We start from the raw sequence: 518,079 nt of genomic DNA, 5'->3' as shown, positions 1-518,079 counted from the left end.
GTAATGAACAAGAGCATCAATGTCAAGAAATTCCCATGAGTTGCATCTTTCATCCTGCCACTTCTGTGCCTCACTGAACTTAATAATTTCTATCACTAGTTAATGTACTATGGCAGGAAATATCATTCTATAAAGATACATTTAGCCACGTGAATTAGGTGATGGCAACAATTTTTTTGTATAATGCAGAAAAATTTGGCAATTAGTCTGACATGGAATGTGGAGCACTATGGGAACGAAGCTTGGATTTTAAGGTATGATGATATTTACACTCTTGAAGTGTTATTGATGTGGACAAGGAGAAAGTTGGTGTAAGTGATGTTGGCAGGGAGAAAAAGGACCCAAATATTTCAACATATGGTAGGCAAGGTAATTTTTAATTGAGGTAAATATGAGGTTGGGAGCGTGAATGCACAACCTGAGTGAGAGATCAAGGTTCAGTCTGCATTGATGGAAGAACTTTGGGAAACTGGGAGAGGATAAGGGTGATTGCTAATGAATAATAGAGGTACGTCATACGCGGACATGAAAAACAAAATACAGTGAGAGATAGTTGATATGAAGAAATGCCTCTCACTATGGCTAATGAATGAACCCTTACATTATCTCTAATAATAATAACTAATGTGATAATGTTTACCCACAATTGTAACTATTTAATGAATGTGGTGTATCTATAGGTTCAAATGTCATTGGTACTAACACTTACAATCTTTAATACGCGAGGGTAAAAAATAATACAGCTTCCATAGGTATTTTATGAAAAGGGATAGTTAAGAAAATTTATGTGGGCATTAAGTAACTAGCTTTTCCTACCCGTACAATTTAAGTATTTGATTGAACTGTCATGAAATGTGTCCATTGGTTTGATTGGGAGCAACTTCCATCTGCATCTCAAAGTATTTACTTATTTCATTGTAAGATGGTTGAATCTCAGTATTTGCACTCCCATCTATCAACTGAAGTAATTTATCTTTGCTGTCTGATACTACTGCATTGCTTTTGATTTTTAATCAAATTCTTCATGTGAGGCCTTACTAAATGTGATCATTTATTGATGTTTACTATCGAGACCATCGTCAGTGGGTAATAGAAGTTGATACAAAAACCAATTTAAAATTTTGGGCAAAACAGTCCTAAGTATACTCCCTCTATATTAACCCCCACCAAAAAGTACCCTTCCACCAAATGAGCAATCCCAACACATTTGTCTGGCTACGACATAGTTGATTACTCTCTTAATTCACTCATAACTTCATGATATTCAAAGTTATCCGTTTCTGACCTGATGTAGCAATGATGTTTCTGTTGAGCATTATACTCTTCATGAAAGTCTTTCTTCAGATGAACAAATGACTAAATTTGATACTCTCTCTTCCCTAAGCATCATAATGTTGTTCATGTTCCTTCCACTTCTGTGCCTGCAAAACAGTGAACTCCAGGGGAACTAAATCTGGATAAATGTAAGGAGTGATCTCAACCAATTCCTCTAATAAAGTATGAGAGATGTCACACTGTTATGATGTATTTAACAGGTAGTCCTAGTTCCGATTTTTTGCACTCTATGTTGTCTCTCCTACAATTAATGGCAAAATTTGCAAGTCATCAAACCACTGGTTGTATAAGTTAGTTAGTTCTTCTTCTTTATGATCCTCCTTTTCAGACTATATTCAGTATATACATGGAAGCAAGAGTGGATCCATGATTTTTTTCTGGGGTGAGGGGCGGAAGCACATGGGTGTAACCGGCAAACGGTCTTTTCATATTTGAGATGAAAAAACAAAATGCAACAATTACTGTAAGAAATGTTCTCTTTATTTTATTATGAAAGTTATTTATATGAAGTTGTACGATTGAGGCTCCGTTATACAGAAAATAAAACAAACATGATAACCATATTAAAAATTTTGTCAATTGTTTAGTCAGGGGGGAGGTTGGGGAGGGGCACGTGCTTGTCCCCTAAATCTGACTCTGTAAGGAAGGTATATTTGCCTAAGAATGTACATTTAAATTGGGAAATAGGTACCAAAAGAGAGAATTGTTGCAATAAATACTCAATGCCCTGTTGAGAGAATGATCTCAGTGTGGGTTATGGCTACGCTCCCTAATGTTAACTCATATTAACCAAGTTTGTTTCTAATTCAATGAGAATAAACAAAAGAGTGGATGTCATTGAAATGAATGTACTCCATTGGACAGGAATATGGGTGACACAATCTGCATCTGGACTGGGACAAAGGAGCGATTGGATAGCATTAGTGTAATCCATTTTCTGGTTTACTACTGCATGGAATTAGCTTTTATTGCCCAACGTTTCATTCCGCTTGCTGAGTCCCTGTAGACCCACCCTTTGGTTGCTTTCCACTGTTGTTTACATCATGTTTCATTTTAATTTCAATGGTGTATCAGCATGGATGGGGACCTAGGATGCCATTTAATTTCATGAATTCATGGTATAAGATACTTGCAGAATAAAATGTTCAAATCATAAAATCAGGAAAAATTAAAATTTGTGAGGTTGGAGACTAACAACTCCAAACTCTTGTGTTAGTGCAACTACTTAACTATTTTTCAATGTGAACTTCTCATGGGAACACCTTCAGTTTTCCAACTTCAAGGGAGAGACTGTACAGAAAGATTTTTTAGGAAAAACCTTCCTTGACATGGGTAACCCTGCCATTCTGTCCCATTAGAGCTGGACTTCCATCCCTTTCCTGAGCAACTGGTCTTGACTCTCTGACACAAAAAAACTGTTCTCTCGAGGCAATAACAAGCAGTTCAACGGTCTGTGGCTCAAACCCACCCACCCCCAACATTTTTGGGATATTGGTTCTTGATTGTACTTCCTCCAAATGAATATGCCCCAGAAACTTTTATGGCAATGGTCTCACACTTAAATGTGGATGTATTCACAATACTGTATCCTCAGCTGTTTTTTTACCATCATTTGTGACAAACTCGAAAGTATTAATAGGTAATGAAAATGAATTATATTACTTGTTTTTTCCTGATCATTTTTTAAATTTTCAACTATTTAAGCTGGTGCTATTAAAAAACTGTGGGATACTAAACCAAGCTGTTACATGATCCACTAAGGTAAAAATTTCTAACAAAGCAGAAGATAATACTGTTAGTATAGTTTTAAGAAGTTCAAATTAAATTTCCTTGCACTTAGTTAAATGCAAGTTATTCATTTCAACCCTTTATGCTGTGATAAATTCTACATGTATTCACTACTATAACTGAAATTAAAGATGCCAGACATACATGCAAGGACAGCAATTTTATTCAACGCTTGAGCAGAGTTGGCCTAAAAAAAAGGAGGGAGGGAGGTAGTTGAAGGTTGAGCAAGTGCCCTTCTAGATGCCATGGCATTCGTCTTTATCCTCCCCTTGAAGCCTAATTAAAAGCATCCACTGTATGAATGCATGTGGGAGCTTACACTTTCATAGCATATTATGTCAAAATAGATGTTTTTAATGCTTTCGGATTACAATTGCTGATACCAAAATCAGTATCAAAAACTAAAATTCCTCCTAAAATGCTTCCTTTGCATTGCAAATTTGTCAATGAATTAATGGCAATCATAAATGAAATGATTTACTCCAATTATAATTATCTACAGGGCTACTATACAGCTAGAAAGCATGGCAGTAACTTTAAAAATCTTGATTTCAGCATTTGTCTGGACAATAAGGAGAGAAGGAAGTTCTCTTAATCTATGGTATAATCGTCACAAATTATAATCACCCAATAAACCTTATTCAAAACCAGAAACTATCAATTGGCGCCTTTTTTCATAACTGCAGATCAATATGTTGGATGTAATTTACAAGCGAGGCTTTTTTTGGGGGGAAATTAACAGAATGCCATTCTGGCATTTATTTGGTAACATTTTCGTATTCAGAGTAAGCTCTTTACCAGAATAATGCTAAAGATGATGCAAATATTTGGAGTAATAGAATTCTATTACCTCTTTTTAAGAAAATTTTTCAGTAGATGAGGTAAATGAAGATAAAGAGGTTAGTAAGAAAATGGAGCCTCAATAGGCATATTTCAAGTGGCAAAAAAATTATTTCATTGAAAATTAATAGAATTTTTAAATAAATGATGACTTAATGAATTTGATAATAGTCTGATTTAAAATTTACTCCGTGGAATGGGAACTATAGCAGTTCTTGGAATAGCATTAAGATAGTAGAGTGGCCCACAGTCAAACCGACGGAACAATTAGGCTGAGTGAGATGTAAGAGGCAAGGCAATCAGACAAAAAGAGAAATAACCACACCCAGAGATAAAAGGGTACAGAAAGCATGGATGAAAGGCACCAAAGCAAAGTTCTTCCAGAAATTTCTTATTATTCCTGCATAAAATACAGCATTGTATGGGAACACAAGGGTGCAGGTGGGCAGCAAAGAATTAACCCTTTTAGTGCAGCGGTCCGATATATCGCCTTTTGCAGCTTGGGCAAAAAGTGTGGCAGGCTGATACATCAGCTCTTACATAGTACATTATATAATTTGATATAACTTATTGCATTGATATATTTTATTTCAGTAAAATTAAAAATATTTTGTCAATGTTCACCAGGTTAACCTCAATAATTTAAAAAACCACTGATGGATATGTAATGAAATAGCTTCATGATGTTTTTTTTCCTTGTAGCTACATTTTATGAAAATACCCTCCGTTTCTCGCGAGTACCCCAGGTAGAAGAATAGCACTAAGAGGGTTAAGGGTAGGGAGGTTTTTAGGCGCAACTAATACTTGGGAGTTTGGGGGTATTGCATACCCATCAGGGTAGCAGTAGTTGTGGGGGTGGGGGGCCTCCTCCAGAAAAATTTTAAGATTAATGGTTCAAAATGGTGAGTTTCACGACTTTCTGAGGGGAATTTGATTAATCCTAACACACTATTCTATAAGTAATACTAATCCAATTAAGTAAAATGGAATAAACTTAAAAAATTCTCTGAGCTCTGGGTTTTATGCCCCAAAACCCCTCCTTGCTGCGCCACTGAAAGGGCGTACATTGTAAATGGGGAATACTTAATTGTTATTTGGCCATTTATTTAATTATCATTAGAGATTTTTAGGAATTTTGGCATATATAATGGTTGCAAGCTAGAGAACCATGGATGATGAACCTATTCAAAGATGTGCAGAACAACCTCATACAAGGGGACAGTGGAAGCTACCAATAGAACTGTGGGAAACCATTTTAAGGTACAGTGAGCAAGATGTAATGGACAAGGATGGAGATATATATTGATTGAAAACTGTGACAAAGAGGAGAGATGGGAAAGATACTTGGAAAAGTTATACAATGGAAGCAAACTCTGCGCAAAAATTATAGAAGAGGAGAGTGAAGTATATAAGGATGAAATGAGAGACAGCATCTTAGGATCGGAATTTGACACAGCAATGAGAGACCAGCTAAGGAATTAGGCTCCAGGATTTGATCTATTCCAGCAGTGCTAATTAAAAATGCAGGAGAGAAGACTTGATCTCAGCTTAACAAAAGCATCTGCAAAATGTACTGGACAGGAGATACACCAGGTGACATCAAGAAGAACATCATCATTTCTATTCCAAAATGAAAAAGCATCGAACTGTGAAGATTTGAGGATGATAAGCCTGATGAAATTTGCATCGAAAATATTGGTGAGAATCATCTACTGGAGAATAGAATGAAAAGCAGAAGAATATCTGCATGAGGACTGACTTAGATTTTGTGAAAGCAGGGGCACGAGAGAAGCAGTTTTGGCTATTAGGCTGTTCTGAGGGAAGAAAATAGAGAGGAACAAACTCACTTCTACACTATTTTTCGACTTGGGGAAGGCCTTTGAAAACATAACATCGAATTCAGTGCTTAGAAATCAGAAAGATATCGGAGTGCTCTACAAAGATTGTAGAACTGTGCACAGTTCATGTAAAATCAAGTACATAGCTGTGATAAAATCTGGACCCAATCACGAGGGAGTAAGAATAGGGAAAGGAGTGAGATCAGGGTGTGCCCTGTCCCCCTCCATCTTCAACGTTTAAATTGAGAAAGCCATCAACGAAATCAAAGAAAAGGCTCCAGGTGTCAATATCCTTCGAAAAAGAATTTGTATGCAGCGGGCATAGCAGGCATTGGTTTGCTGAAGGCATAGCAGTGATAGCTGAGACTGCTTTGAAGAAGACTTTGATAAACATGGAAAGGAAAATGGCCAGATATCAGCTGAAAAATCAACAGAAAGAGTATGCACTCCACCAAAAGAGGAAACTACAAGCGTAAGGAAACTTTTCATGAGATGCTACATATGGAGCATGTTTCTCTATGGAAGCGCTACATGAACGTCAACAGCAGCAGAGACGTTAACAGAGGAAGAATTCGAAATGTGGTGGTACCGAATGATGAAGATAAAATGGATCGACCGCGTGAATAATGAGACAAGAGTGGGGGAAGGAGATGTCTTCTAAAAACCTTAAGCAGAAGACGAGACAACTTAGTTGGTCACATTGAGACATGATGGCATAATGAAGACAATCGTCGAAGTAAGGGAAGGGGACGTCCCCAAACGAGTTACACAGGACCAGTGGTGCAGCGAGGGGGGATTATGGGGGATAAACCCCCCCCCCCAGAGCTCAGAGAAATTTTTGAGTTCAATCCATTTTACTTAATTGGATTGATATTACTGATAGAAAAGTGTAATGATTAATAAAATATCCCTCAGAGAACCGTAAAACTCACCATTTTGAGCCACTTATCTTAAAATTGCGCAATTTATTAATTTCGCACCTACCGCTTATCCTGGTGGGTATTCCATACCCCCACACACCCCGGTATTAGTTGCACCTAAACCCCCTCCCCCCCCCCCCCCCCCAGCCTTAATTCCTACCTGCGCCCCTTCACAGGACAGATAACAAAGGGTGTAAAAGAGAAGAAATCCATCACTATGGAAAGGCTAGCAGATAAGAGAGCTGCGTCAAACGAAACTCATGATTATTGACGTATGGTGATGATTGTTGCTTCATAAAGTCTCTTCAAGAATGTAAATAAAATGTCACCTTCACCAGCGTCATACCGAGGAAGAAGACTGGTGTTTTAGTCCATGCCAAGGCCCGATTTCACGTTATTTTTATTTCTTGTTGGAATGGTTCAGAATGTAAATACGAAAAATGCCCTACACTGATCAGCACCGTCTCTTTCCACGACAGAATGCTTCTGACCTCGGCAGTGAATCAAACCACGATCCCCCGATTTTCAGGGCCAACAGCCGGAACTTTCAAAATCTAGGCGCACAAGGTATCTAAGGTGTGTAGAGGTCCACTCATTCGATGAAAAGCTGATACATTCTGGTTTTCGACATCCCATCAATGATTAATTCTTTCTGCCGCCTGTGGAGTATTCAAAAAGACACACAAGCATTCGCTAATAAGAATAAAAGATAAATCAATTAATCAGCAACGGATACATTTAAAAAACTCAGGGGGGGTGGGGGGGCAAAAGATATTTTGAGGTACCTATACTTCTATCGCAATGAAAAATAAAATTACATGCAAAGTATAAGATAGTTTTATTTAAACTGATTATGCGCATATGCAAGACGATGCTATTTTATGATATAATAAAGTTACAATTGTCGGTTCGGCCATGCGGGCAGCACCAAAAGGGGGGTCGCGCGCCCCCAATATGTAACGCCACTGCAATAAATACGTCAATAAAGATGCTAATTGTGGTGTTATATAAAAAAGCTCCGAAATTGCTTGATTCGTTAAAATTTTAGTTTTTTTTTTCAAAGATGGCTCCTCGAAACAACCAACCAGTTATGAATTTTCCACCAAATTTTCATTTTCGCTGAAGTCCGAAGTTGCTGTACTATTTCATGATGAGATACGTTTTATTTTATCATGGGTGGGTTTGTAATGGTTGATTGTTAACGAGCGCTTTTATTGAGTCAGACTGATTCCTTTCTTTCTTGTCTCTCGAATTCCTTATATTGTGCTATCCCTAAGTCATCTGAGGTGACTCATGTTTTCCGGAAACATAACACTTTTTCGTCGTAGTTCATGTGCCGGAGCAAAGAAATTCTTCCCATGCTATTCAATCCGATAGAAATGAAAAGTCGAGATGAGTGAAATGGTTCGACACTTTCTACATCACGCAGTTCAGCGAAACAAATTGAATGGAAAAGACGGAACTCCCGTTCGGCGTTATTCTGAAGGTTTCTGCGGCGTCATAATAGATTAAGAAGCCATCATCCTCCTTGTTAGTAGCGTTAGTTGAATCTAAGGACGTTTTGCGATCTTGGGAATGCAGGCTGATGAATGAATGGTGTTGGATACGCAGCGGAAATTGCGTATGGTAAATCGGAGTATTGCTTAAACAGCTGCGCTCGAGGAGGGAACGATTGCAAGAAGTGGGAGACGAAGGAGAAGAACATCGCTTGTCATCATTCCGTGCTCATGTTTTCCCAGTTTCTGAAGGTCTCCACAATTTATACTAGTATGTTAATAAAAACTAGATAATTCGCTTCAGTTAGGAGATAAATTGGCACCACAGTATTACGTGCCCGTTTTCGCGCAGTTCAAGGACCTTCTCCAATTCAGTTCTCGCTGCATGTATTTTTGGAGAGAATAAAACGCTTTTCAACAATTTCGCAGGCAGTGGTTACGATTTGAGCTCACTTCTCGAAGCCGAAAGGGGTTTTCGACCCACGTTGGAATTTATGGCGGAAATTAATGGTGGATTTCACGTTATTTTGGCCATCAGATCAACATAAAATCCACCATGGACAGTCACCAACCTTCCATATGGCTTCCACCCATTTAGCGCTTGGATTACGGGTTGAATTGGTAGATATTCAAGAAGGGTAAAAAATTCAGACGAAACAGATTTTGCCAGTAAGCAATAACCAATGGCGTTACCAAATATTATGTTACTTTCCTTTTACCTTCCTGTTCGGAATGACCGTGATTGTAGTTTCTTTTTCATTTCAAAAGAAAATTCAAAGTATTTGACGCAACCTCCGTGATATATTGTTCGAATTTACCATGTAGCAAAGCTCACACCAACGCAGAAATTTGCATGACGTTTCATAAATGATTTTAAAAAGTAGAGCCATGGTTAATGGGAATAATAAAAACAACGTTATCAAATAATTTTAAGTCTTTATAATTAATGATCGTATTTTAATGACCTATTACTATTTTATACAGATACATCATTTGACGTGTAATTATTATGGCTGACGGACTATGTCAACACCCTTCCCATTTTCCCCTTTCTCGTTTTCTGAATATGGCAAATAGCATTGTATCTTGAATCTGTGAGTCAGGGGCGCAGCTAAGAATTAAGGCTGGGGGGTTTTAGGCGCAACTAATATTTACGGGAGTGGTGGTCCTGCATACCCACCAGGGTAAACAGGAGTTGCGGGGGCTCTCAGTCTCCGACTTTTCAACCATTTCAGTCTCCAACTTTTCAACCATTAGGTCGATTAATAAGGCAATAAAAATAATGTTTTGTATGAAGAAGCGGAAGGAAATATTGCAATTTAAGGATTAGAGATGGGTATGTTTTTCTTCGTGACAAAAATTCGAAAATTTCCTCGAGTAACTAAAGTTAAGTGACATTTTGAAAATAATAAACGCTCATTTCGTGATATACGTACTTCACAGCTAATTATTAAAAAAACGAGATTTGTGTAGGTAAATCGTGGGTGCATAACCCCCAAAGTCGAAAGCTGATCCTCTACACCTATAGCTCCCCACAGGTCCTTACAAGCGTATTCCTCTCAGGTGAAAATTGAAGCAGATTCCACCCCTTGTTCATTAGTCCTATATTCTCATTAATATCTTATTATCTTCTCTCCGCTTAGCCCATCTGACGACTCCTTCTTTGCTATTTTATTTTCCTCCGATTCACTTCCATTCTTTCACTGTGACCCGTTTTCCTTTCTTCATGCCACTTAACCCCCCAATTTTTTCTCCATATCTCTTTAGATATTCCTGTCTCTTATGCTCTTATTTTCTCAATCCTTCCTTACTTCTTGAATCCGACTGGTTGCAGCCAATTAGCGCAAATATTAATGACGATACTGCATTTTTAACCTCCTGTGATTACTTGAACACAAGTTCCTAAAAATAACAATTTTATTTATCATAATTTTATCTGTGATCTTTTCCATACACTTCTGATTTGTTATTTTGATTTTATTTTTCTAATTCCTTCAAATACAACTTTTAAAGTCCACACAAAAAGTTAAAGGCTCAACAGCGTCCCCCGACGTCCTAATTGAACGCCCGCTCCCCTTACGATCGTTGGATACGTGAGAAGAAATACTCAAGAATATAGGTACAACTAATTTCTTCATTCAGCAAGGTTGGGCGTAACCTCAACCCACAAACAATACACATGGGAAGTGTATGAACACAAAGTGGCTGAGTAATCACGAATGAAACAACGACTTGGATCTCTTCCACAGAGCTAATTACTTTATGCGACTTGTTACGAGACATCGGTGTTATTACCAGGTACTAATAAGAAAAGAATTTGAAATTAATTAAAATAAAAAGGTGGACAAAACCAAGTTACTATTTCATTCGAAAAATTCAACTTCCACATAGCTGAGCCATTTACTACTGGCAGGAGGCTAGAGAATCATTATAGGGTCGATAACCTTCTCTCGTGATTCCCTCCGGGTTAAATACTCGATTTCTGCCGATGGTTCGCCCTAAATCGGAGCTCAAAACGTCGGCATAAATGGAGTTTTTAACCCGGTGGGAATCCCGAAAGAAGTTTACCCACATAATTTGCCGGGAAAGCCTCTGATCTTATCTCATTTTAGGGTCATCCGTTGCAGCCTATTGGCTTTTTAATCGTCATAAAATCAGAATGGTGCTGCGCGAGTTACCGCTAGGCTTTTGACCCCCTTATATGAACGTTTGAACTAACAATTCTAAACCGCAACGCCCATATGCAGCAATAAGGCCTAGAAACGTGATAGTGCTAAAACCTATCCAGCTCGTCACTCAGGAAGCCTCGAATATTGGGAAATGCTGACGTCACGGTCTCGGTTAATCCCAAGCGACGTTCAATAATTGGGATTTTCTAGAGTTTGACGTCACAACATCGACATTGAATAGAATTTCGCGTCCTCCACTGAATATTTTACAAGGTCTAAAAAAAAAAACAAGAAATATTACCTCACGAAGCTACGTTGACCGTGAGGTAATTAAAATAAGAGTGCTAAAGTTTCGGCAGAGCGGGAAAGTTATGGAACGTCATTCGTATACCTTTGAGATTTTTTCGCAGTCATCAGTACAACCTAAGTCAATGCATGGAGTGAATTTCGTGGCTACCTAGGACTATGTGAAAAGTAAAATTGTTTGGTTTCAGGATGCCCACCTGTATTAGCAAAATATAAACAGATGCAATTACTTGTAAATCCCATGGAGGAGGCAGAGAAAGCTTTCTTGGATGGATCACACGATCTGGGTTTCGGGAATTAGATTATACTTATCTCTGCCCAATACATTGGGTTGCATTACGCATACAAATTTATGCATGCATAAAATATAAACATTACAAATTCTAGCGTTGAAATAACTAAACACGTAAGTATTGAAATAAATAAATTACAAGCATTAAAAATCACAGACGGACTTATTTCACCTAATGTAGGCACCGCCTCATTTTTTTCGCACACGAATATCAAGCCCCGTCAGCGGCAAAATGCTGCATAAGGCATTAATCTCCTTACTCTGTGCACTGAACTCTTTATAGTTCGTATGACGAAGGAGAAAAATAATGAAAAAAAAGAGAAGTCTCGCTGGGCATGCGATGCATATTGCCAGCAGCGACCTCGGGCGTTCGACCACCAGACGGGTTGGTAGACGGCAGGTAGAATCTCCGCTGGCGCCCTTGAAGGGTTTGGGCGCCGGGGGAGGCGAGGGGGGCGGGGGAGCAAAGGGTCCTGGGTTTTCCCAGTCTTGTTTTCTTTTTCGGGAGTAGGGGATGGGGGGAAGGGTTTGAGAGAGATGGAATGTGAGAAAAGGTAGGCGTGGGAGACAAAGAGGAGCGATGCCGATGGGAAAGGCACTAAGTCAAAAAGCCGTTCTTTCCCCTTGACTGAATAGTGTGGGGCTGGGAGAGGGATGGGGACGGGGGGGGGGGGGGGGGGGGGGCAAGGCTAGGGAGTGAGTGGTGAGTGCAAGTGGTCAACGAGAGGGATTTTGAGGTGAGGATTCCTCGCTCTCAACGCGGGAACGAAATCCGCTCAACAGTAATCGATATTTAATGGAATATTCATGTCCTCTCCCACAAATCGCTACGACTATTTGTTCACAAATCTGTATACCAGGGGTCTCTAACCTGTGGGCCCCACCCAACAAGCTGCACGCAAGACAAATATCAGTTATGTTAATATTTCATAGGACGACCATGCTTGAAAATGAGATAACTGATTTGATTCGGTACATTTTGTTGGGAGCTATTTACTTTTTTTTTAAATCATCTCGAAATTCATACCAGTCTGAGCTTGCGGTCTGCAAGTACTATAGCAATAATTTCATATGCATGCGTCCTTTTGTGACGCAGAATTATATTGGGTTAATGATACCGCTGTTCTCAAGAACACCTTCCTGGTCTTCGGTATCCAGGTGTTAGAATCTTTCCCCCTTTTTAATCAAAGGGAATAACAATATATATCCTATAAGCGAGTGGTAATTCTTTTCCATTTTGAAGACAAGTTATCGAGGATAATACGGCAACCTTTCAAATCAGCTGCACAAAGGTCATTACTGAGAATTATCGAAGCCATTTTCCGTAATTGCCTTCGTAGTGACTGATCAAAAGCGCTATGACTCAAAACAGTTTTTAAAGAGCTAACTATTAAATGGCTCTTAAATCCACAAAATATTTCGTCAAAATAGAGTTATCCCCATTTCATCTGTTAAGTTTCGACCATGAATTTGACCACAAGGCAATAGCATTGAATTCAAGCGGACATTATTTATGACAAATTAATTTCATTTACTGTATCGCGCAAAACTGATTCACGGCTTCCCTCGTGAGGGACTTGAATACGCCAAGGTACTACAGAGCTCCTTTGTCTAGGTCCATAAATTTTATGCCCCTTATTCATGATAGGCTCTCACTAGAATTGACAATGAGTGATGTGAGATGTCCTACAGGAGAAAACGTGGCAAGGGGGCGCCAGAGATGCATGTCATTAGCCGTAGCCACTTCGTGAGTTCGGTGACAATTGCGTGCGGTTTTATCGCATTAATTCCTTACGTGACACGAAACGGACGATATCCCCACGGACATCGCTTCTAACGGTGAAGTGAACGAACTCCCTTAGAGAGAAATGTATGCATCCAAACCAATCATGTCCTTCCCTACAGGAAAAGGTTGCGTCAAAAAAGAGAGCATCAACAGAGATACAAATGGGAGGCAAAGTTTTAGAACCAGGTTAACACTGAGGGATGGAATACGAATTCCGGCGATGGCGTTCACATTTTCTCAGCGAAAAGCATTTCCCGACCAGAGATTTTGTGCGCAGGAAACGTCAACTCATGAACAAAACCCATTCTATGAATAGTCACGAAATTATTAACTGCACTACGCCAGGTTCTGGTATGAATTCGCAACCATTCTTTTGTGTTCCCATGTGGAAATAATGGGGAAAACATTTTCCACTCTAAAGTCAGTTTTCCAGTCTATCCTCGCCTTATTTGACGTCATTCATTGCTTGACTTCAATTTCAGGTAAGAAGACGGATACGACGGATCGCAAGATAACTTTTACTGTTTCAAAAGTGGATCGGTTGGAAGGTAATCGCTTAAAATATTCAAATCAATAAGGTGTATCAGATTGAAATTCGGATTTTGGGTCGAGAAAAAAAAGCCAAAACGAGTATGCGTTTGCAAATCTAGTACACACAATAAATGAAATACTAGTATTTTTAATTCTGGAAAATCATTTTTGATAATCTCACCGGCTTTACTAGATCGATAGTTAAAAAATACGTTGAAATGTATTTTTCCTAATCACATTAAAGAGCAGGAGGACTGTGGACTGTTTACAGCGTTTCTCTGGCTTCTTCAAGCTTGCACAGAAAAATCACTATTTTTTCGTTATTACTTCTTCTACAACTTCCTCGGTGCAGGATGAAAAGTTGAGAAAGCGAGGTGGCATAATTGATGGAGTCTCGGACTAAAGATCGATGGGTTCCAGGTGAAGCCTTGGAACAATCCCAAGTAAAAATCTTCGAAGGGCGAAGAGGCAGAGAAAAAGGAACCCCAAACCCAGAATGCGTTAACCCTTTATGACCCAGAACTGATTCTGGGAGAAATCAAATTTCAAGATTTTTCATTTTGAATACTTGAAAATTTTACACTCAATGATAATTATCGTGGCAACTAACTATTTCATCATTAAAACTGACACTACAAATAATGGGTATTTTAGATATTTCTTGAATATAGCTTAAAATTTAAACATTTTTGATGTTGCTTACTTAGAACTAACATTGAATTATGAAGGGTTAAAGTTGTTCTCCCCCAGCTTAGTCTGGGAAAAGCTCTTCAAGTAATCACAATCAACCTTCGGGCTGCAGCACCAAGTGAGTGAGCGATAGCTGAATTTTTTTATTATTATTATTAGTATTCTACCGATTAAGGTAGGTTTTCATGGAGTATTCAAGAAGTGAGCTGGGAGCCTCCCTTTCCTTCCAGCACTACCTTCTTTAATTCACTGTAAGGCCTACTCTCTTTCAATCTATCTAAAAATCCTATTCTTTTCCTTCCCCTCCCTTGTTTCCCTAACATTCTACCCTCTAACCCCATTTTCAACATCCCCTCACCGCTAAGCACTAACTCCATCCATACCTTCTGTCTCCTCCGTATCTCATCTAAAAGCTGCCTCTCCTCGCCAACCATATCCAGCACTTCGTCATTCCTTTTCCTCTCCGTCCATTTCACCCTCTCCATTCTTCTCCATACCCACATCTCGAATGCCTCCAATCTTCTCTCGTCTTCTTTCCTCAGTGTCCACGTTTCCGCACCGTAGAGAGCTACACTCCAGATCAAACTCTTCACTAACCTTTTCTTTAAACTCTTACACAACGATCCTCTCAGAAGCTCCTTCCTGTTCATGAATGCCTCCTTCGCTAATGCGATTCTCTTCCTTATGTCCTTACTACTGTATCCGTTTTCCTCTAACGTACTGCCTAAATAGTTGAATTGCTCAACCTGATAGCTGAATAGTAATTTTATCTGAGTTCACTTCTCTTTTCTGTCATAAAACCACAATAATTTCTTCGTATACCATGACTTAAAATAATGAACTAATACTCAGCTAATCAACTTAAGGCTAGACGGCCATACTTGGTGGAACTTGGTTACAGGAAACACAATAAAAGATAAACTGTTGTGTGTTCCACAGAATTTTACATAACCGACCCCGGTTTCAACATTACACTTTGCCATATATATACTCGACATTACCTTTGAAAATTATATAGTATCATGTCGAAACCTGGGTCGGTTAAGTAAACTTCTGTGGAACGTACAACAGTGTATATTTTATTATATCTCATAATACTCAGCTACTTTTCCTCGGAAAGGGCCTCAGTTGAAGTCCTATTTACCCTCAGCGTCATTTTTTTTATATATTCGAGCGATTTTATATTTTTGTGACCTCGTTATTCAGGATCGCATTTGTCATTTTTTTCTCAAATGAAACTCATATTTAGACTCAAACAGGTCGAGGCTCTGATATTATGAGGGGCTATCAAACGAATATGGACGGCAGAAACTCTAAGCGGCTATTGAATCTATAGGCATAGTTGATAAACTTGGTCATGCTATGTGATTACCTCATGCGATGGAGAAATTGACATTCAAATATATGTCACCGTTTCCACAGGGCAGTAGCAGAGATTTAGTTTCTTCGCCAGCTGAGCCCGCAGTGTACCGTAAACGTCACGAGCACTTTCGATGTCCATCGCTTATTCGTCTTAGGAATATGTCCGAAGGTTATTTGCCTAACAAACACACCGAAAAACAAGAATATCGTTCAGACCTCTCGCCTCGCTTCGAGGAAACTCTCAACTCAATGGTCCATAGACAAAGCAGAACTTCGATGCCGAAATTCGAGTGGATATGGTGTTACAGGCATTAAAAAGGAGGTGAGGCACCAAGGACATACAAGGGTAGACACTAGAGAGATTGGAAGTTAGTAATCGGAAAAAAAACCTACAAGAAGAAATAAACAAAACGTCAATTTTTGAGCAAAAATCAATTTTAGTGTCATTTTTATTCATTTACTTGTACTTTCTATTCATATTTAGATGTAATAAAAATATATGGTTTTGGGTTTCATTTCTTTGTTCAATTCTATTGGGAATGTAAAGGTATAATGATCAATCACAGATTCTAATTGAAAAATAATATCAATCATAATTAGTAAAAGTTATATAGATCCATTTTTTATGATTTTACTAGTCCATGGCTTCATAATTTCGTAAGAATAATAAAGTTTACAACTATTGTAGGGGAAAATGAGGGGGGGTTCCAGCAGAAGTGTTTGCCCGGGGTGTCACATCTCACATTTTCTCTGTTTTAAAGTCGAAGCTGAAACACGGTGGTTTCCGCTTAAGGCGTCACACTGACGTATCATTGGTGGCTGAGGTGAGAATCGAGTCTCGTATAAAAGCATGTCAGACCTCTACGCGCGGGTGTACGGGTAACAGCCTCTTTACACTTCATACTCCATTCTGCAAGACCTGTCTCGTTCCCATCTCTAGGTCCATGTTTGTCGACTCAATTGACATGATGTGATAAATATTAAGGGAATCGACGATAGATAATAGCTTCATTCCCAGAAAAAGTTTTTCCACAGAAGAATGCTTTTGGCTCTCGGGCGACTTAAAAACGTTACACGTCTTCGTAATCGCCTCAAACTTCAGAGTCATTTCTCTCCGGGCAGTGAGAAGACAGAACAAGGACTTCCTCTCCTTGCAGAGCTTGCACTTTCTCTCCTGGTGTTAAAATTCCTACTCCAAAGGTACGGTAATTATATTCTACACTTTAGAATTATTATTCGTGGGAAAGAGAAATGTTTTGTTTGTATGATTTCGGAAAAATTCTCCAAAAATATCGCGGGCAAATGTTTTCCAATCTGTGGTTAATGTAACTGCATGCGAGTGCAGTTAAATTTTCATGATTAGTATTGATTTCAAAAACTTAAAATTTGAACAATTGTAATGAACCGATATCTCTCTAGCTTTTTCAGTTATTGTTTTCGCATTTCACTTCCTATCCCTTCATTTAACCTTCCCTCATTCCTCGTTCTCCGTGCTTCAATGTAGTATTTAATTCAAGCCACCCATTTAGTTACAAATTCATTATGAAGTAAATGTTGCTGGAATATATTTCAAGTATTAAGTACAGGAATATGGCTTAAACACCTTCACTCTTTCTGCAATAAAATCAATTATAATGTAAATTTTTAGAATTAGTCTTCCATGATCGCTCTGAATATTCAGATTCATCGTCGGCGTAGCCTTCCTTTCGGAGATAATATTTTTTGTACTTATTTTTATAGATGCCACAGCTTGAGATCAGTTATGTCATGGTGTCGGAACGCGTTCCGGTTCTGGTTAAGAAAAGATATAAAAGTCAAAAACATTTTTTTAACAGTTTTGGTGTCTCAAATTTTCTAATAAAGTATACATTCATAACCAAAACTATCATTTATTTTTAAATATGCAGACGTAACTAGTAATGAAAAACAGAGTAATATTTCAATTTTTTTAAAAGTTAAAGAAAGTGCTTTCCGGCACTGCTAATTTTACCATGACGTCACTACTTGAGATGGCAATTCATTTAGTAGCTAAGTAATAATACAGTAAATGGTAGTAAATATTTTCCTCCAATCTATTTTTAGATTCCATCCTCCTGTAAGATAGAATAGGTGAAACGCTATTTCTCTGTGCCAAGGAGAGAATTAAGTTCACCCAAAATATATTATTGGTGTTTTACTAATGTTTGATTATTGGTGATCCATTATTTACCCTTTTTGTTCCATCACCTCGGAAGCATATTTTCATTCTCATATTACCATGATCTTCGCAGGAAATGTCCTAATTCTATTCGTCCATCGCAGAAATTTGTTCTATTTCCGTTGCTCTACAGAGTGGAACTGTAAGGCTAGATTCTGGATAGATAGAACTCAGATTCTTTCGCTTTCGGAGAATTATTTCTATAATTTAAAGCACAGATATATAAAGTGAAAACAGAGATCTGTTTGCTTTTCAATTAAGTAATAGCCACTTAATGTCACTCACACAGTCCCGAGACCGTTTCTTTGATTACTAACTATGAATTTTTCCTCACTCCACAAAATTCACTACATCATGAGAATAATAATCCATTCAGAGAAAGAAGTCTGCCATTCCTTCATCTCCTCCTTCTCTCTGTGACACTGACATAGCTGAAATTTAACTCGCGGAAGCAGCCTTGATCAATCGGCATCATGGGCCAAGCCCTAATGTCAAATGTCGAGCCAATTGACGGATCCTTTGACTGCAGTCCAGATGTCTTATCTTGAATGGTGAAATGAAAATTTCATTCTTCCTTCATATTCGAACTCTAAGCTCCTTCGGCTATCGATTTTTTCACAGAGAAACTCATCTGTGCTACTTTTATGGCTAGAGTGAATTGCTATCGTAAAGCTTGCCCATAAATGGGAAATGAATTGCCATGAAGGGATTTAATATGCGTATTTTATTTGTTTTTGACATTCATACGATTTCGCTTCCGTCTATTAAGTACGCCATTTGGACTACAAACAGCCATATTATCCAAACGCAGTAGACGTAAAAAGAACGCAGCACATAATGAGGAAGATCCGAATATTTCAATGGAAGGTTACGTCTTACTCCTTTCATAAAACCGCCACAAGTCGGGGATCAGGATAGAGTGGCTTCCCACCCCGTGGACCCGAGCTCAATCCCAGCGGCGATTTTTTATTGCTTTCCCGGTTCCTGCTCGAGTTCTGCGACGGGTGCCCTTAATAAATAAAACTCAGACCGTCAGATGCATCATTAAGCTATGGTCACACAGGCGCTGTTCAGAGCAGGATAATGAGAACGCCGGGTTTCTCTCCACCATTCCTTCCTTACCCTTCCCTTAAGCCGCAAGTGACCGAAAATGTCTGCCGCTTCTTGCGAAATACATGCCATAATTTATATTCTTGAGAAAATATTTTGGAGAGAAGAATTTTCATAGATTTATAAACATGTTAACGGCAGAAAAAAAATTAATCATCAATCGTATTGTGTCAAATATTTGATTACATGCATAGAACACGACGAGAATAAAATTCCAATGAAATAGTTTGAAAATACTTCAGCATTTGAAAAGTATTTCGCTCATGGCATGCACGAATAACGTCATAACGTCCGCTATTTATTCATTTTGCTGTTACAGAGTATTTCATTTATAATTACTAAAAAGTAAAATAAATATTTCATTTTTAATAAAAATTTTATACTTTCGTGAAGACGGGAGAACAGAGTACATTTCTAAAGAAAGTGATAAATAATTGAAATTGATTTCCCTTCCAGAGGAATGAGCCAAATATCCTAAACCATTTTTAAATGGACTATTCCGAAAGCGGATAGCTCAAAAATGTTAGAGCAGTGCGCAGGCATTATAGACCCATAGTGATGTTGTTTCACATTTAAATCCAGGGATTTTCATATATCGTTACCTTCGTCCTAGAATAGAAATTATATAAACACCATACATGGGCTACGCTGAGAAATTACACATTTTTGGACGTTATGCTCGCTTTGGATTTTTTCCACCTAATTCGAAGGCGTTCGCAAAGTAAGTATTCTTAAAAAATTTCCCGCGCCTGAACTGTCTGATTTTAACATTTTCCCCGACGGACATGAACCAACACTCGCGTCTCTGGCACACTCAAAATATTGGAGGTTATGTTCTTTGTCTCCTAGCACATATTACATTGAAGAATGACGCCTCCTTCGCACCGGACATCCGCTGCCGTTAGAAAATATCTCACTTTCTTCCGTTCGAAATTACAAAATCCCCACTCGTTTCATTGATTTCTTTCCTCGAACCAACTTTCATCACCCAGAATTAGAAGCGACTTGTTGCTCAGCGTTTATTTACCCCGTGTTGACAGAAACAGGTGAAGGGAATCCGGCGACATGTAAGCGCAATACTCCCCCGCATGGCCGTGTGTGCACAACCAATTATGAAAGGATATTCAATGTCACACTGCGGATGTCCAAGGTTTAAACTCTCGCTTTCAAGCACACAGAGCGGAGGGAGCTAATGAATCGATTTTTTTTTAATCTCCCTTTAACGGGACATAGCGTAGGGATCTTCTCTTGCATACCGCTGCGGGCTTCCCAAAACAAGAGTGACAATTTATGTGATGTGAGTCATAATGAGATGAAGGTTAAAGCTGCCAGTTCTCTAATGAGGAAATAGGTTTTTTTACCAGTGAAATTGACAAAATATATCTGCGAGAATAATATTACAGCAGGTAGGTTTTTGTTAATAGAATTATATTAGTTGTTATTTTCAAATAATAACGGTCATATGCCATCCATTCAATCGCATAAAACCAACTTAACGTCGTGAAACGAGACGATCAGTTATACAGCTCAGCATACTTAAGAATTCAATAAAAATGTATAACGACTATACATATTTTGAAGCAATTTTTTCATTAAGACTATGGAGGAAAGATGAAGACTTTAGAGCTTCAACGAGAAACATCTCAAGGATGTTTGGTTTCAATTATTTTAGATTTGATAATGCGCTATTATCCCTTGATTGTCTTGAATTTTTCGTACAATATATTTTATTCTCTAAAGCCTTTGACTTTTTTTCCGTCCGTGTAAACTTATACCCCTATTTGAAAAACTACGGTGAAGTGATTCCGACATTAATTAACAAGGGTAGGCACCATAAAAAAAGGATGGAAAATATTGAAACAAATATTTTCTCAGCCCAGAGTGTACCAACTTAAGACAAATACCCTTTTGATTAATTACATTTTCATTATCTCAAGTATGCATGGTTCTTCATTAGATTCATAGCTCTACAATTTTTAAATCATTAACTTAGATATTAATCACACTATTAAAAATATAATTGCCTAGGAATGGTTGAGTAATAAAGAAAGTCTGAAATTATGATTGGATGCTTACCACACTTTGCTGATTTCGAAGTTGTAGAGGAGCTGAATAGTCGTGACGACAACGACGCGATCTTTCAGCGTAGTTTTCTCCAGGGTGTACACGAACAATCTTCTATTTTGAGGATATCAGCGTATTTGTTGGGCTTGTAAATAAGGTTCCTGAAGAATTTGCAACCTGATTAAATCGGTTGGAACACAACTGGTGCCTGAAAAAAATAAAATGAACACAATCAAAACCCTGAAACGGAGGAAAAGACACAATAAAATTTTAAGTTAAAAAGAAAAATATTTTTCACAACTGGTTGCTAATATCCAATGAAAAGCGATAAAACAGATGTAAACACACAACTAAATCATAATGAATTGCAAAAATGAAGGTGAATACTATCATGCAGAATACAAGAAAAGAAGAAATGCGAGGCTTTGTTTTTGCGTGTAAATCTGCGGGATATAAAATGTATTCCTGTATTACCTATCCATCAGCCTAATAGATCCTATCTCTTATAATGGATGCTAGAAATATCCCAAGATTTATGACTTGCATTTGTTGAGGTAGGATTAGGTTATAGGTAAGGTAGGATAAGAAATTTTCTTTATAAACCTTCGTCACACAGTCACTACACAGGGTATTCAACAGCAATATATTTTATTGAATACAAAGTATCAAATATAAAGTGTATTTCTTCTATTGCTAATGTCAATACGATATAATTACAATCAAAGTACACTAATACGGTTATCTTATTTTCAAGTATCCTGGTAATACTACGGAACTTAAATAGATTCTTCTGAAATAAGGGCCTTCTAGAGCATTTCTAATACGTTTTCGCGAGTGGTATTTTCTTTTTAAAACTCTTACGAATGAACCGTGATAACATTTGATTCTCAATGGGAAAATGACCTCAGTAAAAAAATTTATGCGTAGGAAAATGCTTTGTAGCGGGGAAAGTTCTCAATTTCGTATTCCGAATCGGTGTCTCTCCTTAGATGACACTTTGTGGGACCAACACCATACCGCATGGTTTCTCACACAAATATTTTTGAAAACAGCCGAAACAGCCCAGAGAGCGTAAATGTTTTTCCGAATTGGATGTGACTAAATCACCGCAGACAAGCCCACTAGTTTCAATAATCAGCAAATGTGTAACGATTCCGTAAGAAGTGTCATTGGTTTCGGCTGAAAAACTTACAATTAGACTATTCCGTAAAAAAATTAACTTCCGTAACAACGGCCCTGAAGTCAGTAAAGTGTGAGTTATAATACAGTCAAGCTCAGGCTTTCATAAACGTTGAATCTTTTAGATTTTGCACACTATTTACTACAAAAATTTTATATCGACAGTCACTAATGCTTGGCGGTGCTTGTAGACTGCCACCCCGCGGTTCAAATGAACAGCGCAAGTTATTGAGGACGCTTTGTGAGACACGTGCAGGTGCTTCGATAAATAAAGCCTTAAGGAAAATCTAACGGTGGGACACTCCCAGGTTAGCCACGGAACGTCTACGGTCGAGTCAACCAGTGATTCACTGTAAAGTTTTCCTTGGGCATTAAGCTCAAAACTGTAAATTGCGATTGGAATTCTTCTCGACACTTCAAATAGCTTTATTGTTTGATGACAAGACGTATCGCTCATAGACGTAATCTTAAAATACAGAACATAAACAGAAAACTTTCTCCATTAGTCCTATATAGAGATAGACTAAAGGAATTATAGTTACTGTTCATTGATAAGCGGTTTCAGCGTTCGCGATAGCCCGTATTTTTCTGCTATTTCGATCATACTATACAAAATATGAGTTTCCTGGAAGGGAATTTAGCCATTAGATGTTTGCTTTTAGCACGTATTTCACTTCCACGTTCAAGAAATGTTAAGACCACCGAATCATACAGTCCTACTCAGAGCAAAATCAAATCCATGTTCAAGTTCCTCAGCGCTGAAAATAGCCATTCAAAACTGTTTGGGAGCCGCGACAGTAAAATCCTTTAGAATGGGAGATTAGGATAAGCCGCGTTGTTTAAGGCTGGCTGGCTTGGGCCACTGAGGCTTGACTCAATTGTATTTTCCATTCCAAGGTCGGTGCATTAACCTCCCGTTCTCTCTCCATTGGCAGCGGTAGCGAATTGTTGCAGGGTTTTACCCCTTCAGGGCAAAGGGCCTCAATTAGCAAAGCCTCTCCAAATATCTCGAAATCCTTATGAGTTAATGAATTTATTGACAGAACATGAGTACAATGAAATTGACTTGCAGGTTTACAAAGGCAAATTTAAATGTACGTTGCACAGTGTAATGCACTCTAGGTCCAACGCACACGTAGAGGATGCCAAGTAGATGTAGACTACAAGGGTGGTTTGATAAGTCCGTGACTTTTTTAATAAAATAAATTTTTTCGGCAAAAAAGTGTTTTATTTCTGGCACTCCTTTTAGCCCGATGCATTTAGTTCAACGTTTCTTCTATTTTTTTATTTCTTCCAAATTGTAGCATTTACCAAGGCCCTGAAAATAGGCGTTCGTTTCAAAGAGAACCTCTTGGTTCGACCCAAATATCTTACCGACTAGCCCTTTCTTCATGTTTGGAAACATGAAGAGGTCGCGGGGGCTTAAATCTGGAGAATATGATCGGTGAATGAGCAGGTCGTAGCCTAATACATGGATTTTTGCTATGGTGACTAATACGTGTGCACCCGCGCATTATCTTCACGGTACAGTTCTTTTTTTCTCCTTCAATTGTTATCGTTTTTCCTTCAAATTAATATCGAATATGTCCTAAATATCTGAATAATATTTGCAGGTGATTTTTTTACCCTTTTCAAAATAATATATGTGAATGGTACCACGTGTATCCCAAAAACTGTGCCATGACCATGTAGAAAAAATACGAACATTGATCAAAAAAATACTATGTTATATAGGTATTCTTATCTTTACTGAGCCTCATTTAGGAAACACCGCTGGAATCTTCATGACCGGAGCCCTATCACCTTAAGAAAACGTGTGTTCTGTAATTAACGATTGTTATATACAACATATACTATATTCTAACAATTTCCATTTTTTTGAAATTCCATTACATCATCCGGTTTAAATTCCATTGTTCTATTTTTTCTACGTTTTCTGTTTTTTCCTCTATTGCCATGTTTTTTAACTGTTTACATAGATTTTTTCTTTTTGTGCCAATTAGTTGCTGATTGAATTAGCAGGAAACCGCGCATTTCATTTTCAGCTAAGTTTCCGAAAGTCATGGCAAGGCATAGGAAACACTACGTACGTATGAGACAAGTGAACATGTTAGGATAAGGATCTGTCCGAGGTTTGAACCTTGAAATTCATTCTTTAAAAAATCTGCGAGGTTAAAATTTTCCAGAAGACGTCTAAAACATTTTGCGAGTTATTACTCACTACGGTTCATCTGCACAGTACTCTTGACAGCCTCCTTATATGCATTTTCAGGAACGGAATTTCCTTAACGGTTTTCCTTCAATTTTCATGTTTCTGTATTCTGCCACGAAGAAGTAATAAATCAGGGAAAATACCTGACGAAACTAATAGCATGACATGTCATGACATGTAAACTTCGTGAGTATCGACTGGTTAGAACCACTCGACACACGGTTAGGGATTATTCCTTGCAGCCGACGTTGTAGTGTACACGGAAATCTGTAGCAGTTAAGATAGGGAAGAACTAACGAAGGACCTTACTGCAATCCAAAAATGGTGTAATGCGTGGCAGCTAGAGATTTGGAAAAATGCGTGTAAGTGAAATCCTAGAAAAAATAACTCCCCACAACATGGCTATTTCATTAAGGGTACCCAATTAGAGGCAGTGGAATCCGTGAAATATCTCGGAATTAGACTCACTAATGATCGATCGTGGAATAAACATATTCTGAAAATAACAGGACAGGGTCATCGTAAATTGGAATTTGTTAAAATAATGCTAGGAAAGTGCGACAACAAAGCGAGAGAAATTAGCTACTTCTCCCTCCGGAGACCACATTTTGAATACGCTGCCAGCGTTTGGGATTCTCATGAAATTGGCTTAAAAACGGAGTTAGGACGTGTAAAGAGATGAACAGCCAGGTACGTGAAAATTCGTTATCATAGTCTTGTTAGTGTAACAGACCTCCTAGAACAAGTCAGATGGGAATCACTGTCAGACCGTAGATTGAAAACTAGACTAAACCTATTATGTAAAATCAAGAGCAGTTTATTTTCTGAAGAAGTTAACCATATCTCACGAACATACTACGGTAGATCATACCATTAAAATAAAATAAGAGAGATAGTAGAAGAGATAGATTTAGAATGTCGTGTTCTCCGCGATCAATAAGAGGCAACGAAGAGAACGTAGTAATAGGTTAGTTGACTCGCAGTGTGTCGTACTAACTTATGTACTCCTTAATTCATGTATCTGGTGATTGTCAGTGTGTCGTACTAACTTATGTACTCCTTAATTCATGCACCTGGTGATTGATCACCCCCTGCCAAACACCCTAGAGGTGGCTCGCAGGGTATTATGTAGATGTATCTGAATTTTCTGAGTATTTCTAACAGTATGTTTTGCATGTTCTAGCTCCATAGGAAGCCTTCATAAGTAAGATATATATTAATCCCAAAGCTTATGTGTTTATGTAAATGTGAGAATATGCTATTAACATATTTGATGATGAGTTATCTTAACAGCATGTTGGGAAGAAATACTCACCCCTTGTCAAAAACCCTAGAGGTAGCACGCTGAGTATCATGATGATGTATAAGCGTTATTAATGATTAATTAATAGCAAAGGGTAAAAAAATCCAAATATATGACAGTGCTATTATGGTAGCACCGAAAACGATGCCTTTTACAGCGCAGCGCATGTTGCCTATAAAAATGACCCAAACCCTAACCAAACATCCTAAAGGCGGCTCGAATGGTACCATGCATGAATAGACGGCCAAACACCCCAGAGGTGGCTCGCTGGGTATTACGTAGATGTAATATGTAGAATTGTAATCCACGCCAGTGTACCTTTAAGTACCTTAGAGATATGAGTAATGCTCTATTTAGGCCTCACCTCAAGGATGGGAAACACCCGAGTGCCCCCCTGGGGGGGGGGGGGGGGGGAGATGGACACACCATGTTATGACTAACGCGCCCTTGGGGAGTGAGTAACCCCAGATGAGTGGTGCCCCTCCATGGCCTCTGGTTCGGAGGGCAAAGAAGCCAATTTCCGCAGGCTACGTGCCTCACTTCCAGAACGAATAAAGATTGCGCCTTATTGAGGCGAAGATGGGGCGGGACTTTGAAGGAAGAGGCTGGGAAGTAGGATTCCTCGAAGCATAGTATGTCCGGATTATCGACTCTTTTGGAACAAAACGAGTGAGATAAATCGCACTGTGTAGGTACTAAATTCGACTGCAGATACAATATTTATGCATTGATGACATGTATGTAAGGTAATGGAATTAATATCTATACTCTAACGGAAATAAGCTGCAATACAGTTGTTTAAGTACACATAGAAGATAAAAGAAACATTTTAAGTCCGAAAAACTGATTTCAGTGTCAAGCGCTTCGGAGTCTATGAACAGAATAGCAATCTTGGCTCTCAAGAGTGAAGTTTTCACCTCGACACGGAGGATATTCGCCTTAAGTCTGCTCAAAATATCTGTCACCTTTTTAGGGGCTTTGCAATAAGTTCTCCTTAATTTTAAAAAAAGAACACGTAGCATACTTAAGTCTACATAATAAAGCTATCTGGTGCCATATTTTTCAACGCTTGAAACCCACCCTACCAATTTCCCTTATTATTTTCAATACTTGCTGGAAGTGAAATGTTGATAAAAAATTAATTCCTTTCAAACTTCGCTTGTGGGACTAATAGGGTAAAGACGTATTTTTCGGCATTCACATAACCCACTCTTGGTTTTAAAATGGTGTATCAAAATATTCAGGAGTCATTCGGATAGTAATCACGTAAATTCATAGAAAATTTTTCACGGACTTCGCCCTACTGACGTAAATGTGAAGAAACTCTTCCTCTGTTGAAATCTATATCCATTCGGATAATTGCTAGCTGCTATCACATGGGCACCATGAGCCAAAAATGGTCACACTCGCACATCCTTTCGATGATTCACTCCCGCAATTTCCTTGCGTTTCCGAGGCACAAGGGGGTATGACACAGATAAATACCGGTCTTCTCACCAAACTTTCCTGTCCCTAACACTATCTCTACAATTTCCTCATATGGGGATTCGGTGTGGTATTTGAATACACTCATTGCTTTCGTATGTCGCGCCTGAATGATACTGTCCGTGCTCTCCCCTGGTTGCTTCCCCGTTCTGCGAGATCAACTGGGCTACGTCGTTTGTACATCAGCGCCATTTGGTGTGCGTCTCCGTTAAAAAACTCTAAAAAAAACGCGTCACTAACGCGGCATGTTCCATAGGGGATTATGTGACAGACTCCAATTGCGTCTAAGTAAAGGAAATTGGTCCTTTGGGGTTACAAATGGCCGCGCGACCGTCCCGAATCGTCCCCTGGGAACCCTTGAGTCCTCGTTTATAAAACTGTCGCGTCACATGACATTCGTGCGCAAATTCAGCTTGTGTAACAACTCCCCGGCCGGAAGTCACCGCCTCGCGCTCATGCAAATCAACATCACCATAAGAGCTTCCAGAATATAAAAAACGGACTGAAGTGACCGGCAGTGTAGACAGAACCATATTGAATTCCCTGTGTTTCTTTGCCGAAATTACTCGCATTAATAATGAAAACGTTGTACTATTCCACATGTATTTACGTAAAATTCCACATGTATTTACGTACAATTCCACACGAGTTTGATTGAATAGTACCACTATTTCCAAAAATCTAGTCAGATAAAATTTATTTCGTTACAAATTAAAATACATAATTATTCGTTTGGTGCCGTAATATTTAATGAAGAATACCATATTGGCTGAAGAATAATGTCACTGGGTAGTACCACTGTTCTTGTTACCTTCCTCTAGTTGCCTTAGAGGGGGCAATTCTATGACTTTTTGCCGAATCTCGTCTCGTTCACCCAAAACATTTATATGAGTGAGTCAGTCAGCAGTCGGAAGAGAGCGTCTTATGGAAGAAAATAGAAATAGAAAAGTTTTTCTTTGGGTCGCAGTAAATAAAGCCGGCAGCCCTCTTGATATTGGTGCCATCAATTTATCGATAAATTCACGTCAGAAGGTCGTGATGATTAGAGACGAAACGGAAATGCTATATATTTCCCTAAGGAACATAAGGGCTCCCTAGCATGAAACCTTTGCAGTGGCATAAGTTATGAAAACTTATAGAGAGCGAAATTTTGTTATCTCCGAAACTAAACGCCATTCATAACTATTCAAAGAATAATAAAAAAGAACTGCCGTCACCGACGGACTCAGAACATCTGGCTAGCATTCAAAAAGCGTTAATCGTGGAAGTAACTTAACCTAATCACAAGCTATTGCCTTACAGGCTACCTTAATTCCATACATAGAAATTATGTACTGTATGTACAGATATATCTGCCAGTGTTTGGGACCCTCATGAAAAAGGCTTAATAACAGAGTTAGAACGCGTGCAAAGAAGAGCTGCCAGGTATGTGAAAGGTCGTTACGATAGTCTTGTTAGTGTAACTGACCTCTTAGATAAACTCGGATGGGAATCTCTGTCGGACCGTAGATTGAAAAATAGACTAAACCTTTTAGATAAATTCAAGAGCAGTGTCTTTTCTGACGAAGTTAACCATATCTTGCGGACGCCAACGTACTACGGAAGATCAGATCATATAAATAAAATAAGAGAGATACATTGCAGAACAGACAGATTCCGAATGTCATTTTTTCCACGATCAATAAGAGATTATAACGGCAGCAATAGAACGCGTAAATAGATTGCATGACTTGTAGTGTAGCCTACTAACCTATGTAAAACTTACTGCATGTTTCTGAATTTCTATTCTATATTCTATTTCTAACAGCATATAGTACTAAGTATAGTTTGTTATTATACGGGACGTTTCTTGGACGGTGTGGTGTGCATGTGGGAGTCCAAATGCATGCTGCATGCTGGTGATTGATCACCCCCTGCCAAACACCCTAGAGGTGGCTCGCAGGGTAATTTGTAGATGTTGTAGATGTAGATATATGAAAGAAAATATATTATTACATTATCTATAACACAATGACGTCTTGTCTTCAAGGCATGGAATTTTCATCTCCGTAGCCATATTGTCACTAAATGCATGTAGTGGTAAAGTGTTTTCTATAGGCTAATACTCTGATTCAGGAAATACTTTCAATGTTCTTAAATGTCTTCACAAACGGCAACATACTTAAATGGCACGCTAAATGCTTTCGGTGAAGACTACTTAGAGGAATATTCGGGAAGTTTGATAAATTACGCAAGTTGTTACCTTCTCGGCTGCGACTCGAGCAAGATATCATTTTCAAATATTTCTTTGGCCCAAAAAATGTGCAAAACCCTATCGTCGGAATTACATTATATTAAGGTGTATCTCAAGAAAGTGTAATACGACCACTCATGCTCGTTTTTCGTATTAACGACATTGTAATAGTAATTACGAGCAAGACTCACCGATTCGCAGATGCATTGTTGTAGATAGAAACTAGTTACGAGTCCGATAACTGTGCGTTATGGTATGTCCTTGCAGCAATAAATGAATGTTATTGTACTTGACAGGTAGACAGAAATAAATTTTGACAATATATAGAGATGAATTCCAGGAAAGAGGGAATTTCAGTTATCTCATACTAGAACTATAACCATCAACGAGGATCAACTATCAAATGCCTAGAATTTAAGCACTAATTAAGGTCATAGAATCCCTCCTGAAATTCCCTCTTTCCTGGAATTCATTACCACATACTGATTGGTGATTGGTCACCCCCTGCCAAACACCCTAGAGGTGGCTCGCAGGGTGTTATGTAGATGTAGATATTGTCAAAAATGCATCATCTGCGAATCGGTGAGTCTTGCTCGTAAATACTCTCCCAATGTCGTTAACATCCGCATTGCTCTTACTCGGGATCTCTCGTGAACACATACTCGAATGTGCGGTGTGACGGACTTGGAAAGCCGCAAACATCACGCCTATTTTAAGGGTGGAGATACGGAAAAGTCCAATACTTACAGGCCTATTTCCCTTACTTCCATTCTTTGCAAAACCTAGGAACATGATATTTTCGATTCGATAATGGACCATATAAATATCCAAAGTCTATAAGCAAAAGAATGGTCTTGTGGAACCCAGTCAACTCTCCTTGTTCATGACATGGTAGCCGGGGATGACGGACATGTTTAAGTCGACGCTATTATCCACAAGTTGGAAGTTTACGTGATGGATAAGCTCGAAATAGGTTGGATGATTATTTAAACGATCGCGAACAGAGCGCTGTTTTGGATATAGCTCATTCAGATACTACATATGTTACCTCAGGTGTACCCCTAGGAAGTGCTATAGGTCCTCTTTTGTTCCTTCTTTACATTAATGACTTTACTACCGCGGTAACGAACATAATCCGCCTCTTCGCAGATGATGTAGTTGTGTACAGATAAATTGATGGCCATCGCGAGAGATTGGTATTAGAAAAGGACCTCAATTCCATAAGTGAAGTCCCGTACTTGGAATTAAGAATGAAATCTTGAAAATTGAACCGTCCGGAATGTGTGGAAGCAAAACAGTTACTACGGCCGGGTAGCAAGGAGGATGCCGTGTATCAGCGTAGTCATTCGCAAGAGGCAGGTAGATTTCTCTCGGGAACATCAATCTGAGCTTTTAGAATGGTGGGATAGAGAGATTTTCACTGACGAGAGCAAGTACAACATATTCTGATCCGGTGATCATCAAATTATGTGCGTCGGAACAATACTGTGCTCGATCCCAAGAACTTGAAAGCAACAGTGAAACATGGGGTTGGTTATGGTGTGGGGGTGCATCGGCTCGTCTAGAGTAAGTAATTTTCACCTTTTGAAAGGGATCATGGCCAGCAAGATCTAAATCGACTTACTGAAAAAAAATTGTTAGTTAGTACTGATAAAATGGGACTGAGAAACAAATTTACTTTTCAACAGGACAATGATCCAAAACTCTAGGCAAAGAATACAATGCTGTGGATGTAGCATAACACATCCAAACTGTCGAACACCCCTCCTCAATCACCAGTCCTCAATCCGATAAAATATCTGTACAGTATTCTGGAGATTCTAATAAAGTAAAGCCAAATATAAAAAATGAACGACCTCAAGATTGCCTTATTAGAAGAATGGGAAAAAACACCCCCTCCTGTCACACCAAAATTGGTCCATTCAATATCAAATCGCCTTCAGGTAGTCCTTAAAACCAAAATGAATGCCACAAAATACTAATTATTGCGTAAAGTGTGCCTTATGATTTCATTTCATAAGTATGAAAAATTCAGGTGTCCGAATACTTTTTGTGCGACACATTTGAAGTTATTTTTCTATTTTGTTTAAAGTTTCGAAAGTTTATTATTTGTTGCGGTTGCAGCAGTGCATGCATAAATAAAGAGCGTCTATAGTACACACTGAGAATCATTTCAAGCCGAAGACATAAGCGCAACACAAAGAAAATGAAAATTTTAGCTGGAAACAAGAGCAGTCCGAATACTTTTTGCACCCACTGTAGTAAGTCATCAGTTGAGAGCATACAGCTGGCGTGTGGGACCCTTAAGAGGCAAGAATCGCCGCAGGTATTAATTGAGTGGAGCACAGAGCGGCTAGACTAGGGATGGTGAATTTCAATAACTAGGGTAGCGCAAGCGTTTATAAATATGCTGGGAATACATAATTCAGCGTAAGTATGCTCTAAGGGATCATGATGGAAAGATGTAAATAAAATAGCAGAATTGAAGAAATTAAGAATGTCTTTATCCACTAAGACTATCCGTTATAGTAAAATTTTCGTAATTCATGATATTAACAGCCACATTAGGAATGTGCGAGTACTCGAAAATTCGACTCGAGTCGAGTAGTTGATAGTAGATAGTGTTTCAAGTAGCACTACGAATGTCGAGTCCAGTATTTTCGGTGACATTTCTGCCGATTCCAGTAAGTTCAGGAAACTGCCGACAAGAGGTACTATCACGAAATTCATGCAATAATATCGTTTTTAAATTCGATAAGTCGTTCTAATGTCTTGGCCTGGGAGTTTCAGCTTGCTGTATACGTAGCAGACAACCGTAGTCGACATGGGCACCGAGAGCGGCCGCCGAACGTCTTCCGACCCGGCTACGTATTCGGAGTGGACCCTTGCATCGCTCATACTTTTCTTATGCGATACTTTTATACCCTACTCTCTTTACTCAAGCGCCGTGAGAATACGTAAACAAGATTAAAATTTCTGTTAATAAAATGTAAGTTTTAGGGTTTAGCGGACAATACCATTTTTTCCCGATGTTTGAAGTCATGCGTAGTCACTTTTCGCATTTTTTAGGACTACGTATGTACGATATTACTTCTCGTTTATTCTTTTGTTGCGTTTAGTTTCCTTCTTGAACGTACAAAAAAAGAGTTGCCAAGGTTAATTAAATGAAGTGGGAAATAAAGTTTTTTTTTTGGTCTACAAAGCTAAAGCTAAGTTCTATTTAGTTCGCTTCGTCCACTTAAATTTCCGTTAAGATTCAAGATCCATGAAAATTGTTAATATAGCTTCTTTTCACGCCAGGCTAAGCATTCAGAACTGAAAATTTACAAGGAGATTGGAAATTTTGGAACACGAATTGTTGTAATCCCTGGTCGAGAAATTACCATACTCGACTCGATTCGATACTCGCGAGTAGTTTTCAGCTCGACTCGATACTCGACTCGATACTCGACTCGAGATCAAAAAGTGCTACTTGCACATCCCTACGAAGGACTTTTCGATTTTTTTTCTTTTCCACATTATTTTTGATGATTTGCTCGGATTTTTTCTTTGCATCCGTTCCTTCGCAGTAATGCCTTCCTTTGATATTTCCCTCCCACAGATAAAATTATTTTTATTTAAAAACCTATAACTAATTTCAGCTTTTAATACAACATAGCCGCGTAGCACGTTGCCGTGTTAGTGGTGGAAGCCCACTAAGTTTGCATGAATTTCCTCGTGTTATTTGATTTTAAACTGCCTAGGACACATTGAAAGCTGCGTGTTGTTGACGGCTCACTCCTTATCAAATACTTATGATATGTCACTCAGATTATTGTTTAAAGGTATGTACAGCTAATTTCACATAGGGAATCATAAAATAATGCCTACGCTATTGAAAGAAGAATCTAATAGATTAAAAATATTTTTACGCTCGATGAAGTCGTAAACTTACGTTTACATTCTATTTCTTTCTGTCGGCTAATTAAAAAAATACAGTCTTGAATTCTGCTGAACCCATTTCTATCATGTATCCATAATCCCGATTGATATGAATCAATTTCATTACCAGTTTGCGTTTTAGAGCGTAATAAGTAATGGATAAATGCCCATAAATGTTTTTCTCTCTTACAGGCTGCAAATAACTGCACTAACAGCACATATTAAAGGGGGTTTCCTAGCAGTTTATTTTTAATTTCCCTTACTACATGCATGCGCTGGCAATCGCTTAACCCTTTCACTGCTGTGGACGTACCTAGTACGTCCGCACGACAGACTGCGGTGGACGTACTTTTTCTTCCTCCCTGCCATGCGGTCAGCACTTTGGCCGAAGCACTTCGAAGGGACCCACTAATCCAGGACCCTTTCCTCGACGAACTCACCCACGCAAGACCGTCTCATCGGCCCTACCAGCGGGGGCCCTACCTCCGGAAAAGTGACCGCTCTGACTGCAATTTGAAAATCAATCAATCAATCCGATCATCACAATATGATTGTTTTCATCGCACTCCTGCCAATCAAGCAATAAAGTACGTTTTTGAACCGTGTTTCTGCGATGAAAAATAATGATTTTGTTAACTTTGATATAATGGCCATTTTCCGGTGGTCCGCAGCCACGTTTTGTTGCAAAGTTAACAAAATCGTTATTTTTTATCGCAGAGACACGGTTCAAAGACGTACTTGATTGCTTGATTGGCAGGAGTGCGATGAAAACTATCATATTTCGATGATCGGATTGATTGATTGATTTTCAAATTGCAGTCAGAGCGGTCACTTTTCCGGAGGTAGGGCCCCCGCTGGTAGGGCCGATAAGACGGTCCTGCGAGGGTGAGTTCGTCGAGGATAGGGTCGGGGATTAGTGACCCTTCGGAGGGTGTACCACACCCATCCTGGAAGTACCTGCTCCATGGGCCCAGGAGACGCATTTTAACATTTTCGCCGCATGTGAGGAGAAGGTTTCCGGAGATAGAACAGCAGTGAAAGGTCAAATTTGTTTATAATGGGAAGAAAGAAGGGCAAGGAAGAGATTAGAAACTCATTAGAATTTTTCCATCCGCAACATTTGAATTGATAGGAAAAATTGAATGGCTCGCATTGGCAATCGAACGAAATCTTAGGGTTGGCCGTTTACCTTGAAATCGAGCGAAGGTAAACGGGTGATTTCAACCAACGTGTGCGCGCCGTGTCAAATCATTCCAGGTGCTGACGCGAGGCTGGAGATTTTTGATTCGGAGGCCGTGGAGGGAGGGTTGAGCCGCATCTTGCTATTTGTGGGAATGTTGTTAGCGGCCAGGCGCCTCTATTCGGATGATTCGCGAGAAAAGGTAACTTTGCGAGGCACCAAAGGCGATTCGGAGGAGCGATTTCGGTCGGTCGCCTCCAAGACTTCCGAAAATCTCAATGTTACCTCGATTACAATCGTTACTTCTTCATTAAAATATTCATCACATATCAGGGTTGGTATGGTCAATATCCTTTACTTTCCATGCCATCATCATAACTATTTTTCATTGACTTTCGTTCTATGAAGTTAAATAATTTGCTATCAATTTTTTCTCTGCCTCTATCGACTTATCTCGTCATCACCATTAGTTGTCTAAAGCTACAACTAAAAATAAATTCTTACGAATACACTTCCGCCACATCGCTTCACAAAATTTACTTCTCTCGATATGTAATCTATCGTACTTCCTTTCTTTTTCCGGAAAACTGGAATGCAATCACATTTAAAACTTGACTGAGCAAAGGACCTACATTGAGGCAAATATTATAGTAAATTAGTTCAATGGTTTCCAGCTCAACTTTATGGAAAAACATTTTTGTACTTGAAAATGACCTCTTGAGGTTGAAATATGTTGTACCAAAAAAATAAATCCGTGGAATAAAACGGAATCGTTTTGTCATTTGTGATAGTAATTTAGCTTCAACCGTTTGAAATACAAACAGTGCGCGGTATAATCTATCGTAGGAGGACTAATTAAAAAAAGGTCTGAAAAACAAGCTTACGCAACTCAAAGCAAATTCAACAAGGGGTTTATCTAAATCTCGTTTAACCCCTCTGCATATTGCATTAATCCTAAATTTACAGCGCCACTAATCATCAACCGCCAGCACATGAAATTCACGTCATGAGCTTTTATTTCAGTACAACCACCTCCTTGAAAAAATTACTAGTTTTCTTCCTAAGAGAATACTCACCCTCAGTGACCGCGTTGTAATATCAAATTTGACAATAAAAGAAAGGAAATCATCATAATTACTGCCATATCGTCAAGTGGCGGATTACGGTCATTGTTTTGGGAGTTCACCACTTTCCGGTGCGCCTTGATGGTATGTAATGCATCTCAGCTGTCATACGCTTGCTTAGACAAGTGGCGTTTAGATTTTCTCCAATTAACTTTAAACATTACTTTCTGGTGAAATAATACCTTGCGTTGAAGAACCACTTTAATGATTACCATCTCTCCCGGAACTACAGAGGGAGGAGGGGTTAGTGGGGCGTCCCCAGCCCCCAACTCCGCCTATGGTATCACCTACTGGGATGGATTTAAATGGAAAAAAAATCGAGAAATAAAGAATAAATTCTTTGAGTAACAGTGGCATAATATGCGGGAGCGGTCCGCCGAGGGCGCACTTTTGAGGGCTGGGTCTCATGCTCAAGGGCAGCACAGACTGTTGCATTTAATAGCGGTAATGAATTACACCAGTTTACACAAAAAATCCTAAGAAATTCATTGGCTTCCTAATGTTATCTCTTTTGTGTCGCTGGGCACACTGTATATACATACTTACAGAAAATGTTTTTACGATACAACCCCTAGAAGGGAACTCATGCAGAACGAATGATTAACTACATATTTGATTAGTTTAGGCGTAATTTTAGGTACTAATATTGAAAAAAAATTTCAATATTTATTGGGAGAAATCTCGGAGAATCAAAGAGCTGGTAAAAGAAACATGGTCAATGAGTCTAGTATAGATGACTGTCTTAAAGAATGGAAAACCTCGAAAAATATAAAATTTCAATATCTTGGACCAAATTCCATTATGAAGTCTTTCATAATTTATGATATAAAGGTATTTTTTTATTTTCAATGAGATATTTTTATATTTCTAGTGCGCACTACCCCGAAAATTAACGCCCTGGAAAATTCTGAGAGCACCTAAAACGTGGAAAACATAAATGAGGGATGAAAAGAAACTTGAAAAAACTGAGGAATTATTAATTGAAAAATAACTATTTTTATTAATGACAAATTCTGTACCACAGAATCTTACTGGAGCTGAGACCAAAATTGCAAAATTGCACGAACTTTACGAGGTGGAAACATTTTCAAAGAAGACCGTTGCAAAGCATACTTTTCCATAACGAAATTTAATTGCGAAATCTGAGAAAGAAACAGATGAAATGGGATTTCAACAAGCGGTCCCGCGCTCCAATGTCTTTGGATAAGATCTTGTCCCACACGTTTTGCCGAGTCATATTATCAGCACGACTATCTTCCCCGCATCAGAGCGCCACCACGAATGAAACGTTGTTTTCCTTCATCCACCGAGAAACTGGCTTTTTCTTCGGCGAGAATGAAAGTGGGGAAACTTTGCCCTTTACCTCGAGTCAAGATTCCATACGTAGTCAATCTGCTTTAATGGATAGATGCGAGCTTCATAGCAGAATTTTCGTTGAATAAACCGAAGTTATTGAGTATTTTACATTTTGTAATGCCTCTGATTAATCACACAATAATAAAATCGGCTATATTATATGTTATTAATTAAAAAAACTATAACAGATAATGTATACAACGCATTGAAGATCCAACTAAAATAGCAAAAATGAGCACTTAAATCACTACTTCGTGATGATTCTCTATTAGAATATACAATAAGAAGTTTTTGAAAGCATTAATTATTTACCAAAATAGTCCCATGCTTGAGGGACCATTTTGAGGATTTTTTTAGTGCGGCATCTTGAAGAATAATTGACAGAACTTTTTATAATTTCAAACATACCCGTTTCTTTCGTGATCAAAGCAGAGATCGTGATTATATCAGGATTCGTCCATAACTTGCCCAATTTCAAGTTACATGAACAACAACCAACCGCCTGAGTTTCAAGACTCTATCACTTTTCAAAATTATTTTCGGACTCGATCCGAGTCCTCAATTCGCCGTTGGGTGATGGAGAAATTCGCTCCAATCATTCCCTATAGATTTTTCTCTCCGGTCGCTCACGCTCTGAAAGATTTTCGGCTGATTGCTGCCAATTCTCAAATACGATCACTCAGGTGGGCACTTCAATTAGACGGAAACCGATGTAAGAGACAGCGGAGAGCAAACATTTTACTTAAGCTTGTCTAATTGATGATCACTAAATTACTTTGCGCAAGGTTTAACTGCATTTAAATAGAACAACTGAACCGATAGACAATTCCTAAATCTTAAGGTCAGTAAAAGATATTTTGCGCCCTAATACACAGCTTTGATAAAATCAAGAATAACAATGATAATTTCGCGGGCGTAAATACCGATACATCCCTTTTAATAAGAAAATGAATTTATTTCACGAAGTAACCTTGAACGCACTCAAGCTATCGACCTCTCCAAGGGATCGATGCTTTTCCCAAAAATTTTCCGCATTTTCCGAGTATTTGCCTATTTTGCTCGACAGAGGGCCGGAACATTAACGTAGCTTGACATTACATAACTAAGCATAAGCAGGAATAATCAAACAAGGGTAAACCATTTTTTGCTTCAAGATCTATGGAGACAGAAAACCTGAAATAGTCACGAGGAGACTAAACATCTGAAGGTGGAAAAATTGTTAGAAAAAGTGTTCAAGACAAAACGAATCGAATAAGTCGCAAAGACTGAGGAATCAGGAAACACACGGATGAAAGTGCGAAATACCCTTCAACGTTCGCTGATGGCTGATGACTTGATTTTATTGGGATATAAACACTCCAAACTTAATGTTGACACAGAATGAAAATACTTGCCACGACTGAAACGAAAGTTATGATTTCACGAACTACTGGAATAATATTCAAGGAAATTATGCCTTTTAAAATAAATATCTAACTTAATTTTCATAAATATGATGGAAAAAAATTTCAAACCATGACTGATATTATATCCGTTGAGGGTACTGCATATAGAACAGACTTTCTCGCTCGCGAAGGGCTAAATTAAAAGGGAAGGATCCCGCGGGTTTGCACCAAATATTTCTGATGCATTTTCCATCATTACGTTTTACTTATAAATCTCCTTCAATGCTATAACAAATGGACAATTAATAAAGCATGCCCAAAGGCTAAGTATAAATCAAGAACAAAAAATATATTTCGCAGTATCTACTGATGAATAACACAAGTGTTGAATATCCTCTACGAAATAAAATACATTTTCCATAGTCATATGCAACTAACAGTGCCTATCTACCAATAAATATATGCGTAAGTTATTCATAACAGTCTCAGAATCCACTCCTTTTAATTATTTAAGGATATTTTTTATCTGAATTAAAAACAAATTATTAAACATTCATAACGCCGGAAATGTGCTCAGCATGTGATTGGCGATAACAGAACGTTCATTGTCACTGTTAAATAAATAGCGTTTGTTTTGCCAAATTTTTTTCATAGTCTGTATATGATAACTCCGAGGATAATTTAAAAATTAACTGCGTAATCGTATTGTTGGAATAAAACCCAACTCCTCTCTCAGATTATAGATACGAAGTAAATTAAACATTAAGGAAGACATAACTGTTGCGGCAATATTCCCATTTCAAGGCGAACATAGAAAATTGCAGGAATCGGATACGCAGCCGATCTTCATGAAGGGTACGGCTGCGCGCACGGTGAAGGAAGTGGCAAATGGACGTTTGACGCAGAGCAGCACTCGGCCTGTCACCTTCAGCATCGTTTTTACGACCCCATCTGCGAAGTGGGCTCCGTGGCGTCCAAGTGGATAAAGAGGCCCGGAATCGCCTGATTACTCCGTGCCGCCGCTCGCTCGACGGGACGGGATGCGTAGTAGGCCTGCCCAACTCGGGCCTCGTGACTGCGAACACTGCAAGCGCACGATGCGTAACCACCTTCGCACCGCTACTCTTATCGCGAATAACCCTTTCAGCGCATGTCAAAGAGCTACAAAATGTTACCCCCACGAGTTGATAACGACGGGGGCTCCGCTACGCTTGCATAGTGGAAATTCCTCTGTTAGACGGACTGGCGGTTTAAAAAAATGTAGCACCAATAAGGTTTCACACGTCGCATCAGCATACACTACAGCCATTACTACTATAGTTTTCAGTGAAAGAGTATGTGTGTTTTTTTGGAGATTTTCTGTTATCTATCACTGAAAACTATATTTCTTGGTATGCTCTCTGAGGAGAGAACCAGTCAATTCATAGAGTGAAGTAGTATTATCTAAATCCACAGTATTGTATCGATTGAATTTGAATCAATATTTAAACTCAATAAAACAGAAAATCAGTATCTCTGTCGAATTTCAGACTGACCTGACATACCTTCGCTTACATAAGATTATTCCCTAAGACTGTTACGATGCGATCACGTTGAAGACATCACGATGCTCTTTAATATGCCTTTGTAACAAGCAAATGCGTAAATAAACTTTTCTTACTTAAGGTCAATTTCTTACATTTTCTGACCTCAAACTCTCAAATTATTATTTTGAATACTGAAATTTAGCCAATAAATAGTTGGCAATCATTCATCGTATAAATATCCGCCTGAACCATCTTGCGACGATATAAAAATAATGCTTGGCATTAATAATCAGCTGACTTAAATGCAAAGGTGGACGAATACAGCTGCAGATAAATTAAGGGTGGAGGCAATCGCAATTTAGTGCTGCAGAAAAATCACGAAGATAAAATGGGTTGACTGAGTGAGCTACGAGAAAGCCCTACGAGGAGTAGGGTAGGAGAGGAGCCTTATAAAATCTTTAAGAAGATGGAACAATTTCATCAGCCATATCTCAAGAGGCATGATGGCCTGATGGAAACAACCATCAATGGACAAGTAGATAGCAAGAACAGAAAAGGAAATAAAACTAAAGGAAACCTCGGATAAAATATAAGACACAGATAACGAAGATTGTGAAATGGAAGAAATACTTAGGTATGAAAAGTTTAGCAGGTAGAAAATTAAGAGAGTGGCGCCAAACCAATATTAACCATTTAAAGACCTAACTAACTTACCAACTGATTTTTATTATTTTTTGCATAACCTAATTATTTTACTACTAATTAAGTTATATTATGAAAAAAAACGGAACTAAAATTTTTAAATGTGTTTTTAAGCATGTTCCAAAATGGGAACACTCCACAAAGTTTTGCAATTGCTTGAAAAATAAATATACACTAGACTAAAAAAGTAAGTTTAACTAACATTTGTTACAGGAGAGCGAGTGTTGGAAATAATATCGAATAAACCGCATACTCACTACAGAGGTGATGAAATAACCAATTTTGAAAATGTATAATTAACGACCAATGTATACACAAGTCGTGCAAATTGCTTTAAAAAATACTACCATACTTTATTTACATAACAAAAGCTGCAAAAGTAATCACAGATACGAAATATAATTTTCATGAATTTTTATAAATCTGTTCCCAAATTGGATCAATGTACTGCGAACGGTAAATTAGGATTGTTCACCAGTGACGATGAAATTCCAACAAAATCATCCGTGAAACACACTTGACAACAATTATCCGTAAAATTTGAGGATTTGAGAAATAATTATTACGTCGCATTACGTTGATCTACTGCCTCGGATTTTATTTCTCAGGGAATTAACTTTATCTGTTTCCCAATGGAGACTTGTTAATGGGAAATAAAATGAATGCGCTTCAAGGTGTCTTCCCACGAACAATAGATTTCGAATTCCTCAACCTGAAATACAATTCATCCTCTATTAAACCCTCCATTGTTTCTCGGAGCGACGAAACGAATGGACGGAAGGTCATCTCAAACATGAGATGGATAGTTGACATAAGAGGAAAAATTATCCTTGATATTATTTCCCTTCAATCTTCTAAGAAATGACCATTTTTGAAATAAATGTAACCTCAAAAATGCATATAATTACCAAAGAGTTGGCACCTTCTCTTCAGTTACGATGCTTCCACAATATCTGGCGCCAAGAAATTCTCAGGGCATGTTTGGTGCGTCGATTCCCTGATAACATGATTTTGTCAACTTGAGGGAGTGGCGTTATTTGATATTTTTCGCCGGTAACGTTAGCTTTCACGAGTTCCTCCCTGGGCTACATCCTATTAAAATTTTCAAATCTACTTCATGACTTTTTAAAATTGTTTTTGAGTGATAGGGGAAAGAAACTGAGATGCATTGAAACTACGAATTTTAGAAAAAGCTAAGACGCCTCTGCGATTAATCCCAAAATGGTAGAGAAAGCGAAAATCAGTTTAAAGTTGCTGGACATCTTTGTATCACTCATTTTTCCCAATCCTGAACGTGGAAACGATACCCTTGAAAATTAATAGCGTACAATTGAAAATTAATAGCGTACCATCTCCAGCCCGTAGTTAAGGTGTTTCCTAATTTCCATTTAAATAAACTAGTAATCACACATTTATCAGAAGTGCTTTCCTAAAACGTAATAGATTGAGAGGGAGCAAGGCAGGAAAAACTTTAAATGAGAATCGTACTTTGGTACCAGAATTCGCTATCACTTGCTTATTGTGTAATCCCTGGTTACAAAGTCGATATAGTATAAAACTTCGCCCAGTCATGACGTGTGTTCTCGAGTAAGATACGGGATTTGTAAAAGTGCTTTTTCTCTTTCGGGGGATAAATAGATAAAAGTGAATAAAACAAAGCTGCTAAGGTCGACGTCGATTTAAAAACAAAGGGCGATCCCGGAAATTCGGTCTGGTTGGCAACGCTCCGCCTGACCCGACGTCTTTCCAGTTGGAAGGGCGAGTAAGCGAAATGACCTACATAGTGAAACGAATTGAAGAAAGCTGCCCACTAGTCTGGGTACCAACTTTACTTTTCTGACGGTGTGCTGGGCACGAATGCGAAAATTTTGGACACTTCTGTTTGGATAGCTCCGGGTTGGTAGGCGAGAGCATCCTTTCCACCATCCTTTCCCATCCGCCCAGCACTTGGGCGAGTCAGAACGCGCCTGGGAGCGAAGCTTCGAGTAATTCCGGACTTTCACGATCTTAAACATTCGAAAACACGACTGAGTTCCCAGCATTTGTTCCGCCAAATTTTTTCAAGGTCTCCGCACTCTCGTGTTGTTCTCCGTTTTAATCTTCCCATTAACGTTTTCACCTTTCGTACATGAGTGGTCATGTTTATTCTCGGAATTGAGAATCACCTTGCGTGCAGTAGCATCCCAAAGGTTGTCGCTCAAATTGTTCAGTCCGCGCCGAGAATAAAAACGAGTCTGTAGCAAAACGTACCCCAGAAACTACATTATTTTAGAATTCCGGACTTCTGTAACTCAATACGGTTTTACAATTTTAAGCAATTTATTTATTAAACTGTTAGCTTCAAAATAAACTATTTGCGAGTTTGGCATTAAATCGCTGGCAAGTACAGCTTTCGTATAACTCATTGCCAACACTTTTCAATATCGCTGGTGTCATGTATGGCATTATTTTAATACAGATGGCCAAAATTATTTTTAGATTTTTGGTTGCTTCCATGAGCATGTCAGACACGAAACTAAATTTGGCTCTCGGGTCAAAATCGGAAAAAGTGTCTCGTCAAGTGCGTGATCTTCGACAAAAAATAAGTTATAGATCCTTTTCTTTTGGCAAACGTCCCCGGTGAACGTCTAGATTTCACCATTATGGCTTCCGGGACGCCAATGGAATACTTTCCGAGAGTTCTTGAGAGTTTGGATATCAGTTAAACAAAAGCATTCGAAATATATCCACTCGCCATGGGCGTACCCAGCGAGGAGCCGGGGGGGGGGGCAGCTGCCCCCCCCCCCAGAAGCAAAAAGCGTTAAAGTCTTTCAGCAAAATCAGTACTGAATTGAAACGAAAGCATTCAACCAATTTTCTTTAAACCCACGAAAAATGATATATATTAGTATAAGATATGTAACTAAAATAAAACTATTTTTTCAAGGAAATAATCTCATTACTAATGTCACAACTTGGTTTGCCCCCCACCCCTATACCATGGCTTGCCCCCCCCCCCCCCCCCCCCCCAGTTGTGATCACGGGTACGCCCTTGCCACTCGCAATGCATTAATCGATGATTATTCACTTTTTAAAGACTGAAAACGAGCGGTTTAAAACCAAATTCGATTCTATAAAGTACCCTTTCCATCCGCCCTCCGCAATTTAGCGGACTCCCAGCAGTTTATCCTCAAAGAACGCTTAGGAAACTAATCGAGAAACTCATGTCCTCATTCTACGCCCTGTGGCCATTTTTTACCAAACAAAAGTAAAACAAAACAAGTGACGGTGTCGACTCTTTAATAGTCGCACTCGGTGTTATGAATGATTTCACCTCCATCCGCCTTTCGTTATATTTGAGGGGCGCCGCAATTTTCACTGAAGGCACGCAAAGGGAAGGAACCGAGAGACACGACTCCACTTGCAAGTCTCGTTTTCGCGCTCCCCATGGCTATTTCCCTCGCGCACAAGTATGCATCTCAAATGAGTTCTTTTCTCGTCCGAATCCCACACTTCCTCTCCCGAGAGCTCTCCTTCTTTTATCTGGACGCGAGGGAATGAAGCGAACTGGCTGCGGCTTCCGCCTCTCCGTGCCCCCCTCCCCCTGTGACCCGCCGCCACCCCCGCATCACTCGCGCTGCCTGCCGCCCCTCCTTTCCCGCGCTGTGGGCGGCCCTTGAACGGCATATTAGAGAATAATGCAGAGGCGCGGAGGAGCGACTAGGGGGCTGTGCCGAGGTCATTGCTCCACGCACACTACAAAATACGAAATTCGCTCGTCTCCCCAAAAACTCTTGCCCATCCGCGATCACACTGTTTGACCACGCTGCCCCGTGCGCTTGACGAGTTGGAACCTGATGTGATCGGTGTCATCCGGCGAAGCTAACACCAACGAAGGCTCTACCTAAGCTGTTCGAAAGTATCGTACTGAGCTCGTACGCCGATTCAACGAGGTTGGCCGAAGCATTATTAGGTATCGGACGATTCCCCTGCCAAGGAGACGCGTACATGGGTGGAATCCACGATGACCAGGAGCATTCGCTGTCTGAGAAGCGAACTCAGCGCCATTGAGTTTTCTTCTCACTTAGGCAGCGAATTCACGCGAAGGTTACTTGGCTGAATTAGGAGAACATTACTGATCGTAGGCAGGTCGTATACAGGTTCTTTCTTGCAACGAATTACGAGGGTTCCAGCACAATTAAACCTAAGCTGTACCAGTAGCGTAACTAGGAATATGCTTTGGGGGGGATGAGGGAGCTCTGGGGGGGATAAGAGAGGTTAGTGGGGGCTACCCCCCCCAGGAAACGCCAACTTTGGAAAAATAACATGCCTGAAAATGCATTTCACATCATTTTGTCACTTAAAATTTAACTTTTAGCAGATGCAGTTACTATATATATCATATCCAGACAATATTTTCAAATAATTTTTTGATTTCTCTGAGGCTTTGGAGGGAGATACATCCCCTCACCCTCCCCCCACCCCACAGTTACGCCACTAAGCTGTACGACTTTATGCTGATGATACATTAAGAGTTCTAAAACATGATATAACTACCCCTATGAAAAATTGTATAAAACTGTTTCAAAATTTTATACATTGCCATGGCAATGTATAAGAATGTATAAAAATTTGAAACAGTTTTATACAATTTTTTCATGGGGGTACGCAAAGGAAAATATATGTGATAAGGCAATTTTCATTTTGGAGATCGATCAAAGCGGTTGACAGTTTTATTTTGACATGGCATTTAAGTACCTGAGACACCACGGGACGCCGATGGTGCCGGTTCTTTCATTCCTGGTATCGCCACAGATTATCATTGGCTGACAAAAGATTGCGACTGCTAACTTCATCTCTCTTGGACAAACCAGAGATAGTTTCCCAATAATTCAATTGAAATCATTACGTATCCGTATTCAGGAGATACATAATCGTCAGTAAAAATGGTATTGGTGATTCCACCACTCACGACAAAGTAATAAGATTACAAGACTGCATATTTTAGCGCTGCAATATCGAAGGTGATTGCAGGGTTAAACTCCAGCATACGCCCGAGGATAAATTGTACGTGGGTTTATAATCCACCACATCCCCCAAGGTGAAATCGAAAAAAAACTGTTCAAAAACTCTCCACCCAACCCAAGAATTTAATTATCCACGCCCCTACCCACTGAAAATAGCGTCCAAATGACAGAGCAGCGATAGATATCTTTTGACCACCTAAATCCAGCAAAATAATTCAATCTATCCTATATATTCATCATTTTGAAGCATTTACGCTCACAATACGTCGAATGCAGTAGATGAACTAGTTTTGATTACAACACACGAAACAAGGATGAAATATCTATCTTCACTTTGGCGCCCTTATCTGTGTGTAGTAAACAAGAACTTCGACGGCTAATTGAAGTTCCTCTCATCGCCTTAGGCTCGTCGAGAAACAACATTTTTCCTTTACAGTGCCTCAATGACTTCACACCTACTCTTCACGCTTGGTTGCCTGCCCTGTTCGTAGAAAACATATATAGTAGAGCTTTTCTTGGGTGCTCTGCACATTTCTGTGCGCCTTTTATGACCCTATATTTTCTAAAGCTTTTCGATACTAAATGGAGTATAAGTTTAGCCAATACGTTCGCCTCCTCTATCACACATTCATAACGAACACAAGTGGGGTCAATGCTATTACTATTATTTGTAAGAATAAAATCAAAATAGATTCTGTATTCTATCTAACTTTATATGACTACCGAGCGGCTCCAATAAACAGCATTCATAGGACATAAATATCATCCTCATGAACAGTAACAACAACGAAGTCTTCAGTAGTTACCTATTAAATATAGATAAGGAGACTAAAAAAATCGTCCAAAATTTTCACAATTTTCGATACAGGACTTTCTGAAGGACTTGAATGCTAAATTCACTGCAACGGTGAATTATGATGATAGAAAAAAGATGTTAGTTTTAAAGTTTTCCCAAGTCAACTAAGGGATCCATGGAAAGGCCTTCGAATTATGAATTCCCATTAGGAAACCGAGAAATTGATAAGTCGACGTAAGGAAAATAATACATTTTTCAAGCCATGTTATTTTTAAATTTCAAAAGCCAGAATAAACCGTGCCGCCAAACTGCTATGCGGGTCGACCACAAGCCACTTCATTTGAAACATAGCATGAAGAAAATATATTTAACTACTATATGAACCGGCTAAGCCTTTGTTGTAAGGGTACGACGTGAATTGGTATAGTTGAGAGTCTTCGTCAAGTGTTCTGACTCGCGTGGTTAGGACGCTTTAGCGTTTAAGAAATAGTTTTTTAATGCATAGATAATGAATGAATAAACACATGCCTAGCAACATTAAAAAATCTTACCGTTGTTCTTACGCTCACGCTGTCCGTACGTCAAAAAGAAGTAAGACCGCTTCATTCAGTCTCGGATGATGGAGACTGCAAGTGAGTAATTTGAACGCAACTTTTTTCTTCGAATGAAGAGGGGATAGCAGCAATCCGTCTTCGAGGATGCCCAGATGTTTTTACTCTCTGTCATCGCGATGCAACACTTTAATACACATCCTTCGAGGCTCCACAGTGCTTGGCGGACATCGCTTTACTCATGCATCGCGCTCGATTGAGAATGCTAATTGTTTATTACATCTGAAGACGTCAATGAGTAATGTTGAATTTCCTAAAATTGTTTAACAGACTGACCCAGTACTTTTATACTCAGCCACAGTACTTATCAAACCCTACCCTACCCTTCATAAATTAATTCAATTTCACTCTTCCTATATGACTTATCATAATCAGTGATTTTAACGATGTAACCTGTTAAACGTTCATTTCCTTTTTACCCCAAATAACTAATGAGGACAAATTATGGAATGCAATATTGAATACACTAAAGACACACCATAACTTAAAGGAAAGTTCAATACATCGACCACGCAGGAGAAAAACCGTTCATGGGACACGATGCTAAAAACTTCGTTACATTTATTTTCTTCTAATGCCATGCTAAAGTGGATTCTGGTTGGTTTGGGGGTTAATAGAGCTTAACTGTCATCCTAAAAGTCTGTCGCACTTTAAATCCTGCATGCTAATTTATTCTTTATGCCGAAAGAGAAATGAAAACAGCATTAGAATATAACTCTCGCCACTGCAATGAATGTCTACTCTGTTGCGCCTCTCTTAGTCGAAAGATTTGCTTCTCAAAGCATTTCGATTCAGCGACAACTGTCTCCTTGGCCTTTTTAACAACCTCTCATCGACTTGATTTTGAGGCCTCAGGCCATTCCGCATGCGGAGGAGTGGGAGGTGGGAGGGACGGAGGAGTGGTAGAGGAGTGGGGATGGCAGTCTAGATCGGAGTCGCCGATTCCGCGACACTAGCTCATCCCATCTGTATTGGGCAAGGAAGTGAAAGAAATCGCATGGAATATGTTAGGAATTTACAATAAGAAACGAAATTAGAGATTTTGACGAGAAAAGAATCCCGAAAGAAATTCTTAAAGGCAGACCCTCGACGTTGTGACCTTTACATGATTTGGATCGAATTTTCATCAGATGTCTGCTGGGATGATCCATTGGTTTTCTGGCTATTTTTATGGTCAATTATGTGATGAATTAATTTTTCGTAAGGTGTATTTTAATATCCGCTCGAAGAATATCAATGGATAAATTTATGAATGATCAAATCGTGGACCTAGCACACACACAAGAATTCATGACTCATGGCACGGATCATTTAACCGACCAGAAACCTCACACCCAGAGAAACCTCGATACGTATAAGACTAAAATAACGCAACCAACCTAAATAGACCTCAATAAAAAAATATGATATCGGATACTTCCCGCAACCTCACGATGGCTGCCCACCCGATCGAGAATCGTTGAGGCCACGATGCGCTATAAAGAGCCTTCAAGGAACAAATTACTCCGCAGCATATTACTTGAAAGTAGCTGGATGGTGATACAGTCAAGTACTCACGATTGCGGTACTCACTTTCGCTTTTCGTAGCGAGAGAATGAACTCTTCACTGGACAATCATCGCCAACCTCATGAGCATTCTCGGTATTAATCTCTAGAAATTTGATTATTTTGCTGCTCTGGTAGTAAGAATTATTTTCGTGCATGAAAAAAACGTAACCACTAAAGGAATAAATTGGCTAGTCATCAATTTTTCCCCCCTGATACTATGGAGAGCTGAATTTTTAACCGCCGATGTACAGAAATGCTGGATAAGTATGAAGATGAGTTAGATTGCCATGCCTTCCCGCTGAATTTGGTTTAAACCCTCGTATCTTCCTTCTTAAGTACGTTGAAGTGAAGGAGGTTGTGCAAAGGCTGTTACTACCACGGAGTACGCCGCCTGTCTGACCATAAACATCCTGTTACCACCATTGATGGATATTGAATTAGGTCCTGTGGGCGCTAAACTCTCACTAAGTGATAACGTTGAGTGCCTGAGTTAAACAAGGCCAAACGATTTTACCCACTTATTTTCATTGTGATATTTTATCTAAATGACCTTGCCCGTGTTGATTCGACCCACGCACACCACGGGGAAAAAAGCTTGGACATAATTTCGTGCGCAATGCCATCCCCGCATATTGAACCATGCCCTAAATCTTTCACGCACTGAAATGTGTAACGTTTATACCATCACGCGCCATTCGTACTCAAGAAATATTGCTAATTACGACATGATTCATCCTCAGAGTATCGACCGAAAGAAATAACAGCAGAAAAACAAAACGGCCAATGTTAACAAACAGTAAGTATACACCGAGCCTCACGTGTTCATTTACGTAAGCAGTGTAACAAAACCGGCACCATTTCGAGGCTTTAGTAGGTCACGTTCGAAGGTATTACCCCTGGGGGAGATAGAATCTCGCGCTCAGTAATCTGTGTTTTCGTCGGGCGGGTTTTTTTACGTTTCACGTCCGACGGGTTGAAACGAAGTCGGATGTTGGCGAGAATGATTCTACGAACACAAAACAGCCAAATGGACAACTCGGCGACATACGAGCAAAGAGATGTCTCGCGGATGCGTATCCCCGTTGCATCCCAGTTGGATCGATCACTTCGACGCGACCGAATGGGCTTTACAGTGAAAAATTGGCCGCGGGAATCATTTCCCGTGAGGGCTCGGATAACATTTTCAGAGAATAGACGTCGTCGATTGTTGGTGCAGACGGTAGCAACACCTGCTCGACTGCGGGTCAGGTTGTGTGAAGGGAGGGAAGCACGGACGAGCGAGGAGGAAACTCTCGCCGTAGTGTGGTCCCCTCCCTCGCTAGAACCACCGCCACTCGCCCACTCCCTCCACCCCCTCCCCTCTCTGCCCCGCCCCCTCTTCACCCTCGCTCAACCCCTCCCCTAACCTCCCCCTCCTCCGCACCGAGCACTCTCCGCGCCTCAGCGCTGTTTGTCTCGCTGTGGTGGACAGATTCGGGCAAGCGGCCGCGCTGGTGGGAAGCAGTGCGTTGTGGAAACGATACGGTGGTGTGTTGCTGGCTGTGTTGTTCCATTGCGCGATCTCGGGGGATCCTCCCTCGCCGTTGACACTTGATCATCCCTTCTGGTCCAACACTCAATTGGGATTGATAGATTCGTCACGTGACGGGAAGCACTGTCACAAGGTCAGTATCATGAGCAGCTTCTTCCGACATCATAAACCACCGTTAATTTACGGTCGCGAGGGTTAATTCGAACCCTCAGACGTAGGTGTATTTTGTGTATAATGTCATCGATCGTTTACGATGACTCCGTAAGCTTAAGCGGTAGACGTGATCGCAGTGTTATGAACTTGGGTAACCAGTGCCGAGTGAACATATAATCGTGACGACTCATTGAATAGGAATACTCACGGTTTCTCCCTCGATACGGTTGTCGTTGCTGAATATTTTTTTCAGTGTGTTCTAGGCTATGTCGAACTTATGTCATCGTCTTAAGGGTCTTGCCAGTACAAAATGTCGATAGGATTTGCAGGAAAGGCGTCCAATTTCGTCCTCTTGCTACTTCAGCGCTGGGACTTATGCTGAATTTTAAACGGCTCTCACTCCCGTTTCTCCTTATTGGTAAGCAACAATTGTGCTCATGCTGGCAACGTATCAAATTATTTTGCCGAGTAAGTAAGCCCTCATCGCTGTTATTTTTTGTCTTCCCAGCGATCTCCCCAGTGCTAGAGAACTCTGTGCAAGGTTGTTTGGATACCCGTCAGCGGTCATGTATGCGTGTTTCCCTTGTGACAGAGGTTCCTTTAGATAATATTAAAGCGGCCATAAGACTAAATACGTAGAATAGACGGAGGGTATCTTATCTACTTTAAACTTTGAAAAGTTTCCGAGTATCCCTCACCGGGTCAGCGTCCTCCATTGCAGGAGCTATTATACTCGCGCTGACCCTTGTGCAGTTTTGGTCCAAGCCCATTCATTTCTCAATTCACCGAGACAACTGACTCGTAAAATTATTCAGGAAATTCGTATTTATTTTGCACCCATGGCAGAATTAGTTGGTCAGCGTTCGGCGGACAGTCCATGTTCTTCCCGCGGCGAATTTCCCACTTATTTTCCTTTCACTTTCTACCAATCCTCTGTCGATTGAGGTGCTCCAGTTGGAGGGGGGGGGGGGGCGAGTGGTGAGGAGAGGAGGGCACACTCCCTTGGAATGTGTCGCACAATCAGAACCTACCCAAGTTATGAGACCCCGCCCTTCCTCTAGAGCGATGCGGATACGGCACTTATATTTTTTTCCAAAACACAGATTTTTTAAAAATCGAGGAACCCACTCTTACATCGAAAAAACATTTAGGATATATTTTAAATCAATGGAATGCTCTATATAACGGTATTCATCTGCGAGTCGTGCTTGAATTATTCGCTGTGGTTGCTAGGTAAGAATCGAGTATTTTTTTATTTTGTGCCGATGTGGAAAGCATGAGTGGTATCTCTCAATTTAGCCTCCACAAGCGAGTTACGAAGAAGGTGAGAGGGACAAGAGTGAGAAGCGAACGAGCGGGAACTTCCAAGGTTATGAGCGGCACTGAGACCGGAGGAGCCTGCTCCGAGGGCGTCTGTCGGTCGGTTGCACGAGAGAATATCGCTTCGAGGTGCGTATGGCATCGAGAGGTTGCGTGTGGTTAGAGGGGGGATGAGAAGGATGTCTTCTGTGACCCACTTGGCTTCACTTTCGCCTACAAAACATCAAGTGAAAAGGGTTCCCACCCCTAAGCATTGCGGTATTATTAGGGATTTTCCTAAGCCTGTTTTCTCCCGTACATAGCTCGCGGAGCTATTTCGGACATACTCGCCCGTTCACACGCACGGACTGTTGAGTCGTCATTTCACTGACGGTGGATTTTCATGGCCGGGAAATCCGGGTGCGAGGAGTGAAAGTATTGTGTAACCAATAAATTTTTTTGCCTCCTAATCGCATGTCATTTTCCTCCCGCAAACCTTGGCGAAAGTGGGTCTATTCCCTCTCTTTCTCCTCATTAGGGTCGATGCAACTGTAAATCCTCGATGCACTCGCGAGGAAAAGCAGCGCGTTGGTGAAAAAAAATGTTAGCCTGCTACAGAAAAATAATTAAGAAATATGGTGAAGCTTTCGGTCGAAACTAATGCACTGGTTCTGTTCCCTGCTAAGCAATAGATTAGAAACCGAGTCACGTTGGGAGGGTGGGTTAAACAACATTGCCTTTTTGTTCACAGGAAGGGGGAGACAACGAGAGAGAGAGAGAGGCAGACACGGGCTGCAGGCGGCGGCACCGCGTGTATTGATCTTCGCCGCATTGCTGGAGCGATGAGGAAGCAGAGCGCGGCTGCAAGGCGCCATGGTTTTTTGCGGCGCACGGGTGCAGCGCTGAGATAATCAGGAGAGGCGGCGGCTGATGCGGGGACCGCAGCGCGAGGAATGCGGTGGAAGCGAGGCTCTCGAGCTTTCCTCCGGCTGCCGTGTGCCTGGCTGCTGCTGCTCTTGCCCCTTGCAGCGGCCGCTGGGCTGGGCGAGGAGGTGGCAACCCCCGGGAGGCACCATGGCACCCTCTCTGAGGTCCCCTCGGCGGCGCCCCACACAGGAGATTCTCGGCTCTCTGACAGCGGCGAGGGAGTCGCCGTCCGCGGGGGAGCGGAGAGGAGCCTTTCCTCAAAGGATGCGTCGAGGAGGAACGGCAAGCGGTTGGACGAGGACGAGGAGTCGCGCATCCTGTGGAGGGGGTGGCTGCTCGTAGACGAGGCACCCACGAGGCGGAAGGCGCACATAACCCCCAAGTCTGTCTTCATCGCGCCCGTGATCCGAGGGGGGAGCGGTGGTATACCGGCCTGCGCCGAGGGATACCGCTCGGACGCCATGGGTCGCTGCCACAAGGTAGTTCGCGTGAACCAAGAGGCTCACTTGAACTTCCTGCTTCAGCGGTTGAATGCCCTCTACCGGGAGCCCTCACCGCCTTCGTCGTCCTCGACGGCTTCGCAAGGAGACGCCGCGGAGAAGGGCCCCCTTCTGGTGACCATTCCCCTGGCCACCAATCCGCCACAGAACGAGGAATCCGAGGAAGAGGGAGATGATGTTGATTTGGTTGTGGTGGTGGAGACTGGAATACCGAAGGACGCACCAGGGAAGGTGCCGGGCAGGTTGGGTCTGTTCGGCGGTGAGCAGGTGGCGGAAGAGAGCCAGGATGACGTAGTGATGCAGGGGGGGACGGGGTTACCCTCGGGAACGCTACTCGAAGTGGCGCAGGACAAGCTAATGCCCCCTGCTTCCGCAATAGGCGTAGGTGTTAATGATACCAGTGCGATAGGGAGTGGCGATGGTGGTGATTCGCTGGAACAATATGGCGATCAGTTACAAGCGAGTGCAGGATTGAGCTTAGAGCCGGTGATTCATGCGGATGCATCGAATACTACGGAGGAAAGTAACGTGCGCAGGGAAATAGCCGCTTCTGATACAATTAAGCGGGCACCGAATGTGAATCCCAAGATTTCGTTCAACGAGACCGCTGCTGCATTTATCGCGACCGAAAGCGGTATGAACCACACAAGTGCAGACAACAAACCTGATGTCCTTTTGGCGAACGGTCACATTTACGAAACTACCGTCATTGCCAACTATTCCACGACGGAGTTAAATGCTGGTAAAGTGACTGAATTACCTGAAGTATTGCACAAAGAAAGTGTGGAAACTGTTCCAGAAGGTAATATTTCAGAGCAACAAGATGGTGTGGAAGAAGAAACCCAAAAACGGGTGGTATTTCCCGGTAGAGTGGAGGAAAGGGTTAGGTTTCCAGAGACAGATGAACAAAGACTTTTACACCCCGGCACCACAGTTTCATCTGAAACCCCAACTACCCATCCTTCCCAACATCAAAAGCCAACCAGTCGTCCATGGGGGGCATGGAATCGGCCAATGCTACTGAAATTCTGGACCCAAATGCCCTTGGTTAGGGAACCTTCACATGGGTCAGACAGTGTTGCCAAAGGTGTGCTGCCTACCACTTCTGTTGAAGATGCATCTTCCTTCGCAAAGCAAGAGGAAAGTTGGCCATTGCCTGTTCAGAGTGAATCACCAAGTAAAGTTCATCAAGGAGAACCCTATCAAAGGCGCCCATGGATATATTATCAAGAAATGTCTCCTAGGGATCTTGCATCTGTGTCTCGAGTTTTTGATAGAGTGAGGCATTTTGAAAGTCGTGGATGAAAGTGTACAGTTTTGTTAGCCAGTGGAATGGATGAATGTTGTTCAAAGCTAATTTTTGTTATTTGTGAATGCGTGATATTAGTGAGGTATTTAAGTATGAGAGTTGCAATTGTAATAATGTAGAAGTGAAGCTGGATATACTCGATGAATGTGATATTCTTTGACATATAAACAGTATACCTTTTTGATTTGAATTACTTGAAGAAAAAGTAAGTTTCAATCGCGGAGCATGTTGGTGAAACATAGTGAGTTGCATCATGAACAGTCATTCCATCATGACCATCACCCCAAGGAGAGCTACGAGTTTATATTTTTTAATTATAATTCTGGAATACTGTATATAATCAGGTGAGTGCAGAGATATAATTAAATTGTTATGAATAGCAACAATATAGCTACAGAATTTATGTGCATAGCTTTCTAATGAATGTTGTCAAACAGCATAAAAATATTTTCACTGCTGATGTGAAAATTATTCAAGTTCCTCAATAGATATTTATTTGGGAATTGTACATTTTATATTAGCCTGTATGTGTAATTATTTTATTTTGTACAAACGTCCTTTCAGATTCATATTAAAAACTATTTTAAGAAATATATTATTAAAAATAGTGGAAATTTCTTTGTCAAGTTGAGTAATCAAAATTGGCCCTTAATAATGTTACCTCTCAACCATAAAGCCTTGCTGCTCTAGGAGTTATGTGTTTACAAATATGCAACAGAAATTCCCCTATTGGTGGTTCTGTCAGAGACTATTGGGCTGTTAACAGGTCCTCACCTTAACCTCCAACACTCCAAACCTGAACGAGTCATCTTCTCAGTTATGCCTCTGCATGAAACCTTTTCTTTAAGATTCCTTACTTTGTCTTGTCAAATTTTTCTTTCCTGTGAAAATTGTGACTTCAGCCCAGAGAATTTTTAAACCTGCCAACACACAAACAAGGAGTGTTAGAATGCAACCTCAAAATTTGAAAAAAACTTGAGGTGCCAAAATTCTAAAAATATTCAACGATTCATAATTAAAAAGAGATGAACACCAATGATTACTTTGCTGTATCATGAAGTATAATATGTTTTAGTGTCCCTATAAGAAAAGTACAGAAGTTGCATATAAACAAGACAAATCAAGTCATACACATTAAACGAAAAACCAAATTATATTTTATCCATCTCCAAAAGCTGAAATTATACCTTGAGACAGTTTCTCACAATGGGCATTACCTTAGCTTTACTATACTGCTGTTTTCCTGCTGATACTTCCAACTTTGATTCCTTTTTGACATTATTTCCATCTCCTAGCAATTAATGTTAGTGGAAGGACTGAAGAAGTCAATACTTGAATCGAATGTATTATTCCATTAATTATCTTAGTATTACAAGTCGTGAATTATCAGAAAGAAATTTGACTGTAGAGGCATTATATAAGACCGTAGCCCAGCTAAATATGATATAAAAGTTATTCACTTAATATTTGCATAACTTTATTGATCTGCTTTTGTGACCAAGAAATGGTTAAGAAAGGATTATATTTCTTACGTAATCATATTAAAATCCTAAATCCCAACTGTATGGTGTTAACCGTTTTCATAGTCGATGAATAAAAAATTCGTTAAGTTACCTCTGTTGTAGACAACCTCAACAACATATAATACAAAAATTATGAAGCACCATTTCAAGCAGTGTTATCATCAATTCATTTCACTTTTCATTAGCTAGTTTCACAGCCGCCATCATCTATGCATTATTTTGGGGAACAACCATGTCTTGGGGGTAATTTTTCAAAAATTACTTCTCAATACACTATTTTCACGCATTTTTGGAGCTTACACTTGGTCCAAATAATAATTTAAAGTTCTAGTAAATTAAAGGTTAAAGTAAATGACTTTAATACCATGGGCGTACTCAATGAGGGGCAGCTGCCCCCCCCCCCCCCCCCCATTAGAAGCAACAGTAAATAACTTCAAAACAAAAGGGTTTTTTTACACCCAAAAAAGTGATATTTTGTAGTATAAAACACGTAATAAAAATAAAAATAATTTTAAAACTAACAAAGCGCTGTTTTGATTATCTTGAAATTTTGGTTTCCTTAACCTTTTCTGTGTTACAACTTGAATGACCGTGGCTTGCCCTCCTCTATTTTTTATCCTGGGTACGCCTTTATTTCATACTGTAATGAGCAATTAATTCATACAGGGTTTTGCACAATGCCTGAAATCCATGGGGCATAGCAAAATGTCCCCCTCCAACCAATCTGAGGTATGGTAACTTTATAGATTATTGTAAATATAAAGCTGTCATAAAAAACAAACTCACCTGCATCAAATTAAAACTACTGATTGTACTAAATTGTACTTCTATTATGACTTTTGCCAAATAAAGAATCTACAATATACACCCAGAAACTTTAAATATTATTGCATTTAGGGAAATTGCATTGCCATGCACAACCAAGCTCACTGAAATGCCAAAGGCATAATTAACCATTGTGCGAAATTAAATTTTACCCTTAATTTAAAGGCAGACCATACATATGGTTAAAATAAATGTTTTTACATTCAAGGATTTATTAGAAAAAGATATCCTGTTTTAGCCAACACTATTGGTACCATTTATTCCTCAATACTATAAATCAAACTGGTTGTCATAAACAGATTGGTGATATTACTCGTGGACTTCCTACTAACTGAACCTGAGAGAGAGAGCAGTCTTCAATGGCTTGATTAGAGGTAAGTAATCACGTTCGATACACAGAGTGGAATATCCCTTCCCAGGTTAACACTATACTGGGACCCTCTGGTGGCTCATGAGTATAAGTGGTGTGATCTACCACTGGGTCAGGCATATATGCCTCCTACTATGAGTTGATACTGTACTTGGTGGCCTTCCACCAATGGGAGCAGGCAGCGTGGAAGTTAAGGTACATGGGACACCCACCATTCGGGCCCACTGCAGCTTTGGACTAAGAGGGATGCCCTTTGCTGTGAGGCCCTACCAGTAATGTGCCACAGGAAAGTGTTACAGACCTACTGCTGGTATGTGGTACTCCTAATTTCCAGGCACGCACAACCTGGGCATAAGATTGAGACGATGTGTTAAATGGACCCACCCACATGGTACCTACCCAATTTTTTTTCACTTTAGAAGTCAACCTCAATTCTGAAGTGACATCAGGGAGTGGGTTCATGAAACACACAGTATGCATGAAGTTCATACAAATTTGTTTGCTGATGGGTTTCCTTGGATCTTAAGTGGTGGGCCATGTTGCAGATGGTCGGCCATTTTGTGCAGCATCACAAAGTGTGGGAAGGGTGTGGCCCACAGGAGGGTCACACACTCAGTTGCACTGTATAGATTACCCTACATAGTATAGTAACACCTAGTTTTATGTCCCTAACTTCTCATTTCAATAAGTGTCAACAGCCCCAAAATGAAGAAAAAAAAGAAGTACCTTTGCCATCACAAATTTGATATCAGGTGTGACCCATAAGTCACATGGCAGCAAACGTTTTATGACAATGATTTTGAACTCTAAAAAATTAAGCTCCGGTGGTAATAGTTAACAAAAAGTATGATGCTGTGGACTTCACATATTGCAGTAGCTTGAAGACAAAAGATGATTCTTTCACTGACTTTTTAAACATTTACCTTCTCATAATTATTTCTATGGATGTTTAAATTCATTAGCAGTAAGGACAAAACAGTTTGCTTCCCTGTACTTTCTTACAATACTTTTTTCAAGATTATCTTCAATGAATTCCACATTTGGTAGTCAAAAATTGTCACTAGGGAAATTTCAACCATTTCAAGCATATTGTTAACAGTTCAGGTCTTCTCTCATCTACTTGTTTCATAATCTCATTCACACAGTAGACATGAGAACCTTCTTGAACATGCGTATCATGAATTTTTTGTAACCAGAAAACCAATGTTTGGAGTAGCATATCCACAGAGTAAAAATTTCAAAAAGGAGCTGAATAGTTTACTGTGCTAGCTTCGTGTCATCTGCTGATGTGACCGGTACATACAGTTATGAATGTGCGTAAGTTTGCTTTCCACCATACACGATCATGGTACACTACTGTACTTAGAAATTCTAAGGCTGACTCGATCATTAATTAGAATTTCATAACCATCAAGCAACAAGTTTGAAGTTCACCATATTCTCAGCCAAAAGTGGATTTAGTGCTCGTATGAATGATATCATTGCTTGTCTTTTTTTTACCAAATAAAACTGATCTCTCACACTGCCAGAAATACAAATATGTATTCACTTAAAAGGTAGTAGAAATTCTATCATGCAAGACACGAAAAAATGACCTCAGGGCCAGCAAGGCTGGTTTTATCATAGCAGAGTCCTTATTTCCCTTATGTCGCCATCCTTGATTGAAGTTAAGGCATAAAACCTAGAACAATGATATACTCATAAATTGTCATGTGATGTTTAGCACCAAGATAGTGTATTGATGAGTGCACTGTGCAGTCTCCTATAGCCCACTGTAAGTGGTTTGTTTACCTGTTCACAGAAATTCTTTCTCATATCAATTATGGTGAATTTCACAGCCATTCATGCGCCATGTTTGAAGTTATCCACATAAATGATTAGGACTAGAGTTTCCCCGATTCTTTCCAGCCATTTCAAGAAACTTAGTTTGTGTGTGATTGCTTGAACACAATCACTCCGTAGAATTTCTCTTTCTGCTCTACGAGGCTTTAGAGTGAAGCAACTGCCCTTCACCATGATTTGGAATCAAAATGCGGTTCATACTCTAGTACTTCAAGGAATTGATCCATAACTTCCACACATATGTTTAGTCTATAACTTCATCAAAGAAATCTATAATAGTATTATGTGTAGAGTGAGCTGCAAGCGTTACGTAATTGACATAAAGCATCAATAATGTTCTAGGCGGTTTAGGGAGTAAAACTGAAGGAAAAGTTTTAAGAATTGGGGAAAGGAAATCTCCACCACATATATGATAACAGCTCTTTCTCCTCACATTGCTCAATCTACTTTCAAAAACTGGAAGGGCTAAGAGTATCAATCGAAAAACCATGTTTCTACTAGGTGAAAAATTTCATTTCCATCAATCTTTTACAGGCATATTTATAAATAATCAACAAAAACTTAAAATAATATAAAGAAAATTTCTCTATACTTAAAAACCTGATTATACCAACAATGAGCTAGTAAATTTAATAATATGTACATATTCAATGATGTGAGCCTATATTTTTTTGGATTTTTTGCCTCATTTATGGTAATTTTGCATTTAACTGCTCAATAGAAACTATAACTTAAATAGCACTTCTGATCTACATTCAACCACACTGATTTCTCCAATAATTAGGCAAAATGAAGAGAAATGTATTCAAACACTGATGATCAAATGCATACTTTAAAGAGCAATTTAAAAGATATTACAATGGAAAAGATGTACACAATACATCATTATATGATAAAAACACATCACCCTGCCTTTATCCCTCGAAAGCCAATTCCCAAAAGAAATGTCTCAGCAGAATTTGAGCGACTGGCATTTGGTTTCACTACGCTGACTCGTTCATAAAACTGGCACATATCACTTTCCAGTTTCTTCATTCGCCCACCCTCCCACACTTTAATAAGACAAACTGTCCTATTATTCACTTTTGACATTTTAATTGCAAATTTAAGAACTGAATATGCTAGAATGCTAATGGCTTCTTGATCCAAAAGTTTCACTCCAGTGGCATTGGGTGCCATATCACTAACAACAGCATCTAACTTATTTTTACCGATTAACTTAAGTACCGAGTTGTGAAAACTTGTACTTGTGAAGTCCAATCCTCCAAAGATGTGAGCACCTTCAACATGGTAAATGGGGAGCTTGTCAACAGAAATGACTTTTCCAACAGGCTTCTCAGGATCTATGAAAAAAAACAGTATGTATTAATTAGATTAAATTGTGGTACTTATGGTGACTTGTACGGAATATGTATCTAACCCAATGGTGTTTATCTATAATGGGCGCTACAAGCATTAGGGTGAGAAAGAACTACCAAATATAGATCAGGGCACCTATAGTATCCACTTCTTCTCAAGGGAATTGTAGTATCAAAAAGTTTTGACAAAAACAAAATTTAACTTTTCTGATTACATCAACCATATTTTGAAACAATGAGATGTCATTTTTGATGAATATTAGTCTTTCAACATCAATTACTCGTACTCCCATTTTTTATCATTTAGATAACTGAACATTGTAGCAGCATATAAGTTTTTTCAGTTACATTGACCACTATGCTCAATAATACTTTGTACAGTCTACTCATTACACAAAATTTCATGAGATAGTTAATATTAAATGACTAAAAACAAAATTGATAAGTATTATAAATTACCAAATTACTTAAACTTTATAATGAGTAAGAATAGGTGAGCAAGACTTAACAATGATAGAACACAGATAAGGGGATTACTGCCATTCCACAAGACGTATTTAATCTGTAAATAGATACTAAAGCCTATTGTGTATGTTCCAGTATTGGTCACTGTCAAGAGATACTACACACTAGGAGGTCAGTCACACTAATCACAGTGAGCTGGAATTTTCACAAATGGGTCAGTGAGCACAGCCCATTTCTTGGCGTCCTAATATATTTTCTACTCTAGGTATCAGGAAACCCACAACACATAACTTTGTTTGAAAAAGATGATCCAATCTGGATTTGATATGTTTCAATTTAGAAACTACTTGCTCGCAAGAGACTTGAGTCAATGGGATGGTTAGAAGAAATTTATATACTATTGCAAATTCTGGGTACTATAAACAGTACATGTTATCAGTGGCGTAGCCAAGAATTTCGTTCGGGGTCGGGGGGTCCAAAACCAGGGGGGGAAATTTTTTAAAAACAGGGTACTAAGCAGAGGGTTTTGAACTAATTTTAAACCTTTTCATAATCGAAAAAAATAATTTGTTAAATAAATATTTTGTAAATTCATGATTTTTCAATATTTTGTTTTCTTTTATGCAGGAAAATAACTGTGTAATTTATTTTTGGGGGGGGGGGGTCCCGACCCCCCGGACCCTGGCTACGCCACTGCATGTTATACTCAAATATAATTTCATATGCACAATTGATACAACTGTTGCATCATACAAACACTTTGCCCTGGATTTTGTAGTCTTCATCATCACTATCATCTTTTTCTTTTTGATCATCGTCATTATCACTGTCGTCTTTTCATGTCTGATACATCTTCATACTCATAGTCATACTTGCATTTGAAATATGGGTCCACACATTTATGAGAGAGAAAAGTTGTTCTTTCACTTTTTCTTCATCACTCTTCAAAAGTAATTCTCCTATTTTCATCAATGCTTTCAAAGGGAAGAGTTTCTTAGGATATGAAACTTTTTTGGTTAAAACGGCCAAAACCAAATATGAGGAGTGATTTATGCTGCACAACATCGCTTTCCAAAGTTTGGATAGCTCTCTATCCATAGTAACGAAGATCTATATTTTACATTCTTCTTTGAGAGAAAGTCCAACACCGTCATTTTCAGCAAGTTCTTCAGCCACTTTTTTTACTTTCTTTTCTCAGTTATTGCTTTGCCAATAATGATGTCATTAAAAGTTTCATCGGTTTTTACTCTTTCTTCAGGTTTCGGCATAATTTTCAAAACAAAATGTTGTGCAGCTTTCAGCAAAGGAAGTTTCAGCAAACTTGTCTTGTAGGTGTTTAGCCTACTGAGAAAAGACTCAATATTCCTCCATGCTTGGGCATTGTCTAGATTCCTTGTTTGGAGATAATGTGATAGTGTTATAGTGATTTTGAACACTTTCATGAATACCATGACAGCAATTATTGCTTTGAAATCCAGATATTCATTAAGTACAGCATGTCTCAATTTGGCATTGAAGTCAGCTGAATGTGAAACTTTGGACGGAGGCAATTACAACTCAAGATAAATTTGTTAAGGTTTGGCTATGAAGACTATTATTCAGAAGAGTTCCAATCATTTATTCTGCCGAATATTTGCTTTGCTGTACTCAAGTAAAAATTTTTCCCTTGAAACAGAGCTGATTCTGGGCTGAAACTCCACTGAATGTGTGAAAACTCCCTTGAAACAAACTTGTAACTGCACTGCACTGCCTTGTCCTCAACAAGAAAAAGAGCACTCCATTGAAACTCTGATACCATTCTCCCTTGCAAGTCCATTGCATTTGAACTGCTTCTCCCTTGCTGCATGTGTGCTACCCATTGTAAGTTTTGCCAATATACGGAACCCATCTACCGGACATATACGCGACCCCTGTTTTCAGTGGCAATGTATTTTTTTAAATTTAGCTTTTGGCAACATGTGTATCTTTTCCCGTACATCAAGCTGTCGGTTGCCGTTATTTCTCTCAAGTTGCTAGGAGCAAAAGACGAGTAGTGAGTGTGGGTTCTGGCATGAAAAGATTGATGACATAAATATTTTCCTGGTACTTCGACGGTTGTTAACGGCAAGAATTAATCGAAATTAAGGTGAAGGGGAGAACGAGGTCGGTGGTGGTGACTGCAGTCAGACTGGAGGTAAGCATTTTAACTTCTTTGATGGCCTGTTTTTTCCTTCCATGTTTAGCCATGAGAAGTTTGACATTAAATTCGTGTTTTAATCCAGGCACGTTTAAGGATTTCAAGCTCCTTTTTCAGGGTTCATGCCGCCAATAACGAATTCTTCTTTCAACGCCTTGGCGACTGCCATCCACTTTTCCTGCCTAATGGATACCCCAGACGAGGAGGAGAATACACCGACAGGTCATCAATGCCGCTGACCGTGGATGCCGCGCCTTCCGTTTGTCATCCTGCGGAGTCCCTGACGGACTCTGTGAGCTCGAGTGGGCTTTCGAAGAAATAAGGAACGCGGGTGGGTATCGCTATAGTGCAATGTAAATTTACTGCTTATAGTTATTAGTTACTGCTGATAGTTTTGGAAGCTTGCGTGGTTTTCGTTTGGAGTTCACACGTAGCCTAAGTAACGAGTCATCGCTTCGTTTTTCAATTGAACCACGATGCAAAGCGCATGCTTCCTCAGTGATCATTTAAGTTTTGCTTTCTATATTTTGAATGCTTCACATTAATGCACCAAAGCCAAGAGTTTTTTTAATGTGCAATTTTGCTAATTTGATTTTGAGTTAAGTCGTTTGTGACTCTCATCAGTCATGTTTCTTCTCTATTGCAGGAGCATCTAACTTCCATGACTTCTTTCATTTAGAATATTTTTGTATTTGCTTTTAACAGTTATTGATTTATTGATGTACATATTTTCATGTTCTAATAAATTGTGTCTTGAAAAATGTTGTAGTCATTGCAGTTATAACTATTGTTCATCGCAATCACCTGTCTACCCTTTATCTTTTCTCATGCATGCAAAATTGTGGGAGAAACCTGTTATGTGATCATCCACTGTTGGCTGGGTTTGCGCAAGTTGTTAATTTACTATGATTTGACAAGGGAATTTTAATGGATTGGGTGGGGGAAATGTATTCAGCCAAACAAGGGAGTTTCAGCCTTGCATACAAGGGAGTTTCAGCCTAGCTAGCCAATGGAGTTTCAGTCTAGCTGGCCAAGAGAGTTTCAGTCTAGTTAGTAACCAAGGGAGTTTCAGTGTAGCTAGCCAAGGGAGTTTCAGTTTAGTCGGCCAAGGGAGTTTCATTGGAGTAGCTGGAATTCTTAATTGCACTGCTACTTCACTGCCATCCCTCTTCCAAACTCCACTGGTTTTGTTTCAATTTCAATGCAGTTTCAGCATAGAAGCAAGGCAGTGAGTTTCAAGGTGTTTTCAGCCCAGTTTCAGTCAAGTTTCAAGGAAAAAATTTTTACTTGAGTAATGCAGGCAGACATCTCATTCTTCTCCCATCACTTGCTGATGGTGCTGCATACGCGTGGGTATTAGAAGAATCATTGTCTATGATTCTGTAGAAGCCTACAGTCACAATAGTCACAACACTCAACGAGGCTGATCGGATGATGAGCCTCATCTTAGAATCATCCAGATTGAATTATACTGATTTAAATTATTGTTTTGTTTACTCGGTAGAGGGTGTTAATTATACTGTTAAGTAAGACATTATTGAAATCAATTTAACTGCTCAATGTTGGTATTCTGACTCTAAAATTTGTCAGTTTAGGAACAGGAGGGGCAAATATTTCCAGGCTGGAGGGCCCACTGGGATACATCCAGGTGTTCCAGCACAGGTCTGGACAGGTATATTGATACATCTGATAAATTTTATACTAACCTCTTCCACTGGAATTTGTTTCCTTCACGAGGACTTGGGTCCAACTTCCTGGAGCCGCTCCACATTCAACCACGTGCTGTCCAGGATAGAGAAAGTTGTACTTCTCATTCATTTCCAAAAGTTTAAATGCACTTCGGCACCTAAAAATTAAATTAAAATTCATGGGTACAAATATTTAAGCTCCCATACAAGGTAATGATTTGAAAAAATGTGACCATTTTCAATTTCGAAGTGACTAAATTGTATCTTTCAATGAGACAACACATAAAATAGGAAAAGCATCAAAGCAGAACATCAAACAATGGCACAAATGAGGGCAGCACAAAGATATTGGTGTATGCAATTATAACTAAAATGCACACACTCTTACAAGGGTTTTTAACTCAGCTTCAACTGTTGCAAAGATATTTAAAACTTATTCCACTCAAGTGCAATATACAAATTTTCTGAAAATCCATTGGCTTTCAATTTCTGTCAGCAAAAGATAAAAGTCATCCTAAACAGAGGATACATGTAATCCACAAAATTCTGGAAATGTCCTACAGTTTAACTTTTTGTTAAGCATCACAAAGAAATTAGTGATAATTTTAATCATCAATGATCAATTCTCCCTAGGTGGGGATAGTTCAGGAGCCAATCGCTTCAGGAAAAAAACTTTGGAAATAAGGGAATAATATTAAAAAGAAGCTGGACCCACATGGAGAGAAAAAGAAATTATCATGCTTGATACATAATAGGCAAGGTATGTGCTTGAGAAAATAAGGAGGAAGAGTGTGTAAGAGGGTATATTGAATAATGAAAACTGTTGAAGAGAATGATTTGGGCAGTCAGACTACATTTGATTTAAAAAATGGATGCAAATAGTTTCCTCCGTACAGCCAATCCACAATGACCCAATGAATAAATGGCAGTTAATTGGATTAAAATACAGAATTGGACCTAAAATCAGCGATAATCCGAGGAAATTTCATTCAAACGAGACGATAAATTAAGAGGTTTATGTAAGAGTTGTCGTGAAAAAAATACTAAATAAATGCGAAGGAAAAGTGATAGGCGAATCAAGGAGATCATCAATCAACATTAAGAAATAAATCAGTGAGAGAGCAAACGAAAACAAAAAAGGACTAGTACTATACAAGGAACAAAAAAGGAAAGTACTATAAAAGTTTTTGGACTGCACACCAACGACATTTTTTTCCAACACATGAAGATGAAAATTATAAAGGATAGGATATTCACCTGTAGTTCATCATTTTCGCCTTCTCTACGTATGGATCTTTCATCTGTCTCGTAAGCCACTCATGAGAGCTCGTGCCTTTATATTTCTTCAACCCATAACTATTCAAGGAGGTATAATAAAAATATTGGAAAATACTATTCACTCGGCTACACGGAATAATATTTATTCTGAGAGAATTTAGGGGCCATTGGTGCTTAACGCAATAAAAAAACATTTCCGAGCTGATGATATAATAACTAAAATTCCACAATGTAACAAAAATACAGACCGTAACATCCGCCTAAAGAATGGGGCTAGTTTCAGATGCTAGGTATTGCCACGGTACAAGTATCACATGATACAGCATTCATTTTAGCTTTGTTGAGAGGAGTCCAATACAGTTTCAGGAACCTGCTGATTAACTCGAGAATTAAACAAAAACTCTTAATATCCACATAAAATGATTTATTGGACACAATCACGTTCAAAGTTGCTGTTTACAATACTGGAGTAGTGGCTATACTGCCCCCATAAATCTACCTGTCTTTACCGTTGCCCTTCTGATTCGTTCGTTCACTAGGTCTACTAGGTCCACAAGGTATAAAAAGCCAAGGATACTCGTGCCATGTGGACGGGCCTCGTACCATTTGCAATTATCCAAAATTACTACCATGCCTTGCAGCTGCCTTTTGCAGCACTGGATACCCAAATTGTGATTGGCTTCGGATTTTGTTGATGTGTGAGTAATATCTTTATGTTTGATATGATTTATCTAAACGGTACGTTAAGCGTTTCAACCACGAGGTCTTGCTGTGTGAATTCAAAGTGATGATCCATATGCTTGATTGTTTTATGAGGGCTCATAGAGGTGATAAACGTATTACATAAAGAATTACACTCGATTCACAGCTTTCAGCATAGTAAACTGATATCCCTAGATAAGTATGTGTATGTATGTATAATGTGTGGATAAGTATTGGCTCTTGTCGCTGTCCCTTTATCAGTGAGAGATTAAGGTCTATAGTATTGGTTGAATGTGAAATAAGTGATGCATCCTACATTTGTTGACCGTCGGACATAAACTGGCCATTCGACAAAACTCTACCATAGCCTACAATGCTTATTTATTGTGAAAAAAATTATCCAGTTTCTTCTTTGTACGTATAAAACTAATTTAGTCGAAAAAGATAATAGCAAGGGAGCCACGGGAATTATTTAAGTTTACAGGCATGCGTTTCTATTATGACACTCAAAAGGATGATTTGATGTTTTTGCATTGGCTTGCGTTCAAAGATACTGGGTGGCTTGCATGGTCATGTTTTGAACCTCAACTCTATTATTTTTTGGATTAAAGATATGTCTCGCTGTGTTTAAGTTGACTATTTCTATGTTCATTCATATAGCGTGATGTTATAAATCTTTATTGTGATAATTATGCTCTCTTATACTCCTCGGATGTCTGAAAATAATTTTCTGCAGTAAAAGGATAATTCCATGTTTGTTGCAGGAACTAATCTATTCACAGTTTCAAGCGTCCAAGCGGAAGATCATATAAGTGTATTACTTTGAAAACCATCTTAAAGGTGTGTGTCCCTGGAATGGCCACAGTTATGTACCATTAAATCGAAACTCGATGTTTGGACATGGTGGAAGGGCTCCATATTATCAATAACAGACAATTTGTTACTTCCACAAAATATTTATTAAAATTTCTATGACTCGTTTCGGCTATTACACCATAATCAAATAGAGAAAATATAAAAAATAAGGTGGGATAGGTTAATATATACTGTTAGTGGAGTGGGGTTAATTCCAAGCTTGGATTGGTAAAGTCTTGGAAAGGAAGGGGGGGGGGAACAAAGTTTGTCATTTGGGAGCCACTTTTAAGAACTGTCTTTATTCTCTGGATCACACTCCATGACAACTCATAACAATTCAATAAACAAAACACACCAATACACCACATCTCCTCCCCCCATACTCCGAAGACCACCGTTCATAACAAATTCAAATTTAGCAACCTCCACAAAACTTTAACATCAGCAAACCTGAACTACTACACAAAAACAATATTCTTCCCAATGCACAAAAAAAAATAATAATAATACCTTGTATCATAGAAATCGACAGAAACAAACAATCATAATGAATAACATACATAAAGCATACAATGCACAATAACAAACAAATTCAAATTAACAAGCATGAACATCAAATAATATATAATGCTTACAAGTTTAACCTTTCCACCTGCCTGCGCTCTCGCACAGGGTAACGCCTCTCTATTCTCTGTTTTGGACTATCAGATTTAACTAATTGCCGTGAAGTTAAGTTAGGTGAAGTGACGTCATGCTGAGGCATATCAGACTTCAGCCTAGCGTATTCACTGCTAGAATGATGAGGCGGTGTATTCTTGGGACTGTACTGTTGAGATGGTGTGCTCTGCAGAGGTGACCCCCCCTCCTTCGACAGCCTGTCGTCTGTCACTCTAGGCAACAATAATTGTTCCGGTGGAATCACCTTATCAGGTACAATTGAAGGCATGAGAGGCTCACTATTTAGGTCTATAATTTGATCGATATGACGTTTCCAAATGACATCATTCTTTAATTTCACCAAGTATGATACTGCACTCAGTATCTTAACAATTACTGCTCCTATCCATTTATTTCTGCCTCTGTAATCCCGTACAACTACAGGTTGACCCTCAGATAACATTCTCGTCTTACAACCCCCATAATTTGCAACTTGCTTACTCTGTTTATTGTATACATAACTTTGAAGATTAGGTCTAATGAGATCTAACCTTGTTCTGATTGGTCTCCCAAACATTAACATAGCTGGCGTTTCATTAGTTGTTAAATGTACCGAATTTCTATAAACAAGTAGAAATTTATATAAAGCCATATTTACATTGTCATTACTCCTTAAAGCTAGGTTAACACGCTTTTTTACATTCTTCACAGAATTTTCTGCTTGACCATTTGTAGCTGGATGGTAAGGTGGCGATAAGGTATGCTTAATGCCATTGCATCTTAGAAAATCCTTAAATTCACCAGAATTGAAGGGTGGACCATTATCTGAAACTATTTGTTGCGGTAAACCAAACCTTGCAAACAAAGCACTTAATTTTGTAATAGTCTGATTAGCTGATGTTGAGCTTACCTCTTCCACCTCCAACCATTTACTATGAGCATCTACTATAACAAGATATAGTTTGTTACTTACAGGCCCTAAGAAATCAACATGTAAACGTTCCCACACACTCTTGGGATACTCCCACACATGTAGGCTACACTTTTTAGGGTTCTGCCTCACAGACAAGCAAGGTGGGCAACTGTTGGCTAAATTCTCAATGTCTGAGTCTAAACCTGGCCACCAAAAATACGAACGAGCCATGGCTTTCATCTTAACAATGCCAAGGTGTCCGCAATGCAACTCTGTTAATAATGGCTTACGTAAACTATGAGGTACAACTATCCTATGCCCCCAAACAATAATACCATTTTCAATAGCTAATTCACCTTGCCGCTGGAAATACGGTTTTAATTCATTGTCCATATTTGAGTGGTTATTTGGCCAACCATACAATACATAGTTGTACACTTTCCTTAACAAAACATCCCTTTTTGTTTCCTCTATAACGTTATTAAAATCAACTGGTATGTCATTCTCTTGAATAAATTGCAAATAAGTACCTACAGAATTTACATCCTCTGACTCAAACTGAAATTCTTTTACATTCAAAGGCAATCTAGATAAGCAATCGACGTTTGCATTATCCTGTGATTTAACATATTTAATATCAAAGTCATAATTCGTTAAGAACAGCGCATAGCGCTGAAGTCTGCTTGCTGCATAAGCAGGTAAACCTTTCTTTGATCCAAAAATAGATATCAATGGTTTGTGATCAGTTATTAAAGTAAACTTTCTACCATACAAATATTGATTAAACTTTCGCACACCATAAATAATACCTAAAGCCTCCTTGTCTATGACACTGTACCCCATTTCAGCCTTTGATAAGGTCCTTGATGCATAACAAATTGGTTTCTCAGAACCATCCTTCTGTAACTGACTTAATACACAGCCTAAACCATAGCTAGAACTATCAGTAGCTAATCTTACCGGTAGGTTAGGGTCATAATGTGCCAATATTGGAGCTGAAACTAATTTATTCTTGATTAGCTTGAATGCTTGTTCACATGAGATTGACCACTCAAAAACACTATCTTTCCTCAACAAACTATACAAAGGTGCTGCAATAGTAGATAAATGAGGCACATATTTTCCATAATAATTAACCATACCTAAAAATGCCTTTAATTGTGAAACATCAGTGGGAGTAGGCGCCTTTTCAATAGCGCTTATTTTAGATGGCGATGTACTTAGGCCATCCTCACTCAAAACATAACCCAAGTACTCAATTGACTTGCGGAAAAATTCACACTTCTTTTTACTCACACTGAGACCACTCACTTTTAATCTATTGCAAACTTCATATAACCTTTCCTTGTGAACATCATTATTTTCCCCAGTAATCAAAATGTCATCAAGGAAACAAACAACTCCTGGAATACCAGCGAGAATGGTTTCCATTATTTTCTGAAAAATACCTGGTGCAGAGGCCACTCCATAGGGAACTCTATTGTACATAAATAGCCCTTTTGTAGTACTTATAGTACACAATTTCTTTGATTGGTCATCTAAGCATATCTGCTGATAAGCTTGGGATAGGTCCATTTTGGAGAAAGTTCTACCTTTTTGTAACGTATTAAAAAGATCTTCAATCCTAGGTATTGGATGTCTATTGATGATTAGCGAATCATTTAGTGAAGAAACCCTGAAATCTGCACACGAACGTAATTCCCCGGTTTTTTTTACTATTGGAACAATGGGACTTCCCCATTCACTATCACTCACAGGTGACAAAATACCTTCCCTTACCAATCTATCTATCTCAGCCTCTACCTTGTTTTTCAGGGAGAAAGGTATCGGCCTAGGCTTCAGAAATCTAGGCACAACATTATCTTTTAAAACTAACCTAGCTGGCTCACCCTTATAACAGCCTAATTTATCAGTAAACACCTCTGGAAACTTTTGATATAAACTATTAACTATTTTAAATTCTGCATCTATTATACTACATACATCCCTACTATGCTCTGAGTTAGTGCTCATAATAATATTACTAACCCCACTAGGTATTTTAATTACCAACCCAAGATCACGGATCCAGTCTCTGCCCATTAAAGGATTTGCTCCCTTAGCTATTACATATAAGGATAACTGTTTACATATATTTCTATATTTTACCATTACGCTCAATTTCCCTAATGGTTTGATAGGCTGGCTTGTATATGAGCTTAATACCAAATTGGTACTAAGTAACTTTACTGAAGTAAAATTGTCTTGATAACATTGTTCATTTATGACACTGACACAAGCACCACTATCTACTTCAAAATACAAAAGCTTATCTTCAACTTGCAATTTTACCATAATAGGCCTTACCCTATCATTGGTTTCATCAACCTCATTAGCTTTACTTACATTAAATAGATTAGTTAAATCATATATATAATCATTAGTTGGCTTATTTTGCTTGGAATCGTCAGTAGTAGGCTTGTTTAGCATACAATCATTAGAATCACAGGGTTCACAATAGTGATTAGATGGCTTAGTACTAAAATTATTAGGCTTTGGATTTGACACACCCCTATCTTGACTTCGACAAACCTGTGACAAGTGGCCTACCTTGCCACACTTATAGCACTTGTATGACTTGAATTTACACATATTGGCCCTATGGCCTGACTTTCCACAACAATAACACTTTACATCACTAGACACTCTCTCCTCCCTCCTAGTTGTGTCCTCCCTCCTTTGGTTTGTGGGACGTTGTTGTTGCCGGTTCACGTGAGAACAGCTGCCACTGCGATGCGTTGTCCCCATAGCCGCCGACGTCGTCGCCAAACCCTTCCGCCTGGCGTTGTAGTTAAGTTGACTTGTTTGTGGATTCCCTCGCGCCATCAACGTCGCTGCATCGTGGTCAGCCATCTCCATGTTGGTAGCTATCGTTACTGCCTTTTCAAAAGTAAGATCTGTTTCCCCCAGCAGCCGCCTCTTAATTGCGTCACTACGGATACCGCTGACCAGTCTATCTCTCAAATAATCCGACAGATTATTTCTAAATTCACAAAACATTGAAAGTTCCTTTAACTGTACCACATAATCGGAAATTGACTCGTGCTCCCGCTGGCTCCGTAAACTAAACTTATAACGCTCCGAAATAAATGATGGCTTTGGACTTAAGTGCGTTGTTACTAGCTGCACTAATTGTTCAAATGTCTTAGTTGCCGGCTTATCTGGTGCACACAAATTTTTTACTAAATTGTAAGTTTTATGCCCAATTACTGTTAACAAGGTAGGCACTTTTTTCTCGTCCTTAATGTCGTTTGCATCAAAAAATAGTTCTAAACGCTCAATATACGAAGACCACGTCTCTTCAGCCGCGTCAAATGCATTCATTGAGCCGATGAGTCCCGCCATTTCGCCGTCACCAAAAAATCTATCTTCCTGCACTCGAACTTGGTACTTTTACTATCACGATCACGCTCAATCACGGCTACGCCCTTCCGCTGTTGACCGTAATTACGTGGATTCGTGCTTCCTCGTCGCCAAATGTAATGTCTCACATTAATATCAGGAGCCACTTTTAAGAACTGTCTTTATTCTCTGGATCACACTCCATGACAACTCATAACAATTCAATAAACAAAACACACCAATACACCACAGTTAATATATACTGTTAGTGGAGTGGGGTTAATTCCAAGCTTGGATTGGTAAAGTCTTGGAAAGGAAGGGGGGGGGAGAACAAAGTTTGTCATTTGGGTTGTGGGTGGTAGATCCAGAAATACTCCATTTTACTAATAAAGGAAGGATTATAGATGCCTTTGACATTTGGGAAATAGCAACAAATGGAAACGTTGATAACAACATAACCTTTTCCAACCCATCCCCCTTATTACTCATCACCCTCCCAAATCCCCCACCCTCACAACCTTAATTACTAACTTTTGTTTTCCTTTCCCTTCAGAGAATTTACCAATCCCTGCTTGGAAGCAACCCCACTCCATTAACAAACATTGTATAAATGTATAAACCTGCAGGTTTATACTTATATACAATGTTATATTGACATATTGTAATATGAAATGTCCCCACCATATTTTTTAAATATTTTCTGTATACATAGTGTAATAGCTGAAACCAGTCAGGAATTTTTACAAATATTTTGGGGAAGTAACAAAAATCAAGTTATCCCCAGCAATGATGGGAAAGTGCTATGAATTCCTTAAAATATTCTATTTCAAAAATATATTCTTCTTATCGATAGAAAAATAACCTGCACATAAAAAATATTTTAATTTTTGAACTTATTATGTATTACATTCATGTTGTAAATATTTGCTTAGATATAGAAAACAGTTAACACAAACATTTCATCACACTTGAAGGAGGACCCTACACTGACTACCAGAGTCGTGAAAAGGGATTTTTTTACGTAAACTTTTTTTGAACAACAAAGCAAGCAAAAAGCCATGAATTTTATTTTTACAGGTGGTGGGCCATACCTTAAGGAATATTAGAAAAAATAATTTAGCTTGATTCAGACATTGCCTCAGGTCAAAATTTGATGTTTTATGGAACCATGTTTTTGACGCAAAATTTTCTAAAATCTTATGAAACATATGAGCTTAGAGAATTTCCAATATCCCTTAGTATATTTTTCAATTAGTTTTTGGAATCCTCATGACTTCTATAGTAAACCTGCAAAATTTCATAAGAATCAGATGAAAACTATGGCTGACACAAATTATTTCCCTCTGGAGGTGCAAGTGCCTCTGGAGACCGCATTCATTGAAAAACTACAGCTTCACCCAAACTTCAAATGGTTGTGGAAAAAAAACTATTAGAGATAGCCAAGAAATATTTTACACTATTTCATTCCTACTGGGAGGATGAAAATTGCCAAGTTTCATCAAAATCAGAGTCGGTGGTTGTCATGCCTGGATGAACTGATATGGAATGACCCTTACTTGAATTAAAAAAGGTGTAAAATATTCTTGATCCTTATGGCTTTTACAAAGCTCTTGTGATAGTTTGATGATAATACAAAGTTACTGTGAAAATAATGATCTATTTCTTCCTTGGATGTCTGAAAGTAATTTATTATGTTGAGAAAGTACCATATTATAAGCTGGACTAATTCTATGAATTTTCAGGCATTTTTTGTTTCCTTATTGCTAACGGGCAAAATGAAACTATTGAGGAGTGATAAAAGCCATGATGGATTTACACAGAGAAGTACAGCAATGATTGCCATCAATTTTTTCTGCTGTTTGAAGATGTAATCTTACCAAAAGAGGTGTGAAATGTTTTTTATTCTTATGGCTATAACAAGGCTTGTGTTAATATAGTGATGATAACATTTTGTTATTGTGAAAATGATGATCCATTTTCTTCCTTGGATGTCTGATGCTATTGTAATAAATTGACAAGATACCAAATAGTTATCAGGAACTAATTTATTGACATTTTCAGGCATTAAGAGGTTTAAGTATTATTCATGCATATGACGAATTGTATGAGGAGAAATAAAGTTCATGATGGAATTACCTGGATAAATACCAGAGATGTTGCTTTTTGATGGCCACAGTTTTTCTGTTGTTTGGAGATGTCATCTTACAAAAAAAAAGGTTTGAAATGTTCTTGATTCTTAAGGCTGTACAATGCTTGTGTTAATATCGTGATGAAAATACTTTGTTATTGTGAAAATGATGATCCATTTTCTTCCTTGGATGTCTGATGCTAATGTAATAGATTGACAAGATACCAAACTGCTATCAAGTACTAATTTATTGACATTTTCAGGCATGAAGAGGTTTAACTATTATTTATGGATATGACGAAGTGTATGAGGAGAAATAAAGTTCATGATGGAATTACTTGGATAAATACCAGAGATGTTGCTTTTTGATGGCCACAGTTTTTCTGTTGTTTGGAGATGTCATCTTACCAAAAAAAGGTTTGAAATGTTCTCGATTCTTAAGGCTGAACAATGCTCGTGTTAATATTGTGATGAAAATACTTTGTTATTGTGAAAATGATGATCCATTTTCTTCCTTGGATGTCTGATGCTAATGTAATAGATTGACAAGATATCAAATAGTTATCAGGAACTAATTTATTGACATTTTCAGGCATGAAGAGGTTTAAGTATTATTTATGGATATATCGAAGTGTATGAGGAGAAATAAAGTTCCTAATGGAATTTCTTGGATGAATACCAGAAATGATGCCCTTTGATGACCACAGTTTTTCTGTTGTTTGGAGATGTCATCTTACCAAAAAAAGGTTTGAAATGTTCTCGATTCTTAAGGCTGTACAATGCTTGTGTTAATATTGTGATGAAAATACTTTGTTATTGTGAAAATGATGATCCATTTTCTTCCTTGGATGTCTGATGCTAATGTAATAGATTGACAAGATACCAAACTGTTATCAAGTACTAATTTATTGACATTTTCAGGCATGAAGAGGTTTAACTATTATTTATGGATATGACGAAGTGTATGAGGAGAAATAAAGTTCATGATGGAATTTCTTGGATAAATACCAGAGATGTTGCTTTTTGATGGCCACAGTTTTTCTGTTGTTTGGAGATGTCATCTTACCAAAAAAAGGTTTGAAATGTTCTCGATTCTTAAGGCTGTACAATGCTCGTGTTAATATTGTGATGAAAATACTTTGTTATTGTGAAAATGATGATCCATTTTCTTCCTTGGATGTCTGATGCTAATGTAATAGATTGACAAGATATCAAATAGTTATCAGGAACTAATTTATTGACATTTTCAGGCATGAAGAGGTTTAACTATTATTTATGGATATGACGAAGTGTATGAGGAGAAATAAAGTTCATGATGGAATTTCTTGGATAAATACCAGAGATGTTGCTTTTTGATGGCCACAGTTTTTTCTGCAGGTTGGAGATTTTATCTTACCATAAAAAGGTTTGAAATGTTCTTGATTCTTGGGGCTAAGTCCCGGCTGTAATGATGGGGTGTAACAGTCCACCCAAATTTCTTCAATAGCTCTTGAGTTTGAAGAGCGGCGTGTGGTTGAGCATTGTCGTGAATAAGTACTGCCCCTACCATCAGTCCTCTACGGCAATTCTGAATTTCTTGCCGGAGTTTAGACAATATTTCATGGTATCTTTCCTAGTTTATTGTTGTCCCAGGTTGTATGAAATCGATGTGAGGTCCCTCCTTCCGATCCCTAGACCCAGTCGCCATAACTTTTCCTGCCAACTGCGTTTGTTTTAATTTCTTTGGTGGTGGTGTTACTGTGTGTCACCTTTGACGAGATTGTTGTTTTGATTTGGGGGTGCAATGAAATACCCACATTTCATCTCCCATGATGATATAGTTGACCAACTTCTCCTTGTTGCCTCCCCGCATATTGTTGAAGAAATTTTTGAGCACAGTCAAGGCGTTGCTCCTTGTGTCCGTCAGTCAGCATCTGGGGGAACCCAGCGAGCACACCTTGCGATAACCCAATGTCTCTGTTGAAGTTCTTTCAATTGTGCCGTGGGAAGCTTCATGAATGCGTTCAACAAGTTCACGGACAGTGACCCTTTGGTCTTTGAGCAGCTCATTGTTGATCTTCAGGACAATCTCATCCGAAACTGGCGGTCTTCCACTCCGTTCTTCATTGTGATCTTTCATGTGACCCTCTGCAAAAGATCTGCAGCATTTGCAGACGTACTGAACGGACATGCACTCGTCACCATAAACCTCATTCAGTTGCTGATGAATCTTCATGAGCAGTCCTTGCGTGGAGAAATTGGATTACTGCTTGAACCTCACACTTGGCGGGAACTGGGATCATCACTACCATCGTTGACAGTTGGAAAGCCAACACAGAGGGAAGTAGTGAATCGCGAATGGGTGGGTTCAAGAGTAGGGGAACCACTGTGCACGGCACTGTTTTGGGATTTAGCCTAACACCTTCTCTCAACATTGTAGCTAATGGGGAACATGCATGAAATTTGTTCATCATGCTGGTCTCACTGAAAGGACAATTTTCTCATGAGTCCAAATATATAAGCCAAAACTCTCCTAGTATTCCACAAACGTCATTAAATGCTAATTACAAGTGCTCGAATATTGCTTGAAGTCATGTGACCTGAAACTGCTGCTGACATCATCAGACGGTACACCACTCAATTCGCTAAGAGAGTAGAACGCTAGAGCCTTGAATGCAAGATATCAAAGTAAAATTCATCATCGAGCTTTGAAGTAGTTTCTCATAGGACAAATTGACTGAGGAGGAATTTAAGAAGGCAAAATACAATGGTTTACTCCCTTTTGATGGCTGATTTTCTGAAAAACAGTGATTCCTTCGTCACTAGCGCGAAATAGAAGAAAGCAGATAAATAATTGTGCAATTAATGAAAATTTTATTAAGAACGTTTTTAAATGTATATTTATTGTCAATTTAGATTTAATAGATCCATTGATAGCTGAAAATTTATCTTATATATTTACTTAGTAACACACCATGCAGAATTTAGTTTTCCCCAATGGGCCGGAGTTGAGGTCCAAATGATTGTAAAAAGGTTATAAAAAAGTATTTGATAGACACAGCAATAAGTTTCAAGTACTATTTACGATGTATTTACTCCTGTAAATACAGCGTAAGTTATAATTTTTGAACTGAAACCGACTGCAAAAACGAGACGAAATTTAAGGTATTTGCGTTAACATGCAGCAAACTTTATGGGCATCACAGAAGGAAATACAGTGGAACTTGGTTAGTACGTTTCTGAAGGGACCACGAAAAATGAACGTACTAACCAGGAAAACGTACTAACGAGGAAAGTAAATAATAGCAGTCGGGGTTATTGCAATCAGTGAAAAAGTCGTCATAATTACAATTACTATCGCTAGTTCTCATAGGATCGCCTTCCTGAACTTTTTTCACATTTAAAATCAAGAAAATGAGCGCTACATTGAAAAACAATACCATGTGAATAAAAATCGCAATTTTTCATAGATTTCCGAAGACGATTCCATGATTACGGCGTCTATTTCCCGTGATTTATCCTATATACATTTACAGAACGAGGACGAGTGAAGCTCAGACAAGTCATTTTTCTTTCTCACAGCGTACTCGGAGAATATAACAACAACCCGGAGTAAGTCAACTGGTTTTTTAAACGTCATAAAAATTGGGCAAAATTATATTGACTTTCAAATTACGGCAACAGCCGTAGACATTCGCTTCTGGAATGATACCATTTCGATTGTAAAATCGATCGATATATCGACTGATGACACGCAAGATTATAAGATTACGACGTAATTTCAAGAAAATTTTATATTAGACAGTTGAAATTTACTTTCAAAATTTGTCTAATGTCGTCTGCTTTCGTTCCGAGATCAAGTATTTTTAAGCTAAGCTTCGCGTGGAGATCCAGAGCATCGTCTGCTCCCGCAACAGTAGTCAAGTAAATACGCACGACGTCGAGTTTATGGAGCAGTACTGCTTTAGATAATGTGGGAATTGTCTAATACCGTTAAGACTCATTTCTTCATCATGATAACTCGTGCAATAGCGACAATTGCCCACTCACGAACTTTGTGCGCAGCAGTGGGCACTCCCAAGCGCTCCAAAGGCAACAGAAGGTGAGGAGCTCGGGGTGGGGAAAATTGGGGCTTCTTATTGGCTGTAGTTTTTCGTAGTCAGACATTCCTGAAAAATGGGCGCATTTTATTTTTCATCACGTCACAAGAATTCAGAAATGCATTTGGATAAATTACGGTAGAAGAAAGACATGTGGAATGAATGGAAGAATGTTAATGGCTAATAATAATAAATTAAATCATGAATTCAGACGTTTGCGACCCTTAAGAAGACACTAGAGAACGAATTGCGGGTTGCGTCACGGCAAGCAATTGAGCGTACTAACCAGGGGCCTAAGTCCGTAACTTGAATTCTCCTTTCTCCGGAGACTCTGTACTCTCCCGTAGTTTTCTCCCGACTGTAGTCCGTAACTTGGCGGAGAGAACATCAGTTCCTGGCCGCTACCGGAGAAAACTCTAATTCTCGGTATCGGACAGGAACGGCAGGTAGGTATGAAAAATGTTGAATCCGAAGCCGGCGATACCGTGAAGAACCAATAGAAAAGCTTTGTTTCAAATAAAAAAACGAGAGGGAAATCAAACGATTCTCACCTGTAATAAGGGCTACTCGTTCATCATTAAAGTTAAACTTTCAAATGAAAGAAATTGATGCATCGAAATTATAATTGATAGTGGATAAATCGATTTAAATCCATCGCAGATATATTTGTTCATTAGTACACACAAAAGAGTATATTATACCATTGAAAAAGGAGAGACTAATGCGTAACACCAAAGCATTTTTATGTTTTACATGTAGGTAATCTTGTATACAAACGGCCGCTGTATTCATTGATGATATATATGGCATATTTTTTTGCACTTCGGATGCTTACTTTCATTGGTGAATGCATGATGAGTATGGAAAAACATAACTATCAACGTCAGTATTACATGCATTTATCCTCGAAAAGCTGAAATACGCAATGTGGGAGTGGAAAAAGAAAATTGAAAAACTTTACTATGCAGAAAAGAATCGTAAAGAAAATAACGTTAAGATAAATGTGTGAATGGTACATATTTATTCTTGCAAATACCTACGTGCCAGCATTAGTAACATATGTTACAATCTCCCAAAATGTTATAGTTTAGGAAACACAACAACCTGCCTCGCTACTTTTAAAAATTTCAAAGACTGACAGCGTAGAATAGCGAAAACATGGGGAAAATGGTTTACTAGAGGTATATATAGAGAAAACAAAGCAAAATTACCCTTACTTGTACATATTTATTGCTCATCATATCACATATAGCACTACAACGCACACATTTCTATCTTTTTAATACTTATAATCATTATATTCGGAATCAACTGTTTCAATAAATATCTTGGCTCACAATAAATATAAAACACCATTATGTAACACTAATAAAACATGATAATCGGTTTTCCAATCACTTTGTACACACTAAAAGAATTTGCACTCCTTGAAGTTCGAAAGGATTCTTTACACCTCACTTCCTACTCATCACTAACGACTTAGAATCAGATTACGTTATTTCACATTAACATTGCGAAGACAATTAAATGAATAGGTTGAAACAAATTGCTAAACCAGTTATTGTAACACCAACAAACTTCGAATTTCACTATCACTCTCACCGTAACATGACCAAAACAAAAACAAACAAAAACAAACAACAACACAACGAAATGCGTGAAATGTAAACATTGCCAAAACCTCACATCTCACAACGGGAATTGGAAATAGATGCAATACGTAATAAAATCAAACAGAACTTAGAAGCGAACAAACGAATGAAAATTAACAGGCGTTCGATGTATCCCTTAAGTAAGACTAGTTCAAATATGAAACATATCCCCTTCGCAATACATAGTTAGATACCTTTCATCGTAATGTATACAGTTGATTCGTAGCCTAAATTATATACGTGCGAAATAATTTCGTCGAAGATGTTACATTCACAACACACTTCACTCTTTACTTCATCGTCTATGTGCAATCAATTCACTAAGGGGTACACTAAGGACACAAATTTTGTTCACTTATACTAGAGGCACAATGAAAGTTCACTGCACGTAGTTTCCTTGCAAATGCAGCCATACAAAAATTTCTATTCTTGTCACAAATTACACTACATAAGTTGCCTGCCTAACTTGAAGAATGCATTTTCGTGTTCTATTTTGTCACAAATACGTAAAAAACCATATTAGAATACAATTAGAACTGCAGTACGATCGCCCACAACGGTCCGCCATTGGTATTTTCCTCGTTTCTCCTATGGAGAAAATGAATCGCCGGGTCCCGGGCGGGTGACTCCCAAGCTCCCGTCCAGGGCGCGTCAGAGTCTCCAAATCGCGTTACGGACTTCAGTCGGGAGAAAGATACTCTCCAGGAGAGTCAGAGTCTCCGTTACTGGGAGAAAGTTTTCTCCGTTACCGTTACAGACTTCAGTTGGATGAAACTGGAGCTTCACGAGTCTCTTTTCTCCCAACTCGGGAGAAAACGAAGTTACAGACTTAGGCCCCAGGAAAGCGCAATTTTTTCAAACGTACTAACCAAATTCTTTTACCTGTATTTTGTTCGGATGGTACCGGGACCGAGGGAAATCGCCGTACTAAGGAGGAAAACGTACTAAGGAGGAACGTACTAACCAAGTTCCACTGTATCTAGTTTACCTTGCCAAAAGTCTCATACTTCTCATACATTCCTTATTTTTTCCTGTTGTTTAATCGTGATCAATATTTATTCTTGTGAGTAGCCACCTTCCATAGGTAGACTATTGGGTGCATTTCTAAGGTTGTTTACAAAGTGAAATAAGTGAAACATCCTAAATTTAGTGGCTATCCAAGAAAAACCGGCAAATATGATAAAACCCTACGGTAACCCTGATTCAAGAGTGAACTTACGTAGAGAAAAATCGCATTGACACTGTAGATAAAGTACAGTTGAAGACCTCGAATTCAGAAATCTGGAACGTTTGAAAATTCCTCTGTGTAGTGTTTTGACTTGCCACTTCATGGCACCACTGTGCGAGCCTTGTTCTGGGACAAGTAGTAAAATAGCTCGCACTATGAACATACTCTAACAACCTCAGCAGGGACACGTAGGGATCTCAAATATCAACCACAAGAGCCTGAACGTATTTATAAATTAATTGACAAAATCTAGAAGCATTGGCTGTCTAGAAGATTTACTGTCAAACTTAAGGAAGGTATCGATAGATATTGCAACGTCTGCTAGCAAATGCTATCAACGAAAGCTATTGAGCACGAAGAAAAATATGTATTTATTGCTCATTCTCATCCAGTACTAAGCACGTATAGTTTATACTGCGGAAGCTACGTTCGTGATTTGATGACTTTTTTTGCCTCCTTCAATGTAGTGTACTCGAATCCATCTAAGTTGATGAATGTTCTTCTAGGAGTTGTTCGTCAGACCATGCACACATTGGCATCTAGCTAGCACCTCTGCCCTTTTACGCAGCTGAGAGGATTGAGACTATATTTGCTATCCATCGGTTGCATACTTAAGTTGTGAGGAGTCTTATTCCGTTAACTTAATAATATAAAGTTGCATGATCTGTCGTAAACTGCTATTTACATACAGAGATGTTAAACAAGTTATGCTGGGAGCCACTAGTGACTCACAGGCTACTTGCTAGGCATAGACTGAGCAATTTAGAAAAGATATTGTTGTATCCCAATTCTCTGCCCTAATCTGTTTCGCCTAAGGCAGGTAGCCACGACCATGTCACTCGTCACTTGGTCACCTGAAGCACCCTAGCCGCTCTGCCATGTTCTTTGATACATAAGCTGTCTCGTATAGGCTGACTTGTCTCAGTCAATTATGCTGTTCACGAATATACTTCACCGCTTTGAAATTGCACCCACGCCGCTCGTCACCTGAAGCTCCCTAGCCACTCTGCCATATTCTTCTATATATAAGCCAACCTGTATCTCATATTCATAATGAATTAAATGGACTTTACCTAATTGAATTATGAGTGTTTTCTTTATGCGAACCATCTCTGACAGTATGAAAAGGTCTCCTCTGAGATAAACTACGCAACCCTATCGTGAGTGCTTATCAGCACACGACAACAACGCTTTGGTAACCCAACACATACACAATCTGTAGTTTGACATTAAAATAGCAATTATTATCGCCAAATTTGCACGCAAATAAAATAATATGGGAACCCCACTGTATTTCCGGGAAAGAGGTACATAATGGGGAACTTGCATGAATTTTTTTTATTTCACAGGCGGATAGAAAATTATTTTCTGAATACAACAAAGAAAACCGCATGTTTATCTGAGTTTTCCTTCGCGAGATATTTAATGATAAATATAACGAATTTTAAAGCGCGGGAAAAACTCCCTCACCCCCCAGCCACTGCCGACGAAGCCTCGATGACGTCAAAGGTGCCTAAACATCACGCGAAGCTATTGTTGTGATTGTTTATAATAGTTGCCAGCAGTTGTGAGAGCTTCGTTTGTTAGACGTGTTGATTATTTTATATTTAAAGATAAATATCCGACGATAGAGGCTTGGAAGCCCTCATATTTTGCATTATTTATAACATAAATATCTGAGTACGGGCATAAAATATAAAACTGGAGCAGTTAAACCAAAAATTCTATAATACCTAAATAACATCGTTGTAGGAGTCTGAGCCACGGCCATTGGAAGGGAGATACGTTAATTGTAAGTTGATGTTATCGACGGCATATAATTCATTTAAGTATGCAATTAGAAGGATTTTGATGTTTACTGATGTCCGCTAAGCTTTTATATACAATAACTTCATCCGTTTATTCGTAGGTACCGGAGAATTCGTCGTTTAGGACTGTCTGTGCTTGTATTATGGGGTGAATTCCAGTCAATGCAACTTTTGCTCGCTGATTGGAGACATCTAGAAACATTTTTGTGCCAAAATAGTGTTATTTTCAACGTGACATCTCCCGTTAAGCTACTGCTAATAATCACAGTGCCAGTGGTTGTAATGCACAAAGTTTGACAAGGTTGAAAAATATCGGCCAAGAGTTATCTACATCTACATAATACCCTGCGAGCCACCTCTCGGGTGTTTGGCAGGGGGTGATCAATCACCAGCATGCAGCATGCATTTGGACTCCCACATGCACACCACACCGTCCAAAAACGTCCCGTATAATAACAAACTATTCCACTATATGCTGTTAGAAATAGAATATAGAATAGAAATTCAGAAACATGCATTAAGTTTTACATAGGTTAGTAGGCTACACTACAAGTCATGCAATCTATTTACGAGTTCTATTGCTGCCGTTATAATCTCTTATTGATCGTGGAAAAAATGACATTCGGAATCTGTCTGTTCTACAATCTATCTCTCTTATTTTATTTATATGATCTGATTTTCCGTAGTACGTTGGCGTCCGCAAGATATGGTTAACTTCGTCAGAAAAGACTCTGCTCTTGAATTTATCTAAAAGGTTTAGTCTATTTTTCAATCTACGGTCCGACAGAGATTCCCATCCGAGTTTATCTAAGAGGTCAGTTACACTAACAAGACTATGGTAACGACCTTTCACATACCTGGCAGCGGTGGTGGGTTATCAGTGTTCCATCGTGATTGAATTGTAAAAAGTGCTATTACGCTATCGATAAATGTCTAACAGTAGTGTAAAAATTGTCAGTGGCGTGCTAATCTCCGTTGTTCACCGTAGATATGACATTTCACGATCACGCTATTGAAATGAAAACTGTGAGTGAAGTTTGTTATTCCATTATTTCAACGAATAGTAGTGAGAAACGTCACCTGTGTGGGCTAATTTAAGGGTTTAAATCAGTGAATAAATAGTTGTTGTTTATGGTAGTATATTGTTTATGGATTTACCTATATTATTGAAATAGGTTGTAGCTTGTGTGTGTTGACAGCGGAACCGATCGCGATCTCACATGTGGATTGTGTGCAGATTGTTTTGCTGTGAATTCGTACCGTAGGACGGATAGGACTACCTTCTCCGCTAATCCGGCGTTGCCAAATTCAACAGCACAGCTTACTTTAATGTCAATAGCACAGCTTACAATCGTTATCCTGTAGTATTACAAGTTTCTTTTACAACTCGATTTGCCGCCAACGTATAGCAATAATTTGTCTTAACAAATTCCATGAGGGTCATGGCATCAATTTTTGGTGTCCTAAAAAAAGGCTGGTGTCCTAACATCCCGTGCCACACGCCCTATAGGCGGCTTGCGGGGTATTATGTAGACGTAGATGAATTTCAGGTGCACTATTCGAACGAGTGGCAACGTTATCATCCATTTTTCTGATAACTAAAACACACGAAGTGAAACGCTTGTACTTCATCATCCCGATGCCGCATTATTAATATCCCAAGTAATAATCTAGGCACAATAGCAATAGGAAAACTTGCCCAAGAATAACAGAACAAAATAAAGTGACGATTAGCGGCTAAATACTCCCTCCAAACAAATTTTACTCCAAGCGCTCAGCGTATTTCCCTACTCCCCACGGTTGTTTAGGCACCTATGACGTCACGCCTGGCCTCGGCAACGCTCGGGTGTCTTCGCGCAGTGGTCGGCTCAGAGAAATTTTTCTCGATTTTAAATGCAATTTTTTTATTTCTTTTGATGTTGAATGGAGAAACTGAAGGTATTTTTGCGAGCTAATGTATCCATTTGACTTATTCAAAATAGTTTTTAGAGCAATCTACGACCCATGCAAGTTCCTCATTACAGGATGAATGGAGACTAGACGTCGATCCAAATATTATGTACTTGGTGTACTCAAAGATGATGCTGCGTTTTAGCGCAGAAGAGTGGGTGTGCCAACAGTGTTAATCATGTCCAGCTTCTATAGTGGTATCAAATCAATGCATTATCATTTGAAATAGCCATTGTTATCTTGGTGCATTAGTGACTGCCATGTTTTACTCATGGTAACTAGCTCGCCCCACCTGACATCCATTGTCATTTATCAATATCTAGTGTATTCTGGTCACTAACGTAGATAATTACTCATAATTCAATGGGGCTCAAATGATGTGTTTTATTTTGTTAGTATAATGGGCAATGTGTACACTTCCAAGCAGAATTTCTGCATTAAATTGACTATATTGACCTCAATTATTGCAATCTTAACGATAATATAGACTAGATACTCGGTAAAATTATGGAGGGCTTTAAAAGTGTTTAATCCACAGGCATTTTGTGTTCCTTTAATTTCAGACTGGAAATATAGTAAGTGATGAAGCACGGGGCAGAATGGATGAGAAATACATGGATTGAAAATCAAGCAGTGATAACCACAGTATTTGACGATAACTAAAATCAGTTATCATCAGTATAGGAAAGGGTTTTATGGTGCATTTAAAGCGAGAGTGAAAACATTTACTTGACTTCCATCACAGACACTTTAATCACAGGATAGGGACCTATGGAATTCCATTGGTCCCTATTCTGTGCTTTAAGAAATACATGGAAGACAGGAATATTCCTGTGAAAATGGAGCCTGCACATTGCCTACATACAACAAAACCCCCTATAGCAAAGTCATGATATTTCTGGTCCCAACAAATTTGTTGCATTGAGGTTTTACCACATTTTCTAAATGGATAAGCAAAACAACTTACCCATTCTGTGTGTAGGTGCTAAGGAAAGGAAAAAGATATGTCGTGATGAGAAAAGAATCTTCTCATTCAACCGTAAGCCCAGGTTGCCATTGACTTTTCATGAGTTGATGACATTGGAATTTGGCTCATTACCTCGCTCAATAGTGAATGTCTCTGAATTGAAGGAATGAATTTCTCATTTGAGTGTAAACACCTATAAACTGCAGGCAGATGATGCTCTAGGCTGAGGAGTAGCCGAGATATGGTGACCCCTCCAGCAATGATCTGTGATGCTAATAACTTTGGTGCGAAAGGGGAGAGGATATCAATTTATTGTTGGAAATAGCTATAGAAGTAAACAAGAGATCAAAAATGGAAAAATACATATACCTTTACTCTTCAGACACCATCAATATCAACATTAAAAGAAAAGGTGAAAGAGCTCATTCCCTTTCTTATCCTGTCTCTTCCTCATTTTATGCGTGACCCCTTCAGCATTCTCCTCTAACACCCCTTTTTTAAGGCATGTACATATTTCTTTCTGATCAGTTTTCCTAGTGGCCCAAGCTTCTGATCTAATTTCTTCTGCCAATGCACATTCATTTGGGCTTTACTTATTTACACCCAGGTTTCAGTTATTTCAACAGAAAAATTTCGCTTACGAAACTCGATTGTACGAAGAGCCAATTTCCCGGTCCCACTGACTTCGTATAATCGAGAGTTAACTGTAATTCTACCATAATTAATAACATATACCTCGTTTTCAGTATAAAAATCAACATGGAAACTGTTAGTGCATTAAATTCGTTAATATTGATGGTAGAGCTTCTTTAAGAATAAAACAAGGAATTCAATTAGAAGTCTGCAATTTACGTGCAAGCAACAATGATCCATATCTCTAATTCATATAAACAAAGCATGAGTTGACACCAAACCAATGCCGCTGGTAGGGTTATAAACCACGAAAGGAGGGAGCTCAACTACCCTCGGAGTCTGAGATAATGCAGAGTCCCCACTAGGAAGGGTCGAAAAAGGTTGGTGTTGAGAGTCTGTGATTATCAGCAAGTCCCTTCTTAACAAATGTCCAACATAAACGCTCCATACAGAGGGGACCGAAGAGTCTCTTGGGGCTCAGAAAGGCATTCATGCCAAGGAGAGAACTCCACCATCTCGAAAGAGTTAAGGAAGTTAACACGTTGCGTACGGATGGCAAGAATTCTCGTCATTTTTTTCCCGAACGTTCCGGACGGATGACGAAGATTCTCGTCATTTAGGCGCGTCAACCTAAACAATTTTAAAGCATACAATACATGTTCCTTGGAACATTTTCAGTTGCTGTTCGTTATTCGCAAGGAATTGATGCACCATAACGTTTGATTGGGTAAAGTTATATTTTAAACATAAGCTTTTTAACCATGTTTAAACCAAAGGCATTACGCCCTAATAGGCACGTATTTCCAATCTCAACACCACCACCCAGAATCGGCATTCCTAGGAATTTAAACACCCCGGAACGCAATTTGTTAACAATGAGCCTCAAGAATATTCATGGGAGTACTTTTTTCAATAAAACCACTATTTACATTTGAAAACATGACAACCTCTAAAGCAGCTGCTGTAAAGTCAATACTAATGCAGATGGCTTAAAAGTAGAGATGTGGGAATAGTATCCGCGAATACTAGAAAGTATTCGATATTCGAGGTCTCGAATAGTTATGCTAAAGGCACCGTCTCGAATACTTTGAATTTCGCGTCATACACTGTCACACACACGTCGTTGGTAGTTGACTTGGAGAAATGTAGAGAACTGTAGTCGTTTAGTGCACGCAGCGCCGTTTTACGCAAGTTGACGAATTACATCAAATTCGTGAATCAGAGCGGTGAAAAGAGATCGATGTGGGGAACCGAAATTGATCGGGTGAAAAAATCCTAAAATCCCTGATTCCCCCCCCAGGAGAAACTCAGTGCCATGGGATAGTAAAATCAGAAATCCAGACAGAAATCCATTGTAGCAGTGTAATACATATATCAAGTTACAATTTATGAGTTATGCTATAAATCTCTATTGTCACAGTCGAAGGGATATTTTCTCAGGATATTTGGTTTCTCCTTGCTAGCAATTCGAATTCATCTGCTTATCTCATGAGAACTTCCAAAGATGGACTCAAAATAATTGAAGAGAATCCGGTGGAGAAGGGCCTGTATTTTGCAAAACGCCTCGGATTGTCTTGTCTTGATCGGTAGGTTTGAGAAGTACGTCGCTGATGGGTCACTGCACGGTGTAGCCGAGGGTTGGTGTATGATGACGAAATACCGGGAGGGGTGTTATGGAGTGGTGAGTGTCATCCGTAATGGTTTCTCAGAAAAAACATTGAAAAGTGGTGAGACCCTTCCTACCTTCCCTTCCCTTACCCCCTCCACCAAATAATACACCGCAATTCAAGACACCACTTCTCTCACAAACTATCAGCAATACATTGTATGCTTCACAGATTATGATTGATTCCATTGTCGAATTACAACAGGATGAAGGAGCTAAACACAATGAAACTAATTGCATCCAATAATGGGTACTCCGAAGTTCCCCCCTTTCTCCACCTCCACTCTACCACCCCTCCAACGCCTTCAAGGGTATAAATTCTGTGTACTGATACTTGTAATTGCCAGATGATGATACGCTGTATCGAAACCGGTCGCAATATATTTTATTTTGTGAAACAGCTAAGTGTTTTCTTAACCTTTGTGTATGTTAAAATAACACCGATTTCAGTGTTAAATAACATCCAAAACATTGTAAAAATATATCACCACTTTTGGCTATAAAACAACCCCACCTTTTGCATGTCTCTACTCGTGACCTCCCCAAATTTTATGCTGAATCGGCCCTTGGTTACATTTCAGAATGCCTGACTATAGCCAATGATGAATTTAACTTTCAGCATTATGCTAACAAAACATATAAATGATCAAATGAAATTTATGGTTTCCTAATGCCTGTGAATTGATAAAAAATATATACATATCTGTACAAACAACCTACATGCCAATAACACACCCTCAAAAGCAAATTTCTGGCTACTTGCCTGGTCAAGATTTTCCCTCAGAGGAATTTTTGCTCTATTCATACATTTGCAGGTGATGCTGTCATATTGTACAGCTGGCAAGTCCATAATAATTTTCTCAACATAAACCTCTCATAGAACTGAATTCTCCGCAGGTACTTGAGTGTTGCTTTATCTTTTCTGAGCATGAAATAAGACTTTGGTAGGTCACTTAATTTTATGGATAATGTTAAAAATGTACTCTGATGCACATTTCATATTACAGTGAGAAATCTCTCAGCAATGGGTTATTTAAATGAATGTTAAATACCATCCAAACTAATTTTATACCACAATTATTACATATCAATGATTAATATGTACTACCAAAATCAATAAAAATTTCTTTAAGTATGCCCTGTAAAAAAGACTTAAAAGCCAAGGACTTATAGTTTAATAATTGTGGGTAGTGATCCTGTAAATATTCTAATTTACAGTCAGTCTTCTTCATACACATTGATTCGCTGATATCATGCTCATTTTATTTTGCTTACAACTTCAATACTCTATCAAAAACTAGCAATAGCATTGGATATCTTGAGAATATTGGATCTCTTACATGGTCATTGAATTCATTTACTACAAGCAGATTCAATCCTCAAGACCCAGCTTACATTGCTAGAATTTTGAAATATGCTGAACATTGGTTATATTTTCGGTACATGGTAATATACACCAATCTATATAAGTACATGAGAATTTCTTATAGATGAACTGGGTTCATTATTCAATCCATTAATTATCTAACTGGCATAAGCAAGCAACACCACGATTAATCCAATGATCTGGGTTTCTTAACGTAGGAAATGTTATGTACAGCACAAAATTAGTTGAATGACCCGTTGTAGACAAAGTTCCACGCCTGGCACTAGTTTTGTAAACAGGACACTCGTAGCACCCTTCATTGTGGATATTGATCTGCAAATTAAAACATAGAAAAATTCACTCCACAATTTTCAACCTTGGGTAATAAAAAAATTTCAAAGTAAGAATTTAGTATCTCTACAAACCAGGGTAGTGAGGTTACCATTAGGGTTACTCTGTTGGCTACTTGGGATCAACTATTCACCACACACTATTAACATGGAGAAGAGCCCCAAATGGATCATCAAAAATGTTGAATCCATAACCATTATCTTAGTTATTTTCTATCTTCTTTACAAAGTTTATTCCCCCTGTGTTCTCATGTTGATCGCTTAATCATATTTTACATATTTCTAAGAAGATTTAGTTATGGTTCAACATCCAACTTCACTGAGAATTTTGGATTTCTCAATACAAAAAATGGTAGTCTTACATGAATTCTTTGAAAAAAAGACAATTAAAAAAAATTGTAATGTTATCTATTTCTCGTTTTCAATCAATTTGACTGTTTGAAGTATTTCTCTGAAGTCCTTGTATGAAACTAAATAAATACTGAGGCTGTTGCTGTGCATCTGCCACCATATTTCTCCGAATAGTCCTTCCTTAATTTTAAGGCTTCAATTTTGGGAAAACAATATTAAAAAATGCCAAGGAAGCCTCATGTACGTATATTCTCAGGTTTACAACTTGAGACCATTGAGTAAATAAAACTGATTGTTTTCCATAATCAGCAAGGACAAATATGTTAACATATTGTTCATCTAACCATAATAATTATGCCTAAAAATATGTCGAGATCCATTGTATGTAGGGGTACTTTATATTTCCTTATCTAGATGGAGTGATGAAATGAGAAAATTCTAAAAGTATCCTAGACTAGTCGAACATAATTTTTGCAAAATATTCATAATTAATGCTTTTGATATACAGATGACTACAGCAGTACATATATCAATTCAAGCTTTCAACTCTAAGCTCTTATTATAAATACATACATTCTTCATTTGGATTCCAATCTCACTGTCCTCTGAATCTGATTTTTCCCACACCTTATAATCTCCTGAATTATGTTGGAATGGTTTGTTAATTGACACATCTAATCTTAATGTTGTGGTTGGCTTTCTAAACCACCTGGGATAATAACAAGATCGGTTCCCCCTTCTGCTACCTCAGTCTTCACACTTTTAGTAATGTGGCTACTGAATGAGTGTAGAACCAGCATGGATAGTATGTGAAGAAGGGCACCAAGTCTCCTTTGCCAAGTAAACTCTACCCAATCCAGGATGAGTTCCACTGTCATCCATCCATTTTCCTGAACCCTTACCTGCATTCCTGGAGGGAACTTAACTTTTGGCAGATATTTTTCTTCTAATACTCATCTACAGAGGTCGTTCTCTCTCATCAACAGAGATAGCAGGTGTGCAATTATTTTCTCATCATTGCTAGCTGTGAGCATGAGGAGTATATTTTTCCGTGGGGGTAGGATTTTCCACAGGGATTTTTGGAAAAAAAGGGGGACTATGTTTGAAGAAATACGGTGTTCATGAGGGTCGTTCAATAAGTCTTAAGAAAAAGGTAGAAAAACAAATTATTTTGGCTCAATATTTTTATATTATACACCAAAGGATGAAGTTTGCCATGAAAAAATATTTGACTTAGCCAGGATTCGAATCCGGATCTCCCAATTGCCGGTCAGGAGTGCTACCAATTACACCACCAAGCCATTTTCTCAGAGCGAACTTTGGGATGGGTTTTACCGAACAAGATGTTGACGTCTTAAGTCCACACTGTGGCACATGTGGTGAGGGTCGTGCTTACTAAGCCACTGTCGGGGTCAAAAACCCTTATTTTGCCACTGGTCTGCGACGACGAATTTCAAAGCACTGCAGGAACAAGTGACTTTGTATGCAGTCATGCGCACGGGTGCAAAGTTAAATACACCAAAGGATGAAGTTCATTATGAAAGAAACTGTTCACTGAGAAAATGGCTTGATGGTGTAACTGGTAGCACGCCTGACTGGCAATCGGGAGATCCGGGTTCGAATCCCGGTTAAGTCAAATATTTTTTCATGGTGAACTTCATCCTTTGGTGTATTTAACTTTGCACCCGTGCGCATGACTGCGTACAAAGTCACTTGTTCCTGCAGTGCTTTCAATATTTTTATATTGTGGCGAAACGCCTTATTTGTATTTTTGTTTTGTTAAGTGGTTTAAATTTTATTTATATTTTTCTATGTAAGATAAATGTGGTATCAAGGGTATTGTCTTACAATTCAAAATTCGTGCCTCGTTGAACAAGTGAGAGATGAAAAAAAAAGAATTTAGTTCGCTCAGTCCCCGCTAACGTCGTCAGTGTACATGTGCGTTGCAGACGACGTTAGTGCGGTGAACGCTGGGTAGGGGAAGAATGGATAAAAGGCCGTGCACGGGAGAGCACAGGTCTCAGAAAAACAACGAACAAGTCAGCAGAGAACAGGACGGAGAGAACCAGGTGACGCACGCTACGGCTAAAACGCACCCGAGAAGGCTGAGGGCTGTGATTAAGCGGAAAGAAGGTTCCGGATCGCTGAGGGGTCGAATTTTGGAAGAAGCACTGGCCACGTGTAGCAGACACAATCAGCCAGCTGCTGGCCCAAAAGGCTTCTGGTCTCGATACCCGCCACCGAGTGAACGAGTAAGCTTATACGCCCCTATTTCCCTTCTAGTGCAGCTGATATTTGCCAAAGTAGTGTGTCCCTTAAAAGAAACCAGTGAGTGTTTCGTGCTCTCTCTCCCCATCTCTCGTCTGAAGAAGAGGAACGATAAGTGATTAGTGTCAATTTCTCATTGTTTTCTCATTGGTTCACGAGTGTTGATTTCATCATTGTAAAATATTTAAATCGCCTCTAAGACTAAAACATGGCTTTTGTGCTATAAAGGCGTTACTGAAATATGCGCAAATTCATTGTCTGATTTATTGTATGTTCGATGGTTTATTAAGGGTTTCAATTTAGTTGTGTTGAAGGGTATAATTTTTTTTGTGTGTTTCTTTTGGAGGGGTAATTCAAATGTCGATGGGGTTATTTCATTTCACTGTATAGTAGTCGGTTCATTAAAAATCATTTATGTTAAAAGAAAAAGAACCGGAAAGAAATTTATTTAAGGTAGCGATTCTTCTGCCCCCCGTCAATTTTACTGTCTTAATAGCAAAGCCAACGGCGCTGGTCGCCCGAAATCTCAGAACCCTAAAAATTTCTTACGTGTTGTCCCGTTTTTGCTTCCCACTCGTCCTAACGGGTAGCAGAGGAAAGGAGGCGGGACCGGCACAATATTTTTCAAAATTGTCTCCTTTCAGCTCTGTATACTTTTATTAGCCTTTTTCTAAGGATTTTAAGCCATCCAAAACGTAGAATTTTGGGATATCCTCAAAATAGACATTACTATGGACAATGACCTACTCAGATGTGAACTTTTGTCCACTAAGCCATTTCTTCAAGTTGGGAAATGAGAAAAAGTCACTGGGTGTCGGATATGATGAATGAATATGGTGAAGTTTGTAACAATTGGAACTTAGATTCTGTAATTTGGTCCAATAAAACTGCATAGGTGAGCAACCACACATTGTCTTGTTGAAGGAGGAACTTTTTCTCTTTCAAATGAGGACGTCATTGACATGACCTGACTGACCCATTTCACCACCTATGCCTGGTTCAGTGCCTGTTCACCTTCAGAATTTGTTTTGATTGTTTTTGTCTATCTAGTGTAGTGATGAATCCATATTTCATCAAAAGTTATGTATTGATGTGGAAAATCCTCATGAATTTGGCAAAACAGTCCCCGAGTTGACCACATGATTATGTTTATTCTCCTATGTGAGAAAATACGGCAGCCATAATGCCAGATTATTTTCACACCCAATTTTTCATGCTAAATCAGAGCGATTGTGTATTATGATATGCCGGTTGGCTCAACTACATCAAACACTTTGTCTACCACTTAAAACCATATCATGGATTTTTTCAATCTTTTTGGATGAAGACACTTCCATAGGGCATCCAGAACAATGTTAATTTTTGTGGATGTGCAGCCACTTTTAAATTCATTTACCCAATTGTATATAGTTGCAAAAATGAGAGCAGATATGACATGAACTTCATAGAGCTTAGCCTTAATTTTTTTCGACATTAAAATTTTTAAAAAGAAGTGGTAGATCTCCCCACAAAATTCACTTTTATCCATTTTTATAAACATATGAAAGTTGTTCACCACAATCGGCAACAACAGTGAAACTAAGGCAGCTGAAACTCCTCAGCGGAAACAGCTGACTATTTAAGTGAGCTGCTTTCTGGGATAATTTAATTTTTTAATATTAAGAGTGCAATCTCTCGGGAATTTTAAGGACTTATTGAACAACCCTCGTATTCACCTATCTTTGCAAGTGTCCCTTCGAACTGTAAAATACCAGAACCATGTAAAAAAGTCCTAGTTTTAAACTAGGTAATAATCATTGTTATATTCCGTACATTGTTAGGAAAAATCAACAAAATACATCGAGGGTAGTCTAAGAATTTTCCATTCTATTTAATGTTGATAACGACCTCAATTACCCTCTTGCCCTCCTCCCATGCCCCCACCATTGATGCACCACTGATTTCAACGAATTTCGCTTTTGCTCCAATTGATTCTATTAATGTGATCCCTTGTACAAGAAGATATAAAACTTTAAACCCTCAGAAATGGATTAGTGGTGGAAGATTTTTTTCCCATTTAAGAAACCAAGGTCTTCCCCAAAACCGCATTCCCTTCAATAAGGTCATTGCAATTGTGATTACCTCCCTACCTTTGCATTCTATTTCCCAGAGTTGTCCATTGCAAGATCAAAGTCAATGATAGATGAAGAAAAGTTGGCCATCTATCATAAGAGTAGAATACAGGAAGCAAAAAAGGCATTTGACAAAAAAATGAGAAGTAATGATAGAGAGATTCCTTTGCCTAAAACCCACATTTTAGGAGCAACTCTGGTGCATGCACTGCTGTGGTTAATCTTCCAGCACAACTTTATTGCAAGATCAGAATTAAAAATTGATGCAGGCACATATTTATCTGTAGAGATTTAATCTAAGTTAAAAAGAGGCAATTTAATAAAGATTTGAGATAATCCATACCTTCAGCTCTGGTTTCAACCAAATTACAGGCACTGTGTCATATAAAACTTTGGGAAAAGATTCTCCTAATGCCATTGTATCTCTATCCCATCTGGCACCTTCTAAAAATAAACCCTGAAAGAAAGAGAGAACTTCATTGATTACGATCCAATATATTTCAAATGAAAAGTCGTGGCTCAATTTCTCAAAATGAGACTATAATATCGTGACTACTGAAAGCAGTGATGGTGCTTTGAAATGTTTGACCATCAAATTTTTACAGTCTACATCTCACCTCAATGTAGGCATCATATATGCTTGGCCTAAGCTGCATGAAATAATGATGTATAGAAAACATGTTTATTCATATTTCAGGCATGAAAGAGAAAAATAGCAATCTCAAAGCTTTAAAACAATTCCTACCTTACAATACTCTCCATCATCAGGAGTGTTTTCAGCATCTGATTCAATACTTGTAATTTCAAAATCAAATGACAGGTGATCAATTGGGATTTTAAATTTTCTTGCATAATTTTGTGCTACACCAGTAAGGAATGACTGGGTGAAATAAAATCCAGATATCCAGAAGACAACAGGAGCTCCATCATTTATCCATTTTTCAAAAAACTTCAACCTAGAAATATAGACTACCAATTAATCACAAACACTCATTTAAAATATCTAAAAAATAAATGCTAATAGTAGGTGAGACAAATTTAAAATATTCTCATTCACAGATTCCATTTGATGTACCCATTTTCACGACCAAGAGCTGTTATAAGCCCACATAAAGCACATCAAAGACATTAATATGAAATAAAATGAATGAATTATTCAAAGGAAAGAAATATGACTATGCTGAAATCTGATTTTTATCATGTCCTCCAAAAAGCAGTTTCAGTAAGGGGGATTGGGGAAAAATTGTTTCCTTGAGTTGATAATTCTAACAACACTTAAAAGTTGCTTCTCTCCAGCTTCATGCATGGAAAAATGATGAAAGAAGTCTTACAATAGATTTTTAGTTCTTGCAAAGAGTCTTAAGATTGGAAAAAAGTTTAGGCATGAAGTGTATAGTAATATTCACAGCCAAGAGATGTATTTAATTTTTGTTCCTTGCAAGTACAAGGTATTCCCAGTGAGAAATGGATCATCGAATCTACGTCGAATCTCCGTCGATTCAACGACTATAAGTCGATATGTGGTCGATGTCAATTTTATTTGTTCAATCGACTATTTTTCGACGTGTTATTCTCATTGGTCAGCGTGTCGATTGGCTAATGATGTTGTGGCAAAGTCTTAAAATTAACGGTGAGACTCTATTAAAACATTTTCCAAGTAGGCTTCCGCGGAGATTATGATGAATTCTGCTGGTTTTTCCGGGTATTCTTCCGCGTTTATCCATTTGTAGGACGATATTTCGCCAACGTTCCAGTTGGCTTCCTCAGGTCCACTGAAGTGATGATGCAGAAATTTGTTCATCTTATATACACCCCGTTTGCCGCCTTTTTTTTCGAGGTGTGCCCTGATTGGTCAGGATCTTTGAAGACCCTTTTCCACGCGCTGGCGAGATTGTAGCCGTCTTCACGGTTGAAGTTCTTTGTCGTTTTGGCGATTTCAATTGCCTCCCTGATTATTCTCGGGTAGTAGCGGCCTTCTTTGTTCAGAAGAGAGGCGTTGTCAAAATCAATATTGTGTGTCGGTCCACTCCATTGGTGTTCCGCTACCGCTGACTGGGTGAAATGTCTATTTTTTACTGCCCTTCTGTGCTCTTGGACTCGGCATTTCAGTGCTCGTGATGTTTGGCCGATGTAGGACTCACCGCAGCTGCATTTAATTTGATATACTCCTCCACAGATGTCATTAGGGTGGTGGTCTTTCGTGTTGACGAGGATATTCGACATCTTGGTGACGCATTTGAATCTGGTCATGATGTTGTGTTTCTGGAGAGCTCTCGCGATCTTTTCCGTGGTACCGGCGACGTAAGGTAGGATAGCGTGTGCCCTCGCCTTTTCTGTAGTAGGGCTCTCTTCATTGGTCCTTTTTGGGGCCATCCGCGACTGCTTACGTTCCATTTTGTGGAAAATCTTCAAGATGTTTTCTCGCCGGAAGCCGTTCATCTGGAAAGTTTCCATTAAATGCCGTTTTTCTTTTTCGATGGAGGCAGCGTCTGAGATGGAGCATGCTCGGTGGAATAATGTTTTAATTACTCCGAATTTCTGTTGTGGGTGGTGATGGGAGTCTGCATGGAGATATCGGTCCGTGTGGGTATTTTTTCGAAAAACGGAGTGTCCCAAAGTCCCATCTCCTTTCTTCTCGACCAGTACGTCTAGAAAAGGTAGGCGATTGTCCGTTTCCATCTCCATGGTAAATGTTATGGCAGCATTTTGTACGTTCAGGTGGTGCAAGAACTTCTGGAGTTCATCTTTTCCGTGGGGCCATATCACAAATGTGTCATCCACATACCTCACAAAGAGTTTTGGCTTTTTGTTGAAGGACTGCAGGGCTTTCCGTTCAAAATCTTCCATGAAAAGATTGGCGATTACCGGGGAGAGTGGGGACCCCATTGCAGCACCATTTGTTTGCCTGTAGAATTTTCCGTTCCACGTGAAGTAGGAGTTTCTCAGGCAAAATTCCACCATCTTTGGGATGTCTTCTGGGAGGCCGTCACTTGTGAATGTCTTGATAATCTCTACGGCTTCACCAATTGGGATGTTTGTGAAGAGAGACACTACATCGAAACTCACTAAAATATCATCCTTGCTTATTTTGGCCTTTTTTATAATCTCAATGAAGTGAGCGGAGTTCTTCACATGCGTAGACGTCTGACCGGAGAACGGTACGAGTTGCTGGGCCAAGTATTTTGCAAGTTTATGAGAGGGAGAGTCTATTGCACTCACAATTGGTCGTAGAGGGACACCTTGCTTATGGATCTTGGGTAGACCATATAATCTAGGTGGTTTGGGCGCCGACTCGATGATCCACTTTCTTTCTTCTGGAGGGATCGAAGACTGGTTGATAATGTGTTTGATTCCTTTTTGAGTCCTGGAGGTGGGATCCAGTTTTTCTTCGGAGTAAGTGTCATCGTTCAGGAGACCGTTGATTTTACTAATGTAGTCTTCTTTATTCATCACTACAGTTGCGTTCCCTTTATCCGCCGGTGTGATAATAATGTCGTCGTTCGTCCGAAGTTCTCTCAAGGCTTTTTTCTCCTCTCGGTTGACGTTGTTTACAGGGGTTTTGGAATTGAGCAGTATACGGCTCACTTCACCTCGAAGTTCATCAGCCTCTTCCTTAGGTAGCTTCCGTACGGCGTATTCCACTTCTGTCACTAGTTCTTCCTTGGGTAAGCGGGCAGGTGCAACGGCGAAGTTAAGTCCCTTGGAAAGTACGCTGATAGCTGCGTCACTTAGATGAATATCAGTCAGGTTCACTACTGAACGGTCCTTTTTAGGGCCATGGGTTTCTAGCTCCGGGTGTTGACGGCTGTGAAGATGTTCAAACTTTTTTACCTGCTTCTCTTTTGTTGAGATGAAGGTTATGGAGGCAGAATTCCACGTAATTCTGTCTAATGTTTCCCAATCCGTGTTGTTCAAGGATGCACTAAGAGCTAAGTGCAAATCATACAGCTCCTCCGTGCATTTTTGGATTGCCCATCTCGTGTGCTGCACCCTTTCCCTTAGCAGGGCTGTGCTGGCTCTCCGGAGAATCCTTTGAGCTTTCTTCGACTGAATGTGGTGTTTGACCTCGACAAAGGCAGGGGTGGTTTTGGAGTCTCTGCATCGCTCAAGAAAAGCCAAAGAAGATAAGAGCTTCCCCTTCTTCTTACGAAGTTTCTCGAACCTCCTGCTGTCCCTGGAAATTTCTTCCCCGTAGAATTTCCTAAAGTTTCCAAGTAGGCTTCCGCGGAGATTATGATGAATTCTGCTGGTTTTTCCGGGTATTCTTCCGCGTTTATCCATTTGTAGGACGATATTTCGCCAACGTTCCAGTTGGCTTCCTCAGGTCCACTGAAGTGATGATGCAGAAATTTGTTCATCTTATATACACCCCGTTTGCCGCCTTTTTTCTCGAGGTGTGCCCTGATTGGTCAGGATCTTTGAAGACCCTTTTCCACGCGCTGGCGAGATTGTAGCCGTCTTCACGGTTGAAGTTCTTTGTCGTTTTGGCGATTTCAATTGCCTCCCTGATTATTCTCGGGTAGTAGCGGCCTTCTTTGTTCAGAAGAGAGGCGTTGTCAAAATCAAAATCAATATTGTGTGTAGTCAATCAAAGTCAATATTGTGTAAAACTGGATCCCACCTCCAGGACTCAAAAAGGAATCAAACACATTATCAACCAGTCTTCGATCCCTCCAGAAGAAAGAAAGTGGATCATCGAGTCGGCGCCCAAACCACCTAGATTATATGGTCTACCCAAGATCCATAAGCAAGGTGTCCCTCTACGACCAATTGTGAGTGCAATAGACTCTCCCTCTCATAAACTTGCAAAATACTTGGCCCAGCAACTCGTACCGTTCTCCGGTCAGACGTCTACGCATGTGAAGAACTCCGCTCACTTCATTGAGATTATAAAAAAGGCCAAAATAAGCAAGGATGATATTTTAGTGAGTTTCGATGTAGTGTCTCTCTTCACAAACATCCCAATTGGTGAAGCCGTAGAGATTATCAAGACATTCACAAGTGACGGCCTCCCAGAAGACATCCCAAAGATGGTGGAATTTTGCCTGAGAAACTCCTACTTCACGTGGAACGGAAAATTCTACAGGCAAACAAATGGTGCTGCAATGGGGTCCCCACTCTCCCCGGTAATCGCCAATCTTTTCATGGAAGATTTTGAACGGAAAGCCCTGCAGTCCTTCAACAAAAAGCCAAAACTCTTTGTGAGGTATGTGGATGACACATTTGTGATATGGCCCCACGGAAAAGATGAACTCCAGAAGTTCTTGCACCACCTGAACGTACAAAATGCTGCCATAACATTTACCATGGAGATGGAAACGGACAATCGCCTACCTTTTCTAGACGTACTGGTCGAGAAGAAAGGAGATGGGACTTTGGGACACTCCGTTTTTCGAAAAAATACCCACACGGACCGATATCTCCATGCAGACTCCCATCACCACCCACAACAGAAATTCGGAGTAATTAAAACATTATTCCACCGAGCATGCTCCATCTCAGACGCTGCCTCCATCGAAAAAGAAAAACGGCATTTAATGGAAACTTTCCAGATGAACGGCTTCCGGCGAGAAAACATCTTGAAGATTTTCCACAAAATGGAACGTAAGCAGTCGCGGATGGCCCCAAAAAGGACCAATGAAGAGAGCCCTACTACAGAAAAGGCGAGGGCACACGCTATCCTACCTTACGTCGCCGGTACCACGGAAAAGATCGCGAGAGCTCTCCAGAAACACAACATCATGACCAGATTCAAATGCGTCACCAAGATGTCGAATATCCTCGTCAACACGAAAGACCACCACCCTAATGACATCTGTGGAGGAGTATATCAAATTAAATGCAGCTGCGGTGAGTCCTACATCGGCCAAACATCACGAGCACTGAAATGCCGAGTCCAAGAGCACAGAAGGGCAGTAAAAAATAGACATTTCACCCAGTCAGCGGTAGCGGAACACCAATGGAGTGGACCGACACACAATATTGATTTTGACAACGCCTCTCTTCTGAACAAAGAAGGCCGCTACTACCCGAGAATAATCAGGGAGGCAATTGAAATCGCCAAAACGACAAAGAACTTCAACCGTGAAGACGGCTACAATCTCGCCAGCGCGTGGAAAAGGGTCTTCAAAGATCCTGACCAATCAGGGCACACCTCGAGAAAAAAGGCGGCAAACGGGGTGTATATAAGATGAACAAATTTCTGCATCATCACTTCAGTGGACCTGAGGAAGCCAACTGGAACGTTGGCGAAATATCGTCCTACAAATGGATAAACGCGGAAGAATACCCGGAAAAACCAGCAGAATTCTATTAAAACATATGTGACACAAATAATAAAGCTAAAATTAAATAATTATTTTATTAACACATTCGGTGCGAACATTCAGGACACGACTTTACTCAGGACCGGGAATCTTTTTCTCTTGTTTACCAACCGTTGCTTTACATAAACAAATTTTACTCCAATATTTTCGCTGAATTTCATTTTTTAACCGTTAATTTTTTAAACATTATCTCTGCCGCCTGTCGGCGGCTGCCCGATCGGCGAGATTGTTTTCAAAAATAGAAGTTTGCGCATATCTTTCTATTTCCTACTATTTGTTTCGGATAATATTTTGGTAATGTAATGAGTATCTATGACCAATTTATTAATATTGACGACATTTTTACCATGAATTTTTTTGGTCATTGCCATGCCGCCTATCGGAGGCGACCCGCTCTCCGTGATGTTTCCTATTCTGCTAATGTCGGCAAGCAAGCTCTTTCCTCGCATAGCAATTTAATTTATTGGTCTCACGATTAGACTAATGCAAGCCAGAGTAGCAAAAACTTTAAACATAAAAATGTATTTAAGTATACTAAAAAAATTTGTATTTCAAAATAATTACACGATATTTAGTTTCAAAACTTCATCTGAAATATATTTATTCTTTCAATACAATTCACCCTTTCATTATTAATTCAAACAGTAATTGGATAAACATTGCAACAATTGTAATTGGAATTTGCAACATATTTACCGATTAATAGTTATGGAACACTCTAAAACAGGGTTCAAGACATAGTCCTGGTTCACCATCACACATCGGGCAGTACGTGACGACGTCTCTTCTTATTCCTGTCGTTGAGCAGTTACGACATCTTTTTCTTTGCGCTCTTGAACCCTTTTCACTTTGTATTTGTACTGGCAAATGGATCTTTTCCTTTCGCTGGATTGGCGCTGGAATTTTGCCGGCTTGTTTTTGAAAATAAGACTGGCGATTACACTTTCACGAAAATTCTGAAGACTCATGTGTTGGCTACTAAATTTATTATGTAGTATTTGCGAGTTGTTTAGAAGTATTTGAAACATGTGTATCCCTAATTTTAAATACCATCTCAGGCTTCTTCTCTCCACTGGATAATAAGAAATAATCTGGTCCGCCCTATCTATTCCCCCCATAAATTTGTTGTATTCAGCTACAACGCTTGGTTTTTTAGAAATTTTACCCCTTCTGTTTGCTACTTCTATCATCTCTCCACAATGCTGCGAGGAAATCATCAAAACTTCTCTTCTATCCTTCCATTTTCATATGAAAATTCCTTCTTTCGTTTACTGGCCCTCTACTTCTCCTTTTGCCAATTTTTTATTTACAACATTATAAGGGTTGCCTTTCCTTGTGTTTCGAGGAGTTCCCGTGGAATATATTTTCTTTCCCAGCAGTTCTCGCGACAATTTATAGCTGTTATAGAAGTTTTCCATGTACACAGCATGACCAACATTAGTATAATCAGATAGAAGTGAATGTACAACTTTTTCTGTGTGACCAACTCCCCAAGCATTTGGATCCTTGGAACCTGTGTAAACCAAGCAATTCAAAACAAGCCCATTTGGTTCCGTTAGCATATACAATTTAATACCATATTTATGCCTATTGTTTTTTTATGTACTGCCGGAAATATAGTCTTCCCCTCCAAAGTACCATAGCTATGGATAAGCATGAACCTAGCATGGATAAGATTCAAAAGAGGGCGGATTTTGTAGAGTGGATCACTTGGCCTAGGGTCGCCATCAGGAGCGTTACGGCCAAAATGTAGGCACCGCAAAATAATCATGAACCTGCCTCTTGGCATGGCCTTTGAAAATGTGGGAAATTCATAAAGCCTATCTTTTCGCCAATAATATTGAATTTTATTTATTCTGATAATGAAATGAATATGTATGAAAAAGTAGCCCTAAATATGTATGTATGAAATATGAAAAAGTAGCCCTAAAAATATTTCAAACTCCCCTCTAGTCAAGTCTTTCCATGGTTTCATTTTAGATTTATCAGCTACTGATTTATTCTGCAATTTTTGGGCATAAATATTTGTTTCAGAAATTATGTGGTAGAAAAAATCATCGTTTGCCAAGAGCATGAAGAATCCTATTGGATCTAAAACATGAGGCCGTATTTTGAGTCCAGAATTTCCAGTAAAAGCAACAGGAGTGATAACTGGCCGTTCAGTTTGCCATCCTGCCGGGGATATGCGTTTACCTGAATCACTTGAGGCCTGACAATCGCCATTTGCACCACTATCATTCTCGGAGCTCTCGTCGGTTTCCTCATCTTCAGAGGAGACATCAAAATCCAAATCTGTTGCACTTTCATCCGAAATTTTTTCTTCCCTCTCAAAGAACCGAGCGATGTCTTCGTCGGAGATAGACACAGGGTGATGAAGTGCGCTCCTTGTCCGCTTTCTTGATGAATTTGGTTTATTCTCCATAAAGTCTTCTTACAGTAAAATAAAGAAAAAGGTTGAATCATTTCTCATTATTGCTGTAAACATTGAAATCAAACATTTCAAATAAAGTCGTACATACCAATTGAGCTGGTTCTGAGTTTTATCTTTTAAGTATACTTGAAGGTATTTTACGTAATTCGAAGCGAATGGTATTTATGAAGCAACTTCTTATTTATCTTGCGGAAAACAATGAGACCATAATCATTATCGGTATAGCAGCAACAAATAGAAATCCATTTTTTATGAATAAATAGTAAATATTAATGTTGAATTCTAAAGATAATATCAATAAATAGAATAATTACATTTATTTTTAAAATTGTACTTACCTTATGTATGCTCCGTCTTTCCAGTAATGTCCTGTTTTGTAAGCTTCAAAAATCCTGAAACTGGAGTGTGAAAACAGTGATGAATTAAAAGCGGTCGTAATACGTGTAACCCATTGAAAACGACGTGTAGTTATGCGGACGAGAATGCCGTTTCCCCTTTATATATATGCCTTGAATAACAATGTCGCGAAAACAAAAATAAAATAGGTACAATGTACGATTTACATAGCCAAAAAGTGTCTCCAATAGGCAAACTGATGGTTTGCTACATAGGAAGAGTTATCTTGACTTTTTTGAAGATAGCGACTTACAAGATTGTATAAATATAATTGTAGAAATATGATACACGGAAAAAGGGTAAAAAATGCGTCAGGAATACACGGAATCAAATAACATAGTGAATGAAAAATAAGAAGGCTTCAATTGTATTTCCGAAGTATAACATTTGAGAACGGGGGCAGATTTTAGAATGTAGTCCTATGTAAAGACCGAGTAAAATTCAGGAGACATCTGTGACGAGCGGGCGACCAAAAAAATTTCATTTTGGATCACCAGTGTTTGAAGACGCCGAAAGGCGGCGGCCGATCCTTGGGAAAACACGGCACGCCGCCTATCGGCGGGGCCCGACGCGAATGTGTTAACTCATACACATTAGTCTTCATCTCGGAGAACAATCTTTGATTCCTTTTCATTCTGTATCTTTACCGGAAGCACATGGCGTTGAAGCTTGAAGGCAGTCTCCAACAGTCTCTACTAATATTTGGACTCTGTCGATCTGATAAGCCGGTTGAATCGTGGGAATCCTGTGTCGGTTGCTGTCGGTGTTTCGTTTCGTGTCATTTCGATACCTTTAGCCTCATATCATAGATATCAACATCTCACATTTTTTCTCAAGGGTTTCTGATTATTATTGAAGATAAATACGAATGATATTACAATTCACCATAATAAATTTGAAACAGTCTAATTATTTCAGCCTTCATTTGTTTAGACAATGCGTGCTCGAGTAAAATCCGTCGTTGGGGCAGCAATCGATGCTCTTTATTAGCCAAAAAGATGTATATTTCCGTAATTATTATTAGGAATCGCAGGTAAGAAGACAGTATCACATCGACATAGAAAACACGTTGATGACATCGACATCGAAAACGCGTTGATGACGTCAACGTCGAAAACACGTATATTTTCGGACCATATAGACATCGATCGATGTGTTGCCATTGACGTTTTATCGATGACTACTTCGACGTCGAATCGACGGCGGTTCGATAACTCATTTCTCACTGGGATTAGGGATTTGAGAACTGTGATCATCAACTAGGTATGGCAAAGGATGTAAAAAATAGATAATCTGGTCTTAAAATTGTACATATAACCAGTACATACATAGTAATTTTCAGGCCTTCCAACTCTTAAACAACCCTTTAACTCTTTAATACTCTGCTATGGAAAAATATTTACTCAATTATCCAAGAGTGTTTGCAGCAAAGACAAACAATTTAAATTTTGCTTGCATACTCCACAATTGTAAATGTAAGCTGATCTTTTTTGGATTAAACTGGCATTTTTAAACAGAATCTCCAGAAATAGAGTCTTGAAATTACTGATATATATCACGTATAACATAAAGGCAGAGGAAATGAATTGATTATAAATTTGGAGAAGTTGCGATGTCAGTCACTGCATTGCAGGTATAATTATAATTCAAACAGCTGTCTTCAATTGGCACCATGTATGTAGTTAAGTTAAAAGTCCATAAGACTGAACTTCTAGTCTTGCAAGAAATTTTGGTGATGGATACCGGCTTCCCTTATCCCCCCAATTCTTTTTTTTTGCGAGATTTTATGCTTTGTGAAAAGAATTGGAAATTGTATTGTTTGATTTCAATGAAATGTATGTCCATTACATTTATTCGAGTGTGCACCAAGTAATTTTTTACTGTGTTCACAGTATATTTTTAAACTCTGATAATAACACATCCAACCTGTGCCCTTTAATCTTAGGAAATCCTTCAGTCTCCATTGAAAATATTTCTCCACCTTTAAGATCCTTTAATTTTGTTATTTTAATGGTGCTTCATCAGCCTGGCACCATACATGGCTACATAAATTACTCACAGCGAAGACTGACCCTAAGCCCACCCTAATTGAAACTGGTACTCAAAGTAGATGCCTGACATGCAAATTTTGGTAAAAGGTAAATATGCACACAGATAAATTTGGTTTAAGATACGATATCAGAATATGCATTTAAGAGGTGAGAATGGATAGATCATACCTCGCTAAAAGATCAGCAATGTATCCGCCCAATGGTTTTAAAGAAGGGTACGATTTGCTAGCCCATGTTGCAGGAATTCTACCCACAAGAAGGCTGTTATGTACGTCTTCCAGTTCTGGAGACATAACGACACTTCCTTTAACAGCGCGCTGTACATAAATTAGGGAAATTTCAATTTCCTTGGTCAACTTGTTGAATCTCACTAACTCCTGAAATGCACAAAAAATAAAATTGAGAGTGATCATAGGTTGGTTTCTGAGCAGAAGTAATTAAATCATTACCTTGCATTGAATGGCTAATGGATTAATTTTCTAAGAATGCAAACCTATAAAAGAGCCAAGTACTCATCATAATGGAGGGGGAGGCCAAAGTAGAAATAGACGGATTATTCATTTGATTCTTGATCATTTTTCTAGCAGTTTTCACCTTGTTTTCGATGTTATGCTTTCTCTGCACCTTATGAATCAAATCCCTTGAAATACTCCTTGAGGGGAGAAAAGGGAGTGGGTAATGCAAGTAGGGGAGGGATTGGGGGAACAGTTAAGGAAATGGTAAACAACTAATCCAATACATGTGTAATCCAACTATGGATGGTCAGTTCTCTTCTATATATCAACCAAATTTGTTTTTTATATTCATTAATATAATATTATATAATTATTTAAACTTTTGGTGTTTTTTCTTTTCTTCGTACTTCAACGTACCGGTTTCGTACTTTTTTTGGGACAATTTACCTTTTAAGTAGGGTGTCCAGGCTTCCCCTGACCCCACCAAAACTCTGCCCATGTGCGGGCCCATAAAAAATTTGAAACATTTTTCCCCATGAGTGTCTTCTTTATTTCTAAAATGGATGGCCAGCTAAAATATTCAAATATGTACTCAAATGCTATGAATAATAAGTATTCTTGATATTCGACTTTTGAGAAAGAAATTAAAATGCTGCTTCAAAAATGTTAACATAATTATGTATAACAAACTTATAAGTATGTTACTACTTAAAAGTTTGTTATACTATATATAACAATAATATAACAAACATTTAAGCCATGTGCACATGACTTAAAAGTTTGAGGGTAATTGACATTATGTACTTGCTTTGCCAAAATCTACATTGTGTTCTTGAATTCATTTCAGTTTACATCATTCGAGCATTCTATCTTCTCCGTCAATCTCTCTAAATTGATGGATGTACAGAATGAAATGTATAATTCAATAGCTAAGAGAATTCAAAAAAATATTTTATTCAAGTATTCTGAGAGGTAATAAGACATTTTATGTATTCATAAATATTCGATTCTAATATTAAACTTAAATTTTTTTTCCAGCTCATTATTCGAATTTTGAAAAAAGAAATTTGACCAATCTATAATTTTTACTAGCATGTTTGAGGATTTATTAGCCCACCCTGTAGCAAGAGGAAGTAAAATTTTAACCACACTCATTTGAGTCGTTTCCTTTATTAGGACTGTGTAAAATTACAATGATAGATATTCTTGACATATAAGAAATATAGTGGAAAACTCTTGTTTAGGAATCCTTTTTTAAAATGAAAGGGCCACTTCCTTCCAGGAAGTAACTTTCCTGAATCCACACCTGCCACTCCATTACTTATTTGAGTCTGTGTAAGTAATACACCATGTAACAGCTGGTGTAACAAGGCATGGTCAATGGAGTAATCAGCTCTGGGCTGGCATTTCATTTCAGGAGTCACTGTTGATACTGCTACAGTATTTTAAAGTCCTGGGTGTATTTGTTGCATTTGGCTAAAGCATTTGTTGCCATGGGCAACAAATGCTTTAGCTACGCCACCACATTTTAAGCCTATTCGGTTAACTTACGTGCCAACCACATCAGCCAATCTTCTTAAAAGAAATTTGTCCCTCAAGCATGGATGTAGATTTTCCTCATTGAAATACATACTGACAAACAAAGAGACACTGTTCATTTCGTACATGCTACACTAGGATTAACCACTCAGGAGCTAAATTGATTCTGTGATTATAATTAAGACTAAAGGTAATATTAAAATGCAACATCCAGGCACAGAGCAAAAAATGCCTTTGCAAAAAATTGCTTTGAGAGGGGGAGCTTGGGTGGTATGCAGGTTGCCCATACTGACATTCTGTAGTGACTATGCAATGAACAGAAAACCATAAATACCATTAGATCAACTATAATTTCGTTTTAATAATGCTGAAAGTTGAAATTCATCTTTCATGCCCATACTGACATTCTGTAGTGACTATGCATGCAACAGAAAACCATAAATACCATTAGATCAATTATAATTTCGTTTTAATAATGCTGAAAGTTGAAATTCATCTTTCATGCCCATACTGATATTCTGTAGTGACTATGCATGCAACAGAAAACCATAAATACCATTAGATCAACTATAATTTCGTTTTAATAATGCTGAAAGTTGAAATTCATCTTTGGTTATAGCCAGATGTGAAATTCAACTGCATCAAAAAATGGAGTATCAGAAGATAAATTCCCCAAGGCAAGTGGTCTCCCCAGCAAATGTTCTGCCTGCACTAGCAACAAGTAAAAAGTTACAGGTGGGGTAGGGAGGAAGGCTTCATGCCTAGCTTGTACATACCATCATAAAAGATGTATATCAATCAATTAAGTTTACCTGTCTTAAAACTGTGTTCATTGAATTTGAATACAAAACGGGATACTTTTCTGCCACAGCTTCTAAATCAAAAAGTGCTGGTAATTTTTCCAATATGTCAACTGCAATTTCAATAACTAACTTTCCTGAATCAACACCAGCCACTCCACTACTTATTTGAGTCTGTGTAAGTAATACACCATGTAACAGCTGAAAAATAGAAAATATTTCATATTACCACACAAAAATACTTGAAAATCGACAACAGCTTTAAAAAGATTATTCTGCAGACAACACATTTTAGGAAATAATTAAAATATGCAGTCCTTCTTAATATGCATCAAGTCTTCTTGGTATTTTGGTTAAAATTGTGATGCACAATTTAACACTGTAGAAATATTGAGAAGACTTATTGCAAATAATTTTCCATGAAAGATTTACATAATATTTCTCTCATTTATTAACATGACCATCTGCTTGGGGAGAAAAATTAATCGCATGTAAAGTTGGATTCAAAAGTATTGCAACAAATGGAGTGGAGACACTTTCGCTGCAGTTTGGAAAATGAGTTTCAGTGTTTTCTATTATATCAGTGAAAGGGAAATTTGAATGACATTCCCGCCTCCTGCAATATTTTTATAACTACATCTCTAAAGGGAAATGAATGCAGAATATGTGTAATTTTTAATACCATAAAATATAAATTGTGCAGTTCATGCTAGATAATAAATCCACGTCCAGAATGTCAATTTACTTTCTCTCGTAAGTTGGCTAAACCGTCTAAGTATAAGTATTGACTTTCAATTAACACTGAAGGTTTTTGGTCAGAGATAGCAATCATAACATATATATAAAATATCCGCTGCAATATCACAGCAAATAATGCCACTGAGTGTTAAAATTCAGTTTGATTTAGCGATACTAGAAGACTGGTTCGTTCCCTTTCATGAATTGCCTATTGACTTAACACGTTCTGTGCTCATGACATAACGTCTTCGTCATGGCAGTCGCTACTGAGTGACTGATGGCATAAGGGTTACGTCATGATCCCCTCTTGCATTATATTCCATCCTGAGCACCAGCCATTGGTGTTAGAGTATGGGAGAGGTTCAGTCACCACTCTTTGCCTGTGTTGCCATGTGGAAAGCTCCGAAAAAAAATTTTTCTATACATATTTCTATTTTACCACGTTTTTCTCTGCAAGGACGCCTTTAGGGTTGGTTTTTTACAATATATTTCATAATTACTTTCATTTTAAGATGTGGAAAACAGTAATATCTTCCCTCAATTGTTCTTATACCTTTTTTACAATTAAAAAACTTTTACAAATGTTTTATTACAAGGCAAATGTTTTATAAAAAGCTTTATTACAAGATATTTTAACTTTCTTTATGATTTTTCACACAATGTTTAACGTGTATTTATTTAATTGGTATTAAGAGAAAAAATATAAATATTTTTCCCTTGTCATTATTTTTATTTTTACCGGTACTTGGCACTAATGCTGTTCATTGCTTGGCTGGTTGCCTAATTTTGGACAGATTCCAGGTATAAGTGATTCAATTCTTACGATGAATAATAAATGCTTTCTTACAGGTACCTTTAAAAGTTCCGAGTGAATTTCATTTGCTATGATTTCATATGAAGAATATGAAAAAATTATTTGACACGTATTCTTCTGCATCAATTCACCTGTCATATTACCCAAATTTACACCTTCGACAACTGCTGTGGCTTTCTTTCACGTTGCTGATCGCTTTAAACAGAAGAAAACCTAGAAATCTTGCTCTTGTTTTTCGTGCTGATTTACCTCATCACTGTGCAGCAAACCATTAAGACATTTATTTTCTGTGGGTAAATCGATTTCTATTATCTATTTAAAGATAGTGTGCAAAAAACTATGTAACTGTAAAAACAGTCCGGAGAGGATCGAACCACTGAATTCGGATTGCTAATCAGGATAATTCTTCTCCTTTACCAATCGGCCACCTAACTCATTAACTCAATAGGCAATTCATTACGAGCTTTGTCATGAAAGGGAATGAACCAGTCTTCCAGTGTTACTAAATCAAACTGATTTTTAACACTCAGTGGCATTATTTGCTGTGACATCGCGGCGGATATTTTATGTATATGTTGTGTTTGCAATCTCTGATCGAAAAGCTTCAGCGTTAATTGCAAGACAATACTTGTACTTTGATGGATCAACCAACTTACAAGAGAAAGTAAATTGACGTTCTGGACATGGATTCAGTGGTGCCGACTCCATGGGGCTTGAGGGGGCCCGATCCCCCTCATTAATTCGTTATGGGTGTGAGGAAAAAATGTGTCAGGCTTGTCGATTTTCCCCGGAGTGTCCACATATCGAGATTCAAGTTATCATGGTTCTAATGTTGATCATATGACTCTTCTAAAATGCTTAAAAAAACTTTAAACTCACTACATACTTATAAAATTTCAGGGCAAGATACCTGGTTTGGGCCCCCCCAATATTTTTTGTAAGTCGGCATGCGTGGATTTATTATCTAGCATGAGCTGCACAATTTATATTTTATGGTATTAAACATTGTGCATATTCTGCATTCATTTCTCTTCAAGGATGTTGTTATAAAAATATTGCGGAAGGTGGGAATGTCGTTCAAATTTCCCTCTTGCTGATACAATAGAAAATACCGAAACTCAATATCCAAACTGCAGCGAAAGTGGTGCTGCTCAATTCTTTGCAATACTTTTGAATCCGACTGTACATATGAAACTGGCATATTAAATACAAGTGTATATAACATATGATTCAGTTGTAGTTTGAAATTCTGGAACAATTACATATAATCCCATGAGCTATTCAACCAAACTAAGATACAATTAGACGATTAAAAATTAATAGCCAAGGAAATAAATTTGACTTAAAATAATATATTGATAAAAACTTGTCCTAGATTTTATGACTGCACAATCAATGAGAAAAGAAGCAAGTGGTATTACCTCCCTAGTTTCATTGATATCTTTTGAAATATCAGCATTTTCATGTAAGCCATATACCTCTGGGGGAGTAATCAATGGAAGTGTTTTTATGAATTCAATGCAACCATCTACAGTCGTATCAGGGGGCAAATGATAAATTTCAATTTCTGAAAATGAATAGCTGGAATAAAGCAACTTTTATTAATATTAAGCTAAAAATTTTAAGTCACACATCATTATTTTCAATAATATTCATAGCTTAAGCCTTTGGATAATTAACAATAAGGCTGAAAATTAATACATACTTAGGGTTTTCTATCAACTCCGGGGTGTATACAATGGAGAGTAAAGATAGTAACAAGCGCCGGTCTTTGTCATCAGTAACTCTTCCACCATAATTGCATTCTCCAGTTAAGTATGCAAGTGCCTCAAAAGGTATTTCATCATAGTCATTAAGGAACATCTGAAAATAAAGATGATTGGTTCCAAAGATAAAGGAATACATATACCCATTGTAATTACTGGTACAAGGACTTCCCCATTTTCACTGTTGGTTTGTATTTTATATTTTTATTAACCTAACAACATAAGTAGTTGCGATGGCGGTAATAATTTAAAATTTGCTGCAACAGCTTCTTACACTTTTTTTACAGTTATGAATCATTAGAAAATTTTTGAATACGGTACTCTGTGAGTGCATACTTCACCCGTAAACAAAATATTTGCGGTGTGTAGCCATGACAACATAAGTAGTACATTAACTTTGTCCTAAAACTTTTGAAAGTGACTGTGCAAACCAACAGTGAAAACCAGATCCAGTACGGAAATGTTTTTGGTAAAATTTATGTGTGAAAGATTTGGGTTGAAAAATCAGCTAATGTAACTTTGAGTTGACTAGTGACATCTTAGTCTAATAAGTTATAAATATTGTAATTCTAAGATTAGATATTATTTAAAAAATTTATCATTTATTATCAATAAATTATGAAGTAATAATTTCAACTTGATTTCTGTTCCATGAACCTTTTGCATGATCACAATGTATGCATGTTCAGAAGTAATGCTGTAGTGGGAATTTTGGCACATGCACTAATAATTTTCCATGAAAAATATTTACCACTTGAATTTGAAACATTTTTCTCATAAGAATTTTACCTGTAGCTGCATGACACTTATTCGTAGATCAGATTCATTGAATTCATAGGGAATATTCCATCCAAGAGGTCCAAAGTTTCTTCTTTCCTGAACCAATGCATGAAAAAAACATAGACCAAAAAGCAAATATTGCCATTCCTTTACTTTACCACAAGCATTAAAGAACTTCTCATCTGAAATAGGATCATTCATGTACGACCTCATGAGATTAGACTTCATCCCCTTGGGAGGTTCATTGGTCATTTTTACACCTGAAAAAAATTAAAAGAAAAATAATAAGATAATTCCCTGAGGCTTTGATAAATCAAAAAGGAAAAATAGTTTCTGTGTACCATTTTGAAGGATTGAAACTGGAAAAGCACCCGAAGGATAGCTTGTCAACCAAATGCGAAATCTTTCATGAGTTGTCTCTGGTACAATAGCATCTTCACATACTTTTTCTAAACTTCCCATCCAACTTTCTGCTAAATGACAGTTCTGCAAAACCACCCAGTGTCCAAGTGCCACAGCTTTGTATATCATATCTTCAGCAATGGGACCCTGATGTCCAATAGCAATGCCTCATTATACAACTTGCCAAGCTAGGCACATAATTGAAAATAAAATATTAGAATACACAGAAGCAAACAAACCTGACCCTGACCCAATGAAATGGTTTGGATCATTTCAGATGAAATTCCTTTGCTTGCAGCAAATTTCATGAGGCTAGCCATTGGGTCAGCACCCGGAGACAGAATAAATATCAATGGGGTGCAGCAATTAGAATCACTGTATGCCCCCTCCAAATCAAAAGGTGGAGGCTCAATAAAAGATTTGGACATATTGAGAGAAATGAAATCCTGCAAAAAAGGCAGGTGTCAGTGCAATTTAAAATTCAAGGACAGTTACTTCATATGCAATGTTCAATGGTCATACCTGTACAGCAGGAACAATTTTGTCTGGCCTCAAAGACTTGAGAATGACTAATTTCATTAATCCACTAATGCCCTTGTATGGTTCTGGAAATGTTGCTGTCTGAGGACTAGGTGATGAATAAAATTCCTTCCATTCTGCAGTGTGCTTTGACAAACTCAGTCTAAACTCTTCCAGGCTTTAGAAGAAAATAATATTCATAATTTTTAAAAACCTGGCTGAGGAATAAAATTATTTGCCTTGACCAGGACTGAAGCCCAGATCCCCAAAATTTGCACCAATTGCTCAACCACTAAGGCCACCAAGGTATCTTCTCCCTTGGCGGTGGTGTATGTTGCCAGACAAAGTATCACATGGGAAAGTCATAAGACCTAACACCCTTGACTCTATGAATGCTGCACTGACCCAATAACGGTGAAATGTTTTTTTCTCTAAATCTCTAAAAATTCAACTGAATTCCCGAAAATTCAATTGAATTTCCATATATTCAATTGAAAATACAAATATTCAATTGAATTTGAAGAAAAGATTCAATTGAATTTTCAAATATTCAATTGAATTCACAAATATTCAATTTAATTCCCAAATATACAATTGAATTCACAAATATTCAATTGAAAATCTCAATATTCAATTACATTCACCCTCAAGGTCTCTGCTGGAATTCATTATCACAAATATAACGAACTACCACTGATGGCTAATGAAGTGATCACGTAAATTAAAAATACTACTATCACGACTTTTATGTACGTTAAATCCTTACTTCTCTTATAAATACATAGTGGGCATAGTGCATGCACCTACCAAGGGAAGATAGCTAACAACAACAATGCCGATACCGTTATCCCATTATTCATGATTACGTGCACCTGGTTGACTGAACTGTGGTTAAGTTTTTGCTGCTGGAGAAAACATTTATTATATCAGTATTATTTAACCTGTGCTAAATCCCCACAACGTTGAGTAAGGTCATTAGTGTGTCTCTCCAGTGATATAGTGAAAGTCTTGATGTGATTGTTGTGATTTAGAGTGTTCATTTAGTAATTTATCGTTTGCCATCAGGTTTTTGATCGATTAATAATATTTGTATTTAACAAAAAAGCATATTTATTTAACATAATTATGCTTATGTGCGTTACATCACTGACAGGACACTACAAGCATTGTCACAATAGTGTGTATCACGCAGGTTTGTTTGTGTGAAGTGAAATCCCCATGTTCTTTTATAAATATGAGTGACATGTTTCTGTTGGGAAACACGTTTTATGTTGGCTTAATGCATTACCAGAATTATATTCACTAGTAATCTGAAGAAGTCTTTCCTAGGTAAAGATGTGTGAGATATTTGTTGGTGTAGTTGTTATCGCTATAATCACCACTGAACTTTTGCTTTTCGATAACAATTCGACATTGTTGGAACTGGTGAAAGTTGTGGTTACAGTAGTGCTGTAGTTGGGCCAGTTCGGGCCGGTACGGCGTACCCCCTAAAATCCAAACTCGTTATAAGCGTACCAGATAAACTACCTTTTTAAATCTGTAAAAAAAATAGCACTACAGTAAATTTTACAATGGATTTCAGCAAGAAAAATCGGAAATGATTATGTACTTGTTCAGAGTTATCTTGTGGCACAACTTGGAACTAGTATAAGAGTTTGAGTTTGACATTTCAATCGTGGCCAGATGTATAATACATGGTCAGCTGTCGGCAATTTTTGGTGAGTACCGCTTAAATTTTTTTCCCAACTACAGCACTGGGTTATAGTGTTGTGGTTCTGTTAATATCACAAAGATTTCGCTCTAAGATGACTATTCAAGATTGTTAGAACTGATAAAATATGATGTAGTTCTTCTGATAATCACGGCAAAACTGTACCTATAGCTTTTCGATAACTATTCCAGATTGTTAGAGGTGATGGAAGATGTGGAAATACAATTAAAGTTTTTATGACACCGCTTCAAAAAAGATTTCAACTGTAATTTCTGTTTACATATTTTATTTATTTCAAATTCGGGATTTGTGAAATTTAGATTTTAAGCATATACTACCTTATAAATTTACCATATTGAATAAAATTGTATATTTGAGACCTTTTCAATTGAACCTTTCAATTGGTAAAGTGACAAATTTCAATTGCATTTTTTTCAGTTGAAAATTTACAATTGAATATTTTCCAATAGGGCATATGTAATTTGAAATTCACTCTCTTAAAATATGTGTTAATAGTATTTGCAACATAACTAACATACATGCACGTCATCTGGGATTTCGCATTGCTTCAGTATGTCTATTTTTAATAGTTACTGATTGTGTCATTGTGATTTATTTGGCCATAAACCTATTTTGCAATAAAATAAGCACACATGCTAATGCTTATACTACACTGAATAAGTACTCTGGAGAAGATCATGAAAGAAACATTAGAAATAGATCACAGCAAAATTGTTGCAGCTAGAAATGCATGTTGCCTCGCCGGTGTGGAAGAGATTATGGAAAGATTCAAGTGTCTCTGAGTGTTCGCTAAATTATAAAAGAATTGGGCCTTCATCCTACAGGGTAACTTTTCATAAATATACAGATGCGGAAGATTCAAGAGAAAGATCATAAACACTATCATTTTTCAGGTCTCAGGCAGTGGCGTAGCCAGGGGGTCTGGGGGACCCCCAAATATAAAAAAAACCCCAAAATATAAAAACACAATTACATACTTTGCTTCATAAAAGAAAATAAAATATTGAAAAATCATGAAATTACAAAAGATTCATTTGACAAATTAAGTTTTTTATTATGAAAAGTGTTTAAATTAGTTTAAAACCCTCTACTTAGTACATATGTTCAATGGTGTCAGGCTCAACTACTTAGTACATATTTACTATGTTTTTCAAAAATTTTCCCCCTAATTTCGCCCCCCCCCCCCCAGAACAAAATTCCTGAAAGACACTTACCCTTTGACAGAAGATGCTTTCACAACCTCAGTCCAAGATTTATCTGTTAGCCAACTGTGGTCAGGGTTGGGATAAGGATTCTCAAGAGCTACTCCTCCAGTCAAGAAGAATGCCCAAGCCTCTTCAGGTAAAAGACCCTGTGGAATTTCAGTACTAAACTTAACCATTGACACCATATGAGCTTCCATAAATACGCGCACTCAGGACAATCATGGGTACACCAAGAAGAGATACAAGTCGACCACTTCTGTTGAGCTGGAGCTTCTCACAGTACCATGCCTCTACATATTTAAATTGTGTGAATTAATTAAGCTCAACCTCCACAGACTAAAGACAAATCAAGAGATCCATCATCACCTAACTAAGTCATGTTCATATGTGCACATAACACTCCACGAACAAAAACTGACCTCCAAAAGCCCCATAGCTATGGGCTCAAAGGTGTATAATCTACTCCCCACCAACTCAGATGTATCACCTCATTGAAAAGATAGAAAGTGGACTTTAAAAGATATCTAGTGGGGAAAAGTTTCTACAGTTGATAAGGGTACTATAACAACCCTTAACTTTTCACAAATATCTGTGTATGTCACTTTTCATGATATGTTTCACTTATGTTCATTGTTTAGTGTTATGATAATTGTTCATTATGTTATGTAAATTGCTTGGAATTATATACAGTAAAACTTTGATTTTATGCAGTTGGAGGGACCAAAATATGGGCACTGTGTAAATTCAAAGTGTGTAAAATCAAGAGTTGGTATTGAGGAGGAGTAAAGTTTTCAGGATAAAAATTGCGTCCTTTATTATTAGAACACTTAGTCAAACACTTTTGTAAAGCTCTGATATATGGGGATGTATAAAAACAATTTCTTTTTTATTCTATCACTCATTTTGGTTGAAAATATCTTTGATTTTACTTTGTTGCAAATCCTTCTCAAATATTTTATTCGCAACTGCCTCTAATGCATTAATGTTTTCAATATAACCTTCACTAATCTCTGGATGTGCGTTGCAAAATTGCGACTGAAGGCTCCTTTAATATCACTATGGGAAGGATTAACAAGCACTGCATCACTGTCATCCATTACATTACTCTCTTCTTCAAGCTCTAAAGCTGGTGCGTTGTTCAATTCTACCCTCACTGTTTCTTCATTTGCAGCCAAGTCTTCATCTATATCATAGAAGGTAATTGATTAAACAGCTGGGTTTATTGGGCAAACTTGATTGAACGGTTCAAGTTCGTTAGCACGTAGATCCTATGATGAAGGACTAATATGGTCTCCTCAGACATACATGTATTGTCATCTACCTCCCCGTAACCTGCTGATAATCAGCAGTTTTTAATATTTTCCTTCGAAACATTGTTCCATGCTTGAGATTCTCTTCTGACAGCATGCAGGAGTCCAAGGAGCTGCCTCTAAGATGCTTTTGCCATTATTCTAATGAAATGATATAAAAACATGCACATATTCAAAATAAAATAATGTGACATTGTATTTTATCTTATCTATGTTGTGTACCTATGTGATGTTGGAGAAGGTAGCTGCAACACATAATCTTAAAGTTTTACATACATGGTTCCCACGTCCAAAGGCTGTGTCTTGCTCATGGTGTTGAGTTCTAAAATTAATAATTTAACATTCTTCAGCTCAAGGCCGTCCACTTTATGAACAGTAGCATTTTCAACAATTAGCAGTACATTTTGATTTTCTCCAGCACATTTCCGCTCAACATACAGACCTTGTTGCCTAAAAAGTTCCATAAACAATCATACATGCTAATTTGGATGATACTTTACTGGCAGTGGAAATTTTTTCGATATTTTTAAAGCAGCTCGGCTTAAGAGCTTTACCAATGACAACACATTTCAATTTGTTGCTACCATCTTGGTTTGTGGTGAGAAGCACTGCCAGGCGTTCCTTGCTTCTTTGTGCTCCATGACATTTCTTTCGTTTGTGATGCATTGTTCTGTCAAGAAGAGCTTTCCAGAAGAGACCTGTTTCATCCATATTACATCGGCCTTATGGTGCAAAGGATTCAATGATTGACTCATTAATTTGATGCCACTTGCTAACCAAGTTATCATCTACTTTCCCTTCTCCACATTCACCATGGTAGCTAATGTTTTAACTCTTTTTGAAATTGCCCAACCATCTCATAGAGCCCTAGTGTGAGGTCCAAATTTCTTGCCTTCTCTTGCATAATTAGACTATCAATAGGGAGTTTGTTTTGGCAGCAATCACTAAAATAGCAAACAATGTCTCTACAATGTCTTTACAAGCAGTAAACTTGAGGCAAAAATAAAAAAAAAGCAAGGAATTAAAATAGCAAACTTTGCTGGCACAAAACTAAAGTTTTCTCCTCTGTATGCTTTCGATTTGTGGCAAAAATCAGTGATCGATTGCGTCGCGGCTGTGTCTTTGATGGAGAATAGTCGTCTATCGATAGGTCCTCACTCTAAGGAGAGTAAAAAAGAAAGAGCGGCAAGCACTATCACTTATTTTGCGCAATCATATGCAATTACCATACAGAACAAATGAAGCAATTACGTGGGAACATGATTTGGAGCAACATGGTTTGTAAATAGTAAGCTCCATCGCTGCTATCATTCTAGCTTTGTTCGATGCTTACTGTAATACAATACCTATGTTTTGATTCAGTCCATTGAACCCTACAGTAGGCAGTGTTATTCTTTGCGAAACTAGACGGTAAGTAGATGAATTTGAGGTCAGAATTATCTTCAATACTGAGTTTGTCCTGCGCGATGTCAGAAGACGACTGCGTAAAATCAAAATTAGCGGCCTCCTTGGGGCTCAGGTTATGCAGTGCAATATCAAAAAACTGCATAAAATAAAGAAAAGATATAAAATCGAAGTTTTGCCATTGCAATTCCCTATGCTTTCCGGCCGGTCTTGAGTGTCACTGCGTAAAAAAGAGACTTGATGTAAAATCAAAGGGCGTAAAACAAAGTTTTACTGTATTTTGCTTGCTTAACTTCTATGGCTAGTCCTACATTTATGTAATGTATAACACTGTAACATATGATCTTCTGGACAAATAAAAATATTATATATTATAATAGCAACAAATTTTAAAGAGATGAGGAATTAATATCCACTTTGACTAATGCAAGGTGTGGCATATAATTTTCCAATTTTTTGTAACTTCAATATAAGTCTCCAAATGGTGTTGAGAGTAAATAACCTACAAATTAGCTGGGCTTTATAACATTAAGTATGGATGAATTAAATTCTATTTCATTGACATGAATAATAAAAATAATTTACAGCAGTAACTCAGAGAGGTAGACTTTCAGAGCAGAAATTCGAAATGTGGCTGTATTCCAGACAAAATACTTTTGCCTAGAATACAGCCTCACACCCCACAATAAACGAAAGTCCAGGTGCTCCGAGACCACAGTCAGTTGTTAGGCACTGCATAGTGCCAAATGCCAAATCCCATCCATTCCCATAAAAGCTGATGCATATGCATCCAACTAAAAAATCTAGAAATCCTTGGTACAATAATGAACTTCATGAGCTTGTGATGGAACTGCTTGCCTCCTATTGCTCCTACAGGTCTAGTGAGTGCATGGTGAATACGGAGTCTCATGTAAAGTTAAGGAAGCATTATTATAACTCAGTAAAGATTGCTAAAAGAAAGGCATTTCAGGGCTATTCATAGAGTTCAAACAACAAAAACAAGGCTTTGTGGAAGGTAATCAATTCTAAAGTAAGCAAAACTAAAGGTAACAAAACTTTCGAGTTCACTTCAGAAGAGGCAAAGGATTACTTTATTGAATCCATGGAAAAAATCATATCTACTGTTGGTTGTACTCTATCATTGGCATGAATAGAATTGATACTTTCATAAGCAATCTTCCCCTTAATAACCTGAATTTTAAATGGAAATCCATCACTCCTCGTGATATTATAAATACAGCTAAGAATATGAAAAAATCATTTAGGAGGGACATTTATGATCTATCTAATTCACTTGTAATAGACACTATTGAATTCACTGTTGAGCCTTTGACTGCTCCCTTCAATTGTGGTCTTTTAAGGGTTCCCCAATCAATTAATATTATTTAGAACAGTTCCTACACATAAAAAAGGTGACAAAGACAATATCTCCAATTATAGACCAATATCTATTGTTCCAATACTGGGAAAGGTATTTGAAACTTTGATAAAGAACCAAATATATGAATTTTCAACCAAAAGTTGAATTAAAATTAATGCAGTCTTATTTAACAGATAGGAAACAATTGGTGGATGTAAATGGGAACAGATCTGCAACTCATTCAATAAAATATGGAGTGCCTCAAGGCTCAGTCCTTGGCCCTCTATTATTTATCATCATGATTAATGACTTACCAGCTAACGAGGCATCACAGTGTGTTCTTTATGCTGATGACACAACTCTTGTACAAAAGGGCAATAATTTAAGTGATGCAATTGCGCAAAGGGATAGTGTCCTAATGCAGGCACTTGACTGGTTTAATAGTAATGGTCTTGTCTTGAACATGGACAAAACTCAAAAACTGATGTGCAGTCTCAATGTAAAAAATACCAATGTTGTACATGTACTAGGGCTCGAGATTGACTCACAACTAAAATGGGATATCCATATTAATTGTATTTGTACAAAGTTAAGTAAGGCAATTTACATGTTAAGAAAACTGAAATCCCTGATTCCCATTGAGTATCTAAGGTCTCAGTACTTCTCATTCTTTCAGAGTCATATAAACTATCGCATTGAAATTTGGGGGCATGCTTCTTCTGTCAAACAAGTACTGCTCCAAAAAAGAGCAATAAGGATTATTGGTAATGCTAACCCACGTGATCATTGTAAGCCACTTTTTTCACAGCTGGACATCATGTATGTTTACAGCTTGTATGTTTTTAGAGAACTCTACTTTGTCAAAGACAATCTTGACTGTTATACGCATAGATCTAATGTTCACAACTATTGTAAGAGGAACAGAAACAATTTGAACATTGAATATTGCAGGTTGTCTTTAAATTATAACTCGTTCCATAAAGTCAATATCAGGTTATTCAACAGGTTACCAGCCCTTATTAAAGACGAAAATGTTGCTATCTTTAAAAGGAGATTAAGGGTTTGGCCCTTGCGATATCCCCTTTACTCTATAGATGAGTACTTTGAATGTAATTTTAATGATATTTGATTGTGAAATGTGTTTGTACACAGAATGTATTTTTATACATTTGTAATTTGTATTGGACGACACCTAATATAGTTTACACCATTTCTCAAGGTGAATAAAATTATTATTATTATTATTAATGATTTTTCCAAATGAGGCCAAAACGATCTCATAAGACAGATCTCAAGGGATCTCATACAGATACAGAGTTACTTGTAACCGGCTTAGTTAAGTCTATGACAATTATTGCTAAAAGAGGTTTTAATGAACATACCTTAGAATCCATAATTCCAGCACATAGAACAAATGAAAATATTAGTTTATGTTTTTCAAATAATGAGCGACAAACATTTTCATAGATACTCTTTGTGAAATAAGTATTCAAATTATCAAGTCGAATATTCAACTTCTCTGATGGCTCACTATTTATGATAGACTGAAAAATAATAAATGACATCAGGAAAATAAACTTGTTTCAAAACCTCACAAGAACAAAGTTTATGGTAATGATTAAACTAATCACCTGGACGTATAAATGAATAAACCACACCAGCGAATATTGGTACATTGGATCAATGTTTGCAAGCTCAGATATGCAGAAAAATAGCACAGAAGAATGATGAGAGACTGGCTTGTATTCATCACGAGCATGATCTATTTCAACTTCAGTTTTAGCAGCCACTTCCTGTTTTGCTTGTATATCCTCAGAGAGGACCTAGAGAACAAAAATTCAAATTAATGTCATAGCATCCGTAAAACCAAACCAAAGAAGATCATTAAATCATTTATGAAGGTCAAATGAATATTTTTTTAAAGTAAAGAGGACCTAGAGTACAAAAATTCAAATTAATGTCATAACTTCCGTAAAACCAAACCAAAGATGATCATTAAATCATATATGAAGGTCAAATGAATATTTTTTTACAGAAATATCGACGATGGTGACCCCACATCTCCTGCATGAATTTGAATGGAATGGCCCCGCAATATTTCTGTATCCTAACCATTGTAAGAATTGTAATTGTAAGAAAATATACTTTGACGGATCAGCCAATTTACGAAAGTAAATTGACGTTCTGGAGGTGGATTTATTATCTAGCAAGAGCTGCAAAATTTATATGGTAATAAACATTGCACATATCCCACATACACTTCCTTTTAATGACGTTGTAATGATAATATTGCGAGCGATGGGAATATTGTTCAAATTTCCCTCCCACTGGTAAATAGAAAATACCAAAACTAAATTTCCAGACTGCGGTGAAAGTGATGCCGCTTCATTCGTTGCAATACTTTTAAATCCGACTGTACATTCAACTAACTTGAAGTAACTTACCTTAGAAGATGACAGAATTTGTAGAGCTGTTTCATCCTCAAGGATGTTTCCTTCAGATGTAGATAAGACTTCAAGTATTTTATCCTCAATTTCTTTCAGCATTTTTTTATTGGTAGCACTTTCAATTATCAATTCGTTTTTCTTCTCTTCCAAATCTGGCCTCTCCTTGGCCACTAGTATACCAAGGAGCTGATCTTGAAGTCCCAACTGTGTAATCATGAAATTCAGTAATGTTACCTGAAAGGTGAAGAAACATGAGTGATCAAATCAATGTACTCCATGTTCATCATGAAAGATTGAGTCATGGAAAAAAACTTACGGATGTTTTTAATTCTAGTTAATAAAAATTACAGCTATGAAAATATGTTAGTATTTTTAAACTAATAATTACAAACCTACAGTGTGATAACATGTGAACCCTGTATTAGAGCACCAAATTTGCTTTTTAAAGGATTTATGCCAAGGTAATAGTAAGCTAATATAAGACAACAAATAAATGAAAAACAATGAAATATGTAACATAAATGTGGAATGGAGGAGGATTTTTATGGCGCTTTTAGTTTAATTATTAGTCATTGAGTATAGAGAAAAAAAATAATGGGCTCTCACTTTCAGTTGATTCAATTTTTTACGACGATGCAAAAGAATAGCAGAAAAAACACTTTGAAGATAGTTAGCCACTTGATAGTAACTGGGTAATAAAAAAAAAGCACTCTCCCGATTATCCTGGGTATTGATGGGGAGAGACGGCAAGAATAATCGGAAAACACAAACTTTCACTTAAATGTCTTGTAAAGTCCATAATTTACATAAAATAAACAATGTGCTATTAGTTATGCACTTATTATGTTATTTAAGAGTGCTTCCCGGACTCATTGTGAGCTTTCTTCACTAGACCACGATATTTTTAGCGGTGATAACAAGGTTTTACTCGTATTATTACGGCTCCATATAAGTACAGGTTTCGAAAACCACACATCCGCAGCTGCGTGATCATGGATACAGAAAAATGGTTTGCATGAATGCTTCAAAACTAGAGATGGGTCGAATAGCAGATTTCTCAAACTTGAATATCGAATTCGAATATTAAATCATTGCTCGAATATTTGAATACCTCGAATTTCGAATACCTCGAATACTAGAATTGCGTAAAGCATATTAAATGTTATTCTTCTATTTCCCTTGATGAATGTATAAATAAAAAGGTATACAGAGGAACCTCAATCCATCGTTTTTCAGGGGGGACGAAAAAAAAACGATGAATGCGGAAATGTTTGACTAGGTTGCCTATGCAGCAGGAAACCCAGGATTTTGGCGAGTAATTGAGATTTCCTTTGAAGGATTCAAACTGGAATTCAGCTGATTGGTGGACTATTTTAATTTTATGGAAAAAAATTGGGCATATGGTTGATTCAACTAACATCTCTTTCAAATATCCTAAGGGGACACACCACCTTGCGAAAAAATGATTGCATGCCATCTCGGCATTTACACTGCTATGATGGATTTCTGTCTGATGTATATACTCTTTATCTACCAAACGCCATTTCAGTGGCATGCCGATCTGATACTCGGCTTCATACAACTTCTTATTTTCAACAGGTAGCCCACTTTACCCTCACTCCTACCGTCAAGTGCTAGCAGACAATCCGAGGCGTTTTGCTAAATACACGCCCTTCTCCACCGGATTTTCTTGTTCTTCAATTATTTTCAGTCAATCTTTGGAAGTTCTCACGAGATAAGCAGATGAATTTGAATTGCTAGCAGGGAGAAACCAAATATCCTGAGAAAATATCCTTTCGTCTGTGACAATAGAGATTTATAGCATAACTCATGAATTGTAACTTGATATATGCTTTCGGAAAAAAATACTGCATCAACTTCCGAGAAGCTCAGCTGCGAGGATGCATTTTGCGTTATCGCGTTTTGCCAGAATGCTAAGTCTCTGTCGTACAATTATTTCCTGCGTAAAATGCTTAAATAAAGTCAGAAATACATCGTGTTTGGTCTTATTCTTTTTAATATTACACGCACATTACTAATACTTCAATCCAATAAAGATGTAATATCAATTTCCGAAAGTCATTTTTAGACATATTTTGGGCTAATATGGGACTCATGCAGGAGTTGACCTCCAGCAATTGGGGTCTTCAAAGCAGGTAGGCAGAAAAAGGTCAGTGGGGGAGAAAGAGGGAAGGGTGAAACACGATTTTATCATTCTCCTGTAACTTGATATTTTCTTTTGAAGGTTTTGATATATGGTCTTCGTAATACGAACCGTGCATGAGCTGGGGCCTTTAGTTTGATTTCGGAGAGGAGGAAAGCGTCAGAGGAGGGGCCGAGGGCTGATGGATGGAGGGGGTAGAGGATTTTGGGAATTTTGCTATATAGTAACTATCCCATGGCACTGAGGTTCTCCTGGTGGGGGAAACAGGGGATTTTCGGATTTTTTCACCCGATAATTTTCGGTTCCCCACGTCGAATTCTTTTCACCGCTCTTATCCACGAATTTGATCTAATTCGTCAACTTGCCTAAAACAGCGCTGCATGCACTAAAGGACTACAGTCCTCTACATTTTTCTGAGTCAACTACCAAGGACGTGCGTGCGACAGTGTATGATGCGAAATTCAAAGTATTCGAGGTATTCGAGACGGTACCTCTAGCATAACTATTCGAGATCTCGAATATCAAATACTTTCTAGTATTTCTCTGGCCGCCGTGGTCACCATGGTGCCCATTTCAATCCGGCCCGGCGCACAGTGGGGCCAAACCCCACTTTAAGTGGACAAAAGTCCAAAAATGAAAGTTTGAAATGGGTTTTTTAAAATATTAGGTTGGATAATAGGATGCTTGAAATGCATAACAGTGTATTTCAGGGGTTGGTATGTGTTCATCTTTGCGTAGAAATAAGTGTCAAAGTGAGAGAAAAGCGAAGCACTGGTCCCGCAGTCGCAGACGCCTAAATGGACGGTCGATTTTAAACTATGAATACAGTACACTGGCCCTTTTGATTATATTTTTTAACTTGCAATCAATTGGAATAAGTATGGAAAATATAACTTTGCTTTTACTATTTATATTTTGGAGAAAATAGCCGTGGAGAAATTAATTATCATGAATGGAACGTCGTTGATTTTTCACGATGAAAAGTTTTATTTAATTAGAGAAAAGTTATATAATCGGACGGAATCGTAACGTGATTTTTAGATACATTACTAATTGAAGAATGAGCTAAATAATGTAAAAGAAATCAACTGCCATCGAGTTGCAAAAAGAGTTTTATGATAAAAGATTAGCTATGCATGACAAGCCGAAAGGGAATCCATCCGGCCGCTATGGCCGCATAGCAACAGGTAAACTATAATATAAACAGTGTCCATTAAGATATTATTATTTTGTAATAAATCAAATTTGATTGCATTATATATTTTGTCTACTCATAGACACAAGCGGTGAAGTTTACTACACAAGAGCTGAGATTTTTGAAATGTAGAGAGGCCATTCCCGAAGCTCCCACCCTTTCGTGAATGAAGTGCTCGAAATAGTTATTTCCGTTCAACTGAGGTGTACTTATTCGAATCCGGAATGCCAATTCAGTACTTTTTCACTCTCTAAAAGCAATAAACCATATTCTATTGTATTTTATTTTTGAAAGTTGAAACTACCTCTTCCATGCAGTATTTTCTTTCTTTGCTCATTGGAAAATGGTACATGCAAACTTAAGAGTAAATCTTTATTTTTCTATTAAGCATGATGGTTTTTTCAAAGATATTGCTAAAACAATTTTACAAATTGTATATCAGATTTTTTCTGACCACTAGGATTATTGACGTGAACTTTTTTGTTTTTATTATTTTAAACTTTTATATATAATCTATTTTTACAACTAATCAAGTTACATTTAAAATTCTAAAAGTAATGAGATTTAAAAAAATTTAAAAATCGAAAATATTGAAAACCTAGCATTGGATTTCATTAATTCGGTCTCTAAAACATGTTTATTAATATTTTAGGGTAGTTAGTAAAAGTTTTTGACTTTTGTCCGTCTAAAGTGGGGTTTGGCCCCACTGTGCGGCGGTGCACCGTCTATGGCGTGAAATACAGAAAGTGCTACATTGAGGCCGCTTTCTGACGAAACTACTTTTTGCCGGCCGCTGTTCACATCACGACACCATGAAATTCAGGCCGCCCACGCTGTGGGCTGTGCCGTAAATGAAGGCCCTTTCCCAGCCAGCGGCCGTGTTTAAGTCAACAGAATTGTTACACCCATACTCAAGGTTTTCCTGCTACACGTTATCCAATAACGCTGCCTAATGCATTGCGATGAGTCACCGGAATTACTGCTCGGCACTGACGCGTGCCGCGCGCTTGAGCTTATATTTCCGCGGCCTAGTTAAATTTCTTTCAGAACTTTTTAATTCATAATATCTAATTCTTCAGGTGAGAAAGTGTCTCATTCTAAATATTTCAGGATTGATAAATAGGAATCAATAAGAGAGGCTGTGATAAATTTAACAGCAAATTCTGGCAGAGAAATCACTACAGTGCACGATATTATGCGGATGCATTATGCGCAAGACTAAACAATCCAATTGACCTTGGAATCGTAATGAGATAGAGCAAATTAACGTCGGCAGCATTAAACAATGAAGGCTTAGGCTTTAATAGATTATCATTAGATGTGATTTTTTCGCTAATTCACCTAAAATCACATAAAACACAAAATTTCTTTTTTTTTGCCGATTTCACGTTCTTTCGCGATATTGCGTCTTGTGAATTTCACAGACCTCTACAAATAAGCTTCATCATAATTATAAACATTTCACCATTTTGAAGAAATTTGATGAATTTCTTAAATAAGACATTTGGTAGTTGAAATTTTATGGGTGGTTCATCGCTATGGCACTTTCATCAAATTTTAAGTTAGAAAAAATTAAACATATTGTGATCATGATCCCAGTCTCCACAAGTATTCTTTGCAAAGCCATTTGAATACATACACAACTATTTATATGAGGCACTGCCGATATAAAATGAATTTCATGTGTAAAATTAACCATCAGGCATTATCATCAAATTATAGATGAAACCTTGACGTGGCGCCCCTGTGTGAGTCATGGAGATGATTTTCGGGCTCGCCGATAGTGGGCCACATATGGGTGCACAGAGTAAAGTTACCCAAGTAGCAAAATCTTATGTAAAAATTATTTTAAAATATATTGCGAGAACATTTTAAAATGACTATAACATAATTTTGAAAACATATTAGCTTCTGTTTCAACAGAACATAACAGCTTATTACAAATCTTTGTTTTCATCATTTCAAAATGATTTTAACATAAGTTTAAAACATGTCCTACTCTTGTATGAACTATGAAATATAATTTTTTAAATAGTTTTAAAATATGTTGTAACTAATTCAGCCTCTTTTTAAAATGATTAATTGTTATGTTAATATGATATAAGTAAACACGTTTGAAATTATGAACTGTGCCAGAAATAGTAAAAAAAAAATTTTTCCCACCTAACAAGTATCCTGTAGGACACTATAGTGTCAACATGCGTGAATATTTCGAAGGAATTAGTTCAAGCATCGTGAGAATTACAGAATCTCCTTATCTGCGTGCTTTCAGGGAATGCCCACCATTACCATGGACGCATTGACAGCTTCGAAATCAGATGTCTGTGTTTGGATTAGAAAGCGGATGTGATTATAGTAGTCAAATACTCTGGCGTTATCCCTTTTTAGTATACAATAAAGCACATATTGAGAGTGTTTTCAGGTGTTCCTTGATTGCATTCTCGGATCATTCAACGTCCATTTTTTGATGATATGCCTTCATTTTGGGATATTTTTCCGGTAAATTCATTATTTTAAATTTCTAGAAATATTATGGAAAACTGCCAAAAAATACCGTTTTGCGGATTCCAAGACGGCGAAATTCAAACCTACTTTTGAAAAAAGGGATTCATTTTTGGTAGAAAAAGTCTCCAAAATCATCCGTATTACTTGTTTTATGTAGAGCTACTTGACAGTTATCCACATTCACCTCCAAGGAATGATAATTTTTATACTGGTTTATTTTATCACACTGGTATGACTAAGATTATATGTACCAATGGAAATTTATATGAGCGTTTTAAAATGATTTCAAAATAATGACCTAATTATTTCAAAATTATGTTAAAATGATTAGAAAATAATTATCAAATTATTTTAAAATGTGCGTATAATAATTTTGAAATTGTTTTAAAATAATGTTCATATAATTATTTTTCTGTGAAATTAAAAAAGGAACAATTTTGGCAAAAATAAGCCATTACTTCCTGTATATCCAAGAATACATATAATATCAACAAAATGAGATCAAATGGTACAAGACTTAAAAAGAGCAACGCCTAATACATTATTTTAAAATTATTTTAAAATCTTGAAAAAGTCATGAATTTTGCCATCTTATGATATTTTGATTTTGAAATCATTTGAAATAATTTTAAAATCATTTTTCAATATTCTTATGCTGCTTGGGTAGTTCCCGGTGAGAGGCCTGTCAATACGTGTAGCGAGTACGTGCCAGCTTGGTGCTTATCTGCTGTATCACATTGTGCCTTGTACCATTTTTTTCGGAGTCACAACAAACTCCCGTGAAGTTACATTTGTGTTGGGAGTCGAGTTACATTACATAATTAGGTACCCATACGTCGAGTCCAACACTTGATATCAATTCATGAAAAATTTAGTACATACTTATCAATGCATCGCTACCAAACTTTAGCTCCATTTCAGGTCATGCTCTTATGCTGATGTCATGGGCATAGCCAGGGAATCTAGCTGAGAGCACAATTGGATCATCCTAGTAACAGGGTGGCTCTGAGGTCTACCCTCACTTCAAGAGAAATTCTCTCCAAGAAAGTTTACCCCCCAGCATATATTTTATCATAACTTTCTCAGAACTGAAATTAAGCCTAATTTCTGATGATATTTTTGTACATAAAACTGAAAGGGGCTGTCAGTGTTGCATTAAGTGTGGCCGCAAACAATTCCATTAGTTAAATTTTTCTGGAGGTGACAATGGGTATGACTCGGCCTGCTAGGTAGGGTTACAAGCAATTTTTGTAGTCCTCTATTAACAATAATATTTATGGAACAATCTATATTAAAGTTTACATGTGACTCACCTTTCAAATCCCTGGCAAGGGATACTCAAATAAAGAGAAAGTAGTACATAGTAAATTTAATTAAAGAGAAAATAACTAATATTTATTGAACAATCTATATTAAAATTTACATGTGACTCACCTTTCAAATCCCTGGCAAGGGATACTCAAATAAAGAGAAAGTAGTAAGTACATAGTAAATTTAATTAAAGAGAAAATAACTAAAAGACATATCAGGATACATACCTTAACTGCAACTTCTGGGAGATAATGAGGATTCCTTAGCCTAGTGGTGATATAAAATCTGAAATCATGACTATAAACCAAGGCATTTTCACCAACTTTTAAATATTCAATATTAGCCTCTTTGTAAGTTTGCTGGAGCAATATTGGTTCTGGAATAATTTGAAAATCAGAAATTCATATATTTAACAATAATAATAATAGTTTTATTGGCCAAAAGAACCAATAAGGGCTAGTAAATGGTATAAGCTTCGTCAATACAATTTGTACACTGATGAATAAATTGGAATGGTATATCAGGTAACATTCACATTAAAGGAATAGACATTTTCTAAGTCAGAGTATACATTTTTCTGGAGAGAATGTATATGTTTTTTTATGAATACCATTAAATTCAGAATGTAGAGGGATGATACAGTAAAGATTTTATGTGCCTCAAAGTGAGGCCAACAAGATTCTGTATATTTTAAGTTTAACATAATTTTAGAGATTCTAACTAGAAAGATTATGATACGTATAGATCACTTCAAGGATTGGTCTAATGTGATTCTAAGGAAAGAAATATTGTTTTCATAATGAATGCTGTTTCATTCTAATAATGCTAATTTATGTCTAATGCATACTTGATAATTCATTCTTTTTAAGGAGGCACATAAAAGGAATAATATTACCCAAATTAGCATCAATTTCTTCGCCTACATTCTCAAGTAATGCAGGAAGTCCAACAGTAATACAAGTTTCCAGGGTTCTCATATACGTAGGGTTTGACAGCTTAATAACTGAAAGATTATTCTCTTTTTCCATATTTTTCACCCACTTGTTAGCTTGATCTGAAATTAGAATGCTGAGAATAATATTTCATTGAATTGGAATGTCACCATGGGTTCACAAGATTAATTTGTGCTCCATCCTATGCAGTATCTGGAAGCTGAATGCAGAAGACCCCCACTCTATGACAGGTACAGCCACAGAGTAATTACTGGTACAACTTACAATGGATTTGGCATACGATCTGAGCTGATTTTGCAAACACTTTCTACGATTTCAAATTACATTAATTCTGTTTCCAATTGTACAGTATACAGTGAAATGTCTTTATTACGAACACCCCTGTAATGAAATATTCGGTATAAGGAAACTGTTTGCCGTCCCGTATAACGACATTTCAGTTTAACTAACGTATTTCGGCGGCCTGTAGGATTTCGCTACAAAGACATTTCATTGTATTATCTATTTCGTGATTATGTGTACACCTTATTTGTACATGACACAAGTTTTTTAGAAGAACAAAACACGCACTCATACTCTTTATACCCATTCCTTGTCCAGAGATAATACCATCCAACATACAATGGAATTTGCTATACAGTTGGTCCTAAAACCCATAAGAAAAGGCTGAGCAGCCCACCAATACACACATTCATTATTTCATTCTTCCAGCTTACATCAATGACTTATAATGAGCTGGCTGGGAGGGATATGTTGACAAGGGTCAACCCTACATCTCCTGAAAAGTTCAAGGTGAAAGGGTAAGTTATCAATAGATATCAATATGTACTCTTTCACAATAAAATATCGAGTGAGTGTGAATACTTAACCTTATGATGCTTACTAGGGATGGTTGGATAGGATACCTCAGATCCAAATATCCACGAATAATGCCCTTCGCCTTAATGTACTTCGGATCCAAATTCGTCGAAGATATTGAATCTGAATACGAAATTTTCAATCATTGCTTTCGTGAATGCAACGTCCCATCAGAGGGATTAGAAAGAAATCCGATCCTCTCTTCGCATACTCCGTTGCACTATGATGTTTGTCCTACTCACGTGCAATTTTTTTTAAAGCTCTCGTAGGAGTATTGCAATAGAATTTCAGCCGTGGAAAATTTTAAAGCAAAACAGGCATATAGCGTGAATCTTCCCAAGAGATTGGACAACAATCGGAGGAATCTCAGCTCCATTAGAAAATAACCATGGTGTAGATTTCACAAAATACCCCCGGCCCTCCATCAGCCCATGCCTATGACTTTTTTTTTCCTTTGCGAGACCCCACGGGCCACAAATCACTTGCTTCAAAGGTAAATATCAAGTTTCGTGGGAACAATCAAAACTTGTTTAATCCCTTCCCCTCTCACCAACTGACCTTGATCGATCCCCCAGTTTCTGGAGGCCAAATGCTAGGTGAGTCACCTACTAAGCTCGAGGATATCTCGATAGCTTTCAATAATTGTATGACATGCACGAGGTTCAAAACAAGAAAAAGATCTAACGCGACACATATCTGACAGAATTTAAGTTTTTTAAGCTCTAATTGATTGAAACAAAGGTTTATAGTTACAAAAAGGCTACTAATATTCAAAATAGTCCAAAAAGCACAATTTCGGAAGAAACAAGCGTAGCATGACCACATTCAAATGAGACAAGACCGACTGGAAACTTCAGGCAACTCAAGCTGCGTATATCACAAAGCTGCGCCTTCGCCCCTTCACTTTGAAGACAACGACGTCACTTGCAAGATCGGACGTGTTCTTCCCTTTCTCCTTCGCCCGCAGCCTTGTTGCGGAGGAAAGACGGAGGGAGCGAGCTCCTTCCCCTCTATCTCTCCTTCAGCGCTCTTCACTCATAAGCATTTCCGATTTCTTCTATCCACCATTCAGTCAAAGAATGTACACACTCGTTTGAATTTTTTAAACAGCAGGTTTTGACACCAATATTATATTCAATCACATTAACCCTTATAAAAGCGTCTGAAGATGATTTTCCAAAAAGCAGGCCCTTAGCGTAATGGAAATTACTCGGCAAGACAGATGTTGACTATTGACCAGGCATTGTCCCTCAAAACTGCACTTTTCTCCACATTTGATAAGCGAGTACTATATGCAGTATAAATGCTGCGGTATGCCCACTCGTAGCAGTAAATTTAGTGTGCCCTCCAGAGCAAAATACCCTGTGCAATCTTTTCCATGTTCACATCTGAGGTACCTACCGACGTGACGGCGCTTACGAGTAAGAAATGCAAACCGGAGCATTTTAAAAATACGTCTCTATGGAAGAAACTCCCCTGCCTCCCGCTTGTTTTTGACCTTGGTTTTTAGATGACTGACTCACGCAGAAAACCATAGCCACTCAGTTTCTCTTGGGCTAGCGACCCGGGAAAGGGAGGAGGGGAAGATATAAAGTTTTTATTAGAGGCGAACCCTCATTTTCGGCTGCAATTTCTGGGAAAAAAGGTGCGCCTCTTACATGCGCTTATACGGTACTTCCAGAGAAAATATATGATGCCTCAATATTTCTCCTCCTTCCCCTAAAAAATATTCAAAATGCGTTCATTCCAGTATTTCAGAACTAGCCATATTTAACAGCTTAAAGAAGCACCTTTTTTCCAAAATAATACCTTACAAAAATCACCTGCGTCTTATAAGCGAATGTTTGACCTCAATGGTCTAAAAGGAATTATGTAAATGAGGGTGCACCTCACATGCCATCAAAGACAGTACCTCCAGTCATGCCCCGTTCACATTACGTTCTTTTTACGCCGGTTAGCCCCGACCATGGTTACAAAACGAGGTGTGAACGCAAGTTCCCGTTAACCGTGGTTGGGATTCTGACCACCGTTTTCCGACCATGGTTGGCGGTAGTTCGTGCGTATGTGAACGCAAGTTGGTTAAAAGCTGGCTAGAAAAAGAAGAAGGCGAAGCAGCAACGAAGTGGGATAGGAGGAAAGAAAACAGAAAATAAAGCATTTGAAGAGGAGACGGCCGTTATTGTTGAATTATATTCGTCAGAATTAATTCTAAGGAAAGTGTTATTGATTCATTCCATAATTTGCTGTATATTATGAGATTTTAAACCTGATTTAAGTTATGCGATATACTATACAGTTCGTAGTGAATTAGCTATTAGCTCGTATTGTATTGTTACGGACAGATTGAATAATCTATATAAATATTTTGCTAGAATTAAGTAAAATGTGCGAAACTACCATACTAGAAATCCGAAAGTCACTATGATTTTAATGTTTTAGTAAGAGTGCTTTGTCCCAGTTTGAAAAGGATCACTTATGTTCATCCTTGGACTAAAGTTCTTCCCATCTATATATATAAAAGAAAGTCGAAAATCGTGTTAGTTAGAACACTTATAACTCGAGAACGGCTGCACCGATTTCAATGAGATTTGGTTCGTTGGATTCGTCTCAGGCGGGGTTAACATATAGGCTATTAAAAAAAAGGATAATTTCACCAAAAAAAATTCATCTCTTTCTTAGTGACATGTTTTTAGGAGTTAGTAACGCAACAACAATTGATAAGTCGGTCAAAACTACAAATTAAATTATTTGTTTTGTTTTTACCAATTTAATAACTGAATTTTGTAGCAATATAACATTTTAATTACTAAATATATTCAAAATATTGAAATTGCATTTAAAATATTTAATTAGAGCTGATTGTAAGCCCAGCTCGAGTTGACTCTTAACTACCGTGTTTGTAAACAAATCTCCAAGCAATTGTTGACAAACGGTAATGTCCGTGTTCCTGTCGAGGCGAAGACGAAGTCACTAACTATCTATCTGAATATTTAAAGTCCTTGGACGTACCTGGCTTACCACGATTTACAGCTAAAGGTAGGCTCTGTGTTAATAATCTTTCGAAACATACCCAATGAAAACCCATGATTTTCTCATGATCAATTAAACGTGGTATGTTAACGAGTCGGTAAACCATCCGCTGTATTTCTTCCTTCACTTCAAGAGCGCAGCTAGGAAATAAGGATAGGGGGTTTTAAGGGACAGCAAATACTACGGGTCTGTAGGGTATAGAAAACTCGCTTAGGTAAGGGGGGGTTTTAACACCCAAAAACCCCCTCGCTGCATCACTGCTTCACTTCGCTATATTTATTTAGCTTCATCCGCTTTATCCTGCGCCTGATAACAAAACAAAAACTGTAGTTTATCAGAAGGTGCTTGACGCAAGACATTAAACTCGAATGTGTAGGGCACACCGTGGTGCGTTTACGCATGCAGCACGTTTACGCAGTGCATTTCTTCCAAACAGAGATACTATACCTGGCACGCCTAAAGTCATTTGATACGAATGTTGCTTCATAGGGGCATTTCTCACACGATTCTGAGCATCAGTCAAGCTTCGGTCTGGCGTTGTGTTAGCCTGCCCCGTGAACGGGCCAAGTTTACGCAACGGACTTGGACCTAAAAACATTTTTTTTTACAGTTAATTACACAAATAGCCAACGACTGAATCCGTATAATTTTTATTTCATTAACTGCTTTTTGAAACCACAATGCCCAAAATCTCTTAAGCTAAAATGTAACAAAATTCATTGAAAAAAATCCGCGTAAACGTGCTCCGATCCACCCTATGTAGATTCAATAAAGAAAATGTCTTTCTGACAAACAATTTTGATACTCATTTACGTAGTTTTATTGAATTTGTATCCTTATTTTATTATAATAAATTAAACATGATTAAAAACGATACAGCCGCTCTTGATTTATAAATGGTGTAACTAAACTGTAAGTTCATTGATTGTTAGGCGTTACGAAGTTCGCCGGGTCAGCTAGTATCAATATAAAATATCAGGCTAACGGCTAGTCAGATACAACTATAGAAAATAAAGTTAGAAACGTCGGGTGATACTACATATCGCAAAAAGTACCACGTTCTTTCTCTTATTTCATAATTTAAATTTCAATAATTGTCACATTTCTGCAAGTTATTCGTCCACATTTGAAGAAGAGGTATAAGAGTTTTAATTTACGGTAGAGCATCAGATTGGATCATGTCCTTTGTCAAAATCAGAAAACAATAATTGCAAAGAATATAATGCAGCGAAAAGTGTATCTCCATCCCAAATCACAAGTGTGTCTCAATTGAGGCTCAAGTCTCAAGATTAGGTCCTCGATTTTCTTCACCTACATCAATGATTTGTCAACACATTCGAATCAAGGCCAAGTAGTAGTATCTGTTGTTGATATCAACCTAATTATCACTAACATTCGCTTTTATTCGTATTATAAATAGAGCAGTAGAAGAATTCAAGCCACACTATCGATGAAATGATTAGTTGGACGAACACATTTAAGTTACCTTCTACGTAGCAAGGAACAATGATTGTCGACGCTGGAATGCAATTTTTAATTCATAAGCAGCTCATAATACGAACATACATTGAAAATCATTGCAATTAACACAAGAACTTTTCCTTGCACATTCTCTATTTCCTTCCAACAGGTCATTCGCTCTCGTAGATTCATTTTTCACTTGCACTTACTTTACCACTCATCAGATGTCGCGAGTGTCTAACCATGGTTAAGTGTGAACGCGCGTTGGTTCTGACGTCAACTTACGCTGGTTAAGAATGATGGTAATGTGAACGGGGCATCAACGGCCTCTAATGCTGACAGCACCCATGCCATTGGGAATTCCTTTGCATAAGTGTGTCTTAAGGAAACAAACTTTATTTACTGACCATGAATTAATGTGTGACAACATACTGTTAGCCCCCAGCCAGAATACATATCCATGATGGCACCTTTAAGATGATTACCGTATAAGTGCGTGTAAGAGAGACACCCTATTTTGAGCATTGAAGCTAAAGAAAAAAAATTTTGCAGCATTTTTTTTACCCTATCACGTGGTGTTACAGACTGGACTTCCGATGGTTATCAAAATTTCCTCTTTCAGTGCCAAAAATTTGCACGGCATTTTTTCAGGTAAATTTACACGATATGTATGGCACTAGGAGATATGTAGGTATTCACTTGTAGTCTTCACCTTATACTCCGAATCTAAATTCATCGAAGAAATTGAATATGAATCTGAAAATTTAAATCAATGCTTTCATGAATCCGACTTCCAATAAGAGGGAGTAGAAAGAGTTCTGATCCTCTCTTCACATATGCCGTTGCTCTATGATGCTTGCCCTACTCACGAACAATTTTGTTTAAAAGCTCTCGTAGGAGTATTGCAATAGAATTGCAGCCGTGGAAAATTTTAAGGCAAAACACAACAGGCACATAGCATGAACCATCCCAAGAGACTGAACAACAATAGGGGGAATCTCAGTGCTGTAGGATAATAATCACGTCATAGATTTCACGGAACCACACTCGGCCCTCTATCAGCCAATGCCTCTGCCTTTTTCTTCCTTTCCGAGACCCCATGGACCATAAATCACTTGCCTCAAAGGAAAATATCAAGTTACAAGGGAACAAAGGGAGCAATTCATCCCTACCCTATCTCACCAACTGACCTTTTTTGGTCTACCAGCTTCAATTCTCCCAGTTTCTGGAGGTCAAATGCTAGGTGATTCACCTACTGAGCTCAAAGATATCTCGATAGCTTTCAGCAATTGTATAATTGTATGACACTTAAGAGGTTCAAAAAAGAATGATACCTAACACGACACATATCTGACAGCATTCAAGTTTTGTAAGCTCTAATTTATTGACCCAAAGATTTATAGTCACAACAAGGCTACTAATATCCAACATAGTCCAAACAGGACCATTGTGGAAGAAATGTGCTTAGCATGAGCGCATTCAAACAAGACGAGACCGACTGGAAACTTCAGGCTATGCAAACTGCGTATATCTCATTGCTGCACCTTCACACTTTCACTTTGAAGGCAACGACGTCACATGCAAGATCGGATGTGTTCTTGCCTTACTCCTTCGCTCGTGGCCTCGTTGCATGAAAGACGGAGGGAGTGCACTCCTTCAGCTTGACCTCTCCTTCAGCGCTCTTCACTCATAAGCATTTCCAATTTCTTCTATCCACCATTTAGTCCAGCAATGAACACACTCGTTCCAATTTTTTAAACAGCAAGTTTTGACACAAATATAATTTTCAGTTGCAATAATCCTCATAATAGCGTCTGAAGATGATTTCTGAAAAATCAGGTCCTTCATGTAATGGAAATTACTCAGCAAGACAGATGTTGACTATTAATCAGGTATAGTATTTCAAAACTACACTTTTCTCTACGTTTGATATGCGATGTCTGTTTGCAGTATAAATGCTGCAGGATGCCCACTCATGGCAGTAAATTTAGCACACCCTTCGGAGCCAAAAACCCATGCAATTTTTCTCCATGTTCACCTCTGAAGTAGCGGCGTGACGGCACGATGCTTATGAGCAAGAAAAGCAAACAGGAGCATTTTAAATATACGTCTCTAAGGGAGAAACTACCCTGCCTGCCGTTGATTTTTTACCTAGGGTTTCAGATGACTGACTCACACTGAAAATCAAGGCCACTCAGTTCCCCTTGGACTTGCGACCGGTGAAGGGGAGGGGGGAAGATAAGAAGTTTGTGTAAGAGACGCACCGCCATTTTCAGTTGCAATTTCTGGGAAAAAGGTGCGCCTCTTACACGGGCTTATACGGTAATTCAAAGGAATCTCAGGCTGTGCTGGTGATCCTGCTTATGATAAGCTGCACAGGTATTGGCAACAGACATTTAAATGTTTGAAAATATGGCTATATGTCACAATAACAAAATACAGTAGTATTATAAAATAGAAAAAATTATGAATTTTGGTCTTACTTTGAGGATCTATCATTAACGGCCAACGCCTTGCCCTAGAAACAATAATTCCATTTTCCACTGAGAATGCATCCACAGGAAGGCCATGTATATTCCAAGCTCTTATTTCAACAGGTTCACCTAAAATGGCAACTAAGGAAAATGTTTCAGAGCATGGTATGTGCAATGACATGCAGTATTTTTTCCACTCCTCAGCTGCACCCTGGAAAAAAAATTAATTTTGCACTATATGCCCAGCAAGGAATATTATAAGGCTATTGCTAACTGTAACATAGACCTTTCCACCCAAATTCAACCAGAAAAATGACAAAATTGACCTATGGCAAACAGTGGCATAGCCAGGAGGGGGTCTGGACCTCCCCAAAATATTTAGATGCATAAAAAAATTAATTAAGCATGGATCGACGGAAAGTCTACAGATAATAAATTATCACATCGTTGTTAAAAAAGGTTTTCCTTTTGTTAAAATAATAAATCATGAAACTATATGTTTACGCTCGGCTCTGTTGATTGGCAAAGGGAAAGGTCACGTGTCGCCAAACTTTCCCTCCCTAACCCCCAATTGCTTTTGCCATACCAGCACACCCGCAAATTTAACCCCTCAAGCGCGGTGGGCATTTAATTAACCCTTTCGAGACGGCGGAGTTTTCGTCTTAGCATGACTGCTGTACTGAGCCCCAAGAGACTCTTCTTTCTCGTGGTATGGAGCATTTTTGGAGGACATTTGTTAAAAAGGGTCTCGTGGAACCTTTTTCGACCCCTCCCCGTGAGGACTCCGCATTATCTTGGACTCCGAGAGTAGTTGTCCTCCCTCCTTTCCAGGTTTACAACCATACCTGCAGCATTGGTTTGCGGTCAACTTATGTATTGCTTATATGTATTAAGCACATGGATAATTGTTGTTTGCATGTAAATTGCAGACTTTGAATCGAATTCCTCATTTTTTTCTGTGCATTGTCAAATTTTAAACGAAGCTCTAAGGTTAACACATTGAATGCAGCAACAATTTCCATGTTGATGTTTATAAAGAACTCGATATATAAGTTAATATATATCATAGAATTTCGTGTAAAAATTGTGAATGCAGCTCAAAAGACAAAGAATTCAATTTTTAGTATATATTTCTTGAGAAAAGAACAAATATTTATTTTGAAAACTGACTGCATGAACAATAGCATGACCGCAGTCCCTTACCGCTAAGAGGGGTAATAAAAGACGAGGGGTCAGGGTACCTGCTCCCGGATTCCAAGGGTAAAGCCTAAATCCTGCAGTGTTCGGTTCCGAAACAAAGACGCCGTACACCCGCAACCGCCATAAAAGGGAGAGAGCTAGAAAACGTATATATACCGCTTTCGTTCTCCTGGCCAGGAAAATCTCGCAAGTGGTTGAGTACAGCACAAGGGAACAGGAGATTTTGTTGTACTTTGGCATGTGTACACCACGATCAGTCAAGGTCAAACTGAAGAGGATGGGAGTAGAGGAAGTGAAGGCAGTGGGGGAAGTGGAAGCAGAGATGAAGGAAGTAGAGATCTCATGAGTCACAGTCAAGTGCTTGCCTCCATAGACAGTTGGAGATGGAGTACATATATGTAGCAGTGGGAAAAAGAGAACAATGACATAATCGCTGCAAAAAATTGGGTGAATAAACCTCTCAGTGAGTCCTTGAAAAGCAATCTTAAAATAAAACACTGAGTACATAAATAATAATATAATGTTTCATTTATTTAAATTATGAACATTAAAAGAAATTAAAGGTAAATTTTGGATTACATGTGTTTTCCAATTATTCATGCCAACCTTTCTCCATCATTAACCCAGATAATGGAGAGTTTACTGTAATGGAAAAGTTAAAATATATAGTCATTCTACTTACCTGCCTAAAATCAACAGTGAAAGCCCCTAAGTAAGCAACCACTCCAGCTGACAATAAAACATCACCAATGATGCCTTTGAGCTTTCCCTCAAGCATTTCTGCCAGCTCACTCCATCTTGCTTTTTCTCCTCCAAGGCCACCTATGTATTAAATATGCACACTGTAAACATGCTGATACTAAAAAATATGGAAAATTTCCTTCTACGCTTACGCTACGTTGGAGGTAGGTTAGATGAAGACATAGCAATAATTCTTAAAAATCAGACTAAAGCCTAGAGATATGACATTATTGGGAATAATTCTCAGAAATTTTAACTCTACTTTCTTAATGGTTAACTTATATGTATGCTTTAATTGGGAATCCATTTTATGAATCAGCATTCAAGGAAGGTTCTCATAAGAGATACTACCAACAATTTAAAAACCAAAATGTTGAGGAAATCCTTGTAGGCTCGACCAAGTCATACCAACATCCTAAACGTACCGTTTTCCTTAAGAAGGGAAAACATGGCCTGTTATTAAAAAAAATTACTCCCAGATCTTGAAAATGATCCACTCTAGCCAAGCTTTTACCAGATATATTTATTACAATTCATGTCAATATTTCATTAAATTCATTTATGGTCACTGTTAAACTCTTTAGAAGGTCCACTTCCACATGCATAATTGTAGTTTCACCATAAGGCAAGATTTTTGATAGAATTTTTTAGGACAAGATCATGCATACTAACATTCATGGATTTCATTAAATATGATTTTTTTAAGACATCAGCACATGAGCAATACTTCACAGGACATAGGTTACTATTCATGTCGTCAATAAAAAAAGGCAAGGGATTCCAGATGGGTGCATACTAGAGATACACGAATAGTATCCGCGAATTCTCGAATACCTCGAATACTAGGAAGTATACGATATTCGAGATTTCGAATAATTATGCTAAAAGTACGATCTTGAATACCTTGACTGCATACTTTGAATTTCACGCCATACACTGTCGCATGCACGCCATTGGTAGCTGACTCAGAAAAATGTAGAGGACTCTAGTTGTTTAGTGCATGCAGCGCAGTTTTAGGCAAGTTAGCGAACTACATCAAATTCGCGGATGAGACTTAGTGAAAAGATATCGTTCAACGTCCCCCATGAAACCCTTCAAAAAAAATAAAAATGGTGGGAAATCGACTTTTGGGGTACCCTCCGTTACGCATTCTGCTACTGCTCAGGAACTGTTCCACTCATTGGGAAGATCGACACGAATTCGAAGACTGCAAGGTTGCGGGCTTCCCCTGACGTCAATTGATTCTTTATGCCAAACAGCGGCTCTGTATCGCGTAACATTTGAAAAAGGATCGAAATTTTCATCAAAATAATTGTAAAAAAATGGCATATGCACAAGCCCCTAGCTGAATGCATCAATACACCTACATTCAACAAATTATTTTCACCACTTCTCAATCTAAGCTCATCCAGGATGAACCCACAAGATGGAACTCCCCTTTTTAAATGAGGCGTCTTCTGGAAAAGAAGCAAGCAATAACATTAGCCGCCTCTAACCTGAGTTTTAATGTAAACATGAATCCAACAAAGTACGATGCTATCAAGCCATTGATTGATGTTCTGGATATTTTTGAAGGAGCTACATTTCTTGCTAGTGGGAGTGTACTCACAGTATCTTTAGTTATCTCCCTTAGCATTATTAAATTCCTAGAAACTAAGAAGTTTTCATATTGACATACAAGGTTTCGTCGACGATTTGCTGTTTTCCAGTAAAAGTTGGTATGAATTTTTGGAAAAAGAACAATTATTCACTATTGCCAAAATTCTTGATGTACAATTCAAAATCAATGATTTCCAAGATTCAAATAAAGTTGAAATGATAAAAAATAAATTGGCTTCGGAGATGACAAGTCTGTCTAAACAAAGTCACCCAATAAAATAGATACCTTTGGAAAAGTGCAACCGAAAATAGCTGATGTACAGCAACAGCGATCAATGTGGGGAATTTATTCAAAATAAAAAAGTAGATTTTTAAAATGTATTTGCTGTATACTTTTTTATTTGTAAATTCATCAAGTGAAATAGAAGAATAACGTTTAATATGCTTTGCGCAATTCTAGTATTCGAGGCATTCGAAATTCGAGATATTCGAATATTTGAGCTATGATTTAATATTCAAATTCGATATTCGAGTTTGAGAAATCTACTATTTGACCCATCTATAGTGAATATACTCTCAGGTTGACGATCATATGGTGTTTAATGCAGATTAGTAAGATAAAGCAGATTGCTTGCCATGCCATTGCTATTTCAGTAAAGGTCATGACTTATATCTACTCATAAACATGAGATCGCCTCATAACATTCACCTGTAAAGTTCATGAACTAAACATTTCCATCATGAGAAATATGAGAAATAAAATTAATTTGAAGTCAAAATTACCAATTAATTTTTCTGCTCTATGTAGCTTCTGCGAACATATTTCAATATTTTCCTCCAAATCTTTTTTCTTTTTAGTCATTGCTGCAAATTCATCATTAAGTGCCTGGAGTTTGTCAGTAACCTGTCAGAAAAAGGGTCAACTGTAAGTATAATTCATAGTACAATTTTACACTCAGCAGGGGCCATATGCCTTTAGTGGCCAATGGGCCACATGCCATGAGCCATTCATGAATAAAGAATTGTAAACTATTAAAACAATTTATACACTGTAATAGCTAACAGAAAAATTTGTCATACCTTTCCATTATCATTGAATTTAGTAAATGAATTACATATAATAATGAAAGTACCATGAAAACAGAGTATGCCCTCCACATGCAATGTTATCATCTAATGATTTTAGCATGAAACACACCCTATCCAATGAAATAATACGTCATACATATAAGCAGATACATGCCAAAGAATAAAATAATTATTGCATATGGTGACTAGCTGTCAACTTGGTTTACAATTCCAGGCGGCAATATCTGATTCACTCGGGCAAATAAAGTTGAGATACATACAGCAACAAGCAAGGAAAATAAGAATAAAGGCTGAAAGCCATTACAATTGAGAAAGAAGAGGTTTATCTGCGATATATTTCTGATGTTATGATGCTCATTACTTTAAAAGTTATGGGTAGGTTGAAAAAATAATATTTTTCAGGGAGACTTGTACTGATGATAAGTAGTGGATGACACAAAATAGTGCCCAATAAATTTGGGACCTTAAGGTCAACCCTGGACCTTTAAGCCATGACTTTTAATGGGAAGAGGGTTGAAAACTGAAAAATACATTATCTAATCGCACTTCCCTGCATAATTTCACATGTAAAAGAGGTTACTGTTGCTACTCCTTTCGCAGACATCCACAACACATAAGGATGACTTGTAAGTATTAAAAAAAACTGGATTGCAAAAAACCAAAAGTGATGATGACCTTTGATATACAGTCACAAGAGAGTGATAGGGTCAGGAAGTGGGGGCCTAATCTACTTACCTTCAAAAGAATAAATTAAATGGTAATGGCATTCAGTAATCAATGAAAATAATTCATTGAAATGATTTTTTGGTCAGAGTTCAATGATTTCTTCCTCAATAAAATGAAATAACTCAATTAAGACAATGTGATTCGTAGTTTTACTTAATTGGTAATTAGTAACAGAGAAAACTGGTAGGTCAAACAATTAGATCTCTGGTAACTATCTCCACATTTATGTATACACAATCCATATCTACCGTAAATCTAAAAAATAAGTTAGTAACATTAATGATGAAAAACACTTTGTTACTTCTACAAAATTCACAGTTTATATTTTATTACCGGTTTCGGCTATTATACCATTTTCAAATACTTAGTGTGTGTACAAATACGTATAGTGTTTTTCATTATTAATATGGAGCCCTTCCGCCACGTAAAAGCTTCAAGTTTCGATTTAAGTTAGTAACAGCTACTCTGATGATTTTCTTTAATTCCTACAGCACCACGACTACTAATTTGGAATTAAAAAACCTAACCTGAAATTTTATTCCTTAAAACTTCTTTAGTTACAGAGTAAGCCACAAAAGAAGCATACAATATGAATTTTGCCCCCTTTCAGGCAAACAGGAGATGTGAGAGGTCTACTGCCTACCCATGGCATGCCAAAATGCTGCACTGAGTTAAGATTGCCATTAGATTCCCACAAAAACAACAAAATTACTCCATTTTTGGCTTAACGGTCACAAATACAACAAAAGGACCAAATTTTCACCCTAACAAACTGAAACTCTGCAAGATCTGTAAGGAAAAACCAGTACATCATGCTTCGTTTTTCAATTTTCAACTTTACTTCCCCATTAGAGGTAATGATAGAAGGGTCTATAGCAGTTCAATAAGTTCCAAATTTTCTAGGTCTTAATTTTTATCACTTCCACAATTTATTTTCAATGCAAAAAATTTCCTCCCATAAGATTTTTTCGTTCCACTCTAGATTTAAGTCATCAGGTTCTGAAGTGACGGTGAGCCTGTCAACGTACATGGGAGATTACAGCTTAACAATAATTTTTGCTCCTAATGGTGTTGAAAAAATTATCTATTATGAGGGAAATACTTCACCTTTTGTAGCTGAGCTCTTTTCTCATCAAGGGTTGCCATTTGTGCAGCAAGTTCAGCCTCAGCTTCTTTGAATTTAGCCTGCTTAGGTGCAACAATTTTTATCACTCTATCATACACCTCCATTGCCAAAACCCATTTGCATAAGCCCTCACATGCATTAGAAATCGTTTTGATTTTTTCTGGACGAAAATCTCGATCAGGGATAAACCTTTAAAATTGATAGAAACAGATGATTAAATAACCAAACCACATATACACCATTTCATAAGTTTTATTCAATTAGCATTCACTAATAATTATGTTTTCGCAATATTACCGCTCTCGTATCCTCTTCATTATACCAGGGGGTATGTTGTCCTTATTATAAGTTTTCAAACTATCCAAAAACTTTAAATCACCTAACAACTTCAATGAAGGTCCCCAAAAGTCTTCAACCATTTTCCCAGACCCCTGGGGATCTGGTTTTCTTTCAGGCTTTATGCCTTTCATAACACAAATGGCTTCCATAACCTGTAAAAGAATAAATAAGATTTACACAATAAGAAAGTTACTTAATTTCAATAGTAATTTAATGAACAGTCAGAAAGAATGTATCATTGAATTTATGGTTCTGATTGAATACCCACTAAGTATGTTAATGACATACGGCTCAAAGTATGTTTGGGCACTCACAAGTTTCACTCCTGTAGGTGGATTCTTCATTGACTTAACAACAGTGATGTCTGCCGGCTTCAGAGTATTGAGAGCCACTAATGCAGCATCTAGTGCAGGAATTGCCTCAGCCAAATCACTTTCACAATCATCCTTAATAGCTTGTGCTGCTGCAGCAGCTTCATTGGCCAAAGCCTCATCAGCCCCAACAATCTAGGTACAAACAATTAAGTCTTGTTATATAGTGCTAAGATACTCAGTTTTTAAAAGTGTTTTCCACCAGAGATTAAAATGCCCTAATTTGCACACCTGCCAAACCCACATGAAACAAGCCATTGGTCAGGCTGACCTTAACTACTGTCCTAAACAACTCTTCTATGCGCTATTGAAATATGCTTTCACTGGAAATGATTTTTCTCAGCTTATTAGTTATCTTTTCAAAACTGCTCTCAGAGTTAAGCCCTGTGATATTTGTCATCAGCATTAAAGGGTCAAAAAACCCAAACAAGGTCAAGCAGCACCCCGAATAGCCTTCTTGGAGAGATTCTTTTGGTATGGTATGGTATTTGGAGGAGGCGACCGACAGCTGAGGTCATTTGCGCCATGAGGGAAGGGTAGGCAAGAACGGATGGAGAGAAACCCCGTGTCGGCATTAGCCTGCTCTTAACGAAAGGCGCCAAGGGGACCACGGCTTAACGTCCCATCCGACGGACGGAGTGTTGCACTTGAAATGTCCTCCACACAATACTCAAGCAGGGATCGGGCAATCTCTGAAAATTCTCAGCCACCGCCGGGATTTGAACCCGGTCCCACCGGGTGGGAAGCCAACACTCTAGCCACCACACCAACCCGATCCCCGAGATTCTTTTGGGTCGAGTTGTTTTGCCCAGGGAGATTATTAGGAAGGGTTTTTGAGTCAAACTAAGAGTAGCCTCTAGTCCCGTGAGAAGTGCATGGAGGCAGTATCTTGTATAAATGAATGAGTTTAGTTCAAGAGAGGCGAATGGGAGAGGAAAAATGTAGGCACGAGATACAACCGCTGCAATTTACTGCTGAACGATGTACATAGTTAATTCTAATATAGCCTTGAAGGAACACAATCAGGAAGATCCCATCATGGTAAAACATTATAATTTCATAATCAATGGAAAAATTATAAATTTCAATGGTAAAAAATTAAAAAAATTCACAAAATGATGAATACAATTCTTACATACATCACATCACAATGAAAATGGCTGTAATATGTACAGGTAAAAGAGGGAATTTGAATATTTTGTACAGCAATGAATACCCCGTGAATGGTTTCAGATGGATTAGGAAGGAAACGGTTAACTGCAGCAAAAATCACATTAATGATTTTGGGAAAAATTCATGTCTTTTGATACACTGAAGACAAAAAATGCACACTTACATACTTTTACTTCACAAATAGTGAATGACAGATCAGAAATTAATGAACTGTCATGAAAAGTAAAAATATGTACACATTGAGTTAAATGATAAGCGAAGTTCCTACCAAAAATATTAATGCCGTCAGTATTTGAAACTAGAGATGGGTCGGTTCTGGTATCTGGTTCTTGGTTCTCCCGGTTCTTGGCCTGTGGAAACGGTATCGAGAACTGATCGGTCGCATAAAGTTAGTACTTTGGAATAGGCTCGGAACGGTGGCGAGGATTTGAATTTGGTGCCCAAAGCTGAAATGGTCTGCAGCGTCAAGGCCAAAAAGTGAAGAAAAAAATTTAAAAAGCATATTATATTCTGATTGCATGGCATCCACATTTTTTTCTTTTGAGAGTAGCTGGCTAAAATGTGCATTTAAAGGTTCGTCAGTTTGTCATTCTCGCCAACATTGTAACATTTCCATAGCCACAGCCTCTTTCAAACGAGCTGGTTTTTTGCCTGCCGCCGTCTATGGCATGGCACCATTATTTCAACTAACCATTGGTCTCTATGAATGTCTTCAAATGAGTTGAATCACGCCGTTGATGGCACGGTGCCCATTTCAATCCGGCCCAGCGATGGGCAAAAAACCACACATTATAAGAATTGTGACGGTGAAGCATGCGAATAAGTTGTCAATTAAAGTAACAATTTAAGCTACATCGCAGAATACAGAATATATTTTGAACTGACTCACAAGCTACAACAAATTAATGAATGATGTCGACAGAAGTTGGGGGGTTTCACTATTGATTCATTAATACAGCCCTTAAAAATCAACACCGACCACTACTGTTTTCAGTGAATGCCTGTTAGGTGCTGCAGACAATATTTCTGCCAAAAAAAGAAGAGATTAGACCCATACAGGGCAAAATGTTGAATTTTTTAAATCAAAAACTGGAGAAAGAACCAGTGGCTGCCTGATGTAATGTGACATATTGGTTGATCATGCATTCTTTAACAACGTTTTATTTAAACTTTTTTGCTTGGAAAATAAAATTATGGATACGATCAAAGTTTTTTTACAGAGCTTTCCTGCAAATTTACATCTTAAGTGAAATTATTTTCATTGATTTCTAAGTCGAAATTTTACCATTTACTTCTAAAGTAGTCATTAATTCAAATGATAAGAGTTCAACCTCGCAACCGAGTATCGAGAACTGAGAAACAATGGAGGAGAACCAGACCTGTACCGAGAACCAAAAAATTTTAAGAACCAACTCATCCTTATTTGAAACCAATAATGAACCTAAGCTCAAAAGGAAGAAAGAGTATGTACATATTTTGCATGATAAAAATTATTTAAAAATTCTGAATGTGATCCTATTCAAATTTTTAATTCAGATCACCTCCTTTTTAGCCTCCACGACCACAGTATCTTGCTCAATTTTTATCATCAGCTTCTCAGTCTGTTCTGAAGTATCTACCAATTGTGGATGTAGTGCAGTCAACTCATCTTGCATTACTGAAACCTGAAAAAACAATGCTGTCACAATTGGAACAAGAAAAGTTGAATAATTAAACCTACAAGGGAATGGTTCTAACAAGATAACTTGTGTCAAATAAAAACTTTTGCAAATTTCAAGAGGACAAGTGAATTTCAAAAGCCAAAATACATTCCCTAATAACAATGACAGAATTAAACTTAATCAATGGTACCACAGAATGAGAAAGACATTAAGTTATTCAATGGAACTTTTTTATCACAGTGGCAAAAGTAGCAGGTAGTATTCTAGCTCATTAGGCCCATAAAAACATTATCCCTGAAAAATCGATATTCCAAATGAAGAGGTGTTTAAAATACTAAGCATATATATCCACAATGCTATTCTATAAATAATAACTCTTTGACCACCACAAGCAAATCTCAGCCATAAATGCGTAACATAAGCACATTGCAACAGGCATTTCTGTAAGTGCCATCCAGTAATGGCCTCAGATCAGGGATTCTGAAACTGAAGTAGGGCCCTTCCAGATATGGAGGCAAGAAAAGTAGTGGGGATCGATATCTTTACACCTAATCTTCTGAACTGGAAATGTCAAGTGGAGAAGGTTTTCCAAACTCACCCACATGATTAATGAAGAGAATTTTGCTTAGTTATGACTTCCATAGCAAATAAAGGGAAGGGCAAAGAATGCATAGATTCTACGTCTATCAGCATAATATCATATGAGGAGAAAATTGAGCAGACAATTGGAGGCGAGGGCAAAAGATTACTTTGGGATGTTAAAAAGTTAGGTTTCAGGAGAGGTAAATCAACCCTTGATGCAATACTGGTAATGAGAAACATGTGATATAATTAGAAAATAGTTGCTTGCTTTGTTGACAATGTTGTATTTAATTTTTTTCTGGGCTCCAGTTGACATGCGTTGCAGTGTGATAGTATATAAAGTGCAAATGGATGTCTGTCTTCACTGTTCCCCTAATATTTTAGTTGCCTTCTTGAATTTATTGACTTGAGAAGCATTTATGTGAGATATGGCATTGACAAAATTTTAAGTCACTTACACGGGGTAAGTAAATTATCTTTTATTGAAGTATTTTCCTCAATACAGTGGAACCTCGTTAAAGCGAGTACGGGCTATAGCGACACCCCCGCTATTACGAGAGATAGCCGATGCACCGTCAATTGACCCTATAATAAGCGTGTTAAAAAATTCGTTTTTACGAGACCCTTTCGGTGTTGACTCTCGCCATAGCGAGGGTTTCACCTCCGGAAGACTTTCATCAAGACTCCTTAACCTCTAATTGCTAGCGATCTGTTAGAAATGAAGTTAATGGAGTGCTCAGTCTCAAATTTATGTGGTCAACTGTCGTTCGATAAATATAATGATTGACGAAACAATGCTTTGCATTATTTTCATTCAGTGCGGCGCTTATTAATTGTTTGAATAGTTAGTCGTTATTTGAGTAAGGAAATTTAGTGATGCAAAAAAACATCGCCTTTCGTCTGCATTTATGCTTACGTTTATCGGATAGATGTTTATCTGTCACCGCACCACTCCTGTACCTGTACATCTGTTCGCAACAGGTATATTGGCTATTATTTGCTCCACCTCCGGTAAAGCGACAATTCGCTATAGCGAGTGTTTATTATTGCACCGTGGGGTATCGCTATATCGAGGTTGCACTGTATATTGATAACTTTTATCTCGTTTTTGTTCTAAAGGTTGATGTTTTAATTTCCTATTTCCTCAAGTTTTGGTATACTATTTTGTTTTTTTTATCAACAATTAAAACTGACTGTCCGATATATCGTATGCCATGCACGGGGGTCAGTTGTGGTAACTAATCTAAAGATGCCTGCTCTTATATTACAATCTCAAATTTTTGTTTTAGTATTGCATGTATGATAATAAAATGAAACTAATTTTATTTAACGTTGGAGTACAAGCATATTGTAAGTAACTATCCATAAAAAGATTATTAGCCTTGGCAATAAATAAACACCCAATGTCACCTAAGTAGGTGAATAATGATGCAAACTTACATTTGCAGACTTAGTTGCATATATACTAACTATAAAAATGTGAACCTAGCTTTGGAGAAGGAGGAATTTGTGGCATTCCTCAGTGATATGGTAATGTCAGGCTAAGCTAAATCTTTTTTAAATATAAAAGGGGATGTCTGTTTGTCTGTCCGCTACCCATTTCCATACGGCTGCATGGATTGCGGCCAAAGTCTGTACAGAGGTACATCTCATGCTCCCAAACCGTAGTGCTACTTTTAGTTGCGTCTCATGCGTCCTTAGTATCAGGAGTACGTATTTCACACTTTTAGATTTGTAAATGACGATATGTATTTTTCCCGATTAAATGAAGTGAAAATTTTCAAGCACACGAAAACGCGACGACTAAATATGAATTCTGGGAAAAGCCCATGTAATGTCATTCTGGTTCCAGCTGCCACTGTGTGAGGCCACCTTGGTACAAGCATATGAGTGCCGCTGCAACGCAGGCTGCTAGCAGGTAGCACAGTTCTCGTATAGAATCTAGGTCCCTGTGACGTCATGTGGAGTGGCATCGCATGGCTGCCAATCTGGCCTTTTTCAAATGAGGTTAAAATTGACCATTAACATTTGTCTAAACTGGGATTTCTAAAACCAAACAATTTGTATATTATAAATACACAAATGGTGGGTAACGAATCACAATCAATGCCTTTTGTCTTCTTTGATGAAGGAAACTACCCTATTGAAATTGAGAAATGCCCCCAAAATTTCAACCGATTGGACTGTGTCAAACTCAGCCAGATGAGGAAGGGAATCTTCCGAAAGAAACAACGGTGACGATGTTTCCAGTATGGTTTCAGCTATGATTCACCTACCCATCACACCACAACCGGGGATAGTACGCTTGCCGCTCAAGGACAGGGCTGAGAGTTCTTCTGACATTAGCGTCACTCTCCCCCTCCACTACCACGGTGGAGTGAGGAGGGTTGACGAGTATATTAATTGACAATCTTTTTCCAATATCGCATTCATTGCCTGATGATGCAACCAGTAATGGCCGCGAAAGCTTGCGTGACAAAGGGCAATACACAGCTGCCTCCGAAAGCCATCAACATCAATGAATCTTGCTGCGAAAGCCTACATTCCAAGGAGGTAGAAGGGTGTAAAAGGAGTATGAACTGAAGGTTATGAAACTGTATGAAATGGAAGGATGCTAGGTTAGCAAGAAAGGCAGAAAGGAAAGGTTTTGTTTAAGAGAAACAGGCCTTATGCAAACTGAAAAAGATAATTCAACATGGGAATGTGGGCATGCCAACATAATTTGTTGCATACAATCTTACCCTCACGTGAACAGTATGCAGTAACAATTTTACTCAATCCTGTGAAATTAATCCCTCAGGCTTTCTCCATGTTATAGTCCTTGCAGCTAATTTAGGGATCAAATACTTCAAATCCTGTCTGGGAGGATTTTTTCACTGCTAAGGGCAGATTACTCATGAATGTCCACCATGTTCATTGATAGAGATCCAAATTCTTAAGGCTATCATTAATCATTCATTCATAATAAATTGTTAATAAAATAATAATAGATATGTTGAAGGGAGCATGGAAACTTATTGGGTAGAGCCCTTGACAGCAGATGGAAGGGTCCTCAGTTCAAATCCTGGGTAAAAACCTTGAACACCCCTAAAAAAATCCTCACAGTATAACGTGAATCTGGAAAAGGAACTGGCACCCCTCCCTTGAATGTGTGCTATTCACATACCTGTGGCTTACTTTGGGGTGAACCATCCAATCTCATCCACTTATCCAACCAAACCTTTAGGTTTAATCTCTGAGGGTGAAAATATGTTAAAAGCCCTTTCATGAATGCAGGGGACGTTAAAATTTATCTTAATTTGAGAGGATGAGGAACCCTTTCTGTTTAACAACAATGGGGATTTTTCCAGACTCATTTGTCATTTTCCCAGGCATTCCACTACTTTCAAGACAAAATAGAATTCCACGACTTTCCAATTTTTTTACGAGAGTGACCACCCTACCATGCCCAAAATTTTCAGAGAAATCTATGTACTAACTAAATTTAACATTTTATTTTAAAAGTACATATGATGAAAAAAATTATACAAGTATAGAAGATACAGTGTCCGGCATGATACGGTGGGAATCTTTGATATTCAGCTTATTAAAACAACTTGTCTGTTTCCACACTCTTTTATTTTCACCGACCATGGTTTCGGCAACTTGTGCCATTATCAAGGTAAAGATGGAGGGATATCAAGGGAAAGATAATGGCACAAGTTGCCGAAACCATGGTCAGTGAAAATAAAAGAGTGTGGAAACAGACAAGTTGTTTTAATAAGCTGAATATAGAAGTATAAAACAAAACTTGAATGAATTTGAAAATTTACATCATGGTTAATTAATTCAAAGAGTCAGTGGTCATTGGTATAATCAACCACTTCCTGAAATAATTATGTGACTTCCTATAACATCATAAAATCTCATTACACTAATTAATTACTAGATGACTGACAGAGAAAATTACCTGAGAAGATGCAAAATCAAGCTTCTCTAGTCCCACAGAATACCTGCTGATAAGCTTGTTTATTTCCAAGGTTTTAGATTTATATAAGTCCAAAAATGTGAGAATCAGTTCAATGTATGATGTCGGTGTAACATAATTATGCCTCCTGAGAGCGTGATAAAACCTGATAGTAAAAAATGAGTCACACTATAAAAATATTTTCATTCACAACATAAATATTGAAAATTTAGAACAAATAAATGTTAATTGGTTCACTTACTTTTCAGATAACTCCAGTACACTGCTGTGAAAATGCTTGCACATTTCAACACAACTAGATCTCATTTCATCTGCTATTTCCAAATCCTTTAAAAAGAAATATGCTACTCTTTCGAGAGCATCTAAAGGCCAAGCAGTGAACCTAAAATTAAAACCAATAACATGATGGTGGTCCATAGTGAAAAGTTAAAAGCCAAAAATGAGTAATGGAGCAAAATTAAGATTGGGCAAAATGAACTTTCCAGTTAAAAATTAAGAATGCTATAAAAATGATGGATTTCATTCCATTAATTCGAGGATAGATCATTCGGACCATGAGGAAAAGAAAAATAGGGCAAAAATTTCACTGGTTGGAGGAAAAAAGTGAGGCTCAACAGTATCCTTACCATTACCAATCGACAAAATTTAACAAAAATAGCTATGCATATTTTATAGAAATTTAAGGTATAGTTAATCTGCAGTAAATGAGGCATGGTATTGACATGGCATCAAAATTCATCAACTATGATAATGCTAAGATTCTTTTGGAATGTTACCTCAAGATTTCCCATCACCCGGCCGTATTAATGGACAAATAAATATGTTGGTATTAGAATAAAGCTTAATGTAATCTCCACAGCCAATGAAATGACTAATAAATTTACCAATCTATGGTGCAACAGTTGATCAAAGATGGAAACATTCGCAGTCTATTCCTGAATGCATTTCCAATTGGAGAAAATGCCAGCACAACATGCAGGTTGGCTCGAACTCTTTCGATGAAAAAGTTATAAAGAGCCAATGGTGTGGCTTCAATTTTCTTTCCCTGGAAATATATTTTGGTGAATAAAATAACACAATGCTTCATGGGTGATAATAATTCAGAGATTAGTCTTTCTTATTTATAGAGCTAGACTAAAATAATATTTAGGAGCATGACATGTTTGGGAAATCGCTAGATCAAAAATACTTGAAATGTCAAATGGTTTACACAGTATATTGATCCAACCCCATGAACATAAATGGAAAAATTTGAACATCAACATCAACTTAAAAATCATGAAAAATATTTTTCCTGGTTAAACGCTATAAATGCTTGCCAACTTAATAGAAGAAGGGCATTCAATCTGATGGATTCATCAGCATTAATACTTAACACCAATTTTGTCTTCATACAAAGGAATGCAAGAGAGAAATTTATCTTCTTTGCCATAGTTGTGGATACTAGACACAGGGAGCAAGGGAAGAGTCAATTTCGGCAACCCCAGTTATTTCAGCCATACGGGGATGACTAGATTGGGGATAATCTTTAATTTTGTTCAGCATAGCAATTTTTCAGCCAGTAAAAGGCCCTTACACGGCATATTACTCAAGAAAAAGAGTGGTATTGAACTCTTGGCACTAAACAATCAGCACTATCATTTATTCAAGGTTTACTTAAGGCCTTTACTGGTTACACGGTACATTAACACGCACAAGTTAATGTACGTTTGCGCGAATGATTTTGGTGGACCGGAACGGAAAATGTAAGAATGCATGAACCAAATTAGAATAGGTTCTATTTTATGTGCACGCATTCACACAAGTTGGGTGGTTACAAGGTGCATTTTGGCGTTCATTCTTACATTCATACATTTACAAATTAACCCGTACGTGTTAATATATCGTGTAACCTGGCCTTGCGTCAACTACTGAAATGGGGATGGAAAAAAGAGAAAGGAACAAAGAAACAGTAATCTTCTAATGGCGATAGCTCAATTGCATACTAAAAAGGGGGAGAGAGGATAGACCACATGAGTCAGTTGAATTTTGTGCAAGATGTCGCAACCAAAAATCTCTTAGTAAGCAACATTGTTCATCTCGACCAGTCTCCTCTGCTCAACATCGGCAAGTTATCCCTATAAATTGGCCTGTATCCACTCATTAACCCTCACCACGGCTGTAACCACTTCTTTCTCATTATCCCAGGTTCATCCTATCATCTATTGCCCAACTACCTCCACAGGAGTCCTCTCCTCTTCAATACAACATAATGTTGAATGAGTTCTCATAGTCAAGAAACAGAAACCAAATCCTCTTACAGATAGTTTAACAACAAGAGTTTTAAGAATGAGGCAAGAATTCCAGTTACCCTTGTGAAAAATAAGACTAAATAAAAGGAGGAGAATGTTAAAAAAACATAATTCTGATATGAAAGATTTTTAATTTTGTCGCAAGTATAGAGTCAATGTCGCCAACTTATGGCCTAATAAAGTGGCATGCTATCCCAATTAAGTGGAGAAAACTCTAGGATATTCATCTATTGGGTTCTGTTCTTCAAGATTTGACCCAAGTAAGCGGCTGCCTAAAATAACCAGTGGACCCATTAAACGGAATCTAATGTATTTCGAAGGACACACTACATGCTTTTTTTCATATAACTTTAAAATTTATAATTTTATATAGTTGCCAATGAAATACATACCATCACTCGAGCAACATCTTGGATCCCCTCTAAGATATCTGCCTTTTCATCAGCAGGGAAAAGATTAGGAACATCACCTGTGTTTAGGATCATGTTAATATCCTCTATGAAGGACTCATCTTTTATTTGTGAGTCAGCAAACAAAAAAACCACAGGTTTACCACCTAAGCCTGCTTTCTTTAAAAGAACCTTTAGATCTTCCATCCAGTCATATCTTCCATAAGTTTTAGTTATTTCCACCTAGCATGCAAATTTAAAAACAAAGCATCTTAGCAAATACACCACAGAGTGATGAAGGTCAGTTTCATAAGGGTATCAAGTTATATAACTTTCTGCCAGAAAATTTTTAAAAATGTTTTAAAATGACCTTGTTGGAGCAATTTAAAATAAAACTAAATGATTATATATTAAAGAAATATTTGTATAACATAGATGTATAAATTTATATCTTCAATATCGAATACTTTCTAGTATTCGAGGTATTTGAGTATTCGCGGATACTTTGATACACAGTCAATAGATTTGAATAAATGCAGGGTACCAACAATTTGATTCCGAATTACGAAGTTTAAGTCATCTGCATCTCCGTTCTAAAGCCATCAAAATTGCTTGCTCATTCAACCATTTGTAATTTTAGTGATTATCAATTATATTCGGAAACACCTTGTTGATGAGCTCATCTCAACGGAATATGCAACAATTCAAGGAAATGTAATCAACCAACTCGAATCTTCCACAGGAACACAGCCATTATCGATAGTCAATAATTGCTTGGAGATTTGTTTACAAACACTGTAGTGACGTGTTTGTTGACGACTCAACACAAGCTGGGCTTATGTTGAATTATATGATTTTTATATTATTTTAATATTCTTAATATGTTTTTACAATAAAAATGTTTTTAATACTGTAACAAAGCTCAGTAATTACACTGGTAAAAAAAAATCATCTAGTTATGACCAACTTCACCGCTTTTGCAGCGTTACCAACACCTAAAAAAATACCTCTAAGAAAAAGTTTATTTTTTCCGTGAACTTTTACTATATTTTAATGTTTATTCCGTTACCCGGGGATGAGATGAATCCAAAAAAACAAACATTTGAATCGGTACAGCCATTTTCGAGTATTATATGGAGTAACTAACAGGATTCACTAACTCTTGGTTAACTATGTGGTATTCCATTATTTCCTGGATATAAACAGTTACTTATACCACTTATTTTAAGTGGTATAAGTAACTGTTTATATGCAGGAAAGAAAGTAACTAACAGGATTTTCAACTTTGTTTTACATACATATATAGATTTTCCAGCAAAGCTCAACCCGGAAAAATATTAGATATAAATACAATAACTTTCTTTGCTCCCATCCCATTTTACATTCAAACTCTATACACCATTTCATAACAGGTCTTTCCCACACCCTGCATCCATTAGTTACACTCAAATGTCTTGACTCTCCCTTCCCCTAACAGAGCTGAGGAGATCAAATTGATTCCTTACAAGTTGCAACCATAAAAATGCATGGAAAGGTGGAACATAAAATTTTAAAATTGCTATGTTAGTCAAAAAACCATTTCCTTAACCTATTTTGTCACTAATGCATGTGAAAAGACATCAAAACATGAAAAATCTCAATTTTGACATTGTAACTTGAAACATTTTCCTCTTATTTTCAGAAATTGAAATGATAATTTTACTAATAACTCTTGGATTTAGAATCATCCAGCTCTACTAATATTAAATTCCAACTTATTTCAATTTGTGAAGTAATTTTAAAAGATAATTAATATATTTGACTATTCCAAACTATAGTGAAAATAATCAAATACAGTGGAACCGCGATCTATCATTTTTCAGGGGGATGGACGAAAAAAACGTGGGAATACGATCAATGCAGGAATGTTTGGCTAGGTTGCCTATGCCCAAGGAAACACAGGATTTTTGCACGTAATAATGATATTCATGAAAGGATTCAAACAAGATTTTAACTGATTCCAGGAATATTAGTACTTCATCGAAAAATTTAGCTTATATTGTTGATTCCACTAATATCTGTTTCAAATATCCTAAAGGAACACACCACCTCGCTAAAAAATGTTTTAACTCCACTTGGTATTTGCACTGCTATTAAGGATTTCTGTCTGATGTCTGAACATTCTTATCCATCAAATGCCACTTCAAGTGCGAGAGCAATGCGCAAGTTATGCCTAAAACAACCGATTTTGCTGGTCGGATTGGTTGTGAAATAGATCACTAAGGCCAAAAATAGTCTATTATCTGAAATGTTCCCTCCTAATAAATATATTTTTGATATAATTGAGGCAATGTGTAAAGTGTGAACAAAGTTGCGTTAATTGCCAGCGACACGCCCACCTTATCCTTGGCTTCATCCCACTTCTTGTTTTCACCAGGTAGCTCGCTCTACTCCTACCGTCCTGTGCTAGCAGACAACCTGAGGCGTCCTGCAAAATTCACGTGCTTCTAGCCCGCATTCTTTTCATCATCTTCAATTATTTTCAGTCCATCTTTTAAAGTTCTCACTCATTTTTTCGGAAGGGCCATGGTCTGAAGACGAATGAAAGTAAAACTAATAAAAATGAAACCTGACTTTATTAAACCTACATGGAAAACACTCGATAGTTTGAAGTCAACTCACCCTGGAAAGTACAGAACCACTCGTACGAGGTGAAGTTCGGAACTGATGCTATTGCGTAAGACATATGCAGAGCATACTACAGAGGATGAAGCATGACCACATAACTGCGCCATGAAATTTTTTGTCCTAATACAAAGTCAACTAACCCACTCATTTCTAAGTAGTGTAGCGCCAGATGAGCAGACGAATTCGGATTGGTAGTAGGGAGAAACAAAATATCCTGAGAAGATATCCCTTCGCCAGTAACTCTGACAAGTATGTGAGACTTATAGTATAACTCGTAAATTGATAACTGATAATAACCTGATATCCTGTTTTCGGAAAAAATGCCACATCAACTGCCGAGAAGCTCAGCTACGAGGACATTGAGTTTTGCCAGAAATTGCCATCATATTTTCCAACTATTTCCTTGCTTAAAATGCTTAAATAACGTTACAACTACGTCGTGTTTGGTCCTGCTCTTTTTTAAATTACGTGCACATTACTTTTATTTCACTCGAATAAAAGTAGAACAGTAATTGCTGAAATTAATTGTTAGACACTTTTTGTGCTAATAAGTGATTCATGCATCAGTTGACCTCCAGCAGGTAGGCTGAAAAAGTTCAGTGGGCGAGACTGGGAGAGGCGTGAAACACGTTTCTATTGTTCTCGTGTAACTTGATATTTTCTTCCAAAGCTATTCTAAGGTCTTCCTAATACGATCCCTGCACGAGCTGGAATCTTTTGTTTGGTTTTGGAGAAGAAGCGTCAGAGGGGGGAGACTAACTCTGCATGGAGGAGGATAACAGATCTTGGGAAATGTTACTATCTACGCTAATGTTACCATCCCACGGCACTGAGCTTCTCCCTACGGTAGTTCTATCTCCTGGGGAAGATTCAAACTATGTGCCTGTCATAACTAGCCATGAATGACACATATATATTTCGTCTAATTTTTGTCACATAGAAGCAGGAAAATTATACATCGGGACTGCGATCTTCAAATGATCAATGTGGGAAAACAATACTTTGGGGAACAATAGATGCAGAAAAAAATTACATTGTCTATATGGAACTTTATTTGGGACCCGGGACAGCAAACGATGACTGCGGGAAAACGATCAATGTAGGAACGATAGATCGGGATTCCACTGTACAAATAAAATAATATATTTTAAATGACATTTTGGGATACTGGTTTCTAAATAGGTTTCCATAAAAAAATGATTAACTAAAACCCAAATTGGCACAAATATTTACAAAAATTTTGACCCACCTGAAACAGTTGATATCCAGCTATGTGGGTAGCAAGTTGTGTGTCACTTTTTCTCCCACTTCCTCCTATACCAACGAGTAAGGCATGACCATTATCTTGCGCTAATATCCGACTTATTCTTGAAACATGCTCTATAGCAAATTTGAACATGACAAGATACATTGGTCTTTTACTCATCATATTGTATTCATCAAGGTAATAATCCATTTTTTGCATGAGAACTTCTAAATCGGGTATCTGCAATCAAAATAAAAATATTGCTAACACTTCAGAGAAGGAAACCTTATGCATGAAATATTTTATTCTTTTCTGGACTTCTTTCCTCTTTAGTCATCATAGTATGGCATGGCATTCTGTATTCCCCACCCCCAAGAACAGCTTCCAAACTTCCTGCTTGTGTCCTCCAGTAAAAACTCCCTAATCTTATCTGTCATGATTCATAACTAGGGACATGCAAAAGGTGGGGTTATTTTATAGCCAAGAGTGGTGTTATATTTTTACAAAAGTGATGTTATTTTTCCCTGAAATCGTCGTTATTTTAACTGCAAAATGTTTTATGCTGATTGAGAGCAATGCTTTCAGTGGCCCACCCTTTGCCCTAAATTTAGGATAACATTGACCGGGGATAATTTAAGCAATAATATACATGGAGTATTGACTGAATTAACCTATTTTTCATATTTTATCCTTCACGTATCCATATATTCAGCTTACATAGAAGAGAAATTACTTTTGAAAGTCCGTAATTTCAAATGAAATATTGCTATTGTGATCAAGTTGTCTTCTTTTAGATTTGTTCTCTTATCTGTTAACACAGTGCTATAGCAGAAAAGAAATCTTTCTGATTCCACATTTGCAGAGGGGATCCAAATTGCTCACAGGCACTTAGATACAAATGGTGTCTCAGACAATTTGAGCTTCGGAATTGCTTAAATTATATCCACTGAACCCCGGGAATTTTGCTTTTGTAGTAATTTCTGTAATTCTCCCAACCCCAAAATCAACTTCTCTGTCTCCATTGATTGGAGGCCATGAATTTTTTGTCTTTAAGTCAGGGTTCACATCTGTAGACGAAACTTCTTGGATGTCAAAAACTGCGATCTTTTCAAATACCTATTTTTCTGCTTAGGTCTTCTACCATACGAGAACTATGTTTGGTTGATGCCTTTTAAGCCATCTGCATAGGTATTGACTTTACAGCAGCTGCTTTAGAGGTTGTCATGTTTTGCAAATGTAATATGTGGTTTTATTGAAAAAAGTACTCTTATGAATATCCTCGAGGCTCATTTTTAACTTCCTTAACTCTTTCGAGATGGTGGAGTTCTCTCCTTGGCATGAATGCCTTTCTGAGCCCCAAGAGACTCTTCGGTCCCCTTTGTATGGAGCGTTTATGTTGGACATTTGTTAAGAAGGGTCTCATAATAATAATAATCACACACACTCAGCTCCAACCTTTTTTGACCCTTCCTAGTGGGGACTCTGCATTATCTCAGACTCCGAGGGTAGTTGGGCTCCCTCCTTTCATGGTTTATAACCCTACCAGCAGCATTGGTTTCCTGTCAACTCATGTTGAATTCATTTATATAAATTAGCTATATGGATCATTGTTGCTTGCACATAAATTGCAGACTTCTAATATAATTCCTCGTTTTATGCTGAGAATTTTCAAATTTTGAACTTTCAAGCGGGAGTACTGTTTCGTGTGTGGCAGGGGTGCATATGTGCATAACATGGTGAGAGGAGAATATTTTGGGGTTTTATTGACAAATAAGCCACCATTAAGTATATAAAGGGAGGGAAGTGTGAGGATGGTATGGTTTTTGAATAAAGATCTGCCAGGGGTACGAGGAGGGAGGAGAAGCATTGCCTTAATGGTCTGATTCTGCAGGAAGCCATGCTGCCCTGTCGATTTCTGTAACAATAAAGTCTGTTCATTGTCTGTCAGTTGGCTGTTCGTTCCCTGTTCCATGACCAAGAGAGAACAGGCAGGCGACTGTTCGTAGAATGTAAATTGGAACGCCTTGTCTGTTCCTTGTCTGTGAGAAAAGGGTTACTTGTCTGTTCCCTCCCTGTTAAGAAAGCGGCATTCTCTGTTCCTTACCTGTTGGACCACAGACAATGAACAGGCAGGGGACTGTGCGTTGTCAGTTCATTGCCTGTTTTCTTAGGTTGTTTGTTCCCTGTTCCTTGACCAAGAGAGAACAGGCAGGCGACTGTTCGTAGAATGTAAATTGGAACGCCTTGTCTGTTCCTTGTCTGTGACAATGTGGGAAGATGGTTATTTGTCTGTTCTCTCCCTATGCGCATACTTTGTTCCTTAACTGTTCGCTGTTGCTAAGTTGGACATAATAGACAAGAGATAATTTATGTTAAAATAGAATTAAAAGTTGAAATTCATTTGAATGATTGTAAGAAAAACTTTTATTGTGCTTTTCCACATATTCCATTAGTTATAAAAATCTTGAATAGTTGCAGAAAAGCAAGCTTTGTCATCATTAACAGAACAACCACTACATCAACAAATATTTCACATGCCTTCATCAAAGAAATATGTACTTCCTTAAATTAATACAACTCGGATTCTGCACTATGTCAATATAATACGTGTGATTTTAAAAGAGAAACACGCCTTTAAAGAATATTTATGAACACGATGATTTCACTTCTCACAAACAAACCTACAAGAAAGACAGTCCTCTGACAATGTTTGTTGGTTCTTATTGGCGACGTAACGCACATACGCATAATACAAATACAATACAAATCTCAGTACTTGCTCAAAAACTTAAGACACAATAAATTATTAAATAAACACACTCAAGAACAAATATCACTTCACGACTTTCACTATCACTGAATGGATGCACGAATTACTTAATTCGTCACTGCGGGAATTTAGCACAGGTTAAATAATAATCAAATAAATAACTGTTTTCTCCGCAACCAACAACTTCACCACAACACAGTCGACCATGTGCTCGTAAACTGTCCGGATAACGGTATCGGTTATTGGCGTCATTGTTTGCGTTTGCTATCTTCTATAGGTAGGTAGCAGCACCACGCTATCTTTCCGTCCTTGTTGAGAACCTGTTCACTAGCTGTTCACTGTTTTCTGTTCGTACCCTGTACCGTGAAACGGACTATGAACCGGCCCTTGCCTGTTGACTGTCCGTTCACTGTTGTCTGTTCGTTCACTGTTGTCTGTTCGTTCCCAGTCCGCTGAAACCACAGAGTACATACTCTTTGGCTGAAACATACGGCCCCTGCCTGTAATTGGCGAAGTAAAGTATTTAACGTGCGTAAGCCGAGCAGATAGCTAATATAATTTGCGTGCTCACTTCAATAACCGTCATCCGTGGTTGATGGTAATCGTGATAATGAATTCAACCGTATATAATTACTGTTTAAGTAGATGATATTTTCTTTGGATTCAATCAAACTTCCTTGTACTCAATTAAATTTGGATTAATCCAAATTGTTGTCCAAATTCCGAAACTTAAAACAATTGTTCGTACGTTGTTCATAATTTGTTCTCAAAATCTCCAAAAGGTTCCAAACTGACAGCGAACAGGCATCATTTTTACGTAAATCGATAGGGTGTTTAGTGTTTGTTCACTGTTGTCTATTCATTCCCTGTTCGGTGAAACATACTACCAACCGGCCCCTGCCTGTTAAAAGCTTGTTCACTATTGTTCCCGAAATGCTTGTTGCCTGCCTGTTAAGGAACAAGCTGCAAACAGAGTACAAACTGTTGGTAGGCTGTTCGTAAGTTGTTCCTACTTGTGAGTGACCCGAGATTGTTCGTTGGCTGTTTATACTCTGTTCACTAATCTCCAACAGGCTATCAACAGACTTCAAACGGACAGCGAACAGGCATTGTTGTTTCAGAAATCGACAGGGTGGGCTTAGTCCAAGAGCTGGAATGACTTAAGTAAGTTTGTGAGACGTTTGAGAAAATTTTTTTCAAAAATTTTGGAAAAACTAGGAAGCACTGATATTGGCTGGTAATTGTTAGGGTCAGCATGAGGACCTTTATTGTGGATAGGGTTAACATAGGCTAATTTCAGGTAGTTAGGGAAATGACCTTCATCAAAGGTAGCATTATTTATGTGAGCTATATATTATATGTGGGGTCATGTATATAATATTTGACTGCCTTCAAGATAGGGATGGGGATTTCATCAAATCCTGAAGACCATTTGCTAGAGAATGTATTCAAAGATTTGCTGACCTCAAATGGATTGGTTGGGAAGAGAGAGAAGGTCTTAGATAGCAAGGAACTGTTTGGAAAACTAGGATAGGTAGGGTGATCTTGATTTACATAGCAAAACATGAAGTTGAAACAGTCCGCAACTTTCAAGGGATCTACAACTAGAGTGCCAACAAAAATGAGTTCTTAATGGGTATTACATATTTGAGTTGCTCTGGTATAGCACTTAATGACATCCCAAGCAGATTTATGGGATTAGTGGAGAAAAGGATGTAACTTTCATTGAATATTTTCCTATGGTTCCTAACACGTTGCTTGAAGGCCTTGAGGGATTGTTTATAATAAGTCATTAGTGTGTTGTTTACATACTTGGCTTGACGATGATTCCCGCAATCGTTGGCTTTCGGCAACAAAGTCTTGAAAATTTTTGTTTAAAAACAAATGAGTAACCACCCATAATCCCAATCAAATTAGTCCTGGTCATCATTTGCAAAATAAAATTAACAGCATAAAAAGTACTTAATCATACACACTAACCTCATCATATATTTTAGGATCAGCATCAGGTTCCATGTAATTTCCAAATAAAAGACTCCTTATGTGATCGTCTTTCAATGATGGTTCATCAGGAGGAATTAAATCAGATAGAATTTTTTCCATTCTTTGCCTGAGTGAATCATAACAATATTTCTTCACAATTTCAAAGAAATTTTGCCTGCCCAAATGAAAGCAGTAGGAGAGAGTTTAATTACACACGACATTTGAAGATGCAAAACAGCAAATACATATTTGGAGGATTACTAAAGCACTTAGCAGGGTGTCCAACCAATCAAAGCAGAAAAATTCATGCATAATTCCAGGTTTCCCAGGGACATTTTAGAAAATTTCTGGTTAATCTTATGTGATTACAGCAATATATGTATAGTAAAACTTTGACTTTACCCACTTTGAGGGACCAAAATATGCACACTACAAAATCGAAGAGTGTAAAAATCAAGAGTTGGTATTGAGGAGGATTATACTTTTTAGATATACTAAACCGGACTTCACTGTATATAGATAAATAAATGTTTTCATAAGAGGCATTTTAAAATGTAACCAATAAATTGTAAACAATACATGTACGTAAAATAGGCCATAAAATGGGCAATGAACTGGCAAAATTTTATATGAAATAAATTTGACATAAAATATTTTTAAATTCCAGGTTAGAGCAAAAATTCGAGACTAAAAATTCACACATTATTCCAGATTCTCCCAGTTTTTCCAGTCCCTGGACACCCTAACTTAGGCAGAATTTTCTTTGGTGAGGGGGACTTGCATTTAAGTTGTACACTAATTCCATGAAAATTGACCCATCAAGGAACTGTTTGAGAAAAATATCTTGAGCTTACAGCTGCACACTTATTGCATCCACAGTTGTAATTAATGTGTATATATAACACACAATACTGTAGCGGTACGGACCGGAGCCGGCCCGACGCATCATGTTTTAACATCGCGGCTGGGGGGGTTACGTCTGCGCGCACACTCACAATTTTAGCATTTTTTTTGTTTAAGGAGTTCTATACTAGATTTATGTAAAGGGTTTATTATTTGTGTATATTGTAGTATATTTTTTTATGTATGTGAAATTGTGTGAGAGTGGATTTCCAGGAGAGGCGACGCAGTGGTTCTCTCCCGGAATGCGTTTGAAAACCCGCCTTTCGGCCGGGGAAAAAGAGGGCGTTGTGGTGCACCAGAGGTGATTGTGGGTAGTGCAGAGTTTATAAAAGGGAGAGACGAGAAGGATAGCTCTCTCTCCTACGGTCTGACACGAGATAAGTCAAAGAGTGGTGTTCAGTGACAAGCAGCAGCAGCCAAGCTACGGCACGTGGTGGAGGCAGATACGAGGACAGCTCTTCAGGGGTGGTGAGAACATCGGATAAAGGAAGTAAGCTTGGAAATTACCAAAGCCCGAATAGATCCTTTTATGTCCAGATTGTTCCCCCCTTTGAAAGTCCCAAGTGTGCTCCCCACAATAAGGCCCTAGTGAATTTACTGTTAGCTGGTCTTAGTCACGGCCCTGCAAGACTTAAGTGCGGCACGTGGTGAAGTTTGAGCATAATATCTGAATGTTAGTGTCACTTGGCGGATCATTGAGCCCGACTTCAAGACGGGTGGCCACTTGAACAGACTAACGCCCAATTTATACTTGCTTTGCACGGAAAGTTTTTTTTGTGTAAGTTTGATGTCACTATTTTTTACGTTGCTTACTCGCCAAAGAGCGTGGGTATATTTTGTTGTTGGAAACATCAATTTTTTATAATCATTGAGAAAGTGCTTTTGTAATTTTGAAGGAGAAGCCGAAGGTGAATATTTCATGTTGGAGGTGACGCCGATGGATTTTGGAACGGGGATTTATTGTGTGTGTTTGGGAATGCTTTAGTGTCAGTGTAAATTTTGGAACCTATGGTAGTTCAGTTATTAAAAATCAATTGTAAAAGGGATGTCATTGAAGTTATTTGTTTTGCTATTGCCACGATTTCCTTAAATCCTGTTGTAAGTGAGTGTGCGTGCAGGCACGAACAATTGGGGAACTTGATTTTAAGCCCGGATACGGTAAGTCTCCGTAGGGGCAATTTTCTATTTTGGGGGAGTGGAGAGTTAACAATCATATGTACGGGGAGATATCGAACGAGAGGCGAGCGGGCGGCTCTCGCGGTTTGAACCGTTACAATACATATTTTTCGAGTTTGAGATGGTACTCTAGCAACACCATGCATTTGCACAGAATCAATTTGTGATTGAAGACCAGGAATTTAGCTGCAAGAGATTTGGAGTGGAAAACAAAATCAATTAATTAGATGATTTGGTGATCTGAGTTTGTGGTGAGATCTCTGCCCAGCATTGATTCGCCCAGAGTGTAACCAAACAGATCAGCATGAGGCCACGGCGAACTCTCGACACTGCCCCCAATAACAGTCAAGCCTTCTCCCCACACAAAGCTAAGCTTGCCTTAGTGGCCATTAGTTTTGCCATTACTGGTAAAATGGGTGCCCTCGATTACTTTCAAGATAACTAGTTATGCACCTTGAAACATGATTGACATGTTGATTTTTCTTTTGATCCGTCAATCGTAGCTCTACAATAAAGTTTGAGATATTTTTCAAGGTTTCATGATGAAATTCACGGCTTTTTTCCAGGTTTTTTTTCACGGTAGACAAAATGCATGGTTAAGCGGGAGCCCTGTTTAAAATGAGATCCAGGGTTTGGCTTCAGAGATATCCCCTTTACTCTATAGATGAGTACTTCAAATGTAATTTTATTGATATTTGATTGTGAAATGTGCTTGTTGGTAGACTGTATATTTGACTTATTATCTGACGACACCTAATACGGTAAACAACATTTATCAAAGTGAATAAAATGAATTGATTGCTTTACATTGAGATCAATGCCTTTTTCTCCCTATCTACAGGTTTCTGATCATAGTACCAAAAGTTGAAACAAAACTCTATGTAATTAAATTCTTACCTGTCACTAACATCAATTAGTCTATCATAAAATACACGATAAATTTCATGTATCCACAGACGAACCAGTTTTTCTGGCTCTACCAAATGAGAGGCAGGAACTAATAAAATTCCTCTGATAACACGACTGAAATCCCGCAGATTAAATATGTAATGAGATTTTGCTGGGATTGGAAGAAATTCAACAATGGCACTTTTGTAGACATTCATGGTTCCCTCCACTACTAACTGAAATGAACAAGAAAAAATGTAAATAAATTCATTATTACCATTATCATTCAACTTTATGAACAGATAAGCAAGAAAATATTGGTAGAAATTAAGTCCAACTTTTTTCTTGTAATCATTCCGTCAAGTTAGTTTTATAATCATGAATATTGATGCAGCATGGGATTCTGGTTTACAGGTTTCTATAGTTAAGATGAAAACTTATCACAAGCATTTAATACATGTATTTTAGAATTTATCAACAAAACTGATGAACAACACAAACATACAACTTCAAATGCAGTCATACAAATAAAGTCACTAAGCCACAGTCACGAAACACCCTGAACCACTAGAGGTGGACAACATACAAACATGGTGGAAGGAGATTGCACCAATAAAATTCTCTTACCTTTAGTAAACACTGACATTGAGGTCAATGCGTTTTGTCCACAGGTCACCCATGTTCTTCTGGGGAGGCAGTGTTTGGGGGTTCTTAAGCGCAACTTTATGAAACGTGTACAGTTATTTGATTGCCCTACTAAGGAAAAGTGTCACTCAAAAACATACAGTCAATAAGGATGAGGGGGTGAACACAAAATGAAATATAGGAGAAAACAGAAGCAAAGAAGAATAAAACAAGTAGAAGCGAATGTAACTGTAACCATGGTTCACGTTTCTCTGTCATCAACATATTTCTGAAAATACTATTGAGTTTAACATAAGAGAGGGAATACAGCATATTTCTTACGTACCAAGTTTTCTATCTTGCTAAAATAACTGAATCACTAAAGTCCCTGAAAGTCTTTGTACTCACATTTTAATGCTATTGTGGATGCATGAGGAGGGGTTGGGGAAAATACTCTGGTAGCCAACAAAGGGGGAATTGAGAGCTAAAAAATCAGAAATTAAAATATCCTTATGCTATCAGAGAGAGATACACTTATCTTGAGCAACATCTCGATGTATATTAATGAAAAAAGTCGACAAATATTCACCATTATGACTGCAGTTTATGCACAAGCCCAAATTAAAGGTGAATTCTACCAGCATGGACTACAGACGCAAAAGCACCAGGATATTTGCATTTTAATGTAAGGCTACACTGGACTTATTATTTCTATCACCAGGCTTGTGAAATCTTTTATGACAAGCATCCAATAAGAATTCATTATCACCTGTATCAATGCCCGCTCACCAAGCATTGTCCTCTTGTAGATTAAGGCATTTGGTCCAACAATGTTCAGTGCTTTGATGCCATCTCGAAAATGAGATTCCTTCAGGCTTGCAAAATAGTAGTCCACTCCAGCTATCAGTTCATAATTTGAAGTGAATCTTCGTCCACCATGAAAAATTTTCAGTTTAAGGAAGATATGGAAGTCTGAACGAGCCATATCAGGTGAATAAGGCAGGTGTGGCATCAGTTCAGACCTTAGTTCATGTAATTTTGCCATGGCGACGGCACATGTACGCGGGTGTGCGTTGTCTTGACGGAAGATGACTTCCGAGCTTGCTAAACCTGGCCTTTTTTCGCGTATCTTTTGATGCAATTTGTCTACGAGCCAAGTATGGTATTCTCCAGAAACAGTTTGCAATAATTCTGTTTGCAGATTATCTCCCCTGGTGGAGAGATAATCTCCTTCCTTGTGGGGAGAAAATCTACTGACAGAATCCCATTCACATCCCAGAACACTGATGCCATGACCTTTCCAGCCTAAAGAATAGTCTTTGCTTTCTTCGGGAGGAGAGGGGAGGACAGAAATCAGCATGTTTCCACTGCTTTCACAGTTGTTTTATGTCTGGGATATAGTGGTGCACCTAAGTTTCATCTGTGGTCACAAACAGGTGCATTAATTCTTGTTCGTTTCTCCGAAAATGGGCCAAACATTTTTCTGATATGTCCATTTTCATTTGTTTTTGATCCAGCATCAAGAGTCGCGGCACCCATCTCGCAGATATTTTCTTTCATTTCTAATTCTTCAGTTAAAATGTGATATACCCTTTCAGATGACATCAGTCAAGCATGAGCAATTTCATGCACATTCAATCGGTGATCCTCCATAATCATTTTGTGCACTTTTGCAATGATTTTTGGAGTAGCGACACATCTTGGCTGACCATTGCATCTATGCTCTCCCGACCAAATTTAAATTCATTTGTCCATTTGGCAACAGATGATTATGAAGGAGCAGAATCCCCCAGTGTATTCTGGAAAAGGCATGAACGTCCTTTGCCTTCATACCTTTCTTTACGAAGTAGTTAATCACTACTTGAATCTCGATTTTTTCTGTCTTCACAAATCACTACGCAGGAACAGCAACAGAGCCACGTCACCACCACAACTCTCTTCCATGAGCATTAACATGGCATGCGTTTGCCGGAAGCAGTCTGATGGATATCATGTGAGCAACTCGTTGTACTAGTGCAGACCTCTCGTGGTGATTCTGAGAACTTTTGAAACCACCCCTGTATTTTAAACTAATATTAAATGATAACAAAATATTCTTATAAAATATATGTATGTTAAAATATTTTTTTGTAAGATTTTGCTGCTTGGGTCCATGGATGGATGGATTAGGTTTAAAAAAAAGCAAAAATGAGGGGTTAAGAACAAATACCTCACCACTGTTTGTCTCTTCAGTGAATTAAAATTAGTCAAAAATGGGTCATTTTTAAATAATAATAATAATAATAATAATTATAATTTTTATTCACTTTAGGCAAGAACATTTGCATAGTTTCGTCAAATTGAATCAAATTAAATTTACAGATTCTCCTCAGTTTCAATAAATGATGAGAAACAAAATAAAACCAACCTTAGACATTCTGGCAATATTGGAATCATAGCCTTTTCCAAATTGCCAATCAACAATGGCACAAAATATTTTCATTAATGTTTTGTCTTCAAATGAGTCCATAGAAATGATGTTCATGTGTCTAATAAATCTGCTGGTTACATCATTTCTTCCTCCACCAGGTGGTAGCATAGCAGATACGAATAACTACAGAGAAAGAACAAACACATTGGTTTAATTCTCCCTTTGATATCAACTTTATACGTGTGGGTTCATACAGATGTTCATACAACCCATTTACAACAAATTTCTGTTTAAAATGCAAAACCCAATATGTACCTGTCAAAACAAAGATCTATTCAAAATATCACTAATTTTCAAGGAATTCTTACCATTTGGAGGAGCATTTTAACTAGTTTTCTGCACCTCGAGGACTATGCCCTATTATATATTACCTACATTTTAAAAAGTAACTACTCTTGAAAATTTTAAAGCATAAAAGCATTGTTAAAACTTTCTTTAAGTGGACTCCAAAACCATTCCTTTACTCCAGGGATACCTCTGTCAACATTTCTAACAATACATTGAAACAGGTGTAATCCATAGCAAAAATCTGGACAGCCATTAGAAATAATATTTTCCCAATCCCTTTCCAGTCCTTTCACAGGAGGCATCACATTATTCATTGAGCAGCTCCCCCACAGGTCTTTTCTTAGATCTATTCTAGATCAATCTCCATAGAGGCACCTTAAAAGAGCCAGTATAGTGTTCTGAATTAGATTTCTCGAATTGCAAGCTATAACATTCTTTGTCATCATAACACCACCTGTTGAATATTTGCATTAGCTATTTCCACATTCAGTTGACAGTATTGGCCTTATGGAGAACAGTGTTGCCAAGCTTCCGCTCTGCCAGCAGGCATCCTGATAGTGTATGCAACTACACATAACAGAGCGCCAAAATGGTGTAGTTCAAAACGGAGTTTGGGATTGCACAACAGACGACGTGAATGAAGACATTTTTTACTTTATACTAAAATACCTTTGCTGCAATATAAAAGGAAATGTCTTTTGTTATTTTATATATGTACTTATTCAATATGCACAAGCTGAATAATTAAAAATCTGTAATGTAAATTATAACAATTAAGTGATAGATAATAAAATTTATTGCCAGTTCTGAATGCGACAAAATTTCTATTCCTTCCATGTTATGCATTTTTTTTTTGCTCTGGCTGGTATTCCATGAAAGGCAATGTTATGTAGGGCAACGATGGTTATATCAGACGGATAATTGGCTTTTCAATGTTGTCATGAAAATTAACTCTAAGCGAAATGTTTATGTCCACTTCCTTGACACACTGATTAATACTAACCAGTGGTTTAAATTTCTTTTTTGCTTCAAGTTAGCAGTAGGCGCAGTTAAGTTCGAAGTTCATATGAGGTAGTTCAGTGCAAATTCAAATGTCCTAGTTTAGTGTTTTAATACATAATAGGTTTATTCAAATGAAAACTCAAATTTTTTTGTTCAACACGTGAATTTCTCTTGTAACTGCCAGCACTAATACACTTTTGTTCTAATATGTATCAACACATACAAAACATTCCAAAGGAAAAACAAGTCGGTAACACCATTTATCCATATATCATCCAGAACCCAGAAACTCTTCGCTCGCCATATTGTTGCAAGCATTTTAGTAATTATATCACTTCTTAAAAATGAAAAACCTCTTGATAATGATGTTTCCGATTCGTTTGCAGTCATGAGCAAAGCCTTTATCCATAAGAGGGCGGTACAACATAGACATATGCCTATTCTACAAAGAACCTAAGACGTCAGAGAGCCAAAATTCCCTTTCCCCTATGGACGTAGCTGTAATACGTGTGCCATTTGAAAGATTGTTTTTAATTTATAATTATTACATTTAATTAGAGATGGGTCGAATAGCAGATTTCTCAAACTGGAATATTGAATTCTACTATTAAATCATAGCTCGAATACTAGAATTGCGCAAAGCATATAAAACATACATTTCTTCTTCTATTTCACTTGATGAAAGTATAAATAAAAAGGTACACAGCAGAACCTCGATCTATCGTTTACTAGGGGATGAATGAAAAAAAAAAACGATGAATGCGGGAATGTTTGACTAGGTTGCCTATGCAGCAGGAAACCCAGGATTTTTGCGAGTAATTGTGATTTCCTTCTAAGGATTCAAACAGGAATTTAGCTGATTGTTGGAATATTTTATTTTATGGTAACAATATGGGCATGTAGTTGATTCAACTAACATCTCTTTCAAATATCCGAAGGGGACACACCAACTTGCGAAAAAATGATTGCATGCCTTCTCGGCATTTGCACTGCTACGATGGATTTCTGTCTGATGTATACATTCTTATCTACCAAACGCCATTTCAGTGGCACGACCATCTGATACTCGGCTTCATACAACTTCTTAATTTCAACAGGTAGCTCACTTTACATCCACACCTGCTGTCAAGTGCTAGCGGTCAATCCGAGGTGTTTTGCAAAATACAGGCGCTTCTCCACCGGATTTTCTTCAATTAATTTCAGTCCATCTTTGGAAATTCTCACGAGATAGACAATGAATTCGAATTGCTAGCAGGGAGAAATCAAATATCCTGAGAAAATATCCCTTCGTCTGTGACTATGACAATAGAGATATATATCATAACTCATAAATTTTGACTTGATATGTTTTCGGAAAAAATACCGCATCAACTTCCAAGAAGCTCAGCTACAAGGGTATTGCGTTTTGCCAGAATGCTAAGTCTCCGTCATACATTTATTTCCTGTGTAAAATGCTTAAATAAAGTCGGAAATAGGTCGTGTTTGGTCTTATTCCTTTTTAAATTATGCCCACATTACTAATATTTCAATCCAATAAAGGTATAATGTCAATTGCCAAAAGTCATTGTTAGACATCTTTTGGCCTAATAGATGACTCATTCAGCAGTTGACCTCCAGAAATGGGGAACTTCGAAGCAGGTAGGCAGAAAAAGCCCAATGGGGGAGAAAGAGGGACGGCTGAAACACGATTCTATTATTCTCCTGTAACTTGATATTTTCTCTTCAAGCTTTTGATTTATGGTCTTCATAATACGAACCCTGCACAAGCTGGGGCCTTTTATTTGATTTCGGAGAAGAGGAAAATGACAGAAGAGGGGCCGAGGGCTGATGGATGGAGGGCGAGGGCTGATGGATGGAGGGCGTAGTGGATTTTGGGAATTGTGCTACGTAGTTACTATCCCACGGCACTGAGGTTCTCCTGGTGGAGGGAATCGGGAATTTTCGGATATTTGCACCCGATCATTTTCGGTTCCCCACGAGGAACTCTTTTCACCACTCTAATCCGCAAGTTGGCGCAAATTTTAAGCAAGTTCGTCAACTTGCTTAAAATGGTGCTGCATGCACTAAATGACTTGAGTTCTCTACATTTTTCCAAGTCAACTACAAAGGATGTGCGTGCGATGGTGTATGGCACGAAATTCAAAGTATTCGAGGTTGTACCTGTAGCATAATTATTCGAAAACTCGAATATCGAATACTTTCTAGTATTCAAGGTATTCGAGTATTCGCGGATACTATTCGCACATCTCTAGGTTTAATACAATTTTTTGAAGTATAGCCAACACACGCAGCTATTAGGACAAATACCCATGTTTGTACAGCTTTGTTCTCTTCTTCTCTTGACGAGGGTCGTTCAATAAGTCCTTAAAATGTCTGAGAGATTGTACTCTTAACATCAAAAATTAATTTTTCCCAGAAAGCAGCACTCTTGACTAATCAGCTGTTAGAATTTCACTTGTATTCATGTCATAGTTTCATTGTTGTTGCCAATACGGAACTTGCATATATTTCAGATATAATCAATAGCCCCAAAATTATGTAAAAATATATGTTTGCATACCTCGGTGAAAGTTTTTTTATTATTTTATGACGTGGTTTGCGATATTTAATGCATCAAAGTTCACGAGAATTTTCAAATGCAAGTGAGAATCGAAAACGCCCGATGATTGGCTGGTAGAAAAATGACGTCATATTTCAGTCAGACAAGGAGGCACGGCGGCACGGCCATAGTAGAGGTTGCATACTTGAATACCAGCGACGGCATGGTTATGATTCATTTATTGAAGTGCAGACATATCGGAGTTGTTCATTGTGACTTCAGGGCTATTATTTGACCTATTTCTCCTCCATTGAAAGCGATAGATTGCATAAAAATGAAGGAATATGGTTATTCCTAGGCTGATCCTAGCAAGCTTCCTGTTACTGATTCCATCATGATAACAGGGTATTTTAGTGAAACTGTAGACTTCGTCGGTGCCGAAAGTCGATGCCGAGAAATGGAAAGGTAGCTGATGTGCATCTGAAATGTTTTATAGTTCATAACAAAGTGAGACTTGCGTATAATATTGGCGAAAGCGTACACTCATGTGAAATGTGTATTCTTTTGGCAGTCCGGTCTTATGGTGAACTTATTTTCACCTCGAAGCTGTCGATTATACTTTCAACTTAAAAATACCTTGCCTGGAGGGCGACTGGAAGCTCTGAGGAAGCCAGACTATCAATGTTTCAATTTAGTAGCGATAATATAGACGAACTTCCAACACAATCTACCATCTTGTGACTCAAAAACCTGGAAGCCACTTCCTATTCTACAGAAAGAATCGGTCAATCGCACTTTGATCAATATAATAAACACAACGTCTTCAGGTGTTAATAAGTTACTTTTGTAATTAAGGCCTTCCTAAATTAACATTAAAATGTGAATATTTTCCAAACAGTCTTTAATACATTTTCTACATACATAGGAGCTTTTCTCACGATATATCTGAAACCTACTGTAAAGGCGAGCTCATCGTCATTGCGATCGGTTGTCACTTAAAAATTCCGTATCGGAAATCCTAGAGGGATGACCTTCGACGATGACCGTGATCACCTGCACTCTCACTATCAATGGAACCCGTGGTGTAAATATCATCCCAATCCAATTTCTATTTGGTTTTAACTGGGGAAAGAGCAACATATGAAAGAACTGCATTCTTCGGGCAACTTTGGGTTTGACTTTCTCTCAAACACCCCATTTCCCCTGTGGTGCACATCAGTCCTACTGGTCCTACTTTATACGATGGCCTGACAACCTTTAAATGGATCCTTGGTTTATCCTAACAACCAACTAAATGGAAATTGCTGATCCACACGTCTTCCTCTATCTCCACAGTTTCCAAATCGAGGGACGCGGAACATTCCTCTTGTGACTCAACTTTTTCTGAAAAGCAAGCAACGGCGTAGAATAAAATCAAAGAATGCTGCGATTCATTTTTTGTGACCACCTCTGGATTCCATTCTTTTTCCATCTACAACTTCCTTTATCTTTCGGGGTAAACTATGGGACAAGATAATGTTTAAATATTTTCATTAATTTATTACAAAATATAAGTTCTAAAAATATCCAAAAGCCATTTTATTAATCCGCACTGATGAGTGTAAATTAATGTGTTCATAAAAAAATAAAGTTCATGAAGTTGACAAAACGGCTAATTTTTCGGTGCGCGGAGTCATTTATTGCACTGGCCGTGTCTACATTTAAGAATTTTTTTGTAATAAAATAAATCAGAATTTTGGATAAAATTTCCTTTAAAATGATGTATAGTTCATTATTATAGCATGCAGTGAAGCCAGGATATAAATTTGCAAAGTACAGCGGCACATCATTTTGACGCCGACAGTAGAAGAAAACGCTGTCTTCTTGGCTGGCACTCGAATGCATGAGGATCAACGTTGCTCTATATTTTCATATCAAATTATCGAAAAATCTCAGTTTCAAGTTATTCAGTCGATGAAATATGGAAATATTATTTAAATTAAAGTTATCTTCGCTCACATAGCACACGGGTTTATCATTCCGTTTATTATACTCTTATTTTTCCGTAACGCTCATCCCGACAGACGGCATGCATCGAGGCTTTTCTTCTAATTTCCTCAGTGGGAATGCAGGCGAAAATTTTTTCTGGGGTGTTATTGCACAGAGGAACAATGCACCACTTGTAATTTTTCCTTATTTCAGCCATGTTCTCCTTTAAACGCAACGTGGCTCTTCTAAACCTGCAGTTACTGGGCTTGGATCTTGGACTCCTACTGAACTATGACGTCACGGCGTAAGATTAGTGGGGGTGGTATTTTTTAGCCCGCGAAACTCGGGAGACTTTTGGGAGTCATTTTCTAGTGTATAAACTGAATTGTAAGCGGAAAAAAGTATATTGCGGCACTAAGTTTTTACTGTAGTATATCAGCATACTGTTAATAAAAAGTATGCAATTTCCCTATTGAGGTGAACAACTTTCATTTGTTTTGAAAAATGGATAAAAGTGAGTTTCATGTGGTGATCGAACAGTTGTTTTTAACAGGGTTTTTTGCAGAGAGAAATCAAAGCTGAGCTGTATGAAGTTCATGTCACATCTATTCTTTCGTTTGCAACTATGCATATATAACAATATTATAGGCAAAATGTATTTACAATTGGATACGTGAATTTAAAAGTGGCCGTACATTCAAAAAATGAACATTGTTCCAGCCGCATCTATCCTCCTTCTCAGGAAATGGGGGCTGAATGCCCAGCACTAATTGTAAGTCCAGGAAGGAAAGCTTCTTTATATTCTATTTTTTGCCACGGCACGTCCATTTTTTTCCACTGATTTCCCAACATTAATCCAGGTTTCATCTGTGAATACAATGCGCCGCTGTTTGCAATGGTATTTTGAATTAAGTTCTTCTTCATGCGATGCTACTTTTATGAGCCCTTTTTCTGTCCGTGCACGTGCAATTGCAAATCGTCCATCTTGGGAAGAGGGGACTGAATGCCCAGCACTAATTGCAAGTCCAGCAAAGAAAGCCTGATGCAGAGTTTCTATGTTTTGTCACAGCAAGGCTATTTTTTGCACTGATTTTTCCAACATTACTCCAGGTTTCATCTGTGAATACAATGATCCTCTGTTTGCAACGGTATTTTGAAGCTGCCTAAAATAATTAGCTGCCAATGAATAATATCATTCCAGTCGATGAGGATGCTTCTTTTTCTTCTGCGTTCGTACCCAAAGTGTATGTCCTCAAGAAGACGATATATATACATATAATGTTGTCCTTTTGAAATGTGAAAGATCACTGTCCATATTTACCGAGCTTAAGATCAATTTTAAAGATGGAGGAGAAAGGAAAGATTTATTTGCCTTCCTTTTCACTACCGATCTCATAAAATCGTTGAAAATCAGTTTTCGAATTTCTGTAAGGGTGACTAATTTTTTTAAAGTCTCATAAATAGTCCATGGAAACCTTCCTTTCTCATTTTGTAAACAGTAGATTCCGAGCACCCAGTTGCCTTTCTCGAAGTTTCTTGGCAGGTTTCAGTGATGCTGAGAGATTTTGTGAAGTACGAGAAAATGTTGATCACCAACTCACTTTCCCAGCTTCTGAGCTTCTCACCTTTTCTCCTCCTCTGTGAATCGGGCATAGTGATAGGGCACATTACAGCAGAGGTTTGTATAAAACACTGTACAGATCTCAAACTTATAGCATACCACACAACACTCGTTCACTCCAAAAAATGCAACGACAAAGTGAACCCCTTTGTTAATTCTTCCCCTGGCCCCTGGGCTGGGGTCGCTCCTCATGCAGATGTTTTATGGTACCCTCTGAATGGAACTTGAGGAAAAACTCAGAGCGCTCTTTTGTAAAAGGCATGTACTGGAAGGGTCTTTTGCACGGATTATGAGATATTTCCTGTCTGGTGTTCGTGGATTGACCGTATGACCCAAGGCAAAATTTGCATCTTATTTCCATGCCGTCAAAATTAGCTTGCTTTCATGTACCAATGTATTGAAAACACTGCTGTTACAACACATGAATATTCTTTGTTCAGGATATATAATGAAGGAGAACATATTTCCTGGCATGAATGAACAAAATTCTCCTTTTCCGCCCGAGATTTTTCCCTCCTTGCCCTAGAGTTGGCAAGGCAAGAAGCTTGGCTCAGCAGCGCCAGAATATTTTTTCTTAAGATGAAAACCTAGAAACTTCCTTCAAAATTAAGTTTTGTAAATAATTTTTTCACTAAAAATAACTTTGTAATTATCTTGAAATTTGATATGAAGCTTATATGGACCTCCGTAGTAAGAAATGTACGTTAGTAGGCGCCTCCTTTTTACCTTACAAAAATCCAAATTTTTTTTCCAAAAGGGTGTTACATCCGTACAACTACATTTTTTTCTCAATTACTGAAAAATTGGTGAAAACCTTCACAGAGAAAATAGTATGAAGAATTTTGTGCAGATTATTCAATTCAATATAATAAATAGTTAGACGACAATCGCAAGAAGAAGATAAAGCAAAAAAATACATGCTTGTAACGTAAATTTAAGTAAATGTTTTTATTAGCCTTTGCAATAATTTTATGTAAAAACTATTGACAACAATGAATGCAGCGTCTCTTTCTACATTGGAGTACACTGTTAAACAGTGCATAGTGCAATATAATAATTTTTATGCTGCTACAGTAAAACCTCACCTTTACGAACTCCCGCTAAACGAAGAACTCCGTTCAACGAACAAATGCTATTGGTCCGGCCAATTGCCTATATAAACACATTAGTGAAAAACCCCGATGAACGAACTCCTCTTTTACGAAAACTCCCGATCAACGAAATGAAATTTCGGCGCGATCGAGTGAAATTCACCTCCCAATAACCAATTTTTCCGGTTAAATTTTTATTTTCGTATGAATAATTTAATATTCGTAGCGTTGGAGGGCAAATCAGAGACTTCCACTGAATAAGCCAATCAGAATCGTCATTATTAACCGTAACCATAGCCTTCCGTCGTGTGTTTCCGCCGACCCCAACTCGCGGCGAATTGCGAAAAATGTTAATGCTGACTTTCGTAAATAACTCAATGTCCCAATATTTACACGCTCAAAGATATGATATCTAGAGCTATGTACTTTGAACGCATTCTTTTGACGGTTGTTTAAGATACTTTACAGAATTACAACGCGTAAATTCCGAGAAGCATTTTTTTCACTGGCCGCCATCTTGGATAACTTCTTTAGAATTTAACTAAATTACGGAAGATACAATGCGCGCGCTAGAAGATGAAAGCCAAAATTTGCATCTCTTAATTATCTTTAATATATGACTCAGTAGTTACTCTTGTTTCATTCACATTGTTTATTTCAACATCATCTAAAAAATAGGAGAAACTTCTGCATTTGCCGCAATCTTGGATAAAAAAGATTCGCACTTAAGACACGAAAGCCAACATTTCCCATTGATCTAGACGTTACTTGAATTGAGTGCTTTATACTTAAGGTCAGTCTCTGTCTGTCGGCGATTGTAGCGATGTCCTAACGTGATGTGAAGCGGTGTTGATTTTCTCCTGAGAAAAAGGTTTGCGACATGAAGAAGACGACACAGTCTAAACATGCCATATTTAGACTGGGCCAATGGTGATGCCTCACCCCTGTGGTAGCAGCAAAAATCCATGAATGACAGCGGGATTAATTCAGCGGTGGTTGGCGGGAGTTGATGCACTCATGGGGAAAGTAGATTTCTTCCTCGATCGCTGCACGGGCCCCAACATAGGACTAACAATAAGAAATGTGCGTGTTATTTTCTTCCCCCAACTGCAATAGCTAAGTTGCGACCTCTCGACCGAGGGGTCATTTCTGCGGCAAAGCGGCATTACCGTAGGATTTTAGTGGAGTTTTTGGTTTGTCGAATGGATGTAAGAGATCGGCGAAATTGAAGAGGACCATTTTGCAAGTAATGCAGCGGCTTTGCAAAGCTCGGAAGCGTGTTGCACCTGTCACCATATTTAGCTATTTTGCAAAAACCGGGTTTGCAGTCAACAGCATCATTATCGTGACTTATTTTACTTCAAGAACTAATGCATGAGGCCTTTCAAGCTGTTTTCTTATCGGGAGTTGTCAATCTGGTTTGCAGTCAACTGCGACCACGCGATGGAGAGTGATGACGAAAGCCGTGAATCCCGGCAGGGTCTCTCAAAAGTCATGAATATTGAAGGGTCGTTTGATGAGTTCACTAGAATAGACTCAAATTTCGTTATCCGCGAAGCCAGCGAACTGAGGGTTGCAGAATATAATTTCTCGAAAACTCATTTTTCAAAATCGTGACGTATTTTACTTCGAGAACTCCTGCAAAAGGCCTTTCAAGATGTTTTCTTATCGGCAGTTGTCTATCCGGAATGCGATGGAAATGATGCTAGTACAATGAATTATTTACGATGCCCGCGACCGCAAATATTGCTATGGAGTATTCTGGATTCGACTGCTATAAAAAAATGCTGCCACCCACTGCGCTTTAATGGGTCGACGAAAGTCGCACTCGTGCCGTTATGGTAGAGCGATCTTAATTTCATGATGAAGCTATAATTGGCGCTGTTACTTTAACTTTATATTAGTAATGGTCAAATCTATCGAATTCTTAATTTTTCAGTGTAAACTTCGCGAATACATGTACTCTATTTCAAATATTGAGAATAAAGGGATGGCCTCGCGCTCACCGCTACGTAGCATACATTTTTGAAAACCGATTGAAAAGCACGCAAAGTGATTGAATAATACGAACTGAGGCTTCCTAAATGTGGTCTATTGCCCGCGATTTGCATTGCAGCTGAAGAAATAAGCACTGTTTTGATGTATGCGAAGGTAGAATGAAGATAACGCATGCAGACTTGCTTCAATTTCCGAGCCCCTAGAATGATGCAACGCGCGCATCACCTCCGGGGAACGAACTCCCGATCAACGAAACGGCAAAATTTCGGTCCCTTGAGTTTCGTTTAAGAGAGGTTTTACTGTACTAACAACACCGTGCTCCCGGACTTGTGGAGATTTAAATGGGAAATGAACCTCCATAAGAACCTATACTGTCAACTGAGTGTGGAACACTATATTATGGCTGCCAAGTTATGTGCTATATTTTAAGGATACTAAATGGTGTAAAACTTATATACTTATCAAATGACATACATCTGCACATGATGCAGAAGATGGTTATCTGACCCTGGCAGAAAAAAATCAAAATTAATATGCTAGCACAAGACAAAAGCCCAGGTTTCCAAAAACCACACATCTATGGCTGCATTATGTATGGCACAGTGATCATGCACTGGTTGCCTTGAAGAGAACTCTATGCTACTGGTTTCAGGATGCAGACAGAAAGGGGATCCAATCTAGCTGCATGATCACAGTACAATAATTGCCTTTCTGCCAATTAATGCATGATGACACAGCATGGTCTTGACACTGTACCTTCGGACGCAGGTAGTGGTTTGGCACATCCTTACCACTTTCACCACAAAGCATTGTATATCAAACAGCCGTGAATTTGTGGATTTTGGAAACCTGTGCAAAGCACCATGTGAGAGAAGGCAAAATGGAAATATTTAGTGAGATGACTTTTAATTTGGTGGGTGATAATTGATATTCAAATAATATTCTTCCTACAAAGTTGTGAAAACAGATGCTTAGGACAAGTTTTCCCACCATCTGACAAGGGGAATACATAACCAAGGTGGCCAATCAAGCTCAAATTTTCCAATTTGGTAGATCATGGCTATAAATTCAAAATGCTGAAGCGAGGCGATGCACCTCTCACAAAATGTTAAGAAAAAAGCAATCCAAGATAGTAAAAAATGAAGTTACATTATATAAGCTGTATTGAAAGGTGGTTCCCATGTAACAACGATAGCTCAGTGGGCACCACGCTCGACTACGGAAGTAATAATGGCGAGTTTGATCCTTGCCCCTCGCACTTTATATACTTATTTTTTAAGGTTTTTATTGTTTAAATTATTAAAGATTGTTTTCTTCATTGCCACAGTGAAAAATATTTTAAATGCCTTTTTTTATATTTAAATAAGGCTGTGGATAGGGCCTTCTCCATTAATTCGTGCCCAAATATTTTTCAGTGCCGCAATGAAGATAAGAAAACAATCTTTAAAAATTTAAACAATAATATCCTTAAAGAATAAGTTCCGGGGGCAAGAATTGAACTCGCCATTACTACTTCCGTAGTTGACTGCCACAACAACTGAGCTATCACTGTCATATGGGAACCACCATTCAATAAAGCTTATATATCATACCTTCATTTTTTACCATCTCTAATTGCTTTTTTCCCAAAATTTTGCGAGAGGTGCATCGTCTCGCATAGGCACATTAAATTTATAGCAATGATCTACCAAATCGGAAAACTTGAGCTAAATTGGCCACCTGACGATTGTGTGTTCCTCTTGTTAGTTAGTTCCTCTAGTTAGTTAGTTGGAATTTTTAAAGTTTCTCTTTTTGTAGCCAACTAAGTCTTCCAAAGGGTGAAAGAATATAAGTACTCCACTTCAAAAGAAAAAACTGTTCAAAAAAATCCGGCCAAATGAGAAATGAATGCTAAGCACAGAAATAAACTCAGAATGATGCTACATTTACACAGCCTTACAGTTTTGCTTGCGCATAGCAATTCAAGCACTCTCATTGTTTCATATTATCCTTGATTGTCTTAGACACAATAAAGTCACCTTAACTGTGTTATAAATGGGCTCTACTGCTTCAAAAGAAATTTTCCTTACAATATCAATAAGTTCCATCTTTGTAGTATCCTTCTTGTCATACCAATATCCATGATCAATCCACTGCCTCAAAAGTTCAATTGGGGGTTGAGCACCATAAGTTTCTTTCTGAGGCATACTTAAATCATCAACAAATAAAACATACTTTTTCCCCAGAGGAGGTCCAAAGACACCCTTTCTCCGCCTAAAAATCCATTATGAAAAGAATAGGAAACAATACATTATTATACATTTATATACAATCTACATTAAAATCACAGAGCTAGAGAACCAAAAACTGATCCATGTATGCCAAAGGTTTAAAAATGTGAAATTTACCATGATTCTTACATATTGTAGGTAAAAACTAGAGATGGGTCGAATAGCAGATTTCTCGAATTCGAATATTAAATCATTGCTCGAATATTCGAATACCTCGAATACTAAATGATGAATGCTGGAATGTTTGACTCGGTTGCCTATGCAGCAGGCAACACAAGATTTTGGGGAGTAATTTTGATTACCTTTAAATGATTCGAACAGGAATTTAGCTGATTAATGAATATTTTAATTTTATGGAAACAATTTGGCATATAATTAATTCAACTAACATCGCTTTACCCCCACTCCTGCTGCCAAGTGCTAGCTGACAACCTGAGGCATTTTGCAAAATACAAGCTCTTTTCCACCGGATTTTCTTCAATTATTTTCAGTCCATCTTTGGGAGTTCTCACGAGATAAGAAGATGAATTGGAATTGCTATCAGGGAGAAACCAAATATTCTGAGGAAATATCCCTTTGTCTGGGACTATAACAATAAAGATTTATAGCACCACTCATCAATTGTAACTTGATATATGTTTTCGGAAAAAAATACCGCATCAACTTCCGAGAAGCTCTGCTGCTCATATTGAGTTTCCGTCGTATTTTGACATTTATTTCTTTGCGTAAAATGCTTAAATAAACTCAGAAATACGTCGTGTTTGGTCTTATTCTTTTTGAAATTACGCGCACATTACTGATATTTTAATTCAATAAAGGTGTGACATCAATTGACGAAAGTCATTCTTTGACACCTTTTGTGCTAATAGATGACTCATGCAGCGGTTAACCTCCACAGAAATGGGGAACTTCGAAGCTGTTAGGGAAAAAAAAGGTCAGTGGGGGAGAAAAGGGAGGGCCCGAAACAATTGTTCTCGTGTAACTTGGTATTTTTTCGAAGCTAAGGTCTTCGTAATATGATCCCTGCGCGAGCTGTGACCTTTTTTTTATTTCGAAGAAGAGGAAAGCCTCAGAGGGGGGGCTAGTGCTGAATGGAGAGGGATACCCGATCTTGGGAAATGCGCTAATGTAAGTATCCCACGGTACTCACACAACAGCTGACATCCAGAAATGGGGAACTTCGAAGCAGGTAGCCAGAAAAAGGTCAGTGGGTGAGAAAAGGGGGGAGGGCGTGAAACACGTTTTTATTTTTCTCGTAACTCGATATTTTTTTCGAAGCAGGGGTCTTCGTAATGCGATCCCTGCACGAGCTGGGACCTTTTGTTTGATTTCGGAGAAGAGGAAAGCGTCAGAGTGGGTGAGGCGAGTGCTGAATGGAGGGGGATAGCGGATCGCAGGAAATGCCCTAAGGTTGCTATCCCACAGCACTGAGGTTCTCCTGGTGGGGGGAATCGGGGATTTTCGGATTTTTTCACCCGACCATTTTCAGTTCGCCTCGACGAACTCTTTTCACCGCTAAAATCCACGAATTTGATGTAATTCGTCAACTTGAGTAAAACGGCGCTGCGAGCACTAAATGACTACAGTTCTCTACATTTTTCCGAGTCAACTACCAACGACGTGTGTGCGACAGTGTATGACGCGAAATTCAAAGTATTCGAGGCGGTACTTTTCGCATAACTATTCGAAACCTCGAATATCGAATACTTTCTAGTATTCGAGGTATTAGAGTATTTGCGGATACTATTCGCACATCTCTAGTAAAAACACATAGGAAAACGACATCCTAAAGAAAAATAAACATTTATCTCTTCCCAATTATTAATTATGTGGTGTACCAAAAATAGAACAATAAGCTTCTCCACTACCATAATATATGTACTCAAGGCTGAAAAGCCACCATTCGGATTCTGACATTTATTGATGCCCTTTGAGAGAAATATCTAGGTGAAAACTTGAAAAACTATATTTCAGGTGTACTTAATTTTGTACACTAGCAAGTGGTATCTTTGAGAAATTGGTCACAGCAGCCTTGCTTTACGAATATACAATTCATTCTTAGGGATGAAAATCATGTGACCATGTTTGAGAACTTGGTAGGGGCATGGTGAGAATAAAGACTGCACCTTACAGATGATGCACATTTCCTGCCGGGCTAAGCAGTAATAACTATTGGTCTTGATATAGAGATAGGCCACACAGCAGCAATACAGTGGAACTTCGATCTATCATTTTTCAGGGGGATGGACGAAAAAAACAATGAATGTGGGAAAACGATCAATGCGGGAAAATGATCAATGCGGGAATGTTTGGCTAGGTTGCCTTTGTCCCAGGAAACGCAGGATTTTGGGAGTACATATACATATATGATACTCATGAAAGTATTCAAACAAGATTTTAGCTGATTCCAGGAATATTAATACTTTATCGAAACATTTAGTTCATATTGTAGATTCCACTAATATCTCTTTGGAATATCCCAAAGGAACACGCCACCTGGCTAAAAAATGTTTTAACTCCACTCGGTATTTGCACTGCTATTATGTATTTCTATCTGATTTAAAAATTCTCATCCATCAAATGCCATTTCAAGTACACCTATTTACGAGAGCAATGTGCATGTTATGCCTGAAACAACTGCTTTCGCCGACACAGTGATTGGTTGTGAAATGGATCACAAAGGCCAAAAATAGTCTTTTATCTGAAATGTTCCTTTCTAATAAATATATTTTTGATATAATTGAGGCAATGTGTAAAGTGTGAACAAAGTTGCATTAATTAACTCATAATGACAATAGGTAATAACGATAGTCACATAGTTTGAATCTTCCCCAGGGGATGGAACTACCATAGAAAGAAGCTCAGGAAGGTCCTTTATGGACCTTGAAGCTCAGTGCCGTGGCATTAGTAACATTAGGGCATTTCCTAAGATCCGCTATATCCCCTTCCATTCAGCACTCACTTCCCCTCTCTGACGCTTTCCTCTTCTCTGAAATCAAACATAAGGTCCCAGCTCGTGCAGGGATCGTATTACGAAGACCTTAGCTTCGAAAGAAAATATCAAGTTGCACGAGAACAATAGAAACATTTTTCTCACCTCTCCGATTCTCGCTCCCTGAAGTTTTTCAGCTCATCACCTTCAAATTTCCAGTTTCTGGAGGTCAACTGCTGCATGAATCACCAATTAGCCCCAAAGGTGTCTAAAAATGATTTTCAGCAATTGGTATTATCTTTTTATTAGATTGAAATATTAGCAATGTGCACACAATCCAAAAGAGAATGATACAACACACGACGTATTTATAACATTTTTTTAAGCATTTCATTCAAGGAAATAGTTGGAATAATACGATGGTGATTTCTGACGAATCTCAATATCCTCGCTGCTGATCTTCTCAGTTGTTGATGCGGCATTTTTTTCGAAAGCAGGACATCAGGTTACAATTTACAAGTTATGCTACAAGTCTCACTTGTCAGAGTTGCTAACGAAACGATATCTTCTCAGGATATTTTGTTTCTCCCAACTAGCAATCTGTATTCATCTGCTCATCTAGAGCTACGCTACTTATTGTTAGAAATGAATGGGTAAGTTGCCTTTCCTATAGGACAAAAAATTTCATTGCACAGTCATGCTTCACCCTCTGCGGTACGCTCTGCTTACACCGTACGCGATAGCATTAGTGCCGAACTTCACCTTGTACGAGTAATTCCGTTCTTTCCAGGGTGAGTTGAAACCAGCGAGTGGTTTTCCGTGTGGGTTATATGAAGTCTGGTTTCATTTTTATTAGTTTTTTTTTTTAATTCCTCTTCGGACCATGGCCCTTCCAAAGAAACAAGTGAGAACTTTAAAAGATGAACTGAAAATAATTGAAGATGAAGAAAAGAATTCGGGCTAGAAGCGCGTGTGTATTGCAATGCCTCGGGTTGTCCTCTAGCACATGAAGGCATGGGGTTAGAGCAAGATACCTGGTGAAAACAAGAAGTTGGATGAAGCCAAGGATAAGGTGGGCGTGTCACTGGCAATTAACGCAACTTTGTTCACACTTTACACATTGTCTCAATTATATAAAAAAAAATATATATATTTATTAGAAAGGAACATTTCAGATAATAGACTATTTTTGGCCTTTGTGATCCATTTCACAACCAATCACTGTGTCGGCGAAAGCAGTTGTTTCAGGCATAACATGCACATTGCTCTCGTAAATAGGTGTACTTAAAATGGCATTTGGTGGATGAGAATTTTTAAATCAGATAGAAATACATAATAGCAGTGCAAATGCCCAGTGGAGTGAAAATTTTTTTTAGCGAGGTGGCGTGTTCCTTTGGGATATTTGAAAGAGATATTAGTTGAATCAACAATGTGACCTAAGTGTTTCAATAAAGTACTAATATTCCTGTAATCAGCTAAAATCTTGTTTGAATCCCCTAATGAATATCATAATTACTCGCCAAAATCCAGTATTTCCTGGGACATAGGCATCCTAGCCAAACATTCCTGCATTGATTGTTTTACCGCATTCATTGTTTTTTTCATCCATCAACTTGAAAAATGATAGATCGAGGTTCCACTGTAATAATAATGATTGTATTGTTCCTAGAGATCACATATGTACCAGTGACATTGGAAGTCATCAAAAAAAATAAATAATAATATGTAATAATAATTACAAATAAATGAAGTAATAGGAATATTTACAACACTTGTCCCATTGTAATAATTTAACCAATTACCAGGTTGAAACAAATGGCAGCCCAGCTAGCACATTTTAAGTCATTGAGATAAGGTGTAAGGAAGAAATAAGGAAGGCGCTTATCAAGTAAGCTTGCTATGGGTTTCTTACCGCCAGGCTGACAAACATCCAGAGTAATGACAATATGGATGCCAAATTTTTCAACACTTCCGTAGATGTTGTTTTTATTCCATCGTTTTAGAGTATTCGATAAGGGATTTATGTATAGAAACAATTTTTCCATTATTGGCACGTCTATAGTATTAGTAGAAATAACATCATACGGCCATGCATAATTTGAAAATCATTCACAATTATGAAATGATGGCAAAACAACGCTCGTAAGAAAAACATATTATTTCACAAGAATAGCGACATAGAATAATGTAAAAATGCCGGAAGGAATCTCTAATACAGGCATCCCCCGAGTTACGCAAGAGATGCGTTCCGGCAGACTCTGCGTAAGTCGAAATTTACGTAAGTCGTTCCTTTGCGTTAGTGCTTCAGAGATTTCAATCGGCGCAGTGAAATTCTCAGCAGAGAAATGTGTGGTAAATTCTCGGTGAAGTTTCATTCAATTCACTGCGATATTCATTAACTCTACCGCGTATTCTTACGTAATTAGATACAAAATCGATAAACATTAATATAGTCTGAGAGTTACATCTCGAGCATTGCCAATCAAAATGCGTAATATTATTCCCAGAGTTGACTGATTGCGTGGATTCGGGAAAGTACGGTATCTCAAGGCTACATTACTAAAGTGAATACTTAAATTGATTCATTATGTTATACTGCGATCAAAGGGCCCAAAGAATGCATTGTCTAACTACCTATAATCATTATATCTTATTATTATTATATCTTCTTCCTTTTATATATTACGTTGCCCGATGAATCTGGTGGTTTCACTGTCACAGTTAATACACGTAGGAGGAGAGTCTAGGATTACGAGCAAATAACACACAAAATAATTCCAGTAAATTACTATATTCTTAGATACATTCACACGCACATACCCTCAATCTTTCACGCACGGAAACATACTTTCATTCTCTCATATCTCAATAAAGTAACGTGAAAATATCATTATTTGAATATTTACTGCTCTGGAAACATCGAACATCGAAGAGTATTTCCAAAGTACGAAGCTAATTAAAAGTGAGTTTTTATTCAGCCAACTCCGTCATTAATGTGCAACAAAGTTAGTGGGGAAAAGCTTTCAATGACGCAATATTCATTTACAGTTGCACACAATATGAGATAACGAGAAAATGCAGCTTAATAAAATTTTCCTCCAGAAACATGTAAACAATTACGCAATTAATATCCTGTGTCAACTTTTCCTTAACTTTTTCGCGACGTTCATTGCCAACACTCAAAATTTCAATGCCGTTACGTGGGTACTAAACAATTCTTTTCTGCAATAAAAATTTCAGCTTGAACTTCATTTTCTTTTCATTCCACAGATGGAAATGTCCAAACTTAAGGATACAATTTTTAAATAGTTGAAAGTCGGAGTTTGGGTGTGCATGCTGTATAACAAGTTGTATCGTACGGGAATGAGCGCAATCACATCCATCGCTAGAACTGCAAATTTTCAGATTGATTGCTGACTTGGGATTTTTATGCGATTTTTCTACAGAAATTAATGAAAATTCCTTCGAGGAATGACAAAAATGGGTCACTTTGATATTTTTAGCACGTAAAAGACTCAATAACTATTCAATTTTTTTTCTACCATAGGTTGAACGAGCGAATATCTACTTCTTCACGCTCGCATTCGAAAATTAACGTAATCATTTGAAATACGGTTATGACTTACGTAAGTACGGATTTACGTACGTTGAGACATACGTAACTCGGGGGATGCCTGTATAAGTAAAGTATTCATCGGGTTATCAGAACATAAATCAAAATTCATAAATGTTAGATTGTGTGGACGTTGAATAACTTCAGTTTTTTCATTCACGCACCAGCTAAGTTTTTCAATATACAATACACTCCAGATTATCCGGGCTAATGATGGAGAGAGACGGCACGAGTAATCGGAAAACACGGATAGCCCTAACTTTCACTTAAATGTATTGCAATGTTCATAATTTACGTAAAACAAACAATATTTTATTATTTATGCAGGTATTATGTAATTGTAGAGTGCTTCCCGGACTCAAACCACTGCTCGACGTCGGAAACTACACCGTCAGGCACCACGCCACGTAGTCGCATCTCGCACAAGTTGCCCGGGTTGCAACTGCTGCGGGACATGTATCAATGATCATGGAGTGCGGTCGTGCACTGCAAGGCTTGGAACACAGGGACACGATGCTCCCATGAATGCAGCTAACGCGTAATTGCTTCCATTTTACGAAGGGGATTTTAATCGGAAATAATAAGCCCGGTGTATCCTAGCATTTATGCAGTAATTCTGATGATTTTGCGTCCAATTTTATTTTTTTATACAGATTGCAGAAAAAATTGAGTGAGAGTGAAAATTGTACACGGATAATCCGTAACCCGGAATAACCACAGCTGGATAATCTGGAGTCTGCTGTAATTAAATTTTAAAATGGTAACTATGCCTCTTACTCTCACCAGTTGCCGTGGTGTTATAGTTAGTGCTTACAGCCGTGGAGGTGTAGATCATATGTTCGGTTCTCCCGGGGTTTTATTTTTTTTTCTTTCCACCACAAGGATAAAGTACTTGTATTATGCTGTATGTCTTCACCAGCCAGTCACTTACTGTCGTTAATTTTATTCTATTCACGGAAAAATCTGTAATCAGTTGTTAAGCTCTTATAAAGACTAGCTGAATTTCACTGGTAAGCTTTAAATTCATGTCGAAATGAGCAGTGTACAATATGTAGTACGCTGTTCAGCCGCCTTTGGTGCTCCAACAGAAGCGGCTTACGTTGTCTGATGATATTTGATGGCAATCCTTACCTATTCTTCCCTAAAATCTTACACTTGCCTTATATGAGCCCCTTAGCTTATGATAAGCTGCTTATCAATTTTTTCCGTAAGAAAACCATAAGAAACGGATAGCTCTCTTACTTTGTACTATCTGGGAGGGTTAAAAGAATTTAAAAAAATATTTAAATGGCTTACAAGGTAAAAACAAAAAAAAATCACACAAACACACCTCATCTTGACAAACCCTCATTACTCTAGCTAACCCTAACTCCATCTTACAATTGATAACTCAAAAACCACCAATGACTTGGTGCTGAATGCAGTATATTCCTCATGTATAGCTATATCCTATGTACTAAAAGCTATTTTGACATGCAAAAAAAACATAATCTGTAGAATCTGAGTTTTTCCCGGCTTATGCTATGCAGGAATATTTCTCGGGTTTCCCACCGGGTGTCGTATCGGGTTGTAGTTCCCAACGTTTCCATGACTAAGTCCGTCATCGTCATCAGGGGTTAATGATCCCCTGGGGTCATTGACCCCTGGGGTCATCAGGGGTCATTAACCCCTGATGACGATGACGGACTTAGTCATAGAAACGTTGGGAACTACAACCCGATACGACACCCGGTGGGAAACCCGAGAAATATTCCTGCAAAACATAATCTGTTTAGACACGTAAAAATAGTAAAAATTAAGATAACTTGTAAATCTATTTTAATATAAGCACATTAAAAATATGCAGCGTAGAATAATTAATCATGCTTCAAGTCACTGGCAGCAAAATGACAATAAATTGTAAAAATTATTGCCATCTCATATTATGAGATAATAAAAAGTCATAGCAGCAACAATGCACGTAGAAAGCAATTAAAAAACTTGCAAAGACCAAGTGCATATGAGGGGCTATGTAGCTACAAACAAGGAAACACTTCCTTATGAAAATATATAAAACTTTTCAATATTGAAATAAGCAAAACATAAAGACATGCGTACATACTCTTCTCGGGATACCGCGCGGGTAAGATTATGTAAGAGTGCCGACGTTTCAGGTACTGACTCGTTACCCATTCGCATGGCTACTGACAGAATATTTGAAGTGACTGTTGAAGCTCAGCATTAGGAGAGGCCGGATTGGTCTAGTCCCAATTGCTGTAGCGGAGGACCGTGGACCAGCGTAGACTTAGCTCTGGTAAGCATAATTATTCTTTTAAGAGTTCTATTCCAAGAGCTGCTGATCAAATATCGGTGTCTCTGTTGACGTTTTTATTCTCAAGTCTTATTTCAATAGCCTCTTTAGTTAAACGGTCCCAAAATTGATTTCATTGCCATAAAATTCTGGTGTCATCCCACCATATTTTATGGTCCTCATTCATACAGTCACAATAATCAATAATAATATAATAATACATAATACAATCCTCATCCATCTCTTACATAATCTTACCCCCGTGGTATCCCGAGAAGAGTTTATACACGTTGTTCGCCGGAATAGTGTAAAATCTTCAATTTAAAGACATATATTAAATAAACATCAATATTAGTTACCTATCCAGTTTTGACATGATGATGTCTTGAGTTTGGCCAGCAGATGTTCTAGCAGAAAAATTCACGACGTTAGGCAAAAACTTATCCGTGGGTAAGTTCATGAGATAATTAATAGTAATTGCAGATTTTCCAGTTCCAGTTGGACCAACCATGAGAAATGGTACTTTACAGGACAAGAATTTCTGTATGAAAAAACTCTGATATGCTGTTTCACTAGTAGGAACAATTAAATCACTCACCTGAGAAACAAATGGATATCATCAAACAGAGGAGAATATTAAATTTTCACCACAAACATTTGATTAGGAATAAGACACAACATGGATGCAAAATTATTTGCCTTTACAACAGATATTTCTTTGAAGCTATTCTTTGTTAAAGAATGAAAGACAGATAATGTGGAGATGTCATAAATCATAAAACCATTGTACATATTTAATAAATGTGGAATAAAAATGCAATGCATGTTGAGTAAATATGAGAAACCATTATTCATTATCCACTATAAAGTAAAAATTCACGAGCTACCTGCTGATGGATGATAATATTTAACAGTAAAGATATTATACAATGAAATAATTAGTTACATGTGTATCACAGAGGACAAGCTGTGACAAAAGCTACTCACTTTGGCATTCTGTGGCCACTGTGAATTACTTTTCTCATTTATTTCTAGCCATACAATCCAGCTACCGTTATTCCTTTTATCATAAATAAAATCAAATACTGTCCCTCGCACAGGAAATAACTGAGCACGGCTGAGTTTGAACGAATTAGGTCTTGGATAGCTTTCATTATCTCCATTTAAAACTGCTCTGAAGTCCTCATCAAATATTTTTCGGCTATCACCTAAAATTGAAACATAAAATTAGTAAGTAGACATGAAATGGTAAAGGAAAAAATAACAAATTAAATTAATAATATAAAGTTCTTCAAATAAGAAAGCTCAGAAACTATAAAAGAACAGTTGAATTGCTGGTAGGCATAAGGAAAAATAACGAGAAGCATTGGCACATGGTAGCATTGAATTAAAGGCAAGCATGATCCCTAGACTTCCCATTTTCAAGATCTTTTGGTATAAACTATAAAGTAAATCTATCCTAGGCAAACAGAGGAGAGTATACACTCATCCCATCTCAAACCCTTGAGAAAACAGCATATACACATAATAATTTTAAAAGCATGATGTATTTAGGCCACTAACTTGAAATATTTTTTAAATGTACACAAATTTTCCATTAATGTATGTAATTTTCCATTAATGTATGATATGGAATTTGGAAGAGACCACTTACAGCTGAACGGGAGACACCATGAGGGAAGGGTGGATAGAAAATCAGCATTGGCATTAGCCTGCTCTTAACGAAAGGCACCAAGGGGGCCATGGCTTAACCCATCCAATGGACTGAGTGCTGTCCTTGAAGTGCCCTACACAAAGCACTCAAGTAGACTCTGAAAAATCTCTGCCAAGGGTGGGATTTGAACATGGAATCACTAGGTGGGAATCCAAAAATCTGGACACCACACCCACCTGATGCCATAGCAATTGGTAAAGTGATGATTATTCATTAAATATGGATTTCAAATTGCACATTTTCATTTCTTGCATCAGCTTGATCCTAGCAACAGCTGATACTGATTGGTCTTCCCTCAAAAGAAAATGGCTGGGTTTAGGGACATTCCAAAGACGAGGAAGGCTCCAATACCACAGCAGTAGAAAAGGGCCATTGCCTACCCCTCCCTCCAGAAGTAAATAAAAATATATCCCACTATTCTAGTAACTAGTACCTACTGCATCTAAGAGATTGATCAGTCAATGCCAGTGCAGGTTGACACACACCAGAGTATGTCCGGTGAAAATATTGAGGATAAAATCTGACTGTTTTCAAATTGCAATCCATTCCTTAAATTAATTAAATACAGAACACTCCCGATTATCCGCGCTAATGATGGGGAGAGACGGAGCACGAATAATCGGAAAACACAGATAGCCCAAACTTTCACTTAAATGTCTTGCAATGTTCATAATTTACGTAAAGCAAACAATATATTATTATTTATGAGTGTTATATTATTTTAGTGAGCTTGAGGGATTAATTGAGAGCTTTCTTCGCCAGTCCGCAATCTTTTTAGTGGCAATAACATGGTTGCACTTGTATTATTACTACTCCATATAAGACCCAGTTTCGAAAACCATGTTTCCGATACTAAATAGTGGTTCACAAGAATACTCCCAAACACTTTCACGTACCACGCCACGTAGTCGCGTCTTGCACAAGTTGCCTGGGTTGCAACTGCTGTGGGACGTGTATCCGTGATCACGGAGTGCGGTCGCGCACTGTGAGGCTTGGAAAAAAGAAACTCGGAGCTCCCGTAAATGCAGCTAGCACGACGCTGCTTCCATTTTATGACAACTATTACACACATACAACAACAAGTCAACTATTGGAATTAACAAGTCTAATGTACACCCATGCCTTGTATAGTGCAAGGGATGCGTTCCTTTGCATTTGCATTATACGAGAGCATTTTAACATCGGGAAGATAGGGGTGCGTTCCTGGTAGCATAGGTGTTGGGTATCTAATTTCCTCTAAACCGTATATATTCCCATAAATAGCCTTAGAATACAGTATTTAAATAAATTTTACAGTTTAAAATATCTTTAAAGAAAGTAGGCATGCATTCAAAGACTATTATTCACGTTAAAAAAAATTCGTACATGCTTTTGAAATTCCATCCTGTCGTGCGGGTGGGCTAACATCTGCTATCTCAGGGGTTCGTAATGTATTGCCAGCAGTTGACAATTTTTCAAACAGGTCTAAAAACAATTATTGTGTCATCCAGGCCCTTTGGTCACTCATCAAAATGACAGGCAAATGCTACTTTGAATGCCATTATAGCTAGTGGAGTTTAAGAATGATAAATCATTTTAATTTGAAGTATGATCTTAGGTTTTCCCGGCGTATCAGTTGCAGAAAAGTTTCTCGGGTTTTCCACCGGTTGATGTCATCCATGTCTCCCGACGTTTCGATCCGGGACTTGCTGATCATCCTCAGGGGATCTTCCGAATGCCGTTCTTCGAAAATTTTTTCAGTATATATACACTCCATCCGAGGTTAGGTGTGACCTGATTGGTTCAGGCGTGTTGTGGTTTTCCCGCCATTTTTGTTGTATATAATGGACTTCAATATTGGTCTCCAAACATTGCTGATTTGGAAGCCCGTGTCCCTGTTGAAGTTGTTGCGGTTGATGCGGATCTGAATGGCTTCCTTGACAAGGCGGTCCCAGTCGCCATGTGCTCGGCATAGCAGTTTCGCCTCCTTCCATTGTATGGCACGGTCCTCACTGATGCTATGCTCTGCCACTGCAGACTTTTCCGGTTGGGCCAGCCGTAAGTACCTCTGATGTTCCTTCGTCCTAGTTTCAATTGTCCGACTGGTCTTTCCAATATATGTCTTCCCACACTCGCATGGAATTTCGTAAACTCCTGGCGTCTTCAGTCCGCAGGATCCTTCACTCTCACTAGTTAATCCATGAGCTTTGGAGGTGGTAAATGGATTGTCTTAATATTATATTTGCCTAGAATGCGTTGTATCTTTCCGGATATTGTGGAGACATAGGGAAGGAAAACTTTTGCGGTCGGTTCTCCTTGCGGCTCCCTTGTGCCGCCAATGGGCTTGTTAAAGGTCCTTTTCAGGGCCATAAAAATCTGATGTTTGCTATAGCCATTTTTCCGAAACGTCATCTTACTCATCTATATATACTGAAAAATTTTTTGAAGAACGGCATTCGGAAGATCCCCTGAGGATGATCAGCAAGTCGCGGATCGAAACGTCGGGAGACATGGACGACATCAACCGGTGGAAAACCCAAGAAACTTTTCTGCATTTTAATTTGAAGTCCTCAGAGGCATTAGCAGCTACGTGAAACAGTCTTTAAAGGCCTTGAAACCTGACCCAAGTTTCCCTTCCCTGAAAATGAATGAACGAGAATGCATTCTTTTCCAAAACAACATCGTCTCGTCAACACTAAAAACTAGTTGAGGGGGAAAGGAGCCACTTTCAATCACAGCTTGGAGTTCATCAGAAAATGTTGCGGTGACTGTACTATCAACACTTAAAGGCCGTATCACACTAGCGACTGCGGCCGGCGCTGCGGCTGTGACCGCGACTGCGACTGGCCCGTCGACCAATCAGAGCGAGGCAGTCGACGCTGCGACTGCGACTCCGAAGAATAGCCGACCGGCTATTCTTCAGAGTCGCAGTCGCAGTCGCAGCCAATCAGAGAGCTCCATTTCAATCTCGCGCGCTGGCGGCAGACGTGTTTGTTTGTTTTGGTTACCGTAGCGAGGGAAGTTCAAGAAGGTTATAAGATAACGCTGAGATAATTTCGGATTTTTAAAGTGAAGATGGAAGCCCAGTATATTGGATATTGCACCCGAGTACACAGGTGAATGAAAATGAAGTACGTTTTAACATATTTTAGGAACATTTTCAACAATTGCTGCTCTCTATCTATTCTTTGGGCTTTCGTAAACAAACAAGCCACAAGCAGAAACGTTCATACGTGCGCATGCGCGATCGTGGCGTCGGCCGCAATGTGTGATGGGGTGTAGTCGCAGCCGCAGTCGCGGTCGCAGCGGCGGTCGCAGTCGCTAGTGTGATACGGCCTTAAGGATTCACCTGATATCGCCGCACTGAAAATACCTGCTAGCCATTTAAAATTCTGGAACCAACCGGAGCTTTCACTATATGTCTCAGAGCGATCAACACCCTTGTCTTTTTGTACAGATTCACAATGAACTTTCCGTATGTGTTGACCGCTTGGTTGAAGTTGGTGTGGTTGACGTTTAACTTCGTCTTTATTCAGAATAAGGCATCGTGAGTTTAAACTACCGCGCAATATCGCTTTGATGCTCTCCATTTCCTCTTTCAATTTCTCTTCTAGGTTTATGGTATTTCTTGATACCTTCTTGATTTTTCAACCTGCATTCCTATTTTTGCCATTTTTCTCTTGGTTTTTACTCTCTATGGCTCAATAGAAATCACTTTCTACTGCTGAACTGTATTCCTGAGACGCAGAGGGCCTATGACTGCTGGGAAGGAATGAAGTCATTCTGTTTGAGACACTATAGCAGACCCTTTTATGTGTTGATGCTATTCATACGCAACTCGGCCACTGTTCCATTTCTCCCCCGTGAATACCGATGACCTTGAAGGCTTTAGCGTAGACCCTCTACCTGGAAGTCAATCGTCCGATAACCTATGACGGCAAAAATTATGTCTCAAGCCGTATTGCTTAAAAAACTCATTTCCACTAGCTCCAAACTTAATTAATAATCAAAATTAACTAGTATTGTTATTATGTTAAGGAGATGAGATAAATTACTTCGGTAGGCCGGCTATCTGGACCCAATGGCGAGTAATACATTTGGCCATTACACAGCAATGGATTTCAATTAATATATAAAAAAATAGAAGATTTGAGGCAAGCAATACTATTAATAAGCATAAAATTATAGCAATTTCATGTGTACTTAGCACAAGTTCACGTTTTATCATGAGAGCATTAAAGTATTTAGATTAGGCTACACTGCATTGCGATGTTTACCAGAGGAACGAATTTGCGCTATATCGAAATTGCTCTAATCAAAATTGCGCTATTAGAGGCATGGGTGTAACTTTGCATTAAAATGCAGTAATTCCGATGATTTTCCGTAAGGTTTTATTTTTTTATAAAGACCGCAGAAATATTGAGCGAGAGTGGAATTATGCACAGATAATATGCAACACAGATAAACTGTAGCCGGATAATCAGGAGTCCGCTGTATAGATAATCGAGTTATTTTATTTTTCACATTAGAATTTTCATTCTTCTCACCACGAAAGAAAAGCCTATGAAAAATAGGATCTGATGCCAATAAATGACAAATTCATTCATTTTTTTATCGACATATAATTTTCACCAATTTTGATGAAGATTACTATGCCACTTTAAATTATTATAAAGATCTTAAATTATTGCCATTTTTCCAATTCCCAGCAATCAAAATAATTATATTTCTAACCATTCTAATAATAGGGTGGTTTCCTCTTATTTTTTATTGCCTAAATCGAAAGATTATTACTCCTGGAGTACGTATTTCACACTTTTAGATTTTTAAATGACGATATCTATTTATCGCGATTAAATGAAAAGTGAACATTTTCAAGCGCGCGAAATTGCGACGCGTAAGAATGAATGCCGGGAAATCTCTCCGTACGTCGTATTTCTGGTTCCCGCTGCCGCCCTGTGAGGTGACCTTGAGGCGAGGCTTAATGCTGATACGACGCAGGCTGCTTTGTCTTCACATAATGCTTCGCTCCCCATTCTGATCCCAACACTGGCCAATCTTTGTATTAAATTCGATCTCGTGGTGCTACATCATTCCTAAATTGCCAATGACTACCTTATCTTTCACTTCTTACTCTGAAGTCAATTACCATATAAGCGTGTGTAAGAGGCGCACCCCTATTTTGAGCATCGGAGCTAAAGAAAAAAAAAATTTTCTGCATTTCTTTTATCCTATCGCGCGGTGTTGCAGACTTAAGCCTGGACTTTTGACAGTTATCAAATTTTCCACTTTCAATAATAATAATTCGCGCAGCGTTTTTCAGCTAAATTTAAACGATGTGTATGGCGCTCGGAGATTAGTAGGTATTCACTTGCAGCCTTAACCTTCTGATGCTTACTAGGGACGGTCGGATCGGATACCTCAGATGCAAATATCCACGAATAAGCCCTTCACTATAGTGACCTTCGGATCCAAATTCGTCGACGGAATTGAATATGAATCCGAAATTTTCAATCGATGCTTTCGTGAATGCAATGCAAATGCACTAGGAGAGAGTAGAAAGAGTCCCGATCCTCTCTTTGCATACGCCGTTGCCCTACGATTCTTGTCCTACTCACGAACATTTTTTTTAAAGCTCTTGTAGGAGTATTGCAATAGAATTACAGCCATAGAAAATTTTAAATCAAAACACGACAGGCACATAGCGTGAATCTTCCCAAGAGATTGGACAACAAATGGGGGAATCTCAGCGCCGTAGGATAATAACCATGGTGTAGATTTCACTAAATACCCCTGGCCATCCATCAGCCCATGCCTATGACTTTTTTTTTCCTTTCCGAGACCCCATGGACCATAAATCACTTGCCTCAAAGAAAAATATCAAGTTTTGTGGGAACAATCAAAACTTGTTTAATCCCTTCCCCTCTCACCAACTGACCTTGATCGATACCCCAGTTTCTGGAGGCCAAATGCTAGGTGAGTCATCTACTGAGCCCGAAGATATCTCGATAGCTTTCAATAATTGTATGACACGCACGAGGTTCAAAAAAAGACAGAGATCTAACGCGACGCATATCTGACAGAATTTAAGTTTAAGCTCCAATTGATTGACACAAAGATTTATAGTAGTGATGGGTCGGTTCGATTCCTCGATTCTTCGATTCTCGGCCAAGAACCGGAATCGAAAACGAGTACTTGCCAAGGCGAAAAATCGATTCCGATTCCAGTAGTACTTCAAACAACAAAATAAACGACCGCGTTTCCAACAGTCATTTGAATTTTCGCGCCACGTAATCGTAATAACAAAACACATATCTTCTTGGGATGTGCGAGTACTCGAAAATTCAAGTCGATCGAGTAGTTGGTACTCGACTCGAGCGTTTCGAGTCGCATTACGAATGTCGAGTCGAGCAGTTAAGGTTACAGTGCTTTCGAGGCTAGTAGGTCCAGCAATCTGCCGACAGGAAGCGCTATCATGAAACTCATGTAATAATGCAGTTTTTAAAGCCGATAAGTCATTCTAATGCCTTGGCCTGGTACATGAACATACATGTTCATGGCCTGGTAGTTTCAGCTTGCCGAATACACTATAGTTGTCGACGTTGGCGCCGAATACCTTTACGCCAGCCGCAGCGGCCGATCGTCTTCCTACCCGGCGCACACTAGTCCGAAATCGGAAAAAGCTGGAATAAAGTCCAAAATGACCTTATTGGGGATAGAGACTTGAAACTCAGCGAAAATACTCATAAATCATTACCAAATATTGCTTTATATGCCATTTCACGTAAATACGAACCTTTAGTGAGATACAGAGGCCCAAGCATGACCAATTTTTCAATGCCACGCGAGATATCGTTTTTCCTCAAAAAATCTTTGAATTTATCCAAGTGGTTTTGCATTGGTGTGAGTTTTATGGAATATAAAACGCAATATTCCTTTGATCTGGTGCTTTGCCTATACTTTCAATGACTTTCGAAGATTTTGGCTCTCATCTGTCGGGTTTTACAACGCAAAATGGCCGACCCGTTTTTCACGTGAAATTTGACATAAGGTAGACATTATCTTTCGTTTACGAAAAATATAACTCGGAAAATTTGATCCACAATATAAAGTAGGGATTTCTAAAGAGTACTAATAAGAAATCTTGAAAAAAAAGTTTGCGACGAAGGAAATAAGAGCGATTTTTCAATCGCGCGTCAAGGCTGAGCTACACGCTGCGGAACTTTAAGGCTCGGTAACATAAGGCCGATTTTTCAAGTTTTTTAAAACATTAGTCTTCAAAATCGTCATTTAAAGCATAGATCATCGTCTTCATTGACTTAAAACACTAAACTGAGGATGTTAAAAAGGATTATGTATAGATCGACTTGACCATTTAGCACATTACTCGAGTGAAAATACTAATAGGATTGGATATTTTTTGGAACCATCCCACGCATAAGAAATATGCCTCGGGTATTAAAGTAAAGTGAAGAGATTAAGTCAGCATGCTTAAGAGAATGAAAAAAGAACTATTTCCGTGAAAGGCAACAACCGATACCCTTTTTCCCTTTCCACCTTCGCCGAGGTGAGTCGCGCGTAGGGGGAGTTTTCACACCACAAGGCTCTTTTAGCCTTTTTTATTACTGCGACCGTCCGATGTGATATTCATTTGTAGCGTTTAGTTTCTTTCTTGAACTTAAAAAAAGCAAGAGATTTTAAGGTTGATTAAATGACGTGAGAAGTATAGCATTTTTTTTGGCTCTACAAAACTAAAGTTTAGTTCTATAGTTGTTCGCTTCGACCACTTGAATTCCATGAAGATTCAAGATCCAAAAAAATCGTTGATATAATTTTTAATAAAAATTCCAAAGTCTCCGAAATCTTGAAATTTTGGTGGGAAAGTACTTGCCCAATAACACACACGTGTTATTGGGCAAGTACTTTTACAAGTACAAGTACAAGCAAAGGCAATTTTCTGCAGGCAGTAATACTGTAACATGGAGACGTCAAAATCTGCTGGCTGAGCATGTAGAATAATTGGTTTTTCTGCTTGAGAATTTGAAAGGGCCAAATATTACATGATTCATATACGTAGTATGTAATCTTTATTACAGCTATGAAAATTTCTGTACTCAGGTATGTTCTGTTTTGAAATTTAGCTATTATATTTTAATTACATAGTAATTATTTGAAAGATGCTTTTGTCAATTGACTCTTTCACAGAGTAATATTTTTTAAAGTGGTTTTCTTGTTGCCTGGAATTAAGTGATATTTTTCTTGGAGCCTATGGCATCAGAATCGATGGAATCGGTATCGGTAGAATCGGAATCGAAATGTCAGAATCGGAATCGGGATCGGAATCGATAAAATTTTGGAATCGACCCATCACTAATTTATAGTTATAACAAAGCTACTAATATTCAAAACAGTCCAAACAGCGCAATTTCGGAAGAAACAAGCATAGCATGAGCGCATTCAAATAAGACAAGACCGACTGGAAACTTCAGGCAACTCAAGCTGCGTATATCACATTGCTGCGCCTTCGCCCCTTCACTTTGAAGACAACAACGTCACTTGCAAGATCATACGTGTTCTTCCCTTTCTCCTTCGCCCGCAGCCTTGTTGCGGAGGAAAGACGAAGGGAGCGAGCTCCTTCCCCTCTATCTCTCCTTCAGCGCTCTTCACTCATAAGCATTTCCGATTTCTTCTATCCACCATTCAGTCAAAGAATGTACACACTCGTTTGAATTTTTTAAACAGCAGGTTTTGACACCAATATTATATTCAATCGCAATAACCCTTACAAAAGCGTCTGAAGATGATTTTTCCAAAAAGCAGGCCCTTAGCGTAATGGAAATTACTCGGCAAGACAGATGTTGACAATTGACCAGGCATTGTCCCTCAAAACTGCGCTTTTCTCTACGTTTGATAAGCGAGTACTATATTCAGTATAAATGCTGCGGTATGCCCACTCGTAGCAGTAAATTTAGCGTGCCCTCCGGAGCAAAATACCTCGCGTGATCTTTTCCATGTTCACATCTGTGGTACCTACCGATGCTTACGAGTAATAAACGCAAACAGGAGCATTTTAAAAATACGTCACTAAGGAAGACACTCCCCTGCCTCCCGCTTGTTTTTGATCTTGGTTTTTAGATGACTGACTCATGCAGAAAACCAAGGCCACTCAGTTCCTCTAGGGCTAGCGACTGGGGAAAGGGAGGAGGGGAAGATAAAAAGTTTGTGTAAGAGGCGCACCCCCATTTTCGGCTGCAATTTCTGGGGAAAAAGGTGCGCCTATTACATGCGCTAATACGGTACTATGAGACGACTGACAACACAAGTTATTCTCAAAGAAGCAGCATCCTCAGTGGTTTTCTGACAATGTTTTTCACTGATGGCTAATGCTCCTTAGAATAATAATGTGATAACTTCCCGTTGCTTTCCACATCACAGTACTAGAGCTGTTAAAGTGAATTTTACCAAATCTGCAGTGAAATACAGTCACTGTACTAGTCACTGTGGTCTCCACCTTCACTCATATAATGAAGAGCTGCTGCCCTCTCCACTTACCCACATTTACTGTTTAAATTTTGTCCCCCGGTAAAACCTTAAATCAGGATTCTACTGTATTGGGCTAAATTGAATTTATTTGAGCACTGAAAAATAAATGCAAATTAAAATTGGTAGGAAAAATATCTACAAAACCAGTTTTCAGTTGCCTTCGGTTTTCTATTGCTATTAAAAAAAAACCTGTTTTGGAGATATCTTGCTATTAAAGTTACCAGGCATTTCCTATACATGGATTTACAGTAGAAGCCCGGTTTTTACCAGTGCTCATAATCCCTCAGAAATTACCTGCAACACCAAGCACTCGTTGTATTCGAAGGTGTTGAATAAACCCACCCAAGTCTCATAATCGTTCTTATTTACAGTTTTTCTTTTGTTTCCGCGGTATTTAATGAAGTTAAACTGGTAGAAAGTCATTATCAGGCACAATATGATGGGGAACTTGCATGAATTTTTTTTATTTCACAGGCCGACAGAAAATTATTTTCTGAATTCAACAAAGAAAACCACATGTATACCTGAGATTTCCTTCGCAAGATATTCAATAAATATAAAACTGGAGCATAAAATATAAAACTGGAGCAGTCAAACCAAAAATTTTATAATACCTTAATAAAATCGTTGTAGGAGTCTGAGCCACGGCCATTGGAAGGGGGATACGTTAATTGTCAGTTGATGTTATCGATGGCATATCATTCATTAAGTATGTAATTAGAACGATTTTGATGTTTACTGATGTCTGCTTAGCATTTATATACAAAAAATTATCCTTTTATTCATAGGTACCAAAGAATTCATCGTTTAAGACTGCCTGTGCTTGTATTATGAGGTGAATTCCAGTCAATGCAACTTTTGCTCGCTGATTGGAGACATCTAGGAACATTTTTTGTGCCAAAATAGAGTTATTTTGACGTGACATCTCCCGTTAAGCTACTATGTACTAATAATCATAGTGCCAGTGGTTATCACGCACACAGCTTGATAAGGTTGAAAAATATCGGCCATGAGTTATCAATGTTCCAATGTGATTGAATTATGAAAAGTGCTATAATGCTATCGATAAATGTCTAACAGTAGTGTAAAAATTGTCAGCGGCGTGTTAACCTCCGTTGTTCACCGTAGATATGACATTTCACGATCAAGCTATCAAGATCACAACTGTGGGTGTAGTTTGTTATTCTATTATTTCAACAAAGAGTAGTGAGAAAAGTTGTCTGTGTCACTTGCATGGGCTAATTTAAGGCTTTAAATCAGTGATTAAATAGTTTTTTACATCATAACGAGCTCTGTTATAGTAAGTTGTACATGATGAATATAAGAATGGTAGTGACTTCCAGTTTTTGATAATTGTATTTGCCTATTTCCCACTAAATTTTTATGGTATACGCTAGTATATTGTTTATGGATTTACCTATATGTATTATTGAAATAGGTTGTAGCTTGTGTGTGTGTTGGCAGCGGAACTGATTCACAATCTCACATGTGGATTGTGTGCAGACTGTTTCGCTGTGAATTCGTACCATAGGATGGATAGGACTACCAACAGCAGAGCTTACGATCGTTATCCTCCAGTATTACAAGTTTCTTTTACACCTCGATTTTCCGCCGACGTATAGCAATAATTTGTCTTAACTAATTCCATGAGGGCCATGGCATCAATTTTTGGTGTCCTAAAAAAAAGGCTGGTGTCCTAACATCCCCTGCCATATGCCTTTTAGGCCGCTTGTGGGGTATTATGTAGATGTAGATGAATTTCAGGTATACTATTCGAAAGAGCGGCAACGTTACCATCCATTTTTCTGATAACTAAAACATATGAAGTGAAACGCTTGTACTTCATCATTCCGATGTCGCATTATTAATATCCCAAGTAATAAGTAATAAGTGACACAATAGGAAAACTTGCCCCAGAATAACAGAACAAAATAAAGCGACGAGCGATGTGTGACTAAATATTCCCTAAAAACAAATTTTACAGCATGCGCTCAGCATATTTCCCAACTCCCTACGGTTGCTTAGGGACCTATGACGTCATGCCTGGCCTGGTCAACGCTCGGGTGTCTTCGCTCAGTGGTCGGCTCAGAGAAATTTTTTTAGATTTTAAATGCAATTTTTAAAATTTCTTTTGATGTTGAATGGAGAAACTTTAAATATTTTTGCGAGCTAATATATCCATTTTACTTATTCAAAATAGTTTTTAGAGCAATCGACGACCCATGCAAGTTCCCCATTGAGTATCAACATATTTAAAGAAGGAAACGGGGGATTTTCATTTTTATCAAATAATAATTCCCCCAATTCCAGTGATTTTATTCCCGTTCTTGTATTTTTTGATCGCCGAAGAAAGCTGTAAAAACAGCGTAACTAGTCGGAATCATTATGTTTGGAATATGGTGGAAGTTTTTGGATAATTTTGCTAATACATCATGCCGACAATATCAGCTCTGTCGAGTTTTCGAATGTTTAACCAGTACATCAGTCAGTTGAGAAAATCGCCTGAAAGATTCACTGAAATGCGGCGTGATTCAGCAATCGAAGATATTTCTCGCAAAGACATTTTTTCCCCATTGGAAAAGTAGTCAGCTTTCATCTTAAACATCACACCGTTTATGGGCCTTCCTGCAGACCTTTTTGACAAAAACCACTTGTATAGTGTAGATTCCATTAGTGGATGTTCCCCTTTCCGCAAATATTTTTGGCTGCTAGGTGTTCCTAGTTCGTTCACTACTGCACGAATTGTATCTTTCTTTAATATTATGAACTACATAAATGACAAGATACCAAACCACCTCCGGATATCACTCTTTAAAGTCCAGCTACTTTCGTACCAGTCTATAATTTTAATGTCCAAATATTTACGTTTCCGCGATATGATGCACTCGCCCAACCACCTAACACTACTATGCCCCTGAGACAGAGTACACTCCGCCCCTCCACGCACATCCCAACTCTCAACTCTCCCTTGCCGTATGATTGGGTGCATGCAGTCGACAGGATGGTAGAAGTGGTAGGAAATCGCTCTCTTCTGCTGAATGCTGAGGCCCATCAGCCCTCTGCCTTGGATTGTGCTCAAAGGATCGGGGGCATTGAGTTCACCCCTCTATATAGTCTGGCCACAGGTAATTGTTCGGGGTAGGAGGTAAGGTTGCCAGGTAAGAAAGGGAAATGCCCACGTACATGTAAACAAAATGCTTCTGTGAAGAAAGGAGCCAGAAGGGACGATGACCTAGACGGACCCAAAGGAACAATCCCTTATCTTGGTGATTCAAAGAAAAGGCTTGTTTTGGTGTGTCAGGCTTGTTTCTTAGCTCCACATGCATGTGACAAAGTTGAATGACTAGGCGGGGGTGTGAGATGCATTTAGGGGGCAGTGGGTGGCTGCAAACCGTACTGGCGCAGGGTTCTCCGCTCCTCGTTTTGGGCTAATGTTGGACCACTATCTGTTCATCGAACAACTCTTGCCGGCTGGACTGTAGACTAAGGGGTTTTTGGATAGCAATTGCGACGATATAAATATGTTACTTAATGTACAAAATCTTCAGTTCTTCCAAAAAAATAACCCTGGGCGGTTTACATACCTAAGATAAAAGCACCGCATGGGGACTGATTAGTAAGGACGCATATGCTGCGTCGCAAAATTCGGAGCGGAATATTATTTTTGACATCAAGAGTCTGTAAATAGAAGCTTTTAATCATTGCTAGGAGATTCAAAGGATCTGGTGCAGTAAATAGCATTTTTTAATTGTGCTCGCAGAGAAAATTGCCCTTGAGGGTAACCCACATCTAAGTGAAGCCATTCGTTTAAACAAATTAAGGGATTGCGCAGAAATGCGTCACAGTTCTGCTGATATGATGTGAAACTTTGAATTATGATGAATTCTGGAGAGTATGAAGAAGAGATAATGAAAATTCATGTCGCTATGAAGAGGATTTCTCCAATCAGCAGAGAAATTCTGCTTTTACAAATTTTTTACAATTGATTACTCGGCGGTGTTGATTGAGTTCTCGCTCGCTAACCAATGGTTGATTGTTATTTTACCATCTTAGTAATAATAGTGATTTTCCTACGTGGCAATAGCTGACAATGTCTTGATCGAACTACATTCCTATGCAAAAATGAAACATTGAAATATACATCACCAGATACCTGCTGTACCTTTCCATAAGTCGAAAGTCAATGTAAGGGTGCCGACCGAACTACGACAATGCACTTTCAACTTCATTACCTGACACAGGAAAATATGGAGGGGGTTTCACTACAATGTAAGTTCCTGCACTTAAGACAAAGCCTATAGCAATATTATAGAGACGAAGCCAGCCAAAGAAGATGGGGGGAACTAACTCCCTCTCCCACTGTCATCTTCCTCCCATTCCCCTCTCATTGATAGCTGGGCGTAACAAAAGAAGAACGGAAAATGGGAGCATGCAGAGTGTACTCAAGGCCGTAAATCACTAAAATGCTTGGACATAACTGGCTTTAGGTGTAGTAGATATGACACACATCTTGTACTTTTAGTTTAATAAACAGATAATACAAAACATAATAGTTAATGCTTGCTCAGCGGTGCATCGTCCTCGAGAAATATCTGTCGTAAAACCGAGAGTACAAAGTGGAAGCAACTTTTTGACCTCATTAAATCCAATTTTTACATGTAAAACATAGGCCATTTGGCAGTACAAATACTATCACTCGCAAAAATGGGATTATCGTAAAATGCCGTACTCGCAAAACCGGGCTTCCACTGTATTAGATAACTTCACCGGCCTTCCAAAACTAATGCAATCAGTAGAATACAGTGTCGATGAAGAGTAATAAGCAGTATTTAGGCCCATGTTCTATATTTTCCTTCTGAATATTGTTTAAGCCAGACAGTTAACCACAATTATTCCCACCAAACTAATTTCCCTCGGTCTAGAGAGAAACAGAGATGGTGATGATTATCCAAAGGGTTGAACTATTTTGGAGGATGAAGGATTTAATAAAGGACTTAAGTATTTTACAAAGATATCACTGTAAATACAATGCAAATATTTTTCCCTCAGCATTAGAACAGACAAATCTGATAAATTACCATTCAGGCTGGCACCATATCCCCATACCAAACAGAAGATAAATACGTTTTGCAGCCACACAGTGCTTACTTGTTGCTCTCCCTCAAGCATGATTTTGCAAAGCTTAGTGAAACACTGAAAAAAGCACATTTGTAAGACAAAAAATTAGCATGAATTGGTAGGTAGAATTGCAAAATTGAGAATTCACAGATATATTTTACAAATGCCGCAAAAATATCTAAAAATCAAGAAATAACTCATATTACCATAAAAAGGTGCAACTCAGATGAAACGATGAAACGCTGGCACCGATGAAAAATGCAATCCAGAATAGCTGGAACGAGCCAGTTTATCATGTCTTCTATTAATTCTAGCTGGTCGGAGAGTAAACGAGATGACAGCCAGAATAGGAATGATTTACATAATGATTGCCAGCCAAGCTCTCCTGGTTCCATGTAAATCATTCCACAACGTGATACCGTGGCAGGAGAGGCCTGCTCCAAATCACCAGTTTCAAAAATCAAATTCATGGTATTGGACATCTAAAACAAATAAAATATTCAATTACTTTCTTTCAGAAGGTTTATTCATTAAAATGTAGGTTCTTAGCCAACAAATCAGCATGAATAAGTCAATGTATCTATTACAGTGGAACCCCGATCTATCGTTCCCGCATTGATCGTTTCCCCGCATTCATCGTTCACCGCTCCTGGTCCCAAATTAAGTTCCATAAAGACAATGTAATTTTTTCCCGCATCTATTGTTCCCCGAAGTATCGTTTTACCGCATCGATCGTTCGAAGATCGCGGTTCCATCGTATAATTTTCCCGCATCCATCGTTTGACGAAAATGAGACGAAGTATTTACAACGTGTTATTTATGGCTAATAATGACAGACATAGTTTGAATCTTCCCCAGGAGATTAAAATACGATAGGGAGAAGCTGAGTGCCGTGGGATAGTTACATTAGCGTATTTCCCAAGATCCGCTATCCCCCTACATTCAGCACTTGCCTCCCCCCCTCTGACGCTTTCCTCTTCTCCAAAATCAAACAAAAGGTCCCAGGTCACGCAGGGATCGTACTACGAAGACCTTAGCTTCGAAAGAAAATATCAAGTTACTCGAGAACAAAAGAAACCTTTTTCACGCCTCCCCCTTTCTCGCCCGCTGACTTATTTTAGCCGACTCGCTTCAAAGTTCCCCTTTTCTGGAGGTCAACTGCTGCATGAATCACCAATTAGCCCCAAAGGTGTCTAAAAATGATTTTCGGCAATTGGTATTATACTTTTATTAGATTAAAATATTATTATTGTGCACCTAATTAAAAAAAGAATGATACCAAACACGATGTATTTCTACTGTTATTTAAGCATTTTAAGCAAGGAAATACAGTAAAACTTTGATTTTACGCATTTGGAGGGACCGAAATATGGGCACTGTGTAAAATCAAAGTGTGTAAAATCAAGAGTTGGTATTGAGGAGGAGTATAGTTTTCAGGATAACACTAGCTCATTATTGCTCGGAAAATGAAGCCTAATAATCTTACTCTCAATCTTATACTCAAAAGCAACACCACAGATGACGTGTTACCTTAAGAGAAACAACTTTGCATTCCTGAACAGTGTTTTGAATGGTTGAACAAAATGGTTGAAATGCTTTCTGGCACTAAGATTACTTCTGTTACCCAGGAGAAAATTCGGAATGATGATACTAAATGGTCGCAGAGAAGCTAATTTTCGAAAATATTCTCATTAGAAGCAGTTTTCAGGATATCCGTTTAACCACCTGCAGACAAACAAAGATTGGAGATTGAAGAAATGAGATACCTGAGGATAGTCATCCAAATTAACCCCATTAACAGGGTGCAAAATTTTGCTAATACATCACAAAGGCTTTACACCCTGTGGGCCTGGGTTCAAGTCCTGGCAGTAGCAGAGACTTATCAGAGATGGCCCTATCCCTACTTGAGTCTAATGTGGAGGGCACTTCCAGTGCACCACTCTGTCCATCAGATGTGAAGTTAAGTCCTGGTCCCTTTTGAGCTTATCATTACAACCTGGCTAATGCCAACATAGGGTACCTATCCCCCCAGCCCTTACTTCATGGCGCTAATGACCCAAGTTGTTGGTTACCTCCAAATAGCATACCATAGATAATAAGGAGCACACAGGACCCGAGATATTGGGAAATTCAGATTTTTCCGGTGCTTAGATCACTTTTTTAAGTGAGCTATTTAAATGACCACGCAACTGCCGTCATGCCGCCCGTGATGAATAAAAAATGACTAATAGTCCTGAAAAATTTTCCTTCTTTATAATTTATATGCATTAAAAAAGCATTTCCCCATGAAATTTTAGCATTAGTAGATCGACTCTTCCGGGAATAGCTTCTCTGTCGGCATTCTTCCGCGAATTCAGCGCCGGGACCTTCGACTCACAAGCCGTGTGACTCAGCTTTTAATATTTTGCTTCCCCATATCTGATAACAACACCGGACACTTTTGGTATTTCGATTTAATGGTACTAAGCCATTCCCGAGTTTAAAGGGACTGCCTCATCACTCTCGTCTTGAATTTGACTTCAATGATTACATGACGATTGACGACGCGAGTTATTCTCCGAGGGCATTAACTCCCGTTCCGTTAAAACGCTTGCCACCTAGCGGAGTTAAGCTAATAGCTATTCAAGTTCCAACCATGTTTAACTTAAACCGTCTGACAATGAGATACAAGTTGAGTCAGTTCTGATAAGCGCGCAGCGCAAGCAATTTTCCCTCGCCTCCATTTGTCCCGCAGATGTGGGGTTAGCCTGGGAATGAGACAATGCAGGCTGCTTTCACCATCGTGTTGAATCACCATCGACTTACGTCCATACTAGAAGTACGACTATCTTTTCTGGATCACCTTGGAAGCCAAAATTTTGGCACGGGAGTATTTTTAACGACTCGAGTGATCATTTCGCGGTTATATTTCGCTAGGGCGACGGAAAACATAGCGTTGGCAAAATTCTAGAAAGCCTTGCGTTGGGGATAGATATTCCGTAGCTCATAATTGTGGATATAGACAGCGTCGATCAATAAGTCGAATAATAAACGAAAGGTGATAATGTTAATATCTCCAGCGATCATGTCTTAATCAAAAGTAGTTACGCATACACGGCGATTGCCGTGTGTTTTAGGTTTCGATATTCTTCTACGGCGAATTTGAACTAAGAGCGACATTCGCGTTCGTAATGGAGCCTGAAATATTACTGAGAGGGCTCACGGGGAAGCAATAATTAGATTCGCGATGTATTTAGTTTCACGCTCAACAGCGCGATGTCATTTCAACGGTTCCTGTATTCATTTTTGCAACTCATTGAGACGAAATAATAACCTAACTGCATATTGCTCTAGTCGGATTTTCAAAACAAGCCGAAAGACAACTGCGTAAAATCAAGATTAGCGACCTCTTAGGGGCTAGGGTTATGCTGCGCAAAATCGAAAAACTGCGTAAAATCAAGAAAAGATGTAAAATCGAAGTTTCACCATTGCAATTCCCTATGCTTTCCGGCCGGACTTGAGTGCCGCTACGTAAAAACGAGACTTGATGTAAAATCGAAGTGCGTAAAATCGAAGTTTTACTGTAGTTGGAATAATACGATTGTGATTTCTGGCGAATATTGATATCCTCGCAGCTGTTAGTGAGCTTCACGGCAGTTGATGCGGTATTTTTTTCAAAAACAGGGCATCTGGTTACAATTTATGAGTTATGCTACAAGTCTCACTTGTCTGAGCTGCTAACGAAGCGATGTCTTCTCAGGATATTGTTAAATCCAGACTTCATTTTCCGTTCGACTAAGTCCTCACACTCTTTTTATTGATGCGTGCATATTCTTTTGGTCGGTCTATGCGTCCTCTTCATCGTCTATTCACCTTTCTTGCGTGGGTCTCTTGAACTTTCCTTTATGCCTGCGCGGTGTGGATTGTGCAGATGGCGAGGAATGCATTTTTGGATAGACGGTGCGTGTGCACTCTCACAAAAGGAAAGCCATGATGTCCGCACTGCGCTGATTTTGCTGAGAGTGGGAACCGCATTTTTGATTGCCGATACGTTTGAACTTTTCAGCAAGGAATGGCGTACCTTTGGAAGGTTCTCGAACTCACGGGGGGGGGGGGAGGGGTGGTCGGATGTGGGGATGCCTTAAAAACGGCACGCATCATTGACTCGAGGTCATTCGTGATTCGTCATTCGTGATTCGTCATTCCGTCAAGAGTCGGGACCCACATAGCGCAGGCCCACTGGGCCGTGGAAGGGAAGTTCAACGATTGACCCGGAGAGCCGAGGGAGGAGATCACTCTCGCGCAAGAATCATGAGAATCAAATACACTTCTTGCAGCAAACCCGGGATCTTTCATTTCTACCCGATACCGTCCCTCCGAGGGGTCCACCTTCGCTGTCTGGAATTCCTCAGCGTTAGTCCAAGATCCCAATTCTGAGTCGCCCCTAGTCGAGCTGTCCACGGGAGGACATGACAATATTTTGTTTCTCCCTACAAGCAATCTCAATTCATCTGCTCACCTAGAGCTACGCTACTTATTGTTAGAAATGAGTGGGTAAGTTGCCTTTCCCATAGGACAAAAAATTTCATTGCACAGTCATATGGTCATGCTTCACCCTCTGCAGTACGCTCCGCTTACGCCGTACGCGATAGCATTAGTGCCGAACTTCACCTCGTACAAGTGATTCCATACTTTCCAGGGTGAGTTGAATCCAGCAAGTGTTTTCCATGTGGGTTCAATAAAGTCTGGTGTCATTTTTATTAGTTTTTTTTTTTAAATTCCTCTTCGGACCATGGCCCTTCCAAAGAAACAAGTGAGAACTTTAAAAGATGAACTGAAAATAATTGAAGATGAAGAAAAGAATCCGGGCTAGAAGCGCGTGAATATTGCAGAACGCCTCTGTAAGTCCACTAGCACATGACGGCAGGGGTAAGGGTAGAGCGAGATCCCTGGTGAAAACAAGAAGTGGGATGAAGCCGAGGATCAGGTGGCATGCCGCTGATGACTAACGCAACATTGCCTCAATCACATTAAAATTTTAATTGCTAGAAAGGATCATTTCAAATAATAAACTATTTTTGGCCTTCTTGATCCATCTCATGACCAATCACTGAGTCGGCGAAAGCAGTTGTTTGAGGCATAACACGCACATTTTTCTCGTAAATACGTGTACTTGAAATGGCATTTGATGGATAAGAATTTTTACATATGCATAATAGCAGTGAAAATTCCGAGTGGAGTGCAAACATTTTTTTAGCAAGGCGGCGTGTTCCTTTAGGATATTTGAAAGAGAGATAAGTCGAATCAACAATATGACCTAAGTGTTTTGACGAAGTAATAATATTCCTGTAATCAGCTAAAATCTTGATTTAATCCATAATTCGCAACATCCAGCGTTTCCTGGGGCATAGGCAACCCGGCCAATCATTCCCTCATCGATTGTTTTACTGCATTCATCGTTTTTTTCATCCATCCCCCTGAAAAACGATAGATTGAGGTTCCACTGTATTAGCATTGGGAGTACCAAACCTATCATTTTTATGGTAAGCCAGAGTACACAAGTAAACAAATGCCACATTTGTTGTAGCATCACTTCAATTTCACCCCATGTTTAATCATTTTTGATTAGTTGCTAACATCAAAATTCTTTAGAGCAGATAAAAATGAAAATTTTAATAGCTGCTGACAAGACCACCATCCATCAAAATAGTGGTTAACGATTTAAAAATTTAATACTTATATTGCTGGCGGGGATGATGGATTTAAATCATATTGACTTAATTAACCAGATTATTTCCAATAAAAATTATGTGATTTAAATCTTAATTATGAGCTTCTGCATGAGTAATTTTTAAGATGTCTTAAGCACATAAATTTCTATTTTAAGTACATTTATTACAAAATCTTCACTTTATATATCAAGAACAGTAATCATATCTTTCATATTAGGTACCTGGTCATTGAGTTGTCATTAATCTTGCTACTATTCTCTAATCTTCCTCATATATGCAGCAATGTAAACAATAAAACTTAAAGATTCAGAATCATCTTCTTAGAGATAATTTTTATCAGTCATTGAAATTAAACATTCCTTAGTAAGGAAATTGCATGAATTATGGCTGGCACCCAATAATTCTGACTAGCACCAAATACTTTTGACTCTTTGGCTGCTATTATGGATAAGCGTTGCAAAAAATAGCATACGCTATTCTGCGGGTCATTATAGCAACGACCCCGTATTATGAATGAGGCGTAGTAATAATTTTGTTCGGAATAGCAGCATGCTATTTCTTGCGCGAGCTATTTGGAAGCTCCGCCTCTTCCCGTATGAAAAACTTTCTGAACAGTTTGCGTAACCAATGAGGGAGAAGATATTTTATATATTTTTCTGTATTTTACGGAATATTGACTTGAAATTATAAATAATTGCTTTATTTACATTTAAAAATTATATTAAACCTTGGAAATATATAATACGCTTTGAAAATCTCATTTAAGAAATCAGCTGTTTGTTGTGGTTGTGATAATTTCCCAATGGCTTCAGACAGGTGGGTTAGGTCATAATTTCGTTGTTATAATGATGATTTATCGGACATAAATATTCAATGATTTACCTATATCCGATCGGTCCTTTACCGTGAGATATATGCTATGCGAAATAATCATTGAAAGCTAAATATGTTTGATTTTCTTCGTAAATGTGTTAGGCTTCGAAGTCTGTTTGTTGCATATCAGAATTAATATGTATCAACTTTTATTGTATTGCTCGTGACGATATCGTTTTACTGTATGAACTAGAAGCTTTCGTTTCTAATGTTATCTATATATTATATGACTCCCTAATTTCAGTGTTCATTCTCTGTTTAGGAAATGAAGTAGGTGGCAACGTCACAGCTGTGCTTTCATGTATTATGATGGAATAGTATCGATATTTCAGCTGCATATTTGGAAAAAGCAGAGGGAGGTGATGGTGAATTTGAGGATGGATGGAACAGCTGTGAAAAAGTGAATCTAGCAATAGTGAATCGTGTGGAAAGTGCTGTTGTGTCAGTTATCATTGTTTTCGTATCAGCTGATTTTATTATGTGCTCACTGAAATTTTTGATAGACCCTGAACTGTGCCGATAAACTGAAACTTAATTGTGTGAATAACTTACTTGTCTATAGAGGAAACAATTTGTATTCAATTCCACATGATATATATTGCATTAATGATGTAGTGCATGGATATTCCATTAAACGTTTGTGGTGAATCATATTTGTTCGGAGAAATCCTTTGATTTCAAGCAAGTAATTCAAGTCGACTGCCCGTGTTTATAATTTAGTAAATTTTTAGTTTTAATTGTAGAAGGCAGCGAATAGTGGGGAAAACAATTTCGACTCGTTGCATGTATTTGTATATACTGTCCAATTGAGGAAATGAACGGCTGATCAAAGTATATGGTATTATTATGGTAATATATGGTTTTCATTGAAAGATATAACTATTAATATATTTGGCGAGTTAGTGTGTTAACACAAGCTTGAAATTTTTCAAGAATCGACCTGATAGCCTACATTGAGGATATTTTTAGTAGCAAGTCAAGTGATGAAATAAAATTATGAATTGTAAATATGAATAAAACACGTAAAATTTGGGCTAATGGTAGTAATTCTTTGCATTAATTGTTATTGTTTTCGTACTGTCGATGAAGCAAGCTTGTGCTTCATATATTAAGCTCGAATGTTAATTCCTAACCAAATCACTTAACTAGTTAAATATTCATCACTTATGCTACTATTATTTAATTAAAATAAAGCTGATATCATTTTATTTTTGGCTATTATTCCATTTTTCAATGCTTGATTAGGTTACTTTAACCTCAGAAAAACAATTCGACATCGCAATGCGCACGTTTTCTGGTTGCAATACCGAATTGCTCGGCATCGAAGACCGCGTAATATTATAGCAAGCCTACCGGTTGCAATTCGCCGTTCATAATAGTAAATAGCAACGGGCCTATGCTATTCTGAGAATTACGTCTTCCGGTGTAGTAAAAACACGAATTGCAACCGTTCGTAATACCAAATAGCATAGGCGTTGCAATACGCTATATTATAGCAACATCGGTTGCAATAATGAAGAATAGCATAATGCTATTCCATCCATAATAGCAGCCTTTAAAGGTCTAAATACTTTTGACTCTTTAAAGGTCTCATTCACGCTAGAGGTCTCATTGCTGGTTATGAGTTAGGTATGTATAGGGTTACAAAATGTTAGCCCTTTTAGTAGTTATTCCTCAAAGATTATCAAAGGGGCATTAATATTTTAAAAATTTAGACTTAGATTCAAAATCCAATTAAATCAAAACAATGATTTTTTTAAATCATGACGATTATCAACCCTGATTATTGGAAACCATAACTAGGGCTCCTTGATTTATGCGAATGTGAAACTTTGCAATTTTTCGTGAATTTTGGCAGATTTTCAGTTTTTACACAAATTTTTATGTTTTTGACTTATTTTGCAATTCTTTTCCACCATTTTGAAAGAACTTTTGATCATATCACTTCTTTTTAAATTTCAAACAACAAAAAAGTGCTTCTGTTTTTTTCAAACAAATCAGCAAATAAAGTTGATGCTGTGAATTTAAACTAAAGGTTTTTGATGTCGCTGCATTTCCTCATCCCAAAAACTCTCATTAGAAGCGTTATCATCGACATCGCTACACCGCCAATAAGTTCTTTTTCCCAACCAACTAAACATTGCTTGTTCCGACAAGTGTTGTGAAGAAGAACTCGCAAATTGGTCGATATTACCTTGAAGACACGGGTGCATTCAGGAGTGACCACTAGTCCCCGATGCGCATTGGAGCCGGCCGCTATGCAAACCTCCCTGACTGCATGAATGACTTGGTAGGGCACCCAAGTTTTGGCTTTTATACCTCATAGCAACACGTCCCTGGCACAAAGGATTACTTCAGCAGCAAAGGGTGCTAGTGCAAGAAGCGGCCTCAAAGAATGTTTGGAAAAATAACACCACCCTCGTAGCGAATGCGTTGAGGGCCGTGGCTACTATTGAGCTCTGGGAGCCCCCAACCCCCCAACCCCGACTACATGCGAAGGTGGTATGGTGGCATATTTTTAATCAAATACACACATGCTGCAATAATTTCAACTAAGAACAAGTATTTTAATTAATTCAAAACGATCTTTTCAAGATGGCCATCACACGCAACAATTTTCAAAGCTCCTTTTCTGGCAATCCTCCGTTGCGTCCAAAAATTTTACTTCTTTACAATCTTTACTTCTTAAGATAACCCTCGGTGTAGATATTACTTTTTGGCAGAGGCAGGAGAGTCCAGTATCACTTTTATCGGTCGATTTTTGCCATTTTGAAATATACCCAGATGAAAAAATCTAATAGTATGGAGGGGAATATCACTGCTGATGTCCTTAATTATCAACTGAACCGTTACCTTGTCATCATCGAAGGAGTTGGAATCGTTACAGTTGAACATTATCACTTTTAATGCAAATTGTTATCTCTCGTTCACTTCAGCGTAAGAGGGAGGAGAAAAATATGCCACCAAAATTTAACCCTGAATAGCTGATGCCAGTAGTAACTTAAATCACCAATGATGTTTAGCTCGAAAACGCACCATTTTTAAACTTTGAGCAAAGCGCTCCGATTAGCCATGAGTTTGCCCTGTTGCAGGATGTCTTATGGACATCGCGATCTTCGGCAGGAAAAGCAATCAAAGCCATGAGCTGTCCGGCAACAGGGAAACTCGCGGCCAATCGGAGCACTTGTCTCCCAGTGTCCGTAGTTGAAAAATGGTCACAAAAAAAATTGTTTCGATCAAATGTTATTAGAAATTTTGATTTCTTCTTCTTCACAAGTCCATGTCCATGCTAGGATGAGGCACACCATTTGAGACCTGGGAGAGTTGTTTCTTCATCGATTCAATTTTATTACTCAGACCAAGAATCAGTGTTTTCAGTTCCTTGATAACAGTAGTGCAATCCACATGGGAAATCTTACGATTTGTTTTCCAGTTGCAATTACTACAAAACCAGTCAGCTTCGGGATCGTTCACAAACAACTTAAAAAGATTACTAGATAAATTCAAGCACTTTTTATGAACATGATTACCACACAGGCTGCAGAGAATATATTGACCATTGGAGCTTATAGTTTTATTGCAATAAGCACAACTACCAACATCAGCCATCTTGGAAAATATGTGAGCAAAATATTATGCAAGAAATACTATTAATTTGCATAAAATGCGAGTAAGAATGTGTACACCTGTAGCAAGTTCACATTTTATTAAGAGAGTGATGGTTATTTGATTAGGCTAAGCAGCATTGGGATGTTTCCCTGAGGAACAACTACGTGCCATAACCAAATTGCACTAATCAAAAATGCGCTAAACAAGGCATGGGTGTATATTGAGTTTTTATGTAATCTAGGTATTTACCATATACATGCAATTTTCAAGGAAAATTACTATGCTAAAATCTCCATATCCCCATTCCTCGTCGACAATAATCACACATACTATATTACATGTCCTTATTTCCAGTAACCACTCACTTGAATTATTTCTCCAGACATCAGGCACAACTTTTTGTTATCATCTAACACTGTATTCATGCTTTCTATCCATACAGCATCAACAGGGCCATCAAACATAATCCATTTTCTGTCAGGAGCTGTTGCATATGTGAATTCTCTAAATGTAGTGGCCAAAACTCCTGGAAGTAATTAGAAATTTAGCATAAAAAAGTTAATACTCTAATTTACTTTTATTAAATTAGGGTACAAAGTACATGAGCATAAATACTCATATTTTAAGACAAAATAATCAATCAACTGTAAATGATCAGTCAAAGAAAAAATGTTGGAACAACATATTTTGTGGCAAATCCCCCCTAATCTATATTATATACAACCCGATGTGTGACAGATACCTCACGTACCACTCACTGACTGATTCACGTATACAAATTCCCGACCACTTCCGGACGTGCTGGGAAGACGAAATTTTTACAGGTCGTGGAGAAAAAATATTCATCGGGGGAAAAGTCCGAAAACTCGAAAAAGTCGATCGGTTTTCGAGATATATCGATCCGAATTAACATTGGAGCCTTATGGGACTAAAACTTTTTCCATTCGTCGCCTACTTTCACACGTCACTGGAACGTGAAATTTTGCTGATGGAAACTAGATTTTTTGGCCGATTTTTTGATGTGAACCATTTAGCCGTATTTTGATTGAAAGTATTTTTTATAATTTTTTTAAATTTCCAATGCTTTTCTTATGGGCCTATCTTTGGATTTTTTTAAACCAACTTTAAATCGTTGTAGGAATAAGTCCTTAACATATGAGATACTAGATTTTTCGGTTGATTTTTTAGTGTCGTTTTCTTTGCAATATTTTGATTTAAAGTATTTTTTTTAACTTTTTCAAATTTTCAATGCTTTTCTTATGGGCCGAATTTCGGAATTTTTTTCACCAATTTGCAATGATCGTAGGACAAATTCACTTCAATGCAAAATACTAGATTTTTTATTCAATTTTTCGGCTATCTTCATGTATCCAAACGACGAAAGAATTTCGAGTTATTAACGATTACGTATTTCCATTGAAATTGCGACTCCTACAACGTTTGGTAACTTACAACACATCCGCCGTGAAGTTTGCATTCCCTCAACACACGATTTTAAATTTTTCCGAATTTTTTTTACCACTTCACGACGTGGTACTGACACCAAATTCAGGTGATTGACGTCTTTCTCGTGCCCCTACGCGCCGCTACCAGGAGAACGCAGACTATTTAATTTTAACGGGTGACACCGTCGAAAAAGCATGCTTACACTACAGCTACAGAGCCGAAATTTTTATCCAAGGTAAACGATGCCGCGGTTTACGGAACAAGCACTTTAGGTCCCCCGAAAACCCCCTGTGAACCCCCCAAAAAAATAAAAATTACTTAATAAGTCGTATATTTCGTGTACCATTCATCCCAGTTGTATCGTTTTTATTGATTCCGAATGGGAATTGTGTCGGCTATATTTACGCGTCATGTTCAATTATCCTGCCCCAATTACACACCCGCAATAAAACTTCAAATTTTTAAATGTACATTTCTTAACAAAATAGTAGAGGTATAAAAGGAGTTCCAGGACATGGACACCTAAAAGCGATTTTTTTAAACCACTTACCCATAAAGTACGGCTACGAAATTCACACGAGTTATGCCTTATTACAGCGCCTATGCACCGCTATGTGGAGAACAAAGAATTGGTAATCTAAATAAGAGTAATACGGGAAAATTCATTGTTCCCCTAAAGCTAGATCGCTGGAATTTTTATTGTAGGTAAACAAAGACCTTTTATGCAAGAAAACTCCTCGAAATTTCACGTGGCTTCCTATAAGACCGGGGAAAAAATTATTTTTTTTCTGTGAATAGCATGTTCTTCGGTGTTTTCGCATATTTTAGCAGTAATTCCCTTCTCCTATGACTCATCGCTAAGGAATTTATTTGGATGATTGCGACCGTTGTCAGTATACTCATTAAAAAACCCCTGGAAACCCCCCGGACCCCCTTCAAAACATCGTCATAAGCTAAAATGCCACAATCACGGCTAGCATGCGTCTACATTCAACCACATTATCCCCCGGCAGCCTTTGTAAACGATCAGGGAAAGTTGGTAGTACGCATTGCTCTGTGAGGAGTGAAAACCCTGGCGGCGAAGCTGCTCCCGCCCCAGGAACGACGGAGACATTCCCAGGAGTCAGAGGCGCGGAAAACCTCCGAGAACCCTCGGGCAGCAAATCCGCTCCAACACGTGGAGCAGCCGAATGGGTGTCTTACGGGAGGGGAGGGCGCCGATAACCCTTGGGCGGCGAAGCCGCCCAAAGACGAGGAACGGCGAATGCGTTCCGAGGAGTCGACGGTTCGGGGGGACACAGTAAACCTCGGGCGGCGAAGCCGCCCCATCACCCGGAAGGGCGATGCCGTTCCCAGGAGTCGACGCCTCGGGGGACACGGGTAAACCCTGGGCGGCGAACCCGCCCCATTACGAGGAAGCTTACGAGAGAGGGCGCCGATAACCCTTGGGCGGCGAAGCCGCCCATACGTGAGGAACGGCGCAACCGTTCCGAGGAGTCGACGGCTCGGGGAAATAGGTAAACCTTGGGAGGCCAAGCCGCCCCATCACGACGAGATAACCCTTGGGCGGTGAAGCCGCCCACAGGCGAGGAACGTCGCAGCCGTTCCGAGTTGTCGAAGGCGCGGGGGAACACCGGTAAACCTTTGGCGGCGAAGCCGCCCTGGCACGAGGAAGGGCGATGCCGTTCCCAGGAGTCCACGCCTAGGGGGGACTCGGGTAACCCTTGGGCGGCGAAGCCGTTCCGAGGAACCAGCTGCTGTCTGTCGGATGGCTGCCTAAATATATGGGCGGCGAAGACGACCCCTCGGCGAGGAACGGCGAAGCCGTTCCGAGTAGTCGCGGGGGGGACGGCGAAGCCGTCCGGTGGGGGCAGCCGGCGAAGCCGGACGCGGGGGGTTTTAGGGGGCGTAGCCCCCTAACGAGCGCGCGCAGCGCGGCAAGTATGTGTGTATATACAGGTGCATGTGTGACAACTCACTCATGTGTATAAATGCCCGACTATTTCCAGAAGAGCTGGAGTGCTGAAATTTTGCACATAGGTGGGGGACCAGAAATGACAAACAGGAAAATTCTGAAAACAGGAAGTTTACATAACTCTTTGTTTCTCAGACGACAAAATGGCGAAAATCGTGTATTACCCGGGGACAGTTTATCAGTTTTTAATTTAATGCACGGGAACCGTGCGTGCCACACGGATGGTTGTTATACTTTTTTAAAGCTGATAAATACAACCACGTACTTGAGTAATTGTTTTAGCTAATTTTTAAGTTCATTGGTGCAAAAATGGCGTCCGAAAATTGATTTTTCTGAAAACATTTCATATTTTCTGCTGCCCTTGACCTTATTTTGTGAGTTGGACAACGAGAATGATTATTATGTTTGCTCACATGGTGCTCTACTGTACGTAGGTAACAGTTGGTTTTTGTCACCCTTGGCTTTCCAGAAAAAATTAAACTATTCCAAAAATTGCCCAAAAATAACTATTTTCATATGATTAACACAACATTTCATCAAATTACACCCCACATATTCAATTTAAAAATTGTAATTAAATGAAGCACTACATATACATTCAGAAAAAGTGGAATTTTTTGAAGTCACACTATTTGTTTTCAGTGGAAAAAATAAAAATGGCGGCACCTTCCCATTTTTTCTGGACAGACCTTTGCTATTTACTTTACTACTCCTGAAATATGGATGTCATAAGGGTCATTGCTCTTACCAATAAGAGCTATTGAAAGTAACCACCTAATACTGTCATTTTTGAAATGAGTTTTTACATGCAATGTCACAAAAAACCCGTCCAAAAATAGGTTTTCCTGAAAAAATTTCATACTCTCCACTGCCCTTGACATAGTTTCATGAGATGGATAACAAAAATGATTATTGTATATGCTAACAATGTCTTTTATCATATGTTGGTCTTCTTCTTCTTCATCCTAGCGTTTGTCCCGCGCTATTGCAGGGTCTGCTGTTCTGCAAAGCCTTCTCCACTTGGCTCGATCCAGGGCTTCTACTGGCCTTCTTTGGTTGATGGTCTTCATGTCCGCCTTAATTTTGTCGAGCCAGCGCATCTTTGGTCGTCCTCGTGGTCGGCGTCCTTCAATACTCAGCCGTATTGCTGTTTTGGCCACGGAGTTCTCATCACTATGCACCACATGCCCATACGACCGCAGTCGAGCCTCCCGCATCTTTTCTGTGATCAGTGCAACTCCCATTCTTTTCCGAATGTCTTTCATTCCTGATGTGATCCAGGCGGGAGATGCCTAGGATCCATCGCAGCATCCTCATTTCCATGAAATGCATGGCCTGTTCTTGATTTGCTGTGGCTGGCCAACATTCTGTTCCATATAGGGCCACTGGGCGGACTGCGGTCTTGTATACTTTGGCCCTGAATCGTTCGGGCATTCGATGGTCGCACAATACGCCAGTCACTTGGCACCATTTCAGCCATGTTGAATCATATGTTGGCAACAGATTGTTTTCATTGCACTTGGTTACCAAGATAAAAATCAAACAATTCCAAAAAACACCGAATATTTTGATTTCCAAAAGATTCACACAACATTTCGTCCACTTTCAGCTGACCAATTTCTTTCGAAGTTTGCAATTACATGAAGTACTGCATTATATTTTAGAAAAAGTAAACTATTTTCAATTGTTTTCAACAATAATCCAGAGAAAAAATAAAAAAAGCCGTCACTTCCCATTTTTTTCAGGCAAACTTTTGTTATTTGCTTAAATACTCCTAAAATATGGATGCCATATGGGGGTTTTTACTTAATTATGACTTTTAATGAATTTTACACAGTAATTTGCTATTTTTCAGGCACATTTTTACGTGTATTGATGCAAAATTTGCCAACACCCAGAAAATATTTAAAGAAAAAAATTGCATTTTTTCCCCTTTTTTGTGCTGTCCTCAGCATACCTTTGATATATGGACAACCAAAATGATTATTATACATGGTTACACGGTCCTCTACTGTGTGTGCAGGCAACAGTTTCTTTTCGTCGCCCTTGATGCTGAGATAAAAGAAATTCCGAAAGTCACAGAAAACTATGATTTTTAAAAGATAAAGATATCATTTCCTCAAAATGTAGCCAATCAAATCCCATTAATTTTTGTAAGTAGATGAATGAAGGGGGAAAAAATTCTGAAAACCCCCGATATCACTCAATAAACCCCTCCCCCAAAAATAGAAAATGGCAGAAAAGTCCTTTTTTGGGCACCAGCGTGCCTTGGCAAAGGGCGAGGAACGGCGAAGCCGTGCGGTACCACACTTCCCCCCTCGCCCCGTGGATTTTTGGAGTGGAGCTTCAAAGAATGGCAAAGCTGGCTACGGTTGGCAATATCCTTCCCCCCTGGCCGGCTAAGCTGGCCCTGGGGACCTTGTGGACAGAGCATCGAGGAACGGTAAAGCCATTCCGAGGAGTGTGCCGGCAAAGCTGACCATGGCATTGTTGGGGGTCCATTTTCCTCCCCCCCTTCCCGGCCCCAGGCATTCTGGATACAAAACTACGAGAAACCGCAAAGCCATTTCATGGAGTGTGCTGGTGAAGCTGGTCGTATCGCAGCCAAGGGTCTGTTTCCCTCCCCCCTGGCCAGTGAAGCCGTCTCCAAGAACTTTGGGTTCAGATTACTTGTATAAAAATTGTCTGAACACCCATAAAATTAGATGGCAAAGCGGGATCCAGAGATTCTAAGGGGCATAGCTCCTTAACAAGCGCTGCGAGTTTAAATATGTAAATGAGGATGTTTATTTGTCTCCCTGTCATGCATTTCCATACAACTGCACGGATTGCGACCAAACTAAGTACATAGCTGCATCTCATGCTCCCAAACCCTGTATTACTATTTTCGGTTGCGTCTTATACGTCCTTGCGTCGTTTTCCCATTATCATTTGTAATGTCACATCATACAACTTCGGTGTTTTGACAACCGGCAAGGCAGGTACAACTCTTGACTCGCTCAAAGAAAAAACATAAAAATCCTATATGACCATGAAACCCAAGTTCCAAGTTTCCCACTTCTCTGGGTACTAATCCTTCCCAAGCAACACCAGGTGGCCTGATATTGCTTAAATACAGGAAAAGTCCAATGATAATGAGTACTGTCTTATGTAAGAGCCCTGTAACCAAACTTTAAAAAGGTAAATTTTAGCAACATTTAGTCTGTGAGGAAAGGCATAAAGAATTAAGCATTTTAAGAATGGATGTTCATATTAGCCCTTCCAATAAAATAGGCTATATCAACTGTCTTCCGGGTTGCATAAATTACAAGAGGTGAGGATTATAATTAGTAGTAAAGGGATATTACAGATGCAAATGTCATTGCATTGCTTTGACAAATGCTTATACCTGAATTAAAACAAAATAATGATTACCCCAACAATGATTTAATGAGAATAAAGTACTTACCATCTGACCACTCATGTGAAACTTCATCAAAGCATCCATACAACTGACCTAAAGTGATGGATTTGGGATTGATTATTTTGAACTGCACTTGCTGTTCCCGCATTATGGCTGTTTTACTATTTTTCAAATCACCAAGAGCTTCCGCTAAAGTCTAAAAGTAAAATGGAAATTATTCTGAGATCATATTTAAATCTGAGATTTCTTTTCACCTGCTGTAGTCCATTAATTATATGAGGTGACTTTATCTATTCTTGGACCCCTCCTACCCCCTTAGTGAGATATGTACCTTGAGATTTGGCTAGACCCCCTCCCCTCTCCCTCTCATCTCATGTGAGATTGTTCAAAATGCAAGTTTTCACTGTAAATACGTTAAACTATGCTTCATTTCATTGTATTAAAAAAACAACTTCTTCAATTATTTGTATTTATTATCAGTTGCGACTAGTATTTAATATTACTAAGAGGGTAGTCTAGCATCACATTTTACACTGTTTTTTGCAGAAAAAAATTATGTATACGATACTTGCCAGGAACTTCATTAAAAAGGCTGGACCCCCTCCCTCCAAAACACCCCAAGTAATTGATTTCCCCTTACGTCTTGTACAGACTGACACGGTTAGTAAATGTTTATACTACATTATTTTTATAAAGTTTAAGATTATCTACATCTCTACCAAAAAGCTTAGGTTGGGTTGAAACAAGAAAACTTTGATCTGCCCTGGAAAACCCATGAGAATTCCAAGGGTCTATCAAAAAGAAAACCCTTTCATAAATACACAGATATTTTAGCAGTAGGGAACACTGTTGGGAGACAAAGACCAAACAGAATTGATAACTTCTCAAATTATTTCTTCCATTGCAGAAAAATAGGTTCTAAGATAAGTATTTTTAGGATAAAATAATAATAAAAAAGGTAAAACTAAGCTAAAAAGTAATTATTTTAGGAAAAAAATTTTCTGTCTTCATACTGAGGATGCTTTTTCGCCTTACAACAGCTCATCCAATTTGTCACATACCCATGAAGTGGAATCAAATTTGACCCTACATGATTAATTTGTTTTTAACTAGCAAGCGTTCAAATTATAATGTCCTTTTATATGTCTCTTGTTGAAATAGAAAAATTTTTAGCTCCACATGGGTACTGAAATTATTTTTATTAACTGTATCAGAAACACCTAAGTTCACCATTGAGGTTCATGATTTCCTCCTCAAGGTTTTGGACTTTTTTCACTAATTTTTTTATTACAACTAACAATGCCATCTACATTTTCATTGATTTTTATCAGCCCAAAATGATGGATGACAATTTTCTGCCTGCATAGGAAAAATTGGTGTCCAGCTCTGAGAGAGAATTTCTCACTCAATTAAATTTCAAACTCTTAAATCATTACATGAATAAACTATGAATATGCCAGACTGGCAGCAGACCCATAACAAGAATCAGCCAAAAATATTTCAAGGGCCTTACTAAGCTCTGGAAATGAGCCAAGTACTAGATCAAAAAAGGGAAACAACCAACTAATTCTATACAATACAATATGATAAAATACAACTTGAAGTCCTAAAAAATTCAATGAAAACTAATGAGAAAAGATTGGAGAGAAATAGACAATAGAAAACTTACCTGATATGCACAAGTCTTGCCTCCTAAAGCTTCTCCAACTATCATCAAACCATGCCTAACCAGAATCATTTCATACAGTTGTATAATCTTTTCTATATACCATGGAGTGCATTGTAGATTCTTGTCTTTCAGCCTAACTTCTAAAGCATCCATCAGTTCTCCACGGTCTGGTTTTGGAAGTTCAATACCAGGAAAAAGATCTGAAATAATGCCCTCAAACAGAGGAACATCCTGAACCAAAGATATATGGTGCATCATATAGATTGTAGTTGTTTCTTGATTTTACATGAAATGTTTGGAAAAACTGGTATACTCTTTACCTGAGCCAAAAACTTGGGTAAGTTGACATCAACAATTGCCCTTAACACAAGTTTCGATTCCTCTACATCCTGATATTTAAGTTTGAGGTTGCCAGCTGCCGTGAGAACAGTTTTTACAGCTCTCATACCATAGTCATAATGGTGCTGAGATGACAACTGCTCGGAGCATAAGCGGTATGTAGCTACTATCTTATCAGCCAAGCTAAAATACATACAAATGAATAAAAATCTAAACATATAATGGTAGCTGAAGAACATACACACTTAAGTTTTTAATGTCATACTTAATATCAAGACTAAGATACCATACCTACATCATGACATACAGCATACTCCCGATAATCCGGGAAAATGATGGGGAGAGGCAGCACAAATAATCGGAAAACACGAATAATCCAATCTTTCACTTCAATTTCATGTATTTTTAGCAATTCATGTCAATTAATTCAAATCAAACAATTATTATTATTTTTGAGCATTGTTTGTTATATTAGGTTGCTTTCCAGAATCATTCACAATTATCTTTTCCTGACTGCAATCTTTTTAATGGCAAAAACATGATTGTACTCGTATTCCTACTGCTCCATATAACACTGGCTTTCCAAAAACTGTGCACCCGTGTCTGTGAGATCACGGATTCAAAAAATTAGTTTGCAGGAATTTGCTCCAGTTTGACCTTGACTAGTCACAGTGATATGCCGGAGTGCGACAAAATCCCCAGTTCCTAGGGCTGTATTCGACTCAGTCCGAGGCCACCAAAATAATTGCGCATTTGCGATATGAAATACACAATTGTAGATCGTAGACAAAATTTCTCTTACTTTGTAATTGGTAAACTACTGAAAAATCTTGTTGTGCTGCATTAGAACATGGGCAAAACCCACTTGAAGCACGCGCCACAGCGAAGAACGCGGCACCACGTGACCTCCCCTCACACCACACATCTTCCCCTCATCTCCTCTCACACCTTCCCCACTCCGGCCCGCTGCCTTCCCCTTACACCACGCGCTTCCCCCACTCCGGCGTCTAAATGCACACCTGCCCTCACACCACCTCCTCATCGAACGCGTCACCACGTGTCCCAGCGGAGCACCCTCATTGGACGGAGGGCGGCCAGGCAGGAGTATATAAGGAGGAGCCCGAGACCAGGGAAGGCAGTGCGGAGAAGGGAGCCTTAGGGAAAGGAAGCCGATTGACACCCTCGTCGGTCTTCCTCCCTTTAGGAAGGAACCTTAGGGAAAGGAAGCCGATTGACACCCTCGTCGGTCTTCCTCCCTTTAGGAAGGAACCTTAGGGAAAGGAAGCCGATTGACACCCTCGTCGGTCTTCCTCCCTTTAGGAAGGAACCTTAGGGCAAGAAGTCGATTGACACCCTCGTCGGCCTTCTTCCCTTTTTGACGGAACCTTACGGAATTGGCCGATTGACCCCCTCGTCGGCCTTCCTTCCTTGTGGACGGAACCTTAGGGCAAGAAGCCGATTGACTCCCTCGTCGGTCTTCCTAACCTAACGGGTTTCGTCCCCTACCTCAGCCGGAAGCCGCCCGTGGAGTCAGAGGATCGGAGCTGAGACGGAGCACTTGGCCGGTGACCACTGACGCCGCCATCCCGCCTGCGGCTCGTGGACCCACCGCCAACGCCGGAACCCCCGCCAGAGCTGTCGTGGATCCCCGGAGATCCCCAGAGAGGCCGTTCCGGACCGATCCAGCCCAAGCCCCGCGGAAGCAGTAGCCGCGCCGCGGACCTCGCCACCCACCTTTGCACTCAATCTTGTAGGGGAAAGTAACCAATAAACGCACCCCCCAGGTGTTTTAAACTTTACCTCAACGAGTCTTTCCTTCCACTATGATAACCCGATCCCGTGGGCCGGGGTGGGTCTCCCTACCACCTCCGGATGTCGCTGAACCCGCGACAATCTTCTAAAATCAATTAAGAACTTTTTTCAACCACTGACAGTGGTCGGCTTGCATCACGGATAAGCCACAACACAGATAAACCGCAGCCAGATAATTGGGAGTCTGATGTACTTAAGTCTCTCTTTCGACTAATCATATACAAGCAAAACCATCAATTACCTTCTAGCATCCACAAATCCCATTGAATACAATGAAATTTCTCCAATCATGGCATAATCTGGAACCATCATTGCAACAGTTCGGAACAAAACCTTCAGGTTATCTGGCAACTCTTGACGGCCAGCATATCTGTGATAGGATATAAAAGTTAATATGTGATTCAAATATTAATGTAATTTGTTTTTTTAAGAAACAATTCCATTTTCAGCTTAGGCAAAGGATAAGTCAGACCCTTAATATTTGACACACCATCTGCAATGATGGATGTACAGATGTAGTTGAGCAAGTATGGTTATATGTAATGCAATATTCACTAGCCAAAATTAACCAGAACAACTACAAACAAAAATGTAGTATAAGTTTACTATTATAAACAGTTTTACCAGTCAATGGATGATTTGGGACAGAAGACTTCTGAACAATACGTAAAGGAGATATTTTTACATTCCGTAAAAATTAATTAACTCTTTGCCCAATTGACCGTGTTACACACGGGCAAGTAAAAACTGGCCTTCATGGATTTGCCCGTTCATGATATGAGCAGGTCCGCTTGGAAAAAGCTCATACCGACACACCCGTATTTTTTCTCTCAAATAGTTTGTCTTCCCGTATGATGTGTCTATGTTTGTAGACTGTAGTGGACTCTGATGCAAAAATTTCGGCATTATCTTGAATGCTTAGGACAACATTACATTTTTTCTTGTCGACAGTGTTTCTACGAGTGAGCAGTGATTTTTCAGCTGATCGTATTCTCATTATATTGTATTGGTTCAACTGTTGCGTTATATTTATCCAATTATTGAAGCATCAAGTGAGTGTGTTACTTTAATCCATGTATTCCACATGTTTTTAGTAGTGCTTCATTTTTTTCGGCACATATACTTTTCCAAGTAAATATGAATTATGAAAGTTCTCTAGTAGAAAACGTACATGCTGGTCTATTTATCTCGTAAACAGAATATTTTTACCCAAAAAACGAACAAATTTTTCACTTACTATCAGATGTCATGCATATCAACCTTTTACAGTTATCATTATTATCTGCCAACAATGATAAGTCATTGCCGTGAAAATCGTAGGGATGTTTTACTGTCCTTGGAGATGCCACAAATGCCTTCAAAATACAGAATCACACTCATCGCGACTGAGTGTGCATATCGTATACGTGACATATGATCGTTATCTACTGCCTTTACTGGCATCAAAAGAGATGATTTTTTTCTTGTTCATCAGATGGAAATGGAGGCGGATTAAGAAAGGGAGTGAGTATGAATCTGATTCATCACAGGGCATATCTGAGTCCAGTTCTTCTACAGACTACAGCTTCGAATCAGAAGAAGATGCGAGTAACAAAAAAGAGGTTGTTGATCCAAGAATCTGGTGTGAGGTGAACAGTGCATCCCCTGCCCCTCCAAGATTTCCCTTTTCGGCTACTTCAGGGGTAAACTTTGATGTCGAAGGAGGCATTCTTCCCTTCTTTGAGGCATTCTTCAATGACAGCCTCATTGGAATGATAACTTTAGAGACAAATCGCCATGCTGAGAAAAAAAACGGACCTCTGCCAGTAAAAGCGACTCTTGAACTGTGTCAGAAAATGAAATGTGAGTTTTTTTACATTGAATCTACTCCAGGGTATTATTAACACTTTCAATGCTGACCATGTAAAACTCAAAATCGACCCCTGGTGCGGCTGTCGTTTTTTAATGCAAAACGCATGCATGGGTGCCAAAAGAGCTGGGAAAAATAATGAAAAAATTTTCTTGGCCCTAATTTGTTAGCTATGAATTTTTTTATTTATGACGTGATATCACGTCACCCGCACAGCGGGATATAAACGTGATGCGGGTTGCATACTGTCAGCTTTTTCCCCGCGCCACCGTTTTCTTCTAATTTTTTTTCTGCGCTATGTATCCAAAAAAATACGAGGAAAATGAATTTGTAATGTTCTAATGGTATCGCTATTGGTATTTTGCCACTGTCATAGGGAAATTTTTGGCTTAGATGGATGTAATGCAAGTTATAAGTACAAAAAGTCGCCGTGAACAGCTGTTTCATTGGGATGGTAATTCTGCGCAAGATATTTCGGCGTATTCCTTGTACTAGTAATCGTAAGTATCGGGGTAGGGTTCTATAATATTGAATAATTTCTACATATTCTTCTGAAGTCACTATTCTCGTCACAAATACCTTTACTCGTATCATGTTTTCAGCTCCAATTCCTTTGTTCCCATACGACCATCATCAGCCCAGCAAGCAAGTAAGCATCAGATTTTAACAAAAATGGTTTTCACATACCATTATGTATTCCCTTCACTGCATGTGCTTGAGATGGGTGGCACTCAGCTTACGAGATTATTTTCCGACGGTGTATTAGGGTGTCTCTTGTCGTGAACCACTCCTGCCAGCTGTTCTAATGTTGGAGGGGGTACGGAGATGAAGCGAGGGGTGATAGTAAGATTTATTCGGTCCACTTGTAAGAACTAGGAATAACTTTTTTGGAAGTGCCATCGGCACCTCAAAAAGATGGAGAAGGTATGGGGAAAGATTTTGCTGGTACGTGTCCTTTTTGGGTCATTGGGTTATAGACTCCGTTGCCGAAATAAAAATGGATGTGGAAACAGACATAATCAACCCATAACTTCCTCATTACTCTCTTATGAACTCAAGCCAATAACATATTTTTGCAATATGATGTTACCGAGTTAGAAATTAATGCATAAAAACTGGAACTATTGGTATTTGCTAGCAAACATCTTACAAGTAATCTTCATTTAGGCCACGTAATGCGGTTCTTACTATGAATACTCTGCGAAAATCTGAAAATGATGTAAATTTTTACCGCAATAATATTTTTTCATTTGGTGCATAATAATATCCATTCGAGTAAACCATTCAATAATACGTATTCCTAGGGATAGATTTGCAGCATCTATGCCCATTATTACATACCCAATTACCGAAAGCAACGATGGCGTTTTCTTTCTAATTACACGAGGGAAAGACTAATTCCATCGTGCTTGGAAATCTCTAGTTACTTCTTATTTATGTAAGAGCCCTATTCTATTGAAAAAAGGAATCACATGATATGAAAAAAATATTGTATTTACCCAAAACAAATTCAATACAATCGAAAAGATGACCATTTTCAAATTATATATTATATACAACTACGTACAGTCAAGTATGTTTTACCAATGTAGGAAATACCTCTCTCACAAATTTTATAACAATGTATTTAACCTATAATACTATTGCAATATATGATACAAAAATATATAATACTATTTATGCCTTCTTATGAAAGAAAGAAAAAAGCTCGGGACAGAGTAGAGGAGACCTAGCAGCCAATGTAGATATCCGCGGTCTCTTTCCTACGCCCAAGAGTGCTTGCACCGCAATAGTGCAATACTTGCACCATCGATTCTTCTTTTTGCCACCTTCCTCTTGGATGAGTTCAGGGAAGTGAGATTGAGATATTGATGGTAAAATTGGCTTGGGATAAGGAATGTAGGATGGCAGAATAAAGGATCTAATGACAGAAAGACGGAATTTATAAAGGGAAATCTTTCCAGCGGGTTCACGATAAATGAAAAAGCGTGCATAGCTTTCGGTAAGGAATTATTAGGGAATCAATGGAGGAGTGAAATTAATCTAAAAGGGACGGATTTTTTTAGAGGAAATACTCAGGCTCTAAATCGTTTGGGCCGGTGTTCGGTGAAAAATGAAGGGGTTGAAGAATGCTAATCAATCAATCAAGACTCATGTATTTCCGAAAGCAAAGCAGGTCAAACAAGATAGCAATGCTCCATTAGTCGGATATATTGGTTATAGGAATACCTACCTTGTGAAATATTAGGCCTATGAAGGTAAAACTCTTCATAGGTCAATTGTTTCCAATTCCTAACCTATTCTTTCGGAGATTATAAGAAAGTATGTCTGAATACCAAAGAGGGTGTCTGGGAAAAGGAGACGCAAAAAACACTTGGATCGTTTGAAGGGTGTGAAGTGGTGAGAGCTGGGTTTTCTATGAAAGTGATATTTTGAGGGGTCACTGAACTACGGGTCCACCGCATAGGACGTTCGGATGGAGAAGGACTGACGGTATTGTTAGAGGGTTCAGGGAAAGAATAGGACAAAGGGGATGGGCCAGTGATTGACATAAAGGGATCTGGCGTAGAAGGAGGACCTGACTGTGAGGGTTCAACCTCCTCCCCACCCTCCTCCTCTCTAATTTCTAGCTCGGAGTCTTCAGAGAATGCCTGATCCCGCTCTCTTCCAGGAGCCCCCGCTATTCCTTGTTCGTGTACATTCGGCTAGAGAAAGCAGAGAGCTAAGAAGGAAATGTTTGTCCTTGCGGAGGTTTCCTCCCTCGACGTCGATGGCTGCAAGTCCTGATGGAAGGTCGAAGACTGCTGATCATCGGCAAAAGCTGTTAAATAGAGAATTTCACCTCTTTCAAGCAGCATCGACTACCGGCCAGCATGAAAAATTTTCCGTTTTACTCCTCGCTTCGGTACCATCTGCAATAAATACATTGCATTTTTTTTGTAAAAATTCCGATAAATAACAGGATCAAAATAAACACACTCGGTGTAATAGGCCAAAGCTGAAATGCTACAAACAGCTTTACTAATGTAAAACTATGTTTAGGAACTAAATATTCACAATGGCGAGACAAAGAATTGAGAGCACCCATAAGCCATTGATTTCACAGTTATCGAGAAAATAAAAGCATTTTTATAAAGCAACTCCTTAGCACTTCTTCGCCAATCCATGGGATAATGTGCAAACAGTTATTTGCAATTATAATAAGAATGTTTATAGGTGCATAATATGCATATATCAACAATAAATATTTAAAATAGCTTACACTTTTTCCGTAAATAACTTCCTTCACTCTCGTAAGATTGCCGCTTGTCGATCCCTTCCCTGCTTAGCAGTTCCACTGACAAACAAAGGAAGGGTGCAAAAGTTAGAGATATGTTACGTTGCATAAATAAAATGTAATGGCATTTTTAAATTTACATTAAAGTTTAACTAATCACTGTACTTCATGTATTAATTGAATAAAACTTATTAACATCAGACAATAAAGGTTCGAAAAATACTAGGCTCGCAAGAAGAGAAAAAGGAAGGATGGAAAAAATATCTATATTCTCGCTAAACATTATTAAAACAGAATAAAAATTATTAAACACACATAATTAAGTTCCAGATAGTAAATACTCATGATTTTTAAAATAAAACTCAAATAAAATTTGTCATGCTCACGCATTAATAGAAAGAAATAAAAATAATAGCATAAAATACAGGGGGGAAAATGAATGGAAATTGGCTTACCTTAAGATAAAAGAAAAAATTTCTCCCGATCCTCCCAGGAAAGGTTGCTTGAAACGGCGTTCACAAATGCGCTGCTAGATCCCTGCTGAGCAACTTAGGGGGGCAAAATGTCATAATAGAACTGAACCGAGCTCTTACGGAGGGCCGGAACCCTCGAGGTACGCATGACGTGATATCACGTCATCAGCACCAGGGGATAGCGCACCATGACGTGATATCACGTCATGCCGCACTCAAGGTGTTAAAAAACCAGTTGAGGAGATGTATTGGTAAAAAAAAATCAAGATGCACACTCCATTCTTTTCTAAAGTCATGTCCTACAGGAGATTTTTATTTATAAAACGATGTATTCACTTTTGTAATGATGAAACTTTTGATGCTTCAACTCATCCGTACCCAAAACTGTACAAGACATGGCCTGTGTTAGAGCATTTAAATGATTGTGCTCATCACTTTTGATGTCGCAAAGGGATTTGTCCATTGATAAGAGCCTAATGCTGTACAAAGGTAGACTAGGGTGGAAGCAATATCTGCCCTAGAAAAGATCTCGTTTTGGCATAAAGAGCTTCATTCTTTGTGAGGCAGAGACTGGTTATATTTGTTCCAGTATAATTTACACAGGAAAAGGAACAAAATTCACAGAGGAGTATACCATTTACCTGTGTCAAGACAGATTGTACTTTCACTCATGAAACCATTACTAGGAAAGGGTAACTGTATACCATGGATAACTATTATGTATAATTCTTCAGAACTTGCTGATATTCTCATTAGAAATCAGACCAATGTATTTGGAACCCTGGGGATTCTGGGAAAGATATTCCAGCAGAACTAAAAAATAAGAAGCTGAAAAAAGGTGATTTTGTGGGGTATCAATGCGGAAAAATTTGTGTCATGAAATGGAGGGATAAAAAAGATGCAGCCCTGATCTCTTCAATCCATACAATGACCAAAATTACTGTTAGCAGGAGGAAAGGTGAGCACATGAAACCAGCAGTAGTTGTTGACTATAATGGAGTGATGGGTGGTGTTGATAGGATGGACCAAAACCTGACATATTACCCAGTAAGCAAGAGGAATCAGTAAGCAAGTACTACAATTTTTTTTTTTTTTTTTACCATTTACTTGATCAGACAATTTGGAATTCCTACGTGTTAAGAAGAATGGTACCAAAGCACATCTTGAATACAGAATGACATTGGTGCTGGAACTGATAGAGAAATATCACAGTGAGACGCTCAGTGTAAAAGGGGGTCGTCCATCGACGGAACCCAGCCCTCTAAGGCTAACAGGATGGCACTTCCCTGACTATATCCTGCCTACAGAAAAGAAGCAAAATCCAGCAAGACAATGTGCCATGTGTTGCTCAAGATGAGACATTAATTATAAAAAATCCGGAAGGAGACGAGATTTTACTGCCAAGATTGTGACGTTGGTCTCTGTGCAGCGCCATGTTTTAGGGATTACCACACTAAGAGGGACAATTAGATACCTTTGTCATAAAAGAAGTGAGAAAATAGTTTACTGTGGCCCATAATACATATGCATATTGAAACATTTGAAATTAAAAACTAAATTTTATACCATAAAAACATTTAAAACTCTATGGGGTACTATATATTGCATGAAAGTTATATAATTAATGTAAAGAAATATATCTAGTTCTGGTTTATACTAATTCAAGATCAAGCATCAATTCATAATTTTAACACTTTTAAAATAATTGAAGAGCAATTAGCCATGGGTTGAGTCAACGCTGTTGTGATTTCATAGCACAAATTGCATGTTGTTTTACAGAGGGAAACCATAACTTTACACAAGAGGAGAGAGCCCAAATACCTCAGGATCAACTAGAAACATAAAATGTAAGTACATTGGTAGATGAATATATGAAATTACTATTTTAGCACTAACTATAGTGTGGTATCATAAAAGTTCTCAATTAGTTGCTGCTTATGAAATGAATTGTGGTCGTAAATATCGTATTAATTTAAAGTTATTTCTGCCCAATGTAAATTCCAGGATAAAATATGATGCATGAGACTGGATGAGCGCAAAAATATTCGATCAAAATATTTCCCCTGGCTTCATCCGGCAGATGTGGGGTTAGCCCACAGAATGAGACCACACATGCTGTTTTTACCATCAACTTATGTCCATACTACAAATACGATTATCTTTTTTGGATGACCTTAGAAGCCAACATTTTGGTACAGGAGGATTTTTAATTGTTCATTTTTTTTAGCATTTTTTCACTTGGGCAATGGAAAACATAATGTTGGCAAAATTCTAGAAAATCTTCCATTAGAGATAGAAATTTCACAGTTCATAATTCCGGATTACCGATTATCTACCATACATAGTTAAAATTAATATCTAATAAATAGCATCGCTCATTATTAAAACTTATTATTCTTTATGGCATATCTGTTTACATGTATGCTGATGACACATCCTATTTACTGTTTACTATACTGACAAGGGTCTCCTTTAGATACAATGAAAATTTCTAGTTGATTGTATACATTTTAAATGAGCATTATCTCACAAAAAAGACCAGAAAAGCATGAATTATTCATCCTGAAAGATTAGTTAAATCTTCATTTTTACCAAAGCACAAACCTCAAACACACTCAAATCTAAGGAACTTCCATTTCACTCTCTTTGGATCCTATAATTTGGTATAGGTAACCCTATGAAGTAATACAAACATAGGGACTTACCCAGGATTCATAGTGATGAAAATTGTGCAGGTTGGATTCAGTTTTAAAGTAGTTCCTTCAAATTGTATGTATTCCAATTTTTGGCTGATTGAAGTCTGTATGGTATATATTTGCTGTGCAACAACAGATAATACCTCCAATTCAATCCTATTAAATTCGTCAAAGCAAGCCCATGCCCCAGTTTGAGCAAGTCCCTAAAAAGACCAAAAATATAGGAAATACAATTACCAAAATTATAATATTACTATATATTATAAATTTTAAAAATGCCCATCATATGCTCAAATTCAAAGGATATATAACATTATAGAAAAAAATGAATGGTATCAACCTGTACACACAATTAAAAACAACAGCAATACATATCAATTTGGCGCGTACATATTACAATATTTAACACATCCAGTTCACATGTTTATTAGACAAAGCAAGATCTCTTAATGGATTCATTTACTCCTCAATGCACAGCCCAAACCATCATAACGTGGAGATTGAACTGTATCAGTACGATCTACTATCCTAACACTCCCTTGTTACCAAAACTGTGCTTGAGGGAAGGATAGGGGAACGCTGGATAATGCAGGATGGATGGACAGCTATATCTCTATATCATACTATGAAAAGTGAATTATTAACATCATAACAACTGAAAATACCATGTCAACAACAAGTAGAAGTTATGGAGAGAGTAGGGCCACTTTAACCTAGTTTTCTTCCTTAACCATAATCCTGTGAAAATACTGCACCTTAAAAAATTTCCCCATCGCTTTATAGTCAAGCCCTTCAGAGCAATTGAACACAACACACTGCTTGGCCACAGCCTTGGCCAAATCTTTGCTGGTTTCGGTTTTTCCAGTCCCTGCAGGTCCTTCTGGGGCTCCTCCGAGGTTCAATTTTAATGCTCCCATCAATGTGCTTGAATGAAGAAGAAGGTAACCTCTCAGCTTGTTTAATGAGACTGGAGATAAATTCTATCTGAGTAATAATAAAATAATATTTGAATACTATAATTACCGATAACACCTATCAGTCAAAGGAGTAATAACCAGGCGAGGAGTGTTTCCAAGATATTCAAACCCATACTCTACGTCAGTCGTAATCATACAGACGATGACAGATTCATCTCTGAGATAATAACGAAGTTGGCTAATCCATGAAAAATCACTGACATTGTTAATATTCAGTTCAACAAGTTTTTTAACAACATCACGAGCTAAAAAGAGTAGAAAAAGAGCAATTATTATAAAAATGATCACATAAAGGCACAACATAAGATAATTTCATAATAATAAGATGACAATAAAATACCATTACGGATGGATTGCTACCGGCACCAATTTGATCTATTGGTTGATTTGCATGGTATCTAGACCAGCAGTTTCCACATTGGACAATACCACCCTGTGTGAAGCACTGAACAATTCTAGGAGGGGAAAATGAACATGGAAGGTTACAGAAGGAGGCAGGAGACAAGATATACTCTAAACAAATTTTCCCAGCAACCTCTTTTACAAAATCTTGAACAGCGAAAAATCAGAAATGAATTAGAAAGTGAAAAACTCTCCACTTTCTTCGATGAGCTTTTCTACAGATCTGAAAGTTTTATGTCCTCGAAATGTAGAGATGAAATATAGTTTCTGAAAGCTAATCTGAGAATACATGCATACCTCCTTCACGCATAAAAAACATTTAATGGATATTAGACTCATTCTTTCTGTTGCAGTAATATTAACCAGTGCAAAAATTTTGCACTTTCACTTAGATTTTATTTTTAATATTTTTGCCTGCTTATGTATTTTCTTAGGTTTAGTTATAATAGATTTAACAGGATTTTAAACCTTTTTTTGAATTTTATGGTAATAAGAAAAATGTGTGGAGCCAATAAACCTCAAGCGAGTAATTGACATGGAAAAATAAAAACTTTTAAGTAAAATTAATGGGTAAATAGTAAAATTTGAAATTGAGATTGTATTTATATATGTATACATATATGTTTCTATAATTGGCTGTGTTTTCAAAATTTGCCAAGTTGGTAGAAAATACAAAAGTAAACATTAGCCTGATGCGAATAAATTCTAAAGCTTTCAATGATAAACAAGAAAGATTTTGAAATTCCTTAGCACTACATAATTGTAAATTTACTTTTCTTTCAGAATATTTACTTTTTTCAGTGAATTTAGTGAACGCTCCTTGTATAACGTGCTGTTTTCTTACTTCAATGAGCCATGATGACAACATTTTCTGAAGATAATTGAATTTGTATTAGTATATCAAGGACAAAGCTGTGCCAGTGATGATCTTCTAATTTCTAGCATGAGTCCATCTCTAATTACAACAATGAGAAATTACTGATTGAATGGATCTAAAAACCTCAAAAGACAGCATGATAATACAATTAAAGTAAAAGAAATGCTAAAGATTACATAATACTAAGTTTTTTATCCTGCCGTAGCCTAACCTTAAACCAAGAATTAAAAGGACTTACCATGAACATCCATCACGATCAAAGCACATAGAGTAACTCTTCCTCCAGGAGTCAGGTTTCCTCTCACCAATTCCACAATTTCTTCTATTTGCTCATTACTTTTTTGCAAGTAATCCTGAAAATTTCATGAGATATATTTATTCTTTAAGAGATAAAGAATTTCATGCTTTTCTATAAATTAGTCCTCATTAAAACCTAAGTTTCCGATAAGATTAGCACCTGCCTGATGGATCATATTTTGGAAATAAAAAATATTCAAATGTATTTGACAACGGCTAGTCAAGCACCCAAATGGTGTACAAAAGAACTGCAATATTAAGGTTAGCACAGCTTCATATGGGGAGAAGGCTTGACATGCACCAGCTGCCTTGTCAATTGGGAGCAGTGTAAAGAGTTCACTGAGGATGCAAACCGGATTGCTTGGCACCACACCTGACTGATTGATACCGTGCCACAGCTGTGCAGAAATCTCACCATAAGCTAATGCATTTTCTAGCAGTATTGTAAACCATTAAAAAGTTAGAATGCCGCATATGCCACATCTATGTTATGAATGTTCTGACCACTGCTTTAGTATCAACAACTTGTCTAACCCATGCCAAGCTTTCCCCTTGGCGTGACTGCCACCCCATTACATTCAATTCTGTCATGATGCTCACTAAATCACCTCATCGCTTAGAAATGAATTTCTTCTTCTTCTTCTTCTTCCCCACTTCCAATTTCTTGAAACAAAATCATTGGTTATCAACCACTAATTCACGCTGTACACATGTAGTGTTATCTGAGTACCGCCTCAGGCACAAAAAATATGTTGAGATACACCAGTGATTCACTAGCAGCCTAAACTGCAGTATTTTTTAGGAGATCACATTGTTTTGCAGTTTTTTTTACCATAATCCTCATGCAAGGGGTGGAAGGCAGAGAAGCACCTAGCCAGTTAAGCGACAGTAGAAAGGTATGGTGTAAGTAAAGCGTGGAATTAACTCAAGAGTTGTGCCGGGTTTGATGGGGTAGACAGGTCGGAAAACAGATACATAGTTGGAAAAGAATCTAGGCGACATAAGTCTACACCTTACCAGCACACTGATCTCTGCATTGATTTTTTCTGTCTTCTGCCCATTCCACTCCCATATCAATGCAACTTATGCCATTTACCTCTCAAGCACAATGGGCATTTAATTAAATCCCATCCCAGCAGCCGCATGGGATTTAAATGACTTCACCTTTTTGGCATGCTATCATTCAATAATTCATAACTTTCATAACATACAATCATTATCATTGAAAATTTTTGTATACTTGCATTATATAATACACTACCATTTGATAATTTTTCAGGCGATTTGAACAAATATTTATTGTGTAATGTATCTCGTTCTATGAACAATGAATAAATTTTCAGTTTTCAAATATTTAAATTTTATTTCGAATAAGCTGCGAGATCTCCAACATTCCATGCATTTTTAAATTACAAATACATGATGTATTTAAGTGATTTGGGATTGAAAATGTCATAGCCGATTGGATACTTTTAATTGGATTACCCGTTTCGCCTAATTGAAAATTCATCACTTTGTCCATTTCTCGTACTTTGTTCTATTATGTATTACTGAATCATTTCAAATAATGTGCTATGTGTGACTCATGTGCTAATGTTTCAAACGTCAATATGTAAATATTCAAATGACTTTACCTTTGTAATTCTGCTTTATGTGACATGATTTGAAGCATTCCAAGCATAAGCCCACTTCACATTTTTCACACCAATACATGCTGTCTCTTCATTTCCCATACTAGGCACAAACCGCACACCTCCTTTGAGGCTTGGATTTCTTTGTATCTGTAGGAATTTTCTTTAGGAAATGTATTCCTTGAGTCTTGGTACTAAATTGTCAAAGGAGTGACGGCCATGTCCAAACAGTCCTTAAGGAGTTGGATATTTCAAAAATATTACCTCGACCAATTACACGCAAAATGATAATAGAGTCAATTATTCATACATGTTTTCCTGTGAACAACATATGAATTTAGGACTGCAGCATTCAAAAGTCTCCTAAATAACTTCATGCACCACTTGTTACGGCTTTTCTTTCCATTAGATATGAATGCAATAACAGGTCCTTGAAATTCACCCCACCAATGAATTCATCATAACCTAACACACAAACAGATTTCCAAGTCTCTTTTCTGCCTTTCAATACTATTCCAATTTCGCAGAATCCCCAATTATAAATAAAAATAACCACACACAGGAAGTACACCCGATGAGAATTTCAACACACTGACTGAAAGAACACTACATAGCATGAATGCACTAGAGGACTGAAGCGCATGGTTTCAAAGCTCCATCAAGAGACGAGAAAATATCTCGAAGGGGCCCTGGTATAAGCTGACTGTTTAGAGGGAATCTTATCTTTGTTGATTACTGTCCACAAAAAAAGAAAAAATAAATGCAGAGCGAAGAACATGGCCCCTTTGCTTAGGATTCTTAGGACTAATGCGGCGGACCAAACACACTTGGGTCTTAAGGTGATGACACACAAGGAGAAGACGGAGAGAAGGCAGTGAGCTTATGAGAAGATATCGTATCTCAAGCTAAAGTAGCTGACCCTTCTTGATGTCTCACAAGCAGAATAGGTAGAGGTCCGTGAAACTGGTTTTATTTTTTTTTAAATTCGTTTTAAAACCACATTATTTCGGTGTTATAGAAAATCTTGGTGGTGTTATTATAATGCTACAATTTTCCCACGTTTATAGGTGTTTAATTATTTTGTGATGCACTTTTCATGAATACTTATACTTCTATTATTCATTTTACATAACATTTGACACAATTTCGATTGTACAAAATTTCTGATAAAACTTAATGAAGGAAATGGTTCAAGTTACATTGGTTCAAGGTATATGAATGGTTCAAATATGTAGTCTTGGTGAATACAATCGGCAAACGGCAAATCCCCACCTTATATGTGTATACTTCGAGAGCCATTCCAGAATTTTTGGATTGTCAAGTTTCTCTACAGTAAATAAAGCCTTTCAAAATGCTTCAGTAGTAGCAACAACAAGCTCCTCCTTCACTTTCTTTGACTGAGTGATTGTGTGTTCAAATGATAGCTGTCGTTTTGCGGGTCCCCTTTCTTTCGCACGTTTATGTGTATAGCTACTGATGTGCTTTAACAACGTGTCACATCTTTCAAATTCAAATCTAATATTGCAAACTTTGCACAGTAATACTCTGTCTTTCACATAAAAGCCTTCTCAGCTAAATTCACTTGCCCTGGCATGAACATTATCACTAGATTTTGACATTTTAAAATTCCTATCCTTCGTTCGATATTTAAAGCTGGAACTACGATAAAAAAACAGTCCAACCGCAAAACACAACCTGTCACGATGGTATTTTCAAACTGAGTGCTGGGTAGCTACGGTGTAACCATAGTACTGTATAACTTACAAATTGGCCAAAATATTTCATGTCGTGGGTTCCCTTTCGATATCCATCACCCAGGTGTTGAGAGAAGGTAGGACAGCAGCTAAATAAAACGCTTATTTTTGATTACAGCTGTTGCCAATCAGTTAGGAAAGGTAGTGAAAGAAGCACATATAACAAAACATAATCGGATTCAAAGAAACTTGAAAAATTATTTCCCATTTATCGATCCTGTAACATCTAGAATGAGACATTTCTCGCTTGAAGAATTAGATAATAGATTTGGCCAATGTCGAAATGATTTTTTTTGCATTGTAGCTCAGTGGAGAGCAGAATATCCGAAGATCCGTCCGCTAATAAGGAGAACCCCCTCTCTTCCTATCCTTTCTGCTCCTTCCTTCCCTTCCCCCAACTGCTAGTGCTTCGTGCTTTCAAATAATCATACCTGTCTGTAGATGTCTGTAAACGAATCGAATCGCACAGTTGACGGCACGGCGCCCATTCCAATCTGGCCCGGCAGTGCGCCGTCTATGGTGTAAAATACAGGCAGTGCTACATTGAGGCTGCTTTCTGACGAAACAACTTTTCGCTTGCCACCGTTCACGTCACGACACCGTGAAATTCAGACCGCTTTCAGACAAGACGACTCGCTCGCCACGCTGTGTGCCGTGCCGTGAATGGCGGCCCGTTCCCAGCCAGCGGCCGTGTTTAAGTCAACAGAATTGTTACATTGGACCCACACTCAAGGTTTTCCTGCAACAAGTTATCCAGTAACGCTGTCTAATGCGTCGTGGTGAGTCACCAGAATTACTGCTCAGCATTGACGTGTGCCTGGAGCGTGGGCTTTTATTTCTGCTCTTCCGCGGCTGCATTAAATCTTTTTCAGCACATTTTTAATTCATAATATCTAATTCTTCAGGTAAGAAAGTGCCTCATTCTAAATTTTCAGGATTGATACATGGTAATCGAAGAGAGAGGCTGTGATAAATTTAACGGCAAATTCCGGCGGAGATATCACTACAGAGCACGATATTACATGGATGCGTAATGCGCGAGACTATACCAGCCAATTGACCTTGGAATCGTAATGAGATATAGAGCAAATGAATGTCGGCAGCATTAAACAATGACGGCTTAGGCTTTAATAGATTGTGACTCATTAGATGTGATTTTTACACTAATTCACCTAAAATAGCAAAATCACGAAATTTCATTATATTTACTGATTTCGCGTTATTTCGTGTTACTTTGTGTTATTTCGCGATATCGCATCTCACGAATTCCACAGACCTCTAAGAATAGGCAACAGTTTTGATGACCGTACAGTTGAAGGAAGGCAATACACTCGCTAGTTTAAAACGGAATTTCATCGACACATTAAAAAGAAACCTGAAGGCATAAAGTCACTATGAATATTTTATTGGAAAGAAAAAAACATTTCATCAAAATGTAGAGTTATTGTTACAGTTAGAGTTATTGTAGAGAATGTTAGTATTATTTTAAAATACAATATCTGATGGAGAAAAAATATTTGATACAGGTGTTCAGGAAGCGTACTGGATACGCATGATGGCGTTGAGGGTTTAATGAAACTAAATGACAATGCAGTAGCATCCTATCAGGGAAATTAAGGAAAAGATATATTCTGAGAATGTTATTAATAGTGCCGCTAATATATGAAACATCTACTCCCTGATAAAAAGTGGTAAAATGAATTGATTCCCAGTTAAAAAGTAGGCAGGAAAGACCTTAATTATGGTAAACAATGAACATAGAATTAAAATTGATACATACATTAAAAATCCAAACAACATTGTGAAGGCTTCATGGAAAGTGATCGAAGATAACACAAAATCCTCCTGTGGAGCCCTGACCCCTTCCCCGATCTTCTTCAATGGCAGTCCTTGTTCTGATCCATATTCGATACCTCTATATGCTCTGGGGTCTTCCCAGAGCTTTTCACAAATGCTTCCATAACCCAAATCCTTAAGGAAGGATCTCTAAATGACTCAGCAAACTACAGACCTATACCTGTACTGTCTGCTTTCCCTAAGATTTTCGAAAAATCGTTTTGAGATAACTCATTACCATCATGTAATGAGTTATTTCAAAACCTTTAAAATATTGAAAAATGCTCAACATGGTTTTTGTGAATCCAAATCCACAAGTACAGCCATCTTTCAGCTATTAGACCAACTATGCACAGCTTTTCAGAAACACAAATTAGCAGCTGGTGTTTTCTTTGATCTAAGAAAAGCCTTTGATTGAATTCATAATGCAATTCTTCTCTCCAAACTGCAGTCGGTGGGCATCTTGGGGAAAGCTATCTCCTGGTTGTCATCATACCTAACTGACCACCAGCAATTTGTCAAATATACCTCCAGAACAGAAAAAAGTATTACAGTAGTCAAGTCAAATCCCTTAACTGTTAAGCAGGAGTACCGCAGGGTTCTATCCTAGGGCCATTGCTCTTCCTAATTTTTATTAATGACTTGCCAGACAAAGTCCTCCTCCAAAATGCCATTCTATATGCAGTTGATACCTCGATCATTTTAAGTGAGGTAAATAGGAGCAACCTAGTTAATATCACCCAAAGCAGTATCAACAGCATGTCTAGATGGTGTCATGATAACACCCTGCAAGTCAACATTGACAAAACAGTTTTTCTTCAGTTCCATGGCAACCAATCTCAAAGTACCTCAAGTATGATCTTAAATGCTGGTCCTCATGTGATTTCTCGGGCACATTCAACAAAATTATTAGGTGTTATCCTCACTGACAACCTTGACTGGTCATCACATATTGACTACATAATGAATCAACTATCCACTGGCATATTTATTATAAGAAAGCTGGCTGAAATAACTACCATTGATCCTTTGAAGATGATATATTATGCCAAAATATATCCTCACCTAACTTATGGCATCATCTTTTGGGGTAATGCTAGCTGCTGCCACAAAGTCTTCTCTATGCAGAAACGTGCAGTGAAAGCCATGGCCAGAGTTTCCATGTGATCACCAGATCTTGAAAGATAACTTATGGCATAGTTTTCAAAATTACTTTTAGCATACAACTCTAAGGTGTCATCCAAAATTGAAATACTACTAAAGAGATTTCCATGTCAATATATCTATCTAATATAACTTCTCTCTTGCAAATTAACTGGCCCAAGAACTACCATTAATTTTGGTTCATGCACTTCACCTCTGTTTAACACTTGGAGGGAATGAAAACAAAACTAGACTAATAAATATGCATACTCCCAAAAGTAGATGATAAACTTACTGATAACAGGTCTTTCTCAATGGCCTGTGACACTTCAGCGGTCCAGTGTACTATTGAGCCACAAAGCACCACTTGCCCAGGCCATTCAAGCACCCATTTTCTACGAGGCGTATCAAAATATGCACCGGATGCATCCATGCATATATCCCTCACAGTTTTTAGCATCAAATCTTCCACTTTAATAAGCCATTTTTCCACCATCCCCTAAGAGGTAAAAACCATTATCTAGCATTCCAATTTAAACAAAATAATAATAAAAAGTAAAATACAGTTAATTCAATTTTAGTGTATCACAATGATTGAATTTCTACCTTTGCATTGGCTGGAACTATACTCCCACTAAGAGGCACTAATTCATTTTCCGCTGATATCATTGCAACAATTTCTTCTTCCTCCGTGAACTTTAACCTACTAATCCCTTCAAAACATTTTCTTAAGTGAGGCTGAACTCTTGTAGGATCTTTTGTTTCAGACAATATTTCAAGCAGTTCGTCATTGGACAAAAAGAAGAATCTGTAAAAAGAGAAAATATTATTTAATAAATAAATGAATTAAATAAGAATACTTTACTCCCCACATAAAATACTCATGATATCATAAAATTCTCACTACCTAGCAAAAAAGAGTCTCTTCTGCTCTAAGTAACTGTTGAGGCCCTTTTGAATATCCTCCAGTAGTTGGTTACTCTCTTGCAGAGACTTAAGCATATTTGGATAATCAGTGGCAATTAATACCAGGGGATTTTTAACAGTGTGATTCATTATTCTTCTCCATACCCTGTCCACTTCCATAAAGTGACTAGATTCATCAGGCATTTGTTCCTTTATATCTTCTGATGTAAAAATTGGTTCCAAATAGAGCCATGTCACTTGACACTGAAAATATAAAATATAGGATAGTTACAATGTGGACAATACCATGTAAGCACGTGTAAGAGATGCATCTCTATTTTGACCATCGAAGCTTAAGAAAACAAAATTTTCCAGCATTTTTTAAATCCTATTGCACGGTGTTGCAGACATATGCCTGGGCTTGCGACAGTACTCCAAATTTCCTCTTTCAATACTAAAAATTTATGCGGCTACTATTTTTTCAGGTAAATTTACACTAGAGATGGGTCGAATAGCAGATTTCGCAAATTCGAATATCGAATTCGAATATTAAATCATTGCTCGAATATTCGAATACCTCGAATTTCGAATACCTCGAATACTAAATGATGAATGCTGGAATGCTTGACTAGGTTGCCTATGCAGCAGGCAACACAAGATTTTGGGGAGTAATTTTGATATCCTTTAAATGATTCGAACAGGAATTTAGCTGATTAATGAATATTTTAATTTTATGGAAACAATTGGGCATATCATTAATTCAACTAACATCGCTTAACCCCCACTTCTGCTGCCAAGTGCTAGCTGACAATCTGAGGCATTTTGCAAAATACAAGCTATATTCCACCGGATTTTCTTCAATTATTTTCAGTCCATCTTTGGGAGTTCTCACGAGATAAGAAGATGAATTGGAATTGCTATCAGGGAGAAACCAAATATTCTGAGAAAATATCCCTTTGTCTGGGACTGTAACAATAAAGATTTATAGCGCATCAACTTCCGAGAAGCTCTGCTGCTCATATCGAGTTTCGCCAGAATGCTAAGTCTCCGTCGTATTTTGACATTTATTTCTTTGCGTAAAATGCTTAAATAAACTCAGAAATACGTTGTGTTTGGTCTTATTCTTTTTGAAATTATGCGCACATTACTAATATTTCAATTCAATAAAGGTGTAACATCAATTGACGAAAGTCATTCTTAGACACCTTTTGTGCTAATAGATGACTCATGCAGCGGTTGACCTCCGCAGAAATGGGGAACTTCGAACCTGGTAGGAAAAAAAGGTCAGTGGGGGAGAAAAGGGAGGGCCCGAAACACGTTTCTATTGTTCTCATGTAACTTGGTATTTTCTCGAAGCTAAGGTCTTCGTAATATGATCCCTGCGCGAGCTGTGACCTTTTTTTTATTTCGAAGAAGAGGAAAGCCTCAGGGGGGGGGAGGGCTAGTGCTGAATGGAGAGGGATACCGGATCTTGGGAAATGCGCTAATATAAGTATCCCACGGTACTCACACAGCAGTCCACTTCCAGAAATGGGGAACTTCGAAGCAGGTAGCCAGAAAAAGGTCAGTGGGTGAGAAAAGGGGGGAGGGCGTGAAACACGTTTTTATTATTCTCGTAACTCGATATTTTTTTCGAAGCAGGGGTCTTCGCAATGCGATCCCTGCGCGAGCTGGGACCTTTTGCTTGATTTCGGAGAAGAGGAAAGCTTCAGAGTGGGTGAGGCGAGTGCTGAATGGAGGGGGATAGCGGATCGTGGGAAATGCCCTAAGGTTGCTATCCCACGGCACTGAGGTTCTCCTGGTGGGGGGAATCGGGGATTTTCGTATTTTTTCACCCGACCATTTTCGGTTCCCCTTGTCGAACTTTTTTCACCGCTAAAATCCACGAATTTGATGTAATTCGTCAACTTGCGTAAAACGGCGCGGCGAGCACTAAATTACTACAGTTCTCTACATTTTTCCGAGTCAACTACCAACGACGTGCGTGCGACAGTGTATGACGCGAAATTCAAAGTATTCGAGGTATTCGAGGCGGTACTTTTCGCATAATTATTCGAAACCTCGAATATCGAATACTTTCTAATATTCGAGGTATTCGAGTATTCGCGGATACTATTCGCACATCTCTAATTTACACGATATGTATGGCGCTCAATGATATGTAGGTATTCACAATGAATTTTACTCATATAGAATTCTCTTTTATTGATAGATAGCGGTTTGCACTGATTCTTAGTGAGATAATAATGATTTTTTAGAAGTATTTAGATATTTTAAAAAATTCTCAAAATGTGCAAATTATCAAGTCAACTGATACATGAGATAAATTTATACGTATATGAGTAACTATTCCCTTTATTAAGTGTTTAATTATTCCATACATACATCCTAATTTCATTTAATAGATATTACAGTTTATATTTGGTCTGTAAGTCAACAATAAACAAAAATTGGATTGGGAATAATAACGTTGTGTATTCCTAACTTAGGGCGAATTTGGTACCATACATACTGTTATGCAACCCGCATCACATATATTGCCGTATCGTTGGAATGTGTCATTTTTACTATTAGATATAATGCTATATGTTTTTATGCCACATATTTGACAGATATCGTCATATTTGATAATTAAAATTGTAAGATATGTGTCCAGTGAGATGTAGTCTTATTTAACCTAAATTCACTTTAAAATAGACATGATTTACAGTTTCAAAGAACTGAGTCAAAGTGAACATTTTATAAGAGCAAGTTTTTACAGTTTTTAATTGACATTTTTACTACTACTAATTGAAGTACAAAAAATAATGACCATTTATGAAATACATGCAAGCATTTCGGGTGCAATGGAACACAAACCATTGTACATTCATATATATTTTGAAAATGAGGTTGGAGACATAAATATAGATGTCGACATTGACGTAACCTTTGAAATACAGGACAATACATCAGGTGTAGCAAAATATGGCGCTCCTCATTCAAAACAGACAAGAAAAGGTGTGTGTTTTTCATTAACCTCATTTTCAAAAAACAGAGTTATCTCCTAAGTGGAGAAACGACTTAAATTTTGCATTAACGTTTTCTCCTAATTCTTGAGAGTCGTAATATTCGGAAAAATCAAAATTGAATTGAATGGATACTCAATCGAAAGTTAGGCTTGGGGTCAAGTGTTATTCTGGAATGGCTCAATGTTATCCCTAAACCCTCTAATCATCGCCTGTGTTTAGATAACTTCTTTTTATCGTGGAGAATACTTATTTTTTTGAAAGAGAAAGGATTTTTTGCCACGGGACCCATCTGTGAAAGCAGAACGGAGAAGTGCCCAATGGAAGGTAGTAAAACTATCGGCAAAAAGCCGAGATGAGAGGGGAACATGGGATTAAGCATTTTATGTAGCTGTAGGTCTTAGTATTGTTCGATGGAATGATAACTCGGTTATCACTGTAGACAGCAATACAAGTTCTGCGCTTCCATTAGGCACACCAAAACGTTTTAGCAGAAAAGAGAAAAATGAAAATGCTATTCCATAGCCTCGAGTTATTAGGGAGTATAGTAAATACATGGGAGGTGAGGACCTACATAATAATGTAAATGCAAATTACCGCGATAGAATTCGGGGGAAAATACAGTGGTGGCCCTTTTTAATCAACTTACTGGTCAGTGTTTGCACTAACGGCTGGAAATTGTACAGGTTATGCAACAGAAGTCAAATGTCACGGGTAGACTTCAAATTGTATCTAGCAGGGATGCATCTAAAAAGTGAAGTGATTGAATCAGTAGATGATGCATCCCATGCAATTCATGTCCAAAGATACAAAAAGGTAGGCCACGTAATTTATTGCTGATTCTTAATGTAAGGAAGGACGAATTCAGCCATAGAGTTCAAAAAAGTCTGATCAGAAGATGGTGCCGATATTGTGTAAGCCAGAATATATGAATGTACAAAAATTTGTACATTGATTTTACCCAAAATGCTTTCAAGTTTTTCATAATTAGTCATTACTTGTTGTACTTCAATTAGTGGTACAGTAAAACCTCTCTTAAACGAAACTCAAGGGACCGAAATTTTGCCATTTCGTTGATAGGGAGTTCGTTCCCCGGAGGTGATGCGCCCGTTGCATCGTCCTAGGGGCACGGAAATTGAAGCAAGTCTGCATGCGTTATCTTCATTCTACCTTCGCATACTTCAAAACAGTGCTGATTTCTCTCAACTGCAATGCAAATCGCGGGCAATAGACCACATTTAGGAAGCCTTGGTTCGTATTATTCAATCACTTCACATGCTTTTCAATTAGTTTTCAAAAATGCGCACAGCATTGCGATGAGCGCGAGACGATCCTATTATTCTCAATATTTGAAATAGAGCACATGTACTTGCGCGGTTTACAATAAAAATTATGAATTCGATAGATTTAACCATTACTAATATAAAGTTAAGGTAACAGCACCAATTTTATCTTCATCATGAAATTTAGATCGGTCCACCATAACAACGCGAGTTGCGACTTTCGTCGACCCATTAAAGCGCAGTGGGTGACAGCATTTCTTTATAGTAGTCGAATTCAGAATACTCCTTTGCAATATTTGCGGTCGCGAGCTTCGTAAATAATTCATTGTACTAGCATCATTTCCATCGCATTCCGGAGAGACAACTGCCGATAAGAAAACATCCTGTAAGGCCTTGTGCAGGAGTTCTCGAAGTAAAATAGGTCACGATTTTGAAAAATGAGTTTTCGAGGAATTATATTCTGCAACCCTCTGTTCACTGGCTTTGCGGATAACTAAATTTTAGTCTACTCTAGTGAACTCATCAAACGAACCTTCAATATTCATGTCTTTTGAGAGACCCTGCCAGGATTCACGGATTTCGCCATCACTCTCCATCGCGTGGTCGCAGTTGACTGCGAACCGGATAGACAACTGCCAATTAGAAAACAGCTTGAAAGGCCTCATGCATGAGTTCTTGAAGTAAAATAAGTCACGATGATGATGATGATGTTGACTGTAAACCCGGTTTTTGCAAAATAACTAAATATGGTGACAGGTGCGACACGCTTCCAAGCTTTGCAAAGCCGCTGCATTACCTGCAAAATGGTCCTCTTCAATGTCACTGATCCCTTACATCCATTCGACAAACCAAAAACTCCACTAAAATCCGACGGTAATGCCGCTTTGCTGCAGAAATGACCCCTCGGTCGAAAGGTTGCAACTTAGCTGGTGCAGTTGGGGGGAAGAAAATAACGTGCACATTTCTTATTGTTAGTCCTATGTTGGGGCCCTTGCAGCGATCGAGGAAGAAATCTACTTTCCCCATGAGTGCATCAACTCCCGCCAACCACCGCTGAATTAATCACGCTGTCAGTTATGAATTTTTGCTGCTACCACAAGGGCAAGGTATTACTCTCACCAGTGGCACACTCTAAGTATGACATGTTTAGACTGTGCCAGTGGCGTAGCCAGGTGGAGGTCCGGGGGGTACAAAATATTTCTTTGAAAAATGAAGTTTATTCGATTATGAAAAGTGTTAAAATTGGTTTAAAACTCTCTACTTACAAGTAGTTGTTAGAAGTAATAGGTTAGTACCGTTTTTCAAAAATTCCCTCCCCCCCCCCATGTTTTGGACCCCCCCGAATGAAATTCCTGGATACTCCACTGACTATAGGATTCTTAAAACAGTGGGGTTTCACGTACTTCCCCACTAAAAACGGAGGTAACTTCTCCGAGCCATCACTATTGGTGCTTAGGAGTACTATAAAACATTCTTTGCTCATTTTTCCCCCGCGGCCCGCCTATTCCTTTAGAGTACGGTCAGGAAGCAAATTATAAAAAAAACGCTTCATGAGCATTAAATATGTCCTTGGAACTGTTTAAATTCAGCTATCCATTCCCAACTTCTTGCTTGCTCCTGCAAGATGGGCCCTGAAATGGGGATCAGCTCCAGAAAGATAGCTGAAGACATTTGTCCATTGACATTGGTAATGGAGAGTTTTCAGTTAGGCCCCTAGGATGCAGCGTTAACAATTTCCGACCTTTAGACAAGAATTGTCTACAGTATTATGACCGAATGTCATAATTAATTGCGACTGTCGTCTTCTTCATGCAACAATCGGCGGCCGTCGCAAACCTTTTCTTCTGGAGTAAATCAACACCGCTTCACATCACGTTAGGAAATCGCTACAATAGTATGACAGACACCGACCTTTAGCATAAAGCACTCAATTCAAGTAACGTCTAGATCAATGGGAAAATGTTAGCTTGTGCAAAAAAGTGCGAATATTTTTTATCCAAGATTGCAGCAAATGCAATAGTTTCTCCTAGTTTTTAGATGATATTGAAATAAACAATATGAATGAAGCAAGAGTTATTACTGAGTCATATTCAAGATAATTAAGAGAGACAAATTTTGGCTTTCATCTTCTAGCACGCACATTGTATCTTCCGTAATTTAAAGAAGTTATCCAAGATGGCGGCGAGTGAAAATAAATGCTTCTCGGAATTTACGCGTTGTAATTCTGTAAAGAATCTTAAACAACCGTCAAAAGAATGCGATCGAAGTACATAGCTCTGGATATCATATCTTTGAGCGTGTAAATATTGGGACATTGAGTTATTTACGAAAGTCAGCATTAACGTTTTTCGCAATTCGCCGCGAGCCGCAAGTCGGCGGAAACACACCACGGAAGGCTATGGTTACGGTTAATAACAACGATTCTGATTGGCTTATTCAGTGGAAGTCTCTGATTGGCCCTCCAACGTTACCAATATTAAATTATTCATATGAAAATAAAAATTTAACTGGAAAAATTGGTTATTGAGAGGTGAATTTCACTGATCGCGCCATAATTTCATTTCGTTGATCGGGAGTTTTCGTAAAAGAGGAGTTCGTTCATCGGGGTTTTTCACTACTGTGTTTACATAGGCAATTGGCTGGACCAAGAGCATTTGTTCGTGGAACAGAGTTCTTCGTTTAGCGGGAGTTCGTTAAGGTGAGGTTTTACTGTAATAAAAATGTCAATTAAAAACTGTAAAAACATGATCTTCTTCTAAAGTATTCGCTTTAACGCATTTCTTTCAAACCATAATGCATGTCTGTTTTAAAGTGAATTTAGGTGGAGAAGACTGCCATTTGAATGGAACAGTAGCAAGTTTATCACTCTTCACATGTATCACAGGCCCTAACTATATGCTCGGTCCCCTCTGCTTGACATATTGTGACATGCAGACGTATCATTTTCTCGAGGAATATCTTCAGGTACAACTTAAAAACACCAGTAGCAGGGAAATTCACAGATTTACATTGTGAATTAAATCGCAAGCTTTTTTTTTACCTCCAACTTCTCTTAACTTGTATACATTACAAAATCATAGGCAACATTTTGAAGTTATTCAAGAGAATTCAATGTATGTACTTTGAGTTGGGCCTTAGCATGGCCTGAAAGAGTCACTCACAAATACATTTGCCAGTTGTAAATATGAACACAAAATTATAGATAGAAAGAAATAATAACACCTACTTTCATCCAAGCATCTAATATATCTTGCATTGATATGAGTTTGTCTTCCCACTGCTGCATTTCAGCTTCAAATGCCTTAACATATGGAGATCCTCTCATTGTTTGTGCTTTTAAGATGTGGTCATCAAGCATCATCTGTATGTCATCAAGAGCAGACAAAATAGATACACCAGTTTCTCTAAGGACAAAAAAGAACACACTAGTTAGCAAGTTATCATTAAAAGTCAATAGCAAAACAAAAAGAAATTTTAACAGAAAAACTCATTTATCTATTACTATCACTATGCATATTTACTTTATTTTACCTTCTCCCAATAACCCAAGGGAAAACATTACAAAAAACTTATTACAAAATCACTTTGCAAAAGATATATCAAAAAATGTAAAAATAAATTATAAAAACACTGTTATAATAAACTATTACAATAATTGAAGATAACATGATGTTTTCTATTTTGTAGGTAAGATTGCATATATATCAACATGTCATTCGAAAAGCCAATTTTAGATAATTTTTTCAGTAAAATGTTATGGTTGACCTTATCAGAAGCTTTTTGGAAATCCATGTTTACAACGTCAGTCTGCTTGTTTTTACTAAGATTCGCGTAAACCTCCTCTGTGAAGTTAACGAGGTTTGTTATTGTCAATCTTCCAGATCTGAAACCATGTTGAGCACCACTGATCAAATTCTCTGCCTACATGTAAAGTACAAAATTGACTCAAAAACTTTTGAGAAAACACTCAAAATTGAAATGGGTCTATAATTTCTAATATCTCCCTTCTAACCACTCTTGTCAACCGGATTTTTTTTGCAGTTTTCCACTTTGGCGGAAAGGTATTTGTTTTAAGAGATAAGTTAAATACATATATAATGGTTGCCTAAATGCAATGGTTGTATAAATATATCACAGCAAGCTTTCACTATACATGCAGGTACATCATCTTCCCCTACAGTTTTCTTAGGTTTTAATCTTTTTAAGGCATTTTTAACACCAGATTCCGTAATATAAATTATATCAATACTATTTTGAGAAATCGACTGTTCATTTGGAAGCCTCTGTGCTTTTCACTGAGTTCCATACATGATCTAAAATAATTCCTAAATTCAGATGCAATCTGATGTGGATCTGTTAGTTCAGTCTTATCATGCTTCATAACATTAGGAATTTGTCGATCTGATTTTTTATTTTTATGTATTCCCAAAAGAAATTAATTCTTTTAGTAGCTAGGTCTCATTCTACACTTTTAACATAATTTTCATAGCAAAGTTTTAAGTTCTCCTTCACAGAACTTTGTACAAGCTGATATTGATACAAGTGATACAGAGAACCACTTTTTTGTACATAATTCTTTAAGTGTCTTGGTTTCTTTTTTAATAATTTTATTAAATTAGTGGAGTACCATGCTGGATAATTATTAGATCTATTTTTACACTTAGGAATACACCCATTCGTAGCATCGTATAAATGATTGTAAAAAATATCAACTGCTTCATTAACATCATTTGTACTCTCCAATATCTGCCAGTCTATATTCTTAAAACTATTGTATAACTTGTGATAATCTCCTTTTTTGAAATTGAAAGAATGTTTCACAGGAATAGAATAACTAAAGAACAGGAAACAAGAAATAGTGACTTTGGAGAAGAAAAGTAAAATATAGTAACACCTGTAAGGAATGCATTCAAATCGAACGTCTTTCCATTCTGACTTCATTTTTTCCAGAGATTGTTCAAGACCATACTCTTTTGTAGCTTTAGTTCCTATGTCTTGAAGCTCAGTGATATGTTTGGGTACACCATACTCAATCATTTCAGCCAATGTACTTTCCTCGGTAGGCACAATTTGAACACCAACAATCTCAGAAATCTGAAAAGTAAAAATTTTGAAATGAGTGTAACTGATTACGTATAATAACTTTACAAAAACTACAAGTACAAATGTGGTGACTACAATAGAATTAAAGTAAGACTGAAGGGCAAAGCCAACATGTACAGATTATTAATGTTAACCAGAACAAGGTCTTGACAGTCCCTACTTATTTAAAAAAAATGATAAGAAATACCAGCAGGTGCCTTTGATTTTAAACAAAATCTTTCATAATTCACTATAATAGTTGAATAAAATGAGCAGGTGAAATAAAATAAAATAAAAATTTCATGCATTGATGGCAGAAGAAATACTTGTGAAAGTGTACCCCTAATGAGGTGTTTTCACTAGAATAAAATAAACATTAACAAAACCAAAAATTGATGTAAATATTAATTATGCAATTTGCCTTGTGATATGCCAGGCTGTAGTGATAATCAAATTCTCTTAGGATTCATTGAACACAAGAATACAGTAGAATATCAGCTATTCTTGTCACCAACTATACATATCACTTGGAGAAAAATATAAATGCTCTTAAATTAGATCATTAAACCTTTGAGTCACGTGGCATCATTTAATAGTCATTAGCTGTTCTGTATGGGCAGTTTTATGATCAAATTGCATGATAGGATTTGTTTTGAAGTTAAGGGGAGAAAAGCAGTACATATGTACTATCATTTGCAAAAGTCTTGCAACAAATCGAGCGGCGCCACTTTCGCTCCACAAAGATTGTGCCCGGAAATTGTATGGTTATCCGGTGTATGCAACAATCCAATACTAGTCTTCATGGTTCAATGCATGGAGAACGGGTCATTGGGTGGTTGAGGTATTTTGTCATCCTTTTCAGTCTCGGGATTTGACCGCTTCCATTTATGTGAAATTAATGTTCATGATATTCCCCCAAACACATTGTAGCAATTAATGCAGTAGGAAAGATCGAAGGTAATTCCTCGGAGAGATTTTAAAAAGTTGGTAGCTTGGCTCTTTTTGAGTGATCTCAGCTCTTTTCAGAGAGCTGGAAATCACGAGTCGTTCACTGTGAACATGGTAGACTTTTGTTTACATCTATCGACTCGGGTTGATGTTTTAATACAATATATACGGCATATGATACGAGGCAGCTTTGAAATTCCCAGTGTTTCATCATATAAATATCTGAGCAAACACGTAAAGTATGAATTAGTTAAGCTGATCGGCATTAATCGTTGCGTAAGTAATAACAGAGTTCTCCGACGTCCGTCAATCGGTAAAGATGTATTCCTTTCCACTTATTCAAAGTATGACGAGGAAAACTTAATTCCAGCTAAAAGTCCCATTTTTAATGATTGTCGGATTTCAACAGGTATTGTTTGATAATATGTTCTACAGCTGAATTAGTGTGAATGCGAATAATAACTCTAAGCTGATATGTCGTTGATGATTAAGTTATCTTATTTAGATGCAATCATTTACATATACACTGATGAATTCGGGATAATGTAGGATACTTACTTAGCATTATTAATTGAATTATCTACTTGCATTAAGTAGGTTACATTGTATTAGGAGATGTGTTTGTTGGCCATACGTTTTATGTTTAAGGCATCAGTGGAACTGCAGCTCATTTCATAAAACCTTTCAAGTCGAGTAAGAAGGACGTAAGCAAATCCTAACAGAATTTCTGTTTGTAATGAATGTATACGCTTGCTTCATTAGAAATACAAGTACCGAGTTTGAAACATAATAACAAATAATAATAACTTAAAAAGACGACACCATACCGAAGTCGCAGGCGACAACATCATTGTATTCCTATTGTATATACTAACCAGCCGAAACATAGAGTATGCGAAAGCCTCCGTGCTCAAGTTATAAACATATCAACGAATAAAAGACTAATATACCGAGAAAGTGATTATTTTGATCAAATTCGTTCAAGTGAGAAGCCGTAGCAGAAGCACATAAAGGAGCTCAGTGTTACAATACCAACAAATAATCAAAATTACGACGCGATGAGCTTGAGGTAGAAATAGCTCAGTGGATAAACAATCGGGCTGGTGAGAGGAGGGGCTCGCGTTCAAGTCCTTCCCATGGCCGAAAATTTTTATCCTCCGAACAGCCGTATTTTAAATTTTTTTTATTTTTGAAATTTATGTAACGAGGGTACCAGATGTTGCATTTGAACATTTTTTGCAACAAATTCTAATTTAAATGACCGTGCGACGGGAATCATGCGTAGTTAGCGCGGTAGGACGAATCAATTGCGTTTTCTTGAAGGAACTCCAATCGGAGTCACTGGTGAATGTAATTCCTAGTGCTATATGGTTTCCTTTACAGGTCCGTAACTGCTCAACATTATTAACCTTTGGAATGAGAACTATCGTAATAATCTAAGGTTCCATATACGTAATTTCTTAAATAGATCAATTTTATCTGATTAAAAAGAAAATTATGAATGATATTTTGCAGCGATTATGCTGCCCGCCTATGTTGTATGCTGCCTATTTGTCATCAACTTGTCGCCATTTCCTACCAAGTTAATTTCTCCAGTAAAGTTTTTCAGGGCAATTTTACCCTTTTTCGTTTCGTAAATGAGCAGTGACGGAAACTTTTCTTAGAGATAGAAAAAGATATAAATTAAGTGAAGAATTTTACTTTTAAACCTTAGGCTTCAGTAATCTACAATCAGCGTTTTTTTAATACAGTAATTTTGTTGGAAAGAGACAGAATGTGAGACTAGCTTATCTACTAAGTACAATCCTAGGAATAACCTATGCAATGGTAATCCTTAATCGTGCACGCACCACGGCGCTTATTTTTAAATATAGGAAAGGCTTATCTTGAGGTGTTTATCAACTATTTTTCTAGTGCGTATTTTCTTCAAGCAAATTGTGGCATCAACATGTATATATGATAGGGCTACAAATTGGCCCTATTTTCACTATTTTGGAAGTACGTGAGAATCACTTACGGCCTGCAAGTTTTACTCCAGGTAACCTACTTCCTCATCCCTTGCTGGTAAAGTTGGGATAAAGATGTAGGGCAAGACGAGGTGCAGGACCTATTAGCTGACGTAAAGAACTATTTAATGCCAATCAATTAAATATGGTGGAGACGACAGAGTCGTGTTTTTTTTCGGAAAATTGCCAGTTAATTTTTTTTCATTTATTAATTCTTCTATATCGAACAAATATTTCAACAACTTAATATAAAGTCTCCTGAACGACGTTGAATCCCTAAAAAAAGGGTTACGAGCGAGTTGATTTCCGTGTTCCTAATGGCGAAATCGTGCCCCCAGCCGGCCTTTTGGGGTTTACCATTGGAAGCCAGGCGTCATCTCACCACTCTTTTAACGGGTAAATATTTTCAATTATCTACTTCAGTCAACTACGGGTACAAAAATAATCTCAAACGCCGCGACGACTTAACAACATCTACGCTCGTTTACTCAACTGAACATCGTAATGATTTCCTACGTCTCACTCCCGTGTCACGATGACCCGTTCGTGAGTCGTTCCCGAGCGACCATGAAGATTCATACCTAGATAGTGATCATTCAATCTTAATGGTGGCCAGAAATCGACAATGGAGCGAAAGTGGCGCCGCTCGATTTGTTGCAAGACTTTTGCAAATGATAGTACACTGAGTGAGAAATTCAGTGCATACATATTTATAACTGAACAACTCTATGTTTTCTCAGTAATCACAGTCATATTGTAACCCTCTCTTCTTTGTCTCCTACTTACTGCTTCTTTCAATCCTTTCATTTCTTAAAGGAGGTGAATAGTAGCACATGAATGATAATTGTTTATTTTCCTAATTGAAATACATTCACCTACTTTGTAATTCATTGAGCTCCAACTGTCATTCAGAGGAATTCTACTGACGTCTTTCATCTAAATGCACTCATTTTGCAACAGAGAGAATCGACATTCTGTTTAAAGCAAGTTTCTTTAGCTGTCGTGTTCCCAAGTGAAAGCAATCTTTTCTGATCAGAAGTCAGTCCTCTTCTGTAAACCCAAAATGAAATACAGTGGAACCTCGTTAAAGCGAGTACTGGCTATAGCGACACCCCCGCTATTACGAGAGATAGCCGATGCACCGTCAATTGACCCTATAATAAGCGTGTTAAAAATTCGTTTTTACGAGACCCTTTCGGTGTTGGCTCTCGCCATAGCGAGGGTTTCACCGCCGGAAGACTTTCATCAAGACTCCTTAACCTCTGTAATTGCTAGCGATTTGTTAGAAATGAAGTTAATGGAGTGCTCAGTCTCAAATTTATGTGGTAAACTGTCGTTCGATAAATATAATGATTGACGAAACAATGCTTTGCATGATTTTTATTCAGTGCGGCGCTTATAAATTGTTTGAATAGTTAGTCGTTATTTGAGTAAGGAAATTTAGTGATGCAAAAAAACATCGCCTTTCGTCTGGATTTATGCTTACGTTTATCGGATAGATGTTTATCTGTCGCCGCACCACTCCTGTTCCTGTATATCTGTTCGCAACAGGTATATTGGCTATTATTTGCTCCACCTCCGGTAAAGCGACAATTCGCTATAGCGAGTGTTTATTAGTGCACCGTGGAGTGTCGTTATCTCGAGGTTGCACTGTAGCCAAGTGCTTCAAGCTAAGGAGTCTTGCCGCAGTTTTTATAATCGATACCTCACTACCTTTTCACAAATAGATGTTCTTTAAACATTTTTAACCCTTTCTGATGGCCTGTGTTTGAAACATGGGATTGAGATAAGCAGTACCATGAGAAGAGTGAAAGGCCACCCAGTATTATGCTCTTGAGTTGGTCGTTAGGCGGGCGACCCCTGCTGCAAAGCTCGCAGCTTGACGGGCCTCTCTCCATATGAGTCATGTGGACTCATCAACCATTGTTTATGAAATTAATGCCAAGTAGTTTATCTGTAACTCTCTGTTTATCTGTAACACTCTACACTTAAGTTGCACCTACTAATAGTAAATTTAAGAGTTAAAATTTGCAATTGTTTATTATTGAAGGTAATGCATTTGAAGTGGGATTACCTCCAATCAGAAGATTTGATTATTACTAGGGCTCCTTGATTTTCGCGAATTCGAAATTTTGCAGATTAACGCAAATTTTGGCACATTTTCAGTTTTTACACAATTTTTAATGATTTTTGACTGTTTTTGCAATTCTTTTCACAATTTATGATCAGTTTCAATCACGATCTTTGATACTTTCGCAACTTTTTAAATTTCAAAGAGCCAAAAAGCACTTGTTTTTTTAAACAAATCTGCAAATAAGGCTGCAGCTGCGCATTTAAACTACGGACTCTCAACATCGCTGCCTTACCTCATCCCAAAAACTCTCATTCGCTAATAAGTTCTTTTTACCTCTACGCCGCCAATAAGTTCTTTTCCCAAGCAACTAAACATTGCTTATCCCGTCAAGTGTCGTGAAGAAGAGCTCACTAAGCTGCCGATATTTCATTGAAGACACGGGTGCATTCAGGAAGAGTGAGTGCTAGGCGGCAAATCGCATTGGAGCAGCAGCCGCTGCATGAACCTCCCTGACTGTGTGAGCCATTAGGTAGGGCACCCAAGTTTTAGCTTTTAGGCCTCATAGCAACATGCCCCTAGTACAACGGATTACTTCAGCAGCAAAGAGTGCTAGGGCAAGAAGCGGCCTCAAAGAATGTTTGGAAAAACAACTCTGTCCTCGTAGCGAACGTGTTCAGGGCTGTGGCTACTGAGTCCGAACAAGGTGGTACGGTGGCATATTAGGAATCAAATGTACACGCGCTGCGACTTATTACAACTATGACTAAGTATTTTATTTCGTTATCAACATGATTTTTTCAAGATGGCCACCGTGTGCAACAATTTCCGAAGTTCTTTTTCCGGCAGTCCTCCTTTATGTCCAAAATTTGTTTCCGGGATATGCCTTGATTTTTGTTAACGATATAGAGGTTAACATGTAGGTTAAAGGCGAAATTCATATCGCTAAGGGTGATTTTTTGCTGTTTAGGATGTGGAAATTCATTGACGTGTTTACCATTATGTTAGTGATGGATTTTATGCTTTTTGACAGACAAAAACCATATTATCATGAACAAATTCTGCAATGCAAGAATTGATTGGATCATGAAGATTCCTGACAGAAGCACCGAGCCACAGTTCTTCAGAAAGGCACGGAGGAGTCTCATGAAGCTGGACCATTGGCACAACAGGTTTCACTGAAACACTCTTTTATCAAATCACAGACAACCAAGCTAATTAAAGAACAGTTTAAATATGATTTCAAAGAAGCATTTATAAAGGCTGTTATAGTACTAAAAAATAGAAAATCTTACTTTAAGAGGTTTCCCCTGCAAAAACTGCCCCGGTTAGTTTTTCTTAGGAGTTTAAAGAAACAGTATAAGATAAGCCAGTTAGAATAATTTGCGACGGAACTACTAACCAAACTGGGAAATGCGTCTTCATTGTTCTTATAAGGCCACATAATTCCTCAAGTAAGCAATATACTTACGTTGGTGGAGTTAAGGTTTTGGAGAACGCAAGTGGAGCAGAATATTCCAAAGCAATACTGAAAGTGGCTACTGAGGTAACTAAGACTGAAGCATTAAGTTTGAAAATATAGAAGCAATTGCCACCTATTATAATAGGTATATACCGTAAGTTGGGGCGAGTTCAGACACTTTTTTATGCATAATAATTATTCCTGCATCGAAATATTTGCTGATCGTCGTGAAAATCGAAATTAATAATATACTAACCTTTGAAAACTTCATCCTAAAAATAATTTGATGTAGCTTTATTTTTACCTACGAAAAATATTCAATAACCTTAGTCAAACACGCCTCACGGAGTGGGGCGAGTTCGGACACCCGCAAGATAATGACGTTTTCGTTCATAGTAATCATTTTTGTGACAATAGCAGATCATTTATTCATTAAAACGTGTTCTTATATCAATAAAAATAACAATGAATAAATATTTTCCTCATGTTACAGGACTTAAAACATACTTTTAGTTTCTTGTTTCCATCGGAAAAATATAGAGATCGAAAAATGTTACGAGCGCTGCATAGGTGGTTGTGACCTAGTTATACCTATTTTTAGATTTTAATTCTAGTGATAAAGTGGGAAAATGGAATGCTTTATTTATAAATGCACCCAAAACATTTGCTTAATGGTAAAATTTTTACTTATTTAACGTCTAAATTAGGCCGGCAGGGGCGTAAGATTTCGCAGGTTTGGAAAGATGTTGATGAAAACGGGAAGGCATAAAAATGATATATTACAAAATAAATCAGCTTGAGGTCACATTTTTATTGGAGCACTTTAAAAACAAAGAATAAAATAATCTCTTCATTTATTTTCCCAATTCTAACAAAAGAGTTCGATCTTTATTATCAGTGACGCAACTTTGACACTTTAGGAATTGGACACTTTTGGAATTGGACACTTTAGGAACTTTGACACTCGTTCAAATTTAAAAATAAAACATAAAACATCTTTATAATGCCAATTATGAGTACAAGAATTATTCAACAGCATCAATATCGGTTAACCCACTAAAAACGAAACGGCCCCTTCGCAAGTCCCTGGGCGCAGCCAGCTGACGAACAATTTGCGCTCTGCAAATTATAGACCTTATAGACTCATCCTCAACGTCGGGGAAACAGAAATATGTCTCCTTCACTGTGTTTTTTTTTCGAAGGAACTGCACTCTGATTCGTTCATTGGAACATAATCCTACAACTTTTCCCACAAAAAACCTGTCACGCTTATCCGTCTCAAACTTAATCAAGAGGAATGAATTTTTAGGAATAGAGCCGGGAATTTCAAAATGACTTTCCTTAGATAGGTATATTATTATTTTCCGAGGCCAAAGAAAAAGAAGCACCTGCAGATGAATTCCCTCCCGATGAAACTTCTTCCATTTCTTCAACTAATGAACCTTTCATGCACTCAGCGCTAACACTTTTCCCCGGCTGAACATGAAGCCTTTTCCCCCTTGATTTTTTTTCTACATTTAATTCTACACGAGATGATGCAAGCCATTGCAAAAATGCATCTGACCATGCGATGCCTCCGGCGGAATTGACCGAATTTTCCTCCGGATTTAAAGAAGGAACTTTGTTTATTACTCGACTTTTGTCGAATGGGAAAATTCCTGCAGCTCTAAATCCAGCACGAACATTGCCAGACAGGGAAGGTCCAATTGAGTCGAAGGCAGATTTCAATAATCTTGGAAACTCACTTTTTGGAAGAACTCCATGATTTTTACGCTTCCAACCATCAAGACATTTGCGCCATGCGATTTTAAGTGGCCTAAAAAAAGCAAGGTCAAGAGGCTGGCATAAATGTGTCGCATTAGGAGGGAGCATTACAAAATTTATTCCCATCACTTTGCACAGCCTAATTACCTCTAAGGAGAGGTGACTGGAAAGATTGTCTCCTATCAAAACTTTTGGCCCCTGCCTATTTTTGAAAAATGGCACGCACGTTGTAGTGAACCAGTCTTGGAAGGATGCAATGTCAAACCATCCGCTGCTATTTCGGTTAAACCTTGATCCTTCAACTCCACCTTCTACCCAAGTTGGATATAAGTGTACAGCTTTGTACACTGTGTACGGTGGAAGCAATTCTCCGCTTGCTGATGCTGCGATCATCACAGAAACACTTGTTTTGCTAGTGTCCTTGATGACTGATGGGTGTTTCTCTCCACTCCTAACAATCACACGAGATTTTCCAGGATCGCCACTAAAATTCGTTTCATCGTAATTAACGATGTTTTCTGGAGGAACACCATCCAAAACCACTTCCAAATTTTTAAAATCATTTAGAAGCACTTCTCTAGTCACTGATGCACGGACCCTTTTTATGTTTTCACCGAGTCGCACTGTAAGTTCTCTCCGTCTCGCCATGAAACCGCGCACCCATTCCATTCCCGGACAGTTATCATTAAACTTTTTTTCATTCCGTCCCACCCTATGTAAATAATCCTTTACCACTAACTGGAGGTCAATGGTACGTAAAGGAATCCCCCACTCTGTGCATTTCAGAATCCCTTGGGTTAGCTGGTCCTCTTCTTTGGTTGATATCACCGTTTGTCCCCCATACTTTTTCGGGTGATTTCCTTTGAGTCTATCGTGGACTGTTGACTTTGGGACTCCAAATTCTTTGCACGCAGTGCGTAGCGTCATGCGTCCACATTTTACAGCCTCAATTGCCTTTTCAAGTTGCCGCTCATCATGCATGCGGAAGCGCCGGCCTCCAATCACCCTTACGTAGTTTCTCACCATTTCGCCCGCTAGCTGCATGAAATCGAATAATGCGTTATAGTAAATACAATATTCATGATATTTAAATGAAATTAGTTGTATGTTATGTGAAGTTATGCAGCTTAAAAAGGTAATTAATCTCATGAAAATCAAAAGCACTTACCAAACAGCAAAGTAGTTTCTTTTCGGCGATAAGAAGTTCCACCAAACTGTTGCGCCGCAAACTAATCGGTTTGACTACGGCAAGGAGCATCAGATCCGCTGCATTTATACGCAATACGCTACATTGTATCATTTTCTGTCCGGGAGACATAATTTCACTGTATAACAATGTGACTTTCGGAAGAAAACACAATGCAAGTATGATCGCCGGCGCGATCGTCCGAACTCGCCCCGCATGTCCGAACTCGCCCCAACTTACGGTACTTACACGTGTTGACTCTTAGAGGCCTATTACGAACGGCTCACCGCATACGGTGAGACTCCGCCTGCGGTATCATACCGCCCCGAAGCGCGTTTACGCCCCCGAGCGATTACAAGTGGCCACCGGTCGGTATCATACCACGGCTTAGGGGTTGGTATGATACCACGGCCAGCTACCCCGGTGGTGAGATACCGACCCCCTAATGGCGGACGTCTGTTTACCTTTTCCAGGTCGAGCTGGCGTTTTTAAAACAAAATATCCGACGATAGAAACTCGGAAGCTATCATATTTTGTATTATTTATAATATTAATGTCTGAGTAAGCGTATAAAATATAAAACTGGAGCCGACTGGAGCAGTTGAACAAAAAATTTATAATACCCATATAACAATGTTGTAGCCGTCTGAGCCACGGCCGTAGGAGATGGATTCGTTGATTGTAAGTTGACCCTCATTCATTTATTTAATTAGAACAATTTGGATGTTTTTTAATGTCCACTATGTTTTTATATGCAAAAACTTCTTCCATTTCTTCATAGGTACTGGAAAATTCGTCGTTAAGGACTGCCTGTGCTTGTATTGTATGGTGAATACAGCTGTTGCTCGCCGCTTGGAGATTTCTACGAACATCTTTTGTGGCAAAATATTATTTTTTCAACGTGACAACTTCATTGTATTGCAAGGTGAATTCTACTTTTGCTCGCTGCTTGGAGATTTCTACGAACATCTTCTGTGCCAAAGTAGTGTTATTTTCAACGTTATAACTGCTTGAATTGTGAGATGAATGTAACTTGCTGCTTGGAGATTTCTACGAACATCTTTTGTTTCAAAATAGTGTTATTTTCAATGTGACAACTACCGTTAATCACAGTACCAGTGGTTGTAATGCACAAAGTTTGACGAGGTTGACAAATATCTGCCAAGAGCTGTAATTATCACTGTTCCATTGTGGTTGGTTTGTAAACAGTGGTTTACGCTATCGAGAAGTGTCTGATAGTAATGTAAAAATTGTCAGTGGCGTTTTTACCTTCGTCATTCACCGCAGAGATTACAGTTCACGACCAAGCTATCAAGTTCAAAGCCATGTGTGAAATTTGTTTATACTAGTACCAGGGAGTTGTAGTGAGAAAAGTCACCTGTGCCACTTGCATAGGATAATGTGAGGCTTAAAATCAGTGATTAAATAATTGTTTTCATCATAGCGAGCTCTTGATTGTAAGGTTTACGTGATGAATATAAGAATGGTAGTGACTTCCAGTTTTTGATGATCGTATTTGCCTATTTACCATTATTTATAATGGTGTGAGCTTGTATCGATTGTGGATTTTACCTGAAATATTGAAATAAGTTGTAGCCTGTGTGTGTGATTGCCGCGGAACCGATTCGCGATTTCACATGTTTATTGTGGGCAGACTGTTTTGCTGTGGTTGTGTGCCCGTGAATAAACCAAAGAAATGGTGAAACTCAGTGACGTTATATTGAAATAAAATTTTCTTGTAACCAGTAGTGCATATCTTGTGTTTTTTAATTCTCCATTGCTTTTCATAGGTAACAGCCAAAAAGTTATTTTTCATTATTTTTAAAAGTGCCTTTCTTGTTCTCTGAATTTGCATTAGGTTTCCAAACCCCGTTAATGACATGAAAGGAATGCAGAGCAACAGATGTTTTGTCATTTCACAGATGTTGAGTGTCATATTGTCTGTGATTAAGGCTCTCCAGCTAAGTATTCGTGGTGGATTTTCATATATTTTTTAAGAATGGGCATTTCAGTCAAAGCTCTGGAATTGGTGGTTAACCTTGCCCGTTGGCCCTAAAAGTACTTCTATCGTAATTTTTCGATGGTCTGCCATGCAATTTGTCACTACCTGCATCTGCTCATACGTGATTTTTTGATGATATCTTCCGCAAGTCACTGCTAATTATTGTTTTATTCAACATTTTTATCCTATAAGTAAGAATTGAGGAGAAAAATTCATTCATTTGTCCAACTTTTAAGGTGAATTAACAAAGGACACATCCTTATTAACCCCTCAACGCCGTCATGCGTACCCAGTACGCGCCCTTTAAATTTCGTATGCCGCCGTCATGCGTACCCAGTACGCTTCCTGACCTACTGTATATAATATTTTTTCTCCGCCAGATATTGTATGTTGAATTAAAATTAATTACTCTATATTTTGAAGAAATGTTTTTCCTCTCCAATAAAATATTCATAGCGGCTTTATGCCTTCAAGATTTTTTTTAAATGCTTCGATAAAATTTCGTTTTAAACCAGTGCGTTGACGACGTCGGTCCAAAAACTCAACGCCTTCCTTCAACTGTTCTATCATGAAAACTTCCACCTATTCTGCTTGAGAGACGTCAACAAGGGTCAGCTACTTTAGCTTGAGATACGGTATCTTCTAAGCTCAATGCCTTCTCTCCGTCTCCTCCTTGTTTGTCGTCACCTCGAGCCCCAAGCCCCCAAGTGTGTTTGGTCCGCCTCGTTAGTCCTTAGCGTCCTAAGCGAAGGGGCCATGTGCTTCGCTCTGCATTTATTTTTTTTATTTTTTTATCTGGACAGTAATCAACGAAGATAAGATTCCATCTAAACAGTCAGCGTATACCAGGGCCCCTTCGAGATATTTCCTCGTCTCTTGAGGGAGCTTCTAAACCACGAGCATCAGTCCACTAGAGTCATTCATGCTGCGTGGTGTGCTTTCAGGCAGTGTGTTGAAATTCTCATCGGGTGTACTTCCTGTGTGTGGTTATTTTTTTTCATAATTGGGGATCCTACGAAATGGAAATAGTATTGAAAGGCAAAAAAGAGACTTGTAAGTCTGTTTGCGTGTTAGGTTATAATAAATTCATTGGTGGGGTGAATTTCAAGGACCTGTTATTGCATTCGTACCTAATGGAAAGAAAACGCCATAACAAGTGGTGTATGAAGTTATTTAGGAGACTATTGAATGCGGCAGTCCTAAATTCATATGTTGATTATAGGAAAAACACGTCTAAAAATTTGACTTATCATTTCGCGTGCCATTGGTCGAGGTAATATTTTGGAAATATCCAACGTCATACGAACTGTTTGGACATGGCCGTCACTCAATACACAATTTAGTACCAAGACTAACAGAAATACATTTCCTAAAGACAATTCCTGCAGCTGGGAAGAAATCAAAGTCTCAAAGGAGGTGTGCAGTTGGTGCGTAAAATGGGAAATGAAGAGTTTGCGTGTACTGGTGTGAAAAATATGCAGCGGGATTATGTTTGGATTGCTTCAAATCATGTCACACTAAGCAGATTTTCTAAGGTAAATCATTTGAATATTTGCATATTGACGTTTGAAACATTAGCATGTGATTACCTATATGAAATGATACGGTAACAATGGAACAAAGTCAGAAAAGTGGGCGGAGTAGTAAATTTTCAAGTAGGCGGAATGGGTAATCCTATCGAAAGTATCCTATCTGTTATGAAATTTTCAACCCCAAATAACTAAATTACATCATGTAATTGTATTTTTTTAATGCATAGAATGTTAGAGATCTCGTAGCTTATTCGAAACCAAATAAAAATCTTTCAAAATTGAAAATTTATTCATTAGTTCATACAAGGATATACATAAAACAATAAATATTTTTTCAAATCGCTCGAAAAATTATTAACAAAGTTTTCTCTATGCAGAAACGTGCAGTGAAAGCCATGGCCAGAGTTTCTATGCGAGCACCTGGCTTACCTCTTTACAATGATCTGAAAATACTAACATTCCCATCACTGTACATACTCAACTGTGCCTCTTTCGTTAAGAATAACCCTGAATACTTTCCAAAAAATAGTTCTCTCCATAATCACGCTACCAGAACCACCAATGACATTCACCTCAAAGACTACCATAGCACTTTCTGCCAAAAAGGACCCCTTTTCTCCCTATCAAAAATATACAACAGGCTACCGTATGATATTAAATGTCTCCCACCTACGCCATTCAAGAATGCTTTGAAGAAATATTTAATGGAAAATAACTATTATAGCCTGAAGGATTTTATGTTGGGCTCGGAGTAATCTTTGCCCATCAACCACTAAAATTGTAACTTTTTTTCTTTTATCTGTAAAAATTGTAAATGTTATATCACTTCATTTATTTGTAACTATTACTTTAATTATTTACTTTATTTTGACGACTTCCAATGTCACCGGAACATGTGATCTCTAGGAACAATAAAAAATTATTATTATTATTATTATTATTATTATTATTATTATTATTATTAAAAATTATTATTATTATTATTATTATTATTATTATTATTATATAGTAGCGCATTATATTACGCAAGTTTACAAAAATTTTCATGGATACTGATCGTATATTATGAAAGATATAAATTATTGAATGATAGTATGCCAAAAAGGCGAAGTCATTCAAATCTCATCCGGCCCCTGAGATGGGATTTAATTAAATGCCCGCCGCGCTTGAGGGGTTAATCCATAAATACCACTAATTGTCTTTATCGACTGCCAACAACTCTTGCCGAAATATTCGTCTGCTAGGAACAGTTGCCGCGGAATTGGAACACCGCACGCCCTTGCCATTGGCTACACCATTTACGGGCTGAAGGAGTTCAGAATTTTTCATACAAACGTCACTTCCGCCGCATCGCTCCTTACCGACCCCCTGACACGTACTCTCCGCCCGGCGGTGACTTTCCGACCGTCCCATTCGTAATCGCAAGGGACGGTATGATACCGTATACCGAACGAAAACTCCGCCCGGCGGTAGCGCACCGCCCCCTCGTTCGTAATAGGCCCCTTAAATACTTTGAATCTAATGGTATTTTCATGTGCAGGTTGTGAGAAACCTAGGGCTTTTATTGTTTCTTTATATGTAAAATGATTTCCTAATCTGAAAAATCACATTTAGAAGCCACTAAATGACAGCACTTGCCATACAAGAAGACCAGATAGCTATTGAACAAACATTGATTTTATTTACCTCAATCTAGGAGCCCTAATAATTACCAATAAATTTATGTTATTAGTCATGAAAATCATGGGCGTAACCAGCAAGGGGCAGGGGGGGGGCAACTGCCCCCCCCCTCCCTAGAAGCAAAAATCACAAATGTCTTTAAGGAAAATAATACTTTTTCAAACGAATAATTTGAAAAACTAATAAAAAGCTGTTAGTTCCTTAAAATGTTGATTTCATTCACCTTTTCCATGCTTAAATCTTACCTACAACTTGAACAACCATGACTTGCCTCCACCCACCCTCCCTAGTTTTGATCCTGGGTATGCCCTTGATGAAAATGACAAGGAATTTGCAATAGGTGCAAGTTAAAAAATATGAAGGGGCAAAATATTGATGTTCTAATCAGATTGTTAAAATATTGTGCCATTATCCTTACATTTACAGATGGTCTCATCAAGATTCCTTTCACGACTCATATACCTTGGCAATTTGCAGACGAAGATCTTTTTCAAATAATTTGAGCCATTTTAAACCACGTTTAATCATAAATTTTATGAATTTGATTAGTTTTTTTTCTAATTACTTGACCCTTTACTCTACATAGTGTTATTTCCCCTGTTCCCAACTTACGTTCCAAAAAAATATTTTCTGTGTTGCAGTGTTACCTATACACAGGTAACTGACCTATTCACCGGAAAATATCATAAATCCAGAGTGTGTCTGGTCCCTAGCATTGCCGATTATCATTCTTCTACCATATATCGCTGGATGTAATGCCATAAGGGTTTAGGGATACAACTGCTTTGGAAGCAGAAGCTAGCTACTTTTTCCCTAAACTTGCCTGCCTATTTTAAGAGAATCCCCTTCCCTACCATAACAATGCCAGCATGCAAGGTTATCACCCAGCTGGATCACAGGCATTACCCTTACAAAATTGTTGGTTCCATTAGATTCCTTTTTAGGTATGCATGAGTGGTTTAAAAACTGCCCCTCATCCACAGTATGCCTGCATCAACACGGGCCAATACTTGTGGAAGCATTGACAAGTTTCTAATCCACCTTTCAGATAAGATTAACTCCATTCACTACCTTCTATTATGTATGTTCTGCTGTGTGCTATTATTGTGTGTCAGTTGTTTGCGACTGTGGTGCCACTTGGGTGGTATGATAGGAACTGGGGGAATTGAATGGTCTCTCGGATTGTAGCCATGGACGAGTATGGACGTGTTTGTGTACTGGTGTATCACTCACTTGCTACATAAAAGCGGTTTGTTAATTCAACCAGAGTTCTTATTATATATCACCTTCCAATGTGCATTCACTTAGCATATGTATTACTCTCTGCTCTGCACCCTAATAAGTGGTTAATCGATGGCATCTTTATCACATTGACTTGTGTGAATATAGCCAAGGGTAATAAAAGGAGATGGGCAGGGTGCACTCCAGTTTTCAACCAACTACAGGTCTATTAAATATATTACCTGTTGCCAATGCCTTTCCTTCATTCCTTTATTACAAATGGTGTGAAGAACAGGTAATAGTAGCTTAAATTTCTCAACTTTGGCCTTCACCATTTCTGCAACACGCTTCGAACCTGGCAAGTCATGAAATATTTTTGTAAGCTTATACAAAGTTTTCCAAATTGCATCCACATCCTCTTCTATCTTCTGAGCATCCAATTTCAAGAATGGACCTAAATATAAAAACATCCATTAAGGAAAACAAGGTATGGGTTAATCATTTATGAAGCACTTAATATAATACAGTAGAACCTCGGTTATACGACCCTAAGTTACAAAATGACCTCACTTTTACACAGATTTTTTTTGGTCCCATGAATAATCCCATATGAACCCATGTATTTCCAACCTCTATTATGAAACTTTTCACTTAGATGACGACCTTGGTTAGGAAACGTATTTTTCCAGTACCATGACATAAAATACCTCACTCATACAACTTGTCAGAAGACTGTTCTACGAGAAGATTGCTGTATGCTCCTCAATTTTAGTCACACGAGCAGGCGTACTGTGTTCTCATCACACAAAGATGCCAAGAAAGAGTAACAAGCATTAATAATTATCGATGCTTTTTATTAAATTTTAATTGTAATCATAGTATATGATCATTAATTCGGAATTATGAACTACATAATACCTATCTCTAATTGATAATAATTATGCCAACATAATGTTTTCCGTTACCCCTGCGATATCTAACGGCAAAATGAGCCATTTAAAAATCCTACCGTAAAAAATTTCAGCTTCCAAGGTCATCCATGAAAGATATTCATATTTCTAGTAAGGACATAGGCTGCTATTATGGATAAGCGTTGCAAAAAATAGCATACGCTATTCTGCGGGTCATTATAGCAACGACCCCGTATTATGAATGAAGCGTAGTAATAATTTTGTTCGGAATAGCAGCATGCTATTTCTTGCGCGAGCTATTTGGAAGCTCCGCCTCTTCCCGTATGAAAAACTTTCTGAACAGTTTGCGTAACCAATCAGGGAGAAGATATTTTATATATTTTTCTGTATTTTACGGAATATTGACTTGAAATTATAAATAATTGCTTTATTTACATTTAAAAATTATATTAAACCTTGGAAATATATAATACGCTTTGAAAATCTCATTTAAGAAATCAGCTGTTTGTTGTGTTTGTGATAATTTCCCAATGGCTTCAGACAGGTGGGTTAGGTCATAATTTCGTTGTTATAATGATGATTTATCGGACATAAATATTCAATGATTTACCTATATCCGATCGGTCCTTTACCGTGAGATATATGCTATGCGAAATAATCATTGAAAGCTAAATATGTTTGATTTTCTTCGTAAATGTGTTAGGCTTCGAAGTCTGTTTGTTGCATATCAGAATTAATATGTATCAACTTTTATTGTATTGCTCGTGACGATATCGTTTTACTGTATGAACTAGAAGCTTTCGTTTCTAATGTTATCTATATATTATATGACTCCCTAATTTCAGTGTTCATTCTCTGTTTAGGAAATGAAGTAGGTGGCAACGTCACAGCTGTGCTTTCATGTATTATGATGGAATAGTATCGATATTTCAGCTGCATATTTGGAAAAAGCAGAGGGAGGTGATGGTGAATTTGAGGATGGATGGAACAGCTGTGAAAAAGTGAATCTAGCAATAGTGAATCGTGTGGAAAGTGCTGTTGTGTCAGTTATCATTGTTTTCGTATCTGCTGATTTTATTATGTGCTCACTGAAATTTTTGATAGACCCTGAACTGTGCCGATAAACTGAAACTTAATTGTGTGAATAACTTACTTGTCTATAGAGGAAACAATTTGTATCCAATTCCACATGATATATATTGCATTAATGATGTAGTGCATGGATATTCCATTAAACGTTTGTGGTGAATCATATTTGTTCGGAAACTTTATTGGTGTTCGGAGAAATCCTTTGTTTTCAAGCAAGTAATTCAAGTCGACTGCCCGTGTTTATAATTTAGTAAATTTTTAGTTTTAATTGTAGAAGGCAGCGAATAGTGGGGAAAACAATTTCGACTCGTTGCATGTATTTGTATATACTGTCCAATTGAGGAAATGAACGGCTGATCAAAGTATATGGTATTATTATGGTAATATATGGTTTTCATTGAAAGCTATAACTATTAATATATTTGGCGAGTTAGTGTGTTAACACAAGCTTGAAATTTTTCAAGAATCGACCTGATAGCCTACATTGAGGATATTTTTAGTAGCAAGTCAAGTGATGAAATAAAATTATGAATTGTAAATATGAATAAAACACGTAAAATTTGGGCTAATGGTAGTAATTCTTTGCATTAATTGTTATTGCTTTCGTACTGTCGATGAAGCAAGCTTGTGCTTCATATATTAAGCTCGAATGTTAATTCCTAACCAAATCACTTAACTAGTTAAATATTCATCACTTATGCTACTATTATTTAATTAAAATAAAGCTGATATCATTTTATTTTTGGCTATTATTCCATTTTTCAATGCTTGATTAGGTTACTTTAACCTCAGAAAAACAATTCGACATCGCAATGCGCACGTTTTCTGGTTGCAATACCGAATTGCTCGGCATCGAAGACCGCGTAATATTATAGCAAGCCTACCGGTTGCAATTCGCCGTTCATAATAGTAAATAGCAACGGGCCTATGCTATTCTGAGAATTACGTCTTCCGGTGTAGTAAAAACACGAATTGCAACCGTTCGTAATACCAAATAGCATAGGCGTTGCAATACGCTATATTATAGCAACATCGGTTGCAATAATGAAGAATAGCATGATGCTATTCCATCCATAATAGCAGCCATAGTGTGGACCTTGGGTAGCTATTAGCTAAACTCTGCAAGGTTTTATTTTTAACAGAACGGGAGTTGAAGTGAATGCCCTTGGAAAATAACCTGCATTGTCAGTCGTCACGTAATACATATTTGAAGTCAAATTCACAACGTGAAATATAAGACAGTGCCTTTTGACTCAGGATTGCTTAGAACCATTAGATTGAAATACAAAAAGTATCTAGTGTTGTATCAGAAATGAAAAAGCAAAATATTCCGTAAAGACAAGTCACGTGGCTTGAGTGTCGAAGGTCCCGGTGCTGAATTTGCAGAAGAATGCCGACAGAGAAGATACACCCAGTAGATTCAATCTATAATTGCAACATTTCTTGGGAAAATTCTTTATTAATTCGTAAACATTACAAAGAGGTGAGATTTTTTCGGACTCTATTTTTGTTAATTCATCATGGCAGTCATGACTGCAGTTGCACGGTTATTTAAATTGGTAACTTAAAAAAGTGATTTAAACACCAGAAAAATCTTAAGTGCAGAATATCCCGGGTCCTGTGTGCTCTGTATTATCTATGGTATGGTTTTTGAACAGAGGTCACACTCCTTTACAGTAAAATCTCACGTATGAAACTTCCTCACTAATGAAACCGTTTTTGGTCTCCGCTGAAAGTTTCATAAGTGAGGTTCTAATGTATAATCAAAAGTTGATAACTTACCATAATACCAAACATCATAATCTTGGTGAAACTTTAGAACTGTTGTCCATAACTTTTCTACAGGATCTATCAAAGCCATCATTTTCTGGAGAGTTGAAAATGGAGAGGCCTGCCACTCAAGCAGTTGCTCTTCTTCATTGATGGCCTGCACCGATAATAAGGAAATCATTACTACATATTTCATCACAGCCAATAATACTTTCACTTTATATTCACTTGAACTCTCAATTCAACCAGCGATTTCACAAAGCAGGAAAATACGAAATTTCCACTAGATATAAAGTTGATTGATACATAAAAAACAGCTAAGCTTTTACTTATTGCTATGACTTGTACTTCACAAGAAATAATTGAGAGAGAAAAGCAACTACTATAATATTAAAATCACGGACAATTATCAAGCCAGCAGTGGTATACTCAAGAATTATTTCCATGTCCCTAATTTTCCTCCACAGTTTTTGACATGCCATATTTACACGAATCTAAGTTGAACACCATTCTAAGACTACCCCCCTTTTTTGGAACTCCACTGGAGAAAAAAATTATTTTGAAAAATAATTTGTTGGACAAATACTAGTGCCAATACATTTATTCTACATGCATTTTTATATTTATGTTTATTGTTGTTTTTGTTTTTTACGTTCATTATCCTTTGCTTACCTAGTGATTGCTGTTTGCTTGGAACATTCTCTACAGAAGTTTTGAGGTTGCAACTCCATTAATTATAGTAGTTTCTATATTATTATTTCATTTATCTCCACACCAAAATATTGAGGAATTAATATTAATAATAGATTAATCTTATAATCTCAAATAGATCTTTTTCAATTAAGATATCTAAAAACAAGTACCAGTATCGATATTCGAAAATGCCTCTATTATGCAAATTTTCAGTCACATCTGTCATATGGAATTATTTTCTGGGGTGGCTCACATCAATCTCATAAAAATTTTAAAATACAAAAACAGGCAATCTCAATCTACCCTATAGGGAGTCATGTAGGGCACATTTTCAATCCTTACAAATTATGCCTCTTACTGCCTTGCATGTATTTAATTTAATAATGTATGTCAAAAAAAATCTGAACTCATTTGATCTAAACTGTCAAATACACCAAATAAACACCCGACAAAAACATGATATACATATTGAACCAAGGTCATCTAAACTTGCTAGTGAAGGACCATATCATAAAGGGGCCAAACTTTTTAACTTACTACCACCAGATATTAAAGCAATCCAAAATAGCAACTCATTCAAGCACACATTAAAAACGCTTATATATCAAAATTCAATTTATTCACAAGATGAGTACTACGACTTGTGTAAAAAATATGTTAACAAAAAAAACACGACACCTTGCAAGCCATAACATGTACATATATACAAAATCACTGCGATCTATCACGTATATCTAATATGTTCTTATTCTGGAAGCTAAAATATGTACCACTGTCATCTGTCTTTTATGTTTTTATCTCGTGTGTTGTTTGTCCACTATATGACGTTTTCTATGTTACATTGTAACCAAACAGAAATAAAATTATTATTATTATTATTATTACTCTGAAAGGCATGGGATCACAACTGAATCGATCTCTCTAATCAGAGGCAAATCATGTTGCCTTCTCACCGTTGCTCTACCTCGTCTTAGATTTGTGCAAATACGGTAAGTTCTACCATGTACAGGATTAAGTACCTTTATTATGCTATTTACCACAGAAATACAGAAAGGCAAACATACATAACAGGTTTCCCACTGATACAACAGTCAACTCAGCTTCATTTTTCGGAAGCTCCTGTAGCTGAAAATTTTTTCTCTTGTGTATCAAGCACATTTTTATGCTATCAATGTCAACTACAGTGAGGTATGTATCAACAGTAAACTCAAATTTTATGAAGCAGGATACTGCGAAGTTTCTTTAATACAAAGAATAACTGCCAGTCCCAATGAAAAGTCTGCACCAAATGCACAGTGCATTTAAGAATAAGAATTTTTTTGGAAATGCAAACCTCATACTGTCCTCATTGTTACGATAAAGGGCAAAAAACTCAACAGCAAAACTATTAAAAATGACCTTTTACGAACAAATTTTTTTTTATTAGCATATTTTTTAATAATATCTTTGATTGGATCGAAATAAGTAAATCATCAGGATGAACTGATAGCTGACCCCATGAAAGAACGTAGCATAAAGGGATCGCACTCATAAAATTCTCATATCTGTAATAGTGCCCTGATTATATCGACACCTCTCGTTATGTGGTCACATGGGGTGAGCTTTCAAGAGTGTGACACTCTGAATCACAGGTAGTTCATTGCCCTACTGGGAAAAAGACATGTAATTACCTGTGGTGGTCAACAAGGGATACACGAGAACACAAAAAGAGGATTAGAAACAAGCAATAGCAAAACAAGCAAGCAACTTCCTTGGTAACTCAAGCAAGATATCTTCAGGCCATTCATGGCTGCATGACATTTGTACTTCTATTTCTAAATCTCAAAGCCCCTCCTACGTCATTTCTTGCAGAGGATTCTATTGAGGCAGAGGGTATGCGAACATTTATGGCCCTTGGATGTGGCACAGCGGTTTTGTCACTTCCACGTCAGCTATGGACATAACTATTAATCCCCTTGGTGCCAACCTTTTAGCTGGAGTATGCGTTCACACAATTTTTTTGGTCTACTCACATACGAACACACATAATTAATCAATGTTGTGATGCAGTGATGAGCTGATCACATGCGCGGTACATGGAAATCCTTTTTTCCATTGTTTGCTGTTACATATGTTTACCATACCTGCTTTATTCCTTTACCTAAAAATTCTGTCATGTGGCCAGCACTGCTAGTTCCAGCTTTCCAACTCTATCAATTAATTCCAACTTTACCACTTCTCTGTATACTATCCTTCCCGAACAACTGCTAGAACATTATAAAACTGACTCAAAGTTAAGACTACATTTATTTCATTCTTACATCTGCTTCTGCTTTGTCATCTTTCAGTGTATTGGACAAAGCTTCAACACAGTCTGCATTTTCTTTCATTTCTTCCATTGTTAAAATTGGAGGATCTTTTCTTCTCACAGCTTCCAGATCTTTTTGATGCAATAAAAGCCTAAGAATAAACAATATTAGAATTAAGATTTGTCGCTGCCATACCAAATTATAAATGCATGAAATTAATTTTTAAGCACAATAATAAAGAAGGTGTATTACTTTCTACATATTACACGCTACATACAGTATCATGCGTTATCTTTCTTAGTACTTAAAGCTCAGTCACCATGACTCAGTAAACCTTGCATGGTGACCTCAGCAGAGATTACAGCTCCAATTATTAATCAGATTAATAGCAATGACTTCAGTTTCTTAAAGTAGTGGCATTTTGAGGATAAATTTATAAAAGGTTTACACAGGCAAAAGCTTTCAATTGGTCACATATAAAGGCATCTGTAAGGTTTGATTCATCTACTGATTTGGTTATCTAATTTATGAAGTCAGTCAGAGCTGTGGTTGTTGAGTGTCCTTTTCTAAAACCATGCAGTGCATTCAAAAGAATTTCATTATTTCTAAATACCTGGATAGCTAGTTGTGGATAACCATTTCAAATATTTTTGACAGACTAGGTAGGAGAGAAACAGGTCGATAATTTGAAGTTGTACCTACTTTCCCTCTCTAAAGCAGTGGTTTTATTACTGCATATTTTAAGCCTTGAGGAAATTTCCCTGTTTCTAAGCATTGATTTAAAAGAATGCTCAATGATTTACTGATTTGATATTCTATCTCTTTGATAATTCTATTTGGTAATCCTTACCATCCATATGATTTTTTTTATTTTTCAGTTTTGAGATTATTTTGATACTTCAGCCTCACTCACATGCTGAATTGTAAATGTGAAGCCTTCTTACCTTCTTAAGGTGAAAAACTCTTTCCTGAGGTCATTTTCTCCATTGCTAATGTTGCATCTGCCTTGACACCGAAGAAATGAGTTACCTAAGGAAAATACTTGTTCATGGAATCAGCTATACTTTTGGGATCAATTATTTGTTTTCCTTCATCGGTGACTTCTAGAATCTCACAAGGGGAGACCACGTACCTTGCTCTGCCTTTTTCAATGCCATATTTTTTATGGCCTTCGGAATGGTGAACACATCTCTGAACTAGTAGTGGTTCCGTTGAATGGGCCTTAGTTTGGCTTAATTAATTAATTTTCATGTGGTATTTTTCACAAGCCGTATATAATTTTAAAATTTCACTCTATGCAGCAGACGGGTCAGGTGGGGTAGTGGTAGCGTACCTGATTCCCTCCCAGGGGGCCAGAGTTTGGGGCTTTGACAGGGCAGTTTATTTTGTTGTCTTCCTGGTGATCATACGGCGTCAAGTTTTTCATTAATTTTAATTGCAGCAAGCATATGCATCAGACAATTTTTATCATCATAATGGCGTTATTTGTAGACATTAGTTCAATCTTGTACATTTATAGCTGATACAGATATAAAGGTACCGGTGGTAAACCGCTGCTCACGCGGCGTAATTTATACGCCACTGATGACGGGTTCCCCTTGCTGATCTAAAAAAAGTTAGCTACAATACCTCGAACTTTGAGAACTCGCAATATAGACAGTCAAAGTACATTGTAGGAATACACGAGAGCATCCTAGCCCAGAATGTACGTACAATGATGAAATCCTTGGTTTTTGAAGATTGATGTATTTTATACGCCAGCCAGCGCACCCCTTCCAGGGTTATCAAATTCTATTTCATCCTATTTGATAATTGAAATTGTATTTCAGAACTACTATTGTAGCACATAGGTCCTGTGTAAGTAAACTCCCTTAGGAAAGTGAATTACAAGTGTTCGAGAAATACGACATTTTATAATCGTTTTGTGTTCTTATTAATTATGTCTGTACGCATATTGTTGCTCACCGCGGGCATTTAATGGTATGTGCTCTCGCAAGAGTGGTTTTCATTTTTAATGTAGAATTTGAAGAATAAGAAAAGAAAAAGTTAATATTTAAGTGCACACCAACCCTTGCTAGTGTAGTCGTATCTCCATGTTTGAAATGGCACTGCTTAAATACCTGAACGCCATTGTGATGATAAAAAAATTGTCTCATGTCTATGCTGGTAGCAATTAAAATTAATGAAAACCTTGACGCCGTATGATCACAATGAAGACAACAAAATAAACTCCCCTGACGAAGCCCCGAACCTTGGTCCCCTGGATGGGAATCACGTACGCTACCACTACCCCACCTGACCCGTCTTGATGAGTTGTGCGAAATTTTGGAATTATATACGGCTTGTGAAAAATACCGCATGAAAATCAATTAATTACAGCTAAACTAAGGCCCATTCAACGGAATCACTACTAGTTCAGAGATGTGTTCACCATTCCGAAGGCCATAAAAAATACGGCATTGAAAAAGGCGGAGCAAGGTATGTGGTCTCCCCTTGTCAGTGCTTTTTTATGTTGCATTCCCATTTCTTTTCCAATTACATATGTACCTTCCATGTAACCCCGCTTTTATTTTTTCATTTGTTGATTAAAGAATCATTTCATATTTTCTTAGCTGCTTTATTGACTTTTTCAAGTACCTTTCTATATTTTTTGTAGTGTATTCGGTCATCTGGGTTATTTGAGGTTTTTGCTTTTGCATACAAAAATCTTTTATGCTGACTGGATATTTTGATCCATGGGGTTATCTATTTCATTGGAATACAGCCTAGTTTTCGTTGAACTGTCTTGGAAATTAGTGGCATTACAAAATCAAATAAGTTTATTGTCTGAGAAAGTTGTCAAAATTCTCGCTTTGATTGTCATTTGAGAGAAAATCCTACCAATTGGTTAATCCAACAAAATATTTAAATGTCTCCATATTTTCGTCACTAAAGTCCCCAACTTTATAAGTAATTGTATTTGCCATTTTCTTTCTTAGATTCAGGATTAATAGGTAAGGTTATCAGTAAAGCATTGTGATCAGATAGACCTGGTTCTAAAATACATACCGTCATTTGGGCCGAGTTCGGACATGCGGGGCGAGTTTGGACAATCGTGCCGGTCCGTACTTACATTGTGTTTTCTTCCAAAAGTCACATTGTTATACAGTGAAATCATGTCTCCCATACTAAGAATGATACAATACAGCATATTGCATATAAATGCAGTGGATCTGTTGCTCCTCGCCGTAGTCAAACCGACTAGTTTGCGCCGCAACAGCTTGGTGGAACTTCGTATTGCCGAAAAGAAACTACTTTGCTGTTTGGTAAGTGCTTTTGATTTTCATTAGATTAATTACCTTTTTAAGCTGCATAGCTTCACATAAAATGCAAAAAATTTCATTTAACCCTTTCGAGACCGCGGAGTTTTCGTCTTAGCTTGACTGCTGTACCGAGCCCCAAGACACTCTTCTTTCTCGTGGTACGGAGCATTTTTGGAGGGCATTCGTTAAGAAGTGTCTCGCTGAACCTTTTTCGACCCCTCCACGGTGGGACTCCGCATTATCTCGGACTCCGAGAGTAGTTGTGCTCCCTCCTTTCCGGGTTTACGAGCATACCTGCGGCATTGGTTCGCGGTCAACTTATGTATTGCTTATATGTATTTAGCAAATGCATAATTGTTACTTGCACGAAAATTACAGACACAGAATATAATTCCTCATTTTTATCTGAGCATTGTCAAATTTTAAACGAAGTTCTAAGGCCATTATCAAAGCATTTAACGCAGCAACAATTTCCATGTTGATGTTTATACATAACTCGAGATATAAGTTAATATTTGTCGTAGAATTTCGTTTAAAAATTCTAAACGCTGCTCAAAAGACAAACAATTCAATTCTTAGTTTATATTTCTTGAGAAATGAACAAATATTTATTTCGAAAATTGACTCTATAAACAATTGTATGACCGCTGTCCCTTACCGCTGAGAAGGGTTATAAAAGACGAAGGTTCCGGGTACCTGCTCCCGGATTCGGAGGGTTAATCCTAAACCCCGAAGCGTTGGGTCCCGAGACAAAGGCGACCTAAACCCACGACCGTCCTGAAAGGGGGAGAGCTAGAAAACGTATATATACGGGTTTCGTTTTCTTGACCGGGAAAATCTCACACGTATATATACGCCCGTGGTCTCCCGGGTCAGGAAACGTCCACACGTATATATACGTGTACGGTAGGGAAAAGGTTAAATATCATGAATATTGTATTTACTAGAACACATTATTCGATTTCATACAGCTCGCGGGGGAAATGGTGGGAAACTATGTAAGGGTGATTGGAGGCCAGCGCTTGCGTGTGCATGATGAGTGGCAACTTGAAAAGGCCATAAAGGCTGTAAAATGTGGACGTATGATGCTACTCACTGCATACAAAGAATTTGGAGTCCCAAAGTCAACAGTCCACGATAGACTCAAGGGAAATCACCAGAAAAGTTCTGGGGGACAAACGGTGCTATCAGCCAAAGAAGAGGACCAGCTAACCCAAGGAATTCTGAAATGCGCAGAGTGGGGGATTCGTTTACATCCCATTGACCATCCCATACCATCTAGTTAGTGGTATAGGAGTATTTAAATACGATGGGACAGCATGAAAAAAACTTTTTTACATGCTGTCCCATCACATTAACATTAACAACATTTTAAAGATAACTACCCGGAAATGGAATGGGTGCGGGGTTTCATGGCAAGACGGAGAGAACTTGCAGTGCGACTCAGTGAAAACATAAAAAGGGTGCGTGCAGCAGTGATTAAAGAAGTGCTTCCAAAATGTTTTTAAAATTTGGAAGTGGTTTTGGACGGTGTTCCTGCAGAAAACATCATTAATTTTAGTGACGATCCTGGAAAATCCTGCGTGATTGTTAGGAGGGGAGAGAAACACCCATCAGTCATCAAGGACACTAGCAAAACAAGTGTTTCTGTGATGAATGCAGCATCAGCAAGTGGAGAATTGCTTCCACCGTACACAGTGTACAAAGCTGTACACTTATATCCTACATGGGTAGAAGGTGGCATCGAGGGGGCAAGATTTAACCAAAATAGCAGCGGATGGTTTGAGATTGTATCCTTCAAAGACTGGTTCACTACAACTTGCATGCCATTTTTCAAAAACAGCCAGGGGCCAAAAGTTTTGATAGGAGACAATTTCTCCAGTCACCTCTCATTAGAGGTAATTAGGCTATGCAAAGTGATGGGAATAAATTTTGTAATGCTCCCTCCTAATGCGACCCATTTATGCCAGCCTCTTGACCTTGCTTTCTTTAGGCTACTTAAAATCGCATGGTGCAAATGTCTTGATGGGTGGAAGCGTAAAAAACATGGAATTCTTCCAAAAACTGAGTTGCCGAGATTATTGAAATCTTCCTGTGAGTCAATAGGACCTTCTTTGTCTGGAAATGTTTGTGCTGGGTTTAGATTTGCAGGAAATTTCCTATTCGACAAAAGTCAAGTAATAAACAAAGTTCCTTATTTAAATCCAGAGGAAAATTCGGTCAATTCCGCCGGAGGCATCGCATGGTCAGATGCATTTTTGCAATGGCTTACATCATCCCGTGTAGAAACACATGTAGACTAAAAATCAAGGGAGAATAGGCTTCATGTTCAGCCGGGGAAAAGTGTGAGCGCTGAGTGAGTGCAAGGTTCATTAGTAGAAGAAATGGGAGAAATTTCATTGGGGGGAAATTCATCTGCGGGTGAGACTTTTTCTTTGGCCTCGCAAAATAATGATATTTCTAATAAGAGTCATTTTAAAATTCCCGGCTCTATTTCTAAAAATTCATTCCTCTTGATTACGTTTAAGACTCAAAAACGTGATAGGTTTTTTGTGGGAAAATTTGTAGAAGTCTGTTCCAATGAACGAATCTGAGTGCAGTTCCTTCGAAAAAAAAAACACAGTAAAGGAGACTTATTTCAGTTTCCCCAATGATGAAGATGAGTCTATAGTTTACAGAGTGCGAATTTTTCGTCAGCTGGCTCCGCCGAGGGACTTGCGAAGGGGCCGCTTCATTTTTAGTGGGTTAATCGATATTGATGCTGTTGAATAATTCTTGCACTCGATGCACAAAGGTTAAGAAAACACTTAGCTGTTTCACAAAATAAAATATATTGCGACCGGTTTCGATACAGCGTATCATCATCTGGCAATTACCAGATGATGATACGCTGTATCGAAACCGAAATCGCAATATATTTTATTTTGTGAAACAGCTAAGTGTTTTCTTAACCTTTGTGCATCATGAAGGAGTTTCATCATGTTATGCCAACCACCATCGCATTCTTGCACTCATAAATGGTATTAGAAAGATGTTCTATGTTTTATTTTTACATTTCAACGAGTGTCTAAGTTCCTAAAGCGTCCAATTCCTAAAGTGTCAAAATTGCATCATTGCTAAAAGATCAAACTTGTTTGTTTGAATTGGGAAAATAAATGAAGAGACAATTTTATTGTTTGTTTTTAAAGTGCATCAATAAAAGTGTGACCTCAAGCTGATTTCTTTGGTAATATATCATCTTTATGCGTTCTTGTTTTCATCAACACCTCTTTCCTAACCTGCGAAATCTTACGCCCTTGCCGGCCTAATTTAGACATTAAATTAGTAAAAATTTTAATTAAGCAAATTTGTTGGGTGCACTTATAAATAAGGCATTCCATTTTACCATTTTATCACTAGAATTGAAATCTAAAAATAAGTATAACTTGGTCACAACCTCCAATGCAACACTTGTAACATATTTAGATCTCCATATTTTTCCGATGGAAACAAGAAACTAAAAGTATGCTTTAAGTCCTGTAATGTAAGGAAAATATTTATTCATTGTTATTATTATTGATATAAGAACATGTTTCAATAAATAAATGATCTCCTATTGTAACAAAATTGATTACTCTGAACGAAAACGTCATTATCTTACGGGTGTCCAAACTCGCCCCACTCCGTGAGGCATGTTTGAATGAAGTTATTGAATATTTTTTCTACATAAAAATAAAGCTACATCAATTTATTTTTAACATGAAGTTTCCAAACGTGAATAGATTATTAATTTCGATTTTCATGACTAACGGTAAATATTTCGACGCAGGAATAATTATTATTTATGAAAAAGTGTCCGAACTAGCCCCAACTTATGGTAGTTTTTTTTCAGAATACTTCAAATTTGTGATCGTATTATCTATGCAAGCACTAGTAAGAACAGTTTCCCTTGTGGGCACATCAAAATTTGCTTCATACCCAAATGATTGAAGGATATTCATTAACATATCAGAGGATGATTGCCTACATTGCTTTGTAGATTTCGGTTTTCCAGGGTATTGCTGTTACAGCATATTGTGTTCAGTAAATCTATATTACATCTGTGGCTAGGAGGACTTTAAACTTTCTGGTTTAAGTTTATTTAAGACAGATTGGAGTTAAGGCATAAATGTCTTTAAGTTGTGATGATAGGGCATTCTATACAGAGATATTACCACAGTTTTACAGGGCATGATTTCAATAACTGAGAGTTCAAATATACACTCTCCATTAAAGGTTTTCAAATCATTCCTTATTTTGAAAGCAAGACTGTCACTTTCCTTTAGCAAAATGCAGGACCCATCATGAATATTATTTTCTCTTACATAATGATCAGCTAGAATGTACCCTTCAACTTTATTTAGCACTTGAGTCTGTTCAGGTCTGAGCCAGTGCTCATTCATGCAAATTACCAATATATTTCTCTCCTTATACTCCTGACGAAATGTTTCTAAAGAATTAATTTTTGATTTTAACCCCTGTTTGTAAATGAGCATAAACCAGTTTTCTTTGTTTTTTTTATAGGTTTTCTTGGGTTTCAATTCACTTGTTTCACCATCCCTCACTTTACTTAGTTTCCCTGCTTGGTACACATGGAAATTACATTTTTGATGTATTAACCTATGATGTAGGATCCTCTGCGATTAAAATATTATTATTATTATTATTATTATTAAATGTAGGCCATCCTTACCAAGGCAATCATAATCGACATATTTGTTTAAATCACAAAATAATGCTCCCAATGTTTCACATGGCCATCTTATGTTACTATTTACCTGGTCTATGTGCCTCTTATTCACATCCCTTCTTTCAAATGGAGAACATAGCATACATACTTGCTATCATCAGACCTGTAAACTACTTGCTAAGATTGGTGATGATGTTAGCGGCCTCAAATACGAAAAATATGTAATACTTACATACTAATTTCTAGCTTGAGAAATTAGCTAACTTTTTGGCTCGTGTTTTAAGAACATCAAAATAGCATAAGTCTCAGCTTCAGACCATAATTCTTTACTACAATGGATTGGATTGATAACTACCTTTCTAATTTTTTGTGTCTATTTTTGACAATAAAATGGATAGTTACTGAAACCATAAGTTAAAATTAAAATCAAAAGGGTTAGAAAGATTCATGGCATGAGTTTAAGGGCTCAAGCACCATCTGTAAATCACTTACCTATAATTCTCTTCTTGACTCCATCTTCATGTCCTTCATTTAATTACAAAGAGGATTCTAAAGTCAACTCAAATCTTTCAAAATACTAACCTCTCTTCAAATTCCATTGTCTTCTCCCTCAAATTTTTCTCAGCCAAGTCTCTTCTATGAGAAAGCCTAGTTTCACTCAGTTCAAACACTGATTCCATATCTTTGGGCCACAAGAACACCCTAGAATTTAACTGAACATCTTCACCTGATGAAAAAAAAATTATATTTACACAGAGCATACGACAAGGCCAATACAAATCAACCAAGACCTTCCACAGGCAAATTGTCCATTGGCTGAAGTACATGCAAGAATTGACGTATCACTGCAAGCAGCAGCAATGATCGTTATTGCAACTTTAGCTGATACCAAAAAAGATAACCCTGGAAGACACAACCAACACCTTAGACTGGAATTATTTACACAGGCAGAAAAAGATGTTAGATACTGTCAAAACAAAACGAGGTAAATCACAGAGTGTCATCAAGGGCTCTTTTTGATGGAGGGAAGGATGACACACTTATACTAACGAAAAAAGGCAAGAGGACTTATCAATCAAAGGTTAAAAAGGAACATGTGGTGTCAGTGGAAGAACTGGATTCCCACTTTCTGGGGTTTGTCTCCCCCACAGGAGGATCAGCTGAAGTTATAAAATCAGCAATTCATGATTTATTTATGAAAGAAATAATTAGATATATCAAATTTAAAATTAATTAGATGTGATGATAACAAAATCAATACCAATTAGAAAGGAGGCATCATCCATCTCCTAGAAGCACAACTCCAGCATCCCTTGCAGTGATCTATGCATTTGCCAATTGCAATAAATTGATTTAACATTGAAAAATGTGATAAAATTATATGAGCGGACTAGGGACTCACGTTGTATGAGGGTCATCCAGAAAATAAGTTCCATTTTTCTTTTTTAAATCGAGTTTTTATTGAAAAAAATTCAAACTAGCATAAAACTTTTTTGACAAAATGCATTATTTTTCCAAATAATCTCCAGAGACCTCAGGAAACTTCATATACCGAGAATTAAGCTTTGAAATCCCCTCCTCATAGAAGCTTACCGCCACCACTTTGGTCCAGTTGGTGACTGCTTCTTTCACTTCCACTTTCACGCACAGCTCTCTCGGAACCTGTCGGGCGCAAACTTTTCGAAAACCGAGTTTTTTCCAGGTAATCTCATGAAAGATGGATTGTGAGATCTCAGGGAAACACTCATGGGGTTCGTCCACAGTGGAATGGCAATCTTTGCGAACAGCACAGTTGACTTTTGCCACAAGTTCATCCGTGAAAACTGAGGCTCTGCCTCTTCCACTTTCATCCTCAAATGAATGTCTTCCCACCATAAATTCACAAAGCCATATCCTCACCATTGACTCACTCATTACACCCTCTCCATACACATAAACAAGCTGTTGATGAATTTCAACCTATTTGAAACCACGGGCATGAAAAAATTGAATCACTCCACGCACAACAATTCAAGATGGAACAGGCACAGAGGTGGCGGGACACGATGTCGAGGCTCCATTTCAACGACTTGCTGTTACCATGTTTTCAAGGCTAATAACCCCATTACCCTCTCAACCTATTCAGAAGGTTCCCCTCTTTTGTACAATGTTGCTACATTTGTCAAAAAGCACCCCTAGCGATCTACTCACTAAAACAGAACTTATTTTCTGAATGTCCCTCGTATATAAGACCTATTGAGTATCACCATTTTGTAGTTTTGGAAAGAACGCTAAATTCCAAATTAGATACAGTAGAAGATTGATAATCAGGAAATCTAAATTACTGAATGATCTAAATAACAGAAGATTTTCCGGAGATTTGCAAAATTTCTATTTTCTAAAGTTGCATTGCCGAAAATACGGCTACATATCTATGTGGTTTAATTGCCATCTCAAAGCCCGGCAATCTTCACGCTCATCTCATAAGAGCTAGTCCACCAATTTGCTTTTTTCTTCTGCAAATTATTTCATTGTGTGACTTAGAATCAGATGTGGTGATTTTGCACAACAAAACCCACCGTATCAGCGTACAATGTCTATTTCTTTAACTTTCCAGACTTAATTACGAGAGGAGTTGACGTGGGTTGAAGTTTACATTGTGAGCACTGCACGTCCAAAATTACTTTAAAAAATCATCCTTCAGATACGATTGCCTATTTATTCATTCATTTTGAGAGAGAGAGACAAATGGAGAAGTAAAAGGAGATATAGAGTGGGGAGATCCTTTCCTGAGAGTTATGGAAACACAATAGTGCCAAGGAAGAAAAGATTTTCTGGGCTCAAATAATTATATCATAGCACAGTCATTGTACATATACCGTATATCTCCGAATATAGTCCCCCCTTTTTTTCCAAAAATGGCCGCGGAAAAGTAAGGGGGGGGGGACTAGCTCTTATGCTCTTATATAATCGAGTGTAATCCAGTTTAGCATACTAAAGGTGACCATAAAGTTATAAATAACGGCATAATGGCTAATGTTCTCGTAGTCTTTCTATTTGAGTATATTTATGAGGATTATAATCGGAGATATTAGTAAATACTGCCACGTTTTACCGGAAATTTAGACAATTTTTACCACAAATGTTGTAAAGATACGATTCTTCCGATTCAAATAGCATATCGAATATGCGTTTTCACGGAATCCATCGGGTAGCCGTAAATTTTTCTTGGAAAAGTATTGTTAGAATAATTCAATCGACACTGATCACTTAATGACGCAAAACAGTAAATAATTAAAATGAAAACTAAACACACACTATCATTACATCAATCGAACACTGGAATTGAATCAATAGTATATGTACCCGTCGCTCATTTAATAGTTACACGATTTAAATAATTGCGAAAAATAAACAGATAAAGTGAACCTTTCGTGACGATTTATTTCATTGCGTCCGTAGCTACTATACGTCCGTGCGGTTCGTGTTTACAACCGTTACAACCACTGCCTTTACCGCCTTCACAGAACAAGAATGCGCAATAGGTGATGCATTTGTTTCTGAAAAGGCGCAATAATCGACGACTTTAAACCAGAAGCGCCGGCATTACTGCATTTGATCGAAATCCAACGACTCAGCATCGAAAGTGTTATCAATTTATTGAGGAATATATTCAATTCGCCAGGGTAAGTAGGATCGATAAATTACGTCACATAACGTTTCGCAAGTATTTCCGCGATATTTTCTTTATTAAAAATAATTTTACGTTCAACAGTGAGGTGATGGATCAAGTAGAAAGATGAGGATCAATCCTGCGGCAGATTAGAGGCCATCAAAGACGGAGTTTCGATGCCAATTTAAAAACAGCCGTTGCAGAATACGCCGTAAATCATAGTATTCACAGCGCTTGCAAAGCGCTAATACATCGCGGAAGTCATTTCGGGGGTCTCGATGCGGCAGATTCAAAGAATTAGAGGAAAATATCGTCGAATTTGTGCGCAAATGCAGAGCAGAAGCTCTTTGTGTAACTTATGCAATGATTCGCGACGAGGCATTGAAAATTGATATAATATTTTTTTCAGTTTTAATGTTTGTTGGAAAAAGTTTATTTCTTAATTTTATTACTTTAATATTTGTAAGTCCTGTAGTTTAATTATTTTGCTTAGCAGGCATTTGATGGCAATATTTTTATAATGTTTATTATTTATTTAACATAATTTTATTTAGATTTCCTAAATTCTTCAGGTCACTTGGATTTGTGATGACTTGATGGGTGTGTTACACTGGATCTAAGGAAGTTTCAGGGCCAAATGCAATACTGTTTATGGGATTTAAGTTAAAGCTTATATATTGACATTGTTTGTAGTCATTTGGAAATCAAAAATATTAATAATTTATGAATGTTTAAAAAATACAATAGCCTTGGATACTTAAAAAATTTTCTCATGTCTTCATTACATCTGGTTAAGGAACTATAAATTACTGATACATGCAATGGATCACAACATGTTTTAGGTATAGTTATTTTGTTGTGATGGAAGATATGTGAATAGATTTGTTCTTAATCTTCACAGAAAATAATAGTTTTTATCGACTCTAGAATCTTAACTTGCTAACCACAGAAAAATTGCCTTCCTTTGCACTTCAAAATTTTTCCCAAAACTGAGGTCTCAAAATTGGGGGGGGGGACTATATTCAGAGGGGGACTATATTCGGAGATATACGGTATATTTAATTTACTTCATTGAAAAAGAGAATGATGGGTGCTCAGGGAAAATTTTACCACATGTAAATTTTAATTTACACTTTCTATGTCACAGAAATGTAGAAAAGTGGCTTGTTATTAGGTTTTTGATGGCCTGTTGCCATTTACTAATACCATCCTGATAAAACTGATTGGTATTTTGAACTATCCCCGAAAAAAGATGTGCTGTAAATGAGCAACTAGCAATGAAACCAAAGTCTGCAAACCCATTTTTCATGGGTGCACAGAACACCCTGAATTTTTTTTTAGCAAGCCCATATTTTGTCAACTACAATTTATCTACATTTTCTCTTAACTGTGTTCTCATACCGGAAATAACATAATGAAGCACCAAAAATCATATAATTCAGAAATAAAATATGCACGTTAAGAGTTTTGGCCTGTTGTACCTCATATTATGAAATTCAACCATTCATGCCACAGACAAAAATGGTGAAAATCGGGTGTAAAAATGCATAACATGTAGTGAATATTTTTACATGTTACTATTAATTTGAATATTTTATTCAACCATTGTGAAGACAGGTAATGTTCAATATTTTGCCCACTTTTGTTTCCTGTGGTTAGCAAAATTTTTTTCAGCTCCAGCAGTGCCACATGCACAACTGGAACAGTTCGTGACGACCATGAGTTAATGCAAATTTTTATGCAGTACTGCATTCAGCAGGATAACTACGCTTATCAATTAGGGATGTGCGAGTACTCAAAAATTTGAGTCGAATCGAGTAGTTGGTAATCCACTCGAGTGTTTCGAGTAGCATTACAAATGCCGAGTCGAGTCGAGTAGTTTCAGTTAAAGAGCTATCATGTTTTTAAAGTCAATAAGTCGTTCCAATCCTTGGCCTGAGGGGTTTCAACTAATTTTATACATAGCAGTAAACCACTACAGTAATCGACGAGGGTGCCGAACGAGGGTTGAGAAAAGAAAATTGGGGATAGGAAAATGAGAATGTGTTGGAGCATGCATTTCTGTATTGTCTGGTACACAATTGCCATACTCTACTTGATGCTTGCAAGCAGTTTTCAACTCGACACTCAACTTGAGATCAAAAAGTACTACTTGCACATCCCTATTTTCAATGCCTACCCTAGGTTTTTCCACTTAAAAACAAATTCAACTCACAAACATGGTCTCCAAACGCATCTTATTCCTGTGTTTAGGACTTATTTTATAGGTAAATATTTTCCAATAACTGAGGAACTACCAAGAGGAGGGAAATAGTAAAACTATCAAATTTTAATTATCAGTCAAATATAACTCATCCAACTTATTCTCTGAATGATAACTATTTCATGAGGCGCATGTTTCCTTTCTATGTAAATATGAATGAGATAAGTATTGTGAGGAAAATTGTATTCTCCCTTACAGATAGAAGAATATTCAGAAATTCATGAATTTTATGACCATCACAACTTCACTGCCTGAGCATCTAAGGTAACTTACCTGGGAGTATTGCATGAGTCATGAGAAATAACACATTTTCAGCAGCAGTTCTTATTTTCTCTCTTAAATTAAACATGGTGACTTCACGAGAATCGGTCAAGTAGTTAGTCAACTCAACAAGCTCTTGGGTGTTATCAGGCATTTCACTGGCACGATCAGCCATTATGTCAAACTCATTGCATATCCTGAGGAAAATAGCAAAAATATATTAACTGGCAAAAAAGAATGGCAAAATTTCTTATAATAGGAGGGTTAAAACAGAAGGATTGATATTAAGAGGCAAGGAATGACAGAAATAAAGTTTGTTTGTTACAGAAATATGATACATAATTTGTTTTACAGCATTAATTTGAAAAATTTTTGATCGTGATTATGAGATAGATACAAAATGCATTTTATAATTGGTGGCAACAATTGTAGTTGGGAGCAATGGTCATACTATTGCCTGAATAATTTAAGGTATGGGAGAGTATATGACATCAGGGCTATGTCAAGAGCAATATAGTATATCAAGGCTAGTAACTCAAGGGAATATGCACTTTAAAGAAGCCACAACCATTGCATACCCTAAACCTACACTACAGCCATGCATGGTGGTAAATGTGATAAAATTCTAACCTGCCACATTAGCAGCAGTGAAATTCATTATAATTGCCACGGGAAAAATTCCCTTGGACTGGATTCTAACCATGGACTTTTGGCTATCCATGTCACTATGAATATTATTACACTATCCAGGTTCTTTGATGTCCATTGCAATTTTCGGCCATGAAGTGGTCTGCACAGTGACCATGAAAGACAAAGGTCAGTGGTTCCATTACCGGTTAAGGGAATTTTTTGCCACGATAATTATTATGAATGTCAACTCCGTTCACAAGGGACATCACAAATATATTAAATTTTAACGGTCACTTATTTTCAAGAAAAGAGTTGACAATCAATTACACAAATTAAACACAGAAAAAGCAAAGTACAACAAATATGAGCCAAATTTAGAAAAATCGTCCCAAGAAAAGGGTTAATTAATTGTAATTACTCTTCTGCGTTGAGCATACTCAGCCCTAATCTAATGTACATAAAAACTAAACATACTTCAGTAGCTTTTAATGTGGGGAAGAGCCTGACCACAACTTTCCTCCCTAAGGTGAAAATACAAAATAATAGAGGCATTAATTCTGTGGAAATTAGGCATGAATGTTCACCATGAAATAGACTCACTGTTACTTTTCAAACTGTCCTTCTCTCTCTCTAATAAAGGTTTAAGAAGACTATACCACCGTTAGGATAACATATTTTAACATAACAAATTTTTCTGACAGATACACATTCAGGGAGTTGGAGGCAAGACGAGGCACAAGGAACAGCAGAGGGGGAGATTGAGTTCCATACGCCTATGCCCCATATTTTCTATCCAGCCCTAACCCTTCATTTCAAATATTTTACATAAGGAAGAAAATTTTGGCTTATTTTACCCTGGCATGATACATACTGACAAGGATTTTGGGAGACTAAAAGTGAGTAAGGACCATTCTAAAATTTGAAGTGAATTCTTGTTGATAAGTAGAATCACCAATGTTCAATTAATCACTTGCATGAATTGTCATGAAAAATATTACATTGGGTAAAAAAAATCTTGAGATTGAGAGGCTTAAAATCTCCCTGGTAAAAAATTCTGGAATAATTCACGGATTTTAAGCTTTCCAATGGTTTGCGAACACCTTCATTAACTATCTAATTTTAAAACGTAATAATTTCTTTTTACACGTAGCCAGTGACGATGAGATTTAGGCAGAGTGAAAATGAAATATTATTAAGAAATTATGGTTCTAATTTGTGCAGCTTAAGACATATTCATGGGGTTTCAATCGGCACTAAAATCTTGGCAGCAAGCTTAGCCTCACATGCAAATCTAGACACTGCATTCCATGCTTATATAAATCAGTTGAACACCTACCCTCGATTGTGAGTCCTATTATTCAAAACATGATAATCAACTGTTTTGGTTCTTAGAGTATCAACAATATTCCATAGTGTATCATTGATGGCAGTCGCATCGATTCCAATGAAGTTGAGATATGCCTCTTTTCTCAGGAACAGAATTTCATTTTTCAATTCTTCATACATGATTATTCTTCCGCTAAAATCCTGATATAGTCACACAATTAAATAGCAATACATCTAATATTAAACTATTTTCTCCTTAACTAAGGATATTATACCTTAAGAAGAGGAAATGGGTCCTTGCTCATAAATTCTTTTCGGGATTTCTCTGCATCACCATTCAAAATGTGTAAATATTTTTCATATGTTTTAAGATAATTCTTTGGGCCAGGTAAGTTAAGATCAAAAATTTCCAGTGCTGACTGGATTATTGATACAACTTCAACTTCTTCCAAAGAAACATGGCTGAGAAATAAATCAGCACCTTTAAACTCTGCAAATGAAAACAAAAAACAATATTAATAACTATAGAAAATAAAATACAATGGAACCACACCAATACAATTTTTCAAATATGATACGGCAAGGCACTTTTTCAGTAAATATGTGTAACTACCTCCACATACGGTTAAACAATTAAACTTAAATATTAATACTCATTAGAACATGAAATAATGGTCAAATTGTAATAACACCAACAAATGTTCTGTAGCACTGCCATCATGAAGTTGTAAAACAAAATTTTGCCAAATAAAACCACTTTCACTAATTTTTAGCAAAGACTGTTCTTTTATCAAAAAGCATAAAATGTAAGAATCACGGTAAGGTTTCCATTCAAATTCAATTTGAATACAAACTATGTACTTTCTTAAAATCCTCAACAATAGAGTGAAATCATAACTCTCACCTGGGAACAAATATTGCTCAACTCGTGGCACATGAGTGTTGACCGAAATAATGCTCTCAAAGCAATTCAGAACAAATGCACGTATTTCAGCAAGATCAGGTGAAAATTTCAATTCTGAAGTTCCCAGCACGGGTAACACATAAACCTTGATCATTGGAGCATTTAAATACATGTAATCCTGATATTCACCACTATAATTGTTACCCTCCTGAAAATAATTAAAAATGATGACAGCTAAGTATTTCATAAAAATATTGACAATAACTGAACACTAATATCAACCAAAAGTTTGCTCTGATGTTATTGAGGCAAGGGTGTAAACCAGGATGGACAAAGAGGGGCAACTTATCTTCCTCCCTGAAAAGAAATTTTGTTGATATACATACAGCAAGACTCCCGATTATCCAGCTGCAGTTTATCCATGCTGTGGATTATCCATGCACGAGTTCACACTACTTCCATGATCTTTAAAAAAAAACAAAATCGGATGCAAAAGCACCAGGATATTTGCGTTTTATTGTAGGGCTGCACCAGGCTTATTATCTCCTTTAGAATCCCCTTACTAAAATTGAATTATGTATTTTATTTATCTGTTGACAAAGAATTTTTCAAGTTTACATGGATGTCTCCTCTAGCATTGTAGACCACAATCAGCTAGGGGGAAAAAAACTCTTGATTAGTTTTAGAAGATACTTCACCAATGGTAAACCAATTGTAAATTAAGAGAAATGTTATCTACAATCTTTAATAGGGTGGTTTCCTATTATTTTTTTATTGCCTAAATCAAAAGATTATTACTCCTGGAGTACGCATTTTGCGCTTTTAGATTTTTAAATGATAATATCTATATTTCGTGATTAAATGAAAATTGAAATTTTCCAGCACGCGAAAACGTGACAGCCAAGTATGAATCCTGGGAAAAGCTCATATGATGTCATTCTGGTTCCTGCTGTTGCCGTGTGAGGTGACCTTGGGATGAGGATATGTGCGCTGCTGCAATGCAGGCTGCTAGCGCGTAGCAGAGTAACCTGCTTGCAGGTAGCGCTTGGCTTTAATAAGGATTATTGATGCCTTATCAAACAAAGGATACTTTCCGACCATAGCCAGTTTTAATAGGTGATTATTAAGACATGTTTCCCTGAGCTCTGTGCCTCATGCTTGCCTTGGTAATCTCAGATGATATAAAACTCCTATCTACTCGTATAGAAACTAGGTCCCGGTGACGTCACGTGGAGTGGCATCGCATGGGCACCAATCTGGCCTTTTTCAAATGCTGTTAAAATTGACCATTGCCATTTGTCTAAACTGGGATTTTTAAAACCAAATAATTTTTATATTATGAATACAGTAATGGTGGGTAACGAATCACAATCAAAGCCTTTTGTTTTCTTTGATGAACGAAACTACCTCATTGTATATTTTATATCACAAATGCGTAAGTATTGCCATGGCCTCGCATGCAGTTGAATACGGCCCAAGGGAACCTGAAATTTTGTCGCACCGGGGAATTTTTACGCCGCAAATAGTCAAGGTCTAATTGGAGAGGAAGGGAAAAGAAGTGAAGGCAGCGGGGTAAGTGGAAGTAGAGATAGCATGAGTCATAGCCAGGCACTTGCCAGTGTAGACAATTAGCAATATGTCCTGGTTTCCTATAAATGCTGCTCTGCAATGGCGTGATCGCGTGCCCGTTACTTTCATGGGAGTGATGTGCTCCTTTTTTCAACCATCGAGGTTTGTGATCACACTCGGTGATCACGGATCCACCGATCAGCAGTTGCATCCCTAGCAACTTGTGCGAGATGCGACTATGCGGCGTGGTGCCTGATGTGAATAGTTTCCGACATTGCGCATTGGTTTCAAAGCATTTGTGCAAACCACTTTTCTGAATCCGTGATCTCGTAACCACAGACGTGTGGTCTTTGGTAACTAGGTATTACATGGACCAGTATGAGCACGAGTACAATTATCTTATCCCCACTTAAAAGATAGTGGTCAGGAAGAGGAAGCTCGTTACGATACTGGAAAGTAATGAAACAGACAATGTGTGTAAATATTAGTAGATGGTTACATAGAAAAGTAGAAATCAAGTCAAAATTATAAGACATTAAAGAGGAGGTTTGGATTATTTGTGCCGCCACTCCCCATCATTAGCCCAGATAATCAGGAGTTTGCTGTATGTAGTATATGTATTATACACTCTGAATCAGCTTGCCAGAGCAAGAAAATGCCTACAGGTGCAAGTAAATTATTAAATTGAACGCAATGCCAACTCCAGAAAAAGAGAACCTTTCAATGAAAAGAAGGCATTACGCAAATAAATAAAATAGACGGAAAAAGGACTACCAGCTAATGATGAAAACATGGGAGCGTTCAGGGGGAGTGAGTGCTCACAACACACACAGCACTACTACAACATCTGAGGAATTTCTCCCTGAATAAGACTTCTGCATCGCAGCTCAGTCTGAGCACTTCTTAAGTCAGTCTTCAGTCTTTTAAGAGAGTGGTTGTTTAGGGTGCCACTTGCCAGAGCGCTCGTTGCTGATTGGCTGAAGATTAAATATCCAATTTTGGTTGCCTATGGTATGTTGCTATAAGGTTCAAAATGATTCAATGAAGCCCTGACTTAGGGCTTCACTCAAATTTTTTTCTCAACTTGGATACTGAGAATATGCTACGAGGGTTATTCACAAAGTATAGAACGTTTTCATTTGCCTTCACTAGGCACCAGCCAGTCGCATATTTCTTGGTGTCTGTGAGTTAGGCACATGTGTCAGCATCCAGCCCTGACAACAGGAACATCTCAGTGCTGCCTGTATTTTTCAATACATAAAATGGAAAATGTGTGCTGCCACTGAAAATCACACTAGATGAGAGGTGCGGTCAGTGATACGGTTTTTGTTGGCCAAAAACTTCAAACCAATAGAAAATTATCGTCAAGTGTGTGAAGTGTACGGAGAAAATGTAATGAATGAAAGTTCTGTCCGGAAATGGTGCATTCTGTTTAAAAATTGGCCGAACTAATGTTCACAATAAGGAGAAGAGCAGACGTCCTAACATTGTGACTGACGAACTGGTCACTACAGTTGATGAAAATGTTTGCAAAAACCACCGTTGCACAATTTCAGAGATTATGCTGATTGGCACTGTCACGCTAAGACTTGGCTGCCACAAAATTTGTGCAATATGGGTTCCAAAAATTCTTACAGACCACCATAAAGGTCAGCGAATGGAGGCAGTTTTGCTATGCACCCAAGAACTCCTTAATGCCTTCAAATGGGCAATTTTCCCTTATCCCTGTCTCGATCTTGTGCAAAGTAACTCACCTGTTTCCAAGAATGAAGACCTGGCTAGCAACACAGCACTTTGACGATGACGAGCTCCAGATGCCTGTCACTGAGTGGCTGAGATCGCAGGTGGCAAAATTCAATGATGAAGGAATTTTAAAGCTAGTCTACCAATATGATAAGTGTCTCAATTTGTTTGGTGATCATATAGAAAAGTAATACAGTAAAACCTCTTTATATCGTGATGGAGGGGACCAAAATTTGGGTAATTTGATGTATGGAGGGTTCACTATGGACAGGTTTTAGTGATAGGCACCATTTTTTCACATCCTTCGGAAACGAAAGGTACTACTGTATTTTAAACCATTAAATTATGTGTTTAAACAAATATGCATGCCTTAGAGAACATATTTTTATTATTTAATAAAAACAGAAAGCGAACGCTATCACATGATTTTTATCATGATTCGAGAGAAAACAATGTGAACTCTCTTGATTCAACAGTCACTTAAAATTATTAGGATAGTTGGATCCTTTTTTCTAATTTACTGTTAGGTATGCTCTCATATGGAGCAAAATGGCCATGACTATTGGTTAACGTGAAAATTAAGAATATTTAAGGTGCATAAGAAAAACAATAATCGTGAAACATTTATCGCTGAAAATGTCATTCCATGTACGTAATCGCAGCTGGATTAATGGTCTCTAGTTGTCTCGGTACGATTTTCAGAGGTAGTTTGGCCATCTCAGGGGTGTCTCCTTGGTACTATAAGTGGAGGTTTTACGAGATAAAGCGGTTCACTATATAGAGGTTTGCCTTTAAATTTACATATAAATCAGATGGGACTGTAGGGGTGGTATTAAGTATGGAGGTTTACTATGTAAAGAGGTTCACCACATAGAGGTTTTACTGTTTTTTTGTCGCTCTTTCTGATGTATATAATAAAATCTTTTTACCATATTTAATTTTTTCTTATTTCCAAAATGTTCCCTACTTTGTGAATGGCCCTCGTACATAACAGTCCTCTCCTGTGGTGAGTGAGGACACTGAGCACTCACTTCCCTTAATATGCTCCATGACACAGGTGAAGTCGTCAATTGATGGATGCATTGGGAATGGCCATTATTTGGCATTGACAGCAAGAATGGGTGGATATTAGAGTGATCACTTAGTGAGTGCCTCTTTCGTAATGAAAGTGAGGATCATGGATGACTACAGTATTAGATGGTGCCCCAAATGAAAGGCCAAAAAGTGGCACACTTTATACATAATGCACACTAATGTATATGTTTGAAGGCAAGAAAGGTACATAACTACATTGAATCTACGCTGAAATAGGCACTGTAAAGAAACTTTAAAGCATTTACCACAAAATTGTATGATGTGTACACAAGATGCACAAGAAAAAGAAACAGAACAGAAAGGAATGCACTCAAGCCAATTCTCTAAAAATGTTAGCAAACATTTTCACAAACAACTACTTCACGGCATATGGTATGAAGCAGAGAGGAGAGCCAATCAAGGAGAATAGATTAGGATGTCTATAATATTCTACAATATCTTTTAATAAAAAATAAACTCAAGACTGCAACTCCAATACAATCATTCTATGATAGGCACGTTATATATTGAAGGATAAAATAACACTTTCACAAATGCATACCTGGAATGTCTTCATCATTTCTAAAAGATGGTACAAAGACTTCACTACAAGTGACCTAAGTTGAATAGACATTAATGATGCACCACTATTGAAATATTTTTCTATTAGCACTAATGAATCAGATTTCTTTCTTGGGACCAAATGTATCCAACACTCTTTCATTCTAGCAAAAATATCAGCACACTGGGGCAACCACCTGTTGAAAATTTATTAGACTTATTAACTCTAAGAATCATTTTATTTCCACAAAAATTACAAAGATCATGATACTTACTCGTTGAGCAGGAAACTTCTAGCTTCTGCACACAATAATTTTACTTGATTTTCAATTAGCTGCAAGTCTAATGGTAAAGGATTTACCTCATCCAATCTTTTTACAGGAATTATTAACCGGTCACGGAAACTGAATCAGAATCATCGAATAAAAATGATGCATGAAAAATCACACTGTTGCATCATAACTAAACAAAAACAATTATAGATTAGGATAGCTAACCTTATGAATTTTCATTAGGTGATTGAAAATTTTAAAAGTAACACGTTGCAGAGAATAAAAACATTTAATGAACTAAATTCATATTTGCTTCTGGTTAACACACTTTACTAATAATTAACACAGATTGTTCTCATACAACCACACATTTTGTTTCGAAAAGTGCAATTCAGAGCATCATCATCTACAATACCGGTATAACTTTCTATGCTACATGTTCCACACTGACATATACACCCAAACTTACTCCAAAATAACACATATACCCTCAAGATGTGTATGTACATAATATGTAATCAATATTTTTGTATCTGAGTCTGTGTAAGGTTTATTTGTGTCTATCACTCGTGAAAATCTCTATAGGATTTCGAATTTGACAATGAGAAACGTATGTTCCTATTGGAAAATTTTATGTTCCTATAGGAACCATTTAGGGATAGTTTTCACCCCTAGAAAATAAAGTGTGCCCATCGGCATAATATAGATTTTGAAATAAAGGGTAAAATTTTCCTATAGCAACAAATGTTTCACATTGTCAAATTACTTTAGGAAAACAATCCTATAGAGATTTTCACTAGGGTCGTACGTAAATACGTGTACGTGTATTTTTGTGTAAATAAATGTTTGTGTGTAAATTTACTTTTTCTACTTATATCCATTTAATTATTTAATAAGTATTGCAATGTAATGTGGAGTGGTTTTTATGGGTTGAAAAGTTGCAAAATGTAATTACTACATATTTAAAGCAACAGCATTCTTAAATTAGAACACTGTGATGAATAATATATTTTTTAATAGTAGATATTTTTTTTACACTAACCCCTAATAAAGATTGATTTGTAATGGTTGAAATATTCTGAAATTATGTTCCTAAGCATAAAACAATTATTCAACTGATGCAAACTAAATTTTACGCAAATAAAGCTTTAAAATGTAGCTTTTTAACTTTTGGCATTTAGGGGTAGATTTCACCCCTCATAAATTAAAAGCACCCATTGGCATAATATAGATTTTGAAATAGACGGTAAGATTAGCCTAATCCCAAATTTTTATGCAAATTGATTCAGTTTGAAAAAATTGCAAGGTTTTGCACTTCTTTCTTCATTTCCTGGACTACTGCTTTGATTTTGCACAGTGCTCACATTTTGGTCTCTCCAATAGCATAAAATTAAGATTTTACTGTGATCCAAAATATTTCAGGACAACCAATAAAAACCGATAGACATTAATTTTAAAACACAACCATAATATTAATACTACTTTGCTTGAATAAACTTACGATTCTTCCCATAATCTCCTTAGTGCTAGCATAGAAGCGTCACCAATGTAAACATTATGCGAGACAAACTGACGAGAATTTATTATTTGCTGATGCCAAGGAATGGGCGCACGAATCGTCATAGTTGAATAAGCGATTGGAAAAGTCTGTATATCCAACCGTATACGTTCTCTTTCATCCAACATTATGTAATCCACAATAGTTTTACGCACACCCAAGTAATAATTTTCAATTATTTCTCTTTTCAGCTCTTCGAATACAGGTTCCAATCTGAGGAATGAAAAATATTACAAATAAGATTTTAATATAAATAAAGTTGGAACTATCAATGTTCAGCAAAAATTTGGAAATGAGTAGCCTCACATTCATGGTCACTCCAAGCATAACATTATCTTAAGGGCTACCAATCCCATAGGCAAATCTACCTCCCTCTCCAGATTACAATTTATGCCAATTTTTGGACTGTGGACCCAGTTACAGATATTACGGTAAAGGTGAATATCGAAGAGGATAGAAGAGAAATGTTGCGCCTTTGATTAGAATGCATATCAATGTAAATTTTCATTTGCTCACTCTTGTGACTATTCAATGTATGTGTGACCATTGATGATTACTTCCTTCACACTAACACATTTCTTCATTCTGTACTTTCTCAAATAATTCTTGAGCACTCGTAAGCTGTAATCCCATAATCAAGACAAATTAAGTAGGAGTCATAACTGTAATTTCATGATGTTTTTAATTTACTGAATACAGTAAAAGATAATTCATACAATGTCACCATACATTTAAAACAGTTTAAATATTCTAACAAGCACAAGTTGCATTTTTGTCCTTGAAAGAGGGATCATCATATGTTATCTTATTGAAAAGCTACTAAGAGGCATATTTCTCTATTCACAAAAGAATCTTAATTATATTACAGATAGATTCAGAGAACAATTACCTAGAAACAAAACTTATTGATTTATCATTTAACCCGCAGCTGCAGATTTTTTCTATGCTAAGTTTACACGCTCTTCAAAATAATCTGGAAACAAAGGAGCATAGTTTTGAGTACAGTTTATGATAACCAAGCCTTAATTCTCTGTTCTATATATTGGCAGCAGCAAACATATCAAGCTACTCCCTCTTTCTTCCATAACATAAAGCTACCTTAACCCTTAAGTATCTAACGATAATAGTTTACAAACTAAAATCATTTCTCTATCAATTATGGAACTAGAAATGGTTCTCACTTAACCATAGGGGAAAATCAATCATGTAAGAAGCTAGAAAAATAAGCTGCAATTAGCAATTCCTTGCATATCTACATGATAAGTGTGATATTTTTTCTGATTTGCAAGTGATACATGTATAACATGAAAATTCCATAGAAAAGCCTTACCTCCTAGTTCTCAAAGAAATACTCAGCAGTGAAAGAATAGTATTGGTGATCTAAAAGAGAGATGTTGTGCAAGTGCCAAAACATATATGCAAGTACCCCAGTGAGAAATGGTTCATCGAATCTACGTCGAATCTTCGTCGATTCGACGACTATAGATCGATATGTGGTCGATGTCGATTTTATTTGTTCAATCGACGATTTTTCGACGTGTTATTCTCATTGGTCAGCGGGGCCATCGTGTTGATTGGCTGAGTGATGTTGTGACAAAGTCTTAAATTTAACTGTGAGACTCTATTAAAACATGTGTGACACAAATCATAATGCTAAAATTAAATAATTATTTTATTAATTCATACACATTAGTCTTAATCTCGGAGAACAATCTTTGATTCCTTTTCATTCTGCAACTTTACCAGAAGCGCATGTCGTTGAAGCTTGAAGGCAGTCTCCAACAGACTCTACCGGTCTCAACTAATCTTGGACTCTGTCGATCTGATAAGCCGGTTGAACCGTGGGAAACCAGTGTTGGTTGCTGTCGGTGTTTCGTTTCATGTCATTTCGATACCTTTAGCCTCGTGTCATAGATATCAACATCTCACATTTTTTCTCAGGGGTTTCTGATTATTATTGAAGATAAATACGAAGGACTTGAGGTTACAATTCACCATAATAAATTTGAAACAGACTAAATATTTCACCCGTCATTTGTTTAGACAATGCATGCTCGAGTGAAATCCGTCGTTGGGGCAGCAATAGATGCTCTTTATTAGCCGAAAAGATCTATATTTCCGTAATTATTATTAGTAATCGCAGGTAAGAAGACGGTACCACGTTGACATAGAAAACACGTCGATGACGTTGACGTCGAAAACACGTCAATTTTCGGACCATATAGACATCGATCGATGTGTTGCCATCGACGTTTTATCGATGACTACTTCGACGTCGAATCGACGGCGATTCGATAACTCATTTCTCACTGGGTACATAGTACATTTCAGGCCAAAAAACTTCCCAGGTATTTTTTTACGATATTCTTCTGACAATTACACCATTCTGGTTATTTAAATTATAAATATTGTTGGATGCCATTGAAGTTTTCGGAAAATAAAAGAGAATCACTTACCCTTACCTCTTTCCTATCCTTCATACAAGAGGTTAATTGTCTTTACCTTAATCAAGGTACTAACAGTTTCTACCATAACATTGGAGATTTTATACACCGTGATAGTATAAATAAGGATTTGTAGAGCAAAGCCACAAGAAATAAATTTTTTACACAATCCAAGAGTCTCCCCCGCCTGTTTTACACCCGAGTCTCGACGGTCAAGACAAGAATTTCATTTCTCGGCATTGAGACTCTTAACGCAATGAGACTCGAGAAGTCTCGCCCCTTTGAGATTTCTCGACACCTGTCGCGACTCCCGGCTCCTCGAAAAAATAAAACTATTTCCATTTTAGACATTGAAAATAATTTAACAAAAAGATTATTTTAAGACATGTTATATATTTCCAAAACCAAAAATAGTTGTAATATAAGATCGACATCGACAACTTAATGATGCTTTATTATTTAACCTAAATTGACAGGTAGCCATGAACCTTAGTTACTATAAATAAACATTAAAGAGAGGTATAAAAATTCTATAGAATTACAATATGATCTCTACCATTTTGTTAATTTACAAGTGAATGTTTCTTTTTTATTATAAGACTATAATAAGAAACAATGACGTAACCCTTCAACATGTCTATGCATCAAAATTATACACTCAATTTCATTTTAATCCCTGATAATGGTTTGTAAATAAACTGAAACATCAGCAAAATTTACCATTCAATTTAAAGACCTACACTCCCAAGATTCATATTTTATATTAAATATTGAGGTCAGGAGAAGGAAATAAAATTTTTCCATATCTCTCGTTGGGAACTCGACTAGCATCATGCACACTCTTTAAAAAAATTGGATGCAGAGGGTATATCATTAAATAAAATATTTTTATGGAGTGAATAAATCCGTAAAAGTCGTAAGGGATACCTTAGTAAACTCTATCATTGACTGATTGCGGTATTCATCAGAAATTCTCACCTAGCCCGGCAGTCACGACAGGTGTCCAGAAATCTCTAAGGGGCGAGACTTCTCGACTCTCGTCAAGACTCTCGACCCAGGCAATACTCTTGCCATGCTAAGAGTCTCATCCCGACAATGCTGAGAAATGAAAATCTCATCTCGAAAGCTGAGACGAGACTCTCACACAGCACTAGTTGCGTACCACAGAAATCATCATGCGACGTGGGTGACATCCATAAATGTCAAAATAATTATTTTTCAGCAAAAATGTGTATAATAAGAAAAAATTATCAAATTAAGCCTAAATTATGCAGAAATAACTGTTGTACAAAAAAAACTTTCTGCTACCGGCGAAGTTATCATCTCATGGTGCTGCATTGAAAGGATTAAGCTGCACAGCTTATGTCAATATGATGAATAAGGGACTCAATCAGGTACACAAAAACAAGATATAGGTCAAAATAAAAAGAAATTCCAGGGAAAATGTGGACTTTAGTGGTGCAATTTCACATAAACTCTCGGTACAATTTTTCCCTGAGAAATAATTTTACCAAGAGTTTATATGAAATTGCACCACTAAGTCCACATATTCTTTTTGTTTTGACCTTGTTTTTGCATAACTGATTGAGTCCCTTATTCAACATATTGACATAAACTTTGCAGCTTAACACATTCCCTGCCGTGGAATTTTAGATGAATTCGCCCATTGCACCAAAGTGTTTTCTTTCGTTTTAACACTTGGTTCCTTTCCATTTGAGTTTTCGTGTTCATTTGGCTATGCACGCCTCATCGATCACTTTATATACTAATTGCCGAAGTAGCTGTGACCTACAGCCTGCTATGAGTGGCCAAAAGAAAGGCTCATTCTTCGGTCATAACGACCAAAGTGGCATGGAGACAAAGTGCATGTTTCAGCCATTATGACCGAAGCAGCGCTGAACGAGTTAACCCATTCAATGCGGATGGCTTTCATGAAAGCCATCCGCGACTTGCCACCCGCGCGGATGGCTTTCATGAAAGACACGGCCTTGGGTCCTTTCTTATGCGTTATAACGGTACCACGCTCAGCCCCTGTGGTTTGCAGTCACTACGCCGCTCTTCGGTTAGTTCCCAGCTTCTGTCTAGTGCGCTTCGTTTCTGGCTACGCCAATTTTTCTTTTTCCTACGGATTTTTGAACTCCGTTGTGTATTTTACGAGAATTTTGGTGAATAAGTTTTTATTTGAAAGAGCTTTAGTCTATTTTTTTAGAATTGACATCTTCTTGAAGTATTTTTACTTCTGTTCTCAATAACCATGGCATGAAAAATGGTGATTATGGTCATATTGTGATAGTCATCTGTTAGCGAGTGTATTGCCTACCTATACAGGATAATACTTTTTATATTTTCCTGGAAAACATTGGACTTCTTCCATCAATAATTTTATTTCATCCCAATTCAGGTAAGAGTTAAATTAAAAATTAAATTACGGTTTCTATTTTGTCCTTCTTTGTCAAAATATATATTGTATAGGTACATTGAGACCAAAGAGGAAGGACAATCCAATTTGGTCACAAATTAACGAATGGATAGGTTTGTTCTCGGTGGAGTGAGGAGAGAATGTGTTTTCCATTGGAAAGACAAGCGGGACATATCAATGATCTCATCGGAGTTTGGAAGTGACCTAGTGGCAATCACCAGACAAGGCAAGGAGAAACCAGAGGCCGTGGTTGCTTATAATAAATTCATGGGTGGAGTTGATCATTGCGACCAGCTCCATGCACATTATATGTGTGAGCACAAAACTCGAAGTGGTATAAAAGGTTGCTGTTCACATTTTACAAATTATGGTTGTCAACAGCTACACTCTCTACAACAAGTATAGTGGTGAACGGAAGCCTGTACTAATTGCGAATGGAACTGATTGAGTCCCTTATTTCAAGTGGCTCAAAGAAATTCGTGAGGAGTATACCATCACCAGCTGCTGCAACTCATTATCCTGCCCCAACAGAATTCACGGCCAAGGGGAAAAAATCGCAAAAAAGATGTCGGGTTTGCTACGCCAAAGAAGTGAGAAAATTGATTGTAAATATTTGTCCAGACTGTGAGGGTCAACCAGGGCTTTACCTTCGCCCTTGTTTTTATGAATACTCCAAAAAGAATTGAAATTTTTATTTGAATATTATAATTCTAACAAGTTCATTTTTTGATATGCATTGTTTATGTTTTTTGCTGCAATTTTTATGAGTTAAGATTAATAAATATTATCTGATATTTCTTCTAAAATAATTTTGTTTTCAATATTTTAATTTAAATACTTCACCAAACCAAATGTTTAAGAAAAGTAAGGTAACATACGGAAGGCGAATAATTTTTCGAAATTAATGTTTTGATAATTAAACTCCGAAATATGATATAAATAAACTAAAATGCCATGTGAAAGGAAAGAGGGCAAAATCTTATGTATGTGTATGAAGCTAAGTGCATTGACCTCGGGAAAATATAGAATTTGAAAGATTTTGGAATTTCCTATGGTGAGCGCTGAGACAAGAAGTACGGGGGTTGCCCGGGACTGGGAGCAGGTAGGAATGCCGAGGGGTGAACGAGAAGGGATCAAGGGAAAGCGCTTCTGTGGAAAGAGGACAGTGGTGCGACGCACTTACCTACCCATAAAAATATAATGACCAGGGAGGGGATAGGATCTTTGGGACACCTGCAAGCTTATGAATGTCGGGAGGAAAGTCCACGCAGTAAATGGCCATTTGGGACAAAAGGCCGAAAACATGAGTAAAAACATGTCCTAGTGTAAAGGAATTGAAATACCGGTCATCAAATGCAAAAGATATTTCCGACTACTGAGTTACAACTTTAAAAAAAGTTAACATTTTGTCAACAATACCATTCATTCTGTTAAAAGTTTATAAAAACGACCAATGACGGAGAGCAGTCAAACAATCCTATTATCATTTTGGTGTAGAATAAGACAAAAATGCTACAAAAAGAGAGGCTAAGATATATTATAGATATACAATGAATATATTTATGAATATGATACCGATAGCAATTAATCTATTTCTTATTCCACATACAACGAGTAAAAGCAAATAAATTTCAATTACCAAAATTCAGACATCAAAAAATTATATTTTCACCAAGGATTACGGATAATTTTCGCAGCGAAAGAAAAAGAAATGCGGGTTGCATAACGACGGATTTTCAGCGGAGCGGATGTCTTTCATGAAAGCCATTTTTTTTAATTACGAAAAATGAGGTAAAACATACTAATTGATATTTTTAAATGGTTTATGGTAACTCAAAACACAATTACAGATATGAAAACGTAAAAATTTAAATTCCGACACTGGGAAAGAAATTTGCAAGTAGACCCGCATTGAATGGGTTAACAGAGGCAGGAATAAAATTGTGACTTGAGATGCATCAATAGGGAGATTTCGTAGCCATACAGGTTTGATGCAGAAGATTTCTCCAAATACATTATGCATTAGGAAGGCCCCATGACCAGGGATACAACTTTGTTACAAGGAAGTTTTTGAAAAATATCGCTACGTTGGGTTCATTATAAAGGGGTTTCACTGGAGCTGATCGACAATAACTAAGTAAATACACCAGACAATTTATATGGAGGCTGAGCTGAAATGTATTTTACCTACATCTATACTCGAAGAAAGGTAGGAATGATGAATATCAATTCTTGAGCAACTGAAATCTCATATAAATATGCAAATTAGCATGAATTGGGTTGTGATTTAAACCTGAAATCACAATTCATTAAAACATTCAATTGATGGAAGGGACAGATACATTATGACAAAAATAAATCTTCCAAATTCAGCTATTCTCTTGTTAGTTAAAAATAAGAAAACACAGAAGTTGCATCCCACTTTTCACTATTTGTTGATATCATTTGAATTCTGGTTCATTAAGTTGCTCTAGAAGAACCTTTCACTACATGAAGGAATCGCTCACATGTGTCTAAAAAAATCATACCATACAAGGCCAAGTAGTGTAGCAGAGATGTGTCAACTTGCTCTGAATGAGTTCATCAGATAATTAACTTAATAGCAAATTTTCATTGTGAATAGGTCAAGATGTAGGCAACATACAAAAATATGGAAAATATGGATCCTTTCATTTTCAACATTCTATCAAAATAGACACCATTAAATAAGTGAATGAACATATTATAACTAAGGGTTAGACTAAAAGAGAAGCATAAGATAACCCTCTTTGACTTTTAACACACCATTATCATACCTCTTATTGGTAAAATATTTTGGCTTCAGTTTCCTTTTTGCATTTTCAAGGAAATATATTGGATAATTTTCTATCATGTGTTTTCCTATTTCCTGAAATTTGAATACATGTATTACAATTAGTAATCCTCAAATTCAACTTAACTGGATTACCCATGGATGAAAATTATCAATGAAACCTACATTATGAATGTAATGTTCTATTCTTGCCAAATCTTCTTCTCGGACATACTTGCTTTGATCTATTTCGATAAAATTCCTCATTTCATCCAGCTGGTCATCTGGATGAACAGGGAGCCTTGCTTGTAAATGTGAATACTTCCTTAAGAAAAATTAAAGAATAAGTTTATTTTCTTATGCACTTGCAAGCACCACTTGATATGAATGATAAAAAGTGTTTAGTCTTAGTAAACAACTGACTGAGTTTGGATAGTAATAAACTCTAATAAAGCATTTCAGAAAAATAGCCTCGGACTAAATACTTACATATTTCATTCTATCATAATGATAATTTCAATGTCAGTAACTTGATAGTATTTTGTGGAAAAATGATAGGCAGGATGAAGTAGAGCCAGCAGTGCATTTTTGGAGAATGGTTAAGAACTGGATGGAAATACAATGAATATGAATTTGTAAACACAAATATTCACTGTTGGCCCAACATTGAGGTAAAGGCCCCTTTACCAACATTTAGTTGGTAAAGGGGCCATATCAAACATGGGTTAACTATTTCATTCCACCATTTGCTTAAGCAGTGACAACCAAAAATGTTTCTTGGCAGGGGCTTCAATTCCACCCAAAATGTCAGAAATTTTAATCGATGATAGGTAACCACTATGCGATTGGCTGCAAGAACAAAACTTTTAAGATAAAAATGGTGGTAAACAAACTGACTCCTCTTTTTAAAAACTTTATTAGTGCTACACAAAATGGATTTCTGAGGGGTCGATCACTACTACGAATCTACTAGAATATCGCAAGTTTATTTAAATGAATCTTGATAATGGACATCAAGTTGATGCAATATATACTGATCTAAGTACATACAGCCTTTGACTCAGTTAATATTCCATTGCTATTATCAAAACTAAAGTGTATACTGAGGGAAAAATTTTTGCTTTGCAACAGCTTTGGAACCCTTTTGAAACTGCTTTGGAACACCAAAATCTGCATTGAAACTGCTGTGAAACTCATTTCCACTCATTTGTACCAAAAATTGGAAATATGAAGACATTTGTAACTCATTTGTAATCCCCTTTCGAACTCCTTTGTACAGAGAGTGTTCGTGTGGAACAGCTTTCTACACATTTGGAACTCCTTTTGAACGATTCGGAAGGATTTCCAGACGTCATCATTTGTATTGTAACTGCTGTGCAGGAGAAGATTCATGTCTAACTGCTTTCTACACATTTGGAACTCCTTTTGAACGAGACGACAGGATTTCCGGACGTAATCATTCGTATTGTAACTGTTGTGTACTGAGAAGATTCATGTGTAACTGATTTCCATACGTTTGCAATTCTTTGTGAACAAATCCATGCGATTTATAGACGTCATCATTTGTTTTGGAACTGTCTTCTACGCGCCAACATACCATGGCCAAGTTCAGTCCGATACGTTTGGTTGAGAAAACGAAAATTCTTTAGTACATGCAATAAAAGTGCATAAGTGGTTTCAGAAATAATCGCAAGTCAGTTAATAGAAACGGAACTCCCAAATATTCACTCGAATGAGTTTTAAAATTATTCTATTTTGCTTGTTGCTTAAATCGTATTTTTGGGTCCGATTTGACATGCGACAAGATTATCTTCACTACGTACCAAGAATCTTGGTTGCGTATAATAAAGGTATTCAATAACAACTTCATAGCACTCGCGTTTTTTTGCGTTTCCAAGTATGTATATTATTATCGTAAAAACATCAATGTCTATGCTTTCAAAGTATACTTCGCACATATAAATATTGAATTTTACGGCATTATTGCAACCTCTTTTTTCATTGCTTTCGTTCTTTAATATTACCGGAAAAGTAGTATTTTGCATCGATTAATATACATAAAACATACTGATGTATTGTCTTCGCGATCCCTAGGAAATGGTTTGTATCCATATTTGGATCCGTATTTTAGGACTGAATTTTTTTGCCATGAACCCCTCCTTCGAAAATATATTTCAATGTCAAAGTAGACAAGTTCAATTACCCGGAAAGGCCTTTTTTTGCATTTTCCATTGAATTTTCAGATATTTAACATGACGGTTTTCAAGAAAAAATATCCAGAAACGAAGGCATTTCACTCAAAAATGGACACTGAATGATCCACATCAACCACGTAAGATCGGAATTAAGCTCTCGATAAGGACTTTCTTGACCACCAAAGGGACTTACCCCTCACTCCACAGTATGAAAATATGAAACTTGTGTTAAGCTTGTCGCGCTTGAAGGTCCTTCGCTTATGACTAATGCGTTGGAAAGCAATGGAGCTATTGCGAAATGATGGCACTGCCGCACTTCAATTCGCAATATTCATATTGCCTAAATTTCCGAAACAGACTAAAATAAACTTCAAGAAAATTGAATACGCCATCTTGAACTGCTACAAAGCAGGTGGCATGGTATACAAATGAGTTCCAAATAGGTGTCCTACTGGTACAAATCAGTTTCAAAACAGATGCACGAGTGGTACAAACGAGTTCCAAATTTAAATCCAAATGAGTTGAAAATTAGTTCCATAGCAGTTTCCAATGGAAATCCAAAGCAGTTCAAAATGTGTTACAAATGAGTTGATGACATGGTAGGACCCTATGACGTCATGAACTGCTGTGTACCATGTTTCAATTCCACAGCAGTTCAAAAGCACATACAAATCAGTGGTACAAAGCAGATAGATGACAGTTCCAAATGACTTACACAGCAGGAATTTTTCCGTGAGTAGGTTTCTCGGGCAGTTTACTGTATTGGTTAGAAAATAATCAATCAAATCAAAGGCTCTCAATAAAAATCAATCACCAGGTATCTAATGAGATTATTATCTGGTGTCCCTCAAGGCTCTCACATTGCTATTTCTGCTTTTTGTGAACGATGTGTCATTAGTTTTTTCTGGTGTTACATTTTCGATGTTTTCTGATGACTTAAAGATCACATCATTATTCTGTTGTCAACAGCAATAATGATGTGATTAACCTACAAGAAAATTCGGAAAGATTTTCATTGTGGTGTCGACAAAATTGTTGGGCATCAATGTTTCAAAGTGCAATTGCATTTCATTTAGTAAATCAATGACACCCAAAATCAATTCTTATACTCTTGATCATACAATATTAAATAACGTTGAAAAAATTAAAGACCTTGGAGTCACATGTGATAATAAACTTAGTTTTAACATTCACCTTGATTATGTCATAAAGAAGTCAATGAAAAGCCTGGGTTTTTTATTAGTAATTCAAGGAATTTTAACATTGACATTATACGGCATTTGCACACCACCTTAATACGTCCGGGAATTGAATATGCCTCTACTGTGTGGTGGCTCTATAAAAGTATATAACTAAAACGTATTGAGAGAATTCAACATAAATTACTAAGGTATGTTAACTTCAAAATTAAGGGTTTTACGCTGGATGTTAATTATAGGGAAATACTTTGTAAGATTCCAATAGATTTATTATCCCATAGGAGATCTCCTAAAACAAAATATTGTTGTATAAACTTTTACATAATAGAACTACTTCATTAGATCTTCTTGGGGCTGTCAATCAACGGGTCCCATCACATAATACTAGGACTAACCTAGCATTTTCTAACAATTACCACAAGACTTTTTATGGCCACGGTGCCCCAATAGAAATAATTTTACGAAATTTTAACCTTTTTGGAAATACACAAGATGTTTTTAACTGTGCTGTTACCCAAATCAAAAATTTACATACCTGTTGTGATGGGGAATGTGGCATTTGTCAATGATGTTTCGTATTTTATTTTTTGACATTTTTATACTTTACATTTTGATACTATGTAATTTATATTGTTTATTATTATTTTTTTTATATTATGTTTTTGTGGTGTTATGGGCTATTTGCCTGTTAATGCTAAATTGAATGGGCGAAGTGCTGGAAACGTCTTTACCTCTTGACACGGCTATTGGTAACCCAAATTAGAAATTATAAAATTCTGTACTTACCTAGATCTCAGTAGTTCCAGTTCATTCATGGTTTTTGATTTAGTTATATGTCTTAAGGGCGTTTTTTTAATAGCTCGAGAAGTTTGACGCTCCGAATTAGGGCAATCATGGTGACCAATCACCAATTCCTGGAATATTGCAACCATATAATATAAATTAGCAGCGACGTAATTAAGGGCAAGATTTCCACGAAGACGACGACTTACATCCACAGGGATAAAATCACGTCTTGGTTTCGACTTCTTCGATGGTATCAACGATCGTGATACCTTCTTCGGCCTGAAAGACGGTAAACGTCTTATTCGCATATTCCGAGAATTTGGGGTGTAATTACTGCCGATTAACTCACTCGGTGAGTAATGGAGAAATGATTCCTGCGATATAATATAAAATTTCGATTAAGTAAGTAAAATGACCACAGGAAATATTTAACAATACTTAATATTCATACATTGTATGGAACTGCTTTAGTCCAAGATTTTTCCTCGAGAAGAGGAGGATATACGTCTTTTTCCAGCAATGATTGCAGATGAGGTGACAACGGTTTGTCGTCAGCGATTGGTAGGAAAGGCACTTTGCGTATTCCCGTCTTGTTGTACTCTCGGCAACTAAACTTCCTCTTAGCTCCTCTAATAGTTTGACACGAGCCATTATTTTCCATGATGATTGAGCATTAAATCACTGTCACTCTAGAAAAAATCTGTCAACACATGGCCTCATATGCCACTTGCGTTCTCAGAAAGATACGATGCCCAAGTTAAATACCACGATCAAGACATATTGCGACACATCCAGACACATCTGCTCGAAAACTTATTTACGTACGTGAAAAATACTTATACAACACCAATGCTATCAAATCAAAACTTGAACACACTTCACAGGAGAAAACAGAAAACACGCACCACCATGAGCGTTTGCCATAAAGAGTTGCTATGGCTGACCCATATGCCCGTTGTCATGGTATCGAAGACCAAAACTCCAAAATTAAGGTAGATTAACGCTTCTGAAATAATCTTTGCTTCTGAATTTTTACCTCATGCCAAGCAAGTTACGGCATGCCTTTCATGATCCATGACAGCCTATCCTCGTTGCCGGGTCACGACTGTGACCTTAGTTTAGCGGGCGGCCTAGGTTCTGTCACAAATAATGCAAAATTGCAATAATCCTTGTGCCCAGTCCATCGCGTTGATATGGCCATAATTGTAAAATCGAAGGTCAGTATACCCATAGTCCAGAGTGTCCTTCCGCCCTATCTTCGAGGTTCGGTCTTCCGAGCACTCTGCATCCCAATTTTACAGCAGAAACAAAGAAAGGTGCTTTCCCGCATGGATATTTAACATAATGTCCAAGAATGTATTCAAAAGGACTACTATAGATCATTAAAATATCTGTGAATATTTTTATGATACTATGCTTAAAAGACAAATGGATATCCTGTCTTGAAGAGCAAATCAAGTTGCAGGACTTCCGAGGCCTCCTTGAAAGAAATAAACTCGTTATTGCCTTGTGGTTTTTCTTAATGCCAATTAGCACCCAAAATTGATTTCTTACTAATTAAAGCTGCTTCTGAATTGTCGTAATATTTAATTAAAGGTTTCCACCTCTTTTGGTCCTAAAAGCTTTCTCTTATTTCACGTGTATTGTTGAGTGGTTTAAGGGGTTTAGGCCATGCCTACAGGCACTGGCATTGCCTGTGCCAGCAAGTAAAGCCGGCGGTAAATTTAAAATAAAATCCCACGCGAGAACGCCGTTCACGTTGACGGTTGCGGTCGGTGCCCTCTCATAAATAGGAACTGTTTTCGTCATCCCTGAATGCTGATTATCCTGGCACCACCGAAAACTAATACAAACATCCCTTTGAAATCATTAATATGAACAACAATATTTTTTCAAAATATTTGTCAATAATTTAATGTACATAAAGTAAAAGATTAGCCAAAGGGAATGATGAATTGCCACCATGCGCATATCTTTATAGGTCCTGGCCCTCTCGGGGAAAACTTCCTTCCTCGGGCTTCCTAGAAAAATTTGACAAATTAAAATTATGGTGGCCATACTTCATGCAGCATTGTCAACCCCTTTCAGTATTATACAAAAAATCATTAGAAATTAGGCTTAACTAATGTTCTGAGAAGGTTATATTAAATATTTTTTTTTTCTGGGGGTTCCCACTGCAGTGTGGGTGGTCTCATGCTTAAAGAGGCTATGGAGTAACGGACCTTTCATACTCAAAATTTGTCCATAAAAAAGGTTTTTTTGTTAAGCACACAAATGCAGAAACATGCAACCATTAGGTAAAATTAATTAATACAGCTTCTTCAATTACATATTTTTTTCTCTTTCAACATAATTTGAAAAATATTTTATATTACTGACAGATAAGGTTAGGGTGTGTTCACAACTTAAGCCTTTTCCCTTCATTAATATGAGAGGTAGAAATAATTTGAAGGATTCTCTATTGGAAATTTTTATAAATGGCTGGCCTACATTGATGCCGCAGCTTGCTATTGGCAAATACCAAATTGCATCATTCTTTCATCAGCTCCCGAAGGATGAGGTTTTATTTGCCGAGTGCTCCCTAAACTGGTTTCTTCACTAACCAACATCACTTTGGGCTTCCACTCCGCTAATTCCAGTTTCCTTAGTGCAGTGATTTTAGTGTGTAATTCTTCTAATTGTATGTTGCAAAGTAGTTAGAGTAGTAAAATTGTAGTAGTGAAGTAGTATTGTGAAGCAGCCTGGCCCTGTAGCTGTTGCTGTGCCTGCCATGTGACGGGGGTACGGATAAGTAGTCGCTGAGCATCTTATTTGCTTTTAATTTTTCTTCTTTCTTGCTTCATTCAAGTGTCTTATTAGTTTGTAGTGATTGCCTAATTATAATTTGTCTCGCTTAAGTGGTTAAGAAATATTATAATACTTAGAATTATTAATAGGTTTTAGGTTTTAGTATTAATTCTTAATAATTATTTGATCCTTCGATTGAGTGCGAGCTCTATCACTGACCCTTAACTTTTTTTTTATTATTTACTGTCTTAACTAACTCATTAATAACTATCTTCTTCTTACACAAAATATGTACCGTGATTATCGATTTTATAAGTAACGAGTAATTACAACGCTTTTTTTAAAGCCTTTTGAGTAGTAAGGCTGGCCAATCCTCTGTGACTAAATTCAAGAGCAAGGTGAAGAGCGATCTCCTTGAGGCATGTGTCACCGAACTCGAGAAATTGGTTTCAGAATTACACACCCATGTAATGGATTGTGGGGAAGTCCCATGATCCAGGGGTTGTAGCGTTTCCTCTAAGAACCTAAACAGCACCAAGGTGGTGTCCCGGGCTTGCTCAGGGACGAAATCCTGTGCGGAGGCCTTGGAGAAAGCCGTGCAGTCTTCAGGTCACGGGATGACTCATAACCCAAGGCCCGAGTGGGTGGTTGAGCTCTAAGGGTGGGGGGTGGAGGCACAGCTGAGTCGGGGAGTGGGGGAAGCAGAGGCTAACCCCATCCCCATTCACAACAGCTTCGTGGTTTTGTCAGAGGACAATTCTGGGGGCCAGTTTGCAAAGACGTGAAGGAATATACCACTTCGAGAGGCAGCTGAGGATGGAGGGCGGGAATTGTTTTCTTTGGGAGTTCCAGCGTCCAGCAGTTTTTCCCTCCGGTGGAGAAGAGGGCAAGGAGAGACGGAGCGGACCAACAGGTCACCTCCTGGTGTATACCAGAGGGATTCGTACCCCATTATATGGCAGCGGTAAAAGCAGCAGTGAAGGACTCAGACTGCTCTAGACTGTGGATGGTGGCCCATGTCAGCACTAATGAAGCCTCTGAACGCAGAGCCGATGAGACCTTAAATTCCTTTAGGGATCTAAGCTCGGAGGTGGACTGCGTTTGGATGGGCACTGGTGTCGATGTGTGACTATCCATCTGCAGCATTGTTCCATGGACAGATTGCGACCCTCAAGTTTGGGACAAGATTGCCTGGATCAACAAGAGGATGTGGGAACTTGGTGTGAGCATTGGGGCAGAGTTCGTGGATCTTTGGCCAGTGCATAGATCGTGCCGGGCTCCCGTAAATGTGTCTGGGGTGCATTGTTCGAAAGAGGCATCTGAACGGTTGGCTCATAGGATTATTGAGCACTGAAGCTATTTTTTAGACTAGAGGGTAGGTCATCTTACAGGATTATAAATGATTTAACTAAACATAGCCTCCCAGGAAATCTACATTGCAAAATTATTCACAAGAAAGTAAGCTAAGGAATGGTAACACTGGACAATAGCATTAATATTCCCAAAACGCTTGCTCCAGAGAGAGAAAACATACCAAATGTCACTAGCACTCCCAGTAAAATTCACCTGCCTAATAGACAAAAGCTTGGAAAAGAACTAACCGAAACTCAAACTACAAAATATGATAGTAACGTTGTTGTAGTTAAAGGCCGTAGCATAAAAAACAAGCGTGTCGAAATTGAGCATATGTTTTAGGATGCAGACATGGTCATGGGGACCGAGAGCTGGCTTACGGAAGATATTAGCGACAGCAAAGTTTTCCTCCAGGATATAAAATTTACAGATGCGATCGACGCAATAGAAGAAGTGGCAGAGTTTTTACAGCTGTTAAATCACATTTACACATTACCACCAGGAAATAATTAAAAACGATATAGAAAGCGTATGATGTACATTAAACATTGAAGCAAAAGGAGTGTTCATGTCCCTTTTTTTTTAGACCTCCGAACTCCGAAGTTGATATTAATTACCTATTAGAAAATCAAACATCCACATTTACTCTGAGAGACAGTAAAGTGTAATAGTTATCAGGGGAGATTTTAACCTTTCATCCATAAATTGGGATACTTACACTGTAAAACCGAATTCAAGGTATAGAAAAATCAGCGAGATCTTACTTAACGTACTTGCAAATCACTCTCTCACCCAACTAGTTGACAAGCTTACGAGAGGAAATAAGATATTAGAATTTTTAGCAGTAAGCCAACCGAAGTTGATAAAACAAATCGATATTATTGACGGAATAAGTGATCACAGAGTAATTTTTGCAACGTTAAAAATTGATGTAGTGTCAGCAGTAAAACCAAAACTCAATATTTACTTATTTGATAAATGCAACTTCATTAAAATTGGCGAGATGCTTAGTTACTCCTACACAAAATTCATAGCTGAAACAGAGGATGTAATATGGAAAAACTTCTAAGAAATTTTGCCCCAAGGAATCAATGAATATATGCATTCCACAAAAACTGAAATATGATAATAAAGAACCACACTGGTATAACAATGATGCCAGAAAGGACCTTAGGAAACAGAGAAAACTAAACAACTTGTACAGAAAGTCAATTATGTTAGGTAATAAATTCGAGGAACTTGAAGCAAAAGAAAGTTATGCTGCACAATGTTCAATGACCAAGAAATCAATACGAACTGCAATGCAAAAGCTCAATAAAAAAGTACTTTGTGAATTATTCTAAGAGAATCCAAAATCTTTTTGGTCGTATTCGAGAGAGCTTCAGGGAAAATCTTCAACCGTAGATTCGCTATTTGATGAAGATGGTAAACTTGTCACCGAAAATATTGACAAAGCTGACACGTTAAATTCCCACTTCAAAAGTGTATTCACTACTGACGATACTGAATTTCATTTAGACATCCCATACATGTACTGAGGAATTAACGGAAGAAATCTCTATGCAACATGATGGGATAACAACTACAATAGATAAAGAATAGTAAATCTCTGGGTCTGGAGGGAATACCCGAGCGTGTCCTCAAGGAGTTAGCTCCACATATCGTACCTTACTTAGAGATAATATTCAAGAAGTCACAATCTGAAGGAACGTTACCGCTAGACTGGAAAATTGCAAGCGTTACACCGACATTCAAAAAGGGAAACAGACATGACCCACGCAACTATCGTCCAATCTCATTAATATCGCTTATAGACAAGATACTTGAGCATATTGTCGTTAGCAATATCATGACTTTCTTGGACAGTCGTACCTTCCTCCATGGCTGTCAGCATGGATTCCAAAAAGGTAGATCATGCAAAACAAAGCTCACACTCTGTCTTCACGGTGTTCTCAAATCTGGTGAATCGAAAAGACAAGTTGACACATTATTTCTAGATTTTAAGAAAGCTTACGACACAGTACCTCTACAAACTTTTATACAAATTACAGTCATGCGCATTATACAAGACAGTGGTAAACTAGATAGGCAACTTTTTAAATGATTGTAAACAATAAGTAGTTCTCGACAGAATTAGCTCTGATGTATATAAAGTGACATCAAGTGTTCCACAAGGAAGCACAATCAGCCCCCTTTTGTTCATATTATACACTATGGGGAACACATATAAGGAATATTTGAGCCATAGCCCAGAAGAAATTAGGATTCGTCAAGCGTATTGTGGTAAGATTTTTGGAAGAGAAAGTAAAGAAAAGGTGCTATTTTGCACTTGTCCAACTGCACCTTGAATATGCAGCAAGCGTATGGGGGCGGGTGAAGAAAGACTTAATCTGCAAACTGAATAAAATACAAAGGACGGCTGCACAGTTCACCAAAAACTGCTGCGGGCATACAGACATTGTCACCCAGATGTCAAGCGAATTTTGCTGGGAGCCACTGGAGACTTGGAGAGTGCACGCTAGGCTAAGATTGCTTGAACAATTGAGAATGGATATCTTTAAGAGCGATACGGTGAACATAATGCTAGAACCCCACTACATTTCCAGGTTTGACAGAAGTGATAAATTAAGAGAGATGTTTTGCCAAACAGAGAGATAAGGGAATTCGTATTTCTCCCAATCCATAAAGGAGTTTAATAAATGCTACTTGTAATTTCGTTAGAGCACTTCCTTTTTATGTGAAAATGGCTAGTGTCCTCCCACACAACTATTTAGGCGGCTTGCGGGGTAGTATGTACATGTAGATGTCATAGTCCATCAAATTTACCTTAAGTCAACAGGAGTCAGTTTAGAACAAATGCAGTCAAGTGATATCAATTAGTCTTCCAATGAAGTTTGGCTGATGGCAAATTTTGAATGTCAGACTGAATCATGCTGGCTTACAAAAATTCCTTACCCCTTCAAAAATAGCTTCAGGCCATTTACATCTTCATCAGGTTACATCTACATATTTGCATCATAACAAACCATCTTTTCATGCATGCTGTGTTCTTAAGGACTCAAGTTGCCAAGAAATTCTATTCAGGAAATGGATGTACAATTTCTTCGTTGCATTTTCTCGTCAATGAATTGGTAAGGCGATGAAGACATTTGAAGCCCAAAAATGAAAAATAGCTTGATTCAAGGGAAAATGAAAATCTTTCACCATACTTCAAATATACATTCCAAAATGAAAAACCATTTTAAAAGTCTGCTGTATCGAGTAAACAAATGTTTAGTATCTGCTCATTCAATTACATTATTTAGACATAAATTGTTTGACATGGTATTGTCACATCCACCACTCACAATAGCTAATGATCAAGGCCTTTTGGCCACCTGCACAGAATACTAATCTGACAAAACTTCAATTGAGCTGTTAGTCATATAGCATGAGCATTAATTTTGCTTTCATTGAATGATGGGATTATAAATCAAATTTCTAGGCTAAGATTGCCTCATGTAGAAATTAATGTTATGGCATAGTACTACCAAATTCAAACATGAGAAATAGTGATACCAATTAAATTTCCATTATAAAAATAACAATGCAGTGGATTTTAAAATGGCAGTGGTTCTCCAATGCCATTATTTATTTTTTGGGATGGAAATATGTATAAATACAATAAATAAAACTGTAACAAAATTAAATCATAAAAAGTTCATTAAGATTTATAAAACACCATCTTAAAAAATGTAATTCAACAAACACATTAACGTTTAAGTTATTGACTTATCAGTTTCATTGCTTAAGTCATTTTTATCATGCCCTGTTTTACCAGCATTACAGTTTGATTCTCTCATTTGATGCTTGCTGAGATCTCTTTTATCAGCATAAGACCTTCCACATGTAGGGCAAGAATAACGCTTAGTGCTTGAATGTCTAAATGTATGCTCCCGTAACTTGTCACTGCGGCTAAACATCTTTCCACAGATTTCACACTTGTGATTTCTTTCACCACTATGGACCTGCAAACAAATATAAACCTAAAGTCATAAATTTATTTCATAAATATAAATAAATCTATAATAGCACGACATAATTTGTTAGGGATATTATGGGAATCCTTCAATGAAAGTCATGAGAATTAGTAACCATTTTAATCCATAGTAAATAGTAAAACGTTGAAAAGTTTACAAATGATTCAACTGATAACATGCAATTTCTACCTGAAAAGTCAATGATTTTTCGAGTGATTGTAAAATATGTAGCAAGAAATGGCACTGCAGCTATTATTTTAAAGAATAAAGTTGGATTGAATATGTATTTGTGATCTCACACCAAAATACTATGGCTGATATTTCTAGGTATGTAATGAGACCAGTGAGTGTAACAATCAGAGTTATCATGAACCACTGATAATCTGTCATCAACAAAGAACTTCACATCAATTTTAAAAATAAAACATAATTACACTAGGTCAGGGATGCCGACTTACAAAAATCATGGGGGGGCCTAAACCGGGGATCTTGCCCTACGAAATTTTATAAGTAGTGAGTTTTAAGTTTTTAAAGCATTTTAGAATAGTCATATGATCAACATTAGAACCCAGATAACTAGAATATTGATAACTGGACACTCCGGGGAAAATCAAAAAGCCTGACACATTTTTTCCGCACACCCTTAATGAATTTTTGAGGGGGCTCAGGCCCTCTCAGGCCCCATGGAGTCGGCGCCACTGCACTACGTAGGGTCCGCATTTGTGATATCCATAGGGGTAAGATGGGGTAGATAGATTGTTGATGTCTTACACAGTGGTCACTCCAATATCAACAGTAATTCCCATATTTTTCAGTCTTACCAGAATTTTTTCGCCATATCCAAGTCTAATTGATAATATGTATTACACAGAATACTCATATTTACAGGGATTAAATGGGAATTGGGGTGGTAAAATAATACATAAATTAATTAATAACAGAGGAATGAATTTTAACACTTAATATTTCTACAATTTTTCCGAGTTTTAAATGATATTCCATGACTTTTCAGACAAAAAATTTCCATCACTTTTCTCGTTTTCCAGGAGAATGGCCACCCAGCTGTGACATCTAAGCTTACATTAAATACATTACTGCAGCCAGCTATGTATCAAAGTCTCAGACAGTTACATATTAACTTTTTTTCTGTCGAGCATTCGAGTACCATTATTTGAATTTGCTACCCCTTACACTCTCTTTCCTTCCTTCAAAAACTTCCATTGTCCGTTCTCGAGGGATTTTGAGGGAGAGACCTTCCCCTTAGCCTCTTGTCTATATACTATAAAGTGCACTCTCGACCACTCACTCACTCATACAAATGTTTGGAGTTAAAAAGATGACATACCACAAAAAGTCTTATGATGACCCTCTCTAAAATTGTCTGAAACGTTAGGAATAATTGCGAAAACATTAAATTTCCTATTATTTATCCATCTACTCATTTAAAATTGAGGATGGGGATTGGTTCAAAAAATTGCCACCAAAATCCAATGGCGGCACAGTGATCATTGGAAGGAAGATGCAAACAAATAATCATAGCAACATATTCATTTATGCAAACAAAAGGAGCAAAATTGGAAAAGAAGATAAAGGAATGAAAATGAAAATAATGAAATTCGTTATGTTATGATATTAAGTATGAATTGAAAGTTACAGTGGAACATGCTCTCAACGTTTTTTGTATTTGAATTGAATAATTTAGAGAGACTCCTAGAAATTTATTCCTATTTTTTAATCCCTAAGAAAAACGTTTCTCTTCTATAAAAAATTTACTTTCATAATGCAACCTACGTACCATGCTCTCATTTTACTTGAAAGTGGAAATATTGCACACATCTAACTTAGCAAACTGAAATGTAAACAATCCTTAAGTAACAAATGGCAGACAAAAAGTGTAAGACCTTCCATAGTGACCATAATAGGCTGCAGGCCTTTTTCGGGGAATCTCGGAGGGGGGAAGAGCCCTCCCCAGTGAGCAAAAGCGAGTTAATAGCATATAAACGGTAGTGCTCAATGGAAATTTGAGTAATACTACATTTCCTGTATGAGAATAAGCATTCAACGGAATAAAGGTGTGACATCCACTATGAATCTTGATTCTCCATGAAACAACAAATGGAGACAGAGTAATTGTTGAACAAGTATCCAAATCCCAGTGAGTAATAGTAGTCACTCAAGCAGATTTATAAAGCAGTTCTTATAGGTCATTCAGCTTCTACTACCAGGCAAATTCATCTTTTGATCACAGTGGAAACAATAATAGATGTGATCACAGCAGATCACAGTGACACAGGTCTTTCAGTCCTGCCTTTCAAGGAGCAGGTGAATAAGTTCCCAAATTTCATGGGCAAAAAGGAAGATGCTCTCTTCCTGATGTCCGCCTTGCTAGAAGAGGAAACCAGGGTATTTCAAATCTTGAAGCAGAGGTTCAAAGAATACTAGGGAATCTGAATGAATGTCATCCTGAAACTCATTTATTAAAAACCATCGCAGACTCATCCTAAATCCCAAAAAGCAGGCTAAAATCCAGAAAATGAAATTTTTATTTATGGAATTTTTACCAATAAAATAACTGATTCATAGGGCACATGCAATATTAATTTTTTACAGACTGACAGTAATTATTGGTAACCAATATCAATTCTTAATTGAGCATTTAGAGTCATTTTTGCAATATGAATATCATTGGTTGAAAATACCACATCATTCTTGAAAGAGGGGAGATTCACCCTGAGAGGAGGGATGCATCGCTGCAAAAGGAGTGAGTTGCCACAAAAGACAATGAGAGTCGTTGTGACAGAGGTGGTGAGTCACTGTGCAATAGGGGGTGAGTCGTCACAGAAGAGGCGGTGAGTTTTAGTGGAAGAGGGGGTAAGTTGCCATGAAAGAGGGGGTAAGTCACACAAGGCACTTTCAGACAGATTGCTTATTCCAGGGCGCCATCCACAGTGCTGCCAACAACCTCCTATAACTCCAACCTAGCCTATTCCTATGAAAAGTGCCAGTGGATGCTGGTGAGAAGAATGAAAGAATGACAAGTGTTCAGGGATCATCCTCTATGGCTGGCAGAGGGAATGGGAGAGTTTCAAGTTTTCTAGGACTGGCCAAAAATTTCTATGACCATCCAAGACCACTTTATTTTTCCATGACCTTCAACGTTTTCCTGCCATGTGAAAACTTTAGGGTGAAACATATCATAAATTGGTGTACTACACTGTAACTATGTATACCGTATCTGGAGAAAGGAGACTCAGCAAATATGTACTGAAGACAATGCTAAAAAAATAATACTTATGGGAACGATGTGGTTCGTAATTTTACCACCATGCATAGTAAAGCATTTGTAGCACTGCATTACTTGTTCATCATGGACATTTATGAACATTACAAGTATTATTCTACACTTATAACAAAACATATACAGTGCAACCTCGATAAAACTAGACCCCACGGTGCTCCAATAAACTCGCTACAGAGAATTGTCGCTTTACTGGAGGCGAAGCAAAAAAGAGCCAATAAACCCATTGTTAAAGGAACAGGATTGGTGCGGCAACGGAGACAATTCTATCCGATAGACTTAGCCTAAATCCAGACGAAAGGCGATGCTTGTGTTGCATCACTAAATTTCTTTACCTTAAATACAAAATAGCCATTCAATTTATAAGTGCCGTACAAAATAAAAATCATGCAAAGCATTTCTTTGCCAACATTATCTCAGTGCACAACCGAAGAAGCCATTTTTCCACGTACATTGAGCATTTACGTGATCAATCTATTATTTTGATAATTTCTGCTGAAAATTCAAACTATTGCTGATAAAACAGTATTGCGGTTAATAATGCCTCAAATGCTTCCATTGGTGTATGCTTATTGTTCCCATGCATTTCGCGAAGATTATGTGAAATAACGTATCGCATTTGTTTCTGCGGACGAAAAAAGGGGACAATCCTACATCGGAAAACCTTTTCTATCATCCAAAGTAATATCTTCATTATCTACACGAAAAAGTCTGCTAAACATTCTTATTGATGTGATTAAAATTGCCTGTTTCAAAAAAGTTCCATTCTGAGTGTTTTGCCCGCGACGTCATTGAAATAATACATGGAGTGTATCCACGGCACTGCAATAAAAACAATTTGAATAAAAATTTGTAATGTAAAAAAAAAAGATATTATCTTGATATTATTTCATGAAAATTTTTGAGACAGAGCACTCCATGTTAACTTCATTTCCATGAGATCGCCAGCAATTACAGAGATTAGGGACTCTTGGTGAAGGTTTTCCGGCGATGAAAACTCACTATGGCGAGTGCCAACACCAAAAGGGCCTCGTAAAAACAGATTTTTTTACATGCTAATGATAGGGTCAATTGGCGGTGCTCCTGCTATCTCTCGTAAAGGCGGGGGTCTCGCAATAAGCCCGTGCTCGCGATTCCACTGTATTATTTTACACGCATATTGAGCAAAAAAGCAGAGTATTCCACACACAATCAACAAAACGCAATGTTTTTATGATGTTTCTGAGAATAAATGTTAGTATCAAAGTCGTAGTTAGTAGCCTGCATCGTAGTTAAAGAAACATGGTTTGCTAATATTCAGTTCATTGTAAAATAAGAGGCAATTTTCAATAGATCTCAACTCTAATAAATGTGAATCACAATGGAAAATTTCTTCAGGACAACTGGCACTCATAGCAAGAGACTTCTATTATACATGCCATGTTAAAAACAACAAAATGAAAAATCAAAATTCACTTACTGCCAGATGATTTTGAAGGTGACCTCGGGAAAGGAAGCGCCGTGAACACTGTGAGCACTGGTAGGGTCTTTCTTTAGCATGAACCATTTGGCAATGCCTAATAAGGTAGTCCCACCGGCAAAATGTTTTCCCACATTTCTGAAAGAAAAATTGAAATGTAAAAACAAAATATAGGGGGTTACAATAGGGTAGTTTCCTTCATCAAAGAAAACGAAAAGGCATTGATTGCAATTTGTTACCCACCATTAGTGCATTCATAATATACTAACTATTTGGTTTTAGAAATCTCAGTTTAGATGAATGTTGATGGTCAATTTTAACCTCATTTGAAAAAAGACCAGATTGGCACCCTTGTGATGCCACTCCACGTGACGCCACAGGGACCTAGATGCTATACGAGTAGATAGGAGTTTTATATCATCTGAGATTACCAATGCATGCATCAGGCACAGAGCTCAGGGAAACATCTCTTAATAATCACCTATTAAAATTGCCTATGGTTGGAAAGTTTCCTTCGCTTGATAGGATATTAATAATCCTCATTTAAGCCAAGCGCTACCTACTAGCAGGGCACTCTACGCTACTGCCGTGCTCGGTGGCAAGCAGCCTGCATCGTAGCAGCGTTCATAGCCTCGCATCCATGTGGCCTCACACAGCAGCAGCCAGACGTCACACGGGCTTTTCCCAGCATTCATACTAAGCCGTCATGTTTTTGCACGCTTGAAAATATTCACTTTTAATTAAATCGCGAAAAAAAGATTTGTCATTTAAAAATCTAAAAGCATGAAATACATACTCCAGGAGTAATAATCTTTCGATTTTGGCAATTAAAAAAAAATATCAAACCAACCTATTAGGCAAAACAAATGATTCTATATTGCTATGAAGTTTCACCATAACTTCCTCTATAACTCATTAATACCCAATGGGCAGAGATGTTTGCTTTTTGCAATATTCAATAAAAACTATGAATAATACCAATTTTGGTTGTTTTAACCAAAGGGCACTAATTTTAGAGGTTTCAGTTAGCAACACAAATTAATTTGATTTTCTTTAGGTTCATCGTTCCTGAAAGAGCAAAATCTGTTTTCCATGTGACTTAAATAAAGGTACAAAATGTAATTTGTCATTTATGTATTTATTTTTCATGTTTTAGATCACTCATGTTATTTCTGGCACTTCATAATTGGCTTAAATTTTTTGTTTCAGTTCACGGATGTAAATTACTGCCCAAAATACATGTTCAGCGAAGTGCTCGCCACCGGCAGAGTTGCAACAAAATTTACTTTGATCAAAGTCATCTAATGCAGCCACCACGAAGTTACAATGTACATGTATGTATCATCATTGAGGAAGGACGCACTATCAGTTAGCAGGAAAAAAACACAAAATATTCTTTTGTGAAGAGTAGAATTGCAAAATTTTATTTTATTGTATTCTGTGGAATGTGGTAGTCAGTAAATTCTCATGCCTCATGAACTAAATGTGATAAAATGCCAAAACAATGGGTAGATTAATATTAGGTATTCAGGCAGTGCATTGGTTTATTTGAGCATTCTGGCACTTAATGGAATTTCCAGATTTTGAATAACTATTATAGGCTCAAGAAAGCAGCCCAATGTTGTTCAAAAGTAATTTTTCAGTGCTCATAGCATAGCATCATAGACAGGCAATAATAAACATCTGGGTAGGCATCCTGATCAACAAAAATGATGTCTCTCGTCATTCATTTGTAGTTGTAGGCAGCTTGGGAGAATTCATAATCTTGGATATTCTTTTGGTTTTAGAGCAAAAATAAAGACAAAACTAGGCTCTATCATCTTTGTTTATTACTGCCGCTCAAAGCAAGGCAGAGGAGGATAAAAATATTTAAAATACTGTGCACAGAGCGGCAGAGCCCAGCATGTAGTATTAAGTACATAGGAAAACACATGAAATAGCAACATGGTGAGAGAGATCCTCTGTTCCCAATGTTTTAATGAAACAAGTCACAATAACTAGGTCATATCTATTTGTTTGACAACCGTCTGCAGCCAAAAATTGCATATGTTTTTAGGGAAACATTTCTAGACTTCAAGTATTATTTTTGCTACACCATCTATGAAAATGCAAAGCTTGTATTGGCATTAATATGAACAGGAACTCTTTGCTGAAATTTAATGGGCTATGCTTCTCTATTAGATAGGAGATTATGGAAACAAGTGAGAGCCAAAAGATATACTTACAGAACAAATTGCTTCCTTACGGCCTTGATGAGATTCAATATGTCTCCTTAAACTTAATCGACTCTTCAAACGTTTACCACATTCTTCACATTCAAAGCAACCAGCTCCATCATGAACATCCCGGCAATGGTCCACAAGACTTCCCATTGTTGGAAAAACCTGCTCCACCGTTTCAAAGTAAATACAAACAAAAAGTAGTATTTGTACAGCAGGGAAATATCAATATATTCACTTCAAGTACAGTAATATGATATTTACATTTGAATTTCGTGAAAATGCTATGAAATTTAAGAACAACTCATGATGATGAAACAAAATGCATAAAATACAAATACCCAACTCCACTCCTTTTCTAATCTATTCATCCACAGAACTAAAATGTACAAATAGAAAAAGCTGATCAGCTTTGTCAACTTAAGCAGTGAATTTTCTAATAAGAGTGGGCATTAAACCAGTCCTTTGGCATTTGATGAAGGGAAGGAGAGAAGCTGATTACAATTTTATATTCTCTGGATGAAAATGTTACAGTGACCTTTTTAATCGTCCAATTGGCCAGCTGCCTCTATTGTCATGGGTGATTAGCTAACAGCTGGACTTTGTTGGTCATAAAGCAATGATGAAATCAAATCATAGGGTCTGGATTGATACTTTATAAATATAAAAATGGAGGTTTCATAAATGAGGTTGTCTTACATAGGTAGTTTTCCCAACATGTACAATCAAGACTGGCAGAGTATTTTGTAAAATTGTTGTCACTTCAAAAAAATTAAGGCTTGTAAATGATGTTCTAAATTATCACCACAGTTTTGATACCAATGAATAATTGGCAGTTTTGTTATTCTTTTATCCCTTAGAATTTTATCACAGGTTTATCATTATAATACTGGCCGTATGAAAACTTAAGGTCTTTTGCCAACCACCATCGCACTTAAGGTCTTTCATTATTTCCAGACACCCTAATTGTTTCACTCTTTCATTGTCTGACATTCAATTGGTTATCAATAAGCATGCCATACTTATCATGACTACTTCCACTAAAGCTTTGCCAATTTGACCGCACTTTATCTGGGCAGCTCCACTAACAATACTTCATATTAGAAATGAATCTCTCCAAAATTTGGATTGATTCCTTCTTGGTATTAAAAAGACTACGTAAAAATATATACCCAGTCAGCACAAAAGATAATTTAGATGGAAATTATTCTAGTAATTTGGGGCACATTTAACCTAATAATCTTTACCCTTTCTTTACCACAAAATTACTTGCATGCAGGATTGCCAACAGTGAGGTATAAAAAATATATAGTGAGGTATTTACTTAATTGTATGTGCTTGAGAAAAGTTTCAAGTAGAAAAATAAAGTTCAATATATCCACAGCGACACTGTAGTGATATTTTTCAAATTATATTCTATTTTATTTCAAAAATAGTTACATTATACAAACACTCGATGAGAGGCTGTGGTCATAAACAGAAATTCAAGTACTTAAAAATTACCTGATTATATTCTTAAATACATAGAGAAGAGTACATACTAATTTTCATCGGATAATTAATTTCGCTAAAATAATTATATAAAAGATCAAATTCACATTCACATGGTTGGCTCTGTTGGGTCCTCAACTGCAATCTGCGAATAGTTGACCGTAACGTTGGCTACAAGTGGACAAATAAGCAATGAAGGAGGAACAAGAATTTGACTGCAAGTGCCGAAGTAACATGCCTGGCAATTATAATTTATAACTATTACGGGAGCATGAAATAAACTAAACTAAGTTACCTAATGTTAGCAAAAAAAATAGCTGAAAATAGTAAAATTTGATTCAGTGGAAAATTTAACCAGAGAGTTGCATCACTTTTTGTTGAGACGCCATGGTGAGACAATACTTTTTAATAACCTTTATAACTGTAATTTAGTTCCCTCAACCTCATATAAAGAATAGCCCTCTTTCTTTACAGTTATTTCATTGAAAAATTCAGGTGAAAAAAATTTGGAAAATCAGTTTTTAGGATTCTTATTTGGGTGAATGTTTCCTCGTAATCATACCCTGAGGTGTTCGGTGTGGAAGCTGTTGTCACCGACCACTCAACGGAAGAAAATCATTTCCAAGTTTAACATTGTTTCTAGGGAAGGGTGGATCCAGGATTTTTTTTCGGATCCAGATTCGGATCGGATCCTTGATTTTCGGAGCCGGATCTTTCGGATCGGATATTTTCGGATACAAATGCATTTTCAAATTCCTGCTATTAAACGAAGTAATTATTCAAGTTTATTCTGGGTAAATACAGTCAAAGGAATGATTTTTAGATTTTCATACACATTTTAATATTTTATAAATTAAAAATCACTTTTATAGGCTTTCAAGTTGTTTTTTTAAAAACATCTTTCCAGTCTCAGGACCTAAACTGTTATGCTTGGGATTGGAAATGAAAATAGGAAAAATCTTTGGATAAATCACTGACCAGTGGCGTAGAGAGAGGGGGAAGACTGGGGGGTCCGGACCCCCCAAAATATAAAAACAAATTTACTTTCCTTCCTAAAAGGAAACAAAATATGTATTGAAAAATCATGAATTTACAATAATTTATTTGAAAAATGAAGTTTTTTTCGATTGTGAAAATTAGGCATTAAAATTAGTTTGAAACCCTCTACTTTGTACCCTGTTGTTTAAAAATTTTCCCCCCTGATTTTGGACCCCCTAACAAAATTCCTGGCTACCCCCACTGCCATTGACTGCATTCAAATTTTCCTCACTCACGTACCCCCGAATTTTGTCACTTTCTCATCGCATACCTACTTGTGTTTCATCCGAAAATGCTTCAGTGTGTTGAGGTGGATTAAGTATTTCCTCGCGATAATGCCACGCCAAAGTGCACATACATAGCATAAATTGGTTCTCCTTATCTCAATAGAAATTTTTCTACACAATGAAAGACATTTTTATCAGCATATCATTAAATTAAATTGCAACTGTGCAATCAGCAACACAATTAACAGTATTTAAAACAGCATTAACGTAACGTGCGACGAGGTGCTCTACCATTCAGCATGAGGAAGGGGTGGGTAGCAGAAGTGCGTAAAGGAAAGGTGGAGGGGAAGGAGTGCGCTCCCTCCGCTTTCAAGCAACAAGGCTACAAATGAGGGAGTCAAGGACGAACAAGGCAGATCTTGCTTGAGTGACATCGTTGCCTTCAAAGCGAAGCTGGGCACACTACATGATATATGCAATTGGCATTTCCAATCCCTCTCTACGTGTTTGAGAAGTTAATGCTGTGCTTGTTTCTTTGAAAATTGTGCTGTTTGGACAATGTTGCATAATAGTATAGTCTAATTGTGAATAGAAAATTTAGTGGAAATCAATTAGAGCTGAAAAATAAACAGAAATATCGTCATGAATGCGTCATGTTTGGTCTAATTCTTTTTTAAATCTTGTGAATGTCATCTAATTGTCGAAGATATCAGATTTTCAGGCCCAAAAAGCCTGCACTCACCCAGCATTTGTCGTCTAGAAACAGAGAATTGAAGCAGGTAGGCCAAAAAAAGGTCAGTTGGTGAGATGGGACAGGTCAATTGGAAACATGCTTCATTTGTTCTCGTGTAATTTGATATTTTCCTTAGAAGATGATGATATATGGTCCATGTGATTTTGAAAAAAAAACAGAGGCACGGGCTGATGGACGGCCGAAGGTGGTTTTCTGAAATCTGCGATGGAGTTACTTTTGACTTTGTTATTATCCTACGACGCTGAGATTCCCCCGATGATTGTTCAATCTCTTGGGAAGAGTCACACTATGTGCCAGTCGTATTTTGCCTTTTTTATTTTCCACGGCTGAAATTCTGCTACGTAACCTCTGCGAGAGCTTTCAAACAAAACGGTTCACGAGTATGAAGCTATTATTTAAAATTTCGGATCTAGATCCGATGTCTTCCGCGACTTTAGATCCGATGTATCCGATGAAGGGCAATATCCACGGATATTTGGATCCGAGGTATCCGATCCGACCATCCCTAATTGTTTCTATGTTAAAAGAAATCAAATTGGCAATTCCTCTTACAACATCGCTGTTATTTATTTCGGTAATTTCTCTTTCATCAAGTATGCATGTCCTCATGAATGTAGGTTTATTTTGGTTATTATTTCTCTTTCACCAAATGGTTATTTCCTAATATAAATGTCGTATTTGTATATTTAGTAACTTTTCGTTGTTCAATAAACAGTTATTCTTCAATATCAATGTCGATTTTGTTCATTATTGTGCAATAATTCCTATAACGTATAAGTCAATGTACTGTTAGTTTACATTAGTACCAACAGAGGGGGTGGCATCATGTTTCTTCTCAAGCTCCACTGATGGCTCTGATGTCGTACCGGGAAGTTTCACCCGGAAAAAGAACAAATTTTACCACGAAATTACCCAAATTTTACCACTTAAATTTGCAGATATTTTACCCATTAACTCGCAAGTTTGCCATCTTTTACCACAATTTTACACGTGTAAAATAAAGGTAAAAATGGGGTAATTTATATTTAGCGCTGACTGGATATGTACTCTATTCTGAAGGTACCACCAAAAGAAGTTATATTAAAAGTTCAAAATTAAAGAATTTCACACAAAACACAATTTTGAATACTGCAGAAATAAGTCAATAGATACAAACCTTATGGCAAAAGTCACACTGACTCACGTAACCATGTTTCTTCTTCAATTGACATTGTACACTGGATAAGATTGGAAATTCAGTTTCACAGGTATTGCATGAACATTCACTAGAATTCTTCCCTAGGCATCTGGTACACTTTGGTTTTGACGGAGCATCAAATTCTTTCCCTTCACTGACATCATCAGAGGTCACCTAAAATAAATTTCAATTGGTTCCTCATTTTTATTCAATAACTTGTGTTCATAATCAATGTATTTGCCTACTTTTCACATCAAATCAATAACATAAAAATACAATACAAACAAAATAAAACCACAAATTCTAAATCTTTACAGAAAAGTATAGCTAAGATATAATCTTGTCTACTATTTCTTGTATCTTATGCTTGCTTCAATATTTCCATTTTCTCCACATGACCATTTGCAGAGACGAACTCATTATACATTACTCTTGAGGCTTATTTGATAACGAAATTTATGACTTTTTTGATAACCATCAACTCAAAGCACCAATGGATCACGAAATGTACATGACATAAAATATGAAGCAATATATAAACATCAAATTAGTTTGAGGCAACTGCCAGGAATCAGACCAATGCCACTGTTCAGATACCTAAGCAATAAATCTATTCATAGCAGGCCTGCAGCTTAAGTTCCACCCACCACCTTAAATAAATGAACTACAGTAGCACCTCTAATATATAAAGTTGAAATAGTCATTATTTTTTTATTTTGGAAAGTGATGCCCTTGAAAACTGAAGATATTAAGACATGAATACACACATTGATGGTGCATTATCAAAATGCAGAAGGATAACCCTTATTGGACAATTTACATATATTTTCCTCCAAGACACCCCCTTAACTAATGGCTTTTGGTGAGAAAAAACATTTTATAAAACATTACTTCATCCATTCACACGACGCCTTAAGTGCAAACATACAAATGAAATCAGAGGTAAGCAAAGAAAGGGATAGGAACGTATAATAGAAAAAGGACGAGGACAACGGCGCTGTGGTAGATGGAAAAATTCAGAAATCACATTCTTATATTCAGATGAAGGGAAGAAATGCCTCACTGCACTCAAAGTTGAAACAATTACACACTCACAAATTGTTTTTTCTTGGGAGCTGCAATGCAAAAGGTATATTTATCAAGGTGTAATTACACCTAGGTAAATTTTTGACCACATTTTACAGTTGTACATGTAAGGAGAATTAGAGGAATTACAAATATGTACTATTAATTCTACACTTTTCATACACAGCAGACTCCCGATTATCCGGCTTTGGTTTATCCAGGTTGCGGATTATCTATGCATGATTTCACGGTCCTTCGAAGTTTTCCGCAAGCTTTATTTAAAAAAATAAAATCTGACGCAAAAGCACAGCGATAATTGCATTTTTTAAATACAATGCTACACCTGGCTATTTATTTCCATCAGATTACCCTTCATAAAGTGGAATTATTTATCTACTAGCTGACAAGGAATGTTTCAAGTTTACTTGGACGTCTGCTCTAGCATAATAGACGACAATCAGCGGCAGGAAAAAAAAACTTGATTAATTTTAGAAGATTCTTCAAAGGTTAATCATTCGCAAATTTAGAGAAATGTTACTTACGATCTTTAATTGTATATTTCATATTGCAAATGGGCAATTATTGCCATGGCCTCCCTCACATGCGGTCGAATACAGCCCAAGGGAACCGGAGATTTCGTCACACTCAGGCATGTTTATTTTGTTACCAGTCAAGGTCAAACTGGAGAGGAATGGAATAGTAGAAGTGAAAGCAGTAGGGGAGCAAAAGTAGAGATAGCATGAGTCATAGCCAGGCACTCGCCAGCGTAAACAATTTGCCTTAAGTCCTGGTTTCCTATAACTGCTAACCGATGGTGTAATTGCATGCCTGTTGCCTTCATGGCAGTTCGGTACTCCTCTTTTCCAAACATCACGGTGAGTTATTAGGCTCAGTGATTACAGATCCATGTCCTGCAGCAGTTGCATGCCGGGCAACATGTGCGAGATGTGACAACTCAGCATGGTGCTTGTCAGTGTAGTTTCTGACGTCGCACAGTGGTTTTGAAGCATTCATACTAACCACTTTTCTGAATCAGTGACCACACAGGCATGGTTTTGGGAAACCAGATATTACATAAATCGTAGCAATACAAGATCGCAATCAGAAAGAGAAAGCTCTCATTGATTTCGGAAAGCAATTTAAAATATTAGACAATGTGCGTAAGTAATAATAGATTGTTTAATTTATGTAAATTATGAAAATTAAATGATATTCAAGTGAAAGTTTGGATTATCTGTGTTTTCTGATTATTTGTGCCGCCTCTCCCCATAATTAGCCTGGATAATTTGGAGTGTACTGTAATTGATTTTATGATTATTTTCCATTGCAGAGCTTTTGACAACTCTAAGTTGCATCTTAACATCTGGGCATTTGAGATGACATTCATCCAGGCAATACTCAGAAATTTTCCCATTGGATCATTCTACCAGCAATGGTTTCTTAAATCGAATAATTCAATTTTTTAAATAAGGTAAATATGAACTGAAATATCTCGTAATGTAATTTGTTAACATTTTCAATTTTCAAACAATACCTGTAACTAGAGTTATTTCCAACAACTGAAAATATAATGCAGTAGTAATAATACAGGCAAATACAAATCATCTTGGGTGTGTCGTATGATATGATGACTAGAGGTCCGTGAAAGTGGTTTTATTTTTTGCTAAAATTCGTTTTTAAAACCATGCGATTTCGGTGTTATAGAAAATCTTGGCGGTGTTATTATAATGCTACAATATTCCCATGTTTATAGGCGTTTTATCATTTTATGGTACACATTTCATGATTACTTATACTTTTATCAAGCATTTTACATAACATTTAACACAATTTCGAATGTACAAAATTTCTGATAAAACTAAATGAAGGAAATGGTTCAAGTTACATTGGTCCAAGGTTTATGAATGGTTCAAATATGTAGTCTTGGTGAATACAATGGGCAAACGGCAAATCCCCACCATATATGTAGATACTTGGAGAGCCATTCCAGAATTTTTGGATTGTCAAGTTCCTCTACACTAAATAAAGCCTTTAAAAATGCTAGTAATAGCAACAACAAGCTCCCCCTTTGCTTTCTTTGACTGAGTAACTGTGTCGTTGGGGGCAACCTTGTGGTACTGCGAGCATAGTGTACCCATACACAGCTTTTTGATCACCTTCTGCGTCAAGAAGTGTATTTTTCATAGTGAAGTGCTTTCTACACGACTGCTGCGTCAACCAGCATCCCGACCAACCCGCCTGGCGGCGACGCCATGGCGTCATCATCGGAGGACGACGACTCTCTCCACGCTGAAAACGCCTACTCCGACGAGGACATCGAGCGACTGTTCGCGCAGCCGACCTCACCAGCCAGCGTCAACGGTGCCTCATCCTGCGGCACAACCAACCCGGTTCCTGACTCGGTAAGTCACAGTGTGGCTCCCCCAAACCCCAATTGGAAACTTATCACTATCAGTGTACCAGAAAAGCTTACTTTTGATCCGCGATTCAGGCAATTAGCTGGCCTTCCGCCAACCGCGTCAACTGACTCCAATCTGTCCGCTAATGTAGAAGTCAATAGGCCCTCTTTAGGTCCGTCTACGCTTTCCTGCATTCAGTCAAATGCTTCAATTGCTGCTAACCCTGTAGAAGTCAATAGGCCCTCTTTAGGTCCGTCCACGCTTTCTGTCCTTCAGTCAAATGCTTCAAATTCTGCAGAAGTCAACAGGCCCTCTTTAGGTCCGTCTACGCCTTCCGACCTTCAACCAAATACTGCAATCACTTCTAATTCTGAGGCTGTTGAAGAGGATGATAGGCCCTTTTTAGGACCAATTAAAAGGAAATGCGCCAGGCAAACTCCTCCGCTTCAAGAATTTACTCCAGTTGCAGTTTCAAACCGATTTGATGCACTATCCGATACTTCCATGCATGCTTCGTCTATGCGTCAAGATGTGTCATCAACTCCTTCGGCTTTTCACCGCACCAGAAAGGACTCAACTTCATCAACTTTACCTAGGATTCAACCAAAATCGGCTATTCCTCCGATTTTTCTAAAAAATCTATCTCAATGGTCCAGTAAATCTAAAGAAATTAAATCTGCATGTGAATTTCCACCGATCTGTCATACAACTGGTGCTCAGATTAGAATACAAGCTTCTACTTCGTCCGATTTCCGCGCCTTGGTTCGCCTCTTCTCCACAAACAAATGGGAATACTTCACATATCAACTACCCGAAGACAAGAAGCCGTTCCTTCTACTGCGCGGATTGCTCGTAGATACTACTACTGAAGAAATTAAATCATCTCTCGCAAACCACTCTCTATATCCTGATGAAATCATCCAACTTCGCACCACACGGCCAACCCGTCGTGAACAAGAGCACCGGAATAGACAACTAGCTGAAAATCCAGCCGCTGTATTGCCAACTCCGCCAACAAGATTGCTTCCTCTCTTTCAAGTCAAGCTTTCTGATCCAAATGATCGTGCCAGGTATGAATCCATCACGCATCTCTGCGACCTCGGCGTCACATTTGAGACTTTCAAGCCTTCCCCTGGACCGCCGCAGTGCAAAAATTGCCAAAGATTTGGCCATACTCATAAATCCTGCGGACTTGCCACCAGATGTGTTCGATGCGGAGATCTCCACTCGCACCGGGAATGCACTGTTCACAAACCGGATCCAGCTACCTGTGCGAACTGCAAGCAGAACCATCCAGCAAACTATCGCCAATGCCCTGCTTACGTCTCTTACGCTGAACGTCTCCAGAGTTCTCGCCGCTCTGCCGTCCTTCCTGCTGCACCGGCCATCGACTCTACTTCAGTTTTTCCTTCGCTTACGACTTCCGCTCCCCCCCCCTCCTGCTCCTGCTCCTCAACCTGCCACAATCCAAGAAACCATTAATTCCCTATTCACTCCCTCTGTCAAGTCTAAATTGTTCTCCTGGCTTTCTCAGCTAATTAAAAAATTAATCGCTCCCTCAGAGAAACCCAAAACTGATATTTTATTAGAAGAAATCATCCAAGGCGCCTTACTTCTAATCAGCGATGGATAGGCAACGAAAAGCTTCACAACTCCGGATATTTCAATGGAACGTTAATGGAATTCCTACAAAAACCGATGAACTGCGGCACCTACTGCAAGAAAATCAAATTGACGTCGCTTTACTCCAAGAGACTCATCTGAACCCAAATAAAAACATCTTCATCCCTGGCTTTAAACAATATCGCCGCGACCGAGGATGCGGATCTGGCGGCGGTGTTCTTATATTAGTAAAATCAACAATTCCATCTCAACTGCTGCAGTTTCCAACTTTGAAGACATCAGAAGCCGTTGGCGCGGGTATCTCTACTGAACTCGGAATTATAAATTTTTGGTCCATTTACCATCCACCGAAAAAGCTAGACTCCGACGATCTTCGCGAATTAAACAAATTGCTTGCAGAACGTGCATTTCTTGGAGGCGACTTTAACGCCAAACACACGCACTGGGGAGCTTCTACCACTAATGCTACTGGCCGCAAACTTTTTCTTATTGCCAGAGAGCGTTCTGCCACCATCCTTTCTCCGTCTGGTTTTACGCATTACTGTAACAACGGCACGGACGACATCTTAGATATTGCCTTTGCCTCCAAACTTCCTGCAACTACCCAACCAATTACCTTGGATTCCTCTGCGTCTGACCACCTTCCCCTTCTCTATTCCTTAAACTGTTCCCCGTCCTCCCACATTCCTCCTCCAAAAACGGCAATCAATTTCAACAAATTCTCCCGGCTCATTAGAGATAATATCCACCAACTTCAACAACTTCCTTTGGCTTCCCGCTCCGACGCAGATACCTGCATCAACAAACTTACGGACACCATTCGTTCCTGTGCAGAAAACTCAAAATTCATCATTCCTCAAGAAAGAACAAATGAAGCTCTCCCACCTGAAATTCTTTCCACCATTCGGGAAAGAAATAGAGCTCGAAAATTGTGGCAGTCTCTACGAACAAGAGAAAATCATGAAAAATTTAAAGCTCTTCGGAACAGAGTAAACTCTCTTCTCCGACTTCATCGACAAGCTCTCTGGCACAAAAAAGTCGCTTCGCTTTCTGTCACCGACAACTCTGTATGGAAAATGGCCAAAGCCCTCAAGAACCCAAGGCGCACTTCCCCTCCGCTCAGCTCCGACGACGACTTAGCTACCACGGATGAAGCAAAGGCTGCTCTTTTTCAATCCATTCTTGAAAAAAGATTCTCTAATGATCTTCCCTCGGATTTAGAAGATGAAGCCGAGCAACATTGGCTGAGCCTACAATACTGCCCGATTGACCTGCCTGTTTTAACATCAGCAAGCGAACTCCAATCCATCATTGATGGCTTAAAGTCCAAATCTGCTCCAGGTCCTGATGCAATCTCCAATAAACTCCTCAAAAACCTTCCCTCTCCTGCAATAGCATTCCTCGCCGTTCTATTCAATTTCCTAATCCAAATTTCATACTTCCCTACTTCCTGGAAATGCGCAAAAATTATAATGATCCTAAAACCTCTAAAACCTGCAACTGACCCTTCCTCATACCGTCCCATTTCCCTTCTGAATACCTTGTCTAAGCTTTTCGAAACTGTCATTCACTCCAGAATCCAATCCCACCTCTCCCTTCATAACTGCATCAGACCGGAGCAGGCTGGCTTTCGACGCCATACTTCCACCGTGCATCAGATACTTCGCCTGACTGAGACTATCATTGGAGGATTCAACCATCGTTGGATTACCCAAGCTGTCTTTCTTGATCTCCAAGCTGCATTCGACCGGGTTTGGACCCTGGGCCTAATCCTTAAACTGTCCTCCCTTCCCATTCCTATATTCCTTCAAAAACTGATCCGCTCCTTTACATCCGACCGTACCTTCTACGTCCAATGCAACTCCTCCTTTTCCAATACTGCTCCCATCTCCTCCGGTGTTCCTCAAGGAGCAATTCTTTCCCCGATCCTTTTTAATCTCTTCATAAACGACCTTCCCACCATTCCCGGCGCCTCAACCTTTCTTTATGCTGATGACACCACGTTTATTGCCCAGGGTTCAAACCCAAGAACGACGGCTGAGCTGCTTCAACGCCAAGTTGATATTTACGAAGACTGGGCCGATACTTGGAAATTGTCGGCCAATCCGAAAAAATGTGTTCATGTAACTTTTTCCCGACGTCCTCGAGCGGGCATAGGAGAGCCAATCTTTTACGGCAACACCGAAATTCCCCGCCGAGAGAAAGCCACCTTCCTTGGTGTAATCCTGGACAAACAAATGAGATGGAAGCAACATATTAACTATGCAACAGGGAAAACATTTGCAGCTGCTCGTTCGCTTGGACCACTACTACACCAAAAGTCAGCTTTATCGTTGAAGACCAAACTGCTTCTATATAACACAATGCTTAAACCACTTCTGTCTTATGCATCGCCGGTTTGGCTCATGGCAGCCAAAACCCACCTAAACCGCATCCAGATAACTGAAAACAAAATTCTTCGCAAATTAGTAGGCGCTCCCTGGTTCATACGTAATAAAGATCTTCGGAAGGACCTTAAAATCGTCCCAATCTTAATGGAATTGAAAGCTAATCTCCCAAAATTTGAGCGTTCTTTAGAATACACCGAAAATGAATTACTCCAAAATCTATGGAACTATTCTCCAAATGAAATCGGAAAACATAAAACCCCGAAATACGCTCTAGTCCCCCACCACATCCCCTCCCCCTAACTATCACAAATTGCCACACTGTGACTTTACTGATTAAAATTTACTAGACATGAAAAAAATTGAAACTCACTGTAGACAGCCTTCAAGGCTGGGAACAGTGTAATAGAAAAATTGGAAAATTCGGCGTGGCGTGGCGTGAGTAACTGTGTGTTCAAATGATAGCTGTCGTTTTGCAGGTCCCCTTTCTTTCGCACGTTTATATGTATCACTACTGATTTCTTTAACAACGTGTCACATCTTTTTTTATTCTAAAACCACTGGATACAGCTCTTATTGGCCATTTTATACCGGGGTATGAAACAAATGCAACAAGTAAACGTACACGAACAACCATGCCCTGGACCAGGGAAACCTACCCAGGTGGGACTCGAACCCGCGACCTCTTGTTTGGCCAGCGAGAACGTTACCCCGCTGCCACCGAGGCTGGTGGGGTAATGTTCTTTCTAACATAACATCCTTCAAATTCCAATGTTTTATTGCAAACTTTGCACAGTAATACTCTGTCTTTCACATAAAATCCTTCTGAGCTGAATTCACTGGCCATGGTATGAACAGTATCACTAGCTTATGGCATTTTAAAATTCCTTTCCATCAATTAATTATAGCTGGAACCTTGATAAAATAAACAGTCCAACCGCAAAACACAACCTATTATGATGGTGTTTTCAAACCGAGTGCTGGGTAGCTATGGTATAACCACAGTATGTACTGTTTAACTTACAAATTGGCCGAAATGTTTCATGTCATGTGTTCCCTTTCAATACCCCTCACCCAGGTGTTGAGGGTAGGTAGGACAGCAGCTAGATACAACAAAATCGCTTAGTTTTGATTACAGCTGTTGCCAATTGGTCAGGAAAGGCAGTGAAAGAAGCACACATAACTAAATATAATGGGATTCAAAGAAATTTGAAAAATTATTTCCCATTTATCGATCCTGAAACACCTAGATTGAGACACTTTCTCATCTGAAGAATTAGAGATTAGATTTGGCCAATGTCGAAATGATTTTTTTTTTGCATTGAAGCTCCGTGGAGAGCCAAATATCTGACGATTCGTCCGCTAATAACGAGAACCCCCTCTCCTCCTATCCTTTCTGTTCCTGCCTTCCCCCAACTGATAGCGCTTCGTGCTTTCAACTAACCATACGTGTCTATGGATGTCTTTAAACAAATTGAATTGTGCAGTTGACAACATGGCGCCGTTGACGGCTGCCTTGGTCACCAAGGCGTCCATTTCAATCCGGCCCGGCGGTGCGCCGTCTACGGCGTGAAATACAGGCAGTGCTACTTAATGGCCGCTTTCTGACGAAACGACTTTTTGCCGGCCGCTGTTCACGTCACGACGACTTGAAATTGAGGCCGCTTTCAGACGAGACGACTCTCTGCCACGCTGTGGGCCGTGTCGTGAACTGCGGCCCGACCAAGCCAGCGGCCGTGTTTGAGTCAATGAAATTGTTACGTTGGACCCACACTAAAGGTTTTCCTGCAAAAAGTTAGCCAATAACGCTGTCTAATGCGTCGCCGTGAGTCATCGGAATTACTGCTCGGCATTCAAGTGTACTGGGCGTGTGAGCTTGTATTTCCGCTCTTCCGTGGCTACATTAAATTTCTTCCCGCACATTTTTAATTCATAATATCTAATTCTTCAGGTGAGAAAGCGCCTCATTCTAAATATTTCAGGATTGATACATGTGAATCAAAGAGAGAGGCTGTGATAAATTTAACGGCAAATTCTGGTGGAGAAATCACTACAGTGCACGATATTACGAGAATGTCTTATGCACGAGACTAAACAAGCCAATTGACCTTGGAATCATAAAGAGATAGAGCAAATGAACATCGGCAGTTTTAAATAATTAAGGCTTAAGCTTTAATAGATTATGACTTGTTAGATGTGATTTTTTTGCTAATTCATCTAGAATTGCAAAAGGCGCCAAATTTGTTTTTATTTACCGATTTTGCATTATTTCGTGTTATTTCACATTATTTCGCGATATCCCGTCTCGCGAATTTTGCAGACATGTAATGATGAGCTAGATGACAGTACTTCACAAATTCCTTCTTTTAGCTGAAAGTTCCTTTCAAGAATTAAGGTTTTTTTTTACAGACATGCATGAAAGTTGTTGAACTACTCCAGCAAGGCAAAGGTAATTACATACCCTCGAAGCAGTCACCACTATGTGGACAAAATTGGACCCAAGTGTATCCTCAGGATCCATAGCACCTTCCATGGCCATGATATCTTCACCACTACCTTGTTCATCTTTACTTCCTGGTAACTAAAAAGGAAAGAGCATTAATTATTTATTTACATGGTCTTATGAAGACAATTGTAAAAGGAAAAGTGGACAGGAATATCAGCAAAGGAAGATCTTATGTAAGTAACATAAGACAAGTTATCAAGGATGCAGAAGAGAAGATATATGTAAATACAAAAAGGCTACTAGCTGATGAGAGACTTGAGAGGAAAGCTGATTCCAACCAATCCTAAAATTGTATCAAAGTTTATAAATATAGATTTTCAAGGATTTGGCAAGTATTTCCCCAACATAAAATAATTGCTAACATTACTCTATAATAAATAGTTCCTTATTGCCAATTTGGCTGAAAACTATGGTCTTAAGATCTATGAATTAGTGAGGCACTGGGTTTGTAACCAGGGTTGGGACTTCATACGGAGAATGGCAGTAAATTTAAAACAAACCCAACACAGGTACTCACTTCTTCACTACTTATAAAAAGTAACAAGTGGTATGCAATTTAATATCACAATATAAGAACAAATTTCTATCATTACAGCTATGGTGCATCCATAATTACAAAGATATTTCTGTGTGGAGGTACCTATTCCATCTATTCATCCTGTTACAATCAACATAATGATTACATCGCTAATTTAAGGATGGCCAAATAAACATACCAGTCTCAGCCATAACACGATGAAATTTACTTAGAAAAAGATATAAGAGCACTCCAATTTCACAAATAATTTTAATGCACAACCTAGGTTTTTATCCCTGCATGGCATCATCAGGTATATTTTCACTAGTTGAATAACTTGAAATACCCAAAGTTGGAGGAGGAGGAGGGAGCCAGGGACATGTCGAGGAGGAAGGTATTTGTTTATTGCATGCAAATCATCGCCAAATGGTAGGGGAAGGTTTGAGTCATGAGATTGGGAAAGTAAGCAGGGGTTGGGTAGACGAGGGAAGTTGAGAATGGGTGAAATGGGTGTGGTACCAATATTTGTTATTTACTTCCTTTTCACAGCACAGGATTTCTAACTCCTCTAACGCATCAAACCTCTTCCTTCTTTTCAATGTGCAGAATACTGGAGATGAAATCCTTTTGGAGATTATGAGTGATTGTGTGTCACAGTAATGTTTACACTGAACATGCAAACAGATCTTTCTATATCGGAATAAAAGAGCAGAGGCAAGCCTCAGGAAAAGAAACAATGCTCCACAATTGTATCGCAATAAAAGTGTAAGCTTTGAAAAGATTGCATGAACCACACTTTGGACTAATTTTGACTCATGCAATTAAGGTCTAAATGACTTCCATCATAAGATCAAATACAGTACACTCACAATTATCCCAGCTAATGATGAGGAAAGACGGCACGAATAATCAGAAAACACAGATAACCCAAACTTTCACTTAAATGTCTTGCAATGTTCATAATTTACCTAAAACAAACAATATATTATAATTTATGCAGTTATTCTGTTATATTAGAGTGCCTCCTGGACTCAATGAGAGCTATCTTCCCTCATTTCGCGATCTTTTTAACGGAGCGTGGTCATGCACTGCAAGGCTTGGAAAACAGGAACACGGTGCTCCCGTGAATGCAGCTAGCACGAGATCGCTTCCATATTACGAAGGGGATTCTAACGGAAATAATAAGCCTGGTTTATCCTAGTATTAATACAGTAATTCCGATGATTTTATTTTTTAAAATAAAGATCGCGGAAAAAATTGAGCGAGAATAAAAATCATGCACGGATAATCCGCAACCCGGATAAACCTCAGCCGGATATTCAGGAGTCTGCTGTATTTTGAAAATTACCATGCAATAAATAAATACCCTGAGAGCACAAGAAAAATTGCACACATATAAAATGTCTATTTCGAGTCTACACGTATTATGATCATTGGAAGTTCAATGTAGACCATGAATATAAACGAAGTATAACCCTTTCAGTGCCCGTGGTACATACATGTACCACTCGGTCTTTTTCCCATGAACCTAAGTCCTTCTTTTGTACATCAAATTTGATTTCAAGGATACATTCCTGGTACATATTACTATTTGCCTGGTTAAAATTCTCCTCAAAAGAGTACGCTAGGTGAAAGGACTTACTAAAACTTACCGAATCTACTTTAAAAATTTTGGCCCACAAACATTATAATTTCAAAATATTACGGTCAATTCAGTATTACATCACATTATATGCATGCATTTCTATCATTACAGCTATGGTGCATCCATAATTACAAAAAAATTTCTTTGAGGAGATACTGATTGCATACCTGAGGACAATGTTCCTCTGAATGTCTTTTGGAAAACTCAGGTTGACCCTCTTCAGAGCACCTAGAATTAATATCTTCCATTTTTATGGCAATCAATTCAAAATCTGCACTCCTACCCCTTTCACGGATTAGTTTCTTAGAGAAGAAATTATCACTGATTGCATCTTTGCCTTTGGAAATACTTTTTTTCTTATCATTTAATACGTTTCCACTGGAATAAAGAATTGTCGAACTGTTATCTTCATCTTCTTTCCCACTTTCAGCAGTGAAAATTGACATCAATTCCCCATCTTTATCTACTGTTCCCACTGATGCCATCGATTCAAGCTCCACTTCATCCTTGCAAAACAAAACAAGATCATCCTCATTATCCCTAAGTGATGAACTTATGTCCACTTTTACAATTTTTTCAGCACCTGAATTTTGACCTTGCACAACACTAGAGTAAGAATACATGGAGTGGTTATGGTGCACATTTTCATCTTCTTCCATTGAAATATCACCATCATTAATTTGACGCTCCTGCAGAACAGCCACGTCATTTGAAATATCCCCTCTGGGATCTTCAGTAGCAAGAAACAAAACTGTGGGTTGTTGCTGACCAACAACATCTTCAGATCCAAGAACTGCAATGAGATCCTGGGAGACTAAGCTAGGGGAAGTATCTATTGAGTGAATTTGGTTAGTACCTGAGAATTCAGAGCAAGCAGAATCAAGAATGTGGTGTCTTTCAACAGCTACATTATGAGAACCACTCTCTGCACAAGGAGTGGCAATGAATGCAATTCTATTAGAAAACACTTTATGATTCCTAGCAATTTTCCTAGAATTTGGAGCTGATGATGATACAGTTGAAGATAAGTGTTCACAGTTCAACTTAAGTCTTGAGGAGTCTATTGAGAATCCAGTTTCAGTTTGAAGGCTAGAAAGTGTAGAGGTTATTTTATCATTCCCATGAGTAGTCTCACTTAGGGGGTTTTGTTGACTGGCTGGAGTTGATTTCTCTAACGAATGACCACCTAATTCTATTGTCGAGGAATCCTTATGAAGTTTCTCAATAAAATCACCGTCTGCATTTATTTCATTCTCACATGGAGCAATCAATCTTAATTTGGAGTCCAAGGATGATTTGAGACCTGTCATCAAAACTTTCATCGGGACTTCAGGAGTATCCTTAGTTATTACACCAGAGTCTACACTTTGAGAACTAGAGAGATATGATGGATCTTGACACAATGGTTCAGAGTATGCACTCTCTGTTTGTACTCCAGTGTCCACTGTCATGCTTTCAAAACCAGAAGTTCTGGAGAGACGGCACAGTAGCCCCTGTGATAACAAATTGAGATAAAATCATAATCATGCATACATAGGCCTTCAAGCCAGAAATATTTTGCTTAAAAAAAATATATATATATTATATATATATATATCTATATCATAAAAAACCCTAGGATGGGCAGTAACAGAACACACAATAAAGAATAGAAACTCAAACTCACTAAATAACTAAATTTTCGGTGGCATTACCACCTTCCTCGGAGTTAGGTAGAAGACTGTAGGTAGAGGGTAAAGGATAGCTGAGGGAAGGGGAAATAGAGGGGAGGTAGGGTCCAAAGAGGGGGGGAAAGAAGTGGGTTGAGGCAATTAAGGGATTAGCGGTGGATGTTTAAGCCGGGAGGAAGAAATGCTTTGAATAGCCAAATGTAACTTAATTCAATAGAATTAAGTTTGAGTGGGTGGTCTGTGGGGGGAAGGGAGGCTAAAACTGAAACATTGTAGCAATCATTGAAATGACGCTGATGAGCGGCCGCATGTTTCGCCACCGGGAAGGATGCAAAGTCAGAGGAAGAGCAAGATGCTCTGTGGTTATTGATTCTAAGGTTAAGGGGAGTTGATGATTTGCCTATATAAAAGGAGGGACAGTGCTTGCATTGAATAAGGTAAACTACATTTTTTGAAGTACAGGAGGCCGCAGGAGGTGGTGGTAGGTAGGAGACGAGATGACTGGGGATAGAAGGAGGGGTAAAAATATATATATATATATATTTCAAATCAACATTCACACAAGTCGTCACAGGCGAATATACAATCATAATAACAAATAGAGATTGAAACAAAGAGACAGAAACATAAATACAGGACGATGACACAGTGTGGCGTGGAGATGGAATGAAGGCCGAAAACACATGGAAAAAAGTTCACCTGAACCATGAATCGAACCATGGAACTTCTGCTAGATTAGCCTGGATAGTTCGGTGGTCTGAGCATCTGCCCGGAAAGCAGAAGGTCCGTGGTTTGATTCCCGGTTCAGGTGAACTTTTTTCCAAATGTTTTCGGCCATCATTCCATCTCCACACCACACTGTGTCATTGTCCTGTATTTATAATATTAACCAAGCACTAAAATCTAGAAAAGGTCATACAAATGTAAATTACCATCACTATATCAAAACCACCAAAAATGAGGTTTAAAACTAAATTGTAAAAATTAAGAAGATATTGTAAATTTGTGAACTTTTTATCACTTGGAATACTTCAATATTTAATAAATACTAGCTCAGTTCAAAATTAATGAAGATAAATATTCTGGCAAATTTCACTCATCAAGTTTTTCTCTCCAACCAACCATTTGGACCACAAGGCATTGAGAAATTGGTGTTTCTTGTCCATGCCTTTTCAACAGAAAGTATGTAGAGGGTAAGTATTGGATATCACACTCCATGCTTGTGATATGTCCAGGAGTGGTCTGGCTCGATGGGCTGATAAGCAATTATTACCAACAATAAACTAATCCAATTCAATGGAATAAAAGGTAAGTCAAAATTCTAGGCTTTGTTTTTTATAATTAATTTACAACTAATTTTTTACTATTGAAACAAATATTGCCATAACGTTTTACATATCACAGCTATGTATTCATTCATATAAATATCATTCATTCATAGCCCTGATGAAGGCATTTAACTATGTTGGAAAAACTTGCATTAAAAATTCTTTGAGACATATATTGCAAGACACTGAATCAACATTCATTAATAACGTTGCAGACTCCTATGAGAAATCTAAAAGGAAATTGTAAGCTGCTTTGGTAACTTCAAATTTGGAATCGGAGGAAAATGCCCCCATTTGAAAGAAGTGAAAACCAGAGAGGTTCCAATATTCAGGAAGAATCCCCAGAAGGGACCCTATCATCTGCTCCACCAGTAGGCTGTCACTTGAAAATAAACTCTTTTTATACCGAAAATATTATATTTTAGTCATTTATCTTGAATTTTCCCATTGGATCCAATTTTAATATGAATATCTAGAAAATACCTTCTCAAATATATTTTGTCGATATCAGAAAAGCGGACATTCAGATATCTAAAAAATATCTAGAAGATATTTCAAGACATTTTCTAGACATTGGCTGAAGAAGTTCTAGATATTTTGTAGACATCTAGAAGATATTTTGTGCTGTGTGTGGGGCCATAGCCCATTCTATCTAGTGTGAATTAGACACCCCCGGGTGTCCAATTCACACTAGATAGAATGGTAATTTTTTCCGACACCCACTATGTACTGCTGCAAACCCCCTTGCCCCTATCCTGGATCCGACACTGGTTTTACATACATGAGCTATACCTTTCATAAAGTTCTGATTTCGTTTTCAATGACGCATTCACGTTGCTCAGCTTTCTCTAAGCCAACTATATTAGCTGTGAGAGGTATTCACTATCGAACACATAACACATTAAACTTACAACAATTTGGACAAAAATAATTACCAATGATACCAGACTATGCCCTCAAAATATGGCTACAGGTCAGAAGGAGACCAACCAAGATGTTATGGTGTATTCCAGGAATGACGAGCATTCACGCCGTGTATGATGCATCACATAAAAACTGCCAAGGCATTACGTTAATGAATCTGGAGGGTTCAAAATATAGCGTCTTAAAGGTTAACTTTAAACAATGATGCATGATATGTTGAAAAGACCTCTTCGTGAAATCTTACAGATATTAAAGGCAACCGAAAATACAATTGTTTTGAAGCAATCACAGGGCTGGAAAGCGACAAAACGTTTTCCAGATACATGAAGTATCTACGGCGCTATAATTTCATAATATTAACTACAGCTTCTCCCAACACATAAGCACAAGTTTACACATAAAATTTACCTGCATACTTCTCACCACTTGATATATAACTTGTCGAAATTGCAAATGAACCCCGGCATCTGAGCCAAAAGCCTGTAGCTGCACTGAGTATGTTGACAAGAATCCACATTCTGAAAGCTAAGAGAGAAATCATTAGAATGTCAAAGAAAAACACGGAAATACTCTAATTCAATTTCCATTACCCCTTTGAAAAATGTATCTAATATGCACGCCAAATCATTCACAGCATCAATGCAAGGTTCACTTTCCATTCCTGTGCATTCGAATCAAACGAAATGTGTTTCTTGTTTTGAATAGAATTCGGATGGCGATATTGATTTGTCAAAATAAGACATACCTAGCGCGCAATACGCGGTAATTTAAAAAAAGAGGGGATCTCATTTGAGGAGCCTTAGCGGTTCTCACAAGTGTAACCGTGTAACTTCCATATGTATGCCTCATGGTGATAAAAAGATTATACCACTTGCATTTCTGATACGTTACTTAGCAAAAAAAAACACGAAAAATCGAGGGTGAAAAGGCGATAAATTGCCGCTTAATTCAAATGCATCATTCATCTAAATGAATAATTTAAAAAACATCACAATTTTTTCTTTAATAATAATCATGAGGCATGTGTGCTGAGGACTTTAATTTAAAAAATATTGTCCCAGTAAATATATATGAGTTGCATTATATTACCATAAGGACCATAGGCGGATCCAGGGGGGGGGGCACGTGCCCCCCCCCCCAGACCCTAAAAAGTATGCTAGATTTTCAATACCGTCCCATTATCATTTCGTTCGTTTTGTATGACGAGGTATCCTTGTGGCCCCCCTGAACAAAATCCTGGAAATGGCCTTGCTTGTGCCCCTCCCAGAAAGAAATCCTGGATCCGCCCCTGATAAGGACCATGATATTACCAATGGCATTACAGCATAGCTGTAGATTTCCCTGAAACCAATAAGCCAGCTTTTCTCCAAACTGGCTTATACTACTGTTGTGACTGATAGCCGGTAAATAATAAAGATATCTCTCGCATCGATCACCATTTTATACTACTCGAATTTATTAGCAGAGATCAACAACAACAACAATACTCATCTCTATGTAAATATAGGTATTGAATCATCCATAAACATAAACATTAATATAAACATTATTATACACATTTAATATAAACATTTAATCACATTAGTTCTCCCCCACTTATTTGAAGACAACATAGTCTTTAAGATAGGTCGGCTTTTGCCGGTTCCTGGGAAGGTGCGGTAGGAGGCTACTGGCCGAAGGAGACGGGGTTGGTTGAACGACTTGCGGAGGAGAAGGTGCCAGCGGCGATTGGTGGGTTGGCGGCAATTGATAATGAGGAGGCACCTCTGCAGCTCCTGCTGAGGATGGCACACCCATTGTGTGCTGTGGAAACGAAGTAGAGAATGAGACTTGTTTCTTCGGAACCAAGGTGGCTATCAGCTGATTGATATGACGTTTTATGATTCGACCGTTATCCAACTTAACGATATAATGGCAATTGCCGAGCTTCTTTAATACGGTACCAAACTGCCAACTGTGATGAATTCCTGCATAAATCTTCACCTGTACTCTCTCCCCCAACTGGAGACTGCGAATTCGTGAGTTAGTATGTTTTGTTGGGACAAAAACTTTGCAGTTGGGAAGCAGGGCATCGAGACGAGTGCGGATCCTCCTCTTTAAGTACAGCTCTGCAGGAGTCCGACCTGAGGCCAAAGGTGTTGCCCTATAGCGGAACATAATGTCCCGTAACTTGGTGGTTAGTGGAGTAGGATCATCAGCAGCAGCTATAAGTCTCCTCTTCAATGTCTGGATGCTGCGTTCTGCAAGTCCATTTGTGGCTGGGTGATTAGGTGCGCTGAACTTCTGGAATATTCCACGCTCTTTGCAGTATTTTAGGAACTCTTCGCTCCTGAAGATGCTTGCATTGTCCGACGCCATTACGGAAGGGTAGCCATGTACTGAAAAGATGCCTTCCAGCGTAGCGATTGTTGTGGCAGAGGATGGAGCGTCACGGATCATGCGGACTTCTGCCCACTTCGACCTTGCATCCACACACATTAGGAAAAATTGGCCATCAAATGGCCCTGCAAAATCGATATGCACCCTCTCCCAATTCTCATCAGGCTGATTCCAGTGATGAATCGGCGCTTTCGGCGGACTGTGGCGGACCTTAGCACAGGGCTCGCAACTCTTAACAAGACGTTCTATATCTTTGTCTAACCCTTCCCAGTACACGTATCTCCGGGCAAGTTGCTTCATCTTCGTGACTCCCAAATGCGACATATGAAGCTCTTTAAGAATTTGTGCTTGGAGTGACTTCGGAATAACTGCACGATCAGAGCGGAACAACATGTCACCAGAGACAGTGTACGGGCTATCCTTGCGGCTGGTCTTGAGCTCCTGTAGAAGCGCTTGCAACTCTGGATCCTTGGCGGTTTCCTCAGCAACAATATCTGCAGTGATTGATGCGCTCGAGATTTGTAGCAGGGTTTCAGCATGCAAAGCGTTGATTTCTTGATCGATAGAGATTTCTAGAGAAGGACTAGATGTAGAGGCTGGGGCGCGAGATAAACAGTCAACATTCTCATTCTCTCTCCCCTTCTTGCATCGAACTGTGTAATCAAGACCACTGAGAAAAGATGCATACCTCAGTAAACGCGAAGAGGTCATCTGTGGTAGTGGACGATCTGGGTGAAAAATCCTTGAGAGTGGCTCATTATCTGTGACGAGAACGAAACGCTTTCCGAAAATGTAGTTGAAGAAGTGCGTTGTTGCATATATAATGGCCAAGGCCTCTCTGTCAAGCTGACTATAATGAGGAACTTGCATGGGTCGTAGATTGCTCTAAAAACTATTTTGAATAAGTCAAATGGATACATAAGTTCGCAATAACCCTAGTAGCACAAGAAATGTTGAGCATATGCTCAGATTATGTCAGGGAAATATGTTTTGCACACAACATTAGCATATGCTGAAAATATGTTCAGCAGATGTTTACAACCACATGTTTTCAACATATGCTCGAAATATTTCCAGCATATGTTCAGACGATGTGTTGAGCATATTTTCATAGAAATATGCTGCACATGTGTTCAACAAAATATGTTGAGCATATATGCGTAGACATATGCTCCACATGTTTTCAACGAAATATGTTGAGCATATATACGTAGACATATGCTCCACATGTGTTCAACGAAATATGTTGATCATATTTTCAAGAAAATATCTATGCGTTCTGAGAAATATTTCGTCGACAAATCAGCGATCAGGATTCGAATACTGCATGCTAGTTTTATCATTAATGTAAAGGAATATATCTAGTTCTAGTTTATTCTAATTCAAGTATATCAATTCATAATTTTAACCAAGGCCCTGATTTTAACACTTTAAAAATAATTGAAGAGCGAGACGCATGCGTCGACGTTGTTGTGTGTGTTCATGTTGCTATGATTTCATTGCTCAAATCGCACGTTGTTTACGTTACTTTATACAAGAGGAGAGAGCCCAGTTTCCTCGGAATCATCTAGAAGCATGAAATGTAAGTACATTGGTAGATAAATATATGAAATTACTATTTTACAATTAGTACTAACTGTTCTTGTGTGATATCGTAAAAGTTCTCAATCGCTGTTTATGAACGGATGAATGTATGATATTACTATTTTAGTTCTGACTGTTCTTGTGTGGTATGGTAAAAGTTCTCAATGGCTATTTATGAACTGAATTGTGGTCGTAAATGCCGTATTATGTTATTCCTGCCCAATGTAAATACTTGGATCGAATATGATGCATGTAACCGAGTGAGTGCGAAAATGTTCGATCGAAATCAATCATAGCCACAATAAAATGTGAAGGAAGTAATAAATTCTTGGTCAAGGCTTAGAGCCTGTTCTAATTTCGTTTGTGAATCTATTCATAAACTCTTTTTTTGTTCATGCTAATATTGTAACAAGGCCATAAAATTATGATAACAGCACCATTTCATGAATGCTAAACTAATCGCTGGATGATGAATTAGCCCTCTAGAGCTCTTTCATGGTATCATTTTGAGGCATAATTAACTAATTTGTAACCAAGTATCATTAACGAACTTATTTTGTGAATAACTGTCGCAGCGAAGTGCTAACAGTAAATATGAGTAGTCTCGACTAGGAATCATGTTAACACAGTTGCACTCTGATATGAGGGAACGAAACAAAGAATTGGCATGGGTAACCCATGGGGATGGCTCAAAAGGAGTGCATGATACGTACTATCGTTAATTTTTCCATCAGATTACTAAAAATTTACTTTAGCACTTAGGCGATTCACTCAGAAGTAAGGGGACAAAAATAATCGAGTTTATATGCAGTATCTACAGTATTCCTGTGGTTCGTGCCTCAAATACTAGCCAAATCTGGCATATATATTGCTTGGGTTTCACGGATTTCAAGACATACACCATATGCGCATTGGTATTTATAATTTCATGGACAATTAGAGACCAAAGTCACATAATGTGTATCTTAAGCGATTTTTTATGGAATATAAGGCTCCACATTATAGTGGAATTAAATTTAATGTCGTTGTCAATTGAACCGTTTGTTCTGTTAAACATGATACTCTCAGGTTCATCATAATTTTCTTGCTTTCCATATTTCATTACATATTTTAAGCAATGCAAAATCTGTTAATGAGAAATGTCTGTTTAGTCATGCAAAAAAATGACATTTTTATTTTTTGAAGAACTTCACCCTCTTGCATGGAAATGAATCGGTGTCTTAAAATGTTCATGACCTCACTAATCTATTAGTATTATCTTCATCTAGCTCTCAATAATTGTATTATGTTGATGGACTTACATGGAAATGTATTGTAGGATTATTGATATTTAAGACCAATGTATATACACTAGCTGACATGAATAACTTTTACATTACATATTGTGTGAACTTATGATGCAATACTTCCCTTACTGCTACTTCCTCTCCTTAGTCTGTCTCATGCAAATTTTAAATTTTGCAACTTAATGTTAATTTACCATTCATGAAAGATGTCAATATTCACCATTTTCAGGTTAAAGAAGTAATAATTTTTTGCTGTTTAGTGCTTGTTTAGTGGATAAATATTGATTTCTGTTTATTTTAATCTACAGATGCTCTCCACTCTTGTCTTATGTTTAGCAGTGCTGATAAATGTGCCTTTCTTGAGTTAACTGGGGAGTGGCTATGATGGTCGTGCTGCCTGAAGAAGACTGAGAGAAATCAAGGAAAAGAATAGGATTGAAATATTTGTTGATAATGTTAAATGCTTATGTTTTTTTATTAGAATAAATCTACTTCATTATCAAATTGCAGAACTATGTCATACTTGATTCTCCTATTATATCCTATGTAATCCATTATCTACCAATTGATTACATATTCCGTAGGAGCTCCATCAAAGGATAAAGTGGCAGTAGACTTTAATAATTACAAATAATTTGGGCTAAAGCATTATAGTGGCTCATGATACCACCTATGTATCAATATTCTTATTAATGTTACTAAAACATGCCTTAGCCCTTTTCCTTGTTCGTTCAATCTTTCGTACGTTGTAATCTAGCAGTGTGGAGTGTAATGCTTTCAGATGCACATGTGCAGTGGAGCTGGTGAGAGCTGTACGATGACGGGGCTAAAGAGGATGTTGAAGGGTTAGACAACATGATAATCAGTACCATCAATGCTTTATTCTGTCGAATGCTTATCATTTATAAATTTTAAATTAACATTGGCGATTTCAAATCCTTGACCAAATTTAGTTGTATTAATGATTAAACATTTTCAATTTAAAGTGCTAATCTGATAACTTGAGTGAATGCAATGTGTAGGTCTGACATCATGCCCTAAGTCCACAGTGAAAGGCAGGAGCGGTAAAAAGGAGAGAATTTGTGCATCTATAGGTATTGCAAGGTTGTAAGGGAATACTTTTCATAAGGGGGATAAATGGATGCAACCTCACCCTAGTGAAAATCTCCATAGGATTTCTTTTTCCTTTAGTAATTTGACAATGGGAAATGATTGTTCCTATAGGAAAATTTTAGGTTCCTATGGGAAAATAAAATTTTCCTGTAGGAACATAAAAATTTCCTATAGAAACAAATGTTTCCCATTGTCAAATTACTATTGGAAAAAAAATCCTGTAGATATTTTCACTAGGGTATGCTGAGCATATTTTGGGAGAATGATGGGCATATGTTAAAAACATATGTTGGGCATAATTGGAAACCATGCTGAGCATATGTTAAAAACATATGTTGAGCATAAGTGGGTAATATGCTGAGCATATGTTAAAAACATATGTTGAGCATGTGTGGAAAACATTCTGAGCATATGTTGAAAACTTGTGTTGAACATATGTTGAGCATATGCCTTGCCGGACATTTACATATGCTCAGCATGTGCTCAAATTGTGTTGAACACATCTTACATATGTGTTGAAAATGCCCTGAGCATACTCTGAACACAAATTGTGCTACTAGGGAATACCTTCAGTTTCTCCATTCAACATCAAAAGAAATAAAAAAAATTGCATTTAAAATCGAGAAAAATTTCTCTGAGCCGACCACTGCGCGAAGACACCCGAGCGTTGCCGAGGCCAGGCGTGACGTCATAGGTGCCTAAACAACCGTGGGGAGTAGGGAAATACGCTGAGCGCTTGGTGTAAAATTTGTTTTGAGGGAGTATTTAGCCGCTCATCGTCACTTTATTTTGTTCTGTTATTCTTGGGCAAGTTTTCCTATTGCTATTGTGCCTAGATTATTACTTGGGATATTAATAATGCGGCATCGGGATGATGAAGTACAAGCGTTTCACTTCGTGTGTTTTAGTTATCAGAAAAATGGATGATAACGTTGCCACTCGTTCGAATAGTACACCTGAAATTCATCTACGTCTACATAATACACCGCAAGCCGCCTATAAGGCGTGTGGCATGGGATGTTAGGACACCAGCCTTTTTTTAGGACACCAAAAATTGATGCCATGACCCTTAAGGAATTTGTTAAGACAAATTTTTGCTATACGTTGGCGGCAAATCGAGTTGTAAAAGAAAATTGTAATACTGGAGGATAACGATCGTAAGCTGTGCTGTTGAATTTGGCAACGCCGGATTAGCGGAGAAGGTAGTCCTATCCGTCCTACGGTACGAATTCACAGCAAAACAGTCTGCACACAATCCACATGTGAGATCGCGATCGGTTCCGCTGCCAACACACACACAAGCTACAACCTATTTCAATAATATAGGTAAATCCATAAAAAATATACTAGCATATACCATAAAAATATAGCGGGAAATAGGCAAATACTCTTATCAAAAACTGGATGTCACTGTCACATTCTTATATTCATCACGTACAACTTACAATAACAGAACTCGTTATGATGAATACAACTATTTATTCACAGATTTAAACCCTTAAATTAGCCGACACAGGTGACATTTCTCACTACTATTCGTTGAAATAATGGAATAACAAACTTCACACACAGTTTTTATTTCGGGCGTTGAAAATAACACTATTTTGGCACAAAAATGTTCCTAGATGTCTCCAATCAGCGAGCAAAAGTTTCATTGACTGGAATTCACCCCATAATACAAGCACAGACAGTCCTAAACGACGAATTCTCCGGTACCTACGAATAAACGGATGAAGTTATTGTATATAAAAGCTAAGCGGACATCAGTAAACATCAAAATCGTTCTAATTGCATACTTAAATGAATGATATGCCGTCGATAACATTAACTTACAATTAACGTATCCCCCTTCCAATGGCCGTGGCTCAGACTCCTACAACGATGTTATTTAGGTATTATATAATTTTTGCTTTAACTGCTCCAGTTTTATATTTTATGCCCGTACTCAGATATTAATATTATAAATAATGCAAAATATGAGGGCTTCCAAGCCTCTATCGTCGAATATTTATCTTTAAATATAAAATAATCAACACGTCTAACAAACGAAGCTCTCACAACTGCTGGCAACTATTACAAACAATCACAACAATAGCTTCGCGTGATGTTTAGGCACCTTTGACGTCATCGAGGCTTCGTCGGCAGTGGCTTGGGGGGTGAGGTAGTTTTTCCCGCGCTTTAAAATTCGTAATATTTATCATTAAATATCTCGCGAAGGAAAACTCAGATAAACATGCGGTTTTCTTTGTTGCATTCGGAAAATAATTTTCTGTCCGCCTATGAAATAAAAAAAATTCATGCAAGTTCCCCATTAGACTCAGCCTGCGTCAGAGCTCGTGAGGCATAAGCAATTGGGCGCTCATGACCATCAATATCATGGCTAAGTACTGCAGCTATCCCAGTTGGTGAGGCATCAGTTGTGAGCAGTGGCGGCGCGTGCGTATACGCATGTTAGCAAGTGCACACCCAAAGATGAATAAATTATAAAAGAAAACTATTCCTTTGCAACGCGAAGGATAAAAGTACTGTCTGCATATGCAAGAAACATGAGCCTCCGAACGCTACAGCTATCTCCTTTTCGAATTCACCGCTCTACAAGTGTGCGATTCCGTGGCATTTTGCCGGGCGCATTTTCGGTCTGTGCGATCGCTTGAGGGAGCTCTGGCGGGACGAGGTAAGCGGGGGGGTATGTGCTGTTCAAAGGGGCGATGGGAGCAGACTCAAAACCATGCGAATGCGCACGCGCATGTTTTTGGTGACTGACTAGCAGGTAGTGTAGTGGTGTAGCCGCCACCTACACTACCTGCGCCCAGGATCCTAGTCCGTCTACAGAGCCATCTGTATAGCCGTTTTCTACACTACTTCCTCATAGGGTGTAAGGAAAAGAGAATGAATTTCAACTACCGTCACTTGTAAAGGTGTGTTGAGAAAAATTATTTTCATACATGCTAATATTATTTCTGTTCATGCAATTTTAAGGGTAGAGTGTACCAGTGATATGTTTTGCTTGCTATGTATTCTATTACGACGAAATATGACGCTCATGGATTAGGATTAACATAATATAATTAAATCATCCTATATCTGCTCTAATGCACACCCTAGATAAATTACCACCAGCCGCCACTGGTTGTGAGTATGACTTGCTTTGATGGATCGAATGGAATGAGTAGTCTATCCGAGCACAACTCTGATTTGAGATTTACGAAGGCAGCTTCTTCAGCAGCAGACCAAACGAAGCGTTCACCCGTTCTTAGCAAGCGGCGTAGTGGATAGGACTTTGAAGAGAAGTCTGGAATAAACCTGGAATAATATGTTACTAAGCCCAGGAATCTCCTCAACTCACCTAAATCCTTTGGTCGTGGCATTTGAGAAACTGCTTGAATTTTAACTGGGCACTTTTGAATCTGATTATGCGACACTACATGACCAAGATAACTGATGCTTTCCTTGAAGAATGAACATTTGGCACGATTGAGATGAAGATCATTCTCTCTGAGGCGTTCCAAACATGCAGTAAGATTTCTGGTACATTCTTCAAGATCTGAACCATGACAGATAATGTCATCGAAGTATGCCTCCACCTTTGGTAAGCCATTCAACAATTGACCTAGAATGCGATTGAATTCCGCTGGAGCAGTCTTAATCCCGAAGCTGAGGCGATTCATTCGGAACGTGCCTTTGTGTGTTGAAATCGTTTGAATCTTGCTCCCTTCTTCATCGACCCGTAAATGCAGGTAAGCCTTGTACAAGTCCAATTTGCAAAAATACTTGGAACCTCTGAGGCTGTGGAGAACCTCGTCTATTCTGCGGATGGGGTAATTTGATGCAACGAGTCTAGAATTCACCCCACATTTGTAGTCTACGCATAGCCTCACTCCTCCATCGGGCTTAGGTATTACCACGAGTGGCGATCCCCAGTCACTTGATACAATGGGAGTGATGACACCTTGTTTTTCCAATGTGGATAACTCTCTTTCAACTCTCTCTCTCAATGCAAAAGGAACATCTCGTTCACGGTTAAAAATGGGTGTCACGCCTTCTCTAAGTTGAAGATGTACTTCGACGTTTGGAACACACCCGATTCTTTCTTCAAAAATTTCTTCATATTTCTTGAAGATGTCTTCTAGTGAGGTGCCCAGATAACACGGCATTTGTATTACATCAATAATACACAAACAATACGTGCCCAAATACATATGTATAAGATGGAATACGATCGTATTACATCGGTATATTTCACGTAGAAGTGGTTCAAAAGTCCCTATGGATGTATGTATTCGTGCGTATTACAAATTGGAAATCTGAATACCCATACATGAATTATACATATGTATACAAAGGAATACAATCGTATTACGTCTGTATATTTCACGTAAAAGTGGCTCAAAAGTCCCTCAGGATGTATGTATGCATGCGTATTACAAATTGGAAATCTGAATATCCTTACATGTAATATACATATGTATCTGCAGGCCCTCGTACACGAATTATACATATTGATTTTCTGACCCACATCCACTTAATATCAATATGGATCAAACGGATGAATAAATATAAGGAAACCAGAACATACAGATAATAAAACATTTATTCAAAGAGAAAAATAAAATAATACACACAAAGAACAAGTGTGGCCATGAATATTGCTAACAAGCATTAAGGGCAAGCAAACAGTAGGTGAAACTTAGTTTAAAAAAATGGCACAAAGATAAATCAAATACAAACAATGGTTTGAGTTGGAAAGTAGAAAAAAATATTAGCACGGAACAAGCGTTGTAACCCATTGCACAAGAAGAAACCTGAATTCAGGAAACCAACTCTGCACTATCAGCCACTTCCTGAAAGGAGAAAAGAAGAAGTCAAGTTTAAAAGTCATGCAAAAATATATCTTTTTGTAAGATCTGAATAGGAGCTCAAGGCCTTTCAATTTTATTTTTTTTCAATTCATATAGGCAGTCAGTATTCTGTGAAGTCTGTAATTTTAGTACTAATTCTGTATTCTGAATGCAAATGTAAGTTTGGCTTCTCTGCTAGATTCCTGACATGAGTTTTAAAATTTTTCATTTACCAATTATGTCAAGGTCCCAGCTAGCACAGATTTGACCTTGTCCTTTGAAAAATCAGATGTTTTGGGGATATGCTTTCATTTTACAAAATTAATAGCCTTTCTCTTGAGAAGAATGAGAAATATGAGAAAAGATCATATGACTACTTTTAAATATAAATTAACTAGGAAAACGTGAATCCATTGGTATGCTTATTTAGTACATGATACTAATATATTAGTACCATGATTAAGTAGCGGATGACTCACACAGAAAAAATATAAACTTGTGATATCAAATTTTCAAACAAATAAATTTCATACATAATAGATAATTTCAGGCTTAACTTTAAGAAACCTCTCGATTATGGTTTAAAAAAATTTTCCCTCATACCTTACCTCGGTATTAACAATTCCACCTGGTCTTCTGGCTTTGCTTCGTCGTCTTTTCCGTAATCCATTCTCCTCTTGTCCAGGCCAAGCTATTTACATCGTCGCCTGCTGGGTATGCGCGAAAGAGCATGAAAAGAAAATTACAATTACCTAATTAATTTGGCCCGTACGCACCTTTTTCTTACATATAATGACAAACTTTCGCATGAAAATTACGTATTTATCTTGTGTTAATAATAATGACGAAATGCACCTTGATTGACTGCATTTCAAGATGAAAAAAATATTACATTTTGCTTTAAGGGAACCGATATTACACGACCAATACTTCTTGTTCGTTAAATAATTAGAAGTAGAGGGCAAAACCGCTCGGAACCTCGAGGAATCTATTAGTGACAAGGCTACGCTGATAAGTCTAAGGTCAAAGATGTTATGACTAAAGCATAGGATAACTAGGAATGCAAGAACTACAATACAGTAGGTTGTGGTAATAAACAGCGATAAAACAACTTACACGTGAACGAAAACATTCCTTTAAACAATTTTTTCTGCTCTTAATTAAGAGAAGAAAAAATGTAACTTCAGCCGCAAAGCACGGAATTACTATACGACGCATAATCTATTAATTTATACGTACAAGATTGACATTACTATGTTTTACCATATAACTTCAATGGACACCAGTCTCCTCGATACATAACTCAACAAAAAAGGAAAACAATAGCCAAACATAAACAAAATAATTACCTCTATTGGCGCAATGTGGTTAACACATTGCGCCAATAGTTGTATCCAAATATACTCAAATAACATAATTAATGTAGTCTATGTATGCGTACAATATAACAAAAGATAAATCATACCTTACCTTAATTATCCAGTGACAGGAAACTGTTGGAGCTGGCTTGCACGAATCGCAATAACGTGCGGGATTGAAGCACATTTCCAGCAAAACATAGCTTCGATTTGAGCACACCATCCACACGCACCGGTTATCGAGGATTAAAACACTATGTCAATTCTTCCAATACGTATAATAATACAAACAAATATAAAATTAACTATACATCAGTAGCCGGAGTTCCTCCTACAGCACGTTCTTGACGTTCTCGTAGTCTCGAACGAAATGCCGAGCTAACTGTTAACGAGATTATCACTCCCACTCACTTCCCTAGCTTGTTGCGACAGAATTGAGAATTTAATTTTTTTGTTTAAACAGTTAATTTTAAATATCGTTTAAAAAATTAAACTTCGCTTTTACTTTTGCGCTGTGCAAGAACTATTTTTTGTATTTTTCATGTATTGTGAACCATTTTCCATGTGTATATTTCGCGGATGGAAACTGAATTTTACATATGTAATACGTCTGTATTTCGCGTGCATTTACAAATTAACATAAATATGGTCGCCATACTACCCTTGCTCACATCGATCAGTATATGATTTATTTTTAAGCTTCCTGGGTATAAATTCAAATGGATGAATGATCATTGAAATGAGGAAATCTGGCGTTTGCAGTGAACATATTATTTCTGCAAAAATGTTTCTGAACATTTCACTAGACGCCACGAAAATCCACCTCTCAAAAATTACAGGAAATATACATAATGTATATTTTGTGTATTTTTGACCACATTTACATATGTATTTCCTCTGTATTCATACATATGTAAAAGTTACAAGTGTTACACGATATTTACATTTGTATTTTTGACCACATTTACATAAGTATTCAAATTTCAAAAATACAAATGTATTTATCGTGTAAACACGTACCACTTTTACATATGTATGAATACGAAGGAAATACATCCAATAATACATATGTATTACACATGTTATACATAACAAAATTACATATGTATGTGACCCATGAAAATACAATATAAATACATTATGTATATCCAAATGTGTGCTGTTGGGGTGACTACTTTCACATTGACAGTGCGAAGACCTGATTCATGGTTATCTATTTCTTTTACACTAATATTAGACGAGGTAGCCAGGCGACGTCGCCAGCGACGGTAGCTGGCGACGTCGCTGGCTACCAAACCTAGTAGCCAGTTATGTAGCCAGTTCAGTATCCAGAATTTTTCCGTTTTCTCTGTTTGCTGTGAACTATAGTGGACTGCGTTGTGTGAGTGGTGACGTTATCTTAATTTTGTGTCGGCCAACTTCTGTCACTTTTTCACGAGCTCTTCAAGCTTTTTCTTTTGGTCGTCTTTCTGCGGCTCTTCTTTTTTCTTCTTCTCTCCGCGTATCCCTTCCACTGAATCAGAAGATGTAGGCATTTTCTCAACTGGCGTGGACATACTGAGCAACTCACTCACTCACAACAGGACACAACACAACAGTGAGCAGTACCAAGCGAGGTGTACTGACCGAGTAGCCTGGCGACCTCGTGTAATAAGCTCCGTATGCTACAACGCAGCGTCGCCAGTATGGGTAGCCAGTGGCGACCGGAGTGGCGACGGGGCTCGGTAGCCAGTCAGTCGCCAAAGTGTGGCTACGTCGCTGGCTACCCTCGTGTAATAAGGCCCATAAGAATCAATGACCCACGACAAGCTGGGTAGCCAGGTTCGTCGCTGGCGACGTCGCCTGGCTACCTCGTCTAATAAGGGCCTTAGACTAATTCCAAGTCCACGAATCCACATCCGTCCGAGTAGAGCATCATGCCCTGCTGGTACTATAAATAGATCGGCGTCCATTGACTTCCTATTATAGGTAACTGAGACCGTAACTTTGCCTATGGGTTTGATGACGTGGTCTGAGTATGAGCGGAAAGAAATTGATGTCGGTTGAAGCGGTATACTAAGTCCAAGTTTGTTGAAATCGGGTTCTGAGATTAAAGAGAAACGCGCACCTGAATCCACTTCGAACGACTGCGGCTTGTTATTGAGAGTGACTGTTACGATGTATTTATCGGTGTCTGGTCCAACTTCATACAAATCCTCAGTGTCTTCGATGCGAGTGATGCCATAATCATTGTTTGAATGACGATCTTCTTCTTGTTCTTGAGACCGCTGAGACGACAGGGTGTTGGTCTTCGATTTACGGAGCAGGGTGGTGATGCAGACTTTTGAAATGTGACCGATTTTTCCACAGGAAATGCACTTTAGAGATTCGCGCATTGCTCTGCAATCTCGCGATTTATGGTTTGTGCGACCACATTTGAGGCAAATGCCATCGAGACCTAATGACCGATAATTAATATGCCCTCTAGAATTGCGGGAATGGGAAAAATGACGCGGATGAGAGTTGGACTGACGGCGATTATCTTGAGATTCTGAACTCCGGCGACTGCGACGTTTTCCTTCTTGACGACGATAAATCTTATTTGTATCTGCGGCTTGATCCGTTGTCTTCTCAGGCGATTTACTCAACTGTCCCGATTCGAAGCGAGATGCTTCTAGTGCTGTGGCTTTCGTCAGGATTCCGTCGAAATCCTTGAGATTTGTCTCTTGCAGTATCGCTTCTCGTATCCAGCTATCCTTCAGGCCTCTGATAAACTGAGCACGGAGGAATATATCAGCTATTGAGAACTTCTTTTTGCACGTGGTAGTAGGACAAGTAGCGTAGAAATCACAGTCTTTCAACTTTCCCTTCAGCGATGCGACGAAATCCGAGATTGATTGATGCGGCTGTTGAGTGATGCTGAGAAAATAATGCTGTGAGACGACCGTTGAGACTGATGGTGACAGCATTTTCTCGAAATGAGCCTTCAAGGTTTCGAAATCGATTTCTTTAATAGGATCATCTGGTCCCAGAAATGCAGCAAGATTATTGTAGTGATCTTTTCCGATCGATGAACGCAGGAGTTGAGCCTTTTTTATATCATCGCTGACGTTCTTGAGATCGCAGTAATTATTGAAGCGTTCCATATACGAAGAAAACTTTTCAGTTTTTGCGTCGTAGGCTTCAAATGGAATTATCTGCGGAGCTGGTGTGGTTTGCTGATTTTTGATGACGGAAGTCAGCGCAGAAAGTAATTCTTTGAGCTGTTTTGAGTCCATTATATCCGGGTTAAATTTACGTAAATAAGCGTCGACAAGGTTTTTTCTGGTCTTTGAACTTCACAATTTTTCTTTTTTAATCCTCGTCGCCAACTTGTTGTGACTGATAGCCGGTAAATAATAAAGATATCTCTCGCATCGATCACCATTTTATACTACTCGAATTTATTAGCAGAGATCAACAACAACAACAATACTCATCTCTATGTAAATATAGGTATTGAATCATCCATAAACATAAACATTATTATACACATTTAATATAAACATTTAATCACATTAACTACTCACACAAATATCCAGTCAACCAAGTGTGTAACTAATGTGGGGGATAGATCCCCCCAAAGTCTAAGATAAATAAAAAGAATATTTAAAACTTGTCTAGTTTTGACACATATAATAACTGTATCTGCTCGAAGTTAAATTCGAAGTGCCAAAACAATATAAAATGTATTTCCAGGCATGTAATTTTTCAAAAATTTTTCTTGGACCCCTGTCGCAAGGGGGGGGGGGGGGCGGCACTCCCCTCATAAGCTACACCATTGCAGTCAACATCAAGTTCACTAGGATTTGCATCAGGCCCACCCAAGAGGCTGATGAAGGTTGCCATTATTATACCTTCCACTGTCCCAAGTGATCTGCAATACCTCTTGTCTAAGGTATGATATGCAAAGACAATAAGTGGCTTATTTATCAATCATATTTTTAAACATGGCTTGATAAGCAAGCGAAATATCAAATATCATTGAAAAGCCACATCGAATTAACATTATTTTCATTTTCCAGGGAGGTAGCCATAATATACTCACTAAATTACCTATCCAGCATACACCATATGGAGAACATCTGAGAATTCTTCCTAATATGGAGACACCAGGATAGACCAAGATTCTTAATAGTGTCAACATCATCCACTCTCACCTGTGTTCCCACCTGATTAGGCTGGCCTTTGGGATTTTAAAGCCAGCTTATGTACCAAAACATGGAGTTATTTGTAATCAAATTTTTGAGCAGCCAAACCAAAGGGTGATAACTATACAGAACAATTGTTGCTGCAGACACAGTAATTTCTCTCAAAATTGTTCACACAAAGTGTAGCTCAATCAAATTCAAAAGAATGCATTACGAATCATCCCTTCCCACTTCAATCTCTTTGAAGTCTTCATTTAGAAACATACAATTAGAGGTGATTTTAGTTTTTCATGCAAACAAAGTCTTAGCAATCAATCATGCTTAATATCATTTAAATGAAACACTAATATTTACATTGAATTTATGAAATTTCCATGAAAGCATGACGTGTTTTGTTGTTACAACATCCTCATGTTCATCCAAGATTTTTCCTAAATATGCCCTGCTGTTGAAGGAGACAGGGTAAGAGGAAGATGAAGTTTGGGCTTCAGAAAATGGGTAGAAAGGGTCATTTTTATTGGGTCTCGAGGATAAGAGAAAGGATCCAGGGTGAGGGTACCACATATGAATGCCTTCTCTCTCTTCTTGAGTGGTGTGGTCTTCAGCAACGGATCTGGAATAAGAACTGCATTCCGACAACCAAAGAACTCAAGAAGAAAGTGAAGGCGTTTGTGGCCTCACCCTGGATTCTTCCTTCCACCCCCAAGACCCTAAAAACTACCCATTCCCTCCACCAGGGTTCCCACTCTGAATTATAAAATTCACGGTTTTTTCTATGTTTTCACGGTCTCAATGATGTCAAATTCACGGTCTGTTGATAAGCCATTATAGGCAGAAATATTGATGACGTAATAATCACCTGCCGCATGTTAACTAAAAATTTATCAAATACAACAGACCCCGTGAATGCAAATGCAGCAATGAAAGTGCTCTCTCTCATGATGTCACTTATCGATATCAAAATTCAGGCCGGCTAGAGGTTGAGTGGGAAAATGGAGGGAGCAGGGTGGCAGGGAAGTGAAGAATTGTCTAATTTTTTGCCAGGGTTAATGAACTGTTTAGCAGTATTCCAATCACAGGCTCAAGATCAATGTGTCGTCATGGCACACAGACCAATAATTCTGCTTCCAATATACATGTGGAGATAAATGCGTGGACAGTGTCTGCGCATGACTGACCTTGAAACATAATCGACGAATTGATTTTTCTTTTGATCTGTCAGTCGTAGTTCTACCATCAAGTTTGAGTGATTTTTAAAGTTTTAAGACGAAATTCATGGCTTTTTCACAGTAGAGGAAATTCACGGCTAATTCACGATTGACTGGGAATACTGCTCCACTTTCCCCACCCCTAAAACCTCATTCTTCCTTTCACCCTATCTCCTTCAACACTAAGACTCAGTTAAGGAAAAACTTGGCTGCCATTGATGCACCTGAGAAAGTTGTTCTAACAACGAAACATGTCGTGCTTAAATATATGGAGAGAAAATATTGCAATGTTTCATTTAATTTATACATAATAATAACTTCCACCACATCATGCCATATACCATACAGGATCTTCACATATAAGTTGATATCTGGGCAGTGGCGGATACAGAAATCACTCAAGGGGGGGGCGCAAAAGATATATTGAGTTGCTTTTACTTTTATCGCGAAAAAAATAATCAAGTCAGGCAGAGTAGAATAAAATTTTAATTAAAGTAATTATACACATATATAAGACAATGCCATCTTATGATATAAAATAGTCACAATCGTGGTTCTGCAATGTTTGCCAATACGGCCGGACCCGCAAGGGAGGGGCGTGCGCCCCCTCGCCCCCCATCTGTATCCGCCACTGTATCTGGGGGATTGGAGGAAGGCAGAGAGTATTAATAATTTAAATTACACAATTTGGTTGGCTTTGACACCTTCCTGCCTGCACATCTTTTCACCAATGTTTCAAAGGTTTATTAATGGCAATGTTTAGTAAACATACTCTACTGTCATTATAATGTCTCCAAAAGCATGATTTGAAGCCTCTTACTAAGTAGACTTTCAAATTTTGGTGAGCTCGATGTTTTGTATGGTTATCTACCTGATGGAATGTACCTACCTTAATATGATTACAAAGGATCTCAGGCTTTCCTGGCAAATTGATAGTAGGCAGAGTTCTCAGTTTTCCCACTAGGTCCATGGGTTGATTTACATCAATGTTTTGAGGGTGTAGTCTCCCATCGTCTTCAGAGTGATGAAGACAATGGGAGACTATCTCCTCAAAATATTGCTACAATCAACCCATTCAACCAGTGAAACACCTATGAACTCTCTTTACTTCCAGGAGATGGGATTACCTCTCTCCTAGTAACTCTGTTGTATTTGGTCGTAAAACTTATGGCAATACATAATATAATACCAAGAAATTTTAATTTTATCAACACACTCAGAGTAGGTAAATGACTACTAGGTAATAGCAGCATGCAGTCAAAGGAAATGTCCTGCAGCAGTCTGCTATCTGACATGATGAATGAGCCCAGAAAGACTACGACGGTATACTTTTTGAATATGTGATAAGCCCTTAAAGAAATATACACAATTAAAAATTTCTTTTTTCTCGTCAACAATAACACAAATTTATTTTTCAGTCTACGCACTTAAATATGAACAGGAGAATCAGTCATTTATGCATTAAGTCATTGATAGAGATCAAGCAATGAGATCAAGTACTCATCAAACTTAATCCCAAAACCTTCCCCCTGCTCTTCTAAATTATCACTAGGAATGATTATTTTCTTATTCTTTAGATCCTCTAAAATTTTTTTACGTTTAACATTAATCTGAAGCCTGATTTTTGGGTCACTTTCACCAACTACTTTGCGTAAAGCCAAATCAGCTGCATGAATAATAGATTTGATTACTGAAGAGTCAGAGTGCTTCTCAATGAATGCATGTTTTGCTGGCTCTCTTACAGCACTATTAATCAGGTTTCTGATTTCACTAGGTGATAGCAGGGCATGCATACCTCCTTTCAAACTTCTACCTCTGAGAACACGTAAATTGCGCACATAGCTACCATAGGTATTTAAAATGCCAGTGTTAATCACAATTGAGTGCTTTTCCCAGTGATGCAGGTCTCCATTAGGAATTTCTAAACAGTTATTCATCCTCCTAATAACTGTATCTGGAATATAAGGAGAACTATCTGGGCAAGAATCAAATCTCTCTCTCACTCTTCTTATGCACACTTCAACATCACACTCCAGTGTAATAATGCAGAATGGAAGTTTATACTTAACAGCCAAGTTCCACCACTCTTTTCTCATGCTTCTGTAGTAACAGTTATCATCAATACATACTAAAAATAACTCATTCCCAAAATCACAGTCTTTGAATTGATCACTCATAGAAACTAAGCTGTTGAAAGAATCCAGCATGGTGTAATGTCCTTGACTCCCTTCTTCAATATCCTTAGCAGCTAAACTTAAGACTGCACTTTGACAGTACAGCTCTATGCCACTTTCCTTGCTAGTAGGGAGATTTTCACAGCTATCATCATCACATGTAATGTGACATTTATTACTGGGCACAAGATTTTTCACCTCTAACTTATGACCAATGTTTTCAGTAAAAATATGACTCTTTGGAAATGAAGCCAATTTGTATGAACACTCTTCATTCACAGGACTATTATAACTAAGAAGATCATTAACCAATGTCTCTGTTGCAAGCAAAACTTTAGCTCTTTCACTCTTCCATGAACTAAGATTTTCATCAAACCTTACAGCTTCTTTGAATGAGATGACTTCATCATAACAAATATGTATGATATGGTATTTGCTACCTAAGAGATGAGGCAAAGTTAATGTGAGTGTAGTTTTTCCACTTCCAGGTAATCCCACAAGCACTAGAAAGGCAACTTTTGCCGAGTCAGAAATGGCCTGACTGCTATCAGAATGAGCCATAGCAATTCATAACTTTATAAAACTATCCTCAGTGACTGGACTTCGAACCTGAAAGATAGAAAAAAATCTTTAAATAAGTAAGTACTTGCAGGGATTACATTCACCAGCAACACTACTTTCTGCAAATACTTACATATAAGTAAAGCATGCCACAAAAAAAATAAACTTTTCGTTAGACCAAGGGCACCACATTCAAGACTTCACCAGGAGGACCCGATTTTCTGATACCAAGAAATGACAAGGAAGTGTGAAAGGTGATTATAAGTGAAGAGAAGTTTAAAACTGACAATGAATAACTAATATTTCACAGCTATGGTACAGATTTCAGCCTTGGAAATTAATCAACTTAATGCTGGAAGGCGATACTTGGTGGAACTTGATGTGACAGGAAACATGATGAAAATACACAAGGTAATTACCTTGATAATGACATAGTGTACTGTCGAAACCTGGGTCGGTATTAAAACTCTTGTGGAACATACAAAAGTGTAACTTCATTATGTTTCTTGGAAATTAACAATCAAAGCAGTACTCAGTACATATATGTTCATGATTTTGGAAGGATACTCTACCAATGAAGAGGAATTAGCTTAGTGTTTCAAAACAATACGAGATAACCAAACCTGGTTTACAAATGATTGTATGAGATACTGAGAAGGTAGCATTATAGTGTTTCCATACAATTAAGTTCTGAGATGAATAAAGAAACTTTGTAAATTTCAAATGTGATTTTACTATGGTGCCTGACGATGTTGCACAGAGACGAAACTGGTTGTACTAATATCACATGTGAAATTTGCAAAGTTTTTTATTTAAAATGAAGCAATTCCACCAAGTCATGCCTCATAGCATCAATTCTGAGATGAATGTCAACAAGAAAACAGACAAAATCACCATCCTTTATGTCTGTTTTGACTTTGATACCATGAATTTCATTCTGCTGCACCATACTATCTGGGGTATACTTCTCTAAGGAAGTGAGGCATGGACAATGACAGCTCTGAGCAAAGAAGGTTAAATGGATCTATATTGCATGTAATTAGAAAGTCCGGAGAAGAGAAGGAGAAATTCAAGGTCTTTTGAGAACCATAAGAAGAAAACCTGAATACTTTATCAGCCACATCATGAGACATATTGGTCTTACAGCTCTGTCTCTACTCAATCATCAATTGAAAACAGAGAAGAGGTAAGCTTACATCTGCCGAAAACAGTAAGGGAAGAAAGACAAAGGAAGATTTAAAATCAGATAAGTGAAGTAAGTTGAGGAGGGATGTAAAATATAAGAATTTTGTAGTCATTAATACATTAGCTGATGGGAAAATTGAGTGGAGAGCTGTATCAAAACAAATCTTAAGGCCCCCCGCGCACTGGCAACTTTAATCACCGGCAACTAAACAATTTAATCACCCAAGAGTTGCTCGCTACCGCGCACTGGCGATTAAATAGTTGCCTCTCAGCTCAGTTTACAATGGATCTCGTGGAAGCTAGTTGTGTTGTCGCGCTCATTCTGAGACAGCGAAAAAATAAGCAAAGGAACAAAAGGTTTTGGGTGCATCCAATAATTAGTTCCAGACTTCTTGATGGACAATTTTATAAGCTGTTTGACAGATTGAGAGAACATCCAAATAAGTACTTTAATTATTTTCGAATGAGCATAGAAACTTTTGATCGACTGCTGATTAGCCTTGTACCTCGAATAACTTACCAAAATACATCATTAAGACAGGCTGTACCACCTCAAGAAAGATTGGCGGTGACTCTAAGGTAAAGACATTTTTAAATTAAAAACAATAAATAGTTTAAATATTTTAATGCCTAAGAAATGGAAATGCAACGCTTTTATTGATTTTTAATAGTAGTTTCTGAAGTAAAATAATTGATTTAAGTTCAAAATTGAGGACTTGTCGACGTATTTTCCCATACATTTTGAGAAGTGATTGCAGCTGGTGGCAGAAGCTCTTGAAATTGCCCTCTTGGTACAAATGTTGAAAAATATTGAGATGTTGATGCCTGAGAATTGGTTTGCTCTAATACATACGGAGTCTGCATTTGATTTTGGCTCCCTGATTGTCGGACTCTCCTCATTATGTTCATGATTTTTGTCCGTGCATAACATTTTTGGTCGTCATTAAATCGTCTGAAAGCTGGAAGCAGTGACAACAGAAAATACTTGTCTTCGTCAATGTCTTTTTCTTCGTCCCTCTTATCTTGTAGAATTTGCAGCAAAGACTCTTCGAAACTTCTGCTTGTAGAATGTTTTCGACTATTCCTTGTCGAACCAGGTGTAGGAGGGCAGTCAGCTTTAGGTGAAGGCTCTACGTCATTGGGTGCATCCAGGGGGAGTGATCGCTCCCTGATCAGTTGGCGGACTGTGACGTCAGCGCTCACTGAGCGATCACATTCCCCCCTGGATGGTGAATGCTCAGTGAGCGCTTTGGTGGGGAACTTGAAATGCAAAACATTCAATATGGCGCCCAGCGCTTGTGCATACTTTCGTGTAGCGGCTGCGAAATATCCTTTAATTCCTGCGATAAGTTCATACCTTGTGACTCTGTCCCGAATATATATCACTCTCAATGTACGGGCCTTAAGGATTTATCGCTAACAGTTCTTTACGAGTCGCGTGATATTTATTGGAAATGCCTTTTGTGTTAATCGTCCAAATATTTCGTTGGGAATCTGGCGCCTGACATTGAAGTCTTGAAAAAAGAGGTCTTTGCACTAAAATGGACGTCTTTCCCATGTTTAGAAAGCAATAGTTTCACATTTGCTAATTCCGTGAAATCCGCTTCGTCTTATAGTTTCTTGAATGAGATTTAATAATTGATCAAGGACGTCAGTAGACGTTGTTATTATTATCACAATAAACTGTTTGTGAACATTGGGTGACTAATGATGAAGTTATATCTCAGCATTACGGGACGTAGTGTGGCGGATGTTTTGAGGAAATGCTGGTAAACCGGTCAAATTAAAAAAAATGCTGGTGTTATCGTACTAACCAAATCTGACATTACTTTTGAAGTGAGCTATGTGCCACATGAGCTTCTGGAATGAGGAATGGACTTAAATGTGCTCGGGTTAATGTTCATGTTCCTGCTGATGACAAACAAATTTTTGTTATATCTTCATGTCGTTCGCCAGCGAGTAGTTTTAAGGTTTTTTAAAATCGCTGAACAACTTGCTTGATGCCAACTTTTTATTGACATAATAGATTTAGCCTCTAACCTTCAACATTTCTAGTTCTGTCTACTTTATGTATGCCACTCACTTTGTCAAAGGTCACATGAAAGGTTTTACTCTTAACCCTGATATCACTGTAATATGTTTCTCTACCAGAAGACCAATATTTATAAAGGTAACTTATGTACGATCATTCTCGCGTGTGTTATAGAGGTTATAGAAATTCACCGCTTTACACGATGCAATTTTGATTTTAACCTCATGCATACTTCAGCTGTTGCGCAATTACGTCCCCGTGTAAAACGGCCTGAAGGCAATGTTGAAGCAATTACTTAGTTAACCCGGGAGAAAAATTACGCACGCCTTATTTTTTGACTAAGCGGACAAGTAATACCCCGCGATTTACGTATATAGATATATTTCAATTTATCTGAAGCCTATGAAATATTAATAAAGAATTAAAAACACATTTCAACTCGAAAATCCATTTTTCAGCGAGGGCTACATCTGAACTTTACCTAGCTTACGACAAAATTCCACTGCAGAATAATATTTTGGCTACCTAATTTAGTAAATAAATACGTAAAAAAAGGCCTTCTGCCAATCGCATTTAATATGCCTACATTACGTATAAGTCATCCAGCGTTCGATAAGTTACAGTGTATAATTAATACGGCTGCTCGACTCGACAGTTCTTCGGCACCATTTTGAACTCGCGCCGCCGCTCACTGGTCGGTGAGCGAGGTGATCATACCCGGAGTACGCTCACAAATATGGCGGCCGCTCACTAGTGATCGGGTGGTGAGCGGTCGCATTCAGGGGGAGAGCGGTGGTTCGCTCACCTTCCGCTTTGTGAGCGGAGCTCCCCCTGGATGCACCCATTATCTTCACTTGCGCTTTCGTTCAAATCAATGTTAATATGTTCGAGACTGCTGGATGTATTTCTGCATTCAAGCGAGTCCCTCAGAAATAATAACTGCTCAAAATACAGATATTTACGCCTCTTTGGTGCTGATCCTGACGGCTGATTTTTTTGGGCATCATATTCCCTTTTGAAGCAGGTTCTTAAGTTCTTATGAATTGTTGGTTTTGAATTTGTGGCTTCCAAATACAATCCAGAGCTTGTTCAATAAATTTAAGTACCGCAAATAATCCCAAAAAGGTAATGGGGCCAGAGCAACATTTGCAGTAAAATTGGGAATTAGGAAGAAAGAACGGGAGGAAAAAAGTAAAAGAAATGGTGGCGTCGAGTGAAGGTGTAATGCACATACCGAAGCGGGAGGATACATCAACCTACCCAATGTGGTTTTTTTATTATAGGAATCCTATTTCAAACAGCAGAAATGATTGAAATAATTGAAGGTGACGACTTCAACGAAGAAAAAGAAATGAATCAAGATCAGAAACGTAGATGGAATGCAAGAAATTCCAAGGCCCAACATTATATAGTCTCTACAATAGAGATCCGTGGTCCACCATGTAATATGCTGTGAAGCAGTGGTAGCTGGATAACCAGAAAGAAGAAGTATAGGAAAGTGAAGAAAAAAAATTTCGAAGAATCTCAAGAGTATGAAGAAAATGTAATGAAAGGAATCAAATGAAGGGAAGGTGTAACTATGTAAGTAAAACATTCTGAGGTAGTTGTTTATTTACATAATGCAAGTAAGTGAATGTGTAAATATATGGCTTCCAAATACAATCCAGAGCATGTTCAGTAATTAATATTACCGTAAGTAACCCCAAAACTTAAAAACTATGAGACCTTTGCAAAAAGCGTCCAGCAAAACACTTTCCAAGATGCGCTCCGAACAAGGGCCGTCAAGCAACTGAAAAGTTGCCAGTGCGCGGGGTTGGGTAAGCATCCACGCGATCTATTCCTGCCGGCAACAATTTAATCACCCTCAGAATAGGTCCGGACGCAATTATTTAGTTGCGGCAACTAAAAAATCGCCCGTGCGCGGGGCCGCAGTCAATTTCGCGTGTTTCATTTGAACTTCCACAAAGCAACTAAATAGTTGCTTTGAAAAAGTTGCCAGTGCGCGGGGGCCCTAAGACTTCATCGGGAGGACCCGATTTTCCAATGCCAAGAAATGGCGAAGAAGTGTGAATATGTGATGAGAACCTTAAGATTGAGTAACAAAGATTACAGATAAATCACGATAAAAATGACTACAGCAGTAAGCCCAAAAATCTACCCTTCGAAATTGCAGCCTCATCAGAGAATGTAAGAATAATTGACTCTGTGTAAGCAACTAAATTATGAAAACAAAAGTGTAACTGACCGAAAGTTCAGGTTGCTCAATTAATTCATCCAGAGGAAACCATTCATTATGAATACACGAATGAGTTAGAAGAGTACAGGTCTGTATCAAAGAAATTAGAATACTCTTTATAGCTTGACTGACAGTGAACGAAAGCGTAAGATTTGTTCTGGATCCCTAGTGGATTATTCGAGTCTGTTGGCAGATGCAATAGTGTAATTTTGGAACTACGAGGAAGAAAATGGAATCTACCGGTCTTCCAGAGATGTAAGCCGAAACCCAAATAAAAACTGTTTTAACCACTGAATTAGAGCCGCAAACAAGCAACTGACAAATATAACTCATTCTGACCGTGTTGCTAACAACTACAAATGCAACACTTGAATTTCTTGAACGAAAGTGAGCTATTACTAAAATCAATTTCTGGAGTTACAATTAAATATAAGGTGTCCTGTCCAAGCCGTTTTCAATCCCGTAAAAGAACAGGATGTGGGTTATGCAAGCCTGATGAAAAACACAAGTGGTAAGGAAAATACTAAGAATGAATACGAAAACTTCTACATGTATGAAACATATTTCAGTGCAGAAATTACCTTCCCTTCGGCCAACCACATCTTAAACAGCTATCGTTCAACCTTGAGTGCTTCATTGTCAGGAGAAGTGTGACATTCCAAAATATGCATACAACCGCCTTCATTTCGAGCACTAAATATTATTCGGCGGCTTCTGTATTAGTTTCAGGTTTCTCCCCTGGGGAATCTGGCGGAGACGTAGTCTTTTCTGCTTCCTTCTCCAACTTCCGCTGAGCTTCATTCATTTCTTCTATACGTTTGTTCACTATCAGCGGCTGCACCTCCATATACACTGCCATACTCTTATGATTTACCTTGACATGTTTCGAGACACACAGTTCAGTGCAAGTAGCCTGTGAAGATTCATGAAATTATTAAAATGACCACATAATAACTCGCCACTAGAAGACTTGTATTTGTTTCACCTACTTCTTCCCTTGTGAGCTCACGTCCGCCAAATGTATACACGCAGCGGTTGAAACAAAGTTCAGACATTTGGTTGTACAGCTGAAGGAAGTCCTTGAACTAAAAATAACATAATGAAATTTCTAACCAACAAGCAAATGCAGTATTAACACCGAGCAGTCTTACATTTCTCAAGTCCATGTGATCCATTTCAAAGACTTCTTCGACGACTGAATTGCGCGAAAACACGTTCATTTGAATGTGGTTACTGCGGTTACTGCCATCTTTAGTACAATGCCAGAGTAAAATTTTGCGTGGCATGACGTCATGTTGGGGTGAAAAGGGTGAATTTCACTTTGTTTGGACGTCGAACGCTATCCGGTGAGTGGAAACATACGTGTTTTTATCTAACCGGTGAGCGAAATATGTGATAGTCCTTCTATTATACCTATAACATTATTACCCACTTTTTCGCGAGAAACCAAATTGTATGTGCAACGCCTTTTCCATGTTTTACCAGTTTTTCTTTAAAAAATGAATTTTATAGCAAGATGCTCTATATGGGCGAATGTATTTGTAATATTATTAATTATTAGGGTTAAAATCAAGAATTATAAATACTTAATATATTTTTTGACTCATTTTTTTCATTTTTGCAGCTTAGGTGTGCCTAGAAAGGGGTCTTAGGAGGGGGTTAGAAATGTCTCAGTCCGCGATGCCACCTCCAAGAAATGAAGCTACGTCGGAAGAAGATAGTGCTGATAATTTAGTTAATGATCGAGGGGTTAATTCGATGTCATCTCCATTATCATCTCCTCAAAGACAACCTTCTATCCAGCATCCAATGAGCCTGTCGCTCTCCTCGACCACTGGTTAGATAAGTTTTTGCTATTTTCGTGTACTATTGATAAAGTCTAATTTGGATTCCTTGACAGTGTTGTTTAGTCTACAATTACTTCCGCTAATTTTCATTGTGACTGGCCGTCATTCAAGTCACCGAATCTATTTGGTTGTGAAGTTGGCTTATGCGCGCTCTCTCTTGTGCGAATTTAAGTGTTGATTTTATTTGTTATCCGCATATAATTATAAATGTATATTTCGTTCTCAAGGTATGGCTTTCTTAAGTTGGTAATGAAACACCTCAGTTTCAATTTAAGTGGTAATAAATTTTGAACTAGTGGGTGCATTCGAGTTTCTTCAAAAAATGTCATCCGCCTACTCCTGGTCCACTGTTGTGCAAACCGACTATTTTATAAATTGTGATCATATTTCTGATATGCTAATTATCAGGCATTGCTGCGCCATACTGAATAGAAATATTTTTTATTGTGTTGTGTTGACAAAGATATTTATTGGCACTTGTCTTTCGTAGCCGTACCACTTCCACCTCAAGGTCCTCCACCGTTTCCATCTTCAAGTGCCGGTAGTACTCCAACAGGAGCTCCCAGTGCTGGTGAAACAAACTCTCCTAGTCCCAGTTTGTATCCAGTATCTTTATCTTCACCGGTAAATGGAGGGAGTAGTAGTCGGAAACGAGATGATGGCGAGTGCATGGGGTGGGCTCCAACTTTGCCCCTATCATCATCCACCACTAGGCAGTCTGCTCCAACCACACCACGGGGAAGTGGGTCTAGTGCCACATCTCCTACTGGTCAAAATGCTGCAAATCAACTTCCAAGGACTCTTACCTCTCCATCTGCACAGTCTCGGATGGAGTCTCTGAGAAATTGGGGCATTTCAACCTATAAATGTACTCGTCAGATGGTGTTCGAAAAACTTGGGAAGACAGCTCGCACCGTTGATGCTGGTTAGTTTATTTGCTTATGTGAATTGATTTTTCTGCTGATATGTAAGAAATTGGGATAGATTTAAGAAAAGAATTTTATATAATTGCTATTTGCCATCTTCATCAGTTGCATATGCCAACTGGCCCTAATGTAAACTCCTGTTGATAGTATAAGGCAGAAGCTCTTGAGCCTGTGATGTGATCTTAATGGTTCTGGCAACAACTATTGGTATTAATTTAATTAAACAAATAACTGAACATTCATGCTTTCTTATTCCACAGTCAGGTTAATCAGCACTGTTGGATAACAGTACCTATTTTAAGAGATATGTATTTTGTTCCGGAAATAAACTATAATGTGTCTTTTGCTATTTTCATTAATTTTATGTTTTCCGTCTTATTTTGGAGGTCAACTTAAATTCTTTTCACTATCATGTAAAAAGCACTCTCTTTTACAGTATATAGAAGAGACAGGGTTTAGACGGATGTTTAAGAGAGGAGAATTGTAGTTATGAAGGGAAAGGAGGGGAAGCAAATGCAATTTATAAGTAGATTGAAAGGGAATCGACATCTTGAAATGAAAAGGGAAGTGCAGCATGGGAGAGGAGACAGGCTTGGGCAATTCACATAATGCTCCATATACACATACTGGAACAGAAAGAGTATTTAATTAAAAATATTTAGACTGGATTGCATTTGTAATTTTTTTTAAATCTCCTGCTGCGTTATAAGGAATAAAAGTATGTTGACATGGTATTTTAGGTTATTCGTCATATATTACCATATTTTGTTAATCATTTTTAATTTATTTCAGAACTTGAAGCCCAGATTGAGCTTGTGCGAGATACTCAAAGGAAATATGCCAATGTTCTTCGACTCTCTAGAGCCCTGACGTCTCATTTTTATCATGTTGTGCAGACACAGGTAAGGGTTTGAATTCATTTTTCACTGAATGAAGTTATGCCGTATTCTATGCTAATAGTAAGTAGTGGATAGATTGCTTACTGAAATAAAAATATTTATTTTTCGCTGTACTAGACTTATCTTCAGACTTATGCAGAATGCATTGGTAGAGATGTGGTTTTTGACTTAAACAGAAATGGCCAGATGTACCCTTTACTGTAGTGACATTTGGTCCTAACATCTTCTCAGATTAATTATGTCACATAGTTGCTATTTTTGCAGCAATTATTTTCCTTCTTTTGATAAGGAAGAAAATGTTTAAATAATTCCATTTCTTTTTCCCTTATTCCAATTTCATGTCTTTTTTTATATTGTACACATGAATAGCCTTTATAGAATTCTCAGGATATGTATAACTATCAGGATAATGCCGCTCTAATATTCGACCTTAGAATGGTTGATAGCTCAATTCAGACATGTTCCACCAAGATATGAAGTTATTGTGGCAGGCAAATATAAGGTGATTGTCTCTTCTAGAAGTTATTGATATCATCATCCTCCATATCCCCCGTTTCCTTGCCTGGGGACTGGTTCAAAGATGGATGCTGATGAAAATAATAACGCACCTGAGTGTCCACCACATGGTAGCTCTATTGCTGAGAGAATTACAGCACTTAATTAATGAACTTAGATAAGTAAATACTGTGTATTGAGTTTGTTGATAGATTTCCTATAAAGAGAGCACTCTTCATGAAAAGCATACAGTGTAACATAGGCCAAAATCAACTTTTCACTGCTTGCATCTTATATCCATAGGATTACAAAATTAATGTGTATGCAAGATTTGACGGAGAAAAATTCCAAATGAGAATATAAAAGGGTAATAAACCCCCAGGGCTAATGGTAGAATGGATGTCTCCTAACGAAGATGGTCTGCTGATGCGGAGTGAGCACTCCAACTCTGAAATTTCCTTATGGATACAATCAGGGGAAGTGAGCCCACAGCGCTGTTGCTCAGACTTAGAGCAGACCGCTGCAAAGCCTCTCTGAGTCTCATTCTTAGCCTTGCCGAAAGTGTAAAGTCAGTTGATCGCTATGAAGAGCTGTTTGCATCATCTAGCAACACATCCAAAACCATTTAGAAGTAATACTTGAGCTCCTGCCAAATTTAGGAATGAGTGCTCAGGCTAGTACTAGCCGAAAAACTTACTGAGAAATGACTGAGCTTCTATTCAGCGATTCAGGGCGGAATTTCCTCAGCTGTTGGTAGTGCTCTTGGAGTCTCTCCCCATGAATGTGGTCTGTTTGACTGTTACATGTCTGAGATCTTGTTGCTGATCACTAAGGCATATTAGCCATTATGGAAATTATCTAATTTCAAATGGTGATTCCCTTTTAGGAAGAGAAAATAGCATAATCTGCTATATTGTCTGAACAGAAGCATAGAGCCACATGTTTATGAGTCTTGTTAGCGCTCTCAACTAGGAAAATTTTCAGTATTAAGAATACACATCCTCCGGTAAATTGGTAATGCAGCCTGAACACACATTTGCATGGGTTAAGTTGAACTTTTCTGTCAGTTTTTTAGTTCCTTGTATGAACACAGAATTAAAATGAATAAAACGAACAAACTTTGTATTAATCCACCAATTTATTTATGTGGTATGACTAGTTTCGACGCAGCGGCATCATCCTCAGGTACAAAGGTTACAAGCAATCAAACATTCTTATATATCATGTGGTATCTGTGGGGGAGGAAGAAGGCAGGTGGAAGGGGTGGCTGGGAAATCTGAAGTAGGTGATTGGGCGGGTGGTGAGAGTTGGAGAGGGGCAGGATTAATACAAAGTATTGGGAGGGGGGAAAGGTTTTCAAAAAGGATATCATTAAAAAGGGGACGTTTCTTGATGAGTCTTCTAATCTCCAACTCTTCTATCTTGTTCATTCTTCTGCCTTTCCCCCCTCCCAATACTTTGTATTAATCCTGCCCCTCTCCAACTCTTACCACCTGCCCAATCACCTACTTCAGATTTCCTAGCCACCCCTTCCACTTACCTTCTTCCTCCCCCACAGATACCACATGATATATAAGGATGTTTGATTGCTTGTAACCTTAGTACCTGAGGATGATGCCGCTGCATCGAAACTAGTCATACCGCATAAATAAATAGGTGGATTAATACATAGTTTGTTCATTTTATTCATTGAAATGAACTTCCACAAAGTTGAGCCTGTGACTATAGAGATAAACACAGAATTATTTACTAAGAAAATGGAAAAAAGAGATTTCTTACTAAGGGCAGCAACCAGTACTGGACCACTCCAGTTTCACAATTTAAATCTTGTTCAAGTGATCTGAATGGCATTTAAAAGCTGTAAATGAAATCTTAAAGTTTCAGAATTTTGTATAAGCTGAATTCCATGATGATACTATGAAAATTGGCTATTACACATATTGGTATCAGTTCATCCCTAGTTTTTATCAATTCATTAAACTGTAGAAATATAACATGTAAAATTCTCAAGAATATGGCATAAGTGAATATTTATGCTGTGTTTTTTATTAGCATGCTCTTGGGGAGTCCTTCTCTGAGTTGGCTCAGAAGAGTCCTGAGCTACGAGAGGAATTTGTGTGGAATGCGGAGGCTCAAAGGCGTCTGACACGTAATGGGGAGACACTCCTTCATGCTCTTCACTTCTTTGTTTCTTCTGTGGCTACACTGACAAATCGTACTATTGAAGATACTCTTCTAACTGTACGCCACTATGAAGCTGCAAGGTACAATTAAGTGGTATTTTTATTAGTTTACCTATTTAATGAGACTTTATTTGTTATTAAACTTTGGAAATATCTTAGTGAATATAGCAGATATGCATAATATTTCTATTTACTCCAGCTTTTTTGTATTTGTGTTCTTAGTGCTATGTTCTTTTTGTTGGGCCTTTGTAGTGCAGACTAATGTTTTTTTTTTTCAACCTGTTTAAGTGTTTGATTTCAAAGCTGTTAATGTGAAGGAGAGACCTGATTTATTTGTACAAAATTTTAGCTTTGCCCTTGTGCTGTTTCTATGCAAATTATGAAGTAATGCATGAAAGAACATACTTTATATGTGGTCATACACATGGATGCTAAGTTATTTATGCCAATGGTGAAATTTGCATGGAAAAAGTTTAGATAGAATAGATTGAATTAAGAAAATATGTCCAGCAGGCTGGTTTTTGGGGTTACTACCACGTAGATTCATCTCTGCAGATGACAGTTTCGCCGGCATTGTAGCAGGATTATTCAGGTCAATGAAGTGGAGATCCGTGGTATCGCCTGTCTCTTATACACCCCGTCAGAGGCCGGTGTCTTCTCATTGGCTGGTTCAGGAGGCCCAGGTGGCTTCTCATTGGTCCGCATCTCCCGGCTCTGTCCTGTCTCTCCGGGTTTACTCTTGTCCTGTCTCGCCCTATAGTGAGTGCTGTTGACTCCATGACCCACAAGTTGGTGAGACATCTGGCCGCATCACTCAGACCATTCACCGGCAGGTCCTCCACCCATGTGAAAAACTTGGTGCACTTTGTCAAAATCTGCAAAGAAACACGGGTGACGGAAGGTGATATCTTAGTAAGTTTCGACATGGAGTCGCTGTTCACCAACATTCCAGTGACGGAAGTAGTAGATATCGTGAGATCCCTCACTGATGAGGGCCTTCCTCATGACATCCCTGAAATGGTCGAGTTCTGCTTAAGAAACCTTTACTTCCTCTGGAATGGGAGGTTCTATGAGCAGAAGCAGGGTGCAGCCATGGGATCTCCACTCTCACCGGTCATCACAGCACTATTCCTGGAAAAGTTTGAAGAAGCAGCTCTGCAGGCCTCTCACAAGAAACTGAAACTTTTCCTGAGATACGTGGATGACACATTCGTGATCTGGCAACATGGCATCATGAGTTGGACCATTTCCTACAACACCTCAACAGTCAGAATAACTCCATCAAGTTTACGATGGAAACAAGAAAATAGACGTCTTCCCTTCTTAGACGTCCTGTTCGAAAGGAGGAATGACGGCACACTGGGTCACACGGTGTTCCGGAAGAAGACTCACACGGATCGCTACCTAAACGCTTTGTCGTGTCATCACAACCAACAGAAGATATCAGTAGTAAGAACCCTGCTAAGAAGAGCCATAACATTATCGGATGCCTCCTCCCTGGAGAATGAGAAGAAACGCATACGCAAGGCACTTCAGGACAACGGATACAACAAAAACGTCATCCTCAACGAGGAAAAGAAGATTGACAAGGCCCTAAAAAGGACCATAGAACCTGCTCTTGGAGATACGGAAAAACCTACGGCTTTCACCTTCCTACCATACGTTGGAGGGACGAGTGAAAAGATAGCCCGTGTGCTCTCGAAGAATGGCATAGTGACAAGGTTCACCTGTCCTGCAAAAACCTCCAGCTTCCTGAGCAAAGTCAAAGATAAAGTCCCTGCAGGAAACCATTGTGGGGTATACCAAGTCAATTGCACCTGTGGCAGAGCATATATCGGAAAAACTTGCAGACCCCTCAAGGTGCGGCTCCAAGAACACCAAAGAGCCACAAGAAACCAACAACTGCGCCTCTCGGCCATAGCTGAGCACACATGGAGTGGGCCGAATCACAATCCCGACTATGACAATGCAAAAGTCATTGCCAATGAAAAGAGGTACTTCCCTCGGATCATTAGGGAAGCTATAGAGATTATGAAGACACCGAACAACCTCAATAGGGAGCACGGATACCAGCTCCCTAACACATGAAGAAGTGTCCTCTAGAGTAAACCCGGAGAGACAGGACAGAGCCGGGAGATGCGGACCAATGAGAAGCCACCTGGGCCTCCTGAACCAGCCAATGAGAAGACACCGGCCTCTGACGGGGTGTATAAGAGACAGGCGATACCACGGATCTCCACTTCATTGACCTGAATAATCCTGCTGCAATGACGGCAAAACTGTCGTCTGCAGAGATGAATCTACGCGGTAGTAACCCAGAAAACCAGCCTGCTGAATCCTCACCACACCGCAAAAGCCTACACAAAGAAAATATGTTTCTGACAAGCCACTGTAATGCTTATTTTTGTAGTTTCATTGAATTTATTATAAGAAGTCAAAAATTATAAAAATCAGTACTGCCTTTCTTGATTTATAAATAGTGTAACTAAACCGTTTATTGATAATTAGGTGGTACAACGTTTGCTGGGTCTGCTAGTTTTATATAAATTCCAGAAATGAATACCTAAATGGCAAATACACTAAGGAGAGTTTGGTATCCTAGTGGGTAGAGTGTGTGACTAACCACCAAAGGGTCTTGGGTGATCTCCCAAGCGAAGCTTTTGTACACCCCCAACAATAATCCTCCCAGTGGAGGCCTCTTCCACACAGTGGCCTAGAGTAAGGGACTAACCCTCATACCATGAATCTGTGAAATTTGTATGTCTGTGGTGAGCTGTACTCTTTTCAACCACACTAACCCTAGGGTTGAAACACTGAATGAGTGAATGAAATCACTGAAACCAGTTTTTCAGTTGATCTAGGCTATCTGCAATGTGGAAGTGAAGGTTTGTTCACATGTAATGCTAGGCTAAAAGTGCTCTCATTTTCTGCCTTCTAACTGGTTAACTCACACTCTCCTCCTTGTTTATAGTTACCTAAGTCAAGTTGAAAACTGTAGATTTCAATTCCCCATTTAGTTGATGTTGAGAAATTAATTTCCAAAATTTACTGAAATTCAATTGACAGATCACCTTAATTCATTCTTTAATGTAGGTTAATGTTTCTTTCTGGCTCTAGTACGGCACTTCACTGTCCTCACTAGTTGAATGTTTTGCAGTACTCGAGTGTCATACGAAGTTTAATATAAAACTACTGGATTTAGAAGAATACTTTGCCATAGTTTGGAGCAACTTCCTGCTTTTCCTCAAGTAATTAATCAAGGAAAAAAGAAAAGTAGTCAATACAGCCATGCCTCTCTTAGTGCAAAGAATGCGTTCCTTGGGGCTCTGCACTAATCGAATTTGTGTTATTTTATAGCATTTTAACATTGGGAAGATATAGATGTATGGATATAGCTTGGAGTTCATTGGAAAATGTTACGGTAACTGTGCTATCAGTAATTGCAGATTCACCTGATATCGCAGCACAAAAACACCTGCTCGCCATTTTAAATTCTGGAACCAACCTGAGCTTCCACTATATGTCTTGCAGCAGTCACCACCCTCATCTTCTTTGATGGATTCAAATGAAGCCACAGCTTTTGCACAAATAACTTCCTGTGAAAGAGGAACATCATTTGTATATTTATTAAAAACCTGGCAATTAGATGTCCTTCCGTTTTTTTCCCAGCAATGAATTTTGCGTACATGTTGATGGCTTGGCTGAAGTTGGTGTGACTGACGTTTTAACCTCGTCTTTATTCAGAATAATGGTGTGGATTATTGACGATGTGAGCACGATATTGCTTTTACATTCTCCACTTTCAAAGCAATAACTTGAAAATTTCTTTATTTTTCTATCCGCATCCCTATTTTTTCCCATTGTTCACTTGGTTTTTACTCTGTATGGCTCTATCAACATCACCTTCTACTGCTGAACAATTGCTGTACTGTTTTCCTGAGATGCAGAGGGCCTACGACTGCTAGGAAGGAATTAGCCAATGTGCTTGAGACTCTCTCTCGGACCCTTTTATGTGTTGATGCTATTCATACGCAACTCATCCACTGCTTCCCCGTGATCAGCGATGACCTTGAAGGCTTCAGGATGGACCCTTTATGCAGAAGTTAATGCGCCTGATAACCTATGACAGCAAAAATGACATCTCAAACTGTATTGCTTTTTAAAAGCTCATTTCAACTAGCTCCAAACTCAAATGATCTAAATTAACTAATGTCATTCAGTTAAGGAGACAATATATATTACTTCAGTAGGTCGGCTATCTGGATGCATGATGAGCAATGATTTTAGGTATTGCACTGCAATGGATTTTGATGAATATATAAACAAAGAATAAGATTTGAGGCAAGCAATATTATTATTATGTGTAAAATGAGAGTAATTTTGGCTGTAGTTAGCACAAGTTCACGTTTTATCAAGAGAATTTTATGGTTATTAGATTGGGTTAAGCAGCAATGGGATGTTTGTGTGAGGAATGAATTTGTGCAATATCGAAATTGCTCTAATCGAAATTGTGCTAAGCAATGCATGGATGTACATCATCTGCCTTAAATTTTAATGAACTCATTGACTGTTAAGAAATTAAATACCTATGTAATGGTTGATCACTGTGTGTATGTGAATGAAACCTAATTCTGTTGTTGATGTAGAATGGGCAAGCAAGTACTTGCTGAAGAATTCAATTAAAATACACTAACTCTTGATTAACTTTGTGGTATTCCATTATAAGTTTTCCTGGATATCACACAATTACTTATACCACTTCTTTTTGCAGAGCCCGACCCGATTTTCAATGAATTATAGAAACATTGATTGTGATAATTCATTGAAACCCGGGTCGCGCTCTGTAAAAAAGAAGTGGTATAAGTAATGGTGTGATATCCAGGAAAACTTCAATTAAAAATACATTTCAAATCAAATACTTTTGACCCAATTCAATGAAGATTAAAAATATGCTATTTCTAATATTTAGCCATAACCTAAGGATTTCACCCTCTCCTATGTGTATTAATATCTTTGGATTGTGAAAAATTATATGAAGTCACCTATTTATCTTATATTATTTTTTTACCTATAGAGATTGTGAGTTTTTTGACCTCAGGAGTTTTTTTTCTTGTCAAATTCTGTCTTAAATTAAAGTCAAGTCCTAGTCATGCTGAAGACATCAAATGTTGCTCTTCTAGGATAGAATATGATGCATATAGAGCTGATCTTGAGTCAGCAATGCAGGCAGCCTCGCAAGCCCCAGCATCGGCCCCTCCTCCCTTGGGTGGTGGGGGTCAACCTGTTGGTGCTGGGTCTGGCTCACCCGGAGCTGCAGCAGCGAACAGTCGCCTCGAGGATGCACAGCGACAATATGATGCGCAGCGTGCTGCATTTGAAAGGCTACGATCAGATGTTTCAGTTAAACTGAGGTTCCTTGATGAGAACAGGGTAAGACTATCTTTTGAATATTGCAGTTTTATTTTATAGCCATATAATTCATCAGGCAACTGTTAATTAAGCTTGTGCTAACTCTTTGATCATTTACGATTTAATGGACTTATAAAGTTGCATTTAAGTGCATTGAGCATACTATATATATATATATATGTATACATAACTTCATTCATTCACACGACGCCTTAAGCGCAAATATGCATATAAATTCACAGGTAAGGAAAGAAAGGGAAAGGAACATGGAATAGAAAAAGGACAAGGACAACGGTGCTGTGGTAGATGGAAAAAGCCAGAAATCAGAGGGTAAAAATGCGACCTGACTGGGACACGAACCCAGAACTTTTTCTATTCCATGTTCCTTTCCCTTTCTTTCCTTACCTGTGAATTTATATGCATATATGTATACATATATGTACTTGAAGATAATAAATATGTATGTTTTTCTAAGTTTCTTTCCTGCTACATTTTGAAATGAATAAACAAAGTATTCCCCCCTAAGGAGTTATTGATTGAAATGTATTGTTATAAGAGAGATACACACTTTGAAATAAAACTCATTAGAAGTTTGTTATTACGAGTATGGCCTGTAGCAAGGGTAGAAATATAGCAAGTAATTTTTTGTTTTGGTTGGTCTGCGGTAAAAAGCATGGGGAAATTATCCTCCTATTATTAGTGTTCGTATTTGTGCTAGTACTATGTGAATTCTCCATAAACATTCAGTTTGAGTGTTCATTCAGTATTCAGGTCACTTTTTTTGACCATTAGATGCCTGAGAACTCTTTGCTGATGGTTACTCAGTATCTCTTAGTTATTATTTTTAGTGTATATGTTTCTGTATCTCTCTGTATTCTGCATTAAAATTTTATTTCAGATCAAGGTGATGCATAAACAACTTCTGCTATTCCACAATGCGATATCTGCGTACTTTTCTGGAAATCAGCAAGCACTGGAGGCAACTCTCCGCCAGTTTAATATAAAGGCTTCTCAGTCTCCTTCTGCTGGTTCCCCTTCTTGGCTTGAAGGTCATTCACCTTAATGATAGTGGTAACCTCTTAAGTGAAAAGTTGAGGTGAGTTTTGGTGAAATATCCTTTTCAAATTATCCTGTCAATTTTGATGTCATTCCTTTGAATAGTAAACCATTATATGTATTTTGATTTGTAGGAATTTCTCCTACATAATTTCATTGCTATGTGTATATTGAAAGTGGTTGATTTATCAAAATTGTTACTAGCAGCTTTGCTTGCTCATCCACAGTCCTATATGGAAAATATCTTACAGCCCAGGAACCAAAATTTTGCCAAGTCCCAACTTGACACCAAGTTGGCCATGTTGTTAAACCAAGTCCCTGCAGCAGATAACAACAAACACCAGTTAATTTAATGTATTTACATAGTGTGCATGCACGTAGCACATTTATTTCCTCAGTTTAAGCAACAAGAAATATGAAAATGGGTCTCATTTAAGTGGTGGTCCCAAATAATATGTGGTTAAATGTTTAGTTAGGGGAAAAAGTAAACCATTCATTCTCATTTGTGGTGGCAGTGTTTAAAAAACCTCATCGGTGTCTGATACACAGATAACTACAGACAATAATGCCTCCTGTAGAGTAAATGACAGCTAGGGAATGCTGCGTATCTCAATTATATTAGGAATTTACACTCACCAAGACACATGCTCACCTCATCAGAAATGTCCCTCTGCAGGTCAAAATTCCTTCTTCAGTGGATATCAAACCCCAAAAAGGAGGCCCACCATCCCTCCCTGCTCATAGTGATTGTTGATCTCTGCTGTGGAGCTAATTCGGTGGTTAGTTGGGACTTACAAATAATACAATCAGTCACTACATCTGGGATTAAATTGATGACTGATTTTACATTCTTATACATGGTAATTTTTGTTTAAAGAGATTTGTGCTGGTACTCATTTGTCCGTGTATGTTTTCTTTTCAGCTTTATGAGGTTTTAATTTATAGAAAATGTGATCCACTGAATGTGAGAAACACGAATGCTGCAAAGGATATATTGAACTGAAGCTAAGTGCTGTTAAAATGCGAGTGTGATGTTCACTACTTTTTTTTATGGACAGCTGCTCATATTGTTTTGGGAATACTCCCATCTGGCTATGGATAGCTTTGATGTGTTTTGCTGCTTTCTCCATCCAACTTTCTGAAGAAATCATGAAAGGATGGTTGAAAGATACTGAGTGTACTTGTAGTTTGTTTGATGAACTTAACACAGTGTAGATATATCAGAGTCTTGTTACCTACAGCATAACGGAAGGTACGTAATTAGTGGGCTCTAAAAGTGCTGTGTTTTCGTAAGATTTTTTGCCTATTTTTAATATTTATTTGAAGTTATATTTTAAAAGACATCAGTGTCAAATTTCTATCTGGACTGGGGTCTGCCACAACTTAATTTGTTAATGCTAGTACCAAGGTGATCAACTGCAATATATGATAGTGATCCATGAATATATATTAACTTCATGCTTGACAAATATTATCACATTCTCTGCTACAGCAACATCTTGTCATACATGAAGTTTGTTTTGCCCAGCAGAGGTCAACTCAGTATCGATGTAACTTGATTAGGTGATTGGCCATCTAGCCACTGACAAACAGTTTTAGCGTATTAGCAAAATTTTTAATTGAAAAGGTGTATTACTGGAGTTCCTTATATTTTTTGCTAATTATCTATGATTTAAAGATTTCATAACTAATAAAAAGCTGATTTATATTTGAACAATGCAAAAACTACTGATCCTGTGCATGTTTAGCCCCAGCATTTTAATGGAAATGTGTTGAAGTTGTGGAAATAGACACTTATTTAATTGAAAATAATTTATTTCAAATGTTTGTTCAAACCAAAGGTTAGGTTAGTCTAAATAACAGCTTTATTTTCGTCCAATAGTACCAACTAGGAAGAAGTGCTTGATTAATTTGGCATAATTATTTATATTTTTATTTATTCTAATGTGATTTTTAATTCCTTGTGTGATGGGGAATTGATTATTTAGAGAAAAGTGCACTGAAGTAAAGAAAGATCTGATTTAGTGTGGACCAAGTTTAATATAAGAGGGATTTAATTGAATGTAATGCTGCCATGAATTTGATGAGAACCTGGACTGTCTTACTAGGTTAATATATTATCAGTTATAACTTATATTGGTATTCTGTGCATTATCTAAGTGAAAATTATTTATTGGTATTCTTAATTTATTGTGTGTTGTTGATAAGGAATGCATTGTTAAATGAATGCCAAGGAAATACATGTCCCTAAAAAGTGTTAAGTTTTGGAGAGTCTTCATTAATTCCCACATTTTCACGGTTATAGAAAATTGTCATGGCATTTTGAAAAAGACATATCTTCAATGTTTTGCATTCTCTGACCTCTATTTACAGATGAAAATTAGTTGCTTTTAAGAATCACCTGCTTGCATACATACTATTTAGGTGAAATGCTACATGGAGTCATGAAATTTATTTTATTCATAATTGAATTCTACTTATTCTTATGAAAGTTTTCTATGTGGTTTCCTCTTATTAAAATATAGCTGTTTGCAACGTTCAATTTGGAAAAACACTAGCTGCTTCACAAAACTGCAATTAAGGATACTAAGTCATTCTGAATATATCGGAAAAAAATTTTATCCTTATTTGAAAAAAGTAATTCTTATTTAAGCCAGTGGCTAAGTTCCACATAAGCATATGTTATTTTAATCACTCTATTATCATGTTTGCTCCTCTGATAATGTTAAATTTAAGATATTTTTGTTGTACCTAAATATGGAAAAATGAAATGGTAATTAAAGAAGCAAAAATTTTCATCAAAACAAACAAAAGTCCTCCTTTATGTTCCACAACAGGGGTTGTACAAGAAAGATTTTTTCCACAACCAAGATAAAGTTCCACTAGAAAACTGGTCAAGTTTCACCTGTTCCTGATGAAATTCATCAGTAGCTGCAAGGGTGTACCCAGGATCAAAACTAGGGGGAGGGGGGGGCAAGCCATGGTTGTTCCAGTTGTAGGTAAGATTTAAGCGTGGAAAAGGTGAATGAAATCAACATTTTAAGGAAACTGTGACAGCTCTTTATTAGTTTTTAAAATTATTTGCTTGAAAAAATATATTTTCCTTAAAGTCCTATGCGATTTTTGCTTCAAGGGTGGGGGGGGGGGGGGGGGGGCTGCTGCCCCTAGCTGGGTACGCCCATGAGTAGCTGATCAATTTCTGGTCAGGTCATTTTTTAAGAGTTAAGTGGTGGAATGCTGGGCAATCACTTACATTACTTTAGTATCAATTGAATACCAATGTAAACTGTCGGGTAGCTGAAAATTTCATTAGTATTGTGTGAAACTTGACCAATGGAGGAAGTTGATTCTTGTGTACTTTTGTAAAGGTAATATCCAGTCATTTCATTTAACAAATCTGTGATTTCTGTATTTATCGGTTGAGTCATTCGTTGGCAATGATTCATATTACTTTCTTGTAAATGGTCATAATTTTTTGCAGATAAGTCTCAATTTATATAAATATATTTGAAGTCCATTAGAATGAGTAGGTATAAGCTATAGTGAGACTATTACTGCATTTGTATTACGAGTGATATTTTGCAATTATTGTATTGTTCTGATTTGTCAATTTTGTATTTGATCATTTGGATTGTTAAGTATTTACTAAGGCAATCCTAGCAAGTTCATAAGTTTGGTTTAGATAAATTTTTCACTCTTTAGTCAATTTGGAAAACAGGTACAACCTGCTCAATTGCTCTACCAATGCTTGGCATTGTCCTCCACCATCTGTTATTCAGAATTTTAATGAAGGAAATTTCTCTCAATCTTCTTCTAATTATTGTTATGAATTATATTGTTAGGAAGAGTTGGGAACAGAGGGGAGAATACTCATTCTGTTATAGTGGAGCGAATTCGTTTCCTCATGTATCAATATCATAATGTAGAAATAGAGGAAGATTGATGTAAGAATATTTCTTAGTTTTTATTGAGATTTTTAAGGAGAAGATTCCAATAAAGCTGAAATCAGTCTCCTCATGTCACAATTTTTAACAAAGGTGCAATATGTTTAATAATAAAAAGTTCTAGGAAATTACAGAAAACAGTGAATTTTTTAATGGTGTTAACCTACGTCATAACTTTGACCAGAAAGGGTGATTAATTTTTGGCAAAAAAATGGAATCCAATGCAAGCAGTGAGCAATGCTTAAATAAATTGATAAGACCAATGTTTTCATCCTTTCCATCTTGCATTTTATTTTCCTCGTTAACTTTGTTGCTCTCAGCTTCCATTTTCATTTGCGTATTAGGGCCGCATGTAATTAGTCAACTTATTGCATGCAACCGTGTACGTGAAACTCCTGAAGTAATCTTACCAGTAATTCTATTTTTATTAATTGAATGCCTAATATGGTACATGCCATTTTTCATTCAAAAATATTAATCCAATGAATTTTTACTTTTCGAATATTGATGGTCCAAATTCTAGAGAATTAGTTTTGATATCAGTTAAATTTTGCCATGGCATGAATTAAAACGTGCACCTTTTATTTTAGTGTTATTAGCAGTGTAAAATGTAATAATGGGCGAGAAAAACTCAAATTGATTGTTTTTTAATTCTCTATGACTGTTAGAAAATATTTATGATTTAGGGGAGATGTAGTCTTTAGCTGTGCATACATTTTTGATCAAGTATTTTAACAAACTTATGATTGAAATTAGACCAAGTTGGTGGTGTTTGCTTTGGTGGGTTTTTAGTATGTGGGTGATAGTAATGCAGAATATGGTATGTTAACCATTTCTAATTTTCTTACCAGAAATCTCATTTGACCAAGTCTCTAACATTCCTGAACTGAACTTATAAATTTGCATTTGGGTTGCCAATAATCTCTAAGTTATTCTTATCTGAATAAGATCCAATTGTGAAAATCCAGAAATAAATCACGTGTGAATTTTATAAATATTTTGCTTAGGCTCTGAAATGCATGATGTGCATTGGCAGAAAGCATTGTGTGAATTGTGATGCTGAATTATTAATTGGCTATTAAATGCATTTGAAGAATTTTCAAAACGATTCAACTTTTCTACTCTTGCCTTTACAAATATGTAATGTGAGATTTTAGTTATAAGCAATGCATTCTGTATGTGTTCATGGTTACCTGTAATTTCCTGATGAAAAACGTCATACTCATTATAGTGGACTTCTACAGCACACAACCCCTGTGTCATTTTAGATGATATTACTATCATCTTAGGTATATGTGACTGCTTTTGGATGTAAACATATTTTGATTTTGGCTAATGCACCATTCTTATTAAATAAATGATGTTACTAGGTTTATTAATTCACCGTATGTGATGCCATGATTAAAGTGCATTATTTTAATAACTACTCAATTCTGGTATTCTTCTGAATTTTTGGTTTGTAAAAGCAAATTATGCTTTAAATTCATATCATTTCCATCATAATGGATATTGCTGAAATGACTGTCTTCAGTCTCGTGAGGGTGTACCATTTTTGGTGTACAAACATAATAATAGGTAACCTTTTAACCAATGATTATATTCGTCCTGTCACTTATGGTGGTCACGATTAGCATTTTATCCTTCATGTGATATGTATTATGTAAGTGGACTTCAAAGTCGAGTACAATGGAAATTTTCTTGTGCACAGCTTAATCATGGGTCAAAGCCTTGCTGAAAGTTTTATAATGAAATAAATACTGATGCATTCCATTTTTGTTCATTTCTTGCTAGTGGAAGCATTCTATACGAGTGGTTGTTGCTTAATTTTTCAGTGTTTTTTTCATGCTTGTGATTGAGAGCATTCTTAACAAAATTATAAAAGCATATTATTTTCATGCCCAGAACAGGGACCTGTGACTTTAGCTTTTGAAACTTGTGAATTATTAGTTCTGTTACTTGAAGAAGAAGAAACTCATCTATTTTAATCTCAGCGGGATTAAGTTCACTTTAATTTGATTCTAGTTTGGTGGGATTTGGACTACATGAGGAACATCTCACAAAAGATAAATTTGTGTAGTCAGAATGGAATTTGATCCATTTAAATCACTCGTTAAGTTGGACATTTTTGTGTGTAATTTATTTTATTTAGATTATTGTGTGAATTTAAATTGACCTGTATTCAATTTAGTACAGAATTTAATTTAAAATGATGCATCTGGATTGCATTGATGGCTAAAATGTCTCATCTTTTTATTATCTTTAATTGGAATGGTTTGTGACCCTATGGCTCTAACTTCAGATATATCACCTATGTAGCAAGAGAGAACAATGCACTTGGATAAAATAGACTTAAATGCACAACTACTCCATCCATGCATTGCTTTTACTAATGTTTTGTTGTTGTTTATTTCTTGGCCCTCATGTTCATGAGGGTGACACATGTATTCATTTAGTTCTCTGTCAAGCACTTGAGCATAACCTAAGTGGTGCAGTCATAATGGTATTCTAATATTGACAGTATGCATTCTCTCTCGGATACATTGGCTCTTTATATCATGTCATGTACACTTATTTTTTATCATTAGGTAATTTTTCATGCCTTCAGCTAAAATTCCTTCCAGTCGCGAAGGGCTAAAAATTCATTTATGGTGGCTATTACCTTCCATAGTTTTTCATGTAATTTTACGTCTCTCTATACCCATAAAATTGGATTTAAGTGAAATTTAATTGCCTGGTCTATAATTTGCTGGGATTTGTTGCCTAATTCTTCTTCTTATGACCCATTTCTGTTTATGATGTATTTCCCTCTATATTTCTTTCATTTTTACAATTTTAAGTTTTCTGTGACATATTTCTTTTTTTTTACATATTTTCTGTGACATTTCAATAATTTTATGTTGCTTAACCAGTTGGCTCCTGAGTGATTTTGTAATTTTGGATAGCTAATTTTTCTATCAAAAAGACAAGGTTGATGGTGGAACTGATAGAGCTTGTATATATTTGGGTTTAGGTATTCTTTCCTATTAAAAAAAATGAATATGCTAATATAGTTCTCGGTTTCAATAATTTGCAAAAAATTAACTATGTTTTAACTTAAAAGTGTTTGATCATGGTGTAAATGAATGATTGTTATATGGTTAAATGTTCACAGGTCCCTATTTCTTAATTTCATTTGATTTTTTCCCAGAGTGTGGGGAATAATTCACACAGCTAATGCTTTTCATGTACTTTTCTCTTAAGTTCTCACTCAAAATTGTTAAAAGCAATCACTGTTTTCATTGTGTGGGAATTAAATCCCTCTATCTAGTCTGTAGAATTGAAAATAGCTGTGACAAAAAATGATAATTCTAGTCAACTTGAATCTGTTAGCCATATTAATCTTGGATGCATAATTTTTGCTGCCACTATTGATCATGCCCTTCTGATAAGTTGCCCTAACTCTCACCAATGTCTTTTTCAAGGAATGAATCTTGGCAGGGTAGTGGAGAGTGAAATTTCAGCTTGTACATTTAATGTTCACTGAAATAAAAGTGACAATAGTTGAAGTATTTTTTATGGTTAATGTCCTGTGGAAGCGAGTCAAGTTGTTCTGTATTCTTGTTAATGCATTCTTATTTGATGAGGTAGCTTGTTCCAGAAACATGTATTTCAGTATTGAAATAATGTTGACTTTGTCTTTTACTATTCTGAAATAAACTGTGGAAGTTAGCTACTTTTTAAGCAACTATTTGTGTCTTTTTTTAAATTGAAAAATAGAGTTGGTAAGAAAGGATATTATTGAAGTGAGGAAGTTGAAGAGCATTATAATTTCATGGCTGTTTATGTGGAATGAGAGTTTGAGATCTTTTTTAATAGGGTTTTTTATTTGGTTTTAGATGACTTTGGATTTTTCTGCCCTGCAAATTAATTTCTTCTGCATAAAAAACCTGTGGACCTGTTTAATTTTCAACTCGTGTATGTCAGATTCAATATAAGTTAAATCTCACATTTTTTGATTTGCTAGTAGTCCATTCCTCAAGGGAATGAAATTTGCTGCTGTCAACAGCAGGAATGTCAGTAGCTGTCTCAACTGGGTGGGGTATGAGGGTAGAGTGGGGTAGGTTTTGAATGACTAGGTCTGGGGCTGGTTCTAGAGTAGTGTAAGTAGTGTAGTGTATTTTTCTAGTGTAAGCAAGCAACATTCTTGTGTCCCCAATCTTGCAGAAATAACCTGAGAGTAGTAGGGATTCCCTCTGGATACATTTTGAAATAAATAACAAAATTTTAGGAATAAGGGGTTAAATAGGCTTAAATATCAACGTAAACCTATAATGTCCTTGCTCTTATGTATGGAATGTGATATTTTAAGAGCTTAAAAACCTATTCTATATTAAAGTTCATAGTACCTGTTACGAATGAGCCAGTAGATGACGGATGACTGGAAGAGTCCATGTAGACGACAAAGGAGCGTCCGATGGTCAAATCCATTTTGTAATGACCACAACCTGAGTAGTGGGGGTATTAGTGTCGACTTTACGATATATCCTTTCTTCTACAATTATTTTGTGGAGTAAATCAACCCTCAATCTTTAATTCCGTGTTTGATCAGTACTGAACATTGCACTGAGTTCTTAGGAACCCCCTTTTGCTTCCCACCCTATGCGGCTGCGTACTTTTCTTTCTCCTGAAACCAGCCCTGTCAAATGCTGTTGTTATTTAGGCCACCCTTTGTAAAAAAATTAAATTAACATACCATATTTACTTGTGTAAGCCACGCCCTCGTGTATCCCGCGCACCCTCATTTTTGGGCCAGCTTGCGAGGAAAAGAAAACTTCCTAGCGCTTTTTGGGTGCGGTCTAATATTGGTACTCATGATTCGTTGCTAAATTGGTAAATTTATATTAGTAAGGTTAAATAATGTTATAAATGGAATTCCTGCTAAGGTTTCCTAGTTCAATGCTCTGAAGAAATAAAAAAAAAGAATTTGAGGGAAAATGGAACGTGGCTTACATTAAAATTTGGAGGATTCATGTAAGCCGTGCACCCCCTTTTTTTCAGTGGCATTTCCGGATAAAAGGTGCCCCTGCTTCTACGGGTAAATACAGTATTTTATTTTTCATCTCATTGGTCTTGCAGTTGAATTAGGGTTTAAATATTCACACTTATCTGATGATGTAAGATTTTTCAGGGTCAACGCCATTCTCAAAGGTTCTTGCTTAGCTGTTGCAAACTTGTTAAAGTATGACCTATTGGTGTTTCTCCTGGCAAGTTTTGATTGAGAGACCTGATAATGTGCTCTATATTATGTGCACCTCTTCAATTTGTGGTGGTAGAATGTCCTTTACCTATGAGATATTTTACATTCACCTGTGTCCTTAATATTGGCAATGTCAGTTATGAAGAATGGCTATTCATGTCAGTATTACCTTCAATTTAATGGTGGAAGGTATTGTTCTAGCTGATGATGGCCAAGGTTTAAAATGAAATCCCATTTTCCTTGATCTTTGCATTGTTAATATTTCAGTATGTATTTTCATAACCCTTTAATCAAAGACCAGTTTTACCTCTTGGATTTCTACTGAGAAAGTCATGACTGACCGACAGATTACTGCTCCTTAGTTTATCGTAGGCATTCTCTTTTTCCCTGTTCATTGAGAAGCAATGCTGAAGCTTGATTTTTAACCATTTCCACTTGGGTGTCAAGTGATGTTTGATACTAATATAAGTCACTATTGATTCACATGCAGTCATTCAAATAAGTATCTTAAATCCAGGGTCATTTAAGCATTAGATTCCATTGGTGTTGAAGACTAAAATGTCTAAGTGCAACGGGTGAATGCTCTGTCCAAATGTACTTGACAGATTTCATTTTTGTAAATACATAGTCATTTATTACGGTGACTTTATCATCATGCTAAACATCAGGTATGTTGATGTGTGTAATGCTTATTATATTAACATTTCGACTGCGGGAATGTTTTTAAACGCTATGTTTTCCTGGGATGGTCGGAGAGGGGCTACATTAGCTGTCCCTACAGTGAGGCAAAGTGTACTTGGGCTCTATTCCGGTAGCAATAAAAATTTTGGGAAACTGAAGAAGGTAGTCGAGCAATGGTCAAATGTTTATAAAAAATTTCCTGCAGTCAGCATACAAAATGTATGCACAAATATACTTATACGCTTTGCATGCTGATGTATACATGTTCCCGCAGTCTAAGGATTAATTAGATCTTGTAAAATTCATTTTTAGGAAATAGTTTGAAGAGGTGTTTGTTTCCAAAATTTGATTTAGGACCCTACCATCCGATGACTTTTGGGTTATACTGCTAGGTCTTTATTTGTATCACACTTGAGGGGGGAAAGAGAACTTTTCTGCTTGACCTCTTCACCAAATAAGAGTATTGTCCAATGAAGGAGAATTAATTTAACTTGATTGTATGAAGAATGGAGTAATTCGAATATAGATTAAGGTAATAAAACTATGCCAAGTCTTTAATAGGGAACTTGCATACATTTCAGAAACAGTTGTGAGCTCCAAAATCATGTAGAAATACATGTTTGCGTTTCACAGTGAAAAGGTTTTATTACTTTTTGATGTCGTTAGCGATATTTTATTCATTAAAGTTCAAGAGAATTTTCAAATACGAGTGGGACTCGAAAACGCCCGATGATTGGCTAGCGGCAAATTGACGTCATAGTTCAGTACGAGGAAGCGAAGGAAGCAGCATAGGCATTTGGACACAAGCGACGGCTTGGTTGTGAGGCATTTCTTAGTTCCAGTACAGTGAGTCCTCGTTTAACGTTCCTGAAAAATGTGACGATAAACGAAATGACGTTAATCGAAACATATATCCCATAAGAAACAATGTTAAAAGTGAATATCGGCTTCTATACGAGAAAAAAATTTAGCATATCATATCTGGGGCATTTTTTACGATGGGAATTCGATATGGTGGTCGCCCGGGCAACATCGTCGCAATTAAAGGATCCAACCGATGTGCATCTGAAATGTTTTATAGTTCATAACAAAGTGAGACTTGCGTATAACATTGGCGAAAGCGTATACTCATGTGAAATGTGTATTCTTTTGGCAGTCCGGTAGAGAGTCTTACGGTGAACTTATTTCCACCTCGAAGCTGTCAATGATACTTTCAACTTAAAAATACCTTGCCTGGAGGGCGACAGGAAGCTCTGAGGAAGCCAGACTATTAATGTTTCAATTTAGTAGCGATAATATAGACGAACATCATCATCACCATCATCTCCAATCAGCATTCCTGAGATTGATTATCAGCATGGCTCTCCAATGTAATTCCGTTTCATTTGATCTTTCCCCACTCTTCTTAGCATAACCCCCCCAATGCTGATGGCACATTTTCCCCTCCAGTAGCAACAACTCATTTCCCACCAGTATGTAGTGATTTTTTTTTAAATCCTCCCAAATTTTTTTTCTTCCCAAAAGTTTTTTCTACGGAGCAAGTTGTGCCATGCATCCCCTATACAGGTGGCCTTGCTTCTCAGTAATCACTCACTCTGCCATTATGTTTGATCCTCATCATTCCATTTGATCTTCATCACTCTGAATGTCAATGCATTTGATTCCAGTATGAAAAATGTCTTAAACTAACCTTATACGTTAAAAAATAGGTCATGATGTTGCGTCTCTTGGAAAGGTCATTTAAAAGATATAAAAAAAAAAAATTCTTTAAATACTATATGAGTTCTATTCCAACACTATTGTAACCACGACGCAATGGGGGAATGTTTGCCCATCCTCCCAAGCTAAATTAAGATGTTGATAAAGGTCACTCACGTTCAGCCGGCAAAAGTGCTAATTTTACGCTGAATGCTCTTATGATTGCTCACTGATCAGTAATTATATAGTTAGATTTTTTCTCCGTACATGAAGTACTGATGCTTTGGGAAGTAACCAGCCACTCAATGGTGACATTAGCTGAATCTGAACTTTGATATATATACTGGACAGGAACGGCATAGTCTCTCCGTGGGAGAAATCGAATGTAGCATTTATTGGTTTCTCCAATTAAAATTCCCGCCCTTAGGTTAAGGGCAGGTGACAAAAGAAGTGCAAATAGCAATAATTTGAATCGAGCGTACTCGTTCTTGCTTGTATCAGAGAACTTGACAGTATTATCGGTAGTATCGTTTAAAAGCTCCTAATTGATTCGGTAGCTCTGTCATTTCCTCTGTTTGGTCCTTTAGTGCATTGTAATTGCTTTTTTGTTTGCTCAATATTGTCCCTTGGACAATGTGATGGACTCCGAAGAGCAACAAACCTCTGTACCCGCAACGCAACTGTCTGCTGAAGAAGTTGATGTGGAAATATTACCATTGATTTACGAGATCATAAGGAGGTAAGTTATGACTCTAACTTCGTTAATATTCGTATGAAAGGTTGTCCTTAAGCATAACTTTTGAGGATGAAGCGTTTGTTTGGTGATTGGCTGTTATAAATAAATTACTTGAGGTTCGAGATTTCGTAATGAATGTGTATCGACTTGTGATTTCAGCATTGAAAGAGATCCGCACGACGCCACGCAAAAACCAAGAGAATCGCAGGATACCGCTCAGAAAATACTAGAGTTGCAGAAGAAACTCGATCAGGCTAGAGAGCAGGTTCGTAACGCCAATAAATTTTTTTTACTACAGGGCATTTAACATTACAAACTAACTAACTGTAGTGGGCTTGGTGTATAGATAGTTTGAAAATTTTGGAATCGAAGATATCTATGAGTTAATTTTGAAATATTTGCGATTTAATACCACACCAACTGACTAATGATTTATAACAATACTAATTTCCCATTCAATTGATCCTTAAATTGAACTCAAGGCCATGGGCTGCCCATTTTACTTGCCTTACCAACGAGCCAGCGTTGGAATAAGCCATTTAAATAAATTAGCATTAAACATTAAGTAATTGCATGCATGCAATAGGATATTCCCACACACACTAACATCTTTGTTAATGTGTGTGGGAATATCCCATTCCGGCCTTTATCCTCAATGCTCTTCAAGTAGAGGTCTTATTGTGGTATCAGATGGTCTAGGCTTAAACAGTATTACAGTCTCTTTTCATTCCATTTTGAGGGATAGCAAAAGTGGTAGAGTAAGTATTCGTTTGGTGTGTTCACTTTCATGTGTGGCCCTAGAAATTGGAATCTAGGTTGCTTTTTTAATATCACTAATGCATCTCTTTTTCTGCCCCTGAAGAAGTTCTTCAACCAATTAGATCAGGCAGAACCAATTCCTTTTATTCATGTGTAGCCTATGCGAATTAAATTTTCACAGTTAAATTTATGTTAAATTTCTAAGTTTGGTCAATGATTTAGTTGTGCCTGTAAATGTCTTTTTATTGGCTAAAGACTTTGTCAAAAAAAACTTCATAAAATTTTTTGTCAAATTATGCTTCTTATCAAACCTTGTAGCAGACATGCTACACTATGGCTAATTTTTTTGGTCATTTTTAATTTTAATTTTTTCATATTGTATGTATGGATGGGTGCCCTTGAATGGTGGAAAATAATGAAGAGGAAAAAAAGCGGAATTAGACTGTTAAATGACATAGAAGTTCAAATTACTTTTGCCCTAAAATCTATACTCTCTCCCCTTTTCCTCCCCATTTTTCTCCTCCCCCCCCTCCCCCCCTCCCCCAATCCGTCATCTTATTTGGTCACCTTTATATTTATGTGCTCTGCCATCACCTGGAACCAGTACCATTTCTTATTATTGTTCCTGAAGATGATTCTATAAGCATCCTAGTTGTACAATGAAGTAAATTAAAGTGGGCATATACAATATGAACCTTTTATATTATTTCATGTTGAGGAAGTGATTATGAAAAAGTTGTTATTGACTGGAAATTCATTTCTGCCTGGCGATTTCAGTTTAGCGGTAACATATATAAGCAACTGAAATGCATTGGAAAGTTTTCTAATTAAAAAAAATTAGTCCAGGATAGTTTGGAAAACACTCTTTCGAAGCTTAAAAAATTCTTCATTTTAATGAATCTAAGAGAAAATGGAAAGAATTGATGCATCAAAGAGTGTTTAGCATGGTGAGATAGCAGGGTAATAGGACGCAATGTAAATTTTTGTCTCTCTGTATGTAGATGTTTCAATTGAATCTAAATCATTCTAGGCTTCTATCACCTACCCTTGTGTGAATGGTAATGAGTCATACCAGCACATAAAGTGAAGTTGTTGTTGACTCATGAGCTTCATGTTGTGTATAATTTGGTGTGATTGTATTTATTTGGAATTCAACTCGTAGTTATCTCACATCTCGTAATCATGTCAAGTTACTTTTCCATAGAGTATTCCATTACCTCATCAGGATCTTACGAGTATGTAGTTGCTTATGTGGTGGTAGTAGTCTTCAAATTGATTCTCTTGAGGGATAATTTTAACTATTTGATTACTTTCTTTGTCAGGTTAAGAGACTTCCAGGTGTAGATCTAAGTCGGGAAGAACAGCTTAAACGTTTGGAGTTTATGAGGACACAGCTACGCTTGAAGAGGGAGCTTCTTCTTAAGTACAGGACTACCTGCACCTTTGAAATACCACCTAGTACAACTGGAAATTCCAATTCCTTCTCATCACCTTTGTCTTCTACACAACAGCAGCAGCAGATTAATACTAACTCACTACCAACATCTAATGCTCAGCCAATTGTTAACAATACAGGAAAAGCTTAGTGGTCTTTCATTTGGATATTAGGTAAGGTTACAAAATTTAAATTTTCTGCAGTTATCTGAAATGTCATTTTCATTGGTTCAGGTCAACTATTAGGTTTATTCCAGCAATTCAGTCGGCTCTTCTATACATCAAACTTTTTATATTTGCACGTGTCTTTAAATGTACCAGATGGTAACTTTACCTGTTCATTAAACTTATTGTAGGTCTTCTTACAACATTCTCTCCTTCCATTTGACTTTGAATGATGTTCTTCTTTATGCCTCTTGATTTAGCTGATTAAGTTCTCCTTTCTCCTTCTTAGGGTTTTCAAAGGACTTCTCTTTTCTCCTGTAATTATTAGTACTTCGTGATACTAAATTTATGAGCCTCTTGGCATTTTTATAGCCCATCCTGGTAAAGTTTTACTGTTTTTTTTCTGAAAATGTAATCAGAGTACCAATGAATATACATTAGGGCGGATCGGAAAAATCGATTTTTTTCAAATCCATCTGGCCCAATGAAAAAAAGTTGTGGGACCGATCAAAAATAAGGCCTGAAAATTTTGAGACCTCTAGGTGAACCCCTGACCCTCGCTCAAATGCAATTTAGGGGGGGAGGGTCGAAATTCGAGAAATATAGTATTTTATGGTCATTCCATATAGATTTTGCCGAGTTACTGCACTTCTAGGGCAAAAATTCCATGCATTTTGACGTATCTGCCACCGTTTAGCCACAAAATGCCTAATTTGAGTCCACGTCCGCAAAGAAAATATTCCAACGCCCACGCAGCGTCGCGGATACAAGAGCCGCAGGCCGATCCCTTCCCCTCCACGCTCGCTTCTCCCCCTCCCACGCCTCCAATACAGCAAAATTCATCCCGCGTATGCTGCTAGGAGGTCGTTTGTCTTTTATAATATAAATCGGAAAATGGTAGAAGGTAATAAAGGAAGCGTAGTGAGACGACTTGTCCCTTATTAGGCGCCTCGTCGACGTTAAACAAATCGATGTTACCAACTTTTAGAGAAGTGATGAAATATTTTTAGATCCGAGAACGCAGGAAAGGAGCCTACGGTCTAAGAAAAGTCCTCTCGAGTGGCTATAAAGGTGTGCGAACTATAGTGACGCTTCCTTTCCATTATGTGCGTGACTAAATGGATTTAAAGGTACCACAGGAATTACTAAAACTTACGGAAAATGCGAATAGGCCAAAAGTAGGGTTTTTGTTGAAGTAAAAAACTCAAGCACTTTTGAAGGAACATTTGAAATTATGCGATATCATTGCGTGTAAGTGCAAGAAGGAGCATAAGGTTTCCCCTAATGAAGAAGTATATTGAGAGAATTTCGACCCTCCCCCCCTAAATTGCATTTGAGCGAGGGTCAGGGGTTCACCTAGAGGTCTCAAAATTTTCAGGCCTTATTTTTTATCGGTCCCACAACTTTTTTTCATTGGGCCAGATGGATTTGAAAAAAATCGATTTTTCCGATCCGCCCTAATATACATGTGATTATTATTGAACAATACACTATGATTTATAAAAAAAAAATTAATCTGAAAATTTTGAGGGGCAAGACCAACCCTATATGCCTCTTAAATTTATGGCAGTTGGTATTGTGTCTTATCCATCCTCTTTTTTAGTCTTTGTTGTAAATATTCCCTATACAAGTTTTCCCCCTATAAGTTTTCATGCTTCTACAGATACATTTAAGGAAAAGCTTACTTCATATTTATGATAGGTTAACTATCGTAGGAAATTACGTTGCTAGAAGGTCAGTTGTAATGTAAATGCAGTGCTTGGAGCCGGTATACCACTATTATTTCCTTGTAGTTGTATAAATGCACAAGGGTTTTTTGATTTCAGATCTTGTCTTTTATAAATATTGTGAATTTTAACACTTCTTGTAGAATTTCTTTTATGTCTAGTAACTGAAAAAAGTAATGTAAAGCTTATTTATGTGTACCATATGGCAAGCAGTTAATCCTATAAGTGTGATTTTTTTACAATGTGGCCAGAGAATGCACTAATATCTGGTTTGGTTGCTGTTCTAACAGTAATAAAATGTGTGGAATAGGAATTCCTTTTATGTATATTCGACACTTTTTATGATCAAAATTTTGTATCTTAGACACGTGTTATTTAGTTTATTTGGCTTACACTTTTTTTCCTTATTATGTCCGTAATTCATGTAATCAAGCATATTATTAAATATGCTCATAGTCTGTTATTTTAGTGTGCTTCAAGCATTAATTTAGAGCTTTCTTCTTCTATTTGGCTTACACTTTTTTTCCTTATTATGTCCGTAATTCATGTAATCAAGCATATTATTAAATATGCTCATAGTCTGTTATTTTAGTGTGCTTCAAGCATTAATTTAGAGCTTTCTTCACCTGACTGTGGATCTGTTTAGCTGCAACAATGTCATTGCACTTGTATTCCTACTGCTCCATACACTCCAGCAAACTGTCTGTCCAGGTGAGTCCCTGGCTGTGACTCATGCATTCTCTACTCCCTTTGTCTCTGCGTCCACTTCCCCAGCTTGCTTCACTTTCACTATTCCCTTCCTCTCCTGTTTGACTTTGACTGTTGGTGGATTATAGGTACGTGCCTGAGTGGGATGAAATCTCTGCTTCTCTTGGGCTGTTTTCATGCAAGGCCAAGGCAATAAATGTGCATTTTTGATATAAAAATTACTCTTAAAGGTCATTGATAACATTTTCTTAATTTATAATTGGTCATCCATCGAAGAAAAATTTTAAAATTAATCAAGACTTTTTTCTGCCCCTCACTGTGTTCTGCAATACTAAAGCAGACGTCCAAGGAAATTTGAAGCAATCTTTGTCAGCAAGTAAAGAAAATGATTGCTTTATATGATTCTAATGTAAATAATAAGACTTGTATCCTTGGAAGAATAAGAATGTGTTTTATTTTTCTTTTAAGGTGTTACGTAATGGTGTTACGGTTCGTGCTGCGGTTTTTGGCCAATGAGCAGGTCATTCAAAAATTGGCAGACTCGTGGGTAATGAGAACAGCTGCCCGAAAACTTGTTCAAGCTTTTATGAAGAGCCAAAGAGCCATTGAGAGTGATGAAACATTAAGGAGGGCAGCATCAAGACTCTCGGAAGAATTGAGGAAATTTAAGAGACCTTGATTTTAATGGCAGTGAGATTATTTTATTTTGTAATCTAGTGCCCTTAAAAGTGTTGGTGCTTAAATCCTGTAAACCTTTTCTTCGTAGTGTTGACTCATCAAATACAATATTTAGCTGTGTATGGTATGATAATGATGTATTAGGCAACTAGAGATTTTAATCAATGGCTGATTCATAGTGATCATACATCAATGTGGAAATTGGACAGTTTAATTGGACAGATAGGTTGGGTTGGGTGATTGTGTAGGCCAGTCAGGAAAGTTAAATGAAACTGTCATGGATAAATTGATACCATGGTGATGATCTTATCCCTTTGAAGCTTCTAAATTGCTCAGAAACCTTATGAAGTGTGTTGTGGCTCCAAATGGCAGTGCTTTCTACAAACATAATGAGTTATTTTAAAATGCTAACTCTAAATTTTCAACAGCACAGCTTGGACTACTGCTGTTTGGAAGATCTCTTTTCAAAGTAATGTGCCAGTTTTTATGAATTTAAAGCTTTTATCTCAAGTATTGTGATTGAAGTTTGGCATATTCTAATCCAGCTGTGAAGTACGCTCTAAGTATTTTACTTGGAGAGTTCATTTGTTGTTATAGTGATTATGTTTATTTGAAAAGGATAGGAATAGCCATACTTTTAGGGAATCTCTGCATTTAGACAAAAATGTCTTCGAGCAGCAACAGTTTCTCCAGACAAGAATTCATTGCACCTAGAAAGAGGTACAAATTTGGTATAATGGATGAAGAATCTGATGGTAGTGGTTCATCTCTTGATAGTGTTGGCAACAGTGAGACCCCATTACTTTCAGCTTTTCCTCATTTCTCGTATGCAACTCCTTTTGAGATTCTGAGACGAATGGCATTATCGTTGGTACCACCTCTGCATCCCTCAAGGGTTTTAATGAAACCACTTTTGGATCCAGTAGGGCCAACCGTTGTTATTACCATCCTAATCTGCCTCCTGTCGTATGCCTCTTCCAAAACTGAACCTTTCAAGTATCGTACCCTTGAAGCTCTTACTATTGTAGGGCTGTACATGATAATCTCTTCCTCTGTTGTTTTTTTCTTTGGGCATATGTTCACTGGAGGAAGGTATAATATATCATTTCTGAAGATATCGATTCTTTTAGGGTATTCACTTATTGGTCATGTACTTTCTCTCGTGATTCCTTTTGCTCTGTATTCATATAAAGATCCCTCACCAGAACCTCAACTAGGAGCTGTTGATCAAGTAATGGGGAGAATTGTGACTGAGCATGCCTCTGACAAATTGCTTGCTCCATTAAGTGGGGGTGAATCTTCTGATGTACCCCATAATAGCCAAGCATCAGCTCTTAGGGAAAATTTAAATCACCCCTCCTCTGTGATTTCAGGTCAAACTAAATCAAATGAAAGTGGAGACTCTGCATTTTTGATTTGTTTACCATTTTTGGCTGGGCCTGCAACATTGCGTGTTGCCCTCGTACTCTTGTCTCCGATCCAGTCGCCTCCAGGTCGAATGATTTTGGGAACCATTCTTTGTTTATGCCATCTACTTTTACTCATTATTCTTCATGCAAGTTTTGTGCACCCTACTTTTCAATATGGGGCAAAAGGGTAACAGTGCCTTGTAGATTTATGAAAAAGTTCAATGTTACCTCAATTTGATGTTGCATGTGTTTTATGTCACTTCATTTGTGAACTGGAAGTATTGGCTTGTGAAAGCATGTGAGCTTAAATTTTGTAGGCTGAAATTGATAATGAATCCAATGACCATCATATCCTATATGTAGTATTATTTCACTGCCATTACCAAAGCCCCATGTATTTATTTCTCCCCCATTTTGGGAGTAACTGTGAAAAGTATCGCCAATTGTATGTGAAAAAGAAATGGTATTGACATACTCATGTATCCTTACTGGAGTATTGACAGATGATGAAATATTTGGTTGTGAAATTAGGTATACGTACGTAGAATAAATGTTGACATCTCCACAAAAATAGTTATTAGTATTTTGGTTATAGACAGGGATTGTTTATTCTCATACCTGTGTTTTAAGTACCTTAGTTTGACTTATTTTCCAGAAATCAAATGCCTGTGCAATGAAAGTTCTGGTTAAACGAGCATAATTTATGCTTGGAATTCTTTTTGTGTGAGAGTTAGGTATGTATTGATTTATGAGGTCATCATTATCTAATGTTGGAAGCTTAAACAGAGCATTCCCTGTAGTTATTTAGGAAAAGTACTGCTTTGCATTTGAGTAATATTTTGATGCCTGCGTCTTCCACTAATACTTAGAGAGTAAGACTTGAGTGGATTACTTGTAAATAATCATTATACTGATTTTATAACAATTGAAGTTATTTGTTCAAGTTCGGTACACACTTGTTCTTGTAATTATGGCTTTATTTTTATCTTGTACAGTTTCCCTAAAATTAATACCTAGTGACTAGTGTCACTCATACCGACAGTTCTGAATTTGAGCATGAGGAGTTGTTTTTAGCTTAAAGAGGCATGAATGAAAATAGAGTCAGAAGTGATGGGAATCCTACCTGAGTAAAAAAGAAAATCTCAGTACAAAAGTATCTCTTATTAACTAATATACTTGGAGCAGGGGCGGATACAGAAAAAACTCAAGGGGGGGGGCGCAACATATCTTGAGTTGTCTTTACTTTTATCGTAATAAAAGATCACAGTCAAGTCACAGCCAAAGTATAAGAAAATTTTATTTAAAATGATTGCAAACATGTAAAAGATAATGCCACCTTATGATATGAAAAAGTTGCAATTGTGGTTTTGCAATGTTCGGCAATACAGGCGGATCCGCAAGGGGGGGGCGCGCGCCCCCTGCGCCCCCCATCTGTATCCGCCACTGACTTGGAGTGATTGTAAATATGCGAATCATTAGGACTAACTTCAAGAACTCAATGGCATACTTTTTTCAGTTAAATTATTATTCTTTCCATCTTTTATTCCTGCCTAATAATATAGGTAATTATCTTTTTCAAGGTGTATGTGAGCAGAATTATTAAAAAGGTTTTTAAAATGAATAATCATTTGCCTTATTCATTTTGCTCTGACTATCTCCTCCCATATGATCTGCAGTACAATTGTCATTGGATAGTGTACAATTTTTTATGAACTAGGTCTGTTGAGTACCCACAATTAAAAATATCTAATACCTGCACGCGTCTAGATCACGTTTGTTAACTTCCTGAGATAATTTTTTATAATACGGTAGTTTCCTTCATCAACAAAAAAACGAAATGCATTGTTTGCGATTCCTTACCCACCATTAGTGTATTCATAATATACAAATTGTTTGGTTTTAGAAATCCCAGTTTAGACGAATGGCAACGGTCAATTTTAACCTCATTAAAAAGGCCAGATTGGTGCTAACGCGATTCCACTCCACATGACGTCACAGAGACCTAGTTTCTATACAAATAGATGGGAGTTTTACATCGTCTGAGATTACCAATGCATGCATGAGGCACAGAGCTCAGGAAACATCTCTTAATAATCACCTATTAAAACTGGCTAAGGTCAGAAAGTTTTCTTCGTTTGATAAGGTATTAATAATCCTTATTTTACCCAAGCGCTACCAGCTAGCAGGGTACTCAGCTACCTGCTAGCAGCCTGCGTCGTATCAGCGCTCAAGCCTCGCCCCAAGGTCACCTCACAAGGTGGCAGGGGGAACCAGAAATACGTCACACGGAAATTTTCCCATCATTCCTACTTAGCCGTCGCGTTTTCGCCCATTTGAAAATTTCCGCTTTTCGTTTAGTGGCGAAAAATAGATATCGTCATTAAAAACTCTAAAAGCGTGAAATACTTACTCCAGGAATAATAATCTTTCGAGTTAGGCAATGAAAAAATAATAGGAAACCACCCTATTGTTTGGATGACACTTCCCAGGATTGCTCAATAAGAAGGATATGGTTTATGCTAAAAGAATCATTCTGCACCTATTTCAAGCATTTTTTCTTGCCAATTTGGTAAAAATCTATCCTTAATTATGTGCATATTTGACTGAAGTTGTAACTTAAATGCCATTTAGAATAAGTTGTGTATGTACCTGACATTGTAGTATTGCCACTGCAATGCTGTTACTGCCAACATTTTCCTATCTGTGGCTTGAAACCCTTTTTTTCTCACTTGGGAGACAAGCCCATATGTATGGTATACCCGCGAGGATAAGCAGGTGGTGTGGAGGCCCTCCCCCAGAAAAAATTTAAGATAAATGGTGAGTTTTACAGGTTTCTGAGGGATATTTTATTTATCCTTTCACTAGTCTGTAAGTAATATTAATCCAAGAAAATGGATTAACCTAGAAGTATTTTATAATAATAATAATAGACAGAAAATTGAAAGAGCTTTGAAGAAAAATCATGGTATACTATTAAATTACATCAGGTAATATATATTTAAGATCACATAATTGTTGTTTTGGAATAAATGAAACGGTTTGAAAATTCACTTAAATTTTTATTCAAGAATTGCAAAGTTATGTAAATTCTGCCTGAATTTTTGGATAGCTAGTGAAGTACTTCGTCCTGTGTTACTAGGATTCTCTGATGGATAAAGGCTGAAGCAAGTCCATTTAGGCGTCCTTCTGAATTTTTAATTCTCAATCACGTCTTAAGCAATTTTAGGAACGAAAATGATCTCTCTGAAGTAAGTGTAGTTACTGAAATTGCTGCCAAAATAGCAAGAAGTGAGTGGATTGTAAGAGTGAGGCCAGCATTGCAGTGCTGCTAAGCCTCTACTGCATCATTTGCTTCTTTTCCTTTAAAAATTACTTGCAATATTATGATCTCCCCATTTTTTCCCAAGGTTTCCAGGTCATAAAAATCTAATTTACTGGCCACTTTTTTAACATCTTCTGAAATATCACTTGCTTGATTGGATTGTTATAATTTCTGGAAACTAATCAGTATATCTCTGTGTGATTCAAACTTTTGCCCAAATGTCTCAACCATGTTCGTAATAAATGGGATGAACAGTAATCTCATAAAATATCCTTAAACTGAGTAAGCTGTAACATTGTCCAGAAGAGCTATAAAAGAAAAATAAAAAATATAATACCATTACGACAGCAGTCTCGTTTATTCATAGTAGTTCGAATCACCACAGTGGTCCATGCATTGCTATGCGCTGAGCTGCAGTGTAGCTAATCTGAAAGAAAATTTTACAACTGCACGCTACACACCTGCCACCTTTGCGACCTACAAACTGTCTAACTCAGTTCTGTGAATACAGTAGAATCCTGATTTAAGGTTTTTCAGGGGGGACAAAATTTAAAACACTAAATGCGGAAAAACACTAAATGAGGACCTGCCATTTTTTTCAGGTTTCAGGGTCTGTAATGATTGGAATGGCTTTTTATGAATAAAAAATATTATTTTAAGTAACTAAAAGGTGCTGCATGCAGCAACAAATTCATTGATTAAATGTTCTCTGCCCAATGACGGTTGGATTATACTTTTCAGGAATCAGCTAAAAAAATGGGTAGTAAAAATAAGTAATGAGAGGATGACAATTGTTTTAATGAAATATATTAAGAAAATTATAAGATACGCAACTTAATAGCACTCCCACAAGGAATATTATTATGGACATTAGTAATTGTAGTTTTACGCATATTTTAGTGGTCTCGATGAAATTTTAAATTTTTTTCTGTAAAAGTGACATGTAGGTGACCAGAGCATTTCTAATATAATAAGAAAAGGTGTAAGTAGGTACTCGAAAAATCGTCATTGCATCAATAAAGATGAGTGAAATAAAGGGACAGCAGACGATCGCTAATCTCGAATTCTAAACTACCGAATTTCTAGTAAAAGGGAGGTTTTCTGGAATTTTGCCAACTTAACGTTTTCTGTTGCCTCGGCGATATGAGGGATTTATGAGCCTTTAAAAAGCCTCCTGTGCGCACATTTTGGATTTCGAGGTCATCCAAAAAAGGAGAATCTTATTTCTAGTATGCCTACAAGTCGATGGTGATTCAACTTGGATGATAACACCAGATTCGTTGTCATATATCTGCGGCCTTATGCAGGTCGAATGGATCCGGGAGGAGTCGCTTACGCGGCGCGCTGATCACCTTGACACCTTGTTTCTCGGCAGCTTTTAATAAAATTTGGTTGGACCTTGAATAGCGATTAGCTAAACTCTGTTAAGTGAAAAGTTTTAATCTTCAATAGAACTGGATTTCATTGACAAATTGTCATTGCCTCTGGAGTTTGGCAACTTCGTCCGAGTTATGATGTCGAAGTCAAACACCAAGGGATTCCTGCTGGATTTTCGTATTTTTCCGCGCTCTATCCGCGATCTTTTTTTACGGTGATTATGCGGTGATTTTTCCCGGCATGAGCGATTTATTTAGAGTCATGGACCGTGATAGTTCGTCAAAACTCCGATTTTCATTCTTTTTTGACTTAAAATAGCCCCAGATAAATATCTTAGAATCGACAGCGATATCAACCAACCGCATGTCGGTAAATGGGCTCCGGGATATCTAAATCACGATGTAAAATGATGTTGTTCCGTAGGGAAAGAATGCTCACGATCATGACAATGGAAACACTTCCTCGGTTCTTTCGCTCTTCCTCCGTGGAGACTGACCTTGGAATGGATTATAGAAAGAATCTTCTTGTGAACTGCGCAAATGATATTGGGCCTCCTCTTTTGAAAAGAGAAAGTAGCCGAAAAATATTGGGCTGACAATGGACTGCCTGTATGGAGTAGAGTTGAAAGGGGCATAAGCCATCAATTGAAACCATTAGGAGAAAACCGTCATTGTAGCGGCCCTCGGAGAATAACTTGTGTCATCAGTCGTCACGTATCATCGAAGTCAAGTTCAAGAAATGAAGGATATAGTAGTTAGAGGTTATTAAGGGATGACTTAGCTCCATTAGATCGCATCTGATTCAAAAAGTGCCTGGTGTCTGGATCAGAAGGGGAACGAAACATTACGAGAAGACAAATCACCCAGCTTGCGAGTTGAAGGTCCCAGCGCTGCATTCGCGGAAGAAAGCAGTTGAATAAGCGTCCCCCGGTAGATTCTATCGACTCTTGGTAAACGTTTACGGGACTCTTCTTGTTGATGAGCAGAAATTCGAAGATTTGGATGATCATTTGCATGAACCGTCATGAAAAAACGTTAAATCGGGCAAAAAAATCTTGTGCGGGAAAATTTTTTACGACCTTAAATGCGGAAAAACGCAAAATGCGGAAACACTAAATACGGATTATTTTTACATTGTTATAATAGGGAATGAATCGGGACCCCAAAAAATAAACGCTAAATGCGGAAAAACGTTAAATGCGAAGACGTTAAATCCGGATCCGACTGTAGTTTGATGTTTTTTTATGAGTCATCCGCCCCCCTAATATTGGGGACAAAATTTGCCACTTTCAAATATTTTTACATGAAAAATTTCTCAGAGATCAGGGGGTGGTTTATCCCCCTTATCCCACCCCACCTTCTCATTGTGCCACTGGTGACACCAGCTGGTCTTGAAAGATCTGTACCCTGCAAGCGGAACGTAGACCTTCCGCGTCCATGTGAAACAGGCCTTATAAGTCTATGAATGCTTCGGTCTGATTTTCTTATTGAAGAATATTTGCTTTGGCATTTAGAGCTATTCTTGAAAGAAAAGTTCTTGAGGCATCAGGGGTGGATCCAGGATTTTTTCTGGGAGGGGCACAAGCAAGGCCGTATCCAGGATTTTGTTCTGGGTGGGGCACAAGGATACCTCGTAATACAAAACGAATGCAATGATAATGGGACCGTATTAAATATCATGCATATTTTTGAGGGTCTGGGGGGGGGGGGCACGTGCCCCCCCCCCCTGGATCCGCCTATGTGAGGCATAATTCTGTCTGCTATAAGTAGCGTTAACAAATATACATTCCGTGCATGCAGTCTGAGAGTTAAGCACCAGTTATCCCAAAGATGAAGCCCTCTCAACTGTACACAAGATGTTGAAGATGCTCCAGGAAATATTAATGTTGATCACCTCATCAGGAATGCAGCCAGAAATTTTCTTCAGGAGAGCTTGGTTTGTATGCGGGTTGCCTGTACCTATTAATTGTTGTCAATTCATGTGTATTAGAAAACCATGCATTTCATTAAATCAGCTATATATTTTGTGTTTGCATAATGCTGTGAGCTAAATTCATGGTTGGTTTATGGCAGACATTGTGAAATATAACTATGTGCACATATTGAAAAATGGAGTGTTAGAGAATAATTGTCCCTGTGAGAATGTCAGGGGGTGAGATCAACACAAGAAAAAATATTGGTGGGCAGAGGCCAAAGTGGTTTAGTTTATAGCCTTTAGTCCAGTGGTGTCATGGTGCTGGAACGCCGTTCCGGCTCTAAACAACAAAAGACTAAGTCAAATAACATTTTTATCAATTTTGTTGCCACAAAATTTCTAACGCATACATTCGTAACCAAAATAAAATGTAAATAATAACTTTTAGTAAAAAAACACAGAGAGTAATATTTTACTCCTAAAATATTTAAGGAAAGTGCATTTGGGCACTATTTGCCATGACGTCACTGCTTAAGTTATCATCTGGTTAAATACTTGGGAAGAGGAAGAATCTGTTCCTGAAATTTGGTCATAAGAACTGGTAGTTTACAACATGTTAGCTACCATGGCTTAAAATTTCCAACAGCAATGCTCTTATCTTATGAAACTATAAAAAATCTACTAGGGCTTGTAGCTTAATTAGTTGAAGATTATATACTTAAAAACTGGGAATTCTGGTTCAGGCCAAGAAAATAAGTTTTTTATGTAGAATTCTTGCACTTGGAGTTGTTAAAGGATTTTTATCACCACTTTGCATATGGGACTTCTCCCTTCTTACTGACATAATGTTCATTTTGCAAGGCCATAGTTCACTATTTCTTATTTTCTTTATACTTAAATCTACAGTATCTGTATGAATGTAATATAGATCTTTGGGGAATCTTAGATCTCTTTCCATTCATTTAGAAACTTAATTTTCCTCAGATAACATAATTTTGTTCTGTTGGTGGCAGTGCCCTGTATTTCTAGGGTGTTGACTTGTCTCAATGTTTCAGTTTTTGAATCATGTATTAAGTGATGGTTGAAAAAGAAAGAATATATGAAAAATGTTGAGGGGAGAGAATTTTTATAAAAGTTTTCAAATATTTTATGTGATCGATTGATGCTAGCAATTAACTTGGCGTGGTAGTATCCTCTGAACACACGTTGCCCATGCAGGGTTAAAAAGTATGAGATATTGGTTAAAATTATTTGAGACAAAAAATGTATTCATTAGAACCCCATTTCTGCATTCCCTAATTTAATATTTTCCCTCTTTTTGCACTATTTCATTGTTTCCCATCAAAAACAACTCCTATAGCATATTCTCTCATCATACCCATATGTTTTGGAGTCCCAAGAAAAATATAAAGGATGTTGCAATGAAAATGTGAGTGCATGTTTCATGCTAATTTATAAGTAAACTTGACAACTGAATACAAATATTTTGTAATTATTTTACCAATCTACATCACATTAATGTATTTCTGGAGTGATGATAAATATTAAGGCCCTTTGGAAGAAGGTAGTCCATATTCTTTCAACTTTAATATTTTAGGGACTTAGTATACAAGGGGAATATCATGCTTTGTTTATTAGCTGATTTGATATGATAGTCACACAAAGTCAACAATTGGTCATCACACTAATTTGGCTTATGATATACGTTTCTGTACATTTCTTGTATTAAATTCCCCAGGATTTCTTATGCTTTGCAAATCTGCCATGTTCTTGTGACACTTACCCCTAACGATAAGGCATAGATTATAAAGTGAAGGGAATTAAACATTCAGATTTATTTTTTTTGTTAAGCATTAATTTCTATTTCTGATTTGTATATCCTCACTAATTGTTATTGCAAATAATTTGCAAGATTTGTCTTTTTTTTAAATAAATGATGAGTTTCTCCAGTTTTATTACATTTCATGCATACTAGAGATTTTGGTGACTCATAATATTGGAATACAAATTATGGCAAGTCATTGCTACAGCTTAAATCCATATCTTCCTCCTCCAGTGTAAGATGTTTTGCCTCTCTAATCCACTCGAAGTATTTGAAGATCGTCATTGGGTTCCTGAAAATGAGTTCAATTAGTGAGTCATTCAATCATTTTCAAAAGTTAATATTAATATTGCTAATATTGACTATGTATGTAGTTATAAAGAACAAAAATCCCTATTCTTCCTCTCTACATTCATTAAGTTTACTGTAGTTACAGTTGAGTAAGTAATTTGAAGATATCAAATGATGCAGAATAGACTCAAGTTGAAATGAATAATATCATCACCAACATTTTTCATTCCATTGGGTAAAGTAGGAATGGGTAATGGGTGAATTTCATTGGGTAAGATAGGAATCCTATTGTTCAAGGAAATTATCATAGACTTGCCAGCAGTAGGCCTTTACAGAATCACGTGCAACTCTATGTAAAATCGAAAATTAACTAGAAAACTAAACCATGAGAAATCTCCTATGCCATTAGGGTCAAGTTATTGTAAGTTAAAAGATAATGGTAGGCAACCGGCACATCTCACTATAACCCAGGTGGAATGTTAATAGTTGCAAAAGATTTTATGATGCTTGTTTGCTGTAGATTTATAGGTAGATAGATGCTTGGTTGGTGCTGTCTCCCGGATATTAGCAGATTAGTGTGTAAAAATTTCCACTGTGCAGCTTGTCTGCTATTTATTTTTAAAATGCAATAACTCTGCCCTAAGGCCATGAGTTTTCACACATTTCAGAATTTTTAATATGGACTCCTACAAAGTATGAATGGGATCCATGACAGATACTTAATGAAGGTTCCTTGTGAGATCACATAGCATGGATGTTGGTAAAAAATATTGCAATGATTCTAATAAATATGTATCCTGATTTCCATACCATTCCATTTCTTTCTCACTTACGGATTCTTGCAAGGGCCTCTTGTCTTCTCTAGCAGTGAGGGATCCTCCTTCATCATCCTCATCCCTCCAAACGCCTCCTCCTGCCTCGACTCCTCTCTCCCACCTATGACCGCCTAGTTCGTACTGAAGGCGGCGCCAAGTTGAATCAGCTGACCTCAGCCATGAGAAGCGTCCAAATTTCTTGCCCATATTGAACTTTCAAGGAAGAAGGAAGAGGTTCACTCCCATCAGTGGCAGATTTAGGGAGGGGAGTCATAGGGGTCAAGACCAACTTTTTAAAAAATTTGGTCATGACCCCCAAATTTTATCAAAAATTTTTAATTTTTATTAGTTTAATGTTTTTTGTATCCTTAAATGCCTAAAATTGTTCAATTTCATCAGCTACTTTGAATAAAAATGAAATTTAAGACTCCAAAATGCATCAAAAATGGGTACCCATGGGTGTTAAAAAAAATCATTCATGGGAGAACGCCCCTCTCTCTCTGGGGTATTCCATACTCCCTGGACCCATGTCATGACCTCCCCCCCAAATTTGATGCTGAATCTGCCCCTGACTCATATAATTATATAGGTATACCTTTTACATTTCATAATGTTTAGATGAGTGGCATTGCGAATATTTTCAAAATATCTCTGACAAATTACTTATGGTCTTAGACGGATCTAGGGGGGAGGGGGGCACGTGCCCCCCCCAGACCCTTAAAAAATATGCAAGTTTTTAATATGGTCCCATAATCATTGCATTCGTTTTGTATTACGAGGTGGCCTCCCTTGTGCCCCCCCAGAACAAAATCCTGGATACTGTCTTGCTCGTCCCCCCCCCAGAAAGAAATCCTGGGTCCGCCCCTGCTTCATCATAGAAAATCTAATTCTCATATTATAAGGATAAAATATGGATAGACATTTTAACAAATTATTTATCAAATGAGATGTGATAACTCTCAGCCATGAAAGTGGTAAAATTAGTATTGTAAAGGTGAATTATTGGGTTATATGTATAGTTTATGATTATTTTCATCCCAATGAATGCTTAACGATTACTGTATGCAATAATTAATAATTTTACTTACTGTTCCACAGTTCTGGAGGATTTCAGGAATGCATGAAATAGAAAATCAATATATTATTGGATTGTAATTTTTACAACATGAAATTCTAATTTGTGTTTGTCAGTCATTTTATGTGTACTCACTCTGCTGTCAAGCTTCAGTGGCACCCGAAGTGTAAAAGAAGAGAAGTATGATTAGGAAGTTGGAATATTATTAGATTACATCACTCTAAATCACAGAAAAATGCCAATAAACATATATGTTATCACACTATCAAAGATAAGTAATTTAGGTAGGTATTACCTGGCACATCTTCAGGATGCATGAAATAGAAGAAAAGAGTTCAGTTCAAAATTTAACAGGGTAAGTAGTGGCAGAATAAAAATAAACAACTTTCAGGCATACTATATTAATGGTAATAGAGTTTTGCTAACTTTTATTACTTACCAGCTGGGTAATTTTCCAAGTAGAATATTCGGTGAGCATGAAAGATAAGATTAGAAGTCAGTGTTAAATTTTTGGAATCAAAGGAGTATGGTTTAGTTTTGCAGTTTAAAGTTAAAATATGATTTAAAATCCATAACTAAGAAAATAGTGTGGTTAATTGTTATAAGAATAATTTCTATAATAAAATATAGCTGTTGACCACTGTGGACTATTGCCATTAATAAAATTGCATGGATTGCAACTTTAATTTCCACAACTCTGCTAAACTATAATTAAAGTAGCAAGAATAATTTGGCTGGCACCCTCTCAACATCACTTATAGCAGCGGCCTCTGTAGTTGAACATAGAAATCAGTGTCAGTTTGTCAGAAAAGTTTGTCAGAGACTATGTTTGGTTTTATAAATATACCATTCATGGGTGTACCAGTGAGGGGCAGCTGCACCCCCCCTCCCCCAGCAGCAAAAATCGCAAATGTCTTTAAGCAAAATCAGTACAGAATTGAAACGAAAGTATTCAACAAATTTTATTTAAACACATGAAAAATGATGGGTATTAGTATAAGATATGCAACTAAAATGAAACTATTTTTTCAAGGAAATAATCTCATAAACTAATAAAGTGCTGTTATGATTTTCTTAAAATGTTGATTTCATTCACCATTTCTATGCTACAATGACACAACTTAGCTTGCCCCCCCTAGACCATGGCTTGCCCCTCCCTAGACGATGGCTTGCCCCCCCTAGTTATGATCCTGGGTACGCCCTTGATACCATTTGCTTCGTCAGCATTTTACATTTAAACCAAAACCTTATAAAGTAACAATTGGGGAGGACATTGGACTTCTATGTTTTTAATAATTTAAGGAATAAAAATATTACTTTACTGGAGGGCCAAATGGAGAGAGAGAGAACCTGGTTAGAAGCCCGAATAGACATTTTTGAATAAAAATATTTATTGTGCAGTTCAAAGTCATTTAATCATTTTGGTGAAAATGTTAGCAGAGAGGACCAACATCAGACATTGTCAATAAGCACTTGTCCAAATTTCATCAAAAAATGATCTTGTGATCGTGCAAGAGATTTTCGAACTTATGAGATCTTTGCGTTTAATTTTTTTCTGTTGGAGGAAATATTGATTTTGAGGGTTAGCATTGTGGGCCGAACTACTCGGTTAAAGGCGATAATAAGTAGGAAAAATGACACGAAATTAATTCTTAGAAAGTGTACAACGATCAGGCAGGTGCCACCCAGTGTCTGGTTATCAGAATCGGCGCCAGCGGGCCTATGGGACGTTTTCTTTACGCAAGGTAATAAAGAGATGGGGGAGGAGTAAGAGTGTGAGTAGTAGGGTCACGGAGGGATTTGAAAGAGGCAGAGGGTGTGAGAGGATGGGGAGCTGCCTCGGAGTGAGTCGAACAGGAAATTGCCGTCCCATTCTCCCACCCCACGGCGCCCCATTCGACCATTGTCCTCCGGCTTCGAGGCGGAAACAACGGCCTGCGGTTTGCGAAAGTTTGGCGGCGGCAGCGTTGCTCTAAAGTTGAGGATGCGGAGAGGTGAAGGGTCAAATCAATTCTCAAATGGTTTTGAGTTTCGTTTAGGCTGTGAGAAGCCGTAATATGCCACCGCCATGACATTTACAAAAATAAAATCGAATTCAGGGAAGCTCCCTTTTTTTCTCAGAATCCTGATCCGCAGTTGTGAAAAGAATCATTTATCAGCACCCTTCTAGGAAGGGGTCGTATTTCTGTTTCGTCATCGTATTTACTCTGGATACCTCCGCAGGTCTCGAATAAGTTGTCAAAGAATGATTAACGTGGATCACTAGGGTGTCCCAAAAAAACCGAAAGTTTGAAATTTGAGGGGGCATTTCCATTTTCCTATGCGAATGCATGAAAAAACATCCCATAAAAATTTTCAGCTCAATCGGACAATATTTGACCCTGCCGAAACGCATTCAAAGTTTGAATTTTTGAGTTTTCCAAATTTCATGCAATGCTGCCTAGCTCTTAAGGGTCTTGGGGGATATTAAAATTAGAAACCTCTGAAAGAAAATGCTCTCTTATTATTATATTGTCACAATGCGGATACAAATGCGTTGTGAACAACAAGCAATATGAAAAACTAGAGTTTTTGCCACTTTTTTCATACATTTTCCTATGCCGCTTAACAACTAGTAACAACTAGTAAAGATGTTGCCTCTAAGCCTCATCATTTGTCAATTTTTTCTTGACTAGAACATATTTTATTAATTGAACTCCTCTCTCTGCAGTATCATTAACAACCTTAAGGTGTTGAACTACAGATAGGCCCTTCTGATAGTTTACGTCACTTTTCCATGTGCACGGGTCTCGCAAAAAAATGTCGGTGAAATACCAATAATTTTGAAAATCTTCACAGAATTTTTCGAAGCGAAGTCAGCGAGAGTCAGCTAACTAATAGTTCGATTCGGCGGAAGAGTAGCCCGAGGTGCGTCATCATCAGACCCCTCACTGTCTCTGATTGCTTCCGCAATGTCTCTTTTCTCGTCGTCAGAAACCATTTCACCGAGGAGGGCCATACAATTCAAGTTTTCGAAAGTTTTAACCATAGATGGTTACAAAACTTGGCGAAAGCTGCCGCGTAGTGAGGGTCTTTCTTCCGACCAAGGACTTTAAGTAGCTCAAGATCCATTCTCGGAGCGCTTACTGCCACGGGACAGGTGTACCAATGTTTCATAAATGCAATTGCAATGAAGCAACACAATTTGAATAAATTGTCACTGTCATGTGTCGACAAACGCAATTACTTGCCAAACATCCACGTTTTAAAAGCGTAGAGCTCCTTATTCATCCACCGTGATTAGTCAGTTGGGCCTGGGGGGCGAACCACATACTTCTCTTTCTTGGGAACCACACCACCCAACCACACTATATACAACTCCAAAAGTTCTTTGTAGTCGTCTCGAGGATGGTGGTTCTAAAATAATATGGGGCATAATTTTAAATACTAATCCTGAGGATGGACCTTAAATCACCCTGAACATCCTGACATTTACCATTTACGAACCTGCAGCTGAAGAATACAAAATTTGATAATGTCATCTACATTTAAAATATCCTTCAAACAGCCTCTTGTCGTCTTCATTGCTTGGAAGTAATTTCCCATCCCAGTGCACTGCTAAATGAACTTGAGGGTGAAAGACTTGCTTGATAATCCTTACTGCCTCGGTCCTTTTATTCACTCTCATTCTATGTAGATGAGATTTGGAAGATACTAAATGGATTTCAACCCCTTTAAAACCCAATGCAGATGCTGCCGCATTGGCGACAGCCTGGACTATCATAGACCCAGCGGCAGAGGACATCTGAGTCCAATCTAGGGAAGCAGTCACAAGGCTGTCGGACATTATACTTACTCTACGGCGCTTTCCGGACCTTGTCCGCATTTCAAATTCTGTAAAAGTAACAAAATGTTTTTTCCTTCTTTCTTCCGCCATATTGGTCACCCTTCCCGCATCCGGAAAAAATTACTTTCTTCCGAATCCGACGAGCTTGTCGTACTCTCCGCAGACATCTGTCGAACGAGGTCCACTTTCTCATCCAATATTTCCTTTTCTTTCTCATGCCGTTTTTTCCTTTAAAAATCCTCTTCTTTAAGTGTCTTACGGTTTTCTAAACGCTTACACCACTTTATATCAATACCCGCCGTATATCCTTTTCCATCAGTTTTCATAGATGTGTAAAACAACTTGTCCTCCTCCACAGTAATGTTTGAAAGGGCGTCTTTGCAGCCGATGTCAACCACAGACGGTCGAGCACTTTGCTGAATTCCTCTCTTGCGGACACTGACTTCTCACTAGTTTTATTTTTGTCTTTCCCAAGGGCACGGTAGTTCTCGTATGCTGACAGAAGCTTCTTAATGGCTGCTCAAACCTCCTGCGTAGGAATATTAGACTTTCCCCACACAACAAGTAACTCTTTGATTGCAATACTTGCTGCATCTGCCGCTGACATCGATCCTGGAGAACAGTGTAGGTTGTAAAAGAAAACTTTGAGAACTTCACGCAGCGTTGGGAGTTTACCTTTGCCGGGCAAATGTTTGGACTCATTACCCACCAACCACACACTTGTCGTACTTCGCATAACCGGCGTACCCTTCGACTTCACGCTCATTCTGACCACTGCCGAAACAGCCTCGACCTCGAAACACACGACAATACCTCACGTTATCAGTTAGTGCTCAACACTAAACTCCACGAGTGACTGATAGACTAAGCCGGGATAATTTTAACATAAACAGAGCGATGTTCTGAAAGCGCATAACTCGAATCTCAACGCGACACGGCGGGGCAATATGCACTCGACTGGCGCCTGGCGGCCACAATGGCGAGCGGGACTTGTAAACACACCAAGTTGTGGCTATGAAGCTCATTTTGACTCAAGTGTTGCTGTCAACGACTATAGAGCTATAGGAGATGGTTTGAACTTAAAATTGGTTGTTTTTTAACACTCGAGCCTCCTGCAGGGTAGGCAACATTGCATGAAATTTGGAAAACTCAAAAATTCAAACTTTGAATGCATTTCGGCAGGGTCAAATATTGTCCGATTGGGCTGAAAATTTTTAATGGGACGTTTTTTCATGCATTCGCATAGGAAAATGGAAATGCCCCCTCAACTTTCAAACTTTCGTTTTTTTTGGGACACCCTAGTGGATCACGTAGGGATCATTGGGAAATGAAACACATAAAGCGTTGCATCAGCTTGTTTCTTCTTACCGTATGTAACCTTAAGGCGATAGGAAAATCACTAAGTATCGAAATTTTATCGAGATTTTTGTGATTTTGGTTCCAATTCAGCCCAAAATATAGCTTAGTATTATATATAATTGGGCTCGATCGGAGAACGTTTAAAAGTCGCGCATCGGCCTCAATTGTTGAAAAGTAGCTATTTTTATGGTGAAAAACACGCTTTTGTCTAATTTACTGAACCTAACTTGATTGGGTGAAATTCCCATTCGTAAGACGACTCTACAAAGTTTAAGCGATGATATGACACCAGTTACGTTTTCTTCCGATGAGGAAGTGCGTCAGAGGAAGGTTTAATGGCAAAAAACAAATTCGTCGAGTTTGCCTACTTTACAAGGGCGTGACGCGCCGGTCTGTTTCAGGAGTGATCCACCCGGGAAATGATTTCTTATATCATCAATTTCGCCTCCCTCCGATCAGAAAGTGTGGCGGAGAAGGCTGCTATACGGACATGCATCTCATCTTTGTCTTACTGGACTTGGAGGGCGCAGGATCGTACTAATGAATTTTATTTCCAAGTTGTATGTTGAATTCCGCGGCATTTGATAATAGTTTATAGCAGCTACTATCACACGCATATCAGATATCAGCAGTGATGTTCGGTGAAGTGATCTCTGCATGCGGCTGCATACACTGATATTTCTACACTTTACTGAGCAAATATCTCTCGGTTCGTTCAGTCAGATCCGTCTCCATACTTCTAATTTTAACTTTGGAATCATGAGAAAAAAGATGAGGAAGAGTCCATCAGATTAGCAGATTGAGGTTTCTTTCCCAATAACCCACCTTAAAAACTAACAGCATATCACCTGTCATTACTGTATTTCTAGTACCTCCAAGAAATTAAGAATAAATGTATTCATGAAAGTTCAAGGCTCACTTTTTTGAAACTCGAGGACTCACGATGAAAACTCAGGCATCCTAATTATTAAGCTAACGATCCCATTATAATCCAATATAGTATTGTATCCAATTACCGTCCCTGTCTCATAGATTGTGCCGGATATACCGTTCGGGTCAGTTACCGTTGAAGTTAAGGGGCGCCACGCACAATGCGAGGTAATACCAGGGCCGGATTTACCCAAAGTTACACTATAGGCACCTCTCCATTGAGCGTCCCTCCTCACTCGACCCCCCCCCCCCCGATTTTTATGATAAGGCATAGCCACTCAAATGAGGTAAGGTACGGAAAAAAGGAATAAACGGATATATGGCTGACAGCATAAGTTTATGCTCGAATTTTAACGCAGGGAAAACGTAGACAATTCAGTTAAAGAAAAACAGCTTGGAGTAAAACTACATGGAACAGTTTTACTTTTATGCAACTAAAACACTTTATGAATACCCTTTCCAAAAATAATGTCTAGCCTTAATTCATACAACAAAAAAGAAGAGTAACTTAAAAAAAAAACATTACGTACTGCAGCAACTGAACGAACTGCCGCCCTTGAAGGTGCCCTTTGGACGGCGACGCTCCTAGGCACGTGCCTATTTTGTCTTACGGTAAATATGGCCCTGGGTAATACAGCTTCTGAAGATGTAACACCAATTGCTCTTCTAGGCTCTTTGAACCGGTTTCATTCGAAATAACTTCAATACGGCACCACGTTGCTCTGAAGTCGTCGCCTCAGTCTTTCAGATAGTTGTTTGATTCCCGGCAGTCTCGAAGAAAGGGTTTCTAAGATGTAAGTAAATCCTCCCCATGCGCACGCAGCCTCTCATTCTCTTTCGTTATTAATCAAACTGAGCTTGCAACTCTAAAGAATTTATTCTGAAAATATTTTTGTCAAAACGGAATCCGTATGTCATAAGCTATACTAATATAAGTATAATAAGCTATATAATATAAGTCATAAAGCTCTTCAATAGCATTTGTAACTTCAATTCTAAGAAACCATATGAAAACTTGCGGAATCTTAAATGCACTTCCAAAAATAATAGAAGTAGAAAATGTTTTTTTTTTACCAACGACAATAGAATTTAGTGAGTACCTACGCATTGAAATATTCACGAAAATGACACAAAATTTGGCGGTAAATTTACAGCAATTCATATTAAAGTGATTTAAATAATGAAAAATGAGCAGCTCCAAGAGAAAGAGTGAGTATGAATAGGAATCGAGGTCGAGAAAAGGCACTAAAGATGATAAATAGTTCGCATCAGATTTGGTGTTCTCTTAAGTCCCTCCCAACCCCACAATACTCTCCTCTTTCTTGAAGACGGATCCCTAGGATTGAGAGCGGGAAGATACGGAGACCACCCCTAATTTTAGACCCCTCCCCCGCGACTTTTTTCCGCGGAGGTCCATACCGGTCCGCTATCATCCAGCCACGACCCCGTCCGTTTCAGACGCCGCGAGGCACCAGCCAGATCAGACGCGGAGATACACATCCCCGGCAAGAGTCATACTATCCACACCGTTGAAAAAGAGGACTCGCCGAATTTTACGCGTGGTTGGAGAAAACGGGAAATCTTCCGAGGTCCTCATTGACGGTACAGCAGGGTAGCGAATAAAATTCATCTCAAAAGTTTTCTGATTTTGACGAGTCCTGAGAAAAGCAGTTTTATTCGCGGCTATTCCAGCATTAAGAACTTACTTATCGCTAGACCCTAGGCAATCAAATACAAAGGTTTATTCTTATTTCAGGATTCTTAGATCTTAATAAGATACACCACAAACAATGAAAAAGCGTAAATGATATTTTTAACCCTTTCATTGCGTAACATTTTCTCAGTTGTTTCACATTGGCGGAGAATTATTTTTTTTTACTGCATTCACTTTATTTTTCGAAAATATGAAAACAATTACAATAAAAAAAGGATTTTTATATTCATTTGCCTATTTATTAAACAATTTGTTTGTGACATCACAGTGATGCCATCCGCACCCATATGATAAATGCTCCGGATATTTATGCAACCCGTTACACAAACATTCGGAACGACAGACAACATATTTTTACGCAGCAACTAAGAAGCTTGAAATAATTTCTGAAATGATGGCGGAATTGAATTATAAAATAAGATAAATATTTTTTCAGATGTCATCCACTATCCTTGCATCAAGTTTTGGGTAAATAAAAGTTTTCGAATTTTAATTTTCACATTTCTAAATTTTTAAATTTACAAGTAACTTAGATTTGCATGCAAACATATGAAAATTATTTTTAGCTTTTTGACATTTTCTTTTGCGTTAATGCTGCAAAAATTAACTAATAATTGTGAAATTCTTTGAAAAAAGGGTTCAAACACAGCCCTGGAACTTCTGCACATCATGCACCATCAGAGGTATACTGATTCGCCACTTCTTAGTCGTTCTTAGGACGTGAGGAGGAGAGTTATTTCTTATGTTTGTCCTTGGAGTTTCAGTGGTGTAAGTGTCTTTTTTGAGTAACTCAATAGATATTTGAACAGATTATTATAATTTCCATGTATAAACTCAGTAGGGTTGTCACGGGAGGGGGGTTATGGGTTACAACCCCCGTTGAGGCGCCAAAAACAGGTAAAATGGCCCCCGCACCCTCTGGAAGGGCCCCTAAATCTCCAGCAAAAATCCCCCATTTCAAAATCGTGGCTACGCGACTGTATAAACTGTGCCCACTGAGGAGAAATCTATCGATTAATTTTCGCACGACTTTGTTTGCACGTCCTATGCCTCCAACATCAGGATCCTTCACCCTAGTGTAAATTATAGCATCTTGCACGAGGCCATTAGGCTCAGAAAGCATATATAATGTTATGCCGTGTTTGTGACGCCTAAGCAACATGGACTCATGAAGCAGAGTTCTTTACCCGGATGGTAAATTTCTTTCATTCTTTGAGTGAATAAATTCAAAAGGGGTCGAATTTAATGCAAGGGGCCTCTTGGTATCGGATCATCTACTCCAGGGTTCCTGCCAAAATGCATGCAACGGAAAATTAGTTGAAATCGGTCTCGGGGAAAAGTGCTGTGAAGGCAAGAAAAAACGAAGATATTTTCCTACCTTTTCCATTAGTCTGGACTGGATGGCCATATAACAATACTTTATACAATCATACATTAGGTATATCAGTCCAGAAATGTCTCCCATTCCCCACGAGTAAGATTCCTGAGCTCGGTTATCCTTGAAGAACTGCATCTTGAGACGCATTGGCAATATGGAATAAAGCCCTTTAGACGAGAATATTTCCTCCAGCTCCCACATACTTGCATCCTCAACGTAAACATCAGTTAACATCTATAAAATATACTACGATAAAATACATTACACTTACAAAATACACAAGACTGATGAGGTTGTTCTTTTGCAGTCAGAAAGAGATGCAAGCGTTAACATTTAGAACCGACGTACAAGAAATATTTAAACGTGTATGTTCCAGATAAAATGGCAATGTATAATAATCCAAAAATAATTGCTTCTTTGCGCATAAAAATTTTGCTGACTTTCTTTTCTGATTATAATAGCTCTATTTGGTCGAAGTAAAATATGTAAATTGCTTCAAAGTAAAAAAAAAACCTTAGCATAGAAGACCCAATGCAGTGTTTCATGGATGGAGTAAATTGTGCCAGAAGTAGTTTTATTGCGAGGAGATATTCTAAGCCTAGTTCACCAAAATCTGATACATAAACGGTCCTTGGGGTTTGAAAATAGGAATAAAATAAAAAATAAAGGTTTCTCCCATATTCTACGTAAGTGGCTAAATGTACGTAAAATACTGAAATTTCTAATAGAAAAAGGCCGTACGGTAATATTAGAAAAAATAAAATCTTTATAGAGGAGTGAAAATGCACGTAATCGAAAGATGTCCGAAGGAAAGGCTGTACTAATGGCGAGAGTCGCAAAAACTGAGAAGGAAGAGCTGACCTTCCCCACGACATGCACAAAACAGAATACTTGCATGCATTTACAATAAGAATGGCAAAAATACTTCTAAAAATAGAGATAACAGGCGACACAGAGCGAATTGTTGTCTGTTCCGCGGTGACGTAAAACGACTCTTTTATCTGAGCCTCGAAATTCGATCATTTTTTACCCAAGGATTTCCCCAATTCTAATTTCTCATTCAAAATGAAAAAAATATGAATGTTTTCCTAGAACCTTCATTATTTCCCGTGAATAACGAATTGGTGGTCGTAATTATTCCCACCTAGTGACTTTAACAAACTCAAACGAAATAAATGAGAAAAAGTCGAAAAAATCTATTTATTTTTCCGTAACCAATATAACGACACCTCTTTTGAAAGGATCGATCAGGAAATGAGTTGCAAATATATTATGGAAGAATCCTATGAGTTATAACGGCATTATGTAAATATTAAGGTTAAACATTAATAAAAACAGCAATAGATTATTCAACTGTGTTTAGCGTGTGTATAGTGACCGTATTTTGAAATACGAAAATATTTTTCGTCGATGAGGTGGAAGGAAGATTATGACTGAATATCGTTTACAAAAACTTTAATAGGACTAAAACGAGAATAATAACCTTCCAATGTGGCAACATTTAGTACAAATATTCAGAAGAGTAAAGACAATATCACATTTAATTTTTTTTGTAACGGCGAAAAATCTTACAAATTAAAAAGTACTCCATAAATGTAAAAAAAAGTATTAAAAAAATATAAACTTTTTTCAAAAACGGAAGGCATATCCAGGTAGCCTAATCCAGTGCGTGTGCGGGAAGCCATCATGAGAGTAGAGAGAACAGAGCGGAGGAGCGTAGGGAGCGATTGAAGGACATGGGCCGGCGTGGCATCAATGTGATGCCACCCGCCCGCTGGCAGGACCTACGCTGGGCATCAATGCTATGCCATCCGCACTCAAAGGGATAAAGCCCTCTAATTCCATCGGCTAGTAACTATTATTATTATTGGAGGAACAATGTCAACATCATCATTGCTCATTGAGATAAATCGGGGTGTATTTATTTTCGAATAATGCTGTTAAAAAATTTAAGTATGAAAAGTCAGATAAGCAGCTGCAACATACAGCATATTATGTTGCTGGAACAAACAGTCTCTTCCTATGCTTGTGATCAACGCTTTTAGCCATACCTGCCAAAAATAAGTAATGGCACTATAATGACAGTTATGAGGAATTAAACATCAATATGAATGATGAGTTTTCAACGACAGAGGGTGTCGAATCAGGTTTCACAGCTACATAATTAAATGGCGTCTACGTAGCAATTTTTGCCCAAAAATACGCGATTTCCATACATAACTGTAAAGAATTTCCACCGAGGTAAATTCTCTCTTGCGCCAATTTCTGATTGAATATTTAAGAAAAATTGCACTCACTTCTTCCCGCCACCACCTTTCTCGTTCTCAGCTCGTATTTTTGAAAGTGCCACCCTAGCCAATCTTTCGTCGAAAATGAAGAGATTTTATACACGTTAGAAAGTTCGTACTCTCTTCCCTTGCAGTGCAATTTTATACTCAAAAATGTGATTCATAGATCGAAAAAGGTGCTTATAATGAGCCTACACCTCTTACTGAATGGGAGCAAGAGATGCGGTGATCTCACGGAGGATTTCTTCCTTAATAGAGAGTCTACGTACGTTTTCCCTAGCCAAGTACGCTTTCAGGATGTGATTTTGACACCATCTCGAGAAAACCTAACATTCTATACAATATTTCACAGAATAATAATTGCTTGATATAATGATTTATAGACACTATTGCCGTATCGTATTTAATTCAGTAAAATGCGATACTGAAGTAGAAGTTGCCCATGAAATACCTCCACCAAAATCAACGGAATTCCCTTACATCGTGATGCTTAGGAGGCGTTCATTGTAGAATATTTACAGGTAATTTAAGAATATAAAGATAATAGCTGATTTCTGCTCGATATTTATCAAGTTTCAATTCTTGTGCCATAGCTCTTAAGTATAAAATTTTTTATTTCTCGATTATTAAGTGAGGAGGAGGCTCCTCGTCGTTATTTGTGGTTTTTCTAATTTTTATCCCTCCCTAAATGCGATTTCAGAGAGAGGAAATGTAAATAATGATACTTTCTCTGCTAAAATGAGACCATAAAATACTACACTTATCATAATATACCACTAAAATAAGTGAGAACAAAGATGACGACTAGGAACTTCGGTTTGCTAACGCAAATAGAAGTTATGTACCGTAAAGTTACACCTATCAAAGAATAAGATATGTTGTTGTAGTGGTTAGAGCAGACTCTGGAGAAATATGTGTTTTAATTTCAACCATCGTTTTTTTCTCTATATCCTTTTTTTGAACAATTTATCCTGATTTAACACTTAAAAATAAAAAAAATGTTGTTTATGACTTTAGGATTTAATTTTTCTTAATTGTGCAACTAGAATGTTATGGTCACGAATTTCTACAAAAGTTTCTATAAAATCTCACTGAAAATGCTAAGAAATCACGCCTGCTGCTAAGGAAAACTTCTACGGAACCTGGTAGGATTTCTGGAAAAATTCCTTTTCAAAGAGTTTTTCATTGCTTTAAGGATATTCAATACAAGAGCCTAAAGAACTCTAAAGAAAAACTTTCATGGAATTACACGGTTTCACGGAATTTTCTAGCAGAGTGAAGTACGCCACTCCGCATTGTTTAGGTAAGATACGCTTTGAACATAAGCCCCGTGTCACACCTAACCTCACAAATGAATGAACCTCAGAAAAAAATTTAGAATGACTGGAAGATTGATTAAATAATTGAAAAGAAAATGCGTAAATTAAATAAAAATGGTATCATAGTTTGCTCAAACAGCCGGAGTAATTGTGTTATTGCTAATTTAAATTTGGACCTATACATTGAATTGAATATTTTCTCTATGACCTTTGATCCCCATTATGACTTTCGGAGATCAAAAAATCTGTTTTGCGGAACTATGAACTGAAAAACCGACTTTGGCACCCTTTAAAACCCATGGTTCCACACATTGGCTGTCATGATGGCCCGACGTTTAACTATATGATCTTTGACCCCATTGTGACCCTCGGAGGTCAAAAAACCGACAATATGGACCTATGAACTACCTAACCGACTTTGGCACCCTTCAAAACCTATGGTTTGACACGTTGGCTGTCATGATAGCCCGACGTTTAACTCTATGACCTTTAACCCCCATTGTGACCCTCGGACGTCAAAAAACCAACAATACGGATCTATGAACTGCCTAACTGACTTTGGCGCCCTTCAAAACCTATGGTTTGACACGTTGGTTGCCATGATGGCTCGACGCATAACTCTATGACCTTTGACCCCATTGTGACCCTCAGAGGTCAATTAGTAAATAATACGGGTATTTGGACAATACCAATGACTTGGGCACCCTATAAAACCCATGGATCGACACCTTGGTTGGTATGCCATTCTTTTTGTCACCCTTATTTTATTTTTTATTATTTTTTTTTATTCTCAAACCACCGGATACAGCTCGTATTGGCCATTTTACACCGGGGTGTTCAACAAATGTAACAATTAAACGTACACAAACGACCATGCCCTGGATCGGGGAAACCTACCCAGGCGGGACTCGAACCCGCGACCTCTTGTTTGGCAGGCGAGAACGTTACCCCGCCGCCACCGAGGCCGGCGACCTTGACGGTGACCTTACTGGGTCAACGGTTGAATTTTCGTAAATAAAAGTGTTATTTTCGGGTTTCTCGGGTCCGAAAACCTAAGAATTGACATCTTGGTCAATGAAATTCAGACATTTTTCTATCTCGATTTTTTTAAACATTGAAACCCCATAAGGCAAATTCAAATTTTTGGTTTGGACCCAAATTGTGAGGTCAAAAGATCAAAATTGTAAAATTTTGCTGACATTCAACAAAACTTAGGACCTTTCCCCATAAGTGTGTCAATTTTAATGAATATTGCTCTATGGAAAGTTACTAAAATTACAGGTCAAAAATTACACACGACCCTTGGGACAGTCTGCATAACTAATCCGTACGCCATGTACCTTAACTTTTCATTTTAATACGAAAAAGGTCTTTATTGCATTTTAAATAACAGGGATGTATTATAGTATTTGGATAGGAAATGAAGTTTTTGTTTTGAGTCTCGCGGTCGAGGCGGAACTACCTCAGGAGTGCGTACTGACCCACCCTTCCACTCCACTCCTACTACATACACTCCCGTACCTCCCCTCAGATCTTTTCCTCAGAACGGATCGGTCGCAACGATTTGGTCCCCACTCCACTTCCCTGTATTTTGTCTCCATTAATGAGATTGCCGTTTCGCCGAGGTGGGGAGAAAGAGAAGACAAATCAGGGGTGGGATGGGTAAATGAGGGTGAGGGGCGGGGAATTGTTGAGGCGCTCAGACGAGAACGGCGCAAGGTGCCGCTGAGCGCGCGAAGGGAGAAAAGAACCCGGAGAGTAATCCTTTCGTCCCAATCGCAGGGGGAAAATTAGTTGCCCTCCCCCGGCGGGCCATCGGTGGTGAGAAGGGGACGGGGTCGCTGAGAGGACTGTGGTCCTGTCCACTGAGGAGGGAGGCACGTGGGAAGATTTATGACGCCAAATCGCTGTGGGCAGCGATGGCGATCGATGGGAGAGAAATTTCATTTGTTTTGTGCCGTATTTGAGTGAGAAAGAAGAGTCGAAAGTGTCACTGAGGACCCAATCGTTAAGTTTGCGGACTCTTTTGCTTCTCGGATGAAGATATCCTTCTCGTCGCTTATAACACCGATATCATTAGGCAGAACAATCAATATGTTGTACCAGTAGTTGGATCAAGAAACATCTTTTTTTATTGGATCCTTTGTAGTTATTAGTCAGTCCGGGGGCATGTTTTATTCATAAATCTTTTCATTTCAACAATTAGATACAAATCAGCATTGTGATAATTCTCACATCAAATTATTAGTGGGGAAGACGGTCGTGATTTCAACTATTTTTCATACTAGAGATACGATAATTTTGCGCTTTTGAAAGTGATCCGACTAAGAAGTAACCCAATTGTGATCGCATTTCTGTATAATCATTTCAAAATATAAGTTAAAATGTACTCGTAAAAATCGCCGAAACAACTATAAAAAACTGCGAACTGTGACGTGTAACGTAGTCCTCGATCTTAATCGAGAGTCTTTACTCCCCGAGTGCTTTTGAGGACTTAAAGGACCGAGGTGTTAATTGTTACAGGACATGCAATACCAAGTTTACTGGACGTGCAATCACATTTTACATCGGGTAGCTGGTTCCATCACTGTCCCCTAAAGGCATAAAAAATCGCCGAATTGAATAAAGCCTTCGTAAGTTGATTATTCAATGATGCTAAATTGGAGGCTCCGAAATCGAGTCTATATTGTTTTATATAGTAATAAAATTCTACGAGTCTTCGAAATATGAACCCTTTCTGTGTATTTCATATGGAAATTTAAAGTGATAATGTTGAGCTAGCCGACTGTAAGAATCACGATTACTCTTTTTCCTCAAAGTCCATCTCATTTTATATTTACCACGATGCGTTGATGAAAGTTGGCCGCATGCAGGAAGTCAAGAAGTCTAAACTATGACATGACTCAACCTATCTTTCAGTTTCATCCATCAAGGCCTTTGACGGTGCTCAAATAATAAAGCCTTAATATTTATATGTGCCATATGGGGGCCGGTGTTTGTTATAATAGATAAAGAGAGAGAGAGATACGGTCTGTGTTGGGAAGTACTCTCCGTTTCCTTTTTTCATCCTGTTACTTTGTCATTAAATGAGGGAAGAGAAAGAGAGAGAGAGGGCGTAATATTTCCCAATGCGATATAAATGACTATGTGTAAGCCATATTGCCCATTTTACACATGATTATAATTATGATTTGCATTATTTCTCACCTAACAAAAACTTGCTCACTGCTCGACCATGGTTAATTTTGGCGAGTTATACTCGTCACTGGATGCTACGTAGATATTTTTGGCTTGATGCACGGCTCTCGGGTGTGTTTGGATTTTTATGTGTTGGTGGCTATCAATTTAATCCGACATACGTTTCAATATTTCTGGTTCCTGACGCTCTGAATATTTGGACCATAAGGTCAATCGTAAGTTATATGAAATCTGCCATTTTTTGTTTCGCTACAGAAAAATATCCCTCCCTCAATGTAAATGTCATTCATTCATATTTCACCTATTCGCTTAACTCCTTTCAGTAAATCCCTGGGTGATAAACGGCAAAAAAAGTAATCGTGACTGCTTGAGTGCCTCATAGAAGAGTTGGAAATTCAGTGGAAGTTATGCATGTAGTTTGTATCATTATATGCTGTTATCTAATTTAAAATGACAATTCCAACTTGTAAAACCGCTGTAAAACCCGAGTTGTAAAAATTACTAGTAGATCGCCTACAATGTTTGGTAGGGTCGCAAATCGACAGCGACTCATTTAACACGTAATAATGAAATACATCGCATTGAGCGGTAGGTACTTATTACTGGCGGAGCTGATTGCGGCTGTCTATTTTCTGTTTTCAGTGTGAGCACGCTACGGTTTACGAGCTATTCTGCCATTTAGTGAATGATCTTGTTACTGTTTTACTGCTGGGCGGCTAGTTTGTGACGGTCGAATTGTTTTCTTCGAAATTGGACTTAAACATTTTATACGCCGTGAACTCATGGAAAATACAGGTTAAGGTACAGAAAAATAGGAAATGTTTTTTAATTCTTATGTTCCGAAAGAATTTACAGACAGGGCCCTCTTTACATGCAAGGCTGCATGGATATTTGCTATATAGTTCGTGAAAAATGTTCAAAGTAAGGGATGAGATTCACAATATTTAAACTTTGAATCTTTGCTCGGTTAGATGAGGTAGTGTGTGAGTCAAAATAAAACAACATTATATGAATTAACTTACCCGACTCCCCAAATTAGACTGGTTAAACCGGATCATGGAAGAAAATTGGAGAAGAAGATATTAATAGTCATAAAACTGTAGTAATCTTTATTTTAAGCATTAATATTAGTAAATTTTTATTATTAATCTATTTTAATTCTATCTTAATTCTAATCTTAATATAAAATTCTATATTAATCTATATTAATTTAATTTTTTTATTATTAATCTACCTACTTAGAAAAATATCTAATGTTTTTATTGTATTCCTCAGCAGATTTATTTATCTAGCTTGGTAAAATGTTAATGAGTGCTTTTTCACATTTGTCATAAGTTTATTTCGTTAATTTTTTGAATCTTATCTAATGATCTCAGAGTAATTTTGAGGACTGGATGGTGGATTTGATGAAGGACACAACATAAAAAACCTCCTGTGCATGAAAAAATATGGGAAAAAATATATGATGCATTTAAATTCTCTACTCGTAACAGGAATTAGTTTCAGTAACCTGGCCAGCAAAGGAGACGGTTTAGGACTATTATCGTAGTTAACGGTGAATTAGTAAGAATTCTTTCATGTACATTTCAAAATCAGTTTTAATGTAGTAATAAGCATAGTCCGAAATACTGTCAGGATATACTTATGATTTACTTAAATTATTCATCGGATTATCGCATATCCTTTGAATACGGTCGATATTATATGATTATCACTTAAAATAGATGAATCACGGGGAAGATGATTAGAATTAGCATCACATTAAAGACTTTAGACCTCTGTTGTTAAGATTTGATGGTGACGAAATGATGCTTGCAATAGATTTAAATGCAGCCTTCCAGAAATAATTTTAGAAATTTCGAGCCAGAATTTGTTAAAGTCGTTATGAAACATTATTTTTACCCTTTATTTGCTTTTCTTAATTTATGTTACTCTTTTTATTGAACAGAAATATCTCATTTCTATTCCATATTTTAGGGCACTTGAGCCAAAATTTCTTTCCTAACAAGTCCTAAATTTGACCTCTGCATATAATACTGTGAATTTAATGACTTCAAATTAACATTATCTGAACTTGAAGGAAGAAATAATTACCAATAAAGCCGTCCACTTTAAGTGCCCGTTTCAATTGATCTCCAAAATACCTTGAAAGTCGTCGAGAAGAAATTGGAATTTTTTGTGTGCAACAGTTCCTTAATTCTCTCGTATTATGAACGATTGTCGACCCTATTATTATAATTAGCATCTTTTTAAAGATACAAACCGCGTGAGGTAGTCTAAAAATAGTTTTTTTTTGTCTTACCGCTCTCTTCTCCACCTGGTTGTCTACACGAATCACGTCGGACGGGTCTCCGTCGTAGAGGAGCGGCCACGGCACCTCCCGCAGTCGGGCTGTCGCCCTCTTTGACGCCTCGGCACTCAACACGGAGGATGCTGGGAACACGAACACACCTTCAAAGGAATGGAAAATTACTGTACAAATTTTTTCAGATAAGTTCTTGACAATAGCCATCTCTTTTCTGCGATTTAACAATGGACTCGTTCACAGCAATTAATTTATTGGAGAATGTGATATAGCTCGCTGATTTTAATGATTCCTTTTTCTCTATGTGTTTTTATCCAATGCCAACTTTTCGAAAAATTGGTGACGGAGAATCGAAGTTCTCAACTTTTTTCCGGATTTCGTATTGGAAATTAGCTGATGTCACCGGATTTTCCCGTCCAATGACTTTGTGTGCTACTCAGAAACTCCCTTGTACCTTTACCTTTATCAAGCAAGAAAAACGAGTACCGTTCGAAGGATTGGTAGATGTTTCTTAATATCTATATCGCGACAACCTTCGAGTATTTTTTATAGTTTACGAGGTAATGAGAAAATATTTATTTTCTATTTCATTTTTCCATTCCAATTTTCTTATTCATCTTTCGTATTTATAAATCAATGTCCAATTTTGGGCCAAAGTTAACGGCCGCATTATCTCATTATTTATTCAGTAAGGTCTTAATGTAGCTAAATGGTGAGGGGGAATTTTCTTGAAGAAAGAGTACATATTTCTGAGTGGGGATAATTTGGAGGGGGTACTCTTAAGACCGTTTTGCCCACACATTTCGGGGTGGGTTTGAACCCCCGGATCCTTCTCTCCCACTCGTGACCGCTTTAGCCTCGATGACTTAGATAGGATCTACGTCGTATCGAGCAATAAAGTTGATGTTAATCTCTTTTTTTTACAATTTTAATGCAATACACATATTTTTAAGCTTTAATCCCCATTTCAACGATTATCTCCACTAATTATTGTCTAAGTGCACGATAATTTCCGTCATTAGGTATTTTCGGCGCACAGCCATGCCCTCTCAATTTTGGATACAAATAACTGAAAAATATACGGAAAATTAAAATTAAAATGAATTTTAATGGTACAATCTACGTTGCTTAAAATTTGTTTTAATTATAGAAAGGTGTTTTTACATTTTTTAACTCAGTCGTGACGAAAAAACCTTTTTATTTGAGGAAGTTCGATCGAAACACCGACTTTGATAACTTAGAAACAGCTCACTACACTAAAATCGGAGTTTATTATCGCTAGGTAGACATTTTTCAATGCATTTTATAAATTTAAACTTAATATTTTACAACGGAGAGGCATTGTAGAATTATCAAGTTGTGAGTATATCAAAGCTGGTGCTGGTGGTCATCTTTCATTAGTACCAATCAATATGCTTAATTTATATCGTCTAATATTTATTCTGAACGAAATGAGTGTGGCCAGTACACGATCCTGCGGAGTAACCGGCTAATAGTCCGTTAATGGTTGTCGCATTTCTATACACCGGCTGCTTGTGGCCACTTGTAGCCGTGGAGACAGTTACTACCATAGGAAACTCTGCTATAACGCACACTTACCATTGATATTTATACTGATCTAAATTAGAATAGTATGTAATTAATATGAAAAGATCCCTACGACATCTATTTCGAAAAAAACTCCTCGTCGTGAATTACAAATAAATGTTCCTGCAATTGTAATAGGGTATTCGTACCTACCTCTCTCTATCTGGCCGGGTACCTCACTTGTAATGGATTCGGTAAGCACGCACGTAATTTTATTTCACCGCTACTGAAACGTATATAGTTGGTAAAAATTAGCACAAGATAAATCCGAAATTAAATCAGAATCAGTGTCATCAAATGAGGCAGGTCTCTATAGGAGCGGCACTATTGGTAGTTATGCATCACGCCGTACTTTAGTGTATCAGGAGGATGAAGGGTATCCAGGATATTGCTAATTGCTTGCTTACAAAAAATCGTAAACTTAAAAAAAAGTAGTATCTGCGATGATAAGATTCGCATGGCGCACTGAAGCGGTACTCTTGTGTGGGAAGCATTTGCCTGTTGTATGTACTACATGTAAGTAACCGTTAACATCTCACTCGCCCACACAACCCGAAAGTTGGTTGGTTGGTTGGAACTCATTCAATCCAAAGGTGGGTTTGAATAGGCTAGGGTAGATTTCACTCTTATCTAAGCAACAGGCGTAGGACATTTTCTACATTTAGGGTAAGAGAAATTGTATTTTAAAAATTAAAATTTAAAAATTCTATTGAAAATTTTCATTCTCTGGGCCACATCATGGATTTTGTTTGGGGGTGTCCAAGGGCTTTGGCCAGGGTTTGAACCCGGATTCCCTCGATCAGCAGTCACTAGGCTACCATGCTGCTCCGTTAATATCTCATCCTACTGTAATTAACGCTTTTAATAGCCAACATACTTCCCGTTCATTAGAAACATAACGGTTCTCCAATAGATATAACTATCTCTAGCTATGTGTGCAAACAAATGTATGCAGTTAGGCCAACAACGGCCGCGATGAAATCTTTTCGAATGGAACAGCCATTGTGGATAAGATTCGAAGAGTCTGCTAGACCATTATATCAACATGAGGCTCGGCTTTGTGTTGTCTCGTTAAAACTCAGTGATGCACAAATGATTATAATTCATGTAAGTAACATTAGAGAAAGGCTAAAATTAAAGCAGAATCCTACGGTACACCGCGGTATCATGAAATAATCAGAATAAGCGAACATGTAGTCAAACCGCATATGCTAACGGATTCCAGTGGTTTGTCCTTGCCGGTCTCCAAAGAATCAGGTTATGGTGTGCTTTCTTAAATCAGTTTTATTGTATTGATCATCAACTGAAATAGCACAGTTATTTATGTGGGTCAATATATTTGACGCTTTTTTTAAAGGGAGAAGTTAATATCGTGGACGGAGACCCGATTTTAAGTTTATACCATCGCCAGATACCTGGATATATCGAAGAAAAATTGGGAATGCTTACTACGCTTTCACAAAAAATAATTAGCGTAGGTAAAATCCTAAAAGACTGATGATTCGTTCTCCATACCGTGTTTTTAATGAGAGTGTATTATATGATTCATTATCCAGCGTCAGCTAAACACCTCGATTTGTATCCAATTTTAATATCATATAATCCATGTTATTTTCTATTGAAAAATATGGTATCTTCATAAAACTTCATCGAGTATACAGTTGTAAGTCTTCAATCAGTTATTTTTACAATGCATATTAGCTGATTAAGAGAGTGTATTCATTTCTTGCGAGGAAACAACATTGACATTGTTAAATATGAGCCAAGTTGCGCGTCGCTTTCGGACTGACAAGCCAAATATGAAGACATTCAGCTATGGTGGCGGAAGTATTGATAGTAAAATAATCATTTGCAATGCACTTTTCCAGTAATTTAGTTTATCACGGGCAAAATCATATGTAAGAGTATGTGGTATCATTTTCTATCATCTTTTAGCTACTAAAACAGTGAACGTTTATCTTCTTTGATTTTTGTTTATAGAATAGTGTGTGGTATATATTATACGTAAAGCATTTAAATGCATCAATTAACCCTTTCTAACCCAGAGCTGCTTCTGAGAGAAATTGAATTTCATGACTTCTCCTTTAAAAAATGTGAAAATTTTCTTCTCAATCATTATTACTGTGGCAGGTGCGTATTTCGCGATTAAAATTTACATCACAAAAGAACACTTAGTTTAAATCTTTCCTGAATAGAGCTGAAAATGTATAATTTTTTTGATGCTAATGAGAAGCAACACAAGGCTATAATGGGTTAAGGTCAAAGGCTATCCAGAAATTTTGCAGAATAGGATGCATGCATTCATTATATACGGGGAGGTTAAAAAGGAATAGCGCAACTTAAAAAAATTCTATTTAATCGAATAGACATAATATAAAATTGTATTAAACATCATTATAAAAAGTATTTAATTTTTTTCCTCTTGAAAAAAAGTTCACAAATGTTCAATATAACCCCCTCCTGACACTCTAGCGATATTAACCCATAACTCAAACTCGTTCCGCACTCTCACGCTTGTCTTTGATCAAATGGAAACAGATAAATCGTTCATTTCAAAGATTGTCTTTATCGATGAAGCAACTTTCCACACTAACGGGAAGGTCAACCGTCGTAATGTGCGCACATGGGGCTCTGATTATCAGCGGGAAACAATTGAGTATACACGTGCTTCACCTAAGGTGAACGTTTTCAGTGCCATTTTGACCAATAAAGGTTTCGGTCCTTTTATATTCAACAGTGCTACTGTTACTGGGAAAAATATCAGGAGATATTGAAGAATTGGCTGTTTCCTCAACTCGAACAAGAAGAAAAACAATTCAGATTCCAGCAGGATGGAGCACCACCACACTGGCACTCATCTCTCCTATCCGAACGACAAATACCCGAGACAATGGATCGGCCGACAGGCAGCCCGTGACAATGCACTTCATCAGTGGCCTCCAAGAAGCCTCAACACCTGTGATTTTGTCTGATAGGGATATGTTAAGGATATAGTTTTTCGACCACCTGTGCCAGTTAGTATTGAAGATCTGAAACGAGAAATAACAGCAGCTTTCCAAACTGTTACACCGGATATGCTATTGATAGTGTGGAAAGAGTATGAGCATCAGGTTGATATCGCTCGAGGCTCTGGGGAGAGGGGTCGTATTGAACATTTATGAACTTTTTTTCAAGTGAAATTTTTTTTATAGTCTTTATAATTATGTACGTATAACACAAGTTTCTATTTTTTTTGATTAAATACAATTTTTTCAAATTGTGGTATTCTGTTTTAATCACCCTGTTTATTATCAAATTTCCGCATTAAAAGGCTTTCATCGGCTTCACAGTACTTTTCAAATTTGGAGAGTGACTGTCAACAGAGGTGGATAACATCTGTGGTCCACCCTGACATTATAATGGGGAGGGCCCGTCACACACCCCCCTTCTTCAATGGAGGTTGACAACAATAGTCAGTTAGTTATGATTCATAGCAAAGATAATAAATAGAGCCTTTCTTTTATCTATGATCCGTTGACACTCAAAACAAATTGAAAGACCAGTTTTTTCAGTCATCTCAATAGATGATACCTTATTTCTGTAATGCGTCAATAATAGGTTAGTAAAAATTTAGCAGAGAGCTGAGAAGGGCGGGGAATTGTCCCCGCACCTTCCAAGGGTGCACCCCTAGATATCGACGTAGTTATGTTAGTGACCATATGAGTCTTCATAATATCCAATGCAATTGCAGGAACACATTTCCTTTCGAATATTTCTCAGCAGTAAAAGGGCGACGAATTAAATTAATCAAGGGGTGTTGTCAATCGCTAACGAGAAACTAATGTCGAATCTTGTGAAGTAATGGAATTAAAGTCCTCGTATTTTTGTTGCCATGTGATAATTCAACGCGATAAGTTTTTTTCGAGTCGAGCTGACGGAAAACATGAAGAAGGAGATGATATCAGCATCACGACAAGCACCAAATAGATAAATTATGCACGCCACTGTATTGTTTCTCTGACTTGTGAGGTAGATCCCCATGCAGTTAAATGTTATTCCTGCAAGAGGTAATCAACATTCCTCAATGAGAACTCATGCTTGCCGTAGTGACTGAAATCGCAGTTTGAATTTTGGTTTGAGTGATGGCTTTCCATGCTGGGCTGTGTATCTGATCGCGGCTTCCTTGATAACGGCTGCAAGCGCAGGCCAATGATTAGTGGCCTGTTTCCAATGAGAAATTATCCTTCAAGGAAGATCTACACTTCGTTGATTCCACGCTTGTGAACAAATCAGCATAAGCCAATGTTATCCCTCTAAATTATTTAAAATTCGCTTATGGAAATAGCATAGAAATGGATTCCTATTTTTTCCTCTTTCGGCTATCTGAGAGATTTTATATCTACAATCAAAAATGCAAGGGGAGGTTAGGGCTTATTTATCGTAATCGAGAAATTGAAAATGATGTTTGATATTTCAGAACTTATGATTAAGTGACTTGTCAATTATGATTTTTATACCAAGCGATAAGCTAAACAAACTTATGTTTTTTACTCCAAGAAATAATCTAATAAGACTTCGATCCTTGTATATAAATGCTTGGCGATTTTTCTCTAAAAGTTGTGCTTCAAACTGAACGGGTGAGAATTCACTGTGCTACATTCCATGGTTACACAATGTGTTGTTTTTTTCATCCAACATATAATACTTTTTATTTTTTGGTTTAAATTATATTGTACATAGAATACAGTACCTTGCAGTATTTTTGATAAAAATCGAAGTCATAGATTTCAAATGGGCTCTTTCACTTTTAAAGTACATGTGTCTTGCGCAATGACAAATTTTCGACGGTTAAATTAAGATAGATAACTTTTACTCATCATCTACTAATTTAATCCAGCAATGTCGTGTATTGTGCCACGAAGACTTCTAGCCTAGTTATTATTTACCTGATATTATATTTCACCATTATATAAATTTAAAATTCTTAGTCTCTGCCGTTTCAAATTGTCAAGAATTTGCGAGCTTTCCACCTGAAAGTGATTTACACTGAATCAATAATTAAAATTTGAAAACAAAGACTCGTCAATCATCATTGAATAAATAAATATGGACTTATAGTTCGGACATTGAGCATCATGAACCCAATGCTTCATTTTCTTAGAAAAAGAGAATGAGGTCTATAGAGTTCTGCAAGCTCAGAGATGACAGGAAGTCCGTTTTAATTTTAGCATTCTTTAAATTTCATGATAAGAGTGACTTCAATGCTTTTGGAGTCTATTTATTTCATGCCTCAACTTCAAGACTATCGCTTAATTAGCATAATTGAATCACATAAGTGGAATGCATAAAAACAATCTGAAAAAAAACGAACTATATTCATACACATGGGATAGTTATGTCCTAACACCTCTCGTCACACGACTATTGAGGTTGTTTGTGGGGTAGTGTGTTTGTAGGTGAACTGAATCCATCCATGCTATACTTAAGATTAAAAATAACCAATAAATTAATTCCCACGCGCGAAGAATTTTTAGGTTCTAAAGTAGATCAATTTTTCAGTGACATGATGACTATTTGGTGTGCATTAATGTCACGTGAAAAAAGAGACACAACATACCCTCTTTCAAGTCATTTTGGTGACTCCAGTGTATCCTGGCGCAAAAGAAAGGGTCGGGAATGAAAGGACTCTTCTCAAGAGTTGTAAAAATGCTGACGCTCCTCAGGGCTCGTGAGGATGAATGGCGAGGGAGAAAGAGAGAGCATCGCCGTGCAAAAGCAACGTTCTCGCTTCCTGCACGTCCCACCTTTCGCGATATCTCCGTCCCTGCCTCACGGTTCTTCCGCGACCCCTTTAACCATACTACTTCCCTCCTCCACCCTCCATCCTCCACCCAACCCCGACACGCCCGCAGGAATCTAATAACGCGTCGATTTTGCTCACTTTTCGCATCCATCGTTATCCAGATCGTATCTCTCGCTCGGCCGTGTCCCTTCCCCACGCTCCCAACCGCGATAGCATCGCCCCCGGCAAACCGCGTCCTCCTCTTCTCCCCCCCTCCATCCTCCTCTGGTCCATTAAAACTTATGCAGTTTCATTCATGCCGCTCGCCCAAGTCGAGGTATTTCCAGGAGAGGAGGTGGGAGGGATAGGGCGGTGGGAGTGTCCGCAAATGGCTGGTTTGGATCTCTAGCCTGGATGGATGTGTATTCCAGGGATTCGTGTCCTTTGTGAGCTCAACGCCGAATGATAAGAGACGTGAATGACGATGTGAATAGCCGCATTATGATGAATTAGGTATTGTGCATCTGTTTAGTTTCATTTCTAAAAAAATATTTGCCTTTAATTGCTGAAATTAAGGTTTATCTAGAAATTTTACATCACATTACGGATTTTTTATGCAAAGGAGAATTATTCTTTCGAGTTGTTTCATGTCTTTTTCTTCTTTACTTTACGGAAATGATATAAACTTGATTTAACATTAGAAGCAATATATGCCAAGCATGGATGCGATGATTTAATCCCGCGAATGACAAGGTGAATCGCGGCATTATGATGAATTGGGTATTGTGCATCTGTTTACTTCGAGTTCTAAACAAAATTTTGCTGTTAATTGTTGAAATAAAGGTTTATTTATTAATTTTTCAATACATTACGGATTTTGTCACGCAAGGGAGATATGTTATTTCAAGTCTTTAGATGTCTCTTTCTTCTTCATTTTACGTAAATTATATAAACTTGATTTAACATTGAAAACAGTATATGGCAGGATTGGCTTCAATGTCAGTTAACTTTATAGTCTCCATGCTCGGCATAATGAATATAGCTTCATGAAATACTGAGTCTGCTGAAATTGAAATTTTTTACTGCAACCTGAAGATAACGTGACAGATCTTTTAGTTTTGACGATGTAGTCTAGCCACGTTTCAGAAGAAAATCTGCACTGAGTGTGAAAATGGCATCATATTAAGTTGATAAACAATCATTTCCTAGCTCATCAGCTTTCATTTTTGTCGCGCACCAACGTGGCCATGACAAGGTGTGCAGATCGATCTTCGTCGTTGGATGAAACTCATCAACGTACATGTTGGTGGTAATGGGAACAAATCTCATCGCTCTCCGTCGGGCATTTTTCGATGGTTAAACTGCTGCCGAAAATGGCCGCGAAAAAGAGCGTTGATGTGTCGATGAATGTGATGGACGTTTATCTGACGCGAGATCCAAATTACTCAGCTGTGGCAGTTTAGCAAATTCTGCGTATTCACGGAACACATAATTTGTAATACTTGGAAAGTAAATTTTCTAGTGAAGGTACAAATATTTTTTCGCGGCACGAATCTTTCTTTGCCGCTTCCACCGTTGTTAAATCTTAATTTTGCTGGACGAGTATCGCTTGTACCAGTTATGGCAATAGGAATCTTTGAAGGATGTGATGTTTTTGAAATTTTAATGAATTTTATTTATCATGTCGATTAGTCTAATCGAAACACTAATTGTATCGATTTTATAAAAAGTTACTTAGGAGTAACATCTAGGAAATAACATAACTAGGCAAAATTTTTATCCTTCATTTTTAACTGTCTTGAAAATGCATATCGTCCATCAGTTTCATTTCCGTGCAATCGATAAATTTTACCGTAATTTATTTCCCAATTCGATTTTTGCCACGTTATGAATTCAAGCTTATCATATTAAACTCAATTCTGGTAAAACCGGTTACGGAACTTTGAGATACCCCCTATGAAAAAATTGTATGAACCTGTTTCAAAATTTTATACAATTTATACAATTGCCATGGCAACAGGTTTATACAATTTTTTCATAGGGGACGTTGCTCCTTGAAAAGTAACATTTAAAGTAAAAATATTTTATTCTAAAGGTTTTTTCTCTCTGATAAAATAAATGTAATCGTCATTGTTGTAAAAGTATTCCTCATTAATTCTTCTATCCATTCGTGCTGATTTTATACAAGTTCCAATTGAGATCACTTCTAATTAGCTGATATTGCGTTTGCTCATATTTCCTGTGGAGAATTTCTTGTATTTTATACCACCTGCTCTGTTCATGAGGCCGGAATTTCGGGCCATTGCTTTTCGTTGAGTGCTTTCCGTTGAGTGCTTTCAGTCCCTTTCAAGCTCTTATAGGACCACGTAATGCTTCCTAAAATTAATTCTTGCCTCAATCACTCATAAATAGGAAGAGTTACAACTTTAAATCTTAGCTTCGCTACAAGTATATATTTCAGAGGCGCAAGGGAGAACTCCAAAGTGATATTGACGTGGTACAATTAAATAGAATATTGATAAAAGGCCATTTCCTGATTTTTCCATGTGGGGGGTTCAAAATTCCCAAGGTCACAGAAAAACCTACCGACCGATAAGTTCTAATAGCACGCATATTTGGCAGGTCTGAGTTAATAATGCTAATAAAGTTAATAAATAACATTCAAGAAAAAAATTCTTTGTTAGCAAATGCATGCTTCTTTTTCAGTTTTATGTATTTTTGTTTTTTAATTTCAATTAAAATGCATACAATTAAAAAAATAAATCTTTTATTTGTTCTCCTGAAACGTTACTATTTTTGAGATACGTGTTGTTAGAACTTAGCCATCGCTATGTTATTAAGAGAGTACTTGGTTAGCGGTTAATTTATCCAGTTGAGAAAATGGGCAATCATACTTCAATCACATAATGAATAAGGAGTAAATTACTTGACGTCGATCATAAGCTGAATGTCGGAAATATGAGAATACGCAATATCAGCTGATTTGCAGTTATATCAATTGGAACTTTTATCAACTTAGCAGGAATCGATTATTATTTTTTTCCAGTTATTTGATAAGGACCTCCTCGAACAAACAAAAGATAAATCTGTTCTGTGGGGAAATCCCTATTCTGAATTAATGCGCGCATTGTGTAATCACAGCGTAATTGTCGAACGTTCCGAAAACGCTGCCATTTGTAGTGGAATACATCAAGACGATTAATTTGGCAATTATGTTTTCGGTAAAATAGTTCATTTTATTCTGTGATGAGTTTGTCATCGTACTTATAAACGGTTAAGCTCCATTTTTTTCTCGCTGCTGTGATTAAGGGTGGCAATGATAGCAACCATATGAGTTTCATAAAATGATAGAGCATATACAGTCTGGGTATAGGTATATTATTAGGTATTCAGGTAAAAAACGTTAATTTTGGCATGTAAAATTAACGTTTCTTACGCATAAATTCTTTAAAAATTCTTCCAGGATAGGATAAATAAATTTATCGCAAATGATTTTAAATCACTCTTCTTGTTGAATCAATAGGCTACTCTGATGGTTAAATTTCCGCATTCGGCATCTAAAAGCGGTCATCTTTGAAACCATTTCGAAACAGAATGTTTCGTATTGATTCGGCTCCATACTTTCCTCTGTTCCATTAGATTACCATGCGTTTTGGCATTAGCTCAAAATGCTTGTATTAGCAGGCAGCTGACCCATGTTTGTTGTGGTTATTGTGGGGGCAAATTCTCTCCCCGTTCAAGTGCTTGATGATGATTAATAAAAAAAGCTTAAGGTTCACTTGCTCACATTGATCCGATTACTATTGAACTTCATGTGAACAATATGTATCGTAGCTCGAGTCCCTACGCTATTCATAGATATCAAGTGTATGTCCGCCTAATTTATCATCATCTTCGATGAACAATCCTGAGATTGGTTTGACTCAGCTATCCTATCCAATTCCCCACTTACCTAATCTTTTAGCATTTGTATCGCGTAATTGCTTTATTCATAATATATTTTATAGCGGAATTATTATCAGGTAATGAAATTATTTCCACTCAACGCTCATACTATTCATTTGATAAAAAATCATGAGTAAGTGGGAATTCACATCGATCAGCTGAAGAACCTGTGGTGGCTGTAAACATATCGTTGTCATTTCATGTAGTCAGCAGTATTGTGAATGGAAATTAATGAGCTTTATACTACAATTTAATTTGAATTTAAATATTTCACGTAAATAGACTTAGGCTGAATAGTGTTTCTTATGAGAATGGGACTGAATCTCCCCGAAGCGGAAAATATTACCGCAGGTGACACATGTGGAAAAGGGTAGGCATTGAATAAATTGACATTTTGAACTTGGCATTATCTTTGAACAGCTTTGGAGGATTAAGTGCATAATGCTTTGATTCATCGTGGCAATAACTCCTATATGGGTCAAATTGAAGTATTAAAATATAGAGAAAAATAAATGCCGTAAATCCGGAGCATTAGACGAATGAAATTGCCACTTATATGAATTAATATTTTCAGAATTAGCTTGTAGAGAACGGTATTACAAACTTCATTACGATAAAAGCGCCAAGTGATGGCTAAAGAAGGTTGTGCTTTTCCCGCGGCCCATTTCATTAGTTCGTCCGTCCGAGCCTAAACCTTTGGCGGCGTATGTAGAGAAGGCAGACGTTCCCTGTGATTTTCGGGCCATATCCATCAATTGCCCGTAATCCTCTTAACGTACGAGTTCGTCGTATCGTATGTTCGCGCTTGGAGGTACCCGGAGTTATATTTGTTTTATAATTAGAATGTCCATTACCTGTACTTGGAATTTCATCGATTAGTGGTGGTGGTGGTTGGTGGGAGGCATTGGGGCGAAGTTAAAAAGTGCCATTCATGATGTGGGTTCGAGGAGGCCGCAATTTAGGAGAAATGCAAGAGTGTGGAGGGAAATAAGGCACGTGCATTAGCCCACTCCCGCGCGTACAGAACCTGCTCACCTATTATTACCTCTGCTTTACACCCGCCGCGCAAACCTCGGATGATACAATGTGTATTGTAATATCTCACATAACAGCCGCATTTAGGATAAATTTCCCCATAAAAATTGGCGTTAGTAAAACCATGTTGTTAATTTATCATTTTTGTGATAGTTTTACTATCTAATACTACTATCGCCGCAAACAGTTATTTTCCTGGTTAATCTAATTTATTGCCGTAAATAAGAGTCAGGTTCCTGTAAGTCTGTAAGCTGAGAGCAAAATTCGGGATCAGGATAGGAATTACTTTTTTGCTCGGTTAAATATTTTCGCCTCGAAGAGAATCAATTATATTTTGGAACTTATGTGTAATTATAAATATAGAAAATTTTTCGCGACCTAGATTATTGATTGCTTTATGATTATCTCACTTCAATTCGGACTTAGCAAGCTTAGTTTCAAATTAACTTGCAAAAAGAGTTTCTCTGTCTCGTCATCGAAAAGTGTCGTCATTAGTCCCATTAAAACGAACTTCCCGCCGATAAAAATGATATGTATTATGATGTTGATATGAAAAATGATATTTTAATATGATTGTGCGAATTCCGACCAAGATAATACTGATAGACTAAGACAGCCGTATGCTAATTTGAAGTATGAGGCCCGCTGAATTATTCTGCTCAGTACCTACGCGATCTCGTAAATAAAATTTCAAATTTGGGTTCTGAAGAAAATAAGGCTTTCAGCTAGTGACGCCTGAGGTAAATTAGCAATATTTAATTCAAATACTTATGTACTAATTTTCTCTCGAACATTTTGTCATTCACTGGAATTAATTTATGTACAAAAATACAGAAACTATTGCTCTAACCTTTTTCATTCAAAGTTGAGTTATTAATAAAAGCATCTGGTTGTAGTGGTTATTACAGTTTTGATAATCTATGACAGCTTTGTCCGTGTGATAAATTTTTTGCATAAAAAATATTAAATCCTCCTATGCTATCACTGCGATTAAGGGAAAGATCCTTGGCTTACTTTATAATCGTTAATCCAGTAATTTTTCGACTTTGATGTGTTAGGTCGCGTTCATTAAACATTTCACTTATCCTTTATTTTAATAAGTTAATAATTTTTGTTGGAATAAAGTAATTTTTATTTCCGGATGTTGATGTATGATGATTCCATTCAATCACTAAAGGAATTCTCTCAGTATCATTAAGAAATATGAACGGTAAAATCAGACTGAAAACTGTCAGGGTAAGTTGGTGATTTTCGGGTATTAGCTTGAGCTCGATACTGGCTCACGTTATATTCTCACCACGATTCTCCAATCTGTGATGAATTACCGTGCAATACAGAAGTTCACATCGATAAATCATTTTCACTGCTGATTGTTTAAATTATCTGCCTAAAATTTGACTAACAATAAGTTGCTGAAAGAGATTTCTGCGAGGAATGATTTAAGAAGAGGTCAAAAAATTCTTAAATTTCACTTTTAAAGAAAACAACAATTCCATTCTTGAATCGAAGAATGGAAGTTTCCTTGACTCGGAATTTATAGATTTGTTTAGTACCCAAGCTTTCGTGGATAAAAGTCTTATTGATTAAAATGATGGTATTTTCTGTTCTCTTACTTTCTTAAATTGAGGAGAAAAATTGTTTAGATAAACTTTCAGAAAAAAAGTCACACGGTGCAAAATTTTCTCTATTTTGAGAAGTGACCTATGGAATGACAAAATATTTAATTCATAAAAATTTGCGTGATGCATACTGCACTCGCATCTTCAAGTACTGCTTCAAAAATTCTTTAGGTCGATAGCAAAACTTAATCAATGTGTTTTCCACTTGGTACGTTATATTCGTGTAAGCATCTTTATTATTTTAGTGAACATGTGAATGAATTGAAATTTATGCAGTTTGAAGTTAATATCGTCATTAAAATAATTATTTTTTGAAAGTAATCGTCAGAAAAGTTACTTGATTTTGCGATTCTTTCACGAACTATCAGAATTTACCGTTTGTGCCTAACATATTTGAGTAACTGGGGTGAGTATAGCGATTAATATGATTTCATGTGACTCATTCTCACCCAGGTGATGCATATGTCTGCTTGGAATTCGGTATCCCTGAAAAATCTTTATTTCAGCTGGAAGCAGGGATTCATTCCACGTTTCCGAATCGCAGAATATTTTTAGCACGCCTCAAATTCTAGATCAGATTTTAGGCCTAATTAAGTCTTAAACCCTTTGAGCAATGTAGGCGTAGAAGCTTCAATTAAACGAATTTCCAGGAGCAAGGTATGAATTCTTGATGTAACTGCCTTTGCCGTGGACAGGGAAAACCATATTTTTTTAATTAAAATTAATTATTTAGAATGCAAAGCCTTGCTAAACGAGATGAGACGTAAAGGAGAGTGGTGTCTACTACATTTCCCTTCCGGTACTCAAATACATTCAATGGCTGAAGTTTATGCCCCTGTATCTTGATTAACTTCTGAGTATTTTTAAAATCTTCATTGGCATGTTTATTCATAAATTTGAAATTAATGACTTTTCCCGTTTGGAGTTTTTATGGCTCGAGGTTTGCTTTAATATTTAGCTATGATCTTGCTCCTAGTTCCTTTTCTTATTACAAACTAAAAATATTTAAATAGAACCTGCTGTAGAATTAATGTGATCGATATGAAAGTTGTTAATCTCCTACCATTCAAGTTATATGCAACACATTATTGTATGGTACGTCATGTCAGAGCTCACTGAATATTTAATTGTTCTATATTTAACGGAGAATTTTTATACCTGCGGTTTTTGAAAAAAAATACGGTTTTAAAATTAATCATTGGTAGACCGACTAAGGTGTTAGCTGCGTGATCGTTGAAACGACTTGCATAAGGGGCCACCGCTCTAGCTTGCCGTGTGTGCTAAAATATATCCTATTTGGATGAGGGATGCCTCCTTCCAAGAAAATGCAAAAAGATTTAGAAAATGCTTTCAAGATTAAAATAAAATTCATAACAGATTTTTTTATCCGTATGCAATACTGTTTTTACACTTATTCTAGATGGTATAAGACTCATAAATTTGTGGAGTCAGTCAATCATAAAGTAACAAATTCAATCAACATGAGTAGTAATAGTATAACTTATTTTATAACAATCACTCATCCAAATATTTTTTTTCTTTCTGAAAGTTAAGTTTCTTGATGGTGCAGAATCCCAAATTATCAACAAGCATTTATCAACTTCGCCGAATACGTTTACATCCTTCCATCTATATGTCAAGCAGTTAGGTTCAAACTAATCCTGATGAATCGAGGTAATTAAGGAAGGTATATGATTCCTTTATAATTTACTTTTTTACTTAGTAACTAGGACCAATATAAGTCAGAAGCGATGATCATTTAATTCAAAGTTCATTAAAGAAAAATATTGGAACTAAGAAGAGCTATTTTTAAGGCATTTTTCATGTTTTCTCCTGTTATAACATTTAGAATTTCATTTAATCAGTCATATATTTAAAAAAAATTCTGTGTTTAAATATCCCTTCCGTGAAATCTCAACTGAGAGGGAAGAACTATCGCTCATCAAGATAAAAACCTGAAAAATAATCAGGGCTTCTAATACTTATAATTTGCCACAATGGAGGAACAGGAATGAGTTTGGCATGCTATAAGTTAACATATTTTGAGGATTTAACCACGAAATTTATCAGTAGCCTTAATAATATAACTCTGTCAGTCTCGGAAACATTGGAAGCCATGAAATGCTTAAACCGGCGGAACGAACGAATTTGGAATACCCGAGAAACCTATTGGCCGGAGAACTTAATCTTAAATTCCTTACTAAGGTTTACAATCACTTGTTACAGGGATTTACTTTCGCGGTAAGAGTGTCAACTACGCTTATTTCCGTTTCGTCTCAGAACTGAAGTAAATAGCTTTAATTTAAATATAAAGATATCACTCGCTTTCATCAGATATATTCAGTGGTAATCCATTATTGAAAAATTAAAAATAAAAACTAAAACCGATGCCGTTATCTTTTATGACACACTTTATGATCCACGTTTCTATTTGGATTCACATCATAATCGTGTATCCAACTATAACATTAAAAAAAATATATATGCTAATAAATTTTGCGACTCTCAGAAGTATCCATCAAGAACGCAGGTAGGCTGTATTCGGTCTCTAAAGAGGGAGAAAAATCTGTGACAAAAAAAAACGGAGATCACTCAATTTCGTCCGGATATTATGTGAACCTGAAAGGTGATGATGCGACTCCTCATCTATACCCGGATGTTCCGTAACAAAACAAACGGTATCGGAAAATTTTTTCTTGGATGAACGACGTTGCGTGAACAGCCATGGGAGGTCACTTGGCTTTGTTGGGGACCCACCTGCGGACGCGACCGCGACGAGCGTGGCGCACAACGAAAGCACCGCGGCGACGTAAGTCATCCTCCGTCCCATGTCTCGAGAGAGAGCAGCCTGCAGAACGCTCGTGGTAGTCCGGAAGAGGCTCAATCCATGCGACGAGGACGTGGGCTGTGGCGCACTCCGCAGGGCCCTGCTCTGTCCGCGCGACGAAACGAAAGGATCGGTGTCGACGATCACGGGCGCGCTTATACACGCACGTCGGCTCCTTCCGAGCCCTCTTCCATCGCTCACTCCCCTCCCCTCCCAACGCACTATAATGCCTCCTCCCACCCCTCCCCATAAACTATCGCCCATCTCTCCTCCCCCTCTCCTCTCCGAACCGCATCGGAACATTCGCTATAACAAGAGACAAGAGCGAAAGAGGGCGGTGGTGGAGGGGGATTTTTTTTCAACTCTTCTCCCCGCCGACTTCTTTCACCTGCAAAATTGCGTCGGCCAATGATGTTGTTCGCGGGGGCGCAGCGGCGCTTCCCATTGGCGGGCCGGAGTCTCGTTCCCCTTCCCCCTCCCTCCACCTGCTCTCGCCTTGATTTCTTGCAAAGGGACGCACCTCCTACCCCCGCCCACACACAATGTCCCCCTCTCGCCTTTTGGTGGCAACAGGTGGACCTTCCCGTCCCGTCGCCCACGCCGGGGGACCGTCTTCGAAGACCCGCGGTCTCTCTCTCCTCTGCAGGGGATCGCACGCTTCCCCCGTTGCATTCCTCACTTTGGGGAGCGCACTTTATGCTCTAGAGTATGCCACTCATCGTGTGCCGTCGCTATTCGTGACGGACTCGTTCATGAACCAACGGAGAGGCTTCGGAAAGACTCGCACGTCGCGTCGCTTCGCACGTAACGCTTTATATCCTCAATTCCAATATGTGAGGGTTTTTATCGAAATCACTAGCCAAATAAGCCTTCCTCATGTTTTATGCATATTCATGGAGGATTATAGTGTTTTTTGATTATAGAGTCTTATAGTGATTATACCATCGTTTAGAAGATTCTTTTGAGTATAACTTACCGCAATGCATCATCTGAAATGAGAAAAATCGGATATAAATTTAGTACTTGGAAGTGAGAACCATAGATTGTTTCTTGAGAAGAGAACTTTGCGAAAAAGGCATTCACATATGTGCAATGGTTATAGCGTAATTTACCTTTACGTTTCATCAGAGTAAATGTAATATTTGACCGTCATGAGCCCAAGAAACAAGGAGAGAAATTACCTTACGGGAACTTATAGGACGTTTATTGCATGCAGGTCATTTCGATAAAAAAATGAATCATGAACTCAACTCGACTATTTATATTAATTAAATGTACACCACCGATATTGAATACATATTTTCATTATTTATGTAAGCAAAATGGGGTGATTTTTTTTACAGGAAAATCCTCCATTAGCGAAAAAAATTAGCCAGGCAAATTAGTTTAAATGAAGTAGTGTAAATGAAATCATATAAGTAGGTAAAACTGCGGTGATATTTTGCATGCAATAATTTCTTCTCACATTGAAACCTTTTTTCTCTTGATTCGCAATGGGCATAGGTCTTTGAGATTGCTTGAAATAATGCTACATCCCTTAACAAGTATACCCATGAACTATTTAACCTTTTGAATTCCTTTGCTTTGAATTCCTCAGAGATGAGTTTTTCTCATTTCTTATTTGAGATCATTTAATCATCATTTAACTTTTGTCGGAAAGCCGTGCCCTTTGTCTAAAATTCTAAAATTTTCTAAAAGATCGATAGAGCATATATGATGCATATTACGAACATGCACAGGAGTGGAAGAAGTTATCATGACTTCAATTTTTGCTGCAAATTTAAGCATGATCAGGGTATCGTATTTTGTTTTCATATTTATAGGTACTTACATCGTTTTCTGAGTCTTGGATCGCAAAGTTAGTATATTTGATTTGATAGTAGGACTTTTTCTAGGATTCTTCTTTTAATATATCAAAATACCTGAAGTTTAGACAATTTAACCTAAAAGACAAATTGTGACTGGTGTTTCGGAATTAATGCACTATTGCCTTCTTCAGAGCTTCAGAGTTTTATAAAATTTCTACAATTAAGTTGATTAGTTTCTTAGATTAGATTTTGTGACCTAAAAATTTATATTCTTGCGAATTAAAAATTTTTCCCTTGAATTCACGCTATTTAATATTTTAATTCAGTGCGGTTAAAATTTCGGATAATAATTCATTTTTACTGAAAATGTATATCCAATATTATCAAGGTTATTTCGCAATTTTGATATAAATGGCTGCATCCAGGAATTATATATTGTATATTATATTTCTTTTTATTTGAAAAAGAGCGTGCCAAAGAGTGGATTTTTAATATGAATAAATATTAACGAATAAAAAACTTGTACTCTCCCGCGAAATTTAATGGTCGCTTTACCGCACTTCTCAATTCAACGAGTATTCAATAGATACACATTTTATACCGGATGACGAGTCGTTGAGATGAGCACCAGTGTACAGCTTTAATTAAACTCCATAAAAAGCTTTTTATCGTATTATGACGAGCTCATAGTTCAATTAGCGTGAAAAGCTTGTTAGAAAAAAAACGATTCAAATCTAAAGTGGAAATGTTTACGTATCCTGTAATAAAAATTAATACGTGTTCAAAAATTTATTTAATAGCATCAAATTTTTAATGAATTATATATTTGATTTAAATAACTACATTAGTAAACCTATTAGATTTTTCTCTATAGTTAAATTTTGATATTTAGGGTTGTATCTTGCAAATGATTCCTATCAATAAGTCATTCCAATCAATATCAGAGACAGTTTCTCAAGGCCTGGTTACACGGTACATTAACACGTACGTACAGTTAATTTACGTTTGCGTAAATGATTTTGGTGGACCGGAACGGAACATGTACGAATGCATGACCCAAATTAGAACAGATTCTATTTTCTGTGCATGCATTCGCACAAGTTGGGTAGTTATACGGTGCATTTTGGCGTTAATTTTTGCATTCCTGCATTTATACATTAACCCGTACGTATTAATGTACCGTGAAACCAGGCCTTAATATACTTCTGAGAGATGTAGTGTTCGGCTCATTTTAGATCCTGCAACTTAGGCATCACTCAAACCATAAGTGATTTGCGTGAATGTGAACTAAAAGGCAATCATTTAGCGAAAGTCATAATTTATTGTTAGAAATTTAGCTACTAATATTTGTGTTAATTGACTAAAACATTCACATAGAATGGAAATTTATTGGTCACATGGAAGGATGTGATAATTTAAATTTTATATCCAGGACTATATTTGTCTAAATCATTCAGATCACCACTAATCAGGTTCAGTTTGGGAGATGATCAGTGCATTACCACGGATCACGATGAGGTAAATTTTCTGTGCTAGTGAATGTTTGCGAGTGAAAACTGGATAGGGGATCAAAGAAAATTGATATTCATCACTCAAATTCATTACTTTATTTATAGGACCACGAAGTCTTAATGTGAACAAGAGAAAGTTTCTGCATAGTTAAATAATGTTCCTCCTCCTTACGAAGAAAACAACAGCATAGGCTCGGTATTTATGCAGTCTTCGTTATTTTTGCAGTATTTTATTTATTAAAGTTCATATTCATCCAAATTTATTCAATTTAATAGCTACACTCGGATTATCTGTTACATAATATTTTACAGTACCGGTTTACCTACTACAAAATGTCCGCCCTTAAAACATTTAATATTGTACTGAAATATGCGTGGGCGAGTTTGACACAAATTAAAATTATATTTAACAAGATACTCGTAATTTATATGCCATAAGCAATTATTCACGGCCGTATATAACTATTGATATCGCTTATTTCATTGTTCTTTAGAAATTGAGTGGGTTAGTTAAATTTTTCTTACTTTTCTTTTACTTTTCTTAGTTAAATTCAGAAACATAGCGGTCTGTAAGTACAATAGTACATTCAAATTTATTGTAATATAACTGCTTATGTGACTTTCATTAATAATACAATCACCGTATAACTTATTTAGAATAACTTCAGTGTACTGTCGTATTGTAATCTAAATCTATCCTAATAGAATAGTGTATTGATATATTTTCCAATGGTACCAAGGTAAAATTATTTCATATTAATTCAATTATAAAGGTTTTCTGGTTTAATAGAATTATTAAAAACTCGAGTGCCTCTTTAGCTAGAATTTAAGGTATTGTAATTAAAAATGGAAAAAATGTATCTATCACTTATTATTTGTAAAGTACATCAGTAAAGTATTTTCGACTAAAGGGATTAAAATGTCATTTTAATGCAATTTGACGAAATTAAAATTTAGTCTCATAAAGGTTAGCAAATAATAACATTCTCATAATCATGTATTAATATAAATTGTTGAAATCTACCGTAAATATCTCGTAAAGGATTTCAATGATATTGGGGTTTAAATTTAGGGAGGTATAACATGCCAGTGATTAGTAAAAATACTACTCTACATCTCATAGAATTAAAAAAAATATAAGTATTTTTACCGGCCCACTTCCACAATTCATTAAAAATTACAATCTCCAACGCCATAATTTAATGCGAAGATTACGTTCATTTCTTTCTGAAACAGCAAACATACAATTTGATCGAATTTTTTTCGGATTAAAATTTTATAGTAATGGTTTTTAAACACGCATAATCAGCGAGTTCAAATTTACATATAGCAGGAGTGAGGATTGAGGGCAGAAAGTCAGTATGGACGAGGGAGAATAATAGGACGATGTAAATAAGTTTTAAACCATATTCCGCTCTGCTTTTAGATCACGAATACTCAGAAATGGAAGGGCTTTGGATGAGCAAGAAGTAAGCATAAATAAGCGTATACAGATGATAACTTGGTTAAATATCCAGATGACTATTAATTGATTAATTAATATTCGCAAGACCTGCCAATATTTGCAGGTTTATAGAAACGAGTGAGAGTTAAATACACTAAATTAAATGCCACGGGGAAAAGTTCTCCTCGACCGGGGATCGAATTACCAAACCTTTAACTTTTTGGGCATTGCAAAACCATTACGTTATCCAGGCGTTTTGATTACTGTGGCAATTTCACTGAAATAAATAGCATTTAGTCTGAATTCTTACTAATAGCGTAGTGGTTTATGTGCAGAGGTAGCGTAGGAATGAATTTCACCACCGTTCACGCGAAAAGATTGAAATATATATACAATATTTTACAATTACCTAATCGAGCTCCACCGTGACAATAGCATTGTTTTTTCTGAAATATAGAAGCTGGGATGAACATCAATAAGGGTTTCATGGACTTTTAATTTTTTTTGACATGCGAGCAACGCAACTGGTTTGACAAATGAGAATGATGATAATTACCTAGAGAAGTTGCGCGATGGCATTTCTGAGATAGGGAATAAAAATTTCCTGAGAAAGTTTAGTGAGAGATCATCAAAACCAGCAGTGCAGCGTGATATTGATAAAAGGGATCCATATGATGGGTAAATTTGAGAAATAATGGCACAGTTTTCACATCCACGCACGAAGAAGAATGACGATAGATAGAAAGTAGAAGAACAAAGAGAGTTCGATAGGTTGAGCGAGGAAACTAAAATGATGAGGTAGGTAAGAAGGATGTTTGGGTACTTAGAGTACATGGGGAGGGTAAACGGAATGACAAAGCCCGTGTGAAATGGAAGTATGTGGAAAAATTAGGTGGGTAAAAGGAGTAGAATATGCCATTAACATTAAAAGAGGAGAGTTAACATGCTCCCTAAGCCAAATGAAGGAATATTGTTGAAATTTAGGAACACTCTAGTCTCATAATCAAACTATAACCTTCATTATAAACCCGGTTTTTCCCCTAGATCATTTTCAATTTTCAGGATGCGATCAACGAAAGGAATAAAATTACAAAAGAGAATAAAATAAACTGGTCACAACGTAGTATATTTAACGAATCATCATTTTCTACGTAAATAGCTTTCGTATTTTGGGGAAATGCTTCGTATGGTATGATATTCGGAGGAGGCGACCGACAGCTGAGGTCATTTGCGCCATGAGGGAAGGGTATGGAAAGAAGGGTGGAGAGAAACCCGGCGTCGGCATTAGCCTGCTCTTAACGAAAGGTGCCAAGGGGACCACGGCTGAACGTCCCATCCGACGGACGGCGGAGTGTTGCGCTTGAAATGTCCTCCGCACAACACTCAAGCAGGGATCGGGCAGTCTCTCGAAATTCTCTGCCACTGCCGGGATTTGAACCCGAGCCCGCCGGGTGGGAAGCCAACACTCTAGCCACCACACCAACCCGATCCCCGAAATGCTTCGTTCACATTCAGTGATATCCCATCCTTTTTAATTTTTAATTACCCAAAATATTGGTTCTGAAATAGTTACGGAAATATGAGAGAGAAAATTATCAGAGAACTCTGATTGTCAGATTAATAACTCTGAAAAAAATGCCTCTGCGATTTTCATTATACACTTTTTGAGGAAGTAATTACCAACTATACCCTACAATGTTTACTTCTTTTATTTTCATTACACATTTTCACGTATTTTCTAAGGAAATCTTGGGAAATGATTATAAGATCATCGGGCAGCTGAAATGAGTTTTTATCTCGCCTAAAATGTTAACGGATGTATTTTTATGGTTCTTGAAATTTCGAATCGAAGAGAACTTCTTCATTTACTTGTGCCAGGTTGTCGCATTACTACAATTTGAATAGATTAATGTATTTCTTTCAAAAAGAGGAAAACACTAGGATGTGGGTGAAACGGATGGGAATATTTACAGCTTATTCAATGGATTCATACCAATTTAAGCCCAATTCGTAAGGATTTTTTACTCAAGTTGAAATCTATAATTTTAATTTCGTCACTGTAATAAGTAAAACTCAAACCTGTAGGACAAAATTTAAAAAAAGATTTATGAAAGAAGTTAGAGGAGATAACTGACTAGAAATCAGTCAAATCACGTACGAAATGGTGAAAAATGGAATACCAAGTTAAAATTTTTTCATGAGCTGAAGAACATCTCAAAAAGAAATGGAAGTTATGAAATAGAGTAGAGTAAGATGTTATTGGAAGGTTCCGTAAAATTATACATTACGTTAATGACATATGACGTATTTAATAAGAGCGATTGCTCTTCTATCCAAAACTGTCGGAAATAATGCAGCGGCATATCATTTTATGGACAAGACGGATATAGGACACGCGCTCGTTTCATGAGGTAACATTCACCGTTGGTTATAGCTGCTTTAAATTTATTGAAGATTTTGAGGCGTTTCATATATTCTCTTTTAAGAGTCCTCAGACTCTCAGAGTTTTAGTGAAGATAATAAACAAAGAATACCGTGAAGTCTTATGTTTGTGTATTCAATTTTTTAGAGGGAGCTTTTCCTATTCTTTAGTATATAGTGTTTGTGGATATCTTATGATATGCATCTACCTTCTACCTTTAAATCATGAATATTTGGATGACTCTAGCATTTATAATTCACCTACTTTTATCTCCAATATTTAAGTGATACTTAGTACCACTTTTTTCCTCAGTAAATTCGGCAATAGATTTTCTTATGAGGGTAATAAAAGTCACTTTTAAATTTCAGAATTCAGGCCCCCTTCATTTTTATCATACTATATTTCAAAATGAAGATATCTTCTGGAATCCTTTTAAAGTTGAGGGAAGTCTTCGAAAATTAAATTTAAGTACTCCTATTTCATTGGAATGAATATGTCAATTTTAGCTTATGTAACATTAAAACCACATGAAAATACCGAGGAAATGCTATCATGGACATTTAATTACCAAAAAAAATTATTTCTTTACTTTAAGGTATATTTAACTTTCAATATCAACTCTATCTGCATCTCACATCATACATTCTGCATCTTAAAATGAGTGCATACCTTGGTTGCTTCATTAGCCTTGATTGACTTTATTCAACCTTCATCAAACTTAGTTGACTCAAGCAGCTAAAAGGATCGTATAGTTTTTCCATTCACTGCCAAGGAGTTGGGTTGTTTCCTTACGCTCTGGTAGACTCGCTGCTTCGGAATTTGGAATGCATTTGCAGCGCGGATGAAAAAAATTAATTTTCCATTACAAAGTTTTCAAACTTATTTTGCCTGAGAGGGCTTACGCCCAACATGTCCGCCGTATGTTACCCGGTGCGACACGTCGAGGGTTGGCCTCAGGGGGTCCCCGGCCTCACACAGACGGTAACACACACACTGACATATGGCTGGATTTTCTTCTTTTCCCCAGATGATGGAGTCTCCTTTGTGTCCCTCTGCTGCTCCCTCTCCTCGTCACCCCCTCCCCTTCAACCCCATCCCCTCACACCGTCATCCCATCCCTCGTCACTTTGAATACTTCCGACGCTCAACAATAACAAGGGTCGAAATACCTATCAACCTGGAACCCTGAAGCCGAATGCCCAATCTACGCTTTGCCAATTACGCGAATGAAAAAGTACTCGTGGATTTTCAGCAGCTTTTCTTTAAATTCGTCTCGGATTCCGGGCGGAACCAGACACTGCGGGAAGCTTAAGTCTTTTCTTTTTTTCCTCCTAGGCATTTTAAAAACGAATGATTTGTCGCCTTTTTCCGTGGTGATTCCTCCTTGTTCCCGTCGTCACTCCCGCTCCTGATTCTCCTTCTCCTCCCCATTTCCCTACCCTTTGGGACTCCCCTGTGTCCCCTGCTTTCTCCCTTGGTCTTCCGGCTGCCGTGGCATGACACGGCGCGCGCGTCAAAGGACAACGCGGGGACACGCCGGATTAGAGGATCGATCGGAAGATGGAATGTTGCCGTCCCCAACCTATCATCCTAGTCTCCCCTCTCTTTGACATTACGCTTAAATAATCCACGAGTTTATGCGAAAATATTCAGCTCGAACGATATAGGTTTTGGATTGCATGTATTTCAAGTTTTTAATGGCCGAATATGAGACGGCGGTGCTCGCTAAAAGTAAATGGTGGGTACTGTAATCGTCGCCTCTATCTTCTTTGAATCGGTCTTTCGGGTCATGAGGATTTTCTGAATTGACTTCAAGTACGATTAATATTGCTGAAAGGACACCCAATTTTCTCCTGATAGTTTAATAAAATAAAATGACAATATTGTATTTATTGCTACGGTTACTACTCTAAATTCGGTCACCTTTTTGAGCTAGAGAATTGGACTCGTCGTAGATTTAATGATGTGATAATCAGCACGTATTTCCTTGGTATTTTCAATAAGCCGATCGAATAAAAATTTCTAAATCAATTAGCTATAACCCCCTTTAAATTGGAACTAAAGGGAAGAAATTTTGCCGTGAAATTTCACTCCAGTCATTTGGCATTATACAGCTTAAGCTTTAAATTTTCCCCATTTGAACTATCCATCAGGTGTTTTACTCCTCACGAATTAGTGACAAATTCTAATGTCTGATCCAGAGTGTTTACCTGAAATAGCCAGCTTTAAAATTCTCTAGCATGAAATTCTGTAGTCGTTGTTTCTCCATTTATTTTGGCGTAACATTTGTACGACGTACTTAAATCCTTTGCAGTAGCTACGCGTTTACTATTTATTCTTTGCGACGAAAATCAGGATACGACTACGTTTATTGACGACCAATCACCTGTAAATAAATTCATTCAGTCATTCCACTGAGGAGTAAATGAACAAAATGCCTGAAATTACTGCCAAATGAAAAAGCAATTGATTTTAGTAGAAACTAGTGACTAAGGCATATGTATCCACAGTGGCGGCTCGTGAGTCAAATGCTAGGGGGGGCGCACTCCACCGGGGGGTCATAATTTTTTAATATTTCGTGTATCTTATTAAGTTTTTACGGCAATCTAGGAATTAAATTCTGTGATTCCATACGTTCCGTTTTTTTCAACAAAAATACCTAGTTTTCCTAATAAAGCTTAATTAATAAATACTAAATGCAGTAGACTCTCGGTCATACGGATCGGCTTAGTCCGGACTCTCGATGATACTGATCAATGATCTTGAAGAATAAAAATATATTTGCTGCGATATTTTGCAAATACAAACTAAAATACGTAACTTTAGGTTTTAGCGTCTACATTCTTCGTGCGGATATGCCCGCAATACACTTCTGTTGCTCGTTTTGCAATCATAATGCGTTATTTGTCAAATCTATACAACAATTGCAATGATTTAGGTAGCAATGACACTTGTAACACCTGAGGAGGGAGGAGAGTGTCACTGACTTCCACTAGGCAACAAACACTACTAGAATGCGCGCGCTTTGCTATTGCAGATGTAAACTTTGATGACGGTGTTCGCGTTGCTTCTTGAATACAGTATGATTTAAAATCAACAATTAAACATTTCTCACACATTTTTAACAAAATATGAAATACTCACAGGCCTTTAGTTATATTGCAAAAGTCCATCCTTCTTTCATTTTGTCCAGCAAAGTGATCAATTACACGTTCGTTGAAATCAGCGCTGGACAACAATTTCTTTCTGATTGAACACATGGCAAGGACAGTAGTATATAAATAAACAAGGGACGACACAAAATAGGCCGACGAAAAATATGACCAACAAGAACAAGGTGCCTGGACACAGAATTGGGACAGTTTTCCCCTATATTTCCCTTAAAAAACGAGCACTGTTGATTAATTCCAAATTGTCTTCTTGAATGTACACACAGCACCAAAAAACTTCTTAATCGGCAATTACGCACAGTTAACTCCTCGAAAATGATGTCTGAACTCATTTCACTCCGTTCTTTCCGAGAGTCTTGCCGTTACTATAAGGACGACTCAAGGGAGATAGAAGTCGTGGTAAACTAATGCTGTCTCAGCTGAGGGACGAATTTAAGGTCAGCAAAGGCATTCAAGCAATCAAAGGACGTCACGGACCATCTCCTTGAGTCTAAGATTCATATGTGGTAAACACACGAGACGCCAACGGGTCGCATTTGGAATAACCGTGTCTTCGAAATCATTGCCATGATATAATAGAAAATAAGTTCTAGATCGTAAAAGAAGACGACTCGACTGAGCCACAGATGGGAGCTGTAAGGATTTCCGCACTGATATGAACTCTTCGAGGCCACTTAAATCAGACCCAAGTGGGCATTTTCCGTCAGACAGCTACCGCTCTGCCGCTGAGGAATTAGGTGAACATGAACTAATACAACAAGGACGGCTAGAAAAATGATGAACCTACACACAAAAGGTGCATTGTACGCGGCACTTCATGACATTAATTGAATGACTCTATTTAAAGTCGCGCTTAACGATTTAAATCATATTTAATCCTTCACCCTATCACGCACGCAACTATTTCTTAAATTATAAATCAGTGGGGAATGTTAACTGATTTTTCCTAATGCTGCAGGTCTTTTGATAAATTTATCTGAAAAATAGGTACCGCATTTCTAATCATCGGGAAGATATGAATACATTGTTAAGGCCTAAATATTATAATATTAGTTTCCCCAAGGTTCTTGAAATTCGTAATCATAACAGCACTGTGTCAAAAACTCGAGAATAGTTTTCCTTCGTCAATACGGCCTTTAACTGGTTGGATTTTATGTGTTCCGGAATTCAAACACCAAAAAACGCAAGCATAATGGGATAATTTATTTACTGTAGTAATACCTACCAGTAATTAAAAATTAAAATCGTATAACTACACCCAGTACAGTGACCATTCTGATTCCGTAGGTCCCTTTTCTGTGGCAGCACCAAGTAGACGCCAGATTATACGCCCGCTGGCCTGCGCAGCGATGTCAAATCACACGTCGCTCTGCGCATTTTCGGACGACGTCCCAAGACTTCCGTAAGGCAGCATGTTAGACGCGTCATAGCACCAGCAGCCCCCACCACCACTACTCTCCATATAACTGCATGGGGATGGATTGGGACGTTCTGGCCGGCGCCCCACGGCTACAAATACGAACTTTTCGCGCTATTTCTTTTCGTTTTATTCCAACACTTTCGATGTATGGGACTGAAAAAACGCTTTGATTAATCAGATGTATAATTATAAATTAATGGATATTTATTTTTTTTACTTTTTCAAATATTTGGGAGGGGCGGCGTCCGAGAGACCTTATGGGCAAACCGCCACTGTGTATCCATCCTCGCTAGACTCGTTTTACCGAATATTCTATGGCCGCAAATGTTGATACTGTAATTAATGTAAATATTTACAGTCATTTGAGAAAACCGCCTCGTAATATTGGCTAATTATTTGGGAGGATCTTCTGTGGCAAGTTCAGCGCCTGGTCCTCAGGATGGAAAGCTGGTAGAGCCACCTCAAAAATTCAGTATCAATGTCTCCCCTATCATGGAAAATGCTTTAAACTGATATTGAGTTGTGTACTTCCTTTTACTTTACGAATTCCCACGTTTAGATTTATAGGCACTAAAGGTTTTTTCTGACTAAAAATAAAAATGTTGACTCATTAGTCGATTCCAATGTTGAGTTTAATAATAATATTCTCAGCTTTAACTTGGTAGAATACATTTGAATACTTATGAGCATCCTGGTAAATTTAAAACTAAAAAATTCAAACAGACGTCAGTCTATTTATGAATTTGTTTCGTCACGAATGAGTTTTTGCTCTACTTGGTGTGACCTACCATGAACTGGCTTTCCTGTAATATTTTACGAGGTCATAAAAATACTTTTCGAGAGTTTGGATCAAATATTTCAAAAGCTTAATTCATACTTATCATTCTGAATCGTGACCGCCTCCAATTCAAGCTTCAATATCAGTAGCGATTGAAACATTCCCCTGAGTATAGGTCTCATGACGGCTACTCAAACTTATTCCCTGACCATTTAATTTCTCGTTTATATAACTACTGGATCTTCTTGCGTCAAAATCTGGACTTAGGTGCTGAAGGTGGAAATTAGTTTTTTTGCGGAAATCCATTAGAATTCGATCCTCGGAACTGGTTAGATACACGAGGAGCATTATTGAATAGACGTGGTCCTCATTTCCCTGGTCTTTTTCCCCTTATATTGTTCGTGAGCGACTTAGAAAATTTGATCGCGTGAAACTCATTCTACTGATTCCTCCCTGCTCTCCAGCTTCTTTTACCTACTCCTTTGCCTCCTTGATTTTCAACCTCCACTCCTTGCAATAATTTCAGACTCCCTACAACCTCTCCATTGAGCTGATATTTCCTTCAAGTGAGATGATAAAGGCCAATAGTTTTCCCATACCCCATTTACAACAGCTCGTATTTGAAGTGATAATTCATTTCCGCGGGTGTCACAATGGACCGACGAATGCCAGAGAGGATTATGAGTTCCTTCTCATTAAGAATTCGGAAAATACGTCTTTGTGGAAGTGAAAGAAAGTGAGTCGCGACCTTTTGTTAGTAAAGTCGACCCTGGCGGCCATTATTTGACACGCAATTTTAATCAATTCCTGTGTGAAGGGGCGTATTCCTGCTTAAATATCTACTTAAGCCAACAATTTTTCATCGTTTAGTTTATATCAATGACCACAGATTATTGTTAAGTCTGGAGGCATACTCAGTAGAAATTTTTATTAGTGATTGTGTTTGAGGCATTACACCAATCGGATATCGGATGAATAAATACTTTAAATGGTGAAGGTATGCCAGTTATAAATGAAAAATGATGTGGAACGTTGCTTGTATAATTATGACAAATTGAGAAATGTGGAATGCAACATGTAATTTGCATTTCTCCCGTAAACTCTGAGGTTTCTAATACCATCGTAAATTGATGCTGACGTATGAGGACAAAGTTGAAATGAAGTTTCAACTTTGAATGAAGTTCAAAGAATAGAAAAGTCAGTCGTTGCAATAATGGTTAAAATGGTATATACTTATATTTGATTGATTTGATTAAAGTTTTCTGGCAAATATGCTATGGATAGATATTTTATGAATTATGTTCGGGAGATAGGTATCGCATAGCATTTTGGATTCATTTTTTTCACTCTGTCATGAATGACATAGGGTAGACTGGGTACGGTAGTGCCAGAGTACGGTAGTGAGTGTCACCCTATTAGCAAAACTATTGGGAATAGCTGACTATGCAAGGGGATAGAGGAACAGCTGGCACCTCTGAACCTATGTCACAGTATCGTGTAGGCCATCGCGTGCCGTAAACGCTAGCAGGGGCCCATATTGATTTTTAACACTCAAAAGTAAATATTTTTGTACGATTTCTTTTGATGATTTTTGATACATGAATATAAATAGAAATTTGAGTATTTTCCTTGATATAAAAATATAGACATTCTTGCTTCATTAGCTGCGATTACTTTTTAAGGAAGTTATTTCTTATCGACATGGCGATTGTTTTTTTTTTTTGCGAAAAAGTGGTATGGGTACGGTTGTGACATGTTTCCTGGGTACTGTACGGTGATGACGCATGTAAAAGTTTTTTTTTTTTTAGATGCCCAGAGTATGCCTGAGAAAGACAAAGAAGAGGACAGTGCGGTATATTGCACTATGAATACGGTTACAAAGAAGAGAAACGAGAGACTTCTTTACGGAGGGCTGCGGTAATGCGCACAGTTAATCGCATGTCTTTGCTAAGATATATTCGTAAACGCGATAGCCCTGGTGCGGGCGAAAATGAAAGCGTTGTCAGCATGGGGTATGTTACTCTCAACAAAGTGTTTCCGCCTTTCGGTAGAACAACAGCAGCAGCCATCAAAATACTTAACACGTTGCGCGGACATTTATTTTGGACTATCTCCTTATGGACATTATATTTCGATACTTCGTTATTAAGTTGAAATTTTTTTCCAGAAAGAAGATTATGCTGTATTATTTTAAATATGTCTTACAATTAAAACTTTCAGGCTATTTTAGAGTATTTTGGAAACCTGTAACAACCGTAATAGGGTGTGGTCGGCTGTGATACTTAATTTTTTTTAATTTGCTCCTAAGAGCTAAAAATTGTGCTCAGGGATACAAATTTAATGTTTAAATGTGCATTAATGTACAAATTACATTAAGAAACACTTTTTGTTGAGCTTAGTAGCCTACTTACAGAACTAAGGGCGATTAAATGAAAATTGTCACAACCGTACCCAGTCTCCCCTACAAAATTTCTTGAATACTTTATTTCTTCTGAAGTATATGACAGCCAACTTAGTCAAATTTAAATCAGAACATCTTCTAAAAAAATACTAATACTAATGATAATAATTTTTTTTCTGCAAAACAATTTTCCACCAAAAATTAATCAATATTTTGATAGTTTGGAATTAGGATGGATCAGTTTTATGATGATAAGATATTTTTAATATAATTTTGCATAAATACACAAAAATCTATTGCAATTGAGAATTATTTATCTCAATTTCTGTCTGATGTATATATATCATTACTTGATTAATATCTACGTTTCCACGGTTTTAAATGAGGCTTCATTGTATTATGTCATGCGTGACACAACAGTTGCCAAAATGTCATTTTATTCTGCTTGTTATCATCATGTTTTCATGTATTTATCTTGCATGAAACTTTACATTTATTATCCGTGCCCTCCCTCATTAATCTCTTACATGGATTTCAACATACCCTCTCCCGCTCAGTACTGCTCTCATCCATATCTGTCGTCTCATCCATATCTCATGCGTGAGAGTCCTCTCATCGTCCACCATGTTCATCTCTTCTTCTTCCTCCTCGTTATCTCCACTTCATTTCTCTCGTTCACTCGAATTTCTCCTGAATTTACACAATAATTATTTTTGAAAGACAGAAAGTACTTTATGAACGAAAATTTGACATAAATCAATAAAATTAGTATAGGGTATGAGATAAACCTTCTCCTTGATATGAGATAAACTCTCTCCTACCCTACATAAATTTCCTTATATATATAGCCGTAAATTTTTATGGGATTGATGACTTGCGCATGAGTACCTATTAAACATCGGGCGACTTTCCTTAGGCATTTCATCGACCTGGGTTTTCCGTACTCGGATAATTTCAGCGGTTCTGTGACACTTTCTGTTAGCTTTTGGTTCAACCCTCATCCCTTATCTTCGTTTGGCCGCCTCATCATTCCTTTGTGTCGTCAAACCACTATCTCACGCAATGGAGCATCACCTTTGATTCAGATGCAAATGACTTCCTTCACCTATCGAACGCCTTTCTTCCAGAACCCGAACGTTATCATCGAATGCGGCACATTTGAATACGGGTGATAAAGTTAGCGGTGCCCTTGATTCTCACGACCCGAGGTGTAATTACGGATAACGAGGAGTTAAAGGCTCCGAATCAGCTGATCGCGCATCCGAGTACGTGTGTGGGTGTGCGTGCGTACGGCTTAGAAACCGAAAGAAGGGGTAACTCGAGGGAAAAGGTCTGATGTCTTGAAATATGTACATTCTTTTGATTAAATCTTCTCGCGTTTTCTACCTGGTTGTTTGAGGCCAAAGTGTCGAAGAGAAAATCCATCATTGTCATCAGGGCTAACAATACGGCTACCTTTGAAAATTTACACAATTTTCATAAATGAAATAGCGCATTGCACAGTTTCCTTTTTTGTATGCTGGAATCTTATAATCATTTTCTAACTGCTGTTTCAATGTGCAGTGAACACAAACTTAATTGCAATTACATGCTTGTAGTGTAAAAACATGAGTCGGTAAGTAAATTTGATAATTACCCACGGTGTCCATTGGAGTTATCGTAGTGGCAAATATCTCTATAGACGCGGGATTATCGAGCACGTGAATCATATACGTAAGTTGGGGCATTGAGATTCAGAACATTGCACATGACACATGACGATCACTTAATCCTATTAAAATCCATGAAGGAATATCTATTTAATAATAAAATAAAACAGCTTTAAATATCGCTTGGCGCTATAACTAACGCTAAGACGCCATTGTAAGTAATTACAAAATCGATTGCAGTATACTTTTTACAGCGAAAGCCAGAGAATTAAATATGAATAAACTACTACATAACACAGTTAATTGCTTGCTTCTGAGTGCCTTGTCTCCAATGTGTATACAGAGACCACCTGTACTATTCATCCTCAAAAGCATTCCCCTGTTGCCTATTGCCTAACATTTTTCAAATGTTTCTAAGTATCTAACCTAGAGCACAGGGCTGACCTTTTCTGTTTTCAGCTATAACTCACTCAGTCAAATATTAAACCGAAGGTTGGTTTGGATAAGTGAAGAATGATCTCACCCCAGATCAAGCCAAAGGCGTGTGAACCTCTCAGGGTAAGAGAAGAGAACTAATTCTTCTCCCTAGGGCACCTCTCACATCGACGATTATTTGTTTGGGATCGTATGAAGACTTCACCCAAGATTTGAAACCGGAACCCCTCAGTCAGAAACCAAGCGCTTATCCACTTGGCTATAACGCTCCCCAGTCTTCTGCTATATTTTCTATAAAACAGATAATTTTCCTTTTTAATGCCTTTTTTCATTTCATTACAAGACATCGAAGTACTTACGATTGGGAAATTACTTGTAAAAAGGTTTCCTGGAAAATTTTCTTAGTATATATACAACAAAGAATCATATGGTCTGAGAGGCATTCACAGCTTTTATTTTTTTTAATATCTCCACTCCTTTTGCTTCAATTCCGAATTCATATTATTCATTTTTTGGACATGAAACCGATATTTTTTTCCACGATTAGGTACACAAAAGTTACACTATATCCAGTGACGTCATGGCAAAATTAGGTGTGCCGGAACGCATTTTCATTAACTTTGTTTACAATTGAAATATTACTTTGTGTGATTTTTTTATTGCAAGCCATTATATAAATTTTATCACTAATTTTCTGTTTTGTTTACGAATGTATAAATTATAAATTTTGACGCAACAAAATTGATTTAAGTGTTATATGACTAATGTCCTTTGTTAACCAGTGCCGTAACGGCGTTCCGGCATGACACTATACTGACTAGATCCATAGAATTGGAATTATACGTAACTGAAATTAATCCTCGCAAGCAAAGACTGTTAGTGCCTTAGTTTAGATGGTTATCATATCAAAAGTCATTTTGGTAGAAATGACTAAGAGTTAATACCATCAATTAAAACTAAGACAACTGTAGAGGAAGATAATCAATATATTTGTGTATTAAAACGTGTGATTCTATATCAAATTTTTAGACTAGGTTCAGATGGTTGAGTTCAGACATTTAAACAAAAAGTGTTAATATTCTAACATTAGACTAGAGAAACTACTGTCTAAGCACAATTATCGATTACAAAACTTTAAGGCATGTTAAATCTGCCTGCAAATATTACCCTGGCTAAGCAAATCTACAGATCATCAGAAAGAGCAAAGATGCCTTATGCCGTTGGAAAATCACCTATCTTAGATGCCTCAAAGCCCCCCAGGTTCAAATTGATAACGGATCGAATGAATGCCTTGTGAACAATCGAAATAATGCAGTAAATGTTTTCTAGGGTTTCGCACCGGGTCAGGTACTCCATATCTTCTTCCATCGTTTCGATGAACAACTCGCCCACCGCCATCAGGGATTCAGGAATTGGATTCCTGAATCCCTGATAACGATGAAAAATCCCTGACCCAGTACAAAACCCGAGAAAACTTTACTGCAATTCTTCGAAAAATTATATCAATCGAATACATGCCTTCTGGGACTAACGGGTCACTCGGCGTGCTTAACTGAAGGCATAATAGGAATTGAAACTTAAAATTCAGATTCAATTTTCGAATGATCGATTTTCAGTTTTGACTTTCACAATCGATTTTATGACGATTCGTTTTTTTTGTGTGCAAATTGATTTAAAAAATAGAAATAAATGTTTTTAAATAGAAAAGTAATTTTTTATTGAAACACGGATGTGCTGTTGTAAAAAATGCGAAATATGTGTTAATGGAAGCGCAATGCAAGCTGACAATTGGTAGTTAAAAATACAATAAATAACTAGCTAAACATGCTCTTGCGTTATTTATTGTTTGTTTAAACGCACAAAGGATATGTATTTGATACTTTTGACCTGTCAAATATTTTACAAAGACAAAAGCTGTGGTTCAATGAATGAAACAACAATAAATTACGTAGGTAAGAAGAATTTGAAAATTTTATGTTTCAAAGGTTAGCATTACACGACTCTGTCATCATCCGCATATTGGGAACATGATATGCGAATGCACAATGATTTGATGTGTAAACAATGCACAATTCATATTTTAATTTGAACTGCTTTTGAAGGGTATTATTTCCTAACTTACTAGATGGCCAGTAAATACTACAATCCATCAGCAAATCGTTTTTTTTTCGCCGCTTACAGAAATTCCCATCAAATATTTACGCACACGCATAGAGACAGACAATCGCATATTCCGCAGTTTCTCTCTTCATAGCATGCAATTCTTGGCCAATTGTTTACTAATGGTATATTAGTACTACCTATGAAAACAGCCATCAAAATTTAACAGTGGTTTACATTGAGGATAATAATGTGATAGCGTCAATTCTCAATAGGACGAAAAAATGAGCGACCAGGATGTGCGTAGGAAGCAGTAAGTGGACAGTTAAGGATTTCAAAAATACGTACCCTCTTTCGTGGAGTTGTAAAACATAATAATTTCTTTTTTATTGCTTTGAGGATCCAAACTATAACCTCGATTCATTGTTAATAAAAGTTCGACCATTTAATCACCTTGTTATAAGTATAAGTATCGTAATTTCCTTTTTGAAAACCAAAAATATTTTTCCGAAAATTCTATCTTTTAACCTAGCGTAGAGCGTAGGAGTTATCCTACCCTCATTTTTTACTAATTGTTCCCATCTCATGAATATTCTTTATCGTAGAAACATTCGACGAGATAAAGAGAAATCAAACTACGTAAAGCGAGAAAATTCAAATGCTATTGCAAGGCTAAAAACAAAAGTCAATCGGGTATAATCGATTTTTCAAGACAAAAAGTTGACATTCGATTAAAATCGAAATCGATTTTCCAATCCCTAGGCATTATTCCATTCATCTAGGTCGAAATAAAGAAATATATGCCTGAGCAGTGTTTCAAAAGGTGAACTTCGAGGATATTCTTGCTGGAAAATCCGTATCCTTTCCTTGCTATTGTGGATAAAAACGTTGTCATCTCCTCATTTCCCATGTCGCGTAGATGAAATTGCGTAGAAAAGAGGGGCGGATCTGTAACTCTCGGAGGCTGACACAAAAGGCCAAGCGATGTCCTGAGATGTAGTGTTCTGATATGGGGAATGTTACTGAGGTTGGGCAAAGGGACGTGGAATGAAGGGTGGGAAGATTGAGGGGGATGGGGCAAATGAAGGGGGCGGGGGGAGTGTATGGAGGCTGGGAGCGGTAGTGTGGGTGAAGCAGCCAAGTAGGTCGCGGAGCAGTCATAATTCCGCCACATCAACACGCGCGTCCACACGTAAAATATGTACGGCGGTGGTAGGAATGCAATTAGGGCATTCGAAGCGGCGAACTCAAAATTGAAAACTGTAAAAGAGAATAAATGTGAGCGCTTTGGGTTGATTTTTGCATAAGTTCCCTTAATTAGGCATTCCGGGTTGGCTGGAGGGAGGGAGTAATTTCCAGTGCCTCCTCATCTCGGTGGAATACAACGGCGCTAGCGGAGGAGCTAATAACGGAAAATGCCACGGCCCATAACAAGAATGAAATTAGGAAAATATTTGCATTAATGATCGATAAAAAAGTAGCATAGGAAACATATGAAATTAACGTATTTTCGTATGTACCGCCAATCGTCGCAAAACATTACTGGAGCTTTCGAATATAAATCCATAAATCTTAAATTATGATATGTCATAAGTAAGTTACATTATGATGGGAAACCGTGATGGACAGCAGCGGCTCTAGCGTATGCCACATGAGTGGGCCTAACCTCGAGTTAACGCGGATGAACGCAAACTCAACAAGAAATTCTCATGCGGTTGAATATTTTTTGTTATTTTGTCTAGAATTTTTTACTCCCGTATATTTTCCCCACAAAGCCATTGATTATCTTTTGTAATTGCGCAGCACACAGAGGTCCAAATCGAATAAATTTATTTTGTTAAAAGTTCAATTAATGCTAACAGTATTTTTGTTTCCACGACTAGTTTAGACAATACAACAAAATGCAACTAACTGTATTTTTGTTTCCACGACTAGTTTAGACAATACAACAAAATGCTACCTTTCATGTATGTATTTATGGTTCGTATCACTGTCTTAGTTTACATATATTTTTATTTATTCGTATAGTAATTACTTTTAAGGTATCCCAATGCAGGCAATGAATAATAGGGATTCCAAATTTTTCCTTTTGCATTTAAAATATAAATGCTTGTTATGTTGACTGTACGGATAAATAAATTTATTACAATATTAATTAAAATAAGTTGAGACCATCTAACTCCCTAAAATTGACTGGAATATGCAACAATCTTGCGTTAACCCGTCCACCACACGGCCTCCGTTACCAAGCAACGTGGATCTCCTTGTCTGAACTTACCGCAGCACCACGACAGTAAAGTCGTATTATGACAGATAGTTGTCTTTTTCATCAGCATAAGAGGTTAAAGGAGGAGTAGGAACACTAGGTTTGCGTGCTTATCTCTTTGTAAGGTTGCCGCAAGGACTTCTTCTTCTACATTCCTCTCCAAACGTTTGAAATCACTCACGCAATCTTGGAGATTCTTTTTTCTCTTAACTGCACTCTTCGGCTGAATATCTACTTTCCCTCTGGATATGGCCTTTCGCTTGATGTGAGGTTCAGAAGCACGCTGCTGAGCCTGCTGCTGCGGCTGCTGCTGTTGTGGCTGTTGAACTGTGAAAGAGTACGCTTGATGGATTTGAAAAGCGTGCACATGAATCAATACTCTACATTTAAATCACATTTGAAATTATGAATAAGAACAGGATTAGTTACCAAAGGCGTAAATTTTAATAGAAAGTTTGAGAAATTGCACTCCTAAGGTTAGCTTGCATCTTCCACATGTTTTAAGTCAATGACGTGTGCTGTAACCCAATGAATTCCGGATTTGCTTAGTAGGTCAATATGAGTTATATATATACCGGGTTTATAATTGTGTTTTGATAAGACATCAGAGGCAAAAACGCCTCGAAAAGAATTAAATTCTCCAAGTCGTGTTCCATTTACACGAGTACGGTTACTGCATTTTGCAGTGGTGTCTTGAATTTGCCTTACAAGCGCAAATTACGCGTACATGTCGAGGAAATATAACTCTCGTGTCCTTAACCGTCGCGAGTGAGATTCTGCGCCATGTCAAAGTATCAATTTTCGAAAATTTTCTTTGTTCTTGATTATCGTCGTCACCACGATGCAGTCTCAAAGCTTGGTACAGTTGGCTGTATGCACGCGAGCAAAATATTTTTGGACCTGATATCGAAATCAGTTTCGTATCATCAGCAAGAGTCACCAGGGATATTCATAATCGTCTACATGGACTGAAGAGGAATACATATTTAATGATGAAAATCGAATGGATTTTTGCCCTTTTTTAACGAGAAATGAATTATTCTCTATCACAACGGCCAAATTCTTGTTTGAAATATTCCCTAATATCAATTTATCATTGCTGAGCATGCAGCTATTTACAGATACAATAAATTTTTTTATTTCAACTCGTTTCCATGGCTTTGCTATTGGTATTCCACTGGATAAAATATTCGCGTGAGCCACGAGAAGAGGAGGACAAAAATCCATTCAATTTTCATGAATTAATATGTATTCCTCTTCGGTCCATGTAGACGATCACGATTATGTTACATAATATGAACCTTCTTAAGTTTTCAAAATGGAACCCCGTCCTCTTTTTCCATAAAAATAATTCAGGCTTGGCTAATGATTACTCCATATCGAATTCCGCTCTATTTATCAGCAACCTGGCTTGATGCAAAACATCCGCATGAAGCTCCCCTTCTAATTCCAAAAAAGAACTATTTTCCGACCGAGTTTTTTGTTTCACAAAACATATCTTTAGCATTTCAATTTCGTCTGTATCGAACCCTTCATCGAGTGCCCACCCATCGAAAATCACGCGCGTGCGAGCAGCGCCTTCACCGTTATTTAAGAGCTTCTCCAAGCACCTTCAATATCCATTATATTCCGAGATGGTAACCCTTTTCCCGTCTAGGGTCATGCTGCAAATTTCAATCATGGAGAGCAAGATGCTGTCCACGACCCGACCGGTTGATTCGCGTCAATACACTCGTTAAACATTCTCCCTGCCTTAATTAGCCTTAATTTAATACGAAGACTGATATAGTTTATATCAAGCTATCTATCTCCTTTGCCATTGATGGAAATTTTAACTCCGAATTGGTATAGGTTGCAGTAATTGGTTCTGTTCCGTATCCAAGGATGCTGGTCTGCATAGGAGTGTGTTTGAACAGATCCAAACACGATGAAACGACTCGCTCCATTGTCCGTTGTTTGATGTAGTCCTCACGGAAGGTCGAGAGATTTGGTTCATATTTTCGTGTTATACGATTATACTCTCGTATTATGTTTTTATGAAAAAATGTGCCTTCCGCCACCAATTTGCTTTCCTATCTTCTTCTCCATGAGATTTTAAATCTTGCGTGGCAGCTAGCTTTTCCTTTTTTTTAAGGATCAATCTCGTTATCTCCGGCTTACGAAATTTTCTTCCTGCTTATCTCTTGGAAAGTAATGGCTAGTCAGTGATCTTGATAACAGTAGCAGAAGGTTGGTCGTGTATCATATTTGTTTTGATGCGCGGTTGCTTTCCAGCCTGCACCTACTATTCTAACCATTTTTTCTTCTGCTCTCCTTTCAGATTGCTTCCTGCCTCTCCGAAACAAATTCGCAATATTTCCCTATGCCTATTACTTGCCGAAGTCGCAGAGTTCTACCACCCTTATTTACTTTCACCGCTTCCCAGCCAACTTCCCTCAGTCCAGAAGTGAAATACGGTTTCACCTATCTCCAAAATCCGCCGAAAAAAGATCCTTTTCCTCTCTGTTTCAAAGGAATTGCAATCTTGCATTGTCAAAAGGTCCAATATTACCACCTTTTTGACCTTAAGCAATGTATTACCTTATATATCGATCCACTTGAGGAATTACTGACCTCGGCACGCCGGAATTCATCTGCTAATAATATCCTTTTCTATTACAGGCTATTTTAGAAGGCAATCCATCGCTATAATGAGAGCATATTTCATGTGGAAACTGCAATAAGTCCACGTCTAACTGTTCTATTGTAACAGTTAGTTAAATGGTAACTTGAATGGAGCGATGGAATGGTTAGCATCGCCTGGGTTGAAACGAATTACTAATTTGAAGTAGCTCACTTCGCGATGCCAACGCTTGGTTATGAATGTAATAATAGTAATGTAATAAGAGTTAACACATTATTGCTTGTGAAAAAAATAATGTTAAACTTAAATCTGTAAATCACTACTAGATCCTGGGAATCTCTGAAGAATTCCTCGGAAAGAAATAAAAATAAAACTTTCATCCCGCTATGCCATGAAGACAAGTGAATGAAAATGTACAAGGGCGAGATTACTTGAAGAGCGGCATGTATGCTGAGAAATAGATTTTGCTCTATCGGATCAGAGGAAGCATTCGGGAGGGGAAGTATTTAGGAGGAATGGAAGACGAATTAGGGAAGCATTGGAGAGGAAACCCGGAAAAGAATGTGATGAAACCGTCACCCGGATTGATTGTTTTGGGAAATACTTCCCCTGGAACGGAAATTAATCCACGGGATTTTGATTTTTTGGGCCACTGCGTACACCAACACGCTATTCAACGAAAGCCAATGGTCCTTGTTGAATTCCCGTACCAAAGGAATTTTCTCCCATGAAAGTTAAAAATGAATTGCACCGCCATGCACACGGCGAGCTTGAAATAATAAATGACCTTCACCTAAGGTATGCCGAGGTCAGGTAACTTTTATGTCCGGAATGCGTGCATCCGCGTGCAGATGAGGCCAGGGTGCGGTCCTGGACGTCGCGAAGTGTGGACGGGTTTTAGTGCGCGGGTGGATTTCCGCGCGTGTGAGAGAAGGAGATGTAATGCAAATGAATAAGGTGGAATATGATTCAATAATGACGCGGGGGTGCCCATGAGGGTGTGACGGCTGCCAAAGGGTTGGTGAGAGGCGTGCGGGGGAAAAGGCGGCAGGCCAATGAGACGCAGCGCGTGTTCGGAATGAGTCTGAGGCGACCCCACTCCCTCACTAGCGAAGGACCTCACCCCCCTCAGCGGCCCTGCTGCAAAGAGTCCACTTCCGTCAAAGAACAATTGAGTTGCGACGATGAACACGTGGGTGGGGTTCCCATTTCGCCAGCTGCTCAATGGGATCCTCGCGGGGAGGGGAGTCCCCGGCGTGAAATTGGGAAGAAGAGGAAAGGATTCGCGAGGAGTAGGTACTTGCGTATGGAGGAGAACGGAACAGGTGGGGTGCTTGGTCCAGGCAGAGGGGTGGGCGAGCGCTGAAAGCCTCCCTCTCTCTCATGCGCTCCCACAGAGGAAAACAATGGGACATTATAAGAATAATAAAAAATAAGGCGAAAAAACATTGGGGGGTGACATTGAGATTTCAGAGGTGTAGTGTCTTATTTTCTTTACGCTTTCAAATTAATGCTCGGGTTTCGCTCTCGTCTCTCATCTCCCTCCCTCACGCCCACTTCTTTCGCACGCATTTTATTCGATGTAGCGCCACGGGGATGAAGCCTTCCCTTTCCTCGGTCGGGGCGCTGGCGTCGCCTCTCCTCCCCCCTCCTTCCCTCGCCCTTCTTAGCGGACTTGCGCTCGCTCGTTCTTCCCTTTGTCTCCACTCGGAGGGATTTTTTTTATTCTCCAGCGAGGTGGGGTGGGAGGGAAAAGGATTTGAGGGAAACTACTGAATGAGGTCTTTGGGCGCGAGGCATTAAAAATGTTTGTGTACTGCGGTGTTGTCTCGGAGAAAAACAATGTAATCGGGGGGAATTAAATGTTTCTTTCATTTCACCAGTGGGAAAGTTTGTTCTCATGCGACTTTTTGCCGAAGTTGTTTCGGCTTCCCCGAATTTTATATGCAGCTGAAGTGTGGGAAATATTGACTGTGTGCTGACAGTCGGTGAGTGAAGTCTGTTTCATCGCATCATTGGGATCACTGAACTTACTAATTGGGATCACTATGCCCTAATGCGAAAAAATTAACTCTACGATCGAAATTTACTGAATGGAATTACCTTTTGCACGCATGCATTATCTAAATGGTTCACAACGTATATCATTGTGATCTCATACAAAAATTGCTCGCCTCCGAAGTTACTTATTTTTGATTCTTACAGTTGCAGAAAGCATCTGAAATATCTATTCAATAACTGTGGCATTCAATATATTAATTGGGTGTTCAGTTCGTATGAAGTATATAAACTTGTAATTTTGATATTTATGCAATATTAGGACTAAAAAAATTTTCATTGACGCCTGGTTGGAATAAGATTTTATATTTTTTCAGCTTATTTTCCGCTTTATGACAGATCAGTTCATGGTAATAACGTATTTCAACAAAGCAGACAAAATGGGCAGTAAGTCAATAATTATTTATAGCTCTATACAGAAAATTAAACGCTTGGATCGTTATAAGCATAGTAGATCTCGGAGATATCCGCAAAGAAATTTTACAAGTCAACTCTGAAAATGCTTGCAACCTCACAATCATGTCAGTGAAACAGAAAAATCTAGTAAAAATTCTTAAACAGTAATTATTTGGAGTCAAATGTTTTATACTTTACTGTACTGCGTGTAGTTTCTTCTTCGAAACATTTCTTTAAAAAAGTTCATTGATAACACAATATTGAATACAATGCCAATTTACGTTATAGCCTATGAAAATCATTTAACCTTCGTCAGCATCAATGCTATCTGGACTCAGAGGCCAATACTCAATTTTTGTTCAAATGTATCACCGCTTTTTATGTTTCGGAGAGAACATTCCATGCGTTTAGAATTTTTTATTTATTTTTATTTTTTTATACGATAATATCGTTAAGCTTTTCATTCTTGAACTGCACCGAGATACTGATTCATCTTTAGTGAATACAACTAGGTATTTTGTTTTATACATTTATTGGTCTCTGGAGTTGAGCATTTTGGGCACTTCAATATCTCTCATACATATATTTTAAAAACTGCCGGGGGACTTTATAATCATAATCCATCCGCGTACATCTGTCACGCTTCTATTAGCATATAAAAGGAGTGACGAATGATCAAGTCAATAGTTAATTTGATAAGGCGCGTACATTGTAGATGCATGCTTGAATTATTGAATCCACGAAAATGAGCAATATTTGGACGCCTCAGGAATTATGTATAGTTTCATCGTGGTAGGTTGTGTGCTGGACCTTCATTGTCAAATGAAACTGATGATAAATGGACTGGAGCGTCATTTATAAACCGTAATATTTTTGCGTGAGCGTGCATGGCGACGAAGAGAATTTTTCTGCCAATCTGTATTTCTCTACAAATTACTCAGAAATTTTTTATCGATACAAGACGGTGCTTAAATCGGCAATTTCTGGGAGATGATAAGTAAAAAATTTCATTCATATTTTACTTCTCTCGATAGAAACTACCGCGTTATTTAAGATACCAGACTAATTCGTTTCTGAACCCCGTTCTAGTTCTATGAATTCAAGTACCTCGATCACTCAAAGGAAAGAAATAAGGATAATCCAGCCCTAAGACCAAAGTGCAGGAAAAATTTTTGAGCGAATGAAAGAGTTAATCAAATTGAGACCGAAGGAAAATTTCTAACAGTGGTAGTCATTAATTTATTTAAGCGAAAATAGTCTAGATTGAAAATTATTAATTGCAAAACCAAACGGCTTCGATCTCACCTTGGAGATATGTATCAACCCATCTGGCTGCATCTCTCCACCATTCATCACTAGCTAGGCGATAAAAAAGACAAAAATCTGCATTTTCCGTATTGGTCTTTATAGAGGGTACAGGTTCTAAAGATGCGTTTACATGCCAGGAGCGAGTTTGATCAAATAATTTGTTCGGATTATTTGCAGTTTAAAACCTGAAGTATTCGCATTCCCAAGTAAAAATTCAACACCACTAACGTTGAAATCCATATAAAGAATGCATCAAGGGTAGTCTAGATTTAAAGGCCAATCTTCTTCGTGCCAAATACATTGTTACAATATGTGACGGCTAGTTGACCAAAATTTTTATTCCTATGTGGAAATAATTTCCCCCGGACACTAATGACAATGACTCTTAGAATATTTCTATTCACTATTGGTAGATATGCTAATTTACGGGAATTGGCTCTCTCGGTATAAACTTTTAGTTTCCTACTTTACGCAATGCACTGCTTTCTCAGCTTTTCTTGGCCCCAAAACTATCGATAGCTTCGTTTAACATATATACATATGTTTAATTAAGAAACACCTGAATAACATTACAGTTTTTAAGTGTAGAATTTCGAGAATACTCGGAAATAGTGGTAATAATCTGGTATTCCCCACGGCTCAAACACCCAAGGTAGATTTTTTCGAGAGTTGGGTAAAACCCGAACGTTATCATAATACCTGATGGACCGGATGCCTGAGAAAGGTTCATATTTTATAAATCCTGTTTGCTCAGGTCCTATTGACAAAGCTCTTTTATCTCTCGCTAATCTTCTCATTTATGGTGCCCTCGATGTTTCATTACTTGGACGCTTCTCAATATTCCCGTGAATTAGATAAGAGTAGGTTAACAAGGCGTGACTGGCTTAGTGGGTAGAGCCTTCTTCCGAAAGTGGGCGAATCGCGTCAACGTTTACTACATTAATTGTCTTTGAAAAAAACATTGTAAAAATCATTTTCAATATTATTTACTTAGCTAAAAATTATTTCAATTAAAAGTAATATCAGATATTAGTTTACCAAAAGGCCTTATAGAAGACAAAGATAATTTAGCCCATTAAATGTTAAACCTCAAAGCAGATTCATAAGTCTCTCCTCTCGTTTATTCTATCATAAAATACTTTGGACCGATTTCATTTCCATATAATTGGAAATCGTCAATTAAACTTGAGAATTATCACCTCAACCAAATTTACTTTTTACCTCCTTACCTCCTATGCAAAGATGAGCAATATATCCTCGTTTAGGGGAAAATGAATATATAGAATGCTGAGAAACCATATTGAGAGCAGGATGGATTACCACAAGGTATGGGATAAAAGCATTATGACGGGAAACAAATACAAAGTGATGATATGGAAAAATACATGGAGGAGTTATACCACTGAGCAGTGGCGTAACTATGGGGGGATGAAGGGACAGATCCCCCCGAAAGCCTTAAAGAAATAAAATATATTTAAAACTATTGTCTAGTTTCGAGATATAATAACTGTATCTGCTTAAATTTAGAGTTTAAGTGACAAAAAGACAAAATTTATTTCCGGTAATGTTATTTTTCAAAAATATTTCCGGACCCTCCCGTTGCCTGGGGGGGGGGGGGAGGTCGCCCCCCTCATTCCTCATCCCCCACCCAAATAATATTCCTAGTTACGCCACTGCCACTGGGGCAAAGTCAGCGCAAAAGTAATCGAGGAGGAAAGTGAAGTGGAAAAGGATGACATGGCAGTATAGCATCTTAAGATCGGAATTTGACGGCGCAACAACAGATCTGGGAAGGAACGAGGTTCTAGGAATAGGTGGTATCCCTGTAGAGATAGTAAAAAATGCAAAGAAGGATACTTTAACTTAGATCTAAAAAACCACCTGCGGATGTACTAGACAGGAGATATATAAAGTGACTTCGAGAAAAGCATTATCATTATTATTCGCAAAAGGAAGAGAGCAGAGAAGTGCGAAGATTTTAGGATCATGAGCGTGATGATACACGCGTCGGAGATCACTCACTCAGTGATTCAACCAGAAAGTTGGTTTGGCTGCTTAGTATGGGGTGAGGGTAGACCTCACCCCATACTAAGCAGCAGACGTGTGAATCACACAAATTCAGGGTCGGAGGGCCAATTCCTTTCTCTAGGCAGCCTCGCACTTCTAGGATTTTGTTTGGGGTGTCTGAAGGCTTCACCCAGGATATGAACCCAGGGCCCCTCGATCATCAGCCAAGATAAGGATAGAATACAAAAGAGAGTACAAGCATAGATCTAAGAAAGCAATGCATTGGATGCTACACATGGAGCACGTTTCTCTTTGGGAGCGAAGCTTGACCGTTAACACCAAACGAAAAGGCAATCGTCGGAGATTCTAACAAGAATAGTCTACGGAATAATAGAATGACGAGCAGAAGAGTTCTTGGATGAGAACCAATTCGGATTAAGGAAACACGAGGACACAAGAGAAGCAATTTTGGCCCTTACGCTGCTCATAAAGAAGAGAAAAAGGGCAAGGGCGGATCCTGGATTTTTTTCTGGGTTGGGGTGGGGGGGGGGGGGGGCACAAGGACCTGACAGGAAAACGGTCTTCTTATATTTGAGTTTAAAAACTGCATACAACAATTGCTAAACGAAATATTATCTTTATTTTAATATGAAAGTAATGAATATGAAATTAAATTATAGAGGAACCTTAATACGCTAAACATAACGAACGTAATGATAACTGTATTAAAAATCTTGTCTATTTTGTAAGCGTTTGGGAGGAGGACGTGCCCCCGTCCCCTCTCTATATCCTCCAATGAACGGAGACGAAATTAAAAAAAAGTTTAACGCACAATTTCACCAAAAAATGTGAAATGCACCAAAAAGCCTGATAGATGAGTAAGGATTGACAAAAAATATTAAAATCTAAACCTAATCAGCACCCACGCTCTATTCTTCGAGTTATGAAAAACTTATTTTTTCATTTTCTTGGCATATTTTACTCAGTTTTTGGAAGAAACGTGTTTTTTTTTATTATTTTAATTTCTACTCTTAAGTGATGAATCATGTTATCGATCAAACCAAAGCTGTTAAAGAAATTTCTGCCAAAAAAAATATAAGTAACGCCACACAATGAGAAAATGTAAAACTATTTTTCCTCGTGGATATTTAATTAATCAAGTAGACACAACAGAACAAAATTTCAAAAGTCTGATAATTGAATATTGTATTCTCAATCAGAAGCAAGCAAATGTGCAAAATTTCAAGCCCATCCGCAATGAATGGTGGATGAAAGATCGATTTCATAAGTTCGTCGATGAAACAGATAAAACAGACGAAACAAGTAATGGTAAAAAGCGAGTTGAAATCGAAGTTCACAGTATTTGTTGACTTAGAGAGGCCTATGAGAACGTGGGATGGAATTCAATTCTCACAATTCGGAAACACATTGAAATGCTCTACATTGACAGAAGAAAGGTACCCTATGTATATAAAAACAAATAAGCAATGTTAAAATCTGGACCCAGCTGATAAGAAGCAATAATAGGGGAAGGAAAAACGGTATGCACTGTGCCCCGTAAGTTATTATCTTTACGTAGAAAAAGCCGTCTATGAAATCAAATAGAAGGCTTCAGGTTCCCAATTCCATGCAGAAAGATATTCTGCGATTTTAATGTTAGCAATAGCCTAGACAAGAATGATTTGAAGAAAACTCCGAGAAATATGAAGAAGATAATGGCCAGCCCGCCAGGTGAAAATCAACAAATAGTTAATTAAGATTTTTGTATGCAGGATGAGAGAGGAAACTGGCGCCAATATTAAACTAATAAAACAAAAGTTTGAAGATGTGAAATAGCTTTCTTACCTGGGAAGCCGAATTACCAACGACGGACTAAGCTGAAATATATAGTCAGTAGAATAGCACACATGAAGAGGGAATTCTAGAAAAAGGACAACATTCTTATAGCTGAAAATATAAGCATAGATGAAGGAAAGCAATTCATCATACGCTACGCCTGAAGCAGGTTTATCTATGGGAGCGAGGCTAGTTAACAGCAGCGGGGAAGTCAATAGTGGAAGCATTCGAAATGCGGTTATTAATGAAGTATTCTACCGATCAAGGAGGATTTGCATGGAGTGCTTTAAGAAGCATTCTGACAGCTTCCCCTTCCATCATGTAATTTCCTCTTCATTTCACAATAAGGCCTAATCCCTTTCATTCTATCTGATCTATTCTGTCTATTCTTTACTTCCGTGTCTCATCCAGAAGTTGCCTCTCCTCACCCACCATTCACCCAGGAAGAGAACTGCGTTGGCAAAGAAGACGTCCATGAAAAAAAGGAGCTTAAGAGAGGATCGTTATCTAATAGTTAAAATAAAAAGTTAGTGAAGAGTCTGATCTGGAGCTTGGCGCATTACGATTCGGAAACATGGATACTTAGGAAGGAGGACGAGAGAAGACTGGAGGCGTTCGAGATGTGAATGTCCATATGTATGGAGAAGGTGAAGTGGACGGAGAGGAAGAGGAACAACGAAGTGCTGGACATGGTGGGTGAGGAGAGGCAACTTCTGGATGATATACGGAAGAAGAGACAGAGGGTTTGGATGGAGCGAGTACTTAGCGGGGAGAGGATGTTGAAAACAGTGTTAGAGGGTAGAATGTTAGATAAAAGAGGAAGAGGAAGGAAGAAAATAAGATTTTTAGATAGAATGAAAGGGATTAGGCATTATTGTGAAATGAAGAGTAAAATTACATGATGGAATGGGAAGCTGCCAGAATGCTTCTTAAAGCACTCCATGGAAACCCACCTCAATCGGTAGAATACTTTAATAATAATAACAATGAATTTCTGATACTTATTTTCTCATAGCATTTCTGAAACTTATTTTATCATAGCTTTACCTTTTCTAGTTTTTTCGATAGATTTTCTTGGATAGATTTCGATTTAGTCCCTTCGCATTTCTTACATGTGTATCTTTGCTACGTACAATTAGATAAAAATATAAAATTTATATCATGACCGTTTTCCGTAAGTGGTGTACCGTGTAATATCTTCTAAGCATGGGTTTTTAATCTATAGATTTCCTCTGGTGCCATTTTTATTGTAACAATTTATCATAATTATCATTAATAATTAAAGGATAATACGAAAATGCTTTTCTTAATGTTTTTTACTTACTGTTTTTCTCTGCTTAAGGTAGAAGTTTCAGTCCCAAAATTTTATTTGGTTGGTATAAACTAAATGGCCTAGCTTCTATGGTGACAGAATCTTCGAGCAACAGGTTAATCCTGATGAGGGTTGACTGGCATTTATACCCTGAACATTCCATGATGATAACGTATTTTTTACACAGTTTCTACGCACGAAAAGCAGATTGGTCGCACTAGTAATATACCTCCTTGATGACAAAACATTATAGATACTAAAACTCGAAATATCTCCCTATAATCGGATTGCAATCAAAGAAGTAGTATTTCTCAGTATAAATTCATCAACATAGATCCAATAGTTCGACTTCCTCTGTCATAAGAATTAGCGTTTCAGGCGCGATAGCAATTTCTTTCAAACCCCAACAATCAATTCCGTAGAAGGTGTTCAAGTATGAAACATGGAATTATTTAGTGCATTTTTGAAACAGTCGCGTCATCCATATCTCTTTTCAGGAAAACTGCAGCAATGATAATAATGGATTCAGCAATTTTTTCATTCCCGCTCCTGCGTATGCCCGGTGTGGACGGTCATGATACGAAAGAAATGGCTGGCAATTACAAATCCCGCGAAATCTGGGACGTCACTCGCCCAAGCCATTTTCATCACGCGAATGAGTTAATTGGAAGCCAAACGGTGATGTATCGCGTCAATTTGCGAGCGGTGGTGCCCACGGAGGTGTGCATCACACCCCCTCTCTTCGATATGAGTGCGCGAGAGCGTAAACGCAGACGAAGATGGACTTTTTTTTCGAGGGAATCCATCCCATATATAAAGCGAGACCAATCACGGACAAAAAATCTGAAACTTTGTCCCAAAGTTTCAACCCTAGCTTAACCAGTCTTGATGGCATTTATCAAATAGGACTTATAGGCCTTAAGCTCCCGCCGAATCAAATAAAAGTGAATTATAAACACATTGTAGAGTAATTATGCCATGCTAAAACGTATTCAAAATTTTATTCCCAGAAGTGTTTTGCTTCCACGTATCTTCTGATATTACTATCAATTTCTACTATTCAATCTGTTTTCAGGCTTTAGATGTTAAAATTTCAATTAAGTCAATTTCAAACCATGTTACGTGGTACATGTTATTTGGTGCCATCCGCATCACAACAGGATCCACAGATTTTTTCAAATAATACCGTTGCTGAGAAGGCATTAAAAGTTATAATTACGTTGGAAATTAAATTACTTAATGGATATAAAAATGCATTTAATTTCGTAGTTATCAATGCAGAAACTTTGAATTAAACGCCCTAAGTCACACCCGGAACCAATCGAACGGCTAAGAGTCGGATTTTAGCGAATTGAAAATCCCACACCCCAAGGCTTCGGCAAATCGAGGTGCGTAGCAGGCAGGCAGGCTTTTGGGTGGTTGGGTGAGGAGTGATCAGGCAGCTCAACCGCAGCACCCCCACCCCTCTACCGCCCCTCAGAACAGAGCCCCGGTGGTCGTTCCCTCCGCCGCTGTCGGCGACCAAAACCCCTCATCCTCCCACCTCCCTCCACCAGCCGTGGGGCAAACACACCTGTGTGCCTCGGAGCCTCCGTAATCCCTTCCGGAAGGCGGTGAGTCCGTCACGAAATTAATGGACGATTGCTCGCTCTAGTGACCAAGCAGTAATTTATGACTTCTCGCAGAAGTAATTGCTGCGGCGCGTTATCGATGTTAGCACTCCGCCTAACTCCTATGATGTTCGTGTTTTTGTCATAATGAATGGTTACGTATCCACTGGTAAGGCTTGTGTGAAAGACAGATTACTAACCCATGAAGACATGAGTATCATTACGGTGATTCTCTATAAAATGCCTGACTTGGGAGAGAAAATAAGACAGCTTATTGATTTCTAAAAGAAAATGAGTATCCATTGAGATTAATGCCCATTGTTATCATTCTCCTTTAGATTTGCATTCCGGGAGCCTCAACCATACATTTCATTCAGAGTCTCAGGAATCGCTTAAGTTCCTGTAGGTTAAGCGAAGGTGAGGAAATAGATTAATACCCAGAACGTGACATTTCTAAATCTTGCATATTTCGTTTTGCCTTCCACTTAGAAAGTAAAAGTTTAAGACCAATTTTTTTAGTTTATTTCCAAGCATTTTAAACTTTATTCTTAAAAAAATATATCTTTCTTCCAAAAAAATGCTTTCGCGATATTGCTCATTTGTTTTCAAAATATCACTCCATTTCAGTAGTATTACGTTCCTACAAGCCGTTCTAACATTTATTGCTATATAGCAGAAAAATGATTGCACTACTTTTACAACGTAAAACATATTGAAGATCTTCGTTTGTATAAATATTAACCATAATAATTCTTCTGGTCATACTCAGCGTGCCTCTAAGGCAATTGTTTCAGGGAAATGCAGATTTGGAGCCAAGTAAAGCTGAGAAAGCCGTGTATTGCGAAAAGCTGGAAACTATGAGTCGTATTTATAGTCTGCCTCTGGAAATCTTCTAGCGATGGGACGTTTCCAAGTCTTCTAAGTACGAATAGGGAACATAAGTTGAATACCCAGAGTGTAAATCCCGTTACTTAGCACATCTACTAATAGTGACTCATAATCTCAGTTGTATTGTCATTAGTTCCCAAGGGAAAATATTTCCATATAGGACTGAGTAAAAATTTGGGTCAACTAGCCGACAGATACCTACTCGACAATATACCTACTCGACACTAAGAAGTTAAGCTGTTAAATCGAGACTACCCGTGATCAGGGATGGCAATCGAAGCTAAACGAAAGACAAAACCACTAAAATTTAAATAGTTTCGTTCCCGGGAGCGAAATGTAGAAATGAAACGAAATGGATTTAAAACCTGGGAGCTAAACTCAGGATCGAGACGAAATCGGAGTCAACACTACTTCGGGTCGAAACTAAAATAAAACTCTGGCCCGAAACGGAACGTAAATAATGCTTCGCACCAGAGGGACCACGTGCCTCACCATCGAACGATTTAGTTTCGACCCACACACCGAGTAGGAAGTAAGGTTGAATGAAGTAGAGATTCGGCTTACCTCCATAGATGCATGGGGCACTCGTATCTTTTACCACTAACAGCAGAACGGCGAACGTAATTTGGCCATTCGATTTTTAAGCTCGATGTTTCAACCCCCCTACACGTATGTCACACGTAATGGGTCGAAACTATTCCTTCTTATCCCCCTCAACTCAAAGTCCGGGATCGAAACTCTACAATGAGCAGCGGAGTTTCGATTAATTTAGTTTGGTTCCCGGGAGAAAAGTTTCGTCCCGGGTCGAAACTAAACTCCTTGGTGATTTTAATTTCGTGCGGGGACGAAAATAAACCTACGGCCTCTCATTTTCGTTTCCCTTCGCGTCGAAACGAAATATTTTCGTTTCACTTGCCATCTCTGCCCGTGATGAAATACTTCATAAGGATTGCAACGATAGCAGTTTTGAATTTTTACTTGAGTACCCGAATACATCAGGATAAAAACTGAAAATAATCCGAACAAATTATTTGATCAAACTCGATCCTGGAATGCGAACGCATCTAAGGAACTTGTTCTCTCTATAAAGACCCGTACAAAAATTGCGGGTTGCTATCTTTTTCATCGCCTAGTTAGTGATGAATGGCGGAGATATGTAACCAAAGGTGTTGATACATATCTCCAAGGTGACATCGAAGGCTGTTTGGTTTTGCAAGTAATAATTTTCATACCAGACTATTTTGACTAAACCCTTTTGTGCCGAATGTTTTTCCCCTTCTTTGATAGCCATTTATTTGAAAGTTTTTGTGAACGTCATGAAATTAAATAGACCAAGACCCCTGTATATAGTCTAAGATCCAATGGCTTGGTAGAAAGAGCAGTCCAAACTATCAAATGTTATAAGGAAGCAATAACAGAAGTTTGTGAAAATCCCCTATCAGCATTATGTAACATTTCGCACACTTATCGTAACACCCCCGCTCACCCTGTGGCGTAACAAGCGGACCCCCCCTGAAATATAAAAACAACATTATTTGCTTCATCACAATAGAAAATAAAATATTGAAAAATCATGGATTAAAAATAATTTTTTTGAAAATTGAAGTTACGCTTTTCTAATGTTTTCTTTCAAAAATTTTTCAAAACCTTGAATATACGATGCTTATACCTAGAATTTAGTGAGATTTATGACAAAAAAGTCTTAATAGGGTTCCACTCTCCCGACCCCCGTAATTGCTTATATTTTTGAAAATTTTCGTGAAACATAGCTTTGAACAGTTCATATCTCAACATATGCACGACTATTTTGCAAAACCTACCACAAATTAAATCCTGGCTCTTTAATGATGTCGTGTCCTCCCGTGAACAGTTGGACAAGGGGGGACTCAGATTTAGGATTTTGACGGAGTCTGAGATATTCCGGACTGCAAAGGTGGTCATCTCGGAGGGTAGTAACGGTGAAAAATAAAAGATGCGCAGTTTGCCGCCAGGAGTGTATATTGTACTGAGGCTCTGGTCAAGAGTGATCTCCTCCATCGGATTCTCCATGACAATCTACGAGCTTCCGTTTCCACGGACCCCCGTGCTCCCGCTACGCGTGTTTTGTTTATTTTAATAAGGAAATGGATTACCCTCGAGAACTATATGTCATACCCGAAAACAATTTTTCATTTGTGATCAATGTCATAGTGCTCAGCAAATATTGCTGCGTCATCTGCAAAAGCTAGCAGATTAATCTTCTCTGTAATTTTGGCTCCACCTCGGGATCTAGGGGTACTTATGGTTTTCTTCTAGCCCTCCTATCCTGTGCAAAACTCCAATTCTTTCAATTAAAATTTCTTGTCATAGCATGGAAAGTCATCTTAATTTCATCAACCCCCGATCCCAATCAAACTTCCGCTTAGTGATGATCTAGCAACTGAAAGAGCATCGTTTTAAAAATTAATGTTGAAATGTCACTTGCGAAGCATCATATCCATCGAGATTGGGAAATAACGAAAGTTACCCCTATCTGTAAGAGTGTTGATAAAGATGATCCTAGTAACTATAGGCCTATCTCCCTCATGTATGTCTCATAGAAACTATCTATGAATACTCGTAGTCGTCAGCTCAGTTATGAGGTATTTAGATAGCGAAAACTTGTCAAGTAAAAATCAGCGTGGTTTCCAAAATGGTAGATCGTGCGAAACTCAGTTAAAGAAGTCCTCTATCTAAATACAGTCTTTATTCTGCAGAAAGGCACGTTGAAGCGGACGCGATATTTTTAGATTTCACAAAAACCTTCGGTAAAGTTTCGTCTGCGAAGTTAATAGGTAAGGTGGAATACATCTCGATATTATGTGTTGTTTTAAGGATTTCTTGAACAACTGCGAACAAAGAGTAATTCCATATGACGTTCGTCTAGATACGGCTTAGGTCACCTCCGGTATACCATAAACAGGGCTGAGGAAAATACGGACCCATGAGCATTTGAAATAAAATACACGGCTCAAAATGTATTTGAAACGCAAAATGTACAATACCTTTTCCTTGGGTATTTGAAAATAAACAAAATAGTATTTTTGAATACCTTTTGAAATACAATATACATTTGAATGGAAACTAAGAGATCTTTAAAGAGTATAAGCTGCCTTGCCACTCTATGGATGGTTGCAAACATGAAGAAAACGATTCTAACAAAAACGAAGAAATCTCTGAAGCATACTGTAACAGAAGTGGTATCAGAGCTAATTATAGAGTATTTTTCATTTTATAATGGGAAAATAACAGAAATCTGCACAATCGGCTTCCTTAGGGTCATAGCTTGGCAGTATTTCAAATGAAAGTACATACATTAAACTATGTAATTAAAGTACATTTTTAACTTGTATTGGGTATTTAAAATTCAGATTTCTGTTCTCGGGATACCGCGGGGGTAAGATTATATGAGAACGCCGACGTTTCAGGTACCGACTCGCTACCCATTCTCACGGCTACTGATATAATCTTACCCGCGCAGTATCCCGAGAAGAGTTTTTACATGTTGTTCGTCGGGAAAGAGTTAAATCTTAATAAATGTTTTCTTACCTCTGCGCTTGTCTTCTCAGCTAGCTGTATATTCTCAGCTATCTGGGTAATTTAACTCGTTTTGTTGCATACCCTCTCTGCCAGTCAGGGGCGCAGCCAGGAATTAAGGCTGGGGGGTTTAGGTGCAACAAATACTGGGTTGTGTAGGGGTATGGTATACCCACTAGGATAAGCGGTAGGAGCGAGATTAATAAATTGCGGAATTTTAAGAAAAATGGTTCAAAATGGTGAATTTTGCGGCTTTCTGAGTGATATTCTATTTATCCTTATACTATTCCATTAGTAATACCAATCCAATTAAGTAAAATTAAAAATTTCTCTGAGCTCTGGGGGCTTTGGGTTTATCCCACAAACCCCCCCCCCCTCGCTGCGCCACTTCTGCCAGTGATATTCCCCTTAGAATTTCTTTCTTAATTCGTCCATTGCCAATAAATCGACGTCCATGATAGCGGAATCATGCCAACAACTCTTGAAAATTGGACGGCAATATTTTCGTGTTTTCTTATTCAAAAATTGATAGAGAATAGTAGAATGGGGTATATTTTTTTCTAACTTGTCATTCCCTTTCATCTGCCGTATCGGATTACCTTTTTGCGCTTTCGTTTCTACGATCACGAGAGCGATCACATTCTCACAGCGGAGAAAGAGAAGATCTACCATGAAGCTCCACCAGGTTTCTAAACCAAAGCACCCTTCTCTTTTGTCAACTAGTTACGCGGCGAACACCCGAAAATTTAGAGGAAATCCTCGATATGTCACGGCAGCCGTCTCCAGTATCTGTCTGTATAGCCAACACACCGTATAAAAACACCGTGCCACAAAACGTATAAATTATCTTCGCAGTGTAAGGGTTGAGGGTACAAATGGAGTCTGCAAGGTCTCTGAAAATCATGTATGGGTAAGTTTCAATTGAGAAAAGTGTCGTAAATTATCCCTCGTGACACAAATGTTCCATTGGAGACTCAGTAGCGTAAACAGGGGAGGGCACGCCAACACCCCCAACACCAATTAATTTTAGTCGAGAATTATAAACCTATGAAACAAATTAATTCTACTCCTGTATAATACTTTAGCTAAACAGAATCTCATAGACCCATCAATTGTGTAATTTTAAGTTCCGACATAGCATAAAATGTGATTTCTAGAGACAGAAATGTTCGCATTTTCTCCAAACGGGGGTTCCATTTCCATTACTCCTGGGACTGTTAAATTATATGAATTTGGAGGAATGGAAGAGGAAAACGTTGGACTTGAATAAGAAGATATTTAACCCTTATAGTGCTGGAACGTTTTTATATATTTTGCACGCTGATATTCACCCAAAATTTTATTGCTACCTGGATATCTTACACTTGAGCACTTTCCTTCACCTTCTGGATCGCTGAGTGGCTAAACTCTACCAGACCAGCCCTCGTGGCAGGGGTTGCCTCCTGCAAAGGAGGTCTCTTCTGCACTAGCTGGAAGCTAAAATCGTCAACTTCCACAGCCCAAGGGTTAATCCAACAAGGGTTTTTGTTCCGAAGAGGTAGAGCGATCATGTACTGATTTAACCATTTTGAACTCCTATGGACCCATTCTGCAGTCGGCGCCCAGGTTAACAGGTTCCATTCAGGTTCAAATTTGGCTTTTCTGTATTTCGATTCAATATTTCTATGCTCATTTTGGATGCAATGATCCATCTATAGTCCACAAGCATAGCCCACGCGTTATTCGCTACGTCTTTCTTCTCGAACTCCTTACCAAGGGGACTGCGTAGAAGAGGCCCAATTCCTTCCAACGGAAGGTTGATTTCTGCTGCTACTTCGGTCGCATTTTAATAGATTATTAAAAATGTCCGCAGCGCGGTGATGAGAGCAATGCTATCCAATTTGTTTTTCCATAATTTTGCGGTGTAATGTTTGCTAAAATAAATAATAGCAAAAATCCTAAAAAGCGTTTATTTTGAATTTTTATATTTTTCTATGTTTCTTAAAACATTTTTTTCCGCAGTGGACCGACAATTGGCCGGAACTATGATTTGCTCATGAGTTATGTATTCCATTGAATTGATGAATTGGGGGAAATCTATTTTCCAGTTTTGCTAATATTAAGTATTCTTAACTTAGAGTGCACTATACTCGATCACTTGCAGCCTTCACTTCAATTTCTCCTTCGCTTACACCGGAAAGGTATACACTGGTCTCTTACACATAATTGTTGCGTCATTCCCTTTGTTCCTGCCTTGGGCGCATCCCATGATACTGAAGAGGAGGAATTTTTCGAAAAATAGAATATGATGTTAACCCAGTCAGTAATCAATGTGACACAGAAACTCATCTCTTGTCAGTGTTAGGTTAGTGCATACGATTCATCATCATTAGTCGACAATTCTAAGTTTTGTTCTACATAGCTCTCCATTCCTCTCTCCTATCTGCAAACCTTTTCATAGCAAAAGTGTAAAAATATATAAGATAAGGGACATGAACATTGATAGCTAAATTAAAAACAGAAATATTTGCAGTTTAGGTGCATAGCCAGGGGTCGTGTCTCAGATCATCCATCGTTGAGTGTGATCCCCCCTTCCGAAGGATCGCTAATCCGCAGCCCTTTCCTCGAGTCATTTAACCTCGTTGTCCTCTCCCCTCTGCCCTCCCTCCCGAAAACTGACTGCTCTGAGTGCAATTTTTATTTTTAAAATTACCAAAAGAAACAAAAAAAATTCATCATATTCCTACCAATGACATGATCAAGTTCTTTTTTAAATCACATTTCTGCAATAAAAATAAACAATTTTGTGAACTTCGCTAAAAATTTGGCAGGTGACCACAGGAGAAATGGCAAAATGACAAATGGCTTCACGAAGTTCTTGCCTCTTAGAGTGACTTTCTATACTGTGAATGTACCCCCAACTTAGAGTTCATACCCATTCACTCCACCAGACAATTTTTATAATTTTTCATTTTTCTGGTGAATATTGTGAGATTGCATTATCTAATCATTCACATTTGTGCAACAGCATTTATGAGCTTTCAACTAGTCTATATCTACACAACCTGTGATCCGCTACATAACCTGTGTTCCTCAGCAGGGGTACACAGCCAGGAATTATGGCTGGGGGAGGTTAGGCGCAACTAATACTGGGATGTGTGGGGGCATGGTATACCCACCAGGATAAGTGGTAGGTGCGAGATTTGTAAATTGCGAAATTTTAAGATAAGCGGTTCAAAATGGTGAGTTTTACGGCTTTCTGGGGGATATTTTATTAATCCTTACGCTATTCTATCAGTAATATCAATCCAATTAAGCGAAATGGATTAAAGTTAAAAATTTCCCTGAGCTCTTGGGGGGGGGGGGGTTTTATCCCCCAAACCCCTTACCCTCGCTGCGCCACTGTTCCTCAGGGTATTTGTCAGAATGCAATACGATACATGTTCTCTGTGTTGCAATCAGAGGAAAAACCATAGTATGTGCATACATTTGCAGGTGGTGTGAGCTCCCACCATGCATGAATCACTCCATTCAACATAAAACTACACTAAAGGAGGAATTTCTCTCCAATATGCACTACCAATCAGTAATGTTATTATGAAAAATGTAATTCTTTTCCTCACGTCCTTGCTGCACTATCTGTTTTCCTCTAGTGTGCTGCCAGAATAGTTGAATTGGGTACATACATAAGTATTGGAATTGAAGAAGAAATAGAAAATAAATTGCTATTGTTTTATAAAGTTAAAAAAATTAAGTTTACCAACGAAAATTTCAGGAGACTATCCTAGCGCCATCACTACACCAATACATTCAATGAAGGAGGGGAAATGAAGACTGGTTTTTCTAATAGTTTTAATAAACTAATAAGAACAAAAAATGATTTATTAACTAAAATAAATTTATGAGTATGAATATGAAGTCTGCCAGCATTAAATCACAGTTATAGTTGATACCTCTGATGTGCATGTTCAACTTGCATTGTCAATAATCAGTTCGCGCAAGCTTGGCTATCACATGTTGCATGAAAACTTTAAAAGAATCATGCAATGCAAAAAACAAAAATATTTCCCACTCTGTTTACAGGCTCTTAATGTTGATTGTTGCTGTTATATTTTAGCTGCCCTATGTAAATTTTAGGGATGGATTTTTCAAGATATACTGCCTATGTTGTTAATGCAAAAATTTCATTTTAGATAAATATCAAAGTCACATCCGACTTTTTTTTGACATTTAGACAAATTGATTGTTTTTCCCTCATACCTTGTCAGAATTAAATTTTTGGAATTTTTTTTAATGCCCGTACCTTTATAAAAAATTAACTTAGAAAATTAAAAGTGGCATTCTCACCAATATGAAGGCACACGCTGCATCTTGGCGGTGGCCGTCCAGCTGCTGCCAAGACAAGTCGTCGTCTGGGGGTGCTTTCGCCCCAACAAGAGGGTCCTCTTCCAGAAGGGCTGGCATCGGTAATGGTAGGGTCCCCCCTCCTGGGTGGAGTCCATTGGGGGTGGTTGCGTGGTCATTTCCGGTCAGTTCCTCGTCCGACTTGGCGGTGGCGTGTAGGCCCTTGTCCAGGCCCTCGGCATAGGCTGTGGCAAGTGAAGTGCCCCTGTGGTCACTGGAGTGAGCGTTGTATTTATTTGTCCTGTAGTTGTAGTTGAGAATTTATCCTGGATTTTTGGATCACTCAAGTGAAGAACATAGCTTTAATTAGATTAGTCAACTTTATTTGGTTTAAATTGATCTTTTAAATTTGATTCCAATATAGCCTTTCGAGGAATACTGGAAAGCAGACAGTCTGTGATTGAATCACTCACCGAGGCAAAATTTTACTTCGTATTCCAGATATAACTTCATCTCCGTGCCACTGCTTTGTCAATGCTGTGTGTTTGTGCTCCATCTCTAGGACTCACTTCCTATTTTGATTTCTGTTTGTATATTTGATTGATGATGTGTAAGTTCCTGAGGAAAAAAATTTCTTCCTGCCACACTAATAGAGGTGTAGATTTGCATGAATGTCATGAGTGACGGGATTTTTTATTGGCATATGCATTATGGAGTGCGTTGAGAGGAAAATGAAAGTGGAATAAGTGAGTGAGTGGGTGTGAGGATGATGAAGCTGTTGACAAGAGAGAGAGAGAGACTCTGAAATAAGAAGAGACTGTTGGATGTGAAAATCAGACCAGATATGTGGTGCATGCAGATTAGCTCCACGACACAAGGCTGTGTGACTGGTGATCCAATATCAATTACGATTGCCTGCTGATCTTTCATAAGCCAGACCATTCCAGAATCTGTGACTTCAATCAGAACATTCCGCTGAGAGTACTTTAAGTTCATATTCCAAGCATACTGTGTACCAGTAGTTTTTCCTTGATTGTCAGATTTTTATTCCTCTTGTTCTCCATATTTGATACGGCCACTTTCACCACATACGAACAATATCGTTAACATTTGATCACTTGTAAAGTAAAGGTAAAAATTGAAAGAGGATATGGCTCGATTGCTCAATTCTTGAGACAAGACTAGTTATCTACTCTTAGGTTAAAATGACTACTTTTGACATTAATACCGTATATGTCTGAACATAGTCCCCCCTTTTTTTCCAAAAATGCCCATGGAAAAGTAAAAATTTAGGGGGGACAACATTCAAACGCATTTTCTTAACTTTTCCCGAAACTGAAGTCTCAAAATTAGGGGGTGGACTACATTCAGAGGGGGACTATATTCATAGAAATACGGTAATAATAATTATATAATAATAATTTTATTATTAATATTATTATTATTATAACTACATCTTTTTGTTTTATAGTCCATGATTTTTTTCATAACCATTCACATCATCAGTCATTCTCAATAATTTTGTTCATCAAATTGGCGTTCAATTTTAGGGTTTAAATCAGGATTAAACTATATTTTCTAACAATCTGATTTCTTTTCTTCACAGCTCAAAACTCATAACTCGGAATTAATCTCACAAGGCAGACCTCCAAGTACAGCGCCAACTCTGTCTAGCAGCTAGAAGATGAACCAAACCAAAAACCACCAGTGGGTCTCGCCACAGCCATAGAACCAGGAAAGGGAGATTTAGCTTTTTGATTCTAAATTTTTTCACTTTTGTTGACAAAGTGAACTTGCTGGCTGTCCTCTCAAAAGGTACATTTGCATGGCAACAGGAGTACAGTATGAGTAGTAAGTATTGCATTGCATCTTACACTGTGGTCGCTGGCTGGCTGCTGTACAGGAGAGACTACGGTGGTTGAGGTGATGGTGCTGGGCAGGTTGCAGTCACCTGGGAATACGGGCACGGTCACTGGCGTTCCAGACTCCAAGATCAGTCCCCTCTTGCAGAAGGGCTCAAATGAGACTGAAGTAACAAATCAACTGCATCGTATGAAGGTCAAATGCAAATCAATACAGAGCATATGTATGTACGTTGTAGTAATCAGGATCCAAGAAGGGATGCAAACAGTATCACCATTATATCAGGAATGGATATTCCTGCAGAGGGAATTAAAAATGAAGAAGAGAACACTGTAACCCAGTTTTACCCTTGGCAAAATCGAAGTTGACATCAAAAATGACGTCAACAAAATCTAAGGGAAGGCTTTAGGTGTCAATATTTACATAAAAAGAATTCCTGTGTTGCGATTTGTTGGTGACATAGCCAGACATCATATGAAAATCAACAATAATAAATATATATTATTATTTTGCAATAAAAAAGAGGAGACGAGGACAAATATTAAATTAAGGAAACACAAGCTGGAAGAGTTGAAAGAGCATTACTACCCACGAAGGCAGAGTTTTTTACAATACAGTAGACTCTCGATTATCCGGCTTCGGTTTATCCGGGTTGCGGATTATCCGTGCATGATTTTTTCTCTTGTTCAATTTTTCAGCGATTTTTGCAAAAAAAATAAAATCGGACGCAAAATCATCGGAATTACTGCATTAATGCTAGGATACACCGGGCTTATTATTTCCGATTAAAATCCCCTTCGTAAAATGGAAGCGATCGCGCGCTTGCTGCATTTACGGGAGCACCGTGATCCTGTTTACCAAACCTCGCAGTGCGCGACCGCGCTCCGAAAAAAAAAGATCGCGAACTGGCGAAGAAAGCTCTCATTGAGTCCGGGAAGCACTTTAAAATAACAGAATAACTGCATAAATAATAATATATTGTACGTTATAGGTAAATTATGAGCATTGCAAGACATTTAAGAGAAAGTTGGGGTTATCCGTGTTTTTCGGTTATTCGTGCCGTCTCTCCCCATCATTAGCCCGGATAATCGGGAGTGTACTGTAGTTGATAAAGTTACCATTTTCAGCCTTTTTTCCATTTTTTGTAGTCATGCATCAGAGAGGTTTTGTAAACAAGCCTGAGGTTTAGAATCATTGTACCAAAAACATGAGGTAGGATCAAATCAATACTTACCCAAAAATTTCCATACGGTACTGCAATTTGACTGTCAACATATCAACTACAGGCGGTCCTCGACTTTCGTACACTCGACTTTCGTACAATTCGCACTTTCGTACATTCAAAATTGACACCTTTTACTCGACTTTCGTACGCTAAATTCGGACTTTCGGACGCTGGTCCGTAATTTTTTTTAAATTACCGCCATGTTTATTGCGCATCCCAACATTCAATTGTTTCAAATTGCAGTATCGGCAGTATATGCGAACAATATGAACGTATATAATGAAGGAAATTGTTGGTAATTGACTCTGATTTAGGTGATTTATTTGGGAGAGAGACTGCCTGCTATAGGCTCCTTTATCAAGAGAAGAGGAAAGCCTTCATTGAAGATATTTTTCAAAAGAAGTTGACTAGACATCATCGAATAGCTTTCAATAAAACTAGTAAGACCTTCTTTTTAATTGTGTTTTTTCGTTTGAGTGCTGTTTAATTCATGTAAACCTTCAGCAACGATATTGCACGAAATATCACCCGAATTCCGTTTGTATTTTGTCTTTTTTGAATAACATGCGGAATATACGCGATCACGAATGTCACCTGCCAAATGTCGAATTTTGGTGTAAAAATTAGACGGTATCCAGAGTGCGGGTTCAACGAATACATTTTTTTAATGCTACTTGATATGTCCTTTTATTTATAGTGGACGTAATTAGTGGAATGTCAACTTAAACGCCAAGAGGAAGTTTCACTCGATAGCCAACGGAGTTCTTGTTTTTTAAACTTATATTTGCATTTTCTGCGTATTTTCGAAATAAATTAGATGATTTGAGGAGTTTTATTAATATATTATTTAAATTAAGTCAATTGAAATGAATTCCGTGAAAAAAAAAGGTTTTAGTACGTAAATTCCGCTCTTTTGGAACGTAACCCCTAATTAGTATGGAAGTCAATGGTTCGACTTTCGTACAATTCGACTTTCGTACAAGTTTTCGGGAACGCATTGTGTACGAAAGTCGGGGACCGCCTGTATTGGGGACGACTACTGAAGTACATATGCAGTTTTAGATTCTCCCCAATTCCCATAAAATGTCATTGAGTGAATGTCAAGGGTTCACCTTGATTTCCCAAATTATTTTGACATAATTATGAGTTAGTTTCAGAATTTTTTAACGAGCCTGATTTCCTCAGAGAAAAATTGATTTTTCTGGTAAGCATCCTAACCCTACCTCGCAGAACAGGGATTCTCTCTGCAATGTGTAATGATTCTTCTGAATGCTGTAATTCCGCCACCATCTCATAATACTATGCTTAAGCTCCTCCAAACCTTTTGGTTCAATGCCAATTTCTCCACTTTGATTTTGTGGACAACAGAACCACAAAAGATATTTTAAGACTGTGTGGCTGGAATGTGGCACAAAGGTGACAACCCTCTCTGTAGATTCCAGCCAAGCTGGCACTGCAACTTCCTGAGAATTCCAGTCAACCATTTGCTCCTTCTCATGACCTTCATCTATTCTTGATGAAAATTCACAAATATGTATCCCATATAAAAATTTTGCATTAAAAGAAATTAGGTTTTGCTAACGAACCAATTATTTCAGCCGGATCTTGAATATTTTCTTTTTTTTTCTACATAGTTGGATTTTTAAACTGGCAACTACACCCCTACTACTTATCAGTTGCCATGGTGTAGTAATTAGCGTACAGAGCTAGGGATGCATAGGTCATACGTTCGGTTCGGTTTTTTTATCTTTCCACTGCAAGGATAAAGCACTTGTATTATGCTTTATATCTTCACCAGCCGATTGCTTGCAGTTGTTATTTTTTTCTATTTATGGGAAAATCTGTTATCAGTTGTTAAGCTCTTATAAAAACTCGCTGAATCATACAGGTAGGCTTTAAATTCATGCTGGGATGAGCAGCATAGCATGTGTAGTACGTTGTTCAGCCGCCCTTGGCACTCCAACAGAAGCGGCTTGCGTAGTCTTAGGATATTTGATGGCATATCTTACCTATTCTTCCCTAAATCTTACCCTTGCCTTATATAAGCCCCTTAGCTTACGATAAGCTGCTTATCAATTTTTTCCGTAAGAAAACCATTAGAAATGGATAACTCTCTTACTTTGCGCTATCTGGGTAATAATGTCTGATAGGCAGCACAAGACTTGGGTTCTTGAGCATCGCTTGACAAATATGAATTTCAAATTTATACATAGAACCTAATAATAGAAGGATGAAGAGGAACAAGGTAAGCAAAACAAAGAGCACACCTTTTGCCGAAGCTGTCTCCGAGGCTGATTTTATCGATGCTCCACTTGGCCAAGCCACTTGAGATCCAGCCGCTGTAAGCTGTGTACAGCAGCTCCACCTTGACAGGCCCATCCTCCATCACCGGATGCGGAACAACAATCCTTGCCAGCACGCCACCTGCTTGCAGCTCCTCATCGTCCTTCCTGCCTAAGGGAGAAAGACGACAGTAGTTTTACAAGGCAAAAAAAAAACTATAACATACATGATATGGTACTGGCTCAGTCAAGTTGTACGATACATACATAGAAAGTTTATTTTTGTCAGATTATTACAATATTCTACTCATATCTATTTTAATGAAGTAATTGATGCAATGTATCATAAAAAATTAAAATTATCCCCTCTCAAACTACCATAAAGGTGGGTGACTTTGGAGAGTACACTGAATTGGGAAAATTTAGTAGAGTTACGTTATTAATGCAGGGAACCGCCTGAAGTAATTTAACAAATGAATGTGTGGTGGCATTATTAGTACATCGTGCACCAGCTTCCCTCCTTGAATTCCTCTAAGAACCCTCTCCTTAAGCAAACAATGTGATGAACAGCCAGTGAAGCTGTATTGAATACAAACGCATGCTTTCTGTAAGTGCATGCTAGGGTGAAGAATTTAAGTGGACTAGCAGTTGACCCCATAATGGTATCTCAGTCATTCCTTCAACATTGCTAAATTTGTCACACTGTTCACCTGCTGTAACAATACAGTGCTTAGCTTACTCTTTTTATTTATTTTAATCCCAAACCATTGAATACAGCTCGTAATGGCCAAAATATTCCACTGTCTATATGCACGAGTGTATTTTTGGCCACTCTTGTGGGCCCAAGCAAAGAAGGGTGTTCCGCTCTATAAGCCCAAAACAAAATCATGGTGGATCTAATTTTCCTGGTAGTGCAACTGGCAAAGCATCCAATGCAAAATAAGATGACTCTGAGTTCGAGTCCCAGACGTGCTGCATTTTTACACTTTGATTTTTGCATTTTTTTATTTACCACACCACTGCTTTACTCGTCCTTTTTCTATTATATATTATTGACCCTTTCTTCCCCCATCCATAAATTTATATAAATCAATTTTACCCCTCATGCCATTGTGTGAATGAATGATTGTATGAGCCATATAAGATTATTTCACCAGGACAAGGCAATTTTGTGAATGTATTATTAAATGTACATAATTTCACAAATCAACATCATTGATAAATGAATTATTGTTTTAAGAAAAGTCTTAGATTATATATACCACCACATCAAATACCATGCTCCTTTAAAAATAGGGTGAAGAAAGACAAGCAGTTAAAACCCTCAAGGCATCTTTCAAATATGTATGAGCAAAACTTAAAATGCACATATTGCACCAAAAGTTTATTTTGCAAGAGGGCCTTAAGGGAGGTGTATCTAGTTGGAGGTGAATGTACACCCATTCAGACCCTGTGGCTCAACCATTTGTTGAAGAGAGGGAAATAACCCATGCAAACCCCTAATTTTAATTAAGAAACTGTTTAATTCAATTTGAACTCAGATTGAGAAAAGATATTGGCACCAGTAAGGACGTAGCATGTAATTTGGTTTAACAAAGAAATTTTTTTACGTGGGGATGTCCTGCAATTACTCAAAATATTGGTCTCATTCATGAGAAGCCACATAACTTTCTGGAGACTCAAACATAAGCAAAATATAATCAGTTGAACCTACTTAAAAATTGGATTCAGTTCATGGTTAGCTTCTAAAAGTGGGAGCAACGCAGGACAAGCAGCTAACCGAGTCATAACAAATGTCTCGTTGGCATTTGGCGAGTTGCCCAGCAGAGTGACTTGGATTTTGCCGTAGCTGACAACGGGCAAGGGGCTGGGGGAACTCTCCGCTCGTAACAGCAACTGATGAGCTGGAAGCAGATAACAGAGATGATTAAGACAGGGTCCAATCCACTCATTTACGCTGTGATTTTGGTTGGCTTAACCCCTCCGGCGGCCGAATGACAGGCGGCTTCAAAGACAGTTATCCTCAAAACCTTGACAAAGTGGATTCCTATGTCATGGCTATTACAAAATCTGAATTATAAATTCCCTGAATTTCGCAGCTTTGCCACCCTTATCCCTGGCCTTTTGAAAACAGTAATATTTGTAAAACACCAACATTAGCATAGCAACAACATCCTCCTGTGTGGATAATTATATTTAAACTCCATCAGGTGTGATGTCTGACATAAGAGAAATCTTTGCAAATCTGTGTGCGTGAGTGCCTCAGATATCCAAGTTTCTCCATGAGTTAATCCACAAGGTAAGTGCATATTTGTCTCTACTTGTGTCCATTTTCTTTTTCTTCTCTTTTTCATAGCATTCATTTTCCATAACCATTAGATTGCATTGCCCACCAAAGGGTACAGCCTTGGGGAATCATTTCACTCAAATGATAAATGACATTATTTGCAAAAAAAATATTATAAAATGTCAGCAGTCAAAAATCGCAACAATTTACTGGAAGATATGTTAGCAGGGTAGCATGATCATAGAACTGATTTATGCAACTGAATACACATAACAGTAACTGTGAGCAATATCCAAATTCTAACCAAACGCTAAAAAAGAACAACTTAAGCATGAACATTATAATTATTTGCCGATATTTGACACTGCACGTTATGCACACCAAGCCAGATTGGGATAAAAAGGTTCACAGTGTTTCAACACCATGTTCATGAGTAAAGCCTGTTGTACAAAGTGTGTTGTTGTTTTATGATTGCAATCGTATACCGCAGAACGGTTCCTCGTCCTGAGTGATGAGGTAGAGGGAGTCACGTCCACTGGAGCGGTCAGCGTAGTATCCCATGTTGCCACACGGCATCTGTGAAGAGCACGGAAAGCAATGGCCTGCTATGAACTTGTCGTAAGATTCGCATGGGACGGCTGCGAAGTGGCAACGTGGAGACACAGAGTCTGTGAAGAACTTGTATGCCTGCGATGGTTGCACAAGGATCTGCCATGGGCTTCCCGGGATGCTGTAGGCCAACAGACACAAAAATATAAAGCCATAAACAACATTCAAATACCTGTACATTCTCAGATCACCAATTGGAAGGTTATTATTCAATAACATTCGCCTCATGAATGAGAAAGATTGGCATATATATTGGAATACCTTCTGATTTCCCATTCCACTACAACCTCACAAACACATCACCCAAGTAGCAAAAGAATATTGAAAAATGATTTTAAAATTATTTCAAATGATTTTAAAATCAAAATATCATAAGATGGCTAAATTCATGACTTTTTCAATATTTTCAAAAAATTTAAAAATAGGTAATGTACTAGGTGAAATATGATTTAATACTTTCCCAGCGAATAATGTGGGTAAACTTTTCTCGGGATTCCCACCGGGTTAATGTTTTAATATCGGCCAACGTTTCAAGTACCGTCTCGGCACTCATCTTCAGGGCTGAATATTGATTCATTTTTTTATTGATTTATAAATCAATATTCAGCCCTGAAGATGAGTGCCGAGATGGTACTTGAAACGTTGGCCGATATTAAAACATTAACCCGGTGGGAATCCCGAGAATAGTTTATCCACAATGTACTAGGTGTTACTCTTTTTGAGTCTTGTACTATTTGATCTCATTTTGTTGATAGTATATATATGGATATGTAGGAAGTAATGGCTTATTTTTTGCATAGTATGTCCCTTTTTTAATTTCAGAGAAAAATAATTATGTGAACATTATTTTAAAACAATTTCAAAATTATTTTACACACATTAAAATAATTTGATAATTATTTTCTAATCATTTTAACATAATTTTGAAATCATTTTCAACGTAATTTTTAAATCATTTTAGCATTATTTTGAAATATTAGGTAATTATTTTGAAATCTTTTTAAAACACTCATGTAATTTTCATTGGTAAGTATAATCTTAGTCATACCAATGTGACAAAATAAACCAGAATAAAAATTATCATTCCTTTGAGATGAATGTAAGATAACTACAAGTAGCTATACATAAAACTAGTAATACAGATGAATTTGGAGACTTCTTAATTCTACCAAAAATGAACCCCTTTTTTCAAAAATGAGTTTGAATGTCGCGGTTTTAAGGACTTCTTGAAATCCACAAAATGATATTTTTTGGCAGTTTTCTAGAGATTTCTAGAAAATTAAAATAATGAATTTACGGGGAAAAAATCCCAAGAAGAAGGCGTACCATTGAAAAATGAACATTGAATGATCTCAGAATGCAATGAAGCAACGCCTGAAAACACTCAATATGTGCTTTTTTGCATATTAAAAAGGGATAAGGCCTGAATTTATGACACATAGGATTGGAAATGTCTCATAATCCCAACATCCGACTTGTATGTTTTCAATATGTCAGGGTATTGGTGGATATTCAATGAAAGCACAAAGGTTAGGATATTCTGCACTTCTCCAAATGTTTGTACTACTTCATTCAAAATATTCATGCATGATAAACTATGTACCATGTAGGTAGAATAATTATAAGGTGGGAAAATGTTTTTACTGTTACTGGCACAGTTCACAACTACAAATGTGTTAACTTATATCTTTTTTTTTCTTTTCTTGACCTTATCTATATTATATACAACCCGATGTGTGACAGATAGCTCACTGACTGATTCACTGACTGATTCACGTATACAAATTCCCGACCACTTCCGGACGTGCTGGGAAGACGAAATTTTTACAGGTCGTGGAGAAAAAATATTCATCGGGGGGAAAAGTCCGAAAACTCGAAAAAGTCGATCGGTTTTCGAGATATATCGATCCGAATTAACATTGGAGCCTTACGGGACTAAAACTTTTTCCATTCTTCGCCTACTTGCAAACGTCACGGGAACATGAAATTTCACTGACGGAAACTAGATTTTTGGCCGATTTTTTGATGTGAAACATTTTGCCATATTTTGATTTAAAGTATTTTTTATAATTTTTTAAAATTTCCAATGCTTTTCTTATGGGCCTATCTTTGGATTTTTTTAACCAACTTTAAATCGTTGTAGGAATAATTCCTTAACGTATGAGATACTAGATTTTTCGGTTGATTTTTTAGTGTCGTTTTCTTTGCAATATTTTGATTTAAAGTATTTTTTTTAACTTTTTCAAATTTTCAATGCTTTTCTTATGGGCCGAATTTCGGAATTTTTTTCACCAATTTGCAATAATCGTAGGACAAATTCACTTAAATGCAAGATACTAGATTTTTTATTCAATTTTTCGGCTATCTTCATGTATCCAAAGGACGAAAGAATTTCGAGTTATTAACGATTATGTATTTCCATTGAAATTGCGACTCCTACAACGTTTGGTAACTTACAACACATCCGCCGTGAAGTTTGCATTCCCTCAACACACGATTTTAAATTTTTCCGAATTTTTTTTTACCACTTCGCGACGTGGTACGGACACCAAATTCAGGTGATTGACGTCTTTCTCGTGCCCCTACGCGCCGCTACCAGGAGAACGCAAAATATTTAATTTTAACGGGTGACACCGTCGAAAAAGCATGCTTACACTACAGCTACAGAGCCGAAATTTTTATCCAAGGTAAACGATGCCGCGTTATACAGAACAAGCACTTTAGGTCCCCCGAAAACCCCCTGTGACCCCCCCAAAAAAATAAAAATTACTTAATAAGTCGTATATTTCGTGTACCATTCATCCCAGTTGTATCGTTTTTATTGATTCCGAATGGGAATTGTGTCGGCTATATTTACGCGTCATGTTCAATTATCCTGCCCCAATTACACACCCGCAATAAAACTTCAAATTTTAAAATGTACATTTCTTAACAAAATAGTAGAGTAATAAAAGGGGTTCCAGGACAAGGACACCTAAAACCGATTTTTTTTAACCACTTCCCCATAAGGTACGGCTACGAAATTCACGTTAGTTATGCCTTATTACAGCGCCTATGCACCGCTATGTGGAGAACACAGAACTGGTTATCTAAATGTGAGTAATAGGGGAAAATTCATTGTTCCCCTACAGTTAGATCGCTGGAATTTTTACTGTAGGTAGACAAAGACCTTTTATGCAAGAAAACCCCTCGATATTTTACGTGGCTTCCAAGAAGACCAGGGAAAAAATTATTATTTTTCTGTGAATAGCATGTTCTTCGGTGTTTTCGCATATTTTAGCAGTAATTCCCTTCTCCTATGACTCATCGCTAAGGAATTTATTTGGATGATTGCGACCGTTGTCAGTATACTCATAAAAACCCCTGGAAACCCCCCGGACCCCCTTCAAAACATCGTCATAAGCTAAAATGCCACAATCACGGATAGCATGCGTCTACATTCAGCCACATTATCCCCCGGCAGCCTTAGTAAACGATCGGGGAAAGCTGGTAGTACGCATTGCTCTGTGAGGAGTGAAAACCCTGGCGGCGAAGCTGCCCCCGCCCCAGGAACGACGGAGACATTCCAAGGAGTCAGAGGCGCGGAAAACATCCGAGAACCCTCGGGCGGCAAATCCGCTCCAACACGTGGAGCAGCCGAATGGGTGTCTTACGAGGGGGGAGGGCGCCGATAACTCTTGGGCGGCGAAGCCGCCCAAAGACGAGGAACGGCGAATGCGTTCCGAGGAGTCGACGGTTCGGGGGGACACAGTAAACCTTGGGCGGCGAAGCCGCCCCATCACGCGGAAGGGCGATGCCGTTCCCAGGAGTCGACGCCTCGGGGGGACACGGGTAAACCTTGGGCGGCGAAGGCGCCCCATCACCAGGAAGCTTACGGGGGGAGGGCGCCGATAACCCTTGGGCGGCGAAGCCGCCCACAAACGAGGAACGGCGAAGCCGTTCCGAGGAGTCGACGGCTCGGGGGGACACAGTAAACCTTGGGCGGCGAAGCCGCCCTATCACGTGGAAGGGCGACGCCGTTCCCAGGAGTCGACGCCTCGGGGGAACACGGGTAAACCCTGGGCGGCGAACCCACCCCATTACGAGGAAGCTTACGAGGGAGGGCGCCGATAACCCTTGGGCGGCGAAGCCGCCCTCACGCGAGGAACGGCGCAGCCGTTCCGAGGAGGCGATGGCAAATAAGAAATATTAAATAGTTTTTTAATGCAATTTTGTTTCTTTTTATTTAATCAGTAGTCACTAGTTAAAGCATTAATCATTCGAATGAAGGAATCTATTTGGTGTATATTCTTGCAACAATATGCAAGAAATTGTATTAATATCCGGAAGGGGACGTCCTATGGATTTCGGATTTTGGGACATTAGCTATCGGATTTGGGACATGAAGACTCCTTCCATCTTGATAAGGTTGTCTATCATGTGCAGGAATCTTTTTGATGTATATTCTTGCAACAATATGCAAAAAATTGTATTAATATCCGGAAGCGGACGTCCTATGGATATCGGATTTTGGGACTTATGGATATCCGACGGATGTCCGACGGATATCGCCGGATTTCCTTCGGATATCCGTGGCCCATCCGCAACGTCCGCCTTGGATATCCGACGGACATCCGTCGGATGTCCATGTGTTGTTAGGGTTATATCATATTAAAATAACAATTAATCATTTGAAAAGGAGACTGAGTTAGTTTCAATAGGTACGTATTTTTATAAGTTAGATTATGAAAGTTAATTAGTTGTAAGCCTAAAGCAATTACTGTAAAATGAAAAAAGTTAGTTTTAATTTCACATGCAGGTCAAAATGGCAATAAATTAATAAAAATAAACTTACCATTGCATTTCGAAGTTTAATCACTCTTATGTAGTGGGTTATAATAAAAACATGAAATAATGTAATAATCTTAGCACAGATTGAAATTCATTTCACCGTCTCTGAACCTGACTGACAAACGCAATTGCACAATAAAAATTACTGCATTATTATTCCTTTTTCATAATATTATTTTTTGTCTAGCACGGAGTTAACAATACAGTAATAGTTGAAATTGTGTTTTCAAAACTATCGCATATTTTATTTTTTTTTCACGAACGCGGGGCCCCCCAAAGCGCGGGGCCCGGGGCGCTCGCCCCGGTCGCCTCGCCCTTAGGCCGGCCCTGGGTAATGGTATTCCCTGGTGGTCCTGCCTTTGATTCTTTTTTTAAAATAATCGGCATCTTTCGGAGCCGTTCTTTCACCTTTTTCGACTGCCGTAAAGCAGTGATAAATGCTGGTCTTCGCTTCCGATAGTATGTAGTTGGCCAGCGAGTCGCATTTTGCGAAGCCGCCCTTCTGTGGAGGAATGCCATTGTGTAGCTGCAAGGCGTTTCTGAGGGATTGGAGCCCCGTGATCTTCGACGTCCACTCCTTCGCCGTCCTCCACACCTCTCCTGCCTCTGCGCAGTCGTAAAGGATGTGCCAGGCCGTGGCCCGGCTTCCGGGGCACGTTCTGCACTCTGAATTTTGTCGTATTCCTGAGCGCGACAGGAAGATGCCGTCTGCCAGGCGGTCGTGCGCCAGCCTCCAGGACACCTCGCCTTCTCTCCCCAGCGTCGGGGCCGTCCAGAATGCTTTCCAAGACATCGACTGCCTCCATATGCAGGGCCGTGAGGCAATTTAATAGGCACGTGTCTAGGATAGTCGCAGTCCAAGGGGTGCCTTCTGTCACCTCATGCGAATGGCTATGCTTTATCATAAAAATCGGGGGCGGGGGGGGGCTGGAGTGAGGAGGGGGGACTCAATGAAGAGGTGCCTATAGCGTAACTTTGTGTAAACCCGGCCCTGTCCATATGAGAAGTGGAGAGAAAGTGGAGTCACTGTGACATGGGATGCACTGTGGTGCCATTTTACCGTTCGCCTCCAATGCCAGGCAGGGACGGATCTACCCAAAGTTACGCTATTGTCACCTCTCCATTCAAAGGCGTACCCAGGATCAAAACTAGGGGAGAGGGGGGGGGGCAAGCCATGGTAGTTCAATTTGTAGGTAAGATTTAAGCATGGAAAAAGTGAATTAAATCAACATTTTAAGGAAACTAACAGCTCATTATTAGTTTTTCAAATTATTTGCCCGAAAAAGTAATATTTTCCTTAAAGACATTTGCGATTTTTGCTTCTAGGGGGGGGGGGGGGAGGGGCTGCCCCCTCCTTCCCCTCGCTGGGTACGCCCATGACTCCATTGGGCGCCCATCCTCGCTTGAACCCCCCCCTTCCCGATTTCTATGATAAGGCATAGCTACTCGCATAAGTTGACAGAAGGCTCCCATAGGCACGAGCCTATTAAATTGCCATTGGGTAAATGCGGCCCTGATGCTGCGGCTACGAGAGCGAAGCGGAGAGGTGCGGCGGCAGCGGAGTGGCCTCGGCGCCTGCCGCGCCTTCGGGGATGCGGGCGAAGACGACGAGATGTTGGCGAAGGGCAGAGGGATGGGTTGCGGCTGGGCGCGGGAGTAGAAGAGGAAGGTGGTGTCGACGAGGTGCGGCGGCGAAGGCAGCGCGTCCAGATAGGAGAACGGCCCAGAGCCGCGGAAGCAGCCCACCGCCTCGTTACACACCAAGGCGCCGTCCTCCGCGGGTGGCGCCGCCGCGCGACGCTCCCTCGAACCACCGCAAACACGGAGAATATTTTACAGCGATCGATTTAAAAGTACAGCACTTCACGAAAATTTAGATTCAAGACGTTTATGGAAAAAATATCGCGTACTCTAAGTCATTTGAGTGAGTTGAAAGCCAAAGGGTACAAGTGATTTCTCTTTTCTGTACAGAGTTAGGCACAGAAATTAGGTATAGAAAACAAAAGATATCAATTAGTTACTTAGCAGTGCATTTGATTTTCCACTCGATGTCAGCAAATAACAGAGACTCACTCGTTTCCTTTGGCAACCAGGTTTTTGTGTATTTATTAACTTTACCTAACTCCGTTGAGAAAAATCACTTGTACCCCTTCGCTTCCAACCCACTCATTTGTCATTCTTCTTCGTAGCTACAACCTCCAACTGTCGCCGAGTCGAGTTGTTACTAAAGGGTGCGTTCCAAATATTGTATGATGCACGTTAACACACGCGTGATCCAGTGTGGCATATATCACGGTGAGCACATTTTTCACTCAGCTTCGCGTTCAGATTCGGCACGACTACGAATACTCCGATATCAAGTTGGCGGTTTCCGACAATACTTGGTGGACTTTGTTGAATATTTTGATTGAATAACTTAAATTTTGTTTTTATAAAGATTTTTTTATTTCATTACGGCCTTGGCTTCGACGATTAACGTAATCTTCTGATCGAGATGACTTAAAACCTGCCTAATGGTTTCAAAGCTGAGGCCAAAGTTTTTACTTGGCGTCGATATAATGTTTGAGGAATACAGAAGAAGAGATATTATATAAAGTACGATATCCATGCTTCACTTCCGCTGCATTGTGCTCTACAAAATGTGGTCGCCTCCCATTAGTTCTGTTTGCATTGCTTTAGGTGGTCTCCAAGGTCATAGGGCCAGAATTGAGCCACCATCAAATAACAAAATGTGTGCCAATAAACATATTAATGCGGTAAATATTACATGAGTGTTTTAGATAAATAACATCAAAATAAATTTTCAACTATTTCTTGCGAGAAAAGCCAGTCTTTAGCAAGTCTTACCATTACATTTTAGGTTTTATTATTTTTATTCTAGCGGGAAGTAAATGATATAACTTTGGCCCCAGGTAAAGAAAACAGCGTTTATATAAGTTAACATGGGTCTGTTTACTATTATGAGTGACTCGGTCCTTAAATTATATTTATATTTGACACATCCTTATCCTTAATCATTCTGAGGATCTCCGTCGCAGTTTTACAGAATTTCTTGGCGTATCGCTGCGCGAGATTTTTCACCATCTTGAACCGCGACCGCAACTTTTAATAGAGTTTCACGGCAATCGACACATCATGAGTGTGTATGAGGAGGTATCAGTCAGTTGTCTTTCAGCTTCCTTAATGTAATCAGAGGTGTTCAGGAGAACTACTGTGGATCCTTTGTCAGCTGAGGTTATGACTATATCAGGATTGTGGATGAGTTTTCGGAGGGCAATGTTCTCCGATTGAGAAAGGTTGGGTTTGGGTCCTCATACACACTCATGCCTCATGACCCTAACCCCACCTTCCAGGAAAATATCAAGTCTTTTCTCAAGGAACATGCCCCACCGGAAGGCCTCTCTTCGTCTGACATCTCCATCCTTTCCCCCCCAAACCCACATACTCCACATTTTTACATTTTGCCAAAAATACATAAACCCAACCACCCTGGCCGTCCTATTGTCTCATCTTGCAACTCACCCACGGAAAGAATATCCGCTTTCATTGAATATTACCTCCAGCCACTAGTTTTGTCTCTACCATCCCATATCAAAGACACATATAACTTCCTAGACCGTCTCCAATCCACCCAAATTCCTCCTGACACCCAAATTACCATGGCCACCATAGATGTCACTTCTCTCTACACATCAATTCCTCATTCTGAAGGTCTTTCCTCCCTCCGCCACTTCCTTTCCCAACGCCCAACTCCTCATACCCCTAGCACCGACTTCCTCTTAGGCCTAACTAATATCGTCCTAACGCACAATTCGTTCTCATTTAATAATAAGCATTATTTACAGATCAAAGGTTGCTCAATGGGTAGTAGATTCAGTCCCTCCTACGCAAACCTCTACCTAGGCCACTTTGAACAAATTTTCCTTTCCCAATATCCATTGAAACCCCTCCTTTGGCTCAGATTTATTGATGACATATTCCTCCTATGGCCACATGGTAATGATTCCCTCGAAAATTTTATTGCTACTCTCAATTCCTCATCCTCTCTTTCTTTCACCTCAACCATTTCTAATTCCCAGATTACCTTCCTTGATGTCAATATCTCTCTTGTCAACAACAAATTTCTCACCTCTGTCCATGTAAAACCCACGAATAAGCAGCAGTACCTTCATTTCAGCAGTTGTCATCCTTCCCATACTAAACGCTCCCTTCCCTATTCCCTTTCCATTCGAGGCCACCGTATCTGTAATAATCCTGATGCCTTAAATAATTTTCTTCACAACCTTCACCGTTCCCTCCTCCAGAGAGGCTACCCAGAGTCCCTCCTACGTAAAAAAATTCTCAAACACAAATGCCCCCCAGAACCGTGCAATAGAAACAAACCACGAGACCTTTCCCTCTGCACCACTTACTTTCCTGGAATACAATCCCTGCAATCTATCCTTAAAGACCTCTTCCCTATTCTAAAAAACAATAAGTCGACGGCCAATCTTTTCGCCAAACCCCCTACTGTCACATTCAGACGACCTGCAAACCTTTTAAATGTATTCCGTTCTACTAACCCCTTACAGAAGTCACCCACTACTCCCATTAGCACACCTTCGCCCTGCGGTCGTCCTAGATGTAAGACCTGCCCAATTTTTACCCCTCCTTCTATCCCCAGTCATCTCGTCTCCTACCTACCACCACCTCCTGCGGCCTCCTGTACCTCAAAAAATGTAGTTTACCTTATTCAATGCAAGCACTGTCCCTCCTTTTATATAGGCAAATCCTCAACTCCCCTTAACCTTAGAATTAATAACCACAGAGCATCATGCTCTTCCTCTGACTTTGCATCCTTCCCAGTGGCGAAACATGCGGCCACTCATCAGCGTCAATTCGATGATTGCTACAATGTTTCAGTTTTAGCCTCCCTTCCCCCTACAGACCACCCACTCAAACTTAATTCTATTGAATTAAACTACATTTGGCTATTCAAAGCATTTCTTCCTCCCGGCTTAAACATCCACCGCTAATCCCTTAATTGCCTCAATCCACTTCTTTTCCCCCCCTCTTTGGACCCTACCTCCCCTCTATTTCCCCTTCCCTCAGCTATCCTTTACCCTCTACCTACAGTCTTTTACCTAACTCCGAGGAAGGTGGTAATGCCACCGAAAATTTAGTTATTTAGTGAGTGTGAGTTTCTATTCTTTATTGTGTGTTCTGATACTGCCCATCCTAGGGTTTTTTATGATATTTACCTCGCCGAGGAACATTTCGAAGTGTATATATATATATATATATATCGGAATCTTTGTAAGGCTCCCCACTATCACGGCCATGGGGTCCTATTCCAACCCACTTTCCGCTACAGAAATTCGATCCTATTACTATTTGATCATGAACTGTATCAACAGAAAAAAAACCAACAATTTTGAAAGGGATATCGGACAAAAAATCAGTAATACATGGCCTCCAGTTTCGAAAACTAGCTGGTAAAATGGTAGTTTCAGAAAACATTTTGGCAGCTACCATTACACTACCATAATACTTATAGAATCGCTTTACTGTCTAACCATCAGCAGTGATATCAAAGATTTAATCACAGGGTGATGTCTATAGACTAATAATAGACAATTCGATACTACGTCTAGATTCTAGACGACGCGACGTTTAGAATTAGAAGACGTCCAGATCGAAATACTTTCGGTTTTTCTTCCTCTGGTATGGCCCTATTGCTAGGCTCCAAGAAGTCCTTGCCTCCGGGAGTGGCTTACAGTACTGTGAGTGTACCTTTGGGCCGTAGGATCCTCTCACCAAGTCAGTTTATAATGCTCCATTTCTCTGATATACTGTCACTACCTCGTACAGAACGGCTGCATCTCGTTGCGCATTGT

The 518,079-nt window shown here is 37.9% G+C and overlaps 10 protein-coding genes, 1 long non-coding RNA gene and 1 other non-coding gene across 20 annotated transcripts; 6 read left to right on the top strand and 6 right to left on the bottom strand.

Moving 5' to 3' along the window:
* Positions 1–50,225: 50,225 nt before the first annotated feature.
* Positions 50,226–56,898, top strand: LOC124170025. Of its 2 annotated transcripts, none has more exons than XM_046548713.1 (2): positions 50,226–50,455; positions 52,526–56,898. In XM_046548713.1, the coding sequence occupies exon 2, from the start codon at positions 52,728–52,730 to the stop codon at positions 54,504–54,506; it is 1,779 nt and encodes a 592-aa protein (XP_046404669.1). In that variant the 5' UTR covers positions 50,226–50,455; positions 52,526–52,727; the 3' UTR covers positions 54,507–56,898. The 2 variants fall into 2 exon arrangements, with proteins under 2 accessions (XP_046404669.1, XP_046404676.1); XM_046548720.1 differs by lacking the exon at positions 50,226–50,455 and adding an exon at positions 51,533–51,924.
* A 2,860-nt stretch (positions 56,899–59,758) lies between these two features.
* LOC124170001 (rRNA methyltransferase 2, mitochondrial) lies at positions 59,759–66,733 on the bottom strand. 3 transcript variants are annotated; one of them, XM_046548702.1, is made up of 4 exons: positions 66,284–66,733; positions 66,015–66,113; positions 64,776–64,915; positions 59,759–60,413 (listed from the first exon to the last, which is right to left on the bottom strand). In XM_046548702.1, the coding sequence occupies exons 1-4, from the start codon at positions 66,289–66,291 to the stop codon at positions 59,974–59,976; spliced, it is 687 nt and encodes a 228-aa protein (XP_046404658.1). In that variant the 5' UTR covers positions 66,292–66,733; the 3' UTR covers positions 59,759–59,973. The 3 variants fall into 3 exon arrangements, with proteins under 3 accessions (XP_046404658.1, XP_046404646.1, XP_046404651.1); XM_046548690.1 differs by having other exon boundaries at positions 66,015–66,416; positions 66,535–66,568; XM_046548695.1 differs by having other exon boundaries at positions 66,015–66,405; positions 66,535–66,552.
* A 23,162-nt stretch (positions 66,734–89,895) lies between these two features.
* Positions 89,896–317,573, bottom strand: LOC124169976 (dynein axonemal heavy chain 3). Its single transcript, XM_046548676.1, has 68 exons — positions 316,533–317,573; positions 316,288–316,455; positions 316,082–316,209; positions 312,088–312,226; positions 311,906–311,997; positions 304,191–304,460; positions 302,693–302,821; positions 302,419–302,614; positions 297,471–297,678; positions 296,842–297,056; positions 296,577–296,767; positions 294,623–294,807; positions 289,017–289,161; positions 280,437–280,575; positions 277,456–277,600; positions 273,916–274,127; positions 257,614–257,813; positions 255,946–256,123; positions 248,430–248,692; positions 248,129–248,330; positions 247,818–248,021; positions 241,100–241,214; positions 239,629–239,827; positions 239,361–239,529; positions 238,615–238,808; positions 230,552–230,680; positions 228,480–228,681; positions 228,160–228,390; positions 226,536–226,686; positions 220,032–220,192; positions 209,680–209,955; positions 209,434–209,548; positions 194,107–194,327; positions 193,479–193,717; positions 184,084–184,267; positions 171,445–171,630; positions 168,423–168,649; positions 165,444–165,621; positions 160,697–160,933; positions 156,784–157,023; positions 154,985–155,145; positions 154,342–154,482; positions 154,083–154,245; positions 149,432–149,554; positions 146,661–146,852; positions 146,305–146,498; positions 145,989–146,196; positions 143,850–143,970; positions 141,409–141,548; positions 139,536–139,737; positions 131,646–131,804; positions 130,978–131,126; positions 123,573–123,809; positions 122,760–122,951; positions 122,511–122,672; positions 117,064–117,200; positions 114,121–114,295; positions 113,838–114,044; positions 113,538–113,745; positions 113,206–113,456; positions 112,356–112,513; positions 112,072–112,231; positions 109,111–109,299; positions 106,473–106,681; positions 95,846–96,056; positions 95,718–95,750; positions 95,444–95,557; positions 89,896–90,353 (listed from the first exon to the last, which is right to left on the bottom strand). Exons 1-68 carry the CDS (start codon positions 316,740–316,742, stop codon positions 90,171–90,173), a joined length of 12,252 nt encoding a protein of 4,083 aa, XP_046404632.1. The 5' UTR covers positions 316,743–317,573; the 3' UTR covers positions 89,896–90,170.
* On the top strand, positions 92,286–92,357 carry Trnaa-ggc. The gene has a single exon. It is a non-coding gene; the product is annotated as a tRNA-Ala (tRNA).
* Positions 317,215–345,871, top strand: LOC124169989. Of its 2 annotated transcripts, none has more exons than XR_006867285.1 (4): positions 317,215–317,298; positions 330,207–330,331; positions 338,299–338,439; positions 345,787–345,871. It is a non-coding gene; the product is annotated as an uncharacterized LOC124169989 (long non-coding RNA). The 2 variants fall into 2 exon arrangements; XR_006867286.1 differs by lacking the exon at positions 317,215–317,298 and adding an exon at positions 329,785–330,106.
* LOC124169960 lies at positions 323,814–352,790 on the bottom strand. Its single transcript, XM_046548675.1, has 8 exons — positions 352,558–352,790; positions 352,376–352,492; positions 348,213–349,538; positions 345,839–345,958; positions 335,883–336,077; positions 331,223–331,381; positions 328,998–329,135; positions 323,814–324,228 (listed from the first exon to the last, which is right to left on the bottom strand). Exons 1-8 carry the CDS (start codon positions 352,624–352,626, stop codon positions 323,980–323,982), a joined length of 2,373 nt encoding a protein of 790 aa, XP_046404631.1. The 5' UTR covers positions 352,627–352,790; the 3' UTR covers positions 323,814–323,979.
* A 773-nt stretch (positions 352,791–353,563) lies between these two features.
* Positions 353,564–355,057, bottom strand: LOC124164222 (uncharacterized protein K02A2.6-like). The gene has a single exon (XM_046541484.1). The coding sequence runs from the start codon at positions 355,055–355,057 to the stop codon at positions 353,564–353,566; it is 1,494 nt and encodes a 497-aa protein (XP_046397440.1).
* Positions 355,058–371,037: 15,980 nt separating this feature from the next.
* Positions 371,038–379,325, bottom strand: LOC124169924 (mitochondrial import inner membrane translocase subunit Tim10 B). 3 transcript variants are annotated; one of them, XM_046548673.1, is made up of 4 exons: positions 379,242–379,325; positions 379,080–379,175; positions 378,672–379,003; positions 372,771–372,858 (listed from the first exon to the last, which is right to left on the bottom strand). In XM_046548673.1, the coding sequence occupies exons 1-3, from the start codon at positions 379,308–379,310 to the stop codon at positions 378,791–378,793; spliced, it is 378 nt and encodes a 125-aa protein (XP_046404629.1). In that variant the 5' UTR covers positions 379,311–379,325; the 3' UTR covers positions 372,771–372,858; positions 378,672–378,790. The 3 variants fall into 3 exon arrangements, with proteins under 3 accessions (XP_046404628.1, XP_046404627.1, XP_046404629.1); XM_046548672.1 differs by lacking the exons at positions 379,080–379,175; positions 379,242–379,325 and adding an exon at positions 371,038–372,685 and having other exon boundaries at positions 378,672–378,779; XM_046548671.1 differs by lacking the exons at positions 372,771–372,858; positions 379,080–379,175; positions 379,242–379,325 and adding an exon at positions 371,038–372,685 and having other exon boundaries at positions 378,672–378,787.
* A 20-nt stretch (positions 379,326–379,345) lies between these two features.
* LOC124169897 (arfaptin-2) lies at positions 379,346–393,162 on the top strand. Of its 2 annotated transcripts, none has more exons than XM_046548669.1 (8): positions 379,346–379,436; positions 379,715–379,927; positions 380,428–380,862; positions 381,656–381,765; positions 384,310–384,521; positions 389,621–389,870; positions 390,748–390,945; positions 391,828–393,162. In XM_046548669.1, exons 2-7 carry the CDS (start codon positions 379,756–379,758, stop codon positions 390,910–390,912), a joined length of 1,344 nt encoding a protein of 447 aa, XP_046404625.1. In that variant the 5' UTR covers positions 379,346–379,436; positions 379,715–379,755; the 3' UTR covers positions 390,913–390,945; positions 391,828–393,162. The 2 variants fall into 2 exon arrangements, with proteins under 2 accessions (XP_046404625.1, XP_046404626.1); XM_046548670.1 differs by having other exon boundaries at positions 379,398–379,469.
* Positions 393,163–402,918: 9,756 nt separating this feature from the next.
* LOC124169881 (mediator of RNA polymerase II transcription subunit 9) lies at positions 402,919–408,519 on the top strand. The gene is made up of 4 exons (XM_046548668.1): positions 402,919–403,203; positions 403,360–403,465; positions 405,282–405,567; positions 408,462–408,519. The coding sequence occupies exons 1-3, from the start codon at positions 403,103–403,105 to the stop codon at positions 405,543–405,545; spliced, it is 471 nt and encodes a 156-aa protein (XP_046404624.1). The 5' UTR covers positions 402,919–403,102; the 3' UTR covers positions 405,546–405,567; positions 408,462–408,519.
* Positions 408,520–408,671: 152 nt separating this feature from the next.
* On the top strand, positions 408,672–410,431 carry LOC124169865. Its single transcript, XM_046548667.1, has one exon. The coding sequence runs from the start codon at positions 409,336–409,338 to the stop codon at positions 410,269–410,271; it is 936 nt and encodes a 311-aa protein (XP_046404623.1). The 5' UTR covers positions 408,672–409,335; the 3' UTR covers positions 410,272–410,431.
* A 90,187-nt stretch (positions 410,432–500,618) lies between these two features.
* On the bottom strand, positions 500,619–507,719 carry LOC124153560. 2 transcript variants are annotated; one of them, XM_046526809.1, is made up of 4 exons: positions 507,250–507,719; positions 506,258–506,381; positions 504,463–504,645; positions 500,619–501,133 (listed from the first exon to the last, which is right to left on the bottom strand). In XM_046526809.1, the coding sequence occupies exons 1-4, from the start codon at positions 507,647–507,649 to the stop codon at positions 501,124–501,126; spliced, it is 717 nt and encodes a 238-aa protein (XP_046382765.1). In that variant the 5' UTR covers positions 507,650–507,719; the 3' UTR covers positions 500,619–501,123. The 2 variants fall into 2 exon arrangements, with proteins under 2 accessions (XP_046382765.1, XP_046382755.1); XM_046526799.1 differs by lacking the exon at positions 500,619–501,133 and having other exon boundaries at positions 504,300–504,645.
* Between the last annotated feature and the right edge of the window lie 10,360 nt (positions 507,720–518,079).

Source organism: Ischnura elegans, chromosome 1 (genome assembly GCF_921293095.1).
Source record: "Ischnura elegans chromosome 1, ioIscEleg1.1, whole genome shotgun sequence".
NCBI classification, from domain to species: Eukaryota; Metazoa; Arthropoda; class Insecta; order Odonata; family Coenagrionidae; genus Ischnura; species Ischnura elegans.
The sequence above is the reverse complement of the archived record's forward strand: the minus strand, read 5'-3'. Positions and strand labels throughout refer to the sequence as shown.

Coding starts and splice junctions, on each gene's coding strand:
- LOC124170025 (XM_046548713.1), top strand. CDS start 52,728: ATGCGGTGGAAGCGAGGCTCTCGAGCTTTCCTCCGGCTGCCGTGTGCC.
- LOC124170001 (XM_046548690.1), bottom strand. CDS start 66,229: ATGTTTTTTTATTGCGTTAAGCACCAATGGCCCCTAAATTCTCTCAGA. Junction 64,916..66,014: donor GCGAAAATGATGAACTACAG/GTGAATATCCTA, acceptor TTTAATTTTTAG/GTGCCGAAGTGCATTTAAAC. Junction 60,414..64,775: donor AACAAATTCCAGTGGAAGAG/GTTAGTATAAAA, acceptor TTTTTTTCATAG/ATCCTGAGAAGCCTGTTGGA.
- LOC124169976 (XM_046548676.1), bottom strand. CDS start 316,742: ATGGAAAATAATGGCTCGTGTCAAACTATTAGAGGAGCTAAGAGGAAG. Junction 139,738..141,408: donor TCACTGTTGATTTTAGGCAG/GTAAGTAGAATG, acceptor TTTTTTTTCCAG/GGTGCAGCTGAGGAGTGGAA. Junction 96,057..106,472: donor ATTGCTGATCTTTTAGCGAG/GTATGATCTATC, acceptor CTATATTTCTAG/GTTGAAGTTTTTTGAAAAAT.
- LOC124169960 (XM_046548675.1), bottom strand. CDS start 352,626: ATGGAAAGTGAACCTTGCATTGATGCTGTGAATGATTTGGCGTGCATA. Junction 349,539..352,375: donor AAGTGGTGAGAAGTATGCAG/GTAAATTTTATG, acceptor TTGTTATCACAG/GGGCTACTGTGCCGTCTCTC. Junction 336,078..345,838: donor TAGTGGTGACTGCTTCGAGG/GTATGTAATTAC, acceptor AATTTATTTTAG/GTGACCTCTGATGATGTCAG.
- LOC124164222 (XM_046541484.1), bottom strand. CDS start 355,057: ATGACCTCTTCGCGTTTACTGAGGTATGCATCTTTTCTCAGTGGTCTT.
- LOC124169924 (XM_046548671.1), bottom strand. CDS start 372,637: ATGGCTCATTCTGATAGCAGTCAGGCCATTTCTGACTCGGCAAAAGTT.
- LOC124169897 (XM_046548669.1), top strand. CDS start 379,756: ATGTCTCAGTCCGCGATGCCACCTCCAAGAAATGAAGCTACGTCGGAA. Junction 384,522..389,620: donor CGCCACTATGAAGCTGCAAG/GTACAATTAAGT, acceptor TTGCTCTTCTAG/GATAGAATATGATGCATATA. Junction 389,871..390,747: donor GGTTCCTTGATGAGAACAGG/GTAAGACTATCT, acceptor ATTTTATTTCAG/ATCAAGGTGATGCATAAACA.
- LOC124169881 (XM_046548668.1), top strand. CDS start 403,103: ATGGACTCCGAAGAGCAACAAACCTCTGTACCCGCAACGCAACTGTCT. Junction 403,204..403,359: donor ATTTACGAGATCATAAGGAG/GTAAGTTATGAC, acceptor TTGTGATTTCAG/CATTGAAAGAGATCCGCACG. Junction 403,466..405,281: donor TCGATCAGGCTAGAGAGCAG/GTTCGTAACGCC, acceptor TTTCTTTGTCAG/GTTAAGAGACTTCCAGGTGT.
- LOC124169865 (XM_046548667.1), top strand. CDS start 409,336: ATGTCTTCGAGCAGCAACAGTTTCTCCAGACAAGAATTCATTGCACCT.
- LOC124153560 (XM_046526799.1), bottom strand. CDS start 507,649: ATGGGAAATCAGAAGGTATTCCAATATATATGCCAATCTTTCTCATTC. Junction 506,382..507,249: donor GGACGAGGAACCGTTCTGCG/GTATACGATTGC, acceptor ATCTGCTTCCAG/CTCATCAGTTGCTGTTACGA. Junction 504,646..506,257: donor GAGACATTTGTTATGACTCG/GTTAGCTGCTTG, acceptor TCCCTTAGGCAG/GAAGGACGATGAGGAGCTGC.